The sequence below is a fragment of the Mesoplodon densirostris genome, chromosome 10 (genome assembly GCF_025265405.1).
Source record: "Mesoplodon densirostris isolate mMesDen1 chromosome 10, mMesDen1 primary haplotype, whole genome shotgun sequence".
NCBI classification, from domain to species: domain Eukaryota; kingdom Metazoa; phylum Chordata; class Mammalia; order Artiodactyla; family Ziphiidae; genus Mesoplodon; species Mesoplodon densirostris.
This window is the reverse complement of record NC_082670.1, coordinates 88,736,840-89,313,555: the sequence shown is the minus strand read 5'-3', so window position 1 is coordinate 89,313,555 and position 576,716 is coordinate 88,736,840. Positions and strand designations below refer to the sequence as shown.

The 576,716-nt window shown below is 40.7% G+C and overlaps 5 protein-coding genes and 1 pseudogene across 18 annotated transcripts; 4 read left to right on the top strand and 2 right to left on the bottom strand.

Annotated features, from left to right (window-relative positions):
• Positions 1-97,456: 97,456 nt before the first annotated feature.
• Positions 97,457-541,643, top strand: UBA3 (ubiquitin like modifier activating enzyme 3). Of its 4 annotated transcripts, none has more exons than XM_060110263.1 (18): positions 97,457-97,611; positions 517,835-517,876; positions 519,949-520,069; positions 521,422-521,502; positions 525,472-525,554; positions 528,235-528,315; positions 532,554-532,597; positions 532,953-533,017; positions 533,325-533,480; positions 534,689-534,791; positions 534,928-535,041; positions 538,367-538,420; positions 538,961-538,997; positions 539,083-539,164; positions 540,090-540,190; positions 540,306-540,369; positions 540,458-540,512; positions 540,847-541,643. In XM_060110263.1, the coding sequence occupies exons 3-18, from the start codon at positions 519,950-519,952 to the stop codon at positions 540,933-540,935; spliced, it is 1,329 nt and encodes a 442-aa protein (XP_059966246.1). In that variant the 5' UTR covers positions 97,457-97,611; positions 517,835-517,876; position 519,949; the 3' UTR covers positions 540,936-541,643. The 4 variants fall into 4 exon arrangements, with proteins under 4 accessions (XP_059966246.1, XP_059966242.1, XP_059966245.1 ...); XM_060110259.1 differs by lacking the exon at positions 97,457-97,611 and adding an exon at positions 517,592-517,649; XM_060110262.1 differs by lacking the exons at positions 97,457-97,611; positions 533,325-533,480 and adding an exon at positions 517,592-517,649.
• FRMD4B (FERM domain containing 4B) lies at positions 97,618-427,285 on the top strand. 11 transcript variants are annotated; one of them, XM_060110252.1, is made up of 26 exons: positions 97,618-97,870; positions 154,883-155,006; positions 158,013-158,209; positions 191,308-191,435; positions 298,284-298,349; positions 304,578-304,672; positions 315,388-315,480; positions 328,979-329,063; positions 354,840-354,896; positions 355,698-355,720; positions 379,511-379,594; positions 381,124-381,189; positions 383,568-383,625; positions 385,079-385,165; positions 401,927-402,003; positions 403,568-403,706; positions 404,432-404,573; positions 405,467-405,600; positions 405,697-405,816; positions 407,213-407,441; positions 410,161-410,217; positions 411,875-412,022; positions 415,842-415,961; positions 417,134-417,945; positions 421,928-422,060; positions 425,614-427,285. In XM_060110252.1, exons 5-26 carry the CDS (start codon positions 298,284-298,286, stop codon positions 425,732-425,734), a joined length of 2,946 nt encoding a protein of 981 aa, XP_059966235.1. In that variant the 5' UTR covers positions 97,618-97,870; positions 154,883-155,006; positions 158,013-158,209; positions 191,308-191,435; the 3' UTR covers positions 425,735-427,285. The 11 variants fall into 11 exon arrangements, with proteins under 11 accessions (XP_059966235.1, XP_059966231.1, XP_059966232.1 ...); XM_060110248.1 differs by having other exon boundaries at positions 97,618-97,874; XM_060110250.1 differs by lacking the exon at positions 97,618-97,870 and adding an exon at positions 98,192-98,248 and having other exon boundaries at positions 154,879-155,006.
• Positions 393,498-393,851, bottom strand: LOC132497563 (calcitonin receptor-stimulating peptide 2-like; annotated as a pseudogene).
• Positions 474,793-486,716, top strand: LMOD3 (leiomodin 3). The gene is made up of 3 exons (XM_060111157.1): positions 474,793-475,086; positions 477,469-478,890; positions 486,690-486,716. The coding sequence occupies exons 1-3, from the start codon at positions 474,793-474,795 to the stop codon at positions 486,714-486,716; spliced, it is 1,743 nt and encodes a 580-aa protein (XP_059967140.1).
• Positions 489,239-513,049, bottom strand: ARL6IP5 (ADP ribosylation factor like GTPase 6 interacting protein 5). The gene is made up of 3 exons (XM_060110264.1): positions 512,590-513,049; positions 492,993-493,210; positions 489,239-491,032 (listed from the first exon to the last, which is right to left on the bottom strand). Exons 1-3 carry the CDS (start codon positions 512,763-512,765, stop codon positions 490,860-490,862), a joined length of 567 nt encoding a protein of 188 aa, XP_059966247.1. The 5' UTR covers positions 512,766-513,049; the 3' UTR covers positions 489,239-490,859.
• A 1,818-nt stretch (positions 541,644-543,461) lies between the features above and the next one.
• Positions 543,462-572,402, top strand: TMF1 (TATA element modulatory factor 1). The gene is made up of 17 exons (XM_060110185.1): positions 543,462-543,819; positions 546,514-547,718; positions 549,470-549,573; positions 550,228-550,354; positions 552,611-552,716; positions 557,140-557,282; positions 557,663-557,829; positions 558,124-558,280; positions 561,850-561,942; positions 562,657-562,813; positions 566,704-566,896; positions 567,741-567,810; positions 568,045-568,137; positions 569,001-569,102; positions 569,387-569,539; positions 570,682-570,807; positions 571,488-572,402. The coding sequence occupies exons 1-17, from the start codon at positions 543,678-543,680 to the stop codon at positions 571,629-571,631; spliced, it is 3,282 nt and encodes a 1,093-aa protein (XP_059966168.1). The 5' UTR covers positions 543,462-543,677; the 3' UTR covers positions 571,632-572,402.
• Positions 572,403-576,716: the final 4,314 nt, after the last annotated feature.

Sequence of the window (576,716 nt, the reverse complement as noted above, 5' to 3'; positions counted from 1 at the left end):
GGACTGAGTTTGGTTCCATGGCTCTACATACTGCCAGCAGTATGATATTGGACAAAGACTCTCTCTGGGCCTCAGTTTGATCATCTACAACATGGGTATGAAACCCCATCCCCCTCCTGGGTTACTGTGAGGAGTAAATGATATTAATAGGTACACGGTATTCCTAATGGCACCTAATAATAGTAAGCACTCCATAAATTATTTTTACAGCATTATTATCATCATCATCATGCAGTTCACTGGCTTTTTTCCTGTGTTACCAGGACCTCAGAGACTTCAGAGGGAATGATTACCCCACCCTCCCTGCATACCTCTCTGGTGGGGAAGGGTCACTGCTGTCTTTAATCTTCTCTTTCAAACCATGCAGCTGTGCTTCTATCTGTTTTAGATACCAAACTTCTGTAGAAGAGCTCATTTGAAAAAAAGTATTTTCTGTTACCAAAATTTTTAAAGTTTGAAAAAGCACTGATCTAGCATAACTCTCTCAATTACAAGTGAAGAAACTGCATGAAGGAGTTAGGTCTTTGAGCTCCTCTTAGCCCTGACTTTGCACCTCTCTTTTTTTTTTTTTTTTTTTGCGGTACGCGGGCCTCTCACTGCTGTGGCCTCTCCTCGCTACGGAGCACAGGCTCCGGACGCGCAGGCCCAGCGGCCGTGGCCCACGGGCCCAGCCGCTCCGCGGCACGCGGGATCCTCCCGGACCGGGGCACGAACCTGCGCCCCCTGCATCGGCAGGCGGACCCCCAACCACTGCGCCACCAGGGGAGCCCTGCACCTCTCTTTTTTCTTTAACTTTTTGTAATGAAGAATTGTGAATAAATACAAAAGTTGGCAGAATAATGAATGCCCATGTTCCCATCACCTAGATTCTACAGTATTTTATTTTGTTATAATTTTAAAGTAAATCCCACACAGCATATCACATCATTTTGTAAATACTATAGCATCTACCTCTAAAAGATTATGGACTTTTAAATACACAACCAACGGACTTCCCTGGTGGCGCAGTGGATATAACTCCATGCTCTCAATGCAGGGGGCCTGGGTTCGACCCCTGTCAGAGAACTAGATCCCATATGCATGCCACAACTAAGATTTTGCATGCCACAACTAAGGAGCCTGTGTGCCGCAACTAAGGAGCACACTTGCCACAACTAAGACCCAGTGCAACCAAATAAGTAAATAAATATTAAAAAATAAAAAGTAAATACACAAGCAAAACGGTATTACTTCAATAATAAAATTAACAATACTTCCTTAATATCATCAAATATCTAGGCAATGTTTAAACTTCCAGTGGTCCCATTAGAGTAATTTTTTAAAAAATTTGAATCAGGATCTAAATGTAATCTACATATTAAGTTTGGTTAATAAGTCTAAGTTTTTAAAAATCCATGGTTTTCCCCCATCTCTTTTTCCCCCCTCACAATTTATTTATTAAAGAACCATCTCTTTTGACTTGGAGTGTAATGATAATAATTTTTAATGTTTGTTATGATTATAGAACATTTTCATATATTTTAATAATTATAGTGGTGGTTTGCAAATTTCATGCTATGCCTCAGGGTTAAAAATAGCAGCAACCTAATTTAGCTTTTATTGAACGTTGATTATACGCCAGGTATTTATTTGGATTCATGTAAATCAGTATGAGGAAAATGCTGTTATTATCCTAATTTCACAGATGAGGAAACTAAGGAATAGAATGGTTAAATCACTTGCCCAACAGGTAAGGGAGTGATCCAAGCACACTGACTTTAGAACTTGGGTCCCTAACACAAAGAGAGACCACCTTTTATATTTCCAGGTGCTCTGGGGGCATAGAAAGACTTCTGGGTGTTTTGGTTTTGTTGCTAGCTTTTATTTATCCTGACTTTTCACTGAGGGATCCATTTCTCCCTCGGTCTTACCCTGCGCAGAATTTATAACCCAGGACTCAGACAGTGAGCACTGGAAACAGAGATCAAAAGTGGGTATGTCATACAGATGGCTAACAGGCACATGAAAATATGCCTAAAATCGCTAATTATTAGAGAAATGAAAATCGAAACTACAGTGAGGTACCACCTCACACCAGTCAGAATGGCCATTATTAAAAAGTCTACAAAATAACAAATAATAAATGCTGGAGAGGGTGTGGGAATGTAAGCTGGTACAGCCACTGTAGAAAATAGTATGGAGGTTCCTCAAAAAAAACTAAAAGCAGAGCTACCATATGATCCAGCAATCCCACTCCTGGGCATATATCCAGATGAAAACTATAATTGAAAAAGATACATGCACCCCTATCTTCATAGCAGTGCTATTCACAATAGCCAAGACATGGAAACAACCTAAATGTCCATCGACAGATGAATGGATAAAGATGTGGTACATATACACAATGGAATACTACTCAGCCATAAAAAAGAATGAAATAATGCCATTTTCAGCAACATGGATGGAACTAGAGATTATCATATTAAGTGAAGAGAGTCAGACAGAGAAAGACAAATACCATATGAAACCACTTATATGTAGAATCTAAAATATGACACAAATGAACCTATCTACAAATCAGAAACAGATTCACAGACATACAGAACAGACTTGTGGTTGCCAAGGGGGAGGGTAGGTGGGGGAGGGATGGATTGGGAGTTTGAGATTAGCAGGTGCAAACTATTATATATAGAATGGATAAACAACAAGTTCCTACAGGAAACTATGTTCAGTATCCTGTGATGGACCATGGTAGAGAGGAATATGAAAAAGAATGTATATGTATAGGTGGGTCACTTTGCTGTGCAGCAGAAATTAACACAACATTGTAAATTAACTATACTTCAATAAAAAAAAAAAGTGGGTATGATACCCAAGCTGGTCCATGTGACGAATCCTAAGAATTTTATGGAAATGTTGGGAAAGTCTTTCATTTCCTCTGCATTTGAAATTACTGTCTTTATCTTGCAATCTCATGTAGGCTGAGAAAGAAAGAAACACACAGAGGACGTTTAAGCCAAGACATGGAGAGAAATTAGATCCTGGTCACTTTGTTTAAGCCCTGAGCAAGCCATGCCTGCAAGAAGACTGGTCTTGGTCTTCTGAGTTGCATGATTCAGTAACTTCCCTTTTGGCTTAAAACAGTTTGGTTGAAGGAATATAAATAAAATAAAATAAAATGTACTCTGACAGAGAACACTGCACAATTAAAAACAGAAAAGTCGTCATCCCTCCTCTCATGTGGCCAGTCTTTCAGTTGCTGGCTAGTAGAATTACATAAAATTTTGACCTTAACAGGATATTGTTAAATGCAAAGACTAAAAGATCTGTAGGAGAATAGCTCATCACACCAAAAACACAGTCAAAGGACATGTGCCAAATCACAAGTCCATTATTACCTTTATCTTGTTGCTACATTGAGATATGACTTTAATATCTTCTCCCCACGAACTGAATTTTTTTTCATTGTGTGGCTAATCATTCTGAACTTCATGAAGTCAATATAACACAATTTGCCTCTTGCAGTAGGTCTTCATGCAATCTGTCCTGTGTGAACTCAACCACAATTCAGAGTTGTTTGTTTGCTAAGTGTTGCTTGTATGTATCCTGACCAAGGCACATTATCATTTTGGCTGTTTTTTAAAAAATACACTTGCTAGGCCACATTGTGATTTTCATGGACCCTAGACAATTTTGCTTCATGAGCTGCTTCCTCCATAAAAAATATTAAAAATTCTTTGTTATCACTACATTGGTATTAAGACGAATATAGTCCACACTGGACTACATTCATTTTTAAACCTGATATTAAAATAAATGATAACATTTTTGTGGACCCCTATAAATGTATTGTAGGGCATAGGCACTGGACCTAACCAAGTCTGCCCTGAGTAATTATCAAGTACTAATCAAGGTATTTTAGAATTAACACAGTTGGAAAGCCCAGGGTCTAAACCTGAAACCAGCCCCCTCTATGTCTTTTCCACTATCACTATTCGGCAAAAAATTTCTCTTTCCTTGCTTTAAAGCCAGATGGGACTGGGTTCCAAATACCAGCTCCCATACTTTCCAACTGTGTCAGTCAAACTTGTCTGGGCCTCACTGAATCAAGTGTAAAAATCGAGATCACAAAGTTTGAGAGCTTAGCGGAAAGAATGCATATAAGAGCGCTTATCACAGCATCCGGCCCATAGAAGTGCTTCATGATAACGCTAGTAATGTAATACTCCTTGTGATCATTCCATGCAGAGGCAGCATGGCATGGAGGCTAAGAATGTGGGCTTAGGAATCAGGTCTCTGGGGCTTGAATTTGGTCTCTGCTCCTAACTAGCAGAGTGACTTTAGGCAAATAACTTAACCTCTCTCAGCCTGTTATCTCCTCTTTAAAGAAGCCACAATAATATCTGTCTAGATGATTCTTCTAAAGATAAGAAATAAGGTACATACAGTGCTTGGTACTTAGTAAGTGGAAAGTAACATTGTTATTTATCTTACCATTTTTTGTACTATTTAAAAACCATTCTGTTTCCCTTATTTATTTAAGCTTTTTAAAAATAACTTTTAAAAAAGATACTTGAAAACTTAAAAAAGTTCCAGAATAGTACAAAAATGTCCTGAATTTCCTTTTCTTGGATTCCCTAATTGTTAATGTTTTACATTTACTCCATCATCCATGTTCTTTATACATATTCCCACTACCATTAGTCATGATAATGATAGACATGATATTCCTTTACCCCTGAACAGTCTAGTGTGTCTCCAAAAATAAGGACCTTCTCTTGCAAAATCAGCATCTAAAGCTCCCAATCAGCACAGCTCAGATCCAATGCACAGAAGGGAAGTCTTTTCCTGTATTTTACGTCAGTTATACTTAGAAGTATAAAAGGATTGCAGGCTTTTCATTCTGTAGAATGACTTTCAATCTGGGCCCACCCAACGTTTTCTTATGATCAAACCTTGTGCATGCATTCTCGTCAGGAGTACCCCAGGAATGATGCTCTTTTCTGTGTGTCACAAAAGGGAGTGCATCATGTTGACTCGTTCCCTCACTGATGACGTTAATCTTGATTACCTGATCAAGTTGGTGTCTAAGGTTTTTACACCTTAAATTCACTCGTTTCTCTTTGTTAATTGATTAGTATTTTGTGGGGATGTTTTAAAAAACTACACCCAAATCTTATTTCTTACCAAATCTCCACTCCCATCATTAGCATCCATTAATGACTCCCACCTGAACCTACCACCTCTATTCCCCCATGATTATTTATTTATTTATGTCAGTATTGTGTCATAGATTCCCAGTCTATTCAATGGATTTGTAATTTGGTAGCATCTTTATTTTTATGCTCAAAATTTCCTCTATTTGGTAAGTGGGAGCTCCTTCAAGCTGGCTCTTGTATTTTCTTACATTCTGGCACAATAAGATATTTCAGATTCATCTTGAACGTTTCCTGTCCCAAAACCTTGGAATCGGCCATTTCTCCAAGACGCCCTGGTTCATTTTAGAAAGGATGATATTTAAAAACCAAGATCTGAGCACTCAGTGTGCTCACTGCTATTGGGGTGTCATTGCTTTTTGGCTCTCAAGAGACAGAGATAGAAAATATATGTATATATACACATACACATATGTGTATATATACACACATTTATAAATGTTTATATCCCTCTGTGTATATGTATATTATAAAACCATAAGTTTACACTGCTATCTTCTAATTCTAATCCAACACTACTGGGTTCTTTCTAGCCTTCCTTCTTCCGCATTTGTAAATATCTTCTCTGGCAGTGAGAAATTTGGCTACCATTATCCTCAGTATACTTATTTATTTGCTCAGCCACCATGCTGATTCCAAGCCAGAGAGGGAAGGAAAAGGAAAGCAAGAGGAAGGAAAAGAAAAATAGGAAGGGGAAGAATTCTCCTTCTTAGTTAAAAATAAATACTGAGGGGCTTCCCTGGTGGCTCAGTGGTTAAGAATCTGCCTGCCAATCCATGGGACACAGGTTTGAGCCCTGGTCCGGGAAGATGCCCACATGCCACGGAGCAACTAAGCCCATGCACCACAACTACTGAGCCTGTACTCTAGAGCCCGCAAGCCACAACTACTGAGCCTGCGTGCCACAACTACTGAAGCCTGCGTACCTAGAGCCTGTGCTCTGCAACAAGAGAAGCCACCGCAATGAGAAGCCCATACACCACAAAGAAGAGGAGCCCCCGCTCGCCGCAACTAAAGAAAGCCTGCACGCAGCAACAAAGACCCAATGCAGCCAAAAATAAAAATAAATAAATAAATGAATTTATAAAAAAAAAATACTGAGTTCTGGCTTCTTAAATTCATAGTTAAGTCCTAAAGTTCTACATGAAACTTGAGGGTAATTCTGTCCTACCCAGTTTAAAATTCTGCTTTGGAATTTTCTAAGTAAGAGAGGCATTCTTCACAAACATAAATAATTATCTTAAGCAAGGAAGTGAAAGAATAAGCCGATTCACATCAGCCAACATAGGAAAGACATTTTCATCAGTGTATGTATAATCGGTTTCATATTTCCCAGGAAATACTTTGAGAAAATCTGATTAATTTCAATAGAAATAAACCTGATATACCTAAGAGTACACTAAAGGTTCACTGAAATTTTTTTTAACAAAGAGAGCTTCTTTTATTTGAGAGAAGTCTGAATATCCTTAATTGGTGTTGTTTTTAATCTTCTCTTATATACCTTCACTGTAGATATTACAAAAATTGTTTTGGAATATTAGCACAGCAATGATAGTAATCACCAAGAAATGGATTTGTCCTGAAATGATTATCTCAGGGCCCTTGCTTGAAGTGCTCACTGGCCCCAAGGTACAGAATGGGCATTGTACACCTTCAGGGAAGCATCATTCACAAAAACTCTTATTAAGTCTCTAACGTAAGTGGTGCCCTTAACCCCAGAAGAAGTACAGAGTGCAACCTGCAAAGCTGCACACAGTGGACCACATGTTGATCATTATTCTTCCCTCTCAATGCCTTTGATGTTTGTTGAGCATGTATTACCTCTGTGTGTGTGTGTGCATGTGTGTGTGTGCACATGCGCACTCTCCTCTCCTTGCCTTTCCATGAAGCCTCCCTAGACGCCTCTGGTTCATGTTAATAGTCAGCCCTCCATATCTGCGGGTTCCGCACCATCAGATTCAACCAACCAGGGACAAAAGTATTTTTCCAGAAAGTTCCAAAAAGCAAAACTTGAATTTGCCACAAGTCAACAACTATTTACATAGCATTTACATTGTATTTATAACTATGTACATAGCATTTATGTTGTATTAGATATTATAAGTAATCTAGAGATGATTTAAAGTATATAGGAGGATGTGTGTTGGTTATGTGCAAATATAATACTATATCATTTTATATAAAGGACTTGAGCATCCTCAGATTTTGGTTTCCATTGGGGTTCTGGAACCAGGCCCCCACAGATACAGAGGGAGGCCTGTATTTTGTTCTTACACTTCATGTCCTATAGCACTAATGCCCAACTTAGCATACATTACCTTATATTTTTTATTTAATTTTAAACCTATGTGGTAGTGGTTCTCGATCAGGCCAAGGCTGTAATTCAGGTATGCTGGGTCCAAGTCTGAAGACTTTGTAAGACAGGCCTAACAGAAACCTACTGACGTGAGTGACTGAGAAATTTTCTCCTAGAAAACCTGTCCTAAGTGGAAAAGGAACAAGAACATGGTTCTCAAGGGTAAGCTTGGGTCTTGCCTTGAAATGAACTATCTTAGCCTTAAGCCCATCACTTTGGCTTTCCATGAAAGGAAGAAGTTGAATCTGATCATTTGAAGATATTTTCGAAATCTAACATTCTTTAAAAATAGTTTCTATAAAAATAATGTATATTATTTAAAAATTCAGAAAACACAGAAAAATTTAACAAATTTATATTTATGTAAACCTAATACCCATACAGAATCACTGTTAACATTATGGCATATAGCCATCCAGACTATTTTATTAATTTTATTCTTCGATTCTAAATGTACATACATCTATTTTGGGTGTTAAGGCATATATGGAGTAATCACAAATGGGGCCACATTATGTGCACTCTTTCATATATATGTATATGCATACATATGTACAAAATTATATATATATATAAATCATACACATACATATACATGTTATATATATGTATAGTACATGTATCATTTTTAGGTCTTTTGCATCTTTTAAAAATTAATATATCTTGGAGATCTTGTATAACAGTACATACACTGTTTCACAGCATACTCTCCACCTTAAAGTATTTCATGTTTATCATTCCATATTAATATATATTTCCAAATAATAATTTTTAATTGCATCATAGTATTTCATTGTGTAGGTGGACCTTAATTTATTCAATCAATCCCAATCAATGGACATTAAAAATTTCAATGTTATAATTAACAATGAATGGACATTGTTATGAATAATATATAAAAGCACCATTATATATGTATAATATGTAAATTAACTTTAATGTATATTATGTTAACAATATATAATGTAATAACATCTCAATCTTTGTAACCAAAAAACTTTAGCAACTTAAAAGATTATGCGATATATATATGTATTGATTACTTCTGCTGTTATCTTACATTTTCTTTTGTATTAGGTCCTAGAAGTAGAATTGCTGTATCAACGGCAATTCCATTTTTCTAGTGGACTTTCAATAAACGTTTTCTGAGGATGACAGGCTTTCACAGTAATAGGTTTCCCTATTGCATTGTGAAGGTGACCTGTGGTTTGTTAACTAAGAAAGTCATGTGAAAAAAAAAGAAAAGCATTTTGGGAAAAACAGAAGAGTTTTGAGTTGTGTCCAATCTCATGTTTTTGATAATCTCTAGAAGATACATTTCTAAAAGAAAAAGAACAAAGAAAAATTAAAAATACAAGGATAGCTAGTGATTTAATTTAAATCTATACATTTTAAAGAACCAATACTCTCCCATGTGGGTTTACCTGTAAATATAGTTAGTAATAAAACATCAAGATTCAACTGTGTTTATGTTCCAAGAACATGTACCATTAGAACATAAAACTCCAAACAAATCAACTGTAAAAAGACATTGGTAATATAAAGAGAAAAATTTGAAGAAAAAAATAAACTGACTGGAAATTAGATGATCTTAAGAAATCATTATTAAATGTTTTTAGGTGTGAATAATGATATTGTGCTTATATGGGGGAAGAAGACACTTACTGAAATGATATGACATCGGTATTTACTTTAATATAATCCAGAGAATGGGAGGGAGACTTGGCAGAAGAAGGAATTAATAAACAAAAAGGCCTATATGTCCTTAATTGTTGAACGGGATAATGGTATATAGGCACTCATTATACTTTTCTCACAACTATTCTGCATGTTTGCCATTTTTCTTATTAAAATTTTGAAAAAATAATGTAAACCCCATAGAGGAAGGGATCCCACCTGCTCTGTTCACTCCCACATCTAGCACAATGAATAAATGTTTATAATTGGTATATAAGTACTAGAAATATGTTGCTCTATTTTTTATTGTGGTTTTACCTTAGTTACATGGTACATAGAAGTTTTAGGTATTCAAACCTAACAATTACAGCACAATAGTGAGATCCCCATTGGTGGAAGTATTCAAACAGAGATAAAACTTCTTAGTTGAGTGTATTTTTATGGGAATCATGGATTAGGTAAAGAGTATGAGTAGCTTGACGTTAAGTTCCCTGCCGATTTCGGAAGTCTATTATAAAATGTTTCTCTATCCAGATTTAGATTTACATTTTAGCATTTTCTTAGAACTGAATGGAAGAAAAAAATCTATGTTTTTCTCAAGCTGGAAGTCACCTCTCTTTGGCACTGGATTTCTTGCTGGAGTTTCATGTCTGTTCTGATCTTTGAGTGTAAGCACCAGAGACTCAACACATTACTCCAAATAATTGGGTTAACTTGGAAATAATGGAAATAAAAGTAAGCATCAAAAGAGGTAAGAGTCCCAAAGGTGGAATAGGATTTCCTAGAGGGCTAAGTTAGGGTCAAGAGCAGTAGGCTGGACTATCTGCGGTGGGAACTCATGGATTCCCTGCCATTATGCTGAACCCCCATCTTTTTCCATCACTCCATATCTTCTGCTAACTCATATCTTTGCTTCCCTCACAACCCCAGATTTTTTTTTTTTTTTTTTTTCTTTTTGCGGTATGTGGGCCTCTCACTGTTGTGGCCTCTCCCGTTGCGGAGCACAGGCTCCGGATGCGCAGGCCCAGCGGCCATGGCTCACGGGCCCAGCCGCTCCGCGGCATATGGGATCCTCCCAGACCGGGGCACGAACCCATATCCCCTGCATCGGCAGGCGGACTCTTAACCACTTGCGCCACCAGGGAGGCCCCAACCCCAGATTTTTTATGGCCTTTCTCTGGACATCTCTGTAGCTTCTACTCCTAAAAGTACCTACCAGCTAGCCCTCTCCACACATGTTAGTACTTTACATCATTTGAACACTGAGAGGGGTCTGGGGCATGGCTAAAGTAAAAAGAATGGAGGCTTCCCTGGTGGCGCAGTGGTTGAGAGTCCGACTGCTGATGCAGGGGACACGGGTTCATGCCCCGGTCTGGGAAGATCCCACATGCCATGGAGCGGCTGGGCCCGTGAGCCATGGCCGCTGAGCCTGCGCGTCCGGAGCCTGTGCTCCGCAACGGGAGAGGCCGCGGCAGTGAGAGGCCCACGTACCACAAAAAAAAAAAAAAAAAAAAAAAAAAGAATTAAATTTCTGAGTAACCATCATAATTGTCTGGATAATGCTTTCAACACAGCTCACCTCATAGGCTATTCTTAGGTGAACTGTTCATTCCCAGTCTGTGGTTAAGATTATCTGGTTATACTATGGTTTTGAACTCGTGTGTAAGGAATAGCTGGGGTGGGGATCTCCTAGAAGGGAAAGATGGTAGGACAGACATCCTATCCCCAAGTCCAATACAGATTGGCAATGAGAAAGGGGCCAAAAGAAAGGAAAGGTGGAGGCCTAAGGAGGGAGAAAACCCATGGATCAGTGACCTAGAAAAGGATGTCAGACAGCAGCCATGGTTAACCAGAGGTCCTAGTGCTGTTCTCTGGACACTGAAGAGAGAGGTAAATTGTACTTATAATCTCATCTTGGATATGAATCCCAGATCTATCTAGCTGTACAACCTTGAGGCAAGTTCTGTGTCTCTGAAGTGCAATCTTGTAGACTATGAAAAGGGTATAAAAATGCTTTCTTTGCTGGGCAGGCAAAAAGGTTAAATGAGGTAATGAGTGCAAAGCATTTACATAATAGGCATCTAATAAATGGTCTTGTTCTTATGCCAGTCCTTTGAATGTTCTCTGTGAATTTCAGCCTTCTGAAGCTGAATTAGAATCTGAAACTCAGCAATATTCAGGGAAAGTTGTTGAGGCAGGATTCTTGCAGTTTACTGTATAAGGTGAAAGGGCTCAACTCAACTTTGCCAGAGGCTCTCCTCCTTAAAAACGTCACACGTTGGCCCTTCAGAGGGGAGCTGTCATCAGCAGATAAAAGGAGTCTGCAGGAGGCCAGGCCCAAGAGCCTCTAGATCTACCTGGATTTCCAGTTTTCTACAATCCTTCTGCCCTTTTTATTGCTCCATACCCCCCACACATACACACACCATTTTCCCAACATGCAAGAAGAAAACACAAAGGGTATTTTTTAAATAGGGGAGAAATAACGTCCTGTGGGTCTTGAGGATGAGATGCCCTTATTAAGATGGAGCCTGACCAGCCCTCTATATCCTTTAGGGTTGCTTTTTGGAGGGCTTTATCTAGATTCCTTCTGAAAATGAGCATTTCCTCAGGAAATGTTAGCAAAATATGGGGCTTTAGAGCTAATTAGATCTGGGCTTAAACATCACCCCTATTGTGTGTGGACCTTGGGCAAGTTACTCTATCTCTCTGAGCCTCAGTTTCCTCATCTGAAAAATAGAAAAATAGCGCTACCCAGACCCACCCACAGGATACTTCAATGCTTAAAGGAGAGCATGTATGAACAGTTTCCAGCACCGTGCCTGGCAAGAGTGAGCCCTCAGTACACAGTAGCTTTTATTATTCGCTAAGCTTTTTATCCCTATTGCTTTTTTTTTTTTTTTTTTTTGGCTGCGTTGGGTCTTGGTTGCTCTGTGTGGGCTTTCTCTAGCTGCAGCGAGCAGGGGCTACTCTTCGTTACAGTGTGCAGGCTTCTCATTGCCATGGCTTCTCTTGTTGTGGAGCACGGGCTCTATGTGCGCAGGCTTCATTAGTTGTGGCTCGCAGGCTCTAGAGTGCAGGCTCAGTAGTTGTGGTGCACAGGCTTAGTTGCTCTGCGGCACGTGGGATCTTCCCGGACCAGGGCTCGAACCCATGTCCCCTGCATTGGCAGGCGGATTCTTAACCACTGCACCACCAGGGAAGTGCCCCCCACCACTGTTTTTATAGTGGCCTTAAAAAACCCCTCAGGCGCACTTTTAGAGTGACCTCAGAACCCTCAGGTGATATCGTTATTAAAATATGAGGCTTTAGAATCAGATAGTCCTGGGTTTACATGCTGGCTCTGACACTTACTAGTCATGTGATATGGGCAAAGTCATTTAAGCTCTGTGAGCTGTAGTTTCTTTAACCATATTGTGGGGATGATCACACTTACCTCAAAGGGTTATCTGAGGTAAATGGTACCTAATATAGCACCTGGAATATAGTAAAGGCTCATTAAATAGTAACTCAGGTGATGATGACGACATTGATGAAGAGGAAGATGTCAAAATTGATGCTGCTCATGTTGCATAAAAAACAATGGAATTTCATTTCTGGTTCTTTCTATCATGTTCTAGAGATTGCAAGCTCTTGAAGGCAGAGACAATATCAGATTTACTTTCATTTTCTTCTTCGTACTTAGCAACTAGCATATAATAGGTGCTCTATAAATATTTATTAATGAATCAGTGGGCTGATAAATAAATGAATGCTTTGGTGATGCAAAAAGAAATTATCTCACATATCAACAACTCTGGCTTTGGAGTCAGTCAAATACGAGTTTGTATCTTGACTTAATCATTTAAGATGTGAATTTAGCTAAGTTACTTATTTCTGTCTGTCTCACATTCCCTACCTGTAAAACAGGAATAACAGAATCTACTGCATAGGGATGTGAGAGTTAAATGAGAAAATGTATGAAGAGCTTAGCACTGTCCCTGAAACACACTCTGCACTCAGAGAAAGTTAGCCCCTATGTGCTGCACGGACAGAGGGCCATCTGACCCGAACTACCCACAAAGGAGGCTAATGTAACTTGGCTCATTTGAAGTCATGCCATGTTTTCCTAATGTGCCAAAATAGTCTCCCAAGTTGGAGGGACACAAATGTTTAGAAAGCCTCATCATCTTCTAATACCCATCAAGATAGCAAAAATAAATGTGGAGGCCAATTACCTTCCATGAAGTTGTCATAACCCCTGCTCAGTAACTTGGTCTCAATGCACCATTACAATTAAACATGCAAATAGCAGGCCTTTTGTTTCTTATCATTTCTGGCAAGGATAAGCATTTTCAATCTGCTGCATTTGCACCCATTTAGATAATGATGATGATGCCAACAGATCCCTTTCCATTCCACTCTGCCTTTCATTCAAAGTCAGGCCCAGAGGTGCTTTTAGAGACCACATTTATAGATTAATTCTATCATGATGGAGCTGCAGAAATCCCTGGGGTAGCAAGAAGCACATATTAACTTTTGCCAATGTCACTGCACAAACATCAGATTATGAAACCGAATGGCAAATAACTCACCCCGTTGAAAATGTAAGGAAAACTTATGAGGCCGGAAAGAAAGACAAAGCCACAACAAGTGGCACTGTAATTGAACTACAGGTTTCAAATAACAAGGAATCCACAAACTAATGTCACTTCCCTGGCACTCTAAATGTCATGGAGGGATTGTTTGAGGGAATGACTCAACAGGAAGGGAAACAAATTCACCTCATTTCTCACCACCCATACTCCCTGTCATTCCAAAATTCCACAATGAACAAGAGAGTGGATGAACTAAGCTCTGGGCTTGCACTGCATGCTACTTTAGGTTCACATCCTTCCAGCCACTACTTTGAGCATCCCCCACTCTTAAGATGGAAACAGAACAGTCTGGTTGACTTCATTCTTCAAGGACCCTTGTGCTCACTTGTATATCTCTCAAAAGCCCCCATTGTCCTTGGATTTGTTTTTTTGTTTGTTTGTGTCATGCAGTAGAGAAAAGATGGACCTTAGTTTACTGAAGAGATTGAATTATAGCAGTAACCCTACTGTGACATCACAAATGGGAATATGATGGACACATGGACCAGCTACTCAGATAAAAGTGCACAAATATCCACACTCAGATTCAATCACAATTTAACATTCATTTTAGAGGAAATTCACTGAACCCCCGCAGTTTCTCTGCAGATCCCTGATCAAAAAACACCTATACCAATTGATTTCTAAGATTGTGTCTCTTTTGTTTATTCATTGATTCATTTATTCGTTCATTCAAGATTTAGGCTTCCCTGGTGGTGCAGTGGTTAAGAATCTGCCTGCCAATGCAGGGGACACGGGTTCGAGCCCTGGTCTGGGAAGATCCCACATACCGCAGAGCAACTAAGCCTGTGCACCACAACTACTGAAGCCTGCACACCTAGAGCCCGTGCAACGAGAAGCCACCGCGATGAGAAGCCTGTGTACCGCAACAAAGAGTAGCCCCTGCTTGCTGCAACTAGAGAAAGCCCGCACACAGCAACAAAGACCCAACTCAGCCATAAATAAATAAATAAATAGATAGATAGATAGATAGATAGATAAATAAAAAAGATTTATAGAGCCACCATGTTCCAAGCACCATGCTAGGTCCTGGAGTTACAAAGGTAAATAAAGTATTGCCTCTGCTTTTGATGCCTTCACAGCCTGACAGAGGGTGGTAATGTATGATAACTGACTCAATCAAGGTATAGAAATATACTGAGGGAACATAAGAGGAAGGTGTGACTAAGCATAGTCAGGAAGTCAAAGAAGGCACTACCGAGGAAGTGATATTGGATAGCAGTATTCAAGATGTAACCCATCGGAGGGTTGGGAGCTATGACAGGCATTCCTGGCAGAGACCACAGCAGGGTCAAAGGCTTGGAGTTGTGAAAAAGCCTGGCATGACTAAGTAATGCTAAGAGTTGGGCTGACTAGAACATAGAGTATGTAAAGGAGAGAAATGTTGGGAAAAGCTGCCAAGAACATACAGATGTTATAAGTCATGCTTACGTGAAATTTAAACTTCACCCTTTGGGCAACAGGGAGCCCCTGAAGGATTTTAAGGATGGATGAGTAAAAAAAATCAGATTTATGTCATACAAAGATGATTCTATGATCTGTATAGGAAAAACAAACCCAAGCGTTTCTGATGTCAATGAAACTATTATCATCCTCCATTTTCCATTGCTAGTGACACAAAATAAAAGCAGGCATTTAAACCAGTTTTCAGACTACTCAAAAAGCCCAGTGGAAAAGGAAGTATATTTGCAGAGTAATGTCTGGTACCCAGTGGGGATGGACATGCAATATTAACAGATGATGACGGCAGCAACACAAATTCAAACCAAGAAAAAACAGCTGCTACCTTGAACTAGTCATGAATAATATTTAAACACTAGCCGATAGCACTTTGTGGATTCCGGGCCATCACTGAAAAGTGTCCAAAGTAATTTGCTATAAACACGTGGAATTTCAGCTTAAGATGGTGGTGGTGGGAGGCAGAGGGGAGATGTTGCCTAAAGCAAAAAATGGTTACAGCCCAAATTACCCTCGGAATTTCCTTAAATTGCCCATAAAGTACAGTTAGACACATGCAGTATAGATCTGGAATATTATTTATAAATGCTATCTGTACACAATAAGGTTTCTAAAAGGGCACATATTAACACGTAATTTTGCAGGAATTTTGCTATACCAATGGATATTTGAATCTGCGTAAGTTAAATGCATGCATGTGAATGCTGCTGTAACACTTAAACAGTAAAACTTGCAAATAAATGTAATTTGAAAATATAAATTAGAAAAGCTTCGGGCCTCCCTGGTGGCGCAGTGGTTGAGAGTCCGCCTGCCGATGCAGGGGATGCGGGTTCGTGCCCCGATCTGGGAGGATCCCATATGCCGCGGAGCGGCTGGGCCCGTGAGCCATGGCCGCTGGGCCTGCGCGTCCGGAGCCTGTGCTCCGCAACGGGAGGGGCCACAGCAGTGAGAGGCCCGCATACCGCAAAAAGGAAAAAAAAAAAAAAAAAAAAAAAGAAAAGCTTCAAGGTTGTCCCCACAGTAATATAACCGTCCTGCATGCTGATATGCTGTCCTGAGTGGAAAACAGCACAGCCGGAAATTCGAAATACACAGGGAACTTACATTGCTCATAATTCCTTTAGACTGTAATGAGGTTAATAGTTATTATGGAGATCAGAGATTATTGTGGGCCTTTATTTCCCATCAAAATATTTTGGGATTCCATCAAAATTTGGGTAAACCCATTGAATGGTGCATTGTATTTGAACAACATGTGTCAATTATCCTGAAGACAGTAGCTGAAAACTATTGATAAATTGGGGCTTGTCTACAGACTTCCACAGAGGGCAGGTAGAGTGGGAAATTCTGCAGTTGATACTGGAATCCCAGATAACAGTAGGTCAACACATGCGTTTCCATGTGAACACTCATGTGTGCCGCCCAGATGTCACCCTCTGGAGCCACCCCCTTCCCTCGGCCCTCCAGCTGCGTGGTGACAGGTGGCTGCGGTCCACCCAATGCCTGACGGGGGCTGGCGGATCTCCTCCCCGCTGCCAGGACCGCCTGTGGGAGATGTCATTTCAATTTCAGGGTAGAATATCTTTTTTGGAAACTCAGGAGGCTGACCTCAAGGGCTAGTTTTGTATAAATCTGAGTTCAGCAGTGACGAGAAGCCAACTTTGAAAGACTGTAAAGAAAAGTGTTTTTACCTCTTACTATAATTCCTACTATTGCAAAGGGCGAAATGTCAAGCTGCTGAGACCTGTCATCCCCAGGAAGATTGATACACCCTTAAAACCACATCACTATCTTCCTGTGCCTCTTCCTCCCCTCTCTCTCCTCCTCTCCCCCTCAACTCTTCCCTCTACATTCCTTATCCTTTGTTCTACATACACACTCACACTGCATAGTGATTAAAAGCCTGAACTTTGGATTCAGCACACCTGTATTCTAATCCCAGCTGGATCCTGAATAAGTTATTTACATTTCACTTTGCTCAGTTGTAAAATGGGACTAATATAACAGTTCCTTCTTCCTGTGGTTGCTTTGGGGAGAGAATAACAAAACATACCATACTCAGCACAGTGCCAGTCACACGGGAATTGCTCAATCAATCCTATTAATATTTATTCCTATTATTATTTTTATTGTAATTATACACTGCCTTGTAGTGTGTCAACATTTAATTATAATATACACTGTGAACATTTTCTCATATCAATAATGATCTTCTGAAGTATGAGATTGAATGGTGGCCTGGAAAGCCATTGCACAGATAATGTAATTAACAATATAATTTATATCTTCTTAATCTTATTTCTTTTTCTTAGTAAGCAAGAAGAAATGTTATTAAGGCTCCTAAATGCTTAGCCATATGCACCTAACATATGGATTTGTTTTCCCTTCATTTCAATTAGAGAAAAAAGCAGAAATTATTTTTTGCTAGACTACTTTCCTCTACAGATCAGTATAGATTCAGTATAAAGGGTATATTTCTTATACCTCTCAAGGAGTTTCAATATGCTAATTATCAAAGGAAACTTTTAATAAATCATTTCACCTCTGAAGTGGTCCTGCCACAGGCTCTTAGCTTTGCAGTTAAAAGTGGGTACAGCTTTGCCATTTCCTTTTTTCTTTAAAATAAATTTACTTATTTATTTTTGGCTGCGTTGGGTCTTCAAGGCTGTGCGTGGGCTTTCTGTAGTTGCGGCGAGCGGGGTCTACTCTTCATTGCGGTGTGCGGGCTTCTCATTGCAGTGGCTTCTCTTGTTGCGGAGCACGGCTCTAGTAGTGTGGGCTTCAGTAGTTGTGGCACAAGTGCTTAGTTGTTCCGCGGCATGTGGGATCTTCGTGGACCAGGGCTTGCACCCGTATTCTCTGCACTGGCAGGTGTATTATTAACCACTGTACCACCAGGGAAGTCCCAGCTTTGCCATTTCAAAGAGAGCTTCAGTGGATGACTTGAAAAGACAATAATCATCTGAGCCCTGTGAAACTGTTTAAACTGCTTAGTAATGATGATGCCGCCAATAGTAAGAGAGAAAAAACAGCTAATATGATTGAGGATTCATTATATGTCAGGCCCTGTTTCAAGCATTTTACATGTATGAATTTATTTAGTCTTCCCAAGAACACTTTGAGGTACATATGATATGTCTTCACAGTTAACAGATGAAGAAACAGATACTATTTCCTCATCTGTAATAGACACATGCTACCGTCCACTGGTGAACATCACAGGGCTGAGTGAAAACGAAATGCAGTAACACTTTAGGATATTATTCACATCTCATGATGTGAATAAGTCAATGATTACAACCTTCATTTTGTGGACAAAAAACAGACTTTTTTTTTAATAGATCTTTGTTGAAGTATAATTGCTTCACAATATACTGTTGCGTTAGTTTCTGTTGCACAACAGGGCGAATCAGCCCTATGCATACACGTGTCCCCATAACCCCTCCCTCTTGAGCCTCCCTATCCCACCGCTCTAGGTCCTCGCAAAGCACCAAGCTGATCTCCCTGTGCTATGCTGCTGCTTCCCCCCAGCCAACTATTTTACATTTGGTAGTGTATATATGTTGACGCTACTCTCACTTCACCCCAGATTTGTCCTCCCACCCCATGTCATCAAGTCCATTTTCTATGTTTACCTCTTTATTCCTGCCCTGCAACTAGGTTCATCAGTACCTTTTTTTTTTTTAGATTCCATATATATGCGTTAGCATACGGTATTTGTTTTTCTTTTTCTGACTTACTTCACTCTGTATGACAGACTCTAGGTCCATCCACCTCACTACAAATAACTCAATTTCGTTTCTTTTTATGACTAATATTCCATTGTATATATGTGCCACATCTTCTTTATCCATTCATCTGTCGATGGACATTTAGGTTGGTTCCATGTCCTGGCTATTGTAAATAGTGCTGCAATGAACATTGTAATGCATGTCTATTTTTGAATTACCGTTTTCTCAGGGTATATGCCCAGTAGTGGGATTGCTGGGTCACATGGTAGTTCTATTTTTAGTTTTTTAAGGAACCTCCATACTGTTCTCCATAGTAGTTGTATCAATTTACATTCCCATCAACAGTGTGGGAGGGTTCCCTTTACACCACACCCTTTCCAGCATGGATCGTTTCTAGCTTTTTTGATAATGGCCATTCTGACTGGTGTGAGGTGATACCTCCTTGTAGTTTTGATTTGCATTTCTCTAATAATTAGTGATGTTGAGCATCTTTTCATGTGCATTTTTCCCATCTGTATCTCTTCCTTGGTGAAATGTATATTTAGGTTTTCTGCTCATTTTTAAACTGGATTGTTCGTTTTTTTGATATTGAGCTCCATGAGCTGTTTGCATACTTTGGAGATTAATCCTTTGTCTGTTGTTTCATTTGCAAATATCTTCTCCCATTCTGAGGGTTCTTTTTTTTTTTTTTTAAGGAGATATTGGAGTAGGAGTTTATTATTTATTTTTCCTGTATTGGGTCTTCATTTCTGTGCGAGGGCTTTCTCTAGCTGTGGCAAGTGGGGGCCACTCTTTATCGCAGTGTGCGGGCCTCTCACTATCGTGACCTTCTCTTGTTGCGGAGCACAGGCTCCAGACGCGCAGGCTCAGTAGTTGTGGCTCACAGGCCTAGTTGCTCCACGGCATGTGGGATCCTCCCAGACCAGGGCTCGAACCCGTGTCCCCTGCATTAGCAGGCAGATTCTCAACCACTACGCCACCAGGGGAGCCCCGGGGAGCCCCTGAGGTTTTCTTCTCTTATGGTTTCCTTTGCTGTGCAAAAGCTTTTAATTAGCTCCCATTTGTTTATTTTTGTTTTATTTCTGTTACTCTAGGAGGTGGGTCAAAAAATATCTTCCTGTGGTTTACGTCAAAGAGTGTTTTTCCTATGTTTTCCTCTAAAAGTTTTATAGTGTCTGGTCTTACATTTAAGCCTTTAATTCATTTGGAGTTTATTTTTGTGTATGGTGTTAGGTACTGTTCTAATTTCATTCTTTCACATGTAGCTGTCCAGTTTTCCCAGTACCACTTATTGAAGAGGCTGTCTTTTCTCGATTGTATGTTCTTGCCTCCTTTGTTGTAAATTAGGTGCCCATATGTGCGTGTGTTTATCTCTGGGCATGCTATCCTGCACCATTGATCTACATTTCTGTTTTTGTGCCACTACCATACTGTCTTGATCACTGTAGCTTTGTGGTATAGTTTGAAATCAGGGAACCTGATTCCTCCAGCTCCGTTTTTCTTTCTCAAGATTGCTTTGGCTATTCAGGATCTTTTGTGTTTCCGTAAGAATTGTAAAAATTTTTGTTCTAATTCTGTGAAGAATGCCATTGGTAGTTTGATAGGAATTGCACTGAATCTGTAGACTGCTTTGGGTAGTATAGTCATTTTTACAATATTGATTCTTCCAAGAACATGGTATATTTCTCCATCTGTTTATGTCATCTTTGATTTCTTTCATCAGTGTTTTATAGTTCTCTGAGTACAAGTGTTTCACCTCCTTAGGTAGGTTTATTCCTAGGTATTTTCTTTTTGTTGCAATGGTAAATAGGAGGGTTTCCTTAATTTCTCTTTCTGATTTTTCGTTGTTGGTATATAGGAATGCCAGAGATTTCTGTGCATTAATTTTGTATCCTGCAACCTTACCAAATTCATTGATTAGTTCTAGTAGTTTTCTGGTCGCATCTTTAGGATTTTCTATGTATAGTATAATGTCAGCAGCAAATAGTGACAGTTTTACTTCTTTTCCAATTTGTATTCCTTTCATTTCTTTTTCTTCTCTGATTGCTGTGTATAGGACTTCCAAAACTACATTGAATAAGAGGTAGGAGTGGACATCCTTGTCTTCTTCCTGATCCTAGTAGAAATGCTTTGTTTTTCACCAGAGTATGATGCTTGCTGTAGGTTTGTCATATATGGCCTTTATTATGTTGAGGTAGGTTCCCTCTATGCCCACTTTCTGGAGAGTTTTTATCATAAATGGGTGTTGAATTTTGTCAAAAGCTTTTTCTGCATCTATTGAGATGATCATATGGTTTTTATTCCTTAATTTGTTAATGTGGTGTATCACACTGATTGATTTCCGTATCCTGAATAATCCTTGCATCCCTGGGATAAATGCAACTTGATCATGGTGTATGATATTTTTAATGTGCTGTTGGACTCTGCTTGCTAGTATTTTGTTCAGGATTTTTGCATCTATGTTCATCAGTGATACTGTCTATAATTTTCTTTTTTTGTGATATCTTTTTCTGGTTTTGGTAGCAGGGTAATGGCGGCTTCGTAGAATGAATTTGGGAGTGTTTCTCCCTCTGCAATTTTTTTGGAAGAGTTTGAGAAGGATTGGTGTGAGCTTTTCTCTAAATGTTTGATAGAATTTGCCTGTGAGGCCATCTGGTCCTGGACTTTCGTTTGTTGGAAGAATTTTTTTTTTTTTGCTTGCGGTACGCGGGCCTCTCACTGTTGTGGCCTCTCCCGTTGCGGAGCACAGACTCTGGACGCGCAGGCTCAGTGACCATGGCTCACGGGCCCAGCCACTCCACGGCATGTGGGATCTTCCCGGACCAGGGCACGAACCCGTTTCCCCTGCATCAGCAGGTGGACTCTCAACCACTGCACCACCAGGGAAGCCCGTGTTGGAAGATTTTTACTTACAGTTTCAATTTCCTAACTTGTGATAGGTCTTTATATTTTCTAATTCTTCCTGGATCAGATTGGAAAATTGTACCTTTCCAAGAATTTGTCCATTTCTTTGTGGTTGTCCATTTTATTGGCATATAGTTGTTTGTAGTAGTCTCTTATAATCCTTTGTATTTCTGCAGTGTCAGTTGTGATTCCTCCTTTTTCATTTCTAATTTTATTGATTTGCATCCTCTCCCTTTTTTTCTTGATGAGTCTAGCAAAGGGTTTATCAATTTTGTTTATCTTCTCAAAGAACCAGCTTTTAGTTTTACTGACCTTTGCTATTGTTTTCTTCATTTCTATTTATTTCTGCTCTGATCTTTATGAATTCTTTCCTTCTATTGACTTTGGGTTTTCTTTGTTCTTCTTTCTCTAGTTGTTTTAGGTGTAGGGTTAGATTGTTTATTTGAGATTTTTCTTTTTTTCTTTTTTTTTTTTTTTTTGCGGTACGCGGGCCTCTCACTGCTGTGGCCACTCCCGTTGCGGAGCACAGGCTCTGGACACGCAGGCTCAGTGGCCATGGCTCACAGGCACAGCCGCTCCGCGGCATGTGGGATCCTCCCGTACCGGGGCACGAACCCGTGTCCCCTGCATTGGCAGGCGGACTCTCAACCACTGCACCACCAGGGAAGCCCTTTTCTTGTTTCTTGAGGTGAGATTGAATTGCTATAAACTTCCCTCTTAGAACGGTTTTTGCTGCATCGCATAGGTTTTAGGTCGTCTTGTTTTCATTGTCATTTGTTTCTAGGTATTTTTTAATTTCTTCTTTGATTTCTTCAGTGATCTCTTGGTTATTTAGTAGCGCACTGTTTAGCCACCATGTATTTGTGTTTTTTACGGTTTTTTCCTGTAATTGATTTCCAGCCTCACCTGTGTTCAGAAAAGATGCTTGATATAATTTCAATTTTCTTAAATTTTCCGAGGCTTGATATGTGACCCAAGATGTGATCTATCCTGGAGAATGTTCCATGTGCACTCGAGAGTGTATTCTGCCACTTTTGGATGGAATGTTCTATAAATATCAATTAGATCTATCTGGTCTATTGTGTCATTTAAAGCTTGTATTTCCCTATTTATTTTCTGTTTGGATGATCTGTCCATTGGTGTAAGTGGGCTGTTAAAGTCCCCTACTATTATTGTGTTACTGTCGATTTCTCCTTTCATGGTTGTTAGCATTTGCCTTATGTATTGAGGTGCTCCTATGTTGGGTGCATAAACATTTTTAATTGTTATATCTTCTTCTTGGATTGATCCTTTGATCATTATGTAGTGTCCCTCCTTATCTCTTTTAACAGTCTTTATTTTAAAGTCTATTTTATCTGATATGAGTATTGCTACTCCAGCTTTCTGTTGATTTCCATTTGCATGGAATATCTTTTCCATCCCTTCACTTTCAGTTTGTATGTGTCCCTAGGTCTGAAGCGGGTCTCTTGTAGACAGCATATATATAGGTCTTGTTTTTGTATCCATTCAGTCAGTCTGTGTCTTTTGGTTGAGGCATTTAATCCACTTACATTCAAGGTTATTATCGATATGTATGTTCCTATTACTATTTTCTTGTTTTGGGTTTGTTTTTCTGGATCTTTTTCTTCTCTTGTGTTTCCCCCTTAGAGAAGTTTCTTTAGCATTTGTTGTAAAGCTGGTTTTGTGGTACTGAATTCTCTTAGCTTTTGCTTGTCTGAAAAGCTTTTGACTTCTCCATCAAATCTGAATGAGATCCTTGCTGGGTAATCTTCTTTGTAGGTTTTTCTCTTTCATCACTTTAAGTATATCCTTCCACTCCCTTCTGGCCTGCAGAGTTTCCACTGTAAAATCAGCTGATAACCTTATGGGGATTCCTTTGTATGTTATTTTTTGTTGTTCCCTTGCTGCTTTTAATATTTTTTCTTTGAATTTAGTTTTTGTTAGTTTGATTAATATGTGTCTTAGTGTGTTTTTCCTAGGGTTTATCCTGTATGGGACTCACTGTGCTTCCTGGACTTGGGTGACTATTTCCTTTCCCATGTTAGGGAAGTTTTCCACTATAATCTCTTCAAATATTTTCTCAGACCCTTTCCTTTTGTCTTGTTCTTCTGAGACCCATACAATTCGAATGTTGGTGCATTTAGTGTTGTCCCAGAGGTCTCTGAGATGGTCTTCAATTCTTTTCATTCTTTATTCTGCTCCTCAGCAGTTATTTCCACCATTTGGCCTTCCAGCTCACTTATTTGTCTTCTACCTCGGTTATTCTGTTATTGATTCCTTCTAGTTTATTTTTCATTTCCGTTATTGTTGTTCATCTGTTTGGTTGTTCTTTAGTACTTCTAGATCTTTGTTAAACATTTCTTGTATTTTCTCAATCCGTGCTTCCATTCTATTTCTGAGATTCTGGATCATCTTTACTATCATTACTCTGAATTCTTTTTCAGGTAGATTGCCTATTTCCTCTTCATTTATTTGGTCTTGTAGGTTTTTACCTTGCTCCTTCATCTGTGACATATTCTTTTGCCGTCTTTTTTTTTTTTTTTTTAATGAGTGGGATTGTGTTCCTGTTTTACTGGTTGTTTGGCCTGAGGCTTCCAACATTGTAGTTTGTAGGCTATTGGGCAGATCTGGGTCTTGGTGCTGAGATGAGGAACTCTGTGAGACCTCACTCCAATGAATATTTCCTGGGGTCTGAGGTTCTCTGCTGGTTCAGTGGTTCGGATTCAGACCTCCTACAGCAGGAGCTTCCGCCCAACCCCAGGCTCATGAATCAAGATCCCACAAGCTGCGTGGGGTTGCCAGAAACAAAAACAAAACCAAAAAAAAAAGAGAATAAAAAAGTAAAAAGTAAAATTAGACTAGGAAACTAACAGATATGTTAGAAAGAATGTAAAAATAAACATATAGATAAATCAACAACCAGAAGTTACAACAGTACCACAATACTGAAAAAGAGGCAGGAAAAGCTGGGGGGGGGGGGAAGGCGGGGCAGAAAGGCCTTGGCTGTGGAGAGCAGGGCCTAAGCAAGGGTGAGGTTTGGGTGGTGGGCAGGGCCAATGCTCAGGACCCACAGGGCTGGAAAAGGCCCTGGGGGCTGTGAGGGGTGGCGTTTAGGCTAAAGGAACAGATGGGGCCCAGGTGTGCCCCCAACCCCTGGTCTCAGAGGGCCGGGGACTCACCTTGGAGCCCAGAAGGCTTCCTGGGCTTGAGTGGGCAGGTCAAATGCCCTCCTCTCCTCTCCTGCTCCTCCAGTCTGGGGTCTGGGCGAGCCCCTCCCACCTGCCTCTCCTGATCTCCCTGGCCTCCCTCCTATACCTCTAGGACCAATGTGGCTGGTGAGGGGGTAAAGGGGGGTCTTGGAGGGCAGGGAACCGGCCTGGGAGCTCAGCAGGCTCCCCATGCCCTAGTGGGCAGGGCAATCGCCCTCTGCTCCTCTCCCGCTCCTCCTGAAGGACCCCTCCCACCTTCCTCTCCTGACTCCCCAGCCTCAGGAGCGCTTATCTTGTCTGGCCTCCACTTCTCCTCCTGCCTTGGTCCCCCTGCGTCTTACCAGTTCACTCTGGGGTTCCTCCCATCTCCTTGGGGGTCAGAGTCCCCCACCAGCGACTGGCTGGTGCCCTAGTTGTGGGGAGACGCTAACTCCACATCTTCCCACACCGCCATCTTGACTCCTCCCCCAGACATGTTTTTGACCTGGTAAGGACAAAGTTGTGGCTTACACTTAAGTGTCTCATGGCTTCCAAGTCCCGGGGTGTTTTTGGCAGACACACACTCTCACGTTTCACAGGTTTCTCTCCTTCACAAATCAATAAATCCTTTACCAAGTGGAAGAACTCATGCCCTCATGTCAGCAAATAATTAAGAAATAGTGTAGGTTTTGTAGAAATGTTATCTGAATAAAAATGATTTTCAATGATAAAAATGATACATGAGCTTTATAAAATGTCTAACACAATAATGAAACATAAAGAAGAAAATAAAAATCACATCTCTGTAACCTAGAGGGGACTGTTAACAACATTCTGATGATTAGCCTGTCAATCGTACAGTTACCCACACCCAGCCACACACTGTACTGATATTGAGTTCTCCAGTTCTGTAATATGGTTCTCATGCAATAATATTAATTTATTAATTTAATGTTGATGCTAATTAATATTAATTAAATCAAATATAAATTAATCTATACAGTTGTTTTTATTTTTAATTAATTAATTTATTTATTTTTGCTGCATTGTGTCTTCGTTGCTGCATGCGGGCTTTCTCTAGTTGCAGCGAGCGGGGGCTACTCTTCGTTGCGGTGTGTGGTCTTCTCATTGCAGTGGCTTCTCTTGCTGTGGAGCATGGGCTCTAGGCATGTGGGCTTCAGTACTGCAGCACGCAGGCTCAGTAGTTGTGGTGCAAGGACTTAGTTGCTCTGCAGCATGTGGGATCTTCCCAGACCCAGGCTCTAACCTGTGTCCCCTTCATTGGCAGGTGGATTCCTAACAACTGTGCCACCAGGGAAGCCCCTATACCATTGTTTTTAATATCTGTATAGTTCAGTTAACCACAATTTATTTAACCAGTCTCCTAGTTGATGGACATTAAGGTATTTTCCTTTTTTAAAATATCATAAAAAATTTGGTAAACCACTTTGACATAATCCTTTGTATACTCATCTGATTACCTCCTTAGTGTAAACTCCTAGAAGTGCAATTGCACAAAGAATATACACATTTTACATTTGGATTCATAATTAGGGTCTGAATATCTACATAATTGGTCTTCCCAAAGATAATGTAGGAGAGCTTCCACTTCCCCCTGGTTTTTGGTAAACAGCAGAGAGTTAACACAGCTGTAAAACGTTTTAGTACAATTTTCAAAAGTAAACAAGGTCAGAGGGCATAAATGTCAACAGGCCTGAGGAGTACACTCATTCCTCTCTGTGCCACTCCTCTCTGGCTCATGTCTCCTCTGAGAGAATAACAGTTTACAGTTTGAATTAACTCAATAGCCTGACTCTGAAATACTGTTTCTAGCACCTGCACAGAGTCATACTGGGATCCCAGGACAATACAACTGACGGATCTCATTGCACTCTAGGAAGAAACTACCCCTGCTGATTGATGACACTTAAAACCTAAAAAAAAAAAAAAAAAAAAAAAAAATTCCAGCTTGCTGCTGTGAGGTGTCTTATGTATTAGCACTGTCTCTTTGTTTCTAGGAAGAACCAGTCAGTTATTCTCAGACTATTCACTGTGACATCTAGGATGGAAATAAAATCTCCATGGATCTCCTCAGAAATGTGGCTCTGCAAGTATACAGACAAGCATTATTGCCTTACTATAAGCAAAGGAAAAAAAGCACCACACCCCACAGCCTTATGGATGCCTTAAATTTTAGAATGAATCAACGATTACTTGAAAGTCTCTCTCGCTTTATTAACTCAGTATCACTGTACAAAAAGCGAAATTCTCAATGATTCTCCACTCTGGGGTGACACACAGCACAGATGTACTAAGGACACATGGGTGAAGAACATTTTTTATTTGACATGCACTATCATTGCATTTAAATTACATTCACCCTTTGGTGTCCAGGCATGAGAAGAATATCAATGGCATTTGAAATGTTCCAAAAGCTGAAGAGCTGAAAAATTTTAATCTCCAAATTGTGTGTTTTCTTAAGAGATTAATTCAGTGGTTTAGCATCATATAACAAGCCAGTAAGTTTTGACAGTGGAAAAAAAATCAGTGACACTATTTTGGAATACAAATATAGCATTTTTTGTTTACAAATTTTCACTCTGGCCCAGTCCTTGGTGGTAAATATTCTTCTCCCTTGACACTCTCTTAGGGGAAGCACAATGGGCTTCTATAAAATTGCAAATAATGAGCATACAGAGAAAAGAATAAAGGGGAAGAAAATTCAAATTCTGGGAGGTTGGGAAGCAATAAGCAAGCTGTCCCTTTCCATTTCACCAGAGAAATGCATTTTGTCTTCCAAATAGAGGTTTACAGCATTTGTGAGTTCACAGGGTGCCCCAGCAAAGGCTTATAAGGAGGAATGAAAACATCCTTCCCTCTACTTGCTCCCAGGTGGATATTTCAACAGAAACTAATGACACTGCATTCGTAGAGCACTTTACAATTTTTAAAGTATGTTCACTTATCTCATTTGGCCCTCACATAGGATGGGGGCAGGTGGGTGGTTATTAATAGCTCAGTTTTATCAGAAAAGAAAAATTAAGCTCAGAAAAACCTGCCCAAAGTATCATGAGAAATATAGCCTAGACAATGCTTGGCACATAGTAAGCCTCCCATTAACTGGAGCTGCTATTATTATTATTATCATTATTATTACTACCACCACAGATGGTCTTAACAAGACCTCAGCCAGTGGTGGACTCTCAAACGTTCCTAACTGTTTCCCCAGCCAGCTTTTTAATGCATATTTCAGAAAGATGCTGAAAACTCAATAGGACCTTCTGCTGGATTTATAAGTATATCCTATACCTGATATTCAAGTCTTATTATAAACAGAATACAATGGAATTATTTAACCCATGATAAACCATAGTCACCACCTAACTCATGCTATTTTGAAGAAAACGCGGTGGAAAATTGTCTCAAATTAAATGACTTGGTCACAAGAATTCATACTAAAATATTTTATTGTTCAAAATATCTTTATTTAAAAAATGTATCATATTATCAGAGCATTTCCCACAGCTTTATTTTAAAGATTGGGTATTTATTTATTTGGCCATGCCAAAGGCAAGTGGGATCTTAGTTCCGTGACCAGGGATCCAACTGGTGCCCCTTACATTGGAAGCACGGAGTCTTAACCACTGGACCTCCAGGGAAGTCCCTGGGTGTTTATTTTTGAAAAGTAACACAGTAATAGTTTTCATCTCATTCTAGTGCACATTTATTTCCAATTATTCTAGTATAATAAGTGTAATATGTAGAAAATTTTAGGTAATGTTAAGTAGAAAATAATGTGATAAATATTTTTCCATTTTTGCTTATATCCCAGACTTACTGTGAACTTCAAAGAAAATATTTATAAAAATACTTTGAAAAGCCAAAATTGCATCTTAAAAACTGATAATAAAAAGTAATAATACCTATAAGAAGTATTAATTATCTAGTAATAGGTAATGGTAATAATTATCTTTGTAATTACTTTTACAATAATAGGTAAGAGTTCAGTGCATATGTAAAGTACACGTTTTACATGCGTCATCACATCCTCTTTTTATAACAATTCTATGGAATAAGGACTGTTATTAACCTCTTCTTACAGATGGAAAAACCAAAGTTCAGAGAACTGTACTAACTTATCAAGCTAGCTAGTGGCAGAGCTAGGAGGCAGGCTTAACTCCCAAGTCCCTGCTCTTTTTCCCCTAAATTTATTATTAATTTTCACACATTCACCAAAGGTGAAAAAAACACAATGAACACTTATTTGCTAATCACAAAGATTTAACACTTTTTAACTTTCTTCTCTTCATTTCCCTCCTGTCCTCCCTTTCCTCTCTCTCTCTAGACTGTTTCAAGGTAAATTCTAGGCAGCATACGCTTCACTCACAAATACTCCAGTTGGCATCTTCTAAGAATAAGGACATCCTCCTACACAAACAAAATACCATTATCAAACCTAAGGTGATGATCAATAATTTCCTAGTATCATCTCATACTCAGTTTATATTAAAATTTCCTGAATTATCCCCCAAATGACTTTATTTTTCAAACACAAATCAAGTTTCATACTTTGTCTTTGGTTGTTATGTCTTTTTATTCTAGGCCACTTTTTTCCAACAATGCTTTTAATGACATTGACTTTTTGAAAGACTGAGTTGTTTTGCTGAAGATCCTCCATTATGCATTTGTGAGATTGTTTCCTTGTAGTTCCTGTAATCTTTTCTTCTATTCTCTAAATCTTCACTAAAGCACCCTTTGTTGGTAAATGTCACAAATTCTTAACTAAAAAGTACAGGTGTAAATATATATCAAAACAATCCCTATCTTTAATTGTATTGTGAATGAATAATGTTTGTTCTGATGGTAGAATAGTTATTAGGGGCTCAGTTTAAAGGAGAGATAGAAGAATGAAGACATTCACACTTAGAACTCCTTTTGGTGTAAAAAGCTGATGTCTGACATTTTTAGATTTGGCTACGATTTCACCCACATGCACGAATTCTGGGAAGATTTAAGCTCTTGTCTTTTGGGGAACTTTGCCAAACACACTTAAAAATCCTATTGCTTCTGCCAATTACGGAAAGTCTGGCTAGATAGAGAAATCATGGAGTTCAGTCCTACTCAAAAAGTCCCAGAAGAGTCTCTGAGCTGCTCTCCACTACTAACCTGCATTTTTACAAAACTAAACTTCTATTTGGACTTTATTCCATTGGCAACATTTAATTAACTGCAATATCCTGACCCTACTAAATCTGGACTCTCATGAAACAAGGAAAACGGTAACACCAACTCGCTTTGTAACATGTTGCAAAACTATAAGAATAAGTACGTGAGGAAAAAGATGGCTGGTCTCAGTTTTTAGCTTACAGGAAGGTGAGAACACACGAGGTGGCAGGAATTGGACTCAGCCTTAGAGTCAGGACCTGGGACAAAGCTGGAGACAATGTGTGATACTCACCAGGACGTGGGTCTTTGAGGGACAAGAGGCCTGAGAAGACAACATAAGCATGGTCTGCACTAAAAGGACTGGGGCTGTTAGGACATAGGGGCAACTACCCATGCGAAGAAGAGAGACGAGACATCAGACACACAAATCTCCTCTTAAGATATGCCTTGAAGACCAAAATTCCAAAACATAGGAGGAAAGGGAACACTGAGACACCCAACCAAACAACAATTGGGAGAAGACTTCACTCCATTACAAGCGAAAATGATGAAGAAATCTGTAACCATAGCAACATGGGTGGACCTAAAGATTGTCATACTGAGTGAAGTAAGTCAGAGAGAAAAAGACAAATATATGATATCACTTATATGTGGAATCTAAAAAAATGGTACAAATGAACCTATTTACAAAACAGAAATAGAGTCACAGACATAGAAAACAAACTTATGGTTACTGAAGGGGGGAAGGGGTGGGGAGGGAGGGATAAACTGGGAGAATTGGGATTGACGTATACACATTACTATATATAAAATAGATAACTAGTAAGAACCTACTGTATAGCACAGGGAACTCTACTCAATACTCTGTAATGACCTATATGGGAACAGAATGTAAAAAAGAGTGGGTATGTATACGTATAACTAATTTACTTTGCTGTACAGCAAAAATTAACACAACATTGTAAAATCAACCATACTCCAATAAAAATTCATTTAAAAAAAGAAATCTGTAACCAATGTTAAAATAATTGTTGAGGATTTCCTAAGAAAATAACATCCAGAAAAAAGAACAAGAAAGTATGAAACAAAAACAGAGGAATGGGAAATGGAACAATAAAAGGATTTGAAAAGCTAGAGATCCTGCAGGTGAAAAATACGGCATTTAAATAAAAACAATGAGAACATAAATACATTGACAGTACTGAAGATTTCACAGAAAATGCAGCACTGGGAGATCAAGAGACAAATACCAGTCCTGGATTGGCGGCATAACAATCTTAAGATTCCTAGGTTCTGCCTCTGTTCATTTTGGTTTGGTAGGTTTGGGATGAAGCTTGGAAGTTTGTATCATAAAAAGTTCCTCACTTTTCCTGTTGAACTGCCAATATTGGAAATAAAGGGAAACCACTAAAGAATTTTAACCAAAGGGATAACATGGTCAAATACGTATTTTATATAGTTTATTCTGCACCCTGAATGGAAAATGAATTTGTGGGAGTTAAAAGCAGAGGGGGGCCTCCCTGGTGGCGCAAGTGGTTGAGAGTCCGCCTGCCGATGCAGGGGATGCGGGTTCGTGCCCCGGTCTGGGAGGATCCCATGTGCCGTGGAGCGGCTGGGCCCGTGAGCCATGGCCGCTGGGCCTGCGCGTCCGGAGCCTGTGCTCCGCAGCGGGAGAGGCCACAACAGTGAGAGGCCCGCATACCGCAAAAAAAAAAAAAAAAAAAAAGCAGAGGGGACAAACCAATTAGAACACTACTGAAATCACACAGACAAGAGATACTGAAGACTTACCTTAAACTAAATATAGTATTAGGTCAAGACAAGCCAGCCTTGCATCCAATAAATCGTTCTCAAACTTTAACTCATATCAAAATCACCTGGAGGGCTTGTTAACACACAGATTTCTGGGTCCTACCCCTAGAGTTTCTGATTCTGTAGCTCTGGGATGGGACCCATGAATCTGAATTTCCAATAAATTCCCAGGTGGTACTGACGCTGATGGTTGTGGGCAGGACACTTCAAAACCAAGTGTAGTGAATATCTGCTGTTTTTTCCTGCCTCTTTTTCCAGTTACAACCTCTGATTTTTGGCTCCAACGAACAGTTTTTCCACCACCATTGGATACAGTCATGGAGGGACTGTCACTCAAGGTGTCTCACCCTTCTTTTACCTCAGCTAGGCTCATCAGCTATGCTGTTTTATTCTGGGATTTGATTCCAGACTGAAAGCAGCTGATTTTTTTCATCATCTTGGCCACTTCCCACAGAGAATGACCATTAGTTTCTGCTCTGGTTCCTTCCCCAAGACCAATTCTTCAGCTTTCATTCAAAATCACCCCATATCTTTCTATTTTTCTTACCTGTTTGTTTAACAAGTTATTAGTTTTGCTTAAGTTGGCCAGAGTTTTACTGTTGCTTGCAACCAAAGACCCCAACTGACATCTAGGGAGTCAGGGAGTGAGGGAAACTTGGTAGGGTGACTGCATTAGTTTCCTGTGGCTGCTGTATCAAATTACTACAAACTTGGTGGCTTAAAATAACAGAAATTTATTCTCTCACAGTTCTGGAAGCCAGAAGTCCAAGATCAATACCACTGAGAAGAAAGCACGTTTAAGCAAGGTCATGCTCCTTCTGGAGGCTCTAAGGGAGAGTCCATTCCTTGCCTCTTCCAGCTTCTGGTGGCTGCTGGCATTCCTTGACTTGTGGCCTCATGAGTCTAATCTCTATCACAACGGTAACATTGACTCTTCTGTGTGTGTTATCTCCCCTGCTTCAGTCTTCTAAGGACACTTACTAGAGCCCAACTGGAAAATCCAGGATAATATTCTCGCCTCTAGATCCTTAATTTAATCACATTGGCAAATATCCTTTTTCTAAATAAGGTAAATTTACAGGTTCCAGGGATTCGAATCTAGATATTTTGGGTGGGAGCACCATTTTTCAGCCTACCATCATGACCGAGGATTATCCTGGTTTTAGCACTGAAAGTCTTACACTCCAGATCTCCTTCAGTCCCAAACAAACTTGGACTTGTTTGCTCCTGAGACTCTCCTTGTGCTGGCAACGAAGGTAGGGTGACCAAAGTCTCTGCTTACCTGGAATTTTGTGAGTTTTAGTGCTAAAAGTCCCACCTTCCAGGCAACCTCTCAGTTCCAGGCAAACGGTTGGTTGGGCACTCTCACTGAGACTCTCAGTTTCAGAGCACCAGCCCAGGAAGAGTTGTCCCCTTTAAACTCTTTCCTAGAGTAGAGAATACTACCAAATATTTGGAACACAGGCCTCAGGCAAACTGAGCCCGGAGAGATTATCAACAGAACAATGAATTGAGTAGATTGCTCTCTACTACCACTGGTAAAACTTGAAAGCAAGATTTATTTCTCAAGAAAGACAAAGGAGAAAGACTTTATAGGATGATTTTCAATAAATGGTAATCAGCTGATATGAAACGTTCCTAAAGAGCAGGCAAAAGAAATGGGTAAACTACTGTATGTACAATTCGAGGCAAGTTTATGGACTTGTTTCTCTAGATGTGGGCTCCTGCCTACCGGAGCCACAGTCAACCATGGGGACTTAATTAGAATGCTGGTTCTAGGGCCTCTGAATTTATGATTCAGACCCTTTGGGGCTGAGGTTCAGAAATCTGAATTTTAAATCATCATCATAAGTATGTTTCATGTATACCTGTATGGACAGACAGGTGTCCCCCAATGATTTCCTGACTTGGGGAGTCCACACCTTTGTGTAATCTCCTCCTTTTGGGTGCTGGTAGGACCAGTGACTTGCTTCTAACCAGTAGAACAGGGTAAAGCTGATGGTATGTTGCTCCCATGATGATGTTACATTATATACCGCATGTTAGAAGGAGGGAGGACTCTCCCTTGTGAGAGGCTTTCTGGCAAGATTGACGGCAGTCTCTAGATACTGAGAGGGGTCCCTGACTGACAGCCACTAAGAAAACCAGTTATTTCAATCCTACACATGCAAGAAGATGAATTCTGCTAACAACCTAAGGAAGCGTGGAGGAAGCTCTTTCCCCAGCCGAGCCTCCAGATCAGAATGAAGCCCCAGCTCGTGCTGAGATTTTAGACTGCTGAAACTCAGAAGGATTCCTGACCCAGAAACTGTGAGATAATAAACATGTTCTGTTTCAAGCTGCTAAATTGGTGGTAGTTTGTTACTCTGCAAAAGATATCCAACTAATACAACACCTAAAACTTGAGAACAATGGCACGGTGGTAGAGGGCACAGGCTCTGGAAAAGACAGACCTGCTTTAAATCCTAGGTCTGCCACTTCTCAGCGTTGTGACCTTGGACAATAGCAAAACCTCTTTAGGCTTCAGTTTCCTCATTTGTCATTGTGAGGGTCCAGTGAGGTAAGACCCGCCTAGCCTGAGCACAGGGCCAGCCACCCAGTAAGAGTCTAGCACATTCAATTACTTTCTTTATAAAAACTAATCCAAAGTCTAACCTAGTCTAACAATGCAGACCATCAAAAACAGTTCCTCAGAGTGAAATTGGGAGTCCCTTCAGGAGGTATTTTTAGGATTGTCAAAACAGGCAGAGGAATAAGATCATTTAAGGTGCAACCAGATATCATCTGTCTACACAACTGAGTGATTAGCAGCCACCACTAGTATCACTTCTTAGATCAGATGCTAGGATGGGAACACAATGGATGACTGATTTGATTTGAAGTGGGGAGCATGGAAAGCATTCAAAAGGCAAGTGTGTGAATAGACTAAAAATAGGCAGTTCTGTAATTCTTGGCTGTGGTTCTTCCCAAAGGTAAAACAACCAACTCCTGAATGTTTTGAGAATTCCAAGTACCTCAAGTATAGGTCATTGGGCACTGGATGGCCTAGAAGAACAAATTATGCATCGCAGGTTAGGTGTCTAGGGAGACAGATTCTGAAGACAGAGGTAGGAAGTTTATTAGGGAGTGCTCTCGGGATCAGCTGTGTTCAGGGGGTGAGTGCAACAGAATGGGCAAAGGAGAAATCAAGCTGCAATTGCAATTTGAATCAAAAATCAAAATGCAATTATAGTTAAGACCTCAACTCTGGACTCAGATGGCCCTTTAAGTGTCCCAAGTTGTGGTGGAGTGTCACAACTTTATCCTCTTGCATCCACCAGTCTTTGGACCCAGGCTGTCCCTGAAAAGGGGCTTGACCTTTGGCAAGGGAACTTCCTCCAACCAAGGGAAATTTCTGGTGAGGGCTGACTATTGAGAGCTGTCAGACAGTAACCGTCCTAGAGGGAGAGTCAGCGCCACACAGCACACCAACTACTAAAATACATGATGCGTTTCAAACAATGTCTACTACATGGTTGTTGTTATAATTTATTTTTGTTATAGTTCATTTAATGCATGCTGAGCTGCCAAGAGCACACTCTGCACTTAAATGGCAACTGCTGTTATAGTCTAAGGGGAAAAACTTATCATTGGTTACCTAGTCATCCATTCATTTGTTTTATAAAAAACCCTGAAAGCTGTTCATTTTTAGGAATATACAAAATACAAAATGAGGATACTTAAAAATTGAGATGAAAGTAAAAAAGCTGAGGACAGTGGCACAATGTGACAACCCAATCCAAGTATCCTGCATTTTAAAATTTGTACTACTTAGCACCATTTAGAACTATATATTTATTTGCATGACAATTTATTTAATGCCTGACTCCTCTAGTCCAAAAGTTTCAGAGAATAGAATGTTTTTCTAAGAGCATCTCAAACCTCTAGCATAGTATTTGACATATTAATACTTGAATATTTGTTGAATAAATGCATGCATGAAAAAGGAAACAGAAATGAAGCTAAGAAAAGGGATGTCTTAATAAACTGACATATATGTTATGAGCAGAGTGAAAATTTGAGACTACATTTCCTGGCTGCCAATAAAAAAAGAGAGGAACCTGATGATTAAACAAATCAGGATCTGTAACATTAAAAGTAAACTGCTAAGGACAACCATTCCTGGGACTGAGAACTGATGAAAATTTTTCAAAGGAATCACCATAAGGAGGATACCACTTAATGTCAGCAGCAAGCACCAAAACAACACCCATCACATACATACAGTCATGTTCCGTGAGGCTGTTTCTGAGGGCTCTCCCATGATATACACCGATGGCTTCATAGGGGAAGGGCTGTTAGTGACAGCAGGTAACCAGGCGTCTGCTGTTCTGGCTTGATCCAAACTACAACTTTAGAATGTCTGGAAGAGCAATTGGTTATATTCTCTGGCAACTACCTACAGCCCTGACTCTCAGCCAATGTGTCATACACACTCATGTGCTGAAAAGATTTCATAGATGTGCTGTGAAATCGTGTGTCCAATATCTAGAATGATATTGGGTGTGGTTATGGCAATTGAATGCTGAGCCCAGTGGGTCATAGAACACCATGTAGAAGGAGGTACAATTTACTGCCAGACCAGAAGAAAAAGAGTGGCTTATGCTCCTCTCTTTCCAAGTTCATAGTCAGTGACTTCATGCTGGTCCCTTAAAATCAGCCCTGGTGGGAGTATTTACACCGTGGCAATCAGCAAACCTACAAATAAGGCTTTTATTTTTCCTTCAAAGAGTCAATTTACCGGTACACCACTGCATGTCACTTAAAGTGAAGGCTGGGATGAATCAAGACGGAGTGATAAACGTGTTTCTTCAGTATATAAGGGAGCATACTTAGACCTGATGACAGTTCTACCCAAACTGCAATATAGCACAAAGAAATGAGGCAAGTAGCGTTCTAGACGCTGTAAGATGAGGTTTGCTGTAGCGGCGACAGCGGTGTAACCGTCCATAATTTGCGTAGTGCCATTTTCAGGCTTCTAATTCCCTTTAAGTAGGCTGCCAAAATTGTTCTGCCAGTGAAGCCTCACAGCTCCACTGGACTAAAGAAAGACAGAGAGAGAAAACAGTTTAAAAACAGTGAGTAATTCACTAAATGGACATGCCCTCCATGATCAGTCGAAGGTGGGAGACACTAATCCGTGTCCTTCAGTTGGTTCCCCATCCCTCGAGTTCCTCACGAGTGAGAATCATCTTGTCCGGAGGTGTGATTCTGGCATATAAAATGATGTATTTCTCAAACAACATGGCTCCTCAGTGCAAGCCAACTGCTTCATCTGGTGTCGACCACAGAACCAGCCATCTGTTCCAGGGCTGGAAGAAAAACTGCCTGTTGGTCTTAATGATGGATAGAATAACACTGTACCTTATGGTTAACTTAAGGGATTTTTTTTTCAAGGGGATTTTGACTTTACACAAATTTTTTTAATCCCTGCAGAAGATGTGATTCCATGTACTAGAAAGCAGACAGAGAATACTGAATGGGATCTTAACTGCTGGTCTGGGTGAACTCAGACCTGAATGACTCAGGGGAAACCTAACTGGAGTTTGGGGTCCTTTTAGCATCCTCTTGTTAAAGTTGAGAAAACTCTAGAGGATGTATGGAATGGAAGACAATCCTATTACCACACAGAAGAGCAGGCGGAATAATCCTCTTAGGCAATCAAAACTGAGGGGCCTACTGTGCAGGGTGCCACCTTGATCATCACCAAAACACTGGCATTTCATTACGTAACTGTCAGAGTAAATGTCAAAACACCGTCTCATAGAAAGCAAAGTCAATTTCCTTTAATTTAGCTCCCTGATTGCTTTGCATATGAAGATGCAGTATGCAGACATAATCCTGACAGCAGTCTACATTTTCTATCATATACTCATTACACTGGTCTAAATGGAACTTCAAAGTATAGTTGTCAAACAGGCCCATCTACACAAGAGGATTCTGTATCAGTGAAGACAGAAAGTGCTGGCTACAGCCTTTTGGGTACATGGAATAGGAGATACCAAGATTGAAGAGAATTATTTATGTCATAATTTTTACCTTTCACATCTCTTCCTATCTTTTCCACTTGGCTGGCACTATTTAACAGAGAGTAAATGGACAAAATTATATGCCCAAAATGGCTCTTCACTACCTATCAATTACAGCATTGATTTTAATGACTCCTCAGAGGATACATGACTTGATATAAATTTTAGTTACAGAGCTCCCAGACTGATTAACACATTTAAGCCACCAGAGGCTTAATGAGAAAAAAACCTAAAAACTTAATTCAATTTAAAAGTCCATCTCCCCAGCCAATACACTGTCTTTTTGGAGTGGAGTTACCCTGCCTGGTTTATGGTTGTGGATTTGACTGGGTCTGTTGGAGAATATTCATTTAGTATAAAGGAATCTCCTGGGTTCACACAGTGACAGGATTTCCTGTCCCCTTAGAGGAGAAAAAGCAGGTTCAGATGGTGACATCTGAAATATGACAGCTCTAAAGAAGCTATGAGAACACCACCACCTCTGTTCTAGGGAGGTCAGGAAACTGTTCTTTAAGAACCAGTGGTGAGTGGGTGGGGAGAGGAATAAAAACAAACTTGGCAAAACAATATTTAGCTAATTAATAGCATTTAGAAATAACAATAGGAATGGTTAACATTTATTGCAGTGGCTTTCAAGCTTTTTGACTATGATTCACAGTGAGAAGTACATTTTACAAGGCAGCTCAGGATGTACAAACATTAATGTGAATACATATAAAACAAACTTACATTTCAGGAAACAATACCTGATACTTTCTATTCAATTCTGTTTTTAGTGCTGGTTATGACCCAATCCGTTGATTTCATGACCCACCAGTGAATCATGGCCTGCAGTCTGAAATACTGATTTATAGCATGCATATGATGAGCAGAGTCATAAAGACCAAGATTAAGGCACAGTGATAAAATGTGCTCTGGAGTCAGACTCCCTCTATTTGAGTCCTGGCTCTTAGGCATACAAGCAAGTTTCTTAACTTCAGTTTTTTCATCTGTAAAGTAGAATTACTACTATGTCAGGAAGTTGTTGTGGAGATTTAATGATACAATACATGAAAAGCTCCTAGAACAGTAGCCAGCACAGAGTAAGCATTCCGTAAGGGTTAGCCCTTTTGTTGATCATCTATGGCCACAATAGTTCTACATAATTTATCCCCAAACTCTAAGGCTAATTAATTTAGTTCATGAGTCTGTGGGTTTCAGATGACTAGTGGCTGATCAGTTCTGCTCCCTGCGTTCCACCTACCAACAGAATAGCCTAGTCATGTTCTTATGATGAAAAGAGAGAGAGCCAGAGCAAGTTCAGTCTCCCAAGCATCATGTCTGCTGACATCCACTGGCCAAAGAAATGAGAAGTCAGAGTGGGAGGTCACTAGAATTGCATGGTAAAGGGCATAGATATAAGAAGGGATAATAAGTCAGGGCCACTTTTGCCATTAGCCAGAGTTATGATTATAATACTGGAGCCTCTCTCTCTCACTGTGCTAGGTGCTTTGCATTAATCTGGTTAAATCTTGACAACAATGCACTGCTGTGACAATAAAGATTCTTGACTGCAAATGACAGATATTAAATTTCAAGGAAAAGTCTATTGATCTGGGAAATAAACCAGTCAAAGTTACTTAATACGTCTGAGTTATGGTAAGGTTAGCTATGGGGACCCAAATGTGATCTTTGATGCTCTGTCTGCCTCCATTTCTCAGCTCTTTTCCTCTGTGCATTGGATCCACTGTGGAGACAACTTTTCCATGAAATCTCTTGTAGCAATGCCAGGTTTAAATCACCCTTACAGCTTGTGATTTAGATGACCAGCCATCCTGGTGTGTCTAGGATTAAGAGGTTTCCTGGGATGTGGGATATTCACTGCTGTAACTGAGTAAGCCCCGGGCAAATACAGATGAATTGGTCCTCCTACTTGCAACCCCAGAGGAAGAGAGGGCATTTTCCTAAATGGATTTGGCAGAAAAGTCCCTTGGTGGACTCTCACTGACCTGCCCTGGATCATATGACTATTCCTGAACTAATGCCAATGGTCAAGAAGGTGAAGTCTCTGGCCAAGATTAGGTCATTTTCCAACCTGTCGTGGAGTTAACTCTTTCTGAATCTTATGAAAAATCAGTGGACAAGATAGATACCCAAAGGAAAGGATCCAGGATATACAAACAATGTAAGTCACTGGAGTACTGTTGTTACCATTTTATAGATGAAGAAATAAAATCTCCAAAAAATAGAGTCTCTGAGAGGTTCAGTGACTTTCCAAGGTCACAAAAGAGAGAGTAGCTGAGCCAGGATTTGAACCACGATATTTCTGGCTTCAAAGTCTGCACTCTTTCCACTGCCCAGGCTGCTTGCCTACAGCAATAATAATACAAGTTTTCTGAAAGCCTAATGCAGCACTTAAAAAAACAAAACTATACTTATGAAAAGAGTGAGAAGTTATAAATACCCTACTTTGCAATTCACTGGGGAAAAACACAGAAGCAGAGGCCACTTGCAGGGAATTTCTCCTCAGGAATACTTTTTGCCAAAATATGAACAATTAAATTGTACAAAAAAAAATTGTACAACTTAAGAATTCTTTTTGCTGAAACATGAATAAATGGTTGGAAAATTTAAAGGGTTTTTAGGTTGTCTCCTCTTTGTACAAAGGTATCAGGAAAATTTTCTCTCCCCGCCCACCGCCATACGGCACTGAGGGAGACTGAGAAAAATTACCATTGGATACACCTGAGCCACCTTCAAGTTCCCATTGGCTCCTGACACTTTAGAAACCATCTCCCGCCATCCCCTGCCCTCACTCTCCCCTACCTCAGTCCCCAGCAGAGCCATTGGCCACACCCAGCCTCAGTCAATCCCCTCTGAGCACTGAGATACTACGGATCATCCCTATTTGGGGAGCACAGAGAAGGAAGGTTCTGTTACTTAGACTACTTGGAACTAGGACTCTCCACCTCCATTCTTCACAGACATTTCTAGCCTCTCTGCCTGAAATGACTCTCTTGGCCCTTCTGAGAGACAAGCAGCCGCCAGAGCCGACAGTTGGTGGTTTGCGCACCAAAGAGGCTGGCCGCGCTGGAGAAACACCACGTGGCTTATCCTAACCATGTAGCATTTTGCCAGAATAAAAAATCACCAGGGCTCTACAAAAGAACACGAAGAAAAGAATAAATGGCCTTCATGTCCTCTGTGGATCCTAAAACCACCACTGCTCTGCCCAGCAAAGACTTGAAAGCAGCAGTTGGAGTTAGTGGCCAAAAGACAGAGGGGCCTCCTAAGCTGGATGAAAGGAGTGACAGGTTCCTTTCAGTCTCGACTGCCCTGTACAAAGCCCATCACCCCACTGGCAGCAAAGGAGAAGATAAACAGCTGTGGCTTGAGTGTCTGTCTACTTAAAAGAGCAGAGAATGGTGAGAGAGAGGAGAAATAATTGTCATGGTTATAACGTTAAAAATGATAAAGCAAAGCACGCAAACATTTCACTTCAATGTTTTACCCCTGTGCTTGTATTAAAAAAAAGTTTAGTTATTAAAGGCATTGAAAAAATTATAAAAAGTTGGTGAGTCCACAAAAATTCCCCTTAACATGAAAGTTCTATAAAGTGATACAGATTCAAGAGAAAGGAGAAAAACATCTATTGAACACCAGCTTGGTGCCAATCACATTATATTTAGTATGTAATTTAACCTTTAAAACAGCCCCATGAAGTATCACTAGCATAATTTTATAGATGAGAAACTCAGCTTATACAGGTTAAAAATCCTGCCTAAGAGCACACAGTCAGTAAATTGGGAACTAGAACTTGAACCCATGTCTGTTTGACCACGAAGCCCATGCTCTTGCCTCCAAGCAGACAGCCTCCCAGACAAAAAAAACACTGGGGAAATTATAACAGAAAATGCAACTCAAGAGTCAAGATGATTTGTTATTGCAATGGATGGTTATCTTTCCTACAGCTTATTTATATTCCTGTCCCTCTGATTGCTAAACAGAACTACGTAGATAAACACAGTGGGCTCAGCTGAGAACATTCTAGAAGCATTTTTATTATGTTTGTTCACTCTTTTGCAATGAGTTTCTTCAAGACCTTTGCAAAAGTGAGATAACACATGTTGTGGTACAACCATGACTGGTGAGGTAAAAACTACATCATGACCTGAGTCACCAGGACAGACTTTGGGGAACAGGAACTTCCTTCCAACACAATTAGCTTGGCCAGTCAGCACTGCAACTGTCAAATATGGGCTACTATTTTTTCTTTGCCAAATCAACGAGTGAGGATCCAAAATATTAATAACAGTGTAGAAATCACCCACCACATGTTATTGCACAAGCAGCGTGAAGACTACCACAGGGATTCCTTCTGTTTGTGACTCGAAGCTGGGAGACATGTCGAAACAGAGGGATAAAAGCTGTCAGAACTCAAGAGCTGATGTTAACCCATCCAGTTACACATCTGCTACAGAGGATAATGGGTCTCATTTCAGGCAAGTAAACATGTCATAGTCTCATTAGAAGAAGCAGCAATGGATAACGTGTACCTATAAAGGTAACTGAACGTGTGCATACAATTTCCTTCAGAGCCTGTGCCATGAGTATGCAAAGTCTTGGAATAGAAAGCTATTGTGAATGTTAAAAGGTTGCTTTTGGGTCAGATAATTCCCTAATAGTAATTCCACTGGGTCACCTTCACTGCATAGTGGTAATAACATATAACATGCTCTTGAAAACTTACCTAAGACCAGGGCTATCCCTTTTACAAAAAATAGAGAGTTTTAAGCATTTTGAGTTTGGATTCTATGGTGTCTGGGGACATGGAGAAAATTTTATAATTCTTGGTTTTCCTTGGACCTGGTATAATGCATGACCAAGGTAGGCTCATAATAAATGTTTCTTGAATGAATTAAACATTTGTGACTGTTTGGTTTGTGTTTCAAAGTTAGCTCAATAAGTGCTGCTTATTTCTGTTTAAATTATTACATCATATTTTGTGTAGTTGCCTCTAAGTGATTTGTAAAATATACCTCTTTCAATGATGTTTCTTATATGTATCCCATATATAAAAGACAACTGCTTTTTTAGTTCGATCTTGAAGGCAAAAACAAGCAAGTTAAGAATGGCACACATACACCATGCCTCCCTTCTGTACTCAGGCATGGCAGACTCTGCTAACACCGATTCCTGTCTGGTTTCAGATCCTTCACAAGTTGGTGAATCCAGGCAGCTACCAACAGTTGGCTGGATTTGGCATAAAAGATGAACCTAATGATCTTCCTTAATTTAGAATTTATTTTTGGGATAGATAAATTAGAGATTATCTAAGTGTACATAATAAAACCAATTGGTGAATTTAGATTTCCTACACAAAATGTAATTCTACCAGTGGCACTACAGTTCTATTACAAGATGGATCTTTTAATTTTGCTGTTTCTTGTAGGAACATAAGGTTAGAAGAACTGTGGACTCTGCTTTGACCAGTTTCCTACCTTAGCCTGCTTCCAAGTGGTGCTGGATTCTTTTTTTTTTTTTTTTTTTTTTTTGCCGTACGTGGGCCTCTCACTGCTGTGGCCTCTCCCGTTGCGGAGCACAGGCTCCAGACGCGCAGGCTCAGCAGCCACGGCTCACGGGCCCAGCTGCTCCGCGGCATGCGGGATCCTCCCGGACCGGGGCACGAACCCTCGTCCCCTGCCTCGGCAGGCGGACTCTCAACCACTGCGCCACCAGGGAAGGCCAGTGCTGGATTCTTAAGCGTCCGTATCCCAGCTCCCTGTGAGTGGGGCATTTCATGGGATATAATAAAGTCTACTGTACGATTTGTTTTTCTAATGGGATTTTAGCAGGCATCATAAAAAGCTTAAAATGGTCTTGGGCTATTGAACTTGCTCTCACTCTGCTATCACCATGAGATGACAAGTAGTTTCTCAGAGATTAGTTTCAATGTGGAATCTGAAACAACATCAATGAACTTTTTTGTTTCATTAAACTAAGCATTGTTTCCTTACAATCCAGTGGTCTAACTTGAACTTTGAATGGATCTTTTAACCATGTGTGATTTCATAATACCATGGATCAACCATGGAACATACTGGTTCACTGAGTTGCGTAGATCTCCCAAATATTGCACATTTCATTAAAATACCAAAAACCACACATGTAAATATTACCACCAATCTCATTAGAAAAACTTATGGTATCAAGCTCACAGTGGTGCTTATAAATTTTTGCCAAAATTCTCATTTTCACTTGAAACCTTGAATTTTATCATTGGCAACAAACACTGTTGTTTTCCTTGGAGTGACAGTCTAACTTTGTTCATTTTCAAAAAAATGTCTGCCAAATATCCAAGTCTGGATAATCATAGTTTGTCTGTCAGTAGTTTTTCAATCAGCGATCCTGTTCCATGAAGAAAGAAGCTAGTTCAGCTTGTAACTCACACAACTGCACGAGTGCTTTTCCTCAAGACAACCACAGTACTTCATCAAAGACACTCTTAGGTGAAACTGGCATTTATTATTTTTATTTTTAAATTATTGCTATTTATTTCTCTGATTGCATGGTAGCAAAGAATGTAATGATTGCTAGAGGTTTGGGGCCACTGCCTTGATTCATGCTAAGGCCCATTGCTTTTGCACTAGATATGCAAACGTCAAAACTATTGTTCCAGGACTAAACCATGTAATCCAAAAACTTACTTAAAATTTGAATATTTTAGCAAATTTTTGTATTTGTTGCTGAGCATTCATCAAATAGATATTATGTAATGATGAGTCGATGCTGTTGACACACAAATGTAAGCCCAGCTTATCTTTAGATTCATCCATTTGCAAGATTTAATGCAATTTTCAAGATGAGATATTAATGCAATCTTTATGTTTGCAGCTAAATTTGGTAATCAGTGAGTTACTGTATCATTGGAAAATGGCACTGCTGCTATTCCTTTTACTGACTTTTCAGGCAGCTGGCATTCAGCAATGTCAACTGCAGAGGATTTATTCATTTACCAGCTGTTGTTTGTACTTCTCTGACCAATGAAATACTTACCCTGTAAGATGCTTCAATAGCTGTTTCATTTCTAGTTTAAAAATCTGTAACAAACAACTTTTGACTTTTAAAGAACTCATCACATCTATGCCTAAAATTTTCAATTCCTTTTTCTTCAAACTTTTAATGATTGCTCTCAAAGTGATGTCTCAACTGGCACCAAAATACTATTTGAAAATGTTCTGTTGTGCAATCCACAATAAGGTAAATTGTTAACATCTATAAATATGGCTCTCCTCATCCTCATCCTTCTTCTTGTCCCACCATCCCATTTAATTAAAAGTTCCACAAAGGTGGAAACCTTCATATTTATCTGTGTATATCCCAGCATTTACTAACCAGAGCAAACTGATACTCAATAACAGATTTGCTGCATTGGATTCAAGATTTGGTGATAAAGGATTGCTTCTATACACTGATGTGAAAATTAAGCCTCAGTTAAAATGACCACATTTTGCTGCAGATTGTGTAAAATAACTTGAGTTCACCCAGTTTAACCTTTGGCCATAACACACAGTCTTTCTGTTTTGTTTTTAGTAAAAATAATTCCAGTTACCAATGAGAGAATCCTGGTTCAATGTCGCTTAAGACACAAGTGAGTTCACTGGGTCATGTAACTAACTGTAAGTCCAGTGGTGGGTTTGGCCTCAGGAACAGGTGGATCCAGAAGATTAAAAATGTTGCCAGACACTGCTTCTGTTTGGGTCTCATTTCTCTTCTTGTGGTATTTTGGCTTCATTCCCAGAAAGATTACTTCCACAATTAGGGAAAGAAAATGTCTCACAGACCAAATCTATATCCCTATAGCTCACAATTCAAAAGGGAGAGAACTACTTTCTCTCTTCCAGCAGTCACTTGTCAAGCCACATGGAAGGACTTGTATTGGTGTTTTCCAGGGTTCACATGCCTACCCCTGGGTAAATCACTAAGTTAAGGAGGAAGTGGTTCTATGACTGGCCCAGACTTGAATGTGTGCTCACCTCTAAAGGCAGAGGTAGAACAGACCACACTGGTGACTACCCTTCTAGTTTTACATGGAATGGAAAAGGATATTAAGGAAAAAAATGTCTACTGCATTTTAATTCATACTATACTTTTCCTGATTACAAATCTAATACATATACTGGATAATACAGAAAAATAATAAGGAAAAAAACCTGTAATGCTATCACACAGGGAGATTACAGAAGAAAATTTTTGTGTGTATTTTCCCAGTTTTTCTATCGGTCGAAAATGAAAAAAGAGACCTGCTTTTAAAGTTAAAATATATTAAACCATTTCCTCACATTCTAAAATATTCTTTTACAACTTAACTGCAATGACTGGTTCAAAGAGCAGTCTTGGGAGATGTTCTAATGCTCACAAACCTCCCTCTTTCTTAAAAGTAATTTCAATCTTCTTCTTGGAGGTGAAGTTACTATTTTCTCTGCAGTATTCCTTAGTGCTCAGATAAGGCTAGAGGGCAGAACCTGAGCCTCCTGTGGAAAGCATTTACTTCCTATTCACAAAAATAAATCCACATTAAATACTGAATCTAGAGAAAGACTGGAGTCCTATCAGCATGCTCCTGGGCTTGCAGAAATTTGAAATACAGCCTGAGTCCTGTGTGATGCTGAGCAGGCTGTGAAGCCAGAACTGCAAGTGTCCATGAATGCTGGAAGTGATGACCATGTTGCTGACCCAACTTGCTATTTCTGTTCTTCTTTCTACTTGTTAATAATGGAATAGTAAAAATCTACAGCAGACATCCCTGAATTTGCACGAGCCAGTCATGCAGCCTGGTGCTAAGACCTTCAGTTAAAGTCATAACTCAGCTATGGAAATGGATGTGCTGTGTATGTTGTGTTGTTAGATGGGATTCAGCTAGTGGTATGCTGATAAATGTCTAAAAACTAGTTCTTCAAATAAAACAGCCATTATCTTCAGTGTTTGCCATTTCTGTGGTGTAAATACTGCCACAATGGTCAGTCTTAAACTGCCAACCTGACATCACTGAATATGTTAGAAGGCTAAGAAGAAAACTGCACCATTGGCTTTCATGAGCTGGTATAAGCTGGCTTCAGCACAACACTGATCCAGTCATTCCTTCTACCAGATCTTTAGTGGGCTCTTATTCTGTGCCAGATATTGTGCTAGGCTCTGGGGCCTAGCAGAACACAGATGTTGTTTCTACTCTCTTGGATCTGTAATTTAGTCAGAAAGATGGGTATGAATCAAATATTCACAGAAATGAAAGTTAAACTAAAGCAATGGAGAGCTATGAAAGTAGGTAATAGGAGGTTGTTACCTTGTCTTAAGGTCAATAAAGAGTTCTCTAAGTGTGATTTGCCTGTGGTCCAATGTAGACTGCTGGTTTCAAGCCAGAGGAAAAGCAGCTTCTGATATCTGAGTACTGCCGCTTTTCTCTTGGGGCAGTATTAAATCCCTGTGTTTGAAATACCTAGGATGGATTCTCATTTTCTGACAAGACTCTCAATGATATACTGAGGAAGTGAATGCACTGAAATTTGTTAGTTTGGGGTTTTCCCTGTGCAGACAAAATCCTAAGAAAAGGATCTGAAGGCAAGTAGAGGAGTGGAGAAGTAAGACAAGAAGAGAAGGAAGTGAATAAAGAAGGGTGCATTATCCACTCCTGTGTTCATAGCAGCACAATTCACAATGACCAAGACATGGAAACAACCTAAATGTCCACTGACGGATGAATGGATAAAGAAGATGTGGTCTATATATACAATGGAATACTACATAAGAATGAAATAATGCCATTTGCAGCAACGTGAATGGACTGGAATGGATGGAGATTATCATACTAAGTGAAGTAAGTCAGACAAAGAAAAACAAATACCATGTGATATCACTTATATGTGGAATTTAAAATATGACACAACTGGACTTATCTATGAAACAGAAACAGACTCACAGACATAGAGAACAGACTTGTGGTTGCCAAGGGGGAGGATGGTGGGGGAGCAATGGATTGGGAGTTTGGGATTAGCAGATGCAAACTATTATATAGAGAATGGATAAGCAATAAGGTCCTACTGTACAGCACAGGGAACTATATTCCATATCCTGTGATTAAACCATGATGAAAAAGAATGTATATATATGTGTAACTGGATCACTTTACTGTACAGCAGAAATGAACACAAACTGTAAATCAACTGTACCTCAGTACAATAAATTTTTTTTTAAAAGGAGGGTGAATTATCAAGCAAATTACCACTGCAAGCAGCTGGCACTTAATTCTGCCTGGAACTCTGGGAGACAGGGTTGAAAATGTACCGCAGATTTAATTTATGCAATGGGAGACGGTGTTGGGGTATGTATCCACCAACTCCCAAAAGCCATCTGTTAAAGGCTGCTTCTGAGGGGTGTAACTCCCAGAATTTCTGGCCTGCTGTGCATATGGAAAGTGTGAGCTCTTGCAGCCAAGAAAGACCACAGGCAAGGAGACTCAGGCATGGGCATTTGGAAGTCAGTCTGATGGGCCCAGAAATGGTCAGTGTCAAAGGGATAAGTGCAGCGCACTGACGATGTCTGCTACAGGTAAGTAAAAATTAAATGGTATGTGTGCAGAGGCATGAACAGTAAGTGAATACCATTGTATAAAATGTGTTTGAGGTTGTTTAGAGTTGGTTCAAAGACCACCACTAGAGATGCAGAAGCAGCTCATCATTATATGCTGGGGTTCAGCAGCTAAATATGTTTGGATACCACTGTAATAATGTGTCCCAAGCCAACACGAGTTTATGTTGCTACCGGCAAACAGCCCTTGAGATTTCCAATCTGTGGCCTTTGAAAATGTTCAGTTGGGTTGCACGATATGTGTTGGTTTAATATCATTCTTCAATTTCATCTCTGACACTTCCCTCTTTCCCACGAAACCCCTATATGCCGTCGTCACCAAATTACCTTCACTTCCTCCGTTTCCTGCCTCTGAATTTTCACAAACCATTCTACCTGTCTGCTGAACCCCTACTCAATCTTCCAAACCCAGCTCAAGCAGCAGCTCCTCTGTAAAGCTTTCCCTGACCCTCAGGATCAGCTAGGCTTGGGTTTACTACTCTACGTTTTAGCATCGCAGCGGGTGGTTAAAAGCGAGAGAACTCTACCACAGAAACTGTTCCCTTTTTATTCAGATAAAACCAACATAACATTAAACTACCCATTTTAAAGTGTACCATTCAGTGGCATTCAGTACATTTACAATGCTTTGCAATTGTAAATATCATCATCTCTATCTAGTTACAAAATATTTTCAACCCCCAAAAGGAACCCTGTATCAATTAAGCAGTCACTCCCTTCAGCGGCTGCACTAAACTGCTTTCTATGCGTTTATCTATCCTAGATACTTCATAGAAGTAAAATTCTATCAATATTGTCACCGGCAAAGCTCATTAACAATTTTCAGGGAATAAAAACAGACTGGGTAATAAGGTAAAGTCTAACCTTTTTCTTCTTTTCCTTCGTGCTCCGTCTAGTTTCATTTGCTCACAGGGTGCCCCGTGCAGAGGTCTTCCCCCAGCCCTTCAGACCACAGTTCCTAGGGCAAAATGGCGCCCAACACCTCAGCTCCGAGGGCCGTGTACAGACGGGCCATGTGCAGGAGCTCTGCGCACGACACTGCAATTCAAGATGGCAGCGGGGAGCCGAGTGCAGAGACGCTGCGCCCGCCGCTCGGATCTGACACACCGAGAGCGGCACAGCTGCACCTCCGCCAGACTCGCGAGAACTCCGCCGACTCGCGAGAACCCCGCCCGACTCGCGAGAACCCCGCTCCTATCCTCACCACACTTATCCCCTAAGGCAGCCTCGCCCACAGCCCTTCCAGGACAAAGTGTGCTCTAGAGTGTGAGCTCGCACCTCTCCATTCTTTGATGAAAGAATAAAGCTTTCCTTTGCTTCTGAACCGAAGGAACTTCATCTCGGTCTTGTTCTCTTGACTCAAACGACACTGGGCAGGGGCAGGAGGACCCTTGTCAGGACTTCATTCCTTTTATGGCTGCAGACTATTCCATTGTATGGATATACTACATTTATTTTTGCATTCATCACTTGATGGAAATGTGGGTGGTTCCCACCTTCTGGCTGTTGTGACTTGTGCTGCCATGAACCTTCATGTACAAGTATTTGTTTTTTTGGAGTACCTATTTTCAGTACTTTGGGGGATACACCTAGGAGTGGGGTTGCTGGGCCATATGGTCATTCTGTGTTTAACTTTTTGAGAAAGTGTCAAATGTTTTACACAGTGGCTGCATCATGTTACATTTTTACTAGCAATGTAAGCACATTCCAATTTCTAGAACTGCCCAGTTTTGAATCTACGCTCTGCTACTTACTAACTATGAGCCCTTGGACAAGATACTCCCTGCGCCCAATTTCCATCATAAATAAAAGAGAATGGAATACTACCTACCTCATATGATTGTTTTGAGGATTAAATGTGTCACTAGATGTAAAACACTTAAATAGTGCCTGGCCCAGGGGAAGGACTAAGTGTCAGTTATTTTAGTTATTTATTGCTGTTATTGCACTTAAACATTTCAACATAAAAATGCAAAGCCTGTCTAGTTTTTCAGATTTTTATCTCCATTTCTTGGTACAGTACCTGGCAAACAGAATATAGTCAATAAACGTTTGGAGAGTGAAATGGATGATAAAAGCTGAGGAACTTCTCAAAAATAGTGAATAAAAATATAAGCCATATTAAATATTAGAATATATAGCAACAAGTATTATGGTACTCACATAATAATAGACACACAGCTGAATGTAATAAGTAGTCCATAATAAACCCTACTCTCTATAAGTCCTTTTTTTAAAATTAATTTATTTTAAAAATTATTTTTGGCTGCGTTGGGTCTTCATTGCTGCATGCTGGCTTTCTCTATTTGTGGCGAGCGGGGGCTACTCTTCATTGCGGTGCACAGGCTTCTCATTGCCGTGGCTTCTCTTGTTGCAGAGCACGGGCTCTAGGTGTGCAGGCTTCAGTAGTTGTGGCTCAAGGGCTCTAGAGCGCAGGCTCAGTAGCTGTGGCACACAGCCTTAGTTGCTCCGTGGCAAGTGGGATCTTCCCGGACCAGGGCTCAAACCCATGTTCCCTGCATTGGCAGGCGGATTCTTAACCACTGCGCCACCAGGGAAGCCCTATCTATAAGCCTCCGGGTTTCAGCTTACATATCACTTCCTTAGAGGCCCACCCTGTCCAACCCTTCAGAAGGCTGACTCCCCTGTTATTCTTTCATCATCTCCTTTACTTCTCCTTCATAGCACTTACCGACGTTTGTACATGTACTTCGTTTTTATCTCTCTCCCCCACTAAACTGTGAACTCCTAAGGGTGGTCACCACGTCCATTTTATTCTTCATTCTCCCAACTACATAAGCACAGCCCCTGGCACGTGGTAGATGCTTAATACATATTTTGTGAATGAATCAGTAAATGAGTGAATGAATCCTCCTTTCTCCAAAGAGGACAAAACTCCACCCAAAACCTTATGAGGAAAAGGCATGTTATTGTTTTCAAAAATAAGACTGCTCTTGGGTCTCTAAAATCATTAGAGAAATTAGCAATTTAGCCCAATTCCACCAAAGAATAATCGACTGAAAAGAAATCAATCTTATATTAGCTCCTTTGGCAAGGTAGACGTAAGAGTCCATGCTATGGATTCTATTTCTAAGGAGTTCAAAACCAGGAAAAACTAATGGTGAAAGAGATAAAAATATTGGTTACAACTGGTGGCTGGAAATGGTCAAAATCTTGATCTGGATAGTGATTACACGGGAGTAGACATATATAAATAATCAACAAGCTGTACACATATTGTACACATATTGCTGTGTGCATTTTTTATATCAATTAAAAAAATATTCTCTAGCTAAGTTGACAAAAGAAGATTTGAACAAAATTGTTGACCAGACTAAATTGATGCTATAGCTTCTAATAGTATCAAGAAGCAAATTGCTTTATCACACTTGAACTAAAACCCATGTCATCAGTAACATTCCTGGTAGGAAGGTATCAGTACATGCATCCCATAATTTAGATACACACCCTTTAGGAAAAAATATATGAATACCTTTTTAGGAACATTACAGAGTCAAACCAATACACAGTAATGAAAAAGAACTCTGCTCTGAGATAATTTAGTGTTCACTCTTGAAATCATTTTCTTTGTCAAAGAGCATAAGTGGATGTCATAACTTTGAGCTTGTATCATTTCCAAAAGAAACAATGCAATTCACTGGCATACTCAGTTGCTTCCAAAAGATGCTTCCCTTTGATAGGCAGGTGGCTCATAAATTGATCTTTTTACATGGAAATTATGTTGCATTTAATTTTTCTCAGGGCCAAAACTATAAATAGAAAACAGGTCATTGTATCATGACAATAAATTATTATTATTTATGCACAATGAAGATGAGAGAGTGACTTGCCTTCATAAATTACCTTTTCTCCATGATTCATTGAATTCTTTCCGATCCATGAATAATGAGCCCCCTAATTTCCTACAAAGAATTGGAGAAATGAAGACAAAGCGAGGGTGGGAGGAACCTGGAGAAAAGTTATTGAATTAAGAATTTACATTTTTACATAGCAAGCATATGAAGAATGTTCCATGGCTGTCTACATGAAATTGATGCTGCATAATTTGAAAGATAGCAGCCTGATGCCTCTTTATTCCCCTTGACGAGTGCAAAGGCTGCTATTTTAACAATGGCACTGAATACTTTTTTGAGATGGCTTGTTCCATGAAAAAAGCCTCCTTTAAGAAGTGCTTATGTTAATAACATGTGCGATCCAGGCATCTTTCATACAAAACCAGAAAAAAGCCTGTTTTGCCTATACAAGCACTATTTGTTTGCTCCCGACTTTAAAATAAGAATTTAGAAATGGTGTTTTCATTAAAATCATGATACACTCAAACAAAATTGGATTCTACTCTGTGAAATGCAACATTCAACAATATAAAAAGAGAGTCTGTGATTAAGAATAGTCAACAAGTTTATCATTTGATTTTATGGGGAGAAGAAAGAAATGTTGACCATTTTTCTTAAAATATGTACTAATAAATTTAATAAATTTATTAAAATGTGAGGTGCTAGAGTCATCCTTTGTCTCCTCTAGGGAACCATAAATATGGAAGATAAGCATTTATAGAAGAGAAATGAGTAACACTACTATAAAGTAATCTCATTTATAATGTCAATAAATTCTCATAGTGTCATGATCATTTCTACTTTATAGAAGAGCTGCAGTGTAATAAAATACAAAACAAAAATGAAGTCTTTTTCACTTTAAAAGTACTACTGGATCCATAATAGACAAAATTTTATTTTTTTTCTCCAACAAAAGGAAAACAATAAATGCAGTGAAGCCGAGATGAGGCCCTTGTTTAATTAGAAAAGATCATTTTTCTGCTCTCATACAGTAAGATTTCCTTATTTCAGACTCTACTGACTTGACATTCATCATCATTTGGGTAAATGCTCAGTTAAAGTTTTCCCTTGTGGCTTCAGATTTAGAACAGCATCTGATTAGCAGACCCTGATTCACACTCTCACAACTTCCCATTAAAATACATGTAAAGATTTGGAGCAAGGTGAAAATCAGAGCAATAATCCAAAGTAGGTCTGATGATCAATCTAGACCAATATATTGTATACATTTCCACTTACTTAATATAATGACTGTTACTAGGAAGTAGATCTTTATCTGTCTGATATCTCCGAAATACCAGATTAGACTTACTAGTAAACTATGTCCCCCCTACCCTACAGGTGTTTTTTTTTTTTAAGCAGTCATATTGGTGTTGTTTTCTTTCCTTTCATCCTTGATCCCTTCCTTCTCAAGTAAGATCTCTCTCTTCTACAACTACTAAGAGACCACGGCTCCCAGAAATCAACTGGACAGGAAGCTGAGAAAAATGACAAGAGAAGACATAGGAAATGTCCCTGCTACTAGCTGGGAATTGCCATTTTTTATTTATTCATCAAACACTAGGTAGTGGTAACAGGATAAGATAATATCAGGCCAACAGAGATGCACTTGATGAATCCATGCAAAGACATTGAGAATGGAGATGAAGGTTGTAAACATGAGTTAATTTTCCAAGGTTATATCTTAGTCCTTTTTGGAGGTAGCTTTCCCCAAAATAAAGAGCCTGTTTTAAGACTCTCATAAGTTAATAGTATATACAACCAAGAGGACAAAGTATGGATTCATTGGCAATCCTCTATAAACAAACAAGAGATCAGTGGACTCTGTCATTCCTCTAATTGAATAAGCGGAAAAAAAATCCCAGTAGGAATCTATGAAAAAGAAATGGCAGAGGGCTTCCCTGGTGGCGCAGTGGTTGAGAGTCCGCCTGCCGATGCAGGGGACACGGGTTCATGCCCCGGTCCGGGAAGATCCCACATACCGAGGAGCGGCTGGGCCCGTGAGCCATGGACGCTGAGCCTGCGCATCCGGAGCCTGTGCTCCACAGTGGGAGAGGCCACAACAGTGAGAGGCCTGCGTACCGCAAAAAAAAAAAAAAAAAAAAAAGAAATGGCAGAAAAGGGAAAGGAATCATTACCCTGAAGATTCAGAAGAACTAGCCTCTGAAAATGATTTACCACAAAAACAGGAGGAAAATATAAGAAAACTCCCTGTTGCCCCTGCACAAATGTCTACTGTCCCCAAAGCATGAAAGTGATAGAACATTTATGGAAGCTTTCTTAGGAAAGATTGTGGAGAGGAGATATATATATATGTATATTTTAAATCACACACCATTCAGGAAAAAAACATAACAAAACATGATGAATCCCCATTCACTAGACATTTCTAATCTCAGCAGATTCCCATTTTGATTGCACAGCTGTGGGGAGGTCTTCTGCCTTCACCTTTCCTCTAAATAGTGCTTTGTTCTGTTACCACTCTCCTTAAGATTCTCTCTACTCAACCCCCAGCACACTCCAGATCCAATTTCTTTCTTCCCTTGGTTATGCAGAATAGCTTCCCTTTCCCTTGTGAAAACTGGACTCAAACTCTAAACCTAGATCCCAAAGACCTGCAATTGGTTTCGTCAAAACATCTTCCAATGTTGGGCCTCTCTCTACAAAGATTATGTACCACAAGCTAAGGAGATAAAAGATGTCTTTGAAAGTTAAGCTCTTTTTATAATCACATTCTACCGCCTTACACTTTCTTTGTTAAGAAGCTTGAACCTGTCTGTCAACCTGTGATTAACACCTATCCATTATGCTTCCCTTAGGTCCCAAAGAAAGAAGAGTGAGTCTCTACCTCAACAATTAGAGTCCCCACTGATATAACAGTTAATGTTCTTTTGGTTGCATTTAAATTAATTTGTTTCTGGGTAGTTTAGGCAAAGACTGATTTATCCAAGAAAATTAAAACAAGACTTTGTAAGAACCTTGGCAGTAGAGGCTCTGGTTCTTTCCTCTGGAATGGTGCCATAAAATGATAGCAGCAGACTCAACACACTGAGTCTCTGCTCATGGGTCAAAAATCTCAGAAGGAATAAGCTGATTGGCTAAAGTCGGTTCACAGGCCCCTCCACAGACCAATCACAGTGGAGTAGGGGGAGGGTGGTTGTCTGTTACTGGAAGAAAGGGGAGAAAATGTGCTGGATGAGAACCGTACTGCAGAGCTACTGGCACATCCTTCCCTCCTGGCTTTTCTGCAATTGTCTCCCGTTTGTTTCTCCACATCATCAGTGTCTCCCTTTCACTTGGTTCCTTCTTTATGTCTTCAAACAAGCACAGATATCCCCCAGCTTGAAAGAAAAAATTTAACTTTATAAACTTCACTTCTCACCTAATTTTTTTCCTTCCTTTCATAGAATTTTCTAGTAAACCATCTCTTCAGGTTCCCAGGCAACTGACTTACTCTGTAAAGAGACCTTGCAAATACTATTCCTTTTTACCTTCTTTGCTATCTCAAACTCTACCTTTACCAGAATGCCTTGCCCAACATCTTCTCCCTCCCTACCTTCCTGAACCCAAACTTCTAAAACACATTTGATTTTAGCAAATATTATTGCATACGGTAAATGCTGTTATTTGGATTTTATTGATCCTGTAGTTTGCCTTTAGTTTGCTTATTTGCTTTTGTTTTATAGTTACCTAAGAGCAATAAGGAGTTTATAATATGCTTTTATGTTTGTACATATTTAAATAGCATTATGGTAAAAATAATTCAAGGCAACCCTGCAAGTCTGAGAGGACACTTTTCTCTAAAAGAGGTCTTAAGTTGCAGGAAATTTAGGTCAATTTATCATTTAATCACATATTTCTTGGAAGCATATTTAACCTCTTTAGTGATGTGCCCCACAAAAGTAATATAAATTCTTCAAAGGTAGTGACAATGAGGTTAGCTTTTTCTGTGTGTATCTACCTCCAAATATCTACTAGTTTCTCAAAACTGTCTTTTATTGGGAGAACATGGAAGCTTTGATTTCAAAGAGTTGTTATAAAATTATTTTATAGATAAGAACTATCTTTTATGGAGTGCTGACTTTCATTAAGTGCTAGGAATTCTGCTAGAGTATCTCAATCCTCAAAGACAGAATATCTCAATCCTCAAAGCAAATTTACAGACTATAATCTAATTAATACAGTCATTTTACAGATGAGAAAACTGGGGCTCAGAAAGATTAAATAAATTGCCTAAGATCATATACCTAGTAAATACTAGAGCTGGGATTGCATAAGAAAAATGATTGTTTTGAGAACTAAGAACAGTATAGTTTTCACGATAATTTAAAGCTCTCTTTATTTTGTAAGATATTTATTTCAGTCCTTAGTCTGTAAAAATATTGATAGTTTCTTTTCCTCACTGAATACTTTTAAAATGGTATCGTTTGTCAGTATTTATATAGTCAGTCCCCTTAATACGTTTGTAATATCACTATAAGCATTAAGAAATTTATACTCATTTAGAACAGCTTTGTTTAATTTCACTTTGTGCTTGATAAGAGGATATTTTAATGTTTCAGCCTATGTTTTGTAATAGAGGAAATGCCATACTAACACATCATTAACAGCACATTTCTGCCCACTGACTTTCCATCCAGAACAAGGAAATATGTGTTGTGGTGATTACTATACAGAGAGAATCAATGTCACTAATGTTTCAACCAGTGAGTAGCTTTATAAAACACACTATAAACAAAAGCTTAGCATAAATGGAACAGGCATGTTTCAGCTCCATTTTGGCCTGATAATTGTTGCATTTATCAATTTTCAGGCAATTATACATTATAAGAAACCATTTCCAAGACTTTAACTCTTAATGACTTTGTTTCACATTCCTTCCAGCGTGGATTAGCTAATCGGAAGAAGAGGGGGCTGTGTGGTTAGTGTGCATTAACGCAGAGCTTGGTCATGAGCGGGTTTCCACCCCCTACGGCTATGGTCAAACATGTGGTCAAAACCACTCTGCCCCATCAGATACGGCCACTCTTGCTAATTTTTAAAGAAAATGCCTAAGAGTTAAAGGGGTCCCAATTTTAAAGAAGAAAGTCATGGGAATGACTTTCCATGGTGTGAGGGGAAAAATCCAATTTTAAAAACTAAAGTGTAGTTGATGTACAATATTATATGAGTTTCAGAAAATCCAAATTTTTTAACATGGTCTAAAAGTTCCTACTTGCTCTAGACTAGCCTCGGCAGCACCATTTGCCTCTCTTTGACAACTTGGGTAAAGAATGCGGTTTTCTCTGCCTGGGGCTCTCTACCATTCTCCTGCCGGCCACCCATTATCCCTCCTCGTTCCTCAAATCTCACCTGACGTGTTACTCCCTCAGAGAAGCCAACTAACTCAGGACCTCCATCATAGACTCTCACGGCAAAATGAACTCATATTTGGTAGCGCTTATGACTAGAATTAGATATTTTATTTATTTGGAGAGCAGGCACTTTGTCTGTCTGGCAGACAGAACAAGAGATGTTCTCTCAAGTCTACCTAGAAAGTGGGGAGAGAAGGAGAGGGGGAGAGAGAGACAGACAGAGAGATACAGGGAGAGAGAAAAAGGGAGGGGAGACAAGAACTATATAGTCGTGCAGGGAGAAGCAAAGACTGATGATGTAGCCCCAGAGAGAGAGAGAGAGAGAGAGGGAGCAAGCATAGGTACCAGAGTCCATAAAAACCACCCAATTTTTTGTTTAGTCCAACTGCATTTCCTGCTTATGGCAGAGGCTGTTAGTGCTCATCAGTATCTACGTTCTCCTCTTATTCCTGGTCACACAGTTAGGCTACTTTTCCCAGCCTCCCCTGCACTTGAGTCTTACCATGGGACTGAGTCTCAGCCAATGGAATATGGACAAAAGGGATGTACACCACTTCCAGACATGGTTTCCCAATTCTCCTCTGGGCCTTTCCAACCTCTCTCTTTCTTTGCTCATTGACTGGCCCACGAACAGGATCCAGCAGAGGATTCAGGACCCAGTAGAGCCATTAACTAGAAGGAGCCCACATTCATTTTATTTTTTTTTTAGAAATTTATTTATTTGTTTATTTTTTTGATGTGGACCTTTTTTTTTTTAAATCTTTATTGAATTTGTTCAATATTGTTTCTGTTTTACGTTTTGGTTTTTCAGCCCTGAGGCATGTGGGATCTTAGCTCCCTGACCAGGGATCAAACCCACACCCTCTGCCTTGGAAGGCAAAGTCTTAACCGCTGGACCGCCAGGGAAGTCCCGGAGCCCACATTCTTGAATCACTTTGTGGAAGGCCATCTAGAGAAGCCCCATTTGTCTTGTTTCTTGGTAAGAAACAAACCTTTACTCTGTTAGGCCATTGAGGGTTTTGTGTTCACCTTAGCAGCTAAGTTTAACATCCATGAAACGTGTCACTATTTTCATATAAAATACCTTTCTTTGGGGCTTCCCTGGTGGTGCAGTGGTTGAGAGTCCGCCTGCCGATACAGGGGACGTGCGTTCGTGCCCCGGTCTGGGAAGATCCCACATGCCGTGGAGCGGCTGGGCCCGTAAGCCATGGCCGCTAAGCCTGCGCGTCCGGAGCCTGTGCTCCGCAACAGGAGACGCCACAACAGTGAGAGGCCCACGTACAGCAAAAAAATAAATAAATAAATAAAAAATACCTTTCTTTGGCTTATATTAGTTTGAAGCATATTTCAATTATTTACTACCAAAATAGCCTTGACCAAGATAGCTACTAAAAATGGGTTAAAGCTTTGTGATTTACACCACTGATTTAGAAGAAACTTACAATTAAAACAAACGAAAAATATATATACAGTCGGCCCACCATATCATGGGTTCTGCATCTGCAGATTCAACCAAACTTGGATGAAAAATATTTGGAAAAACGTTTCCAGAAAGTTTCAAAAATAAAGCTTAAATTTGTCACACACCAGCAACTATTTACATAGCATTGACATTGTATTAGGTATTATAGGTAATCTAGAGATGATTTAAAGTATATGGAAGGATATGGGATTTCCCTGGTCACGCAGTGGTTAAGAGTCCGTGCTCCCAATGCAGGGGGCCTGGGTTCGATCCCTGGTCAGGGAACTAGATCTCACATGCATGCCGCAACTAAGAGTTCACATGCCACAACTAAGGAGCCCGACCTTCTGCAACTAAGACCCGGAGCAACCAAAGAGACCCGGCACAACCAAATAAAATAAATAAATAATTTTTAAAAAGTATATGGGAGGTTATGGGTAGGTTATATGCAAATATTATGCCATTTTGTATAAAGGACTTTTGCATCCATGGATTTTGGTATCCGTGGGAGTACTAGAACCAATCTATATTTATATCTAGAGAGAGAAATACTGGGTTGGCCAAAAAGTTCCTTCAGGTTTTATGGAAAAACCCGAATGAACTTTTTGGCCAACACAATATATACCTGTTGAGCATTATTATGGGAAGGGCAAGATTTAAAACCAGTGATACTCATTCATCAGGAGTCAAATGTAAAATCTATTAACACTGTAACCAAAAGAAGTAAAAAAAGGCAACCTAGGGCTTCCCTGGTGGCACAGTGGTTGAGAGTCCACCTGCCGATGCAGGGGACACAGGTTCGTGCCCCGGTCTGGGAAGATCCCACCTGCCGCGGAGCGGCTAGGTCCGTGAGCCATGGCCGCTGAGCCTGCGCGTCCGGAGCCTGTGCTCCGCAGCGGGAGAGGCCACAACAGTGAGAGGCCCATGTACCACAAAAAAAAAAAAAAAAGGTAACCTAATGACCAATAAAATAGTCTGCGAATATGTATTGAGATTTTAGTTCAAATACACAGCCAGGTTGAGAACCACTGATCGAGAACGATACACACCAAAACATTGGCAGAATTTACTTCTGTGGGGTGGGGAACGGTGCATGGTGAGAAGGAATGTTTAACCAACTTCTATCACTATATAGTTCTGCACTGATGTCACAAAAAGCATGTATTTTACATTAAAATTTTTGCTTAGGTAATATATGCACGTGGTACAAAGCTCAAAAGATATAACAGGGTTTGTAATGAGAAATGAGACTCTCCTGTCTGTAAGGGACCCACTTGCTGACCTGGACCTCCGAGGAAACCACTGTTAGCAGCATTCTGTGTATCTTTTCAGACTTAAGCTGTTATGTACGTATATGCATACATATATAACAATATTATTTTCATATGTTACACATATTATATTTATATATTTATTTTATATGTTTATTTCCACATATACAGAAAAGATGGTTAATTTTGAAAAAAAGGAAAGAAAACAGGAAAGAAAATTATTTGTGTTGAATTGTAAATCATTCTAATTAATCTAGCCTGAGTAGTAATAGGATTTATAGATCACAGTGTCTCTCTTAGCCTGAATTCATTCAATTTTGATATATTCCCAACTTAACTTCAACTTTCAAAATATCGATTACAGAGACTTTTTCTGTTCTTTACGCCGCTGCCTCTTCCTTACCTCCTCCCAAGCATCGTCTGCGCCCCCAAACCACGCCATTACTCTGTGCGTGTGCCTGTGCGCGTGCGCGTACGCGTGTCCGCGCGCGCACGCGCACAAGTAGTTTATGTGGGAAGTGACCCCAGGGAGCGGGAGTGAGAGCCCAGGAGTGACGCGGAGAAGTTGGAACAGTGTAAAGCCGCTGCTGCTGGTGACCATTGCAGGGTCTGCTGGGACCTTCAGAAGAGCTTTCTGAAATGCCTTCCATAACCGTCTGTCGTGGGGGACAAAAGGAGGATGTATTTCTCCCCGAAGCATCCGTTGCTCATTGTGTACCATTCACTTTTGGATTTGCTTCTTAATGGTCCCGAGGCAAAACTGTCTGGTTGCACAGATGTTAATTATTCGAGACTACTCTTAATTAGTTGTGTGAGTTATTCACTCTGGAACCATGACAGAAAGCCTCAGCCGCTTTGGTCTCTGAAGACACAATCCCAGGAGCTTTCCAGGAGCTTGGTTTGCTGCCCCTCCCTCGTGTCTCTCTTCCTTCTTGAACCAGAACATTTCGGTTTAGTCAAACTCACAGAGGCCACCCCCCATGGGGACCTTTAAAATTAAATGGTAAGGAGGTACATGATTTTTAAAAGCCCCTTGCACATACGAGCTAAAAGCTTCAGTGTCGCTGCCCAGTGAAATTATTCAGCTTGTAATCAAGTGGCACTGTGGAGGACCTGGTGGGCTCTGTGAGCTGACCATTCATTTTCCTTTGACTTGTAATTTCCCTTGCTCTGGTGATTTGTGCATTGCGCTGCGCAATGTATTAAGCACGTTGGCTGCCTTCAAGACCATCTAAATAATTAAAGCTCTATTGAGGAGAGCGTGGTACAGATTAGTTCATTACAGCCTCCTACAAGCGCAAAACTGGGAGGCAGGATCTGTTCCTCATAGAATACTCATGGACAGAAGGAATCACCTCGACGGTCATTTTGAAAGAGTTTACTGGAAGACATTACTGGTCTGTCCATCTGGGACCTCACCTTTTTTTTTTTTTTTTTTTTTTAACAGAACAATTGGTAGCAAAAAAGCTCCCTTCACAATAAAGACCAGCTCCAGGCACGAGGAAAGGAAGTGCTTCAGGTAATAAAATATATGCAAGAGGAAAATGACTTCCACTAGATTTATACCGGGAGGGGAAATAGACCAATTACCACCATGGAAAGATACCCAGAATATGATAAAAGAACAAACAAGAAACAGAGTAATAGCCATAATATAATCCCATCTGTGTAAAATCAAATTATTAAAAACTTTATATAGAGTGTACGTATGTTTATGAATGTATCAAATAATACCTGCAGGGTAACACAACCAGTTATTTTGGTGTCTCCTCTGGGAGAAGCAATTGCTGTTAGGAAAGGGGAGGGTTAGCTTTTATTTGTTACATTACACCACAAATTTCAAAATAAATTGAAGAAGAATACATTTTTTAAAATTAGCTGAATAATTTTATTTTTGCAAAAATTCAGTCGTGACAGTTAAACTAGAGTCCTAAAACATTTTACAGCAAAGGAATTATAGAGAAAATTGATTTCGATTTCATAATTTTCAAAGAATCGTAAAAAGATGAAGCTCTTTAGTAGCAAGAATATTAAACTGCAGATTTGAAGAAAAGGTTTTCTTTTCTGAAATCTAGTTTATTTTCCCCACCTCTCTCAGAAATATTCCTCTTACATCAAAAGCAGGGCAGTGATTTAGAAGGAAGCATGCATGGGTTTTGGAGTCAAAGAGAACTATCCTCAAATCCTGCCTCCCTTACTTATTAACTTTGTGACTCAGAGCAGCATAGTCTTACTAAGCTTCTGTTTTCTCACCTGTAAAATGGGGGAAATAACAAGACTGGATCATTGTAAAACTTAAGATAATGTTTATAACAGGCTTAACCTATTGGCTGGTATAAAATAAGCATGAAATAAATGTTAGCTCTTTGTAGGTTTTGTAGAATGTATTACCCTTCAACATAGCCCATATAGCAGTACCTTCCTTGGGAGGTTTATATATCCCAGCCCTGTTCAATTCAAGAGTGGACAAATTACTTGCCTGTGAAGAAGAACTATCTATCTAACAGGTAGAACTATCACTTCCAAGAAGATGTATTAAGAGTCAGTTCATGATTTACAGTGTTCTCTTTTGTCTCTCCCATGGCACCAGCCATGTTTCAGATAGGGGCTGTGCCAAAAGCCTGAATCTGGGAGTGGAAGCAAACATGGAACATGCTGCCAATCCACAACAGCCATGATGTCTAGCATGAGTGAGAAATCGACTTCAATGGTGTAAGTCACTGAGATTTCGGATTGCTTGTTACTGCAACTCAACCTAGCCTACCTGACTGATATATACACCTTCCCTTTTGGCTGAAAATTCTTGGGCAGGTTTTTTTGTTATAAGTGGTTAGATTTCTCAGTTGTAAATATTAGAGCTCTCTCTACTTAGTTTAAGCAGAGATGTAGTTCAGTGAAGGATGTTAGGTAGCTCATTGCATCTCTGGATGGCCCAGTAATAAAGCTGGGTCTACTCAGCCAGGAACAACGACCAGACTAGTTTGCATGTCCTCTTCAGTGGAGCCAACACAGCTGATGCCCCCTGGAAAGGGGCTTTGTAATTTGCACTGCCTGTGTTTGACCCTGATCTGAATCCTTTGACTGGACCCTCTATCATTCCTGCTTCTAGTAGTTGGAAGTATCAGCCACCATCACACCCGAATAGAGTCTATCAGGTATCTGCATCCAGTTGGCAGAGCCTACATCACGTGCCTGTGTTTAGATACAAGGGAGGCTGAGAAAGTATGTCTGGCTTCTACTTTGGGGAGATGCAAACTCATAAAGTAGAACATTCCTCAAACACAGGAAAAGCATTCAAACATGAGGAGTGGCAAAAAGCAATTGACAAATATCCACAACAAGGCTCTATTCAAGTACAGCTTGCTATGATATAGAACTGTGTGCTCCAAGACAGCAGCCAATGGCCACATGTGGCTATTTAAATTTAGTTTAAATTAAGTGTAATTAAAAATTCAGTTCCTCCATCTCATGAACACATTTCAAATGGTCCATTGCCACGTGTGGTAGGCGGCTAATGCACTGGACATTGTAGTTACTCAACACTTCCATCGTTGCAAAAAGTGCTTTCGGACAGCACTGATACAGGGAAGTGAGCCTGGTATCGTTCTGAATTAATCGGCACCAGAAAGAGATGGCTGCGTGGTGTGGTAAAGGACAGCATTGTGGAGCGTCCACAGGCTCCGGTTTCCAGTGACAGCACCACACCTTTGTGACATTAGGCAGATCTTTTAGTCTTTTCAGGACTTGATTTTCACATCTGTCAAACGAGGGCATGGTAATTGTCATGCAGTAAGTCCCCTCAGGCAGCCCCCCGACAAGACTCCAGTAATTGGCCTCCTGCTGCCACTTGTATTGAGTTGATTCCTGGATCACAGAGCATGTAGTGATGAGGAAGGGGCGAGGGGTGGATTTCCACTCTACAGATGAACACTTGAGGATTGTAACCTTAGCTCCTTTTCTCTTTTGGTGGGTACCTTCTTGTCCCATATCCCCTGCAGATCTGGATTCACCACGGTTTTGGCTAAGTGTAGGGAATTTCCAGGCTAGCACTTCAGTGTGGACAAAGATAATTATCAACCACAATTCCACGTGGTACAGGGAACAGTTTCAGGGCTCAGTGCTGAGCTTCTGTTTCTCTCCTATTGAAAAACGTGTGCCTCCAGCCTCCAGCTCTACTCTTCCTTGCTGATTCACCTGACCTTCTGCCCAAGGCTAAGGTCCTCTCTTCCTTACTCTCCTTTCCAAGCCCTGGGCATTCAAGGCCCTTTTCTCTTTGAGTATCACTTAGCCACAAGACTCCATGTACAAACAAGGGCCAGTTCTTCTAGTTCCAACTCACCCTGAATCCATTTACTTCTCTCTGTCTTCACTGCCACCTCCTAGACCAAGCCACCACCATCTATCATTGGGTAAACTGCTGGGTTCCCTCACTGATTAAATAAAATCTTTAACAGGTGTTAATTTTATATCTGTATGAGAGTCATGATGTTCCTTTTCTTGGAAAGTTATTTTTTAACACTGCATTCTGGCCACTTAATTGTTTCCACACCCCATAGCAGTTCATTCTTCACCCAGCAGCCAAAGTGGTCCTTATCAAATGGGTAAACAAACCTCTCCCTGGCTTTAAGACTCTCTCAAAGTTTCTTGTTTCCCTTAAAATAAAACCTAAAGTAACCAGGTGGTCTGGAGACCATGCAGGATGTTGGTCCTGACTATCTTCTCTTCTACTATTATCCCCCTCTATCAGACCATAGGAAAAAAATCTGTGCATCCATGGAAAACTATACATTATCCAGACTCTAGATGACACCCCTCCAGGCTCTCTGATTTTGATTCTATGGAAGTTATTTCACAACTCTGTAATTTGGCAATGCAATAATCATCTTTGTCTCTAGACATGCAAATCTATTCTATTGGGAAATTCAATTGACTCCCCTCTCACCTATGAGAGAAGCAAGTTTTGCCTCTCTATATACGTTTATTTCAATATTTCTTTATTCCATAAAAATTTGTGCTATTGTGACTTCTTTTTTGAACCATTACATTTGCCACATTCCATCATGTATTAATAAATTAAATAAAATCCTTACCAAGTGTTTATTTTATATCTGAACAAGAGTACAATTTTATACTTTTTTGAAAACTATCTTTTAACGTTCCATTCCAACCCCTTGGTTCTCCTTTTTTCTCAAATATTCTAGCTTATTCCCACTTTGGAATCTCTGTACTTGTTGTTTCCTTGTTCCAAAATTCCCTGCTCTAAGATCTTCCCATGGCTGACTTCTCTTTATTCAGGGTTCAACTCAGATATCACCTCCTCAGAGGGATCTTCCTTTTCCAGCCTCATCCCAAATCTCTATTTCTCTTTTTTGTTGTCCTCTCATACTTACTAATTATCTAAAATGTTCTCCTTCATGTATTTGGTCAATTATTTTTTGTCTGGTTCCTTCTTCTCTCTACCCCTCACAAGGTAAGCTCTGTGAAAGTTGGAACTCTCTATGTCCTGTTCAGCACTTATCACTTGCCAGTGCCTGCCAGACAGTAGATACTCAATAAACATATGTTTGTTTGAATGAATAGATGGATGAAAATGATTGAACACCTTAACTTCGCCTGAAATTACTTAACCTTTCCAAACTGCAGTTTCATCAATTATCAGATAAATAAATTATACAATAAATACAGTTTCTTCAAAATAATAGAAGGGAAAAAGTAGATGAAGATATAGAGAAAACAAAATTGGCCATGAGTTGGTCATTGTTGAAGCTGGGTGATGGGTGCACAAGCGTTCAGGATATAGTCTACTTTGAAATATGATTGAAATTCTCCATAATACAAAGTTTTAAGTAAAAACAATGTATGCTGCTTTCCTTTGCCTATTTTTAGATCAGGTGATTTTAAATCAAGTGGTTGGAGAGGATCCTGGTCATAATAATGCTAAGCCAGATGACCAGACTTACAAATTAGCACTCAAGGATCCTGAGGCAGCTTCTCCCAAATGAAAATGGTGGATGTATTTCTTAGAGCATGATACATGATTAGATGAAATGATCTTGGAATCCGAGCTAAAGTCAGGAACCAACAATCACATATCAGAACTTGAGGAGTCAGACGAAGCTGCAATTCCTAGTGTATTTATTGAGTCCTACTATGGTCTAAGCACTTAACTAAGTGCTAGAGGTACTGTCAAAAACAGGACAAACGTGGTTCCTACCGTCAAGGAGCTTACGGTCCATCAGAAGAGATGCACGAAGATCAGATCGTTACAGTACAGGGAAGGAAGTACGAAGTCAGAGCGCCCCAGACAGGGCTCTTAGCTTCGGCCTAGAGGAGAGAAAACTAAGGTTTGAGTATCCCTCAAAGAAACTACAGCTAACATGTATTGATAGTAAGCTCTTACTCTGTGCCAGGCACTGCACTAAACTCTTTCCATGTTTGAACTCATTAATCCTCACAACAACCCTTTAGCTACAGAAACAGAGAAGTTAAATCCCTTGGCCAAGGTCACAAACACAATAAGAAGTAGACTTAGAGGCTGAATCTAAGTAACTTGGTTCTAGAGTACACACTTGTCACCAGGATGCAATATAGCCTCCCAGATGAAGTTAATTGGCCTAAGGAAGGAGGGACAAAGAAGGTTCTAATCAGAGGGAACAGCAGCGGTAAAGCTCTGGAGAGGGGAGAGCACATGGCACATTGGAGGAGCCCAAAGTTCAATACATTTGGAGTTAGAGTGGGAGAGAGAACGTGATAAGAGGCTGTGGAGCGAATCTGGGCAGAGATGACAAAGGACAGAGTCTAGGAAGAGCAAGCACTCAGCGAGAGGGGAGCCAAGTTAAAGCTGAAGGGGTGGGGACTGACCTCTGCCAGCAGAATTCTGTCTCGTGTATGTTTCTGAGCATTCCACCCACCCAAGGTGAGGCAACCACTTTCCACTCACCCCACGTAATCTCTGCAGTTTCTATTTTTATTTTTTTTGCGTTACGCGGGCCTCTCACTGTTGTGGCCTCTCCCGTTGTGGCGCACAGGCTCCGGACGCGCAGGCTCAGAGGCCATGGCTCACGGGCCTAGCCACTCCGTGGCATATGGGATCTTCCCGGACCGGGGCACGAACCCATGTCCCCTGCATCGGCAGGCAGACTCTCAACCACTGCGCCACCAGGGAAGCCCTGCAGTTTCTTTTTGTCTCAAGTTCCTACCTTGTATTCTTCAAACTGGTTGCCACTTCTCAGCTCAGCCTCTTCCGTGGATGCTTTACGAGAAAGGCGCGTTGCTTGGTAGTTAAAAGCACTGAGATCAAATGAAATCCGGATATGAATCCTGGGTGTGCTACTTACTACCTAGGTGAGCATGGACAAGCATTTTAGCCTCTCTGAACTTCAGTCTTCTCATCTAAAGGAAGATAATTCTAATAGCTTTAACTCTAAGGAATTTTATGAAGATCCAAGTAAGATAACATATGTGAAGAATTCAGCCAGAGAGTGGCATATAGTAAATCCTCAATAAATCAGGACTGTTGACTCAGGTTTGTCCTGGCTTGATTCTTGAATGCTTCACTCCTGCTTCATCCTCTCGCTGGCCACTGTACAAGGAAATTACATTAGAAATCATGGAAAGTAAGGCTTTTGAACTCGAAATGCCAAAAGGTCCTCTTAAGATGAATAACTCATATTCTCCCTTCCTGGAGAGATGCTGATAGAAGGTAAATGGGACATATCTCTGTCTTTTCATGGAGCCTCCCTCGGACCATGGGCTTCACACTGTATTCCTTGGGAATTCTTCGGAGGCCTTCTATTCCTAGGTTTCTAATAACTATGAAAGTATTACTATGGGGAGTTAGCAGGTAAGACAGAAAGGAGTTCGTTTGAATCTTAAGTTTAGTAGAAAATATTTGTGAAGGTAAAAGGACATTGACAAATGAGTTAGGGAGAAGTTTGATGAAAGACAGAGGAGTTGAGCATTTGGAAAACAGCTTGAAGGGGTGGGGGGAACTGACATCAATTTTCATTTCAAAGTGAAGGATGGAATTAAATATGCTGTAAAGCCATCTTATGCTCCCGAGCTAGCTTATTGACTAGGGATGGTTGTGTTCCTAGAAAGGGAAGCATATGGTCACATTCCCACTCTGAAAAACCTGACGGCCAAGACAAACAAATGTGAACATTATGTCTGCAAGTAATATATAAGGGCTGCTATTTTTCATTCTTTCCATGCTTACGATTCTCAAATAGAATATGAATGCTCTGATCCTGTATTTTTGCTCACAAGTGCCCCAGCCCATGCGAACCTTTTTTCTTATCTGAGTCTTTATTTCTCATTCATGCTCTTCTCTCTCTGAAAATTCTTCACAGAAAAGACCGTGGGATGCATATCTGATTTTCATTCATAGATAAAATATGACCAAATCCACGTATGAATGAGCTGGATTTAATGGCAGTATTTCTGTTCCCATAGAATGACTAGGATAGGGCTTCCCTGGTGGCGCAGTGGTTGGGAGTCCGCCTGCCGATGCAGGGGACACGGGTTCGTGCCCCGATCCCGGAGGATCCCACATGCCGCGGAGCGGCTGGGCCCGCGAGCCATGGCCGCGGAGCCTGTGTGTCCGGAGCCTGTGCTCCGCAACGGGAGAGGCCACAGCAGTGAGAGGCCCGCGTACAGCAAAAAAAAAAAAAAAAAAAAAAGAATGACTAGGATAAATAAAATATGTTGCATACATGTTTGTTTTCACCTTTTTGTACACTGAATATAAGTTTTTATGATGGGGACTGGGAGAGGGTGGCAGATTGCAGGGCGAAGAGAACATAAGAAATGCCATTGAACCTGAGGGACTTACCTTCTGCAATAAGAGGAATAAGCAACACACACCTGACACTGTCATACTGAAAAGGAAAGTCGTCTCCATCTCAGTAGCTTCATTCCTCTCCGAACCAGCATGGCCTTGAACCACACTTCTTGGAAAGAACTCTGGATTGTTTGCAGTGGGATTCTTGTCCTGGTGGTGGTTTCCAGGATAAATCATAAATTCTCTGCACCTTCGTACTTCTCATCTTTCAAACAAGGAGCAGAAGGAAATTATCCCCTTGTTTGTTTCAGCCTTAATGCCATTTCTACATGTTGGCTGTCTTTTGCTGATTTAGGCAGAAGAAGAAACCATTTTGACTAACCTTTGAACCTGAATTGGAGGGCTAGAACACTGGAAGAGTTTTATGTTACATTCTTTTATCTTAGAGGCCATGGATATCTCCAACAAATGAGCAGTTATGATTATCATAGTATAGTTGTATGAAGGAACATTAAGCAATAATTAAAAAGAATATTCACACAGTTTTAGGGGCCTGGGAGTGTGCTCTAGATATAATGTTAAATAGACAAAAAAAAAATCCCAGGAACCTAAATGGCATAAACAGAATCACAGCAATGATGAAAATTATAGAAGAAGATCAGTGTCCACATTTTAACAGTGGTTGACTCCTGCTGGCAGAAATATGTCTGAACCATTTTCTCTATTTCCCTATGTTTATTCCTTTTCCATACTATTCTATATAGTACATATTCTTTCTATATGCTGTTCATTTCCTAAAAGGAGCATGTTCCATTTTCTAGTCAGAGACATGGGCTTTGAACAGTTTTCCCTAGCCACGGGTGATGGATTTCTATGTCTGGAGTCTGCAGTTCCTTGTGACAAATGGCAGGAATCTGAAAAACAGCCAGCTGGGTTGGAGATATAGCCTGTGGTCACTCGACAGAGCAAAGCACTCTCAACTAAATAGCTATCGAATCCCTGGCTTTTGGTGTTATTAGGGTCATGCACCACCCAGAGGAACCAGCCATCCATAAATGACTTTCAAACTATTGAAATTGAATAGATTTCCCTGAGCTAGAAATAGGCCATTGACACTGTAGGTGGTTAGGCTGTAATACAGGTGTTTCAAAGAATTTACTTGTGATACAATGTCTTCCTCTACTGAAGACTAGACAGAATTAAGTGCCAATAGGCTTTTATTGAATGTGTGCCTTGTGCCCAGCCCTGTGCTAAACATCGGGGATATAAGATGAATAAGATCCAGTTATGCTCACCAAGGAACTCATAGTCTAGTACTTGATGCAGACATAAAACTAAAGTGTGCTGCCATGAGATGAGAGTGGTGATGGGAACAGGCGCAGGGAATTGTGGCTGCTCAGAAGGGAAGCTCTGTAATCAAGAGCTGGGGGAGAGTACGAGGACTCCTCCTAGAGGCGACAAAGGTCCTTGAACTGGGTAGTAACAAGGGATTGGTCTGGCAGTGTTGAGGAGAGAGAAAACACGCCACACAGAGGGAACAACATAAGCAAAGCCGGGAGGCAGGAAACAGCATGGAGCATGACCCTACAAGCCATGCCGCTTTGCTGAGGTGGGAACTGGGAGCCAGAGCCTGGGGAGCAATGAGAATAGAGAGGAACAGAGGATCAAGCAGGACCTTGAGTTCTTCTCCTGTGAGGGGAATAGATTAGACCAAGGGATGACAAGCTAGGGCCAAATCGGCCCATCATTGGGTTTTGTACAAACCATGAGCTAAAAATGTTTTTAACTGTCTTAAATAACTATCTTTCAAATATTTATATAACTGCCTACATAATAACCTCAATTTTGCCCTGGCCCACAAAGCCTAAATTATGTATTTAATCTGGCCTTTAGGAAAACGTTTCTTGGATGAGAATATACCCTGAAAGTGACAGGAAGCGACAGAGGAACACATGGGCTTGGGAATGAGCTTGGGAAGCAGGACAGGAGTCAGGGAGGTAGCTGGAAGCTGCTGAGGTGAGAGATGGGACATCTTTATTAAGGCAATGATAGAGAGAAAGAAGAGAGAAACGCATTTCCGAGAAGGATCTTGAGTTCAGTTTTGCATGTGTTACCCTGGGGACACAAGCATGGAGAAATGCCCCAGCTGTTGCATAAAGAAAGCTGAAGTGCTCTGAAGAGAGGTCAGGGCTGAGCTCCGGTCTTAAGAGGCATCAGTAAATAGGTGGGGACAGGAAATATGCAGCTGGATGAGATCATCTGGATTAAGTATGTCGGTGAAGTGAGAGGGCCAGAGGGCCATGGGCAGAATCTTGGGGACCACAATATTCAAAGTGCTGAAGAAGGATGGGAAAATCATGAGGAGAAGAGAATGAGTGGGCACAGAGGTGGAAGGAGAATCAGGCATATGTTTTCATGGAAGCCAAAGAGGTAAATAATTTCAAGAAGGAAAGGAAGATCAAAAAATATTTCCAAAGCAGCAAAGACTTCCAAAGCGTTACAGACTGAACAAATGTCCTTTGAATTTGGCAATTAGGCGCTTTGGTAAAGTTACAGAATTTTCCACAGAGGGAAGATTGGATTTTCTTAGAGGAAAGGTTGGATGAACCTTTCCTCCATAATTTCTGTCTAGATTCCTAAGTTACTTGTGGACCTTGAGGTTTATAGTGTCATGGGGTATTCATTGCCATCTGTAAGAAATGTTCAAAGAGCACCACAAAACGTATTAAAACAACATGGATCAAGGACTTGAATCATTATATTTGGATTAGTGTTAAAATTCTTGCCTCAGTAAATGTAATAGATAGCTCGCACAAAGAAATATGAATTGCCAAAGGCATAATTTAAAATAAAAATGCTACTTTAGGCTTCCCTGGTGGCGCAGTGGTTGAGAGTCCGCCTGCTGATGCAGGGGACACGGGTTCGTGCCCTGGTCTGGGAAGATCCCACATGCCGCGGAGCGGCTGGGCCCGTGAGCCATGGCCGCTGAGCCTGTGCATCCGGAGCTTGTGCTCCGCAATGGGAGAGGCCACAACAGTGAGAGGCCCGCGTACTGCAAAAAAAAAAAGGAGAAGAAAAATACTACTTTAAAGTAAAAGAAGCAGATGGTATAAACAAGAAGGCTAACAATGAACCTATGTGCTACCAGCAGTGAATCCCTGGAGAAGAACAAGGATTCAACAAATATTAAGAATGCCATCATGAATAAGGTTGGAAAAATTATTAAGAAAGTGAGGTACTGATAAAGAAAGAGGTTGGAATATTAGGAAGTAAGTGAGTTTATGAACAGTCTTTCTTTTGTTTGCCCAGAATCCCCACCAGGCATAAATCCCAAACCTTCCCACTGGGGAGCTATGCTTCTTTCAGTCCTTGTGGTTCAGGAGAAAGAAATGCCCTTCACAGCTATAGGTGGAGACCTGCTGGACTCACAGTGCCCTCATCTCCTGCTCCACAAAGATTGGTTCAAGGTGGGCTCTGGATCCAGCCTGAGCCAATGAGAATCAGGGTAGGGTGTTTCCCTAACACTGGCTGGAAAGAGCCATCCTCTTTCTCCTGGGGTTGCTAAACCAATAGGCTGCATGCGTGGAGCCTCTGGTCACTGAATTTGCCACTCTGTAGCTACCCGAGAATGAAGCTTTCAGAGAGGAAATGGAGCCAAGAGAGGTAGAGAGGAACTGTCCTAATGACATCATTTAGGTCATGGGATCCTGCCTTGCAAGCAAGATGTGGAACTTTCAAATACAATGGCTAAAGAAATTATCCTTTTCCTCTTAATCCGGTTTGATTTCAGTTTCTGCTATTTGAAATCAAAATTGTCCAGATTAATAGACCAATCTAGGGATATTTAGGAATGGAAGGAACTCACTCTAAGGTAGCCCCAGATCATAAATTTTAGATGTGTTCCAAAATATGGTCATTAATTTAGTCAAGGGTGATTTGGTTTACAGCAGGGAAAACAGTCAACTTGCTCAAATGAAAGGTGTTTATTATATCAAGTCTAGAGGCGCTCACAAAATCCAAGGGCAGGAATTAAGGTCAGGCATCACAATAGAGAATAAATGACCTCTAGAAAGTCAGCAGGAGCCAAAAAATAAAAATAAAATAATAAAATAAAATTATTGCATGTATTAGTGAAAAAGAGAGGTCCTGAAAAAACATGCAAGGATGTTAGAAAACATTGGGAGTCAAAGGAGTTAGACATACAACATATCGAGGGTCACAGAGTCAAATGTCTACAGGGCCTTTGAATCAAGGGGCTTGGGTGTAAGATAACAGGGTAGGCTGTGGACTTAGGCAAACTGGAGTGTGCATTCCATATTTTTAAAAGGATCCACCACCTACTTTTAGTCATGTTGCCATGTAGAATATAAGGCCACAGCCTCTAATGTTTCTTTTTTCTTTTTTTTTATTGAAGTGTAGTTGATTTACAATGTTGTGCCAGTCTCTGCTGTACAGCAAAGTGACTCAGTTATACACATATCTACATTCTTTTACACATATATAATTCTTTCTCATCTTTTAAAAAGAAGTTGGAAATCCAGGCTTTTTTCATGTAAAAGGCTCCCAATTTTTTTTTTTTTTTTGCGGTATGCGGGCCTCTCACTGTTGTGGCCTCTCCCGTTGCGGAGCACAGGCTCCGGACGCGCAGGGTCAGGGGCCATGGTTCGCGGGCCCAGCCGCTCCACGGCATGTGGGATCTTCCCAGACTGGGGCACGAAACCATGTCCCCTGCATCGGCAGGCAGACTCTCAACCACTGCGCCACCAGGGAAGCCCAAGGCTACCAACTTTTAAATGTTGAAAACAAATTCAAATATTTTAAGTGCACTAAATTAACCAAATCAAACATGTCAGTAGGTTGGATCTGGCCCATGGACTACCATTTTGAGAATTCTGGGGTATGGATAAAATATACAGAGGCGCTGGACCCTTACAGAACTGAGTTTTAATCCCATCCACCACAAACCAGCTGTGAGACCATGGGGAAAAGAATGACTTAAAATTTTTGAAATATTAGTTGCCTTAACTGTAAAATGAGAATCTTTCTTCTTTGTTGTGAGAATTATACAGGAGCACAGCACCAAGGAACGTGGATTATAAGACAGAGAAGGGGGAGGGTGTGTCACTCCATATGTGGTATCACATGTCCCCAATCCATGGTAAAAGCCTATGAATCCAAGGAAAGGAATGCTCTTCTAAAATTTCAAAACATGAAGAGCCATAAACATGAGAGTATATGAAATGTACAAATGGGAAATTTTGAGTCATGATTCCTGGGTAATGACAAAAATAACTCAAAAACTTTGTCACATTAGAATGTAAAAACAACAAAATTCACCTCTCCTCCAAAACAAAACAAAACTGTGAGTTAGCTATCTCTTAAAGTGCTGTTTCTCAACCTTTTTTTCATAATTGCCCCCCTAAAGGAGCCTTTTTAGACACTTTTTTTCCTAATCACCACCCCATAAAAATTTAATACCACAGATACACTGCATATCTGTTTATGTCCTGTATTATATCTATGCTTTATATACAAAAAGAGCAAGTTTCTTAATGGATTGGAGGAGTTAATATTGTTAAAATATCCATACTATCCAAAGCCATGTATAGATGGCATTTTCCCATTGGCAATTTTTTTCACAGAAATAGCAAAAACAAACCTAAAATTTGTATGGAATCACAAAAGACCCCAAATAGCCAAAGTAATATTGAGAAAGAAGAACAAAGCTGGAGTTATTACACTTCCTGATTTCAAATCTGCAATACCTATAGCTGCAAAGCTATAGTAATGAAAACTGTATGGGACTGACATAAAAACAGACACATAGACCAATGGAACAGAATCAAGAGGTCAGAAATATGGTCAACAAATATTTGATAAGGGAGCCAAGAATACTCAGTAGAGGAAAGACAATCTCTTTAATAAATGATGTTGGATATCCACATGCAAAAGAATGAAACTGGTCCCCTATGTTACACCACTCACAAAAATTACCTTGAAATGAGTTAAAGACGTTACTGTAAGAGCTGAAATTGTAAAGCTCCCAGAAGAGAACGTAGGGGAAGATCTCCTTGACATTGGGCTTGGCAATGATTGTTTGGATATGACACCAAAGGCACAAGCAACAAGAGCAAAAATAAATAAGTGGGACTACATCACACTAAGAAGCTCCTTTCTGCACAGCAGAAGAAACAATCAGGGGCTTCCCTGGTGGCGCAGTGGTTGAGAGTCCGCCTGCCAATGCAGGGAACACGGGTTCATGCCCTGGTCCCGGAAGATCCCACATGCCACAGAGCAGCTGGGTCCGTGAGCCATGGCTGCGGAGCCTGCGCTCAGCAACGGGAGAGGCCACAACAGTGAGAGGCCCGCGTACCGCAAAAAAAAAAAAAAAAAAAAAAAAGAAAGAAAAGAAACAATCAACAAAATGAAAAGGCAACCTGTAGGATGGGAGAAAATATTTTTAGATCTTATATCTGATAAGGGGTTAGTATCCAAAATACACAACTCATATAACTCAGTAGGAAAAAATGAATAATCCAATTTAAAAATGGGCAAAGGACCTGAATAGACATTTTTCCAAAGAAGACATACAACCAGCCAACAGGCACATAAAAAGGTGCCCAACATCACTAACCATCATGGAAATGCAAATCCAAACCACAATGAGATACCACCTCACAGTTTTACAGTGACTATTATCAAAAAGACAAGTGATAACAAATGTTGGTCAGGATGTGGAGAAAGGGGAATACTTGCACACTGTTGGTGGGAATATGAATTGGTACAGCCACTATGGAAAACAGTATGGGGGTTCCTCAAAAAATTAAAAATGGAACTACCATACAACCCAGCAATCCCACATCTCAGTATATATCTGAAGGAAATGAAATAACTACCTTGAAGAGATATCTGCACCCCCTACATTCATTGCAGCATTATTTATTTATAATAGCCAAGACATGGAAACAACTTAACTTAATTGTCCACTGATGGATGAATAAAGAAAATGTGATATATATATGGAAAATGGAACATTATTCAGCCATGAAAAAGAATGAAATCCTGCCGTTTTCAACAACATGGATGGACCTTGAGGACATTATGCTAAGAGAAATAAGTCAGTCAGAAAAAGACAAATACTGCATAATTTCACTTATAAGTGGAATATTAAAAATACCAAACTGATAGAAACAGAGTAAATTAGTGATTACCAGGGCAGTAGGATTGGGGAAAATGGTAAAAATGTTCACTTATAATATGAATAAGTTCTGGGGACCTAATGCACAGCATAATAGTTATAGTTAACAATATTATATTGCATACTTGAAAGTTGCTAAGAAAATGAACCTTAAAAGTTCTCAGCACACACAGAAAAATGGTAACTATGTGAGGTGATGGGTGTGCTAACTAGCCTTATTGTAGTAATCATTTTACAATATATACTTATATAAATAATCATGTTGTACACCTAAAACTAATATAATGTTATATGTCAATTATATCTGGATAAAGCTAGAAAAACAAAACAGAACAGCAACAACATAGGAGTTGTTTCCCCCACCCCAAAACCAGTTTTCACCTCTTTGGGTATGATATTAATCTTAATGAAAATGCATATTTTAAAAAGACCCACAACACAGATTGAGTTCCAAACTTTTTCCTCACTTTGGAATTAGAGATAATGGATACAAATCTTATTGTTCAATGCCTGAAACAGTGTATATGCACAATAAATTATGGGTATTGCAACAAATGTCAATAGCGTACATGGAGATTTAACAGGATGATTCTCTGGAGTACTGAGTGTCATGAGATCTTCAGAGACACACCTACTTTCTGTGTTTCATTGCTGTACTCCCAGATCTTTATGAAGGCAATTTTACAACAGATCAGAAACTCTCTAGCAATCCCTCCGGAGATGTCATTTCCCAGGAAACCATGTTCTGTAAAGAATATTAGCAACATTGCTGTTCTTCTTTGCAACACTCAGCATATTTGTAAAATTCAAGGGGAAAAAAAAGTACTCCAAGCCAGTATGTCAGAAGAAATAATCATCTTTGCTTAAACTTATCTTTGGTCAGTAACACACTCTTGCTTTGCAGCCAAAAGTCAATCTTTATCTTCTTAGCTTAATAAAATCTATGCCCCAAAGCCCTGAAGTGTATGAGAGGGTTCCTCTACTTGGCTTCATAGTTTTGTAGTAGTTTTGATGGTACATTCCTTCCAAGCCTGCTCCATTGTGATGGACTATTAGCCAGACTCCAGAGGGAAAGGAGATCCACTGTATTGTATCCTCTTAGCGGTCTTACTATTGCCTCATGCTTGGCAGGCTTCTCAGTAACAAAAGTATAAATTGAACCATGAGGACATTAGGAAATCATGCCCCAGGAGGAAATCTCTGCAGATGATGTCAGAACAGTTATATATTAAAAGTTGCAGACTCCGCAATTATTAACAAGCTCAGGAAAACTGATTAAGAAGGGTAAGTAGATGCTACCTGGTTTGCTCAGAGGTATAACTTGCCAATGAAGACCCTTTACCCAGAGATTTGAAGAGTAACCTAGGAGTTTCCAACTGGGCTAACAGCTGAGGACTGGGAATGATGACATTACACATGGAAAAGAAACACAATAAGTTATTATTCTGGGGAGACTTCTATTATAGCTCTCTTCTTGTACTTTAATTGCTTATCTCTGTTTTTTCATCCAGCCTTAAGACTCCAAAGTGGCAAGACTGTACTTCACTGCTTAGTTCACTGTCAGAAATACTACTCTTAGTAAAAGCTTGTTATCATGATTATTATTTAACAAAGAATGAATCTTTACCATCATGGATAAGGGAATAACTGTTACTATTTCCTCCAAAGAATATATGCTTTTAAGTCAGATGGATGAGTTTGATTTTTGGTTCTGTTTCACTTACAGCCATGTGACATAGGGCTGATTGCTATATACGCATATGGACCTCCATTTCCTCATCTGTAAAATAGGAATAATTATAGTCCCTGGCACTATAGAGTTGCTGGGAACATTAAATAGGTAATTCATATGAGTTGTTTTTTTTTTTTTTTTTTTTTTTTGCGGTATGCGGGCCTCTCACTGTTGGGGCCTCTCCCGTTGCGGAACACAGGCTCCGGACGCGCAGGCTCAGCGGCCATGACTCACGGGCCAAGCCGCTCCGCGGCATGTGGGATCTTCCCGGACCGGGGTACAAACCCGTGTCCGCTGCATCGGCAGGCGGACGTTCAACCACTGCGCCATCAGGGAAGCCCTTCATATGAGTTTTATAATGTAATGTGTTAAGCTCAATATCTGGCACATAGAAGGCATTCAATACATGACAACTATTATTACTGTTGTTATGATTATGATGATAATTGCTAAGAAGTTTCATCTTATGAAAAGATAAGTTTTGAAAGTCAGGAAATAAGCAAAAAAATCATATATATTAAAATTTCCCTTGAAGATCCATTAATTGTCCTTAAATCAATAGAGCTCACACTCCAGGAAGATCAAAAGCCAAGAATTAACTTTTTGTTTCTTTGCATTTTTGCTGTGACTTCTCTCTCCCCGAAGTAGCAGAGGCCAGAGCCTACTTTGAAGGGTAGAAGGGAGGAGTAAACTAAAGGATGTTTTTCTTTTGGCCATGCTCACATCATTGAATTTGAATAAGTTGAGCACATGTGCGGTGTGATTCCACTGTTTCGTAGCTCTTTTTCTTTTTTTAAATAAATTTATTTATTTTTGGCTACGTTGGGTCTTTGTTGCTGCGCTCGGGCTTTCTGTAGTTGCGGTGAATGGGGGCTACTCTTCACTGCAGTGCGTGGGCTTCCCATTGGGGTGGCTTCTATTGTTGCGGAGCACGGGCTCTAGGCACATGGGCTTCAGTAGTTGTGGCATGTGGGCTCAGTGGTTGTGGCTCGCAGGCTGTAGAGCGCAGGCTCAGTAGTTGTGGCACACAGGCTTAGTTGTTCTGCCGCCTGTGGGATCTTCCTGGACCAGGGCTCAAACCTGTGTCCCCTGCCTTGGCAGGCAGATTCTTAATCACTGTGCCACCAGGGAAGCCCTGTTTCATAGCTCTTGCTTCTTTGAATGCTGACTTTGAAGCCAGTGTGGTCACCATACGTAGAGCAGTGATGGCTCATAGAGGAGGCAAGTATCTCACAGAGAAGGCTGATGAATCAAGGTAGGTAGGAAGCTACATGGCCATTTCTAGGTTACTTGAGTCACTTTGTTACCCTTCCCAAGAACTTCAAAGGACAGATTTTCCAGTTTTGTGAAGTAACCGTGGTTGACTGTCCTTGTCTTAAGCTCATCTGTGAAATCTCTCCCAGCCCTGGCCATTTCCCTCTCAAGAATGTCAAGGTGAGCAGACCTAATCATCTCCACCATCCAAATAACATACCTAAAATGTCCTCTGGCACCTGTTGTTAGCTATGACCACCATTGTAAAAAACGATGGATTGTCTCAACTACAGGGAACTGGCTATTCTAGTCCATTAACCCCTCGGAATTCTAGGAGTTGAAGGAAGGTGTGGTGAGAAAGAAGAGGAAAGGCAATGAGACCGGCACGGACCTAGGTTCCTTGGAGAACCAGAGCCATGCACAATGGTGGCTCATAGGCTACTTCCAACCCACAGATATATTTTGTTTGGTTCACACAGTGTCAAAAAAATTTTTTAATTGGCTGCCAGCATTTAAAAATCAGGAGATATCTCTTAAATTTTGTAGTTTCTGGCTTCCCTTGAAAAATCAGAAGTGTTGGCAGTACTGGGTCTGCATGCTCACATGGTTCCCAATTATCTTCAGCTGAATGGCAATTGCTCCACTGGATCAGGTATACTTCTCCAGTTTCCTCCCTCCCTAGCCCTCCCTTTTCTTCTCTTTGTTACACTCATGCTATGTACACTATTGTTACATTTCCATAGTATGACTTTTCTTAAAGAGAAAAATAAAATGTTCCTTGTACCTATGTTTCTACCCAAACCAGAGAATAGAAATGACTATGTGACTTAAGACTTTTTAATACTATATATATCTCTCCATTCACATAATGTTCAGCTGATACACACCCATGGGGCACACCCTACACACCCTACTAGCTTTTAAAATAAAAAAATAGTTTTAAAAATAGTTTTTATACTAGTTGGTAAAAAGCCACTGTCCCCATCCCCTCTGTGTCCTCTGCTGCCCACAACCACTGCAGCCACTCCCCTGGGACCCAGTGATTGAGGGTTGATACCAGACCAGCAGAAGTGCTGGATGCCCACAAACACCATTCATCTGCTAGGCTGAGAGTGGCACGTTTATGCAATCTATTACCTGCTGTGTTTTGCAACTTTCTGACCAAGCAGCGCTAACTTTTGTACAGATCGATTTGATACAATTTTAAAAGTACTTTTTGTAAAAAAAATTTATCTATTTTTGGCTGCCTTGGGTCTTTGTTGCTGCGTGCAGGCTTTCTCTAGTTGCGGCGAGCAGGGGCTACTCTTCGTTGCAGTGCATGGGCTTCTCATTGCTGTGGCTTCTCTTGTTGCGGAGCACGGGCTCTAGGTGCACGGGCTTCAATAGTTGTGGCTCACGGGCTCTAGAGAGCAGGCTCAGTAGTTGTGGCACACGGGCTTAGTTGCTCCACGGCATGTGGGATCTTCCCGGACCAGGGCTCGAACCCGTGTCCCCTGCATTGGCAGGCGGATTCCCAACCATTGCACCACCAGGGAAGTCCCTAAAAATACTTTTGATCTAAAAAACAAAACAAAATTTATTTCTTCCTCTCTAAGACTTCTCACCCCTGGCAATACTCCACACTGATAATGAAACCCACGGTGCCCCAGCTGGTCCCAGCCCTCCGAGCCTCCTGGTCCTCATTGGGAAACGTATGAACGCCTCCTCAAAAGATGGTGTCCTTAGGAAATATTGCAGTGATGTTTCTGGCTTCAGGGAGAAAAGAGACTATGAGTATTTACTTAAAGACTCACAATTTAAACATATGTTTCTATTTTGCTTCCTATTCTTCCACTATTTTCATTTCCCAAAGTGTCAATCAGGATGTCATCCACCAGGATCCCTGTGCCTAGGAGCATCTCCATGACTCTGCTGTCCAACCTTGAACTCTACACATTTTCACCAGACTAACTCCTTCTTACCTTTCAAGTCTCAAACTCAATCTCGTCTCCTCTAGGGTCATTTCTACCAAGCTGATGAGTTCACCCCCTACTCAGCGCTATGTTGCTTTGTTTGTTTGATGTACCCACTTCATATATACCATTTATCTTCAGCTCATAGCACAGTTCATGGCACACAGTGGAAAGTCAAAAAGTATTCATTGAATGATGGTAGATTGAACGAAAGAAGGTTTCAGATTCCATGATCTGCATGAGCGATCACACAAGACCATGAAGTAGTGGACGTCGTTGATCCCCTCAGACTCCTGTTACTACCAGCACCATTTCTTGACTCTGAACTCTTCCCACGTGGGACCTTCTTCAGAGGATTGCCTTTGGGAACTGCAGCCCCTGCCCTGGATAGAAAGTTAAAGTGCCTGGGGGTTTCCTCCCTTCATCCAGAGAAGCCAAGGGCTGACTGGTGTTGAAATACTGTGTTGGTCAAAAAGTTCATTCGGGTTTTTCTGTAACACCTTATGGAAAAACCTGAACAAACTTTTTGGCCAACTCAATATAAAACCCAGCTCTTTTTCCTCCAGGTGGGATAAGGTTTTAGGGGTAGTTTCTGCCCTGAGCCTGGGACTGGACCTGAGATCTCTCCCTTACCTAGCCTTGTTCCCTTCCTGTCCCCCCCTCCTTACCCGACTCCCTCATCAGTGGGAGAACCCAATTCTTGGCTCAGGGTCTGCTTTTGGGAGAATGCATTCTAAGAAGAATTGGCAGGTGAGCATTTATGGAGCATGTCCTATAGATAGAGCATCATTGTCAGGTAACACCAAAAAGTAGGTTGGCTTATGCTTGATTCCCTTTGGCCCCCATCTTTAGGGACAGGGCAGTTCTAAAAATATGGGACCCTTAATGATGCCATTTGATCTAGTCCTTACTTATTTTGGCATTTTTAGAGTCAAAACTCACCACAACTGTGTAGCCCAATTTAAAAAAAAAAAAAGCATTCAAAAAAATCAATAGCCTTTCCTCTGAAGTCCTAGAGAATGTGCCAACTGTGGGTTTCCTTGGATGACTCTTCCGGCAGAACTTTCACTAGCTATAATTACATGGTTTTCCCAGGTACCAAAATAGAGGAGTTATTTTGAAAGGTCAGTAATGGAGTCATTATGTTGGAGGTCTTAATTGAGGAAATCATTGATTTCCCTATTAATATTTTAACCTGCATGAAAGATAAGAAAGTAAAAGCTAATCTTGTTTTAAAAATACTCTACTAAAAATGGTCTGTCAAACATGTATACATTTGATTCCATTAACGCTAGTGATGAAAAATTGTAGATCAGGGTTTCTCAACCTTGGCATTATTGGCATTTTGGGCCAGATAATTCTCTGTTGTGAGGACTGTCCTGTGCATTGTAGGTTATTTAGGAGCATCCTTGGCCTCTACCCATTAGATGTGGGAAGCACACCCTTCAACACCACCCTGGCCAGTTGTGATAACCAAAAATATCTCTAGGCATTGTTGAATGTTCCCTGGGGGCAAAATTGTATCTGGGTGAGAACCACTGATCATAGATGGTATATTCCAGGGAAATTAAAGTCAAAGAATTGAGGTTCAGGGGTGTCAGAAAACTCTTATTTCTGGTCCCTTAAGTGTAATTGTAAAGACTAAAATATGTCATCTGGATTCTGGAGATTATAAATAGAACACTCTCTATAAATTGGCACCAAAGTGAATAGTTTAGATCTACTTCCTGACCAGTACAGAGCGCTTTTACACAGTGTTCTTCTTTAGTAAGAGATTCACATAATAAAGAAGATTGTTTTAAAATGTGTGTCATGATTTGTCCTGAATGATTAAAAGACGATCTGGGAACTTTGTAGATCAAATCTAACTACTGATTAAACAGATTTCTCCCTAACACTTTTGGGCCAGCTTCTCTTGACTGCCTTAAGAAAAAGCAGGTCACAAACATCTGTTTTGAGTCCTCGGAAACTTGAAAAGATTAAAATCAAAAATAAGAAGGAAATAAACAAAGGTTCTTTTACCATGTGTTTCCTAATGGTCTCTCACTTCAAATTATTGCAGTTGTAGAGAGGGACAGAAATTTTAAGTCTTTTGAATCCGTAAAGTAAGCCAGTAAAGAGGCCTTTGCGGGTGACTTTAAAGGCAGTGAGGATTACGCTAAACCTTTTTTTGTTTTAAATCCAATTCAAAGCGTGTATTTCCAGTCTCTTGGTGATGTATATATTTGAGTAAAGTACATTGTGTGCCAAACAGTCTATGCTACCTCAGGCCTCCATCAACTTAGATAGAATCTGTTAGTGAAAACTATAGAATCCAACAGTGAATCCTTGGATATCTTGGATTCTTATTAAAAATTTTAAAAAACAATCTGAAGGACACATGAACTTTTCTTATTTTATTTTGATCTATTTAATGCTATAATGAAATAAACTAAGTTATCCTCTTTGGACTCGTTCATCAAAAATTAGTTAAAGAGGAGGAATGAGGCCTTTGCCCTTCATTACAGATATCAAAATTCTCCAGTTTCAGTCTTCCCTGGTGGCACAGTGGTTGGGAATCCACCTGCCAATGCAGGGGACACAGGTTCAAGTCCTGGTCCAGGAAGATCCCACATGCCGCGGAGCAACTAAGCCCATGCACCGCAACTACTGAGCCTGCGCTCTACAGCCCACAAGCCACAACTACTGAAGCCCACGCGCCTAGAGCCTGTGCTCCATAATAAGAGAAGCCACCGCAATGAGAAGCCCACGCACCGCACCGAAGAGTAGCCCCCACTCGCCGCAACTAGAGAAAGCCTGCGCGCAGCAACAAAGACTCAGTGCAGCCAAAATAAATAAATAAATAAATTTAAAAAATCTCCAATTTCGGGCCTCCCTGGTGGCGCAGTGGTTGAGAGTCCGCCTGCCGATGCAGGGGATACGGGTTCGTGCCCCGATCTGGGAGGATCCCATATGCCGCGGAGCGGCTGGGCCCGTGAGCCATGGCCGCTGGGCCTGCGCATCCGGAGCCTGTGCTCCGCAACGGGAGAGGCCACAACAGTGAGAGGCCCGCATACCGCAAAAAGAAAAAAAAAAAAAATCTCCAATTTCTAACAAGGCTGTCTTTTGACCACCACCTAACACTTCGCTCTGTCTTTTCTTCATTGTAAGTGGATGTGAGCATTCATTCTCCTACTTTGATGAGCTCTATTCTTTTCTCAAATGGAGGTGATGCCTAGGTTTCCCTCTCTCAAATAGAGAGGATACTGTTTTTATATATATTATGCTTCAGGTCCTTTTGAAGTCAACTGACTTATTCCCCCATCAATACCCAAAGCCATAGGTCTGGCACATCTTATTATAAGGTCACAGCAAAATTCTTTCATGTGTTTCTGTTGTTGACCATTTTATATATTAATACTTGAATACTCTCCAGTGTTCAGCTCTTTGTATTTTGGGGTTTGCTTCTCAGGTTCTGTTATGCATTGTTGAATGGTTAAATATCTACTCTGCTTTGATCCTACCAAGTAGAACTAATGTTCGGCTTGTTTTTAATATAAACCATTATCAACTCCATCTAGAGACTGGCAAAGTCAACAACTAAGTGAGCTGCCTGGTGGTCCTAATTGTAAAGTAGTTGGATAAGGTTTCATGGGTTTTAAACCCCATTTAAACAACAGTCATTGTTTTATAGTCTAGTAGGAGAGACAGACATTAAGCAAAGAATTATACAGGGCTTCCCTGGTGGCACAGTGGTTAAGAATCTGCCTGCCAATGCAGGGGACACGGGTTTGAGCCCTGGTCTGGGAAGATCCCACATGCCACGGAGCAACTAAACCCGTGCACCACAACTAGTGAGCCTGTGCTCTAGAGCCTGCGAGCCACAACTACTGAAGCCTGCGTGCCTAGAGCCCGTGCTCCACAGCAGGAGAAGCCCTGCAATGAGAAGCCAGTGTACCGCAATGAAGATTAGTCCCTGCTCACTGCAATTAGAGAAAGCCCACGCACAGCAGCAAAGACCCAATGCAGCCCAATAAATAAATAAATAAATAAAATTTATTTAAAAAAAGAATTACACAAATAAATGTAAAATTACCAATCTGCTTAGAGCAGGGGTTCTCAGTCTCAGTACTATTGGCATTTTGGGCTGGGTCATTCCTTGTTGAGGGGCTGACCTGTGCACTGTAGGATGTGTAGTAGTGTCCCTGGCTTCCACACACTAAGGGACCTCCATGCCCCTCCTCTTCAGTTGTGACCACCACAGATGTCTCCAGACATTGCTAAATGTCCTCTGTGGGGCGCAGTCACCCCTGAATGAGAACCAAGAGGATGCCAAGGGAGAGAGATTCATGGTATTATCCCTAGGATAAAATTGGTGATGTGACACAGCCTGGATCAGCCTGGAGAGATTTACCTGAGGCTATGGTGTCTGGGCTAAGATCTCAGTGATTAATAGGAGCTAACAATCAAAGAAAGAGGGCAAAGCATTTAATTCACTCACCATTCATTCTTTCATTCATTCAATAAGTATTCAGTCTTAAAAAAGTAAAACAAAGTTGGAGGAACTACTTGATTTTAACATTTGCTATAAAGCTATAGTAATCAAGATAGTGTGGTATTGACTAAGTGATGTATACATAGATCCATAGAACCAAATGGAGAGTTTAGAAATATTAAAAAATGACCCACATAGCTTTTACAAAGGACTAAGGCAATTCAATTGACAAATGTTTGCCTTCTCAATAAGTGGTATGGGAATGATTAGATATCCATATGCTAAAAAAATGAATCTTACCCAAACCTCATACTTAATATAATAATTAACTCAAAATGTATCATGGATCTAAATGTTAAATAGAAAAGCATAAAACACTTAAAATAAAATACGGAGTCACATAGACATAGAGAGCAGAGTTGTGGTTACCCTGGGGGAGGGGGGAGGGGAGGGAAAGATTGGGAGTTTGAGATCAGCAGAGATAAACTAGTATATACAGGATGGATAAACAACAAGGTCCTACTGTAGAGCACAGGGAACTATATTCAATATCCTGTGATAAACCGTAATGGAAAAGAATATTAAAAAAAAGAATGCTTATGTGTGTATAACTGAGTCACTTTGCTGTACAGCAGAGATGGGCACAACATTGCAAATGAGCTATACTTCGATAAAAAACAAAAATTAAAAAAAAATAAAACATGGAGTCAAATCTTCATGACCTGGAGTTGGGCAAAGAGATTTTAAACATTACACCAAAAGCATGATTTTTTAAAAAAGAAGTACTTAGTGAATGCCAGCTACGTGCCAGTTCTATTCTAGGTGCTGGTGATACAGCAACAAATAAGTCAAATAAGTCCTATGCTTATGGAGATTCCCTTATAGTAAGGAAGACAGTTAATAAACAGGTGAACAAATAATATAGAGTGTAGAAGTCTACTTTATCTAGAGTGGGCAAGGAAATACTCTCTGAGGAGGTGACCTTTTTGCTGGTGCCTGAATAATGAGAAGGACCCAGCCAAGCAAAACCCTGGGGGGAAATTAATTCCAGGAAAGGATAGAAGCATGCACAGAGTTACTATAGGGGAGGGTTTGAGAATACCCAGTACCAAATCTCCTTTACATCCATTTTGAATCCTGAGGGTAAGATTAAGAAACTGAGAGCCAGAGCTGTTTAATGGCTAAGAAGTTGCTTTAAGGATACCTATTTCTGGTGTCCATTTAGATACAAATAGACCTGTGCCCATATCACCATTGACATAGTAGAAGTCAAAGATATATTGTTAGTGGAACTGATATTACTGTATTCAGGACAATTCGTTCAAGATCCCATTGTTTGAGTGGTCTACAAGCAGCTTTCATTGATTGTATCTATTCTGTGGCTAAGAGAAAGAAATCTTAAAATGTCATTGGCTATAAATCTGGCCCCCATCCTGAAGATGAAATTTACAAGAGAGATAAACAGCCCGCAATTCCTGTTAATAGAGTCTACAAGATTGCTTTTTAATGAGGAAGGCAATTGACAAGACCATTTTAAAAGAAGTAAAGTGGGTGCTTCCCTGGTGGCGCAGTGGTTGAGAGTCCGCCTGCCGATGCAGGGGACAACACGGGTTCGTGCCCCGGTCTGGGAACATCCCGCATGCCGCGAAGCGGCTGGGCCCGTGAGCCATGGCTGCTGAGCCTGCGCGTCCGGAGCCTGTGCTCCGCAACGGGAGAGGCCACAACAGTAAGATGCCCGCGTACCGCAAAAAAAAAAAAGAAGCAAAGTGGCAAATGCATACAGAGGCTATGTTTTCTTATAAAAAGTTTGCTTTGATGATACGTAATATTTAGCAGAGCACTTTCTCTGTGTTTATTTTTCCCCAAATAGCAGCAGCTTCGAAATGCTAGTTCCCTACCCTAATCTGGATAATTTCCCTAGGATTCAAATGTCAAGGAAGCTGTTGAATTTTAGAGTTAGTGGTATCCAACCACCCTATTTTACAAAGAAAGGATCTGAGGCTCAGGAAAGTTGAATGACTTGCCCAAGATCATAAAATAATTTGTAGCATTGCCAAGACAAGAACACCCTTCTCTGAGAATTCCAGTCAATGTTTCTTGCTTTTCATGAGCTCACGCCTCCATTTTGCACAGATTGCTCATTCAAGGAAGCATCTTGAGAACCTAAATCCATACTGCCCTTCAGAACTGCTCATCACTTTAAACCACTGCTATTTATCTGGGTAGACTTTGTCCCCCAAGAGACATTTGGCAAGGTCTGGAGACATTTTGGTTATCACAACCTGTGGCGATTGCTCTACTGGGCATCTAGGGGGTAGAGGCCAGGGATGCTGCTAAACATCCTACAATGTGCAGGAAAATTCCCACAGCACAGAATCATCCAACCAGAACATCAGTAGTGCCACATCTGAGAAGCTCTGTCCTGGGCTTTGGTGTTGTCTTCCTAACTAGATTTCCACATCAGTGAAAGCTGGGACTTTCCTGACTTACTCTTATCCAGGCTACTGGCGTTCAGTGCATTCTCAATACTTAATTGTTGAATTTAATTTAATTGTAAGCGACAATGAGAGATGAAAATTCCTTCAAAATGTGGCAATGAGAAGCAGAAGAACTGCAGGCCAATGATTACATCTGACAGTAAGTTGGAGACATTTTAAAATAATGGTTCTTGATAATTTTGGGAGTGCAGATAACCCTTGAGAATCTCACGAGAGTTTTGGATGCTTTCTTCCTAAAACTACCACTCATAACACATTTTCCATACAATAGGGCCAATGATATACTAGAGAGGTCAAGGGTTCTGGATCTAGAAAAACATGTAGAATATTTTCTACTCTTCATTGCTGTCTGGATAGTATAGTAAACTACTGGTTCAATACTGGTTGCCTTTTTTCCCAAGAAAATTGGTTCCAACTTTAAATATTTTAAAATACAATGATTCAAATATTGGAAATAGCCTACAGAGCCATCAAATGAGATGAACAAGTAAAATGTAGAATATCATACGGTGTTTTAAAAAATGAACTGGATCCATATCCATCAACTTGGATCACCTTTTTTTTAAAAAAAAGCTTCTTATTAAATGAAACACACAGGCTATGGTACCTTTCACATGGTGTGATATCATGTACATAAATTTAAAAACACAGGTAACACTGATAAAATAGTACTGCATAATATTCATAGAAACATATATCTGAATGGAAATTTGGAAGGATTCATACAAAATTCAGGATGGTAGTTGCTTCTGGGGAGTTAGAGACAGAATAAGACTGGGAAAGGAGGCAAGGGGAATGTCAACTTTTCTGGAAAGGCTTATTTCTTCTGATTAAAAACAAAGGACAGGGACTTCCCTGGTCGCACAGTGGTTAAGAATCTGCCTGCCAATGCAGGGGACACAGGTTCAATCCCTGGTCCGGGAAGATCCCACATGCCACGGAGCACCTAAGCCTGTGCGCCACAACTACTGAAGCCTGTGTGCCTAGAGCCCGTGCTCCGCAACAAGAGAAGCCACCGCAATGAGAAGCCCGTGCACCGCAACGAAGAGTAGCCCCTGCTTGCCGCAACTAGAGAAAGCCCGCACGCAGCAATGAAGACCCAACACAGCCTAAAATAAATAAAATAAAATAAATTAATTAAAAAAAAAAGGACAGTGGGCAAAAAAATGATAGTGTCCAATCCTGATGGGTAGCTGCAGGGATGTTTGTTATATTATATTCTGAACTATTCTGTATTTTTAAAAATTTTCTAAAAGAGGAAAATACCTCTCAGGTATATAATGGAGGTTTTCAGTTACTGAAACACTTGGAAAAATTACCCCAGTTCTTAAAATTATACTGGGCTCCTTACAGGTTTACTGTGTATTATGTTTGTTTTGGCAAAACAAGCAAACTCCCCTGAAATGCTTTGCATGCATGGCTTCGTTTTTACAGTCACTGATTCACAAGTGTATTTTTCTTTTCCTGCCCACCTAGTTCTTATTCATGGTAGAGAAGTCAACATGGATCCTCTTACATATTTTAGTTTTTCACTACGTTTGGACAAGTTTAGTAAAGAGATGAAAGGAGAGAACACGTAGGAAAATAGAGAGGCAGAAAGTTTTCTTAGTACGTGACTGGAAGTAGATTTATACTGGTCTCATAAATGTTAGAACCAATTAGATTATGTGATCATGTGACTGAAAAACCATTTATTGCTAATTATGTGCTCCAAAGGCAGGGAATATCATCATCATAATTTTTTTAACAATGTACATTTGAAATCACGTAATTAGGAACATCATTTAAATCTTAGCAAGAAAATAGAAGCAGATGTTTGTAATGGAAGAGACCTAGGCTAGAAGCCAAGCAGCCAAGATTCTACTGCCTGCTCCACTGTTAATAGCCACGTGCTCTTGGGCAAGTCAGCTTCACTCTCTGAGCCTCAGTTTCCTGATCTGCAAAATGAGGGGGTTGGAATGGATCAACAGTCACAAACTGGAGGCCCTTGAGTCACATCAGGCCTGCAGATATGTCTTTGTTTGGCAAAGTGTTTAAAACGGTTTCAAGCTAGTAGTCAACATTTAGTAATTGAGAGATTTTAATAAAAATCCAGAATTCTGGCTTCTCTTGGAAAGCAAATCTGGCCACACAATTTCTCAACAATGGATTTTTACTGAGTAGTGAGGGTGTTTGTCAACAGGGTATATACTTTCCAATTTGCCACAGTCTCCACTATTCCCTATTGTCATACACTTGACCCATTGTACTCATTTACGTTCTTGCCTGGCCCCTCAAAGCTTTGGATTTGTAACCTATGGACCAAAAGTTCTCTAAATTCCTTCATATCTTATCATTTCTGGATGCTAAGGAAAAAAAGGGGGTTGCAGCAAGACAACAGGATCAGCAAACTGACACAGACATAAGGAAAACTTAAATAATGCCACCACCGAACTGAAAGAGCCCTTCTATTCATTTCTGGAGTGGGGAGGAAAACCATGCTGAGCTAATGGAAATTTTACTTCCCTGTTTTATTCATTTTTGAAGGAAATCATGAAATCATGAATTTTTGATGACATAATTCTAGCAGTATGAAAAGGAAGCCTAATTATTAAAGAGTGGACAGTTTACACAAAATTAGCATGTTCAGGATAACGTTTTAAAATCCCTTTTTAGAAATAATGGAACAACATCAAATTGTATAGCCTGGACTTTTAATCTTGCTTCCAAGTACACTCAGGTACATCCACATACGAATACAGATGTTTATGTTAAAATATCCAAGTTTTAACCACCAGCAACTTAGAAGACACCATACAGGCCAAAACACATGCCAGTTTGCAACCTCTCCAGTGAAAAAGAGCTATTTCCAAAGTCATTACCAAATGATCTACTCTAACAAGATTGGGATTTTTGTGATTAGGTAACATGGCTGCAAAATTGCTAAAGGACACTTGTTTTATTTCCCAAGGACTGTCCTTGCCCTCTGGCAGGAAACATGATATTCTGTGAACAGTCTGATTTAAGCTTCCCCTGGACCCCAGTGCTCACATTGCTCACGAAGGAGCTGGACTGCAGGGCTGGCCTCTCTCCAAGGTATTTCAGCCAGTGAAATGCCTAAAAAACATTATTTAAAAGCATTTTCACATATAAAAGGGCTTAGTGATATACCCTCAAAAGACAGTTAGGCATGCATCATTGTGAGGTTCTTATTCAAGCATATCACTTCTATAATCTGGAAGCGAGGGCAGGCAGAGTTCGCCTAATGACACAAGTTCATGTTCACAACTAATAATCAGCAGCAGCTTCATACTAGGTTGAACCCTACGAAATTGCTGATACTTGACCTTTAACCACAACAAGGCAATTTCCTATGATTTAACCTAATATTATCCTGTGTTTAAATACAACCATTTAAGTTTTCTTATTTTTTTGTCTCAGGGCATCATAATTAGCACATTTAAAACAAAGTGCTTATGTTGATTTACAGCATGTGAGGTATTCAAAGATTGGAGAGAGTGACTTCATATGTTTGTGTTAGATTTGACTGTAAAAACACAGCAGCCTTAGGTTAGTGAAAGGCGAGGCTTTCATTTCATCTCAGTGTATGTGAAAAGGCCCTGAGGTTAAATGGAAAGATGAGGCATCAATTACAATAAGCACTTCCCACAGAGGCGTGAAGTAACAGATCATCCTTTTGTTATTTATGTGTGTGTTAAGTGCCTTCAGGGGCAGAGTGTGTCCAGGGCTTACACAGAAATGCATGACACATGGTAACTTTTTTTTTTTTTACATCTTTATTGGAGCATAATTGCTTTACAATGGTGTGTTAGTTTCTGCTTTATAACAAAGTGAATCAGTTATACATATACATATGTTCCCATATCTCTTCCCTCTTGCGTCTCCCTCTCTCCCACCCTCCCTATCCCACCCCCACACGGTACCTTTTAAAAAGGAGCAAAGTAACTTGGAATGTATCAAGAGATGGCTGTTATTCTCATTAATGGGCATCTTGGTAGTCTAGTGAGTGCACGACGATTGTCCTTAAACAACAGACTTCTGTACAAGTATGGTTGTTGATATGGATAATATTTCTGAGATTTAATTTTTGAAGTCCCTATGGAGAATCCAGAAAATAGTGCCATTTACCAAAGTCATTACATGAATAACAAAATTATCAAAAAAGGCTGGATCTCCTATCGTGGTAGGTAAGACCTCCACTCTCAGTGTCAGAAAGACCTGGGATCGAGGGAAGAGATATGGGAACATATGTATATGTATAACTGATTCACTTTGTTATAAAGCAGAAACTAACACACCATTGTGAAGCAATTATACTCCAATAAAGATGTAAAAAACCCCAAAAAACCTGGGATCAAACCTTAGCTCCTGACTCCTGTGATCTTCAGCAAATCCTTTCACCTCTCTGGGCCTCAGTTTCCTCGTGTGTAGAATGGAGAGAACTGGATGCTGACTTAATAGGGTTACTATCTAAAGGAGACCACATATATAATGTGCTTAGCAAACATGAACACGTGTTTTTCTTATTATAAATTAATAAACATTTGCCCACTCACAAGCTTTTAGCCACAAAATATGCAAGCAGTATATATGTTCTTTTCCCAAATCTGGGTTATCTGCAGGAAATCTTTGGAAAGCACAAAGCTGCTGAAGTTAAGAGGTCTGAGTACTGCCGGGATAGTGTAGTTTTTGTATTGTCAAAAACTTGTCCAATAAGTATATATCTACTTCTGTCACAAACAAATACATACATACATACATACATAAGCCTGTTTTAATTTGGAAATAAAATATTTATGAAACATGTTCTTATTAATTCAGAGGCTGAAACTCATGATACACATACCAAAACACATTCCTTTATACTGCACAGAACAGAGATAAAGGGCTTGAAAGTGCTCCCACTTTCAAGTGGGAAATTCCAGAGAATTTCTAGCACCATCTTGCATCAAAAAGCTCAACCTTCAACATTCTATTATGTACAGAGCAATAGGTGAGGCCCTCATTTTTACCTGAAAAGTCTCCATTTCAGGACAGAATTGTTTTCTCTTGTTGCTTATTGCTGTCATTTTGTTCATATGTATTTTTCTCACCTCATCAACTAAATTTTGAGTTTTTGAAAGTCAAGACCCATGTGTTTTACCTTGATTGTTGCAGTATTTCTACATAGTGCCCAATCCAACATTAAATATCCACTAGTCATTCGAAAAGCTCAGGAGTTGTTAGTTGTTTTTTCTCTGGGTGTGGTTGTTCCAGCCAAGCCCATAATAGAGATTGTAAATGGGCTGTCCATAAATGGATTTAGCCTGCAGATAGGTTTCATTTTGTGTACAGAATATTTTGAAATTTTTAGTGGTGTCAAGATTTTTTAAACATTGGGAGAGTTCATGCCAAAATCCAGATTTCCAGCATTGGTTGAAAAATCAAAACATCTGATCAATTAGATCAACATTCCCACTTGGCAGCAGTGTGCCAGGAATGACAGCGGCTGCATCCTTTAGAAGGGGAGAACGCATTCTCCAGTTTGCCACAGTTCCCACCATTCCCCATTGCCACACATCTGTCTAGTTCACTGATTTGTTACTTACTTGGACCCTGAGTTTGTCACTTCTGAGAAGTTCTCTGGTTGATTTTTCACACTTATAGTCTCTGGGGCTTTACTGCTTTGTCCATATTCTGTTCAGGCTTCTGATCATGCTCTCCCATACCTGGAACAATTTCTTTCAGGAAAGCAGTTTGGAAGTGCTTCCTCCTTCATGAAGCCATTTCTGGTTTTCCTCACCCAATGGCACCCTTTGAATTTCTCCTATAAATATCACTTTTCACCTTGCCTACAGGTAAAGAAAGCGCTTGTCCAGAGTAAGCACTCAAAACATTGTAGTCTTATTATTACAGCTATTCATGTTTGCATTTTTTCTTCCAGATTGTAAACTCTTTGCTTGCGTGAAGGGTTTTACTCATCTTTAGACCCCAATGAGTGATTTGTAGAAAATTGGTGCTTAATAAATGTGCATTGAATTAAATAGAAATGCACACAGAGAGTTGGATTCATAAGAAGAATTTAATAAATTAGGATGCAGAAAAATCTGTGAGCCAGTGAGGTTGGATGGGCAGCAAAGTTTGTAGGGGAAGGATAAAGCAGTGTTTCTCATTCAATGAGAATAACAGAAAAGCTTGTTAAAAATACACATTTCTGGTCCATGAGCCTTCTGGAGCTGAGGTCTAGGAGTCTGAGGTTTGGTCAAGCTATGCAGGTAGTTCCCAGGCATACCAACTTCACAGTAGTTCTCAATTGTGAATTAATTAAGTTCACCTATGGAGCCTAACTCCACTTTCAGAGATTCTAATGTATATAACTGTCTTGAGTATTAAAAACAAAAACAAAACCCTTCCACTCTAATATGTAGCCAGAGTTGATAATTCTTTATTAGGGTAAGAATAAATTTTAAAAGTTTTCTTTGTTCTATTGCTGTGTCTTTTATTATCTGTTTTTGGTATTTTATAAATATTGATTTATCAGAAGATTAAAGTTGGAAAGAAAGTCACCCCCACTCTAACAATATGAGCTAATATTTATTAAACATTTACCGTGGGTTAGGCACTATTAAAAATGCCTTCTATGTATTAACTAATTCAGTCCTTAAAACAACTTTATAAAGTTGGCATTATTATTATCCCTGTTTTAGGCTGAGTAATTAGAAAAGCTGGGCTTTGAACCCAGAGAGAACAGCCCTGGAGCTCCTATTGTCAAGCCAGAGCCCCTCTGCACCAAGAAAATCCAATAAACATCCCACATCTTCCAGAAAATTCTTCAGGACTTCTCTGACCCAGATCAACCTTACCGACATATTTTATATTGCATTTTTCATGTTTGACTCTGTGTCCAGTTTTTTTCCCCAGACATATACAGAGCACTTTTGGGACGCTCAGCCTTACCCTCTTCATCTGCCCTGCAGGGCCCTGCTTTGCCCTCCACTCTCTGTGTGGTTCGTTAGTGACTGTTTCACATGTACTGGCTTCCTCTCCAAAGAAATTATGTGTAGTTATGAGGGCCCAGCAAGCATTACTTTCTGCACTGCCCCCTTATCTGGGGTTCATGTTGAATAGACAGTATTGCGTGGTGGTTAGGGTGTCGTCAGACCTGAGTTTAAAGATAGGCATGACCACTTTCTAGTTTCATATTCTTGGGCAGATCAATTAACCTCCCTGAGCCTCAGGTTCCTCCTCTGTAAAATGGGGACCCTTTCACTCAGCTGACAGTGAATGATCTGTTGCGATGTGCCAGGGGCTGAACTAGATAAACACAGGCCCTGGCCTCACGAGGATTCCAGGCCAACCTCTTTCTCCCAGGAGAACAAAATGAGATGATAGCAAATGAAGTGCTTACTTAGCTCAGGTCAGAGGGGCATGTAATAGACACTCAATAAATGTTACCTATTCATTCAATATCTTCTATTTAATTAAAAGCAAGCAGTCCATTTGACACCAGAAGAAAATTTAATTAAACCTCACACTGTACAAATACAATATTATACATCACTCCATCTTGAGCCTTTACTGATTTTGCTGTCTGTTTCATGTCAGTAGCAATTACGCCAGGACTCGGGAAATCAAGACAGCCCTCTCCCCGGCATTCCCATCTTTTTCTGTAGGCTAGTGATCAGTCAGAAGAAGAAGGAGAAGGAGAAGAAGAAGAAAAGGAAGAGGAGGAGAAGGAGAGGGAGAAATGCCAACACCAGGGTTACAGAAACTATAGTCTCTTTCAAATACTGACATTGGATGAATCAACTAAACATTCACCAAAATATAGAGCTGTATAATTGTGTAGTCACAAGATAATTAGTTCTCAAAATGGATTTAGTTTAAAAAAATTAATTCATTCATATTGTATAGAGTAGTGGGTGTGGTAATGGGACACACATTTAAAGCTGTCTGGGAAATACTTTCTCTCTGCCCTGTCAGTGTACCTCTGGGTCTCTACTTGCCAACCCATTTGGAGATAATAGGAAAATCTCAATGGCTCCTTCACCAATGGTCCTCCCTTTTTCCACCCCTTTTCTCCTTTGCTATAGTACACTCAGCATCAGATCAAGTTGGAAGCTCTGTCCTGTCCCTTATTAGCGATTTTGAGTTAACCCCTCTCTTCCCTTTCTTCATCTGTAAAGAAAGCACAACAAAACACTCCTGAATCACAGAACTGCTCTGCCTGGCATTGGATAGGCTTTCTCTTTTTCCCTCTTCTCTATCTGTCTCTGCCTCTCTCTGTCTTTGTCTCTCTGTCTCTTTTCTTTCTCTATACCTTCCCTCCCTCCCTTCCTTCCTATTTCTTTCTTCCAAGAGCAGAAACGCCAGTTTGCGGGAATCTCAAATTAAGTCATTAGCCAGACTCAGTCCCATCCCTGGCTAGATTCTGTGCTTCCCGCAGCCGCCGGTGTCTCATTCATTCCCTTTATTCTAAGGGCAGTCGAGTCTTGGGATGCTTGAAGCCACGGAGGCGGAATCAAGTCCCTCCCAGCGCTTTTGAGTCGGAGGGAGAGATGATAGGCGCGGGCTGGTGACCCCCTCCCTTTCCCCCACTCTTGGGAGCGCCAGCCGCTCCGCGCCCCTTGGCACCAGTACCTTTTCTCTGTAGGGAAGGCGAGCCCAGCCCGCAGCGGCGCGGCGGGGGCCGAGGGCGCCCCCTCCCTTCCTCTCGCTCCCCCTCCCCTTCCTCCCCTCCCGATACAATGACTGGGCCGGAACAGCGCATCAGAGGAGTCTCATTGGCAGCGGCCGCCCCAGCCCCCGGAGAGGCGGCGGGCGGGGGCAGCTGGGGAGAGAGGAGCCCAGAACTGGGGCTGACAGCGAGAGGAGGCAGGCAGGACGGAAGGACTGCAGGACGCGAGGAAGGCGGCCCGGGGCGCTGCTTTAAGTGTGGATCAAAGCGAGGACGCGCGGCGAGCGACGGCGGGGGCGACGAGCAGCCCCGGGCTGGGGGATGCGGCGGGAGCTGGCTGCCCTGCGAGCCCGGGAGTCGGGCTGCGCGGCTCACGTGCAGAGCAGGAGCTTGGGCAGAGAGGAGGAGGAGAAGGAGGAAGGCAGACGCCGGGGAAGGCTCTGCGCAGAGCGGAGTTGCGGGGCTGGCGCAGAGCCGGGTCCCCAGGTCCCGAGCGGTGAGCAGCCGAGACAATAAAGTAGCGGTCGACAGCCCCACCGAGCGCCCGAGGCTGGAAGCAGCAGAGCAGGTAGGTGGGGGACTGCCCTGGGTGCCCCGAGCGCGCAGCTAGGGGCGACCGTGCGACGCGGCCACAGCGGCGCTTGCAGTGCGCCCGGGGCGCAGCGCGCGCGTTTGGAGACCCCCCAGCGGAGGTGCGGGTCCCGGTCGCTCCCGCGGGCAGGAAACCCCGCCCCGCCGCTCCACTGCTGCCTGCAGCCTCCGCCGGCGTCCCTTGGGCACTTGGCGCGGCGCTTTGGTGGTTTGGAGACAGGAAGTTTGGCGGTTTCGGGGCGTTGGCGCTGGTGAGGTTTGCAGGCGCGCCGCCAGGGACCATGTGCTTTGGTTGCCGCGCGTTCGTGGGAGGTGGAGAGAAATGCTGATGAATCCCAGGTCCGGCTGCCCAGAGGTACTTTCAAAACGCGGCGAGAGGAGTGGAGGGGGGAAATCCCTTGCGTTTGCAGAGGATACTAAGGGTTGGGTTTGGCTGCCCTTTTCAAATAGGTGTGTCTGATCCTTGCCGCTCCTATGCTGAAGTGGCTGTATGCGTGTGGATCGCTCCCTATCTATTTTCTGGAGTATTTCACTTTTTACTTTCATCTGATGAGGGAAAACCCAAGACGATATTTTGGAAAATGCCATTCGATTTGGACTAGGGGATGAACTCTTCCTTTGCACTGAATGACTTGTGCTCCGAACGACACTGCTGAGCAGTGCCTGGTCTTGTTCACAAAAGGGGCGAGAGCTCGTAATAAACCTTCCCCGGGCCTGAGAAAGCTGCAGCAGGAGGAGGTCTCTCGTTCTCCTTTGTGTGGCCGCTTCCTTCCAGATGTGAGAGGGTTGGGCTAGGCGCTCCTGGGTGGGGTAATAATTATCTTGAACATTCCTGCGATCTGCTAGGACTTGTAAACATACCAGAGCCAACTCTGAACTTTGCGAACCGACTTGATCTGCTTGCTGGTACCCAGACGGCTGCGTCTGGAAGGTGGCCCTTTGGTGGGGAAAAAGACCCCGGAGTGCTGACAGCCGTAGTCTTTCCGGAAAGGTGGTTGATCCTTCAAGGTTAGCTAGTTTCTGGATACCCCAGAAACTTGTCAACTCATTTGGAGGTTGGGTACAAGATGTTAGCGCAATTCCTGACATACTGTTTCCTGTCCTAAAGAGAATGGGTCTGTGGAGCTTCCATATCAAACGTCTGCAGGGGAAGAGAAGCAGCTTCGCCTTATTTAACCTCACCAAGCTGCTTGCTCTTTGATCTCCCACACACATACTGTTAAGAGAGCTTACTATGGGACAGGCACCCCAATAGGCAGTTTTGGGGCATCATAAATAGTCCACAGAGTGGTAAACTAAGCCCTAGAGCGAGGTTAAGTAACCTGCCATAAGTTACACTGGTGATTTTCGGTTTACATGAGGTCTGTTTCCAGATGCCACGGTCTTAACTGTAACAGTGCCTCTAAAAAGGCTGTGCTGTTGTGGCATTGATGATGATGAAACAAAAATAATTACGATCATAACAACAATAACTACCTCCTGTGTTTTTCATAAGATTAAATTAGATGATGTTTAAAAGAGTGACTGAACCAAGGTGAGCACTCAGTGTATATTTTGGTCTCTAAATGTCATAAACTAGGTGATGGGTATACTCATGATTCTGTGAGTCTTCCTTCTTTTTTGTATATCTGAAAAATTGGAAATAAAGAGTAAAGGTATGTGCACTCACACGCACACCACATGCGTTCACCTCTACCTTTTGAACAGTGCTCGTTACATTTCCTAAAAGAGGGTCAGAAGAATTCATGCAATTCCCAGAACCTCTTGAACAGAAGAGGTTTATCATTTCCTCATGACATCTGCAGGTATTAATTAAACACTTCATTTGCTTCAATTCAGTAATGCAGGTGGAATGCATTTGAACACTATGATGATGGAAAATGAAGAAAGCTACCTAAAATACCATTATAGTGAGGTCTGATTTTCATGATCACTGGGAAAGTTCTCAGAAGTCACCTCTCCTGGGTGTGCAAGTGATTGCCTTAAACTTCACTTGGTTTTGAAATGAATAGTGGTTTTGAATTTCCATTTTCCTGGCGGGAAAGTTAATGGGCTTCCCAAACAGGCAGACAAATGTGCTTGAGCCTGACAAGCTGGAAAAGTGTGGGAGGAGTTAACTTTACAGCCACTCCAGAATGGAAATGCAGAGTTTTCTCAGGACTGTTTACTTGACTGGCCTCTATTTCCAGCAAGCCTGAGAATCCGAGCTCTCTGTTTGATTCCACAGATTTAATCAAGACTCTGCAGTGCTTCTGAGCAGACAAAAAGGAAGTTTTGGCTAACTGACAATACAAATAAGGTACATGGAAAACAGTTAAAAATACCCTGTCTTGTCCAGCCTGCAGTAATTGTCTGAAATTTCAGGAACTCTTCACAGTTATTTTGCACACATAAGTGAAGGCATCAGGCTTATTATACTGCAAGGGATTTCTCTCTCTCTCTGTCCCTCTCTTCTTCCCTCCCCCACTTACTCCTTCTCTCTCCCTCCCTCCCTCCATCCCTCCCTCTGTCCTTCCCTCTCTCCCTCCCTCCCCCTAAATCTGCCCCAGAGATTTGATGTTATTATAAAGGCACTATTTTTACATATTCAGTGATTGCTGAGGTTCACTGAAATTATTATCTTTAACCTGTAGATAAATAAATCATGTAACTCGGCTCATCAGCAAGACTTGGGTGTCTATTTCCTTACTTAGCTATCTCTCTTCTCTCTCTTTTTAGACATGGTTTTTGTTTTGTTTTAGAACTCCACTTATCTTTTTTTTTTTTGGTAATTTATTTATATTTAAGTCATTAAGATTTTTTTCTCCTGGTAAAATGTATGTCCTGTGCGGTCAGAGAGAACTGGTGAGATAGCAATTTTCTATTGCTAGATGCTTAATTTAGGGGCCAAACCTCCTATTTTCCTCAATAGCCTGATTAAAATTATCGTGTCATTAAAAAAAACTCTCATTCTTCCTGGTGAAATCAGTTTTTAACCTAATCTCATAAAGCGGTGTTTTTCAAAATGAAGGTCATGAAATCAATTTAGTGGGTCGCACCAGTATTTTTTTAAAGTATTACAGGACAGGAAGTATCAGCATCATCATATGTTAGTAAAGGTTCTGTAGTTTCATGAAACTTTGGGTCAGTTCTGTATCCGGGGCTGTGTGCAAACTCTGGGTTGCAGGATTAAATGTAATTCATACTGTGAGCTGCTGTCAAAAGGTTTGCAAGTCACTGCCACAGGGTGTGTTTGTATAATAAGTGACAAATACCCAATTTAAATGGAATTAGGATATATATATTCCATATATACAGGTTCGATTTTCTAAAAGGTACATAGGTAAGACTGACTTCAAGAGCATCTTGCTCAGGGCTGAACAGTGACTTCAGGATCTGATTCTTTTCATCTTAAGCTCTGCCTTTCTCTTCCTTCCTTTTGGTTCCTTGTTGGGTGGCAAGATGACTGTAGCAGTTGCCCGTTTGCACAGTTCCAGGTTCAAGTCTAACAGAAAAAGCATAAACCCTCCTTCCCCAGTTGTTGAGCAAAAAGTCTCAACACCAGTTCTGATTAGCCCAATTGGCTTGGCTGGAGGAAACCCCATTGCCCTAGTGGTGGAGTCCTATCCAGGCCATATGGACCATGGACGCTGGAGGCCTGGACCTCCAGATGAATACAGTTGCTGGAAAAGGGGCAAATGGATGCCAGGAAGTTGAATAAAGTTCACCACAATTTTCAAGTGCCTAACTCCGTGTAGGCTGATTTCTGTTCTCTTTGATGCCCAAAACGATGGAGGACGAACTGAATTATATTCAGGCACATAGGTTATCAATATGATTCCTCATGTGTGTAAGGAAAGCCTAGCTGTCACTTTTACCATGGTCAATATCAGGACTTGGCGATCACAATGCAGAGCAGGTCAAATGAATGGTGGTTTTTGTACTTTCCAGCGACACTGAGGGAAAAAGGCAGATATATTGATTTAAAACCCACTATAGACCCTAAGTCTCTTTTTTGCATCGATGTGTAAATCTTGGAAAGCAATTATTTTAATCAATGTGTTGTGCAAATGTGGTGAAAGTAGTTATTTAGAGTAGCGTCTTCAGGCAAATTATTTGAAGAGTACACCTCCTTATGGGCCGAGGCGAATGAGTTCTGTGCTCTGCAGCTCTTCATCTTGGAGATATTTATCTGTGTCTATGTTGCTTTGCCCCTGGGGATGTGCTGCTTTTAATTGTGCTCTGTCCTTTATGTACAATTATCCAGTGGGAAGGGGACCCTATTGTATGTGGCTGTGAGGATAATGTTTGCTCCCAGCAGGGGATCCCCGGAAGTCAGGTGATCATGCTGGCTTGCCTGGGTCAGTCCTGGTTAATGTCTGAACCTCCAGTTTGAACGATAAATTACATGGTCACTTCACCTATAAAGGCTATTTTAGGGGGCCATGATTAGGGGTCTTTTTTTTTTGCGGTAAGCGGGCCTCTCACTGTCGTGGCCTCTCCCGTTGCGGAGCACAGGCTCCGGACGCGCAGGCTCAGCGGCCATGGCTCACGGGCCCAGCCGCTCCGCGGCATGTGGGATCTTCCCGGACCGGGGCACAAACCCGTGTCCCCTGCATCGGCAGGCGGACTCTCAACCACTGCGCCACCAGGGAAGCCCAGGGGCCTTTTTAATAGATTAAATTATAAAGAACTCCTCTCACCAGGCAAGATTAAATGGTATTTAAGGATGCGTGCTTAAGTGGTAGAAATATTATAAAGGAAAGCAAAAAAGTGAATGCCGAAAAATCATGAGAGTGTGGTGGGTCTCAACCTGGGGTGATTTTGCCCCTCTGGGGACATTTGTCAGTGTAAAGAGAAATTGTTAGTTGTTGCCACTTGCAGGAGGGTGCTAATGGAATCTAGTGGGTAGAGACCAGGGATGCTGGTAAACATCTTAACCATGCACAGGACAGTCCCCCACGACCAAGAATTATCCAGCCCCAAATGTAGATAGTGCTGAGGTTGAGAAACCCCGGACAGTGGTTACATTTGAAGGGGAGGGAGGGAAAGTGTTTAGGAGTGTCTGGGGCAGCACAGTGATGGATACATGGCTTTTCACTTGGACATAATTATGGAGCTGTATACTTATATTTTGTTCCCCTTTTTATGTATGTTATACTTAAAAATTTTTAAGCATTAAAAAAATAAAGTTCTTACCATAATTGAAGGGTGAAACTCCTGATGCCTGGTAGCAACTTGTTCCGATGTAAAGACTAAGTAAATAATAGTAGAACTAATGATAATAAGAGCTGCTCACCTGTGCTGGGAATTACACTGCCAAGATTACGTAATGTTTATCAAACTGGCAAAGCCTGTGTGTTGACCAGTCTTTTACAGAAGAGCAGGATAGGTTGTGGTTATAAACGCTGGCTCTCATGTCAGATGACCTACCCTCAAATCCAACTGCACCACTTACTAATTGTGTGACTTTGAACAAGCGGCTTAACCTTTTTTTGTGCCTCAGTTTCCTCATCTCTAAAATGGGGAGAATAAGATTTCCTACCTCATTGGGTGATTATGAGGATAAAATAAGTGTTTCACGCAGTGCCTGCTACATATTAAATATTCCATAAATGTTAACTTTTTCCTAGCTTTGTGGAGGCTAGGAAGAAGTAGAAATAGCTATATTTTTTATTGAACACTATGTACCACATTTCAGTCTAAGCATTTTTCAGCTATTGTTTTCTTTATTCTTACGAATCCTGTGGTCTGGGTGTTAAGGCCGTTTGTTATTACTCCCATTTTACAGATGAGGAAAACTGAGACTTAAGAAATTAGCAAGGAATAGAGGCTTAATTGCAACCCCAAGTCATTTCGACCCCAGAGCCTCTGGTCTCATTTATTGTATCATATTGTTAGACTTGGAAGGGAGCTTTGAGATCAACTAACCTTCAAAAATGAGCCCCAAAGATGGAATGTGACTTGGCAAGTTATTTAGGGATGGTGTAGGGCCAGAACTGAGGTTTTCTGCCTCCCACGACGATCTATATTTTGAGGATACATGCATCCATCTCACAGAGCAACCATGCTGAGTGGGAGCAGGCATAGACCAGGAACGCTAGATCTGGTGTTGGGGAGATGTCTTCTAATCCAGCTACAAAAAGTCTAGTGCTGTGTTACTGGTGGAGGTGAACCCCTGGTGAATATGAGTTAATTTTAGATGATAGATGGAGAATTATTTTACTTTAGTGATTATTTATTTTAATGTGTACCCCCCAATTTTTTTCATTCAGACCTTCAAACTTTATTAAATAGTAGATTTCTTTCGGCCTTGCCAAATAACTATTAACAGACAATATTATTGCTTAAGATGAGGCTAGCAAGACACAGTGTCAATGTAAAATCGCTTAAAAATATATATTAGGTAAAACATAAGGTGGGTAGTATTGAAAGATGACGAAAGCTACGAAGGGGAAGATGTGAATGACTGAAGTCCAGGAAATAATACTGGGCTAGAGCAATGTCTGTCCAACTCTGTGCACAGGAATCAGTTGGGAATCAGATACTGATTCAGTAGATCTGGGGCAGAGCCTGAGATTCTGCATTTCTAACAAGCTCCCAGATGATGCTGATGGTGCTGGTCTATGGACCAGTTTGCCTAGGAAGGGATCAGAGAATCTAGAAGATTCTTGGACATGTGCTGGGTGCCATGGAGGATTCAAAGAAATGTAAGGTACAATGAGATATCACCTCACACCTGTCAGAGTGGCGATCATAAAAAAATCTTCAAATGACAAATGTTGGCAAGGATGTGGAGAAAAGGGAACACTCCTGCACTGTTGGTGGGAATGAAAATTGGTGCAGCTACTGTGGAAAACAGGATGGAGGGTTCTCAAAAAACTAAAAATAAAACTACCATATGACCCAGCAATTCTACTCTTGGGAATATATCTGAAAAAACAAAAACACTAATGTGAAAAGATGCATGCATCCCAATGTTCATAGCAGCATTATTTACAATTGCCAAGATATGGAAGTGACCTAAATGTCCATCAATAGATGAATGGAAAAAGAAGATGTGACATCACACACACACACACACACACACACACAATGGAATACTACTCAGTCATAAAAAGTGACATTTTGCTATTTCCAACAACATGGATGGACTTGGAGGGTATTATGCTAAGTGAAATAAGTCAGAGAGAGAAAGACAAATACTGTATAACTTATACGTAGAATCTAAAAAAATAAAACAAACTGGTGAATATAATAAAAAAGAAACAGACTCACAGATATAGAGAACACATTAGTGGTTACCAGTGGGGAGAGAGAAGGGTGAAAGGGCAAAACAGGGGAGAGGATTAAGAGGTACAAACTCTTAGGTGTAAAATAAATAAGCTACAAGGGTATATTGTACGACACAGGGAATATAGCCAGTATTTTATAGTAACCATAAATGGAACATAACTTTTTTTTTTTTCCTGCGGTACGCAGTATGTGGGCCTCTCACTGTTGTGGCCTCTCCCATTGCGGAGCACAGGCTCCAGACGCGCAGGCTCAGTGGCCATGGCTCACGGGCCCACGGGCCCAGCCGCTCTGCGGCATGAGGGATCTTCCCAGACCGGGGCACGAACCCATGTCCCCTGTATCGGCAGGCGGACTCTCAGCCACTGTGCTACCAGGGAAGCCCGGAGCATAACTTTTAAAAATTGTTGATCACTATATTGTACACCTGTAACATATTGTACATCAACTATACTTCAAAAAAACCAAAACAACAGCACAAAGAAATGTAAGGGAATCCTGTTTCCCAGAAAGTTAAGCTAGTTGGGGAGAGAAGATGTGAATGAACGTGGGTGGTAAACTCCCCCATCCAGAGAAAGTGCAACACCAAAAGACAGGTACAGGGACAGGGATCTGCCCCAGAGTGGCTGCAGTGGGGTAGCAGGAGCGGGTAGGGTTTGGCCTGAAAGCTTTGTAGCAGCAAGTGGAGAGTTCCCAGACAGGCTGGATGAGCAGGAGGAAGGGTACAAGGAACACGGAAGACTTCAAAAAATGCCTTCGCCAGCAAAGTGGGGATTTCAGGAACAATCTGATCAGTACACTGAAACGTTTACTTAGGATAACCTCCCTTTTCAAAGAACAAGCCCCATTGCCCAGTCGTAATCGTCTCCATTTGTAGAGTCCCTATGAATGCCAACTACTTGCCAAGTGCTTTCCAGGCAGTATATATTTCATTCCATTTCCAGCATGAACCGCCGTAGCTCACACTTCATAGAGGTGAAAATGGAGACTTGGAGAGGATGCATCACTGTTCAGAATCACACATCTGGTTAGTGATAGACCTGGAATTCAAGGTCAACTGAGTCTGTGCTCTTGGACATCACACTGCAAGTGGCTCTGCTTTGTGTTATCCCCGACAGTCACAGCCTGAGTGAGAGGCTCAGCTCTCGAGAGAGAGCATAGCTCACCGGAGATTCTAATGGCTTATCTGGTTTCAGGTAAGAATATTGCCCTCTAAAACAGATCCTGAACCCTCAGCCAAAGTTGATTATATTCCTTTCTGCCGTGCTGAATAAACTATGACCAGACTGGAGTTTTTAGCACTGTGACCTTCCATGAGAAATAAGTTCAAAACTGCCCCCTCGCCCCAGCCCCACTCCTGCAAATAAACACTGAATGTTTTGTTGCAATGAGAAGGCGCTTTCCTTTGGAAATCACCAGAGACAGTTATTGGAAATAATTGTGCCTCTGCCACAGCATAGGGCCCATCACTGCCCTTCCTGATTCAAAAGGTCTTTCTGGAATACCAGCATCCACGTTCCAGCTGGTGCTTATAATAGCCGACAGCGGTGGTAGGGAACCCAACAACGGATGAGGCCTGAGGATTGTTTTCCGGCTTCCCTGGTTGCACCTGACTGAGCCCATCCCATCAATTCAGTCCTTGAAAAAGAGCAGGGGCACCATATGTGACCTGAATGGGAGGCATGGATCACAGAACCAGCTCTGGCCCTGGTTCATCCAAGTGTACTACTCCGGCAGGGTTCTGCCAGATGAAGGAGGAGCTGGGGAGAAAAGGGTGCGGTGACCCTGGGTGGAGAGTCAGAAAAGCTGAGTTCTGATCGCAACTCAACAGCAGACTGACCTTAGCCAATGTTAATTACCTCTCTGGATTTGTCAAGTGGGGGTGATCTTTACACTCTGAACCACCAGAAGTGTACTCAGACCTTCAAATCTTATTAAAAATTTGCACTTTATCCACAGCCGTTGCACTGTTCTCACTTTAACTTTTTAAAAAAGGGCTCAGAGAACAACACTAGTGATTACTAATGTGCAGAGGATGGGGGAGGGGCGAGATAGGCATAGGGGATTAAGAGATAAAAACTGCTATGTAGGGCTTCCCTGGTGGCGCAGTGGTTGAGAGTCCACCTGCCGATGAAGGCGACACGGGTTCGTGCCCCGGTCCGGGAAGATCCCACGTGCCGCGGAGCGGCTGGGCCCGTGAGCCATGGCCGCTGAGCCTGCGCGTCCAGAGCCTGTGCTCCGCAACGGGAGGGGCCACAACAGTGAGAGGCCCGCACATCGCAAAAAAAGAAAACAAAAAACCCCAAAACTGCTATGTATAAAATAAATAAGCTACAAGGATATATTGTACAGCCCAGGGAATATAGCCAATATTTTTTTAGACTGTGTTTTTATTTATTTATTTAAAGAAATGTCTAAAACTTTAAAAATGAATTTATTTATTTATTTATGGCGGCCGGGTCTTCGTTGCTGTGCACGAGCTTTCTCTAGTTGCGGCAAGCAGGGGCTACTCTTCGTTGTGGTGCACGGGCTTCTCATCGCAGTGGCCTCTTTTATTGCGGAGCACGGGCTCTAGGCACGCAGGCTCAGTAGTTGTGGTGCACGGGCTTAGTTGCTCCGCGGCTTGTGGGATCTTCCCGGACCAAGGCCCGAACCCATGTCCCCTACATTGGCAGGCGGATTCTTAACCCCTGGGCCACCAGGGAAGTCCTGTTTTTTATTTTTATTTTTGGTGGCACCTGCACGGCTTGCACGTTCTTAGTTCCCCCACCAGGGATTGAACCTGGGCCTTAGGCAGTGAAAGCATGGAGTCCTAACTGCTGGACCGCCAGGGAATTCCCTAGCCAATATTTTATAATAACTTTCAACGGAGTATAATCTATAAAAATATTGAATTACTATGTTGTACACCTGAAACTAATGTACTATTGTAAATTAACTATAATTTTTAAAAAGTCTCAGATAAATAAATGCGTTTAAAAGAGCTTCATCAGTAGGGTGTTGGTGGACCATTTCAGTAAAATTACTTACTGTGTAGTAAAACTGAGCCTTGGTGTAACTTGTTCTACCAAGTAACCTTTCAGTATTTAAATAAATCTCAAAACATTAAGATAGTGTTACTTCTTTGATAAATCAGGAAAGTTAAGGGTATTTGAGGCAATCACAAATGAACTGATTGCATCCATTTAAACATGCAACTTGAAATGCAGGATCCTGATTAGGTAATGAAAACCATGTGCCCTTAGACTGGGAACAGAGAGCCCAGTCCCAGCGGGGCCGTAAGACTCAAATTGAGGACATATCATGGTAATTTGCTCCAACTGTGTTAAATTAATTCAATTTGTATTTTGAAGAGAAAAAAAGAAGCGTGTTATTTTATATACCTCCCTGTGCCCAGTCTAGCTGTACTTTCACTTCCTAAAGAATGGGCTGTCCAGTTTACTAGAGGTCAAAAGTTTGATTCAAACAAATTAAGAGTAAGAAAGCACTTTTGCAATGATTCAGCTGCTTTGAACAGTTCAAGTCTTGAGAGGTTCTTGATGTACTTTCTAGCACTGAGCTTAATTACACTTGGAAAAGCGTACTGGAAAACTATCATTGGTCCTTTTTAGATTTCAGAGAAAAGCTGTGAAAATGATAAAGGGTGTTTAAAAATTGACAGTTTGTCAGCAAGTGTTCATGCTATTGGATAGATTCTTTCACTCTATAATAAGAGGGGGAAATGTAACTTTGTCTTCTTTCAGAGTATACAATGCAAACTCCCCCCTCCCCCACTTCTACAGTTTCATTTATATAGTATTGTCAAGGAATAAGAAAATTTTTTCACTAAAGTGATTTCTCCAGGTGATTAAAGCTTACCTCTGCCCACCTACGTTATTTTTTTGCTTGAACTGTTTCTGATGGAAACATGGCACGTGCTTCTTTACTTTTTTTTTTTTTTTTTGCGGTACGCGGGCCTCTCACTGTTGTGGCCTCTCCCGTTGCGGAGCACAGGCTCCGGACGCGCAGGCTCAGCGGCCATGGCTCACGGGCCTAGCCGCCCCGCGGCATGTGGGATCCTCCCGGACCGGGACACAAACCCATGTCCCCTGCATTGGCAGGTGGACTCTCAAGCACTGCGCCACCAGGGAAGCCCTCTTTACTTTTTTGCATGGAGTTTGTAAATGTGGTTAGAGCTTTCCTTGACTTGGGCTGGTCATGATAAACATCACTTTTCATTCCTTGCCATCATCCTGTTATTCTTTGACAGCTGACTTGTGTGGGGCTGAGAGCCTCTGTATAAATAATCACATATTTTTATTCTTTTGTAGGTGCCATTATTCCCAATAATAGGGTTCCTCTGAGTAGTTAGCAAATCCCAGGCAGGGTGCTAAGAACGTCATATGCATTATAGTCTTGGCTAATCTGCCAAACACCCCCGCCCCTAAGAAATGAGATTATTCCTTCTATTTTATGGGTGAGAAAATTGAGATTTAAGGAACTAGTAGTGAGTTGTGGAGTGGGGATTTGAACCTGGATCTCTAAGTGAGAGATGCCTCTTGATAGGTAATACAAGAGTTGCCTCTGTTTCTCTTCTCTGCATATTTCTGTCTATCTTCCTGCTTTTAAAACCTTCACCCAGGTAGCCCAAGATGAGGTGTGTTCCTCTTTTACAGGGCATTTATTGGTATCTTCTTCGAGTGTGGTTATGAGAATATTTCTGCTGACTCCTAGGTTCCCAGGCATCTTCTGCACAGTTGCAGTTTCAGGAAGTCAAACCTGTGAATTCATCACTATGTGTGCTAAGGCTTTGGGTAGATTGATTATAGGATTTACTGCATTATGGTTTAGTGGCATAATCAAGAAACCTGCAATCAGAGGAATGCCTGGCAAGTCTATAACTCGGGTCAGCACACTTTTTCTGTGAAGGGCCAGATACTAAATATATTAGGCTTTGCAGGCCATATGGTCTGGGTTGCAGCTACCCAAATCTGTCTTTGCAGGGCAAGAATAGCCACAGATAAAACATAAAATGATGCATGAAGCTGTATTCCAATAAAACTTTATTTACAGAAACAAGCTGTGGGCAGGAGGTGGCCCACAGGCTTGTCGTTTGCCAACTCCTGTTATAATGGATGAAAGAACCACTCAGGGTATTTTAAAAGCCAAAGTAGGTAGAGAGTTCAGAGGCCATGTAGAGTAGTGACTTCTCCCAGGGACTCTGGAGACAGTGCCTGGATTTGTCTCCTGGCTTCACCACTAACTACTGTAACTTAGCATAACAAATATCCTAACCTCTCTGTTTTCTGTCTTTAAGATTGGGAAAATAATAGTCTTCCCTCTCAGGGTTGCTTTGAGAATTGTTTGTAAGGTATGGAGAGCCATGAGCAGGACAAGAAAAGCACTATGTAACTTTTTGTGAAATTAAGAATCGCAATGAATCCAGTTTCTGGTGAGCTAAAATATAATAACACGTTGACGGAGAGAACAGAGACTTCCTTTGCTCTGAGAGAAGTGGAGGGCAGTGATAGTTCCCGTCGGGTGGATGGATGTGTGGTGGGAGAGGATGGTTTTGTGAAGGCTTAGTGAAGGCAGCACAATGGGTCAGACAAGGCTGTGGCCCGGGAGTTACGGGAAGTGGGCTCCACACCACAGACAGTCTTTGACTTACAAGTCACTTCCCTTTAGGGCCTTGGTTTCTGCATCCATAAAATAATGGGGTTCACCTCGATTAGTGGATATAGGCTGGCTGCTCACAGGTTGCATTCTGCCTACAGAGAATTTGATTAGTTCCTAGAGTGTTTTTTAAACATTTGAACTCATCATCAGCAACTATGAATCAGGAGATTCCACAAAAATTCAGGATTCCTGGTTTTTGTTAAAAATTCAGAAGCTGTAACAACACTGGTTGCATTCCTGCTTGGCAGCTGTGGACCGGCGCTGGGGCATGGTGGCCCATGGGCTCTATTACGGATTGCCGTAGCAGAGAGTGTACGTGCCCAGTCTGTACCCTGGCCCTGGCCTTGGCCTCTCAGTCAAGCCAGCTTGACTTCCCACCACCTCTGCCTGCATTCATTTGTCTGAGGACTTTCTCTGACTGTGGAAGTGATGGTTTGGAAGTGCTGGGGAATTAAGACCCATCTCTCCAGTGATGAAGGGTTTAGCATCTGGATACTCCAGCTCCCTTGCCCATCTGGTAGGATAACTAAGATGAATATTCTGCACCATTTTTTAGAGTTTCCCCATGGCGTTAAACCCTGGTCACTCATGGTGATAGTTGATTTAATAGGACCTTTTAATTAATTAATTTTAAAATTGAAGTATAGCTGATTGAAGTGTTTCAGGTATATAACAAAGTGATTCAGTTATAAATATATATGTTCTTTTCCAGATTCTCTTTATACATATATATATATGTATATATATATATATATATATTCTTTTTCAGATTCTTTTCCAATATGGATTATTATACTGACTATAGTTCCCTGTGCTATATAGTAGGTCCTTTCTATCTATCTGTTTTATATATAGTAGTGTATATCTGTTAATCTCAAACTCCTAATTTATCCCTCCCTGCCTTTCTTCTTTGGTAACCATTAGTTTGTTTTCTGTGTCCATTAGTCTATTTTTGTTTTGTAAATAAGTTCATTTGTATCATTTTTTAAGATTCCACAGCTAAGTGATATATTTGTGTTTCTCAGTCTGACTTCACTTAGTGTGATAATCTCTAGGTCCATCCATGTTGCTGCAAATGGCATTATTTCATTCTTTTTTATGGCTGAGTAATATTCCATGGTAAATACATATACCACATCTAATAGGACACTTTGTTTTGATGGCCTTTCCTTTCATGTTTCATTTCCCCTAGTGTCCCACTGCTGTTCCCTGGGATGAACTCTCAGATAAACCTCAGATAAACACCCCACATTTAACCCCTTGCCCAGGGTCAGCTTCCAGAGGAAAGCAGACTAAGAAAACCATAGTCCCTGCCACTGAGGCCAAATGAGAATTGCCCTTGTTTTTCATCATGCTTGGGCAGTTTTTCTTGGGTAGAGAAACAGTTGTCCATCCCATGTCCTTCAAAAGAGGGAAGGTAAAGGAGTGGGCTGAGGATTTCTAGAAGAAGGGGAGTTTATTTCCTTGTGTAAGTAAAGAATAGACAGAAAGCTTTTATGCAAGTGATGTTTACTTATTGAAGTCTTGTTACCAAACCAGATTTTTTTGCCCAATGCTCAGCAAGCCAAAACTCTGAGACACCTTGCAGCAAAGAGAGTTTATTCACAAGGCAGCCAAACAGGAAGATAGGGGAACAAATGTCAGATCCGCCTCCCCGAAAGCAAGGGGCTCAGGGTATTTATGGGATGAAGAATAAAGTGGCAGGGCAGGGCAGTCTGAGGCGTGGGAAGTGTGGGGGAACGTGATTGGAAAAAGTTGTGGTAATTGTCCTTCTGTGCAGGTGTAACTAAGCTACAGGCCTCTGCAGGTTCAAAAATGGAGGCGCTTAGCATAATGTGAAGGTGGAGTTTTTAGCCCTTTGGCATCAAAGGGTCACCAGAAGCACACTAACACATGCCTAGTTGGAGGGTATGTGGTCCTATCCAGTCTTAACTGGCTCAGCTTAAACTAGACACAGGTGACTCCAAGTTCCTGGGAAACTGCCCTGGCAAACATCTTATTGTTTAGGTGACATGCTGTTAGGAAGACATGCAAATCTTTCCTAGCAACAACTATAACGACCTTGATTAGTGAAGGCAGGTGAGATAGATTTGACTCATGATTACCCATGGTTTCAGCCTTGCCTCTATGGGTATCTGAATTTGTGTTTCCTGCAATAGAGGATCCTTATGGATTCTTAAAATGGGACTATTTGATGGGGTATTTTGTGAGAAGCAATCCACATCTCTAGATTATGATTGGTGAATTGTTTTAACCTGCCTGAGAAGATTTGTATTTTAAAAGAGGCAATTTGAGAGTAAAATTTGTTTTCTAATTGGGTGACCAACCATCCCTGTTTGCCCAGGGCTGCGAAATTTCCTGGGATGAGGGACTCTTTGTACTAAAACTGGGAAGGTCCTAGGCAAACCGAGATGAGTTGGTCACCCTACTTTAGCTGCAGGTCACACACAGGACCTTTCAGAGTCTAACCTCTGAAAGATGATGTCCCTCCAATACATATATATTTCAAAAGAAAATTATATTTTTTAAATGACCCCAAACTTAAATGTCTGCTAAAATAAAACAGCTGTGTCTAGATTTCTAATTGTAAAAATTGGAGTGAGTTTAAGAGCATGACTTTGGTTTTGCTTTTTGTCTGTACCTCTGCTTGCCGTTTGGACTTGGCTGGCTGTGGGGTAACAGAACATTGTTAGTTAAGGGAATGGATTTGGAAACATTCTGTACCTCTTCCTTTTCACAGTCTCTACTCAGTCAGTCAAGCAGGGGCTCAACAGGTGTGCTCCCCACATTTGAAGCTCTAGGTTCTCTCTTCACGGGTGAAAGGGCACCTGGAAAAGTCACCTCACCTGTGTCCAAGGGGAAACCACTTACATGTGCATTTGCTCTGCCCTGGGTTCTCTCTCATCTTTCTTCTCCTGGGTGTTCTTCTATTTTTAGTAACATTGTTTTTGTTGTTGTTGTTGTTGTTTTTGCGGTACGCGGGCCTCTCACTGTTGTGGCCTCTCCTGTTGCGGAGCGCAGGCTCAGAGGCCATGGCTCACGGGCCCAGCCGCTCTGCGGCATGTGGGATCTTCCCGGACCGGGGCATGAACCCGTGTCCCCTGCATCAGCAGGCGGACTCTCAACCACTGCGCCACCAGGGAAGCCCTAAGTAGACATTTTGATGTCGCTGCAAATGTACAGGAGCCCATGATTCCACTATTTTTTTAAAGTTTTAAATCAATTTTATTAAGGCATCATTTACATACAATGAAATACACCCATTTTAAGTGGACAGTGGATAGTTTGATGAGTTTGACAAGTGTATGCATCAGTGTAACCATGTGTCAATCAAGATATGGAACATTTTCATCACCCCAAAAGCCTCCTCTCACAAGGGGCCGCTTCTTAATTCTTCTCAATTTGCTTCAGAAAGGAGCAGTCCAAACTCAGATTCAGGAGATGGTTCTCAAAGTGTGCTCTCTCAACTAGGAGCACCAGCATTTACTGGAAACTTGCTAGAAATGCAAATCTTTGGGCCCAACCCCTGACCTGCAGAATCTGAAACTCTAGGGTTTGGACCCCACGATCTGTGTGATGTTGGTGAAAACTTAAGTTTGAAAACCATTGCACTAGATCAACTGAGGTTTCTTAAAATGGGCAACTGGAGTGGAGCCAGATGGGTCATAGAAATGTTTGAGAGCCTGCCCTGGAATCAAAAGGCAGCTGATAAAGTGTTTTCTGAAGAAAAGGCTAGGTGGGGCCTGCAGGATGGATTTGAAAGCAGAAGGTTGGAGTCAGGAGGACCAGCTCCTTTTACAGCAGGCTCTGGAAGGCCCATTGTCACTGCAAATATATAGGAGCACACTGCTCCATTACTTGAGGTCTTTGGTAGTTTTGGAGTCTTCATGCAATGAGGCGTTTGAAACGACATTATCTTATGATGAGATTTGGTGGTTAGGTAGTTTTCCTCCCCTTTGAAAGGATTCAGGTCATATGTCTGATCCTGATGCTACTTTCGTTAGAATTTTTTTCCTCTATTCAACTCTTCCTCAGCCTTTATGATGTCCATTTTAAAAATTTATGTGTGTGATTTGTTGCTTTTTTTCTACAAGGTTGCTAGGCTGAAAAAATCAACCTGATACAGGGTAGTGGCTGGGTAAGTCATCACAGAGGAAAATGGAACAAAGGGAGTTTATTGTACGGATTGTATGCTACTTGAATAGACAAGAAATACACACAGATTCTAGCTTCAGGAACAATGTCGGCTGATGTGCAGACCTGGTTGGTCAATAGATTTTTAGGGAGAAGAGGAAAGGAAGTATGTGATTGCTTTGGAAAGAAATATGGGCAGAGCGAATGGATGCTAAAAAAGGTTATTTGAAACTTGGAAATGCAGCAAAAAGATCACTGTATGTCTTTTCAACACGATACCAGAGCACTGTTCAATCAAGCACTCCCAGGGGTCATCCAACTCTCCAGATGAAGGTAACCTTAATTCATGATTAACTAGTGATTAGAGCCCAGATTATGTAAACTTAAATGTTAACTTGTTGAAAACTGGTAATATCCAAATGAGTTCTGTCTAGTAGACATTGTATTAGTTTCTGATTGCTGCTGTCAGCAAATGACCACAAATTTAGTGCCTTAACACAACACAAACTTATTTTTTTAATTAATTTTTATTGGCGTATAGTTGATTTATGATGTATTAGTTTCTGCTGTACAACAAAGTGAAACAGTTATACATATACCTATATCCACTCTTTTTAAAATTCTTTTCCCATATCATTACGGAGTACTGAGTAGAGTTCCCTGTGCTGTACAGTAGGTTCTTATTAGTTATCTATTTTTACATATAATAGTCTGTATATATGTTAATCCCAATCTTCCCATTTCCCCCTTGGTAACCATAAGTTTGTTCTCTACATCTGTGACTCTATTTCTGTTTTTTAAGTTCATTTTTACCATTTTTTTAGATTCCACGTATAAGCAATATCATAAGATATTTGTCGTTTTCTGTCTGACATTTCACTCAGTATGACAATCTCTAGGTCCATCCATGTCACTGCAAAAGGCATTATTTTGTTCTTTTATTTAAATTGTTTTAATTTATTTTTTTTATACAGCAGGTTCTTATTAGTCATCCATTTAATACACATCAGTGTATACATGTCAATCCCAATCACCCAATTCATCCCCGCCCCTCCACCACTTTCCCCCCTTGGTGTCCATACATTTGTTCTCTACATCTGTGTCTCAACTTCTGCCCTGCAAACTGGTTCATCTGTACCATTTTTTAGGTTCCACATATATGTGTTAATATACGATATTTGTTTTTCTCTTTCTGACTTACTTCACTCTGTATGACAGTCTTTAGATCCATCCACGTCTCAACAAATGACCCAATTTCCTTCCTTTTTATTGCTGAGTAATATTCCATTGTATATATGTACCACATCTTCTTTATCCATTCATCTGTCAGTGGGCATTTAGGTTGCTTCTATGACCTGGCTATTGTAAATAGTGCTGCAATGAACATTGGGGTGCATGTATCTTTTTTATTTATTTATTTATTTTTGCAGTACGCGGGCCTCTCACTGTTGTGGCCTCTCCCGTTGCGGAGCACAGGCTCCGGATGCGCAGGTCCAGCGGCCATGGCTCACGGGCCCAGCCGCTCCGCGGCATATGGGATCCTCCCAGACCGGGGCACGAACCCGTATCCCCTGCATCGGCAGGCGGACTGTTAACCACTGCGCCACCAGGGAGGCCCGCATGTATCTTTTTGAATTATGGTTTTCTCTGGGTATATGCCCAGTAGTGGGATTGCTGGATCATATGGTAATTCTATTTTTAGTTTTTTAAGGAACCTCCATACTGTTCTCCATAGTGGCTGTATCAATTTACATTCCCACCAACAGTGCAAGAGGGTTCTCTTTTCTCCACACCCTCTCCAGCATTTGCTGTTTGTAGATTTTCTGATGATGCCCATTCTAACTGGTGTGAGGTGATACCTCATTGTAGTTTTGATTTGCATTTCTCTAATAATTAGTGATGTTGATCAGCTTTCCGTGTGCTTCTTGGCCATCTGTATGTCTTCTTTGGAGAAATGTCTATTTAGGCCTTCTGCACATTTTTGGATTGGGTTGTTTGTTTTTTTAATATTGAGCTGCATGAACTGTTTATATATTTTGGAGATTAATCCTTCGTCCGTTGATTCATTTGCAAATATTTTCTCCCATTCTGAGGACTGTCTTTTTGTCTTGTTTATGGTTTCCTTTGCTGTGCAAAAGCTTTGAAGTTTCATTAGGTCCCATTTGTTTATCTTTGTTTTTATTTCCATTACTCTAAGAGGTGGATCAAAAAAGATCTTGCTGTGATTTATGTCAAAGAGTGTTCTTCCTATGTTTTCCTCTAAGAGTTTTATAGTGTCCAGTCTTACATTTAGGTCTCTAATCCATTTTGAGTTTATTTTTGTGTATGGTGTTAGGGAATGTTCTAATTTCATTCTTTTACATGTAGCTATCCAGTTTTCCCAGCACCACTTATTGAAGAGACTGTCTTTTCTCCATAGTATATCCTTGCCTCCTTTGTCATAGATTAGTTGACCATAAGTGCGTGGGTTTATCTCTGGGCTTTCTATCTTGTTCCATTGATCTATGTTTCTGTTTTTGTGCCAGTACCATATTGTCTTGATTACTGTAGCTTTGTAGTATAGTCTGAAGTCAGGGAGTCTGATTCCTCCAGCTCCGTTTTTTTCCTTCAAGACTGCTTTGGCTATTCAGGGTCTTTTGTGTCTCCATACAAATTTTAAGATTTTTTGTTCTAGTTCCATAAAAAATGCCATCAGTAATTTGATAGGGATTGCATTGAATCTGTAGAGTGCTTTGGGTAGTATAGTCATTTTCACAATATTGATCCAATCCAAGAACACAGTACATCTCTCCATCTGTTGGTATCATCTTCAATTTCTTTCATCAGTCTTATAGTTTTCTGCATACAGGTCTTTTGTCTCCCTAGGTAGGTGTATTCCTAGGTATTTTATTCTTTTTGTTGCAATGGTAAATGGGAGTGTTTCCTTAATTTCTCTTTCAGATTTTTCATCATTAGTGTATAGGAATGCAAGAGATTTCTGTGCATTAATTTTGTATCCTGAAACTCTACCAAATTCATTAATTAGCTCTAGTAGTTTTCTGCTGGTATCTTTAGGATTCTCTATGTATAGTATCATGTCATCTGCAAACAGTGACAGTTTTACTTCTTCTTTTCCAATTTGTATTCTTTTTATTTCTTTTTCTTCTCTGATTGCCATGGCTAGGACTTCCAAAACTATGTTGAATAATAGTGGTGAGAGTGGACGTTTTGTCTCTTTCCCGATCTTAGAGGAAATGGTTTCAGTTTTTCACCATTGAGGACGATGTTGGCTGTGGGTTTGTCATATATGGCCTTTATTATGTTGAGGTAGGTTCCCTCTGTGCCCACTTTCTGGAGAATTTTTATCGTAAATGGGTGTTAAATTTTGTCAAGAGCTTTTTCTGCATCTATTGAGGTGATCATATGGTTTTTCTCCTTCAATTTGTTAATATGGTGTATCACATTGATTGATTTGCGTATATTGAAGACTCCTTGCATCCCTGGGATAAACCCCACTTGATCATGGTGTATGATCCTTTTAATGTGTTGTTGGATTCTGTTTGCTAGTATTTTGTTGAGGATTTTTGCATCTATATTCATCAGTGATATTGGTCTGTAATTTTCTTTTTTTGTAGAATCTTTGTCTGGTTTTGGTATTAGGGTGATGGTGGCCTCATAGAATGAGTTTGGGAGTGTTCCTTCCTCCACAATTTTTTGGAAGAGTTTGAGAAGGATGGGTGTTAGCTCTTCTCTAAATGTTTGATAGAATTCACCTGTGAAGCCATCTGGTCCTTGACTTTTGTTTGTTGGAAGATGTTTAATCACAGTTTCAATTTCAGTGCTTGTGATTGGTCTGTTCATATTTTCTATTTCTTCCTGGTTCAGTCTTGCAAGGTTATACCTTTCTAAGAATTTGTGCATTTCTTCCAGGTTGTCCATTTTATTGGCATAGAGTTGCTTGTAGTAGTCTCTTAGGATGCTTTGTATTTCTGCAGTGTCTGTTGTAACTTCTCCTTTTTCATTTCTAATTTTATTGATTTGAGTCCTCTCCCTCTTGATGAGTCTGGCTAATGGTTTATCAATTTTGTTTATCTTCTCAAAGAACCAGCTTTTAGTTTTATTGATCTTTGCTATCGTTTCCTTCATTTCTTTTTCATTTATTTCTGATCTGATTTTTATGATTTCTTTCCTTCTGCTAACTTTGTTTTTTTTTTTTTCCTTCTTTCTCTAATTGCTTTAGGTGCAAGGTCAGGTTGTTTATTCGAGATGTTTCCTGTTTCTTAAGGTGGGATTGTATTCCTATAAACTTCCCTCTTAGAACTGCTTTTGCTGCATCCCATAGGTTTTGGGTCGTCGTGTCTCCATTGTCATTTGTTTCTACGTATTTTTTTATTTCCTCTTTGATTTCTTCAGTGATCACTTCATTATTAAGTAGTGTATTGTTTAGCCTCCATGTGTTTGTATTTTTTACAGATCTTTTCCTGTAATTGATATCTAGTCTCATAGCATTGTGGTCGGAAAAGATACTTGATACAATTTCACTTTTCTTAAATTTACCAAGGCTTGATTTGTGACCCAAGATATGATCTATCCTGGAGAATGTTCCATGAGCACTTGAGAAAAATGTGTATTCTGTTGTTTTTGGATGGAATGTCCTATAAATATCAATTAAGTCCATCTTGTTTAATGTATCATTTAAAGCTTGTGTTCCCTTATTTATTTTCATTTTGGATGATCTGTCCATTGGTGAAAGTGGGGTGTTATAAAGTCCCCTACTATGAATGTGTTACTGTCGATTTCCCCTTTTATGGCTGTTAGTATTTGCCTTATGTATTGAGGTGCTCCTATGTTGGGTGCTTAAATATTTACAATTGTTATATCTTCTTCTTGGATCGATCCCTTGATCATTATGTAGTGTCCTTCTTTGTCTCTTCTAATAGTCTTTATTTTAAAGTCTACTTTGTCTAATATGAGAATTGCTACTCCAGCTTTCTTTTGGTTTCCATTTGCATGGAATATCTTTTTCCATCCCCTTACTTTCAGTCTGTATGTGTCTCTAGGTCTGAAGTGGGTCTCTTGTAGACAGAATATATATGGGTCTTGTTTTTGTATCCATTCAGCCAATCTGTGTCTTTTGGTGGGAGCATTTAGTCCATTTACATTTAAGGTAATTATCGATATGTATGTTCCTATTCCCATTTTCTTAATTGTTTTGGGTTCGTTATTGTAGTGTTGTGTTTCTTGCCTAGAGAAGTTCCTTTAGCATTTGTTGTAATGCTGGTTTTGTGGTGCTGAACTCTCTCAGCTTTTGTTCTGTTGTGTTTCTTGCCTAGAGAAGTTCCTTTAGCATTTGTTGTAAAGCTGTTTGGTGGTGCTGAACTCTCTCAGCTTTTGCTTGTCTGTAAACGTTTTGATTCTCCATCAAATCTGAATGAGATCCTTGCTGGGTAGAGTAATCTTAGTTGCAGGGTTTTCTCCTTCATCACTTTAAATATGTCCTGCCAGTCCCTTCTGGCTTGCAGAGTTTCTGCTGAAAGATCAGCTGTTAACCTGATGGGGATTCCCTTGTGTGTTATTTGTTGTTTTTCCCTTGCTGCTTTTAATATGCTTTCTTTGTATTTAATTTTTGACAGCTTGATTAATATGTGTCTTGGCGTATTTCTCCTTGGATTTATTCTGTATGGGACTCTCTGTGCCTCCTGGACTTGATTAACTATTTCCTTTCCTGTATTAGGGAAGTTTTCAACTATAATCTCTTCAAATATTTTCTCAGTCCCTTTCTTTTTCTCTTCCTCTTCTGGAACCCCTATAATTCAAATGTTGTTGCATTTAATGTTGTCCCAGAGGTCTCTGAGACTGTCCTCAGTTCTTTTCATTCTTTTTTCTTTTCTTCTGCTCTGCAGTAGTTATTTCCTCTATTTTATCTTCCACGTCACTTATCCGTTCTTCTGCCTCAGTTATTCTGCTACTGATCCCATCTAGAGTATTTTTAATTTCATTTATTGTGTTGTTCATCGTTGCTTGTTTCATCTTTAGTTCTTCTAGGTCCTTGTTAAATGTTTCTTGCATTTTGTCTATTCTATTTCCAAGATTTTGGATCATCTTTACTATCATTATCATGAATTATTTTTCAGGTAGAGTGCCTATTTCCTCTTCATTTGTTAGGTCTGGTGGGTTTTTATCTTGCTCCTTCACCTGCTGTGTGTTTTTCTGTCCTCTCATTTTGCTTATATTACTGTGTCTGGGGTCTCCTTTTTGCAGGCTGCAGGTTCGTAGTTCCCGTTGTTTTTGGTGTCTGTCCCCAGTGGCTAAGGTTGGTTCAGTGGGTTGTGTAGGCTTCCTGGTGGAGGGGACTAGTGCCTGTGTTCTGGTGGATGAGGCTGGATCTTGTCTTTCTGGTGGGCAGGTCCACGTCTGGTGGTGTGTTTTGGGGTGACTGTGGACTTATTATGATTTTAGGCAGCCTCTCTGCTAATGGGTGGGGTTGTTTTCCTGTCTTGCTAGTTGTTTGGCATAGGGTGTCCAGCACTGTAGCTTGCTGGTCGTTGAGTGATGCTGGGTGCTGGTGTTGAGATGGAGATCTCTGGGAGATTTTCACCGTTTGATATTACGTGGAGCTGGGAGGTCTCTTGTGGACCAGTGTCCTGAATTTGGCTCTCCCACCTCACAGGCAAAGCACTGACTCCTGGCTGCTGCACCAAGAGCCTTTCATCCACACGGCTCAGAATAAAAGGGAGAAAAAGTAGAAAGAAAGAATTAGTAGAAGTAGAAAGAAAGAAAGAAAGAAGGGAGGGAGGGAGGAAGGAGGGAAGGAAGGAGGGAAGGAAGAAAAAAAAGAAAGAAGATAACGTAACATAAAATAAAGTATGATAAAATATAATAAAGTTATTAAAATAAAAAAGAATTATTAAGAACAAAAAACGGACGGATAGAACCCTGGGACAAATGGTGGAAGCAAAGCTATACAGACAAAATCTCACACAGAAGCATACACATACACACTCACAAAAAGAGGAAAAGGGGAAAAAATCATAAATCTTGCTCTCAAAGTCCACCTCCTCAATTTGGGATGATTCGTTGTTTATTCATGTATTCCACAGATGCAGGGTACATCAAGTTGATTGTGGAGCTTTAATCCGCTGCTTCTGAGGCTGCTGGGAGAGATTTCCCTTTCTCTTCTTTGTTCTCACAGCTCCCGGGTCTCAGTTTTGGATTTGGCCTCGCCTCTCCGTGTAGGTCGCCTGAGGGCGTCCGTTTTTCGCTCAGACAGGACGGGGTTAAAGGAGCAGCCACTTCGGGGACTCTGGCTCACTCGGGGAGGTGGACGGGGGGAGGGAGGGGCACGGAGTGCGTGGCGAGCCTGCGGCGGCAGAGGTCGGCGTGACGTTGCATCAGCGCGAGGCGCGCCTTTCGCTCTCCCGGGGAAGCCGTCTCTGGATCCCGGGACCCCGGCAGTGGCGGCCTGCACAGGCTCCCCGGAAGGTAGGTGTGGACAGTGACCTGTGCTTGCACACAGGCCTCTTGGCGGCGGCAGCAGCAGCCCCAGCGTCGCACGCCCGTCTCTGGGGTCCGCGCTTTTAGCCGCGACTCGCGCCCGTCTCTGGAGCTCCTTTAAGCGGCGCTCTTAATCCCCTCTCCTCACGCACCAGGAAACAAAGAGGCAAGAAAAAGTCTCTTGCCTCTTCGGCAGGTCCAGACTTTTCCCCTGACTCCCTCCCGGCTAGCTGTGGCGCACTAACCCCCTTCAGGTTGTGTTCACGCCGCCAACCCCAGTCCTCTCCCTGCGCTCCGACCGAAGCCCGAGCCTCAGCTCCCAACCCCGCCTGCCCCGGCGGCCGAGCAGACAAGCCTCTCAGGCTGGTGAGTGCCGGTCGGCACCGATCCTCTGTGCGGGAATCTCTCCTATTTGCCCTCCACACCCCTGTGGCTGTGCTCTCCTCCGCGGCTCCCCTCTCCGCTACCCACAGTCTCCGCCCGCGAAGGGGCTTGTAGTGTGTGGAAACCTTTCCTCCTTCACGGCTCCCTCCCACTGGTGCAGGTCCCGTCCCTATCCTTTTGTCTCTGCTTTTTCTTTTTTCTTTTTCCCTACCCAGGTACGTGGGGAGTTTCTTGCCTTTGGGGAGGTCTGAGGTCTTCTGCCAGAGTTCAGTAGGTGTTCTGTAGGAGTTGTTCCACGTGTAGCTGTATTTCTGGTGTATCTGTGGGGAGGAAGGTGATCTCTGTGTCTTACTCTTCCGCCATCTTCCCTGGAAGTCGACACTAACCAGTTTTGTATTGAATATAGCCATCATTTCAGCATTATATTTTCTACTTTAAATATATAACTCTATGTTTGCATATGTATGTATATATACATATAGTATCTATGTGTATATATATGTATTGTATATACTTTATTCATGATGAAGGCAATAGGGTCAGAGTCAGGTGTGTGTGTGTGTATGTATACATGTGTATGTGCATCAGGATTTTGCATTCTCCTTTGAACAAGCTTTATCATCCTCTGGTTCCCTCATTAATGAATTAAATATTTTGATACATGTTCTCTTTATAATTGTAAGGGAATTATAGTTTTAATATTTTGAAAATTATACTTGACCATGGTGATGGGACTATGTAAAAGGGACACAGGAGCCAGCTGAAAGAACTCCCAGTGGCCAAAGCTGCAACAGTTTGTGTAACGAAATAAGTAACACTGGATATAACCCAAGGTATAAAATACCCATGAGGTGGTGACATCACCGACATGACTCAGTAAGATGTCCCTTGTCATAAAATGCCCTTAGCAACAACAGTTCAGCATTTGTCCACAGACAAACCTGCCTTTGAGGGAGCTGTGGGATCCAGCACCTGTGCCAGGGACCCAGGAGGAGTCTCGCCTACTCGCATGTTGGGTAACAGACATACAGACCTCGGTCCTGGCTGTGGACCCTGCAGTGGCCCATGAACTGGCTCCAGCCCTTCTCAGCTGCACTCTGGGAGCCCCTGAAAAACACTGTATTAGACAATCACTCACGAATGAGAGAGCCTTTAATGAAGTCCAGATTTCCAGCAGAGAAGTCCCAGCACACTGTTGGAGCAAAAAAGTACAAGTTTGGTCACATTGGAGAGGGTGAGAAGAACAGTTTCACTTTACTCACACCACCCCTCCTCCAAGGTGACACAGTGCATTGCCAAGCGAGATCTTCTGGGCCTGTGATTTCTCCTCCAGGGGAAAGTGAGAGCGTGTGCATGAGCACCTGGCTTCCCAGGCCTGCTGGACATTGACAAGGAGGCCCATTTCTCTCTCACCCCACCTAGAGCACTGAGTCATGAGCTGCACGACTTTGGGGCTGGAAGAGGCTGGGAGAGCAGTGGGTAGGACTTTAGGATGGCATTAAAGGGATACAGATCCTTCTGTTTCTTAGTTTGAACATGAATGAGTATTGAATTTTATTAGATGATTTTTCTGCATCTATTGACATAATTGTATGATTTCTCCTTTAAATTATTAGTGTAATAAATTAATAGATATTCTAATATTTAATCAATCTTACAGTCTTGGAATAAACTCGACTTGGTTATGATGTTTAAAAAAAAAAAAAAAGGAACACAGATCCTACTAACCGCATTAAAGACTCTTTCATGTAGTCTGTCCACAAACCACTGGTAATTCCTCCCTGGCTGATCCCCCCAATGACCCACAGGCACCCCCAGCACTCTGTGCACCTCCCCCCCCACACCCCTACCCTGTGTCTGGCACTGTTTGCATACTCCCAATGGCAGCAAGAGAGAGTGAGCTTTGGCAGATGGCTAGTGAGCACAGACGGAAAGCCAGCCCAAGTCTGCAGGCCAGAGAGAGAAACCGCAAACTTGAGCTTTTGACTCTGCCCTCAGGAAAGCAAAAGAGAGGCTGTCAGCACCTGGCTCAGAGGGTGGCTGGATCAAGAGAAGGCATACAAGCTCAAGAATTCCATCACAAGAAGGAATAAGAAGCATGGAATAGGCACATCCATAGAAAATCTGAAAAGCCTCAGAATCCCTAACAGTACTGATCACAGGTATTTCTCTTCCAAAGTCCGTTATTAAAGATGGAAGGAGTTTACTGCCACTACAAATGGGAAGACAGCAGCGCAAGACTTCAAGGAACGTGAAAACAAATAATACGACAGCATTAGTAAGTCCTTACCTATCAATAATTACTCAATGTAAAAGGATTAAATTCTTCAATCAGAAGTCATAGTGTGGCCGATGGGATAAAAAACAAGACCCAACTATCTGCTGCCTACAGGAGACTCACTTCAGCTTCAAGGACACATAGGCTCAAATGAAGAGATGGAAAAGGATATTCCATGCAAGTGGAAACCAAAAGAAAGTGGGGGTAGCTATTATATCAGACAAAATAGGCTTTAAGCAAAGAATAGTAACAAGAGACAAAGAAGATCGTTATACAATGATAAAGGGGTCAGTTCGTTAAGGGAATATAACAATTGTAAATATACATGCACTCAACATTGAACACCTAAATATATTAATCTCATACTAACAGGTCTGTCTTCCACTCACCAAAATTAACTTGAAATGGATTAAAGATTTAAATATAAGACCTGAAACCATAAAATTCCTAGAAGAAAATGTAGGCAAAAAAACTTTATGACCTTGCTCTTGGCAACAGTTTTTTGGATATGACACTAAAAGCAAAAGTAACAAAAACAAAAATAAAGTGGGACTACATCTAACTGAAAATCTTTCTGCACAGCAGAAGAGCTGATCAACAAAATTAAAAGGCAACCTATGAAATGGGAGAAAATATTTGCCGATCGTATATCTGATAAGGGGTTGATATCCAAAATATTTAAGGAACTCATACAACTCAATAGCAAAAAACAAACAATCTGATTTAAAAGTGGACAAAGGAACCTGAAGAGACATTTTTTCCAAAGAAGACATCCAAATGGCCAACAGGTACATGGAAAAGATGTTCTAGGTCACTAAATCATCAGAGAAATGCAAGTGAATGCCACAATGAGATATCACCTCGTACCAGTTAGAATGGCTATTATTAAAAGTATGAAAGACAACAAGTGTTGGCAAGGATATGGAGAAAAGAGAACCCTTATGCACTGTTGTGTGGGAATGTTCTCACTGGTGGAGAACTAGGAAAATGGCAACACCTGGAGCGGCCATGTTGAAAGATGGCAGAGTCAACCCATGATCATGGATCCCTATGTGATCCTACAGATCAGAATGCTCTACGTGCCCTAGACTACCTGCTTCTATTTGGACTATTATGTGAAAGAGAAATGCATGTCTCAATAAAATCCTTATATTTTGGAGTCTCTTTGCGATAGCAGCTTAGCATGAACCACATTAATGCCTTAACCATACCAGAGTGCTACATTGATCCAAGTATCGGCTTTCTTTGTTGCCCTTCCTTATTAAGACATTAAAACTAGAATTGAGGCTTTAGGTGCTCTGTCACGAAGTGGAAATTAGCTTTTCTTGCAGTTCTGTCTGATTTTATTCTTGGGCTGCATAAAGGTGTTTAGAAAGGAGCTCTTATGTCTGTAGCTGTGGAAGATTAAAGCTGACATATAGGTATATAAAAGAAATAAGCCTGTGCCTTCACTTATTGTACAAGATAGCTGCAGCCAGCTTAGAAATCAGACTTTTATCTGTATTACCTGATTTTCTTCAGGCGTTTCTTGAGTTTTTAAGACATGTTCACCTAGTCTGCCATATTAAAGAAAATGACAAAGAGTAGAGAATGGATATGATCAGGGTGTAAATAGATGTAACAGTCTAGGTGTTTGAAACAAGCATACTGTGGGTTGGATGAATAAGAAGGGAGGAAATTGTGGCAACAGACTATTATTTCAGTAAGTTTGACGGGGAAGGGAGCATTTAGGTGAGCGTGTATGGCTAATATATGAAAAAATGTGTATATATGTGAGGAAAAATGTGCTTCAGTACATAGTCTAGATTCCATCTCGTTGACACCCCTTGTATTATCTGATTCTAAGAAAGCTATTTTACAGCTGTATAAACTGTAGATAACTACTGTCAATACTAAATCATTTTATCTGTAGACGTGAAAATTCTACATGTCTTTTAGAGGTTCAAAAAAAAGACATTAAAACTAAATTAGTAAATAAATTCTTATGAAAAATTAAGTGGGTCTCCAACCTATACAGGGTCTTTCCTTTTAACTCCAGAACAACATATCTCACTATGGTGAGCAGGAATGATATTTTTATTATTTTCCTTTTTATTTGGTCCTTGCGTATCTCTGTACCTTACACTTCTTGTGCTCTCTCCCTGTCTCTCCCTCTCCCTTCCTCCGTCTCCCTCTCTCTCTCTCTCTCTCTGCTTTCTATTCTAGGCAGAGTACCTAAAGCTTGTTTTTTCCCTTTTCTTTTCTCTCCAAGTGGATATACTCTCTCGTGACTGGAGGCTCCTTGCCCACGCTAACATATATCTGGAATGTTCTTCTCTTCCTTCGGGCTTCATTGCCTTCTACTTGTACTCATAGCTCAGCTCAGTTATCACCTCCCCCAAAAGTCTTCCCTGACCCCTCAAAGTAGGTTGTGTTCCTCTCTTATGTGCTGTATTAGTTCACGGCCTCTGAGAGACAGACACCAAAAAGGGATTCGATGTGCAAAGAATTTTTTTTAGGGAAAATGGTTTTTCAGTTTAAAAGTTAGGAGTGCAAGAAGCAGGAGTAGACAGGGAGAACCTTCAGACCATGATGCGGGTATGGCCCCTGTGAGGGGGGGAGGGGAAGGAAGGAGGAGTGGGTAGGAAGAGTCTTAGACGCTGGGCACCTCAGAGAACATTTCGCTGAGGTTGATGGGGCGTCCTCAAGCGCAAGTAGCCCATGGAAGGAGTCCTGCCTCTCACAGGATGGGTCCCTGCTGTGCCCGGCTCTTGGCTGGAAGGAGCCCAAAGAATCAAGAGGAGCATCAGCTGGGCTGTCAGTGAGCTGTGCTGCCTGCAGTCAGAGATGTGAGTGGTGCATTTTAATAGCCACCTCATCTGCTCTCTAAGCCCCGTGTCTGATGATACAAGTGTGTGACTGCAGAGCCATTATATTCTTATGCTCTTCCCGCTTTGTACTACTCTTTGCTCCACGAGGGAAAGGACTGTGTGTGTTTTGCATGATATCCCTAGGGCCTAGCACAGTGTCTAGCACATTTTAAAACAAAGGCAACCTGAACTTTCCAAAAATCAATTTAAAATTCTTTTAAATTTTAAAAAGATTTTTATTAATTTAAGAAAAAATTTTCAACTTGGTTTAAAGAAAAATGTGCCCTGGGGGGAGGTTCAAAATAAATAGAATCTGCAATAATGGTTGTAAACAACTGAAAGCATTAACCTGAAAATCTCTATTAGAGGAAATTTAATGAAATTAATGTCCTTATGGCAGTTGATCAGGCAAAATGCTGGAAATACCTAATTCCAAGAAAATCTTAAACCCACTTATCTATTCATTGTGCTTAGAAAGACAGTGTTTGTTCTGAGATATCTTTATGAGTTTAATAAAGTATTTATAAATGACCCCACATGTAAATAAAATGCTTTATTGGTCTGCAGGGGTCAGATAAATGGTCAGATTTATTGGTCAACTATAAAAATGTAGATGATTCTTCCATGCTCACTGCTTTGAAGTTAGGCAAAAAGAGGAGGTGTCAGAAAAAGGCAGGCATGAAATCTGGGCACTGTGACAGGACTGTATGAGAATTCTTGTCTTGGTTTGTGGACTTGCTAGTGTAAATGTGGGTGGTCTCGAAAGTTCTTTGCTTATAGTGTAATGTGTGGGAGTTTAGGATCCCAAGTGGCATTACTAAGTGTGAGCCTGCCTGCTGCCGTCATCAACACCATTTGCTTTCCTGTTGCCTTTTGGTAGCCCTCCATGTGTAAATTTAGATCTGTAATTTACAAGTGTGCTCATGGTGCTGGATTTGTTTCCTCTGAGGGTGCATAAAATCAGGTGTTTGGAAGTAGAATCCAGTTCTACCCTTGATTTGTACTTTCAGCTATGCCTTGAATTCATTTAAGTTTCCTCACTCCAAATGGAAATTACCTTATTGTTTTATCTGATAATAAAAGTATTATTAAAGCAATTCAATATCAAGGGAGAAAATAAAACATCTGTAATTTTGTCCCATGAAAGAAACTGCTCAACATTTTGTGTAAAGAATTCTGGACTGAATTCATTTCTTTCTTTTTTTTAAAATTTATTTTTTAATGAAGTATAGTTGAATTACAACATTGTGTTAATTACTGCTGTACAGCAAAATTGTACAGATATATATATTCTTTTTCATATTCTTTTCCATTATGGTTTATCCCAGGATACTGAATATAGTTCCCTGCGCTATACAGTAGGGAATAGCACAAATAGGGATTTGTCTGTCTGACTTACTTCACTTAGTGTGATAATCTCTAGTTGCATCCATGTTGCTGCAAATGGCATTATTTTGTTCTTTTTTATGGCTGAGTAGTATTCCACTGTATATATGTTCTACATCTTCTTTATCCATCATCTGTCGATGGACATTTAGGTTGTTTCCCTATGTCTTGGCTATTGTAAATAGTGCTGCCATGAACATAGGGGTACATGTATCTTTTTGAATTATAGTCTTGTCTGGATATATGCCCATAAGTGAGATTGCTGGGTCATACGGTAGTTCTATTTTTAGTTTTTTGAGGAACCTCCATACTGTTTTCCATAGTGGCTGCACCAACTTACATTCCCACCAACAGTTTAGGTCTCCCTTTTCTCCATACTCTCTCCAGCATTTGTTACTTGTAGACTTTTTAATGATGGCCATTCTGACTGGTGTGAGGTGGTGCCTCATTGTAGTTTTGATTTGCATTTCTCTAATAATTAGAAATGTTGAGCATCTTTTCATGTGATGGCCAATAGGCCATCTGTATTTCTTCTTTGGAGAAATATCTCTTTAGGTCTTCTGCCCATTTTTTGATTGGATTGTTTGTTTATTTGTTGTCGAGTTGTATGAGCTGTTTGTATATTTTCGAAATTAAGCCCTTGTCGGTCGCTTCATTTGCAAATAGTTTCTCCCATTCTGTAGGTTGTCTTTTTGTTTTGTTTATGGTTTCCTTTGCTGGGCTGGACTGACTTCATTTCTGATCTTCATTTGGCCGTGGATTCTGACACTATCATTTTAAGTTAGGATATTATCATCTATCTAATTGTTTAGGAATTCCATTCTAATAACAAAAATATTTATTATTATAATCAGTTTACTATGTACTAAATGCTTTATGAGGATTGTATAATTTAATCCCAACAACGCTTGATGTAGGCAAAATTATTCTGCTCTTTTTATGTAAAAGGAAACAAAGACCTTGGAGGTATAAATATTAGCTGAAGAGGAAACTGACATTCTAACCTGGGCAGTTTCTCTCTGATTTGAGAAGGGAGAAGTACTTTATTTTATATCGTCTGACAGTATTTTATGGGTTATTATAGGTATATGTAAATCCTTCTGGATTAAGGCATGAGATAAATCTAATACAAATATACATATTTGAAGGGACCCAGAGACTTTCCTATATGAATAAATATGTGGTCAGCCCTTCTGTGACCTTGAAAGAAACTATTTTATCAAGGAACCACTCTCCTAATTTACTTGACTTATAATTTCAGGGTTTCATAAAGTGAGGGTTCAAATGTAATTACACCAAGTGCTCCATTTAGGCTGTCATGATTTTTGATAAATGTTTGGCTGATGTTTGGCTACCTAATCTTCTAGCTTGTCTGGAATGTCTTGTGTGTCTGCTAAGTTCCTTACAGCCTTTCAGAGTAGACCTTCATCACTTCATGGCTGGTCAATATTCTCAGATGCATTTTAGTGCTCTTGATCTTCTACATGTGACATTAATTCTGTTTTATGGATGAATGTTTCAAAGATGAGAGGTGTTTCTTTTTTTTTTTTTTTTTTTTGCGGTACGCGGGCCTCTCACTGTTGTGGCCTCTCCCGTTGCGGAGCCCCGGCTCCGGACACGCAGGCTCAGTGGCCATGGAGAGAGGTGTTTCTGAGTGACCACTTCTGTATATTCAGTCTCAGATGCTCCATTAGAATTCTTAAGTGACTGGCTGAAGTCATTATCGAGGCAAGAGCTATTACTTCAGGTGTTGGCAAACTTAATTCTTGTATCTTACAAGCAGCCAACAATATGCTTCCTTTTATACACACTCAAAAGCACAAACTCACATTCACACACATGGTTTTCAGCTTCATTTCCAGTTTAACAGGTAGAAGAAGAGGAGTATTGTCAGATAAACTTGTGAATTTATCAAATTATAGGGGATGAGGAGTGGATGGAAATTTAACCTATTGCCTCAAGAATTTTAAAGATTGAGTCAAGAGTTACAAACTCAAAATGCTGGAAAGGGCCAATAAGACAGATTACCAAAGTGCATAATTAAGGCTGAGTAAAGCAATAAGGGAAGGTGAGGCCTGGGGCAAACTGGGGAACCATGCCCCACCTGAATTTTTTTTTTTTGAAGTATTATGCTGCCCAAACAAAACATACTGAGAGCTGCATTTAAACCAGAACTGGCTGCTGTTTGAAGTTTTCTAGTTTCTGGAACAGATTAGTATGAGATAGGGAAATATATCAAGGTCTCATAAGTTTGACCACTGTATCCAAGTAGATCCCTCCTTTTATTCCCTATTTCAGTACTCCTTTTATTCCCCTTTCTAGCACTTATCACAGTCTGTATAATTAGTTTCTGTTTTTAATTTGTTTACTTGTTTATAATCTCTTTCTCTCAACTTTAAGCTTTACGAAGGCAGTGACTGCATTTATCTTGCCCATCTCTGTGATTACCAATGCTACCCAGGGTCAGATACATAATTGGTCCTCATAGAAATTGTTGAGGGGATGAAGCAAAGAGTACGATACATCTTATCATCATGTGACGTATCTTTTTAATCCTAGCATGCCCAGCGCTTAGTGCAATTGTGGTGATGCAGTAAGTATTCGTTGGATGCAGTTGTTGGTGATGATGGGACGTCCACCACAGATGGTTAACCACATTGAACTAGCTTGCACTGGGTGAGGGGCAAAGTCTCGAAATAGATGTGGTCAGCAGACTGGGGAGATACTTGGGCACTGGCCTCAGCTCTGCCAGGCAGTTCGGTAAGACAGAAAATGTCAAGCTTTATGGATACTAATTAGGCATGACTAGTAATCAGAGCAAGTTTCTGGCATCAGTGACATCTGATGATGGATAAAAACAGGAAATCCAGAAGGGGTCACTGTTCCCAGATAAAGGTATGCAGTCTGCCTCGGGTAAGCCAACTGATGCTAGTACTAAATCCACAGGAGCTGAATGTTGAGTTCACACACATGGTAAGAGGAGGCATAGTAAGAGAAAGGCCCAACAGGAGATAAGGCACCAAGAAGCCATCTGGGCATCCAGTACGGGTTTAGAATTCTAAAATTCCAGAAATGATCGCAAAGTGTAGACTTGGCCTCAACGTCCAGACAGAATGATTGCTGGAGCCCAGATCAGGCCCACACCAGCATTAGTGTTGTTTGGTATTGAGTTCTCTAATAAATTCCACCCCAACTAAGAGCACATTAGTGCCAGTAACTGAAGGGCTAACACCAGTACCCTTGGCTAAAGGGAGAAGAGCTTCCAGCCCTTTGTCCTAAGTGAGTATGAACCTAGGATGTTTAATTTTTGGAACAGGAGAACCCATGTGCGTTAATGCTTTCACATATTTAGCAATCAAGACTCTTTGGTTATATGTAACAGGAAGAGCATTCATATTAACTTAAGTGACAAAGAGGAAGCTCTTGGCTCCTATAAACACAGCATGTGAAAGCAGAGCACAGCTGGCTTTGGGGTTTATGCTCTCTCTGCCTGTGCTGCTCTCTGCTGTGGCTTCACTCTCTTCTCTGTTGGAGAGATTTCCTTGCAGAGAACAGTGTAACCTGGTGGTCATGAACCTGGGCAGTCCCACAGCCTGGGCGTGAAGGCCACCCCTCCCCTTTGCCCTTAGACAAATTCTTCATCTATAAAATGGGCATCATTAATAGCACCTATGTCATAGATTGTTTGCAAAGATTAAATGAGCACATACATGTAAAACCCTTACAATCATGCCTGGTACCTAGAAAGTACTGTGTTATTATTGGCTTCCAGGAGCTCTGGCTCATAGCCCAACAGTTACCAGAGGATGGAGAATGATTCACCCTGCCATATGAGTTAAAGGCAGTTGTCTAGGATGACTCTTATTAGCTGAAGCTGGGACAGAGTTATTGTCCGTGTGAGGTGTGGGATCTCGTATCAAAAGGGGGAGAATTGAGCAATGAGGCAGAGATGCCTCTGTCCAACACATTTTATATTCCCCTTCCATATAGAATTGTTGCTAGGAAGTGGCTGCCCAGCTAGGGTCTGTATTTCCTAGCATTCTTCCTCCCCTGCATGGGAGATGGAGGAGTAAGAGGGCATACATGTGACTAGTTCTTACTCATGTCGTGGGGTTGAAGTGATGTGTGATCCTTCCAAGCCAAGGCTTTTTTTTTTTTTTTTTTTTTTTTGCGGTACGTGGGCCTCTCACTGTTGTGGCCTCTCCCATTGCGGAGCACAGGCTCCAGACCCGCAGGCTCAGCGGCCATGGCTCACGGGCCCAGCCGCTCCGCGGCATGTGGGATCTTCCCGGACCGGGGCACGAACCTGTGTCCCCTGCATTGGCAGGCGGACTCCCAACCACTGCACCACCAGGGAAGCCCTTCCAAGCCAAGGCTTTTAAGAGGTGCTCTTGTTTTCTCCGTACTTTCTCCTGGTTATAGTTAGCGATGAGGACCTTGATCTCAATGCTCCTTACACATTGGAATCACTTGGCTATCTTAACAAAACTGATGCCAGGCCTGATATTAGACCAGTGGTTCTTAACCAGGGGGTATTTTTGCCCCCTAATGGGCATTTGGCAAAATCTGAGGATATCTTTGGTTGTCACCCTTGGGTGGAGGAGTTATTGGAACCTAATAAGCAGAGGCTAGGGATGTTGCTAAGCATCTTACAATGCACAAAACATCCCCCCACAGCAAAGAATTATCTGGTCTGAATTGTGTCAAGAGTTATAATCCCTGCCCTAGAGGATGGAGAGCCACAAGACTGAGAGATGAAAGAGGCCTGGTGCCTGAATCACTGCATCAAGGAAAGTTGCCTGTCGACCTGGAGCACCTACCTTGGAGAGTCATCTGAATGGACAACAAGCCTCTAATGTGTTAAATCATTGAAAGTTGGGGTCTCTTTGTGATAGCAGCTATCATTGCCTTAAGTAATATAAGAAGAGAAATGTGCTGAAGGAATTGTGATTAGTTAGCTTATGAAATGGACATGCAGTATATTTTATTGCCCTCTACCTAGGTTGTAATATTAAATTGTGGGCCATTGTTTTACTTAAAATTGATCGGTAATTCACAGCACAGATTTCTGTAATTAAAATCATCCAAATCAGTATTCAGTGATTTTATGGCATGGGAATGGATTTTGAGTATTTGGTTTGTATCCTGGATGAAAAATATTGGAGTCTGACCTTAATAAGTAGGTTAGGTTGTGTTTCAAGTCAAAATTTGTTTTATTTAGGATTTCGTCTGTTTTGTTCAGTAAATGTAAAGTTAATCTTTCACATCATCTTATTAGTTACTGTTTGTAAAGAAGATAGGTTAAAAAAAAGAAGATAGGTTAGATTTGTAAAGTAAGAGAAGAAAAATTGTTACAGATGGTAGCTTTAGTAAATATTGTAAAAATGCCAGACTCCTAAATCTGTTAGACTATGTATGTTAATGCTTGAAATTGGTTAATATTGAAACTCTGTAGGGGTTGTGTTTTTTCAGGAATTTTAGAGAAAATGAATCAATTCTTTCAGTGCGTGGCGTCTAGGAGGACCCACGTCTTCCTCTAGAGTCACCCAGGGCTGGACAATTAAGACACTGAACTCTTTGGCTATATTGATACAATTAGAGATGGGCTAGATTAGGGTTAATCTTGGGACTTGTTTAGCATCTATCAGAAGAAACATGCTTTATTTTTTGCTGGTTTGGAGCTATAAGGCTATAAGCCAAGAGCTGTGGGCAGCCAATTTACTTAAGAACGAAGCCAGCATAAAGAAGAACATAGATGAAAGATGGAGATGGAGATAGAAAGAGACAGAGAGATTGCGTTCTAATGACATCATTTGAATGTCTGGGCCAAGTTATCAAGTCACACCTAGAGTTTCACAGACTTTTCATTGACCCATGTTAGTAAAGTCACGCTTTTTGCTTAAGCCAATTGGCTTGAGTTTTCTGTCACTTATATCTACTTTCTTCTTCTTCTTCTTCTTCTTTTTTTTTTTTGCTGTACACGGGCTTCTCGCGTTGTGGAGCACAGGCTCCAGACGCGCAGGCCCAGCAGCCATGGCTCACAGGCACAGCCGCTCCGCAGCATGTGGAATCTTCCCGGCCCGGGACACGAACCTGTGTCCCCTGCATCGGCAGGCAGACTCTCAACCACTGTGCCACCAGGGAAGCCCTATATCTACTTTCAAGTAACATAAGTGAGATATGTTGATTATGCCTGACGTAGTGAAATACGTTGATTGTGTCTTTATTTGTTATGGTAGATTATGTTATTATTACTGATTATTTGCTTGTCTCCTGTGAGCTTCCATGTCCATCCATTTGCATGTGACTGGCATTACCTAGCGTGTGGAAGGAGAATACTTCTCTAAACCATAATGTCAAGTCTGGTCATGTGACTTGCTTTGGTCAGTAGGATGTGGGAAGAAATGAATATGCATATCCATGCAGAAGCTTTAAGGGCAATCACATGGTTCTGCCATTTTCTCTCTCTCTCTTTTAATCTGCCAAGTGGCCATGAATCCCAGAATGGAGAAGATATTTGGGGCAGAGCCTCAGTGGATCCACAGATGGCAAATAACATGCACAAGAAATAAATGTATTTTGTTGTAAACTATTGATATTTTGGTGGTGGTGTTAATGAAGCATAACCCAGCAAGAGTTGACTAATATACTTGCTGTCTTTGGAATGCTTGCAAAATTTATAATTGAGTATAAACGTAGAGCACCTATAATCTTTGATTATATCCTGCAAGTTACCAAATATGAATTTGGGATGACTGGTTGCTTCTTATTTTTCTGGTGTTTGTAGCCCTGTTATATGCAGTTGTGACTGAGAACATGGGTTTTATCTCTGTGGTTTAATAACTAGTAAGCTACCGAACTTCTGAGATTCTCAATGTCCTCCTTATAATAATAATAATACTAGGCTTCCCTGGTGGCGCAGTGATTGAGAGTCCGCCTACCGATGCAGGGGACATGGGTTCGTGCCCCGGTCCGGGAAGATCCAACATGCCACGGAGTGGCTGGGCCCGTGAGCCATGGCCGCTGAGCCTGCGCGTCTGGAGCCTGTGCTCTGCAACGGGAGAGGCCACAACAGTGAGAGTCCCGTGTACTGCAAAAAAAAAAAAAAAAAAAAAAAAATAATAATAGTACTTTCCTCCTAGGGTTTTTGTGAATACAGAGTTAAATACAGTGCAAGGCACATAGTAAAACACTCAGTAAATAGTAACTATAATTTTTACCATTACAGAAGAAAGTGCCCTAATAAAACTCTTTTTGATGCTTCCAGTAACAAACCCCCTTGGGTGGAGTCCAAGGTGAGCCTGACCAATATGAAGCACCACTCCCTAATGGATGGCATTCTGGGGAGGCTCCCAAGACATTACTTTTAAAATTGCATCTGTATCATTTCAAGAAACAGTAACTGGGGAGAATGCTGCCGAGAAAGTTGGATGAGAGTTGAGGGTATATACTGAGAAGTAGGAGAGCCATTTATTCTCTGAATTTCTTTGTACTTGAGGGTAAATGAAAAGATAACAGTGCCTGCAGAGTTGGTCCTCAAGCCAGATCTGAGAAGGACACCAGCATCTCATGGGGGTTCTTGTATATTCTTCAGTTACAAGGGCCTTTTGGCAAATTTGTTTTGTTAGAGGGCAAAGGTTCTATTGGTTTAACTATTTTATAACCTTGGAAAAGGGGATAAGGAGGTTTTTATGACAGGAATACTTCTTAAGACAAATATCTCTGAATAATGAAGAGTAAGTCTTTTGATTGATATGGACTGATAGCTCTGTGTGTGTGTGTGTGTGTGTGTGTGTGCACGTGTATGTTTGGGGAACATGGAAAGGGTCAGAATGTGAGCTAGTAGAGGGAAAGGAAGCATTGGGCTTAGAAATATTACCTGGGAATTGGGGATAGCTCCAGTCTTCCTTTTTTCAATAAAGATTCCTCTCTCAGGTGTTGTGTTCAGGTATTGTGTTAGGGACTAAAGATATAGAAATTTATTCTCTCATTCATTCAGCAAATATTTACCGAGCACCTACAATGTGCCAGGCACTGTGCTAGGCACCTGGGAACACAGTAGTGAGTACAATCAGGTATCATCTGTGACCTTCATGGAACCTAGAGTCTAAGAAGGAACAGGGGTGTTTAAATCATAACATAAATAACTATGAAGTTACAATGTGGTTAAGTACAAGGAAGGAAAGTTACAAGAACAGGAGGATAGTTACTAGAAGGATATGTCATTTGTCTGGTAGTGTCAGGGAGACAATATGGTCAGATTTGTCTTTCAAAAAATTATTCTGCCTTCCTTGTTGAAATGAAGATTCAATAGTGAGTACAGAGAATCAGTTAGAAGGCTATAGCAGGGATCCCAGGAAGAAATGTGGCTGGCTTAGAACAAGGAGGTGATAATGGAGACAAGTGGACCAATTTCAGAAATGTCTAGGAGGTAAACTCAATTGAACTTGGTGAAGAATTGGATGAGAGAGAAGAGGGGAGTGATGTGAAGAATGACTTCTGGGTTTTAAGCTTCTCTCTCTAGGACCTCATAAATGCACCATGAAAAATAAAGTGAAGTATTTGCCCCAGTATAAGCAAAGTTATGGCACAGATGATTGGGACTTGATAAAATGTCCCATCACTGACCCTTGAGCTCAATTCCCTGAGGGCCCAGTGTTTAAAGAAGATTAGAGTATAATGTATTTGTTGGTGGTCCATAGCCAAAGTCAACACAAGTACCCAGACTATAATGTACTGCTCAAGGACACAGTTTGAATATTCCAGCCCCAGGCCAAACGGTGAAGTCTAGCTGTTGTGTGGTCCTGTAATCTTCTCCATCTTACCCCCCACCCCAAGTGCTTGATGCTCTTAACTTGTCAGAGCTGTTTGAAGAGCCTGAGGGATATTGCATAACAGCATGCTCTTCAAGGAATTAGCTTTGCAACTTAACGAAGAGAAACTTTCATGACTTCAGCTGTGCTCAGTGTTTATTATTTCTCAGACTGTGCTCTTGCATGGTGTAGTTATAAAAGCATACACTTATACTAATAAAAGTTATATAACTAATAGCTGTAGAATATATAATATGTAACTCTCATAAGAGTTATAAAAGTAGACACAGTGGGGATTTCCCTGGTGGTGCAGTGGTTAAAAATCCACCTGCCAGTGCAGGGGACGTGGGTTCGAGCCCTGGTCTGGAAAGATCCCACATGCCACGGAGCAGCTAAGCCCGTGCACCACAACTACCAAGCCTGCGTTCCAGAGCCCGTGAGCCACAACTACTGAGCCCGTATGCCACAACCACTGAAGCCCACATGCCAAGAGCCCGTGCTCTGCAACAAGAGGAGCCACTGTAATGAGAAGCCTGTGCACCGCAATGAAGAGTAGCCCCCGCTCGCCGCAACTAGAGAAAGCCCACGCACAGCAATGAAGACCCAACGCAGCCAAAAATAAATAAATTTAAAAAAAAAAGGAGACACAGTGGGCATTGATTAATGTTACTTATAAATGCAAAGACTGAGACCTACAAATATTAACCAACTTGCTTTTGGACTCACGGGTACTCATTATTGTTCAAAGCTTATATTTATATCAGGACTTATTTCTTCAACAAATATTTATTGAGTACTGTATACTAGGACTATTTCCAAGTAAGCAATGTAATCTAATAAATTGCTTGTCCTCATAGAGCTCATGCTCTATTTGGAAAGATAAATAAGCAAAAAAAAAAAAAAAAAAACCAAATAGTATAATTTCATATAATACCGTGAAGAATAAAAGAGGGCAAGGGGTAGAATGTAATTAAGTACATTAAAAAGGGACCTTCGTCAAAGAAGTCCTTTGTGAAGGGAAGATATCTGAGCTGAGACAGGATTGATGAGAAGGAATCCTGGGGGCAAAAAACATTCTAGGTGGGGAGACAGCAGGTGCAAAGGTCCTGAGGCAGGAAACAATTTAGCAGATTTGACAACAGGAAAGAGAAAGCCACATGGTGAGAATATGGTGAACCCAGGAAAGAAAAGTTTATCTGGGGGCCAAGAGATTAGAGCCTCTTTAGGGCTACAGTAGAGAGCTTGGATTTTATCTAAGGGCAGTGGGAGTCATTAGAGGGTTTTAAACACTAAAGTCACATGATCTGAGTAGGATTTAAGAAGATCGTTCTAGCTCCTGGGTAGAATGGACAAAGGAGGTACAGCAGAATGTGAGAAGAAAGTCAGCTGAGGAGAAAGCTGGTAGTTTGGACCATCGTTGTAGGAACAGAGATACAGAGAAGTGGGTGAATATGTGATACTTTTGGATATCAGGTGGCAGGGTTCGCTGGTGGACTAGTGAGAGGAGATAAAGAAAAAAAACCAAACAAAACAGAAACAAGGGCAACTTCTATGTTTTTGACCAAAGCAATTAAATCATGAATCTCTGTAATACAGAAGATTCAACCCAGATCTCCTTAACACTCCAGCAATGTCTTTTGAAAGGCAAGTGTCTAATTGCCTGTTCTAGTGTGGAATTTTTCCTTTTGAAGTGTTACCTTATTATTCTATCTACAGGAAGCAGGGAGAGAGATTGATATTTATAGGTTGCATTAGAATTCAGATTGCCCGCCCCAGATGTCTGCTGCAAGCCTTCTGACTAGGTCAGTAATAGCTGTGGTGCATTGGCTCTGCCAGTGAGGATGTATGCCTCCGTGTCCACTTCCTTCAGTCTAAAAGAAGACAAAGGCTGACAGTGTCGACCTGACTGGCCTTCTTGTTGCCTAGTGCTGCCCTTTGTCTGCAGCCTACTTCCTGGATCTGGTGTCATGACTTGCTCAAGAAGACAGTTTACATCTCAGCATGGGATGACAGATGGGGTTCCAGGAGGGCATCTGGACTACGGTCAAGGGCATCTGATGGTCCCCAGAGGCTCGAGGAGGACAGCCTGGCCTCTTTGGCTCCCTGCTTTCTGTAGGCAGAGCGGGTTCCAGAACTCCATGGTGTGGTGGAGCTGGGTCACCCCTGTGGTTTGGACAGAGAGCAGGGTGGGGCAAGCTGTCCCCCGGCTGCTCCGGAGTTGGCTTCAGACAAGAGACTAAGGTCAGGCATGTGGTTGAAATTACACATGTGTTCCTGGCAGAATTCACGTCAGGATTTATGAAAATAGATTTTATAACTTCAGCTGTACTTGGCAATGATCATTTCTTGGTTGAAGATGCGTGGAGGGTCCCTAAGATCAATTCTCACTGCAGATGGAAATCTGAATTCTGACAGTGAGTGGCTTATCCTTACTTTTTGAAAGTCTCCTGAGTGGGCATACAGGAGAGTATCAATCAGTCAGGATCCTGGCAGGAAACAGGATTCACCTCTGATGGTTCAAATGAAGAGACTGAATGAAGGAACTATTTGCAGAGGTGTGGGCGGGGCTGAGGGGACACTAAAAGGACAGGGGAGTCACCAAGAGGCTAACAGCAGGGCAAACTGTTACCACTCCCAAGGGCCAGAGAAGACAAAGGACAGAACTGTGCTTACCTGAGCCAGGTGAGACCTGGTGCCATAGAGGAGGAGCCAGTAGCAGCAGCTGGAGACCCAGAGGAAGCATCTGCTACCAGAGAGGTCGCCCAGAAGCGGGGAGGGGAGCGAGGAAGGTTCTCCACCCACCCTGTCCTATCGTCTGTTGGGGAGAGAAGAGGGCGGACAGGGAGGAAGACGGATGTGGAATGGCAAATGAAGGACCAGAGACCCAAGAGGCGTGTCATTCTTCACTGCAAATCATAGCATCGGCATTGGCTTTAAACACCTACACATACACACCCCTCCTCCTCCTCTCTTTTTATTCATTTATAATAATAATCTTCAAACCCCACGACACCCAGAAACCACTGCAGGGACGGCAGATGGAGCGTGAATGCTACAGCGTGTGGATCCTGGGTGCATCCAGGTATTCCCTAGGGGCAGCATGGGATGGAAGTAGGGAGTGTGCATGGGGTCCTGGCTTGGACCTTTATTGCTGGTTAGGGGTTGACTGGCAGAGCAGGAGAGCGGCTCAGAGTGAATGAGGAAACTTCTCACCCCAAAAGACAATGGCATTTTGGGAGTAGAAGGGGGTCACAGTACCTGTTTCATGAAGACTAAGGCTGGGAGTCAGAGCTTCAAAGACTCATGTCCCTACACGGGAAGGTACGGGTTTGAGGTGGTTTGATTTAAAGCCCCCAAGTTGGTGTCTGGTCCAGTTTCCTAAAAATGGCAGCTCACCTTTCAGAGGCATTGCAAAAAATTACAGCAATAATATCTGGTTTGGCAATCAAGCAAGGGGGAAGGGGAGACAGTGATGCTCTTTTAATTTCACTCAGCGTAGCGAGAACTGGAAGAGGGCCCTGGATGAGCTGGTGGCCAACGTCTTGGGAGAAGGTATCACAGCAGAAGCTTTCCAAGAGTAGCTCTGTATTTTTTATTATGATTTGGGAGGTAGTGCTGTGTATTTTTTTTTTTTTTAAAGCGTATTTATTTATTTATTTATTTTTGGCTGCATAGGGTCTTCGTTGCTGCGCGCGGGCTTTCTCTAGTTGCGGCGAGCGGGGGCTACTCCTTGTTGCGGTGCGCGGGTTTCTCATTGCGGTGGCTTCTCTTGTTGTGGAGCACGGGCTCTAGGCACGTGGGCTTCAGTAGTTGTGGCTCACAGGCTCTAGAGCGCAGGCTTAGTAGCTGTGGCGCACAGGCTTAATTGCTCCGTGGCCTGTGGGATCTTCCTGGACAAGGGCTGGAACCCGTGTCCACTGCATTGGCTGGCGAATTCTTAATCACTGCGCCACCAGGGAAGTTCAGCGTGGTGTATGTTCAGGCAAACCAATATTTGCATATTTATTTATAAATTGCATCTCGTCTATGCATGTTACCATATGGACATACTGAGCACTGTGAAGTAAAGTGGGTAAGAGCATGGATCTGTACCTCAGTTTCTTTCTAGGTTTGTTGTGAGAAACGATTACCTGCAAAGCCCTCAGTACAATGCCTGACATGAAGTCAGCAGAATATGGGTTACATTGCAGTATGAAGCGTACCCTAAACACAAGTTTTTTAAGGGTGAGATCAAAATATATAAATAGAAGTTTCTATATATATTTTAAGTGTATAAGAATATATATTTCCATACCCCATCTTGCACACCTTCTTGGGGGTGTACACTCCTCACTTTGGAGACCACCAGTTAAGACTTAGTATTTGCTGCCAGGCAGACTGTGCTGCCTTGAGTAAATTCACTTTTTCCAGCCTCAGTATCCTCTTCTGTGGGATGACAGCAGTTAATAGCGCCTGCCTTATAGGGCTGTTGGAGAATTAAATGCACTACATCCACTTAACCCAGGCCCTGCCTGGTGCGCCCTCAGGACTCAGTAAAATGTTACATGTGATTATTGTCACAAAAGTAACGGTCATTGTGTTTAAATCAGCAAAGAGAAAAAAGATCATCCATGATACTACAGGATCATATATTATCGCTGTAAAGAAACTTGTTGACATATTTTTAGACCTCTTCCTAAAGCTTCTGTATACACACATACGTATTTTGCATAATTGGAATCATATTGTGTGTTCTCTTGTGGACCCATTCTTAGTGGCTGTAGAGTATAACATAGACTCAGATTAACTTATTCACCCAACCCTATTGTTGATCATTTGGTTTTTCTGTTTTAAACAACACTGTGATGAAAAGTCTTTTTTAACAGGCTTATTGGGATGTAGTTTATGTACCATCAAATCACCCACTTAAAGTGTGCAATTCAGTGATTTTTAGTGTATTCAGAGTTGTGTGACCATCACCAGAATCTAATTTTAGAACATGATTGTCGCTACACAAAGAAACCTGCACCTGGGACTTCCCTGGTGGCTCAGTAGTTAAAAATCCGCCTGCCAGTTTGGGGACACGGGTTTGATCCCTGGTCCGGGAAGATCCCACGTGCTGTGGAGCAGCTAAGCCCGCGAACCACAACTACTGAGCTCACGTGCTGCAACTACTGAAGCCCGTGCTCCTGAAGCCCGTGCTCTACAACAAGAGAGGCCACCGCAATGAGAAGCCCTTGCACCGCAACGAAGAGTAGCCCCTGTTCACCGCAGCTAGAGAAAGCCCGCACGCAGCAACAAAGACCCAACACAGACAAAATAAATAACAAATGTTTAAAAAAAAAAGAAAAAAACCCTGCACCCATGGTAGTCACTGCCATCCTCAACCCTCCCAGGCCAGGCAACCATTAATCTACCTTCTGTCTCTATAGATTTGTCTATTCTGGACATTTCCTACAAATGGGATCATACAGTATGTTGTATTTGAAGACTGGTTTCTTTTACTTTACATAATGTTTTTTGAGGTTCACCCACATTGTAGCACTATCAGGTCATTATTCCTTTTTGTTGCCAAACATCCCATGGTGTGGATATATCACGTTTTATTCATCTTTTCATCAATGATGAACATTTGAGTTGTTTCCATGATGAATAATCTTATAGATTAATCTTAACTATTTCCTTTGAATGCATTCCTAGACTTGAAAATTCTGGGTCATATGATTTCCAGACTTTTGACTATCAAGCACTTCTAATCCAGACTTTCTCTCTCATTTGAGGACATTAATGACTTCCTTCTTCCTCATCGTATGAACTACAAAACTTTTGTATTCCTTGCGACACCTGGAGGTATTTACAATTTCTAATATTCTAGAGAACCATTCTCGGGAATTCTATCCTATGTTGGGTGTCAGAGGCTCTGATGGACAGTGATATTCCTAAAGGGAACACATTGTATTTACTTACATCAGTCTGTATCATTTTCAACTAGAAACCTCGCTGTCGTCTGGCATTAAGGAAAATTGGCAGAGACTTGTAAGTGGTAAATCGTCTCTTTAAATTGTCTCACTTTGTCCTTTTAAGTATATGTATCCCCTACCAAGCTCCTAGAAGTGGTTGACAACCAGAAAAATAATGTCTTGTGTCAGTGGAATTTAGACCCAAGGTTTCACAGCCCGTAGGCAGCTAAGTGTCATTAGGCCCATAATCTTATTTATTTAAACTATGTTGTTGCTAAACTGACTTTCCCCCTTCTTTAAAAATTTGGAAGTACGTGAAAGTTTGTTTTCTACATGCTGTGGTTTTTAATCCAACATAGCTGTTAAACTCTTGGGGTGGCCTCTTTGGTAAAATCTACTCACCCTTTTTCTTTATTATATGAAAGGATCCTGCAGAGAAGGCAGCTGGTGGATATACACCAAGCTTAAGCCTTTGTCAGTGTGAATCCTGGATAATGTTTACAAATAGAATGGTCTCTGCAGGTAAGAGAGCTTCCTCCTTTACCACTGCGTTTAATCTTTCCAAAGCCTGAAAAATATTCGTTGAATCATGGTGATTAGGACAGCTGATTTTGCCCTTGCCTTAACCCCCAGATAGTCTTCCTCCACTGACCTTTCTGGTCACAAGCAACAGAGCCGATTAAAATACTCTGCTGTTCGTACAAAGACCGTCCACCGCACCCCCTGAGGCTCCCGGGTGTTGTCATCAGTGATGCTAATGGGTTTGCCTTGATCTTTACTTCACTGCCTCTTGAGAATAACAATGTGCATTTATGAGACTGTTGCCTAGATGAGAAGAAGTCTGGCAGGGGCTCCTAAGTGCTGGATCTCTCTCATGTGTCTCGTATGAGAGACGTTTTTATATAAGATATCCAATTTCAATCTCGTGACTACCCACAGAGTTGGTGCTGATATGCCCATCCTAAGGATGAGAAAGTTGAGACATCATTGCTCTGTGCCTCTTGGCAGACAAGGTGTAAAAAAATTCCAATTCAATACAGACTTCTTAAGATTACAGCATAGGAAATACAGTCATTCCTAAGAGTAAACAAAGGTAACCCTACTGCTAAATTCTTACCTATCAGAGATGGTGCATACCTTGGTGACCAAAGCCTTAAAAAAATAAATGCTGCAGTGTTATACTCGCCAGGGTGTGGTGTTCAGAGAAAATGCCCTTCAAAAAAACAGGGTGGGGGAGAGTTTCTATGATCAAGAAATTTGGGAAATGTTGGGTTAAATTAAGTCACACAGACTCTAGATTGCAGACCTTCTCAGAGACCCTACTATCGGAATATGCATTGTGAAACCCCAAGATGGGTAGAGCATAAATCTTATTTTGTGGGACACCTATTAGCGTTTTAAAGAGCTGGTGTTGGTGACACACACCGCCAGAATGAACGTCATAACAGCCATTCTTTTTTGGTTTACTTTTTTTTTGTAGGTAAAAGACACATGTGGTAAACTCAGAGTATGCAAAGGTATTCAGTGAAAAGGTCTGTCGGCCTTTAATCACTGTCTCTGAGATTCTCTCTTGAGAGACAAGCATTGATTTCAAGATGTGCAATCATGTTTGTATGTGTGTAAGCGCATATGTGTGTGTGTGTGTGTATTTCAATTTTGAGCACACTATATGTTATTCTGCACATTATTTTTTTACTTAATATATATTAGAAGTCATCCCATATCAGTACTTATAAAGCTGTGTCATTTCTTCTAATATCCACATGGTATTCTATTGTATGGATGTATCATAATCCGTTTAACCAGTACCCTGTTGATTTAGAATATTTCTAACCTTTTCCTACTGTGAACAGTGCTGCAGTGGGTACCCTTGTACATTTGTCTTTGTCATCGTGGTGTTTCATGTATCAGCCTTTGATAAAAGCCAGGGGTGTAAAGATAAAATATGATTCTGTGAAGTCAAGAATAACCCAGGTTCATAGCCTTCTGATGGTCTGGCTTGATCCAGAGATATTTAGATAATTTAGAGAATTTAGAGAAGTATAGATCCAAGTCCTAAAACTATATTATCAGAACTTGTTTAAAATAGTGGGAAAATGTATAGAGTATTTTTCAGAGATAAGATAAATTAGTTTGTGAAAAATCATATTTCTCTTAGGAAATAAAGAGGTTTGGAGTTGATACAGTAATTGTACTGTGTGTTCCAACTCATGGCAAAATGAAACTCAAGGCATGAAATCTTTAAAACAGGGATTTCCCACGTGGATAACCTTTGATTCTTAATTCAAAACTCAAAGCAAACTGCTTTATTTACCCTGGTTCAGAAACAATGGTTTTGCTTCCTCACTATCTTGTACTGCATTTGATTTCTGCCAAATAGCGTTTGACTGACTCAAAGACTTTAAAGATTGTTTTCTCTCTTCAGCATATTTCTCCCTTTTCTCTTTTGTGAACAAAGTAAAAAAATAATATAAGGTAACTTTATGTAACAAGAAATAAAACCTTTCTTTTTAAAACAGATGTTGTCAGGGCTTCCCTGGTGGCGCAGTGGTTGAGAGTCCGCTCGCCGATGCAGGGGACATGGGTTCGTGCCCCGGTCCGGGAAGATCCCGCATGCCGCGGAGCGGCTGGGCCCGTGAGCCATGGCCGCTGAGCCTGCGCGTCCGGAGCCTGTGCTCCGCAACCGGAGAGGCCACAACAGTGAGAGGCCCGCGTACCACAAAAAAAAAAAAAAAGATGTTGTCGTCTAGTCGGAATTCAACTATAGAACTTGATAGAAGTCCTTCCATATTTTGTTAAAACAGTTTTTTTGATAATGTCTCTCTTATTGGTTTTTTTTGTTTGTTTTTTTGCGATACGCGGGCCTCTCACTGTTGTGGCCTCTCCCGTTGCGGAGCACAGGCTCCGGACGCGCAGGCCCAGTGGCCATGGCTCACGGACCCAGCCGCTCCGCGGCATGCGGGATCCTCCCGGACCGGGGCACGAACCCGTGTCCCCTGCATCGGCGGGCGGACTCTCAACCACTGCGCCACCAGGGAAGCCCTCTCTTATTGTTTTTAATCAATCTGATCAATAGGGTTCCATCTCAGAGCAGGCTGGGCAAGTTTCCTTGAGGCCAAATTACTATTGGGACCTCAGGTAATTTAAGTGTATTTTCACTGTCTGGTCCTTCTTTGGGAGAGTGCCTAAGATGCTGTAGCCACCATCCATCATAAGCTGCCATCACTCTGGGCCAGGCACTTTGCATGCAGTGTCTCATCATTTATACAGTGTGTGTAGTATCACTTGATCCTGTACTATTAGGTGGGAACTGCTCTTATCCCCATTTTATAGATAGAGAAACTGAGGCACAGGACAACCAAAAAACTCCCTCAAGGCCACCCAGCTAGGATATAATAGAGCTGGAATTTGAACCTGTTGTTTTAAAGTCTTGCCCAAATTAGAGATGGGTTTATTCTCTAGAGTAGGTCTTGAAATCTTTTAAACTCAAAGACATGAAATCAACAGTAAGAAAACAGAGATTTGTCACTGCTCTAACCTAGTTATGCCAGCAACATGTGAATGGTCTCCAGTGTTCACAGCTCCCGGCAATGGGGGTATTTGTTTTTCTACAACGTCTGAGCGGTCCTGGCTCCAGAGCTGGTGTGGCTCTCCAGGCCAGAGGATGGAACAAGTGTAATGACACGTGTGACTTTCTTGGAAGGAGATGCTCTGACCCTTTTATTACCTCCCCTGGGACACAAGTGATCACCTGCGATGATATCTAGTCTTAACTCTTTGTCCTCACTTGAAGCCAACCAAATGGGCAGGTCTTCCACCATGTTCTTAAGGAAACGTTTGCCCGAATTTTCCCTTAGAAATTTTTACAAACATTAGCATTCACTCCCTATGTTGTAATATGTAGAAATGGTGGTCGGGGACGCATGGAACCCAGTGTGACAACAAGTTTTCAATTTCCCCTTTGTGTCAAGGGGCTGGAAGAGAGTCATTATATGAAACCTGAGTATTAAGGCGTTTTTCAGGTCATGAAGAGGAATTTGACCGGAGGAGTCCCAGAAATGCAGATCGTGAATTCTAATCCTGTACTCTTAACCACTGCTGTGCTGTGGGCATCTGGCCATTTGCATTTGTCCTCTAGGGCATTATAAACCCATCTACTGGTGGAAAATCTCAGAAACCTTCTATAAAGGGAACTAACCCCTACTGAGTGGTTACCGTGTGCCAGGGACTGTTAGATGCTTTGTATCCTTACTAACAACCAGCTGCCCAAGCTTGCACGCTCAAACTAGGTCTTGGAAACTGTCACTTCTGCATGTGGTCATTCCACATGCTCTGCCGCTTCCCCAAACAGGCAAGATGTAGAAATCAGAAACAAAAGGGAGTCTTGATTGCCAGGTTCAGTTTCCTGCCAGGGCAGGATGTAATTGCAGGGCTGTCTAGAGCCTATGATAAGCTGATACTAAATTTGTTCTTGGCAGACTGTCTTGGGACGTGTGGGGGAAGGGTGGAGGAGGGGGAAGTGGGAGCTTAGGTGCAAGGATCCTTTTATAATCTCTGGTCTCCTCTTGTCTGAGCATGAGAACATTTCCTGAATGCTGGTCTTAAATATTTAGTGGTCGTTCAGACGTAAGACTAGTCTGCAAACGTTCATGCCCGAGACACGGATCCAGTGGTAAGGGTGGTTTTGCTGTATCCAAACTCCCTCTTGCGCATCTGTCCCGAGGCTTGTGTATCAGTGAGGTATTTGGATGTGACGCCTCTCCTGGTGTAACAGGTAAATTGCGAAGGGCTTCTGACATTTTTTCTTACTGACTGTGCTGTTCACTAACACTGTCTTAGGTTAAAAAGGAATCAAGCATCATTTGAATGGCTTTGTTTTCCTAACTTTAGCTGTTTCTTTTCTTTTCTTTCTTTCTTTTTTTTTTTTTTGCAGAAGAGAAATAAATAGTTCAGGAGATGAAAAAAAGGCACTTTAAAAAAATTTGACAATAGTTGATTTACAATATTGTGTTAGTTTCAGGTGTACAGCTTCAGATTCTTTTCCATTATAGGTTATTATAAGATACTGAATATAGTTTCCTGTGCTATAGAGTAAATTCTTCTTGTTTATAAAATTGTAACATGATAAAGGTGAAATGATCAAGAAAAGGATACATTGTTCAAAACTAGTGCTGGGAGAATTGACAAGCTGGGAAAAAATAGCATCTCCCCATACAACGTATACCAAATTAATTCTTAATGGATTAAAGATTCAAATGTAAAAAAAATACATAAAAAGAAAAAAATGGTGCTTTTACACAAAGTTTCTTCAATTCTAAATAGGTGCCATTTTCTTTCTTTTGATTTTCTTATCTGAAAGAATTTTAGATGGGAATATACTCTTGCTTTTATTTCTTTTCCTTTTTTTTCTGGTCCGCTCTCTCTCTCTCTCTCTCTCTCTCTCTCTCTCTCTCTCTCTGTCCCTTTCCCTCTCCTTTCCTTCCCTTCCTCCCTCCCTTTCTGTCCTTCTTTCTTTTTTAAATATTGAAGAGCTCGATGCTTTGCAACTAGCTACACAAAGGCAGCTCTAAATTCTAGAACTCCACCATAAGCCCTGCTTCATTCACCTCTTTGTTTCCTGAGTGATCATCATTTTGTCAAGGGGGTCGCTAACTGGAGAACGCCTCAGTGAAAGGCAAAGCTGAGTGCAACACCGCCTGGCTTCCTGACACCTATTGTTTGAGCTCTGCTTTGCTTTTCCTTTCATTAGAAGGGCAAGCTGGCCTCTGTCATTTCTCCCTGAGGCTTGTGTATCAGGGAGGTACACAAGCCTCCCTTTCTCCCTTTCGTCTCACTGGTCTTGCTTGAGACTAGTTTTCCTGAAACATAATTTTCATCAAGCCAGTGCTGGCCCTTCAAATGAAGAGGAATCTAGTTTCCTGAAGTTAGTCTTTTATGGAGAGGTTTTCCATGTAAAATGTTGAGGAAATTCTTGCTGTTCTTTTTCTGGTGGGGGTGAGGGTGAATGAGGGTGGTTTTGGAGAGGAGGAAGGCTCTCTTTTTTCTTCCCGCCCTATTACAGGCAATCTTACCAGGCAATCTTATCTTGTGTTCCTTTCAACCTAAAAGGTGGTCGGCCAACAACCCTTAATTATAGGCCTGGTGTGGTGGAGACAGCTGTAGCAGAGGTCTGGCCCTCAGAGAGTGTATGTTCTAGTGTGTAACACAGTAAAGCCATAAGCTGATACAAATGTGAATATGGAAATAAGCCTAATAGAAACGCATTCCAGAAACAAAACAACGAGTGGTAAGTAGTGACTATGGGCTGCCTGAGCTACAGAAGTAGAAGGCTTCTCTTCTGCATTGACCAAAAGGTTGCAAAGAAGGCAGTCATGCAGAGGTCTGAGAGGAAAGTTTTCAGAGTAGAAGGCGGAAGCACCGTTGCAAATGCCTGAGACAGGAACAAGCGTGGCCTGTTTGAAAGACAGGAGCATTTAAGCTCTTCTGAAAGATGAGAGGAGCCAGTTTGTACTGAACAGAATCAAGGCATTCCTGAGAAAGGGAAGACCTGGGGCAAAGGTCCTTATGAAAGGAGACTAAGAAGAATAGCAGGTGCTGTCTGGCTAGGGCTGAAAACTTCATGCAGTATATGGTGTGGATGTACGTTTTAAATAGCCTTAGTGAGATGTAACATCCCGTGAGATGTGTTTATCCGTTTGAAATGTTACCCATTTAAAATATATAGTTCAGTGGCTCTTAGTACGTTTACAGAGTTGGGCAACTATCACCATAATCTTACTTTACAACATTTTCATCACCCCCCAGAGGAAATCCTATACCCACTAGCAGTCCCTTCCCATTCTTCCAATCACCGCACCCCTAGGCACCCACTGATCTACTTCGTGTCTCTGCAGATTTGCTTATTCTGGACATTTCATATACATAGGATCATACAATATGTGGTCTTGTCTGATGGCCCTAGAATGTTTGTGAAGTTCTTCTATGTTATAACACCATCAGTATTTCATTCCTTTTAATTGCTAAATAATATTCCACTGTATCTGTCCATTCATCAGTTGATGAACATTTGGGCTGTTTCCACTTTTTGGCTTTTATGAATAATGCTGCTATGAACATTTGTGTACAAGTTTTGGTGTAGACATTTGTTTTCATTTCTCTTGGGTAGTTACCTAAGAGTAGAATTTCTGGGTCATACGGCAACTCTCTGTTTAACATTTTGAGGAACTACTGAATTGTTTTCCATGGTGGCTACAAGAGCAGTTTACACGAACTATGTGTGAGGGTTACAATTTTTCCACATCCTTGCTAATACTTGTTATTGTCTGTCTTTTTTTTTTTTTTTGCGGTATGCGGGCCTCTCACTGCTGTGGCCTCTCCCGTTGTGGAGCACAGGCTCTGGACGCGCAGGCTCAGCGGCCATGGCTCACGGGCCCAGCCGCTCCGCGGCATGTGGGATCTTCCCAGACCGGGGCACGAACCCGTGTCCCCTGCATCGGCAGGCGGACTCTCAACCACTGCGCCACCAGGGAAGCCTGTCTTTTTGATTATAGCCATTCTAGTGGTTGTGAAGTGGTGTCTCATTGTGGTTTTGATCTGTGTTTCCCTAATGACTAATAATGTTGAAACATTTTCATATGTGCTTATTAGCCATTCATATGTTTTCTTTGGAGAAATGTCTGTTCAGATCCTTTGTCTATATTTTAGGTGAGCTACTTGCCTTTTTATTTTTCAGTTATAGAAGTTTTTTTAATATTCTGGAGGTAAGTTCCTTATTAGATATATGATTTGCAGATATTCCCACCAGACAGTGGGTTATCTTTTTGCTTTCTTGATGGTGTTCTTTGAGGCACAAAATTTTTTAGTTTTGATGATGTCTAATTTATTAATCTCTTTTTTTGCTTGTGTTTTGGTGTCATATGTAAGAAATCCCAAGGTCACAAAGATTTCATAGTGTGTTCTTTCAAAGAGTTATATCTCTTATATTTAGATCTGTGATATACTTTTGGTTATTTTTTATTTATGTTATGACGTAGGTGTCCAACTTCATTATTTTTCATGTACTTATCCAGGTGTCCTAGTACAATTTGTTGAAACAAATATTCTTATTGAATTATGTTGGCTTCTTTGTAGAAAATCAATTTACCATGAACATTAGAGTTTATTTCTGGGCCCTAAGGAGGATGCTTTTTTTTTTTTGCAGTACGTGGGCCTCTCACTGCTGTGGCCTCTCCAGTTGCGGAGCACAGGCTCTGGACGCGCAGGCTCAGCGGCCATGGCTCACGGGCCCAGCCGCTCCGCGGCATGCGGGATCTCCCCAGACCGGGGCACGAACCCGTGTCCCCTGCATCGGCAGGCGGACTCTCAACCACTGCGCCACCAGGGAAGCCCGAGGATGCATTTTTAATTAAGGCATCTTTCTAACATGGTGTGAAAGCTTCAGAGATCCAAGCTCTGGTTGGGTAGCAAAGCAGCTGTCAGGTAAATTCTGGATTGAAGAGGCTTCGTTTTCTCCGGTTATAAAGTGAATTTATGGATGAAGATTCTTGTATTATTTCCTTATAGTACTGAAAAGATCCTTCAGGCAATTTTCAGACATTTAATAGGGCTTCATCTTAACCATCACTGACAGGGCAATATCTCTTCTAAAGTTCCCTTTTTCTTTCATTTCTTTTCCTTTCCCTTCCCTTCCCTCCCTCCCTCCCTCCCTCCCTTCCTCCCTTCCTTCCTTCCTCTCTCTCTCTCTCTCTCTCTCTCTCTCTCTCTCTCTCTCCTTTCCCTTCTTTTCTTTAGTTCTTTCATTTCTTCCTTTAAAACATAACCTAGGTTGAAGAGATGAGATTTACAGTCATGATACAAGGGAAAATTTAAATTAGGTGATGCATACAATGATGTGAATAGATTAGAATACATGGATATTTGAGATCATGTCATCACACAAACTCAGGCTAATGACTTCTGAATTCAGCAAAGTTTTTGAAGTAAATTATAAGAAACATAAACATTGAGCACTCATCCTCCCAAGATTTATGCTTCTTCTTTCTAACACTTTTCCCTTGGGAAGTTTCTCCCTGGACCATCTTTATGTGGCTAATGCTCCAAACTGAATCAGCATCCCTGGACAGTGTCCTAAACTCAGGCCCTAAATGTCCTACTGGATATTTTCACCAGGACACCTACTAGGTGTCAAAGGCCACAGACAGAAGAATTATTTTTGACATTTTAAGAGAGCATACACCTGTTTGGGAAAAGCATCTTATGAACTTGTTTGGAAACAAGAACAGCTGCTCTAATCTACAGATCGTGGACTTCAGCTGCAACATTTTCAGCCTCCAGCCAACCCTGCTGCTTCAGACTGGCCCACACAATCCGAACTGGCTCTTGTCAACCCATCCTGTTACTGTTTGTCCTGAATTCAGTGGTTTTGCATACTGACAGACACTCTCGGTTTGTCTCAGGTCTGAAGTCAAGGGGAGTTTCTGTCAACAACCAAGGAACTCTGTTCAGTCTTAAATGGATAAATTACACCACCAACTAGATTGTCTCTAATTGTTGAATACATCGCACCTTTAAAAGTAGTCTGTCCATTTGTGTTTATATGAAATCTGAACTTAGGGCCAGTATATGCTTGCTCATTGTTTGAAATTTAAATATTAATAAAATAGTATATCCATAAAAAAATAAATAAAAGAGCAAACAATTTATCAGTCCTGTGAATTTATCCATTGCCATGGGTCTGTCTCATCTACTAGATTTCCGTTCTTCTTGCCTCTACTTGATTCTCCTGAAGTAGTGCACTAAACTTCTGACCAGTCTCTTCCCCTGCAGTCTCTTTCTCTTCCAGATAGATTTGGGTTCATTTTGTTGGAAAATCTCATTGATGACATCAATCTCTAGAGCCCCAAATCTTCATGGCCTGGAGGATAAAACTTAAACTTCTTTGCTTAATATTCAAAATCCTTGTCCAATCTGTCTTTCATTTGCTTTCCAAGCCTTTTTTTCTGACTTCTTCCGAGTTTTTCTTCTTCCAAACCACACTGTTTAGTGTTTCCTGAACAGACCTTGAGCCTTTCTGCTTTGGGGCTTCCTTTACCTTTTGCTGCCCATGTAGTGTATCTGCCACTCTCCCTCCCTTCTTCTTATATAAATCTCCCTTTCTTTCAAGACTTGGTATAAATCCTGTTTCTTCTGGTTACTCCCCAGTGAGTGATAGGTCCAAGTCGAGATCCTTAACGGCTTAGTTCCACGGTGGAGATTGCAAACTGTCAATCCATGGGCCAAATTCAGTTTACAGATAAGTTTTCTTTCATCCACATTGTGGTTTTTAAAAAATTTTTCAATGAGTGCCAACAGTTAGAAATCTGATATATCACATTTAAAGAATCAGATTTCCAGCCAACTTGGAAAAATTCAAAGCAGGGCTCTCTGTATTCCCAGGTGGTAACTATGTGTGATTGCTCTCTTAAGCTGCCCCCATTTGGCCAAGATGTGTATGTTTGCACAGCAGCACTGAGCTATGCCTGGTACTGGGTCTCCCCCATTACTCATGTATATTCCCCATCCAGCACCTGTGAACATCTGCCTGGACAGTTAATTCTGTAAGGTCTTAATGACTACCTCTTCTTGTTATCTTGAATGTTAGATCATTAAATTAAAATACTCCTTCTATGCTACCTCCCGTGAGAGCTCGTGTGTATAATGTACTAAATAAATGCCCTAAGGTGATTTTAACCTCCCACTTCTTGCTCAAAATATGCCACCTCTTGCTTAAAAGGATTTCAGGTAGTATTTTTCTTTTTCAGGTAGTATTTTTAAAAGACCTGTTCCATAAGGAAATAGAAGAGAAATTCAAATAAAGAACCAGACCAAAGAAACAGGAACATGTAATAAAGGCGATTGTCAAGATTTCATATATAAAGGGAAAAGAAAGGTAAGATATATTTTATTTCAAGGAAAACCAAATCTGCAAGCTCAACCCAGGAAAGCCTCACTGATCAGTGTTCTGGTTACATTATTTATTTGTTGGCTGTAACTGGATTTTATTTTTAAATGACATTTTCTTTCAAATAAGGTAATCAATTCAGGGCTTTTGATAAGGTCATCATAATGGAAACTAAATCTTCTGTTTTCTTTTGGTTGATTTTAAAAATAACTTCACGGGTCCACAGTTGGTTACCATTTACTGCTTTTATTTTTAGGATTTGGCCAAGAGATAGGTCACTGTTTTTCCACTAGCAGTTTTCAGGGTTTTGTGTCTTCTCCTCCTCATGAAGTTTCCCAGCATGAAATGTAGGGAGATGTCCCATTGGTGGCCAGTTCCCAAGACAGTCCCATAGTTTCCAGTGTATTATAATTAACATGAAGGGAGGGAGTTCTTCAGTCCATTTTCTGCTTTCCATTATCAAACACTGCACCTTGGCACACTTCCCCTCTGTCAGGGACTCCACAGTATCTGTGTAGACGAAAGACTTTAAGAGGAAATATCTTTAGGACTCTAAGTTGTTGTAATCATTATTGTCACCAGTGTAAGCACTTTGTAAGGGAAAATGCTGCAATGAAGGAAAGATGCAGCTCTGAAGACTCGTAAAACACGCGAAGCTCTGGAAAAGGCCTCAGAATACATCGTCACTCTTTCCCGCATAAACTAGTTGACTATTAACTCCCATATTGGCACGGGTTGGGAACATGGGGTCTTCTTTTGACCCAGGAATCTCACAATCATACATGCTCAGTGACTAAAAGAGTATTTTCTGTCTCTGTGCTACATATGGTACCACCACTCCTGATATTTTTCTTTAAATTTGCTGCCTTTTGAAAACTCAAAAATAGTTTTATAAGGTCACTTTACATGCCTACTATAAAAGGAAGACCAATAATTCTAGCCCCAAATGGAAGGTTATTGGAATATTAAATGCAATGAAAACACACCTTTGTTATTCAGTTTTACGGAGGTCCTCCTACCCACCAGAGGCTCTGCTTTTTCTCTGTACAACAGGGGATAGAGTTGGTTTTAGGGAAGTGCTGAATATGTAATAGTGCCAAACTGAGACTCGTTGAGGACTACTCAGAGGGATTGAAAGAGAAGCAAAAAGGGGTAACTTTTTACCCTGGAATGTAGTGTTATTGAGGGACCCCTCTGGCGATCCCACGAGGTCATCTCAAGCAATAGCATAAGCCCACACTTTGGCAATCCCTGGACCGATTCGGCAATTCCTGCCCCCTCCAACATACTTCAGAAGATGTTGGTGAAAGCTTTGATCCTTAAGTCAGAGGAGAATTGGTGTGAGCATCTAGAAAAACGTCCACTGTGAAATGTTTGCGTGAAACTTGCCTTTTTAAGAAAGATGTTACAGGGCTTCCCTGGTGGCGCAGTGGTTAAGAGTCCGCCTGCCGATGCAGGGGACATGGGTTCGTGCCCTGGTCCGGGAAGATCCCACATGCCGTGGAGCGGCTGGGCCCGTGAGCCATGGCTGCTGAGCCTGCGCGTCCGGAGCCTGTGCTCCACAACGGGAGAGGCCCGCGTACCGCAAAAAAAAAAAAAAAGAAAGATGTTACAGCAGTGCCCCAGCTCAGACTGGCTTAACTTTCCTATCTTGCTCCTTCATTTTTTCGCCCTCTGCCTCCCATCCGTCCCCTCTTCCTCGTCTCTCTTTCTTCTGCTTCTCCTTCCTTCTCGTTCTCACTCCTTATTTGTCATCTTCACAGGACCAGTCACCTGTGGGAGTGTGTTTTTCATCATTAAGTACAGGAGCAGACACACTTCACGTGTCTCCAGGGTATGACCTGTAATTCCCAGCGTACTCATTTCTGTGATATTCTTAGGACTGCAGAAAAGCTCTCAGCAACAATGCTTGCTTAGAGTATTTTTAAAGTGCTTTGTCTCACTGCAGCTTTTACCCTTCATCCCCTAAGAAAGCAAACGAAAGTCTAAGGAACTTGAACTTGGGCATTGAACTACAGGCCCATAAGAACATTTTGGTATGAGCAAATCAAATGAATGTATGCTCAGTGATTTCTGAAACCCAGTTCATGATATTTCTCCCCAAAAGAATTTCAGCTTTTAAAAGAATTTGTTTTGTTTATTGAATTTTTTTGTGTCTTTGGCGTCACTTTATGGAAGCAGTTTGCGTTAAAAAATCTAGTCAGTATTTGTGGGATTTTCTGCTCAATCTTTTGGGAATTGCCCAAAAAAGCCCTATTTCCCTGGTTTCTGTAGGAGCAGTTATTTGATATACCAGTACCCTGTTCTCTGTTGAGGGCTGTTTTGTCCAGGGTCAGGGATCTGACTTCAACTGGGCTAACTGGAGCTCTTCCCTGGGATCCTTGAACTTGGGACCTTGAAGGTAGAGGTTTTCTCTATCTGGGGACTGAAATTGTAAAAGGTAAAGCTTGGGAGCTGCTCTGGCCAAGTTTTTCTCTGTATAAAAAAAGGTCAGTGAACCAGAAGATTGAGGTTGAAATGTATAGGGAAGGACTTCCCTGGTGGCACAGTTGTTAAGAATCCGCCTGCCAATGCAGGGGACTCAGGTTCGAGACCTGGTCCAGGAAGATCCCACATGCCGCGGAGCAACTAAGCCCGTGCACCACAACTACTGAGCCTGCGCTCTAGAGCCTGCAAGCCATAATTACTGAGCTCAGGGCCACAACTGCTGAAGCCCGTGCTCCGCAACAAGAGAAGCCACCGCAATGAGAAGCCCGCGCACTGCAAAGAGTACCCCGCTCGCCACAACTAGGGAAAGCCCACGCTCAGCAAGGAAGACCCAATGCGGCCAAAAAAAAAAAAAAAAAAAGAAATGCAGAGGGAGAGTGAGCCTTCTGATGGCATTTGAGCCCCTGATTATATCCTTCTTGAGACACAGCTTCCTCCCTGTCTTTCCTACTGCTTCCCTGATATATAAAGTCTCAGAATATACCTAAATTTCCTTTTTTGCTTCAGGTGTTTCACATTGGAGTTTATTCGTCTGTAGCCACAAAAAAAGGCCTAATAGGTGACAAGTGATGGTTACAAAGTCTGAGTCTCATGCAGGAACCAACACTATTATGAGCAGAAAAAATAATATAGACCAGGAAATTATGGGCCAGGAAATTAACATACAATATCTCAGACTCCAGACCCTACGACAGCACTATGGGGTAAGTAATAGCCTTTCCTCATTTTACAGACTAGGAAATTGACACTGGGAAGTTAAGAAGTATTCCCAGAGTTACCCAGCCAGTAAGGGGCAGAACTGGACGTGAACCTATGATGGTCTGACTGCAGAGTTTATTTGTTTTACCAATTTTACCATTGTAACCTCCCAACTGATATTTCTTTGATTTTCTCTTCCTTGTGTTAGTTGCCTTTTGTCAGAAAGGATCAACTGAAGACTCACTAAACTGATTAGCAACCTCTTCCAGGATTTTGGGACTTGTAAAGATGGAAGGAGCCCTACAGGTTAAGTTCTCCAAACTGTGGCTCTAAGAGGCAAGGGTACATGCCCAAGGTCACGTAGCTCTTGTACGGCAGTCCTGTAACTTGAATTTGTCTCTTAACACCAACACATTTGTTTTTTCCTTCTAACACACCCTTTTGGTGTAGGCTTAAAAGCGACTTTCTCCACAAAGTCTCTAGATTGATGAATTGCTCTTGCTGTATAGGCTTTCCTACCACCCTCTCTTTCTCTGTTCATAGCATTTAATTCCTGTTTTAAGTGCTTGTTCAACTGTCCATCTGCCCCACCAATTAGCAGCCTCTGTGAAGGCAGGAACCCTGTCTTTCTTGTTCGTTATTGCCCCTCACATGGCATATGCTTAATATGCTTAAATGGTGACTAGAATACAAGAATAAAATAGCACAAGGATGTGCAACAATGGTCTGGAGTTTAAGGCAGTTGAGCTGTATAATACTGGAACATATATTCCAGTTGTAATTCTTTGGTTTTTGCCATGTTGAACATTTGCCATTGTTATCATACAGGTAGTATTTAAACTTATAGCCTTGGGGACAGAAATGCTCACAGAAGTACCGGGAACCACTTTTCTTCCTTTCTTCTTAACTTCGGTTCGCTAGAACAAGTTTCTGTCACTTGTACTTAGTAGTTCCTAGCCGGTACGTGAGCTAAGACCAGACTCAAGATGAGGAAGCAAGAGGACAGCAAGTAATTGAGACTATTGGATAAATTACGGGTGAGCTGTACCATCCTTTGGGCATTTGCATTTCAGAGACTCAAGTGAATCTCTAATTTTTGAATTGTGTAGGGGAGGTTGGAAAAGAAGGAGAAGAGAAGTTATGTGGTAGGATGGGAGAAGGCTAGGGAGAAAAGGTGGCCTAAGAGCTGAGGCTGGAAAGATCAATAATATTTTGCTGGGGGTGACAGGAGTAAGACCAGCCTTCTCTTTTTGAACTTGGTAGGCTCTTTCCTTCTTGACTAAACATTGTGTAGCATCACTCCTTCAAACCTCTTGCCTAAAGCTGATTTGTTTTATCTGCCTAAATTTTCATGTTACATTCAGCAATGACAAAATTTCATAAATTACACTAGTTGTATTAAGCTCACTATTAAAAAACCCATGCTTGTGCAGATGGATTATAAACCACCAGCTGAATTCTCAACAGACACAAAAACATAAGGATGTTGGAGAAATGGAAATATACGTGCTTAGATGACTCTAGGATAGAAGACAAAGGTGGCTGGAGAGGCAAATCAGGGTCAAAGGCAAGATGACTCGATGAAAGCCATGCCAGGTGTTGGGGTTTGTGAAAGTGAATCATATTCCCTCCACGTTCAGAGTGAAGAGTGAGATGGGGATCAAGATAGGAGCTCTGCTGATGATGAGGCCACATTGTGGGCTTGAAGCCGAAATGGTCTTTGTTATGGTATTTTCCATCCCCATGTCTAGACTTTGGAGCCCAAACTCGGAAAGAGTTGACGTGGTAGAGTGGACACTTACCCACCAGGTGTAAGATTCCAACTTCTCACCCCTCACCCCTCATGCCTCACCCCTGTGAAGCCCAGGAGCAGGGCAGGTAGCATTGTGCAGGCTTGCTTTAGGGATGCAGTTTAGAAAGAGGAAAGGCCAAAGAAAGCAGACACATATATTAATCATTGGTCTTCTCCCACTCCGGTTAGGTAAATTACTCCTGGAGAGAGGGTCCAAAGGTTTTTCCTCCAACCTTCAGCTCTTTTAGGGAGGAAGGTTCTTTCTCCTCTACTTAGAATCATAAGGGGTTAGTGAGCACTACCCCTCAAATGTGGAAGTTAGATCCCAAATTACTCTTACTTCTTGAGGGTAATATATGCAGAGGGAATTAGCTAAAAATACAATTCCTCAGAGACTCACTTCAAGGCTTGAAAATGCTAACAGAGCCACCAGGATGGATAAAACTCACAGTCCTTTGGAGCTTTCTACTCCTCATATACCCAGTATGGCAATCGCCATCTGATCCATGGCAAGCCTCTATGCGATGTTCTCTTAAAACTCGACTGATAATTTGAAGCAGAATTTGCAAGATAATGTCTTTCTATACAAAATCCTCTTCCAAGGAATAGAGCCATTTGAAATGAAAAGTCAAACCAAACAATTTATCATCTCCGTGCAAGCCCATCATGAGCATGCTCTGCAAAGAAATACGCGTCTTTGGCAAAACAATAGCCTTCCCTATTCATGTAGATACGATTTCCATAATGGACTGCATGATGGTGCCTTCCTGATGTAATTGCAGAAGCCTCCTTGGCTGCACTGAGAAATTTTATTTGCTACCATAAATAATAAACTTGCTTTCTGCAAAAGTAACCTCTTTGGGGAATACAGAGCAGAAATATTCCCATCATCTTGGAGTCTTTAATGTGTTTTGCAGCTGAGTGTCTCGGGGTATATTTCAACAAACCTCTGAACTAGATTTTTTGAATCTGTCCCATGGAGAACGGTGCTGTACCGCTATTAATCTGGAACATTCGCCACATCACAGCAATTTGGTGAAATTATAATTGAAACATGGTACTTGACCCTGAAGGGGACCATGGAGAAAGGGATTTGCTTTGGTGGCGCCTCATGCATCATTTAAAACCTGCTGCTGCTGAATCAAAGTCTGCTTCTTAACCCTGTAAACGTTTCACTGACAGCCATTTCAGCTGGGCTGCAGAATACTGTCCTTCTTGGCACCTCTGTCATTTTTCTCTATTTGTCCTTATTTTTCCATAAATTGGATTACCCAGACTAATAATAGGATTGTGAAAGACGAGCTTGTTATGGGATTCTGGTGACTATCCAACAGAATATAATTAAACCGTAGTTATGCAGCCTAATTGAGGGAAAGAGATTTGGAATTAAGGGAAATCGGTGAGATTTAGTTGTTAATTTCATGTACACAAGGTAATAAACTGGGCTCATATGGGATTACTGACTGTTGGAATCCTTCTGAGATCTACCTAAAAAGGAGAGATAAAAGGGATGTATCGGGCTTCCCTGGTGGCGCAGTGGTTGAGAGTCCGCCTGCCGATGCAGGGGACGCGGGTTCGTGCCCCAGTCCGGGAAGATCCCACATGCCGCGGAGCGGCTGGGCCCGTGAGCCGTGGCCGCTGAGCCTGTGTGTCCGGAGCCTGTGCTCTGCAACGGGAGAGGCCACAACAGTGAGAGGCCCGTGTACCGCAAAAAAAAAAAAAAAAAAGGGATGTATCACTTTACCTATTTCTGAGTAAATAGGCTCAGTTCAATCTTCGGGAGAGTGCTGAAGAACATTTTTTCAAATCTTGTTTACATTCTCAATTCTTTTTTTTTTTTTTTTGCGGTACGCGGGCCTCTCGCTGTTGTGGCCTCTCCCACCGCAGAGCACAGGCCCTGGACACGCAGGCCCAGCGACCACGGCCCACGGGCCCAGCCGCTCGGCGGCATGTGGGATCCTCCCAGACCGGGGCACGAACCCGCATCCCCTGCATCGGCAGGTGGACTCCCAACCACTGTGCCACCAGAGAAGCCCTCAAGTATTTTTAATTAAAAATTGTCCGTTGAAACGAATCCAGTTAACCCTCCCTGCTATTTCCCACAGACTGCTAGCTGTGCCCCCGTATTTATTTTTCCTTTTTTCTAGTAGAAATAGAACTGGACATATGACCACCCAGAATAATAACCACAGCCTTCTGTTGCAGTTGGCTGTTACCTCCAGCCAATGAGCTGTGATGTGTGTGATTAATTTTTGGGTTGTACCCTTGCAGGCACTGGGTATCCACGTTATCTCTGTCTCTCCCTGTTGGCTGGAGGGTGTATGTGCTGGTGGGAGGCAGGGCAGCTGGCGGAGATGAGAAGATGGAAGATGCCTGAGAAGGATGCAGGTGAAACTTGGTCCTGATGATTGTAGAGCCACCTTAACCTGTCCAGGACCACCTCTGAAAACTTCTGTGAGAAAGAAATGAACTTTTTTCTGGGTTAAAGGACTTGCTTTTAGGGCATCTTTGTTATATCATCCTAATCTGATTCCTCACTCTGAAATTTTGAACCCAAACTGTATGGGTCTGTATTGATGGCAAAATTGGGTGCTTTCAGCAGCAAATCTTGGATTCACACAGGCTTAAACAGTGAAGCAGAATTTTAACTCTCAGAACAACAAGTGCAGAGACGGGGCAAGCTTTCAGGTTGCTTGATTTAGCAGCTCAATCATATCATTCAGGGCTCAACTTCCTTCTCCCAGTCCTCTGCCATTCTTTTTTTTTTTAATTTAATTTTATTGGAGTGTAGTTGATTTACAATGATCTGTTAGTTTCCGGTGTACAGCAAAGTGATTCAGTTATACATATACATATATTTTTTAACATTCTTTTTTCATATAGGTTATCACAGAATATTGAGTAGAGTTCCCTTGCTATGTAGTAGGTCCTTGTTGGTAATCTATCTTTTATATAGTAGTGTGTGTATGTTCATTCCAAGCTCCTGATTTATAACCCACACCCCCCGCACATTTCCCCTTTGGTAACCATAAGTTTGTTTTCGATATCTCTAAGTCTGTTTCTATATTGTAAGTGAGTGCATTTATATGTTTTTTAAAAATTAGATCCCACATATAAGTGATATCATATGATATTTGTCTTAATCTGTCTGATTTACTTCACTTAATACGATAATCTCTAGGTCCATCCATGTTGCTGCAAATGGCATTATTTCGTTCTTTTTTATGGCTGAGTAATATTCCACTGTATATATGTACCACATCTTCTGTATCCATTCCTCTGTTGATGGACATTTAGGTTGCTTCCTTTTGTTGTCCTGGCTATTGTAAATAGTGCTGCAGTGAACATTCCAGTGCATGTATCCTTTTGGATTATGGTTTTCTCCAGATATATGCCCAGGAGTGGGATTGCTGGATCAAATGGTAGCTCTATTTTTAGTTTTTTAAGGACCCTCCATGCTATTCTCCATAGTGGCTGCACCAATTTACATTCTCACCAACTGTGTAGGAGGGTTCCCTTTTCTGTACACCTTCTCCAGCATTTATTGCCATACTTCATATTAGCTTCATCTTCAAGCCAGTGGCAAATGTTCATGTTCCAGTTCTGAGCATCACATCCAGGCTGGACAACATTCATAAGAGAAAGAGAGACCACTTTATTTGTGGCTGCTTCTTAGGAGAGCAGAAATGTTCCCAGAAGCAAAAAATTTCCCAGCAGTGTCCCATTCATATTTTAAGAGCTGATACTGAAGCACATTCCTGACCCCATTCCTGTTAGTTAGAATGGAACTAACCCTGGACCAAACAGGTGCACCACAGGGGCTTGAGTGACATCTGCATCTCTGGCTGAGTAGGGGAAGATTTGAAAGAAAAGGAACAATCTTGGATGGACTCATTGAGGACAGGGATGATGGGTAGAACACCGACAGTGCCTACTACAAAAGGAAACACTATAAAAGGATCTGAAAAAAAATATGAATGAAAAGGTATATGTAGGGGATTTGCTTCGAAATACCATGGGAGAGGAGAAATGGGTAGAGCACAGACAAAGCAAGGCTACCCATGAATTAATCATTGTTGGAGTTCATGGGGGTTCATTATACTTTCCTCTAAGCTTTTGCATCTGTTTGAAATTATCTGTGATTTAAAAACAAAAACCAAAACTTTAAAACAAATAAATATTCCAGGAAAAACAGGGGAAGAAAAAGTAGCAGGAGAAATTTGATCTGTTTTCACGTTATCAGTAATGGTAGCTAACATTTATGGAGCATTTGCTCTTTGCTAGGAGCAATATCTATCAGTTGAGAATGGCTTAGTCCAACAAGAGAATTTATTCACTGGTCTGACTGGCATTTTCAGAGGTAGCTTCAGGCCCAGTTAAGCGCATCTTTTGGTTGTGCTTTCTTCCTCATTGGGGCTCTCTCTGGGCAGTTGCCTAACAGCTCCTGGCTGGCTCCCATTTCTTCAACACCCCAGAGGAAAGGGAACTCTCCTTTTAAAATTTCTATTTATTTTTTAATTGAAGTATAGTTGATAAACAGTGTTGCCTTAATTTCTGCTGTACAGCAAAGTGACTCCGTTATACATATATATACATACTTTTTTATTAATTAATTAATTTATTTTTGGCTGTGTTGGGTCTTCGTTTCTGTGCGAGGGCTTTCTCTAGTTGCGGCAAGCGGGGGCCACTCTTCATCGCGGTGCGCGGGCCTCTCACTGTCGCGGCCTCTCTTGTTGCGGAGCACAGGCTCCAGACGCGCAGGCTCAGTAGCTGTGGCTCACGGGCCTAGTTGCTCCACGGCATGTGGGATCTTCCCAGACGAGGGCTCGAACCTGTGTCCCCTGCGTTGGCGGGCAGATTCTCAACCACTGTGCCACCAGGGAAGCCCTATACATTCTTTTTTTCATATTCTTTTCCATTATGGTTCATCCCAGGATATTGAGTATAGTTCCCTGTGCTATACAGTAGGACCTTGCTGTTTATCCATTCTATATATAATAGCTTACATCTGCTAACCCCAACCTCCCAATCTATCCCTCCCTCAACCCCCTCCCCCTTGGCAACCACAAGTCTGTTCTCTATGTCTGTGAGTCTGCTTCTGTTTCATAGATAGGTTCATTTGTGTCATATTTTAGATTCTACATATAAGTGATATCATATGGTATTTCTCTTTCTTACTCCACTTAATATGAAAATCTGTAGTTGCATCCATGTTGATGCAAATGGCATTATTTCGTTCTTTTTTATGGCTGAGTAGTATTCCACTGTATATATGTACCACATCTTCTTTATCTGTTCATCTGTTGATGGACATTAGGTTGTTTCCATGTCTTGGCTATTGTGAAGGGAACTCTCTGTTTTATTAGTTGCAGCAGGAAGTCCCACACTGAGATCCCATTGATCCAGCATGGGTTCCGTACCTGGATCTAAACCAGTGATGGACAGGAGAATGTGATGCTCAGAGGGACCAGTCACGTTCTACCCCTGGAGCTGAGAGTAGTCTCCCTCCCTTTCAAACACCAGGGACTCAGAGAGGCTGATTCTTCTAAAGAGGATCCAGGGAGTGTGCCAAGGGAAGACGATGTGGACATTGGACAGGGAGAAGTGACAGATGACCACTGTGCTTATATGATCTCACTTAGGCCTCATAAAAACTCTGGGCACATACTGTCGTTACCCCATTTTACAGGTGGAAAAACCGAGACTTAAGAGCTTAAGTGACGTGCCCATGAGCATGTAGGTGATGATGGTAGAACTAGGATTCAACCACAGGAAGCTCTTGGTGCCCTGGGCCTACCCTGGAGGTTGTCTGTGGACAGTTCTACACGCTGACAAGGCTCTTTGTGTCGTTCACCTGAGCACATGGTTCTCTAGCCACAGGAGTGGGGTCCTTCTAACTATGGGACAGGCCACACATGCAGGAGGGTGAGTGAACATCTCTAGGCATGACCCTCAACCAGCGAGGGATGGGAACTGTGGCATAAAACTGTTGGTTCCCCGCCCCTCCTGAGGGCATGCTGACATTATCTCTTAGAGGGTTCCCAGGGAAATTGAGCCCCGCTTCTTCAGGGCCATAACCGACTCACAAATGTACTGTGTACTGGCTTCCTTCCTTTCCCTGCCTTGCTTCCTCGTTCCCCTACCTGTGCTTCCTAAGAGCATTTCCCCCAAAACTAAAGTCCCCTAATCCTTGCCTCAGGGCCTGCTTTTGAGGAAACCCAACCTAGAGACATCAGCCATCAGCAAAATCCTGTAATGATTAATTGGGATAATATCATTAAAACCCTCAGAGCAGTGCCTGTCTCTTAGAAAGTGCAAAATGAATGGGACAGTCATTTTGACTGTTTTCCCTCAAGGTCGCCCATGCAACCATGTAATTTATCATCCAATTTGGACATTTTTGAGAATGAAAGGGGGCGCTATGTTAATTGCTCAGGGAACACAGGTGAAAACTAGGACTGTCTGTAGGAAACCAGGATGTATTGTCACCCAACAGTCACGACTTTAGTAGAAAGGGAATTCTCCATACAAAGAAAATTCTACCCCAACACTATAAACACCCGTAACTGTTCCATAATTTCATATTTTTATGTATTATCCTTTCTTAAGCGGAGGCTCACCTTATCGTAGCCCTTTAGGGCCTAGACAGGATAATATTAAACTTCTCATCTGTAAGTTAGCAGGAAATTGTCACTTACAAAGAACTGACAAGGCATATCACACACAGAAGTGCCTTAGGTCTAAACATAGTGAAAAGGACTGTTCAAACTTCTCCTGGTAGAATAGAGAATTGAATTTTGAGAGAGTAAAAACTTCAGATGTAGAAAGCTAATACCCAAGTGGTATGCATTTGAAAGAATATTAAGATCACTGTCTAAATAGTACTGACTGGGAGTAGCCACTTCTCATAGTGAAAATAGAGAATCAAAGCTCCAGTGAAGGCTGGAAGAAGCCTTATAGCATCTAATCTGGTGGATCCCAAGTGCAGCTGCCTCTCCAGATCATCTGGAGGAGCTTTTGTAAATAAGCAGAAAATTGGTCCTTATCCAGGGAGGCCACACCTGGCCTTAGAGCAGGGATCAGCAAACCATGGCCCCCAGGGAAGCTGGCCAAATCCAGCCACATTCACTTGTGTACATTTCATCCTGGGCTGCTTCGATGACACAATGGGAGACTTGAGCATGGCGGTTGCAACAGACATCATACAAGCTACAAAGTCTAAACTATTTCCTATCTGGCCCTTTATAGAAAAAATCTGCTGACTGCTGGCCTAGAGGAATCAGTATTTAAAAAGCTTCCTGGGGCTTCCCTGGTGGCGCAGTGGTTGAGAGTCCGCCTGCCGATGCAGGGGACGAGGGTTCATGCCCCAGTCCAGGAAGATCCCACATGCCGTGGAGCAGCTGGGCCCGTGAGCCATGGCCACTGAGCCTGCGCGTCCGGAGCCTGTGCTCCACAACGGGAGAGGCCACAACAGTGAGAGGCCCGCGTATTGCAAAAAAAAAAAAAAAAAAAAAAAAAACTTCCCCACAGATTCTGGTGCACAGCCAGGTTTGGAAAGTACTGATGACAATTTGTGCCTTGCATTTATAAAAACACTAAGCTAAGAGGCCCAGAGAGGTGAAGTGACTTGCCCAAGGTTGCAAAGCCAAGACAAGTCTGAGAAACTTCTCACTTTTTAACCCCCGTCTTCCTCCCGCCACACCCTCCCTCCCTAATGATGATCCTAGCTTCTGTTAGAAACCAGCCTCTTCACTGGACCACTGTGGGGCTCAGCTGGCAGCAGTCAGCTCCCTGGCCAACAACATTTGATGATGAATAATACAGTGACTTGGCTTGGCATCTGGCACCCTAACTTTCCTGCGTGCCAGAACGCCTTCGCTTTGTCATGGGCACCATCTGGATAGAAAACCATGTGGAATTTCCAGCAAATGGCATTTGATAGACATGTGCCACAGAACTCTCTTAAGTGAAAAGCTTGTCAAGGGTGAGAGGGGTTACACATCCCCAAAAAGAATCATTCATTCATTGGTTCACTGATTCAGCAAACATTGATTGGGTGTTTTACTATAAGCCAAGGACATTGCCAGGCTCAGGGAGTTTAGTCTCTGTCTTTATGGATCCTGTGGTTTGATGAAGGAGGCAAACACATAATACGTAATAGATAACTAGTAAAAATTAGATAAGTAGATAGGCAATTGCAATTGCCATGTGCTACAGAGACAAGACACAATATGACAGAATCACAAGAGGCAGCAATTACAAAATGCCTGTTATGCTCCAGGCACTTTTTTTACATGCTTTGTATGTACTGACATTTAATGTTCACAATAGTCCTGTGATGGTAGCTACTATAATAACCCCCATTTTACAGATGGGGAAACAGGTTGGTTAATTGGCTTGCCCGAGGTCACATGGCTAAGAAATGGTGAGGCCGGGATGTAAATATACACAGTCTAGCTTAAGAGTTATAAACCATCGTGTTTTATGCCCCTCAAAATGGACGCAGACCTAAGATAAAGCCGTTAAAGCTGATCTGGTGTCTTTTGCTATGCCTGGAGCACACATAATGAATACAGAATGAATGTATGAATGAATGAATTAATGTATACATAGTATAGCAATGTACGTATATCTTTAAGAATTCTATCTGGCATAAAATGAACTGTTGTGAGTCCTGCATTACCCGTCCTCATTTGTTTTTCCTTTCTGAGTGTTTGAGCTATTACCACCTATTTCAGCCAAAACATTGCTGCACTCTCATGTGAAAGGTGAAGTGCGATAATTAGACAGACCTCATTAAATCAGTTAAATGATCCTGAAGTAGGAACCAGAGAACCATGATTTACTAAAATGTTTCAAGTATTAGTATGCAGCTAGAATAAGAAGGCGGCAAACTCTTACAGACTGCTGTAAGGAAAAAGCCCATTGATCATAAACACAGAAGCACCAAAGACGTATTTATTGCCTTTTCTTAGCATAGGAAGCACTGTGCAAAAGTGCATGTGTTCAGAAAGAATTCAGCCGATTCACATTCTCAGGGAGTGTGTGTGCCCTAGAGGTTTGTAAGGATCAGATTCTTCTGAGGCCACTTGAGGGAATCAGCAAGCAGGTGCCCTTCAAACCAGTTTAAAGTGACATCTTTGTGAACCTGATGCTGTGGGTCTTTGAAACAAGTTGGAGTGCCTTTTGCCACCTGGTAGAAGAGCCACGCTCTCTGCTCACCCCAGTCAAACAAGAAGAGAATCCACCAGGTGCACCGTCTGACCGCAAGGGTGCTTTTCCAGGCCATGTTTAAATCTTAACAGCCAACTTTGATCCTCTTGGGAATTAATACCCTGAAAGTGTCCAAGCATTTATTTGTTCAGCTCATGGATTATTTAACCCATGTGAAATGAAAGGGGGGGGAATGTTTGGTGACTGTATAATTTTTGAAGTCCTCAAACCTTTTACACGGTTGGATAGCTCAGGTGTCCACCTTCCTTGTTCAGTCCTTGTACATGGAGGCAATAGCCCTTGCCTACTCTTTGGCTAACTCCTACTTTAAGGCCCAGTTGAACCTAGTCTGAAATGATTCAGCATGAGTTTTTTTGAGAAGACAACATTTAGTGAAAGTTACAACTTTAGGAGTTCTGGACATGCCACACAAAATATGCTGCTTTTTTGGTATATTGATTATTTTGAGATATAGACACCTTAAAAATATATATATATATTTTATTGAAGTATAGTTAATTTACAATGTATTAGTTTCAGGTGTGTAGCACTGTGATTCAGTTTTATTTATTTATATATATACATATATATATATTTTTTGTTTTTCAGATTCTTTTCCCTTATGGGTTATTACAAAATATTGAGTGTAGTTCCTTGTGCTTTACCGTAGATCCTTGTTGGTTATCTGTTGTTTTTTCTCTTTTAATTTTATTTATTTTTATTTTTGGTTGCGTTGGGTCTTCGTTGCTGCACACAGGCTTTCTCTAGTTGCGGCGAGTGGGGGCTCCTCTTCGTTGGGTGTGCCTCTCTTGTGGAGCATGGGCTCTAGGCACACGGGCTCAGCAGTTGTGGCTCTCAGACTCACAGGCTTAGTTGCTCCGCGGCACGTGGGATCCTCCTGGACCAGGCCTCGAACCCCTGTCCCCTGCATTGGCAGGCAGATTCTCAACCACTGCGCCACCAGGGAAGCCCCCCAGGACATTTCTTGAGGGCAGGTGTCCTTTAGAGCAGGGGTCCCCAACCCTCGGGCCTCGACTTGTTAGGAACCAGGCCTCACAGCAGGAGGTAGACACCGGGAGAGCTAGCGAAGCTTCATCTGCGACTCCCCATCGCTCCGCATCACTCCCATTGCCACCTGAACCTTTGCTCGCATTACCGACTAAATGATCCCCCCCATCTCTCCTATTACCGCTGGAACCATCCACCCCATCGCTTGCATTACTTCCTGGACCATCCCCGCCCCGTCCATAAAAAAATTGTCTTCCATGAAACCAGCCCCTGGTGCCAAAAAGGCTGGGGACCCCTGCTTTAGAGCCCCGCAGGCCTTGTTAGGAAGTGTCCCTTAGGGGGATACTTAGCACCGGTTTTAAAGTTGCTGTTACGGGAAATGTCCACAAGGTGGCAGCATTTTTCATGCCCCGCTCGGGTTACCGCGGACTGTGGCAGAAGAAACACCCCAGAGCTCGTCTTTCCTTACTTCTTCCTCCTTACCCTTCACCCCGCTCCCCCCATGACAATTCCCAAGCCCTGCCAAAACCGCTATGCTGAGCTTGCTGTCGTACGGAGGTGGGGAGACCCTGAGGAAGGAGGCTGCCCGTGGGAACCCCACCACCAGGAGACTTGGAGACCAGGTGACTTTTCAAAGCTCATGCAGCGTGAGGGTTCACCGACCTTTGGGTGCGCTAGGCTTGGTTGAGCTGTAGGAGGGCCCGCTTGCATCTGGAGGTTGTGGTCCGCCTGTCAGGTCCAAGAGAGTCTCATTTGCTGGCACCTGCTTCCCAGTTCTCTCACCTCCACCACGTCTAGACTTGGGACCCAAGGCTGCTCTGGCTCCAGGGATGTGACACCAGCCTAGGTCACCGAACCCTGAAGGGAATATCGTTGGCATTTCTTCTCTTTCCTTTTCTTTTGAAATTTTATTTTTATTTTATATTGGAATATAGTTGATTTACAGTGTTGTGTTTGTTTTGGGTGTACTGCAACCTGATTCAGCTATACAGATACGTATATCTCTTGTTTTTAGGATTCTTCTCCCATATAAGGTATTACAGAGTGTTGAGTAGATTTCCCTGTGCTCGCCAGTAGGTCCTTTGATTATCACTTACATATATATTACTGTGGATATGTTAATCCCACCCTCCTAATTTATCCCTCCCCACCCCCATCTTTCCCCTTTGGTAGCCATAAGTTCGTTTTCTAAGTCTTTGAGTCTTTTTCTGTCTTGCTAGGGAGTGCATGTGTATCATCTTTTTAGATTCCTCATTTAAGTGCTATTGTATATTTTTTTTGCCTGTCTGACTTCACTTGGTATGATAAACTCTAGTTCCATCCATTTTTCTGCAAATGGCCGTCTTTTCTAAACTGATTTTCTAATCTAGATAGAAATGATAAGCTGTCCTCTGGAAGTGTATTAAAAATTTTTTTTAATGTAAAGAGAAAACATCAGTGCCAATTGGGTGCCAACTTTAATATTTTTTGGAAACAAAAAATTGGCCCTGGGTATTAACCCCTCTGCCTTTGCCATGTTTTCATTTTACTGGAGTGTAGTACTGATCCTTGTGCAGTGAAGGAGCAAATGCCCCTGTGACCCACCCTGAGTTCCCTCCCTTACTTGCCAAATCCTGGTAGAAAGATTCCTGGTTTTTATGTAGATTCGTATTTTCTTTTCTCTGTCTTTCTGTTCAAGATCACTTATTTCTCTTTTTCTTATTATGTAAGCAATGCATTTTTATTCTGGAAATTTTAGAAAATACAAGAAAGATCAAAGAAAGAAATAATAGTCATTTATATTTTCCTTACTTAGATACAGCCAAGCTCACCTTTTTGTATATTTTCTTTTGGCACTTGATCCAGGTATTATGAAAATGACAGCGTTCTGTTCATAGCGTATTTAAAACTTTCACTTATTTTGGACATTTTTCTATATTGATAAATATGGATAAACAGTTTCTGCCTTCCGTAACTCCCACCTCCCTCCATCCTTCTTCGGTTTCTTTCTGCGTTCCTTTCTTTTGTAAAAATAATTCTATCTTTTGTCTGGTTGGAAAAGTGGTCATGTAAAAAAAATACACACACACAGATATACATATACATGTATACACGTGTGTGTTTATTAGACCACTCAGAAAGAACTTCTGCCATCTAGAGCAGGAGTCAGCTAACTGACTGGTCCTTTTTCTAAAGGACCAGATAGTCTGTGTTGTAACAACTCAACTGTGCATTATGGTGCAAAAGCAGTCCTAGAGAAAATGTAAAAGAATGAGCATGACTGTGTTCCAATAAATCTTTATTTACAAAAAACAGCAGACAATCCTGAAACTGTAGTTTGCTTGGCCCAGTCTAGGGCAAAGCACTAATTATTTAACTTCCAGAAACACAAACCTATTTTTTTCCCACAAAAATGGAATCATACTACATAAGCTGTCTTGGATGTATTTAAATATTTATTGGTGTCTATTATGTGCCAGCTCATACATAGTGGTGCATACAATGTTGAACAAGACTGACAGGCTGTCTGCTCCCGTGGTGTGTACTGCCCGGGACACAGTGAAAACCATAAGGGCTCTGAAAGTCATGGGGGGATGTGATAGACAAAAGTCAGCATTCTAGTGTATCATAACTTTTGCAACCAATCCCCTATTCAGGGTCATTTAATTTCCTTAATTGTTTCTATTGTAGACTTTCCTGTCGTAAACATTTTAAGATTAAGTCTTTATGAAAAACCATCATTTTTTACTTGGGCTCAAATTCCTTAAAGTGGAATCCCTGAGTCAAAAGGAATACAAATTTTTTTGGTCTTTTGCTAAGCATTACCAAAGTACTTTCTAGAAAACTTATACCAACTTCCACTTTCACCTGACCTTTTTTTTTTTTTCTTTCCCCTTGCTTCCTTTGTGCAGCCAGACTGAGTTTCATGAATTGAGAAAGTAAAATGAAAGTGGCATAAATCTAAGCCGTGAAACAGAAATAAAGAGATAGGGAATCATTCGTGGGAGAGGAGCCCAGTTTCAGATGTTTTGTCTTCAGGGGTTTCCTGTGATCTGCTCCCTATGTAATAGTTAGAAATAAATCTCAGAAGTTCTGTACTGCTAGCTGACACCAGTTATTAACTGCCTTCACCACGTGCCAGAAGCTCTGGTAAGCCCTTCACGTGCATGATCTGAATTAAGCCTCAGAATGGCCTGATGATGGTGGAGCCGGACCACGACCGGGTCTCTTTGAACTAGAGTAGAAATGTCAAGCTGGCAGCCCCACGCTCTGCTTTCTTTGGCTCACACAATGTGGCCCAGCACAGCATTTAAACATTTATCGGCATAGTTCCAAACATTTTAAAACTGGAAAATGTCACAGAAAATCTATATTTAAAACTTTGGAAAAATTGCAAGACCTGGGCACGCTGGGGTCCTACTCCCGCTTGCTGACAGTGGGTGGGTCGTGGGGGGCTTCTTCTACACAAGGGATGTGTGTTCTGATGATATTATTGAGCTAAGATTAGCATCCGCTAAGAAATTCCTCCTTCAAACCGATAGTAACTCTGTGCTTGGGACACGGCAGGGAGCTGTGGGGAGAATGCATGCCCCTCCTCCTCCAAGCCACTTCCTTACTTATTTACTGGCCTGAGTTTGTTGCCTGGACGTTAACTATGGGACGAGACAGGACTGAGGAGAAGGAGGGCAGATGTGGGTCCAGCCATCACCATGACCCAACCTGGGCTCTAGAGGAGGGGACGCTTCAGAGGCTCACTTAGGTGAGGGTGTTCCAAGCTGTTGGGGGGACAGCCTGTAAAATGACTCTTGGTTTCTGGGTGTCTGCCCTCCTCCTCTTACATCCATCCTTCTCATGCCTGTTTTATTCACCACCTAAATTCTTTTTTAGTACACGTCACCGCACGCTTCCCGGCCACGTGGGTCTTCCTCCTCCATCTCGCCTTAGGAAGTGGACTTGGCCATTTTCAGACTGTTGTCTCCTTCTTTTCTTAGTACATCTCTGCCAAATGCTTGCCCCGCAGGCTGGCCGTGTGCCCATCTGTTGCCCACGTGGAGCGTGTGCACCCATCGGTTTTCTGCTAGGACTGGCTCTGGCATTTGTTCACCTCCTAACTCTCTGTGGCTGGAGGGCAAACGGGGGCTCTGTCAGACCTAGTGGCTTTGGAAGCCAGAGCTTGGCTATCTCAAGTCTTCCCTTTGTGTTTTGTTTATTTAGAGCCACAGAGCGCAACGAAGAAGTCACTTTTATGTATATGCGCTTCCCATACACCAGCCACTGTGCCAGGTGAGGGGTACCAGGAAGGAAAGGGCAGTGTGGGAGGCAGAGGTGCCAGCAAAGGGTATGAACCAGATCCAAGCGTGGCATCTGCACCAGCAGGGAGTAGATGCAGAAACTCCTCGTGGCAGAACGCACCAGGTCAAGGAGACTTCTAGAAGGTGCTGCAACCAAAGCCTTCATGCCAGGAGAGAGCTCTTAAAAACACCCAAAGTCAGGGCTTTTAATGTCCATCCTATTCAAGCCCCACTTCCTCCTTAAGCCCACCCGAGTGCCTCTGTCTTCAACAAACTCTTCTGTCTCCAAACTTCTGTCCAGTACAGAAGCCATTAGCCACCCGTGGCTGCCGGTCATCTGCAGTGTGACCAGGCTAAATTGAGATGTAATGTAAATATAAAATACACGCAGGGTTTGAAGGCTTAGGACACACACAAAAATAGAATGTACAATATCACATTAATAAACTCATGGGCTTCCCTGGTGGCGCAGTGGTTGAGAGTCCGCCTGCCGATGCAGGGAACACGGGTTCGTGCCCCGGTCCGGGAAGATCCCACATGCCGCGGAGCGGTTGGGCCCATGAGCCATGGCCGCTGAGCCTGCGCGTCCGGAGCCTGTGCTCCGCAACGGGAGAGGCCACAACAGTGAGAGGCCCACGTACAGCAAAAAACAAAACAAAACAAAAAAACTCATATTGCTTACACGTCAAAATGACATTATTTGGCTATATTGGATTAAATATATTATTCTATCTTTTTACTTTTATTAATATGGCTATTAGAAATTTAAAAATTGCATATGGACATCTCATTTGTGGCTCAAGGGAGAGTCCCATTGTAGAGCTCTCCCTGACTCAGCCACATCAAATATGGTTCTTTACGACTTTGCCATATATTTGTTACATATACATATATATATATGTGTGTGTGTGTGTGCGTGCGTGCGTGTAAGTATAGTACATGTTCTCAGTCTCTCTGACTAGGTAGAAGACAGGACTAATGTCTCGTCTCGTTCCTCTGTGTTTCCTCACTCTCTGCCCTGCCAAAGTGCCCCTTTTGCTATTAAAGATGCAATGTGTGTTTGATAACAATTCTTTCATTCATTTGACAAATATTTGTTGAACTCAGACTCTGTGCCAGGTTCCCCTGGGAACTTAATAAACTAACTCAAAACCTGGCATAGGTAAAAAGAATGTAGGAATTATCAGTTTTATTTTGCAAGATAAGGAAATTGGGGTAAAAAGTTTAAGTGATTTGCTCAAGGTTACCCTCTAGGTAAGTGGCAGGAAACAGGATTCCAGAACTTTTTTTTTTTTTTTTTTTTTTGTGGTACGCGGTCCTCTCACTGTTGTGGCCTCTCCCGTTGCGGAGCACAGGCTCCAGACGCGCAGGCTCAGTGGCCATGGCTCACGGGCCCAGCCGCTCCGCGGCATGTGGGATCCTCCCGGACCGGGGCACGAACCCGTGTCCCCTGCATCGGCAGGCGGACTCTCAACCACTGCGCCACCAGGGAAGCCCCAGAACTCTTTTTTCAATGTGGCTCCAAATCATGTTCAGCATGCTGATCCTGTTGAGAATCCTTCACCCCAGCCCAGGTGCACCCTAAATCCTGTCTTCTTGTTTGTATATGTGCACTTATTACAACGCTCTCTAATCGTCCATCCTTCCCAATAGACTCTGAATAGGAGGACAGAAATTATGTCTCCGCTGATCCCTGTTGCATCCCTGGGGCCTCGCACATGCCTGGCACCTCGTAAGCACTTAGTAAATGTCTGTTGAAGATATTTAGTAATAAACGAGTGTGCCTTCTCCCTCCCACCATTATAAAATTCATGTTGAATTCCATTTTCCTGGAGAGGATACAAATTGGAATAAAGCTCTATAGCTGCTTTCTCAACAACTGAAATATTGTAAACATTCATTTTGTATTTTATTTATTTAGAGCTCTACAATGCAAAAAAGAAATCCATTTAGAGTCTGGGGAAGAAGTCTCTCTTTCCCTGCCGGTCTGTCTTTCTGCTTTTATGTTATCTCACCTACATGACAAAACCAACCACCTGTCTTTTGTCAAAATACACTATGCATCCTCATAACAACTGTGTGCTAGCTGCTGCCAGGGCCTTGGTGCAAACCTGGGACTGGTGGGTTTTTTAAATTATCTTGGCATAACTTATTTGCCATAGAAGTATCTGAATAGATTGTAACATGCCAGGACCACCTAATGGTTATAAGACAGGAAACTATCCTGCCCACCAGAGAAGAGAGGTAGCCAGGCATGGAGAGAAGAACACTGAGCTACAAAGCATTAGGAGTGGTACGGGTCTCAGCTTTGTCATTACTATCTCTGTAACCTTGAATGAGCCATGTTTCCTCATTATCATGAACCTAGTTCTCATATCTATAAAATTGAGGACATTGAGATAGATCAGAAGGGACAGCAACATGGCATACGTACCACCCTGCTGTTGCTGTCTTCCATTGCAGACATTGCTAATCAATCACAATTTATTCTCCATTGATCCACAGTACAGCTTCATAAACCTTATCACAGCACTGCTTACACTGTCACTCATCAGTCACTGACCATTGCCAGGCAAACAGTCCTTTTTCTCTTTTTGTGCAGGGTAGGAAGAAGAGAAGAAATCACAGTAGGACAGTTTTTATTCTTAAAAGCCTTCGCTGCATTAGCTGGAAGTCACCAGCGTAGTCATGATGACATCACAAACCATCCTCTGAGATGACCCTGGTGTGGAAAGGTCATTGAGCCCTTCTGGCTCCTGGCAACACTGAGGTGGCAGAGCTCTGAATGGGCTGAGACTTTGAGGGAATTGGCCAGGGACCATATTCTTTCTGAAGCTCCACTAGGTGGTCATCATCAGGACTTGATAAGGAAGGGGGCTGCAGCCTTGTTTCTTGGGACATTACCCAAAACTCTGAGATATTTGCTGGATTGTGGGAACAACTTCTTAGTGGTTAGAACACCAGTATCTGGCTCTCCAGACAGCTGTTTACCTTTGGATTTCTTTGGGCTCGTTTCGTGTAGTGGAAAAGGCAACTGGGGAATGACTTTTCCTGGCAGAGGTACTATTAGGTGAAATAAAGCCACAGACTTTATTGACTCTTTTTAAAGAATAAGAACATATGCATAGATCAATGTCCAAAAGGATAAAATCATGATGGCTAATGTGGTTTTTTCTGCCCTTCTTTTTTTTTGAATTTTATATTGGAGTATAGATGATTTACAGTGTTGTGTTAGTTTCAGCTGTACAGCAAAGTGATTCAGTTATACATATACATATATCTATTCTTTTTCAGATTCTTTTCCCATATAGGTTATTATGAGTATTGAGTAGAGTTCCCTGTGCTATACAGAAGATCCTGTTGATTATTTTATATATAGTAGTGTGTATATGTTAATCCCAACCTCCTTATTTATCCTTCCCTCCCCACCTTTCCCCTTTGGTAAGCCTAGGTTCGTTTTCTAAGTCTGTGAGTCTCTTTCTGTTTTGTAAATAAGTTCATTTGTATCATTTTTTTAGATTCCACATATAAGTGATATCATATGATATTTGTCTTTGTCTGTCTGACTTACTTAGTATGATCATCTCTAGGTCCATCCATGTTGCTGCAAATGGCATTATTTCATTCTTTCTTATGGCTGAGTAATATTCCATTGTATATATGTGCCACATCTTTACATGATGGCTAATGTTTATTGAGTATCTGCTAACTGCCAGGCAGTGTGTGAAATGCTTTTCAAATTCCATCCCACCTCATTCTCACAACAGCACTAAGAGATGAGTGTCCCTGTCAGCCCCATTTTACTGACAAGGGCACTGAAGCTGAGGAGGGTGTAGTAACTTTTCCATGGTCACAAGCTTGTTAAACATATAAACAAGGATATAAAGCCAAGTGTGTGACTCCAAAAGCAGTCCTCTTAGCTTCTGCATCTTACTGCCCCACCCAGAGTTTGAAAGTGATTGTCTCAGAGTCTTGAGATTAGAGGCGATTCAGCGATTTTTTTTCTTTGTGCTTTTCTGAGTTTTCAAAATTTTCTACACTGAACCTATATAACTATTGAAAACAGCGGGAAAAGTCTTAAAAAGAAAAAAGAAATCACAAGAAAATGAATCTGGAGTCAGAGTTAGAAGATCTGAATTTAATACCCAGCTGTTTTTAACAGATTGTCTAACCTTAGTCTGGTAATTTCCCTTGTCTCAGTCTTGGTTTCCTCTTCTATAAAATGTGATCACTGGACTGAAAGATCTGTAAGATTCCTTCTGGGCTGGAAATTATATACATTTATTTGGGCAGGGGTTAGGAGGTAGTATCTAGTAGATGCATTCATCAGCTTTTTTTTTTTTCCACCTGGGAGGTGATGATTATTTAAGAGTGAGAAACTCTTTTGGGACCATATGGTATAAAAAATTCAGAGTGGTTTCTGTGTTAGTGCTCTAAAAGCACAATAAGCTCAATTTTATTACAACAATGAGTTTCTCAAAACAAATGTGTTAGAACATGACCTTGGTTGTCATCATGGGACTCTTCATACAGAGCTTGGCCTTTTCTATATAGTCCATGTCTGTCATCAATGTCTGTCTGGTTGTCTAGTTTAAATTTAGTGGTTTTGCAGTGTTGAGGTTGTGATGGGATTGTTAGAGTTAAATACGTGATGTTTTATTAATTTAGTCACATTTATAGATCTTGAGAGGCCTGCGGTGATAAAAATCTGAGTTATACATTGCATTAAGCAGAGTTATATAAAGCCTGTTGAATATTAATTTTGTAATGATTCACCTTACAGTTTTATGAGACTAGATATAAAAAGATACAGTGAATAATTGAGCCCATGATCTATAAAATGAAGTCTAGGGAAGAAAGAGTAATTGGAAGTGAAAAGAGCAAAGCTTTTCCCTTTGCTGAGATCAAGTTAATTCAATCTCAGCCCCTTCCTGCAACTTCAGGTCCCCTAGGTTCTTAGTGCATTAGATGAATGTATAGTAAAAAATACAAAGCAAATAAAATGTGGATATTTTCTACCATATTACTGCTTTCATTATTTTTAGTTTAGCCTCTAAATATATTTGATTTTTATAATCTGAATATTTTATAAATCTTTTTCCAGGTTATATTTTTCAAAAATTGTTTCTAAAATAAAGCAAGTTCTTGCACAAGAGAGATAAAATTACTTATATCTCTTACCTCTCAAATTACCCTTTGCAGAAATTATATAGATGGGCAATAAGCATGTTAAAAGCTGCTCAACATTATCAGCCTCAAGGAAACCCACATTCAAACCACAGTGAAATACCACCTCGTACCTATCAAAACGGATAAAATTAAAAGACTGACAATACCAAGTGTTGGTGAGGACATAGAGCAACTGGAACTCTCATGCACTGCTGGGAGGAATGTAAAATTGTAAAACCACGTTGGATCACAGTTTTCAGTTTTTATAAGATTAAAAATACCCTTATCATAGGACCTGGCCATTCCACTCCAAAGTATTCACAGAAAAAAAAGATGTGACACACACACACACACACACACACACACACACACACACACACACACACAGGAATGTTACTTGGCCATACAAAGAATGAAATTTTGCTATTTGCAACAACATGGATGGACTTACGCTAAGTGAAATAAGTCAGACAGAGAAATACAAGTACTGTATGATATCATTTATATGTGGAATCTAAAAAATACAACAAACTAGTTGAATATAACAAAAAAGAAACAGACTCACAGATAAACAGAACAAACCAGTGCTTACCAGTGGGGAGAGGGGAGGGGAGAGGGGCAGGATAGGGGTAGGGGTTTTAGAGGTACAAACTATTGTGTATAAAATAAGCTGCAAGGATATATTGTACACACAGGGAATATAGTCAATATTTTGTAATAACTATAAATGAAATATAACCTTTAAAAATTGTGAATCACTATGATGTACACCTGAAACTTATATAATGTACATCAACTATACCTCAATTAAAAAAAACCCCGACAAATACCCATCAGTAGATGAATGGATAAACAAATTGGGGTATAGCTATACAATAGAATACTGTAAAATAAAACAAAACAATTAAAAAGAACAAACTACTAATATGTGTAACAACATGACTATATCTCAGAAATATGCTGAGTGAAAGGAGCCAGATGCAAAAAAAATTCAGACTGTCTAATTTAATTCGTATGAGATTCTAGGAAAAGCACATCAATATATAGTGACAGGAAGTAGATCAGTGCCTTCCTGGGGCAGAGGTAGGAGGTAAAGGGGAGAATGGAGTATGGAGGGACATGAAGGAACTTTTCAGGGGATGAAACGTGCTATATCTTAATTGGGGTGGTAGGTACAGGAGTATATATATTTGTCAAAATCCAATGAACCGAACACTTAAAATGGGAGTATTTTATTATATGTAAATTATACCTCAAAGAAGTTGATTTTGAAAATGCCTTTTGCAGTATCTCTCTTGTTGGTGCATTAACATCTCTAGACGACCTAAGATCTTGATTCTAAATCAAGTTTCCGTATTTACTCATTGTGGGATCGTGGCTCTCATATTCCATATATAAAATAGGTATAATTACTACATTTGGCCAAGCTTTTGGAATTGCCCTGAGGAGCACAAGAGATGATGAATGTATAAAAGTGATTTTTGAATCATGATACTTTGCAGAAAATTGGCTGTCACTCCCACTTTGTAGTTCACTCTGCAAATCAGAGTGAAATTACCTTGAAATGGTGCCCCATCTAAAATTTCAGAGAGTTGATCCTCTTACCTGGGCCCCAAATGAACTCTCCCCATACTGAACGCCAGGCCAGAGCACAGAGAATCCTAGCAAATTTTCTTAGCACTTTAAAAATATCCGCCTGCCTCAGTGTGACATACCAATCAACCCACTCAGACTCCGAGCCCTTCACTTCCAGCGGTGACAACCTACACAATTGTTCCCCCAAGTCAAGACACACTGTATGAGTCATCTTAGCTTGTCAACTAGGTTTAAGTTTCATTTGACATCTTCGAAGAATCTTCTGTTTCCAGAGCAATGAACTCTATGTCAGAGGCTAACCTAGTTGTGGGTAACAACGAAGATATTTATATAGAGAGAGAGATGTCCCTTCTGCAAATTAACAACTTGTCTTCTGGGCAAGGAATTGACTTTTAACTCTGAATGGACAAGGAACATTGAAAAGTTGGGCCCTGATTTAATCTGAAGCAACATACGCATTCATTTGACAAAAAGTCACTGAGTATCTACTATGTGCTTTGTTCTAGGCCCTGGGGCTTTAGCACTGAATAGGAAAAGCAAGGTCCTCCTCACAGAGCTTACATTCTCTTTGGGGGGAGGAAACCAGCAGTCAAACAATGTGACTTCAGGATCCTACAGGTTATAAATAGGGGGAGAGAAAACACAAATATAGGTTGATAGTATTTAGGATATCATGGTCAGGGAAGGTCATGTGTGTTGGGTTGGAACGAAGAGATGGAGCCAGCTGTGGGACAAGCTGGAGAAACAGTGATCTAAGTAAGCAGTGGGGACGGCAAGTTAGAACGGGCTTGGCAAAGGAAGGAAGGAAAAGGAGGCCAGTGCGAGAAGTACTGAGGGTGAAGGGAAGATTGTCATGACATAAGGTTTGAGAGGTGAAGAGGGGATGGAGTTTATGTTTTATTCTGTGAAAATCAGGAGACACTGAAGAGTTTTAAGTGGGGGAGGGAAATGACCTACTATATAAATATGGCCACCATGAGAAGAAGGAATTGACTCGGGCCCGGGTCAAGGGGGGCAGTTAGCATGAAGGCTGTGGAAGTAGTCTAAGGGAGACATGATGGTGGCATGGACTAGGAATGGCACTGGAAATAAGGAGAGAAGAACAAATAAAGGGAACGTGTTTTAGAGGTAGTGCTGCTAGGATTTGATGAATGGGAAGTGGGGTGATGAAGAAAAAGAATGCATAGTTTGGGCTTCCCTGGTGGCGCAGTGGTTGAGAGTCCGCCTGCCGATGCAGGGGAAACGGGTTCGTGCCCCGGTCTGGGAAGATCCCACATGCCGCGGAGCGGCTGGGCCCGTGAGCCATGGCCGCTGGGCCTGTGCGTCCGGAGCCTGTGCTCCGCAACGGGAGAGGCCACAACAGTGAGAGGCCCACATACCGGAAAAAAAAAAAAAAAAAAAAAAAGAATGCATAGTTTTATGGCTGGAGCAACCAAGAGGTGATGGGAGTCTTTCTTAGGAGACCACCTAGAGTGACTGCTTACAGTGTCTGCATCCTTTGTCTGCCATTAGAGCAGTGACGAATTACTCTGAAGACTGAAACAGCAGTAAGTATTTGTAAATATCCTGTGATGGGAACCCTCTGGTTGTAAAGACTATATCATCTCCCTTCTCTGATTTCGCTAGACGTGCTAATAAGTGGGTGCTGGAAGTGTTAACTTCTAATCACAACCTTCTTTTGCTAAAGCCATTTTCAGCAGACACCAGTTCAGGGCAAGATCCAAACCTGTCTGTTGTTTATTGCTGGTATGTCACTATTCACTACATGCTCACTGCAGGGAGAGGGCTCTGATGAATTTACATTTGCTCCGGGAGACTTTTGAGAAGTTTGCCTATTTTTGTTAATTATGGCTTGTGAATTACTTTGTCAGAAAGTTTGAAACCCAGAAGTCTAAAAAAATTATGAGGTATTATTAAATATTTAAATATTGCTAATGTCTCTATGTGGTATGAGATTTTGGCTGCGATTGGATCTTTGGGCTGTTTAGTTCCAGGTTTATCATCTTGTAGAGAGTCTCAGCTCCAGTTCTGCCTATTAAAGCAAATTTTAAATTTGTTTCAAACAATCTGTTGGATAAGCATGTGTTGAGACCTTGTTGTTTGTTCTCTATTCATGGGCAGTAAAGGAGTGAGCTTAGCATTGGAATGCAAGCATCTTAGCTTGCGAAAATAATGTCTCAGTAACAGTGAGAAATGTTATCTTTTAAAATGTTTTGAATTATTTTCTTTTCCATTATAAAAATAATATATGCTCATCCTAAAGATTTTGGAAGGTACAAAATAAAACTCAGCCATAGCCCAATCATGAAGAACTCCATGAGATGTTGAAGTTTCTCATAAACTGGAAGGGCTGGAATGAGCTTGTTCATTGATCTGCAGCAACTTCTCATTTTGCCTATGAAGAAACTGAGGCCCAGGGCAGCAATGAGTCTAGAACCCAGGTTTCCTCACTACCAGTTTTGAGCTGCTTCCCTGATTGTTTATATGGCTTCATAAGTACTTCACATTCTTGGGTTCTCACTGGAGGCACAAAGATCTGCTACCCACTTTTAAAATTTTTATTTATTTATTTATTTATTTATTTATTTAAGGTTGCATTGGGTCTTCATTGCTGCACGTGGCTTTCTCCAGTTACCGCCTGCGGGGGCTACTCTTCCTTGCGGTGTGCATGCTTCTCACTGCGGTGGCTTCTCTTGTTGCAGAGCACGGGCTCTAGGCGCGCGGGCTTCAGTAGTTGTGGCACACAGCCTCAGTAGTTGTGGATCGCCGGCTTCGGAGTTCAGGCTCAGTAGTTGTGGCACTCGGGCTTAGTTGCTGCTCACATGTGGGATCTTCCCGGACCAGGGCTCGAACCCATGTGTCCTTCATTGGCAGGCAGATTCTTAACCACTGCGCCACCAGGGAAGCCCCCCTCCGCCCTTCTTGAGTTAAGGGCCTGTGACACATCTTGTCACTGAGCATACATGTGGCTCCATCTGCCCCCTGCTGTTCGGGAGGCTGAGTGGTCTTTTCTTCTTTTTGCTTCTTCTCCGTGGTTCTTAAGTAGGGATGGCATTAAATTGCCTTGATCTAGGTGAGTAGTTCTTAAAGAATGGTTTTTGGACTACCGCATCAGAATTATCTAGGGTACTTGTTGAAAATGAAGACTCCTGTGCCTCAACCCAGGTTTGTGGAATCACAATCTCTAGGGGTGGGACTGGGAATCTGACTTCTTAAACTCAGATCCACTGAAAAATAAGTTTGTCAAGAGGAATAAAACTTTTTATATTTTATCATTCAAATTGTCTTCTCTATGTTGGATAAATAGAGAGATGGATAGATAGATAGATAGATAGATGGACAGATGGATAGGTGTTTGTAAATGGATAAAAAGTTTCTGTTTCCATGCAGAGAAACTGTTAATGGTTATCTTTTAGGTGTAAAAATGGGGTGAATGGGAGAGTGCAGCTTTCTCTGTTCTAAGACACTTAGAAACCTGGATACACAGACCATAGATGTGTTTAGAATTCCTAAACACATTGTAAGTATTTGTGCAGTTAAGCTATTTCTTTGAGAGACTAGAAATATCTATGTAATATTATTTAATTTGCTAGCGTGTGTATGGCCAGTGGGAGAAAGGGAATACTCCATAGTTGATATAAGAGGCCACAGAAGGAACAAACAGGGGGCTCAGGGGAGATCAAAGTTAGTTCGTTTATTCACTTACTCATTTATTCAGCAAATATTCATTGAAAAACACCTCGTGTGTGCCAGAAACTGTTTGAGGTGCTGAGGACACAGGAGAGAACAAGTCAGCAGGGTCCCTGATCATGCAGCACTTCTAGTCTACTATGGGGAAACACCAATAAAGAGTTAAACAAGATAACTTCAAATGGTGACAAATGCTGTGAAGAAATAAAGGAGCTGTGCCATTATGAATGATCAGAGGGCCATTCTCTTGTGGATAGGGATGGTCCCTCAGAGATGACATCTCAACTGAGACCCTAATGGTAAGAAGAAACCAGCCAGGGGCATACCTGGGGAATAAGGGTTCCAGAAAAGGGAAGCTGCATGGACAAAGGTCCCAAGGTGGATTAGCTTGTTGAGTTTGGGGTACATTAAGAAAATGTGTGTGGCTAAAGCTTAATGAATAACAGAAGATACAAGATAAAGTTTAAGAGGAAAACAGCGCCAAGCCACGTATTATAATCACGCCAGAGTAAAGAATTTGAATTTCATTCTAAGTGTAATAGAAAGTCCTAGCAGAGCTACACTGAGAGAGGGATGAGTTGATATCTTTGGATTTGGGGTTTTTTTAAAATCACTGCAACACTCAAAATTATATAGAAACTTACAGTAAATTGTAAATAGATGTGCAAATACTTGGAAATCATAAAAGAACTAAAGAAATGGCAAGATATACCATATACATGGAAGGGGAAGATCAATATCATAAAATGTCGATGCTTACAAAAAAGTACTTATAAATTCATTGCAGTTCTAAGCAAAATCCCAACAGCATTCTAAAATTTGAGTGGCAGTGTAAAAATTCACGGATTTAACAAGGGAGTTTTGCAAAAGGGGAAAAAAGAGTTAGGACTCCACTAACTATCAAAATCTATTATAAAATCTTTGTAATTAAGATACTGTGTTTTTTTGGGCCTCCCTGGTGGCGCAGTGGTTGAGAGTCCGCCTGCCGATGCAGGGGATACGGGTTCGTGCCCCGGTCTGGGAGGATCCCATATGCCGCGGAGCGGCTGGGCCCGTGAGCCATGGCCGCTGGGCCTGCGCATCCGGAGCCTGTGCTCCGCAACGGGAGAGGCCACAACAGTGAGAGGCCCACATACCGCAAAAAGAAAAAAAAAAAAAAAAAAAAAAGATACTGTGTTTTTGGTGAAAGAAAAATAGATGAGTGCGGCAGAATAGAGAGCCCAGTGATGAGCTGAACAAAATGGATGCTTCTGTATGATACAGGAGGACTTGGAGGTCCCAGCGGAAAACAGAGAGAATCAGGAGTAAATGGTGTTGGAACAATTGGTTTTCCTTAAGAAAAAAATAATGATATTTTTTTCTGTGAGTCTGTTACTTTTTGGTTGTATTCACTAGTTGTATTTTTTTTAGATTCCATATGTGATATATGGTATTTGTCATTCTCTGTCTGACTTATTTTACTTTACATAGTTCCCTCCAAGTCCATCCATGTTGTTGCAAATGGCAACATTTTATTCTTTTTTTATGGCTGAGTAGGATTCCATTGTGTGTGTGTATATATATATATACACACCATATCTTCTTTGTCCATTCACCTGTTGATGGGTAGATGCTGCTGGTACTACTTTGAACTCCAAGAGGATGTGACCACTTTTTTTGCTTCATTTCTCTATTGCCCAAAAGTTCTTCCTAGTATAACACTTGCCCCTGTTGCTTCCTTTGTCCGAGTTATGAAATTGTCATCTAAAGAAGCCAGGAATTTGCCAGGAATTTTAGCAAAATGAGATGCTCAACTGATGTCTAAACAATTTAAGTCCTCCTTATCCCCATCCCTCCAGTTATGCTCCCACACCTTTCTTTTTCTGAGCATTTTGATTATTGTGGTAAAATATACTTAACATAAAATTTACCATTGTAATTATTTTTAAATGTACAATTCAGTGGCATTAAGTACACTCACAATGTTGTACAACCGTCACCACCTCTGTTTCTAGAATCTTTTTCATCAGCTCATACTGAAACTCTATGACCATCAAACAGTAACTTCCCATTCCTCAGTCCCCTCATCCCCCAATGACCTCTGTTCTACTTTCTCTATGAATTTGACTCTAGGAACCTCATACAAGTGGAATCAAACAATATTTATCCTTTTGCATCTGGCTTATTTCACTCACCGTAATTTTTTTTTTCACCGTAATGTTTTAAAGATTCAGTCACATTGCAGCGTGTATCAGAATTTCATTCTTTTTAAGAATGGATACTATTCCATTGTATGTATATACCACATTTTGTTAACCCAGTCATTCATTTATGGACACTTGGGTTGTTTCTACCTTTCTGCTAATGTGAACAATATAACAGATAATGCACCTATGAACATGGTGTACAAATACCTGTTTGAGTCCCTGTTTTCAGTACTTTCTGGTACATAACCAGAAGTGGAATTGCTGAATCATATAGTAATTCTATGTTTAATTTTTTGGGGATTGAGTGCACAGTTAACGTTGGCAAATTAAAGAAGGGGGCATGATATGCTGTCCTGAATCTCCCATTTCCTGGTTGGTCACAGTTCCTTCAGGTATGTCACCATTCCCAGAGTGATTCTGTTATTTAAAAATAATGGGGTTACTGTAACTCATCCATCCTAATTCATTGAGACTTGCAGTTCTTTGCTTATCCTCAGATACCTAATAGCACAAGTATCTTTCACTAAATTTTATGGGTGAAGTTATATGCTCTAATTGCATTTGTGTATTTGGTACGTCCAAAGACCTTAACACACAGCCCTCACTCATGTTAAGAGTCTGGTTGACATAAACAAGACCAAAAGACAACCCTCAGAATGGGAGAAAATATTTGCAAATGAAGCAACTGACAAAGGATTAATCTCCAAAATTTATAAGCAGCTCAGGCAGCTCAATAACAAAAAAACAAACAACCCAATCCAAAAATGGGCAGAAGACCTAAATAGACATTTCTCCACAGCAGATATACAGACTGCCAACAAACACATGAGAGGATGCTCAACATCTTTACTCATTAGAGAAATGCAAATCAAAACTACAATGAGATATCATCTCACACCAGTCAGAATGGCCATCATCAAAAAATCTAGAAACAATAAATGCTGGAGAGGGTGTGGAAAAAAGGGAACACTCTTGCACTGCTGGTGGGAATGTGAATTGGTACAGCCACTATGGAGAACGGTATGGAGGTTCCTTAAAAAACTACAAATAGAACTACCATATGACCCAGCAATCCCACTACTGGGCATATACCCTGAGAAAACCATAATTCAAAAAGAGACATGTACCAAAATGTTCATAGCAGCCCTATTTACAATAGCCCGGAGATGGAAACAACCTAAGTGTCCATCATCGGATGAATGGGTAAAGAAGATGTGGCACATATATACAATGGAATATTACTCAGCCATAAAAAGAAATGAAATTGAGCTATTTGTAATGAGGTGGATGGACCTAGAGTCTGTCATACAGAGTGAAGTAAGTCAGAAAGAGAAAGAGAAATACTGTATGCTGACACATATATATGGAATTTAAGAAAAAAAATGTCATGAAGAACATAGGGGTAAGACAGGAATAAAGACACAGACCTACTAGAGAATGGACTTGAGGATATGGGGAGGGGGAAGGGTAAGCTGTGACAAAGTGAAAGAGCGGCATGGACATATATACACTACCAAACGTAAGGTAGATAGCTAGTGGGAAGCAGCCGCATAGCACAGGGAGATCAGCTCGGTGCTTTGTGACCGCCTGGAGGGGTGGGATAGGGAGGGTGGGAGGGAGACGCAAAAGGGAGGGGATATGGGAACATATGTATATGTATAACTGATTTAATTTGTTATAAAACAAAAAATAAAAAAAATTAAAAAAAAAGAGTCTGGTTGAATATATTTCCATAACGCTCTTAGCTTGCCTTTTCTCCCTTCCTTTCTTTAATCTCCTTCCAAATACCATCCACTCTGTTTCTATTCATAGGCTTTGGGGTTTTCAAATTGATGCATATTTACTTTGTGTATAGTGCTGTTTGTCACAGGCAGGAGTCATTGTGCATGGGGCCATGGAATCAAAGAACTTACTAGCTGTGTGTAACTTCAGACAAGGGATTATATTTCCCTGACTCAGTTTCCTCATCTGCACCATATAATAAAATCTATATTATTTTCAGAGTTTCTAGATACATCAGAGGCCACGTAAGTGGTGTACCCAACTCTGGCTTATGATGGGTGCTCGATGAATGGTAGTTTTCTAGGCAGTTGGGAGGTATCTGTTCATTTCTCTTTTTTCTGTCCTTGTGATCCGAGCTGACAGAAGCTGTTCAGTCTTTGTTAACACAACTAAAATAAGGTACTTAAACAGTTCTTTGTACATGATGCTAGATGCTGCTTGTTATATCATTATTTACAAGGAACTTTTGTCATCTATTGGACACATGACAGTTGTGGAGAGATGGTTCAATAGAGCAGAAAATATACAGAGTCGTTCCAGCACTAGTTTTCCCTATGTGCATAATCTTTTGCAAATCACTCTCTCTCTCTCTGAGTCTAATTAATCTGTAAAGTAGGGGCTTGGACTCTTAACACATGCCTGGTATATTCTTTCTAAGCCCAGTATTTTACCTATTAGTCTTGGGGACCAAGGGGATGACTGGGTGTGGGAGGTCTTCATTCTGATTTAGTACGACCCAAACCACTACCCCATCCCCTCACTCTCTACCTACATTACACTCTATCAACATCAGATTTCACTATGTAGATTTAACATAGTTCATATTTTAATGTTTAATTTTAAACACCTAACATAAAGTTAGCCTCTTACTAGCTTTAAGAGCTACTTTTCTCCTAAAAGGATATTGAAGAAGATTGCCTACAAGAAACTCCCAACCTACACTATGCTCTCGTTGTAGATGAGTTCTTAGAATATCTAGTTACCGAGTCCAAGCTCATACTGCTTGCTGCACTACAGACCAATAAATTGAGAGACAAGTTGTTGGGGCAAGGAACAGAGACTTTATTCAGAAAGCCAGCAGTTTGCAAAGATGGTGGACTAGTGTCCCAAAGAACCTTCTTACCCCAGTTAGAATTCAGGCTACTTTGATACAAAAGGGGGAGCGGATGTGGTTGGTGGTTACATACTTCCTGTTGCCAGAATCCTTTGTTACTGCAGCTGTCCACATAGATCTGGTCGTAATATTCCTATAAACCTCCACAACCAATGTTGTTCTTTGTTCTGCAATTTTTTACCTTTATATGAATGGAAAAGTGTTATACCTTTAAAAGTAAGAGCCTTGAGAATGGGCTATAATGTATCTTTCAGGCTATAGGCAACAGTCTTTTACAGAGACAGCGTGACTAAGCACAAGCAACAAAGCACAAGGGTTAGAGCTAAAGGAATAAACCCAATATGGCGTCAGGTTTATTCTTCTCTCTTACAGTTCCTGTTAGAAAGGATGGATTTGTCCTATGGCGGCAGTAAGGAGAGAGCAGATAAAGGTGCTTGTGAAGGAATCGTACGGAGTTCTTTCTGCTTCCTGTTGCCACCTTCCACCTCATACCTGTGTCACATCTAGAGGAGTTGAGGGTCAGATGGGATGGGCTGTGGGGTCCGTTGAGGATGGTGCAACAGTGGAGTTGCATTGAACCACGTGGCATAGTGATGAATACCACATCTGCTGCCTCTGACCTCCTCTTCTTGTCCAGTTTTCACACCCTGCTGTGTGCAAAACAGTTTGGGCCCACAGTTGACAAGCGAGAATTGTCCTTCCCGACTGAAGGAGAGCTTCTGGGGAAAAGCTGTTTTCTTTTATAGGGAGAATAACAAATCCATATAAATGAGTGTATCTTATGGTGCAATCCACATGCTAAATTTCATCAGTATTCATGACACGTGCTTCATTCTCTCCACAACTGACATCTGTTAAAACTAGGTTCAGGAGTAAACCATCCTGGTTTCAGCAATTCTGAAACACAGATTCTGAGGTGATATTTTATTGAGTTCTCCCACTCTCACAGTCTTGATTTTACAACTGACTGTAGCTAACTTTTAGTGCTTTAGCGTCTCCTACAGAGACAGAGGCTAGCATTCTATATTCAATGAAAGGCGTTACATGAGAAGCCAAATCAGTATCAGATCTTTAGTTGTTAAGGAGGAGAGCCTCTTTTCGTCTGTATTTTGAGATAGCTCTATTCTAAATCTCATCTAATTAGGTGAATTTCTAAAACTGTGATTAAACTGTAGCCAATCAAAGGAAAATTAGAAATAAATTAGAAGTCCCTGATTTGAGATGTCTAGTTCTTTCCTGTATGCCTACAGAAATCAAGGAGCTGCTCCCTTCTGTGTTTCAGGTTTTGATGAGAAATCCAGAAGAAAGAATGTGTGAAGGAAAAAGATGACATCTGTGCCTGGCAAACAAAATCCAAAGATTATTACAGTGAAAACAAAAGGAAAGCAAGACAGTACTTACTAGTTCAAGGTAAGCGGACATCTCTGTCAATGCTGAACTCTGATATGTTAGAACAGGAAAGTGGGTTTATGAATGTTTGTGAGTGTACGTTGAGTTGTCAAATGGGGACAGGATATATGATATGATCTACCATCTAAACATCTGTATTATGAGAAATGAGGAAGAAAATCAGTAAATACAGTTAGTCTGCTACTCTCACATAAAAGCTAAGTGCCCAAAAGTTAAATGATAGGTTGCATTTTAAAAAGGGGTTCTCTTGTCAGAAAGGAAAACAAACAAACAAAAATAATAAACAATGCCCTAACTCTACTGTGCCAGAGACACATTTCCTACAATATATTTCCAATATTCTATTTGCACATTTGTAAAGTTGTCTTTTTATTCGCAATTGAACATTTGACCAGTTTAAGTCCACTGGACAATTGAGCAACACTAATGATTATTTTTATATATGCAGTGATTTTCTTCCTTAGCTTAGTTGTAGTGAAGGTGTGCTTTATATCTTTTATATCAATACTTTGGGGTTTGTTTTTCCATTTTTCACTGCTTTTTAGAATACAGTGAGGGGGGGAAATGAAATATTCCAATGGTTGCCCAAGCCTGCCATAGTGATGACAATGCGATAGAGACCAAATGTGGGTGTGTAGGTAGCACTTCCATGTGCTCTCTCAAGATTTTTCTTCATTAGTTGATCTCAGTAGTTCATATTTGATAGGCAAAGGTGGTTTGAAGAGTACTGATGTCTAATGTGCAAAAAGTATGAATTGTGCACAAATAGAATGTACAACAGTTAAAGACAGCGTTTTCCCAGTCTTCTCAAAATACTGCCTCTAGGGACTTCCTTGGTGGTCCAGTGGTAGAGAATCTGTCCTGCAATGCAGGGGATGCGGGTTCAATCCCTGGTCAGGGAACTTAGATACCACATGCCGCGGGGCAACTAAGCCCTCGTGCCACAACTACTGAGCTCATGCGCCTCAACTAGAGCCCGCGTGCCACAAACTACACAGCCCACACGCCACAACTAGAGAAGAGAAAAACCCGCACGCCACAACTAGAGAGAAGTCTGTACACCAAAAAAGAGCCCGCACACCACAACGATAGATCCTGCATACCTCAACGAAGATCCCACGTGCTGCAACTAAGACCTAACGCAGCCAAAAATAAAATAAATAAATAAATAAATAAATCTTAAAAAAATACGCTGCCTCTAGTGAAATTAATGATGGGATTGCAATTTCTGCACGCTGGCCCCTGGTGGCGAGGACTACAGTGTGGTGGTCCAGGACATGGACTCTACCACTTACCTCTTGTGTTACTGAAGTGAAAATGATGAATCTTCCTTTGCCTCAGTTTCCTGGATTAGAGAAGAATGAGTAGATGAAATGAATTAATGTATGCAAGGCACTTGGGCAAAGGCCAAGCGTATAAAGCGTGCTCAATAATTGTTAACTGATTTTTTTTCATTGAGTGAAGTGTACTTTGGGGATGGACATTTCAGTTGTTTGTTTTTTGGGCAGTAGAGACATGGAAAAGCCCAAAAGATGTCAGGGAAGTGAAGGGCGATAATTCTAACCCTTGGCGTATGTGCACTTTCCGAGGGAGACTACCATCGGGACTGTCGGGCACCAGGCAGAGATGTAAGAAAGTTAGAGAGGAGCTCAGCGCATTTCTCAGATTCTTACTGATTTATGTACTTTGAGCAGTATTAGTGAATATAGACTTAAATGATGTAGGATCTTCTTAAGTCACAAATCAGGCTCTTTGCTGTAATCTGTAAGGCTTGGTGTCTGTAAGGCTTGGTGTGACCCAGCTGTGGCCATTCTCCCAGCCTCACCCCCTTAGTTCCTTATGCTCACTCTTACCTCCTTCCTGACCCTCTAAGTCACACCAACTCTTTTGCAATTGGAGCCTTTGCACACACTCAATGCAGCCTGGGTGCTTTCTCTCTTGGCACCTAACTCCTGGCCTTTTGCTTTCATCTCAGACTAGATTTTCTCTGGCTTCTCCACTCAGAAGGACCCCTTTGTGATGTTATCTTCCAAAAATATCATCCCTGGTGACATCCTCATCAACAGTGACTATGAGTGCTGTGTTGTCCATATCCTTGCAACAAGGTGTATTCAAATTTTTTTCATCCATGCCAGTCCGACAGGTGATGAGCTTGGTTATTTAAAGTTGGTATAAGGGAGGATGTGAAGGTATGCAGTGAGGGCTGAGGTTAATCATTCATTAACTCATCTTTGGAGGCTGCTTCCTTTTTTTTTTTTTTAGCACAACATTGTAAATCAACTATACTTCAATTAAAAAAAAAGAAAAATGTGTTTCCTTTATAGCACTCATGATTATTGGGAGTTATTTTCTTTATTTGGCTGTTCAGTTATTTTTCACCTGCCCTTTTTACTGGTAAGTAAAAAAGTACGTAAATTCTGTGAGGCCCAAGATGGTGTTTGCCTTTTCACAGTGATATTCTGGGATCCTGGTTCAGCAACTGCAATATACAAAGTGCTCGAAAAACATTTTGGGAGTGAAAGAATGAATGAGAGAGACAAGCTTCCTGCCCTCAGGAGCACAGGTCTCGTAAATGAAATAGACGATTGCTCTACAGCATTAGAGGTTCAGAAATAGAGTGAGGGGCTTCCCTGGTGGCGCAGTGGTTGAGAGTCCGCCTGCTGATGCAGGGGACACGGGTTTGTGCCCTGGTGTGGGAGAATCACACATGCCGCGGAGCGGCTGGGCCCGTGAGCCATGGCCGCTGAGCCTGCGCGTCCGGAGCCTGTGCTCCACAATGGGAGAGGCCACAACAGTGAGAGGCCTGCGTACCGCAAAAAAAAAAAAAAAAAGAAAGAAATAGAGTGAGGAGGGAATCAGTGGGTCTCACAAAAAATTAGACTCATGTAGGCAGGAGCGATATTCTGAGTATTAACAACCAGTCAGCACAAATAAAGATCACGTTGAGCTGGCATCGGCAATGGTGCTGGGCAGGGTTTTTACCCTCCAGCTGCTGGATTGTGGGGAGGTGGGTTGGGATTCAAGGGTGGGGCTCAGGACAGTGATCTATCGCCAACCACTATGGAGGAATTTTCAGTATTTTTGCATTACATGCAGCTGCGTGTGTGTATTTCTACTGAAATCAGCCCTGATTATAGAAACAAGCAGAACCCCTTCTGGTCCTGGAATTTTGTTCTCTGCTTTGGTCTAGAGGACTCTGACACCCTCAGACTTCACCCCTGAGCACCCTCTGCTCTCATGGCACACGTGTACATCCTTCCTTGTACCTACTTTAAATGAGCAAACTCATCACCTGTCAGACTGGCAAGGATGAAAGAAATTCCAAATAATTCTTGTGGGAAAGATATGGACAAAAAAGCTCTCATGGTGTCTGTTGATAAGAATGTCAATAGGGGTGATATTTCTGGAAGCTAACTTGGCAGTATCTATCAAAATGTTAAATGCACGTTCCTATTGACCAGCTAATAGCACTTGTAGGAGTTCATCTTCCAGGAAAACTGGTAGAAGTGCAAAATGATGTACGTACTAGTATGTTCACTCTAGCTCTGTTTTACTGGCAGAAATATGGCAGCAGTTTATACGTCTGTTGTTAGAAGAGTAGTAAATAAATGATGGTACTTCCATCTACTAGAATAATGTGGCTTTTAAAAATTTAGGATAGATAGCTAAAATGTATTAAGTAAAAGGGAAAAAAAGCTGCCAGAATTGTGTATACCATGATCATGTTTGTTAACAGCAAATGAACACATCCCAAGTGTCCCTCAGCAGATGAATGGATGAGAAAAATTTGGTATGCAATGGAATATTATTCAGCCATTGAAAGGAATAAAGTTCTGATACAGGCTGCAACATGGATAAACCCTGAAAACATTATGCTGGGTGACACAAAGGGACAAATATTGTATGATTCCACTCATATGAAACATCGAGAATGGGGATTCATAGAGACAGGAAGTAGATTAGACATTACTTGGAGCTGGGATGAGGGAAGATGGTGGGTTGACGATTAATGGGTACTGTTTGGAGTGATGAAAAAGTTTTGGAAATAGATGGTGGTGATTGTTGTACAATAGTGTGAATATAATTAATACCACTAAACTGTACAGTTAAAAATGATTGAGGGACTTCCCTGGCGGTCCAGTGGTTAGGACTCCATGCTTTCACTGCAGGGGGCATGGGTTCGATCCCTGGTCGGGGAACTATGACTCTGCCTGCCACGCAGCACGGCCAAAAAAATTAAAAAGAAAAATAATCTGCATGTTCTGATGATTCTAGAACGATAGTATTAAAAAAAAATGAAGTGGCAGGTTTTATGTCATATATATTTTACCACAATTAAAAAAACTTTAAAGAAAAAGCAAAGGAACAGTCAAAAAATAAAAGGAGAAAAACACATGCATGCATGCATGCCCACGCATACTGTATAATCTGGAAAGATGTGTTTGTATTGTTGATGGTGGTTATGTCTAAAAGATGGAATTAGGGAAGAACAGAAGAAAATTTTGTCCTATACACTTGTGTATTTTTGGCACTTTTCACAGTGAACATATATTTTATAATTTTTTAATTGAAGGTTTTTCTTTAAAGTTGACCTGTGGTAAAATCTTGGAGTTGGTACAATTTTCTAGCTTGTACAAACAAAACAATCCTGCAAGTCTGTTTGCAGTTGAATTTGCTTGTGTCTAACATCCCTGTGCAATGTTTAACCTAGAGTGAGAATTTAATTATAGTTTAAAACACTGAGTGGTTTTCCTTTTCTAGGTTAAATTATTTCTTGTGGAAGAACAGGCTCTCAATATAGAAGGCATTTGGTCTTCTGACTCCCTCAGTGAGGACCAACTCTTCTATCTAGTAATTTACTGTAAAGCAGGATGCTTCTATTTGTAGTTTTACATCCCTTTCTTTGGTATTTAAGGCATGTTGGCTGTTAAAAAAAATGAGCCTCAATCTCAGAACACCGAAAAGGTTTTGCATAATAAGAGATTCTCTAAAACCCTAATAAATTGTTGCAGAAAATACCACTTTAATGGGTCATCCATTATATAAAAGGTTTAAACCCTATAATGAGATCATAAATTTGTGCAAGTAAAGAGAAAATATGGAAGGATGCACTCACCAGGCTACTTGTGTTGGTAACCTCAAGGTGATTATCTGATGGATGGCATCAGATAAAAGATTATTTATTTTTCTTTATACACTTGTGTATGTTGAATTGTTACAATTAGGACCTTTTCTTAATAGCTTTATTAAACTATAACTGACGTATAATAAACTGCACATATTTAAAGTGTAAAATTTGAGATCAACTATATTTAAGACAGGATCCTCGGAGAACTATGTGTCTTGCTTGGTATTGAATGTCCAGCACCGCTTAGGCAATAAAATAAAGCAGCAGCTCAGAGCTGAGAAACCCCAAAAATAAAAAATTAAGTGTAGAATTTGATGTTTTGACCTATGCATATACCCATGAAAGCGTCACCATTATCAAGATAATGAAAACGTCTGTCATTCTACAAGGTTTCTTTATGCCCCTTTGTAATCCCACCTACCTACCCTACCCAGCCCCTGTCTTGCCCCAGGCAACCACTGATCTTGTTTTTATCACTGTACAATAGTTTGCATTTCCTACAAACCCATATAAATGAAATCATACAGTACATATCTTTTTGTCGGGCATCTTTCACTCAGCATAATTATTTTGAGATTCATCCATGCTATAATGTGTATGGATATTTCATTCCTTTTTATTGCTGAGTTGTATTCCATTATATAAATAATCCCCCCTTTGTTTATTTATTAACCATTGATAGACATTTGAGTTGTTTCCAGATTTTCACTATTATGAATAATGCTACAATGAACATTCATGTACAAGTCTTCATATGGACATATGCTTTCATTTCTCTTGGGTAAATACCTAAGAGTGGAACGCCTGGATCATATGGTAGGTGTATGTTTAACTTTTTAACAAATTTTCCAAAGTGATTGTACCATTTTACATCCCTGTCTGCACTGAATGAGAGCTCAGTTGCTCCAGATCCTTGTCAGTACTTGGTATGATCAATCTTTTTCCATTTTATCCATTCTAATAACTATGTAAGTAGTAACTCATCGTGGTATCAACTTGCCTTTCCTTAATGGCAAATGATGTTGACTGTCTTTTCATGCTTTTACTTGCCATCTGTATATCTTCAGTAGTTGTGGCACGTGTGCTCAGTAGTTGTGGCTCACGGGCTCTAGAGCACAGGCTCAGTAGTTGTGGCGCATGGGCTTAGTTGCTCCGCGGCATGTGGGATCTTCCCAGCCCAGGGCTCAAACCTGTATCCCCTGCATTGGCAGGTGGATTCTTAACCACTGTGCCACCAGGGAAGTCCCAAAAGCAGAAATTTTAAATGTGTTTGATTTGATTTGATGAATTATTATAGTGAGGGACATTTAAAGATATTTGTCAGCCCTAGGAATTTTTACCTTTAGATACCTACCCCACATGATAACAAGCATATTAAAATGCACAGGGACTTCCCTGGCGGTCCAGTGGTTGAGACTTCACCTTCCGATGCAGGGGGTGCGGATTTGATCCCTGGTTGGGGAGCTAAGATCCCACATGCCTCACGGCCAAAAAACCAAAACATAAAACAGAAGTAATACTGTAACAAATTCAACAAAGACTTTAAAAATGGTCCACATCAAAAAAAAATCTTAAAAAAGTAAAATAAAATGCACAGGTATCCCACATTAAAAATAATTTCTTACTCTATATGTTGTTTAAAAACCCTATAATTTTGCTTTTGAAACTGTTTATTACAATAAACTCATTTATTATTGGCTATAATTTTCCAGGATTCATCATGCATTTTAGTTGATCCATACCAAATAAAAAAATCAAACCTAAAAATTATTTTAAAAAATAATGCAATTTGTGAATATTTTGTGCCAGTACCACACTGTCTTGATTACTGTAGCTTTATAGTATAGCCTGAAGTCAGGGAGCCTGATTCCTCCAGCTCCATTTTTCGTTCTCAAGATTGCTTTGGCTATTCGGGGTCTTTTGTGTTTCCATACAAATTGTGAATTTTTTTGTTCTAGTTCTGTGAAATATGCCATTGGTAGTTTGATAGGGATTGCATTGAATCTATCTGTAGATTGCTTTGGGTAGTAGAGTCATTTTCACAATGTTGATCCTTCTCAAACTCTTCCAAAACATAGCAGAGGGAGGAACACTTCCAAACTCATTCTACGAGGCCACCATCACCCTGATACCAAAACCAGACAAAGATGTCACAAAGAAAGAAAACTACAGGCCAATATCACTGATGAACATAGGTGCAAAAATCCTCAACAGAATACTAGCAAACAGAATCCAACAGCACAATAAAAGGATCATACACCATGATCAAGTGAGGTTTATTCCAGGAATGCAAGGATTCTTCAATATACGCAAATCAATCAATGTGATACACCATATTAACAAATTGAAGGAGAAAAACCATATGATCATCTTAATAGATGCAGAGAAAGCTTTTGACAAAATTCAACACCCATTTATGATAAAAACCCTGCAGAAAGTAGGCATAGAGGGAACTTCCCTCAACATAATAAAGGTCATATATGAGAAACCCACAGCTAACATCGTCCTCAATGGTGAAAAACTGAAACCATTTCCACTAAGATCAGGAACAAGACAAGGTTGCCCACTCTCACCACTCTTATTCAACATAGTTTTGGAAGTTTTAGCCACAGCAATCGAGAAGAAAAAGAAATAAATGGAATCCAAATCAGAAAAGAAGAAGTAAAGCTGTCACTGTTTGCAGATGACATGATACTCTACATAGAGAATCCTAAAGATGCTACCAGAAAACTACTAGAGCTAGTCAGTGAATTTGGTAAAGTAGCAGGATACAAAATTAATGCACAGAAGTCCCTGGCATTCCTATACACTAATGATGAAAAATCTGAAAGTGAAATTAAGAAAACACTCCCATTTACCATTGCAACAAAAAGAATAAAATATCTAGGAATGAACCTACCTAAGGAGACAAAAGACCTGTATGCAGAAAATTATAAGACACTGATGAAAGAAATTAAAGATGATACAAATAGATGGAGAGATATACCATGTTCTTGGATTGGAAGAAATAACTTTAAAGTCATCAAAGATGCATATGTATATAGGAAAATCTAAATGTCAGATGAGTGCTAGTGGTTGAAATATGTGCTCTTCCTATGGAAGTCTGCTTGAAAATCATTTAAAAATGTGAAACACTCAACATCACCAATCATTAAGGAAATGCAAATCAAAACCCCAATGAGGTATCACTTAACATCAAGTAGGATGGCTATAATATATGTATATATAAAAAAGAGTTGGTGAAGCTATGGAGAAATTGGAATCCTGTGGGAATGTTAAATGATGCAGCCATTGTGGAAAACAGTACAGAGGTTCTTTAAAATGGAATATTGTTCAGCCGTAAAAAGGAAGGAAATTCTGACACATGGCACAGTATGGATGAACCATGAAGACATTATGGTAAATGAAGTAAGGCAGACACAATAGGACAAATATTGTAGGATTCCATTTTTATGCAGTACCTAGAGTAGTCAAATTCTTACAAAGCAGAAGGGTGATTGCTAGAGAAGGGACGGGGAAGTAGGGAGTTACTGTTTAGTGGATACAGAGTGTCATTTTGGGATGATGAAAAAGTTCTGGAGATGGATTGTGGTGATGATTGCCCAATAGTATAAATGTACTTAATGCTACAGAACTGTACACTTAAAAAATGGTAGGTTTTATCTGATGTATAGTTTACTGCAATTTTAAAAAATATTAAGAAGAGGAAAATTTCCAAGTGTTTCCAAATTTTAAAAGTTAACAGCTTAAAATACATGTTAGTGATAGTTGGCCAACATTTCTTAATGGTCTCATAACCTAAAACAAAAGTACAATATTTTTTTAAAAAATACTGTTTTCCATTTAAATGATGCTTCATACTCCTGACTTTAGTGGTGCAAATTCAGAAGTAAGAAATTACTAGCCAACTACTAGGCACTCTTTTAAGGCTTTACATTTGTTAACTCATTTAATCCTCAACAGAACTAGGAGATACTGTTATTTCCATTTCTCAGATGAGGACTATACGAACAGAGAGGTTATGAAAGATTCCCAAAGTTACACCGCTAGTGAGAGGTACAGTTGGCTGTCAAACACTAGAAATGTGGCCTCAGAGCCCACAGCACTCTGAGCCACTCTGTTTTCCCACCTCCCAACTATGAAGAGCTTTATTATCAGGAGAGCTGTCTATACACTGTGTGATCATTTCTAGGATTTCTTCTGGGTAGTTATACCTGAAAAGCTTGAGTGTATTGATATGGTATTAGCTTTTCTTCTGTAGCAGCCTGTGACCTGATACCTGTAAGTGATTTGTCTCCAGCTGGAAATTGACATTTGCCCAGGTTTTTTTTTTTTTTTTTTTTTTTTTGCGGTACGCGGGCCTCTAACTGTTGTGGCCTCTACCATTGCGGAGCACAGGCTCTGGACGCGCAGGCTCAGCGGCCATGGCTCACGGGCCCAGCCGCTCCACGGCATGTGGGATCCTCCCAGACCGGGGCACGAACCCGCGTCCCCTGCATCGGCAGGCGGACTCTCAACCACTGCGCCACCAGGGAAGCCCTGCCCAGCTTTTTACTAATGCCAATCATGAAGGAGACCCAGGAGAATGCTATAAAAATGAAAGTTTTCTAGGTTTTATCAAGGAAAGGCTCTGGAAAGGAAATCTTTATATTGGAAGAGGAAAACGTGACCTCATGTTCTTTCCTTCGCGCTAAGATTGATGTCTCCCAAAATGTTAGGTTAATTAAAAAAAGAAAAAAAAAGACTTCATGTCTGTGTTCAAATAATGCTGAATTAAAAGGAGTTAGAATTTCTTGAGTGCTGGACTTCTTAGGGATTTAACATGCTAATATATACTGTGAATTGCCAGAAAAGAGATATAATATGTATAATATATTAAATAATATATGAATATATATTATATAATTTAAAAATTGTTTCCCAGAGTTATTTTACTGCAGAGTGCTTCCCCTGTGGAAAGTCATGCTTCCCGGAACACTTCTGGGAATAATGTTCTAGGGATTTTCCAAATCTACCACCAGGGGGCAGTTCTCCCCCCTTTTATATTCTGATTTAAACATTGACCAAAACTTTATTTTCCCTCAGCACACCTGAGACAGGCTGACATTTCCAAGCAGACTTTGCTAAAAACTTTCAAGGGATGAAGGAAAGAAATTAAAAAAAGTAAAGAGTCCTGTAGTCATATTTCCCAAATCCATGAGGCTGAGCTAAAGAAATAGCATATCTGCCAAGTTCCCCTGGGTCAGTATGGAATACGAGTTCTCAGCCATATTGCCTGCCTTTTTCCCTCTTGTTTCTCAGCCAAGTGGCCTTTCTATCATCCTGGCTCCCAAGAGCGTCTGTGGCCTTATGTTATCACAGCTGAGGATAAATCCCACAGACCTTTGTGTCTTCACAGCTCAAATTCTTTTCTGATTTAAATGTCTCAGGTCTGCCCTGTGATCTTTCTTCTCAGTACTGGTTGGAAGCTCTGAGATACCTCTGTGGTGATGAATAGACATGGCAGTCCCATGAATGGTCTAATCCTGATTAAATTCGCAGTAAATGTGCCTCTCGGGTCTCATGCCAGGGCAGACATTATTAATCATCTCAGCACGCTTCCTCTGTAGAACTCAGTCTCACAATCCTTCCTGACCCTGGGCTCCAGGCAGGTATTACCAATAGAGTGCTGTTAATGTAATTGGGAAAATTCTCTCATCCAAACCTAGGATATAAATGCCACCCATCTCTGGAACTTTCTGTAGTGACTCTCTCAGATGAATGTAATCTCCCTAATTCTGTATGCAAACACACACACACACACACACACACACGCACACACACACACACACACAGGTTTTAAAAACTCTATTTTAGATTCACAAAAATCAGTCTCCATTCCAGCCCCATCACATCCTTATCCATACCTTATCTGTAGCACACTGTACAGGTGCTGCACTTAATTGGAAGAGGAGGGTTGTTACATCCAGCACATGCCAGAGGCTCCAAACTGGGCCCATTCTGTTGTTTAACTTCTGATTGTAATTGATATCATGTGACATATGTCCCATTTTAATTAACATGTCCTTGGAGTTGCCTTTGTATGAGCTGCTCAGGAAACACCCTGTGCTGTGTCAAACTTTAGCAAAAGCCTAACCTATTATTATTTTGGTAGGCTTTGAAACTATCTTCTGACAGGTGGTTTTTTTTTAATGCTGAGAATTTATTTTAATAAACATAATATTTATACTGATTATGTCATTATATTTAATTTATATTTATATAAACAATTTTTTTAAGGAAGATGTTGGGGGTAGGAGTTTATTAATTAATTTATTTATTTGGGCGGTGTTGGGTCTTCGTTTCTGTGTGAGGGCTTTCTCTAGTTGTGGCAAGCGGGGGCCACTCTTCATCACGGTGCGCGGGCCTCTCACTATCGCGGCCTCTCGTTGCGGAGCACAGGCTCCAGACGCGCAGGCTCAGTAGTTGTGGCTCACGGGCCTAGCCGCTCCACGGCATGTGGGATCCTCCCAGACCAGGGCTCGAACCCGGGTCCCCTGCATTGGCAAGCAGATTCTCAACCACTGTGCTATCAGGGAAGCCCATAAACATAATATTTAATTTAATAAAGAGAGCAGTAGGATGTCATCATTAAGGGTAACCTTTGGAGTTAGACGGGGTTCAGTTCTTTGCTCCGCCACTTACTTGCTTTGGAGCCTTTGATTAACTACTACTTAATCCCTTATGAGAAATAAAGATAGTAACAACACCTATCTTGTTATGGTTTATTTATAAAATAAATGTTACTGTGCTTCTGCTTTGTACCAAGTATTAAACATCTTTGGGAGGACTGAATGGAATCAGGCAATTAATTCGTCTAGCCCTGAAGTGATCCTGTTATTACTCCTCTTTTAAAATACTCATGTTTCCGCTGAAGCCATCATGAACGGTGGGGGAAAAGGAAGGCCATGTGTGTCCTTGAATTCCAGACCCACGAGAGATGAGATTCAGGTGATAGGCCAACACAGTCAGTATTTGATTTTTAAATTGTGCGTTGAGGGTGGACTTTCCCAGTGGCTAGTGGGGGGCTGCTGTGTGAAGAGAATAACTGCTTCCAAGGCTGGATTCCAGTGTCCCCCTTCCCCTGGGGAGTGTGACTGAAAATGATGGCCAGCAAGTTCAACTTTGCTGTTAATTCTTTGGTTTCTGTCTCCTGCTAAATTTAACTCCATCCACATTCTTACGGCAGCAGAACTGATGAACATTTATTAAATGTCCTCTCTGACCAATACACTCTGAAATAAAAAGGGTGTACTTGAGGAGTTTACAGGGTAAGGGGGTGGTAACACTGATACACTGGGTAATTATTAGGAAAACGTTTTGGAAATACTATAAATGAGAAATGAACAACTGAAGAGAGATAACAACACTGGGAAAAAAATGAAAGACAAAAGAAACCTTTTAAAGCTCTGGCATGTCTCCCACCTTCCCATTGGCCTAAGATGTGGTCCAGTCCCAGTGGTAGCGAGAGAGCCGGGGCTGAAAGGTAGGTTAAAAAAAGGAGGACTGGAAGTAGGAAGAAATAAAGGCCATTATACTTCAAGTTCTGACTACAGAGGGTAAAGTTAATATCAACAGCATCCGTGGTTTTTATATTGCTTGTATTTAATTTGTGACTTAGAATCTTACATTCATTCTTTTAGCCTTGCCTCTTGAAATGAGCTTCAGAAATTAACGCAGTCCACCCAAGCAAATTTCAAATTCATCTTTTTATTTTCAAAAGAGTTGCTTTTATTTCAACTATGAATTTCCATATTAGGATTTAAGGCCGTTAACCTATATCTTACATTAATTCATGTGTCATAAACCAATAATTTGGCTTTTGACAATTGAAGAGAAACTTTGTATCTCATTCGTTTAATATTTATTTATTTATTTATTTATTTATTTAGGCTGCGTTGGGTCTTAGTTGCAGCACGCGGGATCTTCCTTGTGGCTCGTGGTCTCTTCATTGCCGCGCGCGGGCTTCTCTCTACTTGGGGCGTGCGGGTTTTTTCTCTCTCTAGTTGTGGTACGTGGGCTCCAGGGCGCGTGGGCTCTAGTTTGCGGCACGCGGGGCTCTCTCCTTGAGGCGCTCGAGCTCAGTAGTTGTGGCACGCAGGCTTAGTTGCCCCGTGACATGTGGGATCTTAGTTCCCTGACCAGGGATCGAACCCGCGCCCCCTGCATTGGAAGGTGGATTCTTTACCACTGGACCACCAGGGAAGTCCCTGTTTAATTTTTTTTTTTTTTTTTTTTTTTTTGCGGTATGCGGGCCTCTCACTGCTGCGGCCTCCCCCGTTGCGGAGCACAGGCTCCGGACGCGCAGGCTCCGGACGCGCAGGCTCAGCGGCCATGGCTCACGGGCCCAGCCGCTCCGCGGCATATGGGATCCTCCCAGACCGGGGCACGAACCCGTATCCCCTGCATCGGCAGGCGGACTCTCAACCACTTGCGCCACCAGGGAGGCCCTAATATTTATTTTTGATTGTCAGTCAAGACAAGGATTTCTTCTTATATTTATTGGCCATTTGTATTTCTTATGAAAATTGCCTATTCCCATCCTTCTTTTTGTATTGATTTGTTAATTACATTAATAAATTAAGAAATAATTGATTCGAAGGTGACACACCGAGGTATAAGCCATGTGTCCTAATAACACAGTCCCGATCACAAAAAGATTCCAAATAATCGGAGAATGTGAATTCTCAGCTTCTGCCTAATCTTTCTAGTTGATGCCTCGGGGTGTCCCTCCTTCTTGGAGACAGTCTTGAGCTCACAGATGGCTGTTTCCCCTTTCTGATGAGGTGTGCGTGGTCTCTGTGAGCCATGGGCCGGTTGCATGGGGCGGGAGAGCAGCATCTTTGCCGTCCCAGTGGAGTCCCAGAGAGGAGGCAGGTGGGGCTGCGTGACCACCGTCCTCAACGGAAGGCAGCGGCAACATTTGCCTGAGAAGGTGCACAGCTCCACGCCCGCCATCAGTTTTAAGGAAAGGAGATGCACGATTCCTCCGCCAGTCTGGGTTGGTGATTGCATCTTATTCATTTCTATATCTTACTCTCTGGGCCAGCGTAGCTGGGATGATGGTAGAATAAATGATAAGTGACTTCGTTTGCCCCAAATATGGTTTCTCTTAGCACCACGCTCTAGGAAAGGGGACCCCTTCCATAAACTGAATTCCTTCTAAGAGGAAAATGTAATGTTCAAAAAAGAAATTTAAATTAAATTATTTTTAAATACACTTATTAAAACACTTGTGATATAATAACAAAGGTGCTTATTCATTAATGCAATAAATTACAAGAGCTAGTGTACCGTAATTTCAAAGGAATCAGGAGTGTAAACAGTATTTTGTGATATAGACGAAGACTGTAATGTGATGTAAGAGTATCTGTGATTTCTCTTGGAGACCAAGTGATGTTACTGCTAATATTTCTGTAGGTTGTTACTTATATTCGCAACTGAAGGAATGCTAAATTTTAACTAGAAGTTAGTGATAGTTTTTAAATATGTAATTTTTATACTAATTCAAGTTCTATCCTTAAATTCTGTGCCAGGATCCGCTGGGGGTCATGAACCCCTGACTAAAATCCCTTGGTTTCTGGGCTGGGGTAGGGGAAGGGGTGATTACAAAGGAGCCTGGGGGAATTTTTTGAGGTAGGTAGAGCTATTCAATCTTGATTGTGATGGTGCTTAAATGACTGTAAATGGTGCTTAAATGGTGCTTAAATGACTGTATATGTCTGTCAAAAATGGAGAATTTTATGGTATGTAAATTAGAGAAAAAGAAGGGAAAGGAAGAAGGGAGGAAGGGAAAGGAAAAAGGGAAGAAGGAGATGGAGAGAGAAAGAAAGATGAGTACTGCTGCTAATAAAAGCAGACACTAAAAATCCCTTTGTACTGGAGCTGGGTTTCTTCCACAGTTAGCCAGTGCTTTCTGGAATGAAACTCCCTGAGTTCAGATCCTGGCTCTGCCAATTATTTGCTGTGTGACCCAGGGCAAGTTACATGACATCTCTGTGTCTAAGTTTCATCATCTATAAAATGAAGGTGATAATAACTGTGCCTACCTCATAAGATTTTTTGAGGATTTAGTGGATTAATATTGAGTGCTTAGAATAGTGCCTGGCATATAGTAAGCACTATGTTGTCATCTAATATTTAGAAATGCTTTGGTGAGCAGCGAGGGTCACTATGAAGAGCTCAGTCAATGCCAGTGATTACATCAGTAATCACAGAAAGGTTGTATTTGGTCAAGGGAAGTCAGTCACTAACAAAAAAAGTATGTGTATATGTGTCCCTAAGACATATCAACTTGCTTGTTGATATTCTCTTAAAAGTATTTGAAATATCTTTTTTTTTTTTTTTTTACTCTGCCTGAACCTCAGTTCTCAGATGTATCAGCTGCCAACATCCTCTTCCGTTTTCAAATAACTTCCCGTGCTGGACCACGTCACGTGATGTATTTCCAAAGGGCAAAGCCAGTGCATTTTGTGCAACATTTGCAAATGAAAATCATACCCAAGGACATATAATAAAGGTGACAAGTCTCCTATAAAACCCTGGTTGACTTACACAAGGAACACTTAGGTTTGAGTTGTTAACTATGTTTGATATTTAGTACCATTTGTAGGGAATCTACAAAACTGTTGGATATTTACAATGTGGCACAATGTACACCAGCCAAGTTTCCAACAGAGTCCTGCTGAGATTTTAGGCCTGAGGTGTTCCATTAGTTGGAGCACAGTTTGTGTGCTTGCAAATTGCCTACAAGTAAAGAATTTATTGAAAATAACTTTCTATGCCATTTACCAGGCAAGAGCTCATTTATCTGGAGAATCAGAAAATGGAATCATGGAAACCTAAAGTCATGAAATAACCCCAAAACGTCATTTAAAATAGTTTCAGCCTTCCTCAGTCAACCTTAAATCCAATTTATAAGACCGAGGAGGGAACCTACAGGATATCACAGCAACTCCTTTTTAGTGTCACTAAAATATATATATATATAGTCAGTTCTGTTATTTGCAGTAGTTATGTCCTATAAAGTCGCCACGGACACTGAATTAGTGAATTCTGAACCATTGCTTCTAGGGGAAATACAGGGTTCCTGTGAATCTCTATTCACAATATTGTCATCAATCAATCAATACATAACCTTGTTTTATGTGTGTTTCTGTTTAACGACAGTTTACTACATAGTGTGGATCCATTAACGTTGAACTCACGGCCAACAGCACTGTAACTCATGCCTGAACGGAACTTTCCAACACACAGATTTTCTCCATAAGGCACATCACAGCCTTCTTATGCTTAGGGACACTAACCAGCATTTCACCACTATGCTTGGGGGACATTTTAAACAGCAAAGTTTAAAGACCTACAAAGACCTCTACGAAGACTATGAACAGGACATTTGATTTAGGGTATGAGAGCTGAAGCAAGAAGGCAGAGTTGCCTTATTTGATCTTAGCTACGGTCTTGCTCAAGGGGTAACTTAAATTTTTTGCCCCTCTGCCCATGTCTGAGAATGACTGCAAATGTACCACAAGTATTGATTTGGGGGTCCCAAGTGAATCTTAGCAAGCAGACAAATTTGCACATATGGAATCTGTGAATAATGAGGGTTGACTCTATAAATAAGGTGGTCTCACAAAAAAGGGCCTGTGTGGTCCAGCCCTCCCTTCCTGAACAGCATTAGCAAAGCACAGAACTTACATTGGATAAATGCCCAGTGAATCGTATGCATGTGCCAGAGCTCAACCCTCCCTGGCTTGGAGCCCACCAGTCTCTCCATCAGAGAGTTTGCAGGACTTAGGAGTCAGCAAACCCCAGTCTGTGGGCCAAATCCCGCACGCTGCCTGTTTTGCTACGGTCCCAAGCTAAGAAAGGATTTTTTCACTTTTGAATGGGTAGGGGGAAAGAAAGCAAACAAAGACTATTTCATGACACGTGAAAATTATATGGAATTTAAATGTTGGTGTCCATAGGTAACGTGTTATTGGAACACAGCCATGCCCATTTGTTGACATAGTGTCAATCACTGCTTTCATGTAATGAGGCAGAGATGAGTAGTTGCCACAGAAACTGTATAGCCTATGAAGCTGAAAATATTTACTAGCTGATTCTTTTTTTTTTTTTTTTTTCCGCTACGCGGGCCTCTCACTGCTGTGGCCTCTCCCGTTGCGGAGCACGGGCTCTGGATGCGCAGGCCCAGCGGCCGTGGCTCACGGGCCCAGCCCCTCCGCGGCATGTGGGATCTTCCCGGACCGGGGCACGAACCCGTGACCCCTGCATCGGCAGGCGGGCTCTCAACCACTGCGCCACCAGGGAAGCCCCCTAGCTGATTCTTTATAGGAAAGTTAGATGATCCGTGATATAAAACATTGCTGATTGTCACCCTGAACAGTTGTGCACAGACAATTAAAAGCTTTATATGACAGTGAAACTTCTCTAGCAGGGAAGGATAAGTTTTAGGCAACACAAAATAGGGCTTTTCTTTTCCCCACTCCTACCTCCCTTTTTAAAATACAAGTTTAGATTTCAAATCCCTATAAATAACTCAAGAATTTATTCTGCCTGTTGAAGCAGATAAGAAAGTATCAGACTGTTTGTATGAACAAATCTGTTGAACCCAATTTAAATGCAACTAAAGGGAACTCATCAGGGTGAATAAAACATGATGACATGAACATTTTTGTGTTGAAGTTAGGCAGTGAAATTCCAGTAGCTTTGTTTCCTACCAATGAAGAAAGTAGAGTTCATTTCAGTTTGTTTTTATTTGAAGTTTTAATAGCTGAAAGTTATCTTAGAGGTCATTTAGACCAAGGCTGTCCAAGAGAATTTTCTCTGGAGTTGGGCATGTTCTCTGTGTTATGCAAAATGGTAGCCAATAATATTTACAAGTGGCTCTTGTGCATTTGAAATATTTACAAGTGGCTCTTGTGGCTCTTGGGCATTTGAAATGTGACTAGTGCGACTGAGGAACTGAATTTTTAAGTTTGTTCAATTTTAATGAATTTTAAAATTGAAGTCTAGTTAATTTACAATGTCGTGTTAGTTTCAGGTGTACAGCAAAGTGATTCAGTTATACATATATATGTATATATACATGTATATATACACTTTTTCAGATTCTTTTCCCTTATAGGTTATTACAAAATATTGAGTATAGTTCCCTGTGCTATACGGTAGGTCCTTGTTGGTTATCTATTTTATATATAGTAGTGTGTATGTGTTAATTCCAAACTCCTAATTTATTCCTCCCCTCCCTTTCCCCTTTGGTAACCATGAATTTGCTTTCTTTGTCTGTGGGTCTATTTCTGTTTTGTATAGAAGCTCATTTGCATCATTTTTTTAAGATTCCACATATAAGTGATATCATATGATATTTGTCTTTCTCTGTGTGTCTTACTTCACTTAGTACGATAATCTCTAATGGATTTGCATCCATGTTGCTGCAAATGGCATTATGACATTCTTTTTTATCGCTGAGTAGTATTCCATTGTATATATGTACCATATCTTCTTTATCCACTCATCTGTTGATGGACACTTAGGTTGCTTCCATGTCTTGGCTGTTGTAAATAGTGCTGCTATGAATATTGAGGTGCATGTATCTTTTCGAATTAGAGTTTCCTCCAGATATATGCCCAGGAGTGGAATTTCAGGATTATATGGTAACTCTTTTTAGTTTTTTAAGGAGCCTCCATGCTATTCTCCATAGTGGCTGTACCAATTTACATTCCTATCAAGTGTGGCAGGGTTCCTTTTTCTCCACACCCTCTGCAGCATTTATTTCAATCTTAATGAATTTAAGTTGAAATAGCCACATATGACTATGTGAACAGGACACATCTAGACTCAAGCCTGCCATCTTGTTTTGTTTGCCTTGCACAGAATTTTTAGAAGTTCGGCTTTGTTGCCAACATTTAAAGACTGGGGGATTTTATATAAAGGTCCAAATTCTGACTTCTTGTGGAAAATTGGAGCATCTGGGAACACTGGGGATGCTCTTTCTTGGCAAGACATGTGGTGTCTAGTCCCTACTGCTCCCTGTCAGCTTCCTCTCAGCCTGCCGCATCATTTTCATTACCTTGCTTCGTCTCTGTTGGCATCTGAATATGCAATCCCTAATCTAATTCCACCCCACAGTTTTCATATGGGGAACTAAAGCCCAGAGACAATGAGTACCTTACTCAAAGTCGTCCAGTAATTAATACTTGGGCTCACACCAGAATCCCCTGGCCATGCTCTCTCTACTCTGGGGCCTGACTGAAATCTTTGGGTGTGTATGGGCGGTGGCGGGTACTCCTGGGTGGTACCTGGGTGTGTCTGAGCTGCGCTCACAAGCCTCATCCTCCCCTGCTTCCAGGCCATGTGTAGGTTGGACATTGGGTGAGTGAGGTCTCTGCTTCCTCCCATCTGGGCTGAGTCACTGGGAGCCACAATGGGCAGTGAGGGCGTGAGAGGGAGAGGGGCCTGAACTTTCCCTGGCCATTTCCCTCTCTGACTTCCTCCCTCATTGTTTACCCCTGACAATTCCAACAGTTCTCAATGATGGTGCATCTGATAACCCTTTGTTGGCTGCTTATCCTCCCTGGTACCTCTGCTTCATGCAGATCTTCTGCTCATGTCGTCTACTTTTCTTTTTCCAAAGGGTTTTTGACTTACTTCTGAAGTCCTAGTCAATTCAATCTTGGGCCAAAATACTTACTTAAATCCACAAAGAAAGCTTTGAAATAGTCTTTCATACTATGAGAGTTAAATTTTACTGGACATTTCTCCAGGCTCTTATCCTGTTCAGGTCAAGGCTAATTCAGAAAGAGGAGGTTTAACTCAGTGACTAGGGGGGCTGTACTCACCAGGATTTGAGCCCTTGCTCTGCTAGTTCCCAGGTCAATGACCTCAGAGAAAATCCCTTAACATCCTGAGACTGAATTTCCTTAAGTATCAAAGAGCTACTTCATAGGGCTATGGGTGAGGAATAAATCAGATGATGAATATAAGGTAAAAACCTTGATACCGTGTCCTTTTTCATACGTCTTACAGGCTTTTGCCAGAGAGGGATCTGGTAGTTTAATCAGGCCACATCTTTCTGAAATCCTTCCCTGGGGTTGCCTTGTTCGTAAAACAGCAGATCAACCACCTTGACCCATTTTAACCCCAGACTTCTCTTCATACATCTCAATCTGCAAGTTCTGTTCTGTGTATTCTGCGTAGAAACTTCCATTCACTACTTGATTCTTGACTTAAAAAGGCCCCTTCCCGGGCTTCCCTGGTGGTGCAGTGGTTGAGAGTCCGCCTGCCGATGCAGGGGACGTGGGTTCATGCCCCGGTACGGGAAGATCCCACATGCTGCAGAGCAGCTGGGCCCGTGAGCCATGGCCGCTGAGCCTGCGCGTCCGGAGCCTGTTGCTCCACAACGGGAGAGGCCACAGCAGTGAGAGGCCCGCGTACCACAAAAAAAAAAAAAAAAAAAAAAGGCCCCTTCCCTTCTTATCCCAAATGTGGAGCTGGCGTGCATGTACTTCTGCCATGTTGCATATGGGAGATTGGGCACCTGTGGTTTTTGCCTGCTTGGCATCCAGTCCCCCTTCTTCCCGTGAGAGAACCCACCCAAACAAGTTTCCTTTAGGCTTAGGTGAGGCTGCTCCACCACCCTTTGCTGGTGTCAAGGTTGAACATGTGACTCAAGTCTAACCAGTCAGAGCTAGTTAAGGATAATGGAAGGACTCTTATTGGGATTATTAAGAAAGAGAATCTCTCTTTCCACAAGGGTTGCTAAACCAGCTGGATGTAAGCTTAGACCCACCAGTGGCCGCCTCTGGCTCCACTGGGAACTGAGAGTGAGATCAACGCTGAGGAACCAGAACTGAGAGACAGAGTCCAGAGCATCATGCATGAAGCCAGGCACCTCTGGATGTGTCAGTTATCTGAGCCAATAAACTCTCCACATCCACCTTTATAGGATTTATTTATTCATGTTTGCTTTGGCCAGTCTATGGTGGATTTCTGTTCCTGTAACTGAAAGTGCTCTGTTAAAACTCTCCCTTTTCCCTGTCTAAATTTCCCCAAATCTGTCTCCCAGTATATTTCCCAGCTAACGCAAATCTATTTGCTGGCTCTAAGCCATCTCATGTTTGCAGTGGACATTTTCTTCCCAGGGTGATTTCCTTTCTGGGCATTTGGTGCAATTGGTGCTTTTCATTTGGGCTATCTATGATTATTCAATCTCTATCTCAGATGTGGATAGAAACACTTTGCAACCCAAGTGTATTCGTTTTCGATTGCTACATAACAATTACCACAAAGTTAATGACTTCAACAACGCATATTATCTCACAATTTCTGTGGCCTAGAAGTCTGGACACAGCTTAACTGGGCTTTCTACTCAGGGTCTCACCAGACTGAAATTAAGGTGTCGGCTGGGACTGTGATCTTGTCTGGAACTCAGGATCCTCTTCCAACGTGACTGACGTTGGCTCAGTTCAGTTCATTACATTTGGAGGACTGAGTCTGTCCGCTCCTAGAGGACACCTGGACTCAGTTCCCCTGCCAGGTGGCCACTCCACAGCATGGCAGTTTGCTTCTTCAAAGACAGCAGGAGAGTGTATTTCTTTCTCTCCAGTCTGCTAAGATGGAGTAGTCATGGGGGTGACAACCCATCCCCTTTGACATAGCCATAATCCAATCAGGGGAGTGACATCCCTGAGGGACATCATTTTTGCCATGTTCTCTTGACTAGAAGCAAGTTACAAGCCCCGGCTACACTCAAGAGGAGAAGACCACACATGACATAACACCAGGGCATGGAAATCATGGGGCCATATTAGAATTCTGCCTATCACTTCAAGTTAACCTCCCACCATATGATCTAAACCTAATTCAGAGTAGTGATATGTATTGGTTAGTAAAGTTGTTCTGCATTCATAAAGTAAAATTTTAGTAAAAATGTTATCAGTTATAATGTGTGTGTGTGTGTGTGTGCGTGTGTGTGTGTGTGCGCGCGCTTTTTAGATTTGAAAAAGATAACTGCAGTCAGCTGAATAATGCCCCCCAAAGATATCAGGTCCTAATCTGTAAATGGTACATTTATATGGCAAAGACTTTGCAGATGTGATTACATTAAAGTTCTTGAGAATGGGAAATTATCCTAGATTCCCTGGTTGGGCCTGACATGCCATGACAAGTATCCTTAGAAGAGAGAGGCAGAGGGAGATTAGGGAGACACACAGAGGAGAAGGTGATGTGAAGTTGGACGTAGAGGCTGGATCTGTGAGGCCACAAGTCGAGGAATGCTGGCAGCCAGCAGAAGCTGGAAGATGCAAGGATGGATTCTCCCCCAGAGCCTCCAGAAGGAGTGTGACCCTGCTGATACTTTGATTTCAGCCCATAGAAGCTGATTTTGGACTTCCGACTTCCAGAACTGTGAGAAAACACATTTCTGCTGTGTTAAGCCGCTCATTTTGTGATCATTTGTTATAGCAGCCCCAGGAAACTAATACAATGGCCATAGTGTCTGATTAAGAATCAGGTGTGCGGGCTTCCCTGGTGGCGCAGTGGTTGAGAGTCCGCCTGCCAATGCAGGGGATGCGGGTTCGTGCTCCGGTCTGGGAAGATCCCACATGCCGCGGAGCGGCTGGGCCCGTGAGCCATGGCTGCTGAGCCTGCGCGTCTGGAGCCTGTGCTCTGCAACGGGAGAGGCCACAACAGTGAGAGGCCCGCGTACCGCAAAAAAAAAAAAAAAAAAAAAAAAAGAATCAGGTGTGCATTTGAGATTTTTTGAGCCTGAAGACAATTGGATCAGCCAGATTTCAGTCTAACTTATAAAATAATATTTCTCCCAGCAAGGACCTTGGAGCACCTGCTTTGTATCTTTTGTGATGCTTGCTAGGAATGGGTTACTCGCAACCACTTGCTAAACAGTGCCAGTTATGAAGGGCAGAGCACAAATTCGGCTTCAAGCTACTTGGTGCTCCCTAGTGGTCAAAGCAAAAAGTGGTCCCCCAATATACAACTTTCCATATTTAATCTTTCTAACTGGGAGGGGAGGAGGTCCTTTATTCAGCAGGGACATCTAGTTTTCCTCTTAGATAAACCATTGATCCCACAAGCACTGCTATCTTTTATCTGAACTTAAGATGTCAACCAGATACTTGATACATTCAGTAAACATGTCTTGAGCCCCTACAATTTGCTGTGAGGGATGGAGATATAATAAAGAGCAAAACACACAAGGTTTCCTGCTCTCAAAAAACCCACAGCATGCTGGAGAAGATAAAAATGAAATAGTCTCATGAATAAATGTGTAATTGCAGACTGAGATGATCTGGAGAAAAGAAACAAGTTTTGAGGAGGTTATTTAGCAAAAAGAACTTTCCTAGGCTAGGAGAATCATGGCTGGTTTTCTCCTGGGTGTGAGTTGTCAGCTCAGTGCTGAAATTGAATAGGACTCAACCAGGAAAAGGTTAAGGGTACAGTGTGGAGGCAACAACATGCACAGTGGCCGTGTGACCAGGTGACATGATGCGTTTGAGGACCAAGAGGAAAGAAGTGGGGCAGTGGGGCAAGGGGGAGCTGGAGGGGTGAGCAGGGCCTGGCCATGAACACACAAAGACAGAAGCCTCTTGAAGGTCGAGCACATATGGTTAAAATAAAAACAACTGGGAGTGTAAATCTGCTCCCCGATTCACCATGTGTGACCTTGCTTTCCTTTGGAAGCAATCGCCCAGCCTTGAGAAGCCATTATGGGGCCTTCTCTGTGCCTGTTTCAGTGATTCACTCATACTGTTGCTGGTTCCCAAAGTACACATATCTGATATTCCTCTTGTCACTGAGCTGTGGATCTCAGCCTCGATTAGAAGCAAAGATTAGAAAGAGAGGTCCGTATGTCCATACCTGGAGGAGAACACAGCCGCCTGCAGAAGGCCGGCTGGACCTGCGTCCGAGGCACACCCTCTACCTCAGATGAACACCTGTAATGGTGTTAAAATACAGCCCCTTGAAATGTGCTCCATGTCAAACCCAATATCATGGCAGCGCTGACCAGCAGCAACAAACAATGTCTATTGATTCACCCAAGTTAGAGATCTAAGATTACCATTGACTTTTTCTGCCCATGGACCACTAGACTTTCATGGAAGGAACACCTTCTAATTAAAAGGGAAGCATTATTCTCACTTGCTGAAAGGAAGAGCCATTCATTTTCTAAGATGCATGCTTCTCAGCCACAGAACGGAAATTTGTTAGAGGGGAGGGAGCATCCTTTTAATGCAGATCTGGCTTGTGCTGTTCATCTGCCCAGTTTTATCCTAGTGAGTATCTCTCCATTGTTAAAGCAGTGCATTTTTTCCTCCTGAATGAGGTCTTTTGAGGAGAGTATTGTGTATTTTATACAAGATCTCATGGTTCTGTTAAGATACTCATCTATTACCTGTAGCCATCTTTCTCCTTTGGATTCCCGCTCTGTGTGAATGAAATGTCACTGTGTGATAACTTCTAGTCTCCCTTTAGATAAAGGAGCATACATGTCATGAGGAACAGTTGAAACTATTCCATGTGTGTACATCTTCCCCAGGCCAACGTCATCCTTGTGGAAGAGAAGCAAATTCAGTGTCATGAAACTCCCAACCAAACCACCAGAATTAAGAAATTCCAGAATCAGAAATTCCCAGGGGAGGAGAATGAAATCAGTGTAAACAAAAGAAGTTAAGCAAGTAGAAATGGTTCTCCAGTTCTCCCTTGCCTCTCTGAGAAATAAATAGGAGCAGCTTGCTCTGTTTCTTCTTCTAGTCCTTTCCCTTGCAGTACACAGTGTATGACAAGCAGGGGTTTTTGTCTTCGTTCTGCTGCTTCTCCAAATGCTGCACATCTTTGGGATGCATGGTGGATTCATCTCATGCCCTTGGGATTAATGAGGTAATCAAGTCAAACTCTAAAGCTAGTGAAAGAGAAGAAAAGGGGAAACCTTGATATGTCAAGCATCTTGCATATTGGTCTCCATCTTAAAGCCATTGTTGGGATTAGATGACTTGGGGAAGCCTGGCTATGAAGTGAGGTTTTGGTGATTTGTGACCATGCACAGGTGCAGTTTGGAGAGGGGCAGTATTTGAGGAGAATTGGTGAGCAAACGTGGGATGCCTCACTGCCTTTACACAGGACGGCAGTTGAGGGGAGATACGGTGTGAGGTTAAGGATATGCCTCTAACATCAGATTCCCTCAGGGCAAGTCCAGGCACCACCTGGCCAAGTCAACTAAGTGACCTTGAGTAGGTTCCTCCTCTTCTCTGTGATTCGGTTTCCTTAACTGTAAAATGGAGATAATCAGAGTGATGTCTCTATTATAGAGTAGTTGGGAGATTAAATGAAATTTATAATGTGTATGTACTTAGCTCATTAGAACTCAATGAATATTAACTGTTGCTTTTATTGATACTATTGACTAGTTTCATAGGTTAGTCTAGTTCAATGTCTTTAATTGTTGATTTACAATGTTGTATTAGTTTCAGGTGTACAGCAAAGTGATTCATATATATATATATATATATATATATATATATATATATATATATGCTTTTTCAGATTCTTTTCTCATGTAGGTTATTAAAAAATATTGAGTATAGTTCCCTGTGCTGTACAGTCGGTCCTTGTTGTTCAGGTGTCCTTTTCTCTTGACAACAGTATCCATCAGTATCTTCAGTTTATCCTTCCTTTGTTATCATTCAAAAGGTCTTTTGAACCTGCATTTTAATCCAATAAGGCAGTTGGCCTGGGTTTTGAAACCTGACTCCACGACCCACTGGCTGGCAAACCTTGTGTAATTTTCTTAGCCCTCCTTTGCCTCATATGAGAAAAATGGGGATAACGATAGACCCCCTCGTAGGGTTGTTGAGCTCATTAAATAAGTTGATGGGTGCAAAGTGCTTAAAGTAGTGCTTGGTACATAGGAAACACTCAATAAACGTTTGCCATTGTTATTGGCATCTAGAGAAATGAAATGTCTAGCTAGATCAGCAGGTGGGGAATATCCCTCCTGTATTCCTGAGCACTCAGCCACTTGCTTCTACAGCTCGGCGGAAAGACAGTCGCATTTAGAACTCACTCAGGGGTTTGTTCGGATTTGATATAGATAAGTGTTCAGGAGCATGGCCCGTGGACATCTTCCGCTTGAAGAAGTGTCTGGTGAAACCAGGATTTGAGGCTAGTATATCACTAACTGGAATTTCAATGTGAGTTAACATTACCATGACGTCCCAAGATGGTTGTCCAGGATATTGCAGATTACTCACTGTGTACTTTATGTGATAGACTTCTTCAGAGTTCCCCTAGAAAGGAGTGGAAAGTCAGCCTTGGAGCTAAAGACTTTGTTGGGTAGGCAAGTGTTTTTACGAAATGGAGACAGAACATTTCTAATGCCTCATGCTTCTGACAAAGAGATTGCCCTGCGGAGGGATTGGGCCCTGCATGATTCATATCCTGTGGGATGAAAAACAGAACTCAGAAACCCAATGCTGTCAACTCCTCCCTCTCCTCCTACGTTTGAATGGTGTTGCTCAGATGTATTTAGAATCATCCAAGTGTCCCTTGCTTCAGACTGAGGTGGGGCGGTGGGGGGGCCGTTGTACTTTTTGTGAGTTGAGTCATAGTTGTAAGTACTTTCAGGGCAAGAAGAATTTAAAGGACTCCCAAGTTAAACCTTCTTGAATCTAAAGAAGCAACTGAGACTTTAAGTGTAGGTTGTACACTGGAGACTTAGTTTGAATACCATGTGAATTAATCACCACCATACAGGAAACTGGGATGGTTCATGTGTAAACCTGGATAACTTGTTCTGCTGGGCTCTGTTTCAAAGCCAGAGTCCTGGCACCACTGGGCCACCATGACCACTTGTCAACCATCAGAGCTAAGTGGCAATGTCCCCCTTCGATCAGGCAGGCCAGGTCCACTTTGTCACAGGAGAACACCACCCACAGGACTCATAGATTTAACCTGGCTGACCCTCTAAGGCTTGCAACCCCTGTTCCATGGGCCATGTACAGATTTTCAAACACTAGGCTTGGATAGAGTTTTCTATTAAAATAAAAAATAGTCTTCCCTCTTTTCTTTGTTCCACAACCTTTCTCTTATTTACTCTTATTAAAAGAGAAAGCTGTGCCTTCTGCTTATTGTCATGCTATTTCCCTTCGTCTCGTGGCCAGGCCTGAGTCATACCTACCTCCCGTGTCATCAGAGAACATCAGCTTGACAGTCCACCCCTAGGGGGAGTGCTCATCCAGAAATGGCCTGCATGTACACTGCATACACTCACACACTTGCACTCACACTAACTTGCACATACATACACATTCATACACTCATACATACACACTTGTGTACACCCACTTGCACTTACAAACACTCACATTCATACACAGACACACATCCACTGTTTGGCACAAGAATTCTGGTAGAATTATGAGAATTTCAGAGCTGGTATCAGACCTTGCTTTCAGAACTTGAAGTTGGTCAGACTTGGTTGATGGCAAATCATTCCAAAAGGAATGTCAGGACAGAGAGAACAGTGAGGAACAAGAGATGGGCTCAGAGAGGAAGGGCGGATGCTGCCAAAGTTAAACTTTATCGCTTTGTGCTTTTGCTGCACAGCCTGAGGGCAGCAAGCCAGGGTCTGTTCCATGTACTAGGAAATTGCGTGTGTTGTCAGGAAATCTGGTCCACTTGAGGAAAGGGTGGAGTTCTTGTTGGCATTGCTGGAGGGTCTGGGGATACTGGAGGTAGAAGAATGCGTGTGAGCGGTAGACACCCCAATGTGAACTGGCATAAATAAAAAGGACTGTTTATTGGCTGGTGTAACTGAGAAATCCAAAGAGATCATTTCAGGTGAGGTTTGATCAAGAGGCTGACACAGGGCTCTGAATTCTCTCTGTTCTGCCCTCCCCACCTGTGGGCTTTATGATCACATTTTCTTCCTTTATAGTAGCGAGACTGGCTGTAGCAGTTTAATCCTTACATCTGGGCCTCATGTATACAGAGAAGAGAGGGTAGCTTTATCCAGAATTCCAAGCAATAGTCCTGAGACTCCCCCTAATGGACTGGCTTACATCCCAGGTCCACTCACGTGCTATTTATGCCAACTAGGTTTTCCCCCAACGTGAAGACTGGGGCCATACATGGGTTGTGTGGCAATGGATAAAGTGTAAAAATTGGGATTTAACACCAAGAAGGAGAATGGATGCTAGGGGCCCTTGGCAGGAGCTCATTATGTTCCTCTGGCCTTGTTGGGAGCGAGTGGTGACTCACTACTTCTCCTGCTTGCAAATCATCATAAACTTTCTGTTCTAGACATGGAGAAATGGAGCCCTGCTAAGTAAGAATCTCCAAGGTTGTGGTACTTTCCTTTTTCATGAAATCTTTTTTGAAATCTCTCCACAGCACAGTAGATTTGCTCTTCCAGCTTCAGGAGAGAAGTTCAGATATCTAGCTCCAGGGTAGTGATTAAGCCAGAATTTGCTGGTAACCTACTCCTTCCTTTTGTGGCCTCTGCTTTACAAAGAAGTGCTGAACCCAGTGAAAGCCAGTGTCCTGCTGAGACAGTTCGGGTGGTAGAGGACTAGACACTACCGAAAACCCACTAGGAGCCAGGGACTGTCCCTATAGACACTGCATATATATTCCTCATTAATAACCTTAGGAAGGAGGTGGTTTTCTCTCTGTTTAACAGGTGACAAACCAGAGCCTTTGAGGGATTAAATAATTCCTCGAAGGCCATAGAGCAGGTGGGGCAGAGCTGGGATTTTTACCCCACGTTGGGGTAAAACCTCAGCTTTTCACCCACCTCTCTGTGATAAACAGACTCTGAACATCGGTCCTCAGGTGGATCTTGGGGGCGAGCTGCCCCATCTTGTTCCCCTCCCTGCTTGAAACTCTCCCCACCCATGGCCATCCTTGCTCTAAGAGTGACCCTGTCCCTCTGCCAGTATCCTTGCAGTATCTCCAAATGCTGGTGTCCTCCACCTCAGGAGCACTGGTCTTGTTTCCTGCCTCACCCAGACCTACCCTGTCCAGCTAGTGCAATGAGCCCTGACTTGATTTCATTTCCCCGTTTTACAGCATTTTCCATTCAAAACATACATGTCCCCTGTCCCCTTCCATCACAGCTGTGCTATTAGCTAAGATGCTTCCCCAAAGCTGGTGGGTTGTTGTATTAAGTGTTCCATGGAGACAGGTGGACTTTTCAATGAGTAAATTCTGGAAAAAGTGTGTTCTCACTAGGTAGAAACTCCAGACTAGCAAAATAGAGCCTTTAGGGTCATTTGGCTTTTGACCCACACTGGTAGGGGTAGCAATATCTTGCTTGCACATGATGGAGTCCATGTTAGCATTGCTGATTATTAATTGAAAAGAATGTTTCATGTCCCAGAAATGCAGGGTCCTCCATCATTTCCAGGGAGTTTTTTTCAGGTTTGCCCCTTAATTCCTTTCCAGACATGCATTTCCTCCTGATACCATCTTCCCATTTCATCTGTGCATTATGTCCTACCCGTATCTCTCATAATCTTCATCCGGGGTCATCCGGCCATGGCTTGTTTTTGTGAATAAAGTTTTATTGGCACACAGCCACACTGTTCATGTATGGATTGTCTCTGGCTGCCTTCCCACTACAGTGGCAGAGTTGAGCAATCACAACTGAGACTGTATGTCCCGCCAAAGCTAAAATATTTGCTATCTATCTCTGATCTAGGTCAGAAAGCTCCATGTATACTCCTCCACAAACCCCTAATTCCTTTCTCCTTCACACAGCCAGGAACAGAAACCTCCCAAAGCCTGGGCTCTAACGAGAAAAAAAAAAAAATCAAATGCCGAATGTCTGGAAAGGAAAACAATCTCACTGTCAGCCCAGTCCCAAGGAAAGCTTGTGCTGACACTTCTGCAGCCCCTTCCAATTTCTGGGCCCCTGGCAGACCTTGCTAATCAGTTATTGCTCTCTTTCCTATTGAGCCTCAGATTCTTCAAAGCAATGCCTGGGCAGCCGCTTCTAATCAATCAAATTTGGCATTGAAGTAGACACTATTTTCCACCTCTGGTCCAGCGGCCACTATCCGATCAGAGAATCACCTAAGACAAAAATCATGTTTAATGAAAAATCCTTGAACATCCTTTGGGTTGCCATGTCAGAGACAGACATACTGTCTCTCATTAAGTCCAGAGTTGGAACTTAATCCACTGTTTTCTGTTTCTTTGATTAAGCACCAGATGAAGTCGTTGGCTTGCAATAGGGGACCGTGTTATATGAAAAATGCCTCCGTCTCCTTGTATTTTATTTTATTTATTTTTTTGCGGTACGCGGGCCTCTCACTATTGTGGCCTCTCCCGTTGCGGAGCACAGGCTCCGGACGCGCAGGCCCAGCGGCCATGGCTCACGGGCCCAGCCGCTCTGCGGCACGTGGGATCTTCCTGGACCGGGCACGAACCCGTGTCCCCTGCATCGGCAGGCGGACTCTCAATCACTGTGCCACCAGGGAAGCCCCTCCGTCTCCTTTTAAATAAGAGATCTGTTATACTGTGCAATGCTCCCACCATGAGAGGCACCTAGGAACTGAGGCCCACTGAGAATATTCTCAAGTCGCATATCAATGTCAGCCTCACTGAGTGGCTTCGTAGGCGGAATCACTGACACTGTTCACGCTCTTTCTCTCTCTTGGCTAATCCATTCTCTTCTAGCCAAGCTCCTGTTGTTGAATTCATATTAGGTAAAAGCAGCACATACACAGTGTTGCCAGGGGCTGAAGTGGAGGCATCTGTATCACTACATGTTCCTCAAACCAAGTCAAATTTCAGGAAGCTCCTAAAAGACCCTCTTTTCAAATGCTGGAGCAGATGCTTGTTCAATAACCTGACATTAACCGTGATAGGTAAGAATTGGCTAAAGATAGGTGTCCATTGACAGCTGTGGGGACCTGCCCCAAAGACCACATTTGCTGCCATAAAACTGACTGGACCAGCTCCTGAGGAGGTGATAGGTAAGTTGCAAATGAGAAAACGGATCACTTAGCAGTTTCTCCCAGGTTTTTTTCCTTCAGAAGTTGGAGAAGAGGACTGGAAGGAAAGGGAATATTTTACAAAGGAAATGTGGTTTAAGGGGGCAGTTGGCTGGAGAGACATGCTTCTTCTTACTGGCTAGGGAGCATCTGAGCCTGTAGGAATGATAACTATTCACTGGAAGTATCCAGGCGCCCTGGGAAACTTGATTTGAGCCTTGCACAGTTGGCATCTTGACAGCAAAGTTGCATGCACCGCGTTACAGTGTCAACTGGAGTCCAGCCAAGTTTTTCCAAGATCCGTTGTTCATCAAAGTTGGAGCTTTAAAAGTTGAGCCAGTGAGAATATGAGCATGCCCTTTGGTCATTTAAAAACATTAAGCCAACCTTGGCAAAAGGTTTTAGCATTTGGCACCTTGTGTCTTTTTGTGTTGGATTTATGGAAGCAGTATGAGATGTGTCCTCCCAGATGGCAATGATGAGGGCCTTCTTAATAATGTTTTAAGCTTTTAGGTTTATGGGATCCCAGTAAAATTAATAATGTGGTGTTACTGATATTCTTTGAGTGAAAAAAGCAATGCATCCCTTCCTGGAACAGATAAAGAATTTAGTAAGTATTATACCCAAGGTGCCATATAACCAAACATTGAAAGCATAAGATAGTATTATTTAAAATCACATTAATATAAAGGCTGTTACTATTCATATTGTGCATATCAGGGGTCCTCTTTCCCTGAGAGGAACAAAGTTCAATTTAAATTTCAGTTGGATGGGCTGTCATGGAACTAGAAGGCCCTTTCTGCAGACCAGAAAGCTGATTACCATGGATTATTTAATTTCTGGCACAAATGAGAGCAGGACTGGGAAATAAGATATTGGAGTAAGCTAGATGTCATGGGGTGTTGCAGAGCAAGGATGTCATGGCTTAGCCATGGTTCTACCTGAGCTTGGGGGTTGGTTTGCCTCATGGGCAAGAGAATTGGTAAAGAAAGCATGTTGTTTCTGCTGCCTAACATCCCTTTATCCCCTTCCTCTGGTACAAGAACTCCCTTCACTGGGGGAAAAGTTCTTTCCATACTTCCAACCAAGTTGTTCAGTAGGGGGCTGTCGATCATGATACCCTGCCCTCCTGGACCCTAGGATGGCTCCTGCTTCTGGCTGAACCAATCACTGCACATACACCCCATACCTGCACCCTGACCACCATCCTTATGATAGTCAGCATCCTTTGCCGTGACTTAACCTGCTAGAGCTGGCAAGGGAGAGCTCTCTTTCCTTTCTGAATAGTAGGCTATAAGGATATGCACCTGGAGCTGCCTTTGGTTGTAGTTTTATACCCTGCTGAGGTAGCACACCCAAAAGAACGAATGAACCATGCAAAGGAAGCAGTGACAAGGGCAAGGAGAAAGAAAGAGAAAGTTCTTGGCATCCACGAGGCCTGTTCGACCCTGCCTGTTCCCCAGTTTCGCCACAGAAGCCCGTAAATATCCTGTTTTGCTTAATTTAGTTAGAATTATGTTTCTGTCATTTGCAAGCAAACAGCTTTAACAAATAAAGCTGGCACCCCACATTTCTCTCCTAGGCTGCTAGACCGCATTTCTAACCCCTTTCATTCCTGCCTGCTTCAGCAAGCTTTCTTTAGTTGCCTGTTACTGTGCCAGCACTGTGATAGGCCCTGAGGATACGATGCTTAGGCAGATAGTTGTGGTCCCTGGCCTCCTGGGACATGCATGGGTATAACAAGACCTCTTGCACCTTCTTCCATTCCTGTGGAGTTCTGGGTTCTGAACCGTGGACTCGCCTTTCCCTGTGCCTCGTCCTCCTTTGTTGATGTCCTCATTCCAATTGCTCACGTGAACTTGGCTTTTTGTCTTTCTTGACCTACTTTGTGCACAAATTTACTCAGTACAAAGCACTAAATTCATTGCTCTGCCTTGACTGTTGGCCTTTGGGTGGCCTTTTCCAGTCTCTGAATCTAAGCTGTCGCTCTCTAACCTCTCTAAGCCTCAGATTTGCCATCTGTAAAATAGAGGTAACAATAATACCTATTCCGTAGGTTGTGGTGGAGATCAAATGCTTAATGCATGCTTCATAACAAGAAGTCAATATACAGTAGTAGAAATGATTATCTGATACTTCTAACTCTAATAAACAGATTTAAATGTAGAATCACCTTCTTTTCATCTTTAGTATGCAAAAAAATAATACTATAAAAAGATCTAGATTAGAAAGGCTATACATTTTTTAATTTTAATTTTTCAGAGTTCTGTTATTGGGCAGAAATCTCAGGGGAAGAAATATATTTGCCCTGTATTTCCTATTTGACTTTTTTTTTTTAAAAAAAAAGGAGAATCCAGAAGAAAATACCCTTAGGAATAGACTTGTCACTGATTCTAGGTAGAATAAAATGTGGAAAGGGAGACCAGTATGTGTGTGTATGTGTGTATAGTTGTGTGTGTGTGTGCATGCACACACGTCTAATAGAGAGGGAAAATGAGTACATTTGAACTTGTAAGGTCTGACCATGTCCTTAAGCCGCCTTTATTTTCCAGCTGATCACATTAGATGCATATTTAAGGTTTCTACACTTCACAGCCTGTTGAGCCCGTTTCTCTTCTCTGTGAAGGGTCCTGTGACTGTCTTTGTTTAGTGCCCAATGTTTCATAGTCTCGGGGGTAGCAGTACTGGCAGGAATGAGGTCTACTTCTCCACTTACCTAATGAGAAAGGGTTCTCTTGTTTCTTGTTGAAATCCTTGTCACTGAACGCTTTTACTGTGCTAGAAAAGGACCTCTGGTAGAATGCTACCTTACATGGCATCCCCTGTTGCATTAAATGAATTCATCCCTTGGTTAATGTAATTAATTGCTCAATTAAGCCCGTTTTTAAGTGGGGATGGTAACAGTCCTTTCTGTGTTGTTGAAGACATTAGGGTGGTTTGGTGGGTGTGAAATCCACTGTGGCAATGTCAACACAGCTTCTTTTCTTAAGAATATCATGAAGGAGTAAATCTTCCTTTTCTAAGAAGGAAGCCCATTTGAGGCCCCTGAATTCATGCTAGACCTCAGAGCACCTCTGTGATCTGAGCAGTTCATACAAATGAAGTGGTGGGGATCTTATCTAGCCTTTCAGTTGTATACACAGTATCATCTGAATTATCTACACATCTAGCTGCTACTGGCATGTCCTCTGGAATGTTCCACAGATACACAGTGCTGTTCCTCTCCTGCATTCTGTACTTGAATGTCCTATAATCCAGACATTCCAGGATTTGTGAAATAAGATAATCACTTTGGATCTTTTTCAGCTGTTCTTCAACCAGCCATTTCCATCCTTATATCTCATTGGTTCCTTATCCCTTTTGATTGCTGTATGTCATGTATGATATAAATAATATATTGAGGTCAATTGTACTATCTCCTGATACCAACAGCCATCAGCTAGCTTCATGTCATAGTGTCTATCATCTGGGTTGCTCATTTGGGTATTCGATGTCCAGGAGACCTAGGGTTGACTGAGAAATTCACTTTGTATGTTGTAAGTTTGAAAATTGGTTCAATTTAGTCCTACATATATTAATTAAGCCTCTACTATACATGGGATATTACGTTAGCCTCTGGGATACAAAGATATGTAAACCATACATCTTGCCCTTGACAAAGCTTCCAGTCCAATGTAGAGTGTATTGTCAAACATCTCCTAAAGTAACAGAGAAGCACACATATTAGTTGGCTTAATTAAAAAGAAAACATATAAGCAGGCATCCTGAGACATCCTCCAGCACACACACAATACTTGAAAGCTCCAGTTTTTCTTCTTGGTAATTGTCTTGCTTAAGTTAAATCTCTGTATTGGCTTCATTTTCAAGATGGCAGCAAGAGGGCTCTACCAGTTCCCAGGCAAGGTTTTCAGAAGCACCCCTCAGTAGACTTTTCCTTAGGTCTTAATAGCCAAGACTGGGTCATAATCACATAGCGAGGAGAGTGGGATTACCATAACTAGTTTAGGCTAATCATTTTGGGTAGAATGGATCTTGGGTAACAGACCCATTACCATAACAGTTGGATAGACATGAGAAATTAGAAATTTACTATAATGTGGCATGTCCTATGATAGGAGTCTCTGAGATTCCAGAACAAGTGTTTCTACATAGACTACCGTATTTGATCACTTACTGGTGAAACATTTTTTTGTTAAGGTAAAAGCTTTTCTGAAGTCTGTAGAGATTATGATTGTTTCCCCTAATGTCTACCTCTGTGCTTCTTACACTGGAGTAATGCATTCTCTTATTCAGGGTATTGGGGGGTGTCCTAAGAGATTATGGGAAACCAAAAATAAATATGTGCATCTTCCTGGAGAATCAGTTTTACTTACTTTGTTTTTAGAAAGAAAGTCTAAATATATATATAATATATATATAATAATAAATAATAATAAATAAATACATACTGAAGAGTACAAAATGTACATGAATCTTTTTTTTTTTTTTTTTCTTTTTGCGGTATGTGGGCCTCTCACTGTCGTGGCCTCTCCCGTCGCGGAGCACAGGCTCCGGACGCGCAGGCCCAGCGGCCACGGCCCACGGGCCCAGCCGCTCCGTGGCATATGGGATCCCCCCAGACCGGGGCACGAACCCGTATCCCCTGCATCGGCAGGCGGACTCCCAACCACTGCGCCACCAGGGAGGCCCATGTACATGAATCTTTTAGATACAAAAGGTGTATTCAACTTCTGATTGGTAAAATTTCTTTGGGGACCTACCCCTGGCCCCTGATGGTCTATCTTCCCTCCCCTTTGCCATGTAGTTTACTTGGATGGAATAGTAGAAGAGGGTCAGTTTCCACAAGCTTTCATTGTTTTGGAAAGAAATTTAGTTAACCTGGATGCATTTCTTTCCACACAACTGTGTTTCAATGATTGTGGGCTTTTGAAAAATCTCCTCCAGCTTGATCATAATCTTGATGTTTATGGTAGTTGTACTTTATCATGTAAATATAATGTTTGCATTTTATATATTCCTATGTTTCATAGCTTAAATTATTTACTTTAATTCTTTACCTTCTCTAAAACTGTATAGTAGTGCATACAGAAAATGGCATTCAAAACAGAGTAAAGGGGCTTCCCTGGTGGCGCAGTGGTTGAGAGTCCACCTGCCGATGCAGGGGACACGGGTTTGTGCCCCGGTCTGGGAAGATCCCACATGCCGTGGAGCGGCTGGGCCCGTGAGCCGTGGCCGCTGAGCCTGTGCGTCTGGAGCCTGTGCTCCGCGACGGGAGAGCCCACGGCCGTGAGAGGCCCGCGTACCGCAAAAAAAAAAAAAAAAAAACCAAAAAAAAAACCCAGAGTAAAGAATGCCAATAACTGTTGACATTCTCTGCACTCTTGTAGTTAATCAGTTATTCTGTTTTAGAAATAGACACAGAGAACAAATCCGCCAGGCTAATGAGTTCAAGTCTTCTTATCCTGCTCCTAGCATAACTTGAAGTTATAGAAAGTGAACTAGTTTCCTAATGTCCCAAAGCACTCTTGAAAAGGTTTAGAGAACTAAGCCACTTAGGAGGACAAATATGTCTCAGATAATCCCTGCTGCTACTGTCAAGACTCATTTGAATCAGGTCAAATTAAAAGTAAGATGGTTCAGCGCCAGAGGTCTCACACATCACTTTCTTTCTTAGCAAATAGTGTCCCCAACTCTGTTAGAAATATCTCACACTTAAGCCATCTGAACACCTTCCTGGGTCTCAACTATTTTAGCCCATTGTTGATTTTTATCCAGTGACTTGCCCTAATCCAATACCAGCCCCATGTTTCTTCCTTGGAAAATGCTTCTAGACCTAGGGAGTAGGTTCCAAGCCTTATTATTCTTGGCTCTCAAAGAGTCCTAAGCTCTCTCTTAAATTACATCCAATTTTTTTTTAATCACAGTGCTTTAATTTTTGTTTTTGTTTTACTTATTTATTTATTTGGTTGCACCAGGTCTTAGTTGAGGCAGGTGGGCTCCTTAGTTGTGGCATGCGTGTGAGATCTAGTTCCCTGACCAGGGCTCAAACCTGGGTCTCCTGCATTGGGAGTGCAGAGTTTTAACCACTGTGCCACCAGGGAAGCCCCCCAATTTTTTTTTAAATGAGGAAAGGCTCTCCTTTTGTAGGGCCATGGATAGCTTTTACATTTCTGTCTAGACGGACATAGTTCCTGAACTCATGGAGGGTATGGTCTGGTGGTGAAATCAGGCATAAGCAGGTAATTGTAAACATGATGGATATTATGAGAGGGAAGGATTAAGCTGCTGTGATGGAGCCTGCACCTGCTTCAGGAGACCAACATTCAAGCTAAGTCTTGAAAGATAAATGGGGGGTTTATTGGATGAAATCCTGGGGTGGAAAAGAATGTTCAGGAATGAAGGAACAGCAAACGTGAAAAGCCCGAGGCAAAAGAGTTGGACCCCAAAGAAGACCAGAATGGCCTTCTGTAATGAGGCGAAACCTGAAACAGAAGACAATAGCTGAAAAGGTTACTGAGAGTGACAGAGAAAGTCTTGTAATCAGATCTGGTAATTTGAATTATTTACTAATGTAACCATCACTTCCCTCAAGTAGAAATTTCAACCCAAGTTGAACGAATATACAGATGTTAGAGTACAAATGAATCGAGTGCCCTAGGGTTTCTGTTTGAGCAATGCTCTCTGTTTTGAAGGACGGGAGAGTGAATGAAATGGAAGTGCCAGCTTTCACGTGGGGACACTCACTCTCAGGTTTCTCAGCAGACTCAAATCCTAAAGCTTTCCCCAGTAGAAGCTGGACCACAGGCACACCACCACGCCCTTCTAAGCCGTGGCGAGTGTGGTGAGTGAAGTACCAAAGATCAACCCACTTGGCAATGGATACCACCAATCTCATTTGCTGCTTAAACAATGTGTGTGAATTGTGGACTGTTAAGATGGAAAACAACCCAACAATTGTTGCACTTAGAATTCTTTCTTTAAGACTTGTTTCTTCAAAATGTGCTTTTCTTCCCTTAAATCCAATTTTACCATGCTACCTTGAAAGACGCTCTAGAAGTACTTGGATTCTGATTATATAATATTGCCTTTTCCTGCTATTTTAAAATTCTTTTTGAATAATTTTTACCTACCTACTACAGTGTATGTTTAAATAGCATAGACTATGTCTGGAGGGGTAGACGAGGAACTAGGCATGGTGGTAGCCCTTGGGGGAAGGAGAAAGGCAGGGCTACCATCTACATAGCATTTTTCGTGTGGTTAAGATGAAAAGGACTCTTTCTTCAGAGCCATGAGTTATGGCTTATCCAGCGGAGCCCAGGCTAGATTATAACCTCCACTCACTGCCTCAGCCAGATGTCCTTGTGCAGTAAACAACTTGAGCAGTCTTACATGGCAGCTCTGGAAATGAGGAGCTGGTGAACAAGGATGAGAGAGAGGCTTATGTTTCATTCACTGAATAGCTTTTGTATGATTACATGTGCATTTCAAAATCAGAAGTTGAAAAGTAATATGTGCTGATATAGAAAACCAGGAAAAGAAAGCCTCCCCCCAAATAAATTAAAATCATCCAGTGATGCCAACTCATAAATCACTACTATCAGTAATTTGATCTATTTTTCTCTAGTTTTTTTCTATATGCATACAGTCAGTTTCAAAATGGAGTTCATATGCAGTACTTTTCTCCTGCCCTCATTTTTACTTTGTTTTGTATAACAGGTGGTTTTTTCCAGTCAAGAAAATTGTTCACACCTTTTTCTGAAGATGTAAGTGTCACATGCTCATAGTAGAATATTCACTAAACATTGATAAAGGCTTAAGGTGTGTTCTATGGTTTTTTTTTTACTTCTTTTTTTTTTTTTTTTTCGGTATGCGGGCCTCTCACTGCTGTGGCCTCTTCCGTTGCGGAGCACAGGCTCCGGACACACAGGCTCAGTGGCCATGGCTCACGGGCCCAGCCGCTCCGCGGCACGTGGGATCCTCTGGGATCGGGGCACGAACCCGTGTCCCCTGCATCGGCAGGCGGACTCTCAACCACTGTGCCACCAGGGAAGCCCTTTACTTCTTTTTGCGACATAATTCACCTACCATAAAACTCACCTGTCTGGAGTGTATAGTTCAGTGGCTTTTAGTGTATTTATGAAGTTATGCAACCATCACTGTACTCTAACTTTAGAACATTTTCATTGTCTTAAAAAAAAAACAAAACCCTGTGCTCATTAGCAGTCGACTCATTTCCTCCACCCCTCCCTCCAAACTCCCTTAGCCCTAGGCAACCACTAATCTACTTTCTATCTCTATAGATTTGCCTAATCTGGAGATTTTATATAAATGGAATCATAAAACGTGTGGTCTTTTATGACTGGCTTCTTGCACTTAGCATAGCGATTCTGAGATTCATCCGTGTCGTAGCATGTATCTTTTTTTTTAGTTATTTACTTTTTACTGATTGCTTGATTATTTATTCTTGATTGATTTATTTTATTTATTCGCACACCACAAAATCTACCCTTTTAAAGGTACAGTTCAATGGTTTTTAGTATATTCACAAGGTTGTGCAACTATCACCACTATTTAATTCTAGATCATTTTCATTACCCCCCAAAGAAACTCCATACCCACTGGCAGTCCCTCTCATTCTATCCCCTCAGTCCCTTGGCAACCACTAATCTACCTTCTGTCTTTATGGGTCTATGGCCTCTTTGTCTAACGTTTTTTACTTCTCATGTTTTCAAGACTCATCCATGTTGTAGCATGTGTCAGTACTTCATTCCTTTTTATGGCTGATAATATTCCATTATGTAGCTATACCATGTGTTATGTATCCACTAATCAAGTGACATTTGAGTTGTTTCCACTTTTTGGCTCTTAGGAATAATGTTGCTATGAACGTTCATGTCCAAGTTTTTCTGTGAGCAAATATTTTCAATTCCCTTGCGTATATGCTTCATTCCTTTTTATTGCTAAATAGTTATTACATTATATGGATATACTGGGTTTTTTTAAATCTGTTCATCTGCTGATAGACACGTGGCTTGTTTACACCTTTCGGTTATTCTGAATAGCAGTGCTATGAACATTTGTGTTTAAGGCTTTTTTTAAACACCTGTTTTCACCTCTTTCAGGTGTATACCTAGGAATGGAATTGCTGGGACACATGGAAATTCTGTGTAACCTTTTGAGAAATCGGTAATCTTTTACACAGCAGCTGCACAATTTTACATTACCACCAGTAGTATATGAAGGTCCCCGTTTTTCCATAGCCTCACCAACACTTGTTACAGTCTTTTTTATTTATTTATTTATTTATTTATTTATTTATTTATTTATTTATTTATTTATTTATTTATTTATGGCTGTGTTGGGTCTTCATTTCTGTGTGAGGGCTTTCTCCAGTTGTGGCAAACGGGGGCCACTCTTCATTGTGGTATGCGGGCCTCTCACTATTGCGACTTCTCTTATTGCGGAGCACAGGCTCCAGACGCGCAGGCTCAGTAGTTGTGGCTCACAGGCCTAGTTGCTCCGCAGCATGTGGGATCTTCCCAGACCAGGGCTCAAACCTTTGTCCCCTGCATTGGCAGGCAGATTCTCAACCACTGCGCCACCAGGGAAGCCCTACTGTCCATTTTTTGATCATAGCCATTCTAGTAGATATGAAGTGGTTATATTATTGTGGTTTTGATTTGCAGTTCCCTAATGATTAATGATGTTGAGTGCCTTTTCATGTGCTTACTAGGCATTCGTATATCTGTTTTAAAGGAATGTATATTCAAATCTTTTGCCCATTTTTAAATTGGGCTATTTGTCTTTTTGTAATTGAGTTGTAGTTCCTTATATATTCAGGATATAAGTTCCTTTTCAGATACAAGATTTACAAATATTTTCTCCCAGTCAGTGGCTTGTCTTTTCATTTTTTTCATAGAATTCTTTGAAACACAAAAGTTTTTAATTTTGATGAAATCCAGTTTATTTTTATGTTACTTATGCTCTTCCTGGCATAGCTAAGAAACCACTGCCAAATTCAGTATCACAAAGATATACAGTTATGTTTTCTTCGAAGAATTCTATAGATTTAGCTCTTACTTTTAATTCTTTGGTCTGTGTTAATTTTTGTACACGGTGTGAGGTAGGGGTTCAGATTCATTCTTTTGCATATGGCTCTCCAGTTGTCCCAGCACCACTTGTTGAAAAGACTGTGCTTTCCCACTGAATGATGTTGCAACTTTTGTCAGAAATCAGTTGACCATAAATGTGAGGATTTATTTCTGGATTCTTGATTCTATTTCATTGATCTGTATGTCTACCCTTATGCCAGTACCACACTGTCTTGATTACTGTAGCTTTGTAGTAAGTTTTAAAATGTGATCTATTGAAGAGTAACAAAACACCCAACTGAAAGTAGCTTAAACTATGTAAGGTCATTTGTTGTTTACATCTCATTACAAGTCATCTGAAAATAGGCTGCTGCTGAGTTGGTTTGATAGCTAAACAATGTCACCAAGGAGCCGGGCTTTTACCACCCTCTTTTCTACTATATTTGCTGTTAACACGTGTCCTCTTGGTCACAAGATGGCTGCTGTAGCTCAAAGCATTGTGTCTTCATATGACAGTGTCCCAAGCAAGAATCAGGGAATGTGCTCAAAAAATTCTTGTGTTGTTCCAGCTCTTCAAAGAGGAAAATCTTTTCCAGAACCCTTTAGAAATCTTCACTTTATAGCTTATTGCCTGAATGGGGTGTCATGCCTTCCCTTAGACCAATCATACTTCATCCCAGAGGCATAGAAAATAGCCACGCACAAAATCAGAGTCTCTGAAAAGGAGGTAAATGGCTAATGGATAGATGACCAACACTATTTGACAAAATACATAAACATATAAAGAATAAACCAAGATTATCTGTAAGTCCACCAGACTGAAATAATAATGGATCTTTTTAGGGTAAAGAGGTCTACCTTAAATTTCTTTGGTGCTAGGTCCTTCAGAAATAAAACCTATTTTCTTCCTCTGTTATTGACTTGAGACCAGATCGTGTAGTTCTTCTCTTCATTCCTGTCGAATACTGCCTGGAGCTCCCTGAACTCTTAGTCTAAAAAATACACAACTGCTTTCTCAACTTTATACAATATTCACAATCCTTCAGGTGTGTAGCCTACTGCTTTTGGCCTCTTTATCTTCTTGTAGACAATTCATTTTATAGTTGAAAACAGTATGTTGCTACTACCCACTTCAAATTAACTTTAGGATGGCAAGACACAAGAAATACTTTTATGTCTTTTTTTGGGGGGGGTGCTAAACTTTGCTTTTATTTTGCTCTTACTACTAACGGACCAAATAGTTGAAGTTCCTAACAATAATCCTACCAAATCATTCTGTAGTTTTTAGTAATAATGGAGAAATGATCTATATTTATAACCTGTTGCCCATATTTGTTTGCTAGCCAGAGTATTCCTGGCCTTGAGAGTTTTTACTACTTTGAAGGCCATTGATCTTGGCTGATTTCTGTTTTTCATTTTACTACAATTATCTGTTAATCTTTGGAAAGTCAAGATTTTTCATTTATCCTTTTTTTTCTTCTACCATTTATTGTATGGGAGTGAAGGTCATTGTTGTTTTTTTCTTTAATAAATTTATTTATTTATTTTTGGCTGCATTGGGTCTTTGTTGATGTACGCAGGCTTTCTCTAGCTGTGGTGAGCGGGGGCTACTCTTCATTGTGGTGCGCGGGCTTCTCATTGCAGTGGCTTCTCTTGTTGCGGAGCATGGACTCTAGGCACACAAGCTTCAGTAGTTGTGGCTCGCAGGCTCTAAAGTGCAGGCTCAGTAGTTGTGGCACACGGGCTTAGTTGCTCTGTGGCATGTGGGATCTTCCTGGACCAGGGCTTGAACCTGTGTCCCTTGCATTAGCAGGTGAATTCTTAACCATTGCGCCACCAGGGAAGTTCCGGTCATTGGGTTTTAAGTCACTGCTTTCTTATCTCCCATAAAAATTCAGTTACTTTTCTTTATAGATTTTCTTTTCCTTCTCATCATTGTTTTATTCTTATTTAAATTGGGTAAACCCAAAGGGTGGACACTTTTTCACATTAAGTTCCTGGATAATAAGTAAGTCCTAGAGCCCTCCGTACCCTATAAATTTTAGTATGAGGCCAAAACAAATGATAACTTATAAATACCAAAAAAGTCTTTTTATTTCTCAATTAAAGTAGAAGGACTGAAAAATTAGCAGCTGTGCCATTTAAGATGCTTTTAAATGCTTTTTTCCACAGATCTTCAGCAAATCACCCAGCTTTTCTGTGCCTCAGTTTCTTTATCCATGAAATGGGGCCAACAATACCTTTCTCCATTTGACCTTGGGAGAATATTGTGCAAATCAACTGATAATATGTGTGGAGCTGCCTTTATTTATTTAGGAAGGGGTGCTATATAGACCAATTTATTACTATTTTATTTTTGTCATTGTTGGTGTGCATGTAAATTAAGTATAAATAAAAGGTGATAAATTATGGGTATGGAGATAAGTCACAAGATTGATACTATTTCTTCTTTGAAGAAGAAGGTCAGCCCATATACACACTACTGTATATAAAATAGATAACTAGGGCTTCCCTGGTGGCGCAGTGGTTGAGAGTCTGCCTGCCGATGCAGGGGAAACAGGTTTGTGCCCCGGTCCGGGAGGATCCCACATGCCGTGAAGCGGCTGGGCCCGTGAGCCATGGCCGCTGAGCCTGCGCGTCCGGAGCCTGTGCTCCGCAACGGGAGAGGCCACAACAGTGAGAGGCCCGCGTACTGCAAAAAAAAAAAAAAAAAAAAAAAAAAAGATAACTAATAAGAACCTACTGTATAGCACAGGGAATGCTACTTAATACTTTGTAATGACCTATATGGAAAAGAATCTAAAAAAAAGTGGATATGTGTATACGTATAACTGATTAACTATGCTGTACAGCAGAAACTAACACAACATTGTAAATCAACTATACTCCAATAAAACTCTTTTTAAATTAAAAAAATTTTTAAATAAAAATAAAATGCAAAAAAACCCCCAAAGTATTTGAAAATGCTTTAAAGATATAATAAATAGAAAAGTTATAAACAAAACAAAAAAGAAGAAGAAGGTCAGCCCTTTCCCTCTGATCTACGTGGGCTTCCTTGGAACCTTCATGTCCTTCGATTGCTTTCTCATCTACACTGATGAATTCTAAAATTTGACCTGGCAAAAATCTCCTGTATCTCTTTAGTGGATTAACTAGTAAAAATGGACACAATGCAGGATCTAATATTTTGCTCCCTTTTTTGTACTTTTTCATGCAGTGGAGATAGCATCCTCCTCTTTCCTTTGAGCAAGGAGAATTTGATTTAATAAAATAACAGGTGAGGTTTTTGAGGAAAGATGAGAACGTTTTGTTTTGTTGTCTTTCTTCTATGAGTGGAATGAGTTTGCCAAAGAAAAGAAGTTGGATAGATGCTTTTGTGCTGGATATTGTTTAGTTTGTAGTGGTTTTAGCCCTTTATGATGCCAAAAAGCCATTCAAAGTCCTAAAGGCAGCTGCAGAACTTAACCAACCTACTGGTCAGCCTTGGGCGATGGTGATAATGACAGGTACCCTACCCTTCAGGATTTCATGACTTCTGCATGCTCCCGTCCACCTCCTGCCACTGGAGGCCAAGACCGAGGGATGCTCCTGGCTCCCTCAGCCTGAGGAAGGGAAGAGAGAAAAAAGCAGGAGAGGAGGGAGGAACAAGAACACTTTGCCTTTGGCTCAAGTGGGATTGAAGCAGGACTTGTGTCCCACTGGCCCTCCTGCCTTCTCCTTAGGGCAAGATGTAGAAGCGGGGAGGGACATGCAGACCCCCTGTTGGGGTAGACTGCCTCTGCACAGCTGGGCAGTCCTCCCAGAGGCCACAAGAGGTGCTTGCGTTGAAAAGGGCACCTTTGCCCACCAAACTCTCACCTCGTGTGCATATTGAAGCCCTGTTCCGGGCGACCTGTTGACTTTATTATGTAGCCATTCCTAGGGAAGCCCTTCCTTGTCACCCGTGGAACTTTGCAGCTGCCTTGCAGCTGGGCTTCTGTGCTCTTCTGTTTCTCAAGCACTCTCTCACCCTTCCCCTCAAGTCCCACAAGTCTGAGATCCCTCTTGCTCTAGAGCCATGGAGCCCTCATTCTTACAGCTCATGCCGCCTTGGGCCACCACTTGTGTCCCCCCTCTCCTGTCACCTGGCTCCACCCTCCTCAGACTTCAGGTCTCAGCTGCGGTGGCACGGTGTCATGTCCTCAGCGAGGCCTTCCCTGGTCCTCCCCCGCCCCCAGCTTCCATCACATGTCTCTTTTATAACCCTGTGCGGCTCTGCCTGCTTCCTCTATATCACTTGTTCAAATGTCTGCCTTTCTCTCCCTTCTCTGAGACACACTTAGACAGAAATCCTCTCTGTTTTTCCTAGTGTGTTCTAAGTACTCAGTTCCCTGCCTGACACGTACTGCAAACTCAATACGTAATTTTTAATAAACAAGAGTGTGTTTTGGGAATGGATGAACTTCTTTCTATATTCACGCTTGAGACAAAGAGTCATTCATTTGTCAGGTCAAGAACCATTGATTGATTGCCTGTTATGTGCCAGCCACTGGGGGAACAAATATGAATAAGGCGTTTTCCTTACTTCTGCCAGTGGTTTCTGAATGGACATGGCTACCACCCCCCCTGGAGTAATTGGAAGTGTGTGGAGGTACTTTTTGTTGTTGATGTCATAATGACTGGGGACACTACTGGCGTGTAGTGAGCACAGCCAAAGGTCACTAAACATTTTCCAGTGCGTGGGGTACACTCCTGCAGAAGGAGGGACCACGCAGCCACTCCGCCTCCACTCACCTGTAGGCACTCCTCAGAAAACTGACAGTCTAGGGACTTCCTTGGTGGTCCCGTCGTTAAGAATCCGCCTTCCAATGCAGGGGATGCAGGTTCGATCTCTAGTCGGGGAGCTAAGATCCCACGTGCCACGGGGCAACAAAGCCTGCGTGCCACAACTACTGAGTCTGCGTGCCAAAACAAAATTTCCCGCGTGCCGCCACTAAGATCCGACACAGCAAAATAAATAAGTAAATAATTTTAAAAATCAGTGAAAGCCTTCTTTGACTTACTGATTAATTGGCTATATGGAATTTACAATAAAGAGTATTGTATATTAAAAGAAAAAAAAAGTTGACAGTCTAGCAGTGAAAAGTGGACCAAAGGGGGCACCTTTGCCGCTTTTGAGGCGATGAGAGACTTCTGTAGCAACTCCAGGCCCACTGGAGGCATCAGCATTCCACCTTGGGGTTGATATAGGGGGAATTGTTTTTGTCATGTGCCAAAGAAAGCCTTCAACCCTACTAAGGAGCCTGTGATTTAAAGGAAATGATAAGGCCCAAAATTAAAGTGCCAAAAGGTAAATAGATTATGGTGAAAATGACTACTTCTCATTTTCATGATAAATATCCAAAAAGAAGGGTATGTGTAAATGATAGGAAATGTCATTCCAATTCCTTCTCAATGGGCTTTGAGTCCATTACAGCTCTTGGTGAGTGTGTGAATACCATTATAGAGTGATTGTTGCATCTCCAATCTGCCTTTTGCGAGAAAACATCAAGAGGGAAGAATGTTTCCCCACCAGTCCTATGAGAGGAAGAGTAGGGTGTGGGGTTAGACTAGACCAAGGTTCCTCAATCTCCACACCACTGACATTTGGGGCAGGAGAGTTGTTTGTCGTGGAGGTTGCCCTGGGCACTGTAGGATGTTGAGCAGCATCCCTGACCTCTATCCACTAGACGCCACTAGCATCCCCGAGGTGTGACAACCAAAAATGCCTTTGTAGGCAGGGTTGCAAACTTGCCCCTGATTGAGAGCCACCGAACCAGACCTTGTCTTCATCCCGCTCAAGGCTTGTGTCAGATGTGGCCTGTCAGAATTTAGCTACACTGGCTCTTCAGCTGTGGAGAGAGGAGAGTTTGTAAAATATCCACAGGCATTCAATGGACTCTGTCTTTTTGATGGGCAGAGGGGACCCCTGGAAGCCGCTGCGATAGAACTGCTTATCTCTTTCTAGAGACAGGGGTTAACATTTTGTGTGTTCCTAGCACTGTGCTCTTCTTCCTGCGGATTGCTCTAGAGGAGAACCTACAGGAGCCTCGGGGATAATGACAATTTCTCTTTTACATCTGCAGCAGAACTCCTAGGAGTATGAGCCATGCTGTCACCTGAAGCATCTTTTTAAGCCTCCAGAGAGAGCTGCAGGAAATTACAGTGTATTGCAGGGAACTCTGATGCTGTAGAGGGGAAAAAAAATCCTCTTCTTAAATTAAAAAAAAAAAGAAAAAGAAAAGGCAAGATAATTTTGAAACCAGCTTGATTTAGCTCCCTTTCCACAGGAAATTTTAGACCAGCTTCAAGGGTGTGTGTCTGGGATCTGGTTTGTGCCACGTGGCTTGTCCATTTTCAGAAAGATGCCGCAATTGGGTGGCTCTTTTCTCCACTGCTCCACACCTGGGTTCAGTTGCCACCCACTGTCAGCCCCTGGTGTGAAGAACTTACTTTTCCTTCCCTCTAAAAGCTATCTTTGCCTAGAGCTTTGAACTTCTCCTGCTGCAGGAGAAGAAAGCTGTTTGGATAAGAAGAAGCGTCCATGTTTATATTGGTGGGAACAAAATGTCTTTTCTTATCTTGCATCTAGCTTAGAGCATCTACTGCTTCTCTGGGTCCTCAGAAAGGCTGGCTGTGTGATGGAGAAGAGCTAGCTCCAAAGAATTTTGGGGGGAACTTGAAGAAAGTGAAAGAACTGCTCCTTCAAAAACAAGTCACCACCAACTTTAACCTCCAACACACAGAAAGGGATAGTAAAACAGATGTAGATAATTAGTTGAAAAATTTTTTAAAACACATTTTACGAATACTGTTTTATCTAGGTACCAAAAAATGAAACAATTCCTGATTTTGGTGGTGATGATCATTTTTTTCTTCGGGCGCTTACTTTTTGCCAGCCATATACTAAACACTTTATACTGCATATTTTACTTAATCTTTCCCCAGTTGCTGTGCAGTCGATTCTGATATTATCCCTGTTTTATAGATGAGTACACTGAGGCTTTGTGGCTTTAAGGAGCTTGTACAAGGTGCCACAGGTCTTTTTTTTTTAAATAAATAAATAAATAAATTTATTTATTTTAAGGAGCAGGGAGTCAAGTCTCTTAGGACACTTAGCTCCTAACGCCCATGCCCTGCAATAGCGCTTCTCCATCTTTAGAGTCAGAATCCCCCAGAGGCCAAGTGAAACCTCAGATCCCTGACCGCTCCCTAATTCTGGAGGGAGCCCAAGAACTTGTATCTCTAACAAGTTCCCAGGTGATGTTGATGCTGCCAGTTCAGGGACTACACTTTGAGGACCCCTGTTCTGCCACATCCAATTTTCTAGAAAATAGTGTAAGCACTGACGTTGAAAACCTTGAATGCAAACCACTGAAGTCGGAATTGACCACTGACATTAGGCCTATGCACAGATAATAGCCATGGTGTTTGTAGAGCATCTCTTCTGAGAGGATGGTGTCATGAGACGGAGATAATTGACCTGTTGTAGGTTTTATTCGGTATTCCCTTGGCTGCCGATTTCCGAGAACACGGTCTCACTGCATCATTAAAAAGAATAGTAAATGTACCACCATCATCCACTCGTACTCATAAGCCAGTTTTGAAGTTCGGTAGTTTTCCATTAGAAGGATGACATTTCATTTTCAAACTGTGCTTGGTTCATTGTCTTTTGACTCAGTGGGACCTAGTGTTTTCTGATTCTGTGTAAACACTGTGACCATTATCTTGGAAAATATCAGAATGCTAATACTAAGGAACACATGGAGCAGATTTACTGTGAAGAAAGGTTTGCAAATCTTGGATCGGGTCTTTTCTCCTATTAACTAATTCAACAAAAAACTCTTAGGCAATTTCATTAGTAATATAAAGAAGTAAAAAGTAAGAAAAGAAACGTCTTTTAAGAGTTTCCCAATTATGGTCACTTTGAGAACAGTAGGCGCTTTGAGGACAGATTTTTGTGTTCTCTTTTCACTGGGTGACTTTCACCTGAATTAGGATTCCAAAGGCACATTTGAAACCTGAAATAAAGCTGATTTACTTGTCGATAATCTCTTCTGAAGCCTTCTGAGCTAGTTCGGGAGAAAAGCTTTGGCACTTTTACCTTTCTGCCACTTAATAGCACAGATAACAGCCTAGGTGTGAAACTGCCAGTAAAATACAGATGATTGTTCTACAGATGGATTCAGGAAAAAACAACATCCTGAAATTTGCTGCAGTACTTTTGCTGTCAGCAATGTTTTACAATTATTTGGGACTGAAATCTACACATATTCCAAAGGAAAATAGAGCCTGGTGGCATGTGGGACTCCTTGGGCTCCTTCTTGCAAATGCCTTTGGCAATATCAATTCCTGGGGGAGAACTTTAAAAAAAACAAAACATTAATTATTTGGTGACTTTGTGAGTGGTGGAACAGCTTCCTTTGGTTTTGAGTTGAGAATAAACTATCTGTAGGTTTGTGCTAGTAGCTGCTGCTACACATGTTCAGAAGCTGAATTTTCCAGAACCAAACCAAGGATTCTCTTGTGAGCTTCTGTTTCCCAGCAAATACTAACTGGAAGCTATTTGCTAGAGACCAAGAAGGCTCTTTGTGTTTCTCATGAACTGACTGCTGCGTTGGAATTAGCACAGTGTGCGGGGTGCGCGATCCTGCTTTCCGGCTGGCAACAGTAGGCAGGTTGTCATTTTCTCTGAGACCCTCAAGTTAGGAGCGAAGGCAGGCTCTGCAGTCACGCACACACTGTTGCTCTGAGAGTGTTATCTTCACCTCTTGGTGAAGCACAACCGAGGAAACATTCAGGGCTGTTCCCCCGAGTGGGGTCCAAAGGGATGCTTCGGAGGTTTTTTTTTTTTTTTTTTTCCTCCTGTATCTGTGGCTGCCCAGAGATATTTATCAGTGTGAACAGAGGCCAAGCAAAGACCCTGTAGTGTAAAGTAAGGTGCTTCTCAAAGCGGATTCGGAGATTGGGGCTGGTGTGTGCGCGCGCGCGTGTGTGGTGTGTGCAGGACGTGCAAGCCCAGTGCGCTGAAATGCAGCGCTCTCATCTGCCTGCAAAGAGTTGCTCCACTCCCCCCGCTGCCCAGCGCACTCGGGGAGCGCCAGGGGGAGTCCTCGCCGGCCCGGGCTTCCCGCGACCCGGGAGCGCCGAGGGCTCGCCTGGCGGAGCTTAGCGCAGCTCGCTCGGCGCCGCCAGCGAGAGGGCGGGGTGGACACTGGGCTTCTGTGTGCCCGCCGCAGCCGTTGGTTGGCGGGCGCCCAATCTCGGGGCATGCCGCCGGAGCCTGGCCAGCACTCACCGTGAAAGACCAGTTTGGGGGAAGGCTTGACCCCCGGCGGCCCACAGAAGCCGGCGTCGGGAGCCCAGGCGGTGGGGCCGCTGCGATCGGGCTCGCAGCGCCGCAGCTGCGGGAGCCGCCGGCACCCCACCCCCTGCGCGGGTTCAGAGGGACCGAGGAGGCATGGCCTCGGTGTTCATGTGCGGAGTGGAGGACCTGCTGTTCAGCGGCAGCCGCTTCGTGTGGAACTTGACCGTGTCCACGCTGCGGAGATGGTACACAGAGAGGCTGCGGGCTTGCCACCAGGTGCTGCGGACGTGGTGCGGACTGCGGGACGTGTACCAGGTGAGCCGGGGACCGCGGCGCCCGAGGGCCCTAGCGGGTTGCCGGGCGCTCGTGGGAAGCCGGTTGGTTCCACCTGTATGATTTTATTGTCCCTCTCCTTCCACCGCTCTCTTTTTCAACTCCTATCGGGCTGCTCGGCTCTTGGGTCAAAAGCTCAGCAGCTATGGGTAACCGTTGCCTGACAAAGCTTGTGAATTTTCCCCATCGGGCATGGGGGGGCACTTGTGAATTAGTCCCTGGCTTTGCAGACATCTATTAGCGAGTGACGGTGTCTCTTAGCAGCAGAGCGTCTGCAGGGAGCAAGTCTGACATTCACATGATTCCTTCTTTTTCATTTCATTGGGGTGAAGGTAGGCATTTCAAGGAGCAAGGATTTCACACCAGTTTATGGTCAGAAGGGTCTGAATGGATTTGCATTCTTCCCTTTGATTTTATTTCAGCTTTCCTTCGGGCAGCCCCAACTTGCAAGGCAGAGCCAGGAAAAGCTGATTGTGTCTACTGGCTTTTGGAAGGAAGGAGAGCAAATTGTGAACACTTTGCAGGAGGATGACGGGCTGGGGAAGGGAGGGGTGGCCTGGCTGAGCGCTGGAATGCTTACGTTTGGATCTGCTCCCTGTCATATAACACAGCCTCTTTATTTCTCTGCTAGGTCCCATCCTGCAGGCAAAAAATGCAGCAACTTTGCTCAGTCTCTCTGAGGCTACAGCTTCCCTTCATATTTTTTTAAACAGTCGTTTGTGGATTTAAAAGTCCTGTGCTTTGGTTGTCAATATTTTTCAGGTTGAAAAAATAATCTACAGTGCATTTAGGAAGATTACACCTGGTGTTTACTATAGAATATAGTGTCACGTTTTCTTTCCTGTGATGCAGAATTAGCTTTGTTGCAGTTCTTGGATTCTCCCTACTCTGACCGCATTCTCCATATGGCTATGATTCATGTCTCATTGTATTGAGTCCCATATGTGATCAAGCTTCTGGTGTTGATAAGCCATTGTCTTCCATCAATCAGGCAAAATTAGAAGACCGGCACCTGTGGTTAAACTGTGGGCATCTAAAGAATCAGTGTCCCCTTGTCATCCCTGACATCCGTATCATCCTTGTTAAAATGTGAGGAACATTATACTTTGTGCTTTCCCGACTCCTGCTTTGGATAACGTGTCTGAGATGTCTTGCGTTTTGAAAGCATCCAAAAGCCAGGTTGAGAACCGGGGCAGCATGTGGTGGTTTGAGAGGATTATGGAGCTGTGGATATAGCCCATCTGGCCACATTACACAGATCACCTAGCTTTTTGGAGCCAGAGGTGTGTCTGCCTCTCAGCCTTTTTCTCTTCTGGGAAATCATTGTTCAGTTTGGTCTGTAGGAGAAGTGGCCCTGATACACTTTTGTTTTCACTTTTTAACATTTGAGAAACTTTCAAAAGGAGAGCACAAGTACTGTGGCCAACCATTCAGCCTTCATGCCGCTCTCCCCAAAGGCTCGGGGGACTTACGGCTTACCTCTTCTACTGTTAGTGACCAATTCAAAAATTGGTCACTAACAGAAACCTGAGACCCCACGAGTTCTTTACAAGGTTAATCAATAATTATTTTTAAGCAGAACAGCGACTTGAAGGACTAACCTACTGAACTACAGGTTTTCTCTTCCGTAAAATGGATAGTGACTGAGCCTGTACCCTCTCATAATGATAAGAGGGAACATCTAAAACAACCGTGGCCATTTTATGAGTATTGAGTCTTAAGCAGAAAATGATCTCCAAAGTTTGTGTCTTTGGAGAAAACTTGAAAATATTTTAAAACTTGAGAGAACTCTAGATTTTTAAATTGTACAACATAGTTGTTAGCAAAGAAATACCGTTTCCTTTTAATGCCTTTCAAATTTCAACAAGAAGGTACTAATGTAAATTGTATAGAACAGAATGGCAGTAAAATAAAGTGGTTAATACCTTATATTCCAAGTTAAATAGACATAGGATAGGATAAATCCTACCTCTGCCTATGTATGATCATGGATGAGTTACTTAATTTTACTGTGCTTTAGTTTCATTGTTTATAAAATGAGAAATACAATAGTACTAACCACAGAGGTTGTTATTAAAATTAATTGACAGTACCAAGAGCTTAGGAAACATTCAGTAAATGTTATTGCTCTATCAGTTGGGGTATTTTTATTGTAATAGGAAAATGAACTCAAAGTAACCTACAGAATAAAAAGTAGGGACTTTGGATGCAGCTGAAAAATCTAGCAGTAGGATCAGGGCACTATAGTTGTTCCCCATGATTCTTTCAATCCTGTCTTGTTCATGTATTGGCTTTATCTTCAGCTGGTTTCTTTCCTCATGATAGCAGACAGCTAAAGCAGTTCTGGGGCTTAGACCCATGTATCAACCCATATAGAAAGAAAGAGAATGTTTCAAAGCCACCAACTATCAAAAAAAATTCCCCAGTTTGCACTCTGACGGGTCAGTTTAGGGTCTGTGCCCACCACCAATGCCATGCACTGATGGCACAGGGAATGGGATTGTAATTCATACATTCTCAAAGGGAATGATATGGCCCCCAACAGGCAAAAATCATTTCGTAAGGATGGGAGGGGGGCAAAAAAAATCTTAGTCTTTATGTACAAAGCACAGGTATACATACAATACATAAACAGATATACAGTGTACTTATGGCATTAGAATTTTGGGGGGGGATGAGGCGGCTAGCAAACAAAAAAGTATCTTCAGAGGCTCCTTAAGGGAGTGATAACGAATACAAAAGTCGAGAAACCCTGAATTACATTGATTGGCTTAGGCCAGTGGGAAAGCAGACCCATTTCTGAAGCCGGGAGTGAGGTTGGCCCCGCCCAGACCACATGGCTGCCAGGCAATGGGGGGAGGGATGCAGTGTCCACTGTATCTGCATTATTAGAATCTCAGATAATGAGATTCTAACGCTGTTTAAATAAAATGATTATTTTTCAAGATAAGTACAAAGATTGATGCACAAATACACTTGTAAGTATTTTGCAACAGTAATTTATTTGAGTTATGGGGTTAGGGGGCCTATCATTAGAATACCAGTATTGCTATCCCATAATTATGAATTCTAAAACAGAGAGAGGAATGTTCCATTATACTGCTCAAGTTTCTGGTATGTGAATTGGAAACACCACAGGGTTACATATTTTATTGAACCCAATTTTTTATCATCTTGATGATAAAAAGGTGTCAATTTCTTGCTTCTAGTCTGAATAGTCTTGTTTGTAAAAAAAAAAAAAAACCCAGGATTCAATCACTCTAGAGAGAAAGGGTGGGGCGGGAGATATCCATTACACGAAATACCTGACAGTCCCCGGGGGTGTTTTGTTTATTCATATACTATAAGTGAAATAAGATCTCTGCCTATTCATAAGGAACTTGACAACCACATTATTGCCTCACCGGCACAGCCGGGAAGACATAATTTCTTTGGAATTGAACACTTCCTCCATTTCTAGATATTGGAGAGGCAAGAGACTTAATTTGCCAGAAACCATGAATAATTAAGATACTGGCTATAAGGCATTTCTGTAGTCATGTGACTAAATAAAAAGCAGACTGAGGCTGCACTGAGGCTGCCTTTTAACAAAGACTTACTTGATGAGTGAAGGTTTGAATTTGGTTGAAGTAGCAGACATGGGACATTCACCTTCCACTTAGAGCTGAATATTAAAAGCTGATATATCTCTCCTGCTTTTATCTTGCCCGGATGGGTTGCGTTATCACGCAATTAAATAGATTTAACAAAGAATTGAGGTGGAAAATGATGGGAGAATGTTGTTGGAAAAGGATCAACACCCTTTGCTTTTTATCAAGTGTGACACGTTCGAACGAAGCCCTCAGTTTGTTACTTGGGATTAAGTTTTCCCTTCATCTCCAACGTCTCAAAGGTAGAATTTCTTGCAAGCCCTGAGTGGAGTCATCGCCCCCAGTAGGGGCAACTTGAACAGAATCTAGGGTACTTAAGGGACCATAAGAGGCTGGGTCAGCTCCACTGCACAGGTAGCTGGCAGTGAGGGGTGGCATGCAGGGCAGATCACAGCAGAGGCTGTGCACTCAAACTTGAGCAAATCTGACCTTGAGCGAATTGCTTTTTCTCTCTGAACCTCATTCCCTCCTGGGTTAGAGGGGAGAACTGTAGGCCTGGCATTATGCGTAGTGTAAAAAATTCATGAGATCGTGTGTATAATACTGAGTGCTCTGTGTGGCACAAGCGAGTACTCAGTAAATGTTAGCTCTTGGATATGCAAAGGGCTTAACACCAGACCCATAGAAGGTACTCGATAAAGGGTAGCTTAGGGTTTTACTGTTGGGTTTTTTTTTTTTTTTTTTTTTTTGTGGTACGCGGGCCTCTCACTGCTGTGGCCTCTCCCGCTGCGGAGCACAGGCTCCGGACATGCAGGCCCAGCGGCCATGGCTCACGGGCCCAGCCGCTCCGTGGCATGTGGGATCCTCCCGGACCGGGGCATGAACCCATGTCCCCTGCATCGGCAGGCGGACTCCCAACCACTGTGCCACCAGGGAAGCCCTACTGTTGTTTTTGTGAGTGAGACTAGTTCTGTGGAAACTGAATTCCATCTTTACACACAAAGATGTTCGGTAAGAGAGACTGTGGAATCTCCCACAGCAGTGGATGTAGGGTGGACCTTGGGTATCTGAGCTTGTGTTCCACACAGTAAACCCACAGTTTTTTTAAGGCCCATACAAAAAATCTAGGAGGTCACAGGAGCTAGCAGTAGGGTCTCTAAGGAGATAATCTCTTTATATTCCAAGACTCTGATGATTCATAAATTGGAAACACCTGAACTTTTCATCCCACTGCATTGGTTATGAAAGACCAAGTCCCCCAAATGGCAATCCTTCATTGAGGCTTCAGTGACCTGTGTACATTTCAAACCATATATCCTTTGCTTGCCCCCGCCCTCCACTCTCCACAGCCTCCTGAATTATATAGACTAGAAGGGGAGCTGACAAGTTATTGGGTTGGCCAAAAAGCTTGTTTGGGTTTTTCGGCCAACCCAATACAATGCACAGGAGAAAACTGGCCTGCCTCCTGGTTTTTTGTAAATAAAGTTTTATTGGCATGCAGCCCTGCTCGTTCATTTACACGTTGTCCATGGCTGCTTTCAAACTACAATGGCAGAATTGAGTAGTTGTCCCTCAACTACTTAGAGTTGAATAGTTGATACAAAGACTGTATTGGCCACACAGCCGAAAATATTTACTATCGGGCTCTTTACAGAGAAAGTTTGCCAATCTCCAGACTAGACAAAAACAATATATTGGGCAGAGAATGCTAGAAGAAGGAAAGTTTAGAATTCAGTCATGGAAAAATAGAACTTGAAGGAATATGGAAGAATTTTCTCTTAAAAAACCCAGTCACTAGGAAATTAATAAACAAATATTCAGGATCAGTGTTCAGTTTACCTTTACTAGGTCCTGCGTTGTAGAACATGATTGGAATTATAGATCGATTCATTCATTTGTCCATTTATTCATACATAAAATAATTATCAGGCGCTTACCATGTCCCAGTTGCTGTGCCAAGGTGTTAGCAACACAAAGTCAAATAGATTATTTCCTGCCCTCAAGGAATCTGTTGTCAAGTAGGGGAGACAGTTAACGAAATGAACCTCTGTGCAAGGGCTTTACCTGGGTCCTCTAGGTGCACAGTGAAGGGAGTTTCCGTCAGACAGGAGTGAAGCAAAAGGGGAGGGCACGGGAGCAAGGAAGCTTCCTACAGGAGGTGATTCTCAGGCTGAAGTTGGAAGGACAAGTAAGAGTTAGATAGGGCTTCCCTGGTGGTGCAGTGGTTGAGAGTCTGCCTGCTGAGGCAGGGGACACGGGTTCATGCCCCGGACTGGGAAGATCCCACATGCCGCGGAGTGGCTGGGCCCGTGAGCCATGGCCGCTGAGCCTGCGCGTCCGGAGCCTGTGCTCCGCAACGGGAGAGGCCACAACAGTGAGAGGCCCGCGTACCGCAAAAAAAAAAAAAAAAAAAAAAAGTTACGTAGACTAAGAAAGGCAGACAGGCATTTCAGGCATGAGGAAACAAGGCTGTGGTCATGGGGGTGTTATAAAGAGTTTTTTTAAGGCTGATGAGGAAAGAAAGAGACAGAGTCAAAGTCATAGACAGGCAGATTTTAATTGAGAATAACATTCAACTTGAATGATCTTTTATTTTAAGATTTGATGTTTTTCTTCAGAACTTTGGGGGTGGGGGACAGGTTAAGTTAGAACTGTCCCTGGTAGTGGTGAGGCTGATAGATTTGGAAGAGGGTGGCATAGTGAAGGCAGGACAGGGGAGGAAATTAGGAGGCCTGCAGTGATACCAGTGTATTACTCAGGATAGGATAGGTTTTACTGCGGCTGCAAACAGCCCCAGGATCCTAACAGGTTAAAGAAATAAAGGTTTATTTTTGGTTTACACTACCTGTCCATTCACAGGTTGGCTGGAAGCTCTGCTCATCACTGTCACTCAGGCTCACAAAATGTTCTGGAACATTGTCAGTTGCCATGATAGTGAAGAGCTTTTCAGGGCTTTGCACTGGCAATGCAATGCTTGGCCTCTAAGTAGCTCATGTCACTTGTCTCAAGACATTGGTCAGAGCTGGTCACGTCACTCACTCAACCACAGGAGCCAGGAAAAGCAGTCCTTCCATGGAACAGCATGAATGCTGGTGCAGATTTGGTTCCTTAGGAAGCAGACTCTGAAACAGAGATTAACAAGCAGGAAGTTTACTGGAGAGTGCTGTGAGGATCAACACTGTAGAAGGGAATAGAAAGAAGTAGGACTGAGCAGAGGGAGAAATTGGGTGACAGTTCAGGCTCAACAAAGACCTCAGCTGACCTCACAGGTAGCCCCGAAACTGAGACTTGTCCCCAGTTGGAACAAGAGGGCTGGATTTCCCCTCAACCTTCATCAAGCCATCATTAGAGATGGGCTGCCCTTGTATAAGCGGTGTGACCTTGAAGTAGGCAGCTCTCTTTAAGGAACAGCAGTTCCCAGAGGGGCTAAGAGCTCAAAAAAATCCAGGCAGCTGATGGAATAAGTCTGGGCAGCTCATCACACAGCATCTTCTACAAATGTCTGCCCAACAGGTATTCACATCAAAGCCTGGACTGCAGCAGGGCCAGCGGGAAGGAAGTAGAGTAAGGATTGCATTGATGTGAAGGATGTAGGATCCAGCTTTAAAACATGGCCTGACAATCAGGGCGGTCTCCCAGCTGGATCCTACATTCTGTTGAAGGAATTGAGCAACCATAGAGTCAGTTACTAGTAGCAACACATACAGAAGGAAGCAAAGACTTGGTTGATAAATGACATATGAGTCCACCTATCACTGAGGAAATTCGTCTTCTACATTTCCAGGTAACCAAAGACTAGGATTTTATGGCAGGAACTTGGGATGCTTAGATACCCCCAAATGAGAAAGAAAACTATCTTAATGTTTGAGTCCATCACTTGGCATAAATAAATTTCTAAAAGACTGTATGATTTAAGATCAACAGATCAGTCTCAGGATCTCTAAAAAGCATTTTTGAACCTTTGTCGTACAGCTTGAAAAACACCAAGTTAAGAATAGACTCTCCTGCCTTGTCAAGTTGGTGTTTGTTTTTCTCCTTCTGTCTTTTCTTGGTGGAGCTGCACCGTGAAATAACTTCCCGTGCGTCCCTACTTACATTTATTCTGAAAGTTATATTTGTGATGTCCAATTTGGTTGTTATGGAAAAGTGTGAATGATCAATTGGGATAAACAAATTGAAATTAATATCCATAAGTAATTACATACATGTGTGTGTATAGGTACATACAGAAAAGATTAAAATTCTGGCATCCTTGAAATAAACTTTTGCCATGAAAGAGGCTGGTAAATATGGTAAATTAAATAGTACCGTTTTCCCCTAATGTCCTGATCGTTTTTAGTTTCTTGAATTTTGTGTTTGGGCAAAGCGCATTGCTTAAATAACTATTTTCTCCTTAACTAGGGCTTTTATGTAGTCTTAGTGTCTTGACTTGACTAATAGCTGCTAATTATTAAGTAACTGCTTTGTGCTGTGTCTTGTGCTTGGCACTTTACATGTATTATCTTTTTTTTTTTTTTTTTTTTTTTGCGGTACGCGGGCCTCTCACTGTTGTGGCCTCTCCCGTTGCGGAGCACAGGCTCCAGACGCGCAGGCTCAGCAGCCACGGCTCACGGACCTAGCCGCTCGGTGGCATGTGGGATCTTCCCAGACCCGTGTCCCCTGAATCGGCAGGCGGACTCTCAACCACTACGCCACCAGGGAAGCCCTGTATTATCTTTTTTTAAAAAAGATATCATTTGGGAAAGATATCAATATACAAAAATATAAAGGATAATATAGGTAAAAACCCATGCACCCACCACTCAGTTTTAAGGCATCTCAACATTTTGCCATGTTTGCTACAGATACTTTTTTTGTAATATAATAAAATTTTACAGAATCAGACCGGGGCATGAACCCGTGTCCCCTGCATCGGCAGGCGGACTCTCAACCAGTGCGCCACCAGGGAAGCCCTCTAAAGTCATTTTAACCCTTATATTCCATTGCATTAAACATACCAATCTCTTGTTGATGGGCATTTAGGTTGCTTACAAATTTTCAGTGGCCCAAAATACTACACTGAAATTTTTGTATTTGTCTCTTCGTGCTTGTGAGCAAGAACTTCTCTAGGGCAGCGGTCCCCAACCTTTCTGGCACCAGGGACCGGTTTCATGGAAGATACTTTTTCCACGGACCTGCAGGGTGGATGGTTCGGGATGACTCAAGCCCATTACATTTATTGTACACTTTATTTCTATTACTATTACATTGTAATATATGATGAAATAACTATACAACTCACCGTAATGCAGAATCAGTGGGAGCCCTGAGCTTGTTTTCACTTGCCACTCACTGATAGGGTTTTGATATGAGTCTGCAAGCAATTGATTTCTTACGGTCTCTGTGCAGTCAGACCTCTCTGCTAATGATAATCTGCATTTGCAGCCACTCCTCAGCACTAGCATCGCTGCCTCAGCTCCACCCCAGATCATCAGGCATTAGATTCTCATAAGGAGCGCGCAACCTAGATCCCTCACACGCGCAGTTCACAGTAGGGTTCGCGTTCTTATGAGAATCCAATGCTGCCGCTGAGCTGACAGGAGGCAGGGCTCAGGTGGTAATGCGAGCGATGGGGAGCAGCTGTAAATACAGATGAAGCTTCGCTCGCTCACCCACCACTCACCTCCTGCTGTGTGGCCCGGTTCCTAACAGGCCACGGACTGGTAGCAGTCCCGGGGGTTGAGGACCCCTGCTCTAGGGTATATACTAAAAGGGAGACTTGCTAGGTTTTTAGCTTTATTAGATGTTGTGCCTTATTTCTGTCCTTATAATAACTCTTCAAAATGATATCATAAATCCCACTTTATTGGTTTTGTATACTTATTAGCTAATAAAATATGATGCTGGAATTTGAACAGAGCTCTAGCTGACTCCAGTGCTTAGCCTCTTGACACTGACTTGCTGCTTTATTTATTAAAGAGATACATAAAGATAGTATCTCATTTATTCACTTATTTGCTCAATCAACATTGGGTGAAAACATAGCTGAGTGCTTAAAAATGAAGTCTATAAACTTCCTGAATTCAAATCCTAACTCACCTTTTGTTAGCCATGTGAGTTCTCTGAGGTTTTTCTCATTAAATTTTTTCTGCTATAAAATACAGTTAATTATGGAACTCCCTTAAAGAGTTATGCTTCTGGGATTGTTATAAAAATCAAGTGCCCTAATGTTTAAAAGCATTGAAAACAGTGTTAGATATATGTGTGGATGGATGGATGGATGCTTGGATGGATGGGTGGATGGACAAAGGGGTGGATGGACGGACAGATGGGCAGATGGTTGGATGGATAGATTAATGGGTGGATTGATGGTTGGATGGATGGATGAATCCCTCATGAATAATTATCTTCATCTGTGCCGTGCTCTACCATTTATGCATATGCATAACCTTTGGAGCTTCTAAAATCTGCAGAAGCCTTGTCTCCTCCTTCCTCCCCTCCCCTCTGGATTAAGAACTATAATCTAACGTAGCAAGCAGGAAAGGGGCCCACTGACCACTGCACAGAGACATTGTACTCACGTGGTTTCATGGCACAGCATTTTATCAGGAGACTCTGGCATCCTAATGCTGTTGTCTTTTTGGTTTATTCTGTAAAAGCAAAGATTCTCACAACTGTTTAGTTGTTTTATTTCTGTCTCTCCAACAGAAAGCCATTAAACTTTCTCCCTCTCTACCCTGAGCCCCACTCCGTAAGAGCCCTAGACTCTCATGTATAAAGGGCCTGGGTCCCCACTGACTGCTGTCTTTCTCATCTGTATAAGCTCTCTTCTGATATGACTCCTAAATTTGCAACTGCTAAGGAGACCCTGTTATTATAGGCATCGTGCTACCCTTGGGTAATGTAGCCAGCAAATATTTTTACAGGAATTAGTCAGTCTCATTAAACTTTGATTAGATGCTTATTAGCTAAGAGAGAAAAGAGCCTTGACAAAATAGGGAAATAGAATGGGCTTTAGTCAGTTGGACCTGGGTTACAAATCAAGGCTTCATCACTTACCAGCTGTGTGACCTTGAGCCACGCTACTTAATTGCTCTGAGCTTGTTTCTTATACGAAAGATAAGATAAGATCTACATTTTAGGTTTGGTGTAAAAGTTAGAAATAACATGGATTGAGAAAAGGTAAACATTTGGATCCCTTCACAAAGTTGATCCTAAGCCTAAAGTTATCATGCTAGTTGTGGTAAGTGCAAATTGTGACCAGGAATTAAGCCCAAACACCCACATTTACTAGCTGTGTGACATGGGCAAGTTACATGATCTCTTTGTGCCTCCTTTTCTCGCATATGTGATGGGGATGGTAATAGTGCCTGCCTCTCAGGGTTGTTGAGAGGACAACACAAGATCATGTAATAATGGTCTCACTAGGGTGCCTGGCTCACAGTCAGCAGTTAAGAAGTGTCATTTCTACCTGATGAATATTTTCTATGTTGTCAGACATAGTGCTAAGCATTTTTTTCAGCCGTGCGGCACGGCTTGTGGGATCTTAGTTCCCCGACCAGAGATCGAACCCGGCCCCTTAGCAGTGAAAGCGCTGCGTCCTAACCACTGAATTCCCTATTCCCTAAGCATTTCATTTTTACCATTTCATTTAGTTCTCCTAACAACGACATGAAATAGGTACTATGAAACCCATTTGGCAGATGTGGAAATTGTTTAGCGCTGTCAAGTTACTTAGCTGAGTGCAAAGATGGGGAGCTCAGATCTGTGTAAATCCAAATTCCATTCCCTCAGCCGTTGCATGGAATGGGCTTAGTTTGCAAACCATTCAGCCTCTTCCTTTTCTACATTTGCCTTCATGGAGTCCTTCCTAGGACTTTCCCAGTCTCTAATCTCTGCCTCTACCAAACCCTGTAGCCAGAGCAGGTATTAATAAACTCATTGAGACGAATAACTAGTGCCATTTTCCCTCTATAGTCTATTCCCGACCCAGCCTCCAGAGCGATTTTTTTTTTTTTTTTTTTTTTTGCGGTATGCGGGCCTCTCACTGCTGTGGCCTCTCCCGCCGTGGAGCACAGGCTCCGGACGCGCAGGCCCAGTGGCCATGGCTCACGGGCCCAGCCGCTCCACGGCACGCGGGATCCTCCTGGACCGGGGCACGAACCCGTGTCCCCTGCATCGGCAGGTGGACTCTCAACCACTGCGCCACCAGGGAAGCCCCCAGAGCGATTTTGTTAAAAGTAAGTCAGATCGTGTCATTGTCCCGTTCAGAACCCTCTAATGACTTCTCGACTCAGAAAAAGCCAGTCTCACTGAACCTACCAGACCCTGTGTAATTGGCATCCCCTTCTCTGGGTTCCTCCACCACCTACCCGCAGCAAACATGCTCAACTTCTTGTCTTTTTATTATTAATAGTATTAGTACTAGCATTATGTTCACTGTATTTGTTTATTTGTTTACTGTGGTGCAATTTGACATGTAATGTTATATTGGTTTCAAATGTACAGCATAGGCTTCCCTGGTGGCGCAATGGTTGAGAGTCTGCCTGCCGATGCAGGGGACACGGGTTTGTGCCCCAGTCCGGGAAGATCCCGCATGCCGTGGAGCGGCTGGGCCTGTGGTCCATGGCTGCTGAGCCTGCGCGTCCAGAGCCTGTGCTCCGCAACGGGAGAGGCCACAACAGTGAGAGGCCCGCGTACCGCAAAAAAAAAAAAAAAAAAGTACAGCATAATGATTTGATATTTGTATATATTGTGAAATGATCACAACACGTCTAGTTAACATCCATCACCTCACGTCGTTACAAATATTCTTTTCTTGTGATGAGAGCTTTTAAGATCTACTCTCTTAGCAACTTTCGAATATACAATGCAGTATTATTAACTGTAGTTGCCATGTGGTACATTACAGCCCCGTGACTTATTTATTTTATAACAGGAAGTTTGTACCTTTTGATCCCCTTCACCCATTTCACCCACCCTCCAACCCCGCCCTGGCAACCACTAATCCGTTCCTGTGTCTGTGAGCTGCGTCAACCTCTGGTCTCAACTTCCAACATTCTTTTTCTCTCTAAGTGTCCTCCAGCAGCGCTGACCTCTTTGCTGTTCCTTCAACCCCGCCAAGCACATTCCAACCTCAGAGCCTTTGCCCTTGGCGTTTTCTCTGCCTATAACGTTGTCACCCAGAGGTTCCCGCGGCGTGCTTTCCCCCCCTCACTCCCTGCAGGTCTTTCTTCAGATACCATCCAAACAGAGAGGCCACCCCTGACTGCTCTCGTATCCTGCTTTATTCTTCTCTGCAACCCCATCACCACCTGACGTTAGGAATTTATTTGCTTATGTGCTTATTGTGTTTCCCCGACCAGAAGGTTAGCTGAAGGCATGCAGAAGCTTTGCTTTGTTCACTGTGGTATCCTCAGTGCTGGAACCTAATACTCCTTCGGAAATAGTTCTTGACCAAATGAACAAAGGGATCTGCTTTACATTTTAAGACGCTCGCTCTAGCCACTGTGAAGGGACTGGTGCGGAAGGGGTAAGAGCAGTTAGGCTGTTTCTCATGACCAGCTGAGGGACGATGGGAGACCTGGGCTGGAGTGGTGGCCACATATGCTGTAGGAAGACCCGAAGAATTTAGAGGAGGAGGAAGCAGCAGGAAGGAGACTCAGTCCAAAGAGAATGTTTAGGGCTTCCCTGGTGGCGCAGTGGTTGAGAGTCCGTCTGCCAATGCAGGGGACGCGGGTTCGTGCCCCGGTCCGGGAAGATCCCAGATGCCGCGGAGGGGCTGGGCCCATGAGTTTGGCCGCTGGGCCTGCGCGTCCGGAGCCTGTGCTCTGCAACCGGAGAGGCCACAGCGGTGAGAGGCCCGCGTATCGCAAACAAACAAACAAACAAAGAGAATGTTTATAGTCTATGAAGTTTTGGAAACATCCAGGACAAAGCCATGTGTGTTGAAATGTATTTGCGTGTATGTGTTTATTCTTTTTCATTAGGGAAAATAGCCGCAAGCCACTGTGAGTTGATTGAGAATACATTGGTCTCTGTTCTCTGACAGCCATTTCATTAAGGAAGTAGCATTGCAGAGAGCAGAACAGATTATTTCCTCCAGTTCCTGTAAAACGGGCTCAGTCAGGGACCCCAGCTTCTGTGTACAGCCAGCTGCAGGTCCCTGCCTGTGCCCAGCCCAGGGTGGGGAAGTTGGCAGTTTCTGTAGTTCTTGTTAGCTCTTACTGTCAAGTGATCACTGTTTCCTGTGCCCAGCCCTGTGGTTAAGCTCTGGAAGGTGCCCTCTTTGGCCTGACTGATGCTGACAGACGTTTCAGACCTCTGGCTTTCTCTTCGTGGCACTCTGTGGATGTCGATTTTCATTCTGACCCTGTCTCAGGTCATTCCCATCCCCTGGAGCTAAGGATGGAAGGACCCTTTGGATTTGCCTGGATTCTTGGGGGAAAAATTTTTTTTTTCTTTCTGGTCTTCGTTAGTGTTTAATTAAAAGCTTGCTTTCCCTAAGTCTTTGGCTGTGTCCAGGCTTTTTAAAATTCTGCAAGCACAGACAATATAAAGAGAATTTGACCCTTTGAGTTACAAGAGCTGGTTATTGTGTCTAATTATCAACCTCAAATGATGACAGAATCATAATCTTCTAGAACAAAAAGGAATACGAGGCATTTTTCAAATATTTCCTGAAGACAAAGTACATTTACTTTCAATAAATAGTCCAATACCAGTTTTTCAATGAAATTAATGTTTAAATTTGAAACAATTTGGTTCAGGATATGAAGAATCCTAAGCATCCGCTCATAGTATTTAGATTTTGAGAGGTTTTCCTTCCTTAAGATTTTTATATATTAATCTTTCTAGGTATTGATGCCAGATATAGTTCCAGCCGAGCTCATAAGATTTTTGCTCTCAAATTCTTTTTGGAAATGAGATTTTTTTAGTGAATGTGTTTTTCCTTTAATAAACTTCAGAAGCCAACTCTGAGTTTCAAAAAAAATTTTTTTTGAGATATCAGTGCCAGAGTCTGAACAGTGCCATTTATTCACCAGCAAGTTGCATCAGTTTAATTTTTCTTCAGGCTCAAACATTACATTAGGTTACAAATATAGCAAAAGTTTGCCACACCTTTATGCTATATACTGTGTGTTATAAGTACATCAAATTTAATTATATCCTTTTCTTTTTTTCTCCCTCTTTTTTTTTTTGGTGTATTTTCTCTGAGCTAAATAGGTCACATTTAAATGTATAAGTAAATTACATATAGACATATATATGTGTGTGCATATATATGTATATATGAGAACATATAAATACACATACATATATGTGCATGTGTGTATATATATGTATGTGCATATATGTATATTACTGTATCTGAAGTTTTTCCAGAAAATAAAACCATTAGCCAACATATTTACCAAACATCACTTTTTTCCCCCAGTCTTCAACATCACTTCTAAAGTTATATTATGACCCTGAAGTAATTAGCCAGTACCAATAATATGTTAGGTTCTGTAGTAGATTGTATTCTTCAGGAAATTACTGTCAATTTTGATGAAGTTCAGCAGATGAAAGCTTGGTCAACAACTTCATCTGTTACCCTTAGTTTAAAAAAGAAGAAAATAGGGCTTCCCTGGTGGCGCAGTGGTTGAGAGTCCACCTGCCGAGGCAGGGGACATGGGTTCGTGCCCCGGTCCGGGAAGATCTCACATGCCATGGAGCGGCTGGGCCCGTGAGCCATGGCCGCTGAGCCTGCGCGTCCAGAGCCTGTGGTCCGCAGTGGGAGAGGCCACAACAGTGAGAGGCCTGCGTACCACAAAAAAAAAAGAAGAAGAAGAAAATAGAAAACCAGAGAACTGGTCATGTGTAGAAGCTCCTGGTCACCTCCTGGCTCGGCTCAGCTCACTGGTCTGTGAAATGGGGCCATGGCATGGGCTGTCACACTGGAGGGTACTGGGTGTTAAGTAGACAGCAGTAGAGCAAATTACTCAAAGTGGAACTCTTGCCCCCTCCCCTTCCCCAGCAGCTACATCCAAAAAGGAGGACAAGGCGGCTGGTTAAGGAATTGAGGGACCTGTGAGGAAAAAGATGGAGGGAGCAGCTGGGGAAACAGCTGCCTTCCTCAGCCCAAGCAGCTTCACTCATTATTTACAAATATTAATGGCATCGGTCTGTTTTAATAGAACTTGTAATGAGATGAACAGCTTTATCTATTTCCTTTTGAGTGATTTGCACATACTCTTTGGGAGGTAAGGATGTTGGAGCCGGATGGATATGAGCTCTAATCCTGTGCCTCAGCCCTCACTGGCTGTGTGACCCAGAGCGCGATGCCTCATTCCTTTGAGCCTCATATTCTCAGCTATGAAATGGGAACATAATATTTCATCATACTGCAGCCAGGTTTAAGTGAAACGATGCCCTATGACTGCTCAGAATGGTGTCTGGGACATGACAAGAACTCAGTACACTGTAGTTTAAGGAAAAGGCCCTGGTTACTAAAGTAGGCCAAAAAAGAAAAGGAAAAATCTTAGAAATGGGAGGCTCACTTCCTCTCGCGTCTACAGGAAGTTATCTAAAATAAGGATAAGAGAAGAGATGGACATTTTGAAGCAGAAGAATTAAATTATAACCTGGTAAATTGTTACAACCTTTCCGTAGGACAGTTTAGTTGTATCCAGTCAAAATGTAAGATATGTGCCCTCGTTGACCAAACATTTCCATTTCAGGAAGTCATCTTGAGGACACGATGGTATATGTGTAAGGATTTTCACAGCAGCATAATTTGAAATAGCTAGCCAGTGAAGACATGAATAAGAGAATGATTAATTAAATAATAGTCCTTCCAAAGCATGGGATTCTATGACATCAGTAGGAAAAGTGAAGTAGACCTATACATCACAGCCCCCACAAAATTGTCATCGACCTATTTTGGGGTAAAAATAAACACAAAAGGCAGAACAATATACAGGATGTGTGTGTGTATATATGTGTGTGTATGTCTATAGAGACAGAAGGGCACAAATAAATGCAAGAAGTGTGTGTATATGTTCCTGTACATGGGAGAACAGGGTTGGAAATACATATACCAAGCCATTAATAATGTTTACCCCTGGGATATGTAAGTGGACGAAGAGAAAGGTGTCTACTTCTTTTACTTTAATAATTCTGAATTTAAATCGTTTATGGCAAGGATATATGTAACTTTTATAATTTTGTAAAACTTCCTATTTAAAACATTTGATCTGGGGCTTCCCTGGTGGCACAGTGGTTAAGAATCTGCCTGCCAATGCAGGGGACACAGGTTCAAGCCCTGGTCCAGGAAGTTCCCACATGCTGTGGAGCAGCTAAGCCCGTGCGCCACAACTACTGAGCCTGCGTGCCACAACTCCTGAAGCCCTCATGCCTAGAGCCCGTGCTCCGCAACAAGAGAAGCCACCACAATGAGAAGCCTGCGCACTGCAATGTAGAGTAGCCCTCACTCACTGCAACAAGAGAAAGCCCGCGCACGGCAACGAAGACCCAATGCAGCCAAAATAAATAAATAAATAAATTTATTTAAAACAAAAACATTTGATCCAGGCTGTTGGGTAGAGTATTTCTGGAGAACAGGGATCTGTCTAATGTAACCTTGTGTCGCAGCACCCGGCATGTAGCAGTGTCTCTCCATGTGTTTATCTAGTGTGTCTATTTAATAATGACCATTAGTTATTATTGATGTGATTACTATTAAATAAAAAGCAATATTTGTGTTCCTTGGAGAACCATAGAGTTTTTTATCATTAAAATAACATAAGTCCATAAATTTAATTGTTATAGAAATGCGTGGCTTAAAAGTGAGTCTTTTATCAATGGTATATATTCACCGAATACTTTCTAAACATATAGTGACTTACATATTACATTAATATAAATTTTTACAGAGGTGAGATCATTCTATACATATTAGTTTGAAATGTATTTACTTATACATTTTAGATGGTGATCTATCTCTGTTTTCATAACTGCTGTGTATTTGATGGTATGAATGTATCAATTAATTTCGGTAATCCCCTATTAATAGACATTTAGGTTGTTTCCAAAACTTTACTGAGACCAATGTTACCATGAACATCCTTATATGCAAAACGTTTGTGGGAGGATTTCTGTAAGATACATACCTTATTTGGAAGGAATTTGGATTTCCAAAAAGGTTGTACTAATTTCTGATGCCACTGAGTGAACAAGAATCCTTCTTTTCCATACCATGGCCAACAACTTTTGATTTATACCATGGTGCTAGCAAAAAATTTATATTTTATATCTGTTTTCATTTTATCTCCTTAATTAGTGGAGCTGTCTGCTTTTCATAAGCTTCTTAAGGGCCCTGATGCTTGGAACACTGGAATTGTACTTGCCTGAGAGCATCAGGGAAAGCATATTTTGCATTTCATCACAGTATAAATTAGTTTGCATGCTTTAGAGCAAATTTTAGTCTCTTAGAAAATGTTTGTCCTCTCACAGTGATATGGAATTTCCTTGTGTAGTTAAAGTAAGTTTATGTAGAGCATTGCTGGTTGAAATCCAAGTATCATAAAGATAGATTTTCATATAGTCTCTCTGCCATGTACTAAAGTCTTAAGATTTACAAATAGCTCAGAATAGTTATTTCTTTTTGCATTCATTATACTCCTTGGTTTGAAACTATGGTGTCCCCAAGTACTATTTAGTAGATTTCAAAAATCTTGTTTTATCTCGTCTGTAAACATTCTCAACTTCATTTAGATAAGCTTGAAAGTGATCACCAAGGCTTTATTATTTTTTTAAACAAGGGATAAAGCTTAGGGCAGGAAAACAGAACGCTGCACCATTTATCTTCTCTTTTTCGCCTTTTCTCTTTTGAATGCCCAAGGACTTCAAGCTTATTTGGCCCTCTAAATCTGTATTTATTAAGTTAAATATAATTTAGCCAGAGTTGAATTGTTTCAGTGAGATTTCATAGCCACAAGCGACTATGAAACTGTCATTTGTCTCATTTTGGGAGGCACCAGAACTGATTACTTGGGAGATGATTGAAACTGCAAGTCCTGTTAATGTCATGGTTATTTGAGAGATTGCACCTTGAGGGTGAGGATGGGTTGACCTGCAGATTTGTTTGTGTATAGACTTTCACCAGGGGCAGCCTAACTCAGAGTTAAATTGGAATTGCTACAGGAAACCCCTCAAAGAGGGCTTTTGTCGTGTGTTAGCTGGCCAGCGCTCACCACTGGCGTTCTGTTAGCTCCCCGACTCCCTGCTGGCGGTGCCCACCAGGCAGATGGCAAAAAGGCAGGTCCCCGTGCAGGCTTCCTACCATGGCCACCAGGGGAGCCAGATCTTCCTGTCTGCCCCTGTTCATCTAGTGGGCAGGCTTGAGGTCTCAACCAGGCTTGTGATACCTCTGTGCTCCTGCACTCCGAGTTTTGAGCTAGAGGAGGGAACGTTTGCAAGTAAGAACCATCAAAGCAGCAGTGGGGGCGGGACACAGACAAGACATTCGTTGTATGACATGGTGTCAGCTGTGTCTGCTCCCTTATGGGTGGGTTCTCTTGTTTCCTGTTCATTTTCTAAGCCTGCTTCCAGGAGCCATTATTTTCCTTCTTCCATCCTGAGAGGCCTTATTTGGCTCAGGGATCAATATCACCTCCCATGTGACTTAGGAATATCCTGGTAGGTCTCTAAGCCAGTGCTTCCCAGCATTTTTCATGTTGTAGCGTGCATACAAGATGCTAGTACCTGTATGGTACACAGGGTAAATGTATATGAGGCTGCTCAGAGCTTGAGGTGACCATTTGCAGGATCTAAGGCTGCCTTGAGGGCTGAGAGGGCCAATAGTTCAGGATACTCTATTGCCTGTTATATCCACACATGGGTTGTGAAGCTGTGGTCAAAGTTAATCATGTGGCCTTATTCCTCTTGCCAGTGATTGGTTTAGGGTAAACACATGACCTAGCTCTGGCCAATGGGGTGCAATTTGCTGGTGCATTTCTTTTTTTTTTTTTTTTAATTTATTTTTGGCTGCATTGGGTCTTCGTTGCTACACGCGGGACTTCTCTAGTTGCAGTGAGTGGGAGCTACTCTTCATTGCTGTGTGCGGGTTTCTCATTGAGGTGGCTTCTCTTGTTGTGGAGCACGGGCTCTAGGTGCATGGGCTTCAGTAGTTGTGGCACAGGGGCTTAGTTGCTCTGCGGCATGTGGGATCTTCCTGGACCAGGGCTTGAACCCGTGTCACCTGCATTGACAGGTGGATTCTTAACCACTGTGCCACCAGGGAAGCCCTGATATATTTCTTGAAAGACTCTCTTTACTCTTAAAAAGAGACATAGAAGAAAGAGATGATCCTTCTTTTGGAGTAGGGATGCAGAAGAGCTTACGAGTCAGAAGCCCTGAGCCCTGGAGCTAGACTGTCTAGTTTCAGATCCTGCATCTGCTGCTTCCTAGCTATGTGACTTCCTGTAAGTTACTTAACCTCTCTGTGCTTCATTTTTCTCATCATCTGTAAAATAAAGTTAATAATATTCCCTACCTCAAAGGTATTATTGGATATATCTTTATAAAGTATAGGAACAGCATCTGGTGTATATTAAGTACTATGTAAGTGTTTGCTATTATTAATTTGCAATTATCATCCAAACCTATACCCATGTAAAAAAAAAGTCACTTAAACACGGGTGCTTCTAGCACTACACAGTCACTAAAATGGCTAAATTAAGAAGCTCTATAATACTAAGTGTTGGCAGAGACCTCTCATACATTACTGATGGAAGTGTAAAATTGTGTAGTCTTTTGGGAAACTGGCAGTTTCTTAAAAAATTAAACATGCTTCCACCCCATGATCTGTTAGCTCCACTGCTATGTATTTATTCAAGAGAAATGAAAACTTATGTACATACATACGTACTCACATACAAACACAGATAAACACACACACACAAACCTTGTAAACGAATGTTCATAACATATTTCTTTATAATACCCACAAACTGGAAATAGCTCAGATTTCCATTAACAGGAGAGTAGATAAATAACCTCTAGTATATTCATGCAATGGAATACCTACTCAGCAATAAAAAATGAATTAACTGCAAATATATCCAGCACCCTGAATGAATTTCAGAAACATTTTGCTCAGTGAAAGAACATTCATCAAAGAATTCAATTCATATGATGTTCTAGAACAGGAAAAACTAACCTATGATCATAGAAATCTGAACAGTGGTTGCTTATGGGGGATGGGGAAACATTGGCAGAGGCAATTGGCAGAATATTCTGGAAATATTTTTTATCTTGGTAGGGGTGTGGATAATATAGGTGTACACATTTGTCAAAATTCGTCAAATTGTCACACTTAAAGGATGTATATTTTTCTATTTATAACTATTTTTTAAATGAAACAAAAAGCAATAGCAGACTGTGTAGCAATAGCAATAGCTGTGTAGGTCTTGGAAAGTATCAATAAACATACAAGATGAGCATCTTTTCATCCCATGTAGCAAGAAAGATATCAAAAACTGTGAGAGTCATGTCAAAAGGACATAGCAGTTGACTTGAAGAATCTCCCATTGGCCAGTATGGGACAATTTGAACATCACTAAGGACAACAATTTTAATAGATTGAAACACATATAATATATTTAAATTCATGAGTTTATAAATACTTTAAAAACCAATTTGGCCACCATTGGAAGTGCCAACTCATTATTTTGAAAACTGGTAAATAATGGTGAAGAATCAAGCATTTGTTGTGTTTTCTTTATGAATTGTACCACTAGGTAACCCATTAGTAGATGAGAGGAAATTTCACACTACAGAAATATTCTGGCTCAAAGTAAAGGGTGATAGAATTGGAAAGTCATCATGTTGCAACCCTTAGTCAATTAAATGATCTAGCTATTGAACTAACATTACAAAAAGAGACAGCCCTGGGCCTCCCTGGTGGCGCAGTGGTTGAGAGTCCGCCTGCCGATGCAGGGGACGCGGGTTCGTGCCCCGATCCCGGAGGATCCCACGTGCCGCGGAGCGGCTGGGCCCGCGAGCCATGGCCGCGGGGCCTGTGTGTCCGGAGCCTGTGCTCCGCAGCGGGAGAGGCCACAGCAGTGAGAGGCCCGCGTACAGCAAAAAAAAAAAAAAAAAAAAAAAAAAAAGAGACAGCCCTAATGAGAAAACACAGATTGGTGACCCATGAGACAATCTTGCCCAAAAAAGATCTAACTGGAATCTGATCAAGCCTTCAGACTCAAATCAACCTACAGGAAATATGGTGGACAAAGGACCATATTAAATGACACCAGAGAGGTGTAATCAGCAGAACTCAGGTGGCAGGAGAAATGGCAGGATAAACAGCCCTGTTTCTTCAACAAATAAATTGCAATGAGAGAGAGAAAGAGAGAGGAGAGAAAAAGAGAGGGAGAAGATGAATGGAAGGGGAACTTACAGATTAACAGAGACCTAAGAGAAATAACAACAAATTGCAAAATGTAGACATTTTGGATCTTGATTCAAACAAACTTGAAAAAAACACATTCATAAGACAATTGGAAATTTGAACACTAACTGCATATCTGCTGATATTAATGAATATTGTTTTAGGTAATTGGGGTTGTCTTTTAAAAGAGTCCTTAGCTGTTATATTGAAATATTTACAGATGAAATTATTTGAAGTCTTAATTTTCTCCAAAGTAATACGTACAGAAGGACAGAAAGTGGATGAGAATATTAATAAAACAAGATTAGCCATGTGTTATAACTGTTGAAATTGGGTGATGGATACACGGAAGTTCATTATACCCATCTGTCAACTTTTTGTAAGGGCTTGAAATTTTCCACCATAAAAAGTTCTGTTTCGATTTCAAAGGAACACAAAGGGAGAGAAAAGGGGGAAAACCAAAGCAAACCAAAAACAAAAAAACAAAAAACAGATTCTGCAGAAATACAGGAAGGAAATCTAACAGCATGTTGTTAACCCCTGGATGCATTTCTCATTGTCTGCAAAAGCCGAATAAGAAGGCAGTTTAAGACTGAAAGCCCCGGGTTCGAATCCTGTTCTTCTGCACCCAGTTGGGGGGACTTCCGTTACCAGATCTTTTGAGCTTCTGTCTCTCATCTGTAAAATAGAGATGAACAAGTACCCACTTCATAGGGTTGCTGTCAGGATAAAAGAAGAATCTGTGTAAAGCACAGGGCGTAGTACCTGGTACCAGTCAGCACTCGATAAATTTGGGTTGTTGAGTATTAGTTTATTGCATGTGACATTTAAAACAGAAGATAAAACAATGAATATATGCACTTTACAATGAATGTTGGAGCATTTTTGATGACTTCTGAACTTCCAAAGCCTTTTTCTGTTCATATTTCCAAACACAGGGGTGAGATTAGATTTTACAATGTCCATCGCCTGAAAAGCTGCACGTGCCTTATGTAAAAACCAAGTCAAAACTCATGGCATTTGTGACCGCCTGGAGGGGTGGGATAGGGAGGGTGGGAGGGAGACGCAAAAGGGAGGGGATATGGGAACATATGTATATGTATAACTGATTTAATTTGTTATAAAGCAAAAAAAAATTTTTTTAAATAAATAAAGAGCTCAATAAATGTAAATACATGGGCAATAAAAAAGCTGGTACTACTGTAAAAAAAAACAAAAAACACAACAACTCATGGCACTCATCTTGTGAAACAGAAAGAAGCCCCCTACAAATGCCTACTCTTCTCCTTAACTTTTTCACCTCTGTTTTTCTGTTTTGGGTTAGGAAAGCAAGAGAACCCGCCTAGAACAAGAAACTTCCCTCTTTTTCTGCCTGAAGGGGAATGTGAATAACGGACTTTTCCATCAGGGTTGTTTTTCCTGGACATGGTGTGCCCCCTCCAACTGCTCAAGCATGTGATCCTGAAGGAGACCTTAAATAAACTTCAAATGTTCCTTACCGCTCAGCAGTGCTGTCCCAATTCTAGTAAATTATGAATTTGTTTTCTGTATTTGGTGTTCTTCCTTTTTGAACAGAAGTTCTATTCATTCAGAATATGAGTTGAGAGATTTCCATGTGCCACATGTTATAGCCCCAAACAAGGCAGAAATGGTCCTGAACTCGTCCCCCAGATATCCACATGGCTGGCTCCTTTTTTTTTTTTTTTGGCCATGACCAGGGATTGAACCTGGTCCATGGCAGTGAAAGCGCCAAATGCTAACCACTAGACCACCAGGGAACTCCCCTGGCTGGCTCCTTCTTAATCTCCAGTCCCTCCATCCCTCTTCATCACACCCTCCTGTTTTAGTTTCTTCACAGGTCTTAACCCTTACCTGGAATTACCTTATTTATTAATTAATTATTTTTTATTTCTTGCCCCCCTCTGGAGTCTCTCCTTTACATCACTGTTTCCCCACCACCTAGCCTAGTACCCAGCAGAACCAGCTACATAATTGGTAGGACCCAGTGCAGACTGAACATGTGGGACCCCTTGTTCAAAATGTATTAAGAATTACAAGACAGCAGAGCATTAAACAAGGTTGGTGCCCTTCTGAGCGTGGGATCCTGTGGGACTCTGCAGGTCTTACAGCCATTATTATTAGGCACCCCCAAAACAGTTATTGGAATGAATGCAGATCTAAGAAAAACCATCAGGGCCCCAAGGAGCGCTGGCATCCAGATTGATAAAAGATTGAAAACAGGAACCAGCATGTGTGTAAAAGGGATGCATGATTCCTCAGCTGCAGGGTTGACTGTGAGGCGAAAAGTAAGATGATCGCTGTGCTCACCTTGAGAAACACAGAGTCTAGGCTGTAAACCCCTCGAGGGTCAGGACCATACTGTTTTCACCTTTGATTTCCCTTGCAAGGCTTCTGCACGTCCGTGGTGCTCCATGAATATTTGGAAAGAACCAAATTGGTTCTAGAAGTAGAATTAGAGAAGGATGAGGAGTTACGAAAGAAATATTCTTTTCTTTAATGCAAACCTCACTAAATTTAGGAGGAGATGAGCTGGTCTTTAAGTTTGTCCTTTGAGTTTATGACAAGTGGTTCAGAGCTGTGCTCAGCCATCAGAGTTTTGGAAAACTGCAGTACATTGTGTTGGGATTTTATGGTGTGTCTGGCATTCATTTGGTATATGAAGTGTTCTATGATGAAAGTGATAGTTTTGTGATAAATGCGAAGCTTCTTGTAAAGATTCCTAAGACTGTATTTCTTTAAAAATCTGGTCTACACTTTCACATATTTTCCCCAAAAATGATGGACCTATTCCCTTTGTCCGACTTCCAGGATGGTGAAAGCTTCCAGAAAGTCACCATATACGTATCCAAACTCACCAGTCAGTGATCAGCGAATTGTGTCACACTTTGCACTTTATAGGCATAATTTCACATATGCCCATCTTTCATTTGGAGATATAATTTCATTTTCTTTTTTTCCCCCTTTTTAAAAAAATGTATTTCATTGAAGTATAGTTGATTTACAATGTTGTGTTAATTTCTGCGGGGGGAGGGTTTGTTTTTTTTTTCATTTTCAATGGGACTCCGTAACAGGGCTCCCTGAGTCTGCATTCTTGGATCCCAGGTTAAGCCCTGCCCCGTGTCTGACTGCCCAGCAAGAGCTATTTGGAAGAGCAGTGGTTTCAGGTTGGATGTAGAGTGAGATTTTCTGCTATTCCTGTGTGGGCCTTTCTATGCCAGTTCTGAAGGACCTCTTCCTAACTAATGCACTGACCACAGAGCTCCTATCTGATGCCCCAGTGCTGCAGGAACTATCCTTTTACCCAAGGCTGAATCCTTGGCCTCCCCATGTCTTTGTACCCCGCCCAGCTCCCCAGTTCTGTGTCGATAATCATTCAACTTGTTAAACAGTATTGGTCAGCTGATAAAGGGTATCTGATTCCAGTTATCCTGTCTCCCATGAACTGCTGTATTAGATAGGACCTTTCTGTTTGCAAACCAATCTTTAAAAAATTTAAATTAGCTTAAGTAGAAATAGAAATTATAGTGATTCAGGGCTTCCGTGGTGGCGCAGTGGTTGAGAGTCCGCCTGCCGATGCAGGGGTCACAGGTTCGTGCCCCGGTCTGGGAAGATCCCACATGCCGCGGAGCGGCTGGGCCCGTGAGCCTTGGCCACTGAGCCTGCGTGTCCGGAGCCTACACTCCGCAACGGGAGAGGCCACAACAGTGAGAGGCCCGCGTACTGCAAAAAAAAAAAAAGAAATTATAGTGATTCAGACAGTCATTGGAGCCTGTCTCTCTACAGCACTTCTGTCTGGCCTGAAGTACTCTGGTACCCCAGGCTCTCATCCCAACAGCTTTTTAACTCCAGAACAAAGACAAACACACTTCTTCCCTCATCCCTATAACTAGGGAATATTGGGGCCGGGTATTTTTGTTGGTTATTCCTGAATCACATGTTAATTATCCCTTGATATAGGGGCCTGAGGTTAGCTTACCCTAATGATTTGGATGGTGCCCTCATAGAAAAGCTGGGATCTGTGATTAGAAAAAGTGAAACAGACTTTGGATGGGCAAAAACAACAGGTAACTTACTCTGATCATCTAGTTTTCATCCTCCCGTGTGCTCCCACGACCATACCCTGACCTTGCCCCAACCCTGTATTTGGTCTGTCAGGTCACTTCACCTGGTTCTTCGTGTTGGCCTTGATCTCCTAGTTTTAGCCCATTCTGTTGCCTCGATTCTGAAACTATTTATCAAAATTCTGATTGTCCCTCCACAGTGAAAAGTTCTTACCTTACAATTGGAAATGTCACACTAGTTTTCTCAGTAGGCTATTCAACCTTGTGAGAAAAGTGACCCTTTATTGAGTTTTTCCTGCTATATATACCTAAATAGAAGATTCCCTCAAATATAAAGTCACTCATCTTCCCACTAAGAAGATTCAAAACCAGTGTTTTAGGCCAACCTGAATGTATAAAAATTTAGCAATGTAGGGCTTCCCTGGTGGCGCAGTGGTTGAGAGTCCGCCTGCCGATGCAGGGGACACGGGTTTGTGCCGCAGTCGGGGAAGATCCCACATGCCGCGGAGCGGCTAGGCCCACGAGCCATGGCCGCTGAGCCTGCGCGTCCGGAGCCTGTGCTCCACAACAGGAGAGGCCACAACAGTGAGAGGCTCGCGTACCACCAAAAAAAAAAAAAAAAAAATTTAGCAATGTAGATGAAATAGTCCAGTATTTACTTCTAATATTTAAGATCATTTGTCCTATGGATTAATAATTTGGGTGATTGCTGTCTTGCACTTTCCCTCTTTATGAAGTAATTTTTTTCAGCCTCTCCACATGCATCTGTGTGTTGGCCCTGAAACAAAAGTCCCTCTTTAAATCATCCTTTTAGCTTACCCAAGCAGAGCATCTTTGCTTCTGCCTAAGTTGTTTGAGCTACAGAACTTGTTCTTTTTTTTTTTATTCAAGTATAGTTGATTTACAATGTTGTGTTAGTTTCTGGTGTACAGCAAAGTGATTCAGTTATAAATATACGTATTCTTTTTCATACTCTTTTCCATTATGGTTTATTACAGGATAATGAATATAGTTCCCTGCGCTATACAATAGGACCTCGGGTTGTTTATCCATTCTGTATATAATAGTTTGCATCTGCTAATCCCAAACTCCCAATCCATCCTTCCCAATCCCCCCCCAACCTTGGCAACCACAAGTGTGTTCTATGTCTGTGAGTCTGTTTCTATTTCGTAGATAAGTTCATTTGTGTCATATTTTAAATTCCACATATAAGTGATATCATATGATATTTGTCTTTCTCTTTCTGACTTACTTTGCTCAGTATAATAATCTCTAGGTCCATCCATGTAGCTGCAAATGGCATTATTTCATTCTTTTTTATGGCTGAGTAATTTTGCATTTTATATATGTACCACATCTTTATCCATTCATATGTCCATGGACATTTAGTTTGGCTCTTGTAAATAGTACAGCACTTTTCAATCTCCATATATGATACTTCACTGGGAGTATTATTGCGTGACTTTCCCCCCCCCACTTTCTCATTCATCCTAGAGGTGTATATGCACGGTCTTCCAGCATAACCACCTACTGCGTGGCCTTTTAAAGTAATATTTGGAACTTCTCTGGTGGCGCAGGTGTTAAGACTCGGCATTCCCAATGCAGAGGGCCCAGGTTTTATCCCTGGTTGGGGGACTAGATCCCACGTGCATGCTGCAACTAAGAGCTTGCGTGCCACAACTAAGGAGCCCGAGTGCCACAAATAAGGAGCCCACTTGCTGCAACTAAGGAGCCCATGTGCTGCAACTAAGACCCGGCACAACCAAATAAATAAATAAAAATTATAAAAAATAAAGTAATATTTAAGTAACTTGTTTGCTCTGACATTCAACCCCTCCACTTGTGAAGTCACATGCCTATAATAATTACCTAATCTGTATTAACTTCTTTGCCACCTTTTCTACTGATTTCATCAAGTGATCTTTATAAGCATACAAACTTGTTATTGAATGAGGCTGTTTCAAGGTATTGTGTCTTCCCCTGACAGTATGTTGTAGTTCAAAGGAATTGGAGTCTTTGAAAGGACTTGAAGATAAAGCTACTCTCTCATTTTTGAGGGATAAGGGATTTTGGTAGGGGGGAGGGCACCTCACCTTTTGTTTAAATACATGATATATGTCTATCTGCCAGGCACATTCTTTGTGCTTTGTATGCACGATCTCATTTAATTCCTCCAACACCCCTAATAAGACAGGGATTTTTATCCCTATATACTAAGGAGGAAATGGATTCTCAGAGAGGTCAAGTAACTTTCCCAAGAACATACAGCTACAAAATGCCAGGTTTGTCTGGCTCTAGAACACATGTTCTTAACCATACCACACACTTGCACAAAAATCCAGAAGATTCTTTTTTCAGGTGGGAAAAACATGGTACCATGTCACAGGATCTTACTTAGCCATTCTAAAATTAATAAGTGGTTTTATTATTTTTACTGGATTTTATATATTTTTCTCTCTGCTTTACTTTGAAGTGTAATGGATTTTGATTATTCCCTATCCATTGAGCAATTTCAGTAGTAATGATTTAGTTAAATGCAAATGATGAAATAAATCCTTTCTCGAGACCAAAGTCATCCTACCAAGATTTTCTGTTTGTGGCTAGCATCACTGATGCTGACTGATCTTACGAAGTTGGTCCCGTGGAATTCTGAGTTTCCTTCTCAGTGTAAAAGCTTTTGGTGTAAAATGGCTGTGGGTAGCACAGTTAAGTGTTATTTCTGTTTGTATTCATTAAGTTCAGAATGTGTAAAGATTGAAGAGCCAAAATTGAAGTTTGGATTCCTAGATGCCATAGCCCATCTCTGAATTATTATCCAATGCAGATCATGCATTATCAGTAAACAGCATTTCATCATGTGTTTTAAACATGTTATGAAGAAAAGCTTTAAGTGGCCAAAAAAAAAAAAAAGCAGAAATTTTGGGTTGTTGGGTTTTTTTTCTCCCATTGCTCTCCTGACTCATGTTGAAAGCCTTTTGTTTCTAATCAAAGCAACAAACGGTAAGGTCATTTCCTTGTGATTATATGGCAGCGGAAGGCGTCGGGGTTTTTAGGTCCCTACTTCCACCAGCTTGTATTTGGAGAAAACACACACACACACACACACACACACACATCACACACACACACATCACAAGTGCCTAATATATGTGTCCTTTGTCCTGCCCGTTCTCTCCGGTCCCTTTAAATGAGCCGAGACCATGGTTCGGAGGTAAGAACAATTTCTCTTATAATCTTTTGACTACAGACAGTATAATGGTGCTTCTTGAGTTCTTCCTGGCATTTCTTAGTGAATTGAGGGCAGATTTTAATGTCATACGGGGGGCTGCGAACTTAAGGACTAATATTTCAGAACCCAACTTGCAAAAAAGGAAACTCCAAGAAATGTTTGTCTTCGCTCTTTTCAAAGAGTTATTCCTTCTCCAAAAGAGTTGCATCTGCTCCAGTTTGATACCACAGTGAAGATCGTCCTTAACACTCATCTTTCGGAGGGTTTTCCTGTCATTGTTTGAAATGTTATCTCTGTTCCCTTAAAAGTCCTAAAAGGCTCATTTCTTATTTTTTTATTTCAGAACTTTGGTAATTATTGTTGCAGTGTATAATACCACCTCTCCGCTTCCCCCTAACCCCATCCCACTACCATTCTCTTTCTTCTCTTTTTTTTTTCTTTTTTTTTTTTAATTTTAAAGACTTGAGCCCTTTTATGGACGTGGAAAGGACAGGGCAAGGGCAGTAACGGTGTCAGTAAGCAGCATGAAAATGCTTTGCGATTGGCAGTTAATCATCTCATCAACACAGTGTATTTGGAGCCTTCTCTATTTCTGTGAGCATTTGGCAGGAAAGATCCTGTGCAGGACTAGAACTCATTAGTAACTTTTCTAAAAGCACTTTTTAATGTACGTCCTGTCTTGCCTCGAGACAGAAGCAGGAAAATTGAATTCCGTCCCTCAGTCTAGTTTATGAGGACTTTATGTGACCAGAATTCAACGGCTCAAGGTAGAGACCTCAGAAATGCCATCTTTGGGGATGGCTATCAATTAATTCATAAAACCTTTATGATTTGTCAAAGGAAGTCCTACAATCTAATTAAAAGGGAAGCGTTTTTTTTTTTCTTTCTCCCTTGTGATGTGGTTATGCGAAACTCATAATGTCCAATTCTGTGTGTCCATTTTTTTCTCCTCATGGGTAGGTGTTGGAGATGGAGGAGGGGAGGAAAAGCTGGGTAGACTTCAGAAAACAAAGGAAATTGTCTCATCCAGGAGGCTGCAGAGCTCTTGGGTATAGGAGGAAGTCTGTGGAGGAAGTGGGCAGGATTAGGTAGAGAAGAGAAACGTCAGGGAAACAAACATATCACAATAGGGTCTGGGATCAGACCCTCTTGTCATAATCTAACACAATAGCATGTCCTTAGAAATGAATCGATTGTTTCTAAATCAGTCCTGTCTTAAGGTATCTAATGATCTGAAGGAGTAGAAAGGAACATGATCGTATCCAAAATGCAGTCCTTTGACCTGGATTCTCAGAGCAGCATTATGGTCACCCAGAGCCTCGTGTTAGGTGATCCTATTCTTAGACTCAGGCCATAGAACCTCGCTAGAAGTAAGACCATTTTGTAATGCAGCGCCTTCAGGAATCAAAAAGTACATCTCTTAGCAGAGGATCTGAGATATTCCCAGACATACCAAATTCCACTCCAGGGCACATTCTCTGTGTTCTAGTGCATCATTTATTTTCCTCCTTCATTTGTAGTACATGGAAAAGTGGTAACTACTGGAATGGAGGTTCTTACGGTCAGTATACTGCCCCCCGCCACCATGGAGAGAGTGCTCAATAACTATGCGGAAGGTGGGGGATGAGTGGTGATAAATACCACTTGTTGAGTAGAATTTTTTAAATTAATTAATTAATTAACTTTTATTTTTGGCTGCGTTGGGTCTTCATGGCTGCGCGCGGCCTTTCTCTAGTTGCGGCGAGCAGGGGCTACCCTTCGTTGAGGTGCGCAGGCTTTTCATTGTGGTGGCTTCTCTTGTTGTGGAGCGTGGGCTCCAGGCATGCGGGCTTCAGTAGTTGTGGCTCGCGGGCTCAGTCATTGTGGCTCGCGGGCTCTAGAGCACAGGCTCAGTACTTGTGGCACATGGGCTTAGCTGCTCTGTGGCATGTGGGATCTTCCCGGACCAGGGTTCGAACCCGTGTCCCCTGCATTGGCAGGCGGTTTCTTAACCACTGCACCACCAGGGAAGTCCTGAGTAAAATTGTTAAATATATTCATGCCGTGGAATATTTGAGCTGGAAAAAAACCTTGTAAGTCACTTTGGAGTCACCCAGTCCCCTTATGCTGTTACTGAGTAGATGAAAATCCAGAGTAGTAGAGGAATTTTCCTAAGCTCTCCTATCCCATTAGGGGCAGGGCACAGGCTAGAGCCCTCTCTCCTGGGTCCTGAGTCTGTGCCGTGTCCACCACAATGCTGTCTCTAGGACCAGCTGATTGCTTTGTCTAATTTCCAGCATCTCTGCATTTCATGCAGCATGAGTTTCTTCTCATGCCCTCATTTCTGTCTTGGAATAGAAAGGTGGAAGTTGCATCCCAAAGGAGGCTCTGCTTCTTATTATGGACTGCTTCCAACTGCTGGCAGAAACCAGTGGGCAGGTACACGAAGGACCCCGAGAAAAAGAACCAGCCGTCTTGTCACTAGTCATAACAAGCTGTAGTACTTGGTAAAAACGTACTAAAACACTTTCTCTTTGCTTTGAAAATATTGTCAGAACCTGAATATATTTAGTTATTAGCTCTTTGTAGAGGCCTGTTCCAACATCATAATTCAAGTATGAGACGCATTTGTTTGTCTCTGATCTGGATTCCATGAAGCCCCAGTTAAGACTTCTTCCTGCTTAATGTTGGAAAACTATGGAAATTTTTAAATGAAAGACTTTTTCTAAACTGGAAAGATAAAGCTGAGTACAGGTAAAATATACATTAACATATGTTAGTATAATCTGCCAAGTTTAGGTAAACAGTTTATCATTCCAATAAAAGCAGTGAAAGCAAAGGATGGTATTGGGCACATTCTCTGTTTATTTTAGATGTGTTTTTTTCCTTAAAAGAAGCCTTTGTGGGTAGGGCTGTAAAGTACATGTTCACTTCTGTCCTCTTGTCTTGGTTTATGTCCTCTTTTGGTTTTCTTTTCTTCTGTTCTTGCAAGTTAGAATGAACAAGTCAGCAGAGTTTGTACCTGTTTTTTCAAGATTTTACTGTACACCACCCTTTCTATTAGAGGTATTTATATTCAGTTTTTCCAGTCAGGAATGAGGTTAGTCCAGAAGCTGACCTTCCACAATAGGAAATCTTTATCTGAAGAGCAGTGTGAGAGAGAGAACTGGATTCCAGGTCTAAGTCTGCCCCTTACTGATAAGCTCTATGGCCTTGGAGAGCTGATTTTTCCTATCCAGGCCTCCGAACCCACATTTGTGGGTGAAGACGTTAGTCTCCTGCTGAGACCCCTTTTCAGTTTCGAAATGCTCTAACTTTAATGGAAGTCACTACAGGTTCTTTACAGATCAGTTGCAGCTGTCTCTCCCTCTCTGCTAGCCACCTGCTCCCTCTCTTCTTTCCTCTCTTCCTCCCCTTTTCCTTCTTCTCTCCCCTCTTTCTTCTTTTCCACTGATATTTTCCTTTTCACAAAAAAGGGATTCAGGGCATGGACTCTATGACTCAGATGCCTGTAGAGCCAGGGGCAGCCTGTGAGTAGCAGCCATGGGAAGAAGGCAAAGTTGGAAATGGAGAAATTCCCCCAACTGCAAACTGAAATCAGACATGGAGATGCTATCCAGGAAGAAATCCAGACTTTGTGGGTCATGGATACACCTCTTGTATTGAAATTTGACACTGCTCCTTGGATTCCAAATTCCTTAGAAGTCAACACATACTTCCTGGGTGTGTCTTGCACCACCCGTGTGCCAGGCTCAGGCTTACAAAGGTGAATGAGATGCAGCCACTATATGAAGCTCCGTCCAGCGGGGGAGTGCAAACTGGAACTCTCCAGTGACTCCCAGTAGCTCTTCCAAGCTTGACTTTTAGTTCATCTACTGCTCACTCTTGGGGAGTGGAAAAGCTGTTGACATAAAATGGCTATGAGTAGTGGAATGTAATTAATATGATTTGAGGTCAAAGGATTAAACTGACGGGTGTTCTTAGATAGAAACGGAACAATGTCAATTCCAGCGAACAGTGACACTGTAAAGCATTCAGGAGTCCACTGGTAAAGGTTCTGTTTTTGGTAGGCTCTATCCAAATGAAACAGAGGGAGAGGAAGTGGCAGGAGTCTTAGCACATAATTCCTGCTTGGCCACTTATGAACTGAGTGACCCCCTCTGGCCTTATGACAGGCACAGTTGAAATGACCTTACTAGGTTGTTGAGGGGATTAGAGCTGGCCTCTGGCACTGAAGACGCACATAGTAAATGGCAATTAATATATATATTTTTTAAATTAATTAATTTATTTATTTCTGGCTGCGTTGGGTCTTTGTTGCTGCGCGCGGGCTTTCTCTAGCTGTGGTGCGCGGGCTTCTCATTGCAGTGGCTTCTCTTGCTGTGGAGCACGGGCTCTAGGCACGTGGGCTTCAGTAGTTGTGGCTCGCAGGCTCTAGAGCACAGGCTCAGTAGTTGTGGTGCACGGGCTTAGTTGCTCCGCGGCATGTGGGATCTTCCCAGACCAGGGCTCGAACCTGTGACCCCTGCATTGGCAGGTGGATTCTTAACCACTGCGCCACGAGGGAAGCCTGGGCAATTAATATTATTAAGTAACATTATTATACGTCTATCCCAAGTACAGCAAATAAAAACAAGGGTGCGTACATATGAAAATATGTAAACACCACCAGAAGACTGAGTATTCAAAGTAATGAATGGGTAATTTTTTTCAGGGCCCTTCATGCTCATGATAGCATCAATGTGAATCAGTTATTCATTACCCCACATCTTGGCACTGTCAGGGTATCCATCAGCCTTCCGTCCTTTTGGACACATGAGATCTCTTGACCCTGCAGACATTTGCCTGTATTTCACTGGGCACAAGTTCACAAATAAGTAATCAACTGCAGTATGTCTCTTGCAGACTTCCGTCTTGGGTTTGAGGTCGAGTGTTTATCATTTTAAGGATCTAGTTCTAAACCTTTTTTTTAAAATTATTTTTTATTTTTTTGCGGTACGCGGGCCTCTCACTGTTGTGGCCTCTCCCGTTGCGGAGCACAGGCTCCGGACGCGCAGGCTCAGCGGCTGTGGCTCACCGGCCCAGGTGCTCCGCGGCATGTGGGATCTTCCCGGACCGGGGCACGAACCCGTGTGCCCTGCATCGGCAGGCAGACTCCCAACCACTGAGCCACCAGGGAAGCCCTCTAAACCATTTTAAGGACGTGGACCCAGAATATAAATCTGACGGAAGTGATAGAAAGTCTTCCTGCAAAGATTCTCACACGCACATTTTGTTTATACTTTGGAGGAAGGTGTTTGCAAACTCCTCTACCCTCACTAATAGACTTGTAAGAGCTCCTGTATCCCAGCTGAGGAAATGGAATAAATGTATGTGTCTTTCAGAGAAATGGTGAGAAACTAGCTGGCCTCTGTGCATGACACCCGAGAAATGAGCTTTTTGGAACTCGTTAGCACTTAACCTTATTTGAACCCTCTAGAAGTGTTTGATCCTGGAATGACGTGGGCTCCATAGAAGGTATTGAGAACGTAAGAGCAAGTCCTGCCACCTCCTCCTCTGTAGCTGTTTATACTGCTCGTCGGAAAGGAGTTATACCTCTACCGACAATGAGGGTGTGGATGAGGCAGGCACCCTCTTGGTACTTGGCCTTGTGTTGAGAGTAAGGTGACTCTAGTGGAACCTGTAAGTAATTGCTCTGTTCACCATTAGAACAGTCACCTGGCTTTAGGGAGTCATCTGAAAATCTGCAGAGGTTTCGCAGTAACCACTATATTTGAGTTGCAGCACTGGGAGCTTGTTTGTGTAACTGTGCACGTCACCAAGCGCTCACCTCAAGTGCAGGCACCCGTCTTTATTAGAACAAGTGCTGAGGTCCAGCGTGCCACAGCTCTTACTTTGCGTTATTCTTTTTTCCTTGTTTTTAAAAGAAACTACGCATCAACTCGTGAGAGCTTTTAAATGTTTTATGTGAAACAAGAAGTCTCCGTTGTGGTCTCAGTTTTTAAAAAATGAATAAGCAACTCCATTTTTTCATCCAATAGACATTTATTGAGCAGCTGTTTTTGCAAGGTGCCAGCTATAAACTCGGGGGGTCCAGGGATTAACAAGACAGATAGGGTCCCTGGAGGCAGGTATTATGTAACAAAGTACATCATTCTTTAATTACAGTTGTGTAAAGTGCTGCGGAAGAGCAGTTTAGAGAGTTAAAGAACACATAACACTCAGAGTAAGAGTTATGGAGCCCATGGCTGTTCCACACACTCTGTGCATCAGCTTATTCAAAGCTCGTAGCAAGGCACCAGTACTGTTTCCATTAAGCAGATCAGGTAACAGAGTAACAAAGAGATGAGGTCATTTGCCCACGTGGTGCCACTAGCAAAACGTCTAAGTCAGGATTTGAACCCCCGGCGATCTGAGTTCGGAGTCTTGACGCCTAACCACTACACAATGGCTTCTATGAGAAACTCACTTTTAATCTGTGTTTTTAAGGGTAAATTGGTTTAGCCAGGCACTTTCCAAATGCCCTCATGCTTTGAGGTGGGAAGGAGATCACATGAAGAAGAACTAGAAGACCAGTGTGGCTGGAGCCCAGAGAGCAAGGGAAAGGAGTGCAAGACCAGGGGAAGGGTGGGCAGGGAGCAGGTGGTGCAGGACGAGGTGGGCCGCATGGGTGACGGAAGCTTTCTTCCAGTTGAATCAGGTCAGCTCCAAAGCTAGACCCCCTCGGTCAAGAAGACCCTCTCGGGGACCTCCCATTCCTGTGAGATGAACACATGGAGGGGAGTTCTCCTGATCTGGCTAGATTATTCCAGATCCATTTACCTTTGTGTATGTACAAAGCATCCTGCTCGAGGATGTTTTATCTGTGTCATCAGTCTATCCCACTGATGTCTTTTTTTTTTTTTTTTTTTTTTTTTTTTTGCGGTACATGGGCGTCTCACCGTTGTGGCCTCTTCCGTTGCAGAGCACAGGTTCCGGACGCACAGGCTTAGCGGCCATGGCTTACGGGCCCAGCCGCTCCGCGGCATGTAGGATCCTCCCGGACCGGGGCATGAACCCGTGTCCCCTGCATCGGCAGGCGGACTCTCAACCACTGCGCCACCAGGGAAGCCCCCACTGATGTCTTTTCCAAGCCCAAATGTTTTCCGCCTTTTCTGGGGCCTTCAGAATTACATTTTTCTTAGTGGTCCATGTAGCCACACCATGCCTGTAGCAGGTCCAATTGTCATCATCATTCATCGTGGCTAACAGAATGGCAGGTGCTGTGTTGGGCTCTTTCTACCCATTCTTGTGTTTCAGCCCCAGCTCCATGAGTTAGATACTGTTACTATTGATATCTTTCAGATAAAGAAACCGATTTACAGGGGTTAAATGACTTGCCCAGAGTCCCACCAGCTAATTGTCAGAGTCAGGTCTTGCATCCTGGGTTGCCTGATGCCAAAGTCCGTGCTTAACCCTGCGGATCTCACTTCCTATTTTACAGACGCGATAACTGTCCAAAGTTAATGATTGAACTGATTCTAAAACTCAGATTTTACATGAAGCTTCATTTTCTAGGCCAACATTAGATCTCATAAGAAAAATGAAAAAGGAAGGAAACTGAATAGGACACTGTGGACCTTCACCATGACCTGAAGTAGCCTTGTAAACATGTTACAGATTTACCAGCCCACAGAGATATGTTACCCGTCTGCCAGCTAAGTTGGTAACACGGGCAAAAATAGAGGGATCTGAAGGGAGTGGGGGAATCTGTGTTTGGATATTAACCAATAGGAGTTTGGAAGAGAGAATTAAGAGTAAAACAGAATAGTTTTGGTATTTTTTATAAGTAATAGTCACTCAGTGCCAAGCACTGTGCCAAGTTCTCGACGAGTACTCATTCATTTAACCCTCACAACAAGGTGATAAAGTTGGTCATATGTGTATGTCCATTTTATGGATGAGGACCAATGCAACAGTCTTGTCATTCTTTCTCTCTTTCTTTGATTTTTGCCACCCCACTTCCAGTCTCATCTCCTGATAGGAACCAGAAGTATCCTTTACAAATTCCCCCCATCTTGTTCCCCCCTTGCCTAAAAGCCTCCAATGGCCTCCCACTGCCTTTGCAATAGGACCCATACTCCTAACTCCTGATATAGCCTAGGGGTTTTCAGACTTCAGCATGCAACAGAGTGACCTGGATGGCTCGCCAAAACACAGATGGTTGGTCGCCACTCCACATTCCTAGCGAGCTCCAGTTAATACTGACACTGTGAGTCCAGGAACCACACTTTGAGGACCACTCATGAGCCCCTCATTAATCCCCTGACCTTGTCTACTGTCTACTGACCAGTCTCCCTTTTGGTGCCAAGCTCCAGCCACGTTTGCTGCTATTTTTTTCTTAAACTGCACATTCTCAGTGGGACAGCTTTACCTCAAGGAGGATGAAAATTGGTTCTTGGGCACAAACATTAAAACCTCTGATATTACAGTAGTTTGTGGACTTCAAAAGCTCAACTCTACCCAATAGATATACAATATATCTGTGATATTAAAATTTCATGGGGGAGGAGGGCATAAGGGGAAAAATAAATGTCTAGAGAAGCTCCTTAAGAGTGTAATCATGAAAAAAAATGTTGTGTGACAGATCTTAAACAAATGAAGCCTATTCCTGCCACAGGGCCTTTGCACTTGTTGGGCCTCTGTCTGGAATGTTCTTTTTCCAGACCTTCCCAAGTCTGACTCCTCATCATTCCCCTCAGACTTCTATCTGCAGGGCTATTGTAAAGTTCTCCAATTCTTTAAAAGTGCTTTTCTCTTCACTGATTTCAGTCTAATAAAAGGCTTTAGGGACTGACAAGGTGAGTGCTCAAGGCAGCAGGACCCTGCTGATGGAGCACTGCAGATTCCCCAGAGCACCCCTGGGTTGGGAGCACTGCATCCTCTTTTACAATTCTAATTGAATGTCCTGGGAGCCTTCCCACTGTAAAATGCACAAGAGGAAGCATTGCAGGCAGGAGCTGGCTTATATTTTAGTTTTGATTTTTCTTTTAACTTTACCTTTTTCGTGAATACTCTTATAAGGGCCAGGAGATGGTGTGGGGCAGTACAAAGAGGGAACTCCGTATCTGGCTCTGTCTAGCTGTGTGACCACAGACAAGTCACTTCCCTTCTTTGAGCCTCCATGGCTTCATCTGTAAAATATGGATATGACAAAAGGAGTATAATCTGCAAAAATAATGACTCACTGTGCCATACATCTGAAACTAACATATTATAAATCAAATATACTTCAACTGAAGTATGAAAAGGAAGGGCTTCCCTGGTGGCACAGTGGTTGAGAGTCCGCCTGCCGATGCAGGGGACACGGGTTCGTGTCCCGGTCCGGGAGGATCCCACACGCTGCGGAGCGGCTGGGCCCGTGAACCATGGCCGCTGGGCCTGCGCGTCCGGAGCCTGTGCTCCGCAACGGGAGAGGCTGCAGCAGTGAGAGGCCCGCGTACCGCAAAAAAAAAAAAAAAAAAAAAAAAAAAAAAGAAGTATGAAAAGGATATGAATTAACAAAGAAAAATAGGGATATGGCACTTCTACCACATCAAAACTTGCTGTAAAGTTTCAAAGGAGAAATAGAGGCCAAGGCACTTTGAAAGTTTAAAGCACTCCAGACAGCCAAGGTGATATTATTAGTAATTGAAACGTTCAGAACAAGTTCATACATGGCTGGAGCTTCTTGCTTCCTTCTCTTCTGTAGAGTTCAGGGACAGAAAAGAACCCGCCCACCACCTGCTCAGCCCCTGAACATGGCCTTTGAGAACACCCACCCTGAAGGGGTCTGTAGCAATTGCCTAGTTTTTATTGGTGAAAAGTATAATAATATTACATGTTATTACCATGTGTAAAGTGTACACTCTGCTAAGCATTTAATGTATATTATCTCATGTGACCCTCCCAGCCCTGGGCAGGGGGCGTGCTATTATTATCCCTGTGAGGGTGAGGCAACCAAGCCTCAAGAGAAGTGAAGTATCTGTGTAAGACCAACAGGTGCTACAGAGGAGGGCTGGGGTTTAAACCCAAGTCTGACTAACGTCAGAGCCTATCGTCTTGACCATCACGCTTCTTAAAGAATGTACTATACTTTAGAAGGTAGAAAGAGCTGCTTCTTATGGGACGCTTATATTGCCCTTAGGCAAAATTATCCCCATTTTACAGCAGCTACTCAAAGAAGGTCAGTGGCTTCCCTGAAGTGTCCAGCTAGTCCAAGGCAGCACCAGGATCAGGCATCATGCCCACTGGACTTCCGAGGGGCTGCTCCCAAGCACTGCCCTGCACCAAGTAGCTGAGTGGGCGGCTCCAACCTGACTTACCCCCCCCCCCGACTAGAGCAAGTATGATCGGAAAAGCACTAGAAATTCTGGAAATTGATGACTTTCCAATGACTTTGCATAATCCACCATCCAGGCCACTCTTACGAGAGGCAGCCATCCTTTTTGAAAAGACCACACCACCACCCCTCCCCTCCCCCCAGCTTCAGAAATGCTGCTCTATGAGAGCACATGTAAGAAACAACACTGAGGCAGGGCCGCAGGGGGAAATATTTGGTTCCCTGGTTACAGCCCCAAGTGTTGGGTGAGATTTCCTCTCACAAGGCTGGTCCCTTCTGATGGGGGCAGAACGGAACTGAGATTATTTCAGAGCAGGAATAGAAATGGGGAGAAACTTGCCGACAGAGCATAATGACACAGGCTCAATTCTGCTTGTGATGAAAAAGGTGGAAATGTCTTTCACCGAGGCTTTAAGGTCACAGTGGCATGCTTTAGCAGAAGAAGAGTTCCAGTGGTCTGATAGATTCCAGAAGGATAGCAGCAACACAGCTGGTTGGAATCTGGCCATTAAGAAGCCGAGGAGGGCCTCCCTGGTGGCGCAGTGGTTGAGAGTCCGCCTGCCGATGCAAGGGATACGGGTTTGTGCCCCGGTCTGGGAGGATCCCATATGCCGTGGAGCGGCTGGGCCCGTGAGCCATGGCCGCTGAGCCTGCGCGTCCGGAGCCTGTGCTCCGCAACGGGAGAGGCCACAACAGTGAGAGGCCCGCGTACCGCAAAAAAAAAACAAAAAACAAAAAAAACAAAAAAAAGAAGCCGAGGAGTCCCTCACTTGCGATGAGACCTTAACAGTAGAAATAGGCAGAAAACTCAAAAGTGGATCAGGGGCTTCCCTGGTGGCGCAGTGATTGAAAGTCTGCCTGTCGATGCAGGGGACACGGGTTCGTGCCCCGGTCTGGGAAGATCCCACATGCCACGGAGCTGCTGGGCCCATGAGCCACAGCCACTGAGCCTGTGCGTCCGGAGCCTGCACTCCGCAATGGGAGAGGCCACAACAGTGAGAGGCCCACGTACTGCAAAAAAAAAAAGTGTATCAGGAGCTGGAAATGAAGGGAAATTCATTTATTCCACACATATTTATTTAGCTCCACAATGGGCTAGGCACTGTCTTAGGGGCTAGGAAAGCAGCAGTAAATGAAACTTATATTCCAGTAGCAAAAGAACAGGAAAAGCAAATGACCCTGAACATTTGATATGCGAGTTGTAGTCCTGGGTCAGGAGAACCTCAGCAATGAGCTTGTCCACTGGGGATTTTTTCAAGTACAATAATAAAGTGTAACAAGCACCGTTTATTTTGGCCTCTGTCAAGCTCTGTGCTCTGTTGGTAGGCATTATTAGCCCCATTTTAGAGATGTAATAAATAAGTCCTAGGAAAGTTAAGTCAGCTGAGCTTTGAACAGTTCTGTCGGAATCCAAAGCCTCTGCTCTTTCCTCTTTGTCATGTGGTCTCTCAGTGGCCTCAACATCCTGACCTAGAGCTCAGAGCAGCACCCTGCCCCCAGACCTCCTTCTCCCATCGAACTTCCCCAGTGGTGTGCTAGTAAGTAGTTAACAACCAGCTCTCTGGGGAAAAGGGCACTGATTGGTTGTATTTGCCAATTTCCATGGTGTAAATACTCTCACCTTGACCGACTTCATGTTACCAAGGTCACAACACTGAGTTGGGGAAAGATGAGCATTAGGTACCATTAAAGAGCATTGCTTTCACTGATTCACTAGACATTAAAAACCTCAAGAGCAAAGAGAATAGTAAAAGGGAGTAAAATAATTGGAAAGTGATGAATTTATTTCCAATTTAGTGAGCATTTATTACCCGTGTTTTTAATGTAATTTATTTCGATTTAAGTTGACATACCTTAATTTTTAATATTGGTTATGCTTAAAAACCAGCTTGTAAATGGGACAGTAGATGCTCATGAGCTGTTAGGAGACGGCTGCACATCACCATTCTCTCCCTCAAAGGATTCTTTTCTCCTCATTCTGTTTCCTGGTGCTCACGCAGAAGTCTTCTTGGGTTCCTATTTCGAATTTCTCTCATCTCCTTGACCTGTGGCCTTCCAGTTTATGATTTGCTCTGTTTTAATCTTTGAATCCCATGTTAGCCTCAAAAAAGGACTGAATCCTCTTTGAAAAAACAACCTGCATTAGGCGACATTAAAGTTTCATCACCACGTATTAGAAGCATCTAGGTTGAGCGGGGGAAGGTTTGTTCTGTGATGGTAAAATGAGTCCAGGACATTAAGAATTTTTCTATATTGTCCCAAATGAGTTTGACTTTTTTGTTTTCATTATTTGGTAATGCTTTTCTAAATCCCCTACCCAAATATGACATTTCTATCAACCAAGCTAGGACTCTGGACTTAGTAGAATCAATTTGTATTAATTATAAACTCCCTAAGGATTTATTTCAGCCTCTTCTTTACATGAACCCCAAAGAACGAAGAGATTTTGAAAAGCATAAAGCAGAGACATTCTAACAAGGCTGATGAAAAAACTGAAACATGAAAACTCTGACAGTAAGCGTGTCCTCTAAAATTAGGGTAAAGTTGATTTAGGTTTTCTAATTAATTTTTGCTCACTGTTAGGTTTTCAGGGCAATATATGTGATTTGTTTGCTCTGTGGATGGCTTATATTGAGTCCAGATTTCCAAATGTGCTGTACTGAATAAACAGTACCCAGAGTATCTTTAAATTACAAGTATGGCAGTTTATTTTTAAAATCGCTCCACCCAAGCTGTGCTTGTCTTTAAGTTTTTATCTTTAAGTTTTTGAAAGACGCAGTACTTTCGCTCCTTCCTACAGGCTGTTTTTCACGGGAAAAGAGAAAACTGAGCTGGCAAAGCAAAAAGTTTCCAAACCACAGGGTGTCTGCTACTTGCATAATCACTGAAGCTAAAATTTCCATTTTCTACCCGGCGACCGGAGAACTTCTTTTCTGGTCAACCTGAAATGCAGACAAGAACAAAAATCCCCCATGGCCCATGGGCTGTGTTCTCAGCTTTTCTTGGTTCCACTTTGTGACTTTTCCTGTTTACAGTATCTGTGCCCTCCCATTTTTTCCTTTCTTTTTTGACTCATTGATACTGTACCACGATACCTAAAAATACATCCTAACAACTGGTTTTAAGTAAAGAGGATGTTTCTTCCTGGAGAAAAAAAAAAAAGCAGCAGAAATATCCTGCATGGTTTTCTGAAAATAAACATTTGACAGTCTCTCATCAGTGCCTCATCCGAGTTTCTAATTGGAAAACGAGGTAGAGTATGAATTTATACGGAGAACCCTGTTTTCATGGCAGCTGCTTCCATGAAGAAGCTGCCATGAAGATATGTCACCTGTTTTTCCCCTTGTTCTTTGGTGAGCTCCTTCTTGAACCTGGCTCAGCCCCTTATTAGCTGGGACCCTTGGGCAAGTTGCTTTCAACCTCTTGGGGTCTCAGCTTCTTTGGTGTAAAACAAAGGGCCAAAATGTCTGTGTGGCAGGATGGTTGTGAGAATTCAATGGATAAAATGTATGCCAAAGCACAGGACATAGACAAGGCAGTCAACATATATTCATTTCCGTTTTGTGTTGGTGAAAACAAGAGTAGCTAGTCCAAGACACCATTTGGTGGCAATCAGATAAAGAGCAAGCGTTTGCAAGAGTTTCCCCAGCTTTGTGCACACAGACAGCTACAAAGGTGGATTTGAGTTGATCTGTTGATTATCACTGAGAAATCGGAATGGAATTAACCCCCAGCTATTGGGTTGCCTGCTCTCTCCAGGGTTTAACTGGCGGTTTGATTCTTCAACTCTAGTGTGACAGTTTGACCTCTTAATAACCCAGCAGAACTTTTTTCTTAAGAAAAACAATCATTTAACCAGCTTAAAATAACCATGTACAGTTAACATAATAGCACTCAACAGCTTACAAATCATTTCCACTAATTATAAGACTCACTGCACTACGGTAAGGCTGATAAAGCATGTCAGGCACTTAGCACAGACCCTAACACATAATCTGTGCCGATTAAATTGAGCGTATGACAGGTGATATGACTATCTTCTGAGGTAAATTTTAGGTTCAACCTGCATTAATGCAAGAGACAAACAAAGCTAAATTAGATTGATTCTCACCCATTTTACAGGGACAGAAATTGAGGTTTACAGAGAGACTCTGATTTTCAGGCCATACTCTTAGTTACATGGCAAAGCTGGGACACAAACCCAAGCCTCCTGATTCTAAATCCTGTGCGCACCTCATTGACACCAGGCTGGTTTCTCCTGATGGCCTTCAGTTCCAGACTTAATAAGTTGTTCCCTTTCTCTCTCTCTCTCTCTCTCTCTCTCTCCCTTTCTCTCCAACCTGGCTTTTCTTTTCACCAGCCTTATGAGATCAGGAGATAATCTGATAAGGGATTGTCTTTCATGAGAATGCCTTCCCCAGGGAATGTCTGCTAAAGTTGACTGAAATTGCTTGCCAGGTTGATGCTGAAGCCACAGAAATAGCTTTTCTTGTTTGCTTTTCTCCAGCCTCTGCCAGGCAGAAAGGGGGCTAGCAGTTATATGCTAACATCCAGAAAACAGGGTTATCCCTCCAGTCTCTCCTGGGAGCCACCTGTCAAGAGCAGTGGTCCAGTTTAAGTTCTCCCCATCCACTTCCTCAAGTCTCGTGCTTCCTGGGTAAGAAGTGAGTTTCGAAGTGCATTTTGCACGTGCTCAGAACTTAACCGCATTGCCAGTTAAGCTATTTGAGAGCCCTATTCTTATCCGAAAATACCTTGTTTAATTGTTTCTTTTTTAATTTTTTTTTTTTTTTTTTTTTTTTTTTTTTTTCTTTTTTTTGCGATACGCAGGCCTCTCGCTGTTGTGGCCTCTCCCGTTGCGGAGCACAGGCTCCGGACGTGCAGGCTCAGCGGCCATGGCTCACGGGCCCAGCCACTCCGTGGCATGTGGGATCTTCCCGGACCAGGGCACGAACCCGTGTGCCCTGCATCGGCAGGCGGACTCTCAACCACTGCGCCACCAGGGAAGCCCTTTTTTAAAATTTTATATTGGAGTATAATTTATTAACAATGTTGTGTTAGGGACTTCCCTGGTGGTCCAGTGGGTAGGACTACGCACTCCCAGTGCAGGGGGCCCAGGTTCGATCCCTGATCGGGGAAGTAGATCCCACGTGTGTGCCACAACCAAGAGTTCGCATGCCGCAACTAGGAAGTCCGCATGCCGCAACTAAAAGATCCTGCATGGCAACTGGAGATCCTGCATGCCACAACCAGGATCCCACGTGCGGCAGCTACGACCTGGTGCAGCCTAAGTAAATAAATATTTTTTAAAACACCAAAAAACAATGTTGTGTTAGTTTCAGGTGTACAGCAAAGTGATTCAGTTATACATATACATGTATATGTATCTATTCTTTTTCAGATTCTTTTCCCATTTAGGTTATTACAGAATATTGAGCAGAGTTCCCTGTGCTATATAGTAGGTCCTTGTTGGTTATCTGTTTTAAATATAGCTGTGTGTACGTGTCATTCCCAAACTTCTAATCTATCCCTACCCCACCACCATTGTTCTTTTCTTCTCCTTATCTCTAGGGCAGTTGTTCTCAACCAGGGATGATTTTGTCCTCCGGGAGACATTCAGCAGGGTCTGGAGACATTTGGTTGTCACAAGGAGGGAAGGAGTACTGGCATCTGTTGGGTAGAGGCAGGGATGCTGCTAAACATCCTACAATGCACAAGGGCAGCCCCCAGAGCAAAGAATTATCTGGCCTCAAATGTGAGTAGTGCCAACGTTGAGAAATCCCACTGTAGGACAAGCTCCAGAGACAGTGCCCTGTGGATCTCATTTGCAGATATATATTAATACCGAGAACAGTTCTTGCATTTAGGAGGTGCTCGGTAAATATTGGTTGAGTGAATGAATGAACATACGATCCAGAGCTTCTCCACGTTGAATTAATTGCACTGTGTGCTAGACTGCATCTTAAGACTAGAATAACGGAGTCAGGCCCAGGCAGCCCCCTAACCGATAAGTCATCATCCTACACCCAGAGTGTTCACATAAGCAGGACAGGGCTGGCAGCACAAGAAGCGGGGGTTAATTCCATCTTGATACTCACTGAAAATCATCAACAAACACATAGACAACGTCTTTAGCGGCCGCCCATATTTCTTCAGCGTACGGCCAGGAGATAGCCGAGGAAAGGTGATTGCAAAAACCTTTGCAAACCTCTGGCCTTGCTTTCAGATAGTGGCAGGAACCAGGCAGCTGTGGTTTGGTGAATCTAGATCAAGCTTTTCCAGAACATGCTTGGTGATCAAGATGATATGTAAAATGCCTAAGCTATGTGTGATTTAATATATAAGACTAATAGGTGGGGGCTTCCCTCGTGGCGCAGTGGTTAAGAATCCGCCTGCCAATTCAGGGGACATGGGTTTGAGCCCTGGTCTGGGAAGATCCCACATGCCATGGTGCAACTAAGCCCGTGTGCCATAACTACTGAGCCTGCGCTCTAGAGCCCACGAGCCACAACTACTGAAGCCCGTGTGCCACAACTACTGAGCCTGAGCTCTCGAGCCCACGAGCCACAACTACTGAAGCCCGTGAGCCACAACTACTGAGCCTGCGCTCTAGAGCCCGCGAGCCACAACTACTGAAGCCCGTGAGCCACAACTACTGAGCCTGAGCTCTAGAGCCCGCGAGCCACAACTACTGAAGCCAGTGAACCACAACTACTGAGCCTGCACTCTAGAGCCCGCGAGCCACAACTACTGAAGCCTGCGCACCTAGAGCCCGTGCTTCACAACAAGAGAAGCCACCGCAGTGAGAAGCCCGCTCACTGCAATGAAGCGTAGCCCCTGCTCACTGCAACTAGAGAAAGCCCGCACACATCAGTGAAGGCCCAATGCAGCCAAAAATAAATAAATAGATAGATAGATAAATAAATAAATAAATACTTCTAAAAAAAAAAAAAGACTAATAGGTGGGAAATAACGTTGTAACAGAAGGCGTGTAACACGGCCATTTAGGGCAAACCGCGGAATCAGATGCCTGAATTTAAGTCCTACCCTGCCTCCTTCTAGCTCTTCGACCTAGTGGAGACCTGTGGGCTGGGGTCCCTCAGTTACCTTCTCTGAGCCTCAATTTTCTCACCCACACAGTGAAGCAGGATTGGAATCTACCTCACAGGGTTGTCATGAGAGAATTTAAAAGGCCCATGTAAATAGAAGAAAGGTCTCAGAAAAGAGCCAGCCCACAGCAACTGTTACTTACTAACATTTTTCCTAAGGCACATTACTCAGCTACTCAATTTCATCTTTAGTTAACTGAATTCTCCCCTTCTGTATCACTCTCCCCACCGCGGCCCATTTTCCTTTCCTCTTCTGCTTCTTTTATGCTATGGCTGCTTCTTCCCGACTTACTGTCTCTCGTTTTCCTACTCCAGTCCCAGTGAACCTGCAAGGGACGCCCAAGAGTCCTACTTTGATGCGACTAATGGACCGGAGATTCTACCCCAGGTCACAAGCAACATGACCCTAGACAAGTTACTGAACCTCTCTGTCCTTCAGTTCTGCCGCCTATAAAATCTCAACAGTAAAACTTCTTACCTCCTAGGGTTGTTCACAGCATGCAAGAAGATACTACCCACATGAAGTGCTTAGCGCTCGTGTGACGTGTCCTACATGCTTCCTAGAAGCTAGGAGAATGGTTGGTTGGTAGTGAAAAAAAGAAGTTCCCAATGATTGCACACTGGGAGGGCAGGCACCGTCTTGAAAGACCTTGAGGGGAAATCGCAGCTGACTGGGATTGGAGACATCTGTGTCAGTCTAGGCCATTCTCTGAACGAGAGTGTCAATAGCTCATATTCACTCAGCACCCAGAGATGATATAAAGGGACCCTGTTCAGCTGGAGTTGACATCATGTGGGTGAAATCTAAAACTCTGTCCACTCAATAGATCCCAAAGTAAGAACGTCCTAGATACGTCCCTCTCTCCAATTCCTCCAGGATGTCTCATCTGGTGAGGAATTAATAGCTCACCTTGTTCTCTGGGTGGAAAGCTTGTTTTTTTTTTTTTCTTTTTTTTTTTTGCGGTATGCGGGCCTCTCACTGTTGTGGCCTCTCCCGTTGCGGAGCACAGGCTCCGGATGCGCAGGCCCAGCAGCCATGGCTCACAGGCCCAGCCGCTCCGCGGCATATGGGATCCTCCCAGACCGGGGCACGAACCCGTATCCCCTGCATCGGCAGGCGGACTCTTAACCACTGCGCCACCAGGGAGGCCCGGAAAGCTTGTTTTTTAAATGTGTAAGTCTGTCTGGGTCAAGGCTTGGGAGGTGTTTTTGGAACATCCTCACTTTACATTATGCTCTACATGTTTAAATCACTTGTGAATATTTCATTGGTACCTGTGTCTAGACTCTGACCAGTTAAAGTATTCCTCCCCTGAGCAGAGATTTATTGTCCACATTCTTACTGTGTACCAGGCCCTGTTCCAGGCCCTGGGGATACAATGGTAAACAAATCAACCAAGGCCTCCCCCGTGGAATTTACGTTCTGGTGGTGAAAGATAGAGGATAAACAAACAACAACCAAAAAGAAATATTAGCTACAAAGAAAATAAAGCAGTGTGGTATGAGAGACAGTGTCCAGGCTGTACTTTACACTGAGGAGACGGAAGGCCTTTTGGGGATGGTGACATTTGATTTAACGTCTAAAAGTTGCAAAAGCACCCAGTTGTGCCGTGATCTGGGAAAAGAGCATTCCAGACAGAGGGAACAGCATATGCAAAGTCTCAAAGTAGGAACAAGCCTTTATTCTGAGGAAGAAAAGAAGGTCGGGAGTTCCCTGGCAGAGTTAATACTCTGCACTTCCAATACAGGGGGCGTGGGTTTGATTCCTGGTCCGGGAACTAACATCCCACATGCGGGGTGGCCAAATAAATAAATAAATATAAAGATAAGAAAAAAGAAAAGAAGGTCAGTATGGCTGGTGTGTCTAGGCAAGGCAGATGGGTTGGACATTAAGTTAGAGAGGGTGGTGAGTCAGGTTACATGGACACTGTGAGCAAGGCAAGGAGTCGGATTCTCCATTGTATTGCTTGAGAAGCCACTGGGCGTTTTTAAGCAGAGAAGTGAAGGGATTGGATCTGTATTTTGAAGAGATCATTCACAGGGCCGTAGGGAAATTGGACTCAAAAGCACCAAGCCCAGTTAGGTAGCTGATTTTGCACACATCCAGGCAAGAGATGATGGTGGATTAGACTCTAATGATGATGGTGGATAGGTCATCCCACAAAAAATCTTGGGGAGTCATTTTAATGAGACAGGTCCTCTTTTGCTGAACTTTCAGAAAAGGTCAAAAGGGAATGAAAGAGAGGAAATGAAGCTTGATGCTTCCTTACCAAGCTTTTATATTTCCCTGTTCCAAAGAGCTACTAAAGCAAAACCAAAGTAGGCTAGGGTTCTGGTCCTTTTTTGGTATTTCCTGTTGCTTTCTAAGCTGCCCCCAGTCATTAGGAATGATCCCACCCTGCCCTATCTTGACTTACCTTAGGGGCTTTTTGGTTTTTATTTTGTTTGTTTTTTGTTTGTTCTACGGACTGTCTGCTCTCACCTCCTGAATCAGGTAGTGGGATTGGGATTTGGTGGGGCGTGAGGGTGAAGTTCACACAGACTTGAACCCCACTATAGGCTGCATGTCAGCGCACCCCATGAAGCAGAGTTCTGGCCTGTGGCCAGTTCTTACTTCCTTTCTGATCTTCCTCATTTAACCACTGACCAGATGGAGAAGGTCCTTCCACCAGCACTCAGCGCTTAGCCTCTGAGGACCTGCTCTATCAACTGGGGAACAAACGCAGGGCAACCACTGAGGTGGGAGTTTTAATCCAACATGCACAATTTTAACCTCCGATTTCCTGAGGTTGAAGGTGGGAGAGGGTGGTGGGAAGGGTATCAAGTCTGGGTGGGTGTCAAGCGAAAGTTTCCAAAGAGATGAATTTCTTACATGTTTTTCTATTCCACGCGAGGCATTGCTGCTATTAGTTGTCACTGGGTAGGGGCCAAATCCGAAACTGCTCTGATGGTCTCTATGGGTCTCAAAGGTGATTTTGAATGTGTAGATATAATCATTGTGATCCATGAACAGCTCCCTTTAAATATAACTCCTGTGGATGAAATTAGAAGAGAAAGCTTCAGTGGGAGTCATGTTTGAAAATAAGTAAGAAATGCCGGTTTTTTTTCTTTTTATGTTTACAGTATTTTTAAAAAATTAAAAGAAACAAATCCATCTGTTGGGAAAAGAAGTGCATTTGCATAAGGTGGTATTTAGCAGCTGAGTAACGTCATGCTCACCTCATGTCGGGCCTGAAAGACAGAGCCCTGAGTTTTATTATGTAAATTTCAGGTGTACAGCATAGTGATTCACAATTTTTAAAGATTAAGTTGCATTTAAAGTTATTATAAAATATTGGCTATATTCCCTGTGCTGTACAATATATCCTTGTAGCCTATTTATTTTATACATAGTAGTTTGTACCACTGAATCCCCTACCCTATCTTGCGCCTCCCCCCTTTCCTCTCCCCACTGGTAACCACTAGTTTGTTCTCTATATCTGTGAGTCTGTTCCTTTTTTCTTATATTCACTAGTTGGTTTTATTTTTTAGGTTCCAGAGTCCTGAGTTTTAGTCCTGGAGCTCACATTGACTTGCTGTGTGGCTCCGGGCACATCTTTCCTTAATTTCCCCACGTTCCAAATAAGCGGCGGTGATTAGATCCCTTCTAAGACTCTAAGTTCTACAATTCTAACTAATTCTAGTCAAATGATTTTGCCCTGGAACTTTTCACACCTGTTTTATGACGTATTGTTTTCCCCTTTCTACCCACTCATCTCCTCTCCTGAAAATGGGCTGCGTGGGAAGGCTTTCCCACAATTTGTCACTTTATAGCGTAGGGAGTACCTTGTGGGTAGCTAAGTGGTTAAGAGCTTGGACTTTGGGTTTGAGTGTAGTTCTGCCATTTATGAATCTTGTTATTTATAATCTCTCTAGTAACCTCTTTCTTCTGTGTTACTGGGAGATAATATTACCTGTGAGTATCACAAGGGCTTGCATATGTTCATACATGTAAAGTGCTTAGTGCACTGCCTGGAATGTAGAAAGCGTCTGCTGGTTGTGTTGCTAGTGTTATTATTAAAATACCTAGCCAGGGACTTCCCTGGCAGTCCAGTAGTTAAGAATCCGTGTTTCTACCGCAGGGGGCATGAGTTTGATCCCTGATTAGGGAACTAAGATCCCTCATGCCATGTGATGCCAAAAATACATAAATAAATAAAATGCCTAGCCGGGTGGCAGGGTCACAGAAGGACACAGGAACTAGTGTTCCCCTCTCTCTTTTTATTTCTGCTCCATCATCTCTGGAGAACGTTTCCACCATGTACTTTTTAACTTTACCCGTCATTTATCTTCTTTAAAATGGGTTAGTAATACTCCTCCCATTAAAAAGCTTTTTTTTTTTTTAAATGGGAGGATAAATGGATTACAGAAAAGTTTAGCTGTTTGCTTGTTAATTTTCAAGCACATGGGGACTATAATAAATGTGGTCCTCAGAAGTGGTATATTTCACTCTCAAGGGTGTCAGATTAAAAGCTGTCAGGATGTTGCTTATGAGGTTTGGAAACACTGAGTAACGTTTTTAAGGTAACAGAGGTAGTAAGAGATAAAAATATGATTGTGAGCCCAAGTCTGGCTTAGAACGCTTGTACAAGTTCCATCATTTCTCAGGCCTCAGTTTCCTGGTGCTTGAAATGAGGATGCCTCCTTTCATAGGTTTGTGTAGAGACTGAAATAGTATTTTTTTTTAAAAGAAGAGAACATGAATGGTATTTTTATTCTGAAGCCTCTTCTGTTTTTCTCTTGCCATCACATAAATGCATTGGTTCACACTTGGTTCACACGTAGCTTGGATTTGAAATTTTATCCCCCTAAACTTTGTTAGAAACCCTGTTACACTGGAAGGTCTGAATTAGGACTACCTGACTTTTGGTCAGTTATTTTAGAATACTATATGTTAATGAGGGTCAGGCCTCAAGTCCTTTGCCTGGTGCACAGCAGGCCTTCCTTTGACGTTTGGTTGTGTCTCTTCCCTGGTACAGAGTGAACTTGAATGTAGTTTGCTTATTCACATAGTAGGACTCCCAGGAACCTGGCAGATAATACACATGTGTGAGCCAGAGACCACCAACACTACCTACAGAGGGGGCTGTTCTGCCCTTCCCTGGCCACATGTGGCCATGAAGGAAATCCAGCCCAGTGTTTCTAGACCTTACCATCTAAATTTCTTTTTTAAATGGCATCTCCTGATTTCTAATAGCAGCAACTGAAAGTTATTCATAAACATTTTTTTGACCAACAAGATACATCCACCACCTTTCAACTTTTGATTTAAGTGACAAGGGCAGGTTTTTCTGTGGTTATTGATGATCAAATTAGCCCTTTGATCTCCCGGAGGAGCCATCCTCCCACGTAGGAAAGGGCTTGGTGAGGACTGTGGGCTCAGACATGCCAGGGTTCAGATGTGCCAGTGTGGGCATAAAACTGTAGCAGTTTCTCCCCAGTTCATCTGCACTGCCCTTCTCCAGTTTGTGCGTGTATATCATTACATCACATGGTGGGGTGTTTGTTTAGTCTCTTCCCCGGGCCCCCCACCCCAGATGTCCGACTCTCTCTTGGCTGATGTATTGTCTGTGATGGGAGTATCAGTGATTCTGAATAGAAGATTTTACCATATTAGTGACATCATCCAGGGAGCGTGTCCTCTGGGATCTTTTGCCTTGGTTTAGGTATAGATACCTGTGGTGTCATATGAAGATGCTTTTAGTTGCAATAAGCAGACTCCAACTCAAGTTAGCTTAAGAGAGAGAGGCGGGGAAAAAGTGGATTCATTGAAGGAATACAGGGATGTTTTATGGAACTCAGGAACAAGGATTCTGGATAAACCGTAATGGAAAAGAGTATTAAAAAGAATGTATACATGTGTACATATCCCTTAATGGATTCATATTGTTTCCATTGATCTTCTGGGTATTATTTTATTGTTCTGTAGGGCATGTACTTAGGGTTTGCTTGTGTGGGTTTTACAAAAGAGATTAAATGATTTAAACTGACACATTGATTGATTTCCTCCTGTAGTATAGAATAGTAGAAAAAAGATGACTTTTTTTTTTCAGTTAGACATTAATTCAAATTTTACCTTGGTTTTTTCTTGCCCAGGCAAATTTGAATGATTAACCTTAAACTCTGTAGCTTGACTTCCTTGTCTGTAAAATGGGGATGTTGCCATATTGTAGAGTTTTGTGGCACTTTAATGAGATAATTTCCATAAAGTTCCCAGTTTAGTGCCTGAAACAAATAAAGATTTGTTCCCTTTCCTCTTGCCACCAGAGATGTGTATGTGACCTGGCTTTGCAGAGTTTGAGGGCATAATCAGTGGCCATGGGGCAACGTAAAGCTTCCCACTTACCCCTTAGCACTACTTCCAAGGTTCCTATGAGCCACATCTCCAATCTAACCAGCTGAGCTGCTTTCTAGGCTTTTAGAGCAGAGCTCAGTCAAAAATGTAAGTAAGATATTGTAATTAGTATTTTTCACATTAAAAACAGATTGCTTATCCCACTCTGAGACTCAATTTTCTCATCTGTTGAATTGAGGATAACAACACCAATCCCAGAAGGTGACTATGCAGCTCAGAGATAAGATTATAAACACCTAGAGCAATGCTAAGTATGTAGTTGGTGCTCAGTAATGGAAGCAATTTTCTTTTTAAATTGGGATTATATGTATCTGTGTTTCCATGTCTTATAGTTTTGTTTTGTTTAGTTTAGTTTTCTGCAGAGTCATGGTGACTTGCAGGATCTTAGTTCTAGACCTGGGCCCCTGGCAATGCAAGTGCTGAGTCCTAACCACTGGACTGCCAGGGAATTCCCAAGGTCTTATAGTTTTGTACAACACCTAAGAGACAAAGTGCTGCTGATGCTTTTCAAAAGTAACCCAGCAATTCCACATGCATGGACAAAGCTAGATGTGCAAAATTTATTGTGACATTGCTTATGACAGCAAAAAGCTAGAAACAGTCTAAGTGTTTCTCAGCAGGAGACTCATTAAATACCTCTGCACAATGATTTGATACTATAGAACCTTTATAAAGAATGAGGTCGGTCTATATGTGTTGACATTGGAAAGATTTCCAAGAAATATTGAATTAAAAAAGCAAGGGGCAAAACAGTAAGTATAGCATAGTTCCACTTCAATTGAAAAAAACCATACACATATAAATATCCATATACACAGACACCGCAGTCACACACATACACACACACACACAAATATTAAGAGTGCCTGCTTCGGGACTTCCCTGGTGGTCCAGTGGTTAAGAATCTGCCTGCCAGTGCAGGGGACATGGGTTCGAGCCCTGGTCCGGGAAGATCCCATATGCTAGGGAGCAACTAAGCCCGTGTGCCACAACTACTGAGCCTGTGCTCTAGAGCCCATGAGCCACAATTACTGAGCTTGCACGCCACAACTACTGAAGCCCGTGTGCCTAGAGCCCATGCTCCACAACAAGAGAAGCCACCACGGTGAGAAGCCCACACAATGCAACAAAGAGTAGCCCCCGCTCGCCACAACTAGAGAAAGCCCACACGCAGCAATGAAGATGCAATGCAGCCAAAAATAAATAAATAAATAAAATAAATTAATTATTTTAAAAAGTTTAAAAAAAAGAGTACCTGCTTCATTTCAAAATATGTCCAATATAATAATATTAAAGTAAAACATTTAACATGAGAATATGTTTTTTTAACATGTATACGTGTATATCTGAAAATCCATATAAAGATGGTCTGTGAGGATTCTCCTCAATCTGACAGAGTGGTAATTTCTGCAGGTAAAAAGGTTTGGAGCATGAGTTACTCAAAGTTGATCTTTGCATTTTATGCATTGTTTAAATACTTTACAAGGAGTAATTTCCCAGTATTGCAGTTATAAGTGATAAAAAATTAAATATAATTAGTAGTTTATACATCTAATTGTTCTTAACTGGGTATCTTAACTCTTCTTTTTTTAAAATATTTATTTTTTAGCTGCGTTGTTATTTTTTAGTTGTGGCACATGAGATCTTTTGTTGCAGTGCGTGGGCTTCTCTCTAGTTGTGGCATGCGGGCACACGGGCTCATTAGTTGTGGCACGCGGGCTCCAGAGCACATGGGCTCGGTAGTTGCGGCATGCGGGCTCTCTAGTTGCTCTAGTTGTGGTGCGCGGGCTTAGTTGCCCTGCGGCATGTGGGACCTTAGCTCCCTGACCAGGGATCGAACCAGTGTCGCTGCATTGCGGGACCGATTCTTAACCACTGGACCACCAGGGAACTCCCTACCTTAACTATTCTTAACTGTTAATTATGGTAGTGATATGAATACTACAAAGGAGGGCCAAAGCTTCAAAAATGGACACTTTACATTTTAACTTTAGTATCATTTGGTTTTCATCCTATAATTATGCATGTATTGTGTTTATTAAAACACAACAATGAATAAAACCATCTTCATTTGGAAAATAAAATATTGATTCAAGGAAAAGTATAGTAGTTTCCTCTGGGAAGGAAACCTGCTTTTCATAGTATAATTTTGTGTGTTGTATAGGTATTGTTTTTTCAATATATTGAGTGGTCTTTGCTTTTCATTCTTTTTTCTTTTAAATCTAAGAGCTAAAAAAATAAAAATAGGGACTTCCCTGGTGGCACAGTGGTTAAGAATCTGCCTGTCAATGCAGGGGACATGGCTTCAAGCCCTGGTCCGGGAAGATCCCACATGCCGCGGAGCAACTAAGCCCGCGAGCCACAACTACTGAGACCACGCGCCACAACTACTGAAGCCCATGCACCTAGAGCCGGTGCTCTGCAACAAGAGAAGCCACGGCAATGAGAAGCCCGCACACTGCAACAAAGAGTAGCCCCCACTAGCCACAACTAGAGAAAGCCTCGCACAGCAACAAAGACCCAACGCAGCCAAAAAATATACAATAAAAACAAACAAACAAACAAATAAATAAATAAATAAAGTAAATGCAAGAGCTGATGCCATATAATAAATCTGTTTATGACCAAACCTGTTGATTAACTCGACTGATAGCATTTTTAGGCTGAGCACATCACCCGTAAAAGAAATGGTAAATCAAGTTGAAGGGTTTGCCTGCCAGCCCCAGCCTGATGCCACTCTTGCTGTCTTGTCTCCACAGATGACAGAAGGCAGGCACTGCCAGGTGCACCTCCTGGATGACAGGAGATTGGAGCTGCTGGTTCAGGTAGGTGATGCCACACAGGGACAAGCCATCCTGGTTCCCTCTGTAGGCCTTGTGGCCTATGTTCAGCCTGCTTGCTTATCTGTGCCTCAGAGCCAGTGACACAGGGTTGTTTATGGGGGATAAAGCTTCAAAGCCAGGAAACCTAGCTGTATTTAAGAGTAACTAGAGACTGGTGACAGGATTCAGAGATGCTTGGATTGCAGTCTCAGCTTTGACACTCAGTAGCTGTGTGACCCTGGGCAAGTGACTTGACTTCTCTGAATCACCTCTTGTTGGTAAACTGGAGACCATAATGCTTCCCCGAAAGGGTTTTTGTGAGCTGAGACTTGTCATTCTGCCACTTTCCTGTCACATGGCATGGTCCAAGTTAAATACCCAGTTTCAACAGCTATGAACTGGCATTAAGATTGCCTAATATTCCTCTCAGAAATAATGGTTAAAATCATACTAGATTAATCCCAAGCTCCCAATCCTTCCCTCCCCCGCCCTCCCCCTTGGCAGCCACAAGTCTATTCTCTATGTCTGCAAGTCAGCTTGGGAGCTTGGGAACTTGGGAGCTTGGGATTAGCAGATACAAACTCGTAGATACAGGATGGATAAACAAGGTCCTACTGTATAGCACAGGGAACTATATTCAATATCCTGTGATAAACCATAGTGGAAAAGAATATTAAAAAAGCATATATATATATATATATGTATATGTATAACTGAGTCAATTTGCTGTACAGTAGAAATTAACACAACATTATAAATCAACTATACTTCAGTATAGTTAAAAAAACATCAAACTAGATTATATATGTGAACGAAATCTCTGTAAAACACATGGGACTTATATGACTGATGATATCTTAATTATTGATGCTTCTCTCTTTTTTCACCCAACACTCTGGACCCAGAATCTTAAAAAATCATGGAAGTGCCTGATGACAGCCACACCTAAAGCCGTGGCTGGAATTCCCTCCCTTCACCAAACCTAAATTCTTCTCCTTTCTGAGGCTGTGCCGAGCCCACTGTGTACAGGCTTCAATTAGAATGAAAATAGCACATCAATCATAGTTTCACCAAAGTAGACCTTTTGGTCTAGATTTCTATTTCTTTTCTTTTCTTTTTTCTTTTTTTTTTTTTTTTTTTTTTTTTTTTTTTAATTTTTTTATTTTTTTATTTTTTTTATTTTACAAATTTAATCAGTTATACATATACATATGTTCCCATATCCCCTCCCTTTTGCGTCTCCCTCCCACCCTCCCTATCCCACCCCTCCAGGCGGTCACAAAGAACCGAGCTGATCTCCCTGTGCTATGCGGCTGCTTCCCACTAGCTATCTACCTTACGTTTGGTAGTGTATATATGTCCATGCCACTCTTTCACTTTGTCACAGCTTACCCTTCCCCCTCCCCATATCCTCAAGTCCATGCTCTAGTAGGTCTGTGTCTTTATTCCTGTCTTACCCCTATGTTCTTGATGACATTTTTTTTTAAATTCCATATATATGTGTCAGCATACAGTATTTGTCTTTCTCTTTCTGACTTACTTCACTCTGTATGACAGACTCTAGGTCCATCCACCTCATTACAAATAGCTCAATTTCATTTCTTTTTATGGCTGAGTAATATTCCATTGTATATATGTGCCACATCTTCTTTATCCATTCATCCGATGATGGACACTTAGGTTGTTTCCATCTCCGGGCTATTGTAAATAGGGCTGCTATGAACATTTTGGTACATGTCTCTTTTTGAATTATGGTTTTCTCAGGGTATATGCCCAGTAGTGGGATTGCTGGGTCATATGGTAGTTCTATTTGTAGTTTTTTAAGGAACCTCCATACTGTTCTCCATAGTGGCTGTACCAATTCACATTCCCACCAGCAGTGCAAGAGTGTTCCCTTTTTTCCACACCCTCTCCAGCATTTATTGTTTCTAGATTTTTTGATGATGGCCATTCTGACTGGTGTGAGATGATATCTCATTGTAGTTTTGATTTGCATTTCTCTAATGAGTAAAGATGTTGAGCATCCTTTCATGTGTTTGTTGGCTGTCTGTATATCTTCTGTGGAGAAATGTCTATTTAGGTCTTCTGCCCATTTTTGGATTGGGTTGTTTGTTTTTTTGCTATTGAGCTGCATGAGCTGCTTATAAATTTTGGAGATTAATCCTTTGTCAGTTGCTTCATTTGCAAATATTTTCTCCCATTCTGAGGGTTGTCTTTTGGTCTTGTTTATGGTTTCCTTTGCTGTGCAAAAGCTTTTAAGTTTCATTAGGTCCCATGTGTTTATTTTTGTCTTTATTTCCATTTCTCTAGGAGATGGGTCAAAAAGGATCTTGCTGTGATTTATGTCATAGAGTGTTCTGCCTATGTTTTCCTCTAGGAGTTTGATAGTGTCTGGCCTTACATTTAGGTCTTTAATCCATTTTGAGCTAATTTTTGTGTATGGTGTTAGGGAGTGATCTAATCTCATACTTTTACATGTCCCTGTCCAGTTTTCCCAGCACCACTTATTGAAGAGACTGTCCTTTCTCCACTGTACATTCCTGCCTCCTTTATCAAAGATAAGGTGACCATATGTCCGTGGGTTTATCTCTGGGCTTTCTATCCTGTTCCATTGATCTATCTTTCTGTTTTTGTGCCAGTACCATACTGTCTTGATTACTGTAGCTTTGTAGTATAGTCTGAAGTCAGGGAGCCTGATTCCTCCAGCTCCATTTTTCGTTCTCAAGATTGCTTTGGCTATTCGGGGTCTTTTGTGTTTCCATACAAATTGTGAAATTTTTTGTTCTAGTTCTGTGAAAAATGCCATTGGTAGTTTGATAGGTATTGCATTGAATCTGTAGATTGCTTTGGGTAGTAGAGTCATTTTCACAATGTTGATTCTTCCAATCCAAGAACATGGTACATCTCTCCATCTATTTGTATCATCTTTAATTTCTTTCATCAGTGTCTTATAATTTTCTGCATACAGGTCTTTTGTCTCCTTAGGTAGGTTTATTCCTAGATATTTTATTTTTTTTGTTGCAATGGTAAATGGGAGTGTTTCCTTGATTTCACTTTCAGATTTTTCATCATTAGTATATAGGAATGCCAGAGATTTCTGTGCATTAATTTTGTATCCTGCAACTTTACCAAATTCATTGATTAGCTCTAGTAGTTTTCTGGTAGCATCTTTAGGATTCTCTATGTATAGTATCATGTCATCTGCAAACAGTGAGAGCTTTACTTCTTCTTTTCCCATTTGGATTCCTTTTATTTCCTTTTCTTCTCTGATTGCTGTGGCTAAAACTTCCAAAACTATGTTGAATAAGAGTGGTGAGAGTGGGCAACCTTGTCTTGTTCCTGATCTTAGTGGAAATGGTTTCAGTTTTTCACCATTGAGGACGATGCTGGCTGTGGGTTTGTCATATATGGCCTTTATTATGTTGAGGAAAGTTCCCTCTATGCCTACTTTCTGCAGGGTTTTTATCATAAATGGGTGTTGAATTTTGTCAAAAGCTTTCTCTGCATCTATTGAGATGATCATATGGTTTTTCTCCTTCAGCTTGTTAATATGGTGTATCACATTGATTGATTTGCGTATATTGAAGAATCCTTGCATTCCTGGAATAAACCCCACTTGATCATGGTGTATGATCCTTTTAATGTGCTGTTGGATTCTGTTTGCTAGTATTTTGTTGAGGATTTTTGCATCTATGTTCATCAGTGATATTGGCCTGTAGTTTTCTTTCTTTGTGACATCCTTGTCTGGTTTTGGTATCAAGGTGATGGTGGCCTCGTAGAATGAGTTTGGGAGTGTTCCTCCCTCTGCTATATTTTGGAAGAGTTTGAGAAGGATAGGTGTTAGCTCTTCTCTAAATGCTTGATAGAATTCGCCTGTGAAGCCATCTGGTCCTGGGCTTTTGTTTGTTGGAAGATTTTTAATCACAGTTTCAATTTCAGTGCTTGTGATTGGTCTATTCATATTTTCTATTTCTTCCTGAGTCAGTCTTGGCAGGCTGTGCATTTCTAAGAATTTGTCCATTTCTTCCAGGTTGTCCATTTTATTGGCATAGAGTTGCTTATAGTAATCTCTCATGATCTTTTGTATTTCTGCAGTGTCAGTTGTTACTTCTCCTTTTTCATTTCTAATTCTATTGATTTGAGTCTTCTCCCTTTTTTTCTTGATGAGTCTGGCTAATGGTTTATCAATTTTGTTTATCTTCTCAAAGAACCAGCTTTTAGTTTTATTGATCTTTGCTATCGTTTCCTTCATTTCTTTTTCATTTATTTCTGATCTGATTTTTATGATTTCTTTCCTTCTGCTAACTTTGGGATGTTTTTGTTCTTCTTTCTCTAATTGCTTTAGGTGCAAGGTTAGGTTGTTTATTCGAGATATTTCCTGTTTCTTAAGGTGTGATTGTATTGCCATAAACTTCCCTCTTAGAACTGCTTTTGCTGCATCCCATAGGTTTTGGGTCGTCGTGTCTCCATTGTCATTTGTTTCTAGGTATTTTTTAATTTCCTCTTTGATTTCTTCAGTGATCACTTCGTTATTAAGTAGTGTATTGTTTAGCCTCCATGTGTTTGTATGTTTTACAGCTTTTTTCCTGTAATTGATATCTAGTCTCATAGCATTGTGGTCGGAAAAGATACTTGATACAATTTCAATTTTCTTAAATTTACCAAGGCTTGATTTGTGACCCAAGATATGATCTATCCTGGAGAATGTTCCATGAGCACTTGAGAAAAATGTGTATTCTGTTGTTTTTGGATGGAATGTCCTATAAATATCAATTAAGTCCATCTTGTTTAATGTATCATTTAAAGCTTGTGTTTCCTTATTTATTTTCATTTTGGATGACCTGTCCATTGGTGAAAGTGGGGTGTTAAAGTCCCCTACTATGATTGTGTTACTGTCGATTTCTCCTTTTATGGCTGTTAATATTTCCCTTATGTATTGAGGTGCTCCTATGTTTGGTGCATAAATATTTACAATTGTTATATCTTCTTCTTGGATTGATCCCTTGATCATTATGTAGTGTCCTTCTTTGTCTCTTCTAGTAGTCTTTATTTTAAAGTCTATTTTGTCTGATATGAGAATTGCTACTCCAGCTTTCTTTTGGTTTCCATTTGCATGGAATATCTTTTTCCATCCCCTTACTTTCAGTCTGTATGTATCTCTAGGTCTGAAGTGGGTCTCTTGTAGACAGCTTCTTTTTTCTTTTCCTTTAACATTTTTTCCTTTCTTCTTTTTTTATCATGACTGTTCTTTCCTCCCCAACAAGAAACATCCAACCCTCAAACTACCACAATGAGCCCTAAAATGTGTGGCTCAAAGTTCAAAAGAAGTCCACCTAGAATGCCTCCCTGCAAATCCCCCTTTCCTTCCCCAGTCTCTGCAAATCCACCATCTGCTCTCACTCTGGACATTCTGGCTGATTCCAAACCATGCTTCTTCCCACCAGAGCCAGTGCTTCCCAAAAGTTCATAGACTAGATTCTTCCTCTAATGAGGTGCCCAGTAAGTACTGGTGATGATGATCTGCACAATGGATACAATTGCTCCATCCCTGGAAAGAAGTGAAAAGCTTATTAGTCTTTGGATTCAGACAAAACAGGGTTCAAATCTGGTCCTTAACTAACTGGAACATCAAGCAAGGTGCTTGACTGCTCTTGGCCTTTGTTGGCTCATCTATAAAATGGCAAGAACCCCTACTTCATAGACTCATTGTAGTGATTAAAATGAAATAATGGGTAGAAGGAGTCCAGCACAATAAACAGTCACTATTATTATTGTGTTGTTGTGGTGGTGGTTGTTAGTTCTCTCTGGGTCTTGAGCCTTTGGGTCTTGAGCCTCTTCAATTGACCGTCACCAAGCCAAGTTATTCCTACAATCTAGGCGGTGTTTAATATTCTTTGTCTTGATCACTAGCACCATACTGTATATAAAAGAGCATTTTTTCCAAAACACCAATGCATTAGTGAATACACTTTTACTTTAGAGGAAAAAATAAGGTGCTGGATGGAATTGCAGATATATCAAAATGATGATCTCAGTGATGTTCCTGTTCCCATTTCCTCCCCTTCCCAAACCCTTAGAGAATGGTCTCTAGTAGATTAAGCAACAAAAGGGCACGGGCATCCGAAAACAAACAAACAAAGGCTGCTTTAAACTGTTTGGGACAGAGGAAAGTGGTAGCAGTGAGAGAGAGAGGGGACCAAATTGTTTCTAATCATATTTTTATCTTAACAGCCCAAACTTTTATCAAGAGAGTTGCTGGACCTCGTGGCTTCGCATTTCAACCTGAAAGAAAAGGAGTATTTTGGAATCACGTTTACAGATGACACGTAAGAGTTTTCATATTTTTACCTTTTGTCTGGGTTACCTATGTGCATAACTCTCAACCAAAAGCAGGGGCAGGGGAATGCTCCAAAAATTAGAATATGTCTTGCTTAGCTGAAGAATTTTTAATACTGGTTTTTCTTTAGAACTCTGGTAAAAGGAGAAGAAAGGGAATATTGATCATTCTAAGAACTCAGAACATTGTCCCAAGTGCCTTAGAAATTTGTTGCAATGATCTTGTTATTCTTGATGATAGGCTGTCTTCACATTTCTTTGAATGCAGTTGTGCTTGCTGATTTAGCTTATGTATCAGGGATAGAAATGCTAGTGTCATCTACTCATATCTTGAAACTGAATTAATGTTTGGATTTGGTGGCAAGAAAGTTTAAAGGCAATTTTGGGGCCCACCCAATAAATATGTATATACTTTAATGCTGGATGAAATTTCTAACTTCCACTTAGGCCCATTTTATGTAACCCTCATTTTTTTTTCTTTTACTTACATTTTTAATGCTAACGTGGATATTGTGTATATTTTTAACAATTGAAATCCCCTCTGAAATGAGACTGGTATATAACAGTGAATTCACAAGAATTTAAAGCTCCGTGTAAGCAAAGGTGTTTAGTCTTACCAGCTCTTTTCTGTATGTGTGTGTGTATGTGTGTCTGCATGCTTTATGGCAGCCTGACTTGCCTAGTTATATGCAGCTTGATATATTAAATGATTTCTTCTCCTTTATGGGATAATTTGCAAAGAGCTCTTCAAATATTAAAATTCAAGAAAACGTGTTCCAGACACAAAATATATTGGCCAACCACCCAGCCAGCATTCTTTCCGTAACTCTCTCAGTTTAAATGTTTTTCCATTCTTCATGTTAACCAGGCAGAAAATTACCTCAGGAAGGGGTTAATTTGTTTTTAACACTTTGTATCTGCTGATTACTTCCAGCCTTGGTGGGCTGCAAGCTTAGGACCTCCTGGAAATGCCAGTGGGCTCAGGACTTGGGCTGGGCAAAAAAAGCAAAGAAAAAACAAACCAAAAAAACCCAGACAGCTGAGTTGTCAGGAGACATAGAAAAACCTGAAAACTTTGATTTCAGACTTAAGATGTTTCCTGAATGGAGTTCAACAAAGCAGGAAAAAAGTGCACTCCACATCACCCATCTCATCCTGAATCACAAAATTATCTGTTCACTCAACAACGGTTTGCGACCTTGTCTGATCAGTCCTCTGCTGGATGAAATAGGAAATGCAGATGTCCATTGAGCACAGGCTCTAGCTGGAAAGACAGAACCAGTTCATGAGAATCAGTGATTAAAACACACACATACAGGTTGAATCTGAATGTGACTGAAATCATACCAAACAGCATTGACTTAAAACCATAAATACGTGATGGCTAGGTTATATGGTAAAAACCATAAGTACACAAACACTACAATTTAGGGAAAGGTGACATAAAATAGAGGCTAAAATCATGAATATTAGAGTAATTTATCCATTCAACAGTTATTTCTTGAGTGCCACTAAATGCCAGGCATTTGTTCCAGCTTCCAGGGATTCAGCTGTGAACAACACAGACCAGGTTCTTGCTCTCATGGAGCTTATGTTGCACTAGTATGGTCCAGTAGAACAAGTAAATAAATAGATAAATGAGGGACTTCCCTGGTGGTCCAGTGGGTAACACACTGGGCTCCCAATGCAGGGGGCCCGGGTTTGATCCCTGGCTGGGGAACTAGATCCCACATGCATGCCGCAACTAAAGAGTCCACATGCCACAACTAAGAGTCTGCATGCTGCAACTAAAAGGTCCTGCATGCTGCAACTAAGACCCAGTGTAGCCAAAATAAATAAATATTTTAAAAAAGATAAATGAGAAGATACCAGAAATGACAAGTGCTTTGAAGAACATGAAACAAGAGGCCATGATCAAGAAAAATGGGGGTGGGGTGATGCAGTTTTAGACAGGGTGGACCAGGACAGCTTCTAAAAGGTGATGTATAATAGAAAGCAAGAACCAGTTCTGCAAAAGTCAGGGCAGCTTTCCCAACTAATCTAATTTCTAACTAAAGCAGGTGGAAATACTCTCAGGTGAGAATAAGCTTGACTTTGGTTTTTTATTTTTTATTTTTGAGAAAGAAAAAAAAAAGCCAGTATGCCTTGAATAGAGAGAGTAAGAGGAAAAGTGGTACAAGATAAAGGTTGAGAGGGAGGCAGGGTGGACATCATAGAAGCTTGGTAGCTATGAGATCTTAGACTTAATATCTCTGACACTCAAGTTTTCTCATCTGTACAATGGGCATAATAATAGCACCAAAATAATAAGTACTATATAAGGTACATATAATAAATAGGGTCATAGTATTATACTATTAAACAGGTAGGGTATGCAGAGCCCATGCACACATCCTGTTGTTCGTAGTCATGGCAGGAAGGTGTGCTCTGAAGGAGGCTGAAGGAGGACTTGAGTGGGAAGCCACACAGGAGGGTAACTGGGAGGGCACTTAGATTTTAGGTAGTGGGGAGAGGAGCCAGCATTCAGGGAAAAGTCATTTTGTGCACCAGTGCATGGACATGGTCATGAACATGGTACATCTGCCCAGTGGCTAGGAAACTGGCCTGAGCATGGATTAAGATATAAGAAGGACAAACACACAGGTGAGCCCAGAGAGTCATGTAGATGCAGAAGGCACATGAAGGCCCCTGAAGGATGTTCTGCAGGGGAGTGACATGATTAATGACTGCGGTCTTGCAAATGTCCCAGGCTGTAAGGTTCGTGGTGGGCTGGAAAAGAGTCCTGGCCACATGGCAGGCTTTTGGGAAAGCTCCAGACTCAGGTGAACATAACCAGAGGGGGCATACATCAAGTGTTCAGACTGTAGGACCGTCTCTTCAGAAAGTAAGGAATACATAATATGAATGATTTCCTTTCCTGACTTGGGCCACTTTCCCCATCGTGTGCCTTGGGATGATTTCTTTCTAAATACTCTATTGGAAGAAGAATGTCTCACTTAAGTCCCTCCTCTAGCTATTTTCTTTAGTGACATCGGTCAATGCTTATAGTCTTTCCAAGAAGCCTGGCTCCAAAATGTCCTTCGTGCACTCCCCTGCAAATGACAGCAGAGTCTGTTTTTGAATTATGATCAGTTTAGAAGGTGTCTTCTGGCTCTAGCTGTGTTTATTTTTAGAAGAAGTATGAGCTGGGCTCTTGGAGGGGGGAGTGGGAATTGGCTATTTCCACCTTTCTGGGGAACAGGTCTGGAAAATTGCTTCTGTCAAAGGGTGTCTCCTTGGAATGTCTTGGTCACAGGCTTAGTCCTTTTTCTTGTCTGGTAAATATTTTTGGAAAGTATTTTCTTTCGGCACTCCCCTTCCCCCACCCCCATAAAACCACTTAGTCAGATCCCTCCCAGGATGCTGTCTGAATTGCATTTTCCAGCCTAGATGCCACATCAGCTCTTTGCCTTTGGTGAACTTCAAATAGAGTAAGGCAAAGCGGAGGGGACATTTTGTCAATGAAACTAGCCACTGTCTGTAGCCTACTCCACGGGCCAAGAAGAGGAATGGAAAAATGGAATCACGCGGTTACATGATAAAAGTAGTGATGGTGACCAACAAAAACAAATTCGTGGTCCTATTAGAGGGAGGGGATAGATTTCCTAATAAGCTCACGCCGGTTAATGCCTTCTGGTGTTCTGTGTGCAGGGCGAGTCTTTACCCCTAGAGGGCAGTCACGACCCTCCTAAGGCAGCACTTTGTTCCCCATAATGGTTCCCATCCCCTTCAACCCACTTGACATTTTTTTCCTTTCCTTGTTTTGAAAGGATTTGCTGGATGAACTTTGTTTATTAAGAAATAACAAATAGGTTTCACAACACAATTGGGATTTTTGATCACCGTTCCATCCGGTGGGCCTGAGACCATCGACCTTTGACTGATACAATTCTAGCCAAAAAGGACGCTTGCTTCATAGTGGGCTAACACAGCTGATAGAGGTGAATGTGTAAATTCAACTGTCTTTTTGAGGTATTGATTAGGTCTGTCCCATTTGCTGATGGAAAAACTTGAGAAAAGTAGGTTATAAGGAATAAGTGCTTTTTGATCTCATTTTACTCTCAAAGGCTAGAAAACAGCATGTTAACCTGGAATATATCTCAATGATAGAGTTAAGGGTAATTTTCACTTTTTGTTCTTCTAACTTCATCCTGTTGGTGAAATTATGGGTAGATTTTTTTAAATCTAAGTTCTAATTTTTCTTTTCTAAAAACTTATTTTTGTATTACTTTTACATGAATATCTTCTTATAAAAACACTTAATATCATAGTTGAGGCTGCTGTCTTTTGATTGTAGCAATTTGCTCTGTATCTCTCCAGAAGTGTATCTAAGAATTTTCATCAATATATAATCGTATTTGAGTGTCTTCTGTGGTTAATGTAATTGATTTATGCTCTATATGTTATTATACAACTTGCTGCATTCTTGGACATCATTTCACACAAGTTCATGTAAATATACATTATGCTTCTTAAATGATGCCACATCTTCCTAAGTAAAAGCAAAAAAGACAATTCAAAATTAGTCTCATTTTCTCTAAGAAAACTTTTGAACACTATACAATACTTTATGTATTTCAGACATACATTTGAGCATCTGTGAAATTGGGGTATGTCTTCAAATCAGTGCCATCCTAAACTTGATCAAATACAGTGTAAGAATCTTTTAACTTCCAGTCCCCTATCCTTATATATTTTTTACCCACAAAAGCAGTAATTCTATGAACCTTTCCTTATGTCACTTATATCAACTTATCTTGATAATATTCCTCCAAGGAAAGCTAGAGACAGTTATTGGAAGTCTCATCTAATAACTACAGAAATAAAGACACACTTTTTTCCTATGTTAAAACTAGTAAGTGACAAAATAAAAAATAAAACAGGAATAGGGGAGGAGCTTCAAGATGGCGGAAGAGTAACAGGCGGAGATCGCCTTCCTCCCCACAAATACATCAGAAATCCATCTACATGTGGAACACCTCCTACAGAACACCTACGGAATGCTGGCAGAAGACCTCAGACCTCCCAAAAGGCAAGAAACTCCCCCACGTACCTGGGTAGGGAAAAAGAAAAAAGAAAAAGCAGAGACAAAAGGATAGGGACGAGACCTGCACCAGTGGGAGGGAGCCGTGAAGGAGGAAAGGTTTCCACACACTAGAAGCCCCTTCGCGGGCGGAGACTACGGGTGGTCGAGGGGGGAGCTTCGGCGTCGCGGAGGAGAGCGCAGCAACAGGGGTATGGAGGGCAAAGCAGAGAGATTCCCGCACAGAGGATCGGTGCCGACCGGCACTCACCAGCCCGACAGGCTTGTCTGCTCGCCCGTCGGGGCGGCCGGAGCTGGGAGCCGAGGCTCGGGCTTCGGAGGTCGGATCCCAGGGAGAGGACTGGGGTTGGCGGCGTGAACACAGCCTGAAGGGGTTAGTGCGCCACAGGTAGCCGGGAGGGAGTCCGGGAAAAAGTCTGGAGCTGCCGAAGAGGCAAGAGACTTTTTCTTGCCTCTTTGTTTCCTGGTGCGCGAGGAGACGGGATTAAGAGCGCCGCTTAAAGGAGCTCCAGAGACGGGCGCGAGCCGCGGCTATCAGCGCGGACCCCAGAGAGAGGCATGAGACACTAAGGCCTCTGCTGCCGCCACCAAGAGGCCTGTGTGCGAGCACAGGTCACTATCCACACCTCCCCTCCTGGAAGCCTGTGCAGCCCGCCACTGCCAGGGTCCCGGTATCCAGGGACAACTTCACCGGGAGAACGACCGGCGCCTCAGGCTGGTGCAATGTCACGCAGGCCTCTGCTGCCGCAGGCTCGCCCCGCATTCCGTACCCCTCCCTCCCCCCGGCCTGAGTGAGCCAGAGCCCCCGAATCAGCGGCTCCTTTAACCCCGTCTTGTCTGAGCGAAGAACAGACGCCCTCAGGCGACCTACACGCAGAGGCGGGTCCAAACCCAAAGCTGAACCCCGGGAGCTGTGCGAACGAAGAAGAGAAAGGGAAATGTCTCCCAGCAGCCTCAGGAGCAGCGGATTAAATCTCCACAATCAACTTGATGTACCCTGCATCTGTGGAATACCTGAATAGACAACGAATCATCCCAAATTGAGGAGGTGGACTTTGGGAGCAACGATATATATATATTTTTTCCCTTTTTCTCTTTTTGTGAATGTGTATGTGTATGCTTCTGTGTGTGATTTTGTCTCTATAACTTTGCTTTTACCATTTGTCCTAGGCTTCTGTTTTTTTATTTTATTACTTTAAAAATTTTTTTCTTAATAATTATTTTTTATTTTAATAACTTTATTTTATCTTCTTCCTTCCTTCCTTCCTTCCTTCCTTCTCTTTTCTTTTCATTTTTTTCTCCCTTTTATTCTGAGCCATGTGGATGAAAGGCTCTTGGTGCTCTAGCCAGGAGTCAGGGCTGTGCCTCTGAGGTGGGACAGCCGAGTTCAGGACACTGGTCCACAAGAGATCTCCCAGCTCCACATAATATCAAACGGCAAAAATCTCCCAGAGATCTCCATCTCAACACCAGCACCCAGCTTCACTCAATGACCAGCAAGCTACACTGCTGGACGCCCTATGCCAAACAACTAGCAAGACAGGAACACAACCTCATCCATTAGCAGAGAGGCTGCCTAAAATCATAATAAGGCCACAGATGCCCCAAAACACACCACCAGACGTGGACTTGCCCACCAGAAAGACAAGGTCCAGCCTCATCCACCAGAACACAGGTACCAGTCCCCTCCAACAGGAAGCTGACACAACCCACTGAACCAACCTTAGCCACTGGGGACAGACACCAAAAACAACGGGAACTACGAACCTGCAGCCTGCTAAAAGCAGACCCCAAACACAGCAAATTAAGTAAAATGAGAAGACAGAGAAACATAGAGCAGATGAAGGAGCAAGGTAAAAACCCACCAGACCAAGCAAATGAAAAGGAAATAGGCAGTCTACCTGAAAAATAATTCAGAATAATGATAGTAAAGATGATCCAAAATCTTGGAAATAGAATGGAGAAAATACAAGAAACGTTTAACAAGGACCTAGAAGAGCTAAAGAGCAAACAAGCAATGATGAGCAACACAATAAATGAAATTAAAAATTCTCTAGAAGGAATGAATAGCAGAATAACTGAGGTAGAAGAGCGGATAAGTGACCTGGAAGATAAAATAGTGGAAATAACTACTGCAGAGCAGAATAAAGAAAAAAGAATGACAAGAATTGAGGACAGTCTCAGAGACATCTGGGACAACATTAAACACACCAACATTTGAATTACAGGGGTCCCAGAAGAAGAAGAGGAAAAGAAAGGGATTGAGAAAGTATTTGAAGAGATTATAGTTGAAAACTTCCCTAATACGGGAAAGGAAATAGTTAATCAAGTTCAGGAAGCAAAGAGAGTCCCATGCAGGATAAATCCAAGGAGAAACACGCCAAGACACATATTAATCAAACTATCAAAAATTAAATACAAAGAAAAAATAAAAAAGCAACAAGGGAAAAACAACAAATAGCAAACAAGGGAATCCCCATAAGGTCAACACCTGATCTTTCAGCAGAAACTCTGAAAGCCAGAAGGGAATGGCAGGACATATTTAAAGTGATGAAAGGGAAAAACCTACAACTAAGATTACTCTACCCAGCAAGGATCTCATTCAGATTCGACGGAGAAATTAAAACCTTTACAGACAAGCAAAAGCTAAGAGAATTCAGCATCACCAAACCAGCTTTACAACAAATGCTAAAGGAACTCTTTTAGGCAGGAAACACAGAGAAGGAAAATACCTAAAATAACAAACCCAAAACAATTAAGAAAATGGCAGTAGGAATATACATATCGACAATTACCTTAAATGTAAATGGATTAAATGCTCCAACCAAAAGACATAGACTGGCTGAATGGATACAAAAACAAGACCTGTATATATGCTGTCTACAATAGACCCACTTCAGACCTAGGGATGTATACAGACAGAAAGTGACAGGATGGAAAATGATATTCCATGCAAATGGAAATCAAAAGAAAGCTGGAGTAGCAATTCTCGTATCAGACAAAATAGACTTTAAAACAAAGACTATTACAAGAGACAAAGAAGGACACTACATAATGATCAAGGGATCAATCCGAGAAGAAGATACAACAATTGTAAATATTTATGCACCCAACATAGGAGCACCTCAATACATAAGGCAAATGCTAACAGCCATAAAAGGGGAAATCGACAGTAACACAATCATAGTAGGGGACTTTAACACCCCACTTTCACTAATGGACAGATCATCCAAAATGAAAATAAATAAGGAAACACAAGCTTTAAATGATACATTAAACAAGATGGACTTAATTGATATTTATAGGACATTCCATCCCAAAACAACAGAATACACTTTCTTCTCAAGTGTTCATGGAACATTCTCCAGGATAGATCATATCTTGGGTCACAAATCAAGCCTTGGTAAATTTAAGAAAATTGAAATGGTATCAAGTAGTTTTCTGACCACAATGCTATGAGACTAGATATCAATTACAGGAAAAAAATCTGTAAAAAATACAAACACATGGAGGCTAAACAATACACTACTTAATAACCAAGAGGTCACTGAAGAAATCAAAGAGGAAATCAAAAAATACCTAGGAACAAATGACTATGAAAAAATGATCACCCAAAATCTATGTGCTGCAGCAAAAGCAGTTCTAAGAGGGAAGTTTATAGCAATACAGTCCTACCTTAAGAAACAAGAAACATCTCAAATAAACAACCTCACCTCACACCTAAAGCAATTAGAGAAAGAAGAACAAAAATACCCCAAAGTTAGCAGAAGGAAAGAAATCAAGGAAACAATAGCAAATATCAATAAAACTAACAGCTGGTTCTTTTTGGAGGGGTTGGATAGGGAGAGTGGGAGGGACATGCAAGAGGGAAGAGATATGGGGATATATGTATATGTATAGCTGATTCACTTTGTTATAAAGCAGAAACTAACACACCATTTTAAAGCAATTATATTCCAATAAAGATGTTAAAAAAAAACTTATTAAGAGGATAAATCTCATGGTAAGAGTTCTTACTACAATAAAACAAAAATTAAAAAAAAAAAAGCTGATTCAACCCTCTAATCTCATTTTCTCCTGTATCGAAAGTCTTGGGTTCAAATCCCAGCTCTGCCACTTTTCTTTGCAGACTTATTGTAAAATATAGTATTAATATATAAAAAAAGTACCAGCTTGGTTGTCACTAAGTAGTTGCTCAATAAAGATTAGCTGCTATTATTATTATTATTACTCACGTTTCCTATCTACTTATAATAAATGCAGCTTAGAGTTTTCTGATTTTTTAAAAAATTATGTACTCAAAGACCAAAATAGGTTGGAAAATGTCTTCTGAACCATAATAAGTTTTGGTGTAATTTTACATCCCACTGCTATCAGCATGTTCTTAAGTTTTGTATAAGCAAGCAAGTGGAGTCTCTGCCTTCTGGGAATTTACAATCTAAAATGGATCAACTAGTGGGACCATCTTGGAAAAGTCACATAAACTATCCCCAGCCACAGTGTCTCATTCTTCTATCCCTCAGGTCACAATTTCAGGAGAATGTTTATACCCATGAATTTAGTTAAGCCCTTGAATGAATCAACAAATACGTGCTTAAATGTTAGGAATTCCATAATATATATCCAAAAACAGCCCCCAGAAGGTATTTGACCCCATATTTTTATTTTTATCTTTTAATTAATTTTTTTATTGGAGTCTAGTTGATTTACCATGTTGTTTTAGTTTCTGCTGTATAACAAAATGAGTCAGTTATACATATACATATATCCACTCTTTTTTAGATTCTATTCCCATATGGGTCATTACAGAGTATTGAATAGAGTGCCCTGTGCTATTCAGTAGGTTCTTATTATCTGTTCCATACATAGTAGTGTGTCAACCCCATATTTTTATAAAAGCTGTAGTATTGTTATCTGTGTCTGTGTTTTCATTAAAAGAAAAGTTTCCCTTCTTGACTATCTAAAATATTTCAGATTTTATATTTAATAAGAATTTAAGGATTAATATGTTTAGTATCACCTAGTTTTTTATCTCCAAAGGCAGCCAGTGTTTTCAGTTTCTTGTTCATTTCATGATGTATCCTCTTTGAGATATTTTTATACATATAAATGCACATATGTCTAGCTATTTTTTAAACTTAAAAATGGCAATATATTATACTCCCTGTTATGCATCTTGCTTTTTCATTTAACACCGTATTTTGAAAATCGTTCGCAATAAGTTTGTAAAGATACCCTTGATCTTTGGTATGGCTGCATAGTATTTCATTGCTGTTTAAATTCGTTTTTTAAAACAATACCCTGTTTGATTTTTAGGTTGTTGTGAGCCTTTTTGCTGCTACAAACAATGCTACAGTGAGTGGCTTTATACATAGGCTATTTTCCACATGTGCAGGTTTATCCTGATTAACTCCCAGAAATGACAATGCTGGTTCAGAGGCAGGTGCTTTTGTAATTTTGATAGAAATTGCCAAATTGGCCTCATCACTGGTTGTAACAGGTTATACTCCAACCATTAATGTGTGAGAATAACTGTTACCGCACAGCTCTGCCAACACAGTGTTTATTAAACCTTTCTCTGGGTTTCTGTTTAATCTTTCTTGTTTTGTTTTACTCTTACAGAGGTCAGCAGAACTGGCTACAGTTAGACCACCGAGTTCTTGACCACGATTTGCCCAAGAAACCAGGCCCAACCGTTTTGCACTTTTCTGTGAGGTATGTAACCAGAGACACATCTACCATCACCACCTGCCTCTTTTTTTTTTTTAGAAAAAAAAATTCCTGGTGATCAGAGTCAGATAATTTTAAAAAAGAAGGGACAGATCGAAAAATTATTACGTGAAAGAGATTCTTTGCTGTCTTAGTCGGGGGAACAAGTTAACATAGATACTGTGTAGAACTGTTTCCTTTGAAGATGAAGTATAGAATCACCTTCCTTTAGTTCTCACAGCCCCTTGCATCCATTTAAAGGTGAAAAACGTAAGTAATATATTTTAATACATAAACCTGTTTCTGACTCAACATACTTCTAGATTTTTATAATTTGAAATATAGCAAACACTTACTATTACATTTGATGTAGGAATGTTTTCTAGAGACTATGGAAATTATTGAATTTTATACGATTTCACACCTTAATTGGAATAGACAATAAAATGCAAACAGATGCTCATGGAAAGAATTAACAGTACAGAAATCTGAATTCTGCTTTCCTAAAGAGACTGCTGGCAAAGAATACTTGATTTGTTCTCTGAGCTCTGCTTGGGCAAGTCACTTAACCATACATATTGGCCTCAGTTATTTCCTCCTGCAATGGATATATTCAACTAAATCAGTGATTTCTTAAAGCCAGCCGATGATGGAAATATTTTTTCACATTAATTATTCACATTCTAAGATAATAAAATGTTATAAAGAGTAACGCCCATGTTCCTTACCTAGCTTAAGAAATAAAAAGTCACCAATTTTGCTGAAAGTCCCTTCCTATGTACTAGCCCCTCTCCCCACTATCCTGAATTTGATATATTTTCATGATAAATTTTGTCTTCCTGGTCTGAAGCCAAATATGATAAAATAAGCTAAGGTAGGAGATTTCCCATAAATCTAAATATGTTTTCGTAAAGCTGGATTCACCTAAAGAATGGACTCTAAATTCTGAGCTTATGTTATTTTTTGGATGTTGAACTATGCTTTGTTTTATGACATGACGGTGGAGGCTTTTTGTCTTTCTTTGGGGCGGGGTGGGGTTTGGTTATAGTATGTTTACCTGACAAAATCATGTCAATTTCCACAAACCCTTGTTTCTTTTTTTTTTTTACTTCTTTATGCTCCTTGTAATCCAAAAGTGTGATAAGATGTCCTGATTGTCCTTTTCTTTTTAAGTCTCTTTTTAACATGAATTGATGGTGATTGTGGATGGAGGCTGCTCCTTATGAAGTAAATAAAGCGTTGACAGCCCCCAATTTGTTTTTTGCTTTTTGCTCTGAAATCTTTAGAATTTTTTTCTTACCACCAGAAGTCACATTTTTAAAACCCAGGAAGGAGGTAGCATAATGGTGATTTGTCCAGGAGCGTAGCATGTATGGAAAAGTACACAGAAATCCTACAGAAAAACATAGGAGTTTCCTGGAAAGAGTGTGATATGAGTGCTTGTGTCCATGGAAATGGAGGAAAAGACAAACACAGACCAGCAGCAATAGCAAAAAATGTATATTAGTAATTAAACAGGGGTCAGAGAATAGAGAAGCTTTCATCTCGTATTATTTAGGGAAAATGGCTCAACATAAATCAATCTTTTTTCACAAAGAAGTATATTATCGCTGTAAACATTTCAAACTTTATGAAAGTATAGAGTGAAAAGGAAGAATTACTCTCCATCAGGACACTCCCTCACCTTATCCCAGTTCACTCCCCTTCTTAGAGAAAAATAAGGCTGATAAGTTGTTTGGTGACTTACTTTTTTTTTTTTAACCTGGAGATCTTTCCTTGGGTATATAAAAATCACTTTATTTCTTTGCGCTTCCATAATTTAGCTATCCAGGCTGCTATTAAGCGTTTAGGCTGTTTCCAGTGACTTTATTAAGATGTAGCTTGCAGTTAACCTCCTTAAACTTTCATCTTTGGGCACATGTGTAGTGCTTCTGTAGCCTAACTACTCAGTGCTATTTATTTAGTCACCAGGTTTGTGTTCTAGTTCTTTGACCACTACTATCTGGTCTATTTTTGGTCTCAAAATGCCAAGAGAAAGCTGTGTCTTCCCTTCTGTACAGTCACTCATAAGGCGGCCCTGTCATTCCAAAGCGAGTTCCTGGGATTCCGGAGTTGCCTGCTGCCTGTTTGTGAGTTTCAGCACTTATCTCACAAGTGTCCCCTAATCACTTAGCTTTACTTTCCCTGAACTACTTGCATGTTCAAAAGCCCTTATCAAGTTTTTAATTATTCACTTAATTCTTCTTCCCAACAGTACCCTGAGGTCTTAATAGTCTTTGTTATTATTCCAATTAAGGACTTGTTGTTACTCCAGTTTAATTAAGGAAATGATAGAGCAAAAGCACACACCAAGGAATTAAGTGAACTGACAGAGGTCAGCAAGTGGATTGCAGTTCTTTGGAGGTCTCACAAATGGGACTGTAGCCACCGCAGTGACGTCAGTGGCCTCTCAGAGGGTCTCCAGCCTCCTCTTTTAAGAAAACAGGACTGCCACTGATACTTATATCATAGCAGACATCACCACCACCACCCCACCACCCGCAGGTTGCCTGGAGTGACAGCACTTTTGAGTCATTGAAGACTAGAACCAAAGAGCATTTGATTGTACTTGGACACGGGGTCACCATAGAAGTCTCTAGAAAGACACATGGTCTCTTTTGGTATCGGGGTCATTGCCTTTCCCATCAGCAAGTACTGCTGCATGCCCTGGAACTCGGACTCGCTCACTCGTGGACACCGAGGTGTGTACGTGCTGAGTAGTTAGCACACAAGGAGAAAGGATTCCCCACAGAAGTAATGCATGATATGGATGTGCATCACAGTTATTTTCATTGCTAACAATTAAAAATATCCAAATGTAGGGGAATTCCCTGGTGGTCCAGTGGTTAGGACTCAGTGCTTTCACTGCCGGGGCCCAGGGTTCAATCCCTGGTTGGCAAACTAAGATCTCGCAAGCCGCGAGGCAAGGCCTAAATAAATAAATAAATAAATATTAAAATATCCAAATGCCAACAATGAAGATGGTTTCAGGAAGTGATGGCATTTTTACAGGGAACAATTGATCGCTGTAATAAAAGACATCAGATGAAAAGGGACATTGCATTTCAGAGCTCCCCCAGGAGAGGGATTGCATATCTGAATCACTGTAGGAAAATTTTTAAACAGTCACCCCTCCAACCCCCAAAACCTCTGCATTCCTGGCCCAGATTCTGATACCGTGCGCTAGAGACGGTAAATGGGATCTTGGGCAAGTTGGTTGTGAATTAAAAAGGGATCAAGGGACACAAAATAACTTGGCAGAGTATTATGCAAATATAAGAAAATTTCATTTTTTAAATTGTAGCGTTTATGAAAAAGAAAAATACCATACAGTTTTGCTCTCCAGAAGTTTCCTCTCTATTGAAATGTAGCATTAACTCTGTGGCAGGCACTGGGTTAGATATTTGACCTGTATTGTCTCATTGATTCCTGAGCTAAACACTGGGGTCCTACAGATTTTCAGGGAAAGACTTTTCTCCCAGTTCATATCCCCCAGGATGCAGGGAGCAGCTCAGAAACACATGCCGCTTCTGCATGGAAGGAAGGAAACATTTAAGGTGAATGCACTTGGTTCTCTCTTTATGAGCTTCAGGATTAAACCTTTGTCTTTGCTTTAGTTATAAAATCTCAATGATATGTGCTAACTATGTGTGTAACACATATGTGTATAGACGCCCCATAATTTATTTATGCACCATAATTCATTTAACCCATCCTCTGTTTCCCTGTGAGTCCAAACGCCCCCAGGCTGCTGGGGGACTCCTCCAGCCCCAGGGTTGTTATCTGCTGCTGTAAATTATCATCCACAAACACATGGGCCTCTTTGGTAATGCAGCCCAGATGTAAGCATTTGAAAAGCTTGATAGTGAGCAAACAGGCATTTAATTCTCAGGGGGTGGCTGGGGAACTGCGTGTGACCTCATTGGAAAAGCTCCCATCCCCTCGGGGGCGGGGTGGGGGGGGCAAGCCGAGGTGGCTCTGGCTGGTACCACCCAGCTCCACAAAACGCCAGGATCTTGGGTCTTTTACCCCCCTTATTCATCGGACTACCTCTCGCTTTTTTTTTCTTTCTGGTCCTCCCTCTGCTCTTCCCCTCTCTTCTTCTTCCTATTTCCAGATCTCCTTTGCTACGCGCTAAGACTGTAAGTGGCCACTCAGAGGTACCCTAAGTATTGTCTGTCTGTGATGCTTGGGGGTGAGAATTTGCCGCATGTGGAGGGTCCTAGTAGGAGATGTGGGGAAAGACTACTAACTTTCTGTCAAAGTTGCTGCAAACACAGAGCCTTTGAAAGACTTTTTTCAGTCTTTTAAGCACCCCTTGGCCTGGTTCTGGAGCGTTCGGCCTTTAACTCAGGGAAGCATTATGACTACAACTCGTGGGTCCACATCATTCCACCTGATTTTTTTTAAAGAAAGACAGATATATGAAATACAGCCTAACAGGTAAAGATTCTGGTGAAGAAATAGATTTATTGATATAGAAAGAAGTTCCCAGTATATTCTAGGGGAAAGAAGCAGACCACAGGATGGCACTTAAGTAAAAGATATGAGTAGGAAAAAAGTGTAAAATGTTAACAGTAATTTATCTCTGAGTAGAATGATTGTGGGAATGACTTTTGCTTGTCTATATATTTTTTTCCTACAATGAACGTATTAAGCAATTTTTTAAAAATGCAAGTGTGAAGAGTGATAAATGAAGAAAAGGTAAAATGTTTGTGACTGGGTAGCCGTGAGTTATTTTACAGCTATCAAAGAGTAGTTAATTTACAATAAGGAGAGGACAGGAAAGTTCACCTCTTCCCAGAGGAATGTGATTAAAAAGCACCGAGAAATAATGGGTTTCTCCTACTTTAGGCCCAGCAGAGGTATCTGAGGCAGATGTGTGAGTGAGCCAGAGCTCTTTGCACATCACCACACTTCCATCTGAACGATATCCCAGAACCTGGGGAAAAAGTCTGTTAGTTGCCTTAATATTGACCATGACCTCCTGGCCTAACCCATTCTTTTTTTTTTTTTTTGCGGTATGCGGGCCTCTCACTGTTGTGGCCTCTCCCGTTGCGGAGCACAGGCTCCGGATGCGCAGGCCCAGCGGCCATGGCTCACGGGCCCAGCCGCTCCGCGGCATATGGGATCCTCCCAGACCGGGGCACGAACCCGTATCCCCCGCATCGGCAGGCGGACTCTCAACCACTGCGCCACCAGGGAGGCCCCTAACCCATTCTTGAACTTCCAGGTAAGGGGCCTTCGTCTTTGAGGAGTCACCATCCTGATTCATATGAGAGTTCCAGAAAGACACAGAATCCTTCAAAACTCAATCCCGATTCCAGTTTCTAATTTATTTTATTTTATTTATTTATTATTATTATTTTTTGGCTGTGTTGGGTCTTCGTTGCTGCACGCGGGCTTTCTCTAGTTGCGGTGAGTGGGGGCTACTCTTCGTTGTGGTGCGCGGGCTTCTCATTGTGGTGGCTTCTCTTGTTGTGGAGCACGGGCTCTAGGCACGCGGGCTTCAGTAGTTGTAGCATGCAGGCTCAGTAGTTGTGACTCGCAGGCTCTAGACCACAGGTTCAGTAATTGTGGCTCGTGGGCTTAGTTGCTCCACGGCATGTGGGATCTTCCCGGACCAGGGCTCGAACCCGTGTCCCCTGCATTGGCAGGCAGATTCTTAACCACTGTGCCACCAGGGAAGCCCCCGATTCCAGTTTCTTACAGGATTATATTTCTGTGTGCTCCCCAATCACATATCAGACAGTGTTTATGGGAATCTGCTCAGTCTTCTCTGTAATCTGTCCTCAGGGTGACATCAAAAGGGCAGAAGGAAAGCATTAGTATTATGATGGGTGAAAAGGCTGTAGGGTACAGAAGTTCAGTGCTTGGCCTTTATTGCACGGTTTCTCAGTAGCAGTACTATTGACATTTGGGGCCAAGTAATTCTTTTTTTGGCCACACTGTGTAGCATGCGGAATCTTAGTTCCCTGACCAGGGATTGAACCCGTGTCCCCTGCAGTGGAAGCGCAATGTCCTAACCACTGGACCGCCAGGGAATTCTGGGGCAAGGAATTCTTCACTGAAGGGAGCCATGCTGTTCTGTAGGATGTTTGCAGCACCCCTGGCCTCTACCCATGAGATGCCAGGAACACTCTCCAAGTCAGGACAATCAAAAAAATGTCTTCAACGTGGCCAGATGCACTTCACTCCACCCCTTAAGAACCAATGCTTTAGCATTGCTCTTGGGTTCTAACCCTAACTCTCCCGTGTATTACCTGTGTGGCCTTTGGCACCCTCTGTGGGCCTCTTTCCTCACCTAGAAAATGGAATAGGAGCTTGTGGTAATACACAGGGTTGTTGGAGGATTATGCATGTTAACATGTAACGAAGACCCTCAATAAATGTTAACTATTTTTATGATATAATTAACAGAGGCTGCCTCAACCACATGTTCAATGGGTAAAAAATTCCTTAATGTGATATACGGCTACTGTATATGGAAGTTTGGAGACTGTCTGGCTTGGGTCTGACCCACTCACTTTACTGGGTGGAAGATTTCATCATTTGTCTCCATCATTTGCTAGTCCCAGCCATCCCCTCCCTGAAAACTTAACCTCTCCTGCCTCTTCCTGTCTCCTTCTCACAGCATCTGTCCCTACTTTGCTCATGGTGGACGGGAGCCGGCTATTTTGCAGTTTGAAGCAAGCACTTGGAATTCACCACGGGACCCTAACACTTCACGCGGCCTGGGGCGGAAGACTCCCTCCCCGTTCAGACAGGTCACAGCAAGGCCCTTACCCTCCTGGGCCTCCAGCTGTTCCCTGGAGAACTCAGAAAGAGTCACAGTGTGGGAGAGGAGTGACAGGGCAGGTTTCCACAGGCTCACACCTGCAGGACCCTCCCTAGTTCTCCTTGGGACGCCTGGAAATGCGGAAGTGAGGCAGTTTTCCTGGCAGGGGAGCACATTGTAGAAGCAAACAATTCTTCCCGTGGGGAGTCCTCCGAGAGTGCACCCCTCCCAGAGATGAACGGGAACATATGGGACTCTCAGAGGTTGTGCATCGTCGTTTGGAGAAAATGAAATACACTTAAATTATACCACTGTCGGGCTTCCCTGGTGGCGCGGTGGTTGAGAGTCCGCCCGCCGATGCAGAGGACACGGGTTCGTGCCCCGGTCCGGGAAGATCCCACATGCCGCGGAGCGGCTGGGCCTGTGAGCCATGGCCGCTGAGCCTGCGCGTCCGGAGCCTGTGCTCTGCAACGGGAGAGGCCACAACAGTGAGAGGCCCGCGTACCGCAAAAAAAAAAAAAAAAAAAAAATTACACCGCTGTCTCCGTGCGTTATAAAGCAGGACTATGAGGTTGCAGGGTCATTACAAGCAATAAATACAGATCCCTCTGCTCGGGGTGTGGAGTAGGACCTGAAAGAAATCTACTTAGGCAGGTGGCTGCAGTGAGTGCCTAAAATTACCCACAATAACTGAACGAAACCCAGAATGAGGCGTTTGAATGCAGCCCTTACAGGACGCCAGTCACCAAGTCAGCGTTGTTCAGAATGTGAAAGAATTGAGTCATTCTTGCCCAATTCGCCTTCTTTGATGCTATCGTTCAGACATAGCAAAGATTCTGGAAAACAAAGAAAATATGCCCAGTTAGGGAGATAAAGTGGTCAGAAGAATATTCGTTTCAGAGTGGTTTCCCATTCTGTCAAAATGGACACCTTTGTATAGCATGTTGCTTCCTTGAGAGAAAGAGCTTAGGAAAGGTAACTGGAATTTCCATTCTTGTTGTTACAGCTGAAGTTTTAAAGAGGTTCCCAGCTAAGTGTGCACCTTTTGTTATAGTCCCCCTGGTAGGCAGATAATAATAACATAGTAATAATCACCACCGCTCGCTCATTGACCGCTGAAATACATGCCACCCACTAAGCTAAGTTGAAAATATCTCTCATGTCTCTGGTGTGGAGGCAAGTAGGGAAAGGGAAGCACAGAGAAGCCGAGCAGCTGGATCAGTGTTAGGGCTGGACTTGACCTAGTTATCTCCCCAACTCTGTGGTGTTGACTTTTTTTTTTCCTTTTTTTTTTGGCCACACCATGCAGCTCGCAGATCTTAGTTCCCTCACCAGGGATTGAACTCAGGCTGTGGCAGTGAACGTTCAGAGTCCTAACCACTGGACCACCAGGGAATTCCCTGTGGTGTTGACTTTTGACCGTGATGAATAAATGCCATAGGAGGAAAACATGGGCCACTACATGGCAGTGACCATTAAAGGACAGCCCACCCCAAACAGCCAGAGTCTTCTGCTTTTCAACACTCGTGTATTGTCATCTCGCTGACAGGCCTGCCCCTCCTCCAACCCAGTTATGTCATATCGTTGAGGTTGATGTTCTGTTATCACCGATGATCAGTTAGGTGAACACCTGTCCCATCAAGAAAGGGGGGGAAATGCTAATGGGAGGAACACGAAAAGCAGAGACAAAACCTCTTCTCAAGAAGGCAAATTCTCAAGAAATTACACTTGTTAAACTGCTTGAGGTCTGTCTCCAAAACATACGCCTAGCCCAAAAGCCTGGGTTTGTTTAGAGGCTGAAAATTGAACCGTGGGCTTTGACTTCACACTTAGTGAAATCACTCACAGTAAGCACGCAGAAGGGAAACAATATCCTTTTGCCAAAAAAAGGGCTGAAACAAAAGGTCTTTATTTTATGTCTGGGATAGTCCGTTTCATTTCATTAAGAAGCCCTAGATTTTGTTCTCAGTTCATGGTACGTGTTGATAGGTGCTCCGGAGGAGCCATTCTCCCGGAGGACCATACATACGTACTGTTCATATCCTCTGTAAATATAAAGTCATTACAGTGGCTCCCTTGAGGGAGAGATGGGATCGTGGATTCAGAGTGCAGGTAATCGGATGCCTAGGCAGAAAGGTAGAAGGCAACAGGGCGGATCGCCAGAAAGTAGTGGGGAAACAAGATAGGGACCTGTTTACTGGAACTAGGATATAGTCAGGGACCTGAGCTTCAGAAACAACAGGAACCCAATTTCTAGTACAAAGGTAACTGTGCAGAATTGGACAAGCCAGAGGTTGATTTGGTGCTAAGCCACCCAACTCCCTGCATATGGTTTTTTAAATTCTTGAAGATTAGCAAGAGGTCTGGCTAATATACCCTCTCCCTGGAATGCCCTTCCAACCTTCGTTACCTGGTGAACTCATGCATTCTTTAAGACTCGGCTCAATTGTCTGAGGGTACACCGTGTCCTGTGACACTTAGTCCTCTGGATTTCAGTTTGGCAGCCTTCTCCCTCTTGATTCATAAGCTGATTTAATGGCATGCCTCCCTTGGGCCCCATGGCATTGTGTACCTTTTATACTTCATTGTGATTGTTATTGTAGGAAAGCATCCTATCATACTGGTTTGAAATATGAACTTTGAAGTCTGGAAGGCCTTAGTTTGAATCACAGCTCCACCACTTTCTACCTGTATGGCGTGGGGAAGTTGACTTTACATGTCTATTTCTCAGTTTTCTTATCTGTAAGATAGGTTCATAACTTGCTACCTCTGGCATCTGGTTGTACTGAAGTTAAATGAAAGGATGCGTGTAGAGCCCTTTGTATTGTCCCTAGCATGTGGGAAGCCCTCTAGTATCCAGTAATTTGGATTCTTTGGTTTCCAGCAAAATAAACCAATTGTGGCTAACAGAATTGAAGGAAAACTGGACTAACAAAGCCTCAGAAAATATAGGAATCCAGGCTCTGCAGGGATCTAGGGAGCAGAAACCAGTGGACAATTTCATCCGGATACCACTGGCAGAACAATAGGCTCCAGCAATCTTTGATCGATAGGTCATTGTAATCATATTTCTGTTCCAGGGTGAAAGAATCTGACTGGTCTAGCTTGGGTCACATGCTCATACCTTGGAGAAGGAGTTCCAGCTGAGTAAAAGGAATGTGCTCAGCTGTTTTACATCCAGCTGGTGATCCTTAAGGCTTTTGCATATGTGACTCCCGCTAAAGACCATTGCAGATTTATTTATTTAATAACACAAGCACAGGATTAAAAAAAAAAAGTTTTGAAGACAGTGGCAAAATGTGAATGAAGATCAGAATCTTAAATATTAAGGAATTATGAACTTTGCTAGTGTGAAAATTCATTGAAGTTATGCTTTTAATACGATGCCTCTCTGTTAGAGATATATATTGAAATAAGTAAAAGTGAAAGAATCACCGAATCTTGGCATAGATAACAGACCCTGAGTTCTCCTAATCTGACCTGGGACTCTTACAAGGCAGGAAGACCCTTCCAAGACTATTTTAACTTTTTAAAAGGTGTTTCATAGGTTGATCCAAAATCTATCACTTTGTATTTTTTTGGTCCACTGATCTGGTTCTGACTTTTTTTTTTTTTAATTATTATTTTTTTATTTTATTTATTTATTTTTCGCTGTGTTAGGGCTTCATTGCTGTGTGCGGGCTTTCTCTCGTTGCAGCGAGTGGGGTCTACTCTTCGTTGCAGTGTGCAGGCTTCTCATTGCAGTGGCTTCTCTTGTTGTGGAGCACGGGCTCTAGGCGCGTGGGCTCGGTAGCTGTAGCTCGTGGGCTCTAGAGCGCAGGCTCAGTAGTTGTGGCGCACGGGCTTAGTTGCTCCGCAACATGTGGAATCTTCCCAGACCAGGACTTGAACCTGTGTCCCCTGCATTGGCAGGCAGATTCTTAACCACTGCGCAACCAGGGAAGCCCCGGTTCTGACTTTTGAAACAATAGAGAACAAATGTACTTCTATTTTACTTGTTTCTGCACACAATTATTTAGGGCTTAGCTTTCCTTATAAATGCTGGTTGAGTGAACAAGAGAGGCAGCCAGGGGGAGGTTCCACTGAAAAGCGTTGTCTACAGGAGTCAAAGGGACACAGATCAAGACCTCCTCCTGCCTGTGCATGTAGGCGGATCTCTAAATTCAGTTGGTGCATCTGTACAATGGGAATAATGATAGGTATCTCCTTCCCAGGGCTGTTGTGAGAATTAAATGAAACAACGCATGGAAAGCACTCAGCATGCGACCCGGCACATAAGTAAGAGCTCAAGAAACATTAGCTGTGATCCTGCTGCTGCACTTTCAGGCTGCCCACCGAAAACCTGCCCATCTTATCTCAGTTGACAGAGATAAAAATACTTGTAAAAGCAAAGGAAGCAGGGCAAAACCATCACCACCTAGTTGAAACAGAAGGTCCTTCAGGAAACTTAGTTGCACAGGTCATCTCAGTCCTGTGGTGGCAGCAGGCCTTGAATCCGCCGTCGCAGGGACTCGCTACTCTTGGTGCCTTTCTCAACCTCCACTGTTTAGCTCTTGACCTGTCTCTCTCATCTCTCAGTCTCTCTAAGAGACCGTACCTGATGGGTTTGTCCGTTCCTTACCCCGTATAAGGAGACTCTGATGGGCTGATCTCTCTTCTTCCCAGCCCACCTCATAGGATGCTCACCAGCTTACAGACTGGTTGCCTTTGACTCAGGTGACTGTCCTTGGTCTGTCTGGCCATGGCCAGGAGACCGAAATTGATGGGAGAATACTCAGATTATAACTAACTCTTGGTGAAAGCCAAACTATGAATGTTTATCACATTACCACAGAGATGCTATTTACCTATTGTATTTTCTCCACCTGGATTTCTTTTTATCCTATAGAATCCTATTTTTTTCCCTAGGCTTCAGATATAGTTCAAATCCCATTGTGTCCTATCAGCTTTTTTTTTAAAAAAACATAATGCAATGTTTGCCAAGCCACACTGGTTAGGATTTCTTGAATTCCTACCACGTGCCAGACACTGTAGTGGGCACTTCATAATGGTCCTCCTAGGGCCATCGTCATCCCCACTTTATAGACAAAGAATCTTAGACTCAAAGCTTAAGCCACAACTCCCAGGCCACATAGCATTAAATTCCAGAAAATGGATTTTTATGAACAACTGTTAGTTTTCATTGTTTTACATCCTTTTCTATTATCTCATTTACTCCTTCCAAAACCCTGTGAGGTAAGTGCAGTCATAACACCCATTTTAGAAAAGACACAGAGATGCTAACGATCTTGCCCAAGGCTACACAGCTAATAAATGGTGGAGCTGGGACTCCATATTCTATGTTTCAGATTCCCAAGCCTGCTTTTCCCTCCAACTCTTCAACTCCCCCTCCTGCCTTAATCCTTAACTTTCCCTTCTCACACACCTAACACTCATAAATCTTCGTTAAGCTCACTTATAGGTGAGATAAACCCTTGTAAGTGAAAATATAAAGGATTTATTCTCTTTCTGGAACTTCCCTTGATGATTCAGCATTAAGGGTGGAATTTTTCAAACGATTTGACCGTCTCAGTGGTAAACTCTTTCACGGCCTTTTTAAGCTGCTGGATTTATTTCTCAAACGTTTCCTTATTGTGGAAAGGGAGGAAAAAATAAAAAAGGCAAATGCCCAAGGCCTGTCAGGATTTTGCAGAGCTAAGGACAAGACTCCCCCCACCCCGTGCCACTTCAGTCCGGGTTTATCTTGCCTCTCACCAAGTTGAGAGCACGTTCTCTTCCAGGACCCTAGCTGTGAGCTCTCTTTGGGTATTATGTCTCTTCATGCATTATTTATCAGTGGGGCTCCAACAGTAGAGAAAACCTTCTAGGCCTCAGCTGGCGCACTCACCCATGCCAGAGCGCCTGCCTTTACCAGCCAGCTCCCACAGGACGGGATGAGGAAAACACAAGACTCTCCTCCCCTCCCCACCTCTTGGTAGTCAGCTCTCTCCTAAAAGAGGGACCTGGCCTCTTAGACTGAACGAGCAAAGGCCCAGAAAAGGCAGTGCAGGGAGCGAGGCCCAGAATGCCCTAATCTGCATGAGAAAGACCAATATTAAGTAGTACAAGAGCTCAGCTTCCAGCCAGAGGGAAAGCCTGGAGCCTGGAAGGATGAGAGGAAAGGAGAGAGGGTGCGATTGAAACTCTCCTGGTGGATGGGGGCGAGGTAAACGTGGGGCTCTCACACCCACCCTGAGTCTGAAAACGACAGAGCCACAGGCCTCCAGGTTCGATCATTTAGTAGTGCTTACTCAGCAGACTTCTGTTTTCAGCCCTCAGAGCTCAACTGGGCTTTGTTTCGAAGCTGTCTCAGGTATTCTGAGCTCCCAGGATGTGTGTCGAAGAATGGGCAACCAAGAGTAAAGTTGGCTTTGCAGTTGGTGACCATGTTGGATTTTTCTTTAATTCACCTTCCAACACACAAAAGCCTTCTGTAGAAGATGTTATCTGCATGTCCACGTATATCCACATAGATTCATACGTACACACAGCTGTACATACGTGTTGCAGATAGCTTTTAAGAGGGAAATAAAGCACAACCATCCCCTAGTTTCTGAAAATTCTCTGCGAGAAACTACATGAGGAAATGAAATCATGCAGAGAGAAGGGAAGGAATCTGAAGGAACCAACTTCTGTACTGTTTTTCAGGTTTTACATCGAGAGCATATCATTCCTGAAGGATAAAACCACCGTGGAGCTGTTTTTCCTGAACGCAAAGGCCTGTGTGCACAAGGTAAGGGCCCCATTTGTTATGGTCATTGACAGACTCCAGAGGGACTGGAGAAGGAGGGAGCAATGGCAGGGCCTTTGTTTTCATGTTCAAATGGAGAAAAAAAGGGCATAATCTTTTTCCTTGACATATCCTTCCCCACCAAACAAATAAACCAAAAAAAAAAAAAAGAAAGAAAAGAAAGAAAGAAAGAAAAAAAGGCAGTTCTTCTCAAATTCTGAGTTGGGAAGGCAGCCATATACAGAGGCATTGTGCTCACACAGAATTACCGCGACCTTAAGTGCAGCTCATACTCCACACGGAATGACCCAGAAGGACACAAAGATGGATCATGCAGACTGTGATCGAAGCCTCACAAAAGTCAGGCCAGAAATCTTTTTTAACAGAATACGGCCTACATTTATCATAATTCAAAACCAGTCTTCTTTAGGGGCTTCTGCTCAAAGCCATGTGTTTTAAGGCAGAGTCTTAGTTACCTGTGGGCAAGGGACCTGTTTTTTGCTTTGTTGTTTCCATCCAGTCCATGGAGGATACACAGCTTTTGTAAAATTCAATACACAGGAATTGCTAGAAAAATTATCCCATGCCTGGATGTTGCAGCCATGTCCGTCAGATTGCTATCGAAGTTGTAGACACTCTCCATTTTTATCATAGCTCCTTGCAGATAAGCGTTGCTTTAAAGGCCTCTAGTCTGGCCTCCTCAAACCATACCCTGCGCAACGGCAGGGAGTCTGTGGGCCAAGACAGGCTCAGCTGGAGCCCAGCTCCTCCCTTCAAGGTTATGTTCTCAGTGTTGAGGATCTCAGATCCCACGCCTGCTTCCAGGGCCAGTGGGAACCCCTTCTGCCCATATATATCACCCTAAATCTGAGGGGTGGCCAGAGACAGCTGGATGGTGCCTGGCCTGGAAGGACAAGGGGGCAGACTATGGGTTAGGACACCTGCCTTGGTACTCCTCCCTCAGCCCCCAAAGCGGTAAGGGTGGCCCACTGCACACATGCAGGTTTAATTAGTGTAAGACTCAGCAAGGAGCAGAGTTTTTGTTGTTGTTGTTTTTGTTTTAATAGCTTTATTGAGATGTAATTGACTACGTAATTTTCTACGTCTTATTAGAAGTAATACCCTTGAAATGATCACTACAATCAAGATAGTGAATATAGCCAGCAACTACAGATCTGCTTTTTCTCACAGTAGATTACATTTTCTAGAGTTTTATGTAAGTGGAGTCATACAGTAGATAATCTTTTTGTCTTTTTTCAGTGAGCATAATTGTTTTAAGATTCATCTATGTTGCTGCATGTATCAATAGCACTTTGCTTTTTATTGCTAAGTAATATTCCACTGTATGGCTATACCTTACATTGTTTTGTTTTTGTTTTTTTGGCTGCACTGCATGGCATGCAGGATCGCGGGATCTTAGTTCCGCGACCAGGGATTGAACCCGTGCCCCCTGCAGTGGCAGCACGGAGTCTTACCCACCGAACCACAGGGAAGTCCCTATACCTTACATTGTTTATGCATTCACCTGTGCGTTTTTTTTTCTTTTTCTCCCAGTTTTACTGGGATATAATTGACATATAATATTGTGTAAGTTTAAGGTGTACTGTATGATGATTTGATATGTGCACATATTTCGAAATGATCCATTTACCTGTTGATGAACATTTAGATTATGCAAGTTTGGGGACTATTACAAATAAAACTGCTATAAACATCCATGTACAAGTCATTGTATACACATATACTTTCTTTTCTTCTTGGGCAAATACCTGGGAGTAGAATGGCTAGGTCATATGGTAGATAGATTTAACTTTTTAAGGTTCTGCCAAACTCTTTTCCAAAGTGGTTGTTCTATTTTAAATTCCCACCAGCAGTTTATGAGATTTCTAGTTCCTTCATATCTTTGTCAACACATGGCGTCAACATCTTTTCCATTTTAGCCATTCTAATAGGAGTGTAGTAGCATCTCATTGCTGTTTTAATTTCCATTTCCCTGATGACATATGATGTTTGAGTGTCTCTTATGTGCTTATTTTACCATCATTATATCTTCTTTATGTTTGAATCTTTTGCCCAATTTCTTTGGGTTGCTCTTTTCTTCTCATGAGTTTTCAGAGTATATATATTCTGGATATAAGTACTTTATTGGTTATATGGATTACAAATATTTTCTCCCAGTCTGTGGCTTGCTGTTCATTCTCTTCATGTCTTTCAAAGACTAAAAGGCTTTTATTTTGTTGAAGTCTATTTTATCAATTTGTTCCTTTATGGATTGCAATATTGTATCTCAGTAAACTTTGCCTAACCCAGGGTCACAAAGATTTTCTCCTGTGTTTTCTTCTAGAAGTTTTAGAATTTTAGGTATTGCATTAGGTCTATTATCCATTTTGAATTAATTTTTATATATGACACAAAGTTCAGATTGAAGTTCTTTTTTTCTTTTTTTTTTATTCAGTGGCGCCAGTGCCATTTGTTGAAAAGGCTGTCATTTCTCTATTACATTGCCTTTGCACCTTTAAGAAAAATTAGTTGTCCATATATGTATGGGTTTACTTTTGGACTCTATTCCGTTCCATTGACCTATTTGTCAGCCTTTATGGCAATAATATACTGTTTTGATTACTGCAGCTTTGAATTGTGTATTGAAATCAGAACAAACCTTAACTTTGTTCTTTTTAAAAGTTGTCTTATTTATTCTAAGTTTTTTGCATTTCCATATAAATTTTAGAATCAGCTTGTCAATTTCTACCCAAAACAAACAAACAACCCTACTGATACTTTTATTAGGATTGCATGAATTCATAGACCAAGGTGGGAAGAATTGACAGTTTAACAACATTGAGTCATCAGACCCATGAACAAGATATATATGTATCCATTTATTTAGATCATCTTTAGTTTTCAGTGTATATAGGTCTTTTGTTAGACCTGTCCCTATGTCTTACATATTATTTGATACAATTGTAAATGGTATCTTTTTATTTCAATTTCTGAATGTTCATTTTCAGTATATAGAAATCGAATTGATTTTTGTGTATTGATATTGAATCCTGCTAAACTCATTTATAACTTTTGGTAACTTTTTTGTAGATTTCATCAGGTTTACTTTATAGATCATCTGCTAATAAAGATAGCTTTACTTCTTCCTTTTCAATCTGTGTGCCTTTTTATTAGTTGTCCAATTTATAGCCATAGTTCATATTTTCTTATTATCCTTTTAATATGTGCAGTCTATAGTGGTATTGCCTCTCTCGATCCTGATATTAATAAATAGTGTCTTCTCTCTTTTTTATTTCTTATCATTCTGGCCAGAAGTTTATCTGTATCGAGCCTCTCAAAGAATCAGCTTTTGGTTTCAATGATTTTCTCACTGAAAAAAAATTTTTTTTCTACATCATTGATTTCTGCTATGATCTTTATTAGTTTATATTTTATCATTATTATTGCCTTTCTTCTTCCTTTGGGTTTAATTTGCTCTTCATATACCAGTCTCTTAAGATGAAAGCTGAGATCACTGATTAAAGATGTTTCTTTTGTAATATATGCATTTAGTACTGTAACATTTTCTAAGTACTGATTTTGTATTCCACAAATACTGATATGTTGTGTTTTCATTTTCATTCATTTGTAAATATTTTTAAATTTCCTTTTTGATATATCTTCATTGGCTCATTGTTATTTAGAAGAGTATAGTTTGGTTTCCAGAAATTTGAGGACTTTTAGGGATCTTTTATTTACCTCTAATTAAATCTCACAGTGGTCAGAAAACACACTTTGTGTAAATTAAATTCTTTTAAATTTAATGTGACTTATTTATGGCCCAGAATATGCTTCGTCTTGGTAAGTGGTCCATGTGCACTTGGGAAGAATGTGTATTCTGCTATCGTTGGGTGGACATTCTATAAATGTTAACCAAGTCAATTTGATAGTATTGTTTAAGTCTACTTCTCTTGCTGATTGTGTGTCTACTTCCTGTATCAGTTATTGACAGAGAGGTACTGAAATCTCTAGCTATGATTGTGGATTTTTCTATTTCTCTTTGTAAGTTCTATCAGTTTTTGTTTCATGTATTTTGAAGTTTTGTTATTAGGGTATAAACGTTTAGGAATGCTATATCGATACTCTTGACTATCTTTATAGAATGATCCTCTTTATCCTGGTAATATTCTTTATTCTGAAATCTGCTTTGATATTAATATAACCACTTCACATTTCTTTTGATCAGTGTTAACATGGTAAGTCTTTTTCCATCCTTTTAATTGTAAACTGTTTGTGTCTGTGTATTTAAAGTGAATTTCTTACAGACAACATATAATTGCATCTTGATATTTTTACCCATTTTATTTATCCATTTATCCATCTTGGTCTTTTAACTGGTTGTTTACATTATTTACATTTAATGTGATTATTGACATGGTTAAGTTTGTCTGTCTTGCTCTTTGTTTTCTATTTGTCCCATCTGTTCTATGTTCCTTTTTTCTGTCTTCTTTCGGATTTATTGAGTATTTTATGATTCCATTTTATCTCCTTTGTTGGATTACTAGCTGTAACTCTTTGTTTTATTTTTTCTGTGATTGCTTTAGGGTTTATAGTATACATCTTTAACTTATCAAGTCTACCTTCAAGTGATCTTGTACGATTTCACATGTAGTACAAGAACCTCATAATAGTATATTTCTATTTCTTCATTCTCAACCTTTATGCTGTCAGTGTCATATGTTTTATTTTTAGATGTGTTATAGATGCACATGACATTGTTATTGTTTTTGTGTAAACATTTGATCATCTCTGTCTGCTTTTAAAATTTTCTCTTTATCACTGCTTTGAACAATTTGATATAGCTTTCTCCTTCATGGTTCTTGTAATTGGTGTTTATTGAGCATCTTGGACTTGTGGGTTTATAGTTTTTATCAAATTTGGGAATATTTCAGCCATAATTTCTTCAACTATTTTTTTCTGTCCCCATCCATGCCTCCTTTGCAAACTCCAATTGCGCATATACTAGGCCACCTAAAGTTATCCCACAGCTAAGTGATGTTCTTTTCTTTCTTTTTGTGTTTTATTTTAATAATTTCTATTGCAGTATCTTCAATTTTATTTATCTTTTCTCTTAGAATTTATTCTGCCATTTATCCCACCCTGTATATTGAAGTTTTTATCTTTAGAAGTTTGAGATTTGGATCTTTTTAAAATCTTGCCTTGGCTACTTAACTTTTTAAACATATGGGCTACAGTTATAATAAGTGTTTTAATGTCTTCATCTGCTTACTCTCTTTTATTTTTTTGGCCGCACTGTGCGGCCTGCGGGATCTTAGTTCCCTGACCAGGAATTGAACCCGGGCCCTGGCAGTGAGAGCGCAGAGTCCTAACCACTGGACAGCCAGGAAGTCCCTTCATCTGCTTATTCTAATATTTGTGTCAGTTTGGGTGGTTCTGATTGATTGATTTTTCTCCTCATTATGGGTCATGTTTTCCTACCTATTTGCATGCCTGATAATTTTTGATTGGATGCTGGACATTTTTAATCGTATCTTTTGGGTTGCCACGTATTTTCATATTCCTTAAATATTCTTGACATTTGTTTGGGGATACAGTTTAGTTACTTGGATGCAGTTCGATTTTTCAAGGTCTCACTTTTATGATTTGTTAGGCTGGACCAGAGCAGTACTCATTCTAGAGCCATTTATTGCCCATGACTGAGGCAAGACCTTCCTCAGTACTCTACTCAATGCCCCATGAATTATGAGTTTTTTCAGTCTGACTGCTGGGAGCAGGCACCATTTTCAGCCCTGTGTGAAGACCAGGCACCCTTCCCTTTCATCCTTTTGGCTAGTTCTTTCCCCAGCCTTGGGTAGTCTCCTTCCACGCATGCAGTGATCAGTACTCAGCTAAATACTCAAAGAAGACCCACTGTATAGCTTCAAGAGTCTCTTTTGGTGCAGCTCTCTTTTCTCTAGCACTCTGTTCTACAAATTCCATCCATTTCAGTTTCCCCATTTTCTCAGCTCCAGCTGCACAACTCCAAAAGTCCACCTTGCTCCATCTGGGTTTCCCCTTCACAGCCTGGAAACCTTCTCATGGCAGCAAGTAGGGACAGTCAGGGTTTACTGCATTCAAGGTTCACTGTCTGTTGCTGCCTGATGTTCCGTGTTTTGAAAACTGTTGTTTCATATTTATTGTCTAGTTCTTTTACTTTTTTTCAGGAAACAGGGTAAATCCAGCCCCTGTTACTCCATCTTAGCCAGAAGCAAAAGTACTCAAAGCAGAGTTTTTGGCTACTTCTATGAGGAAAGTGTAATGTCTCCAGCACCAAAGACTTTGTGAGAGCCTCTTTTTGTGAGATGTGGGTTTTCTTAAGAACACGATGGTTTGACTGATAAGCAGACACCTGTATAGCCAATGCGGCATTTACTGAGTCAGGAAAATATTTCGTAAACAACAGTTGGTGATCATGTCTTATGTGGAGAAATATAGTTACCCCTTGTGATATTTCTCACTGCCTAGCTGGCCAAGGTCCAAAGAAATAGCCTCCTTGATGACTTGTTTGCTCTGTTGCTAATAGAAAGAAAAATAGGATGCAAATTTTGACTCTTAGTATTTCTTTTGTAGTTTTGTATGCTATTTCTGTTGGTCTTGAAGAAGCAGAGTTCTTTTAAATTCTCCTCTGTCATATGTCAGGTCCTAGGAGCTCCTTTCTAAATGAGAGTATTCCATGACTTGTCAAGGGATTCAGAACTTTTACAAAGCATAATGTTGTAAGGCACTATGACTTAACGTTATTGGGATAACTTTTAAAAATTCATCTGTAGGAATTTACAGTTTGGTATTTTCTAGGTAATATGTAGATGGCTAGTAATGTAATCCCAAGAGATGTTACAGGATCCAGTAAATAAGATAACAGGATTGGGCAGCTGTTTGGTAAAGCAGCTTTCAAGTAATTTCTTAAGATGTACTATAATTTAAGAACATTCTGCATAAGGAATATGCAGAGCTATTATGTGGGAAAAGTGTCCTTGGCAAATTATACCAGCAGGACACCCTGGGCCTTAAAAACACCCCCCATTTATCTCAGCTTCCTTTTAGTCACTGCTCTGGGGAAATAAAAGTGTCCTCAATAACTTAGAACTCAGGGGCTGTTGTTACAGAGTTGGCAGGTCATAGCACTAACAAATATTAAATATGAATAATTTACCAGGCACTTACTATATGTATTCATGCATTTACTTTTCATTCCAACCCTATTAGATAAGTTAGGTAACTTACCTATTAGGTAAGTTCTATTATTATTATCGCCCATTCTATAGATGGGAATATTGAGGTACACAGGTTAAGTAACATACACAAACCTCACATAGTTAATAAGTGGAGGAGCCAAGGTTCATCCCAGGCAGTATAATGCCACAGCCCACGAGTTTAACCATGACACATCCTAGTTCTTGATGGATAAGGGCTGTCTGCCCACTGCACGTGGCATATTTGTGGCATCCTGAATTTAAGCTTCAGAAGTGCACTAGTGCTCTTGTTGGTACAAAACCTACCAGAATGTTAGAAACTGCCTATATGGTTCAAGAGTTCCCCAGAAGAGAGCTGTTGTCTTGAGTTTTCCTTCAAGTGAAGGCTCCCGAACCTGTTTGGTGAGAATGCAGAGGGCACACTTTGCCTGCACACAGCCATAACCTGTGCCAGGTGGTGATGATGGGGAAATGCCCAAACTGATGCTGGGGAACCCTGGGAGCCCTCAACATGTGGGCTGTGGTCCACCTTAGACAACCTGCAGCCTGCTTGGAAAAGCCTTAAATGCATGAGAAACCCACTGCAGGTTTGCCTGCAGTGATGGTTTTTGGAGGCCTCCTCAACCATATGTGTGATTTTAGTAATCAAACAACATTTATCACAACCATCCCATTTTTAAAATCAGCGATTTGAAGACATGCTTGGAAAATTAAAATAGTATTGGCTACCTTGTCTCTTTAGGTGTGTATAAAATTATTATAATAATGAGATGACAGAAAATGTGGAAAAGCAAGTGGGGTTCAAGAGGTGCTCTGTGATAGAGACCGTGCATGGGGGTGGGTGGGGAGGAAGAGGAGGACGGTAGCTCGACTTACTGAGAGCTCAGCAAACAGCCGATACTGATTTTTTCATGTATTGACTCATCTAAGCCTTGCAACAGCCAATAATGTTATTTATTATTACTTTAACAAATGAGCAAATGGAGGCATAAATAAGGTAAATAATTTGACCATGGGTAAATAGCTCATTAGTAGTGAAGGAATCACTAGGCAGTCTGGCTACAGAAACCATAGTATTTGTCTTTATTCATTCAATAAAAAATTATTGCATTCCAATTAAGGGCTAGGATTTCTGATGAGTGCTGCATTATCAGTGTAATATTTAGCACTGCTACCTTCCTGTGGCCCATCCTAAGTCTTAAGGATTCTCTCATTTGTACATTTGTGTATGGGTGTGTGTTGTGTTTATTTTAAAGGCAATGTACATGATGGTACTTTCTAACATAATATTTCTGAAAGATACCAGGGACCTTGGAGGGACTGAGCGTACCCAGAATTCCATGATGTTATGTGTTACTCCTTCCAAAAATCACATAGAAAGCCATCTGAAACATTTTCCTAGTTCTGCAATACTATAAGAAATCTCACAAACAGAATTAGGATTTTGTAATCACACACACTAATATCGTACTTTAAATCTGCAGCTCAAGAATCTACCTCATGATCATAAGCTATTTTCTTATGAAAAAGTTTTAAAAATTTTGAATATTAGACCACATTCTTGGAAATTCAAGAAGTGAATTTGACAAAGGCTTGACAAAGGCTTCAAGAAGTCCTTCAATATACAGGTGTGTGATTTTGTTTAACCCAATATATTCCAAACTTACTTGCAGATGTAATTCTTCTTTCAAGCAGTGCTTACCAGTGAACTGCTGACCACGCTTTTGAAAGTGATGTTCTGGATATCTCCTATACCGTTAAATAATAAAGCAAGACAACCGTAAGCTTCCTCGGTTTTGCCTTAGGTTAGATCTGGCCACAAGATAAAACCTAGGTCTATTCTGATTCTGTTTTTTGGCCATGCCCCACGGCTTGTGGAATCTTAGTTCCCTGACTAGAGATTGAACCCGGGCCCTCAGCAGGGAGGGAACAGAGTCCTACCCACAGGACCACCAGGGAATTCCTTAGTCTGATTCTTTAAATAAAACATCTTAGGACTCAGTCAAGAGATGTTAATCTGAGTACAAGGCAGTTAGGATCTCTTCTGCTCCAGGCTTTAACAGGAGCAGGTACCATATCAAGATGCAGGAGAAAATGGCTCAGTGATGCCTTCAGAGATTTTACTGTGCCCCCTGCTTTCATAAGCACTCACCTCTTTGTACTTTGAATAAATGTGGAAATATTAGTGAGCCAAACATTAATAATCCTATTAGAAAACAAAGTCATTGCAAGACTATCCAATCACGTTTATTTATTTATTTTTATTTATTTGTTTTTTGTGGTACGCGGGCCTCTCACTATTGTGGCCTCTCCCGTTGCGGAGCACAGGCTCTGGACGCACAGGCTCAGCGGCCATGGCTCATGGGCCCAGCAGCTCCGTGGCATGTGGGATCCTCCTGGACCGGGGCATGAACCTGTGTCCCCTGCATCGGCAGGTGGACTGTGAACCACTGCGCCACCAGGGAAGCCCCCAATCACGTTTATTTTTATCCTCCCTCTTACCACATTTCTGAACTGAGGCCTTATTAGGTGTGCTCTTTCATCAGGAGACTTGGGGAGAGTCTCAGCTTGTCACCCACAAACATGCTCTTGCCACACTTGCAGTGATAGAATATGTTGCATAATGTCCTCAGACTGTTAATGCCATTTGCATTTAAGTGTGTGAACCTGGAGGCACCAAAGCTCTCTTAAAAGCCCCTTCACAAGGCAATTTGGCCACGTCTGTGACAATGAAGAGTCTATCTTTTCACCCAGTGCTCCACCAACTTTAGAAATTAGCGTGTGGAAGATATTACTGAAATATGAAAAGATAAATATTAAAAGATCTTAGATTATTATTTCTAATAGCAGGAAACTGAAAACTGCCTAAATGTGACTGAATAAGGATTAGTAAAATAAGTGACCAGTCATTCGTGTGATAAGAATACTGGGCAACCATTAAAAAAAATAGAATAGCCCTTCTCGGCTGGTGTGGAAGCATGTCCAAACTGCATTGTTTTGGGTTTTTTTTTCTTTCATCCATTTTTTTTTTCCTCCGCACTACACAGCATATGGGATCTTAGTTCCCCGACCAGGGTTCGAACCCACACCCCCTGCATTGGAAGGGCTGTGTCTTAGCCACTGGACTGCCAGGGAAGTCCTGAAATTGCATTGTTAAGTTTAAAAAGAACCAAGCTACAGAACAGTAAATATAGTATAATTGTCTTTAACTTTATTTGCTTATATATATGTGTGTGTGTGTGTGTGTGTGTGTGTGTTTGTGTATAAAATGTACTTATAGGAAAAATAGAAAAATATATTGCATAGTATAAATTTTTATTATCTCTGAGAGTGAGATTATGGAAAGACTTCTGCTTTCTAAGTAATGCTTTTCTAAAATTTTTTAAATAGGGTACTTGCATTCATTTTATATCAGAAAAATAGAGACAAAAATAATCAATGTATTCATTAAACTTTACCTCCTTAAAGCTGTACGAAGAGAATAAAAACATTGTGTTGATCACTCTCCCTCCATTAGAAAAATACTCAGTCGTCTTTCTCACTGGACAAAGCTAAGTGGAAGCTGAAAATTCCTAGTTGCTTTATCTAAAAAGAAAAGGTCTACTCTTTTTTTTTTTTTTTTTTTGCGGTACACGGGCCTCTCACTGTTGTGGCCTCTCCCGTTGCGGAGCACAGGCTCCGGACGCGCAGGCTCAGCGGCCATGGCTCACGGGCCCAGCCGCTCCGCGGCACGTGGGATCTTCCCGGACCGGGGCACGAACCCGCGTCCCCTTCATCGGCAGGTGGACTCTCAACCACTGCGCCACCAGGGAAGCCCACAAAAGGTCTACTCTTAATGACAACTGACAGAATGTTTTTTTCTGATTATAAAAATAATACTTGATTGTTGAACATTTAGAAAATACAGAAAAGGACAAAAAAAATCAAAAAAAGGAATTGATCCATAATCCTACTACTGATGCGTTAATTGTATTAGTTTGGCCTGTTTCTTTCTTTGGAGTATGTATTTTCGTTGGCTGAGATCAATTGCTGCCTGCATTTTATATTGTGTTAGACTTTTAACCTTTTAGGTATTTTGGCTACGTTGACCTCATCCATCTACTTTTCTTCCTATTGTCTATGTGTTCTTGCAAGAACCAGGATGCAAGATGGGGAAGGATTGCAGGATTGCTTTGAACATTCACATTTTTATTTCATTAAAGATAAACTCACACATTGAGGGTAGGGACCAGGTTTTTTATACATTGGAGTCTCTAGGACCTAGATGTTAGGTAAAAGGTTGCTTAAGTGAACGAGCGAATAATTAAAGAATGAACAAATGGATGGCAGGATTGAGGCATTTTAGAACGTAAAATCAACAAGACCTTGTATCCCCCATGTTTAACGTCTTAGTCCCTGCTACCTACAGAGGCAGTATAGTGCAGTGGGGGAAAGGTTCCACTGAAAGCAGGCAGTCTGGGTTCAAACACATGGCTTTGGCTCTAACCTGGGCATGTTACTTACATTTTTAAGCCTCAGTTTTATCGACTGTAAAGTGGGGATCATAGTTCCTACTACAATGGTTGAGTTAATATATACCATGTAGACAGAAGAGTGTCTGAAGCAGACACTGTTTTTTTTGTTTTGTTTTATTTATTTATTTATTTATTTATTTAGACCAATTCTGGGGGACTTCTTTTTTTTTTTTTACTCACACACACTGTATTTTATTTTCACAAGAGATAAATAAACTGACACCACGCATTGTAAATGGATGACCACAACAAAAGCAACAATGATTGCAATTACCACACACAAAACACACTCATACGATGTCCTAATATTGACATTCAATCCGGTAATCCTCCACTGTAACAGCTCCTTTACTTTGCAGTGAAAATTGATTTGTATATTTTTTGCCTCTGAGTCCTTGTGGGATTTTTTTTTAAATTCAAAACAGAAGGTCACCAAAATTATAATCATCCTCATCAGTTCACTCAGTCCCATGTAATTAATTTTTTTTTCATCTTGATCTTTTGTTAGCACTTTTATGAGTTCATCGGTTTTCCATTAGAGTTCTGAAAATGCTTATTCATTCAGTTCAGCAGTATAGTCAGTTACCAGAAACCTGTACTTGTCAGAGTCTTTTCCATGAGCAGACACTGTTTTGCTATTAATATTTTTACTACTATTACTACTACTCTGACATATGACGCTCCCTCTTAGGACACACAAGCCCCAGCTCGTCACTCTAGCCTCCTCCACACTCACCATGTTCATACTGAAATAATTCCTTATTCCCTGGTTAATACCAGCTTTCTCAAGCTTCCATCCTTTTAATATATTTAGCCCTGTGCTGAATGTCTTTCTCTTTTTCATGTTCTTTCTCTGCTGAATGCTTTTCTCTCTCCCTTCGTTTCCCTCTGGTAAATTTCCACTCATCCTTCTGAACTCAGCTCCAAAGTCCCCTTCCCTTAACCAATTCTTTCCTTCCCTGTGTACCACCAACAACCATATCCTAAAGGAATTAAGCTCCTCCAATCCCGAAAGTATCCTCTAAATACTTCTCTAGCTCTCTTCCCACAGCGTTGACTTGCTTGTTTATATACCTGCCACCCCGCAACTGGACGGATTCCTTGGGATCAGTGTCAGCTTTACGTCCCAGCCACTGGCACAGAGACAGGCATACACTATAGGCCCTCGGTAAATATTTGTCAAGTGAGCAAAGTAAATGTAGCTTACACGCACAACTAAATTGATCAAATTTTGCAAAATGGGCTTGTGAAAAGATTGAGCCGAATTGAAAATAAGTTCTGAGTAACAACCTTAAAATTAGACTCTTTCAGCTTTCAATCTTATTTTGTTTTCATTACCTAAGATGGAGCTAGTGTTCCTACGTTCAATTTTCCAGAGTTGATATTGTACTTGTAACCTTGAAATTTCATAATCGTAACCTGTTGGAATACCATTTGGGGCATCGCATGATCGGATTTTAAAGCACAGGAGTCTCAGCATATGTACTGTAACCTTTGCTGCTTTATTCACTGTAAATACTTTTTGGAAACATTTAGGAGAATTGCTGTAAAATCAGCTACAAGGATAGGTTAGCATACTTCTCTGCTCTTAGATTCAAGCAGCTTTTCTTGGAATTTCAAGGAAATAAGTCATCAACATTCAATTGCCTTTAGTATGGAAAGGCATTGCAAGTGTATGCAGAGGGAGTCCACTTAATCTTAAAACCTCATTTTAGCCAAATCTTCCAATATATTCTTCTACCCCCAGCCATTCAGCCAAACTATCTGAATATCATTGGCTTTCCCTTTTCCTTCTTACTAAAGCCAGTGTTACCATATAGGCAGCAACAAAGCAGGAGTGGAAGAAAAACTGGAGAAATGAATCATCCCAAAGTCAATAATGAGGTCCTGAAACAATCATGTGACTTTTTTGAGAGGGAAACATTCTCCTAAAATCTAGAAGGATATTTGCTAATTTAATGCTGTTCCAGCTGCCTATTCATGACAAAGAGACTTTATAAAAGTACACATTCATGGTAAGACCTATTATTATCCCTGTTTACAGTGCCTTAAAAGAGAGGAATTAGTCTCAGCTTGATTTAAACTAATACAACATGAAGCATATTCCTCTGTAACCAATCCATTACTGTCAGCACCGCATTCATGGTTCTTGTCCTGGAATTATTCCATGTAGTGCAACAACCGACAGTTTGAATGGTTACCAAGGATAAAATATATTCAGTATATCTGCTAACCTGGCAGAGTTTTAGTATTTGGGATTTGAGAGTGTTTGTCTAGGTGAATGTGTGTGTATGTGTGTGTATTTTAATCCGCAAACTCATTTCAAGATGCTGAAATTATTTAAAGGGTCAGTAACAGAAATTGAATTTTGCAGGCTGTAACTTCTGTCTATACAGAGGTGAGCGTGCCTTCTGGTAATAAGTAGCCATAGATATTTACACAGTGAAGTCACTAAGCTAAACATCAGAGTTGGTTTGAAGACTAGCCAATCCGTGTGGAACAAAGAAATCGAATGCCACATTTTAAAGGGCTATTGAGAGTTTCATAATCAGTACTTCACCTTTCCCTGCTTCATGTGGTTTTCCTTCTGTGTTTTCCTGATATTGAAATTATGTTTGTCTTAAACCATGAGCATTTAGATCTGTGCTGCCTGTGCATGTGTGAGAATCAGAGTTTTCATAATAATAGCTTCTAACACATGCCAGTTGTAATCCTCAGGGACCTGTCCCATGTGCTGTTTCGTTTGCCCTTACCACCTCCCTGAGGTGCTAAAGGGGAAATTGTTGGGTCTTCAGATGAAAAAATCAAGGCCCACCGAAAGGCAAAAGGACATGGTCTTAGAGAACAAGGAAAATGCACTCTAGTTGGCACTACCAGGAGTAAATTTACAAAGAATGAATTATTTGTTCATTGATGTATTGCCCGCACAAGAAGGCACTCAAATATTTGTTGAATACGTTGAACAGAGCCACTAAACATCCAATTGGAATATTTGTATTTCATAATGGTGCCATTTAACATGAATTACCTTAAAACATTTAAACCCAGTACTGATACTTTTGGTAGACCATCATCTCAGAAAGAGGCTATCGGAATATCATTACAGCTAAATTGTCACTCCAAAAAAAGTCATAAAAATAGTATGATAAATGCTTGGATGGAGGGAGGACGAGGTAGATGGTCAATTCAGCTGAAAATACAATATCTTAAAATCTAGGAAAGGATGAAAAGACTCTGGAAGGTATTTTCTCAATTTATTATAGAAATCAAATTTCTTTATATGTTTCCTGCTTTTGAAAATGCCTAAGTGGACATCCTTGAAGATTCAAATCTTATGTTTGAAAAGGAACATGGCAAAGAAACTTTAAAAAACTAATTTACCCACACCCACTCTCTCTCTCTGTACATCCATCCATTTACCTGTCCATCTATCATCTACCATCTGTCATCTATTTTTTCAACCCATACTAGAAGCATATGTCATTTGCCTTTCTGCCGTGTTACACATGCTTCAGAGGCCTAAGGAGGAGGTTTGAAAAGCTACCTTTATATTTTTCAGAAAGAAGAAATAGAACGGAAGACTGCCATAATTAAGGAGGCCTAGTATTAATGTTTTACAATATAGATTCATTGGGAAATAGACCAAGTTACCCATTTCAGCTAAACCTGTTGAATTGGCCACAAATAGTTACAATTTAAATTTACTAAGAACACGTGCAATATATGCTATAAGAGTACAATTTACCTCCCAGCTGAAGTGAAGTCAGTAAGTATTTCATGGGTGTTGGACACCAACCAAGATTGTTTTGTTCACTCCTTGGAGAGACCAAAATATGGCTCAATGCGTGACATGGCAAAGAGTTAGGGGACTATGGAGAGGTGGTCCCAGCTTGAATCCTGGTAGCACCACGAAGAGGGTAGGTGGCCTTAAGCAGTAATCTACTGTAATCTCCTAATTTCAGTCCTCACCTGTGAAGTGAGGTAATAATACCTCCTCATAAGGTTGTCCTGAGGAGTCAGTGAATTAATATATGTCAGCCTCTTGGAACAGATAGTTAGCACTTAAATGTTCTCGTTTTTATTGTTGTTGTTGTTGATAATATTCTTCCAAAATTCCCAAGAGGACTAATCGTACGATGTTCTCATTTATAAGAAGTACTTGGAGGGCTTCGCTGGTGGCGCAGTGGTTGAGAGTCTGCCTGCCGATGCAGGGGACACAGGTTCGTGCCCCGGTCCGGAAAGATCCCACATGCCGCGGAGCGGCTGGGTCCGTGAGCCACGGCTGCTGAGCCTGTGCGTCCGGAGCTTGTGCTCCGCAACGGGAGAGGCCGCAACAGTGAGAGGCCCGCGTACTGCAAAAAAAAAAAAAAAAAAAAAGTACTTGGGCATAAATAACCACGATTATGGCATAAAAGGAGAATATTGGTGAAAACATTTTAAATGTGATATATACCGTATTGGGAAAAAATGATAAACAGGAGGCCCAATCAAATGGATGTACAATAGTCCTAAAAATAAAAGTATCATTGCATATTTACTCCTAGATGCAAAAAGCATCTAGGATGTTAGGCTAGGATACTAACTTTAACAATGCTTCTTTATTCAGAAGATTTATTTTAACACCATGACCGTAACTTTCTCTTCTTTCTCGTGATTCATCCTTTTCTCCCTCTCATCATCCTTGATTATCTTGTAAGCACCTTGCACTTTTTTTTTTTTTTTAATATGACTAGTTTTTCTTCAGGACACTCCGCTGCTACAAATTCAAATTATAATCGTAAATTGGTGCCAGGGTATATTTAAGCAATTAGAATGCTGTAATTAAATTCTGCTGTGTATGTAATCTAATAATGCATACAGGTAGGTACAAAAGTAGAGAGCTGGGTTCTCAGTGTCTGATGACAGTTATTCATCTGTTCTCCAGTTGTCTCACCTCCTATTTATCAGATGTGGGTGCCTTGGAACCTCCATGCTTATTAGTGGAACCTATTTAGGCTCCCCTTCTTGCATCCCTTAACGACTTGGCTGCAGATCACCACACCTCTCATTTTCAGAGCAGTCTCATAAACATTCACTCCCTTGCTTTGCAACCATGTTGGCGCAAGAGTTTATTACAAGGATTCAGATACTGGCAGAATGGTGGAGCCAGTGTCTCTGATATTTGGCCACGTGACAATACCATTCTTCCTGGGATCCAAAGAAATAAAGCAGAGCCTCCAGATCTCAGAATAGGGGCGAAGTAAAAAGAATTGGGTGGGGCTTCCCTGGTGGCACAGTGGTTGAGAGTCCGCCTGCCGATGCAGGGGACGCGGGTTCGTGCCCCGGTCCGGGAAGATCCCACGTGCCGCGGAGCGGCTGGGCCCGTGAGCCATGGCCGCTGAGCCTGCGCGTCCGGAGCCTGTGCTCTGCAGCGGGAGAGGCCACAGCAGTGAGAGGCCCGAGTACCGCAAAAAATAAATGGAAAAGAATGGCAAATATTATTATGGAAAGTTAAAGCCTTTGTCATATCAGATACTGAGACATATTATAAAGGAAGAATGATTAAATGTTATGGAACTACACAAAAATTGAACAGTGTCCCAGAACAAAGTAGAGAACCATATATATAATGATACATAAGGATGTAAGAAGCAACATGGTAAACAGTGCAGAGAGAATAACATTGAGAGTCTTTGGGGGCTACCCTTCATGGTAAATGCTTTATGTTTTATACTTTATGCTCTAAACAACTCAGTAAATTCAATATTATCATTCCCCATTTTGCAGAGGAGGAACTGAGTGAGTTTCAGAAAAAATTACTTACTCAGGGCCCCATAGATTCTTCCAATGTGGGAGGCCCAAGTCCAATCTGACTTCACAGGAGGAGAGAGCACATCAGAGGGGATGAGACTGAAGGACACAATTTCTGCCCCATAAACAAGACAAAGCGTTAGTATTGGTAGCTCAGGTTAAACATAAAGTCTCAAGTTGATAAGTGAACAAAGGATCATTTCACAGATAGGCAATAGAAAATAATAGGCAACTGCAAGGGAAATACTCAAGTTGGTTAGTAATCAAAAAATTGCAAACTGAAACAATTTTGCAGTATTACTTTGTACCTTTCTTATTAGCAAAATTAATTTTTTTGATATGATGTGGTTTATAAAAATATATTCATTTCCCTAAGATGAAAAATTAGTAAGCATATTTGATATCTTGATTCAGGTGATGGTTATATGAGTATATACACACGTCAAAGTCATCGAACTGCACAGTAAGAGTTGTGCATTTTACTGTATATACGTCAATAAAAAGGAAAAAAACCACTAAAATATGTTAAGTGATGAAATCAGAATTATTTGTGAGAAGATAAAGGCGGAAATAATTAGATGCTGCCAATGTTAAGCTTAGTATAAAACATTCAGCGTGGGACTCCCCTGGTGGTCCAGTGATTAGGAATCTTCCTTCCAATGCAGGGGATGCAAGTTCGATCCTTGGTCTGGGATCTAAGATCCCACGTGCCATGGGGCAACTAAGCCCACGTGCCACAACTAAGACCCAACACAGCCAAATAAATAAATAAATATAAAAAAAAATTCAGCATGGTGAGTATAAAACATTTAGCCCACAAATTTGAAATTCAACTTCTCTTAAGAGCCAAAGGTCAGAGGGAGTTATGATCACTTACATAATGCACAGTGGTCATTAAGGTAAAAACAAAGCAGCTGCTCGAAGGAACACAGTCATCACTGGCCCTAAAAATCAGAAACTGCTCCCATGTGTCCTTGTAAAGGGATATTATATGAGGTAATGAACTATGTCCTGAACAACACACCTAAAGTTATTAAAATAATGAGTTTCTGAGAGTTGTTTCTTAATGTTGTTTCTCAACATAAGCCAGGGGAGTGATGCCAGAACACAGTTTCAAAAAAGCAGTTTTGGGCTTCCCTGGTGGCACAGTGGTTAAGAATCCACCTGCCGGACTTCCCTGGTGGCACAGTGGTTAAGAATCCACCTGCCAATGCAGGGGACATGGGTTCGAGCCCTGGTCCAGGAAGATCCCACATGCCACGGAGCAACTAAGCCCGTGCGCCACAACTACTGAGTAGCCTGTGGTCTAGAGCCCGCGAGCCACAACTACTGAGCCTGCGAGCCACAACTACTGAAGCCCATGTGCCTAGAGCCCGTGCTCCGCAACAAGAGAAGCCACCGCAATGAGAAGCCTGCGCACTGCAACGAAGAGTAGCCCCCGCTTGCCGCAACTAGAGAAAGCCTGCATGCAGCAACAAAGACCCAAAGCAGCCAAAAATAAATTTAAAAATAAAATAAAATAAATAAATCATACCAAAAAAGGAGTTTTACCTGGGAAACCTTATGGCTCAGTCTTGTAGGTTTCTGATGATTCTAGCTTAATCCAAGAAAAAACTTAGTGAATCTAGAGCAATGGTTCTCAATTGGGGTTCCAAAAGGAACCCTTTGGCCATCCCTGGAGACATTTTTGGTTGTCACAGCTGGTGAGAAGGCTGCTACTGGACGCTAGTGAGCAGAGGCCAGGAATGCTGTTTAATACCCTATAGTGCACAGGACAGCCCCTCCCCCCAGGAAGGAATTATCTAACTCAAAATGTCAGCTGTACTGAGGTTGCAAAATGCTGATCTGAAAGAACGAACGTGTAGTATTCACTGAGACCATCCTCCATACACATTGCCTCTCACAGCTAGCTTGGATGGAAAAGGAGAAAGTACTGGCTTATTTACATAGGGGGAGGAGGGAGTGCAGGTGTAGTAATTATGGCCTGGCCTTCTAGGGGCATGATAACCCCTAGAAAATAGGAAATTGCCCAGGGAAGTATGTTTCTATGGCCTAGCAAGAGCTGCCTTGTTAGATGGTAGGTAGGTCTTAAGTGTTGATGCGGCCTTTCCCCCAGCCAAATTGTATAAAAACTAGTCAGCCCATAGCTCTGGGCTTCTCTGGACTGGCAGAGTCTTCCTTCCATGTAGGTGTGTCCACAGAAGGTATTAGAGAGGCTCCCAGGAGCTGTATCAACTCACTCCTTTGTGTCCTTATCCCATTGGTTCTGTGCACTGTTTGCAGGCTTACTGGTAAACTAAGGTGAGAGCATAGAAGCAGCATCCAAGGCATCATTCTTGACAATTTTTGAACTTTAACCAGACTTTGAAGTCTGGCCCAGCTCAGCAGTGGACACAGTTGACTACCAATGTTAAGAAGCCCCTTTCTGTCCATCTGTAGTCATTGATTCTCTCTGGTTCACATCTTCCCAATGTCACCTCCAGAGAGACAGAGGTTTCTTCCCTTAGTTCTAATTTGGAAAATCCCTAGGAAGGTCTTTGAACCCTCTTCCATCATTTGCCCACAGAAGGATGATTGTATTTCCATTAGATCCAGTAAGGAGAGAAGCAATTCTCCAAAAGAATGGGCTATTCTGCTCAGAAAGGGGGTTGGGGTACGAGGCAGTCGAGACAAATAGATATCCAACCCTCCCGGAAAATACATCAATTTTTTTTTTTTTTTTTTTTTTTTGCGGTACGCGGGCCTCTCACTGTTGTGGCCTCTCCCATTGCGGAGCACAGGCTCTGGACGTGCAGGCTCAGCGGCCATGGCTCACGGGCCCAGCCACTCTGGGGCACGTGGGATCCTCCCGGACCGGGGCACAAATCCGTGTCTCCTTCATCGGCAGGTGGACTACCAACCACTGTGCCACCAGGGAAGCCCAATACATCAATTTTTTAACAAACTTTTTATTTTGAAATAATTTCAAACTTACAAAAGAGTTGCAAGAATAGCACACACACACACACACACACACAAAATGTATGTCTAGCAAACCAAATTCACCAGTTGACATTTTCCACATTTGTACTCATGCTCTCTCTGTGTCTCCCCCACCTCCAAATGTGTGTAATTTTTTTCTGAACCATTTGAGAGTAAGTTACACTGTTTACCCCTAAATGTTTCACAGTATCTTTCTTAGAATAACGGACATCTCTTACAGACCCATAGAACAATGATCACATTCAGAACATTTAACGTTGAACCTATACTATTGCCTAATATGCAATCCAGTTGTATCAGTAGTGCCTTTATAACAACTTTTCCTCTTGATCCAGGATAACACACTGCATTTAGTTATAACTCTTTAGTCTCCTTTGCTTTCAAACAGTTCCTCAGCCTTTCTCTGGCATTCATCACACAGACATTTTTGAAGAGTATGGGCCAGATTTTTGTCTCAAGGTTTCTCATGATTAGATCTAGTGATGTATTTTTGGCAGGAATACTACCCAGCGGTGTGCTAGAACCAGGTAGTACCATCTATGAGAGCCAATTGTCACATCTCTTCCCAGCTCCATGTTCTGTAATATCATTCTGGTAGCTTGAAATCAGCTATGGTGGGAATGTTCACACCATGGAAATCAACAAATGCTACACATCAGAGATTGTACCCCCTCCCCCATTTCTGGTTGTGAAACATTTACATTTAGCAGCACAGCACTGTATATAGATGAAGTTATATCCTTCTCAGAACATATCAGGAGGCACATGATGCTGGTCTTCCCAGTTATTGATGATACCTCATCCCTTGGTTAAGATGGTATCTGTCAGGTTTCACCATTGAAAAGTTACCATTTCCCCTTTGTAACTAATTCTCCCCTATGGAGAGATCCTTTGTGATTATGTAAATATTCTGTTTCTCATCTAACTTTCACCCAATAGCTTTTATTTATTGAAAAGTATTGCCTGAATCAATTAGTACTGTGACTGTTGCAAATGGCAAATTTCTTTTATCTCTTTCATTTCTTCTACATTTATTTGTTGGTGTTCTACAGGTTGTTTTTGGTTTTGTTTTTTGGTAGACTTAACCCTAAAATAGATGATTAGTAGTAGACTTAGAAACAAACTGAGGTTTCTCAATGTTTTGTCAAGTAGTTCTCCATCTGAAGTATTTGTGACCAAGTTATGAATGTTCATTGCTATAGTGCAGAATAAGTTTCCATGGAGCACTATCAATACATCAATACAGAAAATGCAGAATGGGTCTTCAGAAATAGTTTTCCCATTCTACATGAGTGTGTATGTTTGTTGGTGACATACTATCCTACCAACAGTGGAGGTGGCATTTGGAGTCATTTTTCTGGTCTTACCTGATTCCAATTTTTCCCAAAAGCATGCCTTTAGAAGATTCCTGGTGAGATTTGCACTGGAGTTAACTAAAGCACGGTAAAGTCGAAAGAGTCCAGAGTCAACATGTGCTGCAGGGTTGAGTAGCTCACTTCTTGCTCCTGGGCCTCAGTGCCATCATCTGTAAAATCATAGGAGTCATATTTTCACAAAAGTCCCTTTCCAGTTCTAAAACTTTCTTTTATTCTGCTTTCCTACTTGGGAGTCAAAACCTTGAGTTCACCTCATTAGCATGATGTCTTGGTCAACTGAGCCGACAAGTCAAGGACCAAAAATGAGATGTCGAAGGTGGAGCCCGAACCCAGTGACCTCGTGATTGAATCCATAATCCTGTTAAATGAGCTTTGGGAGTATAGCACCAGCACTTGATACTGTTTCACGTTACCTCTGTGCATTCAGCCACATCCCCTGATTCACTTCTGTGCTTCTCTTTGTTTATCCTTGACAATCATGGAAACCCACTGAAGGATCCCATTACCTCTGCCTTTGAGGTGATCCCTTTCTCAAGGGTTAGCTTGCCCAGTACCTATAAGGTTACCTCGGTTGCCATGGTTGTAAGTAAAGGAAATGTTCTATCCAAGAGCAGACTGCAGTTTCCAAAGAAGTTTTACCCTTCAGACATGAAACTCCAGCGTTCTGTATAAGTCTTAATTAAATTTCACCATATGAAATCGCTGAGAACCAGGCAAAATAGTATTATTCTTGATTAATCCATTGTTTGGTGAACTCCACACACAAGTCAGGTAACCTTGACAGTCAGTTTTAGAACTTAAAATATGTTGCCTTGTATTTCCAGAACAGTGGTTAACTGAAAGGTGAGGTGGGGACTAAGATGTGTAAAAGAATGTGGGGCTTTGCCAAACCACTCATTTTCCTCTCTTCCTGGAACGAGATTTCTCAAAGGCCCTACTGTTCCATCCCACCATTGCCTTCCTCCACCAGAATTGTGTTGGGGCCACTTGTGTAGGTGAAAAAGTCCACAGGCGAGCTTCGTATTTGCCTGCCCTCTCCCCTGGAGCTGTCTGAGCCTGGTACTTTTCATGCTTTAGCTCCTCATTTCAGCATTTTTAATATTTGATGACCCTTCCAATGTAGAGAATTATTTGGCAACTTCTTAAGAGTATCTGTTTCAGGTCTTTTAATTTACTAAACTGAAAAGTTGATGTCTAAAATATTGTTCCAGTGACTCATCTAAGGTTCTGAGGAGGCAAAGGGGTCCCAGGGTGTCAGAGGAGTTGGCAATCATTTTCAATATATTTTATTCATCTTCAGTTTTTTTAAAAAATATTTGAACTAATGCACTTCGCCTCTTCTCTCTGATTTTAAGACAAATTTGACTTTAACGAGTTCAGGTCTAATTTAAACTCAAACATGTTCTTGAGTTCCCCTGCGAAGCCCCTCACCCCCATGCCCCACATGAGTTTCTATTTCTTTGAAGATAAGGAATTTAGCTTTCTAAAATTTAATCTCCATCAACACCCACCTCACCTGTTGGATTAACTGCTTCATCATCTTTCACCAGATTAGAAAACGACTGTCTCTTGCCTGAAAGACAGAGGGCAATTGATTTCTGCAATCAACCTGGCTTCTCTTTGATTTTATAATCTGTTTCTAGAGATTATAGGCGAGCTTTGAATTCCAAGGCTCTGGTCCTGTCAGCTTTTGAAGCGAAAAACTTTGAAGCAGATCCACTGCCTCAGGTTTCAGAAGGGATACTTAGTTGTTGGAGGATGAAATATAAGGGAAACACAGGTAATTATCACTGTTGACATTGTAATATCCCAGGTTTGGGGTTTGTTTATTTTATTTTATGGCTTCTAAAAGAATTATTGTTATTAGTTTTGGGGTTTTTTGTTGTTGTTGTTCTTGTTTTTTTGAGAAGCCCAATCAAATCACTTGGCCACTTGAGAGAAAAGCATAAACCTTCCAGAAATTCTCACTGAGCTAACTGCTTCTATAAACCTACCTAGTGTGCATTTACTTTAAAACTACTTAATTACTCACCACTGATGCACTTGGTATAATTAGAAAACTCTCCAGCTCAGATTCAACAGGTAGAAAGGAGAAAGAAAAAAAAGTGTAGGGCAATTTCCAGACCCATGTTCTTAAACACTATGCACTTTCAAGTACTAATTATTCAGGATTTATGCAAGGAGGGGGTTATATGGAATTGTTTTAGCATGTGTTAATGCTTACAAGCTAGCATCTCACCAAAAAAAACCATTTTTAAATAAAGACCCTGCTCTACTACTCAATGTTGTAATTTATCACATAATGCAATAATGATATTTACATATGTCATCACATTTAACAAAATAAATGAAGGTGCATGTGAGTGTTATTGATAGAGGCAATACCCCGACACAGTTATGCATCCATACCAGGCAACTGAAGAAGTATTCCTGCTAGTTACAGCCTCAAATTCCTATTTTTCTTTGGGATCTTAAAGGCTGAAAAAATAAAATAGTGGAGGGCTTCCCTGGTGGCACAATGGTTAAGAATCCATCTGCCAATGCAGGGGACATGGGTTCAGTCCCTGGTCCGGGAAGATCCCACATTACATGGAGCAACTAAGCCTGTGCACTACAACTACTGAGCCTGTGCTCTAGAGCCCGTGAGCCACAACTACTGAAGCCCTTGCACTGAGAGCCCGTTCTCCGCAACAAGAGAAGCCACCGCAATGAGAAGCCTGCACACTGCAATGAAGAGTAGCCTCCACCCACCGCAACTAGAGAAAGCCTGCACACAGCAACGAAGACCCAACGCAGCCAAAAATAAATAAAATAAATTTTTTAAATAAGTAAAATTTTAAAAATAAATAAAGTGGTGGTGGGGAGGGTCGAATGAGTACCGGATTTCCTTCTGGGAATGAAAATGTTAAAAAATAGAAAAAATAAAATAAAATCACAGAAAAATGATAAATTAGGGTTCATCAAACTTCAGTATAAAGCAACAGAATTTTTGTCTCAAGCATTTGCTGTAACTGGTTCTTTTTTTAATTTTTAATTAATTTATTTGTTTTTGGCTGCATTGGGTCTTCATTGCTGTGTGCGGGCTTTTTCTAGTTGCGGCGAGCGAGGGGCTACTCTTCGTTGCTGTGCACGGGCTTCTCATTATGGTGGCTTCTCTTGTTGAGGCGCACGGGCTCTAGGCACGCAGGCTCAGTAGTTGTGGTGCACGGGCTTAGTTGCTCCATGGCATGCGGGATCTTCCCAGACCAGGGATCGAACCCGTGTCCCCTGCATTGGCAGGCAGATTCTTATGCACTGCGCCAGGGAAGCCTTGTAACCGGTTCTTAAGGCTTTACATTTTCTCTACAACTGTATAAATATTAATTCAATAATGTCTCATTGACACAGAGGTAGAACTTACATTTTTTATAATATTTGCATTGTGTGTGTACCAGAATAACTGCTATGACACAGGAAAACACTGAGCAAACTAATCTAAGAAAATCAGAGCTTCAAAATGAACTTGGAGAGGTAAAAATTATTCATTTAGAAGCTGTCTGAATTTTCAGTTTCAAAGTCATGTGTGTTCCTTCCAGAATACTGCTCTCAAAACACAATTTCCCACAGCTAATTAAAGTGCTGGCGCGCGCGCACACACTCTCTCTCTCTCTCTCTCTCTCTCTCTCTCACACACACACACACACACACACACACACACACAATGTGGCTTCCCCTTAACCCTGGATACGTCTCTCCACGCCCCGCTCCCTTCCCCCTGCAATGGTATGATCTGCGTTCAATCCTAAACTGAAGGTACCAAGCTGTGACAGCTTCCCCAACTCCACAGCCATTTGCTACGACCCAGGGCAGCCTGTGTTCAGTGATGCTTTCCTTTTCCACCGACAGGGGCAAATCGAAGTAGACAGCGAAACTATCTTCAGGTTAGCGGCGCTTATTTTACAGGTAAGAACTGACAAACTGCCTCTTACCCGCTCCTTTTGTTTGTTGAGTTTTGTGAACTGCCTGCACTTCTGAAACTTTTGCATGGGCCAGTGGCTGACGGCTTTTTAAAGCCTCCTGGTTGTTTGCCAGTATAAAATGTGAGCCACTGTTTTCTGTTTTAGTGTAGTTTGCATGAGCGAGAGTGTGATATGTGTCAGAAGAAAATGAAACTTAGACTTCACTGAGGAAGAAGAGTTAAGACCATATTGCTGGCAAAGAGCTCCCGGTGGCTTGAATTTGGGAGGCTGCAGTTGTTACAACAGCTGTAATTTGCATTTAAATGTAGTAACTTTTGTATACTTTTTCTTGAGGTGGAGTTAAAGAGCCCTTTAATTCTTAAAGGCACACATAGCTGAAAAACCAGTGTGTTCCATGCTGGTTTAAAAAAAGAAAACAAATGGCATGTGTGGATTTACCTGTGTCATGGTTTAAACGGTCTGAGTCCAGACTAAAAAGTGTGCTGCTCCGAAAGGCAAGCATTTATCTCGTGATCTTCAAAACATTAAAGGAGAAATAATCATCTATGCTTTTCCAGATAGATTTGTCTCTTCTGTTAAAAACAAGAAATAATTATTGGGTAATGGCGATTTCTTAAATGCCACATTCTTCTCCAGGGTCATATGTAGGGAAGGTGTTCCTTGTGAAAAAGTTTTCAAAACAAAACTCAGGCATTTTAAGAGGGGAAAATGATCAGGAGTACAATTCTTTTAGCTTAATCAACATCAATACAAATTGATCATCTATATTTGTTTTTTATTTCAGGAAGCCAAAGGGGATTACACCAGGTATGGTTCCTTTTCTAATATTACTATGCAAAATAACCCTAGCTGAATCTTTTAATGCTATTTTAAATAACAATGGATGCAAATCAAAAGAAAGTAGATCCCCAGGCGAGAGACTGACGTCTCTTTCCTCTTCAAATAGAGACCTATTCTTTGTGTGAATGAATCCGGGAATGAAGTTTTCCAAGCCAGAGTGACGGCAGATTATACTCAGAAGTCCTCCAAAGTTCTATTTTCCATCATCTGTTAGTAAAACGAAGAAATCTATAAAAAACTTGGGTAGCCCGTGCCGATTTTTTAAACTTATAATAATCCTGTGTTTGAAGAATTATACCATAAGCACAAAAAGATTAAATCCATCAGCTGCTTAGTTAAGGGATTAATAGGGGCTTTCTTTTTGCAGCTGCCCTAAAGGGGCCTCACCCTTCATATACGTGACCTAACAGTTGTATTGTTGCCACCGAGGCACTTACTGGTTCTAACAGCCTAACTGGCCAAATCGTCAGAGAGTGTTTATATTTGAATTCACCCTCTATCTGCTCCATTCTGTTCTTTTAATGCAGTCGTTGCGTTGGGGTAGTAGAAAGGGTTAAAGGTGGAGGCAAGACCTCCAGTTCGAAGCAGCTCACAGGCCAACGACCCACAAAGCCTCGCCTCTACAGTGTTAATGTTCCACTGCTGGTAAACCTTACCTGTAGATTATTTACAGATCAACTAGTACTCATTCCCAGCCAAGGCTTTGACTAGTGTGCTCCCTAACAGGCTGATAACCCAGTAATGCCTTCCAAGCTTGAAAATGTCCACTCATAGTGTCATGCTTCACCTCAGAAACTCCAAGCACTTTCCACATCTGCCCATTTAATGTGGTCGAATGACTGAGGCTTCCACTTAACACGCCCTGATCCACTCACCACACTCTCCTTTTAGCTCTGTTTTGTGCTAGATTATTTTTTAAAAATTTTTTAGGTTAGGAAATATGCTTTGAAGGAATCATAAAGATCAATGAACACCAACCTTTTTTTAATTAAAAGAAAATGTCAGAGCATGAAAAGAGGATAAATCAGTCTCTAGGTCATTAGCATCAAGAGCGGCTGTGTTCTCCACTGTTGTCTTCCCTGGAGGAGCCATGTTTCCTAGGAAGATCAGATATGTGAGGAATTCCATCGTGTGGGGGGTGAGTCTGAAGTTGATTTATAAATGAGGGCTTCTGAGCCAACAGCTCAGCCTCTGCTGTCTGTGAACCGCTAACCCTTCCTCCCCCACTTTCTCCCGGTCAAGCATGTGATGGACACCCTCTGAGCTTCATTTCCTCATCAGGAAAATGGCATCTCCTTCCTTAGGTCTGTTGTGAGATTAATTGTATGTAAACATTGCCCAGGGCAGTATCTGGCATGTAGCAAGCTCTCTATACACTTTGACTATTATTATTAAGTATTATAGTATCATTATTGCCCTCATCATTATCATCCTGTCCCATCTCTTGGCAGCCTCTGAAGAGGCTTTTGGGATGTAGGAGGGTCTGAAGAAGCCGTAATCACGTGTCAGGGGAAAGAATCAAAGAGAAAGATTGATTCCACAAACCTTCCTTAGGGAAGATTTGCCTGTGGCAGAAGAAGGCTTAGAAGGAACAGCCCTTGGGTAGTACAGACGCTTTAGCCCTAAGATTTCAAGGTTGGTGAGTCAGTCTGGCCAAGCTCAAACCAATCCTCTTCCTTAATTTCAGTGTGTTCCTGGTGGTTTCCTGAGTGATTACTAGATTAAAGAAATGGAGGACACTGTTTTGAAATTGTCTAAACCACACTGAGTAGTAGAAGGAGCTTGGAACTAGGAATCAAGAAACTAGCACCGTGGCCCTGAATGCCCTCTGGCCATTCTCAGCCTCGGTTTTCTCATCTGTAAATTGGGATTAAGGAAAATGGGACTTGGCAGGGTAGTTTTGAGGCTACGAATGATGTTTAAGGACTTTGTAGATTACAGTTTGTTTTACGAGCATTAGTTATTGCTGTTGAGGGTGAAAGAATAAGAAATGTGAACTTTTGTTATTGGGTATATAACGAAGCAGAATTTTGGTTGACTGTCACCACCCCTTCCCTATCCGATCTCCTCCTACCCGGAATGGAGAGGGTATATTTTTCCTCCGAAGTTTTGTTATAAAACTAATTTAAGAAAATCAGGCCAAAATTTAAAAACTACCATGCAGCAGTGTGGTGTAGTGATCAGAGCAAAGATGCTAGAACCAGAAAGCCTCACCCAAATCCCAGGTCTGCCACTTATTACCTGTATAATCTTGAATAAGTTATTTAAGCTCACCAAGCCTCAGTTTCCTTACCTGTAAAATGGGACTTATACTAATAGTATACACCCCACAGAATTGCTATGATGACTAAATGAATTAATATATAGAAAGTACTTAGAACGGTTCCTGCAGTCACCACTTTCATATTCCATCAAATTGATGGACATAATTTATCACTCCCCTGTTGTCTTAAATATGAATTATTTCCCATTTTTTGCTGATATAAATAATGCTTTGATGAATGTCTTTGTGTAGTTGGGATTGGGGTTGTCTGTGATTTTTTTTAAGATTTTTTGATTTGGACCATTTATTAAAGTCTTTTTTGAGCTTGTTACAGTATTGCTTCTGTTTTATGTTTTGGTTTTTTGGCCCTGAGGCATGTGGGATCTTAGCTCCCCGAACAGGGATCGAACCCGCACCCCCTGCATTGGAAGGTGAAGTCTCAACCACTGGACCTCCAGGGAAGTCCCTGTGATTATTTTCTTAAGTGATGTTTCTCAGGTGGGGAACAAGCAAAGGGAAATTCCTCAAAGGAGGCAAAGGATGAAGCGCTGAAATGGAATTTATGCATTCTTGATACCGCTAAACTAAAATTATACAAACTTCATAGCTTTATCCAGTGACATCTACTAAATGCCTGAAATGGGTCAGCACCCATCTAGGCAACTAAGATGTGGAGGTACTTAGGCAGGGGCCTTCCTTCCAGAGAAATGTGAATTTCTATCAAGAGCTACCTCAGTGGCAATTCTGAATTCCACTTCTCTGTTAACATGTCAGTGGCTACAGCTCTTAGCTTTTAGAACTTCACTGAGGTTTAATTGTGGATCAGAAAAGGTCCCCAATTATTACCCTCCTAGACCAGGGCAATGTGGCTTTTTCAATTAAAACAGTGATTGAACACCTAATTCTTGAGGCTGCTCTGGTCCACCCACTCCTTGTGAATATCTTCTTCTTTCTCAACTTTAGAATTTCCAAAGCTGAACCCGCCACCATCCCAGCTCCCAGACCAACTCCTCCTCCACTGTCTCCCCTTGAATAACCACCATTCTCTCTTGAATCATCTCTAAGGATTTTCTCTTTTCCCTCCCACCTTTTTGTCTGTTAGACAGCTCCCTTCTTTCCTTGTCTTTATCAGAACGCTGGCTTTCTCAGCCCTTAGTCTCCTCCACTCAGCCTGACTGTAAAAGTATGTGTGTGTGTGTGTTGTTTCTTTGACTGCTTTCTGTGACATTATTTTAAAAGTCAACGCCTGATGTCATTCACTTCCCACCACAGTTGTTATCATCACCATTTAACAAATTAATAGATGAAAATTTTAGGGCCAAAGAGACTTTGTCACATAGCCAGTAAGTTCCCAGATCTGTTCTGATTCTGTTGTATACTACCACCTGCACGTAACCCCCTGGTATCTTACTAAGACATAAATGTGATCATTGTTGTTGACTTCCAGACACCTCTTACGGTTTCTCATTGCACAGACACCCATCTTCCAAAACCCTAACTTGGCATTCAAGGCCCCCCCATAATCTGCATTATACATTTTAACCTCCCACACTCTACTGCCCATACTCCTTAATATCTGTTCCTGCCTCTCTTCTCTTTTCTTCACATGCCTTCACTATTTCGCCTTTATGGCTTTGCTCAAACTCTTCTTCCTAGAATGCCTTTAAAAACAACAGTCCTCCCCTATTTTGGTTCCTGCCCTGTTTCCTTGAGTATTTTAAGTTAACATTATCATGACCAGTAGGAAATCTTGCTCTCTGAAAGTTAATTAAAATAGTGACATGGGGACTTTTTTCTTTAAATAGTTGACAGCCTGAATTTCCAAGTCAGCCCTTAAGCTGCAAAGATAACAAGCTACTCGGGTAACACAACACAGACAAACACAGGATTCCTGAAAGCTGACATGGCAAGGAGGCAAGGTTTCATCACTGAGCCAGCCACAAATGAGTTTGTAAAAGCAAAGCATTTTCTTTTCTTTCTAAGATCCTGAAAGGTGGAAATTACTAAGGGAACTATGTGACTAGGGCACTTTTTGCTTATAAGAGTGAGTGACTACAATTTACAATTCAGTACTGGGTCACCATGAGGGCATATTGTCACCTAGCTTCAAGTGGGAAGGAATAATTCACAATTTACAGCTGTGCTACTGGGAACAGCTGTCTCCCATGGGAGAGGAACTTCTCTAGATGCCTTGAGAGTAGCTAATGAAGGGAGGGGGGAACAATCAAAGACTTTAAAGAACTTCTCCTACTCTTACACGTCTAGAGCACTTAAAGCTCTAAAATATCATTCCATTTCCGGGACCTTTAAAATCAGTTACAATGATAAAAATAGCAGCTCCCGTGGGCTAGGTGCTGTGCTGAGTATGTCCTTATTCACATCAATGGAGAGGCAGGAGTGAAGACAAGAGCTTTGGAATTTCATTGCCCAGGCACTTGCTGTATAACTGTGGGTAACCTCTCTGGAACTCAGTTTCTTTGTCTCTATTACTTGGTATTACTATTATTATTGTTAATATGTTTAACCTTTCCACCAATCCCGTGATGACGGGCACTACTGGTATTATCCCCATTTTACAGAGAGGGAAACAGCTTTGGAGGGAGTAAGTAGTTGACTGTCTAAGTCACATGGCTTAGAGAGTGGCCCAATTAGGACTCCACCCTCATGCTCTTGACCTTTGTCAGGAGTCTCCTTTTTTGTATCCTCACACAAACTTGTAAGAATCATTACCTTCCTTGCTGGCAGAATAAAGAAGGCTGACGACAGAAATTTAACGTTTCTGTCTGATTTCAGGCCAGGGCTTTAATGAATCAGCAAAACGCTTTTGTGAAAAACCTATTAAAAAATGGCTTTTCTCTCTCCTGGTGTCATGACTCTATTTTAAGGTTTGACTTAAAGATACAAATAGGTTCTTTTATTAATCAGTTCAGTGCATTAATATTTCATTTATTTTTAATGATTTGTAAATAATTCTACATGTCAGGCTGTTTTACATGTTTTACAAACATTAACTCATTAATTGTCATCTCCATCCATGAGGTTGGTGGAATATTATTCCCACGTTACAAGTGAGATTAAGAAATTTTGTGTGGATTATATTTACATTACCATATTATGGTTTAACATTTCCCCATGGCTTGGCCAGATGTTTAGAGTTGCTATGTTGAATAAACAAACAAGATAACAACACATAGGGAACCACAGACAAATAAGTGTGGGAAATACGTGGTTAAAAGCTAAACAAAGTTCTTTTCGATGAAGTTCGAATCTGCTCACGTGCATGGCAGATCTCCCAGAAGAAGACACATAAACTGTGTTTCCAACACTTATTTGTCCCTGATGTGTGAGCCTCCTGCCAGACCAGTGTTCTATGGACTTCACTTTGTGAAGCAGGGGATTATTTATTTGCTGAAAGCTCAGTATTAAAATGCCTTTAAAAGATAAGCAGTTTTGGCAAACCTTTTCTTTGTACTCCTTGCCAGATTATCGCATCCCTCGATTTTAATTCCAGTAACTCTTGGGGTAAACATTCATCAAGTTCTGAACTCACTTTTTCTGAAGAGCCCTGAATTTGGAAGGAATCATCCATCCCATACGGTGGGTGCTTTTTCATCTGCTCTATGCAGAGAATGTTAGGGCTGTCTAATATTATGTATTGGAACCCTCATTTTATAGCTGATGAACTAACAAGTGACATATCCATGACAGTTCAGGTTGACAGGACCAGACCTGCAGTCCCCAGGTCTCCCTGACCATCTCAGATTTACCATTTTGTCTTACACTTGTATCGGGAGGCCTCCATGGATCCTTGCTGTCCCTGATGGAAGGCAGTGAGGACAGCAGGCAGTGGACTCTACCATGGTAAGTGGTGTTATCACAGGAGTGGCCCCGAGTCTAATATTAGTCACTTGAGGACATAGCTTAAGAGTGAGAAGGCCGGAAATGAGCACTCAATCAGCAGTGCCTTTGGAATACCTTGTCTTCTCATTGCTCGACCTTATTCACTCTTGTAGACTGAACACCTAATACCTACAGCGTGAGAGGCATTGGGCCCAAGCAAGGGCTGTGATGGAGGCAGACTGAGTTTCCAGCCTTCCTTTTATTCCTGAGCCACAGTCCTTCTACATCCTTTATAAGAGACACTGGAGAAAGGCCTGGGCCCTGGACTCAGACACGCAGGCATGAGGTTGAGTGAGACAAGCCCTCCTCATCTGCTAGTGGTGTGACCTTGAGCCAGTTTTAAAGCCATCTGAACCTAAGGTCCCTTTTCTTTCAGAGATTCGTTGTGAGGATTGAGTGAGATCAAGCACCTTGCAGGGTGCCCGGTACAGAATGGAGACTTAGTACTTGGGAGTCTGGTTCCACTAAGTCCCATCTAGTATACTGAGATGCATTTTAGATGATGTTGCTGTTGTTGTTTTATCATCTTAGCCATTTTTAAGTGTACAGTTCAGTGGTATTAAGTACATCCACATTGCTGTGCAACCATCACCGCGTCCATCTCCAAGATTTGTCATCTTGCAAAATGGAAACCCTGTGCCCATTGAGTGATAACCGCTCTCCCCTCCGCCCCCAGCCTCTAACGGCCGCCATTCTACTTTCCGTTTCTATGAATTTGCATTTTCTGGGTGCCTTATGGAAGTGAAATCATGCAGTATTTGTTCTTTTGGGACTGGCTTCTTTCACTCAGCATAGTGTCCTCAGGGTTCATCCATGTTGTAGTGTGTGTCAGAATTTCCTGTACTTTAAGGCTAATATTCCATTGTATGTATATACCACTTCGTTTATCCATTCATCCATGGATGGATACTTGGGCTACTTCTACTTTGGGGCTCTTATGAGTAATGCTGATATGAAGAAAAATAGGTAAACATCTCTTTGAGACCCTGATTTCAGTTCTTTTGGGAAGAGAGATGCATTTTTAAGAAGAATCCCTGGCTTCCAGATAGTTAAGTATATTGTACTGTTCATTGGAGTGGGGGTGGGCTGAAGGCATAGGAATGGAGGATGGATATCAGATCCCTGTTCTAAATCATCAGATCTTACTTACCAAAATTAATACTTGAGGAGCCAAATACTTACATTAAAATATTGTTGTAGGTGAATATTTATTGACATGGAAAAATGATTACAATATAGGAAGTAGGAAAAAAGTATATGTATTATCCATTTTTACAAAAAAATTATATATACCAATATGTTCAAATACATGATACAGATATAAAAACTGGTCCTTAAGTTGTAGCATCGTGCAGGAGCCCCTAAATTTTTTTGTTCATACAGCCCCTTTCATTCTCAGTATATGTATACTTTTAATTATTTATTTAATTATATAGTTATGTACATGTAGAACTATGTTGACATCACATACATTATAAAATATTCACAAAAGAGTAATGTATCAAAAGGAAAGAGATAGAGTAACTGTTCCAAGAATGGATAAAAATAAATATCATTAGAAGTCCTAGTATTGGGAATTGCCTGGCAGTCCAGTGATAAGGACTTGGCGCTTTCACTGCTAGGGCCAGGGTTCCATCCTTGGTTGGGGAACTAAGATCCTGCAAGCCACGTGGTACAGCCAAAAAAAAAAAAAAAGTTCTAGTATATTCTTTCTGCACACCTACAGATCTCTCTACCACATAGACTGTTGTAGAGTAGATTCTGAAGTTAGGCAAAGCTGAACTGGATTCCAGATCCCACTTCTCACTGGTGAATAATCTTAGCTGAGTTTCTAAACATCTCTAAGCTGCAGTTTCCCATCTGTAAGTGGGAATAATTACAGTTCTTATATAAAAAAAATTTTTTATTGAGATATGGTTTTTTTATTGAGGTATGTAATATTATATTAGTTTCAGGTATAGAACATAGTGATTCAGTATTTGTATATATTGCAGAATGATCACCGCAATAAGTCTGGTTAACATCCAACACCATACATAGTTACAAAAATCTTTTTTTCCTTGTGATGAGGACGTTTAAGATCTACTCTCTTAGCAGCTTTCAGATTTGCAATACAGTATTAATAGTGCATTGTGCACTGCCTGGTTTATGGTAGGGGTAAAAAAAATTAAGCTGGTACTATTGTCCTGACTAACAGTTGTCTCGGGATGGTGGGGATAGAAATGTTTACAATTTTCCTTCTTCTTTGCATGTCAGCGTGTTTTCATTTATTGAAAATGAAGATATAGTGCTTATGTCAGAATTTTTTTAAATGTTATTTTGTCTTGTTAAAAAACTCAGAGCTTAGCACAGTGACTTACAGATCTCCTGCACTGCATCCTTTTTCAAAACGAATGTAAGATTCATGGAACACTACCCACTTGGCCTAACGGAAACTTCCCAAACCAAGGCTTAAAGCCCTTCCCTGCCACCCAGAGCAGCAAGCCTGTGATTCCCCCCGTATATGGGAGGCCCTGTCCAGAACCTGCTGGCCCCCAGGGGCCTACGTGCCTTTGTGAACAGGCTCATTCAGTTCTCAGCACAGGCGCCTGAGGCTGGGCAGGCAGAAAGGAAGCAATTAAGACAGTGGAAACCTACCAGGGAAAAAGCTGTTGGCAGGACAGACTTCATGGATGTGTGACCTGTGCAGTCACACAGGGCCCCCTGCTCGGAAGGACCCCACTCTTGGTTTGATGCTCTTCTGTCTTGAAATCTTGAAATTCTCCATGATTTTTTCACAAAGAAGCTCCACATTTTGATTTTTCACTGGGCCTTGCAAATTGTAGCTTGGTCCTGGCTGTTGAAAACTGTAAGGCATTGAGAAGGCCCGGGTGTTGAATGGATTATTAAAGAAGGGGTCCTCTTGTAGGTGTCTAAACGGGTACTCCATTGAGGAAGCTGGAACCACACAGAATTCTGCCAAACAGCCTTTTTGCATATATGTCTGGGAACCTCTTACCCTTTTCTTTTTTTTTTTTTTTTTTTTTTTTTTTTTTTTTTTTTTTTTTTTTTGCTGTACGCGGGCCTCTCACTGTTGTGGCCTCTCCCGTTGCGGAGCACAGGCTCCGGACACGCAGGCTCAGCGGCCATGGCTCACGGGCCCAGCCGCTCCGCGGCATATGGGATCCTCCCAGACCGGGGCACGAACCCGTATCCCCTGCATCGGCAGGCGGACTCTCAACCACTGCGCCACCAGGGAGGCCCTCTTACCCTTTTCTGATTTCAGTATGTTTGATCTCCCAGGTCTGAAGCACGGGGAGTAACAACCTTGACTTCATAAGGGCATTGTGAAAATCAAGAAAGAAAATGCACGTGAAAGGGTTAGAACAGTGCCTGGCACCTGGAATACTCACTTTTAAAAGCTTCCTAAATACTCAGTTGCTACCCTGGTATCAACAATATGAGCTAGGTAGTATCGTTATGCTCATTTTATTTTTAAAATTTTTTTCCTGATGTTTACATTTTGTACTTCATTTATTTATTTATTTGTTTTTGGCCACACCCTGCAGCATGCAGAATCTTATTTCCCTGACCAGGAATCGAACCCACGCACTCTGCAGTGGAAGCGTGGAGTCTTAACTGCTGGACCACCAGGGAAGTCCCTACCCTCATTTTATAGATGAAGATACTGAGGTTCAGAGAAGTTGAGTAACTTGCCCAAGTCATACAGCTGGTTACCATATGGAGTTAGGGTTTGAACGCAAGCCATCTGATGGCAGAGGTCATGCTTTTTTCACTCCACCATTGTGCACCCTGCTTTTATCATCATCTATTAGGTGCCAGGTATTCCTGTGTACTTTTATCATCTGCTTCTCAAATTGTAGCCGTTGAGATCCTCATTCTGCAGATGTGGAGACGGACGTAGTGGTCACGATCACATATCTGTTCCACATATGGTGGTACTTGGATTTTAACCCCCATCCTCTGAATTTCTACTCAGCCTTTCCACTTAATAATTCCTCAAGAGTGAATCCAAAAGATGTTTAACAGTATCTACTGCTTTGGGCTGATAATGCAAATGCAGTTAGACTTTGGCGAACTCCTGGACCCACATGCCAGACAGTTCTTCATAGCTTGTTTCTGGCAGCAATGGAATGTCATCAGCGCTGGCTCAGACCTTGGAATCTCACTGAGTTCCCCCCAACTCCTGGCAACCACCATTCTACCCTCTGTCTCTACGAATTTCTAAAATGTTTTTATTTTAAATATTTACAAATTTTCGTGTTAACCTAATTCTCAGCCAAAGTCATCCTTATGGATTGCATTTCTTCTAAAAGAGTTGAAGTTTCAAAGTAGACAGGATCAGAATCCTTGGCAAGCTGACTAATGTTTAGAAAAGTCTCTCATCACATTTTCATTATTATTAGAAATTCTTTAGACTTAAAAAAAATGTAGTTTGACAGTTGATCCCTATCAAGCACGCAGATGGACAGGGTAATTCATCCTTTGTTATAAGTTAGGCCACAGACAAAAATGTAACAGCAACAGAATTCTAGCTGAGTGGACGCTGTGTTCCCCAGAACACACACCAGTTTCTTGTCTCTTTGGTAGAGTGCTGAGATGAGGAGGATCTGACAGAAATTCCATGGATTGGTCATGATGTTGGAAGAGCAAGTTTCAAGGCTAAAATTCCACCAGTAACTGTGGGTTCTGTTGAACCAATCCTAAAGCCGCTTACAACCTGGACTTGCCAAGTCACTTCCAAAGTTCTTTTCCCATGTGGTTTATTACCAGCCCTTAGGGTTGCCAGATTGAGCAAATAGAATAAACAACGAATAACTTTTTGAGTGTGTGTTCTAAATATTTAATCTGGCAACTCTAATCTAGATCCCCCACTGGGGCTTCTTCTCAGTGGTAGTAATCCACCCGCAGCCTGTTCTGAGAATGGTAGAAATAAAGTGTTTATTATTGTTGGTTTCATGGGCTGTGATCAGAAATGAAGGAACACATTTATTGAACATAGGCAGGTGCCTTCATAGCAACATAGCTTCATAGCATCTTCCCAAGAACCCTATAAAACAGGTCACTATCCCTGTCTTTATAATGAGGAACCGAGGCTCACAAAGGTTAGTTTACCTAAGACCACAAATGTCCTACAAACATGGAGACCTGGGCCTGTATCCAGTTCGAAGTCCTTACCTTATCACTGCACATTACAAGTCTAGGGCCAGCTGGTAGGCTGCTCTGTTGACTTGTTTCTAAGTATGTGGCAGCTTTGCAGTAGCCTGTGTCCCAACCCTGGCTGCCCATGTGCCAGCTCTGGTGAGACAGTGGGCAGCCAGGTGACCTCTCTAAGCCTCATTTTCCTTATCTGTAAGTTAGAAATAGCACCTACATCTACGTTCGCCATAAGGATTAAATGAGTTCCTTTTTCTTTGTATTTTGTATAAGTAAAAGGCTGAGCACTTGTCTGCCACACAGCACATGCCCAGGACAGTCTCCTTTAAAGCCACAAGAGTTTTGTTTATTGTCCTGTGAAGGGGCTGAGTGGTCGGAGGCAGCCTAGAAATGTGTGCTCACGCCTGAGCCCCAGGGAAGGAGCTTCACTGGGTTAAGATGAATGGAGGGCATCCCTCCTTCTCCCAGAAGTGCTGGGGGGCATCCCTAGCTTAAGGGGGAGGCCAGGAGAAGGGCTCCTTTCAGGTCTTACTTTCCGCTCTGCAAATGGTGACCACCTGATTTGGCTTGAGGCGTGATCAAGAACTGTTTAAATGCGGTGGGAAGAAAATTCCAAGATTGGAAAGACCCTGTGACTTGGGAGGGGAGGGGGCAAGGTCTGGCCCAGCCCGCCTGGTTTTTCCGGCCCCTCCCCCTCCTCTCTCCTCCTGGCTTTCCAGTTCCCTCCTCTGCTTCCTTCTCCCCGGCTGCTCCACTTTGACCTGGAGTCCGGAGAACCAGTCAAGCAGCCACTGGTCCTCTGGATCTAGCGCCACCTCCCCGAGGGGCCCCTGGGTAAGTCTTTAACATCAGCGGGCCCTGTTTCCCCCATCTGTGAACTCAGGGTCGGACACACCAACTCAGCTCGCCTAAACCATCTGGCAGGGTTTGGTCTGGAGGGGTGGAAAGTGAGGAGGGCACTTTATTTTAGCTATTATGAAATCATCTCAGTCTGTGAGCAGTTTGACTAAACTGTCTGCAACAACCAGTGGTGGCTTTAGAATGGGGTGGATTTGAGCCCTAGCTTTCTGCCTTGGTGTGTGATTGACTATGAATGATGACAATTTGTTTCCAACTTTCTGCAGCGCCTCCCAAGCCCTCTATCCTCTAAAAGAGAGAACTCGACAGGGGTAGAGATTTTACTATGAATTTTTTAGTCAGGATTAAAAAATCAGGCATCAGGAACACCTCGTGTGTTTTAAGGAAACTTTGTTGGGTGTTGGGCTTCTCAGGCGGGTTTGGGTGCCCTGTTTTAAAATTCTGCTGAAAATGACTGGGGTCTGATTTTGTGGGTCTTAAAACAAATTTTTTTAAACTAAATTTGGTATCAGGGGACAACTATAGACTGTAGTGGTTTTGGTTGGGTTTAAGAAACACTGAGTGATAACACATATTCAGTCTTCTTATGTGTGTTCAGATCTTTGTGGTTTAATCCAGTTTTTGGCTAATCCAGATTATCTGGTTTAAAAAATGCAGCCTATCCTCACCGAAGAAACTAACTTTATTTTTATTTATTTATTTTTTTAATTTTATTTTTTGGCCACACCGTGCGTCATGCGGGATCTTAGTTCCCCCACCAGGAATCGAGCCCCCCTGCAGTGGAAGCACGGAGTCTTAACCACTGGACCGCCAGGGAAGTCCCAGAAACTAACTTTAGTAGAATCGATGAGAGGCCACTAGAATTATAAATTCTGAAGCCTCGAGTGAAGCTGGCAAAAGCCTTCCGTCTCCTCCTCACCTCCTCCTCCCCCCATTTTCTGTCTCTTTTTGGAATTAGAGGAGTTAGGCAGAGTGGTTGAAGCACAGGCTTGGAGTCATATTTGCTACTTTCTTGCCGTGTGAGTTGAAATCTCTCTTAAATCTCAGTTTTCACATCTATGTAATGGGGATGCTGGTGATAATAGCATAACCTGTAGAGAGAGGTTTTTGTCCAGTCTCTGAAACCTAGTAATGCTCAGTGAGTGTGAGCTGTCGTTCAGAGCATTTCTTTTTTAGGGACTGAATGGAGGTATCCACTCTGTATAACTGCTGAGTCAGCCTTGAAGAGTCTCGTGAAACTAACCTCCTGGGCTGTCCTCAGCCTCTTTGACCTTCTTTCCCGTTTTAAACTGTAGATTGCTCTCTTTCTTGAAAATCTCCCTTTGTTTTATGGTGTGTTTATTCTATTATTCTGGTCCCGTGGTTCTAAAGTCATTTATTAAACAGATAAGGCTGGGTCCCGCCTTCTGCCCTCCTGATTCTGTAGGTCTGGGGTGGGCCCGAGAATTTGCATTTCTAACAAGTTCTCAGATAATACGGATGCTGCTAGTCAGGGGATTGTAAGAACTACTGTGTTTTCTCATGCTTGTCCACCTTTAATATCCCTTTACCTAGGAATTAGTGGAGAGAAATTTACTGTTAGAACTCCGTAGTTATTAAGTCAAGGAGATAATAAACTAGATTCATCACTGAAGGCCAAGTGTCCAGATAACTGAAAGAAACATGATTTTTTTTTAAATTAAAAAAGGGTGATGTGAAGGCAATCTGGCCAGTGAACAAATGCTCTAAGTAAACTGAGAACATACCTTAAACTGCTAACTACCAAGGTGTTGATCAACGCTGGTAGATTAGTCGAGGAGATTAGTGTTTATATTCAGTATCCAAGATCCTTCTAATAATGGCATGTTTAAGCAAGCTGTCCTCCTTAACCACTGGATCCAGCTGGAATGCTTTAGTAATTGAGTTGACACCTGTTACACCATTTAAGAGACATTAAATACAGTTTTTCTGGCTGTTATGATCATTGCCATGGCCCATTCCTTCAGTATAGTGCAAACCTTTGACGGCCACCCCAGCTGTCTAGCAAGCATAGATAAGGAAGTGGCTTATCACCAGCCTCTGTACAGGCAACTCCAGAAGACTGGCAAACGTTTCTAATTTACACCAGTTCCTAAAGACAGTAAATCTTGAGCTTGCACATAGCACAGTATTAAATAGAGCTCCCAGCTGTGACAACTTGCTTGAGGTCTTGGAGGCCCCTTAGGCTACATGGTAGAATTTATCTTGAGTGTTCAACAGGCATTAACTGTAGCTTTTTTACATTTGCATATGCATGAGTTATACTCATGCAAGACTCCAGTCCCAAGTTACTTTTTAAAGAGCTTAATTTATGTCTTGGTGATGTTTCTATGCTTATTTCCATTAGGTCATTATATTTAACGTGCTTTTTAGGCACCTTTGCTTGGAATTTCAGTTAAGGAAGAGTGTTAGCATCAAAAAGAAAAGGGAAGTTTGGGGCTTGGGCTTTTTTTTTTTTTTTTTTTTTTAACTGTCCTAGAAACCTAAGGATGCTTCCACACCAAGCACTGACAGCTACCATCTTTGAGGGATCTCATTCAGTGATCCGTTTGCTCCAGAAGTGCCAACACCACAGTTTGCTAATTGCCCGCAATCCCTCGTCCTCCAGCCTGAGAATGGCAGGTGGCTGATTGTCACTGTGGGCAAGTTCCCAATTAGGCACAAACAGGTGCACACATCTGCTGGGGGTGGCTGTTTCCACACAACTGCTCCAGCGCACACAAAGGGTGGCCTCAGCTTTGCCAGCCATGTGGCTCTCTTAAAAATGAGTGAGGTTGGCACATTCCTACAGGGCTTTTGCGGTCAGTAAAGAAAAACAAGAGCCCGTGAAAGGGGGCTTGGGAATGCCAAAAGGAATCATCACGGGGAAAAAGAGCTGCGGTGGCTAAATGGTGGGTCATGGGCCGCTTCCTTCTAGAAAGCTGTCAGAATAGGAACTTGGAATACCTAAAGGAGGTATTATCAGGTATTTTATCTAATTATCAGCCTAGATAATTAGATAAAACTCAGTGTTCTTCATTGTGGCATCTGAATTCCTGCTGAAAGGATGAAGAATAGCAATTTCTGGTTTGTTACTGAGAAGGAGCAAGTCTTGTAGATTTATGGGCATTGTCTTTGGCTAGGACCTGGAGAAAGCAGTCCCTCTTGGCAGTTCTGGTCAAGTTCGTCTTTAAAATAACACTTCCATTGCATTCGGGTCAAGAACGTCCAGACAGGACTTTCCTGGTGGCGCAGTGATTAAGAATCCGCCTGCCAATGCCGGGGACACGGGTTCAATCCCTGGTCCAGGAAGATCCCACATGCCGCAGAGCAACTAAGCCTGTGCACCACAACTACTGAGCCTGCGCTCTAGAGCCCGTGAGCCACAACTAGAGAAAGCCCACCTGCAGCAAGGAATACCCAACACAGCCAAAAATTTTAAAAAAATTTAAAAAATTTAAAAAAAAAGAACGTCCAGACAGGGTGAGTGCGTTTCCTGCTGGGACAAGGCAGAGACATCTCCGTCCAGGCTTGCTCACCTCCCGGCTGTTTAGAGGCCCTCCCTTGGGATTCTGAGGTTGATCCTCATTCATATAAACCCAGCCTCCCACCCTGCCTGCCTGTCAGCCCCAGGAGGGGCCTTCTCTGCCCAAGCCAGACCTGGCTGCCTCTGCCAGCTCAGTTGATCCACGTGGCCTTGGCTCCAGGCAAATTCCCCCGCAGGGGTTCTTCAGAGGGTGAACAAATAAGCACTCAGCTACTGTCAGTCCACTCAAACGTGAAATCCTTCAGGTTCTAAACTCTGAAAATGATCAGGATTAACTTAAGAATAATGCACCAGTGTTTCAAACACTTGCCCTCTAAATGGCAATGGGCTTGCTCATCAGTACCCTCCCTTTCACCCACTAACCATATTTGACTTAGTTTTTACGTGAATTATATCACCCGCAAGGATGTGTAAAACATGTATGAATGGTTTAAATAACAAATTAGAAATTACACAGCCACATAACCACACCCCATGAGGAATGTTGCCAGGATCCCACCCCACCCCCATTGTGGAGTGGACCCCCCTTTCCCAGTAAAAATCCTCTCTTTTCCCCAGAGGTACTTGGGCTGTATAGAACGTATTTTCTTGTTTTGCTTTATACTCTATCACCTATGTATGATTCTCTGTAGTTTCATTTTGCTTGCTTTCAAACTTATATACATGGGATGGTGATATATATATTATTTGGGGTCTTGCTTCTTTGCTAAATATTGTGAGATTCATCATGTTGTGTGAAGCTAGTCTGTATTTTGTTTGCTGCATGGTATTCCATTGTATGAATACTGTAATTTTATCATTTCTACTGTTATGGGATATTTGGGCTGTTTTCTTTATTTGTCTTACTGTGAACAATGCTGCTATAAACCCTTTTCTTTTGCATAAGTTTCTCTAGAGGTATACCTAGGAAAGGATCTCTGGGTCATGGGGTATGCAGATTTCCAAAAAGATCATGTCAGTTGGCATTCTACAGCAATGGATGGGAGTTCGTATCACCCTTCATCTTCATGTAACCTCAGTGCAGTCAGGTGCAAAGTGGTAATTCATTGAAGGTTTAATTTGCATTTCCCTGAATACTTACAAAGCTGAACACTTGGGCTTCCCTGGTGGCGCAGTGGTTGAGAGTCCGCCTCCCAATGCAGGGGACACGGGTTCGTTCCCCGGTCCGGGAGGATCCCACATGTGCGGAGCGGCTGGGCCCGTGAGCCATGGCCGCTGAGCCTGCGCGTCCGGAGCCTATGCTCCACAACGGGAGAGGCCACAGCAGTGGGAGGCCCGCGTACCGCAAAAAAAAAAAAAAAAAAGCTGAACACTTGCTTCTGCCTGTTGGCCATTTGGGTTTCTACTTGCGCACTGCTTGTTGAACAATTTAACCCATTTTGCTGCCAGGTCGTCTGTCTCAGCCATCTTTTTGTTCCTCTTTTAGTGTCATAGACAGGTCCCCAGCTCTATCACCTCCTTATTGGTGGTGGCTTGTTAGAAGTTTCCTGTGTTAATAGGTCCTTATAGAAAGTGATGTTGTGTATTCACAAGAAAGGATATTTTGCAATAGCACAAATGAAGAGATTTGGAGGATTAATTAGGAACCTTTTCTAACACAAAGAAATGAAGGCTGTGTTTTTTCCTGAGAAAGTAATCTTTTGGGATGGTCCAGATTCCACGTTTGTCAAAATTATTTACGTGTCTCATTTACTCATGCCCTACTGATGTTTTGCACTGTAAGTAAATTATCTGAAACTAGAAACCAAGCTGAACTGAGAAGGGCCTCCCTATACATTCTTTACTATTAACTTGTCAGAAATTGCAAAACGATAGTGATGGTCCGCAGGTATGTTTTATATAGCCTGCACAATGCTTTACTTTTTATTTTTGGCTTTACTTTTTTGTTTTTTGGTTGAGGCAATATTTTAAAATTCAGACATTCTAGGTAAAACTCTGAGATTTTGCCTTATTTCTGAAGAAAGTACAATCATTAGGCGATAGTGGATCCACATTCCCACGTGGCAGAAATTACATTGATCTGAGTGGTGGTTCCCCATCAGCAGTGTCATCTGATTGTTTCCTCAGTAACCAATCTCCCTTTTCTCCGTATTAGTAGAATTTTTAGCAAGGCATGTGGCTGCCCAAAATAAAGTCTACATGTCTCAGTGTCCCTTGCAATTATCAAGAGCCTTGTGATTCTTCTGGCCAGTGGGATTAGGGGAAGTGGGCAGCTTTCAGGTTCTGCCCCTAAAGGAGTGGGTATGTTCTCCTTTATTCTTTTTCCCCTACGTGATGGCTAAAAGGTGGACATGGTGGTGGGCTATCTCAGACCATGTGAAGGACAGCAGAACCCCACGAATGGTGAAGCAACAAGAGTTTCAGTCCCTGAACACTTCCTGCTATTCTAGCTCTAAATTGTATGTAAAGAGACATTAAAGTGTTGATCTCTGTCACACACACAGTCAAATCTATATCCTAAGTAACTTCAAGTGGGTAATGTTCTCTTCTCTTCCTCATGGTCTCCACCAAGTCCCCATTGTGTCCCTGTGTCTGCTGCTGAGCTTGACTTGCCTTTCTCAGCTGGCTTAGACAGTTGGATTTCTAATGCTTCTCTCACTTGGCTCCTATTAGAGTGTTGCATCTAAGATATATTTATATTCTAATATTTAATAGTCTAAGAGTGACACAAAAGAAAAATTCTTAAGTCTGAAAGATACAATACAATTAGAAGTTTTAGGGTTGAATTATCAGGAGGTTTTTTTTGTTTTTTTTTTTTGCGGTACGTGGGCCTCTCACTGCTGTGGCCTCTCCCGTTGCGGAGCACAGCCTCCGGATGCGCAGGCTCAGCGGCCATGGCTCACGGGCCCAGCCGCTCTGTGGCATGTGGGATTTTCCCGGACCGGGGCACGAACCCACGCCCCCTGCATCGGCAGGCGGACTCTCAACCACTGCGCCACCAGAGAAGCCCAGGAGTTTTATAATAATCCAAATCAGGGTTTCTCAACCCTCAACACTATTAGCATTTGGGGCAAATAATTCTTTGCTGCTGGGGGCCCATCTTGTGTATTGTAGGATGTATAGTAGCATCCTGGCCTCAGCTCAGTAGATGCCTGTAACACCTCCTTCCCCAATTGTGACTGTTAAAAAAATGGCTTAAGACATTGCTAAATATCCCCTGAGGGGCAAAATTGCCCCAGTTAAGAACCACTGATTTAAAGTATATTTCTTTATTTTTTTACCTTTTTTAAAAACAAAATAGACTTCAGTTTTTAGAGCAGTTTTAGGTTTACACAAAAACTGAGCAGAAAGTATGGAGCGTTCTCATATATCCTCTCCTTCCCCCTCCCCCTCTCTTCACAGTTTCCCCTATCAGTAACATCTTGCATTAGTGTAGTACATTTGTTACAAGTGATGAATCAATACTGACAGATTATTATTAACTAAAGTCCATAGTCAAATCATGGTTCACTCTGTGTTCTATAGCTTTGGACAAATGCATCCATGATTACAGTATTATTCAGAATAGTTTCACGCCCCCCCCCAAATCCCTTGTGCTCCACCTATTCAATTATATTCCTTTTAAAGTAGTCTAAACTCTCCTTAAAATGATCCCTAAGCCACTTGCCTATTAATGCACTTTATTTTTTTTTTTGCGGTACGTGGGCCTCTCACCGTTGTGGCCTCTCCCATTGCGGAGCACAGGCTCCGGACGCGCAGGCTCAGCAGCCATGGCTCACAGGCCCAGCTGCTCTGCGGCATGTGGGATCCTCCCAGACCGGGGCTTGAACCCGTGTCCCCTGCATCGGCAGGCGGACTCTCAACCACTGCGCCACCAGGGAAGCCCTAATGCACATTTTAGTTGCTTCCCAGTGATTGATTAGTATCCCAAAAAAGTCTTAATGAGTAAATATTCATTGTTATTTAGGATGCTGCCTTATGATTAATTTTTGGTAATTTATTGATTTATTTAGTCACCATTTCCAGATGTATAATGTCTTATCGCATCTTAGGACTAGGGTAGGTTCTAATGGTGCATAGTTAAAATTAAAAACTCCTTGGGAAGGTGACATGTCGAAGGCCAAAGTTCATCTTTCAGTATATCCAACACAGGTAGTATTTTTCTCCAGTTGTAACATGTAGCTATTTCTTAAGTTAGTCACTAGATATACAAGTTGTGTGTTAAGCGGACATGTGTTAAATGCTTTAATCCTAGAAAAATCTCAGTATATTGAGAGACTCGTGCTTTAAGAACACAGTACCTAAAATCATCTTAAAGGACAGCAACTTCAAGTCTCCCATTTCACACTTATTCTCAACCATGAGCTTGTTGAATAAAATGATGGATAAAATTTCCCTCTTATTTCAATCCCCTCTCTCCTCTCTCCCTTGGCTGACTACATTTGTATAAGTTAAAAGCAACTTCGTCATATGACACTTGTTTCTACGTGCTCAGCATGCAGTATACACTTAATACGTATTTGCTAAATGAATAAGTGAATTTATGGTAAATAGCAGCTTCTCTTCTTCTACTCTAGTAGGTCTTGATTGCCACAAAATTAACTATAATCCAAAGAAATAAGTGAATGTGAGGCTGAGTTCTTGGAACACAGCACACAGTTCACATGAACCCAGAAGATAACACACATGTGGTTGGTGGTGATGATTAATTTAAAAGAAGTGTTGGGCTTCCCTGGTGGCGCAGTGGTCGAGAGTCCGCCTGCCGATGCAGGGGGCACGTGTTCGTGCCCCAGTCTGGAAGGATCCCACATGCCGCGGAGCAGCTGGGCCCGTGAGCCATGGCCACTGGGTCTGCGCGTCCGGAGCCTGTGCTCCGTGGCGGGAGAGGCCACAACAACAGTGAGAGGCCCGTGTACCGCAAAAAAATAAAATAATAAAATAAAATAAAATAAGTGTTATACTTAGTCTGTCACTTTAGAACATGTACTGGTATTTGCCCTTCACAAAAAATTCATAAGCCAACCTCTTTGAAAAGGAAATGGGATTTGAAGGACAGCATAAAATAAATTATTAAGAGAAATAAATATCATTACTGGGAGTTGACAGGTGACCTTTACTGTGATTAAATACGATTGTGGTATATATTTTGGTTTTCAGGAAGCCCAAACCAGTTTCCCGAGATTGTCAATGTGGTTAAGCCATACTGCTCAGAATTCAAATGAATAGAGAGATTTATCCTTATGTAAGAATGGGAGCCAAGTGACTTTTCATTTCCTGGAGTAATTTGTAAAGTCAGATCTCTCACCTTTAGGAAGGGCCCCAAGCCTAGTTTTGAAATGTAGCATTGACAAGTACAAATCATACCGTCTCTAAGCTAGGTGACACTCAACTCTATCTGTTCTTACTGATAGTAAGTTTATGTACAGGTTGCTCAGTGGGCTCACCTGATTGCCCTGTAGCCTGGTGGGGAAACTTGGTGATGGAGCCAGTAAACAAACCTTCTGTAGACATTGAAGGAGAACCAGTTACACCAGGCCTGATCAAGTGACAGGAGAGGGCAATTTCTAATCCAGCACAGCGCAACATGGATCAAACAAAGCCTGTCTGCAGGCCATACTTGGTTCCCTAGTTTGACCTATAACATTTGATCTAGGTAACTGAATGAATGCTTTGGGAGGAGATTGACCTTGAGTTCAGTGTTTAGTCCTACAGTTGGGGGTTCATCTCTTTCAGTATCACGATTCACATTGGGGCAAACCGTGGGGAAGCTAATGTAAAAATGCTTGAGTGATGGATTTTGCAACTAATCAGTTCAGAGTTTTCATTTATAAGTAGGGGTGAGGGTGAAGGGGAGCTCTGCCTTGCCAGAGGTGAGAATGTCCCAGGACACTGCTCTGGGAGTCTTTCAGGGAATCAGGTAATAGAATACAGTGGTTATGGTCTTGGCCTTTGAAGCCTTCTGGCTCCTCTACATAGTAGCTGAGAGATGTTGAACAAGAAGCTTAGCCTCTCTAAACCTCAAACTCTTACCTGTGAAGTAGTCTGGGTAATAATAGTACCTACCACCTGGGAAGAGTTGTGATGGGACTTCCATGAGGTGAACAGTGCCCTAGAAGTGCATTTCATGGTGCTCTTGGTAACCTCAACAAAGAGTTGATAATGGCAAAGATATGAGGAGGTGGCAAGTAAGTGGAAAAAAGTTACCAGTATGCTGTTTGATGAACACCAGGGTAATCATGATTTTGAGTAACTCTTTAATGCACTTAACCTAGGCTCTAATGAACCCCAGAGAGTCATGTCTGTTTCATCAGAGACTGCCTTCTTAAATACTTGGGACTATTCTCACACTGTGCAGGACAAACCTGACTGGGTCATATTACCTGTTCTCCCTTCTGTTAAGTTCCTTAAAGACCACACCCTTCTCTCTCTCTTTTTTTTTTTTAACATCTTTTTTGGAGTATAATTTCTTTACAGTGGTGTGTTAGTTTCTGCTGTATAACAAAGTGAATCAGCTATATGTATACATATATCCCCATATCCCCTCCCTCTTGCATCTCCCTCCCACCCTCCCTATCCCACCCACACCCTTCTCTTTTCACAACCAGAATTTTGCCTTTTTTTTTTGGTTCTGTTTTCATTGTATTACTGTTTTTAACTGAGATATAGTTGATTTACAATATTATATGTTTCAAGTGTATGACATATAGATTCACAGGTTTTAAAGATTGTACTCCATTTATAGTTATTATAAAATATTGCCTGTATTCCCAGAATTTTGCCATTTTAAAATTAGCTGATGTTTCATGAGGTACATTTTAGTTCACTTGTTGCAATTTGAGGGATAACTTCCTTGGATTTCATTAGAAACACATTTTCAAGTCATTTTTTTAATTTTAATTTTATTTATTTATTTATGGCTGCATTGGGTCCTTGTTGCTGCACGCAGGCTTTCTCTAGTTGCAGCGAGCAGGGGCTACTCTTTGTTGTGGTGTGTGGGCTTCTCATTGTGGTGGCTTCTCTTGTTGCAGAGCACGGGCTCTAGGCGCGTGTGGTCAGTAGTTGTGGCTCACATGCTCTAGGGCACAGACTCAGTAGTTGTGGCTCACGGGCTTAGTTGCTCTGTGGCATGTGGGATCTTCCTGGACCAGGGATCAAACCCGTGTCCCCTGCATTGGCAGGCGGATTCTTAACCACTGTGCCACCAGGGAAGTCCCTCAAGTCATCTTCTATCCAAGTGATTTCCGCAGATGGCCGACTTGGTCCATTTTATTTCAGAGAGTGGTAAGGAAGTAACAGACGAGTAATAGAAAGGTCTACACTCAAACGTTTTTATTGCAATGATAGCTATTATGAAAAATGGTGATTCTATGTGAATGGTTTTAGGATAACCAGTGTTCCAACATTGTGAATATTATATAACCACTAAAAATAATTATGAAGGTACTACAGGAGTGTGGAGAAAGTATATAATGAGATTTGAAGAATGCTGCATAAAAATAGAATATAAAGTGTGCACAATTGTAATAATTATGTATCAATAATAAAATAGATACATATTGGGCTTCCCTGGTGGCACAGTGGTTGAGAGTCCACCTGCCAATGCAGGGGACATGGGTTCGTGCCCTGGTCCAGGAGGATCCCACATGCCGCAGAGCGGCTGGGCCCGTGAGCCATGGCTGCTGAGTCTGCGCGTCTGGAGCCTGTGCTCTGCAATGGGAGAGGCCACAACAGTGAGAGGCCCGTGCACTGCAAAAAAAAAAAAATAATAATAAATAATAATAACAATAAAAATAAAATAGATACATATAGGAAATATACAATGAAAATTGAGTTTATACGTAAGGAAAATGGGATTATGGCAATTTAATAGTATTAAAATTTTTTTTTTTTGTCTTTTAAAAACTTCAAAATCTCATCAGGTTGGTTGTCCATTTGGAGGCTGTCTTTAGTTAAAGTCTATAGCCTTATGTATGCTGACAGTAACATTTGACAGAGCCCAGTGTGCTATTGTTACTTTTCAGATTTCATGTGGTGACCAGCTTGGGTAATCTTTTAGGTAACAACGACTGACATACTGTATTACTTTTCTTTTTAGTGATGAAAATGCCAGGAAAGATTTAAAGACATTACCAGCCTTTCCAACCAAAACTCTGCAGGAGCACCCCTCCCTTGCCTACTGGTAAGCCACACCAAGATTGCCAGTGACCCTGTTACAGTAACCTCCATTGAGAACGGCATGCTCTTCAGGGAACTAAAAGAAATATAAGTGAGGAAAATATCAAACTGCCCATCATACGTGTCAGTCTAATCATAAGTAGACCTTGATCCTTCCAGTGAAAAGGTCTTATCAAATCTCTCTGGAGATCATTGTCCCAAGACTGTAGTCCTGTGTGAAGACTGCCCATGTGCCTTCTCATTCAAGTGCGTGATACATTTGTAGAGTGTGCTTTTAAGTGAATCATGCTCAGTATGTGTGCAGTCACTGTATAACGCAGGCTTAATCTGGCAGAGTGCAATATATGTGGTATAAAATACAGATTTCCTTGAACAGAGGCGTTCATAATAAACAGAAACAATCTGAATGATCAGAGGTTTCCTCTACAGCCAGAAGTCACTGTCTATTTTGAGTTGTTTTATTTGCCTGTATTTTAATGAATCCATAGTACCCATTTCCCATGCAACATTTTTCCTAGAAAAGTACGTTTTCTTCCCTTGAATTACTTACATTCCCTTTAAATATATTTTCCTCGATTTAAGGCTGTGAATCCTGAAGATGGTTTTCCTTTCCACTAAAAAACTGGTTACAAAATAAATATTCAACATGAATAGCTGTAATATGAAAGTTGGAATATTTCCCAAGTCAATAGTGAGAGTACGTACTGAGGCTACATTACATTCTGAGTCTGGAACCTTCTAAATGAATCATTGTTAAGTGACAGTTTCTTAAGGATAAAAAGCAAAGACCAATTACTGTTGCTTATTTGTTGTATAGAGATAAAAACGTTTATTCTTCTCAGTTATACTTGAGATATGACTAATGAGCTACCAGTCTGAAAGGAGGGTAAATAACTGAATGATGTCAAAGGTGACCAGACTTCAGCCTGTTTCTCCTTTCTAGTCAAAAAGTTTTATTCTAAGACAATAATTAAGGGTTTTCTTCTAAAGTATTATGTCCACAAGTAGTGACGTAGAATATTTTAGATTGAACACTCACTCAGAAGCATTTTTAATTCTTTCTAAATTTTTCTGAACAATTTAAGGAAAATGTCTATAATACCTTACACTTGCTGATCTCTCTAAAAAACCCTTTTAATTTCCCCAGCAAGGCTCTCTAACTAGCGTTTAATAACATTATTTTGTATTTATTATATTCCATTCAGTTATGGGAGAGAATATTACTTTTTTATTTGATGAATTGATATTATGTTTCCTTTTCTAAATAACTTAAGTTTTTTTTAATTTACATATTATATAAATATATTATATAAAATTGTATAAAATCAAGACAAGGTAGTCAAATGTCTGAGCTTCAGGAGTCCATATGTCCATATCCTACAAAAACAAAAGTCAACTAGCTTCTGTCTCCCAAACAAGTTGGTCTAGGCCTTCTTTCTTAAGTGTTTCAAGTAGGCCACCTGAGAATCTTGAAATTGGATCTGAAATTGTACAGTCACACATTGCTCTACTTTTCATTTCCTTGTTTTACAGTGAGGACAGAGTAATTGAGCATTATTTGAAAATCAAAGGTCTGACTCGGGGTCAAGCTGTGGTTCAGTAAGTATTTTTCTTTTTGCTTAGATATAGTTGTAATGTCTTCCGTTTGAGAAAGTCATCTGCAATTATTTCTGTTGTGTAGTTCGTGTGCATATAGTACTCACGTGGTTAGAAGTATCTTACCATGAATTATAAAGTGTCGTGGGTCATTCCATACTTTGGTGTCATCAATTCAGATGCCTACCAGTGTCAGACAGGTAACAAAAATGAGAACTCATAGGCCAAGTGTAGGCAATAGGGAGTGGTGGGGACTGTGGTGAACTAGAGAGCTTTTGCCCTGGCTAGAGACAAGACTACTCAGCTTCAGCATTCAGGCATAATGTTGCCAGATCATCTGATGTTTTTCAAGAAAAGCTGGAAATTACGATTTTTTAAATCCTAATTTTAAACATTGCAAAGTAATTTAAAGAAAATTTTAGTACAGCATGAGCCAAACAACATCTATCTGGAGGCCATGTTTTATCACCTTTTTTTGACTCTATTTTGGGTGGAGCAGGCAGTGTCGGTGTTGGATAATCTGTTTCTTTATGGTACCAACAGCAGACCATAGTGATAGATTTCTGCATCTTAGACCTATAGAGTTACCGTCATTTATTAAGAACAGTTCACAGGCTACACTGAAGTTTTTAAATTGTAAAAAGTAAATTTATGATTTTTAAATTTTTGAATTGTAAAAACGAATGTAGCATTATTGCTATAGTAATTGTACAATAGAATAACTTTTATGGCCATAGAAGTTTTAACAAAAAATCTGCTGAATATAGCTCAGAGCATGTGAGAAGTGAAGTAAGGACTTGGCGATCACTATTCCCCTGGTCAGTGTATAGATTTCCCCCGTATCCCTGCTCTTGCACTCATCTCCTTTTTATTATAGTGCACCTGCTGTGATCTTCAAGGCAGAAATGAGAAGTTAACAGCCTGAAGTTGAATCCCTGACTTGTGCCTGTTTTCTGAACTGGAAAACAAAAAGGAATAACAATTTCCATGAAGGATTTTAGGTTAGGTTAATGAGTGTATTATAAACTGTCCTTGTTGAAATGCAGCATCCACTTACTTCCTTTGATAATTATCATTGTGGCTGCAAATAAGAGACTGTCTGACTTGGTAGTTAAGGCTCTAGACTGTGGAATCCGACTCACTTTGTTGGAATCCTGGCTGTGCAGTGTAATTGCTGCCTGGCCTTGGCACATCTACCTTTTTTAAAAAAAATAAATTTATTTATTTTATTTATTTACTTTTGGCTGCGTTGGGTCTTCATTGCTGCACGCGGGCTTTCTCTAGTTGCGGCGAGCGGGGTCTACTCTTTGTTGCAGCGTGCGGGCTTCTCATTGCAGTGGCTTCTCTTGTTGTGGAGCACGGGCTTTAGGCGCACGGGCTTCAGTAGTTGTGGCTCACGGGCTCAGTAGTTGTGACTCACGGGCTCTAGAGCGCAGGCTCAGTAGTTGTAGAAACAGGCTTAATTGCTCTGTGGCATGTGGGATCTTCCCGGACCAGGGCTCGAACCCTTGTCCCCTGAATTGGCAGACGGATTCTTAACCACTGCGCCACCAGGGAAGTCCCCCTAACTTTTTATATTCACTAATATGTAGACCTTTTACTTTAAAAAGTTATCACATTATTGATTACAAGGTCCAGAGCCCCTGATCTCCAAAATGTTATTAAAGAGTCCACTTGTATCATACAGGAACCTCAATTTTGTGTGGGCAGAGAGGAAATCTTACACAATTTAGTCCACTCCATGAAGTCTTAAAATTATACAATAAATACTTGTTGAATTAAAAATAACAAGAGGTACATCGTCACTTTAATTTTTTGGGGGGGTGCATATTTTTAAAAATCAGGTTTGCATATAATAAAATTCACTGTTTTAAAGCATATATTTCTAAGAGGTTTGACTTAAAAGTTAAGTATAAATTTCTAAAAGTGTACCACCATCAGTGAGAAAAACCACCATGCTTTTATTATAGCATGTTTGCTTAATTTACAGCAAGCAGAAAATAAGCTTTATTTTTTACTTATTATGAGCATGACCCAAAAGTTGATTCTCATGACTTGCATCATTAGGTGCTAGTTTAAAAATACTTGAAGTTTGGGTTTATAATAAAGTACAGTATGTTTCTAAGCCATAGAAATTTTAATATGCAGAAAATAACATTTCCTATAGCTTTTTGAAATTGAATTTCTGTTAACAACCTCCCACATTTGGATAAAGTAAAATATATTACTCCCTGGAGTGGTTTATTCTATTTCTACTTTAGTCAAAGACAAGGTTATAATGAGGAAAGTAGATACAAATTGTGTTTCTTTAGATCACGTTTCCCCAAAGGACCCTCCAACTAATTTAATAAGAGGTTATAATATATATTCATTTTCCATAGGTATATGAAAATAGTAGAAGCTCTACCAACCTATGGAGTCCATTATTATGCAGTAAAGGTAAATACTTTTATATGACAAACCTTTCATCATGCCTGTGTTATTTTATGAGAGTTAGTGAACAACACCAACTTTCTAAAATCACATAAATCAATATGCATATATATGTAAATTATCTCTAGAAATTTCAGCATTTAGAATAGGATTGATTTTCTTAAAAAAATAAAAGCCTGATTGTATCTTGTCATTTTTAGCAAAGCATAAAGCACATTATTTTTGCAAAATACTAGCTGTGTTCAGATGTGTTCCTAAAGCCTCTATTAGCCCGGAAATATTCAGATCATTCTCTTTTGGCACACCTAATCTTTTAGCTACTTTTGCTGTTTTTTCTCTTTTCCAATTGTGCACCTTTCTAATGCTACTAGATGTTCATTTGATAGTGCCTTTGTATGAGAATCATTGAAGAATCATCCAGTATCATTTCAGCAGCTTCATAAAATCCTCAAGTTTTTACAAGATTTGCAGTACCCATTTTCAATTGGTATGTTTTATATTTGTGTAGTACTTTCAGTTGTTTATACACAGGGAGAGATTGACTAAGAAATAGTTTGAGATGATAGAGGATAAAGCATATTGTTAAAAGAGAGTATTGTTTGAAAGAGGAATAATTTTATACTTGATCAATCTTGACTGACTTTTTAAGTTCTGACAGTGTTTGCAATTCAAAATGGTGGGGAATTGGATAATACCTGTATAATGAGGACACCTTGTACTAAAAATACGTACCAATTCCACTTTAATTTCTACTGATTCTTCATTTGTTTGCATATGGGTATATGTTTAAGCCCAAGTTTTTCTTTCCCTATGTCAGTATATATCCCTTTCTTTGGCAAGACCTAAAAGATAAATTTATGAAAAAAAATGTATTCCTCCCCTCCCCATATGTACCTCAAAGTCATTATTCAAGCATCTCAACTTTGAATCATATAATTCACCCAAAGAATTTTTTAGTATTCCCATGTTCATTTGTTAAGTATATTATAAACATTAGGATTTGGAACCACTTTTCTCATCGTTGTAATTCTTTGGAAACTTCTCTGACCTTTATAGCTGGTTACTAATCAAGAGAACAAAGAGCTTTTTTTCTTTTTCTTTCTCTTCTTTTTTTTTTTTTTTTTTCCCAGTGGTTAACTGGCTTTGTACTCTGGATTAATTCCTGGTTGAATTACTTACATTTTATTTCTTCTCTCCAACTGCTTAATCCTAACAATAATGATACTTTCTTTTTGATGGTGTTAATAGTATTGGTGTGTTTTGACTTATAGATCTTATTTGAAGAAACTCTAAGAAAGCATTTTAATAACAAGTTAGGATTTTAAATAGTGTTTTGTTTACCAGGACAAAATTATTTTGACTTGTTGATACTTGTTAAAGGATGAAATTGGTAGATGTTACCTCATCTCTATAAGACTTAACAATTAGGTCTTGGTTCTCATGGTTTTCCATCTTCCAGGATAAACAAGGACTTCCTTGGTGGCTTGGAATCAGCTATAAAGGAATTGGCCAGTATGATTTGCAAGATAAGGTGAAACCTCGGAAAGTAAGTGTGAATCATTTCAGACACTTATGAGAACATTGAGCTGTTCTAGAGCTAGAAACATCACTTTAAGGGGCAACAAGCAATCTTGGGTAAAGAATTTTTGATTAGTGAAGTCCGAGGTTTAGAGAAGACTCAAGTTAAATTGAAATACTTTTTATAATTCATTCATGCCCCATTTATACAGCAATTCCACGTCTGATCATTTATCCTAAGGAAGTAAAATTACACACAAAGATTTAACTACAAGGATGTTGATCACAACGTAGTTTACAAGTACATACAATTAGGTTTCTGTTTTAAGTTAGTATGAACATGATGATGTCATTTGTTTAATGAATTTTACATATATAAAGATATATACATGCATCCACACACATACACATACATATACATATGTACATTGGATGGATAAACAAATGGGTGAATTGTAAAGACGTAAGTCAAAATTTTGGTGCTAGTTACCTCTCAGTGATACAGTTATAAGTAACCTTCTTTCTACTACTGCTGCTAGGTTTGCTTATCTTTGTTTCATAGTTTTCCACATTTAACATGTCTACTTTTTGTAGAGGACAGTAAGTTACATGCTATTTATTAAAGGGTCACACTATCAGGTTTGGATTTTCCAGAGCTAATAAGTTACATTCTTGGCAATTTGATTATGAGGTTGTTCTTCTTGACCAAGCACAAGTGTACAATACTTTTTTGCCTATATAAGAAGTGATGAGTTCATGTAGATATCCATCTAGCTGCTCTGGCCTACTCAGTATTATAATGACATAAAGGCTTACCCATGCTGTTAGGTTTTGCCATGCTCCCTGTCCTCTGCTGCCATCCCTGGGAATCACAGCTGTGAAACAATGACCTATAATAACAGACCGTGGTCAGGCTGCCTGCTCTATCACACCCCGACATCACCGCCTTAAATAGCTCTTATCACTTCCATCTGTCTCTTGCTTTAATTTGTACTAGAAAAACAGCCATATTTTTCATAAAGTCAGGCCCTGGTCATAATACCACAAGCTCTTCATCTTCTAAGTGTCCTTTTAGCTTCAATCAGTACTTACAGTCTTCCTTTGAGTTTAGAGAATAAGCTACCCTTTTCTTCCCATTTTATGGTTGTGAAACTGGCACAGAAAACATGAAAGGGTATTGCCCAGGACAAACCACAGCCCCCTTTGAATACCCATCCAGCTCTCCTGGATCAGACTAGCTGGGCACTGTGGCTTCTTATTGGGAATTATCAGTAAAAATAGGAAAGCATTATTTTTAACAAAAGATCCATCTGTGTGAGGCATGGTAAGTAAGCATTTATGTAATCATACAATTAGAACTTGATCTGTATAATTTTGGCCCAGTGACCCAGATCAGTTGGAATACTTGATTTATAGGAGGAATACGAGTAATATTGGTTGTATTTGAAAACCTGTTTCTAAGACCAAATTTCTAGTAATGTTAGAAATGATATGGGCGTACAGTTTTTCTTTACAGTTATATATTTTAATGTTTTTACCAAAAGTTTTAAATAGTCATTGTAAAAGAAACCAACAACAACAAAAAAGCACACACTACAGAAACGTCAGTTGGGGCAGGAAGTTCTTCAGCAGTCCCCATCCCTCCCCTGTGATAATCACTGTCAAGAGAATGATACTGGTTTGTTTGTTTGTTTATGAATTTTATTTTGTTGTATTTTTTATTTTTTTTTTTATTGAAGTAGAGTTGATTTACAATATTGTGTTATTTCTGCTGTACAGCAAAGTGATTCAGTTATATATATACATAAATTCTTTTTCATATCCTTGTCCATTATGGTTTATCACAGGATATTGAATATAGTTCCCCATGCTATACAGTAAGATCTTGTTGTCTATCCGTTCTATATATAATAGTTTGCACCTACTAACCCCAAACTCCCACTCCATCCCTCCTCCACCCCCACCCCACCCCGGTTGGCAACCACAAGTCTGTTCTCTACGTCTGTGAGTCTTGTTTCTTTTTTGCAGATAGGTTCGTTTGTGTCATTTTTTTTTTTTTTTTTTTTTTTTTTTTTTGCGGTACGCGGGCCTCTCACTGCTGTGGCCTCCCCCGTTGCGGAGCACAGGCTCCGGATGCGCAGGCCCAGCGGCCATGGCTCACGGGCCCAGCCGCTCCGCGGCATATGGGATCCTCCCAGACCGGGGCACGAACCCGTATCCCCTGCATCGGCAGGCGGACTCTCAACCACTGCGCCACCAGGGAGGCCCCGTTTGTGTCATATTTTAGATGCCACAGATAAGTGATATCATATGGTATTTGTCTTTCTCTTTCTGAACTTACTTCACTTAGTATGATAACCTATAGCTGCATCCACGCTGCTACAAATGGCATTATTTCATTCTTTTTTATGGCAGAGTAGCATTCCATTGTATATATGTATCACATCTTCTTTATCCGTTCATCTGTCATGGACATTTAGGTTGTTTCCATGTCTTGGCTGTTGTGAATAGTGGTGCTGTGAACATGGAGGTGCATGTATCTTTTTGCATTGTAGTTTTGTCTGGGTATATGCCCAGGAGTGGGATTGCTGGATCATATGGTAATTCTATTTTTAGTTTTCTGAGGAACCTCCATACTGTCTTCCATAGTGGCTGTTGATACTGCTTCATTTAGACTTTGTCAGCACGTATACTAAGCTTTTACAGAGAGAAAGAAATCTTACTATGTATACTATTCCATACTATGTCATATTTCTCCAAATCACTTCTAAAACAGATGTCTTTTTACTCTTTTTAAAGCTGACTAGTATTCCATGGTGTTGAAATACATAATTTATTTAACCAGTTCTCTCTTGATGGACATTTGGGTTGTTTCCATTGTGGGAAGAGTGGGTTGGAGCATAATGAATTTCAGCCAAGGCAAAAAACTAGCCCCTATTATCTATTTTGTAAGATCATGTTTTCTTAAGGTAGACCTCATCCATGTTAACATTTTTTTTTGGTAATTTATTTCTTCCCTGAATTTTACTTTAAGAAATAACATTTCTTTGGTTTTTCTGAATCTTGCATGTAAAATATAACTTAAATCAACTCACAAGTAATTTCTTAGCTGTTGTGGCTTGAGAAAATTGAGATTCTCACAGACTCTAAATGCATCTACTAAAAACAACCAGGCTTTCTTCCAAAATAATGGTGAATCAGAATCTACACAGTAAATATTGCTGTTAATTTCCTCTCAGTTGCTCATGACTCACAGGCCTTTCTTTACATTCACAGTTTCATAGAAATTGGTAAATATTGTTTGACACTGATCATAATCAGGTTTGCTTGTTCATTTCAGAGTCTAGACAATGATCAGAAGCCACTTCCTTTTTCCAATTTGCAAGAGTTTTTCTATTTCATTTTCAAGACATGCCATTCAGGTCGAAAAGGACCATAAACAGGCCATCTGGTGTCATAACTGTCTTGCTTTCTCTTTCCTGGTTATCTTCGCCGGTGTCCACTTTGTACCACTGTTTGCTTTCTCCTTGCTTCTTCTGTTAAACCTGGCAATGGATTTTGCTTCCGTATCTTTATTTTTTCCTGTCTAGACAACTTAAGAGTTTCACTGGCAGGAGGATGTTCTAACGTCCCTGTCTTGGCTTAGTTGCACAAATAAGGGAATGCCTAACTTAAAGGGTCGTGAGCACTGACATATAAAAGGAGGCTTATGCTTCAGCTGTTTGCATGGACCTACGTTCCAGCAAGTTACCTATGGCCGGGCAGGAATGAAGGTCCTGTTGCCAAACTGGAATGAAACAAAGGCTGGAATGGGAGGTTGCGTAGATGCTCAGCCTCTTGAATCACATGCCTGCTGCATTATAATTACATGGCTTAAAAACAGGCCAGAAGGAGGAAGAATCACCCATGATAAGATGTCAAAAGTCTGTTTTGAAAAAGGGTTGGTCCGAGGTCCACAGGCTGAGGCCTCTGTCCTTTCCACAAAATGTCTATCAGTTATAGGGTCTGAATACTGGGGACTGTGTTTGTGTTACCTCCCAAAACACCCAGCAAAGGCTCTTCATGTGTACTGTCTATAAGGCTTTTGCCAGTCAGGGGGTTCGATTTGTTTGCAATCCACGTAGTATAATGCAACAGGGCAAGGGTTTGGGAAGCAGTCCAAAGACTGTCTCTGATGTCATTTGCTGTGTGACCTTGGACATGTGGCTTAACCTCTCTTTAGCCTTAGTTTCCTCATCTGTACAATGGTAATGCCACCAACTACTAGGGTGGTTGTAAGAATTAATGAGATTATATTTAGTGTTGTGCCTGATACACAGTCATAACTCCATAAGTGGTAATTACTCATTTGTAGTGAGGGAGAGAGACAATAAAGAAAGGTATGAGAAATACTCTTGGATCACTGGTTAAGGTAGGACCCAATATTACTACAAACCCAGAGCCCTAGTGTCCCACATAAGAGTCCACACTCACATTTACTATTTTCAGAGACGAGTAAGCATTCTGCCCCTCCCAATTCATTAACCACAATGCCCTAAGGTATGATGCAAATTAAGAGAAATTTTTTTAACTTCTGAGTTACAATCCACAAAAATTACGGTATTAAAAAATCAGGTCATAAGCAGTTTTTCTTTTAAATCGTTCCTTTGTGCATGGAATGTGTCATTGCAAACTCTTAGGGAATGTGAAACATACCAGAACTCAACTTCAAATCGTAGGATGTTCAAACTTAAAAATGATGAAGCTTTATTTAAAAAAGAAAAACTCATAATAAAAAATGTGAAAGAAAAAAAAATAAAAAAATTTTAAAAAGAAAAATTCAAACACGTGCCTTCTAGGTTTTTATTGTTCATTCGGTATTTCAAGGAAAAACGTCTGTTCTTCACAAAGAAGTAGACAATAGGTCCGTGGCTGAGTAAAGTATTAGTATATGTCATGACTGACTTGTACCCCTCTAGCAAGTTATTTCCCTGGGGAAAACCAGAACCTGTCAGAGGTGGGAGGAAAAAAATGACATGCTAGTCAAGGTGTTATAGGTAGACCATAGTAGGCTAAAATGATTTTCAAGATTAGTATCTTTCTGCATTATAAGACTAATAAAGTCTTGTGATACATGTCATTACCCCAGGGCATTTCAGGGTGGGAAAAAGGTCTTTAGCCATCAGTTAACTGATTTTTTTAAATTAATTGGAATTCCCAATTGCCTAGAGCAGACGAATTAAGTAACCAGCACAAACGTCTTCCTGTTTCCTTGTCATAAAAGTACAGGGCTCGTTTCATTTAAACTCAGTGACTTGCTTATTTTTCTAAGCACGGCCATCTTGATCATTTCTAAACCCACCTTGCTTCCTCCACCACTGCCCCATCACCATGGACCTCGATTAGGATGCTGCTTCTAATGCTGCTTAAATTGTAGGTGAGGTTAACTATAGGAGAGAGGAGAGAATGTGTGCCGTCCAGCTGTATTATACTTTCTACATCAATACAAAATGAAGTATGATGTGCAGGGAGAAAAAGAATTACAGAATGTCACCCGGAGACCAGTCCATCCGGTCTCTACTTTGTAAAGTATATAATTAAGCTCCCGCCACACCAGGAATCAATTTGATTGTTAAAAACCTTCTACAGAGTCAGTGGGAGGAGAACTCCAACCCTATAGCGTGCATTTGAAATAAGAACCAGTCTGGCACTCCACTTACTGGTTGGCTGACCTGGAGCTGTCACTCAACCTTTTGGGTCTTTATTTTCTCAACTATCAAAATCAAAGAATTCTATCTACCTACCTCACAGATCATTATGTGGACCCAATGAGTTAGTGAATTCTTTCACTGACTATATATTTTTCTTTTCTTGTTTTAAATTTATTTATTTTTTATTGAAGTATAGTTGATTTACAATGTTGTGTTACTTTCATGTTTACAGCAAAGTGATTCAGTTACACACATATATATATAATTTTTTTCCGATTCTTTTCCCTTATAGGTTATTACAAAATACTGAGTACAGTTCTCTGTGCTATCCAGTAGGTCCTTGTTGGTTATCTATTTTTTATATAGTAGTGTGTATATGTTAATCCCAAACTCCTAATTTATCCCTCTCCCTGCCCCTTTTCCATAGACACAGAAAACAAATTTATGGTTAATTATTTTTCCCTCACACCATACTCTAATTTATAGAAAGTTTACTGGGCAGCATAGGCATTTGTCTTTTCCTCCTGTAGTTAATCACTATTAGAATTTGAAGCAGTTCTTCTAAAACAGGGAACTCTCAGAGAATTGGATGGGCATTGCTAAGTCTCCATTTCCATCTCATGACCGGTAGGCAGATGGAAAGAAGCCAAGGCGAGCAGCCTTATTCATAAAATCACCAAGTTTAGGGACTCCCGTGGTGGTCCAGTGGTTAAGAATCTGCCTTCCAATGCAGGGGACGCAGGTTCAATTCCTCGTCGGGGAACTAAGATCCCACATGCTTCAGGGCAACTAAGTCCACACGCCACAACTAGAGAGCCCATTCGCCGCAACAAAAGATCCCACGTGCCACAACGAAAGATCCCGCGTGCCGCAACTAAGACCCAACACAGCCAAATAAATAAATAAAATATTTTTTTAAAAAAAGGTTTAAAGAAAAAATCACCAAGTCTAACTGCAAAGGAGGCTGGGCAGTGTATACTCTAGGTGGGTGTTCACGGACAAAGCCATCACTCAAGGTGTTTTGTTAGAAGGAAAAATAGATCCTGAGGGTGATAAGTAGTTCCTGTCACTCTCTGTTTGTTTGCTTGGAAGTCTTACAAGGGGATGGTAAACAAACAAGTGAGCAGAGAATGAAGACATAATTATAAATTTTGAATAGTCTCTGATGGAAACAAATGAGACGGAGGGACAAAAATGGGATGGGTAGGGATGTTTCAGGTGTTCAGGCAAAGCCTCTCTGAGAAAGGTGACATTTAAGCTGAGACCTGAAGTGGGAGAAGGAGCCAGGCTTAAAACCAAAGAGTGGGTTGGCAGGTTCATGTCAGAGAACAGTGTATGCTGATGGGAGGGAGGTGGGCACGTTATAAAAACTGAGAGACCCCTACAGCTAGAGCTTAAAGAGTGAGTGTGTTCCCTGTAGAAACTGAAGGTGATGATTGAAAAAGAGGAGAGGGCTGCTGATCAGGCAAAACCATTAGACTTCATTATTTCATCTGTTACTCTGTGTTTCTAGGCATTTACCAAATGGCTGAATTGTTGGCACAGAAAAATGAAAGATAGCTGTCTAATAGGATTGACCAGTCCAAATGCAGAGAAAGCCAGTTAGTACATAAAGCATGGTGAAAAATTTTTCTATCACGGGGCATAAACAGTAAAGTTTTCTTCATTCTGTACTTATAACCAAAGATCGGTTTGGTTTTAATTCATTCATCCTTCAGGAGCAAATCTCTTAACAAAGTGCAATGTACTCTGATATTTTTCCAAAAAAAAAAAAAAATAATGAGCCCATTCTGTCTGCAAGTGCCCTATAGTACTTTATATATATTTTTTAAGATTTATTTATTATTTATTTATTTAACTTATTTTTGGCTGTGTTGGGTCTTTTTTTTTTGGGGGGTAGTTACAATGATTTTATTCTGCATTTATCTTTAGTTTATTTCAAGCAAAAAGGAGTGTTTTCAATATCAAGAGACATGCATATATGTGTGTCTTCCATGCTATTTCTTTTCAATAAGTTGCTTTCATTGCAAATTAAAAGAAATGGAGTTCAGCTCCCTGGTGACCTAGGAGAAAAAAAAAAGCAAGAACTAGAATATTATTACTTATTAACAGTGAGGCTCTTGTCATGTATTATCTCAATCACTTTTTATATTAATGATACAGGTAGGTACTTATTGTTGCTTTCAAGTTATATGGGGAAACAGGGTCAGAGAGGGTCAGGTCCATGGTCATACAGTTAGTAGAGGACAAACACAGTATTTCAACCCAAGTCTGTGCTCTGAATCCAGATGTACATGACATTGTAGGGAATACTCCCAAAGGGTAGGGTCTTTACCTTTCAAACTAAAAAACTAGAATAATCACAATTATAACTGTAGGGAACAGTGTTTTAAATGAATAGGATCTATATTTCCTATGATGAACGATGATCTCAGTGTCACTTGGAGGCACTGAAAAAAAGCAGAAATGAATCCAAATTCTAGGTGTTCTAGCTATTGGGACTCTGTTCTTTCTCCAGACACTGTGGTTGGCACCTTCACTGTGGATTTTTTTTACAATATAGGACCAGGGAGGGTCAGACTGTGGCCTGCACTCCTGCAATACCCAGCCATCTGCCCTGCCGTCTGAGGTACTAGGGCGGTTGTCTTCTTCCTGGAGTCATTGCACTGCTCAGGCCTGAAGGTCGCTGCGGCGCCAGCCAAAGGCTTTGGAGCCCACGTTGGTGGGTATGAAGTTGTTCTTAACCACACTCTCAGACCTGCTCAGCCCGCCCGCCATCTTATGGGTCACACAGGTCGCAGTGTTACAGGATCTCTTCTGGGCAGTGATGCTGAAGCCCTCCTGTCTCTTGCTTCAGCTCACGGGCCTTCATCTGCACATAATCGTTCATCATTGCAGCCAGTAGGAGGCGCATTTCCTTATTGGTGAGTGTAGTGGGATCAAAGCCATTCTCCAAGGCGCACCTGCCTGGTTCAGGACCAGAATGCTGAGGACCAGGAACAGGGGGAACTTCCAGAAGCCCATGGCACCTTTCTGATGCTGCTCCTCAGGATGAGTCTTTGAGGGACGGTTTTCAAAGGGCAAGAAAGAGGCTCTCACTGCTGCACTCTTCTCTATTGTAAGTGTTACCATTCTGCACACAGAAATGTCAGAGCCCTAGACAGGGTATTCACATTTCTCCAGACACCCATTCCACCCTGCATACTGAAGATGGGATCCTTGCCATGAAACAGTGAAATCTTTCAGTTCATCTTCCACAAAACATCCTCGTTGTGATCAAATCCATAGACAAACATTATCGATTGTTTTCTGTCACTGTAAGAGCAAATGTAGGGAGCTGTTTCTCTTTTCTGAGCACATTTTGGAGGCTGGGAAATCCAAGATCAAGGTACTGGCAGATTTGGTGTCTGGTGAGAGCCCACTTGCTGGTTCATACATAGATGGCTGTCTTCTGTCATGGCAGAGGGCTGCATTGGGTCTTAGTTGCAGCATGCAGGGTCTTCGTTGAGGTGTGCGGGATCTTTCGTTGTGGCACATGGGCTTCTCTGTAGTTGTGGCATGCAGATTTTCTCTTCTCTAGTTGTGGCGCCCAGGCTCCAGAGCACGTGGGCTCTGTAGTTTGCGGCACAGGGGCTCTAGCTGAGGTGCGCCAGCGCAGTAGTTGTGACCCGCAGGCTTAGTTTCCCCGCGGCATGTGGGATCTTAGTTCCCCGACCAGGGATCGAACCCGAGTCCCCTGCATTGGAAGGTGGTTAACCACTGGACCACTGGGGAAGTCCCCTACTTTATATTCTTTATCTCGTTTAAGGAAAAAGCCCAGTCCCAGTCATCAAGGACCTGACAACCCATCTGGAAAGACAAAATCATGTTCAAAATTAGAGATTTTTATTGAAAATATTTAATAAGCAGACTAGGTACCAACCTGTGAGGAAGGATGCCAGCTGTAAACATCCAGAAGAGCCATGCAGGTGTCTCTGAGCGACAGGTCAGCCCTGGTTATACCAGATACGTGCAGTGAGCACGCTATTGCAAGTACTAACATAAGTCATTAGATCAGCTCTGAGAGGTTAGAGATTTGGCCACAGAGGGAATTTATATGAGGTGACATCCTCTTAGATGGTCAGATTTTTATATCATGCATTTTCTGATACCCAGGACATCTTTGTCTAAACATTTCCAAAAATACTCAGAATGTTTCACTCCTTGTGTTTAAGAGCTGATGTTTTATGTGTGAAGGGTTACATCACATCTGAAAAAGTAATTTTCTCTACCTGAGTGTGTACCATTTGGTGTGTTCCTGGGCATTGAGAGCAGGGCCTCTTGTAGTCTGATCAGTTGTTCTAAGTCCCACTGGGAGGGAATATTTGCATTTAGAAAACAATCCAGACATCTATTTGTTCCTAAAGACATACCTAGTTGAGAAAAAGAGAAATCCAAAATTCATTATTTTATAGCAAAAATTTTATCTTCTTCATCAACACACTTCACCCACCAAAGCATAGTTATGTCACCAGAAATTATCCTCTGAGTCAGGTGTTCTCATTCTCTGCGCTGTTTATGTTTTGGGCCAGATCATTTTGTCCTGAGCATGGTCTGATATTCAGCAGCATCCCTGGCCTCTAACCACAAGATGCTAGTAGCAGCCTCCCCTCCAGTATTATAAACCAGAAATGTCTCCAGACATGGCCAGATGTTCTGGGAGTTGTGGGTGAGGGTGGGAAGTGAAGAGAAATCATCATTGGTGGAGAACCACTAGTCTAAGTAAAATATGAGAGACTCAGAGTTCTTTTCTGAAAATGGCTGCCGTAATTGCTGCCGTTTTCTTCCTATGAGGTTGAACTGGGAATTACTCTTTTTTTCTTTCTTTTTTGGTTAACATAACAAATCTCCATAGAATACTCTTCCCAAGTAAGAAAGGCAGGATAGTGTGCTCTGGTAACTGGGGAATTTGGAGCCATGGTTGTGCTTGGGTGTGAATCCCAGATCTGCCCCTATTTAACTTTGGGACCTTGGCCAATTAAACCTCTCTGAGCCTCAGTTTTCTCTTCTGTGAAATGGGGCTAAATGTAGTACCTCCCCATAAGGTTGTTGGGAAGACTTATTCTCAGTCACATAAATATTTGGTCGAAAGATGGCTAGCTAGATAGAAGGTAGGTCAATTGGCTTTCTCAAAGCTCATCATCCTGCAAAATTCTAATTTTCTGGTACTCCAGGAGGCAAAAGAGATCTGCTAGCTGGCTTGTGGGTACTAACAGTATACTCATCAAGTGTAACTTTTTTTAAATGAAAAAAGAATAAATCAATAATACAGTGATCTTGTTTTGCATCAAGTTACAGCAGGGGAATCACCCTATGTGAGTCATTTGATATACAGTCATACACCACGCTGCTACTATCCCAAATTTAGTCATTTCCAAGTGAATTTGCAGTTAAATGACTAACCTGTATTATAAGTTCTATTACAAAAAAAATCAAGCCTCTGATGATGTCTTTCCTGTCATTGCCTAGTGTTAAACCTTTGGGTGCTGTCTACTTTCAATCCATTAAGATTCAAAGAGACAGTGCATCCTTTCTGTCCAAGACTTTTCCTTGTCTTTCACTACCCCAAAGGTCCCCCTTGGTGGTAGTGGGTCACACTCCTCAGCATTTTTGTACATGCTAGGGCATGTCTCTTCTTTTCTGGGTACTCCAGTCAGGAGGGAGCTTGCTAGCTTGCTGCCATTGCGTCTCCCTGTGGGCGTGCCTTTGACCCATTCTCATGTCCCTCCTCTATGACCTCTGTGATACAGGAACAGTGAACAGATTCCCTACCTAGAGGGTGTATCAGGAAACCACCAATGAAATCAACAGAGATACAGTAGTTTTTACAGAGACTGAAGCTCATAGAATTGTAAATCTGAGAGACACGGAAGTGTCAACAGAATAACTTGGCTGTTTCTCATCAGTGGAAAGACAGATATGGGATCCAGACAGCAGTTTCTAGTTCTCTTTCTGCTGTTAAGTGGCTCTCCTCCATCTTCAGAAGAGATGATAAAATAAGGGAATTGGACTGAGGGTCCTTCCTAAAAGATGCAGCTAGCTTTACCGCTTACTAAATGTTGATTCTGAGCCAGGCACTATGCTAAGTGCTTCATAAACATAATCTCACTAAACCCTTCCAACAACCCTCTGAGGCAGGCACTGTTGGTCCCATTTTACAGATGAGGAAACTGAGACTCAAGAAAGTTAAGCAACTTGCCAAATAAAGCACATGTGGTGAAATCAGCATGTAAACCAAGGCAATCTGATGTGGTCCAGTTGGTTCAGGTAAGCCTGAACCACAAGGCTGAATCACAAGGAAGGGGACCTGGCTATTATTTGCCAACAAGAACAGGACCTCACGCATAGAAGGTGGACAAGATATATTTGTTAATTGAAGAGGAATGTGTAAAGGACTCCAAGAGCTACTTACGTATGTGACTCCCGGTTTCCCAGAAGTCCCTCTGCTTTTCCTTATGGTCTTTTTTCCTAAAGTTTGACAGTGGCCTCAGATGTTTAGGAACCAGTGTGATTGTGGCATAGGAAGGGGAAAGAGGTGATTTCTTCCAGTTCTTTAAGGCTGTAATAGTGGGTGGCTATCAGTAACTAAATATTGAGGTTTATTTAGTTTTCAACAAAATGGCTTAAATATTCAACCCATGCATCTCATTAAATAGAGTGTAATAACGTGTAGCAAATTATTCGAAAACCATCAACTTCCTTTACATCTAAGGATAAAGACTATGGCATTTTACACACGTCCACTTTTAAAATAAGATTTGATTCAGCTTTGGTTTTCTGTGTCAGTTATTAAATTTTTGACACTTTCTTTTTTTAAGACAAGGTGATTTGTGACCTAAGGAAACCTTCTCTTCCTGTTGTAGTTTTTTGGATTATCTCTTTGTTACTATCATTGTTCACCTTGCTCCTCTTTGACTATTTTTGTTTTATCTCTGTTTATTTATTTTGTAATCTCAAAGTTAATCCAGGCTATTATTCACCTCTTGCTATCTACTTCCTTCTTTTGATGCTAAAGGGCAAAACTAATCATTCTAGATCAGAGTAGAGTGGAAAGAAGTCCGAAGACGTAATTTATGGTTTTATTGTCGCCATGCAAGTATTCCCTTTCATTACTAACACCATGAATTCTAAACACAACACAATTTCAGACTCATACCTCCTAGTGAGTCCTACATAAACAAAAATAAATACTAATCAATGATGGTCATTATGCTTGTTTAAGGATCACTTTAGAAAACAGTCCAGTTTCATGCTCATAACTCTGTCTTGCAAAGCAAATAAAAGTCCTCTTCTCCTACCCCCCAACCCCCAAATCTCCAAGAGTGGGAATTCTGTCTTGGGCAGATTTTTTTTTTCTGTTTTAATACAAAAATTACAAATTTTTTTAAGATGTTGGGGGTAGGAGTTTATTAATTTATTTTTGCTGTGTTGGGTCTTCATTTCTGTGCGAGGGCTTTCTCTAGTTGTGGCAAGCGGGGGCCACTCTTCATCGCAGTGCGCGGACCTCTCACTCTCGCGGCCTCTCTTGTTGCAGAGCACAGGCTCCAGACGCGCAGGCTCAGTAGTTGTGGCTCACGGGCCTAGTTGCTCCGTGGCATGTGGGATCCTCCCAGACCAGGGCTCGAACCCGTGTCCCCTGCATTAGCAGGCAGATTCTCAACCACTGCGCCACCAGGGAAGCCCTACAAATTTTATTTATACATACACATTCATATAATATAATATATATAATAGTCTTGTTCTATCCTGTAAGACATCATACCCTATAATAGTCCTACTCTGTATGGGCACCAGTGTTCTCCAAACAGTGGAGAATGTGAAGCATACTTTGCTCCCTTCTACCTTCCTTTGAATTTTGTTCTTTTTGCTTAAATGGTTTCTTGTAACTGTTCTTCATCTTTCAGGTGATTTAGAGTATTCCTTATATGTCAGGCCATTTCTCTCTCTTTTCTTTTCTTTTTTCTTTTTTTTTTTTTGGTTGTGCTGCATGGCTTAGCTTGCAGGGATCTTAGTTCCCCGACCAGGGATTGAACCCCGGGCCAACGGCAGTGAAAGCGCTGAATCCTAACCACTAGACCGCCAGGGAATTCCCTGTCAGGCCATTTCTGTAATACAGAGACCCCAACAAGTCTGGTCAGCCTGGTGGATATTTCTTTGGCATTTTCCTATTATCCTTCTGTTGGTCCAAAGTCTTGAATGATTTTGACCAGAGGGGGGCCTTTTATTTACCCTTTAAGGAAAACACTTAAGGACAAAAAGGACAGGAATGAAGATCGGGCAGCTGCCTGCTATGTGCCAGGTGCTGTCCTAGGCGTGTTGCGTGAGCAATGGAATCCACTTTACCTCGGCTCCATTGCCATTTTCAGAGCCTTATCCTGCTCTCTGAGATGGAGAACTCCAAGATAATTTAAAAGCACAATAGAAGAATATTTCAGAAATTTCAAAAGAAGAACTAGCTTATTTCCAGCTGCCAGCTAGATCAAGAGCAACTACAATTAGAAGTGTTTTCTTAGCAACTTCAAACATTGATAAAAATCACAAAGGTAATACATGCCTAAAATAGAGGCCTCCCAAATGGTTAGGGAGTGGAAATCTCACTCTTGTATGAAACAGACCAACCTTTGTTCATTTTATACAAACTTCTGTTATTTTAATTTTTAGAAATTAAAAAAATACAGGAATACCAAGAATGTGACTACACCTGCATAACCACTTAAATTGACGATTACTAATATTTTGTTATATTTACTTCATCTTATTTTTATTAATGAAGTAAATCAAACATGACTGGTAACATTGAAGTTTTCTGTGCCACTTACCCCTCATACATTCTACCGTCCCCAACCGCTATCACGAAGGAAGCTTGTGCCATTCCTCTTCAGTTTTATACTCTTACAGGCACATATATGAAATTACATTTTGCAAAAGCTTTCCCGGGATCGAACCTGGGCGATAGCAGTGAAAGCACCAAGTCCTAAACCCACTGGATCTCCAGTGAATTCCCTGCAAAAACTTAAGATTTCAGGTGGGGAAATGGCTTTGGCTTTCTGACTTAAAAATGCAGTCTCATTCCCATAACTTCGTTTGCAAACCAGTTGCCATCTAATTATTTCACTCTTTAAATTAGCTGAAACCCTTCACCTTTTAAGTAGGGTTTTTGCTTGCAGGGGGACCGTCTGCTGTCTGTCTGCTGGCAAAAGCGCTAGTATTTCATGTTTGTAAGTGATAAGAGGGAGAGGTGGCGGCTTTCAGAGATCAGGTTTCAAGTCTGGCCCTGGTTTTATGTGTGTGGGAATGGACGCAAAGGAAAACACAGCTGAGCTGCATTGTGGCTCTTCCTGTCAAACCTGTTCGCGTCCGGGGTGAGTAGAACGGGGGAGCAATGTCTCCCTCACCCAGCCTCTAGTGAAGTTTATGCCTGGATTCAAAGCAGCTTACTTCCCAGAAAACAACTATCTGAATCTACCCTGTACCCCATTTGAAAAATGTGTCTCTGTCCTGGGAAAATCTGCTAGAGAGAACTTGGCTGTCCTCTTCCTGATCAAAGAAGGAGTGGAACTGGGGTGATGTCACTCGGTGGAGTTAGTGATGTCAGTAGGGTGTCAGCCGTGGGAGGCTCGGTTTGTGAAATTGAGTTACACCTAAGTGTCTTAGGAAACTCCATTCAGAACTCACCGGAGCTGCCTGGCCAGGACGGGGGGGAGGGAGAGAGCACCTCGGACTTTGCCTTCCCATTTCTGTCCCACTTTTGGAACCTTGGGATTAAAAGAAATGAAAGCCTCAAACCTATGGACATTTTAGAAAACCGGTATGTAGCTTTAAACTCTTACAAATTCCTCTTTCTACCTGGGTGATGGTTGAAGTTACAGACACTACGTGTTCAGACCATGAAGGGCTGTGTTCTTAGTGGGTGCTGGTTTATTTTACTCCGTTTGGGACTGGGGGGCCAGTTTGAAAATGTCTGTCTTCCAGCTATAGGTACACAGGAACCTTTAGCTCGTGCTGTTGCTCTACATGAGGTTTACATGTTGGTGAAAAGTCTTGGTTCCCGGACCCCAGGAAATGGTTTTGCTGATCATGCATTGCAGAGAAGTTACTATCTTGATGATTAAAATGCTTTTTGAAGATTCTCTGGACATAATTTAAAAATCCAGCCGAAGTCTAATAATGGAATGAAATCGCTGTGCTAGTATTTCTCTGATCATCAAGACTGGGATGGAGAAAAGAAATTCAACTATGACGTCAAAGTTAAAAGGACAAGCAGGGGCTCAGGTTAACGTGAGGGGTTGGGAATGAACCCAGCAAGTGCAGCGGGGCACACTCAGTTCTGTGAATGAGCTGCTTTTCACAAGTTATTTAGATTTCAGATGCCCACTGCCAGTAAGTAAGTTCTGTTTCTCCCAACCAACTGGCAAATGACACCCAGTGTAGCATTAGAATGTCAACAGTAGAAATGGGTTCTATTTACAAAAGCTGGAGGCTCTAGCTCAGAAACCAAGTGGTCAGTGTCAGCGTTCAGTCCCACCCTACCCTGCCTCCAATTCCAAATGCTCAGTTTCTGTCCCATTTAGAGGAACTCTTGTAGGCGGGAAACTGGTATCTCGGAGAATCACCCCTGCTTGGGGTTCCATTTTACTTTCACTTTGCATTCTTTTGAATTTAATCTGTGGTCTTATTGAGACATTCCTTTGAATTTCTTTCCATTTAAGTATGAAGTCAATGTCTTTGATCAGAAGGCATGGGCTTACTGGAATCTGCGATTTCCTTACCCTTTTATTTAGTTGAGTCAGAGGAAAAATAGTATGCATGTTCCCCACAGTTGCCTGGTTTTATTGTTCAGGGAAGATTGAGGAGGTGAAGATTACCATCAGAGAAAGATTTCAGGTTATAGTTGGTTTGTAAAAAGACTGCATTACATATTCATGCCTAATCTTAGTGCTTAATTCTTAATCTTCTCAGTCTTAATTCTTGATTTTTTCATTATTAAGCTGATTTCTAGATTTAGTAAAAGTTAACATTAATTAAAGCTGTGTGGCTTTTCTGTTTTCTTCATTTCTTAGTTATTCCAGTGGAAACAGCTGGAGAACTTATATTTCCGTGAGAAAAAGTTTGCTGTTGAAGTTCACGATCCACGGAGGTGAGGATCACAGCCTTTTTTCTGTATGAGCCTGGTGACTATCCAGATATGATGCTCTGAATATTCATGTGCACGTGTTTTCATTTCTCTTGGGTATATATCTACGATTGGAATTGCTTGATCAAATGGTAACTTTCTTTAACCTTTTGAGGAACTGCCAGATTGTTTCCAAAGAGGCTACACACCCTTTTACATTCCCACCAGCAATGTGCATGGTTTCATTTTCTCCACATTCTCCCTAACACTTGTTATTTTTAGGTGTGTGTGTGTGTGTGTGAGAGAGAGAGAGAGAGAGAGAGAGAGAATAGCCATCCTGGTGGTGTGCAGTGATAAGCTCATACTGCTTTGAATTTGCATGCTGAGCATCTTTTCACAGGCTCATTGGCCGCTTGTATATCTACTTTAGAGAAATGTCTATTCGGATCCTTTGCTCATTTTCCAGTTTGGTATTCTTGGTCCCTTAAATAAAAAGTTGCTAAATTATCTACATGAATTGAAGTCAGGATGTAGGCTCTCCAAGTTCCTCAGAGGAATTCCTTATCGGCCCTCAGCGGTTGCTTTTCAGATAAGTTTATGGATATTTGGAGGTCTGAGGGATGGAGGAAACAGCTGTGACAAAAAGATGACCCAAAGAGATAAGGCAAATTCCTACAAAGAACATTGGTGCCCTTCTCCCACCCCCACCCCTACTCAGTGTCTGCTTTCCCCCCATCTTTCTCTGTCTTGCTGTCTCCTTACTCTGACCCTCTCTCCTCTTTTCATCTGGTGCATAAGCAGTACTCTGGACCAGTTCTGGACGTGCATCATATTATTATGTTCATCCTCTGGTAGTGCCAGAGCCAGACAATTCTACCTAGACCTGAGATGCTCTCTTACCTTCAGGAAGGTGCTGATCACGCAGATCCTGGTTGCTTTGTCTTTAAAATATTATCACATTTATTCCCGCCTTCTTGTGATGATCGCACATCCTATGGTCTTTAACTAAATGCTTTTATGACAGCCTCTAATGTGGCTAATTCTCATCTGCTGCTTTTTTTACTATTTAATTTCTATTATTTCCAATATCATGCTTCTATACAGCATGCAGAATGTGTGTATTTATGCACATAACCATACTAGACTTAGGTTTTTCTAAAATATTATATGGTTGGTATATTAGTTAGTAATCATTTTCCTTTTTAAAGTAATTTATTTTTTAATTTTTATTTTATATTGGAGCATAGTTGATTAACGATGTTGTATGAGTTTCAGGTGTACAGCAAAGTGATTCAGTTATACATATACATGTTTCTGTTCTTTTTCAAATTCTCTTCCCATTTTCTCATCTGCTTTTGAGTGTGTGAATGTGTTGTTTGATATGCTGCTTTTACAGAGAGATATTACCCAGGTGGGATTGGTTTTCTCATAAAAGGAGAAAATCAGAAGCTTGGCCCCTGACAGCAAAAGAGTATGGCAGAGCCAAAACAATTAAGGGGAAGCTTTGTTACAACATTACCCACTGGGTACATTTTATGTTGTGCTGGGCCAGAGGCAGATCGTTTGAGTGCTTTCCTTAATCTTTCAGGATTTCGGTATCCAGAAGAACCTTTGGGCAAAGTGGCCTCTTTGTGCAAACGTGGTATGCGAACTCTTCTCTCATCAAGTCCATCTGGGTAATGGCAATTAGTCAGCATCAGTTTTACCTGGACCGGAAACAAAGCAAAGTAAGTAACTAGAAGCATTTCTATAAGGACAGAGTCCTGTCCCTCACTGGCTTTGTGTTCTCAAGATAAGCTTTCTCAGAAAAGATGCAAGCACATGGGTTTTTGTTCCTCGAGTTTTGTTTTTTTTAAGTTTTACTACCAATTGTTTTAATTTTTCTTACATTTAAAAAAATGGGCAACATATAACCTGATCTGAAAACTGTAAGATTTGCCAGCTTTTTGGCATGCATGTATGTGTACAGTACACTCAGGATGTTTTAATGTTAATGATTGAACTATACCATGAGAAAGAATCATGCCTAGTTACTAAAACATTTTAACTGCAAAGCTGAAATCTTATGTTTTTGTTCTGAAAAATATCACTTTTGTATATAAAAATTCTATATTGCCCTCTGTGTTGACATTTTTATTCCATAGTTACTGAATTGCTTTATTTTTTTTTTTTTTTTTTTTTTTTTTTTTTCTTTTTGCGGTATGTGGGCCTCTCACTGTTGTGGCCTCTCCCGTTGCGGAGCACAGGCTCCGGATGCGCAGGCCCAGCGGCCATGGCTCACGGGCCCAGCCGCTCCGCGGCATATGGGATCCTCCCAGACCGGGGCACGAACCCGTATCCCCTGCATCGGCAGGCGGACTCTTAACCACTGCGCCACCAGGGAGGCCCCTGAATTGCTTTATTAATTTGAAATAGGTTTAACTGAGTGAATTCCATTTCAATGTTATATTAGGCAAAAATTCCTTCAGCCAGGAGTTTAGACGATATTGCAATGGATTTGACTGAGATGGGAACACCAAGGGTCTCCAAAATGGTGACACTAGAGGCAAAAAGTCAGTTCATCATGGCAAGCAACGGCAGTTTAATCTCCTCAGGTAATATTTTTGGATTAGAGAGCGTGCAAGCGATCTTTATCTTATTTCACATATTTTTCGTTGTAAACAACTTTCAAATGTATCTTTTAACCCATTATTTTGGGAATAAATAAGCATATGGAACCTACAGTATACTGCGGTTTTGAATAAATTTTGAAATTAATTTTTAAAAGAGTATGAAGAAAGTTAAATAGTAAAGTCAGTTTGTATAATTAACAATAGATACTAAGATAGTGAGTGCCTCAGGGTAGCTTGCAAGAATATTTTCTCCCCATAAGGTTCATAAGCTTTTTCTTTCCCCAATATGTAGTTTTTGATACAAACAATTGTCTAATTCTCCATTTAACATAAATTGAACCATGACTACAGCCTTCAAACCCACCTCACCCCCAAAGTGATTTTTGCCCCTAAACCCTTCCTCTGTAGAAATTTTGGATAAGAGTCTCACTAAGTGTACATAACTTCACTAAAAATAATTTCTCATCTAAATCCCATTGTCAGCTTGTGAACGTGAAGCATAGAGTATTCCTTTGCCTTGCTTACTTTCTAAAAGAACATTCTAAACAACTATCTCAGGGAACATCTTACCTTCTCTCCTGCTCAGAAAAATGAATTTCTTCCCTGGGTGTGTCTGAAACACTAAGCATTTTATCATTGCTTCTAAAATGACTGAGCCAAAATGCAAAAGGCATATATTATTACCAGGCCCTGTTTGATGCCCAGAAGCATGAGAAAATGTTCTCCAGTTTCCTTTTATTATGTTCAGAAACAAGGAGGAAAGAAATAAACTATTATTAAACAGCAGGTTTGGCTTAAAAATCCCTTGTCCTTTAAAAAGGAAGGAAACATGCCTTGTATAAACCTTCTCTGCCCTCCCGCCCAATCCCCCCCAGGTTCTCAAGACTCGGAAGTCAGTGAGGAGCAGAAGAGAGAGAAAATCCTTGAACTCAAGAAGAAGGAAAAGCTGTTGCAAGAAAAACTTCTGAAAAAAGTTGAAGAGCTCAAGAAGATCTGTTTGCGGGAGGCTGTGAGTGTCTTCTGCTCTTGGGCAGCACTTCAAATCGTGCTTGACGGGTCCAGCCAGGGTCAGTGATCTCCCTCTCGGTTCTGTCCTGTTTTACAGGAGCTCACAGGCAAAATGCCAAAGGAGTATCCACTGAACGTAGGTGAGAAACCTCCTCACGTCAGAAGGCGTGTAGGTACCGCCTTCAAATTAGATGACAACTTGCTGCCGAGTGAAGAGGTATGAGCACCAGCTCTGAGCGTGTCTGTCAACACTGAGACAGAAATGCTGTCAGATCAGTGTGGCTGACTTGTTCCTTTGGTTTTTGAGTTACTGCTCTACATGTTTATCTCACCAGTTAAAAGTGATCATGGAGGGCCTCCCTGGTGGCGCAGTGGTTGAGAGTCCGCCTGCCGATGCAGGGGATACGGGTTCGTGCCCCGGTCTGGGAGGATCCCATATGCCACGGAGCGGCTGGGCCCGTGAGCCATGGCCGCTGGGCCTGCGCATCCGGAGCCTGTGCTCCGCAACGGGAGAGGCCACAACAGTGAGAGGCCCGCATACCGCAAAAAAAAAAAAAAAGAAAAAAAAAGTGATCATGGAGACCAAGTTGAATCCTTTCTTTCGTGCACAGTCTAGTTAAAATTGAGTTCTCTCTCATGACTTTACCCCCCGCCAAACAGAAAGAGCACTAAATGAACTCTAAATGTTTATAAATTGAGAAATACTATTATAAGAATTAAGACTTCCAGCACTCGAGTCTCCCCCTTAAAACCAAGTAGCCTTTGGCAAATCGTTGACCCTCTGTGAAGTCTCAATTCTTGGGTTTTCTCATCAGTAAAATGGGGGTAATGATTGTTCTTCCCTCTGAGGGATGCAAGGAGTATTCAGTGAGATAACACATGTATAGCACTTGGGTATAATAAAGTTAAAATATTTGTTAGCCAATATAGAGGGTACTTTCTCATCTGCATGACATCAGACACTGTGACCCTACTCGTGTTTCTTGCAGAAGTTTAGCCATCTTGGCTTTAGAAAATGATAGCAGTTTCCATTAATAATAAAGTGAGCCTGGCTATTGATTGAGTGTTCACTGTATACCCAGCTCTGGGCTAAGCAATGCACATACATTATTTCCTTTCATCTTCACCATACTTTCATAAGGTGGGTGTTATCTCCCTTTTACAAATGAAAAAAAAAATCGAAGCATTAAAAATTAAGCAATATGTCCAGGGTCATACAACCAGGAATCACCCAGAAAGAGGAATCAAACCTCAATTTATCTGTTTCTAAAGCTGTGCATGTGAATATAGCATTCTCTGGCTATGAATCTTGGGTGAAGTATCCCTTCTTGAAAAATACGATCTTCATCCAACCAACTGAATGAATGGAAGGCCATTCCCTTCTTTGAAAAGGACAGGGAGTTGGACTATTCAGTTAAAGTAAATGGAGGAGGGAGGTCTTGTCTTCTATGAAAATGTTTGAGAATACCTAAGCAGTAAAACTTAGGAGGATTTTATTCTCAGAGAGCATCTGATTTGAGAACGCATGAGAAAGAGAAATTTTATTATCTAGCACATATCACAGTGACTGTGTGTGTCCATAAAAATAAAACAGTATCATCATGTAAATGCAGGACCCTGCTTTGCAAGAAATGGAGAGCAATTTCCTAATACAGCAAAAGCTGGTTGAAGCTGCAAAGAAACTTGCCAACGAGCCGGATCTTTGTAAAACTGTGAAGAAAAAACGAAAGCAAGATTACACGGATGCGGTGAAAAAGCTTCAGGAGATTGAAAATGCAATAAATGAATACCGAATTAGATGTGGAAAGAAACCCAGCCAGAAAGCAACAGTTATCTTACCAGGTTAGTAATTAGTAAGGTTTTTTTAGAGTCACATAAGTCAATCCTCTTGATGGAATGTACCGTTTCCAAACCAGTTCATCTGGTAAGAGACAAAAGAAAGAACAGGATTAATTATGAGTTTCTTAGGATAAAAAGGGTTTGGAATTTCAGTCTTACAAGTATATTAACTTGGTTTTTAGTGACCTTCTTACTATTGTAATACTATACTATTGCATTGCTTTAATTTTCAGCATGAAAGAGCTTTCATAGCAATATTGGTTCCTAATAAGAGAGATTCACCTTTAACTGGCCTGATGTCATTGCAAGAAATACATTTGAAAACACAGGATAATAAGAGAGCTGGGCCCTACCTAGTAGTTTCTCAAAGGTTTTTAATGCAGCAGACCATACATTGTCTTAAGGACCTATCCAACATATGTGGATAGAAAAGAGCTCTTACGATTATTGTCATTTATGGAGGCTATTTAAAGATATGGGCATATGTTCACGTTATATTATGAAATGCAGAAGGCAGAATACAAAATTGTAACCATAACATGGTCCTGACATTTTATAATTATGTACACACAAAGACTGGTTGGGAAAGAGTTCAAAATATTAATAGTTGTAGAATTTCATGTCACTTAATTTTCTTCCTAATTCTCTTCCATATTTTCAAAATTCTCAACATTATGTATCTAAAACTTTAATATTCAGGAAAAAAGTAAACTGAAAAAATTCTCATTTAGGTCGATTTCAAGTCCAGTTGGCCTTCCGTATTTATTAGCACGATTTTTAGCCTTGATCACTGGTTGAAATACGATTCTATTTCTTTGATTTCAAGACTTTTTTTTCCCCATTTAAACATCTGTGAAATTGGGATAATTCTTATACTAGATGGAGTGTTACAGTTATGATCGGCAGTACTTTTTCTTTTTTTACTGGGACATCAAGTAATTATACATCTTAGATTTGACAAAATATGGTAATCAGGTTTAAAGTGTACTCCGCTTCAGAGCATATGATTTGCAAAGCAGAGATATGGCTTTTTGGAAAGTGAATGCACAGACATCAACACACAGCTGTGCGTCAACTACAGCTGGGGAATTTAGGATGGCTGTGACTCTGAATGCGAAATCCAGTTGGCCTAGTCAGTGGTCACATTCTGGACCTACAGAGATGGATGACTAGCAGTGCACTTAAGTTTCATAGCCATTTGTTGTGGCCCATTCATCCCCAGCTGTGTAAGATTCAAATGTTATCCTTTTCAGTAACTGACATTTGGGCAGCACTGGTGTTGAGCATATATCAGGTGGATTTTTTTAAAGCCTGCCTGACAGCTGACTCTACTGGCATTTCGCCTTCAAGCTCTACTGTGTGTCCAATTAAGAGACGGTCCTCCTGGCTCTGATAGAGATGAACATTTGAGCCTGGATGTGGAGATTCACTTCATAATGGCTTTGAAGCTTACACTGAGGTGTCGTGTTTGCCTGTAACCTTGCCCATTGTTGACACTGAGTATGGAATGACTTGCCAGAGTACATCAACATCTGAGATAACACTTTTTGCTAAACCCATCTTGTAACATTTGATGGGCACCAGTAATAATCAGATCATTATGGGCATTTTCAACCACCAGAGTTCTTTCACCAGAAGGCTGTGTTTAGGGAACCAAAGTCGTAAGTATAGCTAACATTTATTGAGCATGTGTCCTGTACCAGGAGCTGGGCTAAGGGCTTTACATCTATTACGTCATTTAATGCTCACCAAAGCACTTAACACTAGGTACTATTCTTATCCCTATTGTAGAGTTGAGCCAAATGATGCTTGGAGAGATTAAGTAATTTGCCCTGGGTCTCACAGCCAGTAAGTGACAAAACCAGGATGTGAACCCAGGTCTGTCTGCTTCAGTAGTTCTCACTCGGGGGCAGTTTTGCACCCCAGGGAGCATTTGGCAATGTCTGCAGACGTGTTTGATTGTCAAAACTGAGGGTGGGGTGGTGCCGGCATCCAGTGGTGGTGGAGGCTGGAGATCCTACAGTACAAAGGGCAGCACCCACCGTCCTCCACCCCCCACCCCCCTGCAACAAAGAATCATCCAGTCCAAAATGTCAGTACGGCCACCCACTGTTAAGAAACCCTGGTCTGATTGAGAAGCTTATGCACCACAAGTGACCACCACACGCAATCAAGAAAAAGCCCTTCTCTTCAGGGGAGGGCTCAAAAAAATAAATTATCCTAACAGTATAGTAGATTCTCAAAGGACCGTTCTCAAACTCTGTTCCACTTTAATAAATAATCCAATGTAGGGCCTCCCTGGTGGCGCAGTGGTTGAGAGTCCGCCTGCCGATGCAGGGGATACGGGTTCGTGCCCCGGTCTGGAAGGATCCCATATGCCGCAGAGCGGCTGGGCCCGTGAGCCATGGCCGCTGGGCCTGCGCATCCGGAGCCTGTGCTCCGCAACGGGAGAGGCCACAACAGCGAGAGGCCCGCATACCGCAAAAAGGAAAAAAAAAAAAAAAAACAAATAATCCAATGTAATATTTGTACAGTATATAAGATGTTTATACCTTCAGTAGTCAATGAGTTCATTCTTAAAATAGTTAACTTCCTAATGCACTGTAATTAGTTGTGTTTATCTAAATAAAAATAAGATGCACTCCATTGAAAAGGGTTTTATTGAACTATTAGGGGTGTCCAAATGCACCATTATACTAAAGGCAGTTTATTTTATTCACAGAAGACATAATCCCATCAGAAGGTAGCTCCTTGTCTGACACTACCACCTATGATGATTGTAAGTAGCTCCCCCTTTTCAGTTTAAAACGTTATATATTCTGAAATATTAAGAATATTTTTGAGTTAAGTAAAGTCTGTTTATTATTCTTCTGGGAAAAGTAGACAGCTAACTTACATTTATGCAGAATGGCTGGGAACGGGGGATTAGGATTAACTTCTACACAGGTTAGCTCAGCATTAAATACAGTACCGTACAAATCACATGACTTCAGGGAATCAGAGTACCATAACTCGAGTGAATAGGTATCTTGATAAGGATTTGTAAGGCTCTGTAGGATTTTTTTTTTTTTAACGTTTGAAGTAACTATAGAGAAGTTGTGTAAGTAATACAGAGTCCTTCACCCAGCTTTGTCTGCTGGTGACATTTTATGTAGTTAGTGTCCAATACCAAAACCAGGAAATTAGTGTTGTGTAGCCTACACTACACTACCAGGAAATAAGGTAGAGTTTATCACTGTCTACTTATTCCAGTTAAGTTGGAGTTTATTTTTCTTAGGAAGAAACACACATTTTAGAAATTGGGTTACATGTCATTATGTTGGTTTCCTAGAGGTAGACTGTATCTATTGTAATGACCTGTGGTCAACATATTTCATGATGGAATGGATTTCATGTCAAGTGACAGAGTATTTCCTCGTAATCCCTTCCTTGTGCTTAAGCAGAGGAGCTCGCTATCTATTTGATGTGATTTAAAGAATTTGGGGGAACCACTAACCCCTACTGCTTTATCTTCCCCCAAATGGAATGGTTCATGAAAGTCTACCATTTCAGAATTCTTCCTTTGAGCTGAGGTTTGATCATGTTTGCCATTCCTCTTTGGAAATACAAATACCAGTGGGAGACACAACAATTCCCTAATGACTTATCATAAATCAGATTCATCACTTTTAATGATAGGATGAGCCTTTGGTCAGCCAAGGAGGCCTAAGAACGTTAAAAGTAAAGCTGAACAGGGCTTCCCTGGTGACGCAGTGGTTAAGAATCCGCCTGCTAATGCAGGGGACACGGGTTCGAGCCCTGGTCCGGGGAGATCCCACATGCCACGGAGCAGCTAAGCCTGTGTGCCACAACTACTGAGCCTGTGTGCCACAACTACTGAGCCGGTGCACCTAGAGACCGTGCTCTGCAACAAGAGAAGCCACCGCAATGAGAAGCTCATGCACTGCAATGAAGAGTAGCTCACTGCAACTAGAGAAAGCCTGAACGCAGCAATGAAGACCCAACACAGCCAAAAATAAAAAAATTAATTAAGACAAATTTAAAAGTAAAGCTGAACAAAACTGATCCAGGCCCACTTTACAGGCCAGCTTCCTCTTGGCCCCTTACACACTGAGGTTTTTCTGTAATATAATTCTAGAAAAGTATAGTATAGTATTACCCATTCCACCTGAGAGATTTATTTGCTCAGCATGCCACCTATTGAGTTGGCATAAGTTGGGTCAGGCCCCACAAGAACATTCAATAATTTTTTTTCTATTGTATAAAATATAAAAATAAATTCCCTGAAACGTAAGTACTTCTAAAAATATCATCTTTGGAAGACCACTTTGCTCACCAGACAAATCTTCCACTTTCTTTTTTGGGAGGTTTTGGCATGGTATTTGTTTACTTTTTTATTTATCTACTTATTCTTTCATTCAATTTACTTATTATAGCCAATGACACCTGTACTCTTGCTGGGCAGCAATCAAGTTCAGTACCTCATTCTCCAAGAATTCTTCCTCCCAAGTCTCTCGGGATTGAGAGAATCCATTTCAGAAAGTCGTCCATCAATGAACAGTTTGTGGATACCAGACAGTCCAGGTAAGAAGTCACATTATCAGTGAGGTGAATGCCTTGCCACTATGAGATCTTTTCTCCAAAACAATCAACCCATTTTTGCGTTATCCTTTTTATTCTTTCAGAAAGTGTTATCTTGTAAAACCAAAGCATACAAACTAACCCAGTTATTTATTGTTGGTAACAAGTGGAAGTGTTTTTAAAGAGATGTTTTGAGGGCCTCCCTGGTGGCGCAGTGGTTGAGAGTCCGGCTGCCGATGCAGGGGATACGGGTTCGTGCCCCGGTCTGGGAGGATCCCATATGCCGCGGAGCGGCTGGGCCCGTGAGCCATGGCCGCTGGGCCTGCGCATCCGGAGCCTGTGCTCCGCAACGGGAGAGGCCACAACAGTGAGAGGCCCGCATACCGCAAAAAAAAAAAAAAAAAAAGAGATGTTTTGAAAAGTATTTGGTGTTTCCTTGATTTTAAAGTCTATTTGATTTATATTAAATTATAGGAACATTGATTATAATCTGAATTTGGGTATAGTGTCCAAAGTTCTGTTTCATCACCCACGGTTTCAGGAAACTGTCATTAAATACCACTCTTCCAAACCAAGTGAGAGAACTGACTTCTGAACTTTCAAAGGAAAATGGGACTTCAGTACATTTTTAGTCTGTAAAGTAGATAATACAACTTCTCAAGTGTCTCAAGTAAATATTATCAGGGCAATAACAACAGGGCAATAACTTTTTAAAAGATGACAGACCAATGGTTCCCAGAATTTGGCTGCAGGGATCAATACTAGTTTTTTTTTTTTTTTTTTTCTACATAGGGCTCAAGATAGGATTACCAACTTTTTACTTTGTCTAATCAGAATGTTCAAACAAACAGCACTACGATTTCATGAAAAAAAAAAGACATTTACATATCCAAAATACAGTCATCGTTGTAATAATAATAATAACAAAAATATGAAGTTAACATTTATTGAGCACTTACTATGTGCCAGACACCGTTTGAAGTGTTTTAATATGTATTAATAAATTTAATCCTCACAACAATCCTGACTGTATTACTACCATCCTTACCAATTATAGATAAGTACACCAAGGACCAGAAAGCATGAATCACTTGTTGGTTTTGTCAACTAGTAAATGTCAGAATTGGGATTTGAACCTAGGTAGCCTGACTCCAAAGCCTGTGATGTGATTTTAGCCAATATTATAGTGCATCTCAGGAAAGATGGAAATTAGTCTCAAAAAAAAGGAAGATTAGGGCTTCCCTGGTGGCGCAGTGGTTGAGAGTCCGCCTGCCGATGCAGGGGACGTGGGTTCGTGCCCCGGTCCGGGAAGATCCCACATGCCGCGGGGCAGCTGGGCCCGTGAGCCATGGCCGCTGAGCCTGCACGTCCGGAGCCTGTGCTCCGCAACGGGAGAGGCCACAACAGTGAGAGGCCCGCGTACCACAAAAAAAAAATTAATAATAAATAAATAAATAAAGGAAGATTATTTAGATTAAATAATTTTTCGCTTATGAAAAGAAAACCCACATTTTGTTATATTTCTAATTTGTCAAAGACCAGTGAAAACTTTTATCTCATATTAGCCCCAGTTTGTAGGTTAGCATCTAAAAACTGTTGCCTTAAACAATAGAGATCCAGGTGTCTAGAGCTGTGCTGTCCAATTTAATTAAAAGTAAATAAAATTTAAAATTCGGTTCCTCAGTCCTACCAGCCACATTTCAAGTCCTAATAGGCACATGTGGCTGATGGCTGATATTGGGTAGCACAGATATAGCACATTTCCATAATTGAAGAAAGTCCTATCAGATAACACTGGACAAGTGTGTTTATTATATTAGGGAAAACAAAGCTATTTCAGCAAGAGGAATTATAACTGGGAAAATCATTATCTTAAAAATTATTATGCCTCCATCCCCAATAGCTTAAGATGGGTTTGCTCTTTGATCCAGCAATTTCGCTTTTAGGAATTTTTCCTCTTGAATTAACTACAGGATGCTTTTCACAGCATTGTTTATACTAGTAACAAATGAAAACAGCCCAAATGCTCAACTAGTGGATTGTTTAATTATGGTCAGTCTTTACACTGGAATACTATAAACTCATTAAAATAACAGTGTAGGTGAATACTAAGTGACATAAAATGTTAAATCAAAAATTTTAAGTGGGTTTTGAAAGAGAATATATATACAGTAAGATCTCATTTTTTGTTGTTAAAAGTATAAATGCTTTTTTAAAATTGAAGTATAGTTGTATTACAATGTCATGTTAGTTTCAGGCATACAGGAAAGTGATTCAGTTATACATACGTGTGTGTGTGTGTGTGTGTGTGTGTATGTGTGTGTATTCTTTTTCAGATTCTTTTCCCTTATAGGTTATTACAAAATATGGGGTATAGTTTCCTGTGCTATACAGTAGGTCCTTGTTGGTTATTTATTTTATATATAATAGTGTGTGTATGTTAATCCCAATAAAAGTATAAATGCTTATAAGTATATATGCTTAGTAAAAATATCTGAAAATGTTTAGTGTTCTGACTATCTGAGGTATCAGATTATGGGCATTTAAATGTTTATCTGTATTTTTAAGCTTTTTTGCAATGAACTTGACATGCTTTTGTAACAAGTGAAGTGTAATCAAAGTCATTTTTAATTAAAAAATTAACTTCAAATTGTGTTCTCACTGTGCTGGAAAGTGGACAAAGTGATTTAAGGATGTTGTGAATGACAGTCCACTACCCAAATTCATGCTGCAGCCTATTTTTATATGGCCCATGAGCTAAGCATGGTTTTAGATTTTTAAATACTGGAATGGAAATCAAAAGCAGTAATATTTTGTGACATAAAAATTGTATGAAATTTTAATTTAAGTGTCCACGGTCAAATATGATTGGCACGCAGTCACCTCCATTCACATACATATTGCCTACACTGGTCTCTTACTTCAAGGGCAGAGTTGAATCATTGCAACAGAGATCATCTGGCCCACAAAGCCAAAAATATTTACTTTGAGGCTCTTTACAGAGAAAGGATTTGCTGCCCCTGCTCTCGTTGCTTCCAGTCTGTTTTATTCAGTACACCCTTTTTTAAACGTCTTCTAGTTTTTTCCTCCATATTTATGACTCAGAGTCACATCACTTGTGCTTCCGCTAAGACTCATCTAAGATGCACCAGGCTACTAAGCCACAAAGCCAGTTTTCCCAATTATCTCTTTATGTTCCCATTCCTTCAGTTTCCAGTAAGTTTCCTTCCTTTTTTTTTTAATTAAAGTATAGTTGATTTACAATGTTGTGTTAGTTTCACGTGTACAGCAAAGTGATTCAGTTATACCTAGATATAATTTTTTCAGATTCTGTTCCCTTATAGGTTATTACAAAATATTGAGTATAGTTCCCTGTGCTATACAGTAGTTTCTGGTTGGTTATCTATTTTATTTTTAATTCTATTTTATTATTATTTTTTTGAATTTTATTTTATTTATCTTTTTATACAGCAGGCTCTTTTTATTTTGTTTTATATTGGAGTAATTTGATTTACAATGTTGTATTAGTTTCAGGTGTACAACAAAGTGATTCAGTTATACATATACATATATCTCTTCTTTTTCAGATGCTTTTCCCCTGTAGGTTATTACAGAATATTGGGTAGAGCTCCCTGTGCTTGACAGTAGGCCCTTGTTGATGATCTATTTTATATATAGTCATGTGTATTGTTAATCCCAAGCTTCTAATTTATTCCTCCCCCCTCCAGTAAGTTTCTAATCAGCTTATAACAAGTTTGCCAGAAATGTTAGGTGGCTCCTCATTTCCTGAATTCTCTCTCTTTTTTTTTTTTACCGTCACAGAGAAATGCTGTCGACACACAGCAGTCCTTACAAAACTCTGGAGAGGCGGTCCCAGGGAGGGCTAAGCGTGCCCACCACACCTGTTCTCACCCGGAATGCTTACAGCAGCAGCCACTTGCAGTAAGAGGGCTTCATTCCAGTTGCTTTCTCTCTGTTGACTTTTGCTTTAAGGTTTTGTTTTACTTCACTGTGGTTTGTTTGTTTTTTAATTTGGCTGCGTTGGGTCTTCATTGCTGCCCGCAGTCTTTCTCTAGTTACAGCGAACAGGGGCTACTCTTCGTTGCGGTGCGCGGGCTTCTCATTGCAGTGGCTTCTCTTGTGGAGCACGGGCTCTAGGCGCATGGGCTCAGTAGTTGTGGCTCGCGGGCTCTAGAGCGCAGGCTCAGTAGTTGTGGCGCACGGGCTTAGTTGCTCCGCAGCATGTGGGATCTTCCCGGAACAGGGCTTGAACCCGTGTGCCCTGCATTGGCAGGCGGGTTCTTAACCACTGTGCCACCAGGGAAGTCCCTTCACTGTGTTTTTAATCACTTTCTGCAGTGGACTTTATTTTATGGCTCTACACTTTCTATGCACTTAACAGATCAAATATGTGAGCCAAGAAAATGTGCTTGAAAATGTACGTGGTTTGGGTAGATACTGGATTTTTTGTGCCTTAATTTTTCCAACTGGACATTACCATTTGTTATTCAATGGTGAGGATGAAGATAATGACAGTAGCAACATTTTGAAGTTTTTACTGAAGGCTGTGCTATTTTATATGCACTATATTATTTGGTCCCCACAACAAGTCTGACTGGAGATACTAGATACTGTGTTTTTCCTCATTTTACAGAGGAGGGAGGGACGTTAGTTAAATATCTTGTCCACATTCATACGGTTGGGAAATGATGGAGCCGTAACTCAACCCAGATGTCTCCAATGTCAAAGCCAGACTCTGTTCCCCAACAAATGCTGCGTTCACCCTAGTCTATGTATCCTGCTATCCTGTTGGAAGAAAGAACCCTCCAAAGACATGTGGGATTTTTCTTAGGCTTTGATGTAGGTTATACAGCATCAGTTTATCTTCCCTATTGTCAAGGAAGGATGTGGATTGCCCAATTGACAGAATCGATTTCTTTTCTCATTTTGACCATGTGAACCCAGTGGTTTCTGTTGTGTGTTCAGCTTTGGAAACCTTAAAAATCCTAGTGCAGTTCAGGAGCTATTAAATCGTTCGACGTGGTGTCCTCTTCCCTTCCCTCAGTCCTCCTTCCCTTGTTTGTCTTTTACAAGTTTGCTTCCTCCTCTTTCAGACCTGAATCTTCATCTCAGCACTGCCGCCAGCGGAGTGGAAGCCTTGAGTCCCAGTCTCATCTGCTCTCTGAGATGGACCATGATAAGCCATTTCTCTCCCTCTCCAAATCCCAAAGAAGCAGCAGCACAGAAATCCTGGATGACGGGTCTTCCTATACCAGCCAGTCAAGCACAGAGTATTACTGCGTGACACCTGTGGCCGGCCCCTGTTACACCACCCAAACTCTGGACACTCGCTCCAGGGGTCGGAGAAGGTCCAAGAAGCAGAACGTTTCGACTTCAAATTCAGGAAGCATGCCCAACCTAGCACAAAAGGATAGTCTGAAGAATGGCGTCTACTCAAAGAGTCAGGAGCAGCCTTCTTCCAGTTACTACACGGCCGGGTACATGCCATATGCAGAGTGTGATCTGTATTACACTGGTGGCTACGTCTACGAGAACGACACTGAAGGACAGTACAGTGTCAATCCTTCCTACCGGTCCTCCGCCCACTATGGATATGACCACCCAAGGGACTACAGCAGGTCGTTTCATGAAGACGAGGTCGACCGGGTGCCCCATAACCCGTATGCAACTCTCCGGCTGCCGAGGAAGGCTGCTGCCAAGTCAGAGCACATCACCAAAAACATCCACAAGGCCTTAGTGGCAGAGCACCTGCGTGGCTGGTACCAGCGGGCCTCTGGGCAGAAGGAGCAGGGCCACAGCACACAGACTAGCTTTGATTCGGACAGGGGATCGCAGAGGAGCCTGGGCTTTGCCGGGCTGCAGGTACCCTGTTCTCCAAGCAGCCGAGCGTCTTCCTACTCTTCAGGTAAGAATACTGCGGAGGCACTTGATATCCAGATTTCATTTACCTCATGTTCCCCACCTACCCCAAACCACTCCCCTCAAGGGTCACGAGACCAGGACCCAAGATCAGGAGAGTGGTAGCCATTGGGTAGAGCCACAGATTCAAGTCCAACAAACATTGATTGAGCACCTACTCTCTGTGCTGCCCTGGGTTAGCGGCTTTCATATATTTTTATCTTTTCTAGGTCTTCCATTGACAGTCACATCTCTTTAAAGTGTTCAGGGCTTTGGGATGAACAGATACACACTACTATATATAAAATAGATAACTAACAAGGACCTACTGGATAGCACAGGGAACTATACTCAATATTTTGTAATAAACCTATAAGGGAAAAGAATCTGAAAATGAACATTATATATATATATATATATATATATATATATATATATATATATACACACACACACACAGACATACATATATATATATATATATGTATACGTAAACTGAATCACTGTGCTGTACACCTGAAACTAACAGAACATTGTAAATCAACTATACTTCAATAAAAATAAATAAGTAAATAAATAAATGTTCAGGGCGTCAAGGTTTGATATATTAAGAGAATAGCATAAATCCTTCAGGTAAGCAGAAAACCATTAAGGTTATACATCTTTCCCTGTTCACAAGTAGGAATTGGATTATCTAAAGGCAGTTTGTTCCAAATGCTCAGGTCTGTGTGTAAGGCTTCTAATGAGTCTGATAGGAGGTGGCATTTACTAACCACTGTTCCTGGCAGTGTTCTAAGTACTTTGCAGGTCTTAATTCAGTAATCATATGTATTCCACTTTATGGCTGATTTAAGGGACTGTCAAAGATAATTTGGATTAGAGGTGTTCTCTTCACGTGTTGACTTTGGTCCCTAACTCCACTTCTGTTCCTGGAGGGTTTACTGTGTACCTCCAGCTGTGCTAGGCATACTTTAAGGAGAGAAATGGGGGCCTAAATGGAGAGTCTGCCCAGGGTTTCATTTATTCAGCAAACAAGCAGGCATAGATACTGAGGATCCAGTTTCAAGCCAGTTCCTGGCCTGGATGAATTCACAGTCTAGTTAGCAGCCAGAGGACTATATGAAAATTAAGCAATATTAAAGCTCTAAGAAATGGATGAATTCTCAAACCACATGAGGTCATGAGTCTCGCCCCCTCTTTCAAGCATGACACCTTAGTGAGACATAGCTCAGGGATTCCTGAATCATTGTGTGATCTTCGGTGAGAAGTTTTCCTTTAAAAGTTTCCTAATGTTGTTGACAAGAGGCATCTCCATGGAGATTTCCATTTGGGTTCTAGTGTTCTCGTATTTGTCCAGGACTTTGGACTTCTGCTTGGACTTTCCCATTTATTACCACATCTAACATATGAAAAGCCTCCTGTAGTTATTTCTTATCTGTGGCTCTGATTAGAGAATGTCTTTCTTCCCCTTCAATTTCTGGGTGTTTCAGAAACCAAAGAAAGAGGGCTGGGATGCATGTGGATGGTCATCAGGGCACAGCACTGGGGTAATGCCTCTTTAAACAGCGAGGCCAGGGAGAAGCAGGTGTCACTCAGAAACTTCAACATTCCTGGCCGTTGGCTCAGGACTGGGGCAAAGGTGAGAATGGAGATAACACTTCCTGGACCCAGTGTGAGGGCATGAACCTTGCTGATACCAGCAGGATTTGGCCCCATAGGCCAAAAGGCATCACATTTTAAGGAATTGGATGGATGGAATCAGTGCTCCCAGAATTATACATTTTATAGCTACAGAAATGTTTTATAACAGGCACGCATCATTCTCCTAGAGAGATAAGTTTCTGATTATTTGCCGAATTAGTCAGGGGTTTTGTAATCTCTTCCAGCCACCTAAAGGCTCTCTGGGTGACTCAGTTTTAGTAGTAAGGACAATCACCATTTACTGGCAACTTACCCTGTGCCACCCGACCTGCTCAGCGCTTTACGTATACTCTCCCACTTAATGTATGCAGCAGTTCTCTGTAATGAGTGCTGTTGTTATGTGTATTATTATTATTCTACTCTTGCAGCTGCGGCAGTTCTGACTTAGAGCGTTTAAATGACCCTGCCCGAGCTCCAAAGCTAATTAAGTGGCAGAGTAGGAATTCGGTCACAGCTCAGATATCCTAACCACCACACCTCTGAGTTATGAAACCTTCCTGGAAGCTTAAAGTGGGAATGTTATATCTTTGAGTCAAAGCCTTGTGGCATGCAGGACCACAGATGAGTTTTGAAATGTGTTTGTCTTGCACTGTCACATGTGCTTTGTGGGTGTGACAGAGAAGAGGAAGAGGTTGGCCTCCAGGAGCAGGAAATGGAGGAGAGCTGGAGGGCTCCAGGAAAAGTGTGGGGGTTTTGAGTCTTGGATGACTGGCATGGCATTGTGCAGCCTAGACATGGGGCAGGACTGGTTTTAGAGACAGGACAGCAAACGCCCAGCGATGAGGCATTCACTGGGTTTTGCTCCCAAATTATGCCCTTGTCTATTTTTTTTTTAACCATTAAAAAATTTTTTTTAATTGAACTATAGTTGATTTACAATGTTGTGTTAGTTTCAGGTATAAAGCAAAGTGATTCAGTTATACATGCATATATATATTTATGTTTACATATATATGTGTGTGTATATATATATTCAGATGCTTTTCCCATATATGTTATTACAAAATATTGAGTCGAGTTCCCTGTGCTGTACAGTAGGTCCTTGTTGCTTATCTATTTTATACAAGGTAATGTGTATCTGTTACTCCGAAATCCCTAATTTATCCTCCCCACACCTTTCCCCTTGGTAACCAGGTTTGTTTTCAAAGTCTGTGAGTCTGTTTCTGTTTTGTAAATAAGTTCATTTGTATCACTTTTTAGATTCCACATAGAAGTGATATCATATGATATTTGTCTTTCTCTGTCTGGCTGACTTCACTTAGTATGGTAATCTCTAGGTCCATCCATGTTGCTGCAAATGGCATTATTTCATTCTTTTTTGTGTATGCCCTTGTCTTGTTACAGATTAGTCCCTCAGAAGAACTAAATCTCTTCTTCCTGAAATCTTCCCTATACTAGTTTCCCTCCCCTGCCCCACCCACAGAGCTTCGTTTTAAAAGGCAAAAATGTGCCTTGATGCTGCTAGTGACCCAATATTGCCTGTGGCTGGGGAACGAGCAAGTCTCAACAAGTCAACGTATGGAATGCTTTTCCTCTAAAGGCCTCCACAAACTCAAACTTGTCATCTTACCTTTACAATTGAGCCTATGAAGCTATCCAGCCACCATAGCCTGACTGGGACACCGGGAAGATTCTTTCAATATATGAGAATTTTTTTTCTGGCTTGTCTTTTGGGTTATTTTTTTATAGCATGTCTTTCAATTAACTTTATTCACATTTATAACAATAATGTTATCATTTATTGCTAGCCACAGTGCTAAATATTTGTACAAATTAGGTTATTTAATCCTGGTATCATCGCTATACAGAATATATTTATATTATTATTTTTATTTATTTATTTATTTATTTTTTGCGGTACGCAGGCCTCTCACTGTTGTGGCCTCTCCCGTTGCGGAGCACAGGCTCCAGACATGCAGGCTCAGCGGCCATGGCTCACGGACCCAGCCGCTCCGCGGCATGTGGGATCTTCCCGGACCGGGGCACGAACCCGTGTCCCCTGCATTGGCAGGCGGACTCTCAACTACTGCGCCACCAGGGAAGCCCTATATTTATATTATTATCCCCACTTTACAGACAAAGAAACTAAAGCTTAAAGAACATAAGCCATTTGCCCAATGTCACATGGCCAGTAAGTAACCAAATTGGAATAGGAACTCTGTTGGTTCCAAACATTGGCTGGTAAGCTCTACTCTGCACACAGCTGATTGATGTACATCTAAATGGCCTAAACAATTCTCACTTTGAATAGTCCCACTAATTTTGTCTTTTTTCATTTTTATTTCTAGTGTCTTCTACAAATGCTTCCGGGAACTGGAGGACCCAGATAACAATAGGGCTATCTGAATACGAGACCCCGGCACATTCTTCCTACACCAGCTGCTATGGCAACGTCTATAATCCTTTGCCCTCTCCAGGCAGGTGAGAAAGGCATGCTTAAAACTTTCAGTACCCTGTTCCTGGTCTAAAGAATTCAGGAATCCAGTTTTATTTTATGAACGCTAAGTAATCTAGCTCAAGCGTTGGCAAATTGTAGTCTAAGACCGGCTGCCACCTATGTTTATAAATAAATTTTGATTGGAAAACAGCCATGCTTATTTATTTACATGTTACCTATGGCTGTTTTTGTACTATGAGGGCAGAGCGGAATAGTTGCAACAGAGATTTCATGGCCGACGAAGCCAAAAATATCTGGCCCTTTAAGAAAAAAACTCGCTGGTGCTCAATCTAGCTCATTCAAATCTGACCCTCTTCTTAGAGTCCTGTACATTAAATTTTGTGTCTGAAGGGTTCTTTTTAATTGCTATACTTGAAACTGTACTACTGATATACCCAGTTAAGACTTTTCTGGAACCTTGCAGGAAAAATATCTCTGTCCCAGAAAAGGCTGTTCATGCCAAGATTCCTCATAGACAGTTGGTGGGCTTGATTTCAAACATTTGCTGCCTTTTTGTGTCTAACCCTATGTTCATTAAGAAGCAACAGACGCAGCCAGCTGTCCTGTGTGTCTGTCATAGTAGTTCTTTGTAAACGTTTAGAGGAAATAAATAAGGTCAATTTGTTAAAATGTGATTATTAAAAAGATTGCAAACTCTGGATTACGTTTTTCAATTCTTTGCATACATGGGAGGAGTTAAACTTGAAGTGGTCATTTTTCTCGATCACCTTCTCACAGAATATAATCTGTACCCCTGGTGCCAAGAAGTAAAGCATTTTCTGTTGCTTTTTGTTTTTGTTTAAGAAAATTTAATTTTGCTTTCTTTAAGTCAGATTGCGTCAGGCATAGGAGGCTTACATAGACAATAACTTTTAAAGGTGAATACTGGTGAATTTGAGGTTAGTTTCTTACTAAAGCACTCAGTGTTACAAGCAAATTGGAGATAATTCAACCCCAAAAGCTTGTTTTTCTTTTCCATATTTAGCAAAAGTTTTTCTTGGCTTGAAATATTAGGCCAATTGTCTCAACTCAACAAAGGGCATGCTCAAAATAGAATTTTAATGAAAATATACTTCAGAGGATGTCAGATAGCTTGGACTTCTGTAAATAATGCTTGCAAATGAGTTAAGAGCAGGAAGACTTTGGCCCAAAATTTGAGCTGAACTTTTTCAATTCAGTTCTAATCATTTTGTATAATACATTTGCAAATAATTTTCCTGTTTGTATACTTTCACTTTTGTTTTTGTTGACTGAGTTAGAAGTGATATAAAACAAACCATTCAGGGCATAAGACAGTTCTAATATCCTAACACCACTTTCATAGGACTCAGGAAGTGTTAAACATTTTTAGAGACAGTCTGTTTTTACAAAGTCTGTCCATCTGTTACAGCCAGGCCAACATGGCTTGATAGCAGAGTCTGAAGGGGCATGATATACAGGAAATTAGAAACTATTTAAAGACCCCTATTGTGTATGTGTACATGTGCACATAATATGAGCTCATTGTAGAAAATGTGTTCCCATTTTTTTTTACAAAACTCTTTAAACCTTATTTTATGCAACCATGTGATATTCCACTCAATAAATATGCCGTACTTTATTAACAGTTCCCCATAGTTTGATTTTAAATGGCTTTTAAATTTTCTTTCTTTTTTTATTGTAAATAAAATACAATACTTTGTGCAAAATATTTGTCTGAATTCTAGATTATTTCCTTAGGACACATTCCAATAAGTTGGTTTAATGGATTAAATTGAAAAGCATATTTTTTAAGCTCCTGCTTACTAGAAAGATTTGCCAACGTACCCTCCTATCCCAGAGAATTATGGGAATGCTTATTTCTACCCATTTGTCCGTTTAGGATTTTATTTTTATCATGTACAGTCTGATCAATTTAACTTGACTTATTAATAAGGCAAGTATAACAATCCTCCATAAAGCTTTAGAAATTTGTTCTAAAACTGCATGTTATTTTTTATGAAAATGTAATTATTAAAATAAGAGAAAAATTGGGTTTCAAGATAAAGATAAAAAACTTTAGATCTGCCCTTAAATTGAAGATTTGAAATGCTTAGCCATAGATCAGTATGTTTTTAAAAATGAAGTGCATGTTATTTAGAGACTCCTACCTCGGAGTGTCCAGGTCTTAATATTATAGAAAGCTACAAATTTATACCAATAAAATGTTTTTCCTTGTATAGTATAACTGTTAGCAGCATAAACTTTCTAAAATTAGAAATGTTGAAGTCTCTTCTGCTACCTCGTATGTAATATAGTCAAATTCCTGGCTCTGCTGCTGCAAACTGTGTTTTCAAATAACTTTTTTTCTTTCACTTCCTGTTTTCCATTTCCTATCCTCTTCCTTATTGAACACTCCCTATTACTAGGCAGAACCAAGGGCTTCTGTCTCGGAGAATGGTTGTGTCTCCAGAAATGAGATCAGTTTTCAATTCTCTTTTAAGCGTAGCCAGCTGTAGTAAGTACAGTCCCTCAAATCGATGTGTTGCTTCTTGCATAGCAGCAGTTTCGCTTGTTCTGAGTGACGTGTGAAGTTACAGAAATCTGCTTTTGTTTTTATATTAGAAAAAAAACACTAAATATCTGGTTTTGCATAGTGTTTATTTCCAAAGCTCTTTTCCAAAGGACTTTTTATTCACCTCTACTAAAAGACATTGAAGTTTAAAATAAAAAGAAAGCTACTAACTATCTAACCTATTCTAACCTGCTATTACAGGAATGAGGTTTTGCTTATTGGAATGGTCTGTATAATAGGATGCCTTCTTTTGGATGTACTTTCCAAATGGGCCTGTGATTGTTTTATGTGATGCTGTTTCCAATTTACACTTGACCCATACACCCTAGGGATGTAAAATATGTCCCAAGGTACCCTCGCCTCCCTTTAAGTATATTCCTTTGTTTCTAAGAAAAACATCTAGTATATTCCCTGAATTTGAAGACTGCTTAAAGTGTAGCTGTCAAAAATACTTCAAAAGTCAAAAATACAACTCTCACACAAATCTAAAATGAACATATGTCGAAGATTTATTTAACTCATTCATGAGGGAACTAACAGAATGCTAAAGCTGGTTCCCAGATAATTCAAGAGACTGAATTCCACACACTGAAAGGGAGAGTACTGAGATGAGACTACTCAATTCAATATAAAACCAGTTAATATCCTACAGGGCAATAAAACTATGACCGTAATCTTTCTACTAGACAGAAGTTATTTGTATTTCTTCCAAACAGAAACCCCCAAGTTAACATGTAACTTAACACAGTCTGGGTCCTCATCCATGGTAAATGTAAGTTAGACAAAAGTCTATCTCTCAAGAGAAGTAAATACTCCTTGCATGGGCCTGTGAGACCATGTTCCAGTATGACGTTGAAAAAACACACAGTCATCCCTTGCCTTATTTCCAAGTTTCGGATACTTTTCTTAACAGTGTTTTCTACTAACTTTTTGAGTATAGTAATCTTTGTACTCTGGGAACAAAAATGACAACAAGTTGTAACTTTTCTGGTTTCCTTTCATAGACCATACACAGAGACCGGTCAACTGGACAATACAGAGGGAAACCCGCTGGAAGACAGCCTGGAGAATAGTGAGCAGAGGCTCTTTTGGCATGAAGACTCAAAGCCTGGAACATTAGTCTGAACTGCAGTTGAGCTCTTGACCGAGCCCTGCGTTCTCACACTAGTGTGCCTTGCAAAATGTGTTCGTCTTCCCAGAAGGCTGTTGGCTATAGAAACCTAAAGGCATCCAAGGTGGAAGAGAGGACTCCCGTGGCCCCGGAGGTGAATCACACACTAAGCCGCACAAAACCCCTGAACAACAACCCACCTTTCCAAGTCTAGGTGCTAACCTAACAGAGCAAGGTCAAGACCACATGTGAACCATTGCCAAGGAGGACTCAGCCTTTACCAAGAGCAAGCACTTTTTAAGAGAACAAAAGTTGTTGAAGGCAGACCTCAAAACTGTGAAAAGTGCGTTCAGGGTCTCCAATAGGGAAGAAGGACAGGGGAAATTTCAGAGCACAATTCAGAATGATGAGAGAAGGGAAGCCAGAAGCTCGTCACTGCTCACCATCGGAAAGTTGGAATTTGTGAGCTGGTGAAGAATTACATACTATGTCTACCCCGGACATGAACAACTTAGACAGTATTAGAAAATTACTTGAAGAGAAGCCGGATTTTTCATGAAGTCCTGAATGAGTGTAAATGTTTTTAGGCTATTATCAAGAGTGATGGTTTTCATAAGCACCATAAAATGGGTTCTGGAAAGACTTATGGCTGTAGCATCCTGTAATATAACTTCATGGTAGCAGATTGGGGAAAAATGAAGCAGCCCACTGCGTAACGGACAAACTCTGCTTGGAGAATTTTCTAAGGTACACTATCATGGAGTTCCTTTTTTCTTTCTATTCCAATGGCATGATCAGCTATTGTTCAGGCTGGTAACTCTCCAACGCAGCTGTCATTGCAATGGCAGACTTGATATGGAAAGTTTTTATAACCAAGAGTTTGAAAAAGTATTTTAAGGTGATACAGCAAGAACCCAACACAATATAAAGAAAAAAAAAAAACACGAACACCACATCATTTTAGATGAATTGTGTGCCTTAAAATTGTGAACATTTGAAGAGTAAGCATATTGTCTGGATTCCCCAGGTAGTTCTAAGTCACCAAGTGACAAAAGCAAGATTAGTCATTAAAAACAAAAACGAAAACCTTCCAAGCTGCCATAAATTTAATTATGAGGCTAAAACTACCTCATACTGTCCTTGGAAGAAATAATTCGCTATGGTTTATCGTTGGATGTTTTGGGTTGGTTTTTTGTTGTTGTTGTTGTTAACAAATATTTCCATATTCTACATGGATCTTTTTTTTTTTTTCATCTTTACTCTGCTTCAGAATTCCATAAAAGGTGCTCCTTCTCCCTCTTTTATACAGTTTCCTTGTTCATATTGTGAATAGAGAAGTTTCTGAACAACTTTTGGGGAACATTTTCTATCTATATTCCAAAGCATGTAATATATACATAAAGTTGATTTGTTAAACTGGTCCTTAGTCATTTGTATCATTGAAAATGAAGTTTGGGGGAAAAAAATTTGGAAAACAAAAAGACATGCAAAAAAATAACTTATTCCTTTTTGCATATTTGTATAGCCTTCTAGAAACAGATATAGCCTTTTGCATATTCTTTTACTGTTCTGACTTTTTTAGACCTATTATTTTTTTTACATAGGTCAATAAATGAAAGGCGTGCTACTGAAAGTGTTTATGTATCCTTCCTTCCATTTATGTCCAAGGTTCATACAAACCAGCTGAAGGTACTCTACTTCAAGTAATCAGGTTGGACAAGATTGTAGATTTTTAGTTACGGTATTGCCATATTTTATTGATTCCAAGATGCCCACTTTTTCATACTTACATCCCTGAAATCAGGGTGCATCTTTTGATTGCTGACGTGTTATAGTTGAATTGGCAGTGTTTTCGGGTTTTTTTTCTTGGTGAGACATAACGTAACGCTGTGTCTTAGAATAAAATTGTCTTAGAATTGGTGGAATACAGTAGTTTATTACCTCATGGAGGATAACCAATGTAGGCTTCCTAATCTTACTAATGTTGTTTATTTGTAACAAGTCATTCATTCTAGTTTATCAGACTGGCAAACAGGTCTTTTAAATTCAAGAATATATTTCATCTGACATCTTTTAATCCCAGACAATGGGGAGAGGGGAGTGGGAAGTGAAATATAGGGAGATTAGTATTTCTGTGCAAGTACCTTACATGGAAATAACCTTTTCCTGTTCAATAAATGGTATGCTCAGAGTTGCAGGTGTACCTTGAAAAAACAAAAAACACTTGGCTCCCAAATGGAAAAAGAAGGTATAGAAATGGAAGCACAGTGGGGCTGCTAAATGATTTTCCCCTCATCTTTTTTGGAAAACATTTCTCAACCATATTATTGATAGGCTTATTAATAACTATAAAGTGACAGATAAATTTTTCAACATGTCAAATTGATGTTTTTTATTACAAAATATCATATACTCATTTTAATTTCAAACATGAAGAAAATATATAACATAAAAACATAGTTGTGCCCTATAAGCCTAACATTACCAGATAAATTGTTAATTTATTGTATAGCAATTCAGATTTTTTTCTATGCCTATAGTAATTTTTTTAAAAAAGCATCATATTACAAGTACAGTTTTACAACTTATTTTCTCACCAAAACCTCTTGGGCCTCATCCTTTGTCAGTGTATATTGATCTACCTCATAAAGATGTATGTTTTACAAGGTGGATTGAAAAAATTGCCTCACCTTCCTGGATGTTTAATTTTTTTTCTATATTTGAGAAAATTATTCAAGATTCTTCCTTGTATTCATAAAAGCTTAATGTTAAGCACTAAAGATTCCAGAATTGTTTTGAACTATTAGTTTAAAGACCGTTCTTAGGAACAAAGCTTCAAACATCAGTCTTTAAGAGCTTTCAGAATTGGAATAACGACTTTCTTTGGTAGTGTGGAAAAGTTTTGATTTTTTTCTAAACTATCAGTGGAGAAAGTCCTGTTTTTAAAAATTTCAGTCATTGTGGACCTATATTCTGTAAAGTGAAATAAAGTGAATTATTAAGGGAAAAAAATTAAGAAAATATCTATTACTAGAGAGATAAAATAAGAAATACAGAAGTATACATTCATATTTATTATTAGATTCATCAGACATAAAACTACTCTGTCAAGTTTCAATCCAAGTTTTTAAACACTGACTTAGAATTTCTGTTCTTAGCTTGTCCCAAGTTCTAGTAACAGACTTTCTAGATTACCCCTTGAGTAACACTGATCTGGAGTTCTGTCAAAGGAAGTGCTACCTCCACACTTACTAATAAGGCAAGTCGGGCTTCCCTGGTGGTGCAGTGGTTAAGAATCCGCCTACCAAAAACAAAAAAAAACAAGAATCCGCCTACCAATGCAAGGGACACGGGTTCGAGCCCTGGTGCGGGAAGATCCCACATGCCAAGGAGCAACTAAGCCCGTGCACCACAACTACTGAGCCTGTGCTCTAGAGCCCACGAGCCACAGCTACTGAGGCTGCGCGCCACAACTACGGAAGCCCGTGCACCTAGAGCCCACGCTCCACAACGAGAGAAGCCACCGCAATGAGAAGCCTGCGCACTGCGACGAAGGGTAGCCTCTGCTCCACGCAGCTAGAGAAAGCCCGCATGCAGCAATGAAGACCCAACGCAGCCAAAAATAAATAAAATAAAATAAATTAATTTAAAAAAATAAGGCAAGTCATTCATAGTGCTCTATGATCTCACAAAATGCAGTCCATTTCCAGAGAGAAAAATCTTTTAACACATATATGGAGTCCAGAAGATGATGCACAACTTAACTCACCTTTCAGCACAAAGCTTATTGGGCCCTTCATCTGCCATGCTTCTAACTCCATTCCTGTGCCCTCCTCTGGATTTCCATAGGTCTTTTCTATTCCTCTGCCTCCTCTTCCTTGTGCCACATGGAGCAGGAAAAAAGAAAGGTATGTCCCTATGCAAAAATGTATTTGCTCATGTCATCCCCACAACGGCCCAGTGAGGTACATAGTGCTATTATATCTCCATTTTACAGACTCTGAGAATTAGAAAACTCAAGTAATTTGCCAAGTCCTGTAGCTATTGAGAGAAAAGCAGGAAATAGATCCTGACTTGTCACACTGCAACTCAAACTGCTACCACCTTGTTGTTCCATGAACAGTGTCTCCACAGTAAGGGGAGCAAACAGGATTAAAAAAAAATATGTTAATGAAAATTGAGTGGATATATGCTAAGCTCAGATTCCCTTGCTCATTGCTTATTAAAGAGAATGGGCCCAGTTTTCTTTCATTTACCTGTGGGAGAAAGGCAGAGAAGCAGGCTTCAGTCCAAACACAGGTCAAGATAACCCTTATTTAGGGTACTACCTAGTCTTACATGGTTGCCCACGAGGTTGCATTATTTATTGCTCTATGAGCTCATCAGTAGACCAAGTACATTTCTTAAATTGTTTTCTAGTCAATGAAATGTCCCATGCCAGCAAACAGACTTGTTACCATCACAGATAATGAACTAAATATTGACCAGGAGCACTGAAAATATCTATTGATCCTTCCCCATTTCTAATTGCTTGGGGCAGTATGATGGCATGAAGTTTATATGCTATTCCAGCCATGCCCTGAGGACTCCTGCCGGGATTCAGCTCTATGAGATGTCTGTGCTTGTGGCCTAAGCTCTTTGATTCTCTTTGGAAGGAGTAAATCTGAGATTACTCTTTAGAGTAATCTCTGAAGAGTAATACCCTGTTAGAACCTGAGCCCACTTCCAGAATGTCCTTAGTACACTTCCATCCTCTTCTACCTTTCGTGATTCATTGAGCGAGTCTATCTTCCCTGCAAAAGAAAATAGGAAATATGCATGAGCTCTGTGATGGTGATACTTACCTGAGTGCTGTTCTTAACACTAACACACATACAAACACATTCTCGCCATTTCCTTTTGCTTTCGGATACCAGCAGCCTTGACAAGGACCGTATCCTGGGACCAGGAAGGGGATGGGAGTTGACCTAACTTATGAGTTTCCAATAATTATCTTTTCTTGAATACTTATAATATTCATGAAGTGCCCAAGGCTTAAAAGTTTTGTGATTTCCAACTGAGGCATTTGGAAATGTGTTGCTGTGTTTTGGAGTCTCCTAATGATTTGGAAGTACTGCTGGCATTTAGAAACCAGGGACATTAAACATACTGCAAAGGCATGGGATGATCCAACACAACAAACAGTTGTTTTATCCAACCTGCCCAAAATACCCCACTGAGAAGCCCCGGGTGACGTATCTAGGAAAAGGTGTTACATCAGCCCCTATGGGCTTGATGCTTGATGCTTGTGTGGGCTGCTTTCCGGTATTTAAAGCAGAGATTTCTCAATTTTGGAGGGAGGAAGGGGGAAGTGAAGGAGATAATTGTTTTCTGAGGGTGGGGGAGAGATTTATGTAACTTGAAAAACCACATATCTAACAACTATTAAGACACCAACTATGTGTCAGTCGCTGCCCTAGGCAGTGAAAATACAATGTCTTCCTGAAGCTTACAGTGCAATGAGGGAGAAATAGGAGTGAGCAATTGGAGTAACTTAAAATGATCATTACTCCTATGGGGGCCAAGAGTGGTGAGAAGAAAGGGGACGTGGATAATACCTTAGGTTTGTGGGACACAATGGGACCTTTCTGGCAGTGATGCTGAAGCCTGACTTAGGGATTGGTAAGAAAAGATCCAGTTAAGCAAGAAGGAAAAGAAGCTCTCCTAGGGCTTAGAGAACGGCATATGGCATTTGCCATGGCCCTAAAAGCCAGGAGAAGCTTAGCCAGTTTTAGAAACTGAAAAATAGGAGGACAGATTATTCCAGAATTAAGGAAATATAGGTAATAAAGAAAGCTGTCATTTTTGAGCTCTCATTATAGTTGCTACGATGGGCTAAGTGCTAAAGATACATTACTTCATTTAATCCTTCCTTCAACTGTATGACAGAGGTGGTCTTATCCCAGGAAAGGATATAAAGGAGTTCCCTGGCGGTCCAGTGGTTAGGACTCCGCACTTTCACTGCCAAGGGCGTGGGTTCAGTCCCTGGTCAGGGTACTAAGAATCCCGCAAGCCGTGCGGCATGCCCCCCCACCACCACCAAAAAAAAAAGAAGAAAAGGATATAAAGAGGCTCAGGACGGTTACTGTGGCCTTGGTGGCATGACCATGCAGAAAGTAAGTTGTAAAGCTAAAATTCAAACCTATGTCTGTCTGACTCCAAATCTCATGCTATCCATTACCATGATATTATAAACAGCAATTGCTCACCAAGCACCTCTTTCAATGGAAAGCAAAGGAAATGAAAAGGTAAGAGAAGGAGCAAACAGGAGTCAGCCTGGGGAGGAGAAAGAGGAAAGGCCAGTGGGAGGGATGGAAATCAGATTGGCATGGTTAAAATAAACAGGGCAAAGAACAGTCCAGGACAGTCTGCAGTTCATGAGTTTTCAAGATGTGCAATTTCAGAGACTTCTGATCAGGGTGTGGCGTGAAGATATTCCTAATGAAGGTCTAGTTAACAGCCAACTGGGCAGGAATTACCTTTGCAAAAAGGGTGGCAGAAAAGAGCAAAGGCATTTGAGGGATGCCCTGGAAAGTCCTATGAATTAGATTAGCTTTGTAGCCTCCCAACACAGACACAGAACTTTTCCTGGAAAACCATTCTTTATGTTGTCCTCTCCTCAATTTCAGGAGAAAATGGTGGCATAAGGAGATCAAAGGTTGGGAAGCCAGAGTGAGAAAGATCTCATCAGGGAGACTGGCAGCCCCAAACTGAGAAGGGCATTCCCAGCAGCCCTTCAATTACCACGGAAGGAGCCTTTCTGGGAGTTGATAGTGTGTGTCTGGGCAGACATCACCATCTTCATAAAGCAGTGGTTAAATGTGTGGGCGTTAAAGTCAAGCAGATGTGGAGACAGGCCGCCAGGCTTGGAGTCAATCCCAGCCCCACGGCGCTCTGGTTGTATGAACTAGGGTAAGTTTCCTAACCTCCCTGGGCCTCAGTTTCCTCTTTAGGACATATCACACCAGGGTATTTTGTACACTGAACAAGATAATGCACTTAAACAGCTGGGCACAGCATGTGATCCCCAGCAGATACTTCACAATATAAATTATTCCCTAAGAAGGTGGTAAGTGATGTTGAGCATTAAAGGAGACCTAGAAAGTTGGGGTTCTGAGGATTTGCACTGCTTTAGTTTAGCCCCTGAAATGACAACGTTATCGAAACAACTCATCGTATGTCTCAGGTACTGTCGTGGGCATTTGGAATGTTTCTTTTTCTTATTTAATCCTCACAGCAAGTTTGCAATTATGAATCCCAAACAAAAGCTCGAGGAAGTTGAGTAGTTTGACCAAGTCAGATACTAAGAAAGTACCCAGACCGGGATAGCAATTAACAAATGCATTCAACAGAAGTTTCGTAAACAATGAATTCGTGCCCCTCTGGAGTCCACCATGGAGGAAGGCTGCACCAAGATTAACCCGAGAAATCAAACGGATTAAGGTCTTTTCCTGACCTTTCAACCAGAGCTCTCCTGCAAGGCCAGGACTCGGGCAGGGTGCACTTACGAGAGACCGAGACTGACTGCCTTCTGAAATTGGGTGCCCTAGCTGCCTGGCTGCTTCACCTGGGCCTGGCCCTGCAGCTGCCTTTTCATGTGCATGAGAATGCAAACAAGCCAGACAGTAGGGTGGCCAGATTTAGCAAATGAAAGTGCAGGATGCCCAGTTAAATTTGTAAAATAGCTCTAATGTTAAATTTTTGTAATTTATTGGAAAAAAAAAAGCTGGATACAGGACATTCGGGGCATCCTGGAAAATAATCAGTGAGAGATACCAAACAAAACCATTGTCCCATAGATACAGGACGCCTGCACCTAGCAACCTTACTTGCCAGGCCTCTCTGTCCAAGGGCAGGTGGGACTATAAGAGATGCTTAGGAAGCTTCTGGAAATGGTGCGCTAGGGAGATAGGTCTTACACCCTTCCCGGGCTGGCAGAGGTTGGCCCTGCTCAATCCAGAGCCTTTCTTCAGATCAGAAACCTTCCAGGTTAGCCCATTTCGGTCTGTAAACATGCACAGAATGTGTTGAAGCTCTTCTGGAAGGGCACCCCTGAGAAAACCTTTCCTCAGTTTTCTCTGGCCTAGAAAACAAGTGCTTACAAAATGGGTCAATGAGGACACCTAAAGCTCTGCTTAGGTTATTGCAGGCAGGAGGTTTCTGATCCGCCACCTCGTGATACTGAATTCAAACATGGAAGTACAAACAAGTTTCAGGGACTCTTCAAAAAAAAAAAACTCAATTTCAAATGCCCAACAATTTGATTTATTAGCTATGTCTTCTTGGGGTAGTTGTGTAAGTTTTTAAAAATATCATTTTTCTATAAAATAGAAATAATAATTGCACCAATCTCACAGAATTTTAAGGATTCAGTAAAACCATGAACATAGGAGGTGAGCACGGTGCCTGGGCACAGTTAGCCCTTATCAATGTTTGTTGTCATTATTGTTTCTAATGCAACACTGCAAAGAAGTGGAATACAAGAGAGTTGTTAATAATATTTAATATTACTATAAACTTTATTAATAAAATTAAAATAGTAAATATCAATAATATTTAACATTCAGTGAGTGCCATGGCTGGGATTAGAGTGAAGTGAGTGAGGTACTTGCTCAGGTGCAAAATGTAAGGGGGCACCAGAAAACCCAGTTGACAAGATAAATAACATTTTAATGAAGTCTTTTAAAAATAATCAAAACTTAGGCAAAAAAAAAAAAAATCCGTGATGAACAAAATATCGAAATTTTAAATAAGTATAATAATCAGTATTACTGATTATTCCTTTTGCCTCAGGCTCTAACATAGCTTAGCTATGTGCTAATATGTCATCCTAAAAACCAGAGAAGGTAAGTGTTAAATATATCCATTTTACAGATGAGAGAAAGGAAACCCAGATGAACTGCTCAGATACACTGCCCAGGGCCACATAACCAAGTATTGATATAAGGCCAGAAATCTACCCCAGATTGGAACGATTGTAAAGCTCATGTCTTGCTCTTTCTCTGTTCCCTTTCACAAAGGGATGCAGGCTAACATTCTCCTACCCCAGGGTGTAATTTCAGTTGTGCTGTGTGTAGAATCGCCAGATTTACCGAATAAAAGTAAAGGATGCCCAGTTAAATTAGAAGTTGAGAAAAACATTTTAGTATGTGTATGTCCTATACATGTCCTTTATTTTATCAGACAACCCTCCTCCCTGCCCCATCACCAAGGCAACCAGACATTTTAATAAACAGAATTTCAAAATGGAATAGAGCTGCTGGATTAAGCCTGCCGTGTCTGTACCTGAGCACAGACCAGGAAGAGTAAATGGCTGTAATAGAGTAATGAGGGCCAAAAACAAAATAAAAAATAGAGGAAATTGGCTAAAAATCTTAGGCTTAAAGGCAAAGGGACGGTTTGAGCTTCATCTGGCTCTACCAAAGCCCTTTTTTAGCCTTTAATGAGATGCTCTGGGATGTGAAATTACAAGCCTGAGTTGAAATAAAATAAGGAAAATGCTTTAGATGTTCTGTGTTGCGTGTCCTACAAATGTTATTTGTTATTTTGAGATCTCCAGCTCCGGGCGACATAAATTATTCCTCTGGCAGGACAATAGTCTGAACCCCAGTGATTTGCTTCCATTCACAGTGCAATGAAAATGATTGAGAACATAAGAAATTTGTTCTTTAAAAACAGTGGTAATCATGCCCACCTGGAGCCAGTACGTTAGCAAATTTCAGCTCCTTGGAGCTCAGTAAATTGAATATATTGTCAGAAATTATTTCTTCTTATAATGTTGCCGCATGCAGAAGGAGAAGGGGAAAATATTTCAAGGCCAACCTGAACTTTAAGCAGTATTTAAGGAATTAGGTTTTTAATTATGTAAGAGTGAATTGTTAAAATATGTCCATGGATTTTTAGGAAATTGCATGACTTGAACAACCATTTCAATTTCTAATTCACACCCTACCTACCCAGTGAAAATTTTCTAGATCTCTCCCAGGTAAATGGATCCTTCCCAGAGCAATACCTAAGACTTCACACAACCCACCAATTTCCAGGTTACTGGTTTGTATGTGCGTGTGTACTCCCAAGGATACTTATGCTTACCCCCCTCCCCTACTAGTCTATGAGCTCTTAGAAATCAAGGGGCATATTTTATTTAAATATGTGTTCCATTTAGAGTCTAAAACCAATTCCTTGTCCAGCAAGTAGTTGTGGAATTGTGTAGTATTTACATACTATATTAGTTTGCTAGGGCTGCCATAAACAAAGAACCACAAACTATGGAACTTACCAGAAATGTATTGGCTCCCAATTCTGGAGTCTGAGATCATGTGTGGGCAGGACTGCTTTCCTCTGAGGTACGTGAGGGGCATTCTCTTTCATGTATCTCAACTGGCTTCTGGAGGTTTGCTGGCAGTCTTGGGTATACCTTGGCTTGTATCAATAGAAGCATCACCCTGATCTTGCCTCCATCTTCATGTGACATTCTCCCTGTGTGCATGTCCCAGTGTCCAAATTTCCCTTTTTTAGGTCCCACCTCACCTTGACTACATCTGTAAAGACCCAATTGCCAAGGAAGGTTGCATTCTGAGGTACTTATTGGGGGTTTGGACTTCATCATATGTTTTTTTAGGAGGCTCACTTCAATGCATAACACATACCAAATGAAGAAGAAAAATCACCCGTATCCGAAAGATGTATTTTTGAGGTTCAAATAACATAAAATTGTAGGTTAACAGGTTCTACCTGATTTATAACTCTCTACTCAGCAGAGATTCTTGAGGGAAGGATTGGGGGCGTGGTTAATTCTGATTCCAAGTTACTCTGAATAATGACATCGAAGATACCGCAATCAGATCAGGATATTGACATGTGAAAAAACAGAACATTGTTCAGCCTGGATCTACTGAGTCAGAATCTGCATCTGTACCAGCTCCTCAGCTTAAGCACATTCAAGGGCTATGCTGTTCTGCTAACGTCTCCTCATTTCACACCTGAAATTAAAGTGATCGTTGAGAAGGTACACTCACTCCCCACTCCGTGGGTTTCTGTACAGCGACTTCAGCTAGATCCCTGTATGGTACATCCACCCAGGAAGCTTTAAACAAAGATGTACTGGTGCTCCAGCCCTACAGTGGACCAACTAAATCATAATATCTGAGGGTGAAACCAATCACTGATTTTTAAAAGGTCCGCAGGTGATACTAACAAGCAGCGTGGGGCGTGAGCACCAATGAGCTGCACCTGGCCTCTCCACCGCTCCTTCCCCTCGTCACGCAATCCTCTTCCTGCTTTCTCAGTCGGCCTGCCGGCCTGCAGAGAGCAGAGAGGGAGCACTTTTGTCAGCTCCCTGGCCCTGGGATAGACGTATCACGGTAGTTTCTGCAAGCAAGTGTGCCGAGAGAGAGTCCTACGATGGTCCCGAGCTGCTTGTGGAATTCCAGGTAGTACTGACGAACCCAAGCCCTACGCGTCACTGGGAACCTGGCTAACATGCCGGCTCTGATTCAGGAGGTCGGGCTTGAGATTTGGGTACCTGCATTTCTAATGTGTTTCCAGGGCATGCCTGTGTTTCTTGTCCGTGGCTCACACTAAATAACAAAGAGCCGGCAACTAAACCATCCCTTTTTTTTTTTTTTTTTTTTTTTTTTTGCGTTACGCGGGCCTCTCACTGCTGTGGCCTCTCCCGTTGCGGAGCACAGGCTCCGGACGCGCAGGCTCAGCCGCCATGGCTCACGGGCCCAGCCGCTCCGCGGCATGCGGGATCCTCCCGGACCGGGGCACAATTCCGTGTCCCCTGTATTGGCAGGCAGACTCTCAACCACTGCGCCACCAGGGAAGCCCTAACTGCTCTCTTTATAGTGATTCACAAACACTAGTGTAGTGCCTATGTAGTGAATCTTTTTTTTTTTAATTTATTTTTTTGGCTACGCCGGGTCTTAGTTGCGGCATGAGGGATCTAGTTCCCTGACTGGGATCAAACCCGGGCCGCCTGCCTTGGGAGCACAGAGTCCTAACCACTGGACCACCAGGGAAGCCCCTCTAGTGAATCTTCTGAGTGTTAACTGCCCAGGTGACAGTGATTCTTCTTTCTCTTGGAACTACTCCCCACATTCACAAGGCACTCCAACCCCCACGGCCAAATCTTAAAGTCGATAGAACACAGGCACTCTAGAGCCAGGCAGTGTGAATTCAGAGCCTGGCTCTGACGCCTACTAGCCGTGTGACCTTGGGAAAGTCACTTGGTTTCTCTAAGCCTCCATTTTTTCCCCTCACTTCAAAGGGCTGACCTCTAGATTAAAGGAGATAAAATTTATAAAATGCACAGACAGCGACAGGCCTCGAGCAAGCACTCATTGCATGCTAGTGGTGGTGACTTTGGCGTTTCCTGACCTGACCCCTTAGGTATAGTTGATGGATGCAGCGGTGGGTGGAGGGTGCCTGACCCAGGCTAGAGCAATCACATCCCCTCTGAGGAATTTGGAATTGGAAGGTGAAAGCCTCGGAGAATGAATGCTGTCGAAATTGCAGCATTGGAACTTTTCCGCTCAAATGTTTGTCAGAGGAGCTGCAGCACCAATAACGCCTGGGAGCTTGTTACATGATACACACTCTCAGGCTCCCTCCCAGACCTCCTGAATACAGCTGCATTTTTAATAAGATGAACATCACTGCTTGAGACACATTAAGAGCAAAGTCTACTCTCTTCTTGAAAGTCATCCATTGTGATCTTTGTTTCTTCAAACCTACAGATACAAATGCAGATTTTTATCAAATACTCTCAGCTAATGCCTTATCTTTTTTCAAGCTTGAGCTACCTCTAGGTACTTTCTGCTACTTGTATCCCCACAATCTCAATAGCACTGCCGACCATATTTAAGAAACCTTGCAGGATGCTATAGATTTTCCACCGTCTCCTATCACGAAGACGAATCTAGAATCAGAGGAGGGATTTAGCCTCTAAAGTCAGCACATAAGGTGAGAATTATGTCCGGTCAAAATGATGCCAGAAAATGTGTTAGAGATGTACATCATCTTTCAGCCAATGCAACCTGGCTGACTTTGGAATACATTAATACATCTTCTTCACTTGAGCCCCAGCTGAAGTAGCTTCTCTTTCACGACCACAAGGTACTTATTTTTAAACGCTAGATGCACATTTTTGCTCAAAAAGATCACACTATGGAAGCTGAGAAAACAGATGCATATTTCCCAGCTTCTATCCACTCTGGGGCATAAGCTCATTGAATGAAATGGCAATCAGAATCACCTGCACAACTTATTTTTTCCTTTCTTTTTCTGTGTCTTCCATTCTCCTATCTCTGTCTCTCTCTGGCACGTAGAGTTGACTGTTGACAAATTAAATGTGAGCGTGTTAGGCCCCTAAGTGTGTTGGTTCTCAAATCTTTTGCATACATTGCACACTCTCCAGTTCGAGTGTTTCTGACAGCCACTAGAAGGCATTAAAGGCTCTATGAGATAGTAAACAAGCCAGCAATCATTGCCACATGAGCAGTACTGCAGCATAAGGATGCTCGTCTCTAAAAGCATTCACAGTCACCACACACTTCACCTGCCTTCCAACTTGACCTTCACTTCTCCTCCACTTTCTCCCAGCAGTTTTATCCCACGTTTGGCCGTGTCACTGTAACAGGTGCCACTGTCTGACAAGTTTCATAAACCATGTGCGCCCTCAGTCCTAACAAATATAAGTTTTATATATTGATTAAAATTTGGTTGGAACACTGTGAATGTTTAGGTTTCTGGCTACTAGAAAATATTAAAACCTCTCCACAATAACAAACAAGTCCACACCTCACTAATATGCACCTCCAAACACCATCTTTACAAGACACTGCTGTCTTTAGTCCACTGCTCCACATAAGAACAGTCCTCCTGGGCTTCCCTGGTGGCGCAGTGATTGAGAGTCCGCCTGCCAATGCAGGGGACACGGGTTCGTGCCCCGGTCCGGGAAGATCCCACATGCTGCGGAGCGGCTGGGCCCGTGAGCCATGGCCGCTGAGCCTGCGCGTCCGGAGCCTGTGCTCCGCAACGGGAGAGGCCACAACGGTGAGAGGCCCGCGTACTGGAAAACAAAACAAACAAACAAAAAACAGTCCTCCTGCTGCCACGTGGATGGACCTTGAAAACGTTATGCTAAGTGAAATAAGCCAGACAAAAAACGACAAATACTATATGATTCCACTTATATGAAATGTCCAGAATAAGCAATTTCATAGAAGCAGAACATAAATTCCAGGTTACCAGGGGCTGGGTGAAGAGAAGAAGGGAGTTTCTGCTCAGTGGTTGCAGAGTTTCTATGATGAAAAGTTTTGGAAATAGTGGTGATGGTTGCACTGCATTGTAAATGTGATTACTGCCACTGAACTGTATACTTAATGGCAAATTTTATGTAATACATTTTCCTACAATTTAAAAAAAAAGTGGGGAAAATAGTTCTCTACTGTCCATATCACCAGGTCTGAACACTTAAGATCCCCATATTCTAGTTCACCTATTGCTTTAATTCATCTCCAGGGACCACCATCCACGCCATTCAAAACTTTCCCCATTCTCTCCTCATTCTCTGAAATGCCACCATGCAAGTGTGTGCAGACACACTCTGGATGTATTCATTCATTCATTCATTTTATTTATTTGTTTGTTTGTTTGTTTGTTTATGGCTGCATTGGGTCTTCTTGCTGTGTATGGGCTTTCTCTAGTTGCAGTGAGCAGGGCTACTCTTCGTTGCAGTATGCAGGCTTCTCATTGTGGTGGCTTCTCTTGTTGTGGAGCGCAGGCTCTAGGCACTCGGGCTCAGTAGTTGTGGTGCACAGGCTTTGTTGTTCTGCAACATGTGGGATCTTCCCGGACCAGGACTCGAACCCGTGTCCCGTGTATTGGAAGGCAGATTCTTAACACCAGGGAAGCCCCTGGATGTATTCTTATTTCCTTGGTTTTTCACATGCTCTAGAATTATTTATAAATAATAAATAATTTATACTGCAGTCTCATACATGGGCTCCACCCCTTAGAAGTTTGCAGTCTAATCAGGGAGTCAGTCGAGTTAATAGGTCATTGGAATATATTGCAAAATGATATGATCAGGGACACAGAGAATGGAGAGTAGGCAACCAACCCAGCTGGGGACAGGGTGTAGTCAAGGAAGGCTTCCTGAGGGAAGTAACCTCTGATTCTGTGTGTGTATGTGTGTGCGTTTGTATACAAGATTGCTGTTATCTTGTTAAATAAAAAAAAAAGATTTTTTTTCATAATCATCAAGTATCAGACAGTATTGGATAGTCGCCATCCAAGAGCAGAGTCAGCAGCAAGCAGTCTATGGTATTAACATTGCAGGGTACCAGTCAATTAATGGGTTCCTGTCCAGGAACTGTAGCTACAGAACCATCCTGACTCTAATGGATCCTTTATCTTGCTGTAATCCAAGCACACCAGACTAAAATAATCATGATTTTTTTAAAATCTGAAGGAAAGGATACCTTCAGACCAGGGAACAGCATGTATAAAATGCTGGGTCTATAGATTTCTTTTTCCCCTCCTCCTTTTTTGGGGGTTAAGGGGATGGGTTCTGGAAATTGAATAACAACTTAAACTTGGGAGATCGAAAAAGGTCAATGTGGGGAATTCCCTGGCAGTCCAATGGTTAGGACACTGGGATTCCACTGCAGGGAGCGGGGATTCAATCCCGGTCGGGGAACTAAGATCCTGCAAGCAGGGTGGCGTGACCGAAAAAGAAAGAAAGAAAGAAAGAAAGAGGTCAATGTGTATGACGCGTCTGAGCCATCGCTAAGCTCACATGTAAATAACTGAAAAAATTGTGGCTCCTGCTATTTGGATGTCAAGTGGTATAGTGGGGTCACTTTCTCACATGGTTGTCTTAGTAGTAGAAATAATGATAAGACCTAATCATCTCGTCATATAGTTAGGTTCTGCATGTGTTGTTCCATTTAATCCTCATAGTACACCCATGAAGCAAGTACTATCATTACTCCCATTTTATTTATTTTTATTATTATTTTTTAAAGTTCTCTGAAGAAGCTACAGTTTTGCTTGTTCTAATTTTGACTGCACTGCGTGGCTTACGGGAGCTCAGTTGCGGGATCTCAGTTCATCTCAGGGACTGAACCCAGGTCATGGCAGTGAAAGCGCCAAATCCTAACCACTAGACCGCCAGGGGACTCACTCCCATTTTATAGATAAACAACCTGATGCTTTATTAGGGCACATGCCCAAGGTCATTTTCCTCATCCCTCAGATGGGAATGAAGAGGCTGATTCGTTGTTATTAGAAGTGGATAGGAAATACCCACGTATAGTATCTAACACAGGAGAAGATCTATGCACTCTGGTTCCTCTACCTGGGATTAATGCCATTGGACCACTTTAGAAATGAGCCCTCACTGTAACTATCCCCTTTGGTTACTTAAGTAACTAATACCTTCTGGCTAGAGTTCCATTTGGAAAAGTCTCATGGAATTCATGTCTTCAATAAGTTTCAAATTCTGGTTCCAATTAACACAAGCATCTTGATAATTAAATAGTGATGCATAGATTTGATGCATAAATAATACTAGACTAGCAATGCAGGTCCAATCTACCCTTCAGAAGCTGTTGGGTTGACATACACTGTAGGTCTGGCACAGTCTCAGCAGAGCAGAAGGTTTGGTCTGGAGATCTACCAAGGATCTCAAGGGATATAGACATCCTGAGCCCAGTGTCTATGTTGGGACATTGTCAGAAGTTACCATGCCATAAGACTAGCAAGGTAACCAGATAAACCCTGCGGGAGAAAGAAAATAGTTCCAAACTCAAAGTCCCTAGATTCTGATCAACAATATATTTTTAACAAGTAGAACAGTGGCCCAAATCTAGGGTTCTCCTTTCAATCAGTTAGTGACATTAATAAAGCAATTGTTATCCCTTCTTTGAAGATAATATGTGAGAAGGGAGATTTATGTCAATTTAATGTGACTGATTTATGAACCATCACATCAATAATCATTCTTTGTCATGGGCTGTTCTTAAATCAAAAACAGAGCCAATCTGGGAAGATCAAATTTGTGTCCACTCTTTTTTTTTTTTTTTTTTTTTTTTTTTTTGCGGTATGCGGGCCTCTCACTGTTGTGGCCTCTCCCATTGCGGAGCACAGGCTCCGGACGCGCAGGCTCAGCGGCCACGGCTCACGGGCCCAGCCGCTCCGCGGCATATGGGATCCTCCCAGACCGGGGCACGAACCCGTATCCCCTGCATCGGCAGGCGGACTCTCAACCACTGCGCCACCAGGGAGGCCCTGTGTCCACTCTTATCTTCTAAATTCACTCCTGATATAGAGGACAGCTGATCCACAATAACCTAAATAGAATCTCAATTTGGTTCCATAAATAGGATTTTAAATAGCATATTTACTTCTACTTTTGCTTGGCTTTACAAAGAATTAATTGATGCTAAGTTCCTTGTGTACTTACTGCAATTTGCTTTAAACAAATAGTTTCAAAATGGTGCTCATAACTGTTCTCGTAACTGTAAATTCTAAAAATCTCTTGGTAGGATTCTGGTCTCTCTGGCTATAGAACATCTCCTGGCATATTCACATTCACTCCTGTGTTGTAGGCAAAGTTAAATGTACAAATCTAAGAAGGAAAATGGCATGTGATCAGTTGTGCTCTAAGACATAGGTGCTAGGGGATATCTCGTGCGTGGCTCTTGGTCCAAGCTCCCTCTTTGTATATGGCGGTTATGTACTGGGGGGATTCATTCTATATTTCTCTACTTATTCTTTCCTCTAGGCCAGGATTTCCCAACCTCTGCACTGTAGACCTTTAGGGCCAGATACTTCCATTGTAGAGCACCGTCTAATGCAATGTAGGATGTTTGGCAGCATCCCTAGCCTCTACCCTCTAGATGCCAGGTGCACCCTCTCCCCAGCTGTGACAACTGAAAATGTCTTTAAACATTGCACAATATCCCTCGAGGGGACAACCTCCCACTCCAATAAAGAACCTCCGCTCTAAAAGGAGGAGTTGCTAATCTGTTTGGTGACAATCTGACCTCCTTTGGGCCACAGTTCACTGGTGAGGTGGCTGTGTGTTAAAGAGCCCTTAACCTGACCTCTGTTTTGCTCTCTGAAGCTTCTTAAGTCATGGCGGCCCATAGCATAACAGCTGAAAGACCCCAGGTTCAGCCTAAATGGAATTTAATGCAGCTTTAGCACTTATTAGCTATTTAGCCTTATTTCCCCCTTTCTCTAAGCCTTAGCTTCCGAATCTGTAAAATGGGAACAATAGTAATGCTCATCTCTGGCGGCTGCAGCTCATCCTGTATTCAATATTTATTTATACCATGTTTCTTTGATACGAAAATCCTCAGTTTTGTTTGGGCAACATTGTGCCCAGGGTAGGATTGTCAGATTTAGCAAATAAAAATATAGGATGTTCAGTTGAATTTTAATTTTAGATAAAGGATGGATTTTTTTTTTGTAAAAATATGTCCCATTTACTAGAAATGTATTTGTTAGACACATGCCTGGGCTGCATATTGTTTGCCCCTCCAGATCTAGCTCTACCCTGTGCTCTGTTCCCAGAGGAGGCTGACATTAATGGACTATCTCAAAGTACCAGTGACCTCCAGCTTCCAAAGGGGTTCAGTCAGTGGGAGGCACTAGCAGGAAATTGGGGAGAAAGAGGGAAAGAGAGAGGTTGGAGTATTTCTTCCCCAAGCTCTTCCCCCACCCCTGCAGCTTTGGGGCAGTGGCTGCCTTCCTCCCCGAAAGGCCACACCTCCTGCCTGATGGCCACAGCTCCTTGTTGAGACTCCACTGACCTTGGTCTTCCCACCCTTCAGGTCTAGAGGTGTAAGAACCTGTCCATTCCCGCCCACTGTATCTCCTGGCAGTTTCCCCTATTTCTGACCCCACCTCTGGCTTGAGGGTACCACCCATTTCCCAGAGGTACCCAGATGAGTACAGTGTCACCCACACAATTTCTAACATAAACTTCTGAGGGGTATGGGGATTATCAAATGAGGTGATGATGTCAAGCTTAGCAGGTGCCTGTCACAGCAAGTGCTCAGGAAATGTACAGTTGACCCTTTTTAAAATAAATTTATTTATTTTTTAATTTATTTTATTTATCTTTGGCTTCGTTGGGCCTTCGCTGCTGCGTGCGGGCTTTCTCTCGTTGCGGCGAGTGGGGGCTACTCTTTGTTGTGGTGCGCGGGCTTCTCATTGCGGTGGCTTCTCTTGTTGCAGAGCACGGGCTCTAAGCGAGCGGGCTTCAGTAGTTGTGGCTCACGGGCTTAGTTGCTCTGCGGCATGTGGGATCTTCCCGGATCAGGGCTCGAACCCGTGTCCCCTGCACTGGCAGGCTGGTTCCTAACCACTGTGCCACCAGGGAAGCCCACAGTTGACCTTTGAACAACAGGCATTGGAAATGCAAGAGTCCACTTATACGCAGATCTTTTTCAACAAATACACAGTTGGTTCTCTGTTTTCACTGGTTTGGCAACTTGGATCCAGTCAACTGTGGATCAGAATTTCCATGTGCAGTTAGTTAAATCTGTGGAAGGGAAACCTGTGGAATGGGAGGACCGACTGTACTATGCTATTTTATTTAAGGGACTTACTTGAGCATCTTCAGATGTTGATATATGTGGGGGCTCCTGGAACCAATTGCCTGTGGATACCGAGGGAAGACTGTACTATTGTTTGTAAGGAAACATGGTAAAGTCAGTAAGCCACATCAGAAATCCTCTTAGAGCTTGACCTCCCTTATTCATTCTTTACTTCTTCTCTGACAGACCTTTACCCCTGCCCCTCCCTCTCTCTCTCCTTCCCCACCCCCAATCTAGACAGGTCCCAAGTGTGCAAGTCCCAAGATTGAGATACTGCAAAGAGAATAAGAGGGACTCTCACTTTGTCCTTGAACCTGAGCCAGGTCCAAAGCCTTGCCTTAGGGTACAGTGCTCTTACCAAGCATCGAACAATTTTCTATTTTGCCTTCCTTTCTGCAGTTGATCCTTGTATATATATTCCATGGATCAGAGCCTTAAAAGGGAAAAGAACTGAATAGTACCCCCAATCCCTAACAAAAGTTGCAAGGAACAAAGCCTGACTACTTGCTAAATAGAATTTCTTCAGGTTTATTGAGTTATAGTTGACATATAACATTGTATCAGTTTAAGGTGTACAACATGTTGATTTGATACACATATATATTGTGAAATGATTAGCACAATAAACTTGATTAACACATCTGTCACCTCACATAATTTTTTGTGAGAACACTTCAGAGCTCCTCTCTTACCAACTTTCAGGTATATAATACAGTATTGTTAACTACAGTCATCATGCTGTACATTAAATCCCCAGAATTTATGCATCTTATCACTGGAAGTTGGTACCCTTTGACCAACACCCCCCAAGTCCCTGGAACCACCATTCTATTTGTTTCTATGAGTTTGGCCTTAGATTCTAGATATAAGTGAGATCATATAGTATTTGTCTTTCACCATCTGACTTACTTCACTTAGCATAATGCCCTTAAGGTCCATTTATGTTGTCAAAAAAGGCAGGATTTCCTTCTTTTTTATGGCCAAATAATATTAATATTCCATTGTATTTGTGTATATAGATAGATAGATCACATTTTCTTTATTCATTCATCTGTGAATGGTCACTCAGGTTGTTTCCATGTCTTGGCTATGGTGAATATGCTGAAATGAATGTGAGCGATCTCTTTGGGATCTGATTTAAATTCTTTTGAATATATGCCCAGAAGTGGGATTGCTGGATCATACAGTAATCCTATTTTTAATTTTTTGAGGAATCTCTGTACTGTTTTCCATCGTGGCTGTACCAATTTACATTCCCACCAACAGTGCACAAGTGTTCCCTTTTCTCCAAATCCTCACAGTTATTATTGTGTGTCTTTTTGATAATAGCTGTCCTAAGAGGTCTGAGGTGATATTTCATTGTGGTTTTAATTTGCATTTCTCTGATGATTAGTGATGTTGAGAATCTTTTAATGTGTGTGTTGGCCATTTGTATGTCTTCTTTGGGAAGATGTCTGTTCAGATTCCCTGCCAATTTTTTTTTTTTTTTTTTTTTGTGGTACGTGGGCCTCTCACTGTTGCGGCCTCTCCCACTGCGGAGCACAGGCTCCGGACGCGCAGGCTCAGCGGCCATGGCTCACGGGCCCAGCCACTCCGCGGCATGTGGGATCTTCCTGGACCGGGGCACGAACCCGCATTCTCTGCATCGGCAGGCGGACTCTCAACCACTGTGCCACCAGGGAAGCCCCCCTGCCAATTTTTTTATTGGATTATTTGGGGGATTTTTTGGCTATTGAGTTGTGTGTGTTCAATATACATATATATATATATATATAAATATATATATATATAATCTCTACTTTGCCAAGAACTTTTATCATGAAAGTGTGTTGAATTTAGTCAAATGCTTTTTCTGCATTGACTGAGAGGATCATATGATTTTAATCCTTCATTCTATTAATGTGGTGTATCACATTTATTGATTTGTGTATGCTGAACCATCTTTGCATCCCAGGGATAAACCCCACTTGATCATGGTGTATGATCCTTTTAATGTGCTGTTAAATTCAGTTTGCTAATATTTTGTTGAGAATTTTTGCATCTATATTCATTAGGGATCATTATCCTTATCTGCCTTTGGTAACAGGGTAATGCAAGCTTCATAAAATGAGTTGGGGAGGATTCCCTCCTTTTCAATTTTTTGAAGAGTTTGAGAAGGATTGTTCTTTAAATGTTTCATGGAATTCACCAGTGAAGTCGTGTGATCCTGGACTTTTCTTTGTTAGGAGGTTTTTGATTACTACTTCATACTTGTTAGTCATTATTGGTCTGTTCAGATTTTCTTACCTTTTTTTGAAATTTTATTTATTTATTTATTGACATATAGTTGATTTACAATGTTGTGTTAGTTTCAGGTATACAGCAAAGTGATTCAGTTATACATGGTGTGTGTGTGTTTGTATATAAAGATATATGTATATATATATATATATTCCTTTTCAGATTATTTTCCATCATAGATTACTACAAGATACTGAGAATAGTTTTGTGTGCTACACAGTATGTACTTGTTGGTTATCTATTTTATATATAATAGTGTATGTATGTTAATCCCAAATTCCTAATTTATCTCTCCCCCGACCCCTCTTTCCCCTTTGGTAACCGTAAGTTTGTGTTCAGATTTTCTATTTCTTCATGACTCATTCTTAGTAGGTTGTATGTTTCTAGGAATGTATCCATTTCTTCTAGGTTAGGCAGTTTTTTGGTATATAATTACTCATAGTAGTTTCTATGATTCCTTGTATTTCTGTGGTATCAGTTATAATGTCTCCTCTTTCATTTATAATTTAGTTTGAGTCTTCTTTTTTCTTAGTGAGTCTAGCTAAAGGTTTGTCAATTTTTTACTTTCTCAAAACACCAACCTTTAGTTTCATTGATTTTTTTATTGTCTTTCTAGTCTTTATTTCATTGATTTCTGCTCTAATCTTTATTATTTCCTTCCCTCTGATAACTTTGGGATTAGCTTGTTCTTATTTTCTAATTCCTTGAGGTATAAAGTTAGGTTGTTTATTTGAGATTCTTCTTTCTTAATAAAGGTATTTGTTGCAGTCAACTTCCCTCTTAGAACTGTTTTTGCTGCATCCCATAAATTTTAATATATTGTGTTTTCATTTTCATTTGTCTCATGATACTTTGATTTCCCTTTTGATTTCTTTAACCCATTGGTTGTTCAGGTGTGTGTTGTTTAATTTGCAGGTATTTGTGAATTTTTCAGTTTTCCTCCTGTTATTGATTTCTAATTTTATACCATGTGGTCGGAAAAGATGTCTGATAAAATTTCAGTCTTCTTAAATGTGTTAAGAATTACTTTGTGGCCCAACATATCATCTTTCCTGAAGAATATTCTATGTTTACTTGAGAAAAATGTGTATTCTGGTGCTGTTGGGCAGAATGTTCTATGTGTCTTTTAGGCCCAGTTGGTCTGAAGTGTTTTTCAGGTCTGCTGTTTCCTTATTGATTTTCTCTCTGGATGATCTATTAAGTATTGGAAGTGTGGTATTGAAGTCCCTGCTATTACCGTATTGCCGTCTCTTTCTCCCTTTGGGTATCTTAAAACTTGCTTTAAATACTTAGGTGCTCCAATGTTCGGTGCATTTATATTTATAATTGTTTTATCCTCTTGATAAATTAACCCTTTTTTCACTATATAGTGACCTTCTTTATTTCTTGTGACCAATTTTGACTGCTCACAGAGTGTAGCTGTGAGGGGGCTGGAGCCGAATATAGGGGTCTTTCAGGACTGCTAGTAGCACAGATAGGAGTGTCTCCTGCTGGGCCCCTGTGCCAGCAGGCGTGCTCGTGGACTGTGGCTGGAACAGGCTGGAACCCCATTTCAGGGCCCTTTCAGAATCTACAAACTGAGCTCGACAGGCTTAACTCCAGAAGCTCCCAGACCATGGCCAAGAAGGGCTGGAGCTGGTTCATGATCCACAGTCAGTACTGAGATCTGTATGACTACTGCTCAACATACAAGTGTATATTACTCCTCTTGGGTAACCTTGGCATTTGGTGCTGATGATGGAACAAAAGCCACATGGGGTCATAGCTAAGTTCTCAGGGGTATGGAGCTGTTTCTGGGTCTGTAACCAAGACCGTGGTCCATGAATCAGCCACCTGGGTTTAAGCCTGCCTTCTCACAACACCTCTCCTCCGTCTTTGACTGAAAGGGGGTTTTATAATTCTCTACTTTGATCCCAAAGCTCCCACAAAGACACTTTTGTCTGTGAATAGATACCAAATTATTGTTGAAGGGGGACACAAGTGAGGAACATCTTATTCAGCCATATCATTTGATAAATGGTTTTAATTAGGGGCTGAATATAGGTTTCATCTCAGACACTGACTTGATGGATAGTAGCTGCCTGGTGTGGGGCTCTGTGAAAGATTCTGAGGTTGCTCCTGGGCTTAGAGGGTGCCATGATCAGTTAGTAATATCTGCCATGGACATGACGTAGGGGAGTGCCGATACAAGTGCCATATATTTGTCATTCCTGATCTGTAATATGAGCCTCAGCCAGTGGTGGTAGCTGTAATTTTCTGCTGGGTCATGCCCTGACTTGGCCTTGGCAAGGTATTCAGATGCCTTGGGAGCAACTGGGTAATTTGCCGTTTACTTATCTTGCCTAAAGTAAGAATTTACTTTTGCGCTAATTAAAATTATATTTTAATTTTAATAACTGATTGACAACATAGTATGCATATGTGTTTGAGCTCTCAAGAAATGTTTAAGCTTTTAAAATATGTTCGGATGCCAAGAAAGATGGAAAATCTATTAGGATGAATGCAAGAAATAAATTTACTTTAGATTAAAATATGCTAGTGAATACCTTTTTAAAATTTTTTCATGAAACTTTAGAATGTATTTGTTCTTGAAACAATATTTTGAAAAAATGGGGACGACCATGTTAAAAGAAATTATAAGAGCTGTGACATATACAAATTCTCCAAATGATTTTATTAAAAACTACAGCAGACTAATTTCTCCCCCCAAATTAGTACCTACACTAGCTGTTAAACATGAAAATACCGTGTCCTCATAGTCTTGCGTCTTACCCAGAGCCTTGCACTTGTATTCCCCCAGTTGCTGAGTGGTTGTTATTGTAAAGGCACCATCTGACCCTCTATAATCCCCAGATTGCATTTCAGTGGATTGCAGTTGGGCAGACAGATACATTTTTTTTTTCAATTTTAGAAGCTCCCATCATACCTACAAGTATTTTTTAAAGTGACGCTAGTTTGTGTTACATGGAAACGTTTGCTGAGCAAAGTCAGGGAAGGTCTGGCGACCAAAGACAGTGAGCAAGGCTTAAATCAATCACTTTGTGATATCAGGGGGGAAAATTTGAAGCCAATAGTGTGAAATTTGTTTTGAAACATTTAGCATATGACACTGTCATTAATTTAAAAATAGGACCCAAGAGATATGTGAGGTATGTAAAGAATGACGTTGGTCACAGGATTAGGGAGACAACCTCACTGTGACTAAAAAAATAAAAACAAAATGGTGGTGATAGGGTGGCCACAAATCAGTTTCCAGTTGTAATTCCCCTAATAGTTTTGTCGTGGTTTCTCCCTTCTGGATGGGTTGAATCCATTTAAGGCACTGTGCCTTAAAAACTTGAGAAACAATGACTCTGACTCACTGCTGGTCCTCTGTGGCATTTTTTTCACCTCTAACTCCACAGTTTTATCTAGAATACCAAAAGCTCACAAGGTGAATTGATTGTGACTTTCAGTTGCAACTCAAATACCAGCTACAGTATGGTTGGCTATACTGGACTACGACTGGTTATTTTGGGTTCAAGTTGTTTTAAATGGTTGTCACACAACCTCCGACAGCCTCGCTGTGTAAGCTGACACTCTGGTTAGTCTCCAGGCTGCATACAATTACAAGGTGGTAATATCTGTGTCCTGATGGAGTGGGAAGTGAAATCCCCTAGTGTGAGTTCTATTGCACAGTAGAGACCGATGCAAAGGCCTGGTTCCACATGTCAGGGCAGAGGTGGGGACACCTGAGCTTGGGCTTTCTTTATGTTCCTGTTGTCCTCATACATTTTTCAGATTATTTTTGATAAGAACTTTGGATGCTTTTGATAAGTACCCCACATACCCTCCTTTTCCCCCCAGTCACCTTAAGTGGCTCATTCATTCACTCAGCCAAAATACTTGATAACCCACTGTGTGCATTGAACCAGGCGAAGCCACAAAGAACAAGCACTACAGCCCTTGTCCTTATAAAGCTTTCCAATGCTGGAGACATTGCATTCTTTACAACAAAAGATTTGCCAAGGAATAACCAAGTCAACTTTCAATCAGTTTACTGATAGTTATCTTTTATATTTTTGTGTCTTAGAATGTCATCTCTCTTCCCTTTTTACACCGTGAAGAAAGGGGGAAAATATGTTAATTGAAAACATTACCATCTGGAGGACAAACTACTGGCATATTCTGTCCAGCAGCATGCCCAGCTCTTCTTCATAATCACTGTCATCAGGCTGCTCTCTTATCCTTCACTCATTAACCCCCAGCCACACTAGGAAGAGAGAGGAGAGGTGGAAGGAAGGGAGAGGAATAGTCATCTTGAACACTAAATTATTTCAGCTATCAATTGACCCTCACTACATGAAAATTTATTACCATTCATTCAACGTATTAGGTTGTTTTTTTAAAAATAAATTTATTTTATTTATTTATTTTTGGCTGCATTGGGTCTTTGTGCCTTCATGCACGCTTTCTCTAGTTGCGGCAAACAGGGCTCTTTGTTGCGGTGTGTGGGCTTCTCATTGCAGCGGCTTCTCTTGTTGCAGAGCACAGGCTCTAGGCGCGCGGGGTTCAGTAGTTGTGGCACGTGGGCTCTAGAGCACAGGCTCAGTAGCTGTGGCAAGCGGGGGCTACTCTTTGTTGCGGTGCACGGGCTTCTCATTGCAGTGGCTTCTCTTGTTGCAGAGCACGGGCTCTAGGCATGCGGGGTTCAGTAGTTGTGGCACGTGGGCTCTAGAGCACAGGCTCAGTAGCTGTGGCGCACAGGCTTAGTTGCTCCGCAGCATGTGGAATCTTCCCGGACCAGGGCTCGAACCCGTGTCCCCTGCATTGGCAGGCGGATTCTTAACCACTGCGCCACCAGGAAAGTCCCAACATATTAGTTATGAGTCTCTCTTTCTCTCTTCTGGGCACTGAGGATAACAAAGCAAACAAGACAAGACGAAGTCTCTGATCTTACCCCGCTTGTATTCTAATGGAGAATAGTCAAATTGAGAATGTTTAACAGAATGCTGCATAGGCTAAAGGCAGCTCTCAGGGACATCGCAAAGATGTTTTCATGGATGGCAGAATTATTTGCCATATAAGTGCACATCCTACCAAAAAGACTACAGAAAGGAACTCATTTAGACTGGTAAACTCTAGTGTATTCATTTAAAAAAATCATGTTTTACAGCCATTTGTAGTCATGTTTCATGCACAAGCATAAGTAATGGTGCTTTTATATTTGTGCGAAGAAATCATTCGTGAAGAAATATTACTAACTTGATATTATAGAACACATTCCAAGTCATAAATGGTAACATTTGAAAGACAAATTGGTTTTGTCTTAGACGACAGTAGACCCACCTTTAGAAAAAGAGTAACCGAAGAAAGCATTTTAAGATCACATCACGAGTTGAGGGACAAATATGATTAATTACATTATGTATCTGTTGGCTCTTCCCTAACAAAGACAGCCACAGGTTTCTGCAGTGAGATGTGCAGACTCTCACTTACACAACTGAAAAGATTAGAAATGATTTTTTTTTAAAGGTACAGCATTTTTTGGAAAAAAAAAAGCCTGGAAGAAAACAAACCACATGTTAAGAGTAGTTACATGTTAACTGGTGATTTCGATTTTTTTCTTTCTGCTTACCTATAGCTTCTATTTTTTCTATAATGAACATGTATTCATTTTTCTATAATGAACATAGAAACATACGTTTCTACGTATGTACATAATTTAAATCAAGTTATTTGAAACAAAGAGAAGGCATTAAGTTATTTCCAATGACCAAATTCTCCAGCTCTTTCTTTGGAAAAGGACCAAAGAAGAGGCTTGTTTGTACCTTAGTAAGATTTGATAAATTTCTTGAGACAGTGAACATGGTTTCAGGTTATGCTTCTCCAGTTTCTTGAAGCTCTGGCCTTTTCTCCAATGTCCTGAATGCTTCTTGAGTAACAGAATCGTGATATCTACATTTCTCCTTGCATTTCAGTCAGCTGAAGTGCCCTCTGCCTTGTCTCCTCAAGTGTGTGGTGTCACCAGCATTGTGGTTCTTGTCTCCACTTGTGAATGGCCTACATTTTTTTTTAATTTCACCTTTTGTTTAAAATCTTATTTCTGCATTGAGGTAAAATGTGCGCTGAGTAAAATGCCTAGATCTTAGGGGTACAAATAGATAAGTTGTAACCAATGTATTCACCTATGTAACCAACACCCCAATCAAGATATAGCCGTCGCCCCAGAAAATTCCCTGGTGCCAACTTTCCAGTCAATCCCCATCCTCCATAAGCAACTGCCCTTTTGATTTCTATCTCCATAGTGTTGCTTTGCCTGTTCTTGATCTTCATATAAATGGAATCTTACTGCATGTATTCTTTGGTGTCTGGCTCCTTTCACTCAACCAAATGCTCTTGAAATTCAACCATGTTACTGTGTACATCAATGGCTCATTTTTATTGAGTAGTCTTTCCTGTATTCCTGTACCACAATTTGTCTGCCCATTGTTTTTTTTTGTTTGTTTGTTTTGTTTTTTGCGGTACGCGGGCCTCTCACTGCTGTGGCCTCTCCCGTTGCGGAGCACAGGCTCTGGACGTGCAGGCTCAGCGGCCATGGCTCACGGGCCCAGCCGCTCTGCGGCATGTGGGATCTTCCTGGACCGGGGCACGAACCCGTGTCCTCTGCATCGGCAGGTGGACTCTCAACCACTGTGCCACCAGGGAAGCCCCCCATTCTTTTGTTGATGGACTTCATACTATCAACTAGTTTTTAAAAATGGCTTTTTATATTGTGAAATAATTCAGAACAAAATGAATAGGATCTTATATAATAAATACTAGTGGACACATTCAGCTTTATCATCTATTTGCTTGAAATATTTTTATTCAATAATTTTTCAAGTATTTTAAAAAATTGTGGTAAAAAAGCATATAACATAAAATGTATCATCCTAACTATGTTCAGTGTGCAATTCAGTAGTATTACTATATTAACATTGCTGTGCAATAGATCTTCGGAACTTTTTCATCTTACAAAACTGAAACTCTATACCCGTTTATTCACCTCCTCACTGGCCCTCTTTCCAACCCCTGGCAACCACTGTTCTATTTTCTAACTCTATGAATTTAACTACTGTAAGTATCTTACATAACTGGAATCATACAGTTTTTGTCATTTTGTGACTGGCTTATTTCATTTAGCATAACGTCCTCTAGGTCCATCCATGTTCTAGCATGTGTCAGGATTTTCTTCTTTGTTAAGACTGAATAATATTGCATTGAGAAGAGAATTCAACTGCAGAAGCATAACCTTTTCTCTTTTCTTGCCTACCCTGCACACTTTATTTAGTTACCACTTCTCTGCTATAGCATTATGTTTTTTAAAAAACATATTGCTCAAGCTATGTTCTATGACTGCTTACCTTGCTCTGTGCAACTCTTCCTCACCTCATTTAGATTTTCAGAAAGCCTCAGAAGATTAAAATTTTCCCAATTAGCAAGGAGAGAGTGGATTTGTTTTCTTTAATTCTTCCTTCTCTGTATTCTCCAAACTGTGTTAAAATAACTTAATCCTTTCATACCATATACCCACCACATCACTCACTTCTGTACCCTGTAAATATTTTATAAATTCCTGTCTAACAGCGGTGCTGAACTTAGACATTTTAAAGTGTCTATTTTGGATTTTTAAGAAGCAGAATATCATGGCACTTTTTTGGGGCGGGGGGCGGGGAGGAAGCTGTGCAGCTCTTGAGGAATATTGGTTCCCCCACCAGGGATTGAACCCAGGCCACGGAGTAAAAGCTCCGAGTTCTAACCACTGGACCGCCAGGGAATTCCCTCACGGCACTTCTTTCTTTATGGTTACAAGATTATGGTTAAGTGCCTTGTGACACTTATCCAGTGTTCTGTAGTGAACCACTAAATTGCTGAAGTAGAGAAACTAACACAAAATGACAGAATGTTAGTTTAGGAGGAACCTCAGAAATCATCTAATCCAGACTCATAAAGCGCACAACATATAAAAATAATTATATAGAGTACATAGTTTTATTTTCAGGGTTGTAAATTATATGTTGTAAAATGTAACATCAAACCTGATTCATGAATATTTTTACTTAGGACAGAACTTTTTTTTTTTTTTAAAGCAAAGAGTTAAGAAAAAGCATGAAGTAAATAATGATACATGGACATGGAAAAAATTGGGCAGGTGAAACATGAATGACTGAAGTTTGATAAGACAAAATTCTGACCTAAATTTCTTGTTTATAGCTTAGAAAAATGGTTCTCTAACATCATTAGACAAATGCTTTTTAAGCTAGAATAGACAGGACTTATAACTCTCTACTACTCTTCAAAGAATTTTCTTTAGAAAAAGTGAAAATGTGCCCTATTTTTTCCATGGAATGTCATACCAGACCATTGAAGAGAGAAAATAATGTAATAGAGAGTACTGGACCTTGGCATGTGACTTTGTTTTCTAGTCCCTGTTTGCTAACCTTAAATTGTGTGACTAACCGAGAACAATGGATGTAATGTGACCAAATTTTTCTTGCAGCTCCTTAAAAACTTCGATTTCACTACTAGGCAGTTTAACAAACAGCTATGGAGTATCTCCTATCAAGCCATATGCACAGGGAAAGAAAAATAAACTATGGTTCTTGTCCTCAAAGAAATTTACCATGTGGGGCAGGAAACTCTTGACTGTCACCTTTCTGAACTCGAATTCAGTTAAATGTCAAGCTGAGTGCCTTCTGTGTCTCTAAGTATTCACTTTGTAGATAATGCTACCATAAACCTTCTTGTATGTATTAAAGTGTTTTGGGGTTTTATTGTCTTTTTTCTGAGGGAGGGGTGGGCTTTGTGTATATATATTTTTGCATGTTTGTGATTAAATACCTCCAAAATAGTATCCAGAGTGGCTCAAGTTTACACGCCCATCAGCTGATCATGTTTCCCTACATCCTTATTGATAGTTTTATACAACTTTTAAATTTTGGTAAATGTGAGAGGCATAAAGTAGTATGTTTCTATTGTTTGAATTTGCATTACTTGATTACTAACAAGATTGAAAATATCTTAATATGCTTATGAGACATTTTGGTTTCTCATTTTGTGAAGTGCCTCTCCATAGCTTGCGGGATCTTGGTTTGCCAAATAGGGATGGGACCCGGGCCACGGCAGTGAGAGTGCTGTGACCTCACTGCTGGACCGCCAAGGAATTCCCCTTTGTTCACTTTTCTATTGGGTTTTCTGGTTAATTTTCAGAAGTTCTTTAAAAATTTTAAATATTGGTCCTTAGTTGGTGATATACACAGCAAAAAATAGAGTCCCAGATTGCCATCCATCTGTTACTTATGTCTTTTGTTGAACAGAAATCTTTGCATTGGGACTTCTCTGGTGGTCCAGTGGTTAGGACTCCACGCTCTCAATGCAGGGGGCACAGGTTCAATCCCTGGTTGGGGAACTGAGATCCCACATGCTGCACGGTGAGGAAGGAAGGAAGGAAGGAAAGAAAGAGAGAAAGAAAGAGAAGAGAGAGAGTGAGAGAGAGAGAGGAGGGAGGGAGGAAGGGAGGGGGGAAAGATCTAATGTAGATAGATCCGTCACATTTTACCTCACAGGTTGTGCTTTCTACATCTTGTTAACAAACTATTTTCCTACATTTTCTCCTGGTAATATTCTGGTTGTACCTTTTGTACAACAAACTTAGGTCTGAGTTTCTTTGTGTGTAAGAATGATTCAAGTTTTATTTTTGTTCATTCAAGAGGGTCGATTTTGTCAATACTATTTGTTAAATAATGCAGCTTCCCCCAGTGATTCATGATATTATTTTGATCATATATCCACTTCCCATGGGCATAATTGGCATATGGATCTGCATCTGTACTCATTATATTCCTGTTTGTTCCTGCAGTAGTATCACATGTTTTGACAGTTGCTTTAAACATTATAGCTTTCCAGTATGTCTTAATATCAGGTAGTGTGAATTTATTCTCTCTGCTCTTCATTCATTCATTCATTCATTTATTTATTTATGGCTGCGTTGGGTCTTTGTTGCTGTGCACGGGCTTTCTCTAGTTGCGGCGAGCAGGGACTACTCTTCATTGCGGTGCACGGGCTTCTCATTGTGGTGGCTTCTCTTGTTGCGGAGCAGGGGCTCTAGGTGCATGAGCTTCAGTAGTTGTGGCACACAGCCTTAGTAGTTGTGGCGCATGGGCTTAGTTGCTCCACAGCATGTGGGATCTTCCCGGACCAGGCCTCGAACCCTCTTCCCCTGCATTGGCAGGAGGATTCTTAATCACGGAGCCACCAGGGAAGTCCTCTGCTCTTCTTTTGAGAACTGTTTTAGTTATTGGTAGACTTTTTCTTCTTCCGTGTAAATTTAGAATTAGTTCCAATTCCATTTAAGTCTTGTTGGAATTGCATTATAGTTATGATAATTTTTGAGGGAATCAACATCTTGACAATGTTAAATCTTTTCTTTTGTAAACATGATATATTTCTCCAGTTACTTAGGTCTCTTTTAATGTTCTTTTAATTTTTTTCCATAAAGGTTGTGTGCAGCTTTTGTTAAGTCAATTCCTAGATTCTTTACAGTTTTGGTTGCTTTGACATGCTCTCTGATTTTCTAATTGGCTACTGCATGTATAGGAAAACTTCTGAGTTTTGAAACATGGATTTTGTATACAGAAAGAATGTTGTTTGGGTTTTAATCTTTTTAGTTCTAATAGCTGTCTTTGCTTAATTTTTAATGTAAATAACCATATAATCTGCCATAAATTATATATTTGTCTCTTTACTTCCAGTCTGCGAGTCCAAATGGCTCTTTTTTCTTATCATCGAATTTGTCAGCACTTTCACTGCTATAAGGAGTAGAAATAGCTTTAGCAGGCATTCTTTTTTTTGTTCCTAGCCTTAGAGGTAAGACTCCTGAAGTTTCCCCATTAAGTGTATTTTCTGTAGGTTTTGATAAGTAGCCTTTAGCACTTTTCTTAGTTTTTTAAGACTTTTTATTGTAAGTAGGTATTAAACTTTAGCAATGACTTTTTCTATAGCAATTGAGATAAACGTGTTGGTTTTCTCCTTTAAGTCTGCGAATATGAATTCCATTGGTTGATTTTCTAATGTTGAATTATCTTTGTATTTTTAGGAAAACCCTACCTATACAAAAATTTTTTTTTCTAATACAGTGTCGGATTCAGTTAGCTAATATTTCACATAGGATGTTTGCCTTATTCATACATGTGGTTTTCTTTACTTACACCTCCTATCCAGTGTGATATCAATCAAGGTTATTCTAGTCTTATAAGTGAGTTGGAGTGTTTTTCTCTTTTTCTATGCTCTGCAAAAACCTGTATGAGATAGTATTAATCTTTTCTTTAAAGATTTGGTAAAATGTTATCTCTAAAATCATCTAGACTCTCTTTTTTTGTATATATGGGAAATTGCCATTTCAATTTTTTGAATGTTTATCAGCTTATTCAAGTTTTCTATTTTTTTCTCAGGCTAATTTTGGTATTTGATGGTTTCCCAGAAATTTTACACTTCATCTGAGTTTTCAAGTTTATTGGAACTTATGATATTTTGTATCTAGGGTTATTTCTCCTTTGGTTTGTGTCTTCCCTCACTTTTGACATTCTTAAACAGATTTGGGAGTGGCATGTCAAATTTATAAGCTTTTTAAATAATTAAATTTTCGTTTTTGTTAATCTCTAAAAAAAAATATTGCATTGAGTGTATATACCACATCTTGCTTATCCATTCATCCGTTGATGGACATTTGGGTTGTTTCTACCTCTTGGCTATTGTGAATAATGCTGAGATGAATATCTCTTTCTTAAGAGAAATAACTCTTTGAGACCCTGCTTTCGATTCTTTTGGATATATATGGTAGTTCTATTTTTAATGTTTTGGAAAACTGCCATCCTGTTTTCCATAGTGGCTGCACCTTTTTTGGGGGGAGGGGGTGCACCATTTTACGTTCCCACCAACAGTGCTTCAAATATTGTAGTTAGAACCGAGGTCCTAGGCTACCTTTTCCTTTCACGCTCTTCTTTCTCTCACCAGAGAGAGTCACTGTCCTGAATTTTGTACTTCTGTTGCCAATGCATGTTTTTATATTGCTCAATGGACTTTGGGTCTCTATTACTGTGGATAAGATATCTGCTGTCACTCTGATTTTTGTTATTCGTAGATAATTTCTTTTTCTCTCTGGTAATTCCTTTTGAAGTTCTGCAGTTTTGTTGCAAGTTGTCTGAGTATGGCCAGGTGCAGCTGTTTTAAAGTTGCTGAGGGTTGAAAATGTTTTAAAATTTATTTTGCTTGCTATTCAGACAGTGCTTTTACTCTGAGGACCTAGATCTTTCTTCAGTTCTGGAAAATTAGCCTTAATTTATCTTCAGATATTGCTTCTTCACTATTCTCTCCACTCTCTTATTTTAGAATTCCTGTTAAACAAATGTGGGAGCCTTAGAAACATTCTCCATACTACGATTAAGTTTTCATCCTTTTGGCTCCCGCCATCACGTTTTGAACATCTCAGTTCTATGTTGCAGTTAAAAAAACGCACCCTGTATTCAGCTGCAGTTTATCCCATTCATCGCATGGTTTATTTCAATAATTATATTGTTTATTTCCAAGATTTCCAAGATTTTTAATTAATTTTTTTCACATTCACCTAGTATGAAATAATCTATAATTGTTTCTGAAACAGAAGTTTTACTTTATTTCTGTGAACATTTTAAGTATGATTGTTTTAAAGTCTGTCAAAGTCTATAAACTGTGTTAATCTGGAGGGAACAAATGTTGAAATACTGATTTTGCTGGTTATGTTTCCCCCGCTCCCACATGATTTGACCCATGACACATTTACTTACTGTGTTCTACTTTAAAAAATTGTCTTCATTCTTAAGTCTTCATTTCAAGGTAATAAAACAGAAGGCCATGCTAGCCTCTCCATGATACTGCCAGTACACAGTGGCCTACATTTTAATGATGTAAAATGACCCCTACAGGATATTATCTAAATATTGACACACTTAAAACATGATGTCAGGTTTTTCTGATATTAAAATCATATATGCATTTGTAAAATATTCAAATGTTTGGAAATGTTTAAAGCAGAAAACAAAGATTGTTTCATATTGATAAAGATTCTCTCAAACATGGTACAAAATGAATATAAAGAGAATGTATTTAAATGTTTTAAAATTTTTAACAAAATAGGCCATTTAATAACAGGCATTTTTCACTTAATGAATTGTAGATAGCATTCCATAATAATAAATATAAAGCTTCATCAGTTTTTTAAAACAGGTTTTGTGGTAGTAGAGGTAGAAATAGGGTATGGTTTATTTGATCAGTCCCCCATTGTTGGGCGTTTAGGTTGTTTCTAGGTCACTGTAATAAACAATGCCGTGAACACACTTTTAAATATCTGAAGTTGTGAGGACCTTTCAGAAGAAAATATGGCATCTAAATATATTTCATTACCCTTGCTTTTTGTTATTGTGCATAACATAAAATTTACCAGATGAACTATTTTTAAGTGTATAGTTCAGTGGCATTAAGTATATTCACATTGTTGTGCAAGTATTCTTTCTTTCATGAAGCTGTGAGTTGAATTCACAGCTCAGTTGAAGAAATCTCTTTATGACAAAATATGTTGCAGACAACCCTCAAGATATACTAGGCTTGCTTTCAGTTTTTAAGTGTTTTGATATCTCTGTCTTTGATAATGTGGATTTTCATCAAAGTAATAGGGAAATGTCATATCCATGAGGTATCCAAAAAGAAAGACTTAAGACTTGCCTGCTGTGTTTACAAATGTCATAAAAAACTACAAATGGGTTGCTTTAAAAGTTTTTAATTATTGTTTATTTTATTTATTTTTGGCTGTGTTGGGTCTTCATTGCTGCATTCGGGCTTTCTCTAGTTGCGGCGAGAGGGGGCTACTCTTCCTTGTGGTGCGTGGGCTTCTCATTGCGGTAGCTTCTCTTGTTGCGGAGCACAGGCTCTAGGCGCCTGGGCTTCAGGAGTTGTGGCTCACGGGCTCTGGAGCGCAGGCTCAGTAGTTGTGGTGCATGGGCTTAGTTGCTCCCTGGCATGTGGGATCTTCCTGGACCAGGGCTTGAACCCGTGTCCCATGCATTGGCAGGCGGATTCTTAACCACTGCACCGCCAGGGGAGCCCTGGAGTTGTAACATTTTAGAATATTTCCTTCCAGTCTTTTCCCCATGTAAACCCATAAAACAGATTATTTTCTTTCTTTGACTCGCTTAGATCATCATTTCACAAAATGTGTTCTGAGACATACATGCGCTGTGGTAAAAAGCTTTTAGTGCTTATCAGTTCAGAAGACATTTTCTCGATTTACAAATTCACAGTACTCGTTGGCATGTTCAAAGCTTTTTGGTTAAGAAATACCTCAAAATTTCTCTAACCCAGCATTCTCCAGACCAATTTGATCCAAGAATCTTTCTTACAGTGTCTTAACATTATCAGTAGCTGTTTGGTGATATTAGCACAGCTGTTGATGATTACATTACTTGCAATCTGCCAATTTTCATCATTTCTTATTTGTACCAACAAGCAGAGCAGTTGCTTTCTTTCTTTTCTCTTTAAAATTTATTTTATTGAAGTATAGTTGATTTACAATGTATTAATTTCTACTGTACATCAAAGTGATTCACTTATACATATATATATATATACTTTCTTTTTCATATTCTTTTCTGTTATGGTTTATCACAGGATATTGAGTATAGTTCTTTGTGCTATACAGTAGGACTTTGTTGTTTATCCATTCTTCACATAATAGTTTGCGTTTGTTAATCCCAAACTCCCAGTCCATCCCTTCCCCACTTTCCCTCCCGCTTGGCAACTACAGGCTGAGAACTCCCTTCTAAAAACACTATTTTGGGGGGCTTCCCTGGTGGCGCAGTGGTTAAGAATCTGCTTGCCAATTCAGGGGACACAGGTTTGATCCCTGGTCTGGGAAGATCCCACATGCTGCGGAGCATCTAAGCCCGTGTGCCACAGCTACTGAGCCTGCACTCTAGAGCCTGGAGACACAACTACTGAGCCCACGTGCCACAACTACTGAAGCCCACGGGGTGCCTAGAGCCCGTGCTCCGCAACAAGAGAAGCCACTGCAATGAGAAGCCCACGCACCACACTGAAGAGTAGACCCTGCTTGCCGCAACTAGAGAAAGCCTGCGTGCAGCAACGAAGACCCAATGCAGCCTAAATAAATAAATAAATAAATAGATTGATCAAAAAAAAAAAAAAAAAGCCAAGGGATTGGACCAGTCAAGGTCCACTTTTTTAAAATAAATAAATAAATAAAAATAAAAAATAAAAACTATTTTGGGCTGTTCTGCTTATTTAGGTCGGGACTTATCTTTACCTATTGAACTTTTCTGGGTCAGGATCTAGAGTTTCTTGTCTTCATGCCTTCCTAGATATGACTATTCTTTCTTTCTTTTTTTGGTTTAAATTGATTAAATTTATTTTTTGGCTGCATTGGGTCTTCGTTGCTGCGCACGGGCTTTCTCTAGTCGTGGTGAGCAGGGGCTACTCTTCAGTGCAGTGCACAGGCTTCTCTTTGTGGTGGCTTCTCTTGTTGCAGAGCATGGGGCTCTAGGAGCGTGGGCTTCAGTAGTTGTGGCACGCGGGCTCAGTAGTTGTGGCTTGTGGGCTCTAGAGCGCAGGCTCAGTAGTTGTGGTGCATGGGCTTAGTTGCTCCGCAGCATGTGGGATCTTCCCAGACCAGGGCTCGAACCCATGTTCCCTGCATTGGCAGGCAGATTCTTAACTGCTGCGCCAGCAGGGAAGCCCATGACTATTATTTCTTATGTTATACTCTATGACCAGAGAAGAATGCACTGAAGTTGTGGAAATAAATGAAGATCACCCAAATAAGAACAAACAGAGGCTATTTATACAGAGCTTGCTTTGGCAAGGGTGTCAGTCACCATCGCTGGCATTTGGCAGACACTCAAAGGCAGGCAGGGAAGTGGGAAAGTTTATCGTGGAAACAGGGAGGCTCAGGTCTCAGAGCAGTTGCTTTCTGTGCTATGTGATGCCAGTCTTGTAGGTATGTGAGAAGCCATTTCTGCTGGATGATAGAAAGCTAATAGAGGACATGGATTAAGAGCCCCAAATTTAGAGGCAGTCCTTAACTCAAATGCCTATGTTTCATTTTAATATCTGTCAAAGGAGGTTAATAAAAGTACTGACTCTCCAAGATTATGAAGAAACTGACGTATCATACATATATCACTTAACACATGCTTAGGGACATTAAGTACTCAAATATGTTAGCAATGTGGCTGTAAAATTAATAGCAGCAGTAATAGCAGTAGACTGTCAATATTAATAGTAATAATAGTAGCAACAGCATTAGTAGTTGTAGCAATAGCAGTAGTAATAGTAATAGCCATAGTAGTAGTTGTTCTAATGGTAATAGCAGTAATGGTAGTACCAGTAATAGTGTAGTAGCAGTATTAGTAATAGTGTAATAACATCCTCACACCTTCAGAAGTTATAGAATTAATTTACCTTTGAAATTAAGCCAAAATCAAATCAATTTAATTTAAGAATTTTGAGATGGCTTGTTAAAACAATGAAAACAAAATAGTAAATATCCACTTGTAATTCATGCTACTCTGGGGTATGGTAAGAGCAAGGCAGGCTGGATGTTTTGACTCTAGGGAAGCACTTGCCTTGTAAGTGTAAGAGCCCATCCTGAGGCAATGTAGCCGTGGGTCAGGGAAATTTGAGGAGAGAGAGAGGCATTTATTTCACACTCACAAAATCTTCAGGCAATTTGCAGCCAGTGAGCAGAGTTGTGGTGACCCAAATGGAATTGCATAAGAGAATAACATGCCACAAACAGGACAGAACTGATTTATTTAGTAACATTTGGGAACCATTTATAGAAGTTGTGTCCATTTATAGCTAGTGTTTGGGGCTGATGAAAGAGATGGCTTATCCACTCTCTTCCCTCTCCTGAATGAAAGTAGGATGGAAAAATGAATAGATCCAAGAAAAAAGTGCTTCTTCTTACCATTAGGATTTTCCTAAACGTATCAAGCTTTAAACATTTCTTCTACATGTATCTTATATGCTGTTTTGGAAAGAATAAATTGAAGAGCCATTTATTTTTGTCTTGAACAGTATTTGCCAGGTATCAGGCAGAAAAGAGTCACACAATTTCTTTGTGAAAATATAAGATTAATATTTATTAAGCATTTAACATGGATTATGTCATTTAGGGTTTTTTTTTTTTTCAAAAATCCTGTAAAGTACATATTTACATTTACCATCCCACTTTTACAGATGAAGTAATGAGGCCCAGAGGTTGACTTGCCCAGGGCAGGGGAGGAAAAATTCTTTTTCCTGCTACCTTCCTAGATTCTCCAACTCTGCCCCTGCTAATTAGACTGACAGAAGACAGATTCACAAGAGAAACACATATAAATTTACTTAAGTTTTGCACAACACAGAAATCTTCATAAGGAAATGAAGGCCCCAAGAAATGGTAAACTTGAGCGTTTTTTTTTTATACAGCAGTTTCTTATTAGTCATCCATTTTATACACATCAGTGTATACATGTCAATCCCAATCGCCCAATTCATCACACCACCACCCCCACGCCGCTTTCCCCCCTTGGTGTCCATACGTTTGTTCTCTATATCTGTCTCTCAATTTCTGCCCTGCAAACCGGTTCATCTGTACCATTTTCTAGGTTCCACATATATGCATTAATATACGATATTTGTTTTTCTCTTTCTGACTTACTTCACTCTGTATGACAGTCTCTAGATCCATCCACGTCTCAACAAATGACCAATTTCATTCCTTTTTATGGCTGAGTAATATTCCATTGTAAATATGTACCACATCTTCTTTATCCATTCGTCTGTCGATGGGCATTTAGGTTGCTTCCGTGACCTGGCTATTGTAAATAGTGCTGCAATGAACATTGGGATGCATGTGTCTTTTTGAATTACGGTTTTTCTGGGTATATGCCCAGTAGTGGGATTGCTGGATCATTTGGTAATTCTATTTTTAGTTTTTTAAGGAACGTCCATACTGTTCTCCATAGTGGCTGTACCAATCTACATTCCCACCAACAGTTCAAGAGGGTTCCCTTTTCTCCACACCCTCTCCAGCATTTGTTGTTTGTAGATTTTCTGATGATGCCCATTCTGACTGGTGTGAGGTGATACCTCATTGTAGTTTTGATTTGCATTTCTCTAATAATTAGTGCTGTTGAGCAGCTTTCCATGTACTTCTTGGCCATCTGTATGTCTTCTTTGGAGAAATATCTATTTAGGTCTTCTGCCCATTTTTGGATTGGGTTGTTTGTTTTTTTAATATTGAGCTGCATGAGCTGTTTATATATTTTGGAGATTAATCCTTTGTCCGTTGATTCATTTGCAAATATTTTCTCCCATTCTGAGGGTTGTCTTTTCGTCTTGTTTATGGTTTCCTTTGCTGTGCAAAAGCTTTGAAGTTTCATTAGGTCCCATTTGTTTATTTTTGGTTTTATTTCCATTACTCTAGGAGGTGGATCAAAAAAGATCTTGCTGTGATTTATATCAAAGAGTGCTCTTCCTGTGTTTTCCTCTAAGAGTTTTATAGTGTCCGGTCTTACATTTAAGTCTCGAATCCATTTTGAGTTTATTTTTGTGTATGGTGTTAGGGAGTGTTCTAATCTCATACTTTTACATGTAGCTGTCCAGTTTTCCCAGCACCACTTATTGAAGAGACTGTCTTTTCTCCATTGTATATCCTTGCCTCCTTTGTCACAGATTAGTTGACCATAGGTGCGTGGGTTTATCTCTGGGCTTTCTATCTTGTTGCATTGATCTATGTTTCTGTTTTTGTGCCTGTACCATATTGTCTTGATTACTGTAGCTTTGTAGTATAGTCTGAAGTCAGGGAGTCCGATTCCTCCAACTCCGTTTTTTCCCTCAAGACTGCTTTGGCTATTCGGGGTCTTTTGAATCTCCATACAAATTTTAAGCTGATTTGTTCTAGTTCTGTAAAAAATGCCATTGGTAACTTGATAGGGATTGCATTGAATCTGTAGATTGCTTTGGGTAGTATAGTCATTTTCACAATACTGATTTTTCCAATCCAAGAACATGATATATCTCTCCATCTATTTGTATCATCTTTAATTTCTTTCATCAGTGTCTTATAGTTTTCTGCATACAGGTCTTTTGTCTCCCTAGGTAGGTTTGTTCCTAGGTATTTTATTCTTTTCGTTGCAGTGGTAAATGGGAGTGTTTCCTTAATTTCTCTTTCAGATTTTTCATCATTAGTGTATAGGAATGCAAGAGATTTCTGTGCATTAATTTTGTATCCTGCAACTCTACCAAATTCATTGATCACCTCTAGTAGTTTTCTGGTGGCATTTTTAGGATTCTCTATGTATAGTATCATGTCATCTGCAAACAGTGACAGTTTTACTTCTTTTTTTCCAATTTGGATTCCTTTTATTTCTTTTTCTTCTCTGATTGGACTTCCAAAACCATGTTGAATAATAGTGGTAAGAGTGGACATCCTTGTCTTATTCCTGATCTTAGAGGAAATGCTTTCAGTTTTTCACCATTGAGAATGATGTTTGTTGTGGGTTTGTCATATATGGCCTTTATTATGTTGAGGTAGGTTCCCTCTATGCCCACTTTCTGGAGAGTTTTTATCATAAATGTGTGTTGAATGTTGTCAAAGCTTTTTCTGCATCTATTGAGGTGATCATATGGTTTTTCTTCTTCAGTTTGTTAATATGGTGTATCACATTGATTGATTTGTGTATATTGAAGAATTTTTGCATCCCTGGGATAAACCTCACTTGATCATGGTGTATGATCCTTTTAATGTGTTGTTGGACTCTGTTTGCTAGTATTTTGTTGAGGATTTTTGCATCTATATTCATCAGTGATATTGGTCTGTAATTTTCTTTTTTTGTAGTATCTTTGTCTGGTTTTGGTATCAGGGTGACGGTGCCTCATAGAATGAGTTTGGGAGTGTTCCTTCCTCCACAGTTTTTTGGAAGAGTTTGAGAAGGATGGGTGTTAGCTCTTCTCTAAATGTTTGATAGAATTCACCTGTGAAGCCATCTGGTCCTGGACTTTTCTTTGTTGGAAGATGTTTAATCACAGTTTCAATTTCAGTGCTTGTGATTGGTCTGTTCATATTTTCTATTTCTTCCTGGTTCAGTCTTGGAAGGTTATACCTTTCTAAGAATTTGTCCATTTCTTCCAGGTTGTCCATTTTATTGGCATAGAGTTGCTTGTAGTAGTCTCTTAGGATGCTTTGTATTTCTGCAGTGTCTGTTGTAACTTCTCCTTTTTCATTTCTAATTTTATTGATTTGAGTCCTCTCCCTCTTGATGAGTCTAGGTAATGGTTTATCAATTTTGTTTATCTTCTCAAAGGACCAGCTTTTAGTTTTATTGATCTTTGCTATTGTTTTCTTTGTTTCTATTTCATTTATTTCTGCTCTGATTTTTATGATTTCTTTCCTTCTGCTAACTTTGGGTTTTGTTTGTTCTTCTTTCTCTAATTCCTTCAGGTGTAAGATTAGATTGTTTATTTGAGATTCTTCTTGTTTCTTCAGGTAGGCTTGTATTGCTATAAACTTCCCTCTTAGAACTGCTTTTGCTGCATCCCATAGGTTTTGGATCATCGTGTTTTCATTGTCATTTGTCTCTAGGTATTTTTTGATTTCCTCTTTGATTTCTTCAGTGATCTCTTGGTTATTTAGTAACGTATTGTTTAGCCTCTGTGTGTTTGTGTTTTTTACATTTTTTCCCTGTAATTCATTTCTAATCTCATAGCATTGTGGTCAGAAAAGATGCTTGATATGATTTCAATTTTCTTAAATTTACTGAGGCTTGATTTGTGACCCAAGATGTGATCTATCCTGGAGAATGTTCCACGTGCACTTGAGAAGAAAGTGTAATCCGCTGTTTTTGGATGGAATGTCCTATAAATATCAATTAAAGCTATCTGGTCTATTGTGTCATTTAAAGGTTCTGTTTCCTTATTTATTTTCATTTTGAATGATCTGTCCATTGGTGTAAGTGAGGTGTTCAAGTCCCCCACTATTGTTGTGTTACTGTCGATTTCCTCTTTTATAGCTGTTAGCAGTTGCCTTATGTATTGAGGTGTTCCTATGTTGGGTGCATATATATTTATAATTTTATATCTTCTTCTTGGATTGATCCCCTGATCATTATGTAGTGTCCTTCCTTGTCTCTTGTAACATTGTTTATTTTAAAGTCTATTTTATCTGATATGAGTATGGCTACTCCAGCTTTCTTTCTTTTTTTTTTTTTTTTTTTTTTTTTTGCGATATGCATGCCTCTCACCGTTGTGGCCTCCCCCACCGCAGAGCACAGGCTCTGGATGTGCAGGCCCAGGGGCCATGGCTCACGGGCCCAGCCACTCCGCGGCACCTGGGATCCTCCCGGACTGGGGCACGAACCCGTGTCCCCCACATCGGCAGGCAGACTCTCAACCACTGCGCCACCAGGGAAGCCCTCCAGCTTTCTTTTGATTTCCATTTGCATGGAATATCTTTTTCCATCCCCTCACTTTCAGTGTGTATATGTCCCTAGGTCTGAAGTGGGTCTCTTGTAGACAGCATATATATGGGTCTTGGTTTTGTATCCATTCAGCAAGCCTGTGTGTTTTGGTTGGAGCATTTAATCCATTCACATTTAAGGTAATTATCAATATGTATGTTCCTATTACCATTTTCTTAATTGTTTTGGGTTTGTTTTTGTAGGTCCTTTTCTTCTCTTGTGTTTCCTACTTAGAGAAGTTCCTTTAGCATTTGTTGTAGAGCTGGTTTGGTGGTGCTGAATTCTCTTAGCTTTTGCTTCTCCGTAAAGCTTTTGATTTCTCCATTGAATCTAAATGAGATCCTTGCCGGGTAGAGTAATCTTGGTTGTATGTTCTTCCCTTCCATCACTTTAAGTATATCATGCCACTCCCTTCTGGCTTGTAGAGTTTCTACTGAGAAATCAGCTGTTAACCTTATGGGACTTCCCTTGTATGTTATTTGTCATTTTTCCCTTGCTGCTTTTAATAATTTTTCTTTGTCTTTCGTTTTTGTTAATTTGATTACTGTGTGTCTCGGCATGTTTCTCCTTGGGTTTATCCTGTATGGGACCCTCTGAACTTCCTGGACTTGGGTGGCTATTTCCTTTCCCATGTTAGGGAAGTTTTCAACTATAATCTCTTCAAATATTTTCTTGCATCCTTTCTCTCTCTCTTATCCTTCTGGGACCCCTATAATGCGAATGTTGTTGCGTTTAATGTTGTCCCAGAGATCTCTTAGGCTGTCTTCATTTCTTTTCATTCTTTTTTCTTTATTCTGTTCTGCAGCAGTGAATACCAGCATTCAGTCTTCCAGGTCACTTATCCGTTCTTCTGCCTCAGTTATTCTGCTATTGATTCCTTCTAGTGTAGTTTTCATTTCATTTATTGTATTGTTCATCTCTGTTTGTTTGTTCTTTAATTCTTCTAGGTGTTTGTTAAACATTTCTTGCATCTTCTCGATCTTTGCCTCCATTCTTTTTCTGAGGTCCTAGATCATCTTCACTATCGTTATTCTGAATTCTTTTTCTGGAAGGTTGCCTATCTCCACTTCATTTAGGTGTTTTTCTGGGGTTTTATATTGTTCCTTCATCTGGTACATAGCCCTCTGCCTTTTCATCTTGTCTATCTTTCTGTGAATGTGGTTTTTGTTCCACAGGCTGCAGGATTGTAGTTCTTCTTGCTTCTGCTCAAGCGTTTTTATACTAGGTTTGAAGAAGAGTGGAAAGTCATGGGGAAATGTGACAGGACAGAAGGGTATGAGCAAAGACAGTAAACTAGGGGAAGCTGAGCAAGGCCTGTTTGTTTGGATTCATCTTGGTCCCTCTGTTTTCAGAGGTAAGTATGTTCCTATCACAGGAGGGTCTTATGACCTGCTTCAGGGGTGAAGAGGAAGATCAAAGAGTCCTTCCTGCACATGCTCTTTCTCAAATTCCTTCAGCTTAAAATATTCAGTATGTCAAGGTGCCATATTTGGGGTAGCATGTTGTGAACCTCATCAAATGCAAAGTTTCCTAAAGGTCTCTGAGCCTGATCTGTAAAATGAGTGGCTTGCAATAGTGCTGTGATTCTCATACTCATTTATAAATCAGAATCACCTAGAGAGCTTTCCAAAAATACAGATTCCTGGATCCAAACTTGAGAATTCTGATTTAGTAGCTTCTGGGAGGTGGGGGTCCCAGGGCATCCATGCATTTAATAAACCTCTGCCAGAGATTCTGATCTGTGATGCCCTATCTGGCTGTAAAAAAGTAAATCGATTATCCTACAGCTTGTTACTTTCTCTTGACATCATAGCTGGATTCTGATGTGAGAAGCTGCTGAGGTGGCCGGGGAACATCATTAAGAGAAAGTGCAACTAAATCATCTGTGTGTCAAATGAGGCTAATTACACCAGCAAAACCTGCCCTGTCAGCATATGCATGAAATGCGTAGTGGAAGCAGCTGGGAGAGATGTACCCACTTTCCCAACTCATTCAGCAAGATGGAAGTTAGCTGAAGCAGCACCCCTTACAGAAATTTCTAAATGTGTGTGATCATCAAAAACATTTGGTCACCAGAATAGAATCTGAATCTGAAAGTTTAGAAGCAACAATTCCGATCATTTTCTGAGGATAGCTTCAGATTTACATGCAAATGGTGAGTTTTCTATTTATACACATTTCCATCTAAAAGTCTCTGAGTTGCTCTCTGTAAGAACAGCAAGATTTTTTAAAGCTCTTTTGTTTATTGCTGTTAATATAATGGTTTCTATCATGGAAGTGGTTTATTAAATGTATTACATTTTACAGTTGCCTTTGTTTTTCTTTAAATGTTTCTGTGGTTACCCATGAAATATGAGACTAGTAATATATAACATCTATTGAGGGTTTTACTCTGTGCCATGCACCATCCTACTTAATTTCCATATCTATATCTAGTTCAGTATCTATCTGTATCCTCATTTAGTTCCCTCATTAATTGAATATGATAAATATTACTGTCAGATCTCTTTTATATGATGAGGAATTTGGGTTAAGTTGCACAGTATCACATAGTTACTAAGGAGTGGAACTGGGGTTTGAATCCGGCAGACTAATTCCAGATCTTCTGCTTTTATATTTATATCAGTATTTCCCAAAGTATGAATTTTGGAAAGTAATTACACAGGATATTAGTGATTTTTAAAAGAAAAAAAACCCATGAATTAACTAAATAAGTTTGGGAAATATTGAGCTAAATAAATTGATTTCTTTCACATACGATTTCTCAGAGTCTCTAAAAGTTCATGTGTTTTACAAATCTCTAAAAGACAACTGCAGGATATAACATTTCCAAACCTCCGTGTACACAAAACTCTTTTTGGTACAGTCTCTTTAGACCACTGTTTTGCAAGCTCAGTCTCTGAAATGATGGTCTGCAAATCAGTTGTGTAAAGTGGTCTACCTTGCTGCCTGCTGAGGCCAAGCTTTTATTTCCCTGTTACAGGACCAGGATGAAAGGAATCCTCACAGGGCAGAGGTCAATAGCAAGCTGTCACTATGCATCTGTGTTCTTTATTTTAAAATGATCGTTCAAGTAAATTGGTAATATCTTTCTGGTGAATAGTTTAGCCATATATATGAAAAGCCTCTCAATCTTGGGGTGTTCAAAAAAAACCACTGGAGTAGGAAGAAAATAGTAGCACGTCCAGTTAAAACTTCTCACATTTAATTTTTTTGCATATGTTTTGTTATATAGATGTATATATAAATTTAAATTCATTTATATTTATAAATGTTATAAATATATATTGAAGAATAAGTTGACAATGTGTATTTTATATTTATGTATAAATATAAATTATGTATAATATTGGAATAGTAACATATGTATATAATTTGCAAATAATTTAATATATATGTATTGGGGATGGGTAATAATAATATTGAGAGGATCACTTAGCCATACATGTAAAAAGCCCTTAATTTCCTCATATTCTTTGACCCAGCAATTTCACTTCTTGGAATATATTCAATTTATCCTAAAGAAATAACTTTGCATGTGTATTAATATTTAACTACAGGGGATATTTATTGAAGAAGTGCTTGTGAGCATTGAAAGCAGTCCAAATATCCAATAATTGGAGATTGGTTACATAAATTATGGTACTTCCATATAAAGAATCTTAACAGGGAGTTATTAAAAATTATGTAGTAGTAGGGCTTCCCTGGTGGTGCAGTGGATAAGAATCTGCCTGCCAATACAGGGGACACAGGTTCAATCCCCGGTCTGGGAAGATCCCACATGCTGTGGAGCAACTAAGCCGTGCTCCACAACTGCTGAGCTTGTGCTCTAGAGCCAGCAAGCCACAACTACTGAGCCCGTGTGCCACAGCTACTGAAGCTCGCGTGCCTAGAGCCCGTGCTCCGCAGCAAGAGAAGCCACCGGAATGAGAAGCCCATGCACCGCAACAAAGAGTGGGCTACTTGCCCACATGCCCGCTTGCCGCAACTGGAAAAAGCCTGCGTGCAGCAATGAAGACCCAACACAGCCAAAAATAAATAAATAAATAAATTTTTTAAAAATGTAGTAGTAGAATATACTATAACCTAGAAAAAAACATGATTTTGTAAGTCAAAAAACAGATGACAAAAGATTATTGAGCTCATATGACTGGAAGAAGGGACTGACTGGAGTGATGAACCAAAATGTTGACGGTAGCTCTTAATGGTGCAATAAGGGGACATTTTTAATTTCTTTATGCTTCCCTGTGTTATCCTAAGTTTTGTACAATAAATGTGTATTTTTGAATAAGCATTATGTTCATAAGTTTCAAAATCTGGCAATTATAAAAGGGTATACAGTAACAAAGTCTTTTTTCCTAGTCCTGTCTCCCAGACAACCCATTTCTTTCTCCAGTAGCATCCATTGTTATTGGTTTCTTGTGTATCTTTCCAAGGATCTGTTGATAAAATCTGTATATATACATATATTCTTTTTACCCTTTATCACGCAAAGAACAGCATACAATACACTGTTTTGTAGTTTGCTACATTGAATAATCTTGAGCACCTATTATTTCACCCATGTGGGAGTGTATCTGTAGGATACATTCCTAAAAGTGGAATGGCTGGTCAAAGAAAAATGTACATTTGTCATTTGGATAAATATTGCCATATCGTCCTCTGATGTTATGAAAAAATCTTTTCATGATTTCTTCCAGTACTTTAATGGTTTGGTTTTTTTTTTTAACATTTCAATTCAGATCCCTTTAAATTTTTATCCTGGCTTAATGGATACTTAATAAGAAAAACAAATTATTTAAAACATTAAACTCCTCACTCATAGTGGAAATTCAAGGGCTCGTTGTCCCCATCTGTTAGATCACAGGATCTAGATGCAAATAAGGACATCTTGCAAAGGTTCAGTTTACACAGCGGGTAACATAGCCAGACCTCTGCTCGGCTGTGTGCAGGTTTATTTCCTTCCAGAGTCTCATGGTAGTGAAGAATCAAGCCCTGAGAGCTTGATTTCCACCTGCAAATGAATTTTTCACTTCAGTAGAACTCAGGTCGCTGTTTGGATTTTCCTCCTGAAATATTGTAAGTCGCTTTCATCATTTAGATAAAAAGAAGTGGCCTCCCCTTGCAGTACTGGGATATGTGTGTATGGGCTGCATGACTTAGTGTAGGACAGTGTGAGACCACATAGGAAGAGAACTAATTTTACTCCTACAGGGATTCTGGAGACCTGTTACTCACTGGCAAACCTAAGCAGCTGTACTGAAATGTCAGATGGATTTGCACAGCTGACTCAAGTTGCCGAAAAGAGAGGAGCGTAGTAATTCCATAAATTGACCCTCTCCAGCCAAGCCCTGCTTAATATAGTTACGGCTCGAGCTTAGCGGCAGTCACTCCTAGAGGCTCAGCAAACACCACTGGGGTTCTTGGGGGAAAAAAAATCTCTCAAGGTGGTATTGACCTGGGACGCTTGGTAACTGGGGGAACTTCTTGAGAGTTTTTTCTTTTTAAAAATCTTCTTTGATTATTTCTCCTTTTCTAATAAAGTATAGAAAAGTATAGAAAAGAATCATGTCGGAACACAGCAGGAATTCAGATCAAGAAGAACTCTTTGATGGGGAGATTGATGAAGATGAAATCTTGGCCAACTTGTCCCCAGAAGAGCTTAAGGAACTGCAGTTGGAAATGGAGGTGATGGCCCCTGACCCCAGGCTTCCCGTGGGAATGATTCAGAAGGATCAGACTGACAAGCCACCAACAGGGAACTTCGACCATAAATCTCTCGTTGATTATATGTATTGGCAAAAGGCATCCAGACGCATGCTGGAAGACGAACGTGTTCCTGTTACCTTTGTGTCATCCAAGGTAACCGGGGATTTGTATACAACAGAGAAATGGCTGCCTGGGCTGGGCTGGCACGTGTCCCTGTTGTAACTGTCATTTCTCAAGACTCCATGTTTTGTCGACATTTATAGATAAATCAGAATATTTCATCCTACGCCAGATGGGAACTTTCTTTAACACTTACATGGTATAATTGGGAGGAAAAAGTGGTAATTTCTTGTAGATATCTCTTTAAAAAAATTGCCACGGAGTTTCTTGTGCAGGAAAGCCTATATTCTGTAGGCATGATACTTATTGAATTAACTCATAACCCAGAAGCATTTGTCCTTTATGCTTTTTTTGGCTCACAGAACCCTTTAAGAAGCTGAATAAGGCTCTCCGTTCTCTCCTTCCATCACATGCATACGTATACAATGTTTCACATACAATCTCAAGGGTGTCACAGTCCCCCTGAAGTCCAGCCTCATGCTCTGCAATTAAGCCAAGTCAAATAACCAAAAAAATCCAGTATTACCACAGTGCATTGGATATCAGTGGTGAAATAGAAGTTGATGCTGTTAAGCTGTTTTAAAGATAGTTCTTTCTTTAAATATGTTCCTTATATGAAAAGTAAAATTGTGGTCTACTCTATGGACTTGTATATCAGCACATTGTTTTAAATGTTTCACTTAAAAATGACTTGGCAAAAATAAGACAGAGATCCCCACAGGTAAAGTCTCTTATAGTTATGCCTGCTAATATTGATATATCTTGTCACATTACCATCATGCTGGCTATAATTTTAGGAAAGTTATAAACTGATTTCATGGCCAGGGGAATTTAAACATGTACTGCACTCAAGAAAATGAGTTGCTGGCTTGATCAGGTTAGAGTGTAAGGTACAATTTGCAGACGTTTTACAACTAGAGTAAAAGCCAGTTCTATATGAACACCAATTTCAGAGGAAAAAACAAATTGGGTACTTTTAACACTTTTTCTTCCTTTGGTATAATTTAAACAGCTTGATAGTTGGCTCCCCCTGCTGAGACAAATGAGAAATGCAAAGGTGAAGGCTTCAGAGTTAAGGTGTCATTTGTCAATTCCAACCTATAATGTTATAAGCAGTAAAATCAAGTTCTTATTTTTTTTTAATTACAGGTTTATTTTTTATTGAGATAACATTGGTTTATAACACGATGTAAGTTTCATGTGTACAACATTATATTTCTACTTCTATATACCCTACAGTATGCTCACCACCAAAAATTTAGTTTCCATCCATCACCATACAGTTGATCCCCTTTACCCATTTCATCCTCCCGAGATCAAGTTCTTGCTCAGATGAGCCTCTGTGTCAAACTGCTACATCAGCTTTCAAAATGACACCTATGAGGTACACATACTTTATGGGAAAATGTGCTAATTGATGTGCAAACATTTAATAAACATTATTGATATGACTGTCATTTTCCTTCCCAGACTAAGCAGTTGTTTCTAAATCTCTACTAATCCTGTCCCCTTTTGTAGCTGGTTTTGCCTCCTAGACACTTTCCTTCCAAAGGAACTGGACTATAAAGCCTGTCCCTGGAGTATCCAGGGTAGTTTTCCCAGAGCTGAGCAAAGAAAAATCAAAGTTTAAGGGTTTTGTTATGTTCCAAATATCAAACTGCTCTCATTTTCCCCACAGTATCTTATTTTCAGGGAAACTAGTTGTACACATTACATTAGATTGGCAAACATATTATGTAAATTTTGGTTAGGGCAATAAGGAAATTATTGTGTAATACAGAGCTATTGAATACAAAGATGCCTATTCAGCTATATACAAAATAAAGATTTCAATGAATGGATAAATCCATAAGGTTTTCAAAACAAATAATTTTTAACTGCTTCTGGAACTGAACCCCATCTTTAAAAACAATAGAGGGTCTGAAAACAAAATTAACTAGGCTTAATTTTAATACAGGGGATGAGAAAAACACAGCCAAAAACTGTGTTCATGCATGTGTGTGCCTATAAAAATTTATCTTTATTTTTGTTGTATTTGCTTGAAAAACTAATATGTGTACTTGGTTTTTAAAAAAACTTAGTCTAGAATTATATAATGTAAAAAGTGAAAATCCCCTCAATCCTTCCTTTTCTCAGTTATTTTAATAGTTACCTCTCTTCCTCAGAGATAAGTACTTACTTGGTAAACATTACAAGTCTGTTTTTTCTATACATTTATAAACTTTTATATAGTGTGTATATATGTATACACATAAATACGTAAACAAATGGAATATTATACCTACAGCTTATTTGCTTCCTTTTTTCACTTAGTAATAAATCTTATTATCTCCATTAGATACTGCTGCTCTTCATATTTCTATGTGAATAAACCCTCATAACATGTATTCTAACCCTCATAAACTTCTCTTTTAGGGAAAAACTCAAGAACAGCATGAAGAAATAGACAAAAGTAATAAAAATGTGTCCCAGTATTTAAAAGAAAAGCTTAATAATGAAATCACTGCACATAAAACAGAATCACAGGGCAGTGAGAATGTCCAAGAAACAAATAATGAAAATAATGAAGATGATGTGGAAGATGAAGAAGATGATGCAGAAGATGAAGAAGATGATTCAGAAGATGAAGAAGATGAGGGAAAAGAAGACAGTGAAGAGAGTGATGAAAAAACAAAAAGAGAAGAGGAAGGTGAGGTAAAGGAGCAAATCAGAAATGGTGAGAACAACAGCCAACAGGTAACTGATAAAGTAACTGAAGAACAGAAGGACAGACCAGAGGCCCAAGAAAAAAGTGAGAAAAAAATATCAAAATTAGATCCCAACAAGCTAGCTCTAGATACCAGTTTTTTGAAGGTAAGTGCAAGGCCTTCTGGAAACGAAACGGACCTAGATGGGAGCTTAAGGCGAGTGAGACAAAATGACCCTGACATGAAGGAACTCAACCTGAACAACATTGAAAACATCCCCAAAGAAATGTTGCTGGACTTTGTCAATGCGATGAAGAAAAACAAACACATCAAAACCTTCAGTTTAGCGAACGTGGGTGCGGATGAGAACCTAGCATTCGCCCTGGCCAACATGTTGCGTGAAAACAGGAGCATTACCACTCTTAACATCGAGTCCAATTTCATCACAGGCAAGGGAATCGTGGCCATCATGAGGTGTCTCCAGTTTAATGAGACACTAACCGAACTTCGGTTTCACAATCAGAGGCATATGTTGGGCCACCATGCTGAAATGGAAATAGCCAGGCTTCTGAAGGCAAACAACACTCTCCTGAAGATGGGCTACCATTTTGAGCTTCCAGGTCCCAGAATGGTGGTAACCAATCTGCTCACCAGGAATCAGGATAGACAAAGGCAGAAAAGACAAGAAGAACAGAAACAGCAGCAACTCAAAGAGCAGAGAAAGTTAATAGCCATGTTGGAGAATGGGTTGGGGCTGCCACCTGGGATGTGGGAGACGCTGGGAGGACCAGTGCCCGATTCTGGGATGCAGGAGTTCCTCCAGCCTCCTCTTCCTCTTCCTCCTCCTCCTCGACCTCCCAGCTCCCACGCAGTCCCCTTCGGTCGACAAAATGAAATGATGAAAAAGCCATCGCACGCTCCGAAGTACAGGACGGACCCTGACAGCTTCCGCATGGTAAAGCTAAAGAGGATCCAGCGCAAATCTCGGATGCCGGAAGCCAGAGAATCAGCCGAGAAAACCAACCTCAAAGACGTGATCAAAACACTCAAACCGGTGCCGAGAAATAGGCCACCCCCGCTGGTGGAAATCACCCCCAGAGATCAGCTCTTGAACGACATTCGTCACAGTAACATCGCCTATCTTAAACCTGTAAGTAGGAGGAGGGGGAAATGGTGAACACACACCACAATAAATGTCTCCCAACTCTCTTCCCTGCTCATTTTGACACCAGGAGATTGTCCCTAACTGAGGGAAATCCGTCAGCATGACCGGTAGATCTAAATGATTGGTTATCCTCAAAGACACACATCTATATAACTTCTGTAACGATGATACTAATAGCTAACATCTATTGAGCACTTACTATGGGCCAGATTCATTATGTGAATTAACTCTTACAGTCGCTTTAACAACCCTGTAAGGCAGGTATTATTATTCTCCCTGTTTTATAAAAAGGAAACTGAGGATTAGAGATGTTAAAAAACTTGTCTAGGAGAAACAGCTCAGAAGTGGTAGAGTTGACTTTGAAATCCAGTTCTGAGTCCAGGATCAAGCTTTTATTCACTCCAGCCACACAGAGCTGACACAAGCAGAGATCCCCAGGGACCTGCTGCAGGAAAAAATAAGAGTGAGGCCTAATTAGGCCAGTGTTTGTAGATGAGTGTTTCCATAGTGCTTGAAAAAACAGTTCTTTTTTAGTAGATGAATGGAACTACCTGCAATTGCAATTATACTCTTTATTTTTTAGGTGGGTGGAAAATAATAAACTTAAGATTAATATCTCCATGAATAAATGGAGCTTTAAAATATTTTACTATTATTTCAGTTTTCATATTTACTATGATTCACTATTACAGATGCTGATAGGTGAAAATGTTCTATCCCTTGCAGCTTAAGTTATAGAAATAAAGTTTTTTATAGTCATTACTATGGGGGCATTTATGGAGGCTGAAAGGTGCGTGTCCAAAGGCCACAGGTGGTTGATAATTAACTATTGTTTTAAAATCTAGTATGTAGTTTAGCCAAGATATTACATTGACAAAATAGTCAATATATTATCTCATCATAGAGAGTCAGTTTTTGTCAAGATGTTTTAAACAGATTTCCATGTAAGCTTGTTCTTTTTCTGCTTTTAAAGAGCTTTATATTCTCAAACAATAAAGGGAATTCCCTGGCGGTCCAGTGGTTAGGACTCAGCACTTTCACTGCCGAGGGCCCAGATTCAATCCCTGGTAGGGGAACTAAGATGCTGCAAGCCGCATGGCGTGGCCACAAAAAAACAACAACAACCCAATATAATTGGTTCTTATTCATATATACACATGTATGTTCCTTATTCCCATCTCCTAGTAATGCACAACTGACAACATTTCAGCATTTTATTCTTCTGAATCAAAGATGACTTTCAACTGTGATTTAGAGGGACTCTGATTCTTCTTGGGGCAGGGGTCAGGGTGAGAGCACTAGAGGTCACATGAGATCAGGCAAGAGACCTTTGCCTGCCCTTGGGCAGAACATCAACACTTTTTGCACCTGCTCTTCTCCAGGCAGCCAGACCTCTGTAGGGGGTGGTTCAGGGTGTTGTTTTGAGAGAGGCTAGGGCTGTCACTCTTTAATCAGTTTTCAAGGCAAATCCAAGATGCCTTGGTGGCTAGACAGTCAGAAAATGACATTAGGAGAAATCTTTTTTTTTTTTGCGGTACGCGGGCCTCTCACCGCTGCAGCCTCTCCCGTTGCGGAGCACAGGCTCCGGACGCGCAGGCTCAGCGGCCGTGGCTCACGGGCCCAGCTGCTCCGCGGCATGTGGGATCTTCCCGGACCGGGGCACGAACCCGTGTCCCCTGCATCGGCAGGCGGGCTCTCCACCACTGCGCCACCAGGGAAGCCCAAGAGAAATCTTTTTAAAATCTGCATTAAAGGTGGCACGTGGATTCAGAGTAGACAAGAGAATGAAGTTTAAATGATCATCTGACCCCACTCCCTGCCTTCTGAGGGCATGTTCTGCTGAGCAAATCGGCTTTCCCTGGAGTTGGCTCCATTTTATCCATCTGCTTACCCATTATTGCAATAAATACTGGTGTAGTGCTGCCATGTGTCAGGCGCCACCAGCAGGGAATAGGACAGGTATAGTCTTAATTTCATGGAGCTTACAGTGTTGGTTTTATCATTTTTACAGTCAAGACACTCTGCCTTTTAGTCAAGTGAGAACACTTCAGCTTGGAGTCTAGATTCTAGAGCAAAAGGCATTAAGGTAAATTCATGATAATAATGACCAAAATGCCACACTAAGTAGTACATTTTTCATTTTCAATAAATTCTAAAGTGCTATCAGGGTTTTTTAAAAAAATTATTTATTTATTTATCTCTGGCTGCGTTGGGTCTTCATTGCTGCGCTCAGGCTTTCTCTAGTTGCAGCGAGCGGGGGCTACTCTTCGTTGCAGTGCGCAGGCTTCTCAACTGCAGTGGCTTTTCTTGTTGCACAGCAAGGGCTCTAGGCGCGCGGGCTTCAGTAGTTGTGGCTCGTGGGCTCTAGAGTGCAGGCTCAGTAGTTGTGGCGCACGGGCTTTGTTGCTCCCTGACATGTGGGATCTTCTCGGACCAGAGCTCGAACCCGTGTCCCCTGCACTGGCAAGCAGATTCTTAACCACTGTGCCACCAGGGAAGTCCCAAGTGCTGTCAGTTTTGAGTTGTGTTTTGTTTGTTTTTAATGTCCGCTAAGGAAGAAAAATGTGCAGCAAAGTGAACTCTGACACGGTTTGTGAATGGTGGTCTTGCATATCAACCTTTGCTTTGCAATGTCTTTTATCTATGCAAGGGACTGGCATCTCCTCCTGCTTTCAGTTGCCTGGCTTGGCTTGCAATAGACATCTCTTGATATGTATCTCAGATACAAAATGTCATGCAATTTCATCAACGTGGTCCTTTAAAATGCTCTGCAAGAAAAATGTGAAAATGCATTGTCCAACTGACAAAAATTCACTTGACTGACATCAATTCGCTCCCTACTGCTGTGTTTTTGTGCCTTGCTGCATACATAATAAATGTCTGCTTTAATGCCGACTCATAGTGTAATCTCTCTTAAAAGACATTTTTTATCTTTTAATTTGAAATCATTTGAGACGTGTGGAAGTTCAAAACAGTAGAAAGAATTCTTACAAGCCCAACACATTTTGTCATATTTGCTTTGTCATTCTTTAAAGGATAGTTTAAATGGCAATACATTTGCACGTGTGCAATTCCAACGGGGCACAGAGCTCAGTGGAAGTGCTAATGGTATGAAAAGCTATACTGTGTTTGTGCTCCCACCTGCAGCCAACTATTGTAAAACACCGTTGACTGTAAGATACTTTCTGATGTCAGGGCTATGGAAACATCAAAAAATATGCATCTTAGACTCAGTAAAATGCTGTAAACGCCATCAGTGGTGATATCACAAGATCCCAGCAGAAAGGGCTATTTTTGGCTGGTCAAATGAGACACATCCCCCCTCACTTGAAGGAGATGAAACTAAAGGTTATGGGTTTTTTTCCCCCAACTTGTGTTGGAGGATAGAGATGCTCTCTAAATCCCTGGATTTTCACATATGAAGTTAAAACCCAATTTGGAAATCTTATAATTGTTTTTACTGATGCTCCTAACTAAAACATTGAATATCCATAAATATACTTAGAAATTATTTATTTTTAAAGGAAAAATGATTATTTTTTTTTCTCTCATGGACTTGGAGATATTATTTTTCTATTTTCTAGAGCATAGCTCATGAGGTAGTTTATATTTTAAATTTGTATTTTTTCCTTTTAGTGTTTATTCTCTCCCCATCTCATGCTTCTGGCTTGGGATCCCTGAAATGAAGTTTCTAGCAGAGAATGAAGGGAAGTCTGTATACTTGCTTGGCTCAAATGCTACCTCTTCCAAAAAGCTGCCCATTTAATTCAGTTTAAGAGAGGTGTATTCTGGGGGCCAGGTATTGAAAACTAGTGGACTGTAAGCCCGATTTGCAGGCCTGTTTTGTTTGGCTTGGGTATTGTTGTACGAGTTATAAAATATCACATGATAATATGCAGATATCTGACAGCATTTGAAACATCAGATCCAGCCACAAGGGGCCTGCATGTGCATGGCACTAATAAGCTGGATCTGTATTGACTTCTCCCTTGAGATAGGTAATGGACTCTCCAGTTTTTCCTCAGTCTCCACCATGCCCTACTGCCTAATCCCTGGCCTTTTTCACTCATTTACATTACTTATTTGACTGCTGTAGAATTTTTTGGTTTGTCACATTGTTCTTATTGTTTTTAGCTATGTTTTAAAAGTCTTTGTCTTGTCTAACTGAATTTATTAATTGCTTATTTATTTCCCTCTGAGTTGATAACTCTGAGTCAAGGTGATGCCAGCCCAAAACAAAGACATTAGGCTTGTACAGGCTTATTCCTCCCTGGTAAGTGTATGATTTCCTTTCCTCTTTAAAAATTTGGTGGTCTGCTCACTGCCTACCATCCCAGATGAGTATCTGTACTTTTCATTGAGATAAAAATCTCATCTGCAGCAACTACTTAATTTACTGAGGTCAACTGCGTTTATATTATATGCAACTTTTGGTGCCATTCAAGCAAGGTAACTATTTTAACATTCAGTTAATTTTACTTTGGGCTCACCTATGTGTGTCTGGACTGGTTTCACCTCGGTGCCTAAAGACATGATTAAATTTCTCCTTCAGAAAGATTTCAGTATAACTTCCCGAGCAGCCTTAATTAGCCAAAAGACTCCGTGACACATTAGCAGTTGTTATGATTACAAAAACGTAAGAACATAGACTCCTGCGTCTTCATCTCTGGCCAGTTTTTCTTTGCCTCATTTATAAAATATCCTATTTCTTTTGAAGTAGGGTCTCTAGATTCTGTCCTTTTGCAGTTTTCTCCTTTTTCACATCTTAGCTTTTCCCTTTGTTTCAATTATCACATAATCTAGGACAATCCCCAAATTTCCCTTTCCCTTTAGATCACTCAGGGTTTTCTTAGTACCTTCATTCAGTCTGTCCCCAAACCAAGCTTTTCCTTTCTAGATCTAGTTGTTGTTTCTGGTTCCCAATTTTCCATGCTGTCTCCATTCTCTCACACATTCAAGTCTAAAGCCTCAGAGTTCCCTTCAGTTCCTTCCTTTTTTCTGTCCCTTTTTTTCCTTAAAAAAAAAAACCCCAACCCCAAGAACCCAAACCTATCAGAATCTCCAAGAACCAAGGCCAAATCTAGATCAGAGCTTTAGAAATGTTATACTCTTGATAGAGGGAGTCTCCACAGGAGAAAGCAATGTAACATTTCAAACTCATCTCAAAAGAGCATAAGTGGACTAGAATTATACAGACCAGGAACTTCCCTTCCCTAATACCTAGTGGAAAAAGAGATTTTGATGTACAACTTTTCTAAAGTCTGTGATAGTGATTCCTAAATTTTAGCATGCATCAGAATCACCTGGAAGGCTGAATACAGATTACCGAGCCCATCTCTAGAGTTTCTGATTCAGTAGGTCTTGGATGGGGCCTGAGAATTTGCATTTCTGACAAGTTCCTTGGCAATGCTGATGCTGCTCATTCGGAGACCACACTTGGACAACCACGGTTCAGTGACATCTATGGCAAACCATACCTCCTGAATTTTTCCCCTGAAGGACCTTCTTTTCCTCTCTCTCCACAACACTTTGCTCAAGTTACTTATTTTCTATCTCTGTCTTTCAAAATAGATCCAACAGGCTCGGCTCAAGTATGGCTTCTTACAACAAAAGAAAGGAAACTAAACATCAGTGGTGAATACCCTTCCTGTCTCTTTCTACTGCCCCTCACTTGTACCTCTCTTTCAGCATCTTCCACAGGGTTCCTTAGGTTGACAGCTCTTACAGGCACAGTGTAGGTCTCCTAGTGGATTCTGTGTTCCTCAAGGTAGGTCTTCCTCATCTATGTCCTGGACACCCATCGAGGTGTTGGTCCAGAGCAGGAACTGCAGTCGAGTGTGCTGAACTAAACAACCCCTGCTGAAATGGGTCTTCCCATCCTGCCCAATTGCTCCCAGTCTCTGTGGGTGTATGTACGTGTGTGTGTGCACTGTGTAACGCTATACACATGCACTTTTTAAAAAAGCTAATTTTAACCAACAGGTGAAGGGGGAACAGGGCCCCCCTAACAATAATGCGAGTTGATTCTTGTTTGTTGTAAGTTTTATATTTTTGTAACATCAGATCTAGCTATCTTTTCCTTTATGGTTTCTGTCTTTTGTGTTCTGCTTAGAAATGGCTTTTTTGAAACTTATTAAAATATTTGCCTATCTTTCTTGCTGCTTTTAGAACTTTTGGTTTTTAAAAAATATTCCATATTATAGATGAATTAAAGGGTTAGATGTTAGAAGTAAGTAGGAAGCAAGAAGTCTGCTATTTTATTTCTTTGCCAAGTAGCTAACCACTGATCATTTAGTGACCCATTCTCTTCTCCAGTGATCTGAACTGCCAGTTTGGGCATATTTTAAATTAGTTAATATGTCTCTGGGTTTACTATGTTGGGGCATTGCCACGTTTCACTTTTCGAAGTATTTTTATTAATTTGGAACCCTTCTATGCATATAAACATATATCAGGAATAACATACTATAAAATATTTTTTCCATTCAGTAATACAGAGAACACAGTTTTGACTATTTGTTACAGCTCTGCAGTTATTGTAAGTAACTGGCATTATATATTTTGTTTATTGGTGGTGTTCACTGTTGGTGTTCTCCTTGGGTGACCGTTACCAATCTGTAGTCACACCCCTCCTCTCCTGAAAGTCTGACACTAGGGAGGGAGAGAGAGCACATGGAGGACCCTTTGGTTTGAAGGCTGTGCAGGTAGCAGCAACACATCCAAAGTTCTCTCCAATGGGCAGGATGTTGGGAAACCTTTTTACGCAAAGGTTGTGGGCAGAGAACTGTCTAAGAGGGTCCATAGTAGATGGCCAAAATGGTTCCTCACGTTGGCAGGTGGACATGGGCCATAGAAGGAGGGACATTTTAAAGTCATTATTATACAAACTCTGAGTGTCCTTTGGACTCTGTCAGTGTTCTCTGAAAGGCACATCCATGATGGATGAGTCATCCTCCTAAAATATAACAGCACTTGAAACCCGTTAAGAACTTACCTTATCTTTAAGTTGTTCCTGTGAAACAAAGCTCAAAGTTGATTTGCAGTCAGACTTATGCTACTCTTTTGCAATTTTTTTTGCCCTTGGGCGTTCTCCAAATACTGTTGTAATATTTGGTGAGTATCACATTAGGAATGTGCTTTAAAGAGGAAAGACCAGTTCTTAAAAGAACGTACATTTTATATTCTTATGGTGGTATCTGTTTGGTGAGTATTTCAATACTCTGGAGGGCATTGAAATCAGGCAGATCTAGGTTCAAATCCAGCTCTGCCCCTTCCTAGCCCTGTGACCTGAAACAAATTGCTTAATCTCTCTGAGCCTGTTCCCTCTTTACAAGGTGGTCCTAAGATGAAATGAGGCAATGTTTTAAAAAGAAGTGTTAATGTTGATTACTAACTTGTATTACTTAACCCTTATATTAGCCTTGTGAACAAGATACTGTTACTGTCATTTTATAGCTGAGAAAATTGATGCCCAATACCATGCAACTAGTAAGTGCTAGTTCCAGGATTTGAACCAGGCAGAGTCCAGCACCCACCCTCTTGTGTATGTGATAAGCTTCACCGTGTGCTCAGAACCCTTGGATCTGTCCCGGCATCAGTAAATGCCCACTTCGTGGTGGCTGTGGCTATTATTGTTGTTTTATCATGATTTGAGGGGTCTCTCTGGCCAGAATTTCTAATCCGCTTTACACCCTTTGAGGCATGTACATTTTTTCATTTTTGCTGTAAAACACTTGAATATCTAGCATTAATTTTTCTCCTCTTTTCAAATGCTTAAATCACAGGTGCAACTGCCAAAAGAACTGGCATAAGAGGCAACAGAATAATCTCGGAGAAGAAGGAATTGACATAATGACTCTTGGATTAGAGTTTGGAGACTGTTTCAGCAGCATACTTCTGGATCCAGGTGGTGGAACTGGGAACATTGCTAACTGATACGCATATTTTGTAAAAGGCTTGGCCCGTGACAAAATAGGGGCTGAAAAGGCAGGGGGAAGGAGATAAAATATGAATATTCAGGGCAAGATTTTCTACTTCCAATCAGTTGGAGTGACTTAGGTGAAACTGAGTCTTCTAGCAGAAGTTAATTTTTTCGTAAACATTTGCTTTATTATTGCTTTCTTCTGGTAAATAACAATAAATACTATAGCGGTGTTAACTATTATATTCCCATTTTTTTCTCCTTCCATCTGTTCTGCTGTAATTCATCACACAGTATCTTAAAGGGAACAGAACATGTTTCACTCTGTGGAAATGTGAAGGGTGAATTGAACTCCAGGCCCTCCAGATGCTTTGAAGTGGAAGAAATGTTAATTGCCTCCTCTTCTCTGGAGAATCAGTTGCGATTTCTGGTTTCCAACCCTGCCTAGCTTTCTCTCTTGGCCATTTTCCTGTGTGTTGGGATATACTTCTGATAGGGGTGTCTGTGAAGAGCAGAACGCTTAAGCCATGGGACGTGGAGAAAACAGTGTTTCCAGAAAAACTAACAGGGAAAACAAATGCTGCTTATATATAAAAACTTCCCTGTTTCCACACATATAGAGACAATGGGAGACAGCATGCTAGTTTTGTTAAAAAAAAAAAAAAGAAAGAAAAAGAAAGAAATTATGAATAATATATTTACTGAGAAGCTTTTGGTTTTAGCTAAGTATGTATATATATATATACACACCTAGATATATTTTCAAGTTTAGTCTGTGAATGATCTTGATCTTGTTCTTCTAAAAAAATCTAAGGAAACTTGCTATAGGATTAACCTTGAATTCCTTATCTATCATTCAAGGCCCTCCATTGCCTGTTTTCAATTTAGTAATTCAGTCTTGTCTGCCACAGATTCTTTATACTATTCTTTCACCTTTGTTTTGTTTTTTAATTTTATTGAAGTATAGTTGATTTACAGTGTATATATACTATTCTTTTTTAAAAATTAATTTATTTATTTTGGCTGTGTTGGGTCTTCGTTTCTGTGCAAGGGCTTTCTCTAGTTGCAGCAAGCGGGCACCACTCTTCATCGCGGTGCATGGGCCTCTCACTATCGCGGCCTCTCTTGTTGCGGAGCACAGGCTCCAGATGCGCAGGCTCAGTAGTTGTGGCTCACGGGCCCAGTTGCTCCGCGGCATGTGGGATCCTTCCAGACCAGGGCTCGAACCCATGTCCCCCACATTGGCAGGCGGATTCTCAACCACTGTGCCACTAGGGAAGCCCCTATACTATTCTTGATAAAACATTCTCATGCTTTTGCTTTCATTGACCCTCCTATGGAGTATCCTGAGAGACTCCACAAAAATCTTCCAGACAATTCCATCCCCAGTGTCCTTTCTTTTTCCAAGTTCCTAGAGCCCATAATTATCCATTCAAGTCTTTAGGTGCATAGAACCTGAAATTTTGTACTGAAGTGGCATGAACCTTAGAAATCAGGAAATCACACTTTGTTGCTTTTTCTGTCTTCATCACCTGAGCAAATAGTTGGCACCTGTCTTCTTTCTCTTTTTATATAATCATAGGTGGTACATCACAGGCAAAACAGGCTAGGAGAGAATGGATTTAATGGGGACAAACAATATATTATTTCGAAGGACAAGCCATGGGAAAGAAATATGGTGTTTCCATTTTTTAAAGATAATTTAGTGGGTACAAAAGTATCCAAATTTAAATAGTTATAGTTTTCAATCAAGTAACTAATTTTAGAATGCCCCAAGGCTGAGAGTTTTGTTTTCTCTTACTTTACCATTTCTATAAAGCATCCTTGCATACAAAGCCAGATGGTTTAAAAAACGCTGCGATAAATAAAACTTTTAAAGTGCCTAGCATATTCTGTGTTTAAGATGCTAAACTCTGATGGGACAAAGCACTCTGAACATGTTTAAGCTTAATGTGTATCAGTGGTTGAAGTTCTGGAAGCTCTTATGTGTTTGCTTATACAGCAACAGTATTAATAAATAAGCCAGGAATTTCAGAAAGTGTGAATAGTCCTGAAAGAGGATGTCACTCTTAGATGTACAAAAAGAAAAGATGATCCAAATTCAAGTTTACTGCCTCATTACACAGGTTTTGTCAAGAAACAGGTGAAGCCATTCATATTATGCTTTTTTTCTATTCACCCACTCCCACCCTAAAAATCTTAACTGAAAATTTTAACTTGTTTTTAAAGTGAAATAATTTATAGCATTTCCATGCTAGAGTTTTCTAATATATTCTGACCACCAACCATTAGTAATTGTAACGAGTATATTTTTTTCATTCACGTCATCACTTTCTCCAAATTTACTGCATTTAGTCCACAGATTTCACCATGTAGAAAATGCGTCTAAAATAAGTATAAGCCCATTCCAGGTTTAAAAAAGGATTCCATTAGTATTCGGTTTTATTCTGGTTGGAAATTAATAAAGTATTAAAGTTTTATTAACAGTATTTGAAACACAAGCTGTTTTTTGCCGCAGAGAGAATATTTGCATGCTTATAGGGCTGTCACTGAGTTTCTCAGACATTTAACTCAGATGTACAGTAAATAAAGTCTCCCCCCCCAAAAAAAAATCTTTGATAAATTTTATTCATATTTGGCTATGGGTACAAATTCCAGGCCATGTATGTGAAGTCATGGTGATATCGCTTTGCTAGAGAGAAAGGCTACAGGTTGGCTAAGAAATTAAAATGCAAGAAAAAAGCAGGAGCGGCATATGCATTGCTTCTTATTCTAGGATATACAGGGTCTCTTCAATAAGTACTGCTCCAAACGTCTTCCTAATTCCATGCTAGGGAAAGCTAAATATTTTCTATTCATCTATGAAATCACTCAACTGGCAAGGAAAACATGTTGTATCATCTATTTCTAACTACATGGGAAGTGAAAGGAAGAAAGAAAATATAAACTCATGCTATCTTAATTCTAATGTCTAGCTATAAAAACATATAATTGTACCAAGTGCTATCTAATATTTTTATGAACTGCAGAAGCTGATGATCACTCCCATTTTTGAAGGTCTTTTTGCTTGGTCATCTAAAGATGCTTTTCAGATTTCAAAAGATCAGCTATTATTATCCTCTTTCTGCCCCTAAGGAATTAGTAAAATGCACGTTCATTTCCTTCTTTCTAAATGTTCCAGTTAAAAACTAAACAGTGAAGAAAAAAGGGAAACATTATCTTGGACACCTTTTTGTCATTATAACAACAAAAACTGTGCAATAGAAACTCAAGTTTTATTCTGATTTTTTTGTTTGTTTTTTAACAAGACTGTCAAGAATAATACAGGTTACAGAGCTGTAACCTCCTTAAAGAAGATGATATTTAGTTTGCAACAAATGCCTTCTAGTGAGAACATATTACTAGCACTTCAAAAATTTACAAAAGGTTGACAAAATATTCTCCTAAACAGCTAGCTTTATATTTATAAACAAAATAGAAACAACTGGTTTATCCACTGCACATCAAACAGGAGGCAAAGTGATCGAGATCATCTTTGATTTTAAAGAATAATAAAAACTACTTTATACCCCATATATTATAATCCTAAGGAAGGAATATTTTTGAAGGATGCTGAGGGGGATTAAAACAGGCTAATGCATGATATCATCTCCTTCAGTAGTCTTTTCATTTACTCATATTGCCTTGATCCTTTACAATTACTTTTTTCCTACAAGACAACCATATTGTTGCTGTACAGTCCATAGCTCTTTTCTTTTATTCCCCTTAAGAAATAAGTGCGACCCATTTCCTATCAGCTTTCATAAACACACTTGAAACTTCAGACATAATAGGAGGGTGGTTTCTTTCAGTATGAGGCCTTTTCTCTGTAACAGCAGATATGAGAACAGGGTGGCCTCTCCGTGCGTGCTGCCATGGATAGCTGGATGGTTTGTGCACCTCGTATTTCAAAAACACAAACGGAAAGTAGGTCTGGACAAGGACAAACTGCAACTCGATTTCTGCTGCAACCCTATCGGCAGGTCAGCTCTATTTACTCCTTCACTTTACTGATATAGTCAGTGAACTTGCTGATGTTTTCTTCCTGCTGTTCTAGGGCATCCAGGACAATGCCCATGGGCGTCCTCTTCAGACCGATTCCCTCCATCTTATTCTCCAGTTTGTTCTTGAGGTTCCGGAGTCTCAGCGATGCGTGGATAAACATCACTACAGGGAAGTGAAACGTGGTTAGCATCAAAGCAACGGTTCTCTGTTTCCCTTCACACTTGTAGCAAAAACTTTCTCTGTTAGCTACAGTCCAGTCTGGTTCTCTCATTGATCCAAGTCCCCACATGGATCCTTGGACTTTATATAAAGTATTCTTTATGTGTGCAGGAAAATGTTGTGTCCAGCAGGAAGGACCATAATCTGGCTGCCACTCTCTTCCCTTCACTCATGGATATCATTACCTTTCAGATGCTACTTAAATGCCCTGAAATTCCAAGTGAATCCATGCGATTCCAACTTCACTAAAAAGAAACTGAACACTAAGCTTTCCAGAAAAGAGCTCATGCTCAGTTCAGGGATTACCTGTATTTTGTCCCTGCAGGAGGCATGCAGGTGAAGTCCTCTTAGGAAATGTCTCCTATGGGGCAGTTTTCCATAGTGTTGGATATAGATGTCTAGATAAAAAGCTAAGGGTTTTATGGGCCTTATGTAACCTGGTGTTCCCCAGATTTGCCTGAATATTAAGAATTACCTGAGTTTGTTTATAAAGATTCTCTGGCCTCTCTCCTGGACCTTCTGAACCAGAATCTTAAACGGATGGTCCTGGGAGTCTGTATTTTAAACAGACACACTGGGTGGTCTGCACCAGCAGTTTTCAAACTTCTGTGTACATACAAATCACCTGGAGAGTCGGTTAAGTAGGCAAATTCCCAGTCTTCATCACCTAAAATTCAGACTGTTAAGACTGAGGTAGGATGCCAGAATGTAACATTTCAGTAATCATTGTGGATGCTTCTGACGTAGGCGATTTTGGACCTTCATTTTGAGAGGCACTGATGTGTGTTCTCTCTGGAGGCTCCTAATCTAGAGTGGCCATTAGAAGCACTTGAGAAGCTTTCTAAAAATACAGGTTCTGTGGGCACCACTGTGGACCCAAAGAATCAAAATCTCCAAGGGATGTAGCTGGCAAATTTATATTTTTAAAAATCATCCTGGATGATCCTCACAATCATCAAAGTTTGGGAATCACTGATATTGTCTAATTTCCTTCTGTTATAGACGAGTGAACTACAGCCCATAGAGGATCACTGGTCCAGATCACATGGCTGGTTTCCAGCAGGCCTAGGAATAGAAACCTGGACCCTTGACTCTTGACTTCTGATACATTTCATTACCGTGGCTTGTGTTTTACAAGCTGTGCATTTAAGCAGAATCACTGAAATACTAAGCCTGTAGCACATAAAGAAAACCTGAAGAGCATTTCAAAAAGTCTGAATTTACTGATTCAATTATTTTATCCAATAAGGTATGAGATTCACATATAAATATTCTGGGCTTAATCTAACAAACCTTAAACAAGCAATTGATTTTATTTAATGGTATAGCGGCACACGTGAAATGCTATTAAAAGTTAAAGGGATATTCCTGTCACTTAATACACTGTAATTTTAATCAGATTTCTCTTGATGAGACTGGAATTTTATCTGTTCTCTATTTCAGGCTTCAAGTGCTTGGGAATGTCGGTAAACAATGCATGTAGACTTTAGAAAATGTCTATTTCTCTTCACCAGAATTGGAGTACTTGGTATCTATATTCTGGGCCAACTTACAAAACTTTCAACACTAATTATGATCTTCTGAGTAAGTAGAGAGTAAACATCCATTTCTCTGTCACCACAGGATGCCTGGCACTGAATGACTGAGAACAGATATCAGACAAATCTGGATTCCAGTGCAGGCTATACCACTTTCCTGCTGTATGACTTGTGATCCGTATTTGTTTTGTTTACTGTATTTGTGCAATTAATGGACTATTAGGCCTTGATCTGCTGTTTCAGAAAATTCTGATAATTTTGTAGACCTGCCAACACACCTCAGAAACAGGTTAGGTTCTTCCCACTGAACAATCGCGCCTACCTTTCTTTATCATATAAGGAAAGGAAGACCCAGGTTCACTTACACAGCAAAGGAAAAGTGATACCAAACACAAAGACCATGACTCCCCCAAACATGGATATGAGGAAGTAGCTGGCTAGCATGACCACCATGACAAACGTTGTGGGGTACTGCTTCTTCATCCGGCGGAGGATGTCTTTATTCTGCGCTGCCCACACAAAGCCCGTGAACACCAGCACCACCACGATGCCTCCAAGAATCATGTTGAAGGGGCTCAGGAACCTGGGATATGAAAAAAGAGGGAGCCCAGGTCAGGAGGAAGAAGATGAGGAAGAGGAGGAAGAGTAACAACGAAGTACTTACTTTAGCCTTTTATATAAGTTGTCTCATTTAATCGTATCTTGATGAGGTAGATGCTATCAATTTACTTCTCAAAGGAAGAAACTTAGGCACAGAGGTTAGAAAATGGTAGAGCAAAGATTCACACCGAGGCAGTGTGACTCCCACCAAACAGCCCGTCTCAATAGAGGCCCAGCATTTTAAAAGACTAGAGCCCCTCTCTTGGATGGGCTGTCTTTAGCTTTTATACATTCTGGGCTCTAGTACACGTTGATTGTATTTTCTGAGCTCCAAGGGCTTATTTAAATCCTCCTAGAAACTGCCATGCTAGATGAATGTGGAGTACAGGTCACACAGTGGGCTCCATGAGCCCGATCCAGTCCAGTCTGTTTGGACTGTGCAATAATTTTTCAAACTTTTACTTGAATCCCAATGTTTTGTTTTTTTTTTTTAAATCCATAAATCTTGGGATTTCTTGCTTCTCCTGGAAACAAGAAAATCTCACAAAACTGGGCCCAGTTTCCCATGTCAGCCACTGGCTGGAGTGCCTTCTCATTTAGATAGAATAAATGCTCTCCATTTAGCCTCAGCCCTCACCCCCCCACACCAATATCTATGGCATCTCTGACACAGAGGCCCCCAGTGAGCTGCCATTAATATTGTTTTTCTAACAGCTGCCCTGCACTGCTCTCTTACATAAGCTGCCTGGTCCATGGAGGCATTTGGGTTTATGACTCCTGGCATAGAGAGGCCATTATAATTCTTTAAAAGGCCCAGAGTATCATTAGGAGATGGGTCATCAACTGAGATTTCCAAGCATAGAACCTCCAGTTTCATTGTTACATGAAGCAAAGGTTACTCTACTATTGATAATGGGGGAAACACATTATAAAGAGGAAATTTAGATCAAGTATTTCATAAGTGAGAATGACTGGGCATTGTAGCCCCACTCAGCCCAACCCTCCCACCCCACTGTGTGTACAGAATCCTTAACAAGACATTTGTGGTCAGCAAGTATGATGAATTACTAACTTTTTACCCTTCTAAGAGGCTAATGAGCATTTTGCTTGGGAAGGACAAGGAGGGTCAGTGTGTTATCATCATGCTCTGAATATTAACATCACTGATTTGGAAGACAGGATAATGAAAAGTGATGCCCAGAGCTTACTTCCTCTGAAATAGAAGAGATGAAGGAGTCATATTCATATTGGGATGCATGTTTAGGACAATTAAGATTCTTTTTAAAAAAATGCCTTTAAATTTTAGCTCTGATTCTGCCTCCTGAAACACAAAAGCTATTTGAAATAGTTTCAAATAGGAGTGAAAGTATTGCATATCTTAATGGGTGAAATCAGGGACATAAGTTATGTCAAACTCCTTTAAAAAAGTAAAAAATCTCTACCAAAATGCATGGAGTTAAACAGTGGTAAAAGTAGTAGCACGTAACTTAAAATTAACCCCTACAATAATAAGTTGCTTATTTCATTCAGAACTCTTGCAAATACTTATACCCTTCAAGGCAAAAATCTCCTCTTTAGACTAGTCTAAGGAAGTGAATAAAAATGCAAAGACTGAATTGTAACAGTATTCATACAAGTGGTATTTATGATTTATAACCTTTAGAAACAAGCTATGTGGCCAACAATTTACTAAATGGTGGCATATACAACTGTTTTCAAAAAGTCGAAGTATACTTAATAATGTGGGAAGATAATAATATATTGATTGGGTAAAAGCAACAATTCTCTCTGGTAGGTGGATTTAGCACTTATGTTATATAACTCAGAAGTAGAAATTTTTGCAATCCGTAAATTATTTTGTAATCAGAAATAAAATGAACATATAAAAAATGAAATATAAAGATGTAAAAGGGGGGCCTCCCTGGTGGCGCGGTGGTTGGGAGTCCGCCTGCCGATGCAGGGGATACGGGTTCGTGCCCCGGTCTGGGAGGATCCCATGTGCCGCGGAGCGGCTGGGCCCGTGAGCCATGGCCGCTGGGCCTGCGCGTCCGGAGCCTGTGCTCCGCAACGGGAGAGGCCACAACAATGAGAGGCCCACATACCGCAAAAAGGAAAAAAAAAAAAAAAAAGATGTAAAAGGGAACCTCCATGGTGGTCCAGTGGTTAAGAATCCGTCTTGCAATGCAGGGGACACGGGTTCAAGCCCTGGTCAGGGAACTAAGATCCCACATGCGGCGGGGCAACTAAGTCCGTGTACCGCAACTACTGAGCCCACGCACCTCAACGAGAGAGCCTGCACGCTGCAAGCTACAGAGCCCACGCACTCTGGAGCCCACCCACTGCAATGAAAAGATCCTGCATGCCACAGCTAAGACCCGATACAGCCAATAAAAATAAATTTTAAAAAAGATAAAATAAAAAATAAAACCTGATCTTTAAAAAAAAAAAGAAAAGAAAAAGAAAAAAGACTATGGGATGGTTAATTCAAAAAAAAAAAAAAGATATAAAAGTAACTGCTCCTCAGCCCCACAACGCCGGCTTGGGACAGGCCAACTCCAACAGTCCAATCTTACCTTGCCTCATCTCTCCAATAACATTAATGCAATTTCAATTCATACACACAGCCAAGCTCTTCCTTCTCCCATCCAAACCTTGGTTTCCTGCCCATTCTCTAGATCCTCTTGTAACCAATCCGCCACCCGCCCCACAAGCTTTCCTACCATCCAGCACACGGGCTAGTCTATCTGTCCTCCTCCCTCAGTTTTTTATTATTTAGGTCTCTTCATCTCTTTGTTCTATTTTCTTTTCTTTTTCACAGTTTTATCTGGCTTATACCCTGTCTCCAGCTTTGACCCTGGAATTGGTTTGGGAAAGACAAAAATTTCCTTATAGGTCTGGGGAAGGGAAGACTTGGACAGGGCCAAAACAAAATCCTCTTTAGCAAGTGGTAGGGAGAGTGGGTAGAGAGGCTCAGAAACTCTCACCGATTAATAAATTTCAATTCTAGCACCAAAAAGATTCTGAGAGAAATGATACCAAAAGACTCCGATAGTTATACTGGGTAATAGGATCATGGGTAATATATTCCCATTTGCTTATTTCTATTTTCCTATTTTTTCAATAGCCATGTATTACTTGAAAATAAAAAAAAATTGGTATTTAAAAAGAAATGGGGGAAAGGTGCGTGAAGGAGACAAACCCTTTTACATAGCCTTGATGTTGACAAAGTCAACATTAACTCAAAGAAGCACAGCAGAGGGTTCAAGTTTAGGAAACTCCTTTGCATAAGCTGCAAATAGGAGATGGCTGGTGGGTGGCAAAGTGTCAAAGGTCTCCGGCTCAGTTCTTCCTAGAATATCTGTTAAAATAATAATTCACGAGGTGTAGCATATAATAAAATGTATGCCAAGCTGTTTCTATTTTTCTCGGGATAAGTGAGGTAGATACCTAGGCTGAATGTCTAAACAAAGCCCAGGACAAAGAATAATGAAAAATCCAGGCCTGACTCAAGCAATTCCAAATTTGCTTTTCACCTGTTTCTGTTGCTCATGTTCAAGGGAAAAGAACAGAGCAGAGTCCTACAGAAGTGGTTTTAGCTTACCACATGCCCAGCCATGATCTGTAATTAAACCAAAGTTCCAAGCTGGAAAAAATGAACAAAGTTACTTGGAGCAGAAATGATTTTCTTCCTTACTCCGCTTAAGGGCAATTCCATTCTAAGAAAGGGTAAAATGCACACTACTCCCACTGCCCAGGCACCTCCCTCTATTTTGGAGCAAAATAAAAGAGACCACCCTCCAGAGATTAATTTCATTTTCCAGTGAGTGCAGGAGTTTGGGAACCAGTTCTTGACTGAGATGAGTAAAGCTGTTTTACTCAACAGTTGGGTTCTTAGTGACGTCAGTCACAATGAAGCCCAGGGACCTTTAGGACAAAACTTCCATAAATGTGCCACCCCAGCTTTCATGTGGACAATTGCCATTGGGCTCGATGGGTGCCATTTCATTTTTTGGTAGTCTGTGAATGAGAGAGAGGGAGGAAGGGAGGAAGGAAGATAGAGGGGAGCAAAGGAGAGAGGGAGAGAGGAGGGAGAGAAAAGAGAGCGAGATCGTGATTTTCTATCTGTTGAAAATAGGACCTAGTTTTACAAATCAAAAACAATGTTTTTCTATTGTGAGTTAAAAATATATACTTACATACATATGTATCCTATCCAATTAAAAAGTTGATAGATAAATGTAATAGTTAAAAATTCTGGTGGAATCACTGACAGTTGTATAAAGGTTTAGAATCCCATCACAGAATCCTGTAGCAGACTCGTCAAAGAGGAATCATCCCAGTCCCATTAAACAGATGCATAAACTGAGGCCCAGGGCAGTGAAGAAACATAGTCAAAGGGATCCAGGGGGAGAAAAACAGTGCCAGTTGATGTAATTGTGACAGCAATTCATAATATAACCCATTCTGTGTTGTTAACCAGCTTCAGAGATCTCCCCCCTCAACCATTTTAGAACCCTATCCTTCCAGTTGGGGTAAGCAGCTAAGGATCATTCTGGGAAATCCATGAGCATTCTCCTTTCTCTCTAAAGGAAGGCAGCTATGAGCAGCTGTGGACACAAGTCCTAAACTTGCCAACATGACTCAGCTAGCTATAGCTATAATTTCAGCACAAGTTGCTAAAAAAAAAAAAAAAAAAATCTTGGCCAACCGCAGAATTTTAGAGCTAGGATGGATCTTGGAAACACACCTCATTCTACACAGAAGCAAGGTAAGGAATAGATAAGTTAATAAATTTGTCCCAAGGCCACCAATTGCAGTGCTGGTGATAAAAGTTTACCCAAACAGAGATCTTCAGATCGACTCAAGTGCACGTTTGGTAATGCCTGCCATGCTGTGATGCCAACAAGAGCCAAAGAGGTGGTGAAATGTTTTCTGAGCAGCAGAAGTAGCTTTGCACTGAGTTCCAATTTTCTAACCCAAAAAAGCTATTTTGGCAGTTTGGTTCCTGAGGAAGCCTGACTCACCAAGAAAGGGGGGAACAATTTACTCACAGTGCACTTCTCTAAATTGGTGATGTTTTTCTGAGGTTCTTAAACAACCAGAGGGGTCACTGCCAATATGAATCCACCCATCCGTTTTCTTGCTTCTCATCACTCTTAGGATCAAAACAGGATTCTTTCCACATTCTACAAGGCCCCTCAGGGTCTGGCCCCTGCTTGCCTCTGCAGCCAGGGTATGTAGTTTGTACCTGGGACAACGGGGCTGAGCTGAGGGCGTAAATGGGGCCGGAAATTCAGGTCACACTTCACCCACCAAGCCTGCAATTTGGCTTAAGCTGCATCTCCCAGGACGAAGGGACAATTTTAATCATCAGTATAAGGGATGGCTAAGGGGTACAGCATCTCTGCCTGTCAGCTTTCTCATACCACCGCCTCCTGATCCTGCACGCCATCTGCTGGCATTCCTATCTGTCTCTAGAACTTACCCTGCCCCTGGCCATCACAGGCCCGAGCACAAGCCGTTCTTTCTGCCTGATTCACTCCTATCTTCTTCGAATCTCAGCTTAATCAGCTTTTTTTTTTTTTTTTTTTTTGCTGTACGCGGGCCTCTCACTGCTGTGGCCTCTCCCGTTGCGGAGCACAGGCTCCGGACACACAGGCTCCGCGGCCATGGCTCGCGGGCCCAGCCGCTCCGCGGCATGTGGGATCTTCCGGGACCGGGGCACGAACCCGTGTCCCCTGCATCGGCAGGTGGACTCTCAACCACTGCGCCACCAGGGAAGCCCTTAATCAGCTTTTTCTCAGCCTCTCTGACCACATCCTGGCACCGTCCGCCTCTTCTTCATGGCTCTGAACCCAGTAGCAGTTTGATATCTATTTGAATGAATATCGGATCAATGTCTCTGACTCCCATTAGAGACTAAGTGCTATGAGGGCAGGGACCGTGACATTTTCTCCCCAGCACTTGGCACAGTGGCTGGCACAGAGCAGGAGTTCAGTACAAATTTGCAGAAAGAAAGAAAAAGGGGAAGTAAGAATCTAGCACATTTTCATGTTATTTAAAGTAAGCTCAGCAACTTTCTATGGCCACGAATTAAGTGACAAGAGATTTATCTTGGACAAATCGCGATGATTCTCACCGTACACTAAGTATTACTGTAGAAATGGTCCCCATCTTTGTACCTTCACAGAGTTGTGATGAAAGGAACAAAACAAAAACCGAAAGTAAGAAACACTCCTATGCAAACATAGGAGATAATCAGATGAAATCACAGGGCCCTTGGGCTCTCTGGAAGGAGGAATCTTTGTAAGTTCTGTCACTAGTGCTGGCTGGGGGCCAGGAGGGAGAGTGGGTGGGACAGAGAGACATTCATCCGCCTGCAGACCTGTCTATACAGGCCCTCTTGCTCTTGGATTCCTCAGATAATCCCAGCCGTCTTCTGTGGTTATTTTGGTTTCCCAACACGGCTTCCTTCCTGGCGGCTTCCTTCCTGGCAAGAACTATCTCTGACTATAAAGGATAAATGGAAATGTACAAATCAGTTTTGAGTAAATGTGATCAGTGTCTCCTGGACCTAATGATCACAGGCAGTTAAGGTGGGGCAGGGATCAGACTCTTTTGTCGCAGAAAGGTTAAAGTAACCTAACCTTGAGATTTTCCTAACCAACTGAATCGGCTCAGCTCATAGTATTTATTGTGTACTCGCTGTGTACTGAACACTTATCACACCGTGTGTATTGGTCCCATCAAACTAATCATATCCAAATGATCCACTGTCTTGGCAGCAGGTGGCATATAAAAAGTATCCATTCTAAGACATATGAACCTCCGTGTTTTCTTTTGTATTTATCAAGCTCATTGCTGGTTTTATTTATTTATTTATTTATTTATTAAAAAAAAATTTTTTTTGGGGGGCGGTACACGGGCCTCTCACTGTTGTGGCCTCTCCCATTGCAGAGCACAGGCTCTGGACGCGCAGGCTCAGCGGCCATGGCTCACGGGCCCAGCCACTTCACGGCATGTGGGATCTTCCTGGACCGGGGCATGAACCCGCGTCCCCTGCAACGGCAGGTGGACTCTCAACCACTGCGCCACCAGGGAAGCCCTGGTTTTATTTTTAATAAACAACAACTTGGACCTGGGTTAGAAGCCATGAGTCTCACCCCTCCCCTAGCCATGAAGCTTCAAATAGTCACTATACAAGGAACTAATTAGGCTGCAACAGATCCTTTTTAAACTTTTTTTACGGCAAATTTCTAAAGGTAGAGAGAATGGTATAATGAACCCTCATGTACATTGATCACTGCCTTCAACAATTAGGAACCCACAATAATCTCACAATAATGCTTTAGAACTCAAGGGGAAAGATATTTGTTTACAAACTGTTCTTTCTGAATGCTTTTAGTGGAGTTGATTAAATGGTTGTCACGTGGCAAGTTCTTACAGCACTGTGGAGAGAGGATAGGGCTTTGGACAAATGCTAATGAGCCTGGTGACACATGAACTCCCTTCCTACAAGCAGTTCCTGTCTATTTACCTACCACTAACCCCAATTTCTGCATTCATTTTTGTTTCCTGCAGACGAGGACTTCACTGATGGGATACAAAGCAAATTAGTAGAAGCAGGAGCCAAAGCCCCAGTTTTCCACTTCAGATGGGCTTTCTGTCTTCCAGGTGTCTGCATTTCGCGAATGCTCCCTGGGAGAAAAGGCCAGGAAATCCTATCTATTTATGGTAAATGCTTGCAGAACGGAGATGCAGCCTACAGGTTTTTTCTTAAGATCACGGGCACGGAAGTGTTCCCTGAAACAAGAAACCAAGCTCATTACAAGAGCCAGGGGAGGATGTTATAAGTATTCTGAAGCTGAGTGATTCATTTGTCCAAAAGGAAAATAAAAAATCTCCAGTGGTGCTGCTGAATTTGGTGTAGGTCCAGTTCATCTTTTAGAATTGCAGTTCCTGTACAGAGCTCTCTGCCCCTAGTAAGCTTTTGCCCTCTTAGAAAGGGGAAAAAAGAACCCCCAAATCCGCCTATTTACTTGAACATTTACCCAGAATCATTGTAAATCCTTATATAGGGAAAGGGGATAGAAACTACCATCTCCAGGAAATATTTTAAAAAATAAAGTGTGTATGGGGAGATGTTGAGACGAACAAGGTTATATACATAGTGTCAGAAGATGATTTAACAAAAGAATTCTTACTTGAGGAAGAATTTTGAGATTAAAATTTCACTGAGTGTTGATAGACCTCTTAAACGTTTTGTACTCAGAAGAAACACATGACCCGCCCCAGAACGACATGTGCCAGCATGCCATGTGCAGTGCCTCAAGTGCAAATAGAAGTGCATGGAAGGTCAGGAAGAGATTAATTCTGGGAGGATTTGGGATGGCTGGGTGGACTTGTACTCCTGCTGGTATCCTTAGAGCATCAACAGTATCTGGCAAGTAGCAGGTGCTCAGTAACTATTTGTCCAACTGAGTAGAAGGTATCTGTGCTGCAGGTGAGGATGGTTCCATTTAATAATCCTTTCCCCATCCATATACTCAATGCCTCTCCCATTTTGACACCGGAGAGTTTTGCGATTTGGCATCATAACGTATAGGGGAGATCAGGTAAGTCAGGTTGAAAATCACGTGTGTTTATTATATATGTGTATGTTTCTGTGCACTTGTATAAAAAGTAATTCTTACATGTCCAGCATCCTCTTGGTGCCTCTATAAACATGGGGAAGGCAGGAACCACAGCTGTCTCCTTCTCCACTGTGTCTACCAGCATGGTGCCTGAGAAATTGGTAAGTGCCTCATGTTCTTTGTGGAGGGAACAAACGAAACAACACAAATAGAGTAATATTGTAGAATTGGCTGATGAATCTCAGAAACATTTCCACTAGGTTTCAGCATGTTTATGCAATTGATTTCATCTGCAAAGGTTTTAATACATTCCCATCCATCCGAGGGCTCTCTGATTCTTTTCTTCCTCTACCAGCTAGAAACTTGGTTTTTCTTCCTTTTTGCAGGAAAAGGGGCAAACAATCTGCCCATTTCTTAAAACCAGATGCTGATGGCTACCAGCCTAGAACATATTATGGGACCACACTCATTTTGTTTAAAAATTAGTTTTATTTTTTGGCTGCGTCAGGTCTTAGTTGTTGCACGCAGCATCTTTCCTTGTGGCATGTGGGGTCAGTAGTTGTGGCACGTGGGCTTAGTTGCCCTGTGGCATGTGGGATCTTAGTCTCCCGACCAGGGATCAAACCAGCGTCCCCCTCATTGCAAGATGGATTCTTAACCACTAGATAACCAGGGAAGTCCTGGGACCACACTCATTTTGAAAAGATTACAGTAATACTCTTTTCAGATAGAAGAAACTCCTTACCATCTCAAGCAACTAAAAGTAAAAAGTGGTAACTCTAGTTTCCACCCAGTGGTAACACCTCCATGGGCCACATGGAGATGAAGTATCAATACTTTAGCTAAGGAGAGACCTTCAAGACGGCGGAGGAGTAAGACGTGGAGATCACCTTCCTCCCCACAAATACATCAGAAATACATCTACATGTGGAACAACGCCTACAGGACACCTACTGAACGCTGGCAGAAGACCTCAGACTTCCCAAAAGGCAAGAAACTCCCCACGTGCCTGGGTAGGGTAAAAGAAAAAAGAAAAAACAGAGACGGAAGAATAGGGACGGGACCCGCACCAGTGGGAGGGAGCTGTGAAGGAGGAAAGGTTTCCACACACTAGGAAGCCCCTTTGCGGGTGGAGACTGCGGGTGGTGGAGGGGGGAAGCTTCGGAGCCACAGAGGAGAGCGCAGCAACAGGGGTGCGGAGGGCAAAGTGGAGAGATTCCTGCACAAAGGATGGGTGCCGACCAGCACTCGCCAGCCCAAGAGGCTTGTCTGCTCACCCGCCGGGGCGGGGGGTGCTGGGAGCTGAGGCTCGGGCTTCGGAGGTCAGATCCCAGGGAGAGGACTGGGGTTGGCTGCATGAACACAGCCTGAAGGGGCTAGTGCACCACAGCTAGCCGGGAGGGAGTCTGGGAAAAAGTCTGGACCTGCTTAAGAGGCAAGAGACCATTGTTTTGGGGTGCTCGAGGAGAGGGTATTCAGAGCGCTGCTTATATGAGCTCCAGAGACGGGCGTGAGCTGTAGCTATCAGCGTGGACCCCAGAGACGGGCATGAGACGCTAAGGCTGCTACTGCCGCCACCAAGAAGCCTGTGTGCGAGCACAGGTCACTCTCCACACCTCCCTTCCAGGGAGCCTGTGCAGCCCGCCACTGCCAGGGTCCTGCGATCCAGGGACAACTTCCCCGGGAGAACGCACGGCGCAGCTCAGGCTGGTGCAACGTCACCCTGGTCTCTGCCGCCGCAGGCTCGCCCTGCAACCCGTACCCCTCTCTGCCCTCGGCCTGAGTGAGCCAGAGCCCCCTAATCAGCTGCTCCTTTAACCCCGTCCTGTCTGGGCAGGAACAGACGCGCTCAGGCGACCTACACGCAGAGGCGGGTCCAGATCCAAAGCTGAACCCCAGGAGCTGTGCGAACAAACAAGAGAAAGGGAAATCTCTCCCAGCAGCCTCAGGAGCAGCGGATTAAATCTCCACAATCAACTTGATGTACCCTGCATCTCTGGAATACCTGAACAGACAACGTATCATCCCAAAAGTGAGGCGGTGGACTTTGGGAGCAACTGTAGACTTGGGGCTAGCTTTCTGCATCTATTTTTTTCTGGTTTTATGTTTATCTTAGTTTAGTATTTAGAGTTTGTTATCACTGGTAGATTTGTTTATTGATTTGGTTGCTCTCTTCCTTTTAAAAAAATATTTATAGATATTTGTTTTTTTTTCCTTTTTCTCATTTTGTGAGTGTGTATATGTATGCTTCTTTGTGTGATTTTGTCTGTATAGCTTTGTTTTTACCATTTGTCCTAGGGTTCTGCCTGTCCGTTTTTGTTTTTGTTTTTTTGTATAGTTTTTAGCGCTTGTTATCATTGGTGGATTTGTTCTTTGGTTTGGTTGCGCTCTTCTGTCTTTTTTTCTTTTGTTTCTTTTTTAAATTACTTTTTAATTTTTAAATACTTTTAAATTTTTTTATTTTAATAACTTTATTTTATTTTTTTCTTTCTTTATTTTTTCCTCCCTCTTCTTCTGAGCCATGTGGCTGACAGGCTCTTGGTGCTCCGGCCGGGTGTCAGGCCTGTGCCTCTGAGGTGGGAGAGCCAAGTTCAGGACATTGCTCCACCAGAGACCTCCCGGCTCCACATAATATGAAACAGCAAAAGCTCTCCCAGAGATCTCCATCTCAATGCTAAGACCGAGCTCCACTCACCAACAAGCAAGCTACAGTGCTGGACACCCTATGCCAAACAACTAGCAAGACAGAAACACAACCCCACCCATTAGCAGAGAGGCTGCCTAAAATCATAATAAGGTCACAGACACCCAAAAACACAACACTGGATGTGGTCCTGCCCACCAGAAAGACAAGATGCAGCCTCATCCACCAGAACACAGGCACCAGTGCCCTCCACCAGGAAGCCTACACAACTCCCTGAACCAACATTACCCAGTGGAGGCACACACCAAAAACAACAGGAACTACGAACATGCAGCCTGTGAAAAGGAGACCCCAAACACAATAAGTTCAGCAAAATGAGAAGACAGAGAAACACACAGCAGATGAAGGAGCAAGGTAAAAACCCACCAGACCAAATAAATGAGGAAATAGGCAGTCTACCTGAAAAAGAATTCAGAGTAATGATAGTAAAGATGATCCAAAATCTTGGAAATAGAATGGAGAAAATAAAAGAAACGTTTAACAAGGACCTAGAAGAACTAAAGAGCAAACAAACAGTGATGAACAACACAATAAGTGAAATTAAAAATTCTCTACAAGGAATGAATAGCAGAATAACTGAGGTAGAAGAATGGATAAATGACCTGGAAGATAAAATAGTGGAAATAACTACTGCAGAGCAGAATAAAGAAAAAAGAATGAAAAGAATTGATGACAGTCTCAGAGACCTCTGGGACAACATTAAACACACCAACATTCAAATTATAGGGGTCCCAGAAGAAGGAGAGAAAAAGAAAGGGACTGAGAAAATATTTGAAGAGATTATAGTTGAAAACTTCCCTAGTATGGGAAAGGAAATATTTAATCAAGTCCAGGAAGCACAGAGAGTCCCATACAGGATAAATCTAAGGAGAAACATGCCAAGACATATATTAATCAAACTATCAAATATAAAATACAAAGAAAACATATTAAAAGCAGCAAGGGAAAAACAACAAATATCATACAAGGGAATCCCCATAAGGTTAACAGCTGATCTTTCAGCAGAAACTCTGCAAGCCAGAAGGGAGTGGAAGGACATATTTACAGTGATGAAGGGGAAAAACCTACAACCAAGATTACTCTACCCAGCAAGGATCTCATTCAGATTTGATGGAGAAATTAAAACCTTTATAGATAAGCAAAACCTAAGAGAATTCAGCACCACCAAAGCAGCTTTACAACAAATGCTAAAGGAACTCCTCTAGGCAGGAAACACAAGAGAAGGAAAAGACCTACAATAACAAACCCAAATCAAATAAGAAAATGGTAATAGGAACATACATATCGATAACTACCTTAAATGTAAATGGATTAAATGCTCCAACCAAAAGACATAGACTGGCTGAATGGATACAAAAACAAGACCCGTATATATGCTGTCTACAATAGACCCACTTCAGACCTAGGGAAACATACACATTGCAAGTGAGGGGATGGAAAAAGATATTCCACACAAATGGAAATCGAAAGAAAGCTGGAGTAGCAATTCTCATATCAGAGAAAATAGACTTTAAAATAAAGACTATTACAAAAGACAAAGAAGGACACTACATAATGATCACAGGATCAATCCAGAAAGAAGATATAACAGTTGTAAATATTTATGCATCCAGCATAGGAACACCTCGATATATAAGGCAAATGCTAACAGCCATAAAAGGGGAAATCGACAGTAACACAATCATAGTACGGGACTTTAACACCCCACTTTCACTAATGGACAGATCATCCAAAATGAAAATAAATAAGGAAACACAAGCTTTAAATGATACATTAAACAAAATGGACTTAATTGATATTTATAGGACATTCCATCCAGAAACAACAGAATACACTTTCTTCTCAAGTGTTCATCGAACATTCTCCAGGATAGATCATATCTTGGGTCACAAATCAAGGCTTGGTAAATTTAAGAAAATTGAAATCATATCAAGTATCTTTTCCGACCACAGCGCTATGAGACTAGATATCAATTACAGGAAAAAATCTGTAAAAAATAGAAACACATGGAGGCTAAACAATACAGTACTAAATAACCAGACATCACTGAAGAAATCAAAGAGGAAATCCAAAAATATCTAGAAACAAATGACAATGAAAACACGACGACCCAAAACCTATGGGAGCTCCAGAGATGAGCTCTAAGGTTGTCCACTCTCACCAGTATTATTCAACATAGTTTTGGGAGTTGTAGCCACATCAGTCACAGAAGAAAAAGAAATAAAAGGAATCCAAATTGGAAAAGAAGAAGTAAAGCTGTCACTGTTTGCAGATGACATTATACTATACATAGAGACTCCTAAAGATGCTATCAGAAAACTACTAGAGCTAATCAATGAATTTGGTAAAGTAGCAGGATACAAAATGAATGCACAAAAATCTCTTGCATTCCTATACACTAGAGGTGAAAAATCTGAAAGAGAAATCAAGGAAACACTCCCATTTACCATTGCAACAAAAAGAATAAAATACCTAGGAATAAACCTACCTAAGGAGACAAAAGACCTGTATGCAGAAAACTATAAGACACTGATGAAAGGAATTAAAGATGATACAAACAGATGGAGAGATCTACCATGTTCTTGGATTGGAAGAATCAACATTGTGAAAATGACTACCCAAAGCAATCTACAGATTCAAGGCCATCCCTATCAAACTACCAATGGCATTTTTCACAGAATTAGAACAAAAAATTTCACAATTTGTATGGAAACACAAAAGACCCCAAATAGCCAGTGCAATCTTGAGAAAGGAAAGCTGGAGGAATCAGGGTCCCAGACTTCAGACTATATTACTATACTACTTCAGACTGTACTGACTACAGAATCAAGACAGCATGGTACTGGCACAAAAACAGAAATATAGATCAATGGAACAGGATAGAAAGCCCAGAGATAAACCCACTCACATATGGTCACCTTATCTTCGATAAAGGAGGCAAGAATATACAATGGAGAAAAGACAGTCTCTTCATAAGCGGTGCTGGGAAAACTGGACAGCTACATGTAAAAGAATGAAATTAGAACACTCCCTAACACCATACACAAAAATAAACTCAAAATGGATCAAAGACCTAAATGTAAGGCCAGACACTGTGAAAACTCGTAGAGGAAAACATAGGCAGAACACTCTATGACATAAATCACAGCAAGATCCTTTTGGACCCACTTCCTAGAGAAATGGAAATAAAAACAAAAATAAACAAATGGGACCTAATTAAACTTCAAAGCTTTTGCACAGCAAAGGAAACCATAAACAAGATGAAAAGACAACCCTCAGGATGAGAGAAAATATTTGCAAATGAAGCAACTGACAAAGGATTAATCTCCAAAATTTACAAGCAGCTCATGCAGCTCAATACCAAAAAAACAAACAACCCAATCCAAAAATGGGCAGAAGACCTAAATAGACATTTCTCCAAAGAAGATACACAGATTGCCAACAAACACATGAAAGGATGCTCAACATCACTAATCATTAGAGAAATGCAAATCAAAACTACAATGACGTATCCCCTCACACCAGTCAGAATAGCCATCATCAAAAAATCTACAAACAATAAATGTCACAACTGAAGGGGAGGGCACTTTTTTTGTTCCAAATTATGTTTTACTAATAAAACAAGTAAAAACTGATTTATCAATCTTCACATAGTAGAGAGCAGAGATGGTGCTAAACATCCTACAATACACAGGACAGCCCCCTACAGCAAAGAATTCTACGATCCACAATGTCAGCAGCACCCAGGTGGAGAAACACTACAGAAGGGTATTTCACCAAATTTGCAAGGGCAATATGAATTAGCGAAGAGTCTGAATTCTAAGCTTTTTAAAATTGAATTTTTCCACCATAGTAATCCTAACCAATATGTAGTAAGCACTGTCAGTAACGACCCAGTTAGAATCACTCCAGGAGCATGTTGCTGTTATGTGCTGGCATGCTGCTATGTGCTTCAAAATAATTTATTCCATTAAATGTTGCCCCCGTGATCATGTTGAAACCTTATGTTCATTTATTTATTCTTTGCATTCGCCAGCTAAACATCTGCTGTATTGTAGGCCTTGGGGATACAGGGGATAAAAATAATGCTAACCACAACAACAAGAAAAAGAAAAAAATAATCGCAAACAAAACCCACAGGGACCTCCCTGGTGGTCCAGTGGTAAGACTCAGCGCTCCCAGTGCAGCGGGCCCGGGTTCCAACCCTGGTCAGGGAACTAGATCCCGCATGCATGCCGCAACTAAGAAGTCCGCACACCGCAACGAAGATCCCGCATGCTGCAGCTAAGAGCTGGTGCAGTCAAATTGATTGATTAACTAATTAATTCATTTAAAAACCCACAGTCTCTGGCCTCAAGGACTCAATAGTGCAGAATGAAGACAAGTGAAGAGACAAATTAAAAGCCTGTGGGGTCAATACCAGACAAGATGTGGGCACAGGTGTGGGGAGTGAGGGGCAAAATCCTGTAGGGGAAGCAGGGGTAGATGAGTAAGTTGGGGACTGGTGTTTGGGTGGATGGAGCTGCTGGGATACAGATGCTACCTGTGTTTCTCCTTAAGTCAATGATAACACCAACAATGATACAAATAATAATGAAAACTCCAAAATAAATTTCGTGAAGCAAAAAGTAGGAGCCGGACACTCTTCTAAGAAACTTGCCTGTATTAACTCAGATAATCCTCAGAAAAGCCCTACAATGAAGGTACTATCATTAGTCTCATTTTACAGATGAGGAATCGGAGGCAAAGGGTGGTTCAAGTGACCTACCCAAGGTCACATGGCTAGTGACTGGTAGTTGGGATTCAAAATTTACTTAACCAGGCTCTGGTGCTGAAATTCTTAACTACTACTTTCTACTCTGTGAAGAGCCAGAAGATATGGCAACTGTCCCCCACAAGGACTATTACTAAGAGACTTAGACTTAATCTAAGAGGCAGAATAGATCTCCTGAGTGGAAATCATATGCCTGGGAAACCATGCTTTTAGGATGAAGACCAAACTTCTAACCATGGATTACCAGGCCCTGCCTGATCAGGCCCTCACGCACAGATCTGTCTCTATCCTAATCCCTCTTGATCTCCATCTTGGTCTGGGCAGCCCTTCCGGGTGTTTTGGAGCTGGATAATATCCACTTGGTCCTCCTCCTCCCTTCCTGCAGTCTTCATGAGCAGGCTTTCTCTATCCTTACCCGAGCCAGTTTTCAACTCAGAAGTCTTCAGACTTGAGGCTAGAGCCCTCCAACAATGACCTGGTGGTCCCTTCTGTCCAGCAGGGGACGGCACCATTGAAGAAGACACTTCCAACACAGTCCTTTCCCTGGGAAACACCCAGGCCACATTTTCATACACGCTCTACCAAGATATCATGAGATGCCAGATATCAGATGCCAGTGGAGAAGCCAGTCAAACAGCCTCCAGCACTGTTCTGACCCTCCCATCTACTGACATCACCAAAAGAGGAGAGTTGTTTAGAATGAGAAACATTCGGGCATCAACTAAGCCTCCCTGACCCTGAAGACATTTGGTTTCTTCCACCTTTAAGATATTACAATTCCAAACCTCATGACTCATAGGAAAATGGCATAGTAATTAAGAGTCTGGGGTTGTGACTTTGATCAGGTCATTTCAACTTTCAGAGCCTCAGGTCTAATAATAACAATAATCGTAATGCAATAATAATGTCTCATCTCACTGGGTTGTATGAGGGAATTTGCTAAATTACTTAGCAAAGTACCTGGCACACAGAGCGCTCAATAAATGTTAACTTTTATTATTATTAAATTATAAAGGAAGAAAAGTGCAATCTGGAAAGAACTACAGGCTGTGCATTTGTAGATGCATAGGAAACAGCTGAAGATGTCACACCAGGTTTTACTGGGGTACAAAGGGAATCCCACACTTGGCACACAATTTTCAAAACAACTTACTAGCCTATATCTTTTGTAAGTTTTTAAAGATAAGATTAATTAAAAAATGAAATGGCGGGTGGGATAGGGAGGGTGGGAGGGAGACGCAAGAGGGAGGGGATATGGGGATATATGTATACGTCTAGCTGATTCACTTTGTTATACAGCAGAAACTAACACAACACTATAAAGCAATTATACTCCTAAAGACATTTTAAAAAAATGAAATGGCTACTTTTCACTTTCACTTTCAAAAATTTGCCAATCCCCATCTCCTATTTGAAAAGGGAAATAGGAAGGGCCAACACCCCAAACTGCCTGAGTTAGTAGGCTAAGACACCACAATGAAGGAGCTATATTTAGTCAGGGCATTCATAGTGAAAAATGAATTCCATCAAGGTAGCAAGGCTGCTGGAGCTTGTGTCTGATCTGGGCAGTATATCTATTTGAAAAGCAAGTTTTTTTGTTTTTGTTTTTGTTTTTTTTTCTGTACATTTGATTGGTCTCTGTCAAATCTTGCCCTATATCTAGCTTTGGGGGAGTGTACCTCAAAAAAAAACAAACAAAAATGACTCCATAGCTAGACGGCCAGGTAAGATGCCTTTACAAAGAAAGAGAAAAGAAAAAGAAAGCAAAACAACAGAGGCAATCCTATTTACCAGTGATTTTGTTTTAAAGAAATTTTTTTATTGTTCGGAGAAATAAGCCTTAAGCATAAACCTAGGGGAAGGTTCAGAAGGCAGCTGCTCCAGGCCTGACTCCAACTAATTTTAACTTGGCTGCCATATAATTCAGAGTCGGTTCAGAGCCCATGCTGTCCACACACCAAGCCATTCCGAGTTGGAAATTCCTTAAGCAACACATCATGAGGATCTGTGTAATTGTCTATTCAGTCTCACAAATGAGAGTCCACTTCTGCATGGGGGCAAATATTCTGAGCCACACCCAGAAACTGTGAACTCTCCCTCTCCCCCCTGTGCTGGGTATTTGGTCCTACATCTTCTCAACAACTGTCACGTGCCCTTTGGTCAGGATTCATGTGTGATTGATCTTGGTATGCCCAAGCTTGGCACAGAGAAGTGACTCAATAAATATGCCAAAGAACAGCAAACCAACTACAGAAACCACCCTATTTGCCCTTTCCCACACCTTACAAGTTTAGGTTTTTCCTTTCTCCCAGGCCAGCTTGCTTTTTCCCTCTGTGTTTGCTTTCAAATAGAAATGCCAGACACTTCTTTAATGGCAAGTGGGTTTCTTTATAAAGTCTGAGGGTGCTTTTTTTCTTTAAAGATGCATGGGATCAGCAAGATCTAGAATATCACCACCCCATCTTGCAAAAGTGAGTGAAGCATTTCTTAAAGGGTGAACTACAAGAAAAAGTGTTTTCTAGAAGAACAGGTGTTGTGTGAAATCGCATATAACAGAGGACACAATTTTAAGATCGGGTGTGAAGATAAAGAGACCATGCCTGGCAACTCCTGGAAGAATAAAGAGCAAAAGGACACCGTTTATAAAGTCATGGCAGACTTCACCCCACACTGGGAGATGCGCCACCAGGCTACACCCACCCTTTTGCTCCCAAGCTCAGCTTTCCCGTACAATGTGGCAGGCATTAGGCAGAGAAACCTATAAAGAGAGACGCCTCTCTGATGCCCCTTCTACACTAACACCAAAGAAGGCAGAGTCCGGATCCACACCCCGGCGTCCCAAGCCTTCCAGGGCGGCGTCCGCCCCAGCCAGCCCCAGCATAAGGTTACGCCACTTTCCTCTTTCTTCTTATTTTTAAGAGACTGGGGCGCTACAAATATCACCCCCAGCAAAAGCGTAATTGGGGCACAGAGGGAAAGAAGTCATTTTTTTCTTGCCTGAGGTTGGCAACATTTCCTCACCCCAGGACCCCCCATCACTCTTCAGCCCGAGGCGCGGAAAAAAAAAAAAAAAAAAAAGGACCCCCAGATTGCTGCGGCCCCGCCCTGCGAACAAGTTTCCACTGGTTTGGCCGCTTGCAGTTATCGGGACAGGAGCTGGTCTTGGAGAGCGTTTACGCATCCCGGGATCTTGCACCAAGAGCCCACTCGGTGCTGACCCCGATCAGTGCCCGGGAGGGGACCCCACTTACCCCACAACGGAAATCATCATGGCAGCCACCACCAGGTAGTTGGTCTGATAATAGAGCAGGTTGCTCACCACGCGGTTGTTCCATTTGGAAATGTCCCTGAAGTCCGGCCGGGCGAAGCGGTCAGAGCCTGGGAAGAAATCGTCCCAGGCGCGGAGCGGAGCGATATTCACATCCATGTCTCGCTTCCCAGCTTCTTGTTCTTTGCTTCTGGAATCTGGCGGCGGCGGCGGCGGAAACCGATCAGCTGAGCTGGTTTGAAGATGACAGCGGCTCAGGCTCGGTCGGCTCTGCGATTGGTGGGCAGAGAAACAAAGGAAATTGGGAGCGGGCGGGCGTTTCTTCTCTTCTTTACTTATTGATTGGTTCTAAGTGGTTGGTTACAGGAAAACTGGGGGCCCGCAACAGAGCAAGGAGCAGAGTGCAAAACAGAGGTGAAATGACAGAAAGAAATCGGCGGAAATCCCCTGTCTGAAGAGAAGTGGCAATGCCTTCCCGGGCAGTCCGAATACAGCCTGCTTTAAAATACCCCTTTTGAGGGTCTAATCTACGAATGTCGTCTGGACTTTAAGGACAATTTTTGCAGCTGTTCAGAAGCCAATCTAAGTGAAAGGCAACTATAGTGTTTCTGGAGGATGAGCTGGTTTTGAAAATTAAGTAGTTACTAACCTTTGCACATCAGAATGCAATTCACATGTTTCTCTGTCTCACCATGAGTCACTATGAGTGAAATCAGACTGGCAAAATGGGAAAGAAGGACGTGTAGAACGGAAGGGCTGGTTTGTTCTCTCACTTTCCTTCTTTGTTCTCTATCTCTGTTCTGTGGGGGCAAAATTATACAACTACTGTGCTGGTCTGATGAAGTGGGCACTCTGGTCACTTCAGCCCTGAGCTGAGCATGTTGTTTACGTTTGAAACCAAACAATGATCTGCAGTGAACTAATTGTTCTGCACCCAGTATTTTCTGGGCAGAAACGTGGATTCGACTCCAGAAAAAGCTTTCTTAGTTTTTTTCTTTCTTTTTTTGGCTGCATTCCGTCTTCGTTGCTGCATACGGGCTTTCTCCAGTTGCAGCAAGCTGGGGCGACTATTCGATGCGGTGCACGGGCTTCTCATTGCGGTGGCTTGTCTCGTTGCGGAGCACGGGTTCTAGTCGCGTGGGCTTCAGTAGTTGTGGCCCGTGGGCTCAGTAGTTGTGGCTAGCTGGCTCTGGAGCGCAGGCTCAGTAGTTGTGGTGCACGGGCTTAGTTGTTCTGCGGCATGTGGGATCCTCCCAGACCAGGTATTGAACCCGTGTCCCCTGCAATGGCAGGCGGATTCTTAACCACTGCACCACCAGGGAAGTCCTGCTTTCTTAGTTTTATCCTAATATCTGTGAACATCTCTAAGGGAGCACAGTATTTTAATATCTACGTGATAGCTTTGTATCTCAGCCCAAAGAACTGCCAAGAGATGTATTAGTTGTAAATTTCCTTCTAGGGGTTCTGAAGAGTCATCTTTTTTTCAGTTAAGGGGCTGGTTGATAAAGTAAACCTCCTTTTATCAAGATGTATAAGAATAAAGTATTTTGGTTAATTTGGTTAATTGTGTGGTAGGCAGATTTCTAAGATGCTAGCATGTAAGATAACGAAGTCTTTAAACCTTCAAGTGGTGCTCTTTTTAAAAACTGAATTCACTTTCCTCAGACTACCAATTTTCAAAAAATTGGAAAGCCATAAAATATACGTAATGCAAAGTCTAGAAGACAATATGATTTCCCTTGATGATTCAGAAGACAGTTAAGAAAATTTCAGTGACTAAGAAATTACTTCTGCCACTGGTTATTAGGAAAGTTTGGTGATAGAATCCAATCGCTAAGATATAGCCTAGATCAGCGGTCCCCAACCCTTTTGGCACCAAGGACTGGTTTTGTGGAAGACAATTTTTCCACAACAGAGTGGGGGGATGGTTTGGGGATGATTCAAGCGTATTACATTTATTGTGCACTTTATTTCTATTATTATTACATTGTAATATGTAATGAAATAATTATACAACTCACCATAATGCTGACAGGAGGCGGAGCTCAGACGATAATGTGAGCGATGGGGAGCGGCTATAAATACAGATGAAGCTTTGCTTGCTCAGCTCACCCGCTACTCACGCCCTGTAGTGGTCTGTGGCCATTAGATGACGCTTTTTAAATAAAGTTTAAAATGTGAAAGTGTTCCTAAGCTCTCACATTTTCTTGATTCTGGAAAAACAGGAAGGTTTAAAGTCAGAGAGAGCAAAATTAGAGTCCTAGCTCCCTCGTTGCTGGTGAATGACTTTGGAGAAATTACTTATCTCCTCCAGCCTCAGTTTCTTCATGCGTAAAGTGGGTGTAATAGGAACGTCTGCCATACAGGTGAAGATAAATAAAATACTGGATGGGAAGTGTTTAGAGTATAGTAATTGCACATTGTTAGATACTACTGTTACTGTTATTAATCATATTACAGGACTTGATTCATCTGTATGGTATTAACACTGCTTTAACCTGAGTTGTTTTCTACACTGCTATAGTGAACATTCACTGACCTTTCTCTATCTAGTTGCAATTTTATTGCTATGGTTGTATCCGGATAGACTTGATAGCAAAACAAAATGTTGAAAAATTTCACTAGGACGCCAACAGATATTTTGAGTCCTTTCCAGGTGAAAAAGGTGAAAAGAATGCAGTCTTCTTGTGCCTTCAAGGATCTTGCAATGCAGTAGGAACCTAAACTTAAATACAAGACAGTGAGAGGAGTACTAGATAGAGGTGTGCCAGGGCTTGGTGCTTAGTTACAGGAAGTCAGAGGGTGGTGAAGAATTCCTTGGGGCTTAAGAATTTCAAGAAGCTGTGCTATGGGCAAGATGAGTAAACGATCTTGGTCCAGACCAGTGTGGGAGCCCCAGTAGGACCCCATTAGGAGCTGTGACCAAGAACTTTTACGTTCCAATGGCTCAGGACCACATGACCATAAGTTGTCAAGTGAGTGTTAGTAATAATAGCATTACTCACTGATTATAGGCAAATGATATCCACTAAACCTTTGTTCAGTGTTTTTTAATTTATTTGTTTAAACCTCCAAAGAGGTTTAAAAACAAAGAAATGAAAAAAATCTGGATATAGCTGTATATAGCATGATCCCTTTCTTCCTCTCCCCTAAAATATTAACCATCCTTCTCTCTCTGGTTTAGCTATGAGAGACTTTTTTTTTTCCACTACACATTTCTACCTTTATCATAAAATTACTTAAAATAAAAATGAACACATGTGGAGTCCTTACTTTATTTCAGGCTCTGTTTGAAATGCTTTTAGTCACAGCTCTTTGTCATTGTTCATTCAGGGAGATTGGATTCAACATAGAGCCTTTCTGGGGCTCTGCTGTCCAAATCTGTGCTTCTAGATAGGACCACCCAGGATATTTATCTATCTGTATATAAACCATAGTGGATAATCTAACAGTTTGTGCTATAGTCCATTTAAAATGAAGTCTGTTGCAAGGTTTTGCTTGCATGTCTCTGTTACTTTCATTAGTGGCAAGGACAGGTGGCTATTTCTTATCTGTCACTCTGAGCCAGTGGGAGTGCCTGGTGTCATCTATCAAAATACCACCACAGTGAGTCAGGGTGTTAGTCCCAAGGCACAAGCAGAGCCAGATGCCTTTGCAGACCTCTTCCTGGGCCAGCCCCTTTCTGTTCATGGTGGGCCTCAGCTTCCTCCTCACGAAGTATGTGGGTTTGGACTACGTGATCTCCAAGGCACCCTTTGGTTTATACCACTTGAGGGGGTTGTGATGCTCACTGCCACTAATAGAAAGGTCTCCTAAAAGTAGCATTGCTGGGGACCCAGCACACATGAGCCTGTTTTGAAAAAGAACCTTAGTAGTTTCCATCTGCGGAGGAGTCTAGGCAAAAAAAGAGTTTTCTTAGTTAATGTTGAGACATGTGACCTGGAGAGAGGCTGGTGTTTCCTATTAAGTACTGTGGACTGTGAACTCTATCCTTCCTTTTACTGCCTGGCACTGACTTTCAGCTCAATGAATGCTATTGACTTAAACCTGATTGGGGGATAATAAAGGACAAAGAGGAGATTAAGTATCATAATTTATTAATAGCAGCTACATTTACTGAGTGCCTATCAGGCTTTATGCATTCATTCCACTTCATTGCTTCTGAAGCTTTCTTTTGCACAGAATCATCCAAAGCTTAGTAGAAGATTGGGGGTGGGGCCTGAAAATTTGCATTTGTAACAAGTTCTCTAATGATGCTGATGTGGCTGATCCGGGTTTATATTTTGAAAACACTATGGATTTTATTTAATTCCAGTCTTACAAGGTAAACATTATCATCCCCAGTTTACAAATGAAGACAGAAGTGCCCAAGGTCTCATAGTTAATCAGTGGAAAGTTAAGGATTTAAACTGTTTCTTCTGACTCTAAATCTCATTCTTGTCCCACTCCAAGAAAGGATATGCATATACATGTACGCACACAAGTATTTTTGAACATGGTTGTTTTTCTGTATCCAGCCATCCAAATAAGCACACGCATGCGCGCGCGGGGACACACACACACACACACACACACACACACACACACACACACACACACACCCCTATGTATCTACCTACATATCTACCTATCTATCTCTGACTCTGGAAGAAAGTATTCCAAAATTCTATCACCATTTATCTTTAGGTGATGAGATGCTTTGCATATACATAAATTGTTTAAACAAATAATGTATTACGTCTGTATTCTCACACAGCATAACATTATACACTAATTTTCTCTAATTAAGTGTATTTAATCAAGATTTTAATTACAAAGAAGTCTTTGAAGCCCCGGGAGCCTGGCACAGGCAGCCCCACTAGCCCCGCCTCCTCCCCTCCTTCCCCGTCCTCGCCCCTTCGCCGACCCCGCCCCCTTCGCCGGACCCCGCCTCCTTTGCCGGTCCCGCCTTCTCCCTCCTGGCCTTGCCCCGCCCCTTCGCTCCTCCCGCCGTGGGGGTTCCTGGGAAGAGGCGGAGAACAATATGGCGGATGGCGAGCAGCCGTAAGTACCCGGGCTCTGCAGGCGCCCCGGGCAGGGCTGGGTTGTGAGAGAGCGCGGCGGTGGGCGGTCGTCGCCTCCACCCGGAGTCCCCCCACCCTCCGCCCCGTCCCCTCGCCCCTCATCCCCTCGCGGCGCCCAGTGTGTAGCGTGATGCTGACCCTTCTTTTATTCTCTCTTTCTTTTAGGGAGAAGAAAAGAAGGAGAATAGAGGAGCTGCTGGCTGAGAAGTTAGTGCTGCCGGGAGGCCGGGGCCCTCTCCGGGGACCCCCGCCTCCCCCCACCCCAGGCCAGGGGACCAGCCGCAGCGGGCCCGGGGGGCTGGGAGGGGGGCACCCGGAGCGCAGGCTGCGCCGCCTCATCCCCCGACCCCCGCCCGCAGCCCCAGGGGCCCGGCGGGCCCTCCTGGTCTCTGTCTCTGCTGGGCGCCGGGCCCGAGTAGCGCGCACAGATCCCGCGCTGGCCCGCCGGGGTGCTTGACTTAAAGGTCTTGCGGAAGGACCCTTGCGCCCCCCTCTTCCTCCATCCCAAATTGTCAGAGCCGTGACCTTGTGAGAAGGGAATCTTACTAAAACACATGAAACGGACACTAGGCCGTTTTGGGCCTTTCGTAAACACTGAGACAATAGTATTAATTGCAAACTTTTTATGAGAACTTTATGTCAGGTATTGTACTAAGCACTTCAATCATTTGTGCAAAATCATTGGCTCTTAAAGGAGAGTGTTGACTCCAGAAAGCTTATTTTCTCCGTTAATTACACACCTTATTTCATATCAGATGCTTAGTTTTGTGCAGGTGAGACAGGTTTAAACGAAGTGTTTTCCACCCTGGGCAACACCACATATTTTTCCTTCCTCCTTACGTGGAGGGGAAGAAAGTACTCTTGCAGTGGGCGTGGTGAGTTAGTATTAATTTCTGGGCCAATTCCTAGTAGCAAGGCCTTAGAGTCTTTAGGTATCTTCCTCAGAAAGTTGAATTTCAATTGCAAGAGGACTTGGAACAAGTTTAGTTTCACATTTCTTTCCACCTTTCATTTCCTCTCCACTTTAAAATGACAGCCACAATTTGAATATTTACTGTATATCAAGTATTGTACTAAGGCGTCTATGTGGATTATCTCTTTATCCTCATTCTGACCTTAAGAAGTAGGTACAAACAAGCTACAGATGAGGTTTATGACTGTTAAGTAATCTGCTCAAGGTCAGAATGCTATTAATTGTGGAACCAAACCCAGCTGTGATATCAAAACCTATGGTCTTTATTGCTAGGCAATACTTGGTCCCTTTTGTAAAAATTGGATATACTAATATGTTTGAAGGTAGAAATTGTGGGATTATAGGAAATTTGAAAATTAAAAATAATCACAACGAAACATGATCTTGCAATGAGTAGAAAATACATGTATTTTGTTAGAGGAGTCCCTCGTTACTCGATTGTATATTCTAAAAGATTTCTAGGTGGTAACGCCTATCTGTCGCATAATTATAACCTAAAACATTCTTTGTGTTTAGTGGCAACAGAAACCACTTCATAGTCCTGAGAGATTCTTTTTTGAAAATTAGGGCCTCTCAGAGAAAAATGTGTTAAAGTTCCTCTCATGAAAAATAATCTTCAAGTCTCACCTTTCAGACTTGGAAAGGACACATGAATTGTGTTAGATGTCAAGCATTAGGATTCTGGAAGTGGAGGGTTTTTTTGGATTTTGTTTTTCCTTGTAGCTTATATTTCCTGTTCCAAGTGTGTTCATAGAACAGATTGGGCAGTTTGCAGTGATCTTTAGTAAATTCCACATGTTTAGAAAGCCCATTTCTCACCGATTGACCAGTATCCCAAGTTTTTTTTTTTTGGTTGGGGGGTACGCGGGCCTCTCACTGTTGTGGCCTCTCCCGTTGCGGAGCACAGGCTCCGGACGCGCAGGCTCACGGGCCCAGCCGCTCCGCGGCATGTGGGATCCTCCCCGACCGGGCCACAAACCCGTGTCCCCTGCATCGGCAGGCGGACTCTCAACCACTGCGCCACCAGGGAAGCCCCAGTATCCCAAGTTTGATCTTAGGTTGTTTTAGGAACCCAGAAACATGTCGACTGACTGATTTCCTCAAACATGTGCAGTTCTTACCTTTAAATAAACTGTATAATAGCAAGAAAAGACATTAAAAGCATAAGCATAACCACATGGAATATTACCCTTTTTATTTGAGCAGGTCTGGTGTGGTTACCTTTTCATTTGGGGAAACCATAATAGTTGTAGGTGTGGCTTTTTCATACTGATCTTTGCAGCTGAATTTACTGTGTTCTGTGCAGAATGGCTGTTGATGGTGGGTGTGGGGACACTGGAGACTGGGAAGGTCGCTGGAACCATGTAAAGAAGTTCCTCGAGCGATCTGGACCCTTCACACACCCTGATTTCGAACCGAGCACTGAAGTGAGAAACGTTTATTTTTAAATAACTCCTCTAATAGTTTTATGTTTCAAAAACAATGAAATGCTTCCTTTTTAATTTACTCTTATAATAAAAATACTAATAAAATTGTGTAAGTTATCTTGAAATACTAAATGGAATATTTGCAACTGATTTTATTTGAATGACTAATATTTGAGTTGTTTTCACATTTCTCATGTAATATGTTGAAATTTTTCAAGAGTAAAATGACTTCATAACCTCATTTAAAATTCTAAGTTATACTTCACTTAAAATTCCAGTTTAAAATTACTTTTGAGACACACCTTTTTAGCCCTGCTATGAGAAATTTAATTTTCACAGGAATATAGATGTGCTTGTTTAAATTTTGAAGTTTATTTGAAATGAGCATCTTTGCTTAGAATTGAATATAATTAATTGCATGTTAAAAAGTATAAAAAATATGTGACTTCTGTATAATAGAGGAATAGAATTTGTAACTGGTAGTGTCTGACTTAAAGCAAATGTTAGTTAGAAACAACTTGTTTTTTATTACAAGGTAGGAAATATTCCTTTACAGTAAATTTTACAGTAAATTTTTATGTCCTTTTGTATTGATGAAAAGATGTTTTGAAATAGAAGTATTGTGCTGCTCCTAAAATTAAGGTTCAGACTCTTGGGTTTGACTCAGTGTCTTATCTGAATAACTCTTCTTTCCTTGAATCTTGGACAGAATTGACAGTATTCTCCATTTCTTTGGATAATCCAACATATTTTCTTTTTGCTTCTGAATATTTTTTTTGGCCTAATAATTTAAGATACTTCTGTTAAGAGGTTGTTTCTGCTGATAGGCAATATTCTAAGAGCTTTGTCTCTTTTTTCTTCCTGTCATCTCATGTTTTGTAAGTTTAACCCACTGTATTCAAAAGCAGCTATTATTCTTGCCTTTTTTTTAAAGACCTCTAAACACCTTGTGCAGTGCTTGATCTTCAGTTCTTACAATTTTTACACTTTTCTATTTTTAAGAAGTCAGTTAAATAATTGAGTTTGATGCTTTCCATCCCTTTCGAAGTTAAAAAAAAAGACAACTCTTAACTAGGCATAGTTTTTCTTGTTAGAAATACCGTTTTAATTTCATACAATAAAAGTCAATTTAAAAACATTAAAGTTGGAACTCTCTGAAATCATTAGGGTTATAGAATTTCTGGTTCTACCTTCATAAGTTTAATATAATTTGCTAACTACAGAGGCTGTTCTTTATCGTCAGTTGCATTTTTCATGGAAACCTCAGAGGCTATTTTATGGTTTGTTGCTTTATTGATGCTACTTAAGGTTTTTATCAACTAGATTTTAATATGCCTTTTCGTTCTTTACAGTCTCTCCAGTTTTTGTTAGAAACGTGTAAAGTTCTAGTCATTGGAGCTGGCGGCTTAGGATGTGAGCTCCTGAAAAATCTGGTAATATAACTATATAATATGAAGTTTTTTCTTTATGATAATTAAACCTTTTTCCTTTTCTGTCATTTCTTTGTTATGATTGTTAACCGTTTCTCCTGAGCCTTTGTTAGATAAGTTTAGCAGGTCAAATTCCAGATAGTAATTAAAACGATGATGTAACTTAACTTTTTAAGCCCGAAAGTCCTCGGCTATAAAGTTGTTAATAGAAATTCTTACTTCTCTTTTCTTCTCTCCTTTTTATCCAACAAATCTTTGTGCTTCCTCTTGCAGAGAGCTCATTAATTCAGTGAAGTAAATAACAAAACTGGTAACTCATATTTAACATGTAATTTCAAAGAGTTTATTATTTCTTTTGTCCCTCAAAATGACCCACTTAGGTGGATGGGACACTGTCTCATTTTATGTAGAGAGGAGACACAGGTTCAGGGATGTTAAATGACAAGTTTTTTCTGGATTATGGTGATGTACCTGGAATCCAATCCAGGCCATCAGTTCTTAGTCAGGTGTTTCACTGAACCATTAGGTCATTACATGATCTAATCATATAGTAATTTTTTTAAGACCATATGGTAGTATATCCATAAAATTTGGGGGAGCTAAACCTTTTTTTTGGTCAGTCTGTTTTAAATGACTGTTATCTTAAGAGGGGGTACTATTTAGTGAAGCTGTTTCTGTATACTGGTTGGAAATACATACTTTGTGACTTAGTTAGTTTCACTGACTTTTTAAAATTAATTAATTTATTATTTATTTTAGGCAGCATTGGGTCTCCATTACTGTGTGCGGGCTTTCTCTAGTTGCGGTGAGCGGGGGCTACTCTTCGTTGCGGTACGCGGGCTTCTCATTGCGGTGGCTTCTCTTGTTGCGGAGCACAGGCTCTAGGCATGCGGGATTCAGTCGTTGTGGTGCGTGGGCTCAGTAGTTGTGGCTTGCGGGCTCTAGAATGCAGGCTCAGTAGTTGTGGCACACGGGCTTAGTTTCTCTGCGGCATGTGGGATCTTCCTGGATCAGAGCTTGAACCCCTGTCCCCTGCATTGGCAGGCGGATTCTTAACCACTGTGCCACCAGGGAAGTTCCATTTTGTTGACTTCTGATAACTAGAGTAGTAGCTCTTTACAAGACTTTATCAGTTTATTTAGCAAAAATGGATAAGGGAAGAATTGATGTGCAGCTGTTGTATGCCAGCCTTATGATTAGTATGTGGGAAAGTGGAAATGCTAGAGTAGGCTTCTTGGAATATGAAGCAGGTAACAGCCCGATGAAGGACCTAAAAAGTCAGCCTTGGGACCAAAGTTTAAATATAAACAGCCACATTAATTTTGCTAGGGAACACTAACATCGCTCCTAGTGAGACTGCAAAAATTAATACGCTTCATGGTAGTCATCTATGCTGGGTTCTGTGGGCATTGTAAGCCATCATGATCTGTGTCCTTAATTTGAAATATCATTGGGAAGACAAGTCTCTCACAAAATAAACAGCAGCATGTATGATATACTCTGTGATAGGGTGCCAAAATGACAGTACCTTATCAGACATAAATACCCTTGCAGCATCAGAACCAAAGGATTTATGGAGCATGGGCAGTGGTTTTGTATGCACAAATTGTGTGCACAAATCCCCTAAATAGTTAACTTTTTCCAAAGCTGTTATTTGAAAATGTGATAGATACCAATTTTAAATGTAAAGTAATTGGAAATTAGATCTGAGGAGCAGTCATCCAGCAACTTTAGGAGTGGCCTTGTTGTTTATTGCATTGTAATAACCTCTTACTCAAAAAAAGAAGAAAACTAAGTGTTTTCAGTTTTACCATTTGTTACTTTGCTTGTTTCACACATAAGTACAAAAGAGATATACATACATGTTTTTTCAATTGATTGTAAGCCCCCAAAGGCTCATTCTAAAAAAAAAAAAGGTATGACATTAATATTATTGATTGAGCAAATATTTATTCAGCCTCTTTCTCTGTATAACAGGTACTATTTTAGATGCTAAAGTTACAGCATCAAACAAGACAGGTGTTTGTATTTGTGGGGCTTATGTTTTAATGGAAGGGAAAAGACAAGTAAACTATGTAGTATGTCGGATGGTAATAAATGCTATGGAGAAAGGAAGGATGGAAGGTATCAATATATAGCCTGGTGGGAAGGGAAAGGGTTCACAAAAAGGTGCTATTTGAGCAAAAAGGTGAGCAAGAACATTCTAGGCATAGGGAATATCAGGTGCAAAAGCTGTGAAGTGGGAGCATAACTGTTTATGTTCCAGGAGGACAAGGAGGTCATTACAGCTAAAGCAGAAGTGAGGAAGGAGGGGCATTTTCTAGGAGGATATCAGAGATAATGGGAGGGGCTTGGAGTGAGTATCCCAAAAGGCTTGAGGTGCTACTGTAAGAAGTTTGCCTTTTACTCTGAATCAGGAAGTCATTGGAGAGATTTAAACAGATGAGTTGACTCGGTCTGGCTTTAACTTGAATCACTGTGGCGGATGTGTTGAGAACAGAGAAGGAAGCTGAGAGGCTGGTTAGAAGGTGCAGTCATCTAGGCAAGAGGTGAGAGTGACTTGGAACAGGATGGTAGTACTGCAGGTGGTGAGACGTGGTCAGGTTATGGATATATTTTGAAGATGGAGTCAGCAGGATTTGCTGATGGATTGGTGTGGGACATAAGAGAAGGAGAGGAGTTAAGGATGACACGATAAGGTTTTTGCCCTGAGCAGCTGGAAAGATGGCGTTGGCATTCACTGAAGTGAGGAGGGCTGGGCAAAAAACAGATTTGCAGGTTCTGGTGAGCAAGAATGATTGGCTTTGGTTCTGGAAACTAAAGTTTGAGATACCTGTTAGATGATGCTTTATCTTATGAGAATGTCTGAAATCACCAGAACTAATAATAAGCGCAAGGGCGCTCCAAATTCTGGTCAGTAAATTAGGAGTAAAACTCACGCGTGTGGTGAATGGGAAACCAATTTTTAAAAAGTGTTCATATTCTCATGAGTGGGGTGACCAGGTGAAGAACGTGTTTTCGGGAGGGGAATTCATCCACACCCTGCCAGACACTTGAGATGGGTCATGTCAGAGAGACTGAGAGCTGGTCATTGGAGGTGGCAACGTGGAGGTCACTGATGAGCTGCCAAGTGTGGTTTTCGGTGGAGTGATGGGAGTGAAGGCTTATTTACAGCAAGTGCAAGAGAGGACTTTGAGGAAGAAAGTATGGACAACTCTTTTGAGAGTTTCTTGCTATAAAGAGGGGCAGAAAAATGGGGAAATTATTGCCAAGTGATTCAATTTGATTACATAAGTCAACTGACCAAGACCAGAAAAGCATAATTGATTATTGAGATCTTTTTTTTTTTTAATCTTTAGCTTCTGCTGGTAAATTTGAACACTGGTTGTACTGTTAAAATATGTGGCATTATCACTGAAACACAAGAGTTTGTTGCTTTTCTCTAGCTGTTTGATTGCTTGCTCTTGACTCTACTTTTAAGATATTTCTTTTACATGTGCAGTGTATATACATATGTGTGTGTGTGTTTATAATATAATCTTATAGTTATTTCTGAATGGCGGCATGCTTATGTAAACTAAGATAAAGCTTGTAGGAATATTTCAACAATATTCTGAAAAAGAATAGCAAATAAAGTTAAGTAGTAAGACTAGTAAAATTAAAATATCTAGCAGCAGCAGCAGCAGGAAAGCAACAAACTTTACAGACATGTTTATGGGATTATGAAACAACTATAGAAATTTTGAGTTATTCTCTTTTGGATATGGACTATTTAAAACTGAGTAGTTACACTTTTTTGACCTTTACAAGAACCCTGAATTTTATATATCTTGTAAGACTCTTTAACCATTGAAAATGATTGTGCAGAATTTATTATTGAGAATTTGTAGATTTAAGACCATTGAAAAGAAATTTTAAAATTTCAGGTGTGAGGAAACTTCTGCTTAATTGGATTTTTTTTTATTCCCACAGGCCTTGTCTGGTTTTAGACAGATTCATGTTATAGACATGGACACTATAGATGTTTCCAATCTAAATAGGCAATTTTTATTTAGGTAAGTTTTAATATCTTATTTTAAAATTGTGATAATCATTTGAACTTGAGTACACTGCAGTTTAATAATTTTAAAAACCACTGAGAGGATAACACAAATTTTATTAAGAAAATAACTACACTCCCATCTTAGGTAAAATTTTGCAGCAAAATTTTGGGCATTCTGGTGAAAGCAGTTTTGTAAGCAAATATATGTTTTTGTTGTTTTTAAGGAAATCTACAAAAGGTGTATGTGATTTTGGGGTGATTGTGCCCTGAAGACAATGAGTGCAGCTCTTTTCCTTCTGTTGATTTCATTAGAGAACCATAACTATATATTAGGCCCTCGTGAGATATATTGGTGGGGACTTATGAGCCAAGATTTGAGTGGTGACTCTGGGGCAATGAAGTTGTGACAGAGTTTGAACTTTTTATAGAAGGTGAAAGAAAATGGTGAGTTAAGGAGAGAAAACCCAGAAGCAAGTGAAATGGAACAAAGAGGGATAATTACCTTAGGCATACATGATATACAGAAGGCAATCTAAGAGCAGCTTTTTTGAAGTGACTTTAAAAACTGGAAGTAGGCCTTATATGCAGATATGAGGAAAAGTTCATTAATAAATTTTAGTATGTAGCATTTAGGGGCTTGAATGGCTTAGATAAATGTATCTATTTGTTAATCAAAGAATTATAGATACGGAGAGATAGGGACTTTTTTCTCTCTCTCTAGTGCTTATAGACAGAAAGCACTCAAATAGTCCTAGGTATGCAGGATGAGGTTAGGTTAGCAGAAAAGATAAAATTAAGTTTGTGGAAAATCTTAAAGAGATTGAAGGATGGGTTAAACTAAGTCAAGTTAATAAAATATTGTAATTGTGTGAACCCTACATTTAACTTTTAAGGTTTTCGTTTGTTTATTTTTTTAAACCTCGAAATTTCTCTTCTCTTGATAGAAAAAGTTTGTGGGCCCTTTCCAGTCTGACAAATTTTTAGTGTATGACTGCTCTAAAAAAGACACTACTGATTGGGAGATTGGGATTGACATATATACACTAATATGTATAAAATGGATAACTAATAAGAACCTGCTGTATAAAAAAATAAATAAAATAAAAGTCAAAAAAAAAAAGGAAAAAAAAAGACACGACCGAATTGATTGGTTATTGATAGTAGGCCATGCCCTTTAATTTCAGGCTGAAATAATGATTGAAGATCATAATGACAGTTAACATTTGTGGAGTGCTTAGGATATATTAAGTACTTTCTAAGCTCTTTATCTATATTACCTCTTTTAATCTCAGAGCAAACCCCAGGGTAGGTACTTGTTTTCCAGGTTAGGTAATTAGGCCACAGTGTCCTGCAAGGATGATGTATATAAAAGGCCATTTTGCTCAAAGTGCAGTTTTTAGGTGGAGCAATCTAATCCCCTAATTCTGGAATGATAAAGTAGCAGCTCCCACAGAAACCATCTAGGAGTTCTTTTATTTGGGATCTATTATGAAAGCACATACAATGCACAACCTAAAAGATTCTTGAAACTCTATTTTATCATCTTTACATACCTAAACAACTCTGTCCAGAGTCGGTGAATGCAGTACTGAAATCAAGTTGTTTGACTTATGCTAGAGCCTCTTCTATTGCAAGGTAGGACAAAGTCAGAATAAAACTCTTATCAGAAGTTTTGAGTCAAAAAAGCATACTGCTTTATTAGAGAGGAGAAAATTGACCTGTTAAAGCATTTTTTTAAATTCCAATTTTAAATAAAATATGATTTCTATTAGGCACATTGATTTTTTAATATTCGTTTATTTTTAAAGTGTTTACTCTGTGTTTAGTAGGAAGGAGTACAAAGAGGTAAGAATACGGTAACTTTCTTCCAGTTGTTCATAGTCTAGTATGATAGACCTATGTATATAACCAAAAATATGTTGTGAAAAAATAGTAATGAAGAACTTGTTATGTATACATGAGGGAGTGATTTGTTTCTGTGAGGAGAATGAGGAAATATTAGGAAAGGAAATACCATTTGTACTGAGGTTAGAAGAGAGAATTCCTGTCCTTTCCTGTCTGTAGCTATGGTTATTATCTAGGAGTGACCTTTTGAGGTCTTTTAATTTTTACCTCCTCGAAAATATTGGTAACATTTGCAATTGTACATAATGCCTTTAGACTTATTCCTTCAAAAACATGGTTATGGCTTCTTATGGGACACAAAAGTTACTACTTAATCAGCACACATGGGAAGAAGGGGATAAATGAATGTTCTTGCATCCCTAGGACCCCTCGAATTTATTTCAGCCAAGACCTGCATAGTAACACCTTGAAGTTCTGGGGTTTAGGGCAAATACTTGGAAATCTCTGGATCTGGGATAATTTTTTACATTGGGAAACACAACAGTGAGAAGTGGCTAAGAAACATGCTGTTATTATGCTTTACCTTAAAAAAAAAAGCACTCTTTATATTTTTACTTAAATACTTAATTAGACTTGTCAATACTTGTAAATACTTAATTTGGAATATCAACAAGGTTGACATTTAGTGTTGAATGACTAATTTTTCATCAGAAATACTTAGGTAAAAATATTCCTCTAAATAGCCTCCAAATAAACTCACCGTGGATATTTTTATGTGTGAAAGTAGATTATGTAGATAATCTAGATTTATATTGTGAATGATAATTTAAATATAATTTTTCCTGTAGGCCTAAAGATGTTGGAAGACCTAAGGCTGAAGTTGCTGCAGAATTTCTAAATGACAGAGTTCCTAATTGCAATGTAGTTCCGTATCCTTTTGACAAATAAGTTACTTAATACTTAACTTTTTGAAGCTTTTTATTATTATTATTATCATAATACAAGAGATGTTTAACATAGAGAATACAGATAAGCAAAAGGAAAATAAGCAGCTGCAGGAAGCTTATTATTGTGATACCTGCTGGTAACACTTAGTTTAATGTCCTACCAATCTTTTCTTTTTAAGGTTATATAAATTTTATAAATGTAGCCAGTGCCATCATTTATTTTGCCTTATTGCCCTTAATTTCAGTTTCAGTTGCATATCTCCTCTACTAGAGTTCGTAGGCTGGATCCCATTAATCTTGTTTTTAAAATAAATTTATTTATTTGATTTTATTATTTACTTTTGGCCGCATTGGGTCTTCGTTGCTGCGCACAGGCTTTCTCTAGTTGCAGCGAGTGGGGGCCACTCCTCGCCGTGGTGCGCAGGCTTCTCATTGCAGTGGCCTCTCCCATTGCAAAGCACGGGCTCTAGGCTCGTGAGCTTCAGTAGTTGTGGCTCATGGGCTCTAGAGCACAGGCTCGGCAGTTGTGGCACATGGGCCCAGCTGCTCTGCAACATGTGGGATCTTCCCAGACCAGGGCTTGAACCTGTGTCCCCTGAATCGGCAGGCGGATTCTTAACCACTGCACCAGCAGTGAAGCCCCCCATTAATCTTTGTGTCGCCTTACCATAGCAGGCAAAGTAAAGAGTCAGTATATTATTAGTTAAATGGAAGGTGTGTCAGAGTAAATATATTTTTATAAGAAATATGTTTTAAAAAAGGACTGTTCACACTTTGTTGAGTCCCATACCTTTAGATCCAGGGAACTTTTAGTATTTTATAGAAATTTAGGAAATGGGATTTGTTATGTTGGAAATACCACAGGATACAAAAATTATCATACAAAAATCAATTGTATTTCTCTGTACTAGCAGTGAACACATGGAAAGTGAAATTTTAAATACAGTGCTATTTACAGCCACTCAAAAAAAAGGAGAAATACTTAGGTGTAAACTTAACAAAATAAATATGGGTCTTGTATGCTGAATACTGCAAAATGCTAATGAAAGAAATCAAAGGAGATCTGAATAATGGAAAGATACTCCGTGTTCAGGAATTGGATGCTTCAGCATACTAAAGACGTCACTTCTCGGGGCTTCCCTGGTGGCGCAGTGGTTGAGAGTCCGGCTGCTGATGCAGGGGACGCGGGTTCGTGCCCCGGTCCGGGAAGATCCCACATGCCGCGGAGCGGCTGGGTCCGTGGGCCATGGCCACTGGGCCTGCGCGTCCGGAGCCTGTGTTCCACAACGGGAAAGGTCACAACAGTGAGGTCCGTGTACCACAAAAAAATAAATAAATAAAAATAAAGACGTCACTTCTCCCCAAACTTGTATACAAGTTTAACATAATTTCTATCAAAATTCCTGCAATTTTTTTTGTTTCTCCAGATGGGATTATTCTAAAATTCATAGAGAAGGGCTAAGGAACACCTAAGATAATACTGAGAAAGAATAAAGTCAGAGGAATCACTAGCCAATTTCAAGAGTTATTATATAACTACAATAATCAAGACTGTAGTATTGCCAGAGAGATTGGCACAGATCAACAGAACAGAATAGAGAAACCAGAAATAGCCATGTGCTAATATGGCCGATTTATACTTGACAAAGGTGCAAAAACAATTCACTGGAGGAAGGATAATCTCTTCACTAAATTCTGGTGGCAAAAAAAATGAATCTCAAACATCAAAATTACAAAAATAAACTCAAAATGGATCATAGGTTTAAGTATAAAATGTAAAACTGCAGAACTTTGGAAGATAACGTAGGAGAAAAATCTTTGGGACGTAGGGCTTGATGAAGAGTCCTTAGACCACATTAAATCATGATCCATAAAAGAAAAAAAATGGTAAATTGAACGTCATCAAAATTAAGAACTTTTACTCTGTGAAGGATCTTGTTAAGAGGATGAACAGATAAGCTACACACTGGGAAATACTTAGGAAGTAGTTATCTGACAAAGGACTCATCAAGAATATATAAAGAACTTTCATAACTCAAAAGTAAAAAATAAACAGTGCAAATAGAAAATGGACAAAAAATATGAAGAGATATTTTGCTAAAAAAGATAACAAAAAGCCCATAAAGGTGTTCAGTATCACTAGCTATAAGGAATCCAAATTATGATCACAATGAGATATTACTACACACCTATTAGGGTAGCTGAAATGAAAAATAATAATAAATGCTGGCCAAGATACAGAAAAACTGGATTATTTGTACATTGCTGGTGGGAAATATAAAATGGTATAGCTGTCTGGAAAATAGTTTGGCTATTTCTTAAAAATTTGAATATGTACTTTATATACGACTCAACACTTTCATTCCTGGGCATTTACCCTAGAGAAATGAGTACTATGTCTACATAAAAACTTGTTCTCAGATGTTCATAGCAGCTATATTTGCAGTAGCCCAAAACTGGTAACAACCCAAACATGTATCTATAGGTGAATTGTTAAACTGTGGTACAGTTAATACCGTATATACAATGTACAATTATTGTACTCAGTAAAGCAGTAAAAAAGAACTAACTAATGAAATACAACTTGGTTGGATATCAGGAGCATTATGCTGAATGAAAAATGCCAATCTTAAAACGTCATATATTGTATGATTGCATTTTTATAGCCTTCCTCAAATGACAAAATTATGGAGATGGAGAACAAATTAGTGATTGCCAGGGATTAGGCATGGTGGAAGGGATAGGTGTGACTATAAAGGGGTAGCAGGAGGGAGATATTTTTGGTGATGGTATAGTTGTTTATCTTCATTGTGGTGGTTACACATATCTACATGTGTTTAAATGAGAGAACTTTACACACACATTGTACCTGTGTCACATTTGTGGTTTTGATATTGTACTATAGTTATACACGATGTACCTGTTGGGGGAAACCAGGTGAAAGAAATATGGGACACCTGTGTACTATCTTTGCAAAAATAAAAAGTTTAAAACTGCAAATTCAGGTCCTTATAGGGAGAAAGGGGGGGGGGAAGTGTGCACACTCTTTGTCTACCCCATTATTAAGATCTGGGAAACTTTGGGTATTTTGTAGAAATCCAGGAGGTAGGATTTCTTGGTTTGGCTCCTGTGTCTCCTATTTTTGTTCTTCCAGTGTTTGCTCTGGTTCCCTTTTGACCTTTTCTAGCTATTCTAGCTGCAGCTTATGCCTTTTGTTTGCCTGGCATTCAAAAGGAATAGAGGTCTGAGTGGGTGAGGGCTAGAATTGAATGTATTTTTTATAACTTTATTTGTAGGCGAGAATAAAAAAATCTAGGGCAAACATATGTATTGTCCCTCTTTTCTCCATTTTGCTTTCTAAAATGTGTAATGCATGATTTGTTTTAGGGGAGTGTAATTTATATGTTACTAAACAAAATTGCTTCATTTGAAAAATTAAAAAAAAATTTTTTGGCATATATATGCTGTTCAAATGTTAACTACTATGATTCACACCCACAGCCAATTTTGAATGGGGTTCCCTTGGCACCCTCCAGGCTGGGGAAGCCTGCAGATGTGGTGTGGGTTGGGTAAAAAGAGAGTCTTGGAAAACTGAGTTAAATGAGAGAAGAAGAAAATTCATCTCTCCCCCTCTCCAAAGGAAAAAAAACAATAACAAATCATTAGCACCTGAAAAAGCTATTGGAAACGTTTTCTAAAAATTAGCTTTGCAGTAACATTTTTTTTAATTGACTATATCTGACATACAACACTGTATAAACTTAAGGTGTACAGTGTGTTAATTTGTGCAGTAAATTAACTTCTGAGATCCCCTTTCTAAATGGGAACTATAATGTGCCTGTTCCCTTCACTAAACAAATGTTTATTGCCTCTCTGCTTGGTGCTGGTGGTTGAAGGTACACATTCTGTTTTCCCAGGGCTTATGGTTTTATATAAGAACTGAAGCAGAGTAGAGAGTATAACAGAGACACAGTTATAATGATATGGAGGTTTGGAGATGAGAGAAACTATGTAGTTATGGGAGAGTAGTGTTTAGAAAAAAGGTTTTTCATCGGGTGGGATTGTGTTCATTTTGTCAGATTCCTGAATTCCCCTGCTTTGAACATTGATGACTTATGTCTTGTTTTAAATATACATTTATAATTTGATCCTTATGGAATTGTTGAATTCATTTTACAAGTTAAAAATTTAGCAGCTTAAGTTCCTTTACTTATGTTCAGACATTTCAACAAGATTCAGGATTTTAACGACACTTTCTATCGACGTAAGTTTTCCACTTGAAATTAAATTCTCACTAAATTCTTATTATTTTTTAGTTGCTATCTGTTTGAAGATTGCTAGCTATTTGAAGGCTGTTTCTTTATTTGCTTTCATTTCTTGGTGTTGGCTTTTCAGGAATGTTGCTGACTGAAAAGAGAATGGCACCATTTTAATTCTTAGTTGGCACCATTAGGTGCATTTTTATATGCTCTCTTGAGTAAGGATTACTCAAGGACTAGAAGCTGTGTGTGTTTGTTTTATAATGAAAAATGGTTTTTTGTTTGTTTCTGAGAAATGGTGAATTATTTTTTTTGTGCAGCAGCATTTTAAAAAACGTAACTTGCATTTTTTTCTCGTAGAATTTCATATAATTGTATGTGGACTGGATTCTGTCATAGCCAGAAGATGGATAAATGGCATGCTGGTAAAGACTTAGTGTTTTTACAGTTCTCTGAAGTTCTTCCTGCTGCTCTTAACGTACTAAAAATGAGACTTGCGTCATACTTTTGAAAAATCAGAGTTTATTCAATTTTCAGTAATAGGTATAGTTCACTGTTTATTGCCAGTCATTAATTTTCAAGTGAGGATGTAAATTGCTACTAATGTAATCCCTTGGTTTGTTATATTATTACTCAATAATGTGATTGACTTACAGAATTACTAGATAGCATTTCCCTTTTTTTGAATTCTTATCCCCCTCTCCTTATAAGCCCTTCAAATAATTTTCCTAGATATCTCTTCTAAATTATGAAGATGGTGTATTAGATCCAAGCTCCATTGTCCCTTTGATAGATGGGGGGACAGAAGGTTTTAAAGGAAATGCCCGGGTGATTCTGCCTGGAATGACTGCTTGTGTTGAATGCACACTGGAACTGTACCCACCACAGGTAATCACAGAAGCACCCACATCTGTTTTATAGTATCTTGGGGTAGAATAAGGGTTGAATTATTAAGACTAGTCAATATTTAGGATTAAAAAAAATTTATTTATTTTTAGCTACATTGGGTCTTTGTTGCTGCGTGCGGGCTTTCTCTAGTTGCCCTGAGTGGGGGCTACTCTTCGTTGCGGTGCACGGGCTTCTCAGTGCGGTGGCTTCTCTTGTTGAGGAGCACGGACTCCAGGTGCGCGGGCTTCAGTAGTTGTGGCTCCCGGGCTCTAGAGCGCAGGCTCAGTAGTTGTGGCGCACGGGCTTAGTTGCTCTGCGGCATGTGGGATCTTCCCGGACCAGGGCTTGAACCTGTGTCCTCTGCATTGGCAGGTGGATTCTTAACCACTGTGCCACCAGGGAAGCCCTAAGATTTTTAATTAGGGGTCCAGGATGCCACCAGGGAAGCCCTAGGATTTTTAATTAGGGGTAACCATATTTTAAAAATCATGCTAAGAAGAAAGATGATAAAATATGAAATTTTGCTCTGTTTGAGGAAAGATATAATATAGACTGAATATCATCATTTTGATACTGTTCTCATAATTCATTTGTATTATTTTTTTATTTGGAGAGTAGAGATCAAGAGATCAATTACAAAGTTATATGTTGGGATAGAGCTGTAATCTATTTTCTTTGGTCTCTGCCTGTATTGTTTCAGGGAGATAAAGATACCAGGGATAAGAATGATATTTCTAGAGATGGGGCTCTTTAATTTACATACCCACTTTAAAGGGCATTTAGAATTTTGATTTATAAATATAAATAACTTTATTAGTATCTACTTGGAATTGATTTAACTGTGAATTTGTTTTGATTTTGGCTAATTTTACATCGTCAGATATGAATATTAGGTAAGCATAATAGAGTACTCATATTTGAGAATTTATTCAGCCCTTTCCTTCCCATGTTCTAACAAAGCTTAAATTTATATACTTCGTAAATATAAGGCAAACCTATTTTTTTAGGCAGATAAACTTAAGTGAAGTGACTCAGATCCTCTGTATTAGTTTCAGAAGCATTCTTAATGGTATAAAATGTTTTATTTCTGTAAGTGGAAGGCTAAGATGAATTATAAGAAAGTGTTACAAACTAGATCATAACTAGAAGTTACATTTTAAAGTAATTTCTTGTTTAAAATCCACTAAAAAAGGCAAACTTGGTTTTAGGTTAATTTTCCTATGTGCACCATTGCGTCGATGCCCAGGCTACCAGAGCACTGTATTGAATATGTAAGGATATTGCAGTGGCCTAAGGAGCAGCCTTTTGGAGGTAATAAACCTAATTTCATAATCCAGAATTACATAAAATGTTTGTCTATATTATTTATTTGGATAATTACATTAAAAATAAGTTGATTTATGTTGACATGTTTCTGTCTTCCCTTCCTTTTTTTCTCCTCTGACAGAAGGGGTTCCATTAGACGGCGATGATCCTGATCATATTCAGTGGATTTTCCAAAAATCCCTGGAGAGAGCATCACAATATAACATTAGGGGTATTACGTATAGACTCACTCAAGGTAAGTTAGTGAATTGTCATAAATTATGATCTTAGGATGATCCCTTTTTCAGGAGGTGGGATGCCTTGGGGGAAATAATTGATGTGATTTCAGATAGTACTATCCATTTGGGATTCAGTAAAGGTGCCCCAAATTTGGTAGGAGGGAACTGAGTTTACTAGAATCCATACTACTTCCTAACTAGAAGGAATTTAGTAAAATCATTGAATCTTATTTACTTAGGGTTGGAAGAGGCCCTAAATCATCCAGGTCGAACCATTTATTCACTTCATCTTTTGCTGAAAAGCAATTTATCCCTTCCTGGGGCAGTCTATTTCACATTTGGACAGTATTGTTAAGACAATTCTTCTGTACATTGAGAAGAAATCTCCATCTTTAGTGTGGTCTGAGTATTGTCCCAGAGTATGCCGTATATACATTTAATTCTCTTTTAAGTAATAGCCCTTAACGTATTGAACCCTCCAAATCATTATCACTCCCATCAACCTTCCTAGTTCCTTTAATCCTTTGACAAGTTTCATGACTCAAGTTCCCATCATGTTTTTTTCTAACCATATTTTAGTTATCCATACTTCTTTTAAACTATCCAGGTGAGAATGCAGTGCTCTAGGATGGGTCGTATAATAAACTTCTGATCATTGCTGCAGTCTTCGAGGAGAGCAGACTTTTTTAGTTTTTGTTGTTGTTTACATTGATGCTCTACTTTTGATTCTTTCAGGTTACTGCCTGCTAAAATCTGGAAGTTTTCTCCACATATACAATTGCTAAGCCACATCTCCCTATTACAGATTTGGCAGTTATGGGGGGTGTTAGTTTTTTCTTTTATACTCAAGTATAGGTCCTTATAAGTTTATTCTTAAATTCAATGGGCTTTTCTCTCTTTATATATGTATATTCTTTTATGCCTGCCAACTTGTGTATTTTTAGCTTCATATCACTTGTTTTGATAATCATATCCTTTATCTCTTTTCCAAATAATTAATTTAAAATTTTAACAAGACTAAACTAGCTGAGAACAGACATCTGAATCATACTTCTGGTCAGGCCCTTTTAGATTTATCTCCTCTGTTGATCATAGCTTCTTGAGTACCTCATGTTTCTTTGTCTTGTTCACAAGGATGTCATGAAAGGCCTTTCCAGATGCTCTGCGGAAGCCTATCCTCCACATTTCCTTGGGTTGCAAAGCTAGTCACAGTTACTAAATGACATAGTCTTGTGACTTGTCTCAGTGAACAATTATAATGCTCAGTTTTAGTGATCAGTGTTTCCTAATGTAGATACTCTCAGTTCACCCTTCCTAGAATTTTGTCCAAGATCATCAAGTTCACCAGAAAGAGCTTTGTCTTTGTGAAAATCTGCCATTTCTCTCCTGTGATTATTTCCTTATGTTTACTAATGTTCTGGTTTGTCATTTGAAAATTCCAGTCTTATACACCCCTTGTTGCTCTTATTCACTCCTCGTTCCCCTCTTCTGACCTGCTTTGATCCCAAGCATGATCCCACCTTAGAGCTTTAATACTCCTGATCCTAACACCTGGAATGCTCTTCCTTGGATTCCCCTCAGGGTTGGCTGCTTATCCCTCCTGCAGGTATGAACTGCACCATTTCCTGATCATTCAACTGAAAATGACTTCTAAGCCATTCACTATTTTACCTTTTCATAATTGCTCAGAACTAATGGTAGCCTTGTTTTTCTATGCGAAGAATATTTCATACTTACACTCTAATTCATCCCTGTTCTGGGGGCCTTTGCCCTTGGTGTTTACTCTACAGAATTGCTCTTTCCCCAGGTCACTGCATGGCTGGGTCTTTCTCATGGTTTAGATTTCAGCTCACATTATCACCTCCCCAAGGAGGTCTTCCCTGACCATCCAGTCTAATGGACTCCTCCATCACTGTCAGGGCAGATAATTTTTTTTTATTGCTCCTCTGTTCAACACCTGGAACAGTGTCTGGCATATAGTGCACATTGATTTGCTAATTGTTTGAATTTAAAAATGTATTCTCTTTGTCCTGATCAGGAACTATATAAACTCATTTCAATATGTAGTTTGAATTATCCTTCCATACCTTTTAACAAGGCTTGGTGTGTACTTCTCAGCCTGAGGATGGAGGGCCTTGACAAGGAGTACAGAAGCCAAATTGGAGGTGAAGTCCAGATTTTTTGAAAAGGGCTGGGGGACAGGGGCTTATCTTTATCATTTTCACATTGCTTTTATTGGACAGTGTCTCTTCATCTCCTCCCTGTTTGTGACTACCTGTTGCTCCTTCCAGTACGTCCTGCTCTATGTGGTTCACTGGAGAGCTTCCAGTAATCATGAGGTTAGCTCCTCCCTATTTCTCCTTTGAGAATTAAGTTTTTAAAACAGCTTTCCAAACTTAACTCCCTTCCTTTCGCGCCTTCTTAGATATTTCCCTTTTTTTGAAGTTTTTAAAACCTGCCTACACCTGAAGTCTTGGGAACACATCTTTCAGGGCTGTCTCACACTCTAAGATAATATGGCTACTTTTCTCTGAATTTTTGTTTTTCTAAAATGAACAGTACAAATATAGTTACAGAATGTTTATTTTGTACTTAAAAAAATGGTTTAAGGTGGGGCTTTGTTCATCCCTAATTTGTGGATACTGATATGAAGAAAGTGGGGTAGAAATAGAGAACTACATTTAATATTTTGTGTAGTCTATATTGTAGAGTGAAACAAAATGATTAGGCAGTTTTTGTTTGTTTTAAATTTTTGTGACTAGAACAGCTAAAACTATTAGATGAGGAAAAATTAGGTAACTTATTCTCCTACTTTATTTTACTCAAAGCTTACTGAGTATAGTATAGTATACTGTATCGGTTAAGATTATGCACTTTAGGGCAGAGCTGGGTTCATATACCACCCCTATCGCTTATGAGGTGTATAGCTGTGGATGTTGTTAATTTCTCTCAACCTCATTTTCCTTATCTTTAAAATCAGAGTGATAAGACTAACATGATGTTATGAAAATTCTGTAATATTTTATTTAATCTTCATACTGTTCCTGGAACAAAATAAACACTCTAATTTTTAGCAGTTATTAATATATTATTGTCTCATCTTTATATGAAACAGTGTGAAGAATTTACTATTCTTTCCTACTGTAACTTGCTTAAGATTCTGAACATGATAGAAAATAATGTGAATGTGAAAGAAGGTTATTTCATTGTTAAGTCTATTTTCTGACCTGAAATCCTGAAAAATCAAGTTACGGAAAATGATACTAAATCATCATATTGTCTAATTTAAGATACCTACTTTTTAAAAGAAATGACCATATTTTAATCAGTATATTTTTTCAGGGGTAGTAAAACGAATCATTCCTGCAGTAGCTTCCACAAATGCAGTCATTGCAGGTGAGGAAAAATGACCACTACTTAATTTTGTTTTCTTTCCTTCAGGTTTTGATTCAATACCTAAATTGACGTTTCTGCAGCTACTTGATCTCAGAAAACTGGTGTTCTGGGAATTTGATTATCTCCTTGGGTGGATGGTGGTATAATCAAGCTGCCCCCAAAACCACAAAACAAGCTATTGGACCCTGTATATATTTTTTCTTACATTATATCATAGATAAAGTACTCTGTAATAAGGGGACATTTTAGTGCCATTTCTTTTTAATCAGTATAACAGGCTGCACAGTAATCTGAAGAAGAGGGAGAAAAACATGAGGTGGTACTCTATCATTTGGAGTAAACAAAACAAATATAAAATGTTACTTTCTCAGTTTTTACAAATAAGAGTGTTTATGTATGTATTTTTCTATCTACTTATTTTGTAATCAATAACCTTGTAAATTTATGTGTACTGATTTATAACTGACTTTTTAAAAACTTCTAATTTTAAATGTCTAATTTTCATTGAGTTAAAGCACCTTTATTTTCTCTCCGCTTTAGCTGTGTGTGCCACTGAGGTTTTTAAAATAGCCACAAGGTAATGGGTTTCATTTTTAATATATTTGTAAATCTGTGTTTTGATCTGGCTCAATTACATAAGAATGAACATTTTTTCATTACAGTGCATATATTCCCCTTAATAATTACTTGGTATTCAATGATGTAGATGGACTGTACACGTACACATTTGAAGCAGAGAGAAAGGTTAGTAATAGTATACTAATGAAAACTTTTTTTTTTGCGGTACGTGGGCCTCTCACTGTTGTGGCCTCTCCCGTTGCGGAGCACAGGCTCCGGACGCGCAGGCTCAGCGGCCATGGCTCACGGGCCTAGCCGCTCCACGGCATGTGGGATCTTCCCAGACCGGGGCACAGACCCGTGTCCCCTGCATCGGCAGGCGGACTCTCAACCACTGCGCCACCAGGGAAGCGCATGAAAACTTTTTTGATCATGCATATTTTTATTTATTTATTATTTTAAAAAATTTATTTATCTTTGGCTGTGTTGGGTCTTCACTGCTGTGCGCGGGCCTTCTCTAGTTGCCGCAAGCGGGGGCTACTCTTAGTTGCGGTGTGTGGGCCTCTCATTGTGCTGGCTTCTCTTGTTGCAGAGCACGGGCTCTAGGCACGTGGGCTTCAGTAGTTGTGGCGCGTGGGCTCAGTAGTTGTGGCTCGCGGGCTCTAGAGCGCATGCTCAGTAGTTGTGGCGCACAGGCTTAGTTGCTCCGCTCCGCGGCATGTGGGACTTCCTGGACGAGGGCTCAAAACCATGTCCCCTGCATTGGCAGGCGGAGTCTTAACCACTGCGCCACCAGGGAAGTCCCTGATTTTTAAATATTAATTACTGGCTGGAAATGTGAATGAAATTGCCCATACCCTTTCTAAGTATTTTCTAACTTCCAGAACCCTACTTACTGATACATCTTTTGTAATACTGTATCCTGAAATAAATACTGTATAGCAAAATAATTTAGGAAAAATGGCCCTTTAGGAAAAGCAGGTTTTAAAACATAAAAATTTGTTCATAGGGAACATGCATGATTATTAAAACAACTTGATTTTCATTTCATTATAAAGAGACTGTTATTGGCACATGTGCCACTGTGATTTGTGTTTTATTTTGTATCTAGGAAAACTGCCCAGCTTGTAGCCAGCTTCCTCAAAACATTCAGTTTTCTCCATCGGCTAAACTGCAGGAGGTTTTGGATTATCTAACCAATAGTGCTTCTCTGTAAGTGTTCAAGACTTTTGTTATGTTGTAGAAGAATTTTTGTGACTTTAAAACTTTAAAAACTAGGATTGTTTTTTAAAAAGTGATCTTTGATTTTGTTTTTCTTATAATTTAGGCAGATGAAATCTCCAGCTATCACAGCCACATTAGAGGGAAAAAATAGAACACTTTACTTACAGGTGATCAGTGTTCAGTTTTTATTTTTTTCCACAAAATTATATTAAAAGTTTAATTTCACTTAATGTGCTTTACATTATTGTTTTCTAGTCAGTAACCTCTATTGAAGAACGAACAAGGCCAAATCTCTCCAAGACATTGAAAGGTATTTTAAATGAGTATATTTACTAATACTAATCAATTTCTTCCTTTTTTTTTCCAGTAAAAGTAATAAATGCCTCTTCTAGATTTGCTCTTAATGCTTTTAAATGGTGCTGCCATCCTACTTATATCTTTAGCAACATTAATAGAGTTTATTGCTCTTTTAGTAGAATATTAAAAAATCTCTAGGAAATCAAATATAATACTACCTTGATTAAATAAAGAGAACTGGATTTTGATGTTTATCTAGCCCATGATTCTTTATAGTTTGTATATGTGTGTATTATCTATTTTGTTGAGTTTTTTTGCTTGGGTTAATTGTACATTTTTTCTTTTAGAATTGGGTCTCGTTGATGGGCAAGAACTGGCAGTTGCTGATGTCACTACACCACAGACTGTACTGTTCAAACTTCATTTTACTTCTTAAGGAAAAGAAATCTGCACATAATAGAAAACTCATGAAAATATTATACTTCTTGGATGCTAAGAAATTTAATAGATGTCATTTTTAGCATTAGTGTTGCTGGAATTTGACTTTTTTTTTTTTATAATGAGCCACTTTTTTAACTTTATAACTTTCCCTTGAAGACAGAATTTTGGGGTTGGTGCTTGTCAGCATTTTCATTAGTAATATGGAAAATGGTGCCTGGAGAGAGAGATTATGAGCAAATGTATTGCTTCTTTTAGAGGAGGAGGCAAACGCCCTCTTGTATATGGATTTTGTTATGGTCAAAGAATGCATTCTTCAGTTTTCATTTGAGCACCCACATATACAAAATATGTCCCTTTTAAAAAATAAGAAAATTAAGTTTTAAATAACATTAAATACTACAACCTGACGTCTAGAGCATATTGAACATAGCCTACTTCTTGCTTGATCTAATATTCACTTAATCGTGGCTGTCCAAATGAATATTATTGCAAAAGTTATCTTGTCCGTAATAATTTGTAAATGGTGTTATAGCTGAATACCTGTGCATGGAAATGGGAAGTATTTTCGTGTGTTTACTTGCAGTGCCATAGAGGCCAGTATGCCCAACATTAAAGCCAAGACATGGATGTTTAAAAGAATTTAATGTTTAAACAGTTATCACTGATGCTTTCACACTATTTATTAATAAAATCATATATTGTCTATTTTTCTCACTGAAATTTTTTAAAGTATATTAAGGATAGTAAGTAGTTCTGTAGTAAGGTAGAAATAATTTTTAAATATGTAGCAGATTTACTAATACGAAAATTTTATGGTACTTGAATTAATATTTTAGCCACAATAAGTATCTACTGATTTAATTTTCTCTAACATAATAAGGTAATGAAATGGAATGACTATATTTTTATATTAACACCTCTTAAAATGCTTTTTTCCCCCTCCTAAAAGGCTAAGGCTTAAAACAAAATTAAGCATAAATACTGAAAATGAGTTTTAGTATCTTAGTGTGGGAGCATGTCATACATGTTCTCTGTTTTTGACTTGGATGGCAGTTTTCTATTTAAAAGCTTTATGATTACATGTCAGTGGGTTAAATTTTCATTTATTTTTATTTCTAGCTCTACATTGATAAAATAATTTGTTTCATTATAAATCATATGGCATAAATGTATATGCTTTCCTTAAAAAGTTACAGATTACAGGTGCTATATACAGGTGCTACAATAATTCTCAAAGTAGCCTTGTGAGAAGGTGATAATATCTTCATCTCAGAGCTGAATAGTTTTAGAAAGTTTAGGTCATTTACCTCAAGCTGTACAATTAGAAGTCTTGGAGCAGGGAGGGATTCCAAGCCTAACCTGACCTCCTCTTCCGGCTACTTAGCTAAGCTGTTTGAAATTACCTGAGTTACTTAGTACTACTGTGTAGATTACAAAGTTGTAAAAGTTTCAATATGCAAATTTTTGCAGAAGTTAGATAAAAACATCAGAGGATCATAACTTCTCAAGGGCAGAGTTTAAATATGGCTAAAAATAATAAAAATAATTCCTTTATGGCATGGTTCCTTGCAGTGGGGTAAAATACTTAAGTGTAGGGGAAACAGGTGAGGTAAATAACCACATTAGGAAGAGTGTACTTAGAATAGTGGGGTCTGTGACATTGGAGTGAAAATTATTAGTCAAAAGTGGCAACTGCTGCAGCTGAATGTTGCATGTTGGTGTACATATTTTTCAAAATCAGCTGGATGTCTGGATTCTTCTGTGAAATCTGGCTTTTAAATGTTGGTAGAATTTTAATATTATGGGGGCCAAACCAAACAGCTGCTGACTAGATTAGGAAGGCCACCAATTTGATTTGTTTGAAGAGCACATGCAAAAAAGTTGTATTTTAAATAATATGCACAGTACGTATTAAGAGTAATAGTTGTAATGCTTCCCAGGTTTGTTTTGACTGAGGCCGACAGTGGACCTGTATCTTAAGGAGATTGTGCCCTTGTCCTGATTTCTCGTTACTTATTGTGGAAGACGGCTTTTTACTTGCTTGCATCAGGTGGGCTGGATCAGGTCCTTTTATACGATGCCCGGTAGTTTTAGACACACCCAAACCCAGAGTTCCTTCTTAAGGCCAAGTTGACACAGAACTGATTAACAGAGGAGACGCTAAGTAAGAGAAACGCAAGACCCAAACTTCCCTGTTCAATTATTGCTGGCAAGGCTCTAGCTCTTAATACAAGAGCTATTTTCCAGGAGGGAACTCATTTCAGAACTCGCATATTCCTCCCGGAGGAATCAGCCCCTGCTGATACAGCCACAGAATTCCTCCCAGGGCCGACAATCGCCGCACTACGTCTGGAATCAGTTTCGATAGGAACCGTTCCGCGTTCCTCCATAACTACGGGCTATCCTGGGCCCCAGGAAGTGACGTGAACGTTGTTCTTCGGTTCTTCCGTCTGTCGGCGGAAGTTTGGGCTCCGGGACTTGCCGGTTGTGTACGTGGAAGCAGCCAGCGCCTGCGCAGTCTGAGCCTTCCGTCTCAGCTGTGAGGAAAGCGCCAAGGGTAACGTCCCCGGCTCGGGGGAGACCTGCGGGGTCATGGCTCCCCGCTGACAGGGCCCGCCGAGTGGAGAAGGGGGCGAGGCTCTCCGTGGACCCTCCGCCGGGTCCGCGGCAGTCGACTTGTCCCTCGGCCTTCCAGTTCGGTGCTGCCGCTGCCGCCGGCGGCGGCTGAGGAGGGGATATGAGCTGGTTCAACGCCTCCCAGCTCTCCAGCTTCGCCAAGCAGGCCCTGTCTCAGGCCCAGAAGTCCATCGACAGGGTCCTGGACATCCAGGAAGAGGAGCCGAGCGCCTGGGCCGAGACCATTCCGTACGGAGAGCCGGGTAAGGGCGCGAGCGGCGGCGTCATTGCGCTCCCGCGGGCGTCTCTTCCGAGACCGACAGGTGAAGCGGCGGGGGTCGGGGAGTGGGGGCTCCCGCCTCGCTGAGCGACGGACTTTCTGATCAAGTCTTGGTCCCCAGCCCGGCCCCAAGCCCTTCTCTGGCCTCTCAGTTGGTCTTTGCTCTGGTCCCGAGGGAGAACCCAGCCCTGGGTCCTTCCCTGCCCGTGGCCCCGGGTGGGGGCTGACGGGGACCTGATTCGGTGGTCGTGGCCCCGCGCCCTCCTTCCACGTCGGCCGCATCACAGGCCCTCGAACCCGGGCCGGCTGAGCGCTCGGGACGCTGTCCGAGCCCAGTATCGGAATCAGTCCGCGGGGACGGGAAGAACAGTCGCGAACACTTAGCGGGTGCTGCGCGCCTCCTGGGCTCTGTATGGCCGTCTCTCCTGAAACAGCTCCTCGAGTTCTGGCGCTGCCCTCCGTGGTGCAGAGACGGCGCGGTCCCTTCCTCTGGGCCACTCCGCCCGCGGGAGGGTCGGGGGGTCGCGGCCCGCGACTTCGGGTCGCGTCGCGGTCTAGCCTCCTATCGCCTCGTCTCTCTTAGAGTTCCTGGGCTTCACTTTTCAGGGATCTTCAGCTGCTTTTAGCTCTAAGTCTAAGCAACAGTTTATCCTTTTTGGTGTGTGGGGAGCAGATTGGCCCGACTTTGGGGTTGTGAACCTCTGGGAGAAAGAATAAGTTATTCCTCACTACTCCTTTCTGGTTTCTGTTCCTCATTTTACGTCTTTGAGATGTCAGGACCTAAATTTGAGGTGCATCGTTTTAAGATATTTTGGCTCATGTGTTTATGTCACCATCTTGTTACTTTTTCCAAGATGTTATAGGATCTTGGTGGGAGGAGCTCCACTTCCTTTTTTCAGGCTACCCCACGTTTTGAATGTCTTAACTGTAAAAGAGACAATATAAGTTGTAAATGTAAGGATACACCTTTTATGAAATCCGGGGCTCGAATCCTGCTCTATAATTCTTTTTTAAAAAAATATTATCCAGAATAGACTCAGGTTTTAGTGAAATGCCATAAATGTTGACTGATCACCTATGTTTTATGTCGCCGTCACTCAAAGATGACCAGTCTTCATAATGGAGTGATTTAAGTGGATGTCACATAACCCTGCGATTTATATAAAACTTTCTCCAACAGGCAAATTTGACTTCGGTCATTCGTTGCCATGACAATAAATTAAACTAATCAGAAGATTTAATTTTGCTTGTTCCTTTGTGTCTTTAATTTTGTTTTTCCCCCTTTTTTCACCGTTCTGATATACTGAACAAATGGATGTAAAACTGTATCCCCAAGCTAAAATTGCCTAGTTATCTCCGAAGTCATATTAAAGGATAGAATTTAGTATTGGGCTTGTTAGCTTTTAGGAGCTTTTAGGTACTTGTGCTCTGCCCACCAGCTTTTTTTTTTTTTTTTTTTTTTTTTTTTTTTTTGCGGTACGCGGGCCTCTCGCTGTTGTGGCCTCTCCCGTTGCGGTGCTCCGGACGCGCAGGCTCAGCGGCCATGGCTCACGGGCCCAGCCGCTCCGCGGCACGTGGGATCCTCCCGGACCGGGGCACGAACGCGTGTCCCTTGCATTGGCAGGCGGACTCTCAACCCCTGCGCCACCAGGGAAGCCCTGCCCACCAGCTTTTAAGTGTTTGGGGTTTGTGATGATTCTGCTCAGCCACTTTTGAATTTAGAAATGGAAGAAATTCTTTTAAAGAAATGCTTTAAATATTTTAGAAATTATGCCATTTTTTGTTTATCATTGGGCTTTTCAGTAACATATTATTTGTATGACGGATAGAATTACCTTTTTTGCTCAGAAGATGGTTATTTTCTCCCTAGTGTTTTAAAAAAAATCCTAGTGTAAACTGCTGTCTTTGTCAAAAAGCAATAATTTTTTTAAAATGTGCATTTTTGAAATTCATATGACCTTCTATAATTGCTAACATAATTTGGAATTTAGCAAGAGAACAAAACTTTCTCAGAGTAGGTTTGGAGAGTGGGACTTGGAGAATGAGCTTGTCATTAAGTGGATGAAAATGAATTTGCCCTTTAGAAGTTACTGTTCCCATCAGTTTACTTTGATCTTTGAAAAAGGACATTTGTCACCAGTATTTTGGGTTCAGTTTTTGAGTGTTGCCATCTGTGTAGCTGATAACTATGTTTTATCCTTGATATTACAAGAATAAAATTAATATGGAACTAATTGTATAGAAGGTAGATTCTATTTGCCATGACTACACATGACCTGTAAGTGAAGATACTGCCTGTTATTATGAGATGCATCATATGTATCTTGGACTTAGCATTGGTTATTAACACATACCATTACTTTATTAATTTGTTGTAGGAGGGAATAACATACTTGCTTCTGGTGAGCCAGGTTCAGTCTAGTCTTTCAGCTTTGCTCCTAGTTCCTCTTGGCAGATGCACAACAGTTTTCCTTTTTAAGGCCCAAAGTTAAACAATGAACTAATTAATTACGTAGTAAGCAAGGACTTCAACATGTTCCAATTACGGGTTGTATTCTGTAGGGTTTTAAAAAAACATAGTTATATTGACTTATAGTAATGAGTGTAATTTAAATGCTTTACATATAGGTATAATTTTTTCTTTTTTAATATATATATATATATTTTTTTGTCAAAGGAATAAGTCTCCCTGTCAGTGGAGGATGGGATACTTCAACCTGGGGGTTAAAATCCAACACTGAACCTCAGAATCAACCGGTAGCCTCTCCTAAAGCAATTACAAAGCCAGTTCGGAGAACTGTGGTAGATGAATCTGAAAATTTCTTCAGTGCCTTTCTCTCTCCCACCGATGTCCAGACCATTCAGAAGAGTCCAGTGGTATCAAAACCACCAGCTAAATCACAGAGACCAGAAGAAGAAGTGAAAAGCACCTTACAGGAGTCCTTGCACGCTGGACAGTCAAGAACAACTGAAGCGGCTGAGTCCAAAGTAGAAGACTCTCCTCCATTTGTATCGGGGGAAACTCTGGCAGCCAGTACTCTGTCTCCTAAAACTGAGGGCAAGCATGAAGAAACTCTTAATAAAGAATCTGATACAAAGGTGTCAGCAGTACATTTAAAAGTATCTGAAAGTGTAATTAATGTGAAAACAACTAGGGAACATGTATCTAATATGCCTACACAGCCTCTTACAGCGGAAACAAAGGACATGGCTTTGGAATCTAAGGAGCAAAAACATGAAGACAGACAGAGCAATACACCTTCTCCTCCTGTTAGTACCTTCTCATCAGGTACTTCTACCACTAGTGATATTGAAGTTTTAGATCATGAAAGTGTAATAAGTGAGAGCTCAGCAAGTTCGAGACAAGAGACTACAGATTCAAAATCAAGTCTGCACTTGATGCAGACATCCTTTCAGCTTCTCTCAGCATCTGCTTGTCCTGAATATAATCGTTTAGATGATTTCCAAAAACTCACTGAGAGTTGCTGCTCATCTGATGCTTTTGAAAGAATAGACTCGTTTAGTGTACAGTCATTAGATAGCCGTAGTGTAAGTGAAATTAATTCAGATGATGAATTGTCAGGCAAAGGATATGCTTTAGTACCTATTATAGTTAATTCTTCAACTCCAAAGGCTAAAACAGTTGAATCTGTTGAAGGAAAACCTGAGGAAGCAAATGAAACATTAATTATGCCCACTGAAGAAACAGAAATGGAAGAAAGTGGACGAAGTGCAACTCCTGTTAACTGTGAACAGCCTGATATCTTGGTTTCTTCTACACCAGTAAATGAAGGGCATACTGTCCTAGACAAGGTGGCTGAGCAGCCCGAAGCTCCTGAAAGTGAGCCAGAAGCACTTTCTGAGAAGGAAGATGTATTCAAGGTAACTATAGGAAGTGGAAGGGGATTTTTTGATATGCTTTTCAGAGATTAAATCATTGGTTTATTTTTAATATTCAGTGATGCCTAATGGTTTGTACTGATTAAAAAAGACAAGCATTTTGCATTTAAGTGTGGTGTTAAGGATCTTAAACTTGAAGAATTATTGATGCTAAATTATTTGAAATTTCTCGGAGACAAGTATGGTAGCATAAGTTGATAGTTTAGTATAACTAAGCATTAAAAAGTTTCCATCTTAGACCTTTACTGTTGAGTCCTTATCACCTTAATATTCTCTTTTGCTGGACTCATTAATTTATTAGTTTGCAAGGGACTATCTTCTTATGTAAACAGATACCTTCAACTCCTTTGCAGATAGAGGTGCTCAAACCTAAATATTATATGATTTTTCTTATATCAAAAAAATTTTGCATGTTCACATTATTTGTAGCAAATCTTGAATGAAAAATTTGGTCTCAGATCATTGGTGTTTTTCTGTTGTTATTAATTGCATGTTTGTTTTTTATGTTGTTTTAGATATTTCCTATTGATAGCTATCTTAAATGAATAAGAAAGGGAAATGTCCAAGGATCAAAAGTGTTGTTTAGGAATGACAAATTGCTTTTACCTAATATGTAAACAAGGAAAGTGGTGTAAATTCTTTAACATTAAGTCACAGTTTTCGTTTTTCCTATGATTTTTAGCTGTAGAAATTGAGTTGGATCTGGCATCTTTAATAGACTCTTCTGAGATACAGGATATCTTGAAGAAATGTCCTCTAAGTGTCATGTATTGAATTATTTAAAGTAAAAAAAGTGCCAGATTCTGTTACCTAGGTTTAATATTATTCACAAACAAAATGCCATGCTCTAGCTATAATAGTTTGAATTGCTAGAAACCAACACTATTTATTATTAATAATATATTTTTGAACCATTGTTAGAAGGTAAGTGATTTCTAAGTTAATCTAGACCTAAATCAGGTAAGACTTTATTTATTTATTTTTTAGTACAAAAGGCACCATTCCTCCCCTCATACACAGTGTATCACTGCTTCAGCAGGACCTAAGGAATAAGATAGTCTAACCATTCCTTTTTGCTTAGCTTTATACTAATATATTCTGGAGATTTAAAAATTATATGCCTATCGATTTTCTAAAGTTAATTTCATTTTTTAAATGCAATGTATCATGCTAAAAATGTTGCATGTTACATGTTTGGGTTGAAGAATAATATGGAGAAACAAACACTTGTATATCCAGTACCCAGATAAGATAGAGAACAGTAGTAGAAGCTTTGAAGCCCCTCTTTGATCTTTTTGATTGCATCTCATCTCCTTTCTTTTTTTAGTGGTCATGTACCCTCTTCCCACATTTTTGCTATTGCAAACAAATGGCTGTAAATGTTCTTGTACACTTATGAAAGAGTTTTCTCCTCTGAGGTACACCTAAAAGTAGAATTTTCTGCATGAAGGGGTATGTAGATCTTCAACTAGATATTGCTTAGCTGTTTTCCAAAGCGTTTTACCAAACCACCAACTAGGTGGTTGTAATACTAATTTATACCCTCCTACCCACTGTGTGTGAGTTCTTGCTCTTCTGTGTCCGCTGTGTTCCCAGTTTTGTTTTTAATTCTTTTTATGAGATAATGCTGTTTTATTTATTACAGTGATTCGGTGGCCTTTACTTTTTCACCTGCATGTAAAAATGGTCTTTTAAACTTAAATGTTGGACTTTTGTGTATTCTTCTTATCCAGACAGTTGAATTTCTGAATGAGAAACTGGATAAAAGGGAAGCTCAGTTATTATCTCTTAGTAAAGAAAAAGCACTTCTAGAAGAAGCTTATGATAATCTGAAAGAGTAAGTACTTTACAAATGTGAGGAATTTTACACATTTTGTAGTGGTCCATACACTTGGTTATTACTTAAGAATGTTTTTTAAATTAAAATGTTTTATATTTTAACTTGTTTATAATTATTGAGAATTGAATGGTATTTCCATTCTACCCTTAGAGATTACTTTTCTCCTCAAATTATCTTACTCTTTTACCACTGGCACTGAAGAAAGGTGTTTTGCAAAACAAAAACAAAAAAACCTCTTCCCCTTTGTTATTAATAATCTGTTAGTATTAGAGATTTAAAAGGTATATTTGGAGAAAACTGAGATTATAGTTTTAAAAAATACTGAGTACTAGTTTGCTTTAAGGAGCTGATTAGTAAAACGTGACACAATTAAGATTTAACAGTAAAAAGTTTTAGTTACCTTTTTGTATTTTTTACATATCGTGTATTGGTGACATTTTCAATTTCTAATGGGTTTTCTTTGAAGTGTTTTAAAATAAATTAAGCAGGTAATTTTTGTCTTAAAAGTTAACAGGCCTAAAATTACTCTATTTTAGTAAAGTGTATGTTGAAGAGAATGTTAGTTTTTTTTTTTTTTGCAAACTGAACTCATCTATTAACTTTAGAATATATAAACAAGTATTTTCAGTCTCAGTATTATTTTAAATTTAGTGAAATGATCAGAGTGAAAGAAGAGAGCAGCAGCATTTCTTCCTTGAAAGATGAGTTTACTCAAAGAATTGCAGAAGCAGAAAAGAAAGTTCAGCTAGCCTGCAAAGAGAGAGATGCTGCTAAAAAGGTAATGGAAGTTTAAAATAATATTAAATAAACTCTACAGAGACATATTTTTTTGAGGAATGCATTATTATTTTGGTACGGGAAAAACGAAGTAAGATTAAAAGGATACCACGTAGTATATTAACACTTAGATTTTAGATTTTTCGCATCTCTAGGATTACAGACTTTTGATACTTTGAAAAAAATCTAAGCCAGTATTTGTATAATTTATGTGTAAGTCCTTGCAAGATACATAGCAAGGATCTTTAGAATAATTTTTATAAATGATAAGTCCATCAAAATAAATAACACTTAAATCTAAATGGCACTCTATAAATTTAAAAAATTACCATTACTCTCATTTGTTATTTTTCCCTTCCGCTTCAAACACACACACACACATATATATATATATATATATACTCCTTCAAGTCAAAGTAATTTTAAAATAAAAATTCCTAATGATTAGTGACATTGAATATTAGAATAAAATGTTGATTTATTCTAATGTAGGATTTCTCAACCTCAGCACTACTGACATTTTGGGCTGGAAAATTTTATATTGTATGGGACTGTCCTGTGCATTGTAGGGTATTTACCAGCATCCCAGGCCCCTACCTACAAGATGTCAGTATCACCCTTCCCTCCTCAACCCCAGCCTAATCCCCCCTCAGTTGTGATAATTGAAAATGTTGCCAGACATTGCCAAATGTCCCCTTGGGAGCAAAATTGCTCCTGATTGGGAACTATTTGTTCTAATTCTTATAATTTGGAACAGTTGGCTGTTTCAGATATTGGTAACCAATCAAGGTTAGTAATTATTGCTTGTATCCCGAGTATTATAACATTTCTCAGTATTTGCCCTTCTGAGGTTGTTTTCCCCCTTCTTGACGAATGTCAATGTTAATATTTATAATTTTTCTCTATATATTCTTACAGAAAAGAAATATGATATACTTCTATCTGCTTGGTTGCTTTAATTAGCAACTTTAATTAGTATCATTTTAGACACTAATAATAACCTGAGACTATCTAACCAACTTAACTCTTTGTGTTCTTGCTGTATTCCATCTGAATACAGTACAAAAAGTAGATTTTAAGTAATGTTTGTTTTCTGTAGTGCACTTTGAATTATAGATCTAAAATAGATCTAAACCATTAATTATAGCTGGAAAAAACTTGGGTCCTACGTTTTAACACATTTTATGTGTACTGCCATGTATGAACCCCCTGCTTAGGATCCATAGGAAATTCAAAGGTGAATTTAATTACCTTAAGTGAAGAGTTTGCTTTTCTACTGTTGGAAGACAAATAATGTCAACAAATGTATAGTAGTAGGCAGTTGAATAAGCACTTTGAAATGGTATCATGGAGGATGAATTTTGATCAGAGGAACTGAGGAAGATTTCATGGAAGACATGACATTCTTACTGGACCTTTGATGGATGAAATTTTGACAGCTGGAAATGGACATCAATGTTGTGGATAGTTCAGAGCATGGGCTTTAAAGATTCACAGACCTGGGTTTAAGTTATGACTCTACCACTTTATAGCTCTCTGACCTTCAAAGTTTACTCAAGCTTTCTCAGTCTTAATTTTCTTATTTGTGTAGTTGAATAGTACAAGTGCCTCCCTCCCAGGATTGTTGTAAGGATTAAATGATAATGGATACAAAGCATGGTTTAAATACCTAATAAATGTTAGTTTATTTTAGCTATTTTTAGTTTCAGAGCATCATAAAAACCAAGTTTAAAATCATAGGACACTTTTCATATCACCATACTTCTCCATTGTAGTTTTAAAAGATAAAATGTCTTAACATGTTTCTGCTGAATCTCTGCTTTATTAAAGTAGATCGAACCTTATGAAATTATGTTTTTTCTCTCAGTTCACAACATGTTTGTAAGTGCAGTGAGTTTCAGATGAGGAAAAGGAATACAGTGAAAAATGGAGATACACTAGTTGAATGTTTCAAAAATAATGCTTAACCTGTAGAAAATATGTGTAGAGATACTCAAAAAGAGTATTGTAAGTTAACTTCTTCTCATTTCCATTTCCATATTAAAACCTGTTTTATGTCTGAATTCAGGTCTTCTGTCATCTTCAAAGTTGTTCACTTACTCTTAATTAACCAAGGTAATATAAACTCAGGTTAACAGTACAAAACTTATGGATTCTTACTGAGAATGTGATTATTTGGATATGGAAAAAAATGGAAAAATATGCCCAGAATGAGAGTAATGCTTTATGTTACTCATATTCTTTCTTTTTTAATTAGGAAATCAAAAGTATAAAAGAAGAACTTGCTACTAGATTAAATAGTAGTGAAACGGCAGACCTTTTGAAAGAGAAAGATGAGCAGATCCGAGGGTTAATGGAAGAAGGTATGTAAAATATTTAGTTGGTTATGAAAAATATTGTGAGAACAGGAAGATACCACGTGACTAGCTGCTGCTTCCTAATGAAAAAATATTGGAAGCAAGAGCGGTTTGGACTTAAACCTCAGAAATGGTAGGCAACAATTCATGGAAGAACGGGGAGCAAGCTGTAGAGAGGTGGAGGTATAATGTATGTAGCTTTTTGTTTCTAGGGAGGTAAGAAAATAACTCCTTGAGAAATAGAATTTTGTGCTTCCCTAAGAAAGCTTCTAACAGGTTTTAGAGCCCTCATTTCAACCAAGATATTTGAAAGTTAATTCTGGAGTTTATATAGTATCTGAATCTCTAGCTTGGGTACTATGTGCTATCATTTTATTGTTCTGGCATTTGATAGTGAATTTTTTCTTACATTCATGTTTTAATTTTTTAGTTATTAAGTACTTTCTCTATGAAAAGATTCATAATTAACCGGGTTATAAAAATTAAAGATTCTTCATGAGATAAAACATTACAGTTGGACATTGAATTAATTTCTTTCTGTAATGTCATAGGAAAGAAGGTAGTTTTGGAAAGGATGGTTAAATAAATTTTTCTTTTTCTTAAAGTTTTTTAGTTATAAGAGTAATGCTTGCTACTTGCAGAAAATTTTGAAGTTATAGGAAGTATATGAAGAAAGAGAAAAAATAGATCATAATTCAATTTTATAAGGAAATATTAATTTCTTCTATTTCCTTTTTAATGCATTTTATTACATTTTTAAGCATAATTAAGATCATACATGTAATTTGTAGTGTTCTTTCTTTTACTGTTCCCTATGCCGTTAAATTTTTTTTTTTTTTTTTTGCGGTACACGGGCCTCTCACTGCCACGGCCTCTCCCGCCGCGGAGCACAGGCTCCGGATGCGCAGGCCCAGCGGCCATGGCTCACGGGCCCAGCCACTCCGCGGCATGCGGGACCCCCCAGACCGGGGCACGAACCTGCGTCCCCTGCATCGGCAGGCGGACCCCCAACCACTGCGCCACCAGGGAAGCCCCGTTAAATGTTTTGATACCAATATTAATGGCTGTGTTAAAGTCCATTATATGGATATATTATAATTTGTTTTACTCTTCCTAAGGTTATACATTTATTTCTAAAATGTTAATATTACAAATAGTAGTGGGATGAACATTTCTGTACTTAAATCACTGCACTTAAGTCCAGAGTAAGTGTTTGAGGACAATTGGAAATAATCACGTCATTTGAAAAAATTAGTTTTACCCAATTTTTCTTTTTCATTTATTCAGCTAATATTTAACAGTTAATGTCAGATATTGTGTTTGATATAGTAATAAATATGACACATTCCCTGTCCTTTAGGAACTTACAGTTTAATGAGAGGGAAATATAGGTACACAGATAGTTATAAAGCAATCTTAGCACTAAAACACATGAAACACATAATTGTATCTCAAGACATCTTGCAGTCAGATACTGTCTTGTGTTACAACATTAGAGACTGAGGGGACGGCTAAGTACATGGTTTCATAATTTTTAAAAATTATTAAGAATATTAATATCAAATTTCACTTTGAATTTACTAATTTAATCAGGGAGTGAGCTGATGTTTTCTTTTGCTTAATGAATTTCTTTATATAGAACATAGAATGATTTCATCTATGGGTATATTCACATACTGCTTCTGTATACCCTAAAAGTATTTTTTAACTCAGAGCTAAAGAGCTGAAAGTCTCAAAGCTGAGAGTGCGTTACAGTGAGTAACTGATTACTTCATTACCTAGAGTCATCGACTGTTAACATCTAGCCACACCTCCTCCGTATCTTTCTGCACACGCATATACTACCCTTTTGCCAAACCACTTGAAAGTAGGTGATAGATATCATTCCACTTCTAAATTCTTTTTTTATCCAGCTTTATTGAGGTATAATTGAGAAATAAAAGTTGTATGTATTTAAGGTGTACAATGTGATTTTTTATATATGTATATATTATGAAATGATTACCACAATCAAGCTAATTAATGTATCAGTCACTTCACACACTTTGTGATGAGAACACTTTTAAAATCTACTCTTCTTAGCAAGTTATGGGTGTACCATACAGTATTATTAACTTTAGCCGTCATGCTATAAATTAGAGCTGTAGAACATATTCATCTTACATGATTGAAACTTTGTACTCCTTGACCAACATCTCCCCATTTCCGCCACCCACTAGCCCTTGGTAACCACCATTCTGTTCTCTGCTTCTACAAATTCAACTTTTTTATATTCCACATATAAATGAGATCATGCCATATTTGTGTTTGGTTTCTTTCATCCTCTAGGTTCATCCATGTTTTCACAAATGGCAAGATTTTTTTTAAAGCTAAATAATATTTTATTTATATCTATATCTATATTTATATCTTACCTATCTATCTATCTATCTATCTATATCTATCTATCTATCTATCTATCTATATATATATAGGTCTATCTATCTGTATCACATTTTCTTTATCCATTTATCCATTGACGGAAACTTAGATTGTTTCCATACCTGGGCTATTGTAAATAAGGCTACAGTGAACAGGGGTGCAGATATCTCTTTGAGATACTGATTTCATTACTTTTGGATATATATATTCAGAAGTGGGATCAGTGGATCATATGATAGTTCTATTTTTAATTTTTTGAGGAGTCTTCATACTGTTATCCATAGTGGCTTTACCAATTTACATTGCCACCACTAGTACACAAGGGTTCTCTTCACATCCTCTCCAGTATTTATCTTTTGTCTTTTTGATAATGGCTGTCCCAACAGGTGTGAGGTGACATCTCATTTTAGTGTTGATTTGCATTTCCCTGATGGTTAGTGATGTTGAGCACCTTCTTGTATACCTGTTGCCCATTTGTATGCCTTTTTTGAGAAATGCCTATTCATGTCTTTAGCCCATTTTCAAAATTGGCTTAATTGTTTTTTTGCTATCAAGTTCTGTGATTTCTTACATATTTTGGTTATGAATCCCTTATTAGTGTACAGTTTGCACATATTTTCTTCCATTCTTCATACTGTCTCTTCACTTTGTTTCCTTTGCTGTGCAGTAGTTTTTTAGTTTGATGCAATCTCATAGGTCTGTTTTTGCTTTTGTAGCCTATGCTTTTGGAATCATATCCAAAAAATAATTCCCAAGCCTTATGTCAGAAAGCTTTTTCCCTTATGTTTTCTTCTAATAGTTTTACTGTTTCAGATCTTACATTTAAGTCTTTAATCTATTTTGAGTTGATTTTTGTGTATGATGTGTGATGGGGTACCATTTCATTTTTCTGAATATGCATATCCCAATGCCATTTATTGATGAGACTGTCCTTTCCTCATTGTGTGTTCTTGGCATCTTTGTTGAAGATAACTTGTCTGTAAATACATGGATTATTTCTGGGCTCTCCATTTTGTTCCATTGGCCTATATGTTTGTTTTTATGCCAGTACCATACTGTTGATTACTATAGCTTAGTAATATGTTTTGAAATAAGGAAATGTGATACCTCCAGCTTTGTTCTTGCTCAGGTTTACTTCAGCTATTTGAGGTCTTTTGCAGTTCCATTTGACTTTTAGGGTTGTTGTTTCTATTTTTGTGAAAAGTGCTGTTGGAATTTTGATACGAATTGCATTGAATCTGTAGTCTACTCCTCAGTTCTTCAGTCTGCATCTCTCAAGGACAAGTACATTTTTTTTCTTGACGAGCACAACATCATAATCACACTGAAGAAAATCCGCATTAATTCAGAAGTGTATTCCAGCATGTATTGCACCATTTATCTCAATTGTCTCTAAAAATAACTCTCATACCTGGTTATTTGTTCTGCCCCAAAATCCAATCAAAGTTTGTTCATTGCATCTGGCCTTTATGTTCTTTTAGTCGTCCAGCAATCTAGGATATCTTTTTCATGATATCAAAGATTTTGTAGAGTCCAGTTGTCCCATTGAATGCCCCATGTTCAGGAATTTGTCACTTTCTTCGTGATTAGATTCAGATCAGATTTCTAGTAAGAAATATAATAGGTGATATTGTGCACCTACCACTCCACCACATCAGTGGACTCATAATGTCAGGCTGTAGCACAATTAGTGATGTCAAAACTGAATGTTTGGTTAAGATGGTGACCAGGTTTCTCTATTGTAAGAGCACATTTTTTTCCCTTTGTAATTTATAATATGTGGGAGTGATTCTTTAAGACTGTAAATATCCTGTTCCCACACCATCCTTCTACCTAGTAATTTTAGCATTTATGGCTTATGCTGTCCAAATCAGTTTAACATTGACTGTTACAGCATTGTGATTTTTCAAATATTCTGTCATTTTATGTCACTGGTTAGTTAAAACATTCTATTCACATTCTTAGAGAATCATCATTATTTGAATTTATACTTTTTTGCCATTGCCAGGAGAAAAACTTTCAAAACAGCAGCTGCATAATTCTAACATCATTAAGAAATTAAGAGCTAAAGACAGAGAAAATGAAAATATTATTGCAAAGCTGAACAAAAAAGTTAAAGAGCTAGAAGAAGAGTTACAACATTTAAAACAGGTGAATATTAACCATTCTCTGCACATATATATTGTTATTACTTCCAGTATGAACATATGGCCATGGTTTATAAAACATTTGGGATGATTTATTGAGGTATATCATTTGGAAAGAATTTTTCAAGCAATTTAATAGTGAATGTTGGGACTTCCCTGGCAATCCAGGGAAGCTGCCGTGCTTCCACTGCCGGGGGCGCCGGTTTGGTCCCCGGTCAGGGAACTAAGATATCACATACCCTGTGGCATGGCCAAAAAAAAAAAAAAAAAAAAAGAAGTGAATGTTAAGATTCTTCTTCGTTATTATAATACTTGAGATTCGTGGAATACAGTTATTTCCTGTGGTGTTTTTTATTGAAAAATACGTTTGTTTTTATAATATAGGTCCTTGATGGCAAAGAAGAGGTTGAGAAACAACATAGAGAAAATATTAAGAAACTAAATTCTGTGGTAGAACGCCAAGAGAAGGATCTGGGCCGACTTCAAGTAGATATGAATGAACTTGAAGAAAAGAACCGAAGTATTCAAGCTGCTCTTGATAGTGCATACAAGTAAGAAAATGAACAAATGTGCAACTCACTTAAAATCAGTTATCAGAGCAGGATGTTGAAGAAACACTTTTTTCATTATCTGATCACTAGTAACATTTATAAACTTACCTATATATGAACTTGTGACCGGTTAAAGCAAATTCGACAGAGAGTCCTCACTGTAGTCACTGTTTATTGTGTGAACTCTTCCTCATTCTGTAGATCTCATGGAAATCTACCTGGAAACTTCATTAATTTGGTCATGTAATTAACTATATTATTTTAACTTAAAAATCATCTATTTAATTTTTTAAGAGAACTTACTGATCTCCACAAAGCCAATGCTGCAAAGGATAGTGAGGCCCAGGAAGCTGCTCTAAGTTGTGAAATGAGAGCTAAAGAAGAACTTTCTGCAGCACTGGAGAAGGCCCAAGAAGAAGCCCGTCAGCAGCAAGAAACATTAGTGATTCAAGTAAGCATTAGATGAAAAATTAGTCTTTAAAATCTTTGTGCTTCTGCAAAATAAAGAATCTGTTAATTTGAATCAAACCTTATGTAGTGGCACATGTGTTACATTTTCTTTATAATCCTGTTGGGCTTATAAATCCTGTTGGGCTTATTTTCTGAGAGTACTGGATTGTGCCAAGCTTAATCAATTGTGTGTTTTTTAAACTGTTGTTAAAGTGATGCTTACATTATACCAGTATTGCTTATTTTGGGGGGGGAATTTCAGACTTATTTGAGAACACTGTGAAATCTAGGGATGTTCTTACCAGGGAAATGCATGAATGCAGATAAATACTAAACATTGCATATAATTTCAGGAGAATCTGTTTAACTCCTGAGCTCATTCATAGCATCTGTGGGAGTCCATGGACCTCAAATGAAGGAAGAAAACCAACATTAGTCAGGCTTTGTCTTATAAAATCATCATTTGATAGATATTTGGGTTATTTACACTTTTAAATTTTATTTATTTATTTTTATTGAGGTGTAGTTGATTGATGTACAATATTATGTAAATTTCAGGTGTACAACGTAGTAATTCACAATTTTTAAAGGTTATACTCCATTTTTAGTTATTATCAAGTATTGGCTATATTCCCTGTGTTGTACAATATATCCTTGTAGCTTATTTATTTTATACATAGTGGTTTGTACCTCTTAGTCCTCTACTTCTAATTTTCTCCTCCCCACTTCTCTCTTCCCTCTGATAACCACTAGTTTGTTCTCTAAATCTGAGTCTGTTTCTTTTTTGTTATATTTACTAGTTTTATTTTTTAGATTCCACATATAAATGATATTATACAGTGTTTGTTGTTCTCTGACTTATGTTACTAATCATCCATGTTGTTGCACATGGCAAAATTTGAGTCTTTTTTATGGCTGAGTAATATTCCACTATATATATACCATATACTATGTATGTATATACACACACACCATATATATATATATATATGTATATGTATGTATATATCTCCATTCATCTGTTGATGGACACTTAGGTTGCTTCCATATCTTGGCTATTGTAAATAATGCTGCTATGAACATTGGGGTGCCTGTATCTTTTCAAATTAGTGTTTTCATTTCCTTTGGATATATACCCAGAAGTCTTTACACTTTTTGGTTATTATGAATAATGCTGCTATAAACATTAATTTACAAATTTTTATGTGAACACATATTTTAAATTCTCTTAGAATATACCCTGGGGTCATATGGTAATCCTTTGTTTAACTTTTTCAGGAACTATCAAACTTTTCCACAGCTGCTGAACCATTTTATGTTCCTACCAACCATGTATGAGGGTTTCAGTTTCTCTACATTTTTGCCAGTATTTGTCATTGTCTTTTTTTTTTTTATTATAGCCCTTTTAGGGGTGTAAAATGGTATCTGAGTGTGGTACTGATTTACATTCCCTTATTGATTAATGATGTTGAGCATCTTTTTATGTGCTTATTGACCATTTATGTATCTCCTTTGGAGAAATTTATTCAAATGTTTAAATCCTTTGCCCATTTTTTATATTATCTTTTTATTATTCATTTGTAAGAGTTCTTTATATATTCTGCATATTAGACCCTTATCAAATGTAGGATTTGCAAGTATTTTCTCCCATTCTATAGGTTGTCTTTCACTTTCTTCATAGTGTCCTTTGATACACAAAAGTTCAATAAATTTTGATGAAGTCCAGCTTACCTGTTTTTATTTCTGTTGCTTGCGCTTTGGGCATCACATTTAAGAAACTGTTGCCTAATTCAACATCATGCAGGTTTTCACCTGTTTCTTTCTACAGTTCTTATAGTCTTAGTTCTCACATTTAGATCTTTTACATGTGAATATCAAATTGTTCCAGCACTACTTGTTGAAAAGACTATTCTTCCCTCATTGACCTCAGTGCACTTTTGATTTAATTTCACAGGGATATGTAAAACATTTACATGATTCCTAAGTGTGAAAGCTGTATAACAAAATATATTAAGATAACATTTACTTCCAACTTAGCCCCTCCCTATTCCCTTTCTTTGCCTGTAAATAACCATTCTATTAGTGTTTCTATTTGTAAATGCAAGAAAACATACATATCTACATTTACTTATATACCCCCCAACATATATATACACACCTACACTTATACACACATTTGTTTGTATCTCTCTCATCCTTCCTACATAAAATATAGTTTACTATTTATACTGTTTTACAGCTTGCTTTACTTACCTAATAAAACATCCTGGTGATCATTCCATGGTAGAGCATAGAGCTTTTTAAAAAATTCCTTTTGGGCTTCCCTGGTGGTGCAGTGGTTGAGAGTCCGCCTGCCGATGCAGGGGACACGGGTTCGTGCCCCGATCTGGGAAGATCCCACATGCCGCGGAGCGGTTGGGCCTGTGAGCCATGGCCATTGAGCCTGCGCGTCCGGAGCCTGTGCTCCGCAACGGGAGAGGCCACAACAGTGAGAGGCCCACATACCGCAAAAAAAAAAAAAATTCCTTTTTATAGTTTTATAGTATATCATTGTGTGAATATACCATTCAGTCAGTTCCTATTAATGGATATTTGGGTTGTTTCTGATATTTTGCTGTTGTAAATTACACCATGGTCCATACACCCCTTGTGCTTCTGCCACTCCCTCACTGGGATAGATAAAATATTAATATTTTAAATTAAAAGTACTCGAACATAATAAAAAATTATGGGAATGGGAGATAGAGAGTATATGGGGTTACCATTCAAAAAATCATTACCTTTTACAAGTCCTACCAGTTTTGTGTATTAACTTCTTGTCCTTATCTCCATGTACATATTTTTTATAATATATATATATTATTTTATAGTTTTTTCATTTAAGATTAAGTTGTACATTTCTACATGTTTTTTATGTTCATTTTAATTTTTATTGGGTATATTCATGTTGTATCCACATTTATAAAAATAAATGACTGCTAATAGATATTAACAATATTTCTTGTTTTGTTTGTTTTTGTTAGTCTAGCTAACAGTGTAGAGAACATCTTTGTATGTTTACAGATCTGCTTCCATAGAGTAAATTCTCAGGACTAGGACGATCAGATGAAAGAATGTAAGAAGTTTGATGATTATGTTGCCATAACGCTTTCCAAAAAGGCTGTAGCAGTTTACAACCTGTGCAGCTGTGTATGAATATAGCAACTAGTTTTTATAGCTCACATAGCTCCTATCACATTCTGCCTTACACTACAAACGTTTATGGATGCATTGTCTTTCCTCCTATACTGTATGTCAGTGGCTGGGCCTTGTACATATTTATATGCTTTGTGTGTGTGTGTGTGTGTGTGTGTGTGTGCCTTATTGAGCTTTCCTAAGTACATATTGAATACATATGGCTCGGGGATTGCCTGAAGAATGGGATGTGTGGTAATCATACGTAAAAGCTCATAGTAAAGAGTATTATACATGAACAGTAAGTCAACACAATAAAAAATATGTAGTTAGCAGGAAATTATAGATAATATTGTGATATTGGTTGTGATAGTGTTGTTGGTTCTCCTAATACAGGTGGGGGACCTTAGGCTGGCACTGCAACGTGCAGAACAAGCAGCTGCTAGAAAAGAGGATTATTTACGTCATGAGATCAGTGAACTCCAGCAGGTACTGTCAGAGTTTCCCTAAACACAAATCTGAGATGCGTTTTTCAAGAAATAAAAAATGTCTCAGTGAGGTAATGTTCTTAGAGTTGAGAAGATTACTCCCATACTTATCATTTGCTGTATTTTTATGGCTTATGTGAATAAAACCAGAGTGGGCACCTTAAAAATGTATAAGAAAAGCCCTAATTTTGTTTTCTAGAAAGTAATTTTATCATGATAGATATGTAGTATATTCAGTACTGTTTTTTCATTTGTAATGGCCGATTTATTAATTATCAGTCTCTGATTACTGTGGGGCAGATAAGCAATGCCTAGTTTTTATGCTACTGCTCTGTTAATTTCAGTCAATGAACATGTACAGGAAAAGGGGGAGATAATGCCCCTCAGATTGATTTTTCTGTTTTTATAAATACTTAGAAATATTTGGATGAGGAGGCAACTACTGGGAGGTTTGGATGATACTCTTTATTATCTTAAGGTATTCAAAGGCTGTCTTTATCTTAGAAATGCTCTGTAAAGAAGCATTTATTTAGTTACTCTGTTGCACAACTTAACTGTAACTTAAGGCTTGAATAGTTAGAAAATAATTTAATAAAAAATCATTTTATCTTGGAGAAATAGTTTTTCCCAGAAATCTCTCATAAAGTTTCTTTGCTAGCATTTTTAGTGTTTTTTTTGCTGTCAGTAGTAATGACTTAAGAATGTCATGATTCAGAGACTCCAGGAAGCAGAGAATCGAAACCAAGAACTGAGTCAAAGTGTTTCATCAACAACAAGACCATTGCTTCGACAGATAGAAAATTTGCAAGCAACTCTAGCGTCCCAGACGTCATCATGGGAGAAGTTAGAGAAGAATCTTTCTGATAGACTTGGTAACTGCTTTAGTTCTTAAGCTCAATGTAGAAGCCCTTCCATCTTGTTTTAGAATTAGGGTAATGGTATGAAATTGAAATTCACTTGATCTCATGGTTTCATTTTGTGTCTAACTTGTAGATTTTTACCTCTTCTCCTCTTTTACATTTATTTTCTAATACCTTAATTGACTCTTTCAAAACATTTCTTACACGATGTGTCTGGTAGTGTCTAAAATACTTCCATGTCATTCTTACATTCATTTTTACAAACTATTGTGCTCAACTGTTTTCTTGTCCATTGCTAAGTCTGACCTCATTCTAGCTTGTCTGCAGTAGTGTAGGAAGTAGAGATCAGACATGATTCTAGTCAGTGGTAGAATTCCAAGAGCAGAGCTAGGTCTAAGTTAGATTAAGGTCAAATTCTAGTAGACAGATGCTGTGGAGTCTTAAGATTCCATATTTTGCTTCTTCACAGAAATGCTCTAGGTTGCCCTTCTGTGCTGTTAATAAAAAGAAAATTATTCTTCTAAGATACTTATTCAAGCACAGAAGATGTACATATTAGATATCCCAGAAGCTAGCAAATGGTGAAAAATTCCTGTGTCCATTCTATGCCTAAAATTAACTGTAATTTGAGAGACATCATGGTGTGGTGATAAAAGCAGACGTGAATGGGTGTCAGGAGACTTGGACTCAGGGTTTTTATGTTTTGTTTTGAATCACCCAGTCAGACAGTCTGGAGCAAGACACTTACCTTCTCTGGACTACACCCTGAAAATCATGAGGGGTGAACTAGATTAGTCACTTTCAAACAGTATTCAGTAGATCCCTTGTATGTCTTGGGGCTGGCTGTCATGGTGAGAGGGAAGCTTGATAAGTAAGCTGCTGGGCTCCCTCCAGGCTGCTTTAATGAAAGTAGTGCCTCCTTTATCTTTTTCTTTTTTTTTTTTTTTTTTTTTGCCCCTTGTAGCTCCATGTAAGATTTTGTCTGGAAATAGATTTATCTGCTCAAAAAGAAAAATCACTGAACAGATGAACCTTCATATATTGTTTAATTTCTAGGTATGAATTTTAGGTCTATTATTTATCTTGGACCACTTTTTGAGACCCATTTGTTATGAAATATGAGGTATCTGAAAATGACACCTTCTGAAACAAATATTTATTTAGCAATAAAATGAAAGCAAGAAGCCATTATTTTTGTGGCTTTTAAACTGGAGCCTACACAGCCTCAGGGATATGTGGTATTGTACTGGAATGTAGGCAAAGCCACAGGACAAACATACTGTATAATGCTATAAATAAGAGCATAGATAGAGTATAGAACAGAATTTATAATGTAAAATAGAGATATTGTTAGGTCTACTTTGGTGGGAAAAAATATGAAAATTCTTGCCTTTGTTAAATCTCAGAATTTTATCCACTAGTCCTTTTTTTTTTTTTTTTTTTTTTTTGCAGTACGCGGGCCTCTCACTGCTGTGGCCTCTCCCGTTGCGGAGCACAGCCTCCGGACGCGCAGGCCCAGCGGCCATGGCTCATGGGCCTAGCTGCTCCGTGGCATGTGGGATCCTCCCGGACCAGGGCACGAACTCGTGTCCCCTGCATTGGCAGGCGGACTCTCAACCACTGCGCCACCAGGGAAGCCCCACTAGTCCTTTTTTTTAAATTGTAATTGTCAGTTGAGCTAACTGTAGATTCATATGCAGTTACAAGAAATGATATAGAATGGTCCCTTGCATGCTTTCCCCAATATCCATATGTTAACACTTCGCAAAATTATAGTAGAATATCACAATCAAGGTATTGACTTTGAAACAACCTTCTGATTTTATTGATTTCCCCAGTTTTACTGGTACTCATTTGTGTGTATGTATGTATGTGTGTCTATGTGTGTATTAAGTTTTATACAAGTTTACCACTTGTGTAGGTTCATGTATCCATCACTACAGTCAAGATATTGAATAGTTCTAACACCACCAAGATCCCTCATTTTGCCCTTTAAAATCATACTTAGCACCCTCATGGCCCTCCCTCCCTGTCTCAAATCCCTGGCAACCACTAATCCTCCACTTCTAAAATTTTGGAATTTCAAAATGTTATGTAAATGTGGAACTTCCCTGGCAGTCCAGTGGTTAAGACTCCGTGTTTCCATTGCAGGGGGCACGGGTTCGATCCCTGGTTGGGGAACTAAGATCCCACATGCCGCATGGCACTGCCAAAAAAAAAAATTTTTTTTATGTAAATAGAATTGTATAACATGTGACATTTTGGGGATTGGCTTTTTTTGCTCAGTGTAATTTCTTGGAGATTCATACAAGTTCTTGTGTGTATCAATGATTTAGTCTTTATTGCTGAGTGTTTTCCTTTTTTAAAAAAAATATTTATTTATTTATTTTGGCTGCACCGGGTCTTAGTTGAGGCATGAGGGCTTCTTAGTTGCAGCACGTGGACTTAGTTGTGGCATGCAGACGCTTAGTAGCAGCATGCACGCAGGATCTAGTTCCCTGACCAGGGATCGAAACTATGCCCCCTACATTGGGAGCATGGAGTCTTACCCACTGGACCACCAGAGAAGTCCCTGCTGAGTGTTCTTCCATGTATGTAGCACATCTTGTTTAAACATGTACCTGCCGAAGGATGTCTGGGCTGGATCTAGACTTTGTATGGATAAAGCTGCTGTGAACATTCATGTACAGGTTTTAGTGTGAACTTAAGTTTTCATTTCTTTGGATAAATGCCCAAGTGTGCATTTGCTGGGTTGTATGGGTAGTTGCATGTTTAGTTTTTTAAGAAAATGCCAATTGTTTTCCAAAGTGTGTGTATCTATGAGAATAATCCAGTTTTTCTACATCCTTGCCAGCATTTTCTTTCAGTGTTGTCCCTATTTTTTCTTTTAGTCATTCAGACAGGTGTGTAGTGATGCCTTACTATGATTTTAATTTGCATTTTCCTCATGAAAGATGGTGAATGTCAGTTTATGTGCTTATTTTCCATTTGTACATCCTCTTCGGTGAAATGTTTATGTCTTTTGCCCATTTTCTAATTGGATTGTTTGTATTTTCACTGGTGAGTTTTGAGACTTCATTATGTATTCTAGATGCTAGTCTTAGATAACATGGTTTGCATTTATTTCCTCCAAGTCTGTAGCTTGTATTTTCATCTTTTTCACATAGAACAAAAGTTTAAAATTTTGAAGAAGTCCGGTTTATCAGTTTTTCTCATTATGGCTCATGCTCTTTGTGTCAAACCTAAGTACTCTTTGCCTATCCCTAGATCCTGAAGATTTCTTCTGTTTTTTTTGAAAAGTTTTATAGTTTTTTTTTTCAGTTGAAGTATAGTTGACTTAAAATATTATATTAGTTTCAGGTGTACAACAGTAATTTGACATTTTTATAGATTATACTTCATATAAAGTTATGATAAAATATTGACTATATTCCCTATGCTGTACATTACATCCTTGTAACTTTTCTATTTTATACCTGGTAGTTTGTACCTGTTAATCCGCTTCACCTGTTTTACCCATCCCCTCATTATATTTTGTTTTACACTTAAGTGTATGATCCATTTGAGTTAATTTTCATATGCTCTGTGAAGGTTAGTTTGAAGTTCTTTTTTTTTTTTTTTTCTTTGACTATCCAATTGACCCAGCACTGTTTGTTGATTCACTACTCTGTTGATACATGACTCTACTTTCAAATTAAAATATTTTGGTGAAAAAAGTGATAAAACACATATAAATTCAGATTTTTTTTTGTCTCTGTAGTCAGGCCTGCCTTAGTCAATGAGTACTTACAGTTTTAAGTGTGGCTATTTGCATCATTAAAAGTTTGAAGTCAGAATCTACTTGTCATCTTGGCCTCTTGAATGTATGTATATGTGATTTTTCTTTTTTACCCTACAATCAGGTGAATCCCAGACCTTGTTGGCAGAAGCAGTTGAGAGAGAACGTGCGGCCACAGAAGAACTTCTTGCCAACAAAATTCAAATGTCTTCCATGGAGTCACAGAATTCTCTCTTAAGACAAGAAAATAGTAGATTTCAGGCCCAGCTAGAATCAGAGAAAAATAGGCTAAGAAAACTAGAGGATGAAAATAATAGGTGAGCATGTTTCTTGAGTGTTATTCTTGATAGTTTCATGACATTTTAAAGCACTTTAAAAAATGTGTTATTGGTTTTTAGCTTCATTGCACTGAGAACTGAAAATACATATTTTTAGTGTTTAAAGTCAGAGTCATTAGTAATAGGATATTATACCAAGATAGGACCGGGGTTCAATGAACCTTGCATAGGCTCTCGAAATTGGGTGGCATGTTCTGAATGTATTTGCATTTTCCAGAGAAAGGATTCATTGCTTTAATCAGATGTTTTAAAGGAGTCTTTTACCACAAAATAGTTTGAAGACCACTCACTGGAGTTATTTTTATATTACAGGGGTTTAAGTATTGTTCCAATCTTTCTAAATAAAGGTCTGGGCTCTTTGGAAACCACAAGCTATAAAATCCATCTATGTGAAGTTATATTAAGGCTGTGATTAGGGGTTTTATCCTCTGAGTTCTTCCTTGGAATTTTACTTTAAAAAAAAAGTAGTCAAGTAAAAATGATTCATGAAGTAAAATATATGAACTTTTGCAGACATTTTCATAGACCTCCCTAATAAGCCTTTGTAGAATCTGAACATATTGTAGAATGGTGGTATTCAAAATTCTCTTTAGAAAAAACGTCTCTTTTTAAATGAAATCTTAATCCAGAGAACCAATAAATAAGATACGTGAAGTAGTAGTTCAGTTTTTGAATAAAACCCAAGTCATCTGGAAAATTCAGTTGGAAAATAAAGCTGATAATAAAAATGACTACTAAGTATATAACTGGAGTTAATAAAGTAGTGAGTTTTTAATAGTCTGTACTATCATCTTTTTTGTTTTAATTCCCTTTGGCTTAATAGGTACCAGGTTGAATTAGAAAACCTAAAAGGTGAATATGTAAGAACACTTGAAGAGACAAGGAAAGAAAAGGTATTTCGATTAGTGTTCGCTCACCTCTTAGGGCTTCCATTAGAGAATGGTTGGGGATGGTAGCGAACTAATGAGATGACTAGATAAAATGGGTGATGTTTCTGCTTTTGGAACTTGATCTTTAGTAGTGAAACAAATAGGAGTGTATACCTTATGTTCCTAAACTTTGAGATTGACTTATGATGATGAGTTAGTATCACAGAAATTATCTAACTGTATCTCTGTCTCCATTAGACACTGTTGAATAGTCAGTTAGAAATGGAGAAAATGAAAGTTGAACAGGAAAGGAAGAAAGCAATTTTCACTCAAGAAGCAATAAAAGAAAAGGTATTAAATTTTGTTTTCTTTTTGATGTAACCAGTTATAGCTGTTGTGATTAATCATTAATTGTTTTGTAATTTTAGCTACACTTTATAAATACCATTTCTTATGTCTAAAATCAATAGAGTGATGAATTCTAGTAGTATAATCAGTGTTCTGCTCAGAGTGGATCCAAAGTAATTTGAGTTTATGCAAAGATATCTGTGATTTCTAGGATTTGAGTTACAGAACCTCTTGCCCCTTTTAAAATGATTTTTTGTGGTCTCTCACTGACACTGATGCACCTCATTTGGCCCATAGGCACCTTGGGAGTGAAACTGGTTTGTTCACTTTCTTTCTGGTTAATGAAGTTAATTTTTCTGAAGTGAGTTTCCTATATTTAAAGGATTGGAGTATACTCAGGAGTAAGCATAATACATTAAAACTACCTATATGTGCATTGATTGAAATTACCTTTTGAATTTATTTGGTTTAAAAAAATACAGTAAAAATAAAATGGATAAGCCAGAAACTTTATGGTTTGTAAATCTCATTGGTAATCTTATTCTAAAGAACAGGTTTAATTGGTGGTATGTTATATAATATGAAACAATTAGTTCATATAATTGTTCCATTAAAAACATTCTCATTCCATTAAAAATAAACCAAATTATGTTGTTATAATATAAATGAGATGATTTGACCAAGTTTATCTACACTTTTAAATTACTAAATATTGTGCCGTTGATAAGACTTAAGATATCTGTAACATTTTATGAGGAAATTAGAATGAATCTTTGTTGTCATTGATCGTAGAAAACTTTCTTGCTTTTTTATTTATCATTTTACTCTTTAATCTGAACTGAATTTTTTTTTCTTTACACCTTAAGGAACGGAAGCCATTTTCTGTTTCTAGCACTCCCACAATGTCACGCTCAAGTTCGATAAGTGGAGTTGATATGGCAGGGCTACAAACATCTTTTATGTCTCAGGTGATGTTTTATTTCTTACACATGTTTAGTTCTTAGACTGAATAATGATAAAGAGAATGTGCAGATAGCAGTTCGACTCTCACCGTGATCTTGCTATTCTATAGGCAATTTATCTGCATATTTGTAAGGGAGTGCTAATTGCACTGAGGAAATAGAGATGGTTTTCTGCCTTTGAGAAAGTCATAGACATTTTAAAGTAAGAATTGACCAAACCATTTTGTTTGACACTTATGAACAGTCTGTAGTAACTGAATAACTATATATGCTTTCTTTAATTAACACAGGATGAGCTTCATGATCACTCATTTGGACCAATGTCTGTGTCAGCAAATGGAAGCAATCTTTATGATGCTGTAAGGATGGGAGCAGGATCAAGCATTATTGAAAATCTACAGTCTCAGCTAAAGCTAAGGGAAGGAGAAATTACTCATTTACAGGTATTAGAAAAATTAAATGTGCTGTAGAAGTAAATGAAATTTTGAGGCCCAATGAGTAGCACCCTTCATTTCCACCTGTATTCTGAACAAATTGAGAAATAAAATGAAATAGTGACACCTGAAGCCCCAAGTAAATCATATATATTAACGATAAAGGCTGGTTGGAGAAATTAGCCAAGGATGAAAGTTCAGTGGGCCTTCTGAGTGCCAGAATTTGGGAGACTGTCACAGGAAATGCTTGGCTGGAGTAGGCCACCCCATGTGCGACAGCCTGCCATGATAAGACTTAGAGGCATCTAGGAGCAGAGAGCTCCTTGCAGGCAGCTTTTTCCAAACACGAAAAAAGGGAAGTTGCTGAGCTGAGCATAGCCATTCTATTCTTCCCAGATTCTCTGCTTAGGTAAGTTGCTCCAGCTCCCTGTATGAGGAAAGAGTAAAGGTGATGAGAGAGATTAGGACTATAACATCCTAGACATGAAAGGAAACATGGTGAGTGGAGCATCCTCCCATCTTGCTTTTCAGAAACTTAATGCGGTGACAAATGTTAAAACGTTTTACCTGTTTTCATTGTTACACTTGATACACTCGAAAGTGGAACTTTCCTCTTCTATTTTTATTATATGATTTTAGTTGAAAATATTACTGTATTAAAGAAGATGTCCTTGAATTGGAAGAAAATAGATCAGAATAATCTTATTACCTGTTATGTTTGTGTAGCCCACTGTTATGCTTAAGGGCACAAATGAACTTCTTTGGTAGTTGATGATAGATTCTACCAATGTGACCTACATGGTTGGCGCTACATTAAAGTTTGTTTTTATTTCTCTGGGTTTTTGTAGTAATTTAGCATAACTGAAATATATGCTATTTCCTTAGAGAAAAATGTAGAGTTGCCTGTTTCAAACAGATGATTAAATTTTCTTCAGTTCTTTATCTCTCATAGTAAACCCTATAAATGGTATACTTTTGAGGAAAGTTGAAACCGTTTTTGTGCCTCTGTTTCCTTTTACCAGGAGCTAGCTTATGGTTATATGTTCACATATCTATTTCTTAAAAAATAGCACATTAAATATGGTTATATTAGTGGGATTATTAAACAAGATATATTTTGATTTAAATCACTTCCTGGTAATGTTTCTCAGCTAGAAATTGGCAATCTAGAGAAAACACGCTCCATAATGGCTGAAGAGCTAGTTAAATTAACAAATCAAAATGATGAACTTGAAGAGAAAGTGAAGGAGATACCCAAACTTCGAACTCAGCTAAGAGTAAGTATTCTTCACTCTTATTTTTAGTTTACATAAAATGCATATGTATATGTTAGTGTTTTCTTTGATAATTAAAGAGTATTAATATTTGAGTGAAGCACTTTAAAAATGAATCTTATCTTGTCACATCACACATTCAGAGTAATGTTCACAATCATGTTTAGGAAAATAACTATATTTCATTTGGCCAAGGCTCATTAATAATCCTGCACTTTTGCATGATCTGAGTAGTATTTTATTGATTGATGTTATATGTATCCTCACAATTAGCATATTTGGTATTGGAAGTTGCTCTTAAGCCATATATGAGAATAGATTTTCTTTTGACTTTTCTTGGGTAAATGCCAGGTAATACTTAAACCACAGTGAACCATAGAGACTGAAATTTCATCAAACATGCTGAAATTACTGGGAGAAAAGACAGATTAAGCTATATATGGGGAGAATTGTAGATTTAGTGAAAAGATATGTTAAGATTAATAGCCATCTGGCTTATTTTGTTTTTTTTATTCTTTTATTCCAACAGACCGAGGTGTGAGTTGAATTTTTATGAGAGATGACTATATACTTTTATTTAGATTGCAAGGTCTTTACTGGTGGCTCGTTTATGATAATATAAATATAATATTAAAGATTTTCTGTACAGTTACTTAAAAATTGTAAACAAATATATTTTATAGGATTTGGATCAAAGATACAACACTATTCTGCAGATGTATGGAGAAAAAGCAGAAGAGGCAGAAGAACTTCGATTAGATCTTGAAGATGTAAAAAATATGTATAAAACTCAAATAGATGAACTTTTAAGACAAAGGCTCAGTTAACTTCTGAAAATTACATTCCCATCGAACTGAATGTAAACATTTAATATCTAAGTACAGATATCCAATGAATTCTTTTATAGAATTAGAAAGTGGAATTTACTGTAGCATTCAAAAATTGAAAAAAATTGTTTTATAGTATATAGTAATATTTCCAGTTAAATTATTTTGTGCAGTATTTGAACTTTATTTTTAAAACTATTCTTTAAAGATTTATTTTTTACAGTCTTTTTTTTTTTTTGCCTTGAATAGCACAGAGATTTATTACTTTATCCTCATGTCAATATGGTTAGGGAAGGAGAATGGTGTTATATATTGTAGATATATAACTAATTGTGTCTATAATTTATATGTTTTTGTATATATTGAGAACATTTAAAGAGTGATAGTAACATATTGACACTTTGAAATCTTTCACACTTAAGTCTTCAGTACGTCTAATTACTATTTATGAAAATGGACATTGTGTTCAAGTAAAAAAATTATTAAACCTGCAGTTATTAAATCTTGAACTCATATTTTTCTTTTGGAAAAAAATCACTCTCTGAAGTTTAAAGGATAAATAATTTAAACTTTAAAAGTTTTGTGGTCTCAAATTTTATTTCACTCACAATTAAGTCTGTACAAATTTTGGTACCTATTTGGAGAAAGCTATAGCTATTCAAAGTTATCTAGGCATAATTGAATAGTGGAAAAATCTACTTACAGTCATTTTGTGATGGTATCATTAACATTTTAGTAGTTTTGAAGATGTATTGTTTTACTACCCTATAAAATGAATCAAAAGTAATTAAATTACTAATATAATTTTCTTTTTAAAAATTAATTGTTCACATTTTGTAAAGCCTAATTTTTGGCACATTAAAAGTATATGTTTGATATTCATAATATTCATAACAAAATAGAGAAATTATAGGAGTTAAATTTGGCATTTTACAATTTTCTGTGGTTTATCATTTTAATTTTTTTCTTGAACCTTTAAACTGAAAAATAGTGTGGAATAGCTGAAAAAAGTTAACTATGCCTTCCTCTCAGCTGTGTTTTGGACTTGTGAAATATTTTTTTTTTTTTTTGCTGTACGCGGGCCTCTCACTGCTGTGGCCTCTCCCGTTGCGGAGCACAGGCTCCGGACACACAGGCCCCGCGGCCATGGCTCGCGGGCCCAGCCGCTCCGCGGCATGTGGGATCCTCCGGGATCGGGGCACGAACCCGTGTCCCCTGCATCGGCAGGCGGACTCTCAACCACTGCGCCACCAGGGAGGCCCTAGACTTGTGAAATATTTTGATACATTTTATTACTGAAAGTCATTTAGCTGCCTTTACTTGAAAGTAGGAACACTCACTTAACTTCTAGTTACATTTTAAACACTAGAACTTTAGCTATAGGTAAGCCATGTTGAAGATTTTGGAATGCCTTTCAGGGCAATTCAAGTGACCTCATTTTTGTTCTTTTTGCATTCAAGACAGTATTTCTGTCAGTGAATCTCTGATTTGTAGCATTAATAAATATTCTTTCCGTGTGAGCCAAATTCATAAAAATAATTTTCTATATTTTAGTGGTAAAAAGCAGTTTAATAGCTTTCTGTCAGCTTTTTTTTTTTTTTCCCTAGGGGCTGACAGAGAATGACAAGACTGATAGCAATAAGAAATGTACAGAATTAGAAAATATAGGAAACTTAAGTTGCAAATTCTGTCAAGTGTTTGAAACTAGAAGTTTAGGAATTATGAAATTGTTCTTTTAATATATCCATTAGTGAGGAAAAAAACCCAAAAACCCTTCAGTTGTCCATATTAACATTAATAAAATCAACTCAACTTAAAATTTTAAAGTGTTCTCAGTTTATTTAATTTAAGATAAACAGCTATTTAATACTTAGGTCTTCGGCTGTATATTACCGTATATTGTTCTTTATCCACAAATTAATAGCTGATGTTCATACAGATCTTATTTTATTATGCACTTAGATTTCTCAATACATTTGTAAGTTGAGAAGGTGTATTGAATTGCTTTCTTGAAAAACTCCACTAAGTGGCAGAATACCTATTGAGTGTTGGTTGCTGTATTTTGCTGTTTGTCATTAAAACTTATCTGTCCATATTCTAGAAAATATTTATATTTTAATAAAGAAAATAGATCGCAGTCAGATGTTTCCATTCTTGAAAGAAAATAGGTAATATAAATGATAACAATGTAAAGAATATAAACAAAGAATAGAGGGGTTGTGAACATTGTTGTTTCATATATAGACAACTAAGCACAGACTGTGGGCATCCTTCTAACTCTTGGGAAGTTGAATTGAGAGTACCATTTCTTTCTTTTTCTTTACCTCTTTTTTGAGAACTTCCAGTTGTACAGTGTTTAACATATGGGGATGTATCAAATATATCTATACTTTGATTTAAGATATTCTAAATATGGATAATTTCTAACCTAGGAAAACATGTAGTTTAAGTAAGTGAAAAGAAAAGTTCAGGAAAATTTTTTTCTTGTAATTCTTCATTTGGCATTTGATTTATTAATTAAAAGTTTTATTTAAATGCTTATTAAAAGTATGTGATTTATAATATATAGGAAATAGCCACAAGAAAAAATAGAAAATTACTATAAATATTTTATCTTGTTCTACCACTCTTTGTCTAGTATGTATACATGTATGTTCTAATGTATCATAATTTTTCATTTTCATTTAAAAATCTAATGTCCCCAATTCTATTCAGTTTTAAACTATTACAACTTTAACTTCATATTTTGTAAAGGGCTAAAAGTATGATTTAAACTACAGATGGATATAATATTTTAATCCTAAATGAAAGATAATGGAAATAATAAGCATGGATCTGATTTGAATAAAGATTTTAAGATAGTAATAATGTATTTCAGTTTTAACATAATTTAGAGTGGTCAGTACCAATGAGTGAAGATAGTTTTCTTTTATGAAGATAGATATAATTTTGGAATTCTTATTTTAAGAAAATAAGGATAAGCCCAAATTTTTGTGAGTTATATTACTAAGTGTTTTATTAGAATTAAATATAGTTTTTCTAATGAAGACGTGTTTTTGGAAAATATAATTCTAAGAACTAACTTCTTGTAACTAACTGGTATAATTACTGTAATGATGATTTGTGTCTTTTTAGAGTCTTAAACAGTATCGATATTTTCTAAAAGTCATAAAACATTTCTATATTAAAATAATAACAGATAAAATAAGTTATCCTCTATTTATAAGTTACCTTGAGTTCATATTGCTTGTACTGTTGAACTCTGCAACTTTGATCCTTTAAAGTCCTTTTAAGCTATTGCCTTTACACATATCCATTTAACTTTTAGCAAATCAAGACCCTTTAACAAGATAGAGTAAAAATTAAATGTATCTTTCTTCTTAGTACTTTTTTTTTTTTACATCTTTATTGGAGTATAATTCCGTAACAGTGGTGTGTTAGTTTCTGCTTTATAACAAAATGAATCAGTTATACATATACATATGTTCCCATATCCTCTCCCTCTTGCGTCTCCCTCCCACCCTCCCTATCCCACCCCTCCAGGCGGTCACAGAGCACCGAGCTGATCTCCCTGTGCTATGCGGCTGCTTCCCACTAGCTATCTACCTTACGTTTGGTAGTGTATATATGTCCATGCCTCTCTTTCGCTTTGTCACAGCTTACCCTTCCCCCTCCCCATATCCTCAAGTCCATTCTCTAGTAGGTCTGTGTCTTTATTCCTGTCTTACCCCTAGGTTCTTCATGACATTTTTTTTCTTCTTAAATTCCATATATATGTATTAGCATACGGTATTTGTCTTTCTCTTTCTGACTGACTTCACTCTGTATGACAGACTCTAGGTCTATCCACCTCATTACAAATAGCTCAATTTCGTTTCTTTTTATGGCTGAGTAATATTCCATTGTATATATGTGCCACATCTTCTTTATCCATTCATCCGATGATGGACACTTAGGTTGTTTCCATCTCTGGGATATTGTAAATAGGGCTGCTATGAACATTTTGGTACATGACTCTTTTTGAATTATGGTTTTCTCAGGGTATATGCCCAGTAGTGGGATTGCTGGGTCATATGGTAGTTCTATTTGTAGTTTTTTAAGGACCCTCCATACTATTCTCCATAGTGGCTGTACCAATTCACATTCCCACCAGCAGTGCAAGAGTGTTCCCTTTTTTCCACACCCTCTCCAGCATTTATTGTTTCTAGATTTTTTGATGATGGCCATTCTGACTGGTGTGAGATGATATCTCATTGTAGTTTTGATTTGCATTTCTCTAATGATTAAAGATGTTGAGCATTCTTTCATGTGTTTGTTGGCAGTCTGTATATCTTCTGTGGAGAAATGTCTATTTAGGTCTTCTCCCCATTTTTGGATTGCGTTGTTTGTTTTTTTGTTATTGAGCTGCATGAGCTGCTTAGACATTTTGGAGATTAATCCTTTGTTAGTTGCTTCATTTGCAAATATTTTCTCCCATTCTGAGGGTTGTCTTTTGGTCTTGTTTATGGTTTCCTTTGCTGTGCAAAAGCTTTTAAGTTTCATTAGGTCCCATGTGTTTATTTTTGTCTTTATTTCCATTTCTCTAGGAGGTGGGTCAAAAAGGATCTTGCTGTGATTTATGTCATAGAATGTTGTGCCTATGTTTTCCTCTAAGAGTTTGATAGTTTCTGGCCTTACGTTTAGGTCTTTAATCCATTTTGAGCTTATTTTTGTGTATGGTGTTAGGGAGTGATCTAATCTCATACTTTTACATGTCCCTGTCCAGTTTTCCCAGCACCACTTATTGAAGAGGCTGTCCTTTCTCCACTGTACATTCCTGCCTCCTTTATCAAAGATAAGGTGATCATAGGTGCGTGGGTTTATCTCTGGGTTTTCTATCCTGTTCCATTGATCTATCTTTCTGTTTTTGTGCCAGTACCATACTGTCTTGATTACTGTAGATTTGTAGTATAGTCTGAAGTCAGGGAGCCTGATTCCTCCAGCTCCATTTTTCGTTCTCAAGATTGCTTTGGCTATTCGGGGTCTTTTGTGTTTCCATACAGATAGTGAAATCTTTTGTTCTAGTTCTGTGAAAAATGCCAGTGG

What these genes read in the sequence shown, in the direction of transcription:
- FRMD4B (XM_060110257.1), top strand. Translation starts at nt 242,187, where the DNA reads ATGGCCTCGGTGTTCATGTGCGGAGTGGAGGACCTGCTGTTCAGCGGC. An exon ending in CAAAGGCCTGTGTGCACAAG is followed by an intron (nt 329,064 to 354,839) that starts GTAAGGGCCCCA and finishes TTCCACCGACAG; the next exon opens with GGGCAAATCGAAGTAGACAG. An exon ending in GCCAAAGGGGATTACACCAG is followed by an intron (nt 355,721 to 379,510) that starts GTATGGTTCCTT and finishes TTTTCTTTTTAG; the next exon opens with TGATGAAAATGCCAGGAAAG.
- LMOD3 (XM_060111157.1), top strand. Translation starts at nt 474,793, where the DNA reads ATGTCGGAACACAGCAGGAATTCAGATCAAGAAGAACTCTTTGATGGG. An exon ending in TTACCTTTGTGTCATCCAAG is followed by an intron (nt 475,087 to 477,468) that starts GTAACCGGGGAT and finishes CTTCTCTTTTAG; the next exon opens with GGAAAAACTCAAGAACAGCA. An exon ending in ACATCGCCTATCTTAAACCT is followed by an intron (nt 478,891 to 486,689) that starts GTAAGTAGGAGG and finishes CTTAAATCACAG; the next exon opens with GTGCAACTGCCAAAAGAACT.
- ARL6IP5 (XM_060110264.1), bottom strand. Translation starts at nt 512,765, where the DNA reads ATGGATGTGAATATCGCTCCGCTCCGCGCCTGGGACGATTTCTTCCCA. An exon ending in ATGATGATTTCCGTTGTGGG is followed by an intron (nt 493,211 to 512,589) that starts GTAAGTGGGGTC and finishes TTCATATCCCAG; the next exon opens with GTTCCTGAGCCCCTTCAACA. An exon ending in TATCACTTTTCCTTTGCTGT is followed by an intron (nt 491,033 to 492,992) that starts GTAAGTGAACCT and finishes ACTTCCCTGTAG; the next exon opens with TGATGTTTATCCACGCATCG.
- UBA3 (XM_060110259.1), top strand. Translation starts at nt 517,630, where the DNA reads ATGGCGGATGGCGAGCAGCC. An exon ending in TACGTATAGACTCACTCAAG is followed by an intron (nt 535,042 to 538,366) that starts GTAAGTTAGTGA and finishes ATATTTTTTCAG; the next exon opens with GGGTAGTAAAACGAATCATT. An exon ending in TCTCTCCAAGACATTGAAAG is followed by an intron (nt 540,513 to 540,846) that starts GTATTTTAAATG and finishes TTTTTCTTTTAG; the next exon opens with AATTGGGTCTCGTTGATGGG.
- TMF1 (XM_060110185.1), top strand. Translation starts at nt 543,678, where the DNA reads ATGAGCTGGTTCAACGCCTCCCAGCTCTCCAGCTTCGCCAAGCAGGCC. An exon ending in AGAAGGAAGATGTATTCAAG is followed by an intron (nt 547,719 to 549,469) that starts GTAACTATAGGA and finishes CTTCTTATCCAG; the next exon opens with ACAGTTGAATTTCTGAATGA. An exon ending in CTAGAGGATGAAAATAATAG is followed by an intron (nt 566,897 to 567,740) that starts GTGAGCATGTTT and finishes TTGGCTTAATAG; the next exon opens with GTACCAGGTTGAATTAGAAA.